The following is a 576,716-nucleotide window of genomic DNA, read 5'->3' on the forward strand; positions in this document are numbered from 1 at the left end:
ATCCTGTCCTCTCTCAACTGGTCTCTGTTGGGATTATTCCTGCATGGGGTATATGCTGTCCTCTGCTGGGATTGTTCCTGCATGGGCTATATGCTGTCGTCTCGCCTGGTCTCTGTTGGGATTGTTCCTGCATGGGCTATATGCTGTCCTCTCTCCTGGTCTCTGTTGGGATTGTTCCTCCATGGGGTATATCCTGTCCTCTCTCCTGGTCTCTGTTGGGATTGTTCCTGCATGGGGTATATCCTGTCCTCTCTCAACTGGTCTCTGTTGGGATTGTTCCTGCATGGGTTATATGCTGTCCTCTCTGCTGGTCTCTGTTGGGATTGTACCTGCATGGGTTATATGCTGTCCTCTGTTGGGATTGTTCCTGCTGGTGACCTCAGGCAGTGTGGGCAGAACTGTCTGTGATGTCAGCACTAATGGACGGCCCTTGTGACGCCATCGGGCGGCGCGGCCTCACTCTCCCGGTCTCCGGCTCTCAGGCTGTGTGAGTGTCTGTGGGCCCGCGGCTCTCCGGCTCTGTCTGTGGCTCGCTCTCCGGCTCTGTGTGTCGGTCTCCGGCGGCGGCTGCTGCTGCTGCTGCCCAGAACCATGAGTTACCGGAGGGACTGGCGGGGAGGCGGCGGCGGTGGTGGTTTCGGCGGCGGCTCCTCCTCCTCCTCGGCCGCGGGGGGCTGGGAGGACTCGCCAGGCGGCAGAGGCCGGGGCCGAGGCCGCCATCCCGGCAACCTGAAGGGCAAAGACATCGGGCTGTGGTACGCCAAGCGGCAGGGCCAGAAGAGCAAGGATCAGGAGAGGAGCGAGGTGAGAGTGAGGGGAATCACTCAACACACACACAGGGAAACACTGCAGCACCCGGGCAATTCATAGATCAGTAACACTGGGGAATTAATCAACAATAAATATATCAATACTGTAAATACTGAGGGAGTTAATAAACAATAAAGCAATAATATAATACTGAGGGAATGAATAAACAATTACTTATATCAATAATGTAAATACTGATGGCATTAATAAACAATAAAGCAATAATATAATACTGAGGGAATTAATAAACAATTACTATATCAATACTGTAAATACTGAGGGAATTAATAAAAGCAATAATATAAATACTGGGAATTAAACAATTACTATATCAATAATGTAATTACTGAGGGAATTAATAAACAATTACTATATCAATAATTAAGTACTGATGGCGTTAATAAACAAAGCAATAATATAAATACTGAGGGAATTAATAAACAATTACTATATCAATAATTAAATACTGATGGCATTAATAAAAGCAATAATATAAATACTGAGGGAATTAATAAACAATTACTATATCAATAATGTAATTACTGAGGGAATTATTAAACAATCAGTAATATAAAATAACAACAGAAAATGCTGGAAACACTCAGCAGGCCAGGCAGCATCCGTGGAGAGAGAAACAGAGTTAACGTTTCAGGTCGAAGACCTTTCGTCTGACGAAGGATCCTAGACCTGAAACGTTAACTCTGTTTCTCTCTCCATGGATGCTGTCTGGCCTGCTGAGTGTGTCCAGCATTTTCTGTTATTTCAGTTTTCCAGCATCCGCAGTATTTTGCTGTTGTTTCAATAATATAAATACTGACGGAATTAAACAATATATCAATATAAATACCGATTGAATAAGTAAACAATAAATATATCAATAATATAAATACTGACGGAATTAAACAATATATCAATATAAATACCGATTGAATAAGTAAACAATAAATATATCAATAATATAAATACTGAGGGAATTAAACAAATCAATATAAATACCGATTGAATAAGTAAACAATAAATATATCAATAATATAAATACTAAGGGAATTAATAAACAATTACTATATCAATAATATAAATACTGACAGAATTAGTATATAAACAATAAATCAATATAAATATTGAAGGAATTAATATATAAACTAAATATAGCAATAATATAAACTAAATATAGCAATAATATAAATATTGAGGGAATTAAAATATTAACAATAATACGTCAATAATATAAATACTGAATGTATCAGCGTTAATATATATCTGATCATCATTCAATGCACCAATAGTAAAATACTGAATGATTCAGGGAATTGATATATAAACAATAAATCAATCAATAATACAAATACTGGATGATCTAGGAATTAATATAGACATCAAACAATAAATAAATCATAGATAAAATACTGAATGACACACGGAATGAATACAGTCAAACAATAAGTGCATCAGTAATACAGATGCTGACTGCATTGGGAATTAATATATACACCAAATAATAAATACATTGATAAAAAATACTGAAAGCATCAGAGAATTAATATTTAACAATAAATACACCAATCAAGTGGGCTGCTTTGTCCTGGATGGTGTCGAGCTTCTTGAGTGTTGTTGGAGCTGCACTCATCCAGGCAAGTGGAGAGTATTCCATCACACTCCTGACTTGTGTCTTGTAGATGGTGGAAAGGCTTTGGGGAGTCAGGAGGTGAGCCACTCGCGGCAGAATACCTAGCCTCTGGCCTGCTCTTGTAGCTACGGCATTGATGTGGCCAGTCCAGTTGAGTGTTGACCCCCAGGATGTTGATGGTGGGGGAATTCAATGACAGTAGTAGGGAAAATGCTCGAATCTATTATTAGGGACGTGGTAACAGGGCACTTAGAAAATCATAAAGATTGGGCAGAGTCAACACAGATTTATGAAAGGGAAATCATGTTTGACAAATCTAGCATTGTAGATGAGGGGGAACCAGTGGATGTACAGGAAACTCTCGTTTAAACGGCACCTAAATATCCGGAATTCTCTATTAACCAGCAAAATTCATACTCCGACAACACCTCAATAACCGGAAATGTTGCCGAGTCCGAGTCTCCCGCGGTGGCCGAGTTAGTCAGTGGGGGTAGTTCTCCAAACTGCCACTACTCGGCTTCTTGGCACTGTCGGAAGTCCGAACACCTCAATAACAGGAGTCTGACTCTTTGTTAAAAATAGCCTCGGTAGATAACCCTCTCCGTCATCCGGAATTTTTAATCAACCGGCACCATCCCGGTCCCATTGGTGCCGGATACCAGAGAGTTTCCTGTAGTGTATTTGGATTTTCAGAAAACATTCGATAAGGTATCACACAAGAGGTTATTACACAAAATTAGGGCTCATGGGATTGGGGGTAATATACTAGCATAGATTGAGGATTGGTTAGCGGACAGAAAACAGAGTAGGAATAAACTGGTCATTTTCGGGTTGGCAGGCTGTAACGACAGGAAACTCTTTATTATCCGGGACCGGCGTGGTGCCGGTTTATCAAAAAGTCCGGATTACAGAGAGGTATCGTTTAAAAGGTACGAGAGCTCCGTACACAGCAACAAATCCAGGCTTCCCTGTTGCTTAGCAACAGGTGCAGGAACTCGGCCGCAGACCAAGCGTCCCTGTTGCTTAGCAACAAGTGCAGGAACCCCAGTTACACAGCCACAGATCCAGGAACTGCCACTAATATGAAGTAAAACTTACCTGAACCTACTCCTGAATTTTGCCGGTTAACAGAGATTTCCGGTTATTTAGGTGCCGGTAATTCGAGAGTTTCCTGTAGTTGGGTACTGCTTGGGCCTCCGCTATTTACAATCTGTGATGAGGGGACCGAGTGTAATGTATCCAAGTTTGTGCACGATATAAAGCTAGTTGGGAAAGTAAGTTGTGAGGAGGACGCAAAGAGGCTGCAGTGGGATATAGACAGGTTCAGTGAGTGGGCAAAAACACGGCAGGTGGAATATAATGTGGAGAAATGTGAAGTTAATCCATTTTGGTAGGAAAAATAGAAAAGCAGAGTATTTTTTAAATGGTGAGAGATTGGGAAGTGTTGGTGTTCAGAGGGACCTGGGTGTCCTTGTACACGAATCACTGAAAGTTAACATGCAGGTACAGCAAGAAATTAGGAAAGCAAATGGTATGTTGGCCTTTATTACAAAAGGATTGGAGTATAAGAGTAAAGACGTCTTACTGCAATTATATAGGGCCTTGGTGAGACCACACCAAGAGTACGGTGTAGTTTTGGTCTCCTTACCTAAGGAAGGATATACTTGCCTTCGAGGGAGTGCAACAAAGGTTCACCAGACTAATTCCTGGGAGGAGGGGGGATTGTCCTATGAGGAGAGATTGCATAGATTAGGCCTATACAGGTAGACTATCCTTTATCCGAAAACCTCGGGACCAGCCGTGTTTCGGTTTTTGGAAAATTTCGGATTTCAGAAGGTATTTTATAAGACTGGGAAATTTGTCGGGGGTGGGGGTCGGGCGGGGGTCGGCGTCGGCGGGGGTCGGTGTCGGCGGGGGTCGGCGTCGTGCGCACGACTTACGCTGAACGAAAAAACTTTCGGTTTTTAGAGGTTTTCGGTTTTCGGAAGTTCGGATAAAGGATAGTCTACCTGTATTCCCTAGAGTTTAAAAGAATGAGAGGTGATCTCATTGAAACATATAAAATTCTTAAGGGGCTTGACAGGGTAGATGCAGGGAGGATGTTTCCCCTGGCTGGAGAGTCTAGAACCAGGGGTCGCAGTCTCAGAATAAGGAGTCGGCCATTTTAGGACTGAGATGAGGAGAAATTTCTTCACTCAGAGGGTGGTGAATCTTTGGAATTCTCTACCCCAGAGGGCTGTGGAGGCTCCGTCGTTGAGTATATTCAAGACAGAGATCGATAGATTTTTGAATATTAAGGGAATCAAGGGATATGAGGATAGTGCAGGAAAGTGAAGATGAGGTAGAAAATCAGCCATGATCTCATTGAATGAAGGAGCAGGCTCGAGGGACCAAATGGCCGACTCCTGCTCCTATTTTTTATGTCTTGCGTAATGCCATTGAATGTCATGGAGAGGTGGTTAGACACTCACATTGGGAGATGGTCATTGCTTGGCACTTGTGTGACGCGAATGTTACTTGCCACTTATCCGCCCTAATACTCCCAGCATCATCTTACAACCAGACCAGATCAGTTTTGTTGAAGATTAGGGCAAAAACGCTAATAAAAACAGAAAATGTTGGAAACGCTCAGCAGGTCAGACATCATCAGTGGACAGGGAAAGGTCCTGAATTCGTGGTCGGAGGCTTCCCGCTCGGAAATGCCTCCAATCCGCAAATAAAATGCCCACGTACCAGGGGCCTTGGGATCCACGGAGATTTGCGGTCCTGGGACTCCCGGGTACCCGCGGGCAGAGGCCTACATATCCCAGGCGGGTCGTGAGCACCCCTGGGAACACATGGGCCAGACCAACGAATGAAAAGGGAATCCCCATTCATGCTTAATGGGAATTCCATACGTACCGAACCCCACAAGTATGAATGGGAATACCCCCCAAAAATACACCTAGACATCAAATTTAAAAAAAAATCACCTGTAAAATTGCATTTCATTAAATATTTAAAACAAAAATGTAATTTTTTGAAAAATAAATTTACATATTTTAAAGGGGCTAAAAATACACTTACCAAGTTTTTAAATGTATAAATTATTGATTACATTTTTTTTCTGTTTTACAAAACTAAGAATTTCACGGGCATTCGCTGGGCAGAAGCCCAACTCTCCGCCGGCGGATTCCCGGGGATGCGTGCGATCTGTCAAGAAAACGCTTGACAGATCGCAAGTTCCGGGTTTTAGTGCAGGCGCAGCGCATGCCTAAACCCGGAACTTGCGGTGCCCCTACAGGCGCGCAAATTTCGGCCCAATCGGAGTTAACGTTTCAGGTCGATGACCTACCTTCAGAGGAAAAAAGATTACGGCCAAGAGTTTCCGCTTTGGGTGCAGTCGGCGATCCAGGCGTAAATTGCGCTCAAATTTGCGCTCGTTTTGGGAAGTTTTTTTCCCCTCAAGTTTCCGATCAAACTCATTTGCATGTCGCCAAATGTAATATCTGCCACGGACCAGCGCAATTGGGCAGCGTTTTAGAATGTATTTTTTTTTAAAGTGCATCAAAAAAGATTCCTTGATATATTTAAGAGTGGTAACCTGGTGATGCTTTATTAATGCAGCTGACAAGTAGGTTTAGTTACATTTGTGTACAGTAGTCAGTTTTTTCGTAAATTTTAAAACATATTTAAATGCTTTTAGAAGGTGCCTGTTAGTGTCCTTGCGCCAAAGAAAAAGCTTAATTTTAAGAGCCTCTTCGAAGGCCCGCAAACTGGTGCAATTATCGGAAACTCGCTGTGATTAATTCGATCTGGGGGCGTGGCCAGTTTTGTGGGCGGGCCGGCTTCCAGCACGATGTTTTTGAAACCAGCGCAAAAGGTCGCGAAAGCTTGATTTGTGCTGGATGTAACTTGTGTGTAATATTCCTCAATCTTTAGTGCTGGTTTGGCCGGTTTTGGGCGAATTGCGCTGGTAAACCTACTCAACCGAGTGGAAACTCCTGCTCTGAATGTTTGCTTTTGTGGGAGGATTTGGATCGCAAAACGCCTAGTGCGGCTTCAACAACAGCAACTTGTATTTATATAGCACCTTTAACGTAGTAAAACGTCCCAAGGCGCTTCATCGGAGTGTTACAAGACAAAAAATTTGACACCGAGCCACCTATGAAGATATTAGGGCAGGTGACCAAAAGCTTGGTCACAGAGGTAGGTTTTAAGGAGCGTCTTAAAGGAGGAAAGAGAGGTAGAGAGGCGGAGAGGTTTAGGCAGGGAATTCCAGAGCTTAGGGCCCAGGCAACAGAAGGCACGGCCACCAATGGTTGAGCGATTATAATCAGGGAGGCTCAACATGGGTGTTGTCAGTTGGGGACTGTTAACAAGTGACGAGCTGCCCCCTCCAGCGTATCTGGTATCATTTTCTAAGTTTGAATGGACGTCCAGGATTCCCACTTCCTACCTTGACAAGCTTTCTACTAGTATTGCAGATTTGCTTAATTTTGTTATCAAGCATTGCCTCCTCGCTGGGGTGCGATCCCACAGGTGCCAGTCGCCCTCAGTTACCTTGACCAAGTGGCAGTTCGTCATTGTGAGTCTTGACAGAGAGTTTCTGCAGGCTATTTGACTGCAGGGGCATCACAGTCAGGCCCGATCCTGTCGTTACACGATGTCCACACAGACACATTTCCAGCATGGTGTTGGTATATGGAACTTCTGAAAGGTGTTGATGTTTAGCTCATTCACTGTAGGGCAAAAAAAGTGATTGGCATCATTGAGGAGCGAGAGAGAGAGAATTACAGGAAACTCTCGATTTACCAACACCTAAATAACCGGAAATCTCTGTTAACCGGCCAAATTCAGGAGTAGGTTCAGGTAAGCTTTACTTCATATTAGTGGCCGTTCCTGGATCTGTGGCCGTGTAACCGGGGTTCCTGCACCTGTTGCTATGCAACAGGGATGCCTGGATCTGTGGCCGTGTACAGGGCTCTCGTACCTTTTACTATACCTCTCTGTAATCCGGACTTTTTGATAAACCGGCACCACGCCGGTCCTGTCGGTGCCGGATAAGAAAGAGTTTCCTGTACAGATCACCCTAGCAACAGCCAGTGTTCAAGATTGAAGTAAGGCCATGGGATGTTTATAGTAGTGCCATACTATAAACATCCCACTACATACCACTGCAAGGGGATGTTGATATACATCGCAAAAGGATATGGAGATATGAATGTGTAGAGAAATGTAAACTTGTGTGTGTAAAAATCGGCGAAAGGACGGTTCATTGACCGGAGATTTCCAAATAAGGCAAGGCCACTTCCAGTTTGATAAAGAAATCCGTGTATAAAAAAAGAAGCTTTTGTGTTAAGTCTTTGAAGAAAGAAACCTACAATAATTGAGCGCCTGCCTATGTTCAAAACTGCTGACAGAACTCCACTTGTAAATTGTGTTATACTCTGAAGAAATTATACTCTGCTTTTAGATTGTGTATGTTAAAGTAGAAAAATTAGTGATTATAACCATAAGACTGAATTCTTTCCTCTTCTTCTTAGGCAGTCCCTCGGAACCGAGGATGACTTGCTTCCACATTAAAAATGAGCTCGCAGGTGACTGATGAGTCCAATGCGGGACCTACAGTCTCTGTCACAGGTGGGGCAGACAGTGGTTGAAGGGGCGGGTGAGTGGGGTGCTTGGGTTGACTTGCGCTGCCTCAAAGCACTGGAGAGGTACCACCAACGCTGCCTCCGCAAGATCCTGCAAATCCATTGGCAGGATAGGCGCACCAACATCAGTGTTCTTGCTCAGGCCAACATCCCCAGCATCGAAGCTGTGACCACGCTCAATCAGCTCCGATGGACGGGTCACATTGTCCGCATGCCCGATACGAGACTCCCAAAACAAGCGCTCTACTCGGAGCTCCGGCACGGCAAGAGAGCCCCAGGTGGGCAGAGGAAACACTTCAAGGACACCCTCAAAGCCTCCTTGAAAAAGTGTAACATCCCCACCGACACCTGGGAATCCCTGACCCAAGACTGCACAAAGTGGAGGAGAAGCATCCGGGAAGGCGCCGAACACCTCGAGTCTCTTCGCCGGGAGCAAGCGGAAGGAGCGCACGCCTTCTTTACTACTCAACTGAACAACAGAAGATTGCTTAAAAACAGCACACGGGCGCTGGATAGTCATCGGAAGCAGGAACCCTGGTCGACTTTGTTCTCCCTAATTCAAGGGAGAATCCAACGGAGGCCAAATCATTGCCACCCAGGCTGAGATCAGCTAACTCGGGATAGACTGGGATTAGACCTGTGACCTTTGTGGTTTGTATGGCTCAGGCACTCACCGGACAAACGCGCTGAGTGATCAAGGGGAACCAGCTCAAAAGCGAAATGCTGCGGATGAAATATAAACAGAAACTGCTGGAAACGCTCGGCAGGTCGGGCAGCAGCTGTGGAGAGAGAAACAGAGTTAACGGGGGTGATTTTCATTCAGAAGTCGGGAAGGAGGCGGGAGGACTACAACTTTCGGGGTTGTAGTCCCGCCTCCATCGAGATGCGATCAATCCACGCGATTTTAACGTGCTCAGCAGGCCAATTAAGGGCCACCCGGCAACAGGTGACGTCACAGATTGATATTTCATCTGTCAAGACATTTTGACAGATGAAATATCAGTGTTTCACAGCTGATTGAAGCTGTCAAACACTGACAGTCTTACTTCTAACCTGAGTCCTTCTACACAGACTCAGTTAGAAAGCTCACCGGCACAGAAAGCTGAAGGCTGTCACTTTTGACAGATCGCGGCCATTCTGCTTTCTGTGCCGGCTGAATGATGGACTCCCGAAACCTAGAGGAAGGAAGGCTGTAAAGGTAAGTACAGGTAATTTAAACTTCTTTACACACTTTAGACACACTAAACACACTTGCCTTTGCACTCATGCACCCATCACTCACCTGAACACCGACATCTCGACCCCTCCAAGTCCTTCAACCCGACGGCCCGACTCCTCTAACTTGCCGTGGTTTGGAGCCGTCGGGAATCCCACACTTCAAGCTTTAAAATAGGGATTAGGCTAAAAGCTGCCTGTTAACTACCTGTTAACAGGCAGTTAATTGGCACTAAACCCTTCCCGCCTCGGGGAGGCGGGTCCCAGTGCGGGGCGGGTACCCGCCTCCTTTGAAACTGGCATGGGGGCGGGATGGTGTCGGGATCCCCGAATTCGGGACTTTAACCCCCTGCACGCCTCCAATCCCGACTCCACGGGTCAATGAAAATCGACCCCAACGTTTCAGCTCGACGACCTTTGGGGACCAGCAGTATATCTTTAAAGTGAAAATGAAGGGCGTTGTAGTCGCTGGTCTTGTTTACCTGTTGGTTCTGCCTCCTAGCAGATTGGCAGCGGCTCCGATGGTATAGTGAAGCTGTTACTGCCTTATATACTGAGCAATTCAAAAGAAATGGTAGTTAGATAGTTTCACTTGCGATGCACTGGCTGGTTTCTTTAAAAAAAAAAAATTTTGAATGCACTTCTAAATTATCAGTGAAATTCGTTGCATGTTTAGCGAAGTTCTATTGTTGAACATGCTGCCAGTCGATCATAGAAATGCGAAAATGTGGTGTATAGTGGGGGAGTTAGTATAGAATTTTAAGTGCCCAGGACCAATAGATTTTAAAATCAGATCCAACAGGTTCATCTGTAGACGCTCCACGCGCAACGGGGAATTATTCATGCTCCCGCTGACGGCAGTTTGTTTTCTGTCTGTAGCCGAAATTGAAAGTTGCAGTTGGTGACTTTCAAGAAACTATACGTGCGCAATCTTGAGCCTTCAGCAGCTGTTTCTGTGTTGCTATTGGGATTTGGAAGCATTTTTCTAATTGTAAAGAGGTATTGGATGCACTTTCAAATTCCTCCTGACCTCTTTAAACCCCCCCCCCCCTTTCCCATTATGGTTTGAAATTCCCCTTTAATGAATAATGGGAAATTGACTGTTTTCCTCTATATTAAATGACTCACTAATAAAACTGCATGATTCAGCTATTAGACCATTAACTGTGCATCATTAAAAAAAAAATGTCCTTCCATTTTTCATTAACGGGGAAAATGCATGTCTTAACCTGCAATCTGAAAAGGGCTGCTTCCTTACCGCACCAGTGTGACAATTTCATTTATCTTCAAGAGAGAAAAGAAAGAAAATACTTGCATTGATAAAGCACCTTTCACGAGCCTAGGACATCTCAAACACTTCACGGCCAAGAAAGTATTTTTGAATCGTAATCACTGTTGTAATGTAAGGAAGCACGGCAGCCAATTTGTGTCTAGCAAGGTCCCACAAACAGCGATGAGATAAATGACCAGGGAATTTGTTTTTTTTTAGGGATGGTTGTTGAAGGATAACGTTGGTCAGGACAGCGGAAGAACTTGCCCACCCGGCTCCGAGTAGTTCCAGTGGGACTTTTTAATATCAACCTGAGCGGGCGATTGAGGCCTCGGTTTAATGTATCATCTGAAAGACCTATGAGCTTGTCTTGAGTGGAAACCGCGATCTTACTGCAAAATGACGGATAGTTTTGTGCTTGCTTTGCACCGTTACAGTTTTCAGAGAAGGTTTTCATCCCCTTTGTTTAACTGGATTTCACCCACTGTACTCAGTACCAGTGTTCCATGTAATTTTTTTGGGGGGTATGCGGCCTATTCAAACTTCCACGTTTGCCGGTTTTCCCATTGAGAAACCGGAAGCGGCCTGCACAGGAGCTGCAGACAGCTCCGTGGCCGTGCAGCTAAACAGGAACATTGCCCAGCACAGATTGCATTTGAATTATAGTAATACTTTATTCAGTTCTGCCTAATTAAGAATCATTACATTATGGGGTATGGGGAGAGAGCGGGAATATGGTATTGAGATAGAGGATCAGCCATGATCATATTGAATGGCGGAGCAGGCTCGAAGGGCCGAATCTCCTGTTTCTATGTTTAGGAACAAGAGTAAGCCAGTCAGCCCTTCGAGCCTGCTCCGCCACTCAATTATATCATGGCTGATCTAGACCTCAACTCCATTTACCCGCCTTTACTCCATATCCCTTGATTCCATTACCTAACAAAATCTATCTATTTCAGTCTTGAAAGCTACTGTTGTCCCCCCAGCATCTACAGCCTTTTGGAGGGGAGAGTTCCAGATTTCCACTACCCTTTGTGTGAAAAAGTGCTTCCTGATTTCACCCCTGAATGGCCCAGCTCTAATTTTAAGATTATATCCCTTTGTTCCTGATTCCTTCACCATCTCCGTATCTACCCTATCGAATCCTTTACTGACAATTAGTGCACTTAGTAAGTTGAACATTCTCTAAAACAAAAGCGAAATACTGCGGATGCTGGAAATCTGAAATGAAAACAGAAAATGCTGGATACACTCAGCTGGTCCGGCAGCATCTGTGGAGAGAGAAACAGAGTTAACGTTTCATGTCGATGGCCTTTCATCAGAACTGGAAGATGTTCGTGTTTAACGATTTTTAATTAATTAGTGAATTAATTATTCTTTTAATGGATATTTAAGATGAGATGCCATAGCTGAAACGAGTTAACACATTAAAAATACTGTTCTGCTGTTTTTGCCTTTTCATAGAGGGCAGTTGTGCAGATGGATGAAGCACGAGAGGAGCATATCACTCGGCTACTGAATTCTGTCCAGACACACAGTGACTACAAGGACCGGAGTGACTACAACCGCAGTGACTACAACCGCAGTGACTACAACCGGAGTGACTACAAGGACCAACGTGCCTCAGTGTCCGCCGACTCTAGCATGAACTGGAGGTAACTCGGTCAGCTTTTCTTCCTGATGGTGTTGCTCTAAAGTACGGGCTTTTCAAACTCGCATCCTCTATTGTGCCGGACACATTAGTACAGTGCTTTTTCGAAAGAAAAGTGTAATTCTATTGAGCAATGTACTACAGCTCTTTCCAGGGACCACGTGCCCAGTCTAGTACCTGGCTAGAGCGACAGCCACACTGGCAACTTGTATGCCCCCCTCCCCCAACCATTCGAACTCGCACGCGTGCCTAACTCCGTTCGCTGGCTTCTGAAGGTCTGTTCAGTTTTAATGTCGGAGAGTACTGCCTTTTCAAGAGAGAGTTATTCAGAGAGAGCTTTGGGAAAATTATGACTAACGCATCTGCAATTTCCTCACCTATTTCTCCATCAGTTCCTGCAGATTTGTCTCATCTTCAGACCCATTATTTTCTCCATTACCATTTTAACTGATAGTAAATCCACTAAGTTCCTCCTCCCCTTGACTTATTTTTAGGTTCCCTTGTACCACTCGTATTGTGCCCTCTTCCTCCACTGTGAAAAGAGATACAAAGCACTCATTGAACAAGTCTGCCATTTTCTTATTATCCATTAACATAGTGAAAGAGAAAATATTAAGGGGTTTAACATCTTTGAAAGTGGATAAATCCCCAGGCCCGGATGAGATAAATCCCAGACTGTTAAGAGAAGTAAGAGAGGAAATAGCAGAGGCTCTGACCATCATTTTCCAATCATCTCTAGCAAGAGGTGTGGTGCCCGAGGACTGCTAACGTGGTACCGTTGTTTACAAAGGGAGAAAGGGATAGACTGAGTAATTACAGGCCAGTCAGCCTAACCTCAGTGGTGGGAAAATTATCGGAAAAAATTCTGAGGGACAGGATAAAACTTCATTTAGAAAGACATGGATTAATCAAGGACAGTCAGTATGGATTTGTCAACATAGAAACATAGAAGATAGGAGCAGGAGTAGGCCATTCGAGCCTGCTCCGCCATTCAATGCGATCATGGCTGATCATCCAATTTCAGTACCCTGTCCCTGCTTTCTCCCCAGATCCCTTTAGCCTCAAGAAATATATCCAACTCTTTCTTGAATATATTTAATGAACTGGCCTCCACCGCCCTCTGTGGCAGAGAATTCCACAGGTGCACCACTCTCTGGGTGAAGAAATTCCTCCTCATTTCAGTCCTAAATGGCTTACCCCTTATCCTTAGACTATGACCCCTGGTTCTGGACTCCCCGGCCATCAGAAACATCCTTCCTGCATCTAGTCTGTCCAGGCCTGACAGAATTTTATAGGTTTCGATGAGATCCCCTCTCAATCTTCTAAACTCCAGTGAGTATGAGCCCAATCGACACAATCTCTCCTCGTACGTCATTCCTGCCATCCCAGGTATCAGCCTGGTGAATCTTCGCTGCACTCCCTCCATGGCAAGAACGTCCTTCCTCAGGTAAGGCGACCAAAACTGCACACAATACTCAAGGTGCGGTCTCACCAAGATATCCTTGCTCCTGTACTCGAACCCTCTCGCTACGAAGGCCAACATACCATTTGCCTTCTTAATTGCCTGCTGCACCTGCATGCTTACCTTCAGCGACTGGTGCACCTTTAGGTCGCGCAGCTCTCTGGATCCCGCGCAGCCGGCTCGCCCGCTTTTCAATGGGAAAAACCACGCATGCGCGGTATTTTGTATGGGCCGCGCAGCCCCACACCCAAACAAAATTAATGGGGACATTGCTCATCTATGAGCGCCTGTTCCCTTATCGGTTCTAAAACCTATTCTAGCAAACCACCCGAATTCATTCCAGAAATTCATTGCCTTTACGACATGAGCTGGTCTGCTACTTCCAGTCTATTTGAAAATTAAAATCTCCCATTATAATTGCATTGTCTTTGCTACATGTTTCTGTGATCTCTGTATTTACACATCCCCCCCCCCCCCCCACACTACATCACCACTATCATGAGGCCTGTAGACAACTCCCACCAGAGTCTTGCATCCTTTGCTGTTCCTTAACTCTACTCATAATGTTTCCACTGTCTGATAACCTTAACTGAAATCCCTCATAGAAACATAGAAGATAGGAGCAGGCCATTCGGCCCCTCGAGCCTGCTCCACCATTTAATGAAATCATGGCTGATCATCCAAATTCAGTACCCTGTCCCTGCCTTCTTCCCATACCCCTTGATCCCTTTAGCCTCAAGAAATATATCCAACTCCTTCTTGAATATATTTAATGAATTGGCCACAACTGCCCTGTGTGGCTGGGAATTCCACAGGTTCACCACTCTCTGGGTGAAGAAATTCCTCATCTCAGTCATAAATGTCTTACCCCTTATCCTTAGACTGTGACCCCTGGTTCTGGACTCCCCCGCCATCGGGAACATCCTTCCTGCATCTAGTCTGTCTAGTCCTGTTAGAATTTTATAAGTTTCAATGAGATCCCCTCTCATTCTTCTAAACTCTAGCGAATATAAGCCTAATTGACCCAATCTCTCCTCATATGTCATTCCTGCCATCCCAGGTATCAGCCTGGTGAATCTTCGCTGCACTCTCTCCATGGCAAGAACATCCTTCCTCAGGCAAGGCGACCAAAACTGCACACAATACTCAAGGTGTGGTCTCACCAAGGCCCTGTACAACTGCAGCAAGACATCCTTGCCCCTGTACTCGAACCCTCTCGCTATGAAGGCCAACATACCATTTGCCTTCTTAACTGCCTGCTGCACCTGCATGCTTACCTTCAGCGACTGATGCACAAGGACACCCAGGTCTTGTTGCACTTCCCCTTTTCCCAATCTATTGCCGTTCAGATAATAATCTGTCTTCCTGTTTTTGTCACCCATTTCTTTGTTCTCCATTATAAATTCCCCTAATTATGACTGCAAGGGACCTATGCTTGACTTCACCAATCTTTTTCTCTTCACATATCTATAGACGCTTTTACATTCAGTTTTTATGTTCCCTGCAAGCTGACTCTCATAATCTATTTTCCCCCTCTTAATTAATCCCTTTGTCCTCCTTTGCTGAATCCTAAACTGCTCCCAATCCTCAGGTTTGCTGCTTTTTCTGGCCAAATTATATGTCCTTTCCTTGCATCTTATGCTATCCCTAATTTCCCTTGTTAGCCACAATTGAGTCACCTTTTTTGTTTTACATTTATGCCAAACAGGGATGAACAAATTCTGTAGTTCATCCATGCGATCTTTGAATGTTTGCCATTGTCTATCCACCATTCATCCTTTAAGTAACGTTCCCCAATCCATCCTAGCCAACTCGTGCCTCATACCATCGTAGTTTCCTTTATTTAAATTCAGGTCCCTAGCCTCTGAGTCAACTACTTCACTCTCCATTTTAAAGAAGAATTCTCTCATATTATGATCGCTCCTCTCCAAGGGCCTCGCACAACAAGATTGCTAATTAATCCTTTCTCATTACATAATACCCAGTCTAAGATGGCCTGATCTCTAGTTGGCTCCTCGACATATTGGTCCAGGAAACGATCCCTCCTCTACAGTATTGTTACTAATTTGGTTAGCCCAATCTATATGTAGATTAAAGTCACCCATGATAACTGCTGTGCCCTTATTGCACGCGTCTCTAATTTCCCGTTTAATGCCATCCCCAACCTCAGCATTACTGTTTGGGGGTCTGTATACAACTCCCACTAACGTTTTCTGCCTCTTGGTATTTCTCAGCTTTCCCCTACAGATGCCACATCATCAGAGCTAATATCCTTCCTTACTATTGTGTTAATCTCCTCTTTAACCAGCAATGCTACCCCACCTCCTTTTCCTTTTTTCCTGTCCTTCCTGAATATTGAATACCCCTGGATGTTGAATTCCTAGCCTTGGTCACCCTGGAGCCATGTCTCCGTAATCCCAATTATATCATATCCGTTTACATCTATTTGCGCAGCTAATTCATCCACCTTATTACGAATGCTCCTCGCATTAAGACACACAACCTTCAGACTTGATTTTTTAACACTCTTAGTCCTTTTAGAATTATTATGCACTATGGCCCTGTTTGATTTACACCCTTGGTTTCTCTGCCTTCCACTTTTGCTTTTCTCCTTCCTGTCTTTTGTTTCTATCCTTGCTTCCCTTTCCTCTGTCTCCCTGCACAGGTTCCCAACCCCCTGCCATTTTAGTTTAAACCCTACCCAACAGCACTAGCAAACACTCCCCCGAGGACATCGGTTCCGGTCCTGCCCAGGTGCAAACCGTCCAATTTGTACCCACCTCCCCCAGAACCAGTTCCAATGTCCCAGGAATTTGAATCCCTCCCCCTTGCACCATTCCTCTAGCCACGTATTCATCTGAAATATCCTTCTATTTCTACTCTGACTAGCACGTGGCACTGGTAGCAATCCTGAGATTACTACCTTTTGAGGTCCTATTTTTTAATTGATCTAACTCCCTATATTCAGCTTTTAGGACCTCATCCTGTTTTTTTACCTATATCGTTGGCACCTATATGCATCACAACAATTGGCTGTTCACCCTCCCCCTCCAGAATGCCCTGCAGCCGCCCCAAGACATCCTTGATCCTTGCACCAGGGAGGCAACATACCATCCTGGAGTCTTGTTTACGGCCGCAGAAATGCCTATCTATTACCCTTACAATAGAATCCCCTATCACTATAGCTCTCCCGCTCTTTTTCCTCCCGTCCTGTGCAGCAGATCCTCCCATGGTGCCAGGAAGTTGGCTGCTGCTGCCTTCCCCCGATAAGCCATCTCCCTCAACAATATCCAAAGTGGTATATCTGTTTGAAAGGGGGATGGCCACAGGGGACCCCTGCATTACCTGCCTGCGCCTACTACTCTGCCTGGTGCTCACCCATTCCCTTCCTGCCTGTGCAGCTTTTACCTGCGGTGTGACCAACTCCCTAAACGTGCTATCCACGATGTCCTCAGCATCGCGAATGCTCCAGTATGTATCCATTCACAGCTCAAGCGCCGCAATGCGGTCTGTCAGTCGCTGCAGCTGGATACACTTCCCGCACACATGGTCGTCAGGGACACAAGAAATGTCCCTGATTTCCCACATAGTGCAGGAGGAGCATGCCACGGGACCGAGCTGTGCTGCCATGACTTACCCTTTAATTAATTCAAATTAAATTAAATTAAATCAAATCAATACCACTAATTACACTACAATTAAATGATATACTCAAGGGCCCTTGTTTACTACCACTCCCTGCTACACCACAGAGACCCTAGAAACTATAAACCACAAAAATTAAGTTTGGAAGAAAGAGAGAAATGCTCACCAACCAATCACTTACCTGCTTTCTGGTGACGTCGCACTTCGATTACTTTTTCTCGCTGCTGCCGCCAGTGAGTCTGGGCCGCTCTCTCTCCCCGCTCTTTAACTCCTCGGTCTCCACGCTCAGTCTCCACCCAGGGCCGCTCTTGCTGCTGCCGCCTCTTCCACTGCTGTAATTGTCTTTTATCAATACTGTTACTCCCCCTTTCTCGATTTCCCTGTTCTTTCTAAAAATCCTATGGCCTGGAGTATTTAGCTCCCAATCATGCCCAGCTTGTAGCTGAGCCGCTAATGGCCACTACTTCATACCCTTTAAGCTAAATCTGTGCTTCTAGCTCACTTTTATTTCTTATGCCGTGTGCATTAGTGTACAGAACTGTTACTTGGGTAACTGTCCCCTAACCTGTCCATATGTCCCGCTGGTCTTGTTCCCACACTTTGTAATTTACTGTGTGGGTGTTCCCCTCCCACCCCCTTTAACCAGTCTTTCCCCCATTGCCATTTTTACCATTTTCACAAGGGCACGGGTGCCTCTCCGGCTTTGGTGAAGACATGTTTTGCAGTTTGGTGAGTAATGGCTTCCTTCCCTTATCCAGGCCTGACCTGGTACAGTTAGGTAAGTATGAACATGTGTTCCATTTATCCTGGCAATGACGCTGTGTGGGGTGATGCGAGAGCCCAATGCAGCCCTGGCTGAAATCAACTAACTCAGAACAAACCCCCGGGGTTTGCTCACGGGCCCTTCCTGGGCAGCATGGCTCACGTTCTAATGCATGCACTGCATTTACCCAGTGAGTCAATGGGGAAATTTGTCTCCTACTTGTGAGGGAATCGATGTTGAGGTGAGAGTTTTGATTTGGGGTAGTTGAACAAGAGTGGGAATTGTCGATTTAGCTTCGCTGGCAAAACTCTATAACAAGTTTTGGGGGAAAATGGCAAATATTGGAATTACATATCGGGCTCATTAACATAAAATTAAGTGTTTATCTCATTGCTGTTTGTGGGACCTTGCTGTGCGCAAATTGGCTGCCATGTTTCCCTACATTACAACAGTGACTACACTTCAAAAAGTACTTCATTGGCTGTAAAATGCTTTGGGACATCCTGCGGTCATGGAAGACGCTATAGAAATGCAAGTTCTTTCTTTCTGTGCCAGCACTAAAGCAGATTAGCTGGTTTTATATATATCTCATTGCTGTCTGTAGCAAATTTCTGTTTTTATTTCTGATTGGTTACGTTATCCCTTTCTGAACATGATTGTTTTTTCCCCACCGCAGAAGTGCCTCCGCTTCAACCAACAAGGAAGTTAAATCAGAGACCAGTTCGGACTTAGAGTACCTCTTTGAAAGCATTACTCAGGATGTGTTTTTGGATGAGGAGCTGAGGGAAGACCTTGTGAAGAAGAAAACTAATTTGAGATATCTGGAGCTGAAGGTATTGGCGTCGAGATTTCTGTCAGTCTAAATTACAGCATGTTGCAAAGAATAATTGGCAGGAGTAGGCCACATGGCCCTTCGAGCCTGCTCCGCCATTCAATAAGATCATGGCTGATCTTTGACCTCAACTCCACTTTCCCGTCCAATCCCCATATCTCTTGATTCCCCTAGAGTCCAAAAGTCTATCGATCTCAGCCCTGAATATACTCAGCAACTGAGCCTCCACAGCACTCTGGGGTAGAGAATTCCAAAGATTCACAACCCTCTGAGTGAAGAAATTCCTCCTCATCTCAGTCCTAAATGGCCGACCCCTTATCCTGAGACTGTGCGCCCTAGTTCTAGACTCTCCAGCCAGGGGAACCAACCTCCCGGCATCTACCCTGTCAATCCCCTCAGAATCTGGTATGTTTCATTGAGATCACCTCTCGTTCTTCTAAACTCCAGAATGTATAGGCTCATTCTACTCAATCTCTCCTCATAGGACAACCCTCTCATCCCAGGGATCAGTCTAGTGAACCTTCGTTGCACTCCCTCTAAGGTTTAGTAGCCTCATTCAGAGAGGCCGCAAGAATAGTTGTTATAGGAAATTGAGAAATAAAAATCGCACTGACGCAGCAAGATGGCACTTTTAAGAGGAATATTCACAGAATCACAGAAACCCCACAGTGCAGATAGAGGCCATTTCGGCCCATCGAGCCTGCACCGACACATATCCCACCCGATCCCCGTAACCCCTACACCAACACATATCCCACCCTATCCTTGTAACCCCACGTATTTAATCCCCCTAACACTAAGGGTCAATTTATCATAGCCAATCAACCTAACCCGCACATCTTTGGACTGTGGGAGGAAACCGGAGCACCCGGAGAAAACCCACGCAAACACGGGGAGAATGTCTGTGTGGAGTTTGCACAGTCACCCGAGGCCGGATTCGAACCCGAGTCTCTGGCGCTGTGAGGCAACAGTGCTAACCACTATGCCACCAATATTGTTGGGATAGAGTTAGAATCATAGAGTAAAAGGAGGCCATTCGGCCCATTGTGCCTGTGTAGGCTCTTTGAAAAAGCTATCCCATTAGTCCCATTCCCTCTACTCTCTCCCTATAGCCTGCCAATGACAAAATCACTAATAGTGCCTGAAAAACACTCATAAAATGACCACTTCCAGCCTAAGAGATAGAATTATAGAATCATGCAGCACAGAAAAGAAAGACTTGCATTTCTATAGCACCCTTCACATCTTATAGTAGGACGCCCCAAAGTGCTTTACAGCCAATTAAGTACTTTTTGACGTGTAATCACTGTTGTAATGTAGGAAACGTGGCAGCCAATTTGTGCACAGCAAGCTCCCACAAGCAGCAGCGTGATAATGACCAGATCATCTTGTTTTTTGTGATGTCGATTAAGGGATAAATAGTGGCCCCAGGACACCAGGGATACAACTGCCCTGCTCTTCTTCGAAATAGTGCCATGGGATCGTTTATGTGACCTCGGTTTAACGCCTCATCCAAAGGACGGTGCCTCTTGACAGTGCAGCACTCCCTCGGCACTGCACTGGGAGTGTCGGCCTAGATTTCTGTGCTCAAGTCTCTGGAGTGGGACTTGAACCCACAACCTTCTGACCTCAGGCAAGAGTGCTACCCACTGAGCCGTGGCTGACACAGCGATTTGGCCCATTGTGCCTGCGCCAGAACTAATTTTCATAGAATCGTACAGCACCGAATGAGGCCGTTCATCCCATCGTGCTAGTGGCGGCATTAACATTTTAAATAGTCCACTAATACTTTAAATAGAAAACCAGACGGTCAGAATGGCGGACAATCTTCAGTAATATATTTCTACTTTTTTTTCTCTTTGGAAGCGTTCATTTTTAATATATGTGTGAAGCTTTCCAGTTGAGATGCCAATTAGATTAGGATTTATTTTTATTAAAAAAATGTTAAAACTGCAGGCGCTGCCACTCTGAACCCTCCCACACAGAAAATGATGGGAAGAGAGTGCAGGTTTGTCGGCTTTTGTAAAGAGAAAAAAAAACAAGTTAACATTAACGTCAGTGTCGAAGAGTCTAAATTTGAACCGTTCACATATGATTTCCCTTTGCAACAGCAACAACATACAGCGCCGTTAACACAGCAGAAACATCCCAAGGCGCTTCACAGGAGCGATGATCAAACCAAATGTGACACCGAGCCGCGTGAGATTCGGGACAGGTTGGTCGCAGAGTTAGGTTTTAAGGAGACGAGAGAGGTAGAGAGGCGGAGAGGTTTAGGGAGGGAATTCCAGAGCTTGGGACCTACGTAGCTGGAGGTACGGTGCCAGTGGTGGGTGAACGAAATCGGAGATGCGCGGTAGCTAATGAATCACCTTTGTATTTCCAACATATTTCATTTCTGGGTTTTCCTTTTTGTCTTCTGCAATGCTATCCACAGTCTAAATCCAATTGTCCGAAGTAAACCGTCGCTGTGACACTAATAACGAACTGCGTACAATTTAGTTCACAGTCTGTACTTAAACCCATGGAGCTCTTTTATCAGAATCTAATAATTTCTTTAATTTAGTCGCTGTCTTTAAGCGACAGCAATAAAATTGTAAGTTTTCTTAATCCTTTTTATTCCTTTTCTATTTTCACAGAAATTCCGGGAAAAACTCCCCTCCTACGGCATGAAGAATGTAAGTGATTTTTTTTTTTAATTCTGTATATAGAGCAGACAATTTTCTTCTGTTGCTGGGGTGATTTATGTACTTCAGGAAATGTATGCTGTGCATCAAAGATGTCCAAACCTATGGCGAGAGGGCCACATGAGTGACCTTCCCCCTCCCCTGGGATCCCTATCAATCTGGTTATAATGCCCAGGTAACTCGGCTCCGTTAGTGCTTATATTTTAATATGCTGCCTTTTTTTTTCTGTTTTGAGTTTTGTAGTGTTAGCGAATTTCCTCCTCAGCTACTGATGCAACAAAGGGTTGTCAGTCTGGCGACACAAACTCCGCTCATGATTCACGCTGGAGAGGTTTCTATAATAAGCTTTATTACATTGTCTGATAATGGCCTTCCATATTCTATTAAATGACGAGATGACATGCAAATACAGGAAACTTTTTTTATCCGGGACCGGCGTGGTGCCGGTCGATCAAAAAGTCCGGATTACAGAGAGGTATACTTACCAAGGTACGAGAGCCCCGTACACGGCCACAGGTGCAGGAGCCCCGGTTACACGGCACTTGTGCAGGAGTCCCGGTTACACGGCCACAGATCCAGGAGTCCCTGTTGCACGGCCACAGGTGCCGGAACCCCGGCTACACGGCCACAGATCCAGGAACCCCGGTTACACGGCCACTAATATATAGTAAAACTTACCTGAACCTACTCCTGGATTTTGCCGGTTAAGAGAGATTTCCGGATATTTAGGTGCCAGTAAAAAGAGAGTTTCCTGTAATACAACCTAGTTCCCAGGCTCCGACTACCTCGAGAGCGCACTCCGACCCAAGAGAACAACACATCCTGTTCCCAAGACCTGGAACGACCAGCTCCAGCCCTCCAGGCCCTCTGCATGACTCCTGACCCTCCCGAGAACGCTCTGCCTTAAAGGGGAAACAGTTTCTATTCTTACAATACAACCTTGGCCTGTGCCTGCATAATACTTAGGTTGCACGTTTAGCTGAGGCCACATTTTTAGGAGTTTACCCCGCTTATAATCTTTTCGGCCTTTGCCTCTGTTCTGCAAGCTTTGTTTATAATACAGTAAGTGCCTAGGCCAATCTTTATCTTTTACTGTGATATGTGGTGTCTTGACAACTGGTCTCTTATCAGGGTATGAGTCTTTTTCTCGACCTGGGTGTTTATCAATCTGTGTCCTTGCGTTTTCAAACTGTGTTGTTCTTACATAGAGTCAAGATTAAAATTTCTCTCTCCTACACTATTGCTATAAGACTAAAAACCTAAGCGAAAGGATGCTGGGATAGCTTGACTATTTAAATCATCTTCAAGCATTTTAACATTCCTCCCTTTTGACACAAATGAAAAATCATTGAGTCAGTTAACTTTCATTTTGACTTTACCTTGGATCATCTTGGAGTTTACAGTCGATTAATTTTACATAAGCGCACAACTAGTCTGAATTTCATTTGGTAAATACTATTAGCATGATGATAGACAGAGAAAAATCATAATACATTGTGCAGAAAGCTACAGTGTACCATATTATCAAGAAATCATGGACTTAAAAGATTCCCCAGCTCTCCCTTTACTCGTAATTCTTGCTAAGTATTATTTCTCCCTAGCCATCCATTGTCCCAAGCAAAATTCTGTGTCCCTCTTCAATCAAACTTCAATCCCTCTGACAGGTGCCAGTGTGTTGAACTCTATCCTGATTGTTTCATTAATTAGTTCGTTTCTCTATGGAGCCTGTGGCAGTACCTTGATGATTTAAAAAGTTGTCTCACTCTCCTGAGCCACATTAACCATTTCATACTATGCTGTTGTCAAGTAACTGAACATGTCTGGCACCTTGCTTCAGTGCATCTTCACCATGCATTTCTGCATGCTAGTTGCCTTACATTTGCACGCGCACACACACACACACACACACACACACACACACACACACACACACACACACATATCATGCCAAACGTGACATCCGATACAAGCCATTCTTGGGCTTTCAGGTGATTTTATCAACAGATCGTGGGATTGGGAGGGGGTGGGTGGTTGGGTGTGGGTATCTGGAGATCTTTGCTCCTCTTTTTCCCCCCCCCCCCCCCCCCTCCATGATCCCTATATCTCTGGTAGTGGTTAGGCTATCAAATGGATTTTTCTTACTGTTCAGTATGGACACAAACATCTCCAAGAGAAAGCTATCAAATTAAGTATTCTCACCTACACTTTCTTGACTTTCGCTAGAATTTTGGAAAAATTCCATTTGGTGGTGTAATTTTCTTGTTTCTATCTTACCTCCTCAATCACTTCCTCTCATTCAATTTTACACATCCCATTAATTACCATTCTTGAACCCTGGAGGAACTTTACTGTCCAATACAAAGAACCACCTAGACTGCTTTCTACCATTTTCTTTTAATGAAAATTTGATTATCCCCTTAAAGTTCAGGTAAATTTTCCCTTCTCAAGTGCTTGAAACAGCAACTCGCATCAATTTATCTCTTATCAATTCCAATTTCAGAAACAAATGTTGCCCAGGTTTGGTGGTTTTACATTTGAGACAAAAGTGCTTGCAATGGTGACTCCCACATCTCCCCACTCAAGCACTCTGTCTCGGAAGACAAGAAATGCCCCTGAATGGATTAAGACCCAGCCTATGAAAGGCCAGGCCTTTAGTCTAAATCGTCACCACATTGTGACACTTGATGTCTGCAGATAAGATCTTAAATTCTTAAAACCACTGAATCTCTTGCTGCACCAACACATGGCGTAACTCTGCGAAGCCATTTTTTTTGTCAAAGAACTACTTTCGGTAATCCTGCTCCATCAACTTTCATGCGGTCCCGAAGACGCTGGTCCCCTGTTCAGAAGAAAAGAACAGAGAATCCATTGTGGCTCTGCTTGAGAGCACTAGAGGTTGATAGGAACATAAGGAATAGGAGCAGGAGTAGCCCCTCAAGCCTGCTCATTTTTTATGTCTAGAGTTTACAGTCGATTAATATTTCATTGACATAAGCACACAGAACTTGGCTAAGTTTCTTGAGGTGCAGAACTTAAGAGAGCACCCCAACTCCTCTTCGGAATAGTGACATGGGATCTTTTACGTCCACCTGAGAGCAGACGGGGCCTCAGTTTAACGTCTCATCCAAAAGACGGCACCTCCAATAGTGCAGCACTCCCTCAGTACTGCACTGAGTGCCATTCTGAATCATGGGTTCAAGACTCTGGAGAGGGACTTGAACCCACAACTTTGAGCTGAGAATGCTACCACTGAGCCAATGCTGACATCTTAAAGGCATTTTACCTGTGATATGTTCCACACTTTTAGGCCTACTGGAGATGGTATTTGTTGTTAGTTAACTGATAAATTGTTACTTAACCAATAAATCCAATAGAGAATTCAGGAGAAACTTCTTTACCCAGAGAGTAATTAAAATGTGAAACTTGCTACCACAGGGAGTAGTTGAAACATAGAAGATAGGAGCAGGAGTAGGCCATTCGGCCCCTCGAGCCTGTTCTGCCATTTAATGAGATCATGGCTGATCATCCAAATTCAGTACCCTATCCCTGCTTTCGCCCCATATCCCTTGATCCCTTTAGCCTTAAGAAATATATCCAACTCCTTCTTGAATATATTTAATGAATTGGCCTCAACTGCCTTCTGTGGTAGATAATTCCACAGGTTCACCACTCTCTGGGTGAAGAAATTCCTCCTCATCTCTGTCCTAAATGGCTTACCCCTTATCCTTAGACTGTGACCCAAGGTTCTGGACTCCCCCGCCATCAGGAACATCCTTCCTGCATCTAGTCTGTCTAGTCCTGTTAGAATTTTATAAGTTTCAATGAGATCCCCTCTCATTCTTCTAAACTCCAGCGAATATAAGCCCAATCGACCCAATCTCTCCTCATACGTCATTCCAGCCATCCCAGGTATCAGTCTGGTGAATCTTCGCTGCACTCCCTCCATGGCAAGAATAGTATTGTTGAGGCGAATAACATCTGTGCGTTTAAGGTGAAACTAGATAAATGCATAAGGCAGAAAGAAATCGAAGGATATGCAGATAGGGTGAGATGAAAAGGGGTTGGAGGAGATTAGTGTGGCGCAAAACGCTGGCATAGACCAGTTGGACCAAATGGTCTGTTTCTGTGCTGTAATTTCTATGCAATTCTACGTAATGGTGAAAGAGGCATTGAATTGAAAATATTAAATTCCCATGTTCAGAAAATGCAACGTTACCCTGGTCCTAGTGTGCTGATTCCATGTTTGTAACTTCTGATCTATGCAGACTGGAAAAGCAATTTTACTGTAATTTAAAAGTACGGAATCACTTTTTTTAATGCCACAAGTGTAAAGTGCCAAATCATTGATTTGCCAAAGATAGAAAATAAAATACTGTCTTGTAGGAATCAACGGATTCCTATCTAAATCACTGAGGTCGAGTCAGTTCAGTAAATTAACCGAATTTAATTAAACTGGTGAACAAAACAAAAACATGCAGGAGCAACAGCAAACAGGTCTATACAGTAGCTTGTTCCACGAGGTCTGAACCCAGAACCCTCCCACCTCTGACGTCATCACGTTTCCTGCCACTCGGGGCACCACGTGACCAACGTGATGACATCATCGCGTTGTTTCAGGCTTTTTACAGAAAGCTTGTTTACACTCAGCAAACGGACATAGGTGCTGTAACATTGCTTTAAAGACAGTTATTCATTTGTACAGGAGTTCATTGGTGGTTTTACCACAGTCTTGTGTTTAATGGTATGATTTGTCAAGATTAAGTGTCATCTTGGCTAATATTACAGGAAACTCTTTTTTTATCCGGCACCGGCGTGGTGCCGGTTTATCAAAAAGTCCGGATTACAGAGAGTTATAGTTAAAAGGTACGAGAGCTCCGTACACAGCAACAAATCCAGGCTTCCCTGTTGCTTAGCAACAGCTGCAAGAATCCCGGCCACAGACCAAGCGTCCCTGTTGCTTAGCAACAAGTGCAGGAACCCCTGATTACACAGCCAAGAATCAAGAACCGGCCACTAATATGAAGAAAATCTTAACTGAACCCACTCCTGAATTTTGCCGGTTAACTGAGATTTCCGGTTGTTTGGGTGCCGGTAAATCGAGAGTTTCCTGTAATGCTTTTGCCTTTGAGTCAGAAGGTTGTGGATTCAAGTCCCACACCAGGACTTGAAGCCCTAGTCTAGGCTGATACTTCAGTGCAGTACTGAGGGAGAGCTGCATTATCAAAGGTGCTGTCTTTTGGATTGGCGTTAATCCGAGATCCTGTCTGCCTGCTTTTTGAAGAAGGAGCAGGGGATTTCTTCCAGTGCCCTGGTCAGAATTCCTTCTTAACCAATACCACCAAAAACAAACAGATTAGCCTATCATTCATTATATTATACCAGCGTACTGTGGCTGCAGTGTGGACCATCTACAAGATGCACTGCAGCAACTCACCAAGGCTTCTTCGGCAGCACCTCCCAAACCTGCGACCTCTTCCACCTAGAAGGACAAGGGCAGCAGGCGCATCGGAACACCACCACCTCCAAGTTCCCCTCCAAGTCACACACCATCCTGACTTAGAAGTATATCGCCGATCCTTCATCGTCGCTGGGTCAAAATCCTGGAACTCCCTCCCTACCAGCACTGGGAGTACCTTCACCACATGGACTGCAGCGGTTCAAGACGGCGGCTCACCACCACCTTCTCAAGGGCAATTAGGGATGGGCAATAAATACTGGCCTTGCCAGCGACGCCCACATCCCATAAACAAGTTAAATAAAAAGGATTGAGGGCCGCACAGACCCACCACAGGTGGTTCTCTGCCAGGGCAATAAATGCTGGCCTTGCCAGCGAAGCCCACATCCCATAAACGAACAAAAAAAAAAATTGCTGTTTGTGGGTCCTTGCTAATTTCAAAGTGGCTACCACATTTGCCTACGAAACAACATTTAAAAAAGTAATTAATCAGCTGCAAATTGCTTTGGGGTGTCCTGAGATGTGACAGGAGCTATATAAATGCCAGGTTTTTTTGGGGGGGTTCTTTAAATGTGCAATACAGATTGTTCTAAATTCTGACAAAATAATAAGTAGATTGACTTTAACCACCCATCCCACAGGTATTATCTTGAGCACTATTCACCAGCGAATTGGGCAGGTAGGCAAGAAGGTTGTGGGTTCATCTCCATACCAGGACTTGAGTGCACAGTGCAGCTGCATTTATGAAAACTTCAGACGTGATTATTTATACTGAACTTCAGACGAGAGTTCAAACCGAGCCCTGTCTGCTCGTTCAAGCAGATGTTAAAGACCCTGTGGCTTTACTGGTAGAGCAGGGAGTTCTCTCAATCTCTGGCCAACATTGCTCCCTCATCAAATACTACCAGAAGCATATTAACTGACTTAAGTATTGTTTGTTGGTGGGGTGGGGGCTCTATGCTGAACTTTGAGTACTTTGGAAAACAGGTGCTATTGCAACAATAGCATTACCCTCTTACGGTGTTGGATAAAGGCATGATCAGTTCGAATTGGGCACAGCGCCGTAACAGTTATCCGTAAAGTTACATCATCCATATTGATGTGCATGCTTTCTGTATAAGTCACTACTGATGTATTTTTGGAGTTTTTGGCTGCATAAGGAGGCAAGCTGTGAGGGAGACTGCAGGAGGATGTTGCAGTGTGGGTGGATAGGTGGCAGACGTAGTTCATCGCCAAGAAATATGTACAGCGGAGGAACAGAGATAGCTAGTGGTACAAATACATAGCTCTTTAAAGGTGGGAGTGAACAGTGGAAAAGGTCATTAGAAATGTAAATGATATTTGGGAGTTTTTTTTACATATTGGCATCGATTACAAAAGTAAGAAAGTGATGTTGAATTCTTTGTTTTCTTAAGCCCCAGTTGGAGTGTTGCTGTTCCAGACACCTCATTCTAGGAAGGATGTTAGAACCATAGCGAGGGCACTGGGAAGACTCACTGGAATGAGTCAAGGAATGACAGATTCTAGTTAGGAAGAAAGGTGTGAAAATTGGGGCTTTTTCATAAAAACAGAGAAAGTTAAGGGGATGTACTGGAGGTTCTTGAAATTATGAAAGATTTCGAGAAGGTAAATAGTGAAAAATGGTTTCCACTAACTGAATTGTTAACAGCAACTTGCATTTATACCGTGCCTTTAAGGTAGAAATGTGTGAGGGAAGTGGACGCCAAACCAAAGAGAGATGAGTAACCAAAAGCTTGGTCAAAGAGGTGGGTCTTAAAGGAGGAGAGCGAGGAGGAGGGGTGAGGAGAGAGAATTCCAGAGAATGGGATCTAGGCAGTTGAAGGCACGGCCGTCGATGGTGAGGTGAAGGGAGGGGAGATGCACAACGTAAGAAAAAGGAGCAGGAGTAGGCTATACGGCCCCGCGAGCCTGCTCCGCCATTCAGTAAGATCATGGCTGAGCTACCTCAGCTCCACTTTCCCGCCCTATCCCCATGTCCCAGAGGTGGAGAAAAGGAGAGTTTGGGGCGGGATTGTAAAGCTAGAGGTTGCAGAGGTAGCGAGAGGCAAGGGGGGCATAGACTCTGAATTATCGCTAGAAGTACAAAAGAAGTACAAAAGTCAGAACAGTTTTGTTACACGGAAGGTTTAAGAACATGGGACGCACCATTTGAAGGGAATTTAAAGGCAGCTTAAATGTGTAGTCCAATCAGAATCTGAAGCAATGTGAAGTGGAGTGGGACTCCCCAAAGGAGGGAGTTTCAATCTGGATTCAGCTCGGACCCTGACTCCAATTCACATTACACAAGTTGAGCATCAGTGCTGGGGGAAGTTGCTTTGCACTGACAATAAATTTGTGTAAATGCATCCCCTTAAGAAGATGGAAGAGGATGTTTGACAGCGACTGTTGTCGTGAGTGAGGCCAGTCGCTCAGAAACCTGCAAACATTGTAGTTCTGAAGAGAGGAGACTGCAGTTATTTGGCTGATATCTGCTGATCACAACACATGAAGATTTGTCCTTGTCCCTTTGATCACAGCGATATGATCACGTTAATTAAAGTGTCATTCGGAGGGTCGTTTGAAAGTGGTTGCAGTGTCAGCAGCCTCCTTCATTACTGGATGAATGGATAATGATATCTTCATCCCAATTTCATTAACTAGAGATAGAATAACCACCGTCGGTTGTGAAATGAACCTTGTGCGGTCAACCCGGTAACCCCAGGGCCTAGCTTCAAACTTGGACAGAAGGACACGTTATCCTTGCCCAAGGTGACTTGAGGGAAGAGCTGCAGTATTGCACAGAAATTGCAGCACAGAAACCGGTCATTCGGCCCAACTTATGCCATTTTCTGCCTTTTGGGGCTCTTTAAAACAATATCTGAGGAAGGATGTTCTTGCCATGGAGGGAGTGCAGCGAAGATTCACCAGACTGATACCTGGGATGGCAGGAATGACGTATGAGGAGAGATTGGGTCGATTGGGCTTATACTTGCTGGAGTTTAGAAGAATGAGAGGGGATCTCATTGAAACTTATAAAATTATAACAGGACTAGACAGACTAGATGCAGGAAGGATGTTCCCGATTTCGGGGGAGTCTAGAACCAGGGGTCACAGTCTAAGGATAAGGGGTAAGCCATTTAGGACAGAGATGAGGAATTTCTTCACCCAGAGAGTGGTGAACCTGTGGAATTTTCTACCACAGAAGGCAGTTGAGGCCAATTCATTAAATATATTCAAGAAGGAGTTGGATATATTTCTTAAGGCTAAAGGAATCAAGGGATATGGGGAGAAGGCAGGGATAGGGTACTGAATTTGGATGATCAGCCATGATCTCATTAAATGGCGGAGCAGGCTCGAGGGGCTGAATGGCCTACTCCTGCTCCTATCTTCTATGTTTCTAAATGTTTTTTTCCATTTAAAGCATCACTTCAACTAAATTTAGCATGAATAATTAAAGAGTTTGGGATACATTCAGTTTAATGCACAGTAAACAGGAGAGGAGTCTTAGATTGAGAATTATGGTTGGTTTGGATGATCAGAACTGTATTGTTTGGGAGCGAGCAGTGGGTCTACATGCACTTTGCACCTCTGGCATCTGATTTAGAATCATCGCCAAACTAATAGGAACAGGAGTAGGCCATTCAGCCCCTCAAGCCTGTTCCTCCATTTAATGAGATCATGGCTGATCTGTATCCTAACTCCATCCACCTGCCTTGGCTAGCAAAACTATTGCTCTCGGATTTAAAATTAATAATTGAGCTAGCGTCTAGTCTACTGGTTTTTGTGGAAGAGAGTTCCACACTTCTACCACGCTTTACGTGAAGAAGTGTGTCCTAACTTCTCCCCTGAATGGCCCAGCTCTGATTTTAGGATTTTAAAGTTGTTCTAGACTTTCCCCCCCCCCGCCCCCCCAACAATTCCTTTTTTTAAATCCTAAAAACCTCAATCAAATCACCCCTTAACCTTCTATATTCTGGTGAATCTGCGATGCATTCCTTCCAAGGCCAATATATCCTTTCTAAGGTCCAGTGCCCTGAACTGTACACAATACTCTAGATGTGGTCTAACCAGGGCTTTGTATAGCTGTAGCAAAACTTCCAAGCCTTTATATTCTAGCCCTCTAGTGATAAAGACTACCATTCCATTAGCCTTTTTGATTTTTTTGTGTACCTGGCTACAGGAAACTTTTTTTAATCCGGCACTGACGGGACCGACGTGGTGCCGGTTCATCAACAATTCCGGATAACCGAAAGCTATAGTAAAAGATACGGAGCTGAGAGCTCCGTATAAAGCAACAAACCCTGTTGCTTAGCAACAGGTTCAGAACAATGGCCACAAGCTCCAAGCGTCTCTGTAGCTTAGCAACAGCTGCAGCCACACCCTTGCACAGCAACAGATCGAGGAAGGCAAGTAATAAAAGTTACCTGAACCTACTCCTGAACTTTGCCGGTTAACCGAGATTTCCGGTTATTTAGGTGCCGGTAAATCGAAAGTTTCCTGTACTATATTTTAGTGATCTGTGTACATGGTCCCCTAATCCTCTTTGGACCTCCACTGTTCCTAGCTTTTAACCATTGATTGAAGTAGCAGTTGTCTCTCTGGGTGTGCAGGAGTGAAAGGAATTTGGTCAGTCATATGCCACTGAACTTTTAATTGTGCTGGACCGCTGGGAGTGGCATTTCAAAACTGAGCTGATCTCCGCTCATTATAATAAGAGCCACTTGCTGGCAGAGGGAGGCTGGACCTTGAGCAGGTTGCCGCCGGTCTGCAGATCTAGAAATTCTCCACGCGGGGAGGTGAAAGTTGAAGAAATATATGTTTTTGTCCAGCATTATTTCTTTCTGAGGGAGGGGTGTTGTATTTTACATGAAAAGTACTTCTTTCCTCCTCCGTAGCATTGTTTCCCTTCAAGGTATTGCGGGCCACCATAGTGAATAATCAAGAATTTTGATCTTTCGCATATGGTATAGCAATACTATAAATCATAGAATAGTACAGCACAGAAGGAGGCCATTCGACCCATCGAGTCTGCGCCAGCTCTTTCAAAGAGCAATCCAGTTAGTCCCACTCCCCCGCTCTTTCCTCATGCCCTTGCAGATTTTCTCTCCTTCAAGTATTTCTCCGATTCCCTTTTGAAGGTTACTATTGAATCTGTATCCACCACCCTATCAGGCAGTGCATTCCAAATCCTAACCACTCATTGCGTAAAAAAGTTTTTCCTCATGTCGCCTCTGGTTCTCTTGCCAATCACCTTAAATCTGTGCCCCTCGTTCGCAGCCCTTCAGCCATTGGAAACCGTTTCTCTTTACAGGAAACTTTGTGATATCCGGCATAGACGGGACCGGCATGTTGCCGATCTATCAAAACTGCCGGACATACAAAGTTAATGTTGAAGCGTATGGAGGTTTTCATCTCCGTATCTGACAACAAACACTGTTGCTTAGCAACAGCTTCTAAAGAGTCGGCTGCAGTGCCTGACTGGGGGGGGTAAAAAAGAACGAGAACTAAAACAACTTATAGAAAACGGCTCCTGATTTTTGCCGTTAGATTGAGTATTCCGGACATACAACCTCCGGATAAACCAAAGTTTCCTGTATTTACTCTATCTAAACCCTTCATGATTTTAAATATTTCTATCTAATCTCCTCTTAACCTTCTCTGCTCTAAGGAGAACAACCCCAGCTTCTCCAGTCTTTCCACGTAACTGTAATCCCCCCATTCCCAGAACCATTCCAGTGAATCTCTTCTGTATCTTCTCCAAAATCTTCACGTCCTTCCTAATGTTTGGTGCCCAGAATTGGACACAATTAAGAAAGAAAGACTCGCATTTATACAGCGCATTTCAAGACTCCCTAAAGCGCATTACAGTCGATGAAGTGCTTCTAAAATGTAGTCACTGTTGTAATGCAAGAAACCCCCACAGCGAGGTCCCACAAATAGCAATGAGATAATGGCCAGATCATCTGCTTTTAGAGGTGTTGGAAGAGGGATAAATATTGGCTAGGACACCAGGGAGAATTCCCCTGCTCCTCTTCGCATAGTGCCATGGGATCTTTTACGTCCACTCAGGAGGGCCGACGGGGCCTTGGTTTAACGTCTCAGCTGAAAGACAGCCCCTCTGACAGTGCAGCACTCCCTCAGTACTGCATTGGAGTGTCGGCCTAGATTATGTGCTCAAGTCTCGAGTGGGATTTGAGCCCACAAATTTGTGACTCAGACGAGAGTGGAGGAAATCTACCAGTCCCCCTCCTCCTGTCCTCACCCAGATTTTGTGCCCAAGTCCCCTTGGAGTGGAACTTGAACCTTCGACCCTCTGACTCTGAGATGAGTGTGCTACCACTGAGCCACTGCTGACACTATAGACATGGGAATGAAAACAAGAGCAATACAGGAAACTTTCGATTTACCGGCACCTAAATAACCGGAAATCTTGGTTAACCGGCAAAATTCAGGAGTAGATTCATACTTCATATTGTACTTGCCTTCCTCCATCTGTTGCTGTGCAAGGGTGTGGCTGCAGCTGTTGCTAAGCTACAGAGACGCTTGTAACTTGTGGCCATTGTTCTGAACCTGTTGCTAAGCAACAGGGTTTGTTGCTTTATACGGAGCTCTCAGCTCTCGTATCTTTTACTATAGCGCTCGGTGATCCGGAATTTTTGATGAACCGGCACCACGTCGGTCCCGTCGGTGCCGGATTAAAAAAAAGTTTCCTGTACAAATAACATTGGCAGGCTGCAGACGGAGGCAAGAAGTTTCACCCTAGGCAAATCCTGCTGGATCACCAGGAACGATGAGCGTGGAGCGCGGGCGCTGGAGTATCTTGGATGTAGGCCTTGACTGACCTTGTGTTCTTTTTATACAAAATCTGAATTGCAGGAGGTTGTGGACTTGATCAGCGGGAATCAGGTGCTTGTCATAAGCGGAGAAACGGGTTGCGGGAAAACCACGCAGGTGACCCAGTTCATTCTGGACAACTACATCGAGAGAGGAAAGGGCTCTCTGTGCAGGGTCGTGTGTACCCAGCCCCGTCGGATCAGCGCCATCTCTGTAAGTCTCGGCGTTTTTTTTTAAAGAACCCACTTTGCCTGGGGGTGTCCACACTGCAGCCTGCGGTCCAAGTGCTGCCCTTGTTTTCTCGGCTACTTGCTCTGCACCGCTCCAGCAACTGACCTTTCTAGTTTGTCTGCCGCTGGGCAAAGCAAACACCGGCACAGTGAACAAGTTCAGTACCCAAAACACGCATACGAACGGAAGTAGAAACAGCGGCTATCAGTTTAGAAATTAACTTTTAAAATGCCAGTGTGTAATTCATTTTTTTTAAAAGATGCATAAGACATGCAAAGTGATGCAGATTATTGAGGAACTATTCCAGTATAATGAGAATAAGTAGCATAAAATGCATTCTGTAAAAATGATTTTCTAATAATTGAAAGTTGCCTCTTCTAAACTAAAGTTATTCTTCAATTTGATGTTTTTGTGTATATTGTAATGATTTCTATGGGCCTCGTGATATACATCTCAGTGGGAAAGACCGAAGTGTGGACACCCCTGCCTGAATTATGGGCTTGGTCGATGTTTAAAAGTGGAGCACGCCATATCATTTCCTCAATTGTTGTTTCTGGGTTGACAAAATGTTAAATTTAAAATCTCTTTATTACTTGTACCGTTCTGTAACCACATCACCTGCTTCACAAGTGAGGCCTGGTCTCCTTGTTGATTGACACCATGACAGTAACACTGATCCTCCCTAGGGAGTCACACGCAGGTCGGGCCCTGAATCTGGATTTGTAAGAACCAATTTTAAGTGGCGGCAGGAAGGCAATGTTACTGTTGTAGTGCCAATTCACTCTGCAAAGCTCTTTTCCCAGTGGATAATATGTGAATGATTGACTTAGAGGGTTAAATTACGAGGACAGGTGGCATAAACTTGACTTGTATTCCCTTGACTTTTGAGAGGTGATCTGATCGAGGTGTTTAAAATGTTAAAAGGCTTTGATAGGGTACATACGGAGAAACCATTCCTCTGGTGGGGAAATCAGGAACAAAGGGGACATAATCTTAAAATTAGAGCCAGGCCATTTAGGAGTGAAATCAGGAGGCACTTCTTCACACAATGGGTAGTAGAAATCTATAATTCTTTCCCCCAAAAGGCGGTGGATGCTGGGGGTTAATTGGAGCTTTCAAAACTGAGATCGATGGATTTTTGTTGGTTAAGCGTATCAAGAGATAGGGAGGTAAGGCAGGTAAATGGAGTTGAGGTACAGAGCAGCCATGATCTGATGGCAGGCCTGAAGGGCTGAATGGCCTACTCCTGTTCCTATGTCCTAATATAGTTGACTTTTTTGCATCTTCAGATAGCTGAGAGAGTAGCGGCAGAAAGAGCTGAAGCCTGCGGTGATGGAAACAGTACTGGCTACCAGATCAGGCTGCAGAGGTTAGTACCAGCTGCTTCTCGCCTCTAGCAGGAGGGGGAATAAGTCATGAGCAGTGCTTATGTAATGCCCCAGTCATGCCAGAGATGAACTCGGTAACCAAATATTATTCTTTAAAGCACCCACGTGCCACCCAAATACAGGAAACTCTTTATTACCCGGCACCGGCGTTGTGCCGGTTTATCAAAAAGTCCGGATTACAGAGAGGTATAGTTAAAAGGTACGAGAGCTCCGTACACAGCAACAAATCCAGGCTTCCCTGTTGCTTAGCAACAGGTGCAGGAACTCCGGCCACAGACCAAGCGTCCCTGTTGCTTAGCAACAAGTGCAGGAACTCCAGTTACACAGCCACAGATCCAGGAACTGCCACTAATATGAAGTAAAACTTACCTGAACCTACTCCTGAATTTTGCCGGTTAACAGAGATTTCCGGTTATTTAGGTGCCGGTAAATCGAGAGTTTCCTGTATGTGTGAACATCCAATCATTTCAATTTACCTGTTGGTCGAATTCACGTAGTTCCATTGTTGTTTTGGCATCAGAACAGTATCTTAAAAGACCAAACTGAACATGTAACGGCACCAGCGCTGTAAGTGGGCTGGGTTTGGCTCTTCCAGCCATTGCCACCTCGCTTGCTTCGCTGATTACAGCTCTGTACGGTAATTAAATGGCCATGGAAGGGAGGAAGAAGGGCTTGGACTGTTTCTGCACTGCAGAAGTGTGCCTCCTGTTGGAAGATCACAGACTGGCATTCCACACAGAGAGAACTTGCATTGATACAGTGCCTTGCACGACCTCAGGACGTCCCAAAGCACTTTACAGCCAATTAAGTACTTTTGTTTAAGTGTCGTCGCTGTTGCTTTGTGGGAAACGCGGCAGCCACTTGGCGCACAGCAAGCTCCCACAAATAGCAATGTGATGATGACCAAATAATCTGTTTTATTGATGTTGGCTGAGGGACAAATATTGGCCAACAGTATTGGATAACAGGGCTCAGAAAGATGATCCTGTATTTGAAATGATTACAGCTCAACCCTATATCCAGTATCATTTCAAATATAGAAACTATTATTGGATTCTGAATGGTGCCCTTGCGTTTGGTGAGAAAGAAGCAGCTTCCTACTTTACACTCTACTGTTTCCTGTGCAGTGATAACACCTTTCATTGATTAATAATGCTATATTTGGTCTTCTGTTATCTTCCACTGAACTGTTGGTGACACCTTCGCAATTCAGTTGTATTAACTGTAGCTAAAAATACTTGTTCTGCGCTCAAAATAGCTGACTGTATTGTGCATCTCTTTAGTGGATTTAATCAGGATTATACCAGTTCCTTTATTGAGATTAATTAATCTGTAGTGTCTTCAACTAACTGGTAAAAGTGTGCCAGATTTGACCTCATTCAGTTTCTTCCCTTAATACTGAATTGGTTTATTGTTTTTTTGTTTTCTAGCTGTGTTGTGGGCATTTATGTGTAACCCCTTCACGGTTCTCTAGATATATGTGAGATGTGGTCTCTGTTGTAGACAGTATTCTATAGTCCAGTAAGGAGATCACTACTACAATGGCTTAATTCTAATTATCTTACTTTATAGTTTTAACGTCAGACAGTATAAGAAGATTACGGGTCAATGACCTAAATTAGACATTTGCATACATTAGAATGAATCTAGACATAATAAACATACATTCTCCATTTATATGGATTCAAAGGAGAATCTGTCCCTGTGTCCAAATTCGAGTGCACTCTTTCGTTGGCGCGCTTAAGTTGGAGCTCATGGCATGTATAATGTCTGCAAGACTTACGACTCCGAACCCCTTCGTTGAATTCTCTTCACGATCACTGAATCCCACTTTGAGTTCTGGATGCAGAGCTACTAATACGAAGGGCGGCGGCCGAGTTTGGAAGCCCGGGACGGGATGCGGCAGCCATTTGCCTCCTGAGCCCTCTTTTCAGAGCTCCTGTCCTCTTCTCTTCCAGTCGCTCCTCTCTTCCCGCTCGAAAAACCCGACTCCACCCCTTCCTCCTGGGGTTTCTGCCTGGAGACTGCGCAGCCTCACTGTCTGCAACAGTTGATACTGGTGCAGAATTATGGAAAGTCTGCTCTTAGTCACATTGTGTCCTTAAAAGTTCTTGCCGTACCTTCACATGGGCAACTTTAACCCAGGGATTTATAACAATGATAATACAGTGTCTAAGTTAAAGATTGATAACCATACTTAGCGTACATAACATTTCCAGTGGGTATTACATATGTCTAAATGTGCAGCCAGAAATCTAAACTGTCACATGTCCAGTAGAGTTAATCTGATGTGATAGAAAGAAAGACTTGCATGTATGTAGTGCTTTGCACAACCTCAGGTTGTCACAAAGCGTTTTACAGACAATGAAGTACCTTTTAAAATGTAGTCACTGTTGTAATTTTATTTGATAATTTGAGGATTTGAGTACAGGAGTAAAGATGTCTTACTCCAATTATATAGGGCCCTGGTGAGACCACACCTGGAGTATTGTGTACAGTTTTGGTCTCCTTACCTAAGGAAGGATATACTTGCCATAGAGGGAGCGCAACAAAGGTTCACCAGACTGATTCCTGGGATGGCGGGACTGTCATATGAGAAGAGATTGAGTAAACTAGGCCTGTATTCTCTTGAATTCAGAAGAATGAGAGGGGATCACATTGAAGCATACAAAATTATTACAGGGCTTGATAGGATGGATGCTGAGAGAATGTTTCCCTTGGCTGGGGAGTCTAGAACCAGGGGCCACAGCCTCAGGATAAAGGGTAGGCCATTCAGGACTGAGATGAGAAGAAATTTCTTCACACAGAGGGTGGTGAATCTTTGGAATTCTCTACCCCCAGAGGGCTGTGGAGGCTCAGTCATTGGGTATATTCAAAACAGAAGTCGATAGATTTCTGACTAGTAAGGGCTTCAAGGGATATGGCGATAGGGCCGGTGAATGGAGTTGAGGCAGAAGATCAGCCATGATCTTATTGAATGGCGGAGCAGGCTCAAAAGGCCGAATGGCCGACTCCTGCTCCTATTTCTTATGTTCTTATAACGCTCCTGTGAAGTGCCTTGGGATGTTTTGCTATGTTAAAGGTGCTATATAAATACAATCTTCCTGGCTGCAATGCTCCATCTCACCCTCAGTAAGCTCTCCGCTGGAGTGGAGCTAATCTACAGAACAAATGGGAAACTGTTCAACCTCTGTCGCCTCCAGCCCAGATCCAAGGGCGTCCCATCCTCTGTCATCGTATTACATTATACAGACGACGCTTTCGTCTGCGCACACTCGGGTCGAAATCCAAACCATCGTCAACACCTTCACCGAAGCGTACGAGAGCATGGGCCTTACACTAAACATCCGTAAGACAGAGGTCCTCTACCAACCTGCCCCCGCCACACAGTACTGCTCCCCGATTATCAAAATCCATGACGAGGCCTTGGACAACGTGGACGACTTTCCATACCTCGGGAGCCTACTGTCAACAAGGACAGACGTCGATGACGAAGTCCAACACCGCCTTCAGTGTGCCAGTGCAGCCTTCAGTCGCCTGAAGAAGAGAGTGTTTGAAGACCAGGACCTCAAACCCAGCACCAAGCTCATGGTCTACAGAGCAGCAGTGATACCCACCCTGCTGTATGCTTCAGCGACATGGAACATGTACAGCAGGCATCTCAAAGCACTGGAGAGGTACCACCAATGCTGCTCCGCAAGATACTGCAAATCCATTGGCAGGATAGGCACACCAACATCTGTGTTCTCGCTCAGGCCAGCATCGAAGCTTTGACCGCGCTCGATCAGCTCTGAAGGACGGGTCACATTGTCCGCATGCCCAATACGAGACTCCCAAAACAAGCGCTCTACTTGGAGCTCCGGCACGGCAAGAGAGCCCCAGGTGGGCAGAGGAAACGCTTCAAGGACACCCTCAAAGCCTCCTTGAAAAAGTGCAACATCCCCACCGACACCTGGGAATCCCTGGCCCAAGACCGCACAAAGTGGAAGAGATGCATCTGGGAAGGCGCCGAACACCTCGAGTCTCTTCGCCGGGAGCAAGCGGAAGCAGCGCACGTCAACCCAAGCACCCCACCCACCCACCCCTTCAACCACCATCTGCCCCACCTGTGACAGAGACTGTAGGTCCCGCATTGGACCACCTGAGAACTCATTTTTGGTTCCGAGGGACTGCCTAAGAAGAAGAATAAATACAAGTTGTTGTAAGAAACGTGCCAGCCAATTAGTGTAACCAACCTGTCCACAGCGTAGTCCCACAAACAGCAATGTGATAACGACTAGATAATCTGTTTTTAGTGATGTTGGTTGAGGTATAAATATTAGCCAGGACACCGGGGAGAACTACCCTCCTCTTCTTAGAAATAGCACCACGGAATCTTTTACATGCACTTCAGAGTGCAGACAGGGCCTCAGTTTAATGTCTCATCTGAAAGACGGCACCTCCGGCAGTGCAGCACTCGCTCGGTATTGCACTGGAGTGTCGGCCTAGATTTTGTGCTCAAGTCGCTGGAGTGGGGCTTGAACCCACAACCTTCTGACTCAGAGGCGAGGGTGCTGCCCACTGAGTCATGGCTGTGGTTTAAATCACAGGAATAATTGATTGCACAAATCACTTGTGCTCCCAAAAAAGACATATGCAGAGCCCCATTCCCAGTCAATGAATATTTAATGTTTGAGAACTCAGACAGGGGTGCCTGATTTCTGAAACCCTGCTTTATATGAGGAGAGATTGGGTCGACTAGGCCTGTGTTCACTAGAGTTTAGAGGAATGAGAGGGGATCGCATTGAAACATTAAAATTCTGACAGGGCTAGACAGACTGGATGCAAGGAGGATGTTTCCCCTGGCTGGGGGGTCTAGAAGGAGGAGTCGCAGTCTCAGGATATGGGATAGGACATTTAGGACTGAGATGAGGAGAAATTTCTTCACTCAGAGGGTGGTGAACCTGTGGAATTCTCTACCACAGAAGGCTGTGGAGGTCAAGTCACTGAATATATTTACGAAGGAGATATAGATTTCTAGACGCAAAAGGCATCAAGGGGTATGGGGAGAGCGCGGGAATATGGTATTGAGATAGAGGATCAGCCATGATCACATTGAATGGTGGAGCAGGCTCGAAGGGCCTACTCCTGCTCCTATTTTTCTATGTTTCTACCTCTCCACCACTTCTCAACCCTCACCCGCCTCACTGCTTCTCCAGCCCTACAATCCTCTGAGAACTCTGCGTTCCTCCAACTCTGGCCTCTTGCCCCTCCCCCACTCCCTTTACCCCACCATTGGCAGCCATGCCTTCAGCTGTCTAAGTCCTAAACTCTGGAATTTCATCCCTAAACCCCTCCACCTCTCTCTCTCCTCCCTTAAGACGCTCCTTAAAACCTACCTCTGTGACCAAGCCTGTCCTAATGTCCCCTTCTTTGTCCTGTGAAGCGCCTTGGGACATTTTATTACGTTAAAGGCGCTATATAAATGCAAGTTGTTGTTGTTCCTGGCATACCCCAATTTATGAAGTGTTTTGGGCCTTTTTTAAAAAAAACATTGAAGGCGCTATATAAATGCTGGTAGTTGTTGGAATGCCCAGTTCTGAACAACTCGACTTAGAATGGGCTGACTGAAGGACAATATTTTGCTCTCCACGGATGCTGCCTGACCTGCTGAGTGTTTCCAGCATTGTTATTTGTGACAATCTTTTGCTTATTTTTTAACACTTCTGTCTTGCTTCACAGTCGCTTGCCACGAAAACAAGGTTCCATCTTGTACTGCACTACAGGAATCATTCTCCAGTGGCTTCAGTCAGATGCGTAAGTATGCATCTAATTAGTATAAATTATAATATATTTGTGCAAATGTAATTTTATATAAAAGACAACATTCTTAATTGCGTCCTCAACCATTCCAAGCATCACCTGCTCTCTCAAATTCCATTTTATTTGCCAAAATAATACTGGTGACGCAGTTTTATTAACAATTGAAATATCTCTCTCTTTCTACAGTCTTTTGTCCAGTGTCAGTCACCTTGTTTTGGATGAGGTTCATGAGAGGAGTTTGCAGTCGGACGTCCTGATGACAATTGTGAAGGACATTCTGCCCTTCAGGCCGGATCTAAAAGTGATATTGATGAGCGCAACTCTGAATGCCGACAAGTTTTCCGAATATTTTGGTGAGTGGAATAGATCAATTCCAATGGAAACCTCAGTGAATTCAGACTTTCTGTTTCTTAAAATTAAATCATGGAATCATACAGCACAGAAGGAGGCCATTCGGCCCAATGTGCCTGTGCCGGCTCTTTGAAAGAGCGATCCAATTAGTCCCACTCCCCCCCGCTCTCTCCCTATAACCCTGCAAATTTCTCCTTTTCAAGTCTGTTTCTCCCCTTGATTTTTTGCCATGTGTTTTACTTTTGTGCTAACGTTTACTTCATAACTACGGTGTCTGATTTTAGGGTGTAACTAATGAACCTTAATAAACCTCCACCAAACATTTTGCAGTGTGTCTTTACTTTGGTTACATAGATAAAACCCCACAGAAGCAATGTTCCCTTCAATTTTTTGGGGGGGGTTGCGAGTCCCTTTTAACGGGCTGCGCAGCCCATTCAAATGCCCGGTTATTCTGTTCAAAAGCCGGTGAGCCGGCTGCGCCAGGGCTCCAGACCGCTGTGCAGCTTAAAGGGAACATTGCACAGGAGTAAAATGTGGTTGACTCTTAAATGCCCTGTGAAGTGGCTAGCAAGACAATCAATCATATCTTCCCCCATCCGTTCAAGAAGAAGGCCCACCACTACTTTCTCGGGGCAACTAGGGATGGGCAATCAATGCCAGCCTTGCCAGTGGTGTCCATATCCTGAGAATGAATGAAAAGTAAAAGCAACAAAGGTATAGAAGTACAGGAAACTTTTTTTTATCCGGGACCGGCGTGGTGCCGGTTGATCAAAAAGTCCGGATTACAGAGAGGTATACTTACTAAGGTACGAGAGCCCCGTACACGGCCACAGGTGCAGGAGTCCCTGTTGCACGGCACTTGTGCAGGAGCCCTGGTTACACGGCCACAGATCCAGGAGTCCCTGTTGCATGGCCACCGGTGCAGGAACCCCGGTTACATGGCCACAGATCCAGGAACCCCGGTTACACGGCCACTAATATGTAGTAAAACTTACCTGAACCGACTCCTGGATTTTGCCGGTTAAGAAAGATTTCCAGATATTTAGGTGCCGGTTAACAGAGTTTCCTGTATGTAGATATTCTCATCACTGGCTGTATTTTCACAAGGTCTGCACCAAGTGCTCGTCAATGGTCCATCACTCCGTGAGTTTAAATTTGACATCAGATGAACAAGAGATTCATCCTCTCAGTTCCTTTCCTGGAATTGGGATGATGACATCCTAGTAGTAGTAAACTGTTTGTTTATTATGCTCATGACACTGGCTCCCTGGACTCTGTAAGGCTGGCGATAGGGAGGATCCTAATTGGACTATTTTTGGTGGAATTGTGATCTCAGTCATGGAGACTTCCCGGCTGCCGTCCTTGCGGAGCGCGAGACCTATACGCCGGGAGCCAGCACCACAAGCGTGGGTTTCACTGCAGGCAAAAGCAGTCGGGAGACCAATCTTTTAACAGTTGTCTACGGTTGTGCCGCTGGAATAAGAGAGGTGGAAGTAATCGTGTAAACCTCGGCAAACCGCTCACAGAATCCGACCTAAACAAGCGGCGCTATCACAGCAGCTTTAAATCCCTCACCCAGCAAATAACTGTGAAAACAGTACTGGCGTCTCTCTGCTCTTTGAACAAGTCAGTCAGAAGCCTAATAAACATGCATTGATACTTACTAATGTGTGCAGTTTTGGTCACCTTATCTGAGGAAGGATGTTCTTGCCATGGAGGGAGTGCAGCGAAGATTCACCAGATTGAATCCTGGGATGGCAGGAATGACGTATGAGGAGAGATTGGGTCGATTGGGCTTATACTCGTTGGAGTTTAGAAGAATGAGAGGGGATCTCATTGAAACTTATAAAATTCTAGCAGGACTAGACAGACTAGATGCAGGAAGGATGTTCCTGATGGCAGGGGAGTCCAGAACCAGGGGTCACAGTCTAAGGATAAGGGGTAAGCCATTTAGGACAGAGATGAGGAGGAATTTCTTCACCCAGAGAGTGGTGAACCTGTGGAATTCTCTACCACAGAAGGCAGTTGAGGCCAACTTATTAAATAATATTCAAGAAGGAGTTGGATATATTTCTTAAGGCTAAAGGGATATGGGGAGAAGGCGGGGACAGGGTACTGAATTTGGATGATCAGCCATGATCTCATTAAATGGCAGAGTGGGCTCGAGGGGCCGAATGGCCTACTCCTGCTCCTATCTTCTATGTTTCTATTAACACCCATCAGTATGTTAACACCACTGAACGGGCGCAATCGGCGGAAACTCGCCATTCCAACCCAGGGACGTGGCAGGGACCGCTTCGGGCAAATGGAATTTTGAACCAGTCTAAGAGCTCGCGGATACTCCTGCGTAGAGTGGTTATCGGCACAGCTCGTTTGCATTTAAAATTCCGTGGTCTTTAATGCTACTTCACTCGATTTGGCCCAGATTACGCTGATAATCTGTGCGGAAACAATGGGCCAGAAACTGTGGTGCTATATTCCCAGTATTATAATCTGAATAACATTGGCTCCAAAGAAGTTCTGCGACAAATATATGTGGTAAATATATATTTGTGTTCAGTGTTCATCGGTGTTACTCTTTGCTCTGTTTTCTTGCAGGCAGCTGCCCCATGTTGCATATCCCAGGATTTACTTACCCAGTGAGAGAATACATTTTGGAGGACGTAGTTGAGTTGCTTCAGTAAGTCGGTTTCTTAATGATCTGCATAGGTTTTCTCTCGCAGTTGTTACTTTAAGATGTGCACAGAGTTCTGTTCCCTTTGCTAAGTGTAGACCGAATGATGTAGAGACAGTTTCCTTGAGACAGACTACCTTTGCCGTCGGATTTTTCCATTCAAAACAATGGAATGCATTGCAATGAACAGATGTGTTAAAATCGCAGCACTTGATGAAAACCAGAGAGGGGGGGGGGAAGTGGTTAAAATATACACTATAATAATAGTTGACAGTATCTCCCTATCACGTTCGTTTAAGTTTATTTGCATTTCAAATCAGGTATCATCCACAAAACCAAGAGGTTCGGAGACCATCCTCCAAGAGAAGGTTCATGCAAGGTTGCATGTTTCGACCAGAGAAAGAACGAGTGGAGGAGGAATACCAACAGCAGTGGCCAGAATATATGAGAGAGTTGCAAGGAAGGTATGCGGCAACAATGGAGGCGTTGCTCAAATTGTTTATAGTTCACGTCGAGGTTCCGCCGTTGGTCCCATTTAAGAACCAAATCGTCTGTCATTTTCATTCCAGTTTAAAGTGCTCGAACCAGAATAAGATGATTAAATGAGTTGTCCTTGGAAGGTTTTCTTGGAGATTCCGTTGACGGGGGAAAAGCTGGTTTAAACTAACTTTTGCTTCGTACGGGCAGTGGGAGCTGACCTCCTCACTCTGAGAGTTGGGTGGCTGATCTGGGGGGGTAGAAATTTCTGGCAAGGAATGAGGGTCCATTTGCCTGCCAGCTTCCAAAATGATACCCAAGTTGTTTGCAGAAGAGTCCTATTTTAAAATGTTATTACGTACCTATTGGATGCCACTTTGCCAGCACCAGGGATCCCTTAACGGATGTTGGATGGGTTGTGGTGCTTTCGGCCGTCTCTGCCATGCTTTCTAGGATTGTCCCATAATTTTAGGACTTTTGAGCACTGGACTTCGACCTCAGTGCCTTCCCTTTCTCACCCGCAAAGTAATGTGGCATCCCTGGACAATCCTGCATCTCACAACCTAGGACTGCACTGATTCTTCTCTGGGACCCTCTACTAGAAGATAACAGAAGAGGCCCTGGATGACTTGTCCTTTATTTTTAATGTACTCCATATTTAGGGGGTGTGGTGCTTCTCTGATGGCCTGGCTCAGATCAGGAACTGGCTGTGTGCCACCATTCTCGGGAGATCCACACTGGCGCACCAATCTGCTGCACTACAGAGCTGCCTATCATCTTGCATATTTATAAAATATTCTTTGTAAGCAACGTCCAAAATGTGCTTTCCTCTGCCAGAGAGGAATAAACTTTACGTGAGCCCTGTTGGGTGCTGAGCCTGTGTAGCTAGGTTTGAGCATCGGGAATGGCATTCAGGAGTGGAAGGGTGCCTGGCACTAGTGGTACTCGAAACCCTTTGTGTAGCTCTCTGAAGTTTGTGGCTGGGAGAGCCGAGTAGCAAGTCTCTGAGACAGCATTTGGAGTGGAGCCAGCAGGAATAACAGGAAAAGTCTTCAAGAAGCATAGGAAATTATGTTTAAAAAAATACCTCACTCCATCCTTTCCCTTACGTTGATTAACATATATCTGACGCTGTCTTGTGGTGTAGACATCTGTTTATGGTGTTCAACACTGTTCATGCGATATGACCTTAAAGAATTCAACAGTTCAATCTCACAATTAATTGTTGACTTCGACATCAGTTCGAGTACTTACTTCAATTCTGTGCCCCCTGGTTATTGAAATAATTGGTAGAAGGATTAGAGGGGAGTTGAGGAGAACCTTTTCCACCCAGAGGGTGGTGGGGGTCTGGAACTCACTGCCTGAAAGAGTAGTTGAGGCAGAAACTCTCATCGCATTTAAAAAGTACTTGGATATGCACTTGAAGTGCTGTAATCTACAGGGCTATGGACCAAGAGCTGGAAAGTAGGATTCGGCTGGATAGCTTTTTCGGCCAGCACAGAAATGATGGGCCGAATGGCCGCCTCCTGTGCCGTAAATTTCTATGATTCTACTTTGTGCCGTTTTGGGTGACCCCATTATAGAAAGGACATTAAAACCATAGAGAGCGAAGAGTGTAGCTGCACCAGGAAGATGTTAGTGCTTTGATATGCTGGAACTATTTCCACTGGAGGAGAGAAGGCTAAGAGGAGATTTAATAGAGGTTTTCAGAATTATGAGTTTTGATGGTGTGTAGGATAAGACTGTGGAGTCAGTAGTGAGGCGGAGTCGTACATTTAAAATTATCATTGAGCAGAGAGGTTCGGAGAAATTTCTTTATGTAGCGGGTTGTTGGAGCAAGGAATGCTTTGCCGCAGGGAGTGGCTGAGACAAAGACGATTGCATCTTTAAAAGGAAAATTGGATAAATATTTGAAACAGCAGTCATTACAGGCCTGTGGGGCAGGCGGATTAGTTTAAGATTGTTGGAGCAAAGGGCCAGCACACACACGCGATGAGCTGAATGGCCGCCTCCTGTGCTGTAAACGTGGATGGTTCTGGGTGTTTTTCATAGTTCTAATGGGCACACTAAGAAAATTCACCCACCCATTCACCATTATGACTTACTGAAATTCTGGCGGCAACAATGAAGATTGAGTTTGCTTTGATTTCTTTGCATTTCTTCCTTTTAATGCTGCACAATTGATTCCCCAAGCCCGTCAGGAATACATTTGGTGCTTCAGTTTATGATTTCACGTGTTATTCAGCGCGTGATGTGAGAATATTGAAGTTATAGGCCAGTTATCTACAAAAAAAATAAACCTGTGCCACAAAATTAAAATGAATTTCAGAAGCATAAATTTGATACTTAATAAGCATGATCTAACAGCCGCGAGCACTGATGGCCTTGTTTGACTTCCTTTTAATGTTCCTGTTCCCTCATAGGTATTCTGACAGTACAATCGAAGCCTTGGAAATTCTGCACGATGATGATAAAATAGACCTTAATCTGATCGTAGCTCTCATAAGGCATATTGTTCTCCGTGGGGAGGTAAGTTTTTTTTATTAACAAATTTATTAAATTAATTTTGAACCATAATCTGTTCAGTTTTCAGTTTGAAGGCACACAGTGGGACATAGTGTAGTTTCAGGACAGTTACTTCACTTATAACTATGACGATTTCTCTTTCTCCAGACTCTGCCCAACATTTGGATATTACTTGATCCACCATCAGCAGCTGTAGGTTCGAGTTTTCAGATCACTAGCTTTAGTTTTAGCATGCAGATGAAATACTGACTGGATCGTCTTTTTATAACGGCGTGTCGATCAGCTATTGTTTGACATAATCCTGGGATTTTTATTCATTAGTGTTTCACCTCTCCCAGGAGATTGGCATTGAAATTCTAGGAGGGCCACATGCTGTGGAAGTCTATCGCTTTCACCTTTATTTTCTCAGAATCCCTACCTATTATGCTCGTGTATTTGCAGTCCCGTGTAGCTCTCGATAATTATTTATCTCATTCAGTAATGCGGCCTTGGGTAAATGCATTGCAAAACAAGCACATTGCTAAATGGTTCATGAAATGTATATCATTAATTACTGAGCTAAAGATTTTCCCAGTCAATTCAAAAACATCTTCCAACCAAACTGTGTCCGACTCATGGGTCCCTGTCAAAAATTAACCTTAGCAAAGGTATGTAAGACAAGATGTGGTGTACTGACCCCCCACCCTTCCCACACACCCTTACACCTTCAGCTTCACTGAATATTATTTAAGCTCACTTACTGTCCAAAAATAAAAGTACACTTTGGTCTTAATTTGAGACCTTCAACTCAAATTACGAACAGTTCACATCCATTCCTCTATCACTTTGGCATCCTGGTGCAATTAAAAGATTGTCTTCCTGTGGTACATTCTCCTCCTTTGATTAAAGTCTTTCATACTTCATGTGGGGCAAAGGCGGGTATATGGAGTTGGGTCGCAGATCAGCCATGATCTCATTGAATGGCGGAACAGGCTCGAGGGGCTCAATGGCCTACTCCTACTGTTATCATTGCTGCCTTCCTTCTCTCACTGTCTGTCTGATTCAAATGAATGGTTTTTATACATTTTTAAAAAATCTGTGTAAAAGGGATAAAGGATTGATCTGTGATCACAGTACTGATACAGAGCAGAACCAGAAACTCCACTGCTTTTACAGAGTAGGCATATTGAGGGTAGAGGGTACATTTGCTGCGCTTGGATATATTCTACCATTGCTATCTGACTTGGACTGCTGTTCACTGAACTTGGCTACAAGAGCAGGCCAGAGGCTGGGTATTCTGCGGCAAGTGACTCACCTCCTGACTCCCCAAACCCCTTCCACCATCTACAAGGCATATGTCAGGAGTGTAATGGAATACTTTCCACTTGCCTGGATGAGTGCAGCTCCAACAACACTGAAGAAGCTCGACACCATCCAGGACAAAGCAGCCCCCTTGATTGGCACCCCATCCACCACCTTAAACATTCACTCCCTCTACCATCTACAAGATGCACTGCAGCAACTCGCCAAGGCTTCTTCGATGGCACCTCCCAAACCCGCGACCTCTACCAGCTAGAAGGACAAGGACAGCAGGCTCATGGGAACATCACCACCTCCAAGTTCCCCTCCAAGTCACACAACTTCCTGACTTGGAAGTATATCGCCGTTCCTTCGTAGTCGCTGGGTCAAATTCCTAGAACTCCCTCCCTAACAGCGCTGTGGGAGTACCTTCACCACACGGACTGCAGCGGTTCAAGAAGGTGACTCACCACTACCTTCTCGAGGGCAATTAGGGATGGGCAATAAATGCTGGCGTTGCCAGTGACGCCCACATCCCAGGAACTAATTTAAAAAAATTATAGGACTGAGAATTTGAATTCAGTTTTTTTTTAAATCTGGAAATCAAAAGGCTGGTATCAGTAAGAGTGACTATGAAGCTGTTGGATTGTAGTAAAAACCCAACTGGTTCACTAATGTCCTTTAGAAAACCTGCTGTCCTCTCCCGGTCTGGACCTCTATGTGACTCCAGTCCCACACCAATGTGGTTTACTCTTAACTGCCCTCTAAAGTGGCCGAGCAACTGCTCAATTGTACAAGGGCAACAAATGTCAGCCCTGCCAGCGACGCCCACATCCCAAGAATGAATTTTTAAAAGGCTATGTGGATAGCTATTTCGGAGACACAATGGGCCAAGTAGATCTTATGCAGTGCATTGAAATTTTACGATCTTACTATATTCTGACATATTAGTAGGTGTTGATGGAAACATGTTTTGCTCATGGAGTTAATTAAGTTTTAACACCAAAGGTCGACTTCACGAACGTTCGGTTTTTTTTGTGCTGCCATCAGTGACCTTTCCTGTTTGGCCCAGGGTTGCGAGAGACTTGTCAACAATTGACCAGTAACGTGCAGAGTTCAACAATGTAATCACACCTTCCTGAAATTGACCTTTGCTGCAGATATTTAAATAAGTTTAATGGGAAAGGGGTCTTAGAATGGGTAGCACTCCTTAGCTCCAACCTATGTATTTCTGCACAATATTTGATATTACTATGCAGCATTGCCGCTTTAAGACCCAGCAATATCATTTGATCGAGAGATTAAACTGTTAAATTATCCTATTAAAAAGGTTGAACTTTTGAACTCTGCAGCCATGACCATATATGGACCTCCATGTGCACGTTCGAAAGAGCCCAAAATCATTGAAGTGAAATGGCTCAAAATGCTGGTGGTGTTTCAGAAGCAATTGGAGACAGAACCAGCTGAGGGGACTTTGCTCTGTTGCCCCATTAATGTTCTTGTTTGGAGAGGAGTAGGAGGGAAGTCAAGATACAAGCTAAATAATTTTGGTCCCCTCCACTGCAAATGTTGTCCCCTTTTCTCCAAAAAGTGGTGGAACTGAGAATGGGAAGCCTGGTGACTAGATATCACCCAGATGGTACTGGCAGAGGGAGGGAGTTTGGCTTCTTATTGGGATCCATCTTGCATGTTTTTAAAATTTCACATTTATTTTATTCATTCACGGGACGTGGGCGTCGCTGGCGTGACCAGCATTTACTGCTAATTGCCCACTGCAGCCTATCGTAGCAGGTTTTTTTGATGTGGCTTGCTAGTGGCCATTTCAGAGGGCAGTTAAGAGTCAGCCACAGTGCTGTGGATCACATATAGGCCAGACCGGGTAAAGACGGCAGATTTCCTTCCCGAAAGGACATGAGTGAACCAGTTGGGTTTTTACAACAATCTGGTGGTTTCATGGTCACCAATTTTTATTCCAGATTTATTTATTTAACTGAATTTAAATTCCCCAGCTGCCGTGGTGGGATTTGAACTTGCATCTCCTGATTACTAGTCCAGTATCATAACCACTATGCTACCGTACCCATAATGCTATCCAGTAATGCTTACAGCTATCCATTCCCTGTGACTGAATAACCACACAAACTTGCATTATGGCAATTTCAGAATGTGTAAAAGTAACTAACAAAGTTTGAAAATAAATCAGAGCTAAGTGATCTGTCATTTCTGGTGGAATGGGTAAATGTGTTTTCCTTTATTGTATTCAGTAAAAATCATGGGCAAAAGAACCAGAGGTGACATAAGGAAACGCTTTTTTACACGGCAAGTTGTTGTGATCTGGAATGCGCTGCCTGAAACGGTGGTGGAAGCAGATTCAGTAGCAACTTTCAAAAATGAATTGGATAAATACTTGAAGGGAAAAAGATTTTACAGGGCTATGGGCAAAGAGCGGAGGAATGGGATTAATTGGATCGCTCTACCAAAGAGCCGGCACAGGCGCGATGGGCCGAATGGCCTCTTTCTGTGCTGTATCGTTCTATAAAGGCTACAAATTTTGTCTTGTAAATTCTGAACATTTATTGTTTGGGGTTCCAAAGAGCAGTAATTCAATGGCTTGTTGATGTGATTAGATACCAGTGAGGTGTTCTAGCTGCAGATCTATTTTCTCTCTAATGTCACACCTTTTCTAGTGATCTAACATAATACAGGAAACACTTTTTTATCCGGCACCGATGGGACCGGCGTGGTGCCAGTTGATCAAAAAGTCCGGATTACAGAGAGGTATACTTACCAAGGTACGAGAGCCCCGTACACTGCACTTGTGCAGGAACCCCGGTTACACGGCCACAGATCCAGGAGTCCCTGTTGCACGGCCACAGGTGCAGGAACCCCGGTTACACGGCCACAGGTGCAGGAACCCCGGTTACACGGCCACAGGTGCAAGAACCCCGGTTACACGGCCACAGGTGCAGGAACCCCGGTTACACGGCCACAGGTGCAGGAACCCCGGTTACACGGCCACAGGTGCAGGAACCCCGGTTACACGGCCACAGGTGCAGGAACCCCGGTTACACGGCCACAGGTGCAGGAGTCCTGGTTACACGGCCACAGGTGCAGGAACCCCGGTTACACGGCCACAGGTGCAGGAACCCCGGTTACACGGCCACAGGTGCAGGAGTCCTGGTTACACGGCCACAGGTGCAGGAACCCCGGTTACACGGCCACAGGTGCAGGAACCCCGGTTACACGGCCACAGGTGCAGGAACCCCGGTTACACGGCCACAGGTGCAGGAGTCCTGGTTACACGGCCACAGGTGCAGGAACCCCGGTTACACGGCCACAGATCCAGGAACCCCGGTTACACGGCCACAGGTGCAGGAACCCCGGTTACACGGCCACAGGTGCAGGAACCCCGGTTACACGGCCACAGGTGCAGGAACCCCGGTTACACGGCCACTACTATATAGTAAAACTTACCTGAACCGACTCCTGAATTTTGCCAGTTAAGAGAGATTTCCGAATATTTAGGTACTGTACCGGTTAAAAGTGCCGTGTTTCCAAGCCTAATGCACACTATAAAATATGTTGGTCTAGCAAAAAACCTTTTTAGCATCTGTTTTCATTTGTGACTATCGTAATGATACCGACTACAGGTTGTTCACTTTGGTAGGAAGAATAAATAAACAGAATATTTTTTAAATGGTGAGAAACTATTAAATGTTAGTGCTTAGAGGGATTTGGGTGTCCTTGTACGCGAAACACAGAAAGTTAACATGCAGGTACAGCAAGCAATTAGGAAGGCAAAATGGTATGTTGGCCTTTATCGCAAGGGGTTGGCGTACAAGAGTAAGGAAGTCTTGCTACAATTCTACAGGGCTTTGGTGAGACCACACCTGGAGTATTGTGTACAGTTTTGGTCTCCATACCTAAGGATGGTATACTTGACTTAGAGGGAGTGCAACGAAGGTTCACTAGACTGATCCCTGGGATGAAAGTGGATAAATCCCCAGGCTGGGATGAAAGTGGATAAATCCCCAGGCCCGGACGAGATGTATCCCAGGCTGCTGTGTGAGGCAAAGGAGGAGATTGCAGGGGCTCTGACACAAATTTTCAGAACCTCTCTGGCCACAGGGGATGTACCAGAGGACTGGAGAACAGCTAACGTAGTACCATTATTCAAGAAGGGTAGCAGGGATAAACCAGGGAATTACAGGCCAGTGAGCCTAACATCCGGGGTAGGGAAATTATTGGAAAAGATTCTGAGGGACAAAATTAGTCTCCACTTGGAGAGGCAAGGATTAATCGGGGATAGTCAGCATGGCTTTGTCAAGGGTAAATCATGTCTGACCAATCTGATTGAATTTTTCGAGGGGGTGACTAGGTGTGTGGATGAAGGAAATGCTGTGGATGTGGTATACATGGACTTCAGTAAGGCTTTTGACAAAGTCCCACATAGGAGACTGGTCAAGAAGGTAAAAGCCCATGGGATCCAGGGTGCCTTGGCACGTTGGATCCTAAACTGGCTGAGTGGCAGGAGGCAGAGGGTGATGGTCGAAGGTTGCTTTTGTGAGTGGAGGTCTGTGTCCAGTGGGGTACCTCAGGGATCGGTGCTGGGTCCCTTGCTGTTTGTGATCTACATAAATGATTTGGAGGAGAATGTAAAAGGTATGATCAGTAAGTTTGCAGATGACACGAAAATTGGTGGGGTGGTAAATTGCGAGGAGGAAAGCTTCGGGCTACAGGACGATATAAACGGGTTGGTCAGATGGGCGGAAAAGTGGCAAATGGAATTTAACCCTGAAAAGTGCGAGGTGATGCATTTTGGACGGACAAATAAGGCAAGGGAATACACAATGAGTGGTAGGACCCTAAGAAGTATAGAGGGTCAGAGGGACCTTGGTGTACATGTACATAGATCCCTGAAGGCAGCGGAACAGGTAGATAAGGTGGTTAAAAAGGCATATGGGATACTTGCCTTCATTAGCCGAGGCATAGAATATAAGAGCAGGGAGGTTATGATGGAGCTGTACAAAACGCTGGTAAGGCCACAGCTGGAGTACTGTGTGCAGTTCTGGTCGCCTCACTATAGGAAGGATGTGATTGCTTTGGAGGGGGTGCAGAGGAGATTCACCAGGATGTTACCTGGGATGGAGTGCCTCCGCTATGAAGAAAGACTAAACAGGCTGGGGTTGTTTTCCTTGGAGCAAAGAAGGCTGAGGGGGGACCTGATTGAGGTGTACAAAATGATGAGGGGCATAGATAGGGTAGATAAAGAGGAACTTTTCCCCTTAGTAGGGGGTCAATAACAAGGGGGCATAGATTCAAGGTAAGGGGCAGGAGGTTTAGAGGGGATTTGAGGAGGAACTTTTTCACCCAGAGGGTGGTTGGAGTCTGGAACTCGCTGCCTGAAAGGGTGGTAGAGGAAGGAACCCTCACAACATTCAAGAAGCATTTGGATGAGCACTTGAAATGCCATTGCATACAAGGCTATGGACCAAATGCTGGAAAATGGGATTAGATTGGACAGGGCTTGATGGACGGCGCAGACACGATGGGCCGAAGGGCCTCTTTCTGTGCTGTATAACTCTATGACTCTATTAGGAGAGTGTGAGTAAAATGGGCCGGCCTATACTATGAGGTGGTCTCATTGAAACATATAAGATTCTGAGAGGGCTTGACAGGGTAGCTGCTGAGAGGCTGTTTCCCCTGGCTGGAGAGTCTAGAACTAGGGGGCATAGTCTCAGGATAAGGGGTCAGCCATTCAGCACTGAGATGAGGAGGAATTTCTTCACTCAGAGGGTTGTGAATCTTTGGAATTCTCTACCCCAGAGGGCTGTGGATGCTGAGCCATTGAGCATATTCAAGGCCGAGATCGATAGATTTTTGGACTCTGAGGGAATCAAAGGTTATGGGGATCAGGCGGGAAAGTGCAGTTGAGGTCAACGATCAGCCATGATCTTACTGAATGACAAAGCAGGTTCGAAGGGTTGGATGGCCGACTCCTGCTCCTATTTCTTATTTCCTTATGATCATCTGAATTACCACTTACTTTGCAGGATGGCGCCATATTAGTCTTCCTTCCTGGCTGGGACAATATCAGCACCTTGAATGACCTTCTAACTGCACAAACCATGTTCAAATCAGGTAACAGTATTTCAGTACCATTTTCTGATATGCGGTGGTGTTTATTTTTAGGGTGTGGTTATACCCTAAATTCTTTCTGCCAATGAAATGCCAATTTGGATGCACATCAACAGGAAAAGAGCATTTAAGTCAAGCGCCAGGTCCCCACCTGACTGATGCGCTATCAATTACTCATAAAAGACTGAGAGTTAGAAGAGTAACTAAAGGCTTTTATTAACAACAGAATGGAGGTCTGCCTCGCGTGGTCGACCGGTCCATGATACTAAGGGCTGGGGAGCAGTCACCTTTATACTAGGACCTGTGGGAGGAGTCAGCCGAGGCATGTCCAGGCATGTACACAGTGGAATACAAACAGGAATACAAACAGTGGTTTACCACATTCACCCCTTGTTTAAAATTGAGTCCGGCGGGGTGAAGTGTATTAAAAGTTAGTGTATTGGAGTCTCTCCGGAGGTCTTGTCTGCCGCTGTGATCTGCGTGGCGACGGCAGGGGTAGTGAAGTTTCCGGCGTCGAGTCCAGCGTAGGCTGTGGCACAGGCGTGTCGTCCTCGTAGATGTCGAGCGGGTCGCGGGGCCCAGGCCTGCCGTCTGCTGGGGCTGGATATCAGATCGTGGGGGGGGGTGGTAGTGGGTAGTGGGTTACTGCGGCCCCCGAGGGTGCAAGGTCTCTTATGGAGACTGTGTCCTCCCGCCCGTCCGGGTATGCGATGTAAGCATACTGGGGGTTGGCGTGGAGGAGGTCGACCCTCTCGACCAGGGGGTCCGTTTTATGGGTCCTCACGTGTCTTCTCAGTAGGACCGGCCCTGGGGACGTCAGCCATGGCGGTAGCGATGTCCCCGATGTGGACTTCCTTGGGAAGACAAACATTTTCTCATGAGGGGTGGCGTTAGTGGCAGTGCAGAGCAGTGACCGAATAGAGTGGAGCGCATCGGGGAGCACATCCTGCCAGCGGGAGGTTGGAAGGCCCCTAGACTTTAAGGCTAGCAGGACGGCCTTCCAAACTGTCGTATTTTCTCTTTCCACCTGTCCGTTCCCCCGGGGGTTGTAACTGGTGGTCCTGCTTGTGGCAATACCCCTAGTTAGCAGGTACTGACGGAGTTCGTCGCTCATAAACGATGAGCCCCGGTCGCTATGGATATAGCTGGGGAAGCCGAACAGGGTGAAGAGGTTGTTCAGACATTTAATGACCGTGGCACTGGTCATGTCCGGGCAGGGGAAGGCGAACGGGAAACGGGAGTACTCATCAATAATATTGAGGAAGTACACATTGCGGTCGGAGGAGGGGAGAGGCCCTTTAAAATCGACGCTCAGGCGCTCGAAGGGGCGAGTGGCTTTTATCAGGTGGGCCCTGTCTGGTCTATAAAAGTGCGGTTTGCACTCAGCGCAGACTTGGCAGTTCCTGGTCATGGTCCTGACCTCCTCAATAGAGTAAGGCAGGTTGCGGGCCTTGATGAAGTGGAAGAACCTGGTGACCCCCGGGTGGCAGAGGTCATTGTGGAGGGCCCGCAGTCTATCGATCTGCGCGCTGGCGCAGGTGCCACGCGATAGCGCATCCGGGGGTTCATTTAGCTTCCCGGGCCGGTACAAGATCTCGTAGTTGTAGGTGGAAAGTTCGATTCTCCACCTCAAGATCTTGTCATTTTTGATTTTGCCCCTCTGCTTGTTGTTAAACATAAAAGCAACTGAACGCTGGTCAGTGAGCAGGGTAAATCGTTTTCCGGCCAGGTAGTGCCTCCAATGACGCACAGCCTCCACAATCGCCTGGGCCTCCTTCTCAACAGCGGAGTGTCTGGTCTCCGGGCCTTGGAGGGTTCGTGAAAAGAAGGCCACGGGTCTCCCCGCCTGATTGAGGGTAGCGGCCAGGGCAAAGTCAGACGCGTCGCTTTCCACCTGGAAGGGGATGGATTCGTCCACTGCGTGCATGGTGGCTTTGGCAATGTCCTCCTTGATACGGTGGAAGGCTAAGCGGGCCTCTGCCGTCAAGGGAAAAGAGGTGGACTTGATCAGCGGACGGGCCTTGTCCGCATAGTAGGGGACCCACTGGGCGTAATAGGAGAAAATCCCTAGGCACCTCTTCAGGGCCTTGAGGCAGTGGGGCAGTGGAAGTTCCATAAGGGGACGCATCCGGTCGGGGTCGGGGCCGATGACTCCGTGTTCCACAACACAGCCAAGGATGGCGAGGCGGTTTGTGCGGAATATGCACTTCTCCTTGTTATATGTCAGGTTTAGGAGTTGGGCGGTGCGGAGGAATTTTTCGAGGTTTGCGTCATGGTCCTGCAAGTCACGGCCGCAGATGGTCACATTGTCCAGATATGGGAAAGTGGCCTGCAACGCATTTTGATCTACCATCCGGTCCATCTCCCTTTGGAAGACGGAGACCCCGTTGGTGACGCCAAAGGGAACCCTAAGGAAGTGATAGAGGCGGCCGTTTGCCTCAAAGGCAGTGTACTGGCGGTCCTCAGGGCGGATGGGGAGCTGGTGGTACGCTGATTTCAGGTCAATGGTCGAGAAGACGCGGTACTGCGCGATCTGGTTGACCATATCAGCTATACGGGGGAGTGGGTAGGCGTCCAGCAGGGTGTAGCGATTTATTGTCTGGCTGTAGTCGATGACCAGGCGCTGCTTCTCGCCGGTCTTAACGACCACAACCTGGGCTCGCCAGGGGCTGGTGCTGCCCTCAATAATCCCTTCTTTCAGGAGCCGCTCCACTTCGGTTTTAATGAAAACCCTGTCCCCGGCACTGTATCGCCTGCTCTTTGTGGCGATGGGCTTACAGTCGGGGGTGAGGTTAGCAAACAGTTGGGGGGGGGTGACTGAGTGTGGAGAGGTTGCACCTGGTGCGCGGCGGGCAGTTTGGAAGCTGCTGGCTGCGGACTGTGAGTGGGGGTAGGGGTCCACCGTACGCCATCGTAACACTTTTAAGGTGGCACTGAAAATCTAACCCCAGCAGGACGGCAGCGCAGAGGTCAGGCAGGACCAGAAGTTTAAAATGATCGTACACGGTCCCGTCTACTACGAGTGTCACCACGCAGTAGCCGCCGATGTCCGCCGACTGGGACTCGGAGGCCATAGAAATCCGCTGTTGCGCAGGCAGGACTGGGAGAGAGCAACGCCGCACCGTGTCGGGGTGGATGAAGCTCTCCGTGCTCCCAGAGTCAAAAAGGCAGATTGTATCGTGACCATTTACCTTAATGTCCATTGTGGAACTGGCCAGTTGGTGCGGTCTCGCTTGGTCCAGTGTAACGGATGCCAGCGTAGGGGTCGGTGTGTCGCTGCGGGTATCAGATGAGGCGGTGTCGGGGGCCTGCTGCGTCCCGGCTGTCGTCCAAGATGGCGGCGTCCATGATCCCCATGTGGCTGGAGGCGTCCAAAATGGCTGCTGTACCGGTGATTCGCACATGGCCGGGGAGGTCCAAGATGGCGGCCCGCATGGCCCACACGCGGCGCTGCTGGGGTTCGGGGTGGCTTTGGCCCTGCAGACGCTAGCGTAGTGTCCCTTCTTCCCGCAGCCCGAGCAGATCGCGTTTTTCGCCGGGCAGCGCGCTCTGGGGTGTTTTGCCTGGCCACAGAAGTAGCATTTCTGGCCTTGGGGCACTGCTGTCTGGCCTTGGGACACTGCTGCGGTAGTTGGGCCGTTGTTGGGGTGTGGCTGGGGTGGCACGGCGCTATGAGGCGGTCCTACCGTGTCCCAGGCTGTCATTCCCCGCGGCGTCCACGGTGCAGAGGAGTAGGCATCCATGCCCTGGTAGGCTGCATCCAACGATAGTGCGAGTTCAGAGGCCTTGTTGAGGTCGAGGTTACTCTGCTCCAACAGTCGCTGTCGGGTGTAATTGGATCTGTGGCCCGCTACAAAAGCGTCCCGGATAAGTTCCTCTGTGTACACGGCGGCCTTTACATCCTTACAACCACAGGCCCGGCCAAGCACAGACAGTGCCTGAAGGTATTGTCATAGACAAGGTATTCCACGGTCGATTCCCCAGGTTGTTGTTTACGACTCCCCAGGAGGTGCCTGGCGTACACTTCGTTCACTGGGCGCGTGTACTGGTCCTTGAGGAGCTTGATAGCGTCCGCGTACGAGGTCGCGTCTTGGATGACCGAGTACACTCGGTGGTTCACTTTGGAGGTCAGGACATCCAGTTTGTCCTCGTCCGATTTGATTGCTTCGGAGGCGGTCAGGAATTTTTCGAAACACTTAAGCCAGTGAGTAAACTTGGTGGATGAGTCCGCCTCCCGATGATCTAAGTCCAGGCATGCTGGTGTGAGGATCTTCTCCATTATAAAAATGTTGTTAATAAAATTGATGCGCTATCAATTACTCATAAAAGACTGAGAGTTAGAAGAGTAACTAAAGGCTTTTATTAACAACAGAATGGAGGTCTGCCTCGCGTGGTCGACCGGTCCATGATACTAAGGGCTGGGGAGCAGTCACCTTTATACTAGGACCTGTGGGAGGAGTCAGCCGAGGCATGTCCAGGCATGTACACAGTGGAATACAAACAGGACAAACAGGAATACAAACAGTGGTTTACCACACTGACACCCTAAAGACGAACAGTGCAAGACCCCCTTCTGAGGGGATGATTCGCACCAACTGCAGTATCACTCCTGCTCAGTGTGAGGCTCTATTTCAAAACTGCCCTGTGGGAGGAGGGAGGAGTTCATTGGCTCTCTCAACCCTTTACTACTTTGAATTGTTTTCAATGTTGTCAGCACTAAATGCTCCCACTGCTCCCTCCTGTTATTTGTGTGTGTCGCAGCACCTATCGCAGAAGCTCCCTTTTCTCTTCCTCCCGGGTGCCACACAGACTCGGGTCATTGTGGACTATGAGAAGGGTCTGACATTGCAGACAGTTGACACTGGAGTTGGGTGCTTGGCTGTAGTATAACTTTGGCCTTGGGTTGCTCAGCGCTGCCATGGATTCCAGTGGCAGTGAACACAGCAGAATGTGACTCAAGTGCGGGTGATATCAATGTTCACGACTCGCCATGTGCCGTCACTTCTTTGGGAATTTTCAGAGAGGATCCAGTCCTGGAGCAGCCTGCACTCTGTTATGAAACACTGATCGTTACCTGATACATTCACGTAACAGAAAATGTGATATCTGACTGACTACATTTCACAAAACTTAATTGGCTGGAAAGCGCTTTGGGACGACCTGAGCCGGTGCTATATAAAGGCAAGTCTTTTTTTCTTCCTCTTTCTCTTTTTCTCTCTCTCTCCCTCTCTCTATCCCATTCCATCTCTCTTTCTTTGTCTCTTTCTCTAGCTGTATTGTGCTCTCTCTCGCCACCGCCTACTCGCCCATCCCCCCTCGCCCCCTGCCAACACTCCCTCCCCCTTGCGCTCGCTCCCCCTCGCGCGCCCCCCCTCCCCGTCGGCTTCGCGCCCCCCGTCGACCGCTCTCTCGCCTCTCTCTCCCCCTGGCTCTCGTCCCTCTGGCTCTCTTGCTCTCGTCCCTCTGGCTCTCTTGCTCTCGTCCCTCTGGCTCTCTCGCTCTCGCCCCCCTGGCTCTCTCGCTCTCGCCCCCCTGGCTCTCTCGCTCTCGCCCCCCTGGCTCTCTCGCTCTCGCCCCCCTGGCTCTCTCGCTCTCGCCCCCCTGGCTCTCTCGCTCTCGCCCCCCTGGCTCTCTCGCTCTCGCCCCCCTGGCTCTCTCCCTCTCGCCCCCCTGACTCTCTCGCTCTTGCCCCCCCTGGCTCTCTCGCTCTCGCCCCCCCTGGCTCTCTCGCTCTCGCCCCCCCTGGCTCTCTCGCTCTCGCCCCCCCTGGCTCTCTCGCTCTCGCCCCCCTGGCTCTCTCGCTCTCGCCCCCCTGGCTCTCTCGCTCTCGCCCCCCTGGCTCTCTCGCTCTCGCCCCCCTGGCTCTCTCGCTCTCGCCCCCCTGGCTCTCTCGCTCTCGCCCCCCTGGCTCTCTCGCTCTCGCCCCCCTGGCTCTCTCGCTCTCGCCCCCCTGGCTCTCTCGCTCTCGCCCCCCTGGCTCTCTCGCTCTCGCCCCCCTGGCTCTCTCGCTCTCGCCTCCCTGGCTCTCTCGCTCTCGCCCCCCTGGCTCTCTCGCTCTCGCCCCCCTGGCTCTCTCGCTCTCGCCCCCCTGGCTCTCTCGCTCTCGCCCCCCTGGCTCTCTCGCTCTCGCCCCCCTGGCTCTCTCGCTCTCGCCCCCCCTGGCTCTCTCGCTCTCGCCCCCCTGGCTCTCCCGCTCTCGCCCCCCTGGCTCTCCCGCTCTCGCCCCCCTGGCTCTCCCGCTCTCGCCCCCCTGGCTCTCCCGCGCTCGCCCCCCTGGCTCTCCCGCGCTCGCCCCCCTGGCTCTCCCGCGCTCGCCCCCCTGGCTCTCCCGCGCTCGCCCCCCTGGCTCTCCCGCGCTCGCCCCCCTGGCTCTCCCGCGCTCGCCCCCCTGGCTCTCCCGCGCTCGCCCCCCTGGCTCTCCCGCGCTCGCCCCCCTGGCTCTCCCGCGCTCGCCCCCCTGGCTCTCCCGCGCTCGCCCCCCTGGCTCTCCCGCGCTCGCCCCCCTGGCTCTCCGGCGCTCGCCCCGCTGCCTCTCCGGCGCTCGCCCCGCTGCCTCTCCGGCGCTCGCCCCGCTGCCTCTCCGGCGCTCGCCCCGCTGCCTCTCCGGCGCTCGCCCCGCTGCCTCTCCGGCGCTCGCCCCGCTGCCTCTCCGGCGCTCGCCCCGCTGCCTCTCTCCTTACTTCCTTCCCTCCTTACTACTTTCTTTCCCTCCCGCCTGCCCTCCCGCCCGCTCCCTCCCGCCCGCCCGCCCTCCCTCCCTTCCCTCCCTCCCTTCCCTCCCTCTCTCCCTTCCCTCCCTTCCCTCCCTCCCTCCCTTCCTTCCCTCCCTCCCTCCCTTCCCTCCCTCCCTTCCTTCCCTCCCTTCCTTCCCTCCCTTCCTTCCCTCCCTTCCTTCCCTCCCTTCCTTCCCTCCCTTCCTTCCCTCCCTCCCTTCCCTTCCCTCCTTCCCTTCCCTCCTTCCCTTCCTTCCCTCCCTTCCTTCCCTTCCTTCCCTCCATTCTCTCCCTCCTTATTTTCTTTCATTTCATTCATTCCTCAAACCTCACCTTGATGAAAACACAACTCATGGCAAAAGGGCTTTTGGGGAAGCAGGAAAGAAAAAGTGAATGTTGATGCTTCATCAGAAAACCATGCTTCACTACGCCTGTGATTGGCGGTATAAATCTCACCAGCACTGTTGACTAAAACAGACCATCTAGTGCCTTTACAGAATGAAGCCTGTCTTCAGAGGGTTGGATGAAATGTAATCACACAGAATGCATCCAGTTTCCATGAATTCTGTCAGTTTTGTAACATCTTTCTCTTCCATTATTTCTAGAGAGGTAATCCATCTGCAGTGTCCATTGTATTCATTTAAAAACTGACCTAACACTGGAACTTCAAGATCTGAGGCTGAGTTAATAATCTCAGTTAGTGAAATGCATTTCCTCATGGACGCAGAACAGTTTCATTGTGTAAAACAAATTTAACAACATGGTATTAAGGGATATGGAGCCAAGGCGTGTGGATGGAGTTTGGATACAGGTCAGCCATGTCGTTGAATGGCAGAATAGGCTGGAGGGGCTGAATGGCCCACTTCTGTTCCTGTGCACCAATAATCCTAGAATGGTGATACGCTTCTAGAAAATCCATGTTGATGCTTCTAAGAAATGGAGTGAAACTCCCATTTCACATTGGTCCGTTATATAAATGTTGGTCCTCAAATTTAGGGATCTTGGTGCCACAGCGTTATAGCTTTAATGTGTATGTTTTGGACCAGATGCCTCGGTCTCTTGTTGGGGGAATTGCATTTTAATTCAGTAATATTTTATTCCCCCCCAGATCGGTTTATTATCATTCCTCTTCACTCTCTTATGCCTTCGGTGAATCAAACAGAGGTATGGTGGACGACAGTAACTGTTACTAACCTATATAATATCTGCATTTCTTCACCGCTTAAGCAATTATTTCAAGATTTTTAAAAAGCCCCATTTATTTTAGGAATGTATTGCTTTTTTTTGCCCATCTGTGACTAGTTTCCCCAAGCAAAGCCACCATTTTGTTGCTGTTTTCAGTTCAAGGTAGGCTGGAGCCCTCAATTCCTCAGCCTTAACCAAACATTGCCATCCCACATCTCGAACCGTAGAATCCGACAACACGGAAGGGACCATTCAGCCCATTGTACCAATGCCGGCTCTCTGAAAGAGCTATTCAATTAGTCTCACCCCCTCCTGCAATTTTCACCCCTTTATGTATTTCTCCGATTCCCTTTTGAAAGTTACTCTTGAATCTGCTTCCACCGCCCTTTCAGGCAGCGCATTCCAGATCACAACAACTCTGTTAAAATAAAAAAAATGTTTTAAATAATAATAATAATTCTCCTCGTCTTCCCTCTGATTCTTTTGCCAATTAGCATTAAATCTGTGTCCTCTGGTTACCAACCCTCCTACCAGTGGAAACAGTTTCTCCTTATTTACTCTATCAAAACCATTAGCAGGGGAGTGGGACTAATTGGATAGCTCGTTCAAAGAGCCGGCACTGCTATGTTAGGCCGAATGGCGGCCTCCTGTGCTGCAAGATTCTGGTAAATTTCTCTTTTTTTTGCAAAGTATATGCAGTGGTGCACCTCAAAGCTCGTGTGCAGTAAGATTTTGTGGGATTCCCTCTGCAGTTACTCCTGTTTCAAAGAAAATCCTCCTCCGCATTCTGCCCGTTAACGATTGTTGCCGTGGTGCAGTTAGTTGCTGTGTAGAGACCTATGTCCTATACAGTGGAGCGTGTCCTGTAAGACGACCTTTCACGCTGGGATAAGTGATCTCTCAAAGCAGGGTTGTTGCTCGTTGGAGGGACTTTGCTTAAAGTGGCCCGGGCTCGTGAATGCAGATCTTTAGGTGTTAATGGCCGATTGAATGATGACATTGTTTCCATATTATGTTAGATGCCAGTAGTCGCTTCACTGTACAAACTGTACAGTCCATTCCTAAACAATATTGGGACAAGGCCTCTTCTACTGCTTATTGATTTTACTTTTTTTTATTGAAAGCCTAAAAGTCTAGAAGTGATGGCGAAGATTGGCTCAGGACTCCCGTTAATATTGGATGATGAATTATCGATCTTCGCACCTTCCTGTTAACATGCAGGGAAATGATCACAAGAAATGCTTTGTCTCTCGCACCTAATGTGCAAATCAACAAGAAACCAAAGGGTTCCCTTCTGCAGAGCAGTGACACAAAAAAAAATTCTCCAAGATAACTTCAACGGCCCACATAAACAATGAGGAAAGGCTTGCGGAATGAACAGAATTATTTATTTAAAGCTTCAGGTTGACTAAATCTCCCTGAAAAATGTATCCATGCTCCTTTAATAATTGGTGCAGAGTTTGCACTGGTCTGTAAATAACAAAGTAGGGGCCCCGAGTTCTTTGTTAGAAACCTCTGCTGCATAACCTGCAAAAATACTGCTCTGAATAAGAGGGAAAATTGTACGCAGCCTTAAAGTGAATAAAAGGCAGATTTGTCAGTCACCAAACAAAGATATTTGGGCAGCTGTACTCAACTTTGTTACATCTCTCAAATGTGCTGCAGACAAAGGCAATGACTGTCATTTTCCGGCTGATAATGTACATCTCTTTAGGCTCAAGCATTAGCAGTAGAAATGATTGAACCATCCGAAGCAGTGAATCCTATTTCTGATCACTCCACTTTGCGTTTAAATTATACGCTGTCAACGGATAATGGCTTGACTGTTAGAAATGCAGGAGACTCGGTATAATTTAGAACGGTTATATTCGCAGGTTTTCAAGAGGCCGCCTCCGGGAGTTCGCAAGATTATAATTGCTACCAACATTGCAGAGACAAGGTAATGGAACTTGCATTGTTGCACTCGCAGTGGGAGGCTTGTTCTACAAATGACTGTTTTGAAATTCTGTTTGAAGTCTGAAGCGATGAGACGTTCTGTTCCCCGGCAAGTTCCCTAAAATCCCCTTCTCCACGTGCGCTCCAAAGTCTTTGGTTTTGCCTCCTGACCTTTCATGAGGTTTACAGTATGTGGAATTTCCTGGAGTTCGCTCGTTCGTCTTTCTCAGTAAAAGAAAGACTTGCATTTCTATAGCGCCTTTCGCGACCACCAGACGCCCCAAAGCGCTTCACAGCCAATGAAGTACCTTTTTTTTTTGAAATGGAGTCACCGTTGTAATGTAGGAAACACGGCAGCCAATTTGCACACAGCAAGCTCCCACAAACAGCAATGTGATAATGGCTTGATCATCTGTTTGAGTGATGTTGATTGAGGGATAAATATTGGCTTGAACACCAGGGAGAATCCCCCTGCTCTTCTTCGGAATAGTGCCATGAGATCTTTTACATCCACCTGAGAGGGCAGACGTGGCCTCGGTTTAACATCTCATCCGAAAGTCAGCACTCCCTCAGCACTGCACTGGAGTGTCCGCTGAGATTTTTGTGCTCAAGTCTCTGGAGTTGGACTTGAACCCACAACCTTCTGACTCAGAGGCCAGGGTGCTACCAACTGAGCCATGGCTGACACTGCCCTAATGCCACAACTTTTAAGCGATGACGTGTTCAACTGAATCCGTCGGCGATCCTAAATGTTCTAAAGGACGATCTCTGTACAATAGACATCAGGTAAAAAGACAGGCTTGCATTTATATAGCGCTTTTCACGACCTCAGGATGTCCCAAATAGCTTTCCAGCCAATGAAGTACTTGTATCCTTGTTGCTAGGTGTGAGTTTTTATGGGTAGTTATAATCCCACTTCAAAATTGCATATAGCACAGAATAAGGCCATTTAGTCCATTGCCTCTGTGCTGGTGCTAGATCTTCAACCGATGTTAACTGCTGTAATCTTCTTACCCTTTTCCCATATTTCATTATATATTTTTCCTTTTTAAATTCTTAACCGGTTCACTTTTAAACGATATTATACTCTCTGCTTCTGACCAGAAACTTAACTGGACCAGCCACAGAAAATACTCCTAGAGGCTGGGTATTCTGCGACTAGTGACTCACCTCTTGACTCCCCAAAGCCTTTCCACCATCTATAAGACACAAGTCAGGAGTGTGATGGAATACTCTCCACTGGCCTGGCTGAGTGCAGCTCCAGCAACACTCAAGAAGCTCGACACCATCCAGGGCAAAACAGCCCACTTGATTGGCACCCCATCCACCACCTTAAACATTCACTCCCTCCACCACCGTGGCTGCAGTGTACCATCCACAAGATGCACTGCAGCAACTCACCAAGGCTTCTTCGGCAGTACCTCCCAAACCTACGACCTCTTCCACTTAGAAGGACAAGGGCAGCAGGTGCATGGGAACAGCAAGTTCCCCTCCGAGCCACACACAATTCTGACTTGGAAATATATCGCCATTCCTTGATCGTCGCTGGGTCAAAATCCTGGAACTCCCTCCCTAACAGCACTGTGGGAATCCCTTCACCACACAGACTGCAGTGGTTCACCACCATCTTCTCTAGAGCTATTAGGGATGGGCAATAAACGCTGGCTTTGCCAGCAACGCCTACATCCCATGAATGAATTTTTTTAAAAGCCCCTTGTTCTGATAACATTCCATGTCCTGTGTTGACGCAAAGCAGATTCAGTTTCAGCAAAGTTACCCAAGAACATTCTAAACATTAATTTTTTTTTATGCTGGACGGACCCCGCCACCTCCACCAGAAATCTCTGGCCACGATTGCAGCTCTCGAGGCGCTTCGGGCTTTGTTGGTGGGAGCAGGAAGGTGCATGCGGTGTGTGAGCATCACCTGAAGTCTGCCGCCTGTGCCTCTTACAGTAGACCTATACCTGTAATATAGCGCTGCAGCACCAAGTGCCTTAGTGGGCTTGATTGCCTCTGGTAGCACACCAGTTAAAACGTTCACATAAAATGGCTTTGCGTGTCCTTTCGAAGCAGTCATTAACCCATTTAAAAGCGTTTACACCGGAAACATCTTTTCTCCGCTACTGACTCATCCTTGCAATTCCGTCATTTTTATTTGAGATTTCTATCCTTTGTACTTTTTTTTCTTTTTACCTCTGTACAGTAGCGGCCAGCCGGTTCCCCACAAGGTGAAGTAAGTTGGCCCAGGGTTGATTTGCGCTTCCTCCTTAGTAGTTGGTTCAGAGCAGCATGAGTATTTCATGTGTGGCCTGGAGACACCAGACCGAGAGGGGGGAGAAAGCCACACAAGACCAGAAGGCGTCGGTGTGGATGCCTCCTCACGAAAGCTAGAATTCCCACTCCTGATTTTGGTATCCAGTGACCACTACTGGAAGGGCAGGTATCGACATTAAAAAGAAGTTTAGCTGTGATGACTGCCATAGTTGAATAGCCTCCTGGTGCACACGGAGTACAGTCCCAAGTGAAGAATAGCTATAGTCCGGTTAAGGCACCGGAGGGCTAGCAGTGCCTGTGGAACCGTGCCAAATGGGAGGTGCTTTTAGAGAGGAGAAAAATGGCAGAGTGGAAGAGAAGATGGATAACTAAATCCTCCAGAATCCTAGGAATATAATGAATCAATCTCGAATAGTATCAGTCGTAATGCTTAATGTCCCAGAGTTTGCGCTGGTTTATTTTTGGGAGTCGGGGGTGAAATTTCAAGCTTTCTTTAGAGTTCGGGGGCTGGATTTTCCGATCCGGTTGGAATCTTGTCGGGTCGATGGCAATTCACAGAATCACAGAAACCCCACAGTGCAGATAGAGGCCATTTCGGCCCATCGAGCCTGCACCGACACATATCCCACCCGATCCCCGTAACCCCAACACATATCCCACCCTATCCCTGTAACCCCACCTATTTAATCCCCCTAACACTAAGGGTCAATTTATCATAGCCAATCAACCTAACCCGCACATCTTTGGACTGTGGGAGGAAACCGGAGCACCCGGAGAAAACCCACGCAAACACGGGGAGAATGTGCAAACTCCACACAGACAGTCGTCCGAGGCCGGATTCGAACCCGGGTCTCTGGCGCTGTGAGGCAACAGTGCTAACCACCATGCCACCGTGCTTACCCTGTCTTTCTCTGCCCTGATCCTGGCGGAACTTCCATCCCACTGGATCACCCGCTTCGGATGTGGGGGGAAGGCAGCCAAACAAAATTTAAATGTCTTTATTGATATGCCCGATTGACGCGCTGCAATATTATGCTGTCTGTTAAATTTTCAATCCTCCTATGCTCTCTTAGTGATGCTGAATACGGGGACGCAGTGGCGTTCCTAAAGCATTGAAGAAAGAGCTTGCATTTATACAGCACCTTTCACGTCCTCAGGACATCCCAAAGTGCTTTATAGCCAAGATGAAGTACTTTTGAAGTGTAGTCAATCTTGAGATGTAGGAAATGCGACAGACAATTTGCGCACAGCAAGGACCCACAAACAGCAACGGGATTATTGACTAGATACAGGAAACTCTCGATTTACCGGCACCTAAATAACCGGAAATCTGTTAACCGGCAAAATTCAGGAGTAGGTTCAGGTAAGTTTTACTTCATATTACAGGAAACTTTGGTTTATCTGGAGGTTATATGTTCGGAATACTCGATCTAACGTCAAAAATCAGGAGCCGTTTTCTATAAGCTTTTTTTTCCCCAGTCAGGCACTGCAAGGTCTATAGCTATAGCAACAGCTTCAGCTAGAGACGCTTGCAGCTGCAGCCGACTGTTTAGAAGCTGTTGCTAAGCAACGGTGTTTGTTGTCAGATACGGAGATGAAAACCTCCATATGCTTCAACATTAACTTTGTATGTCCGGCAGTTTTGATAGATCGGCAACAGCTCGGTCCCGTCAGTGCCGGATATCACAAAGTTTCCTGTATTGGCCGTTCCTGGATCTGTGGCTGTGTAACCGGGGTTCCTGCACCTGTTGCTAAGCAACAGGGACGCCTGGATGCAACAGGGACGCCTGGATCTTGTGGCCGGGGTTCCAGCACCTGTTGCTAAGCAACAGGGAAACCTGGATTTGTTGCTGTGTACGGGGCTCTCATAATTTTACTATACCTCTCTGTAATCCGGACTTTTTGATCAACCGGCACCACGCCGGTCCCATCGGTTCCGGATAAAAAAGAGTTTCCTGTAATCTGTTTTAGTGATGTTGATCGAAGGATAAATATTGGCCAGATCAGTGGTAAAACTCCCCAGCTCCTCTTTGAATAGTGCCGTGGGATCTTTTACATCCACCTGAGCAGATAGACAGGGCCACGGTGTAACGTCTCATCCGAAGGACGGCACCTCCGACAGTGCAGCACTCCCTCAGTACTGCACTGGCGTGTCCGCTGAGATTTTTGTGCTCAAGTCTCTGGAGTTGGACTTGAACCCACAACCTTATGACTCAGAGGCCAGAGTGCTGCCCACTGAGCCATGGCTGACGGTGCCCTAATGCCACAACCTTTAAGCGATGACGTGTTCGACTGAATCCGTCGGCGATCCTAAATGTTCTAAAGGACGATCTCTGTACAGTAGACATCAGGTAAAAAGAAAGGCTTGCATTTATATAGCGCTTTTCACGACCTCAGGATGTCCCAAATAGCTTTCTCATCCGAAGGACGGCACCTCCGACAGTGCAGCACTCCCTCAGTACTGCACTGGCGTGTCATCCTAGATTATGTGCTCAACCTTTTGACTCGGAGGTGAGAGTGCTACCGCTGAGCCTCGCTGACACATTAACAATGGAAAATATGTCAGATGGCATTATTTCCATCATTAACATTTCATTTGAAAACTCCTGACCAAATACGTGGTGGGAAATGCTCGAATTAGCAGACGAGGCCAGTGAGGCAGACTGGCTCCCCACTGCATTTCCCACACCTGCCTTCTCCGAGCTCACTCCAAAAACCCGCTCAAAATCTGGCACTTTAGCTCTAGTTACTCCCCTGCCTTTGGGATAGTAAATAGAAGTCCAGAATGGAGGACAAAAACAAAATACTGCGGATGCTGGAAATCTGAAATAGAAACAGGAAATGCTGGACATACTCAGCAGGTCAGGCAGCATCTGTGGAGAGAGAAACAGAGTTAACGTTTCAGATCGATGACCTTTCACCAGAGGTCGTTGACCTGAAACGTTAACTCTGTTTCTCACGCCGCAGATGCTGCCCGACCTGCCGCACACTTCCAGCATTTTCTGTTTTTATTTCATAATGGAGGCAGTTGTACAGCCTGTTGGAGGAAATGGGTTCAGTGGCCAAATTGCCTCTTCCTGTGCCATACTTTGTCAGCTGCAGATGGGATTTCACTTCTTGCAACGTACACCTCGACACATTCTGAACTAAGTGTTGTCCTGCCAAAGCCTGGCTGAGTCCTGCGATTCTTGCGTCTATCCCTCAGTCTATCTCCCTCCTTGAAAAGGTTCACACCCTGGAGATTGTATGTATCTGTACCTGTGTCCAAAAACATTGGACTGTAACTTGGAGTGGATTTTTTTGTGTGTCGAGCATTTAGCCTTAATCCTGCACCATTAGTCTGGACTAGACAAACTATTGTATCAAAACCCATTATACCCCAAGAAAATGTTTTTCTTTCAAATCCACATCCATTATCTCTCTTACTATCTGCTTGAGATGTCATTATTTTCCTGTATGTAGGCAGTTCTTTTCTGAAGCTTTGCGATACTTTTACTACAAAGCATAAATCTCCAGTCTTGACATAATGGATTTGGTTACAAAAAATAATTTTTTGTGCTATATTGTGGCAGGATGCATGCTAATTGCTGTGTATAAGGACACCATTATAGGACCTCTGTGCCCTTTTTTCCTGCGCTATTGTAGGCTATAGTTCTGTACTGTCAGAATCATCATGGATCAGAAATACAACACATTCTGGACTTCAGGATAGCGAGCGAGACTAGCTGATCAGTACAGTGTCCAACATGAGTTTGCGCATGAAATGTTCCATTAATGTGTTCTCTTCATAGAATCTTACAGCGCAGAAGGAGGCCATTCAGTCCATCGTGCCTGTGCCGGCTCTTTGAAAGAGCTATTCAATTCGTCCCACTCCCCCTGCTCTTTCCCCAGAGCCCTGCAAATTTTTCCTTTTCAAGTATTTATCCAATTTCCTTTTGAAAGTTACTATTGAATCTGCTTCCACCGCCCTATCAGGCAGTGAATTCCAGATCATCATAACTCACGGTGTAAAAAAAAAAAAAAATCTCCTTTGATTTAAAAAAAAATCAGATGCAATGAAACATTTCATCCTTGGATAACAGTCACCCTGGCACCATCTCTACCCTTGCATTGAATGTTATTGGGTGACATTTCAAAAAGTGAGCTAACTGCATCTTGCGATCTGTGTACAGCTAGCGTCAGATATCCAGCTGTCCAGCTCTCCCTTTGCAAAGTGTACTCTTGAAGTTGAAGCATAAAAATCTTACACCCCTTGATATTTAACCTTTTTTGTTACGAGCCTGATCAACACTGGTCTTTCAACTGCCACTGAAAAAGAGTAAATAGTTATGAAGGGTATTTTTTTTTTTTTAGTCCATCTCCTTTCTGTTTCTGTCTGCTGTGGTTGCCTGCACTTGAAAGTAAATCAACATGTGAAGCACTGAGAGATCTGAGACATGAAAAGGTGCTACATAAAAGCAAGTCTTCAACAGACCTCCTGTGTATTCGCAGCATTTTCTGCTTTTATTTAAGTACTGATAATATATAAATGATCTATATTACATATTAAAATTGTGATGATTTGAAGTACAGGAAACGCTTTTTTATCCGGCACCGACGGGACCGGCGTGGTGCCGGCTTATCAAAAAGTCCGGATTACAGAGAGTTATAGTTAAAAGGTACGAGAGCTCCGTACACAGCAACAAATCCAAGCTTCCCTGTTGCTTAGCAACAGCTGCAAGAACCCCGGCCACAGACCAAGCGTCCCTGTTGCTTAGCAACAAGTGCAGAAACCCCCGATTACACAGCCAAGAATCAAGAAACGGCCACTAATATGAAGAAAAACTTAACTGAACCTACTCCTGAATTTTGCCGGTTCGTCGAGATTTCCGGCTGTTTGGGCGCCGGTAAATCGAGAGTTTCCTGTGCATGGATGTGGCTTTTTTCACACTGTATAAACTTCCATCTTCTTCTAGTGATAATTCTGAGTCTATGACACTTCCTTACAGATTCTGCAAGCAACCTTTCAGTATTTATCCTCTCAAACCCTTTTTAGACCACACCCCCCTTGACATTCTTGGCTCCAGTGCAAATAGCTCCGGAGATTCAAGCCTTTCTTCATAATTAGAAATTTTGCTCCTGATAGCTTTCTAGTGATGTTTCACTGTAACCTTGCCATGGCTCTAATACCTTTCCTACTATATTGCTCCGATTCTGCCCTAAGCACGTTCTGTACAAATTCAAAATAATTTCCTTGCTTTTTGCGTTCGTTGCCTTTATTCATAAGACCCAGAATTCAAATTGTGGTTTTTTTGGGGGTGGCGGTAACAAGGTTGTACATTTTTAACCCAAGATTTTACCAAAATATTTTCACACTGTAAAAAGGTTAGTTTTAAAATAGTGGAAACTTTTATCTTTCAGTATCACCATAGATGATGTGGTTCATGTGATAGATGGAGGAAAGATAAAGGAGACTCACTTCGACACCCAAAACAATATCAGCACAATGGCAGCAGAGTGGGTCAGCAAAGCTAATGCCAAACAACGGAAAGGTCGAGCCGGCAGGTAAAGTAAGCTTCTGTCTGTCAACTTGTGTTGAGATTAAATGCCATAGCAACAAGCTATCTACAGCGGCAGTCTGTGGGTATTCGCCGAATTAAATGTCACTGGTCGCGCACTGGACTGAAAATGAATGTCACAAGTAGTTTTTTTAAAATTTAGATAAGATTGTTCTAGTCAGTCAAGGTTACGCTGCTTGTCTGTTAAGCTTTCATAGGAGGGCAGTTAGTGACCCCAATGTCTTATGGAATTAAACTGTTTGAAACCATTCAGCCTATCCTGCTTGTGTTGGTGCTAACCCTTCAACTGGAACTGATTACTTTAATCCTACTTTCCTGCCCTTTCTCTATATCCTTTTATACTCTTCCTTTTCAAATATTTATCCAGTTCCCTTTTAAATGAAGCCACAGACTTGCCTTCATAGACAATGGTGGTGAAGCTTTCTCTCTTACATAGAAACATAGAAGATAGGAGCAGGAGTAGGCCATTCGGCCCCTCTAGCCTGCTCCGCCATTCAATGCGATCATGGCTGATCATCCAAGTTCAATACCCGGTCCCTGCTTTCTCCCCATACCCCTTGATCGCTTTAGCCTTAAGAAATATATCCAACTCCTTCTTGAATATATTTAATGAATTGGCCTCTACTACCTTCTGTGGTAGATAATTCCACAGGTTCACCACTCCCTGGGTGAAGAAATTCCTCCTCATTTCTGTCCTAAAAGGCCTACCCCTTATCCTTGGACTGTGACCCCTGGTTCTGGATTCCCCAACCATCGGGAACATCCTCCCTGCATCTAGTCTGTCCAGTCCTGCCAGAATTTTATAAGTTTCAATGAGATCCCCTCTCATTCTTCTAAACTCCAGCGAGTACAAGCCCAATCGACCCAATCTCTCCTCATACGTCATTCCTGCCATCCCAGGTATCAGCCTGGTGAATCTTTGCTGAACTCCTTCCATGGCAAGAATATCCTTCCTCAGATAAGGCGACCAAAACTGCACACAATTCTCAAGATGTGGTCTCACCAAGGCCCTGTACAACTGCAGCAAGACATCCTTGTTCTTGTACTCAAACCCTCTCGCTATGAAGGCCAACATACCATTTGCCTTCTTAACCGCCTGCTGCACCTGCATGCTTACCTTCAGCGACTGGTGCACAAGGACACCCAGGTCTCGTTGCACTTCCCCTTCTCCCAATCTATTGCCATTCAGATAATAATCTGCCTTCCTGTTTTTGACACCAAAGTGGATAACCTCACATTTATCTACGTTATATTGCATCTGCCATGCTTCTGCCCAATCACCCAACCTGTCCAAATCATCCTGTAGTTTCTCGGCATCCTCCTCACAGCACACACCCACCCAGCTTTGTGTCGTCTGCAAATTTGGAGATATTACATCTAGTTCCCTTGTCTAGATTATTAATATATATATTGTGAATAGCTGGGGTCCAAGGACCGATCACTGCGGTACCCCACTAGTCACTGCCTGCCACTCGGAAAAAGACCCGTTTATTCCAACTCTTTGCTTTCTATCTGCCAACCAATTCTCTATCCAAGTCAATACCTTGCCCCCAATCCCATGTGCCTCCAATCCCATGTGCTTCAATAACCTTATTGGGTGGGGGGAAATCTTCTAACTTCCGTCATCTTCTAGTGATAATTCTGAATCCATGCTGCCGCCTTACAGATTCTGCAAGCAACCTTTCACTATTTACCCTCTCAAACCCTTTTTAGATCACCCCCTCCTTTTAACATTCTTTGCTCCAGTGAAAATAGCTCCAAATTCTCAAGCTCTCTTCATAGGTATAACCTCACATTTCTAGCTATCAGGAAAGGATGAACAGGCTGAGTCTCTTTTCTCTTGAAAAGAGAAGGCTGAGGGGTGACCTAATAGAGGCCTTTAAAATTCACAGAATCACAGAAACACCACAGTGCAGATAGAGACCATTTCGGCCCATCGAGCCTGCACCGACACATATCCCACCCGATCCCCGTAACCCCTCATATTTTAATCCCCCTAACACTAATGGTCAATTTATCATGGCCAATCAACCTAACCCGCACATCTTTGGACTGTGGGAGGAAACCGGAGCACCCGGAGAAAACCCACGCAAACACGGGGAGAATGTGCAAACTCCACACAGACAGTCGCCCGAGGCCGGATTCGAACCCGGGTCCCTGGCGCTGTGAGGCAACAGTGCTAACCACTATGCCACCATGCTTATGAAAGGTTTTGATAGAGTAGACGCAGAGAGAATGTTTCCACTTGTAGGGAAGAGCAAAACTAGAGGCCGTCAATATAAGATAGTCACCAAGAAATCAATTAGGGAATTCAGAAGTTTCTTACTTAATTGCCGACTCTAGAACTACAGGATTGGGACCACTATGGCTTGTACTTTTGGTTAATGTTAGAGCATTATATTGAGGGAATAGTTTGCTACGTTAGTTCTGCGCTGCACAATTGCACACGCACCAGGGGTGCGAGCCAACGTTCCCTTTAAGCTGTGTGGCCGTGCAGCGCTCCAGGGGTCCCGCGCAGCTGGTGAAATGGAGATGCACTATAAACAATCCTGCCGTAAACTAGCTCAGTACACATGTTAACGTGAAATTAATCTAACTACTGTTCATTTTATTTCCGCATTGTGTTGTATCTATGATAAAACTGGCTGCAGAGTATGATTGTAATAGATGTAAATTCATTTAAGAAAGCTCGCAGCTGAAAGAAAAGCAATCAAAAAGGTTGTCTATTTTCAGGTAGTACAGCAGTGTAGTAGAGCAGTTATATGATCCAAGTTCATTGGATGGGCCCAGATGATAATGTAATTAGAAGGTTTATAAGATAACAAACCGGTATATTGTCCATGCAAGAAAACTCGAGCTTACTGTTTGAATTGATTACAAGATACTGGCCAATAACATGTAGCTGTGTTCAATATTATGTTACAGTGCATTAGCATTTAATGTATCAGGTATGCATTGATGGGAAGATATCTGTGAGATTCACAATGCTGAATGAGTTATTTCTGCTGCACAGAACAGATGCTTCAATTTTTAATTTGAAGCCCTTTTAAAAATGGTGAATCACTGTTGTTTGGCTCTCTCAAAGAAAGAAAGGCTTGCATTTCTATAGCACCTTCCACGACCACCGGACATCCCTAAGCGCTTTACAGCTAATGAAGTACTTTTTGAAGTGTAGTCACTGTTGTAATGTAGGAAACGCAGCAGCCAATTTGCGCACAGCAAGCTCCCACAAACAGTAATGTGATAATGACCAGATAATCTGTTTTTGTGATGTTGATTGAAGGATAAATATTGGCCAGGACACCGAGGAGAACTCCCCTGCTCTTCTTCGAAATAATGCCATGGATTCTTTTATGTCCACCTGAGAGAGCAGACGGGGCCCCGGTTTAACGTCTCCTCCGAAGACTCATCAAGTCTCTGGAGTGGGACTTGAACCCGCAACCTTCTGGCTCGGCGGCGAGGGTGCTACCTACTGAGCCACGGCTGACACAAATGTTATTTTTCTTCTTTCTCCTCTTGCTGCACATGTAAGCTACTTTCTACCATGTTCGATTCTGTAGTGCTGTATGTAGGAAACAGACTCAGCAGTCGAGTGAATAAAAGCTTTATTCCCCAAAACAATTTAAAATGAGCTGCCTAAAGAGTCTCAACCACATGGGCAGTCGAAATGTCGAGCGACAGTGCATTCACACTAGAACCGGTGCAGAGCAGTTTCCCTTCACACTGACGAAGCAGTCACAGTGTAAATGCAGCCTGAATCCAGAGTTGGAGTTCAATCCTGAATCCTGAATCCAAACCTGACACTGGAGCAAAGTCAGTTCAGGCCTTAAGACCCGGTGTTACACTGCACAAGGTTCGTGTCTGTGCGTACCAAACCCACTTCGCACCAACTTGCAGTGTGAATGCACTATTACAGGAAACTTTGGTTTATCCGGAGGTTAACTGTCCGGAATGCTCGACCCACCGGCAAAAATCAGGAGCCGTTTCGTTAGGGTTTTTTTCTTCTCGTTGCTTTTTTTTCACCAGCCAGGCTTCTGCAAGGTCTCGCTGAAGCTGTTGCTAAGCTACAGAGACGCTTGCAAGGTACGGCCGACTGTTTAGAAGCTGTTGCTAAGCAACAGGGTTTGTTGCCAGATACGGAGCTGAAAAGCTCCGTATGTTTCAACATTAGCGCTGGTTTGTCCGGCAGTTTTGATGGGACAGCAACAGCTCGGTCCCGTCGGTGCCGGATAGCACAAAGTTTCCTGTACATGCACTACACACCCTAACGACCCATAAAAACCTGCTGGTGACTCCAGATCTTTGTAATCCTGCTTGTGAGTAGTGCGAGTGAGGACTCTGGTATCGTGCAAAGAATTTTACTTACTTTCTTACTCTTCTTCGAGTTGCACCTCCCTCTCTTTAGGAGATATCGCAGAGGTCAGGAGCCAAAAGAGCACGTGTCCAGCACACTCAGTGAATTTAGTCTTCAAGTTATCCAAAAATTCACTTCAACCTCTCTGACCCCCCCCCGCTCCCCCACACACACTCAGGGTCTCTAAAAGTAGGGGTGGGTGCAAAGCTTCGGAAATGCCAGCCCACACCTAAGACAAGGTGAAGCCATAGTTTCCCCATACCCGCGTTACCCCAACTTGGTGTATTCAGCGGGCAAATATGCAAAGTATGATTCTTCAGCAGATGACGAGACAAAAAGACTGCAAAGGCCTTTTGGCCCATCTTAACCCACACATCTAAAAAAAAACTTACAGATCCCATCACAGCATTTACTGTCTCACGAGTCACTTTTATTACCAGTGCTCGTTTACATAGAATTTACAGCACAGAACCAGGCCATTCGGCCCAGCTAGTCCATGCCGGTGTTTATGTTCCACACGAGCCTCTTCCAGCCCTACTTCATCTCTGCCATTCAACATATCCTTCTATTCCTTTCTCCCTCGTGTACTTATCTGGCTTCCCTTTAAATGCATCGATGCTATTCGCCTCAGCCATTCCGTGTGGCAGCCAGTTCCACATTCTAAGCACTCTCTGGGTAAAGAAGTCTTAGTTTGACTTCCCTGGAAGATCAGCATCCATGAGCCAGCTCCTGCTGTTACCGCTGCTGAATCTAGCTCCCTTGTCCTTGCAGCAGACTCCTAGGCCCAGGAAAAACTGGGAGCTACTATTTGGAGCTGGATTTAGCATTGTAAATGCAGGAACTGGGTGCACGGAAGCAATTCCAATTGAAACAGCGGTAGCGTAACTTAGAAAAATGTTTTTTTTTTAAACATTGGAACATAGGAATTGCTGGATTAAAAAAAAGACGATGGTAGTTTGCCTTCTACCATCCTAAGCTCGGACAAAGTCAACATGGATTTACAAAAGGTAAATCATGCTTGACTAATCTACTGGAATTTTTTGAGGATGTAACTGGTAAAATAGATAAGGGAGAACCAGTGGATGTGGTGTATTTGGACGTTCAGAAGGCTTTCGATAAGGTCCCACATAAGAGATTAGCGTGCAAAATTAAGGCACATGGGATTGGGGGCAAGGTATTGACTTGGATAGAGAACTGGTTGGCGGACAGAAAGCAGAGTTGGAATAAACGAGTCCTTTTCCGAGTGGCAGGCAGTGACTAGTGGGGTACCGCAAGGATCGGTCCTAGGACCCCAGCTGTTCACAATATATATTAATGATCTGGACGAGAGAATTGGATGTAATATCTCCAAATTTGCAGACGACACAAAGCTGGGTGGGAGGGTATGCTGTGAGGAGGATGTCGTGAAACTCCAGTACGATTTGGCCAGATTGGGTGATTGGGCAGAAACATGGCAAATGCACTATAATGTGGATAAATGTGAGGTTATCCACTTTGGTGGCAAAAACAGGGAGGCAGATTATTATTTGAATGGCAATAGATTGGGAGCAGGGGAAGTGCAAAGAGACCTGGGTGTTCTTGTGCACCAGTCGCTGAAGGTAAGCATGCAGGTGCAGCAGGCAGTTAAGAAGGCAAATGGTATGTTGGCCTTCATAGCAAGAGGGTTCGAGTACAGGAACAAGGATGTCTTGCTACAGTTGTACAGGGCCTTGGTGAGACCACACCTTGAGTATTGTGTGCAGTTTTGGTCGCCTTATCTGAGGAAGGATGTTCTTGCCATGGAATGAGTGCAGCGAAGATTCACCAGGCTGATACCTGGGATGGCAGGAATGACGTATGAGGAGAGAATGTGTCGATTGGGCTTATACTCACTGGAGTTTAGAAGATTGAGAGGGGATCTCATCGAAACCTATAAAATTCTGTCAGGCCTGGACAGATTAGATGCAGGAAGGATGTTTCTGATGGCCGGGGAGTCCAGAACCAGGGGTCATAGTCTAAGGATAAGGGGTAAGCCATTTAGGACTGAATTGAGGAGGAATTTCTTCACCCAGAGAGTGGTAAACCTGTGGAATTCTCTGCCACAGAGGGCGGTGGAGGCCAGTTCATTAAATATATTCAAGAAAGAGTTGGATATATTTCTTAAGGCTAAAGGGATCAAGGGATATGGGGAGAAGGCAGGGACAGGGTACTGAATTTGGATGATCAGCCATGATCTCATTGAATGGCGGAGCAGGCTCGAAGGGCCGACTGGTCTACTCCTGCTCCTATTGTCTATGTTTCTATGGTACTTGCATAATCCAGCGATAATGGAGCTGTTGACTAATCACAGCAATCAATCTCTATCAATGAGTCTACAACAGACCCAGACATGAGGCGTGGAAAACCCCCCAATAGTGGAGAGCTTGGAGAACCACAGGTCCAAACTCACCTTGTTCCTCTCGAGCACACTACACTTATCCCATGTCATGTCTCAAATTACTCATGGACTGGATCCCAAAATGGTATTTTCTGAAAGAAATCTAATTTGCATTTGAATGAATCCATACTACAGGAAACTTTCGATTAACCGGCACCTAAATAACCGGAAATGTCGGTTAACCGGCAAAATTCAGGAGTAGGTTCAGGTAACTTTTATTACTTGCCTTCCTCCATGTGTTGCTGTGCAAGGATGTGGCTGCAGCTGTTGCTAAGCTACAGAGACGCTTGCAACTTGTGGCCATTGTTTTGAACCTGTTGCTAAGCAACAGGGTTTGTTGCTTTATACGGAGCTCTCAGCTCCGTATCTTTTACTATAGCGTTCAGTTATCCGGAATTTTTGATGAACCGGCACCGCGTCGGTCCCGTCCGTGCCGGATAAAAAAAAGTTTCCTGTACTGTATTCTGCACATTACTTGATTTAAAAAAAAATGTCTTTGTTAAAAATAGCCTCGGTAGATAACCCTCTCAGTCATCCGGAATTTTTAATCAACCGGCAACACGCCGGTCCCATCGGTGCCGGATACCAAAGAGTTTCCTGTAGCTGCTTCCACTGTCTCCCCGGGGAGTCTGTTCCATAGATTGACCACTCGCCCACTGAAATATTGTTTCCGCAGATTGGTTTTGAATTTACCCCCCTTCAAGTGCAGGTCGTGTCCTCTGGTTGTACTGCTCTGGACAAGGTGAAACAGCTCGTCATGGTCTGCATCATCTAGTCCCTTTTTAGAATTCTAAATGGCCTCCTTCTGTGCTGTAAACTTCTGTGATTCTAAAAACAGCATCCTAAAAGTGGCTTTACATAATTTCAAGCTTTCTGCCTCTACTACCCTACCTGAGAACCTATTCCAAGTCACGCTTCTTGAAGGACTTGCTGACATTAGTTTTGACTTATACTACAGGTAGACTACCTTTTATCCGAACTTCCGAAAACCGAAACCCTCTAAAAACCGAAGGTTTTTTCGTTCAGCGTAAGTCGTGCGCACGACATGACCAGAGTGGCGCACGACCCCCCGCCGCCGACCCCGACTCCCGCCGACCCCCCCCCGACCCCGACTCCCGCCGACCTCCCCCCCCCCCCCCAACGACCCCCACCCCCGCCGACCCACCCCCGACAAATTTCCCAGTCTTATAAAATACCTTCCGAAATCCGAAATTTTCCGAAAACCGAAACACGGCTGGTCCCGAGGTTTTCGGATAAAGGATAGTCTACCTGTAGTTTGAATCTAGTTTTTGCAATATTTAGCTTATACTTTTAACACTGTCTGTCTGGGTCCGGCGTGTCCAAGCATTTTGTCTTTGCTGGGTCATTTAGGTGTGTACTATGGGTCCCCACGGGTTGCATATAAAATTTAATCCTTCCTGTTAATTTGCATAGACCTCAAATTGTTGCTACTAACAGACTTTTGGTGTTCTTCCTATTTAAGGCATATTCACCAATGAGGCAGTGGCACCAAGTATAGCCTTTCCAAACCTTGAGGCTCAGAAATATCAGTGTAAATAGAACTGCACTGTCTGGGCTTTGTGGGATCGTCGGGGCTTGCATGTGACAGTAATGTAAATTTGACACCCCATATCTAGGCAGTCGCCTGGCTCAGAGTACAGGCAAGACTCCTGTCATAATCACTGTTAGTCTGATCTCTGAAGAGGATCCCAAGGTGATTCTGTTCTTTTCCTACTGTTTTTGGGGGTGGAATCCCTAATGCCAGATGCACCTTTAACCACGTTTGTCTTAGTGCTGCATCTCTCGGTTCTAGTGTTCCAGATACCCTCTCTTTAGTGGAGAGAATCATAGAATGATACAGCACAGAAGGAGGCCATTTGGCCCATCGTGCCTGTGCAGCTCTTTGAAAGAGCTGTCCAATTAGTCCCATTTCCCCTGCCCTTTCCCCATAGTTTTTTTCCCCTTGAAGTATTTATCCAGTTCCCTTCCGAAAGTTACTATTGAATCTGCTTCCGCCATCCTTTCAGGCAGCGCAGTCCAGATCATCATAACTTGCTGAGTTAAAAAAAAAAAAAAGATTCTTCTCATCTTGTTTTCTGTCCCTGCAACCTCCGTCTGTTCTTGGAACTTATAAAAGTCAGGCTCCCAGGGCGAGGTGTTCAACCCTTTGACATCATCAGGTGCTGGAGTACTTGCACACGATCAATGCAAGAATGCCTGTCGATGAAGACTGCCAATTGGGTCAACAACTGAGGATGTGAATCTGTGTCTCAACGTTTTTGTTGCACTGTGTTGAGTCCCAGCACACTGTACTTGATTGCCTTGAGTGCAGTCTATTGCCTGAAGTTGCAGCACAGCACATAGAATGGATTTTATTTTCCTGTCTAGACGGGCCAATGACCATCACATTGCAGCTCTAATTTGTGAACCATCTTGTACAGATGGAGAAACTGCAGCTAGTGGTGCACGTCTGTTTATCTTGTCAATCCCAGCTAAAATTGTTGTGTCCACTTCTAGGGTGCAGCCAGGTGCCTGTTACCACTTGTACAATGGATTACGAGAGAGCCTTCTAGATGACTATCAGCTACCAGAAATCATGAGGACGCCACTTGAAGAGCTTTGCTTACAGATAAAGGTTAAAAATAATTGCATTTCAACAATTTAAATCTTCAAAGTTGCCCGTTGTTAATATTCAGCAAAATGGGCCAGTTTCCATGTAAATACTGCGACAGAGTTATCTATTTATATCCCTCATTAAGAATGTGCAATGCCAGAAAAGACCACTGTGGTCACAATTTGGGATGTAGAAGGACCGCAAATCCATTCAATCTCATTATCCACGATCCTGTCCTCCCATTACAGCTTGTAACATCGACCTGCGGAGGCAGACAGACCTCAGTTTAACATCTCACTCCCTGACCATGAGTCTTGAACCCACAGAATTCTGACCCAGAGGGTACATGTGATCTCCTGGACTGGTCTCGATCGCTTGAGAGGAATTTTCCAGAGTACTTTTTCCCTTATTGGCCCTGGTGTTTTTTTCTCTCTCTTTTTTGCCTATCCCAGGAGATTACATGGCTGTAGGGGGGTGTGGGAGGGGTAAGGAAGTGTCTAGTCATGATGCTCTGGCCATCATGAGGTGGGACCGGCTTGATGGACCAGCTGGCCTTTTCCGGTCCGCCAATTCTCGAGTGTTCAGAGCCTAGTGGTTATGGTACTGGATTAGCAACCCAGTAATTGTGAAATCAGATCCCACCATGGCAAAGGATCTGGTAATGTATGGACCAGGGAAGCACTCGCACACACAGAACAGACCAGAGAACATCCTCCGACTCACCGCTATAATATATTAAAAATGTTACGTCGAGCGCACACAGAAGTCACATTTTGTTTTAATGCTCGGTGCTTTGGTGATACCGCTCGAAGCTAGCTAGCAATTTTCAATCTGCAAAGTACCCTGATCAGACACCAATTAAACCTGGACCTTTGGGTTTGTGTTTATTTAACAGCAGCTAGGCTTAAAGAGACACAGTTCCATCTTGGCAGCAGATTTATACATAAACATGGTGTAACGCTGCTGTCCTTTTGAAGCCGGTATCATCTGACTTGGATGCTGAATATGGCAGAAGCTCTGCTGGAATACCTGGGTTTATAGTCCGCTCGTTCGTTCATTCATTCCCAAGTGGGAAATTTAATTGAATTTGACACTTGGTTGCCAACTGACGATTAGATCATCTTTTCATGATTGTGTCTCTTAATATAAGATGTCTGCCATTTCGATTTGGACTGGTTAAATAACTCCTGTAGTTTTAATGATCTAAAGATATAAAAATAGAATACATTGAGGACACAAGTTGTAAATTACAAGAATTTTTTGATAGAAGGTTGGTTAAAAAAAAACTACCGGTTGACTGAGGAAGCTTTGCCTACATCTCTAAGTGTGGCAATATATTTTAGTAAACGGCTGTTCTTTTTATATTTTCTGTAGATTTTAAATCTTGGCCAAATTGCCCATTTCCTGGAGAAGGCGATGCAGCCTCCGTCAAAGGAAGCAGTCAACTTGGCTGTGACTCACCTTAAAGAGCTGGTAAGTGGTTGCTGACCTAAAGCGACAGGATGAGTCTGCTGACAGAGGCAAGCTCATCTCCTTCTGCTGGCTGACTGTGAAGCTGCCGGTTAAAAGTGATTTTTCCTTTGACGTCTCAGTGACCACGTCGGTGCAGCCCCGAGTCCAGTCACGGAATCATAGAATAGTACCGCACAGAAGGAGGCCACTCAGCCCATCGAGTCTGCGCCGGCTCTTTCGAAGAACAATCCAGTTAGTCCTGCTCTTTCCCCAGATCCCTGCAATTTTTTTTCTCCTTTCAAGTATTTCTCCAATTCCCTTTTGAAGGCTACTATTGAATCTGTTTCCACCGCCCTATCAGGCAGCGCGTTCCAAATCCTAACTGCTCGTTGCGTAAAAAGCTTTTCCTCATGTCGCCTCTGGTTCTTTTGCAAATCACCTTCAATCTGTGCCCTCTGGTTATCGACCCTTCAGCCATTGGCAACAGTTTCTCTTTATTGACTTGGTTGTGGCCTGACCTGACACTGGGACGAAGTGGAGTGAGCGTCCCTACAGGAAAGAGTCTCATCCCACTTCTCTTCACAGCTCTTGGGCAAAAGGCAGGAAGCAACTGCTGCACTTGGTTGCAGTGCTGAGTGGCCAGCAAGGCCAGATGTAGTTTTTAAATTTATTTTACTTTAGAGGGGATGAGCGAAATGCATTAGATTGCCCTGCGATTGATTGTCTTTGTTACCCTTTTAAAAATGTTATACCCTCTTCCGTTGTCTTAACATTCCAGTCACCCAGCATTGCACACCGTGGCTGCAGTGTGTACTACCTACAGGGTGCGCTGCAGCAACTCGCCAAGGCTTCTTCCACAGCACCTCCCAAACCGGTGACCTCCACCATCTAGAAGGACAAGGGCAGTGTGGTAAACCACTGTTTGTATTCCTGTTTGTCCTGTTTGTATTCCACTGTGTACATGCCTGGACATGCCTCGGCTGACTCCTCCCACAGGTCCTAGTATAAAGGTGACTGCTCCCCAGCCCTTGGTATCCTGGACCGGTCGACCACTCGAGGCAGACCTCCATTCTGTTGTTAATAAAAGCCTTTAGTTACTCTTCTAACTCTCAGTCTTTTATGAGTAATTGATAGCGCATCAATTTTATTAACAACATTTTTATAATGGAGAAGATCCTCACACCAGCATGCCTGGACTTAGATCATCGGGAGGCGGACTCATCCACCAAGTTTACTCACTGGCTTAAGTGTTTCGAAAAATTCCTGACCGCCTCCGAAGCAATCAAATCGGACGAGGACAAACTGGATGTCCTGACCTCCAAAGTGAACCACCGAGTGTACTCGGTCATCCAAGACGCGACCTCGTACGCGGATGCTATCAAGCTCCTCAAGGACCAGTACACGCGCCCAGTGAACGAAGTGTACGCCAGGCACCTCCTGGGGAGTCGTAAACAACAACCTGGGGAATCGACCGTGGAATACCTTCAGGCACTGTGTGTGCTTGGCCGGGCCTGTGGTTGTAAGGATGTAAAGGCCGCCGTGTACACAGAGGAACTTATCCGGGACGCTTTTGTAGCGGGCCACAGATCCAATTACACACGACAGCGACTGTTGGAGCAGAGTAACCTCGACCTCAACAAGGCCTCTGAACTCGCACTATCGTTGGATGCAGCCTACCAGGGCATGGATGCCTACTCCTCTGCACCGTGGACGCCGCGGGGAATGACAGCCTGGGACACGGTAGGACCGCCTCATAGCGCCGTGCCACCCCAGCCACACCCCAACAACGGCCCAACTACCGCAGCAGTGTCCCAAGGCCAGACAGCAGTGCCCCAAGGCCAGAAATGCTACTTCTGTGGCCAGGCAAAACACCCCAGAGCGCGCTGCCCGGCGAAAAACGCGATCTGCTCGGGCTGCGGGAAGAAGGGACACTACGCTAGCGTCTGCAGGGCCAAAGCCACCCCGAACCCCAGCAGCGCCGCGTGTGGGCCATGCGGGCCGCCATTTTGGACCTCCCCGGCCGTGTGCGAATCACCGGTACAGCAGCCATTTTGGACGCCTCCAGCCACATGGGGATCATGGACGCCGCCATCTTGGACGACAGCCGGGACGCAGCAGGCCCCCGACACCGCCTCATCTGATACCCGCAGCGACACACCGACCCCTACGCTGGCATCCGTTACACTGGACCAAGCGAGACCGCACCAACTGGCCAGTTCCACAATGGACATTAAGGTAAATGGTCACGATACAATCTGCCTTTTTGACTCTGGGAGCACGGAGAGCTTCATCCACCCCGACACGGTGCGGCGTTGCTCTCTCCCAGTCCTGCCTGCGCAACAGCGGATTTCTATGGCCTCCGAGTCCCAGTCGGCGGACATCGGCGGCTACTGCGTGGTGACACTCGTAGTAGACGGGACCGTGTACGATCATTTTAAACTTCTGGTCCTGCCTGACCTCTGCGCTGCCGTCCTGCTGGGGTTAGATTTTCAGTGCCACCTTAAAAGTGTTACGATGGCGTACGGTGGACCCCTACCCCCACTCACAGTCCGCAGCCAGCAGCTTCCAAATTGCCCGCCGCGCACCAGGTGCAACCTCTCCACACTCAGAGACACCCCCCCACCACTGTTTGCTAACCTCACCCCCGACTGTAAGCCCATCGCCACAAAGAGCAGGCGATACAGTGCCGGGGACAGGGTTTTCATTAAAACCGAAGTGGAGCGGCTCCTGAAAGAAGGGATTATTGAGGGCAGCACCAGCCCCTGGCGAGCCCAGGTTGTGGTCGTTAAGACCAGCGAGAAGCAGCGCCTGGTCATCGACTACAGCCAGACAATAAATCGCTACACCCTGCTGGACGCCTACCCACTCCCCCGTATAGCTGATATGGTCAACCAGATCGCGCAGTACCGCGTCTTCTCGACCATTGACCTGAAATCAGCGTACCACCAGCTCCCCATCCGCCCTGAGGACCGCCAGTACACTGCCTTTGAGGCAAACGGCCGCCTCTTATCACTTCCTTAGGGTTCCCTTTGGCGTCACCAACGGGGTCTCCATCTTCCAAAGGGAGATGGACCGGATGGTAGATCAAAATGCGTTGCAGGCCACTTTCCCATATCTGGACAATGTGACCATCTGCGGCCGTGACTTGCAGGACCATGACGCAAACCTCGAAAAATTCCTCCGCACCGCCCAACTCCTAAACCTGACATATAACAAGGAGAAGTGCATATTCCGCACAAACCACCTCGCCATCCTTGGCTGTGTTGAACACGGAGTCATCGGCCCCGACCGGATGCGTCCCCTTATGGAACTTCCACTGCCCCACTGCCTCAAGGCCCTGAAGAGGTGCCTAGGGTTTTTCTCCTATTACGCCCAGTGGGTCCCCTACTATGCGGACAAGGCCCGTCCGCTGATCAAGTCCACCTCTTTTCCCTTGACGGCAGAGGCCCGCTTAGCCTTCCACCGTATCAAGGAGGACATTGCCAAAGCCACCATGCACGCAGTGGACGAATCCATCCCCTTCCAGGTGGAAAGCGACGCGTCCGACTTTGCCCTGGCCGCTACCCTCAATCAGGCGGGGAGACCCGTGGCCTTCTTTTCACGAACCCTCCAAGGCCCGGAGACCAGACACTCCGCTGTTGAGAAGGAGGCCCAGGCGATTGTGGAGGCTGTGCGTCATTGGAGGCACTACCTGGCCGGAAAACGATTTACCCTGCTCACTGACCAGCGTTCAGTTGCTTTTATGTTTAACAACAAGCAGAGGGGCAAAATCAAAAATGACAAGATCTTGAGGTGGAGAATCGAACTTTCCACCTACAACTACGAGATCTTGTACCGGCCCGGGAAGCTAAATGAACCCCCGGATGCGCTATCGCGTGGCACCTGCGCCAGCGCGCAGATCGATAGACTACGGGTCCTCCACAATGACCTCTGCCACCCGGGGGTCACCAGGTTCTTCCACCTCATCAAGGCCCGCAACCTGCCTTACTCTATTGAGGAGGTCAGGACCATGACCAGGAACTGCCAAGTCTGCGCTGAGTGCAAACCACACTTTTATAGACCAGACAGGGCCCACCTGATAAAAGCCACTCGCCCCTTCGAGCGCCTGAGCGTCGATTTTAAAGGGCCTCTCCCCTCCTCCGACCGCAATGTGTACTTCCTCAATATTATTGATGAGTACTCCCGTTTCCCGTTCGCCTTCCCCTGCCTGGACATGACCAGTGCCACGATCATTAAATGTCTGAACAACCTCTTCACCCTGTTCGGCTTCCCCAGCTATATCCATAGCGACCGGGGCTCATCGTTTATGAGCAACGAACTCCGTCAGTACCTGCTAACTAGGGGTATTGCCACAAGCAGGACCACCAGTTACAACCCCCGGGGGAACGGACAGGTGGAAAGAGAAAATGCGACAGTTTGGAAGGCCGTCCTGCTAGCCTTAAAGTCTAGGGGCCTTCCAACCTCCCGCTGGCAGGATGTGCTCCCCGATGCGCTCCACTCTATTCGGTCACTGCTCTGCACTGCCACTAACGCCACCCCTCATGAGAAAATGTTTGTCTTCCCAAGGAAGTCCACATCAGGGACATCGCTACTGCTATGGCTGACGTCCCCAGGGCCGGTCCTACTGAGAAGACACGTGAGGACCCATAAAACGGACCCCCTGGTCGAGAGGGTCGACCTCCTCCACGCCAACCCCCAGTATGCTTACATCGCATACCCGGACGGGCGGGAGGACACAGTCTCCATAAGAGACCTTGCACCCTCGGGGACCACAGTAACCCACTACCCACTACCACCCCCCCCCACGATCCGATATCCAGCCCCAGCAGACGGCAGGCCTGGGCCCCGCGACCCGCTCGACATCTACGAGGACGACACGCCTGTGCCACAGCCTACGCTGGACTCGACGCCGGAAGCTTCACTACCCCTGCTGTCGCCACGCCGATCACAGCGGCAGACAAGACCTCCGGAGAGACTCCAATACACTAACTTTTAATACACTTCACCCCGCCGGACTCAATTTTAAACAAGGGGTGAATGTGGTAAACCACTGTTTGTATTCCTGTTTGTCCTGTTTGTATTCCACTGTGTACATGCCTGGACATGCCTCGGCTGACTCCTCCCACAGGTCCCAGTATAAAGGTGACTGCTCCCCAGCCCTTGGTATCCTGGACCGGTCGACCACTCGAGGCAGACCTCCATTCTGTTGTTAATAAAAGCCTTTAGTTACTCTTCTAACTCTCAGTCTTTTATGAGTAATTGATAGCGCATCAGGCAGCAGGTGCATGGGAACACCACCACCTCCCAAGTTCCTCTCCAAGTCACACATCATCCTGACTTGGACTATTTGTCGCTGGGTCAAAATCCGGAAACTTGCTACCTAACGACATCATGGGAGACCTTCACTGTCCGGACTGCAGGGGTTCAAGAAGAAGGCCCACCACCACCTTTTCAAGGGCAAGTAGCAATGGGCAATAAATGCCAGCCTTACTACCAATGCCCATATGCCAAGACTGAGTTTTTAAAAATTGACCAAAAAAAATGTCAAAATACATTTCCATGATTATCATTTAATTACAACATGGGTGCATGTATTCAGCATCCTTGTCACTTCTACCAGGAAGTACTGGAAATGGAGACGGAGGTCGGAGAGCCAGCGGAATTTTGTAATTATTAATTCTCGGGATGTGGGTGTTGTTGGCAAGGCCGGCATTTATTGCCCATCCCGAGTTGCCCTTGAGAAGATGTTTCCCTTCCGTATTTCCTTTTCACTTACACACCTCAAAACTGACAAAACGAGCAGAAAAGACCTGAAAAATCTGTGCCCGTGTGCAGGTGGTTATGACCATAGCCGTACGGCTATTTTGTTCCGTTAATTTTGCTTTCATAATAGAGTTGCCTGGGGCTTGTAGAACTTTCTAAAGTTTGTTTAAATTTCTTTTTTCCTTTCCCACAGAACGCCTTGGATAGGAATGAAGAGCTTACTCCGCTCGGGGTCCATTTAGCCCGTCTGCCAGTTGAGCCCCACATCGGGAAAATGATTCTGTTTGGAGCGTTATTGTGCTGTTTGGATCCTGTCCTCACCATCGCAACCAGCCTCAGTTTCAAGGATCCGTTCGTGATCCCATTGGTAAAGTGCCAGGATTATTCTCAGAATGATAGCTGAGCTAATGGGGTTAAACAAGAGGATTTGAGTATAAGAGTAAAGCTGTCTTGCTGCAATTATACAGGGCCCTGGTGAGACCACTCCTGGAGTATTGTGTACAGTTTTGGTCTCCTTACCTAAGGAAGGATATACTTGCCTTAGAGGGAGTGCAACAAAGGTTCTCCAGACTAATTCCTGGGATGGGGGGATTGTCCTATGAGGAGAGATTGAGTAGACTAGGCCTATATTCCCTAGAGTTTAGAAGAATGAGAGGTGATCTCATTGAAACATACAAAATTCTTACAGGGCTTGACAGGGTAGATGCAGGGAGGATGTTTCCCCCTGGCTGGGGAGTCTAGAACCAGGGGTCACAGGCTGAGAATAAGGGGTCGGCCATTTCGGACTGAGATGAGGAGAAATTTCTTCACTCAGAGGGTGGTGAATCTTAGGAATTCTCTACCCCAGGGGGCTGTGGAGGCTCAGTCGTTGGGTATATTCAAGACAGAGATCGATAGATTTTTGAATATTAAGTGATATGGGGAAAGTGGAGATGAGGCAGAAGATCAGCCATGATCTTATTGAATGGCGGAGCAGGCTCGAAGGGCCAAATGGCTGACTCCTGCTCCTATTTCTTATGTTCTTATTATGAGGACAGGTTGCATAGACTAGGCTTGTATTCAGTGTACAGAAGATTAAGGGGTGATCTAATTGAGGTGTTTAAAATGATTAAAGATTTTGATGGAGTAGACAGAGAAAAACTATTTCCTCCGGTGGGGGAAGTCCAGAACAAGGCGGCATAACCTTAAAATTAGAGCCAGGCCGTTCAGGGATGATGTCAGGAAGCACTTCTTCACACAAAGGGCAGTGGAAATCTGGAACTCTCCCCCCAAAAAAGCTGTTGAGTCTGGGGATCAATTGAAAATTTCAAAACTGAGATTGATAGATTTTTATTAAGCAAGGGTATTAAGGGTTACAGAATGAAGGCGGGAAGATAGATTCAAGATACCGATCAGCCATGATCTAATTGAATGGCAGAACAGGCTCGAGGGGCTGAATGGCCTACTCCTGTTCCTATTAGATGTGCTCTGAGCCTTTAAAGAGCAGTTTGTAGGAGACTTGGGGAAGACATGTTATTCGTGTATTTTTTTGACAGGTGTTGATGCCTGTATATCTCCACCTTATTTACTCAATGGGATCCTGATCTCCTGTGAGGCTTATTCCTCGCCAGGCACTGCAATACTCCAGCTGTATTGAGGGGAAATTGAACAGAAAGATATACTTACGCAACACCTTATCACATTGTCAAAATGCCTCACAGTGCTTCACACAATGCAGTCACTATTGATGTAATTGAGCAGTGGAGGGAAATGTTAAAACATACTCCTGCTCCTATCTTCTATGTTTCTTTATTCAAGAAGGAGTTGGATATATTTCTTAAGGCTAAAGGGATCAAGGGATATGGGGAGAAAGCAGGGACCGGGTACTGAATTTGGATGATCAGCCATGATCGCATTGAATGGCGGACCAGGCTAGAGGGGCCGAATGGCCTACTCCTGCTCCTATCTTCTATGTTTCTATTAAGGCCGAGAAATTTGTCTCGGGAAGTGGCGAGAAAGTGGGCGGTATCGGATTGGCCGCCCGTTGTATGCAGTGCCTGGTATTCCGTTCCATTGACTGCATTAGAACTGAATACCAGACGCTGCGTACCGCGGGCGGCCCATCCGATACCGCCCGCCTTGCGCCATTGCCCGAGATGAGTTTCTAGCCCTTACTGTTTTCGAGGGAGTCTTGGTCTTAGATTTTATTGAAGGCCAAGGGTCTTTCCCTTGGGGCGAGAGGTTTGCAAGAAGGTTTGAAGTTTCTTCCGCGGCGAATAAATGCCGCACATTTAACCCTCCTGCTTTTGTGCCGTTGACAGGGTAAAGAGAAACTGGCAGACGCAAAGCGCCGAGAATTGTCCAAGCAGACCCGCAGCGACCATCTGACCGTGGTCAATGCCTTTAAGGTAGGTACTATTCAGCTATACAAAGGAGAAAATGCAAATGTTGGGAATCTGAAATAGAAACAGAAAATGCTGAGAAGCCACAGCAGCTGTAGAGAGAGATGATCGGTAAACGTTTGAAGTTTCGACTCTTTGTCAGAAGCCTGTGGAGCTACTGTTCTTTTCTCTTTTTAAAAGAAAAATTTTAAATCGTAAAAACTCAATGGATTATTGTCTGCAGAGGTTCTTTTTGTTTTGTGTTTTTCTTTTAAAGAGCAAGAAAGCAAGCAAGACTCGCATTTATATAGCGCCATTCATGACCCCAGGACGTCTCAAAGTGCTTTACAGACAATGAACTACTTTTGAAGTGTAGTCACTGTTGTAATGTAGGAAACGCTGCAGCCAATTTGCGCACAGCAAGCTCCCACAAACAGCAATGTGATAATGACCAGATAATCTATTTTTAGTGATGTTGGTTGAGAGATAAACATTGGCCAGGACACCGGGGAGAACTCCCCTGCTCTTCTTCGAAATAGTGCCGTGGGATCTTTTACATTCACCTGAGAGAGCAGACGGGGCCTCGGTTTAACGGCTCATCCGAAAGGCGGCACCTCCGGCAGTGCAGCACTCCCTCAGTACTGCACTGGATTTTTGTGCTTGTGTCTCTGGAGTGGGACTTGAATACACGACTTTCTGACTCCGAGGCACGAGTGCGACCCACTGAGCCAAGGCTGACATGGCTACCTTCAATGAAGGTCGGGACATAATGGGAACAGTAACGCAGAGTAGCATGTCCTCAAAGTTGGGGGAAATGCAAAGTGGGAGTGCAGTAAAACTCTTACTCTATCCACTTATAAACATATAAATAGCTTTGTTGTGGGGGAAGAGGGTCGCATTTGGTCCTTTACCTCCTGTGCCGAGTTTTGAATCCAGATTAGTGCATTCTCCTCTGAATCTGCCAAACAAAGCGTGGGGAACCCCGACTTGAGTCTTTTTTTCTTTCCCCTCAGCTCAAAATCAGCCAAACTCCCCACTCCTGATTACCAAGGCCTGCTGTTTTGCTGAATAAGTTTAGTTCTATTTTATATTCCATGGGATTCCCCGCTTCCCCTCCCCAGGTGTTGTGGGGGTTGCGTTCCACGATTCCATCCCATTTCTCCCTGAAATTGGAAACTGGTGGCTTTTCCTGAGCACTGTTCACTGACCTCTTGGAAGGTTTGCTCGTGTGGGTGTCAAGTGAAGACAGGGTCGGGCTTGTCTGTGATGCCACCCGTGGTCGAATAGCCTGCCGATGTTCACTCGCATTTGGCCAAGGTACTGGCGGGTGGCTGATGTGTGAATCCACGTCTCAGTTATGAAATAGCGCCTTCGTGAGGAGAGAAAATTGGGCAATAAAAATCAGCAGCGTGAGTTAGCAGAGTTATAACAGACGTACAACCAATTGTGTATCACTTTTCCTACAGTTCTAAGAGTTCATTATGCAAAGATTGCGCTGGGGGTAGTGAAGATGTCAGTGGCTTGCTTCATGGAGAGTTTTGCTAGTTTCCATTTTGGTTTTCACAGGTTTTAATGTAAATAGTTCTGACAAGGATAATATAATGTGCCAAATATTTTTTAGATTGGTATCACAATACAAGTTTCAAAATGGCTCTGAGCCACTATGTTAAATGGTGCCACTAATTGTTGCACACAATCAATTTCATACTGTGAGTGTCACCTTCATGTCTAAGCTTAGATGGCCACGAGCGTTATCCTGCATCTTTGTTGCCTATCATGTGCTGTTGCTATTGCCAGTCTCATTGCTGCTCTTGTTCCTCTCCTTGTGTTGTCCAGCCATCTTTTCCTTGCTTGTTCCTCTCCGCCTCTGCCTTCTCTCATCATGCTTGTCTTGCCTTAGATGCTCTTCTCCCCCTCTGACCCTACATCCAACATATTGGACCTTCCTTTTCTTTTAACTTGGTGAGAAACATTCTTTGAAGTATTCACCCTTTAGAGGATTCTGACAAAGATTATTATCTCGGTTCCGATTCTCCACAGCCAACACCCGGTGTAACAACCTTTCAGTGCGTATTGTCCGTTTGATGAGTGCTTCTATTTTCAGGGCTGGGAAGAGGCAAAAAGAAGAGGTTTCAGGTCAGAGAGAGACTACTGCTGGGAGTACTTCCTTTCGCCAAACAACCTGCAGGTAATAGAACTCTAACAATCTGGGATTGTTCTCCTTGGAGCAGAGAAGGTTAAGGGGCGATTTAATAGAGGCGTTCAAAATTATGAAGGGATTAGATAGAGTAGTTCGGGCAATAACTGTTTCCACTGGCAGGAGTATCTGTAACCAGAGGACACAGCTTTAAGATAATTGGCAAAAGAACCAGAGGGGGCGATGAGAATTTTTTTTTTATGCAGCGAGTTGTGATCTGGAATGCGCTGCCTGAAAGGGCGGTGGGAGCAGATTCAATAGTAACTTTCAATAGGGAATTGGAGAAATACTTGAAAGGAGGAAAAATTTGCAGGGCTACGGGGAAAGAGCAGGAGAATGGGACTAATTGGACAGCTCTTTCAGAGCCAGCACAGGCCCGATGGGCCGAACGGCCTCCTTCTGTGCTGTATGATTCTATTCTGTTGTACAGGATAGAAAAGGGACACGAGTGTGCAGCCCAAATGTCAGTCATGGAATAACAAAAAAAAAGACTTGCATTTGTGCTTATTTTTATCTTGCTAGTTCTATAAACTGCATCTTGACAAGTCCACTGGAATTGCCCTGTGAAGTTGCGAGACCGCCCTGAGGGTCAGCACTAGAAGCAAGTGTCCAGCACAATGACAACATGGAGTATTGAATTGGCTACAGAGAGCTGCTCTTTAGTTGTGGCTGTAACCAGACTCGAGCTTTACTCCAGTGCCAGTCAGAGCTGAGAAGCAGAGTCTGAAGCTTCTGGCCCCTGCTGATTGTGGTTTCTCCTCTCTCCCCTCGCACCCCCCCCCCCCCCCCATCTCAATTAGTTTCCGAAGAAGTGACTCTGTATTCCAACCAGGGGTTTAGAGTGTGTCTCGGTACACGTTCTTAAAGGTAAAGACAATGCAGGAGTTAGTCACATCCGTCACTTCAGCTCTCAACATCCATATCCGAGACTGGCCAAATGTATCATTGCTGTAAATCTGGAGTTGCCATGTCCCAGCAGCGGGTTTATGTGCTGATATTGGACAGTCCTTTTCTCTTGAATAAGAAATGGTTGGGAATTATTAAATCAGTATTTCCTTAATGGAACTTCTACACTTATTTTTTTTTAAAAAGGAGAATTGAATTGTAGATGCAACAGCAGCTTGTATTTCTGTCATGCCTTTAAACTTCCAAAGTGCTTCAGTGAAGAACGCTGACGACGAGCCAGGAAAGGGGAGAAGGTTAGGAGGGAGGGACCAAAATCTTGGTCAAAGAGTTGGGATTTGAAAAGAGGGAGACAGAGAGATTCAGGGAGGAAGTTCCTCTCTGACTCAAAGTTACACGCATGGCAGCGTCTCCAGGCAGTCGTCGGAAGCAAAGTTCCCCCGTAAGCTGCGCTTTGTTCTGAGCGGCCTGTTTCTTTGACTGCGCGGTCCCTTTAAATGTCTGCGCCTGCGCGGTGCTTAATGGAAAAGCCGGTGAGCGGCCTGCGCGGGACCTTTCCCATTACCGTGCGGCTTAGAGGGAAAAATTGGTCAGCAGATGTGTTCAGTGAGAGATTATCGACGAGGTTCCAGGAACAGCTCATAATAATTACGGTCCAGCAGAAACTGGTGGGACATGACTCGTCTAATTGATGTGTAAACCCCCATTTGATAGAGATATACGGGGGCCATTTTAACCTAAACCGACAGTCGGGGAAACTGACGGGAGCGGGCGCAGCGCTGGTTTGTCACCCCACTTGATATTACTCTCCATTGAAGTCATATTGGACAGGGTGTAAAACCCGATCCCGTGGGTTTCCCAACTGGCGAGCTACGTTAAAATTGCCCCCCATTACCATCCCGTTCCAGAAAGAGCCTGCAACCAAGCCTGCAAACCTGTCACTTTGCAAGGCATGTGCTCTGAGCTCCAGCCCATCTCCCCCATCCTGTTCAGGACCAGGATCGACATGGGACGCACTACATAATGAATTTACATTGATCCTTAGCACATTCTCAGGCCATCTTAAGCGCCTCGCGTCCGAGGATTTACTTTCACTTACGAAGGGCAGTCGCCGTTCTTGCTTGGGTAAGCACAGCAGTCAATCTGTACGTGGCAAGGCCCCACAAACAGCAGTGAGATAAATAGTCTATTGTCAAGTCCTCTAATAACCTGGGGTTGTTCTCCTTAGAGCAGAGAAAGGTTAAGGGGAGATTTATTGGAGGCGTTCAAAATTATGAGGGGTTTGGATAGAGTAGATAGGGAGAAACTGTTTCCACTGGCAGGAGGTAACCCACAGATTTAAGATAATTGACAAAAAAAAGCCAGAGGGGGGATGAGGAGAATTTTTTTTTAATGATCTGGAAGGGTGGTGGAAGCCAATTCAATAGTAACTTTCAGAAGGGAATTGGATAAATACCTGAAAAGTAAATATTTGCAGGGCTATGGGGAAAGAGCAGGGTGTGTGGGACTAGTTGGATAGCTCCAAGAAAATAAAGGACTTGCATTTATATAGCGCCTTTCACGACCACCGGACATCTCAAAGTACTTTACAGCCAATGAAGTACTTTTTGAAGTGTAGTCACTGTTGTAATGTTGGAAACGTGGCAGCCAATTTGTGCACAGCAAGCTCCCACAAACAGCAATGTGATAATGACCAGATAATCTGTTTTTTAGTGATGCTGATTGAGGGATAAATATTGGCCAGGACACCGGGGATGACTCCCCTGCTCTTCTTTGAAACAGTGCCATGGGATCTTTTCCGTCCACCTGAGAGAGCAGACGGGGCCTCGGTTTAACGTCTCATCCGAAAGACGGCACCTCTGACAGTGCAGCACTCCCTCTGTACTGCACTGGAGTGTCAGTGTAATACAGAGGGACTGCTGCACTGACAGTAAAGAGCCGGCACAGGCACAATGGGCCAAATGGCTTCTTTCTGTGCTGTAAGATTCTAAAAGGAGCATGGAAAACAGATGTCGGGTCAGGACGGAACCGGTTAGGGGGCGACCAAAGGTGGGTTTAAAAAGGTACTTATAGGAGCTGAGGGAGCTGGAAAGCTGGAGAGGTTTAGGAAGCGAGTTCCAAAGAACAAGGTCTTGAACACCCAGCTCAATTTCTGTAGAACAAAGCCTTGCATGAGACTGAGATCGACAGATGTTTCTGTTAGGTAAGAGTATCGGGCTCTGGAGCAAAGGCGGGAAAATGAAGTTGAGGTAGAGATTAGCCACGATCTGATTGAATGGCCTCCTCCTGTTCCTAATGTTCCTATGCGACATCATCTTGTTGCACAGCCTGCTGATGCCTTGTTATTTGTATTGCAATTGTCGTCACTTCTGTGCCCGGGGTATTCAATTCAATTCAATTTTATTTGTCATATATGCAGCAGACTTGTACTGCACAATGAAATGTTGATTTTTAAGAGTCCTCCCAACATTGGAATAAATATGGCATAGCAATGATAAAAATACTAATAGAAATACAGTAATAATAAATAAGACAACAGTAATAAATAATAATAAATTATTCGTTCATGAGTCTTATGGCCTGGGGGTAGAAGCTGTTTCGAAACCTGCTGGTACGAGACCGTATACTTCGGTATCTTTTACCAGACTGGAGCAGGGCGAAGAGGTTGTGGCTGGGGTGGCTCGCGTCTTTGATGATTCTCAGGGCCTTCCCCCGGCACCTCTCGGGGTAGATATCCTGCACAGCAGGTAGCTTAATTCCTATAGTATGTTGTGCAGCTTTCACCACCATCTGTAGAGCCTTGCGGTCTGTGGCGGTGCAGTTGCCATACCAGGTAGTGATGCAGCCGGACAAGATACTCTCGATGGTGCACCGGTAGAAGTTGGTGAGAATCTGGGGGGCCATTCCAAATTTCTTCAGTCTCCTGAGGAAGAACAGGTGTTGGCATGCCTTCTTTCTTACGGCGTCGATGTGATGGGATCATGTTATGTCCTCCGTAATGAATACACCCAGGAATTTGAAGCTGCTGACCCTCTCCACCGGGTACAGTATATTGCTATACCGTACACGAAAGATGGAGATTGAGGGCTCTCGATCATGCTTAAGTTTCCATTATGTGGGTGGGGTCCCCTCTATTATGGCGATTAAAGAAGGTTGCATACATGTCGGAATAGTGTTCTGAAATAACCCGTTGCTTATTGCGTCACTACAGATGCTTCATAACATGAAAGGACAGTTTGCTGAGCATCTGCTGGTGGCTGGCTTTGTCAGCAGCAAGAATTCCCGAGATCCCAAGGCAAATATAAATTCAGGTAATTAACGGAAGGAAAATTCATTAAAATCTCAGCAGGGATGAAAATGTGTTTTTTTGTTTCCCACCATCCTGTCAGCTTTTTGACAGAATATCTGTTCTGTTCCGACAGACAATGAGAAGCTAATTAAAGCCGTAGTCTGTGCGGGCTTGTATCCGAAAGTGGCGAAAGTGCGACCAAGTTTCAGCAAGAAGAGAAAAATGTGAGAAAATTACTTTTTCATGTATAGCGCAACCTCACTATGTGAACCTGGGTCATAAATAGAAGATGGTCACTAATAAATCCAATAGGGAATTCAGGAGAAACTGCTATAACCCAGAGAGCGGTTAGCATGTGGAACTCACTACCACAGGGAGTGGTTGAGGCAATTAGCATAGATAGAAACATAGAAGATAGGAGCAGGAGTAGGCCATTCGGCCCCTCGAGCCTGCTCCGCCATTCAATGCGATCATGGCTGATCATCCAAGTTCAGTACCCGGTCCCTGCTTTCTCCCCATATCCCTTGATCCCTTTAGCCTTAAGAAATATATCCAACTCCTTCTTGAATATATTTAATGAATTGGCCTCAACTGCCTTCTGTGGTAGAGAATTCCACAGGTTCACCACTCTCTGGGTGAAGAAATTCCTCCTCATCTCTGTCCTAAATGGCTTACCCCTTATCCTTAGACTGTGACCCCTGGTTCTGGACTCCCCCGCCATCGGGAACATCCTTCCTGCATCTAGTCTGTCTAGTCCTGTTAGAATTTTATAAGTTTTAATGAGATCCCCTCTCATTCTTCTAAACTCCAGAGAGTATAAGCCCAATCGACCCAATCTCTCCTCATACGTCATTCCTGCCATCCTAAGTATCAGTCTGGTGAATCTTCGCTGCACTCCCTCCATGGCAAGAACATCCTTCCTCAGATAAGGCGACCAAAACTGCACACAATACTCAAGGTGTGGTCTCACCAAGGCCCTGTACAACTGCAGCAAGACTTCCTTGCTCCTGTACTCAAACCCTCTCGCTATGAAGGCCAACATACCATTTGCCTTCTTAACCACCTGCTGCACCTGCATGCTTGCCTTCAGCGACTGGTGCACAAGGACACCCAGGTCTCATTGCACTTCCCCTTCTCCCAATCTATTGCCATTCAGATAATAATCTGCCTTCCTGTTTTTGCCACCAAAGTGGATAACCTCGCACTTATCCACATTATACTGCATCTGCCAAATCACCCAACCTGTCCAAATCATACTGGAGTTTCTCTGCATCCTCCTCACAGCACACATGCCCACCCAGCTTTGTGTCGTCTGCAAACTTGTCTAGATCATTAATATATATTGTGAATAGCTGGGATCCTAGCATTTAAGGGGAAGCTAGATAAGCACATGAGGGAGAAAGGAATAGAAGGATATGCTGATAGGGTGAGATGAAGTAGAATGGGAGGAAGCGTGTGTGGAGCATAAATGCAGGAATAGGCCAGTTGGGCCGAATGGCCTGTTTCTGTGCTGTAAATGCAGGAAACTTTGTGCTATCAGGCACCGACGGAACCACGCTGTTGCCGTCCCATCAAAACTGCCGGACAAACCAGTGCTAATGTTGAAACATACGGAGCTTTTCAGCTCCGTGTGAATCAACAAACCCTGTTGCTTAGCAACAGCTTCTAAACAGTCGGCCGTACCTTGCAAGCATCTCTGTAGCTTAGCAACAGCTTCAGCGAGACCTTGCAGAGCCTGACTGGGGGGAAAAAAAGCAACAAAAAGAAAAAAAAACCAACGAAACGGCTCCTGAATTTTGCCGGTGGATCGAGCATTCCGGACAGTTAACCTCCGGATAAACCAAAGTTTCCTGTGCTATGTAATATTAAGACTGTCATTGGGTAACCTTCTCTCCAAACCCTGCTGAGACATCACTAGGCAAAAGGCTTGAGACTTCAATCACGGGATGTGATGATGAAGCAGGCCCTTTGGTTCATTTGAATTCAGTCTTCCAGATTGCCCACCTTGCTGTCTTTCCCATTGCTGCTTTAAAGTTCACCTGAACAAACGGGCAGGACCTCGGTTTAACATCTCTTCTGAAATACAGCATCTCCAACTGTGTAACACTCCCCTCCGCACTGGGCTGAATCGTCAGTCTAGGCTCTGGGCTGAATCGTCAGTCTAGGCTCTGGGCTGAAGTCCTGATATGGGCCCGATTGTGCGACCTCTGACCCAGAGGGGAGAGTGCTGCCCGTTGAGTTGACACTTAACAGCCAGGTGACACTCGCTGGGCCCCATTTGTTTGGCCCAACAAGCTTATTGTATTATTGAGCGATAAATACAGAAATCCTCCTTCCCCCAGCGGATTGCTGCTTTTCCGCTATACTGCCCACCTCAGACATGAAGCATGTTAGATTACTGTACAAATACGTGCAATTATGCTGTTAGTGTAGCCTCCGATAGATGCCGCACTATATTCATGTGAAAGCCAGTGTATGATTTTTCTCTTGCTTTTGGTAATTAGAAATTTAAAAACTTGTCCAGATGTGGGCATTTAATTGTCAGATGTTCCTGTAATCTATTTGTTTATAATGTTTTGGTTTCTTGAAATAAAATGCGGAAGGAGACAAAGTAAACACAATGCGAGCTACTCGGCTTTTGAGTATTGGTCTCCAACCAGGGCTTTAGCTGCTTGAGGTGCCAGGGCTGCCTGTTGATCGGTTCCCTCTGTCGTGCGAGTTCCTTCAGTTCTCGGTGCAAAAGCAAATGAGGGGAAGTGGACCTTGTCCCACTTGCTTTGCTTTGAATTGCATCTCCTGTGGGATGATCACTGAAGAAGATGGAAGGTGAGGCAGGCTGTGATCCGAACAATCCCATCTTCCCGTTGAAGGAGAGTGCTTCCCTTTTTGCCAAATTTCCTATCGTCCCCCCCCCTTCGTCGCCTCCCATGAAGGCTGCTCTGGGTTACAGGCACTGATCACCCTCTGAGTAACTCGCACAAGTGGCCAATCGCACAGTGATTGTCGGCAGCCTGTTTGACTATGATGAGAAAGAAGGTGTTAAAAACCCTGTCCCGTCTCCCTGATGTCCACTTTCATAGACTCTCACACACACTCATGGATTCACACACATGCACACTCAGATGCAATCACTCACACACACACACACTCATGCACTCTCACATACGCTCACACTCGCATATGCACACACTAGCACACACTCTTGCTCGTCCACCACTTTGGGAGGAAGAATCCTGGGAGAATGACACGTTTCATGAGCGTTCGCGATTCTTCCGCCGAAGTTGTAGCTGACGATCGGGTGACACCTCCTCTTCTTACCGCCGCCCCCCCCCCCCCCCCCCCCACCTCAACGACTGGAGTCTCTCAATCCTCTGCTGTGCATTTTCAGGGCTAAAGTCTTCACCAAGTCAGACGGAAGGGTCAACATTCACCCAAAATCTGTGAATGCTGAAGAGGGAGAATTTCAGCACAACTGGCTGATCTACCACTTGAAGATGCGGACGACCAGTGTGAGTGTTCCTTTAAAAGTCTCCTCTCTCTCTCTCTGCTCCCCTAAATCACTTCAGAACTGTCACGGTACAGTTGTTCTCTACGTATAAGGGATGATTCCGCGATCTGTCACTCTCGCTGGGGTGAGCCTGAGTCTGATTTTTCCATCCAAGCGTTTTAGCGGACGGGCAGCACGCTGACAATTTTCCACGGTGGACTCCCTCCAGGCGCTGGATTGCAAAATCACCGCTATGGTTTAAGGTTTCAGTGAAATATCCATCGTCCCAAGGCCCCCTCATAGGATTTAAAATCCAGTTTCATGTAAACTGCATTGGGAGGGTATCAAGACTGCAACAATTGCGTCCTCTGATTTACTTTGGGAAGCACCATTGATGAAAGGGTCCCTTAGAGCGTTGCTTGGTGGATTGTTCATCTCCATCTCTCACAGCTCTCGACTCTCCTCAGGGTGGAGAAGATTCCCTATATTCTGGGGACCTGACATCAGCTGTAACGGTCGAGAGCCGGGTACTTCTCGGCCTTCCAGTGGGTCAGCTCGGTGGTAAAATCTGAGTCAGAAGGTTGTGGGTTTGAGTCCCACTCCAAAGACTTGAGCACAAAATCTAGGCTGACACTCCAGTGCATTACTGAGGGAGTGTTTGCACTTTCTGAGGTGCCGTCTATCAGGCCCCGTCTGCCCCCTCAGGTGGACATAAAAAGATCCCATGGCACTATTTTGAAGAAGAGCAGTGGAGTTCTCCCCGGCGTCCTGGGCTAACATTTATCCCTCAACCAACATTACTAAAATCAGATTTTCTGGTCGTTATCACATTACTGTTTGTGGGAGCTTGCTGTGCGCAAATTGGCTGCCGCGTTTCCTACATTGCAACGTTGACTACACTTCAAAAGTAGTTCTTTGGCTGTAAAGCGCTTTGGGACATCCTGAGGTCGTGAAAGCTGCTACATAAATGTAAGTCTCTTTCCCGTTTTGGGCGGGGGAGGGGGGGCGGCTTCCAGGTCTTCGGAGGATGGCTTCTGTGTCCTCCAAGTGCAGTGTCAAGCCTGGCCATGTTTACTTTGGGAAGGTTGAGAGAAAGCTGTGTGCACAGGGTCCATTTGGGACACTCGTCACTCTTCCCTTCTCCCCATTACAAATTTCTAAACAATACCGTGAGTATTTGAAATGAGCATGATCAGGAAACATTTATTACAGGTAGACTATCCTTTATCCGAAAACCTCGGGACCAGCCGTGTTTCGGTTTTCGGAGAATTTTGGATTTCGGAAGGTGGGTCAGCAGGGGCACGACCCCCCGCCGAACCCGACCCCCGCCGACCCCCCCTGCGGACCCCCGCCGGCCCCGACCCCCCCCCCCCCCCCCGCCGGCGCCGACCCCCCCGCGGACCTCCGCCGGCGCTGACCCCCCCCCCCCCCCCCGCCGACCCCGACCCCCGCCGACTTACGGTCGGGGTCGGCGGGGGGTCGTGCGCACGACTTACGCTGGCCGAAAAAACCTTCGGTTTTTAGAGGGTTTCGGTTTTCGGAAGTCCGGATAAAGGGTAGTCTACCTGTACTAACTTGTGTTTGACGCACACCTCCCTCCTAAAGGTTTTCCTGAAAGCTGGAGTTTCTCAACAGCGTGAGAGAAATGCCGGAAGTGTTAACGGCGGGTCAGCTTCGAGAGTTAAAATGTTTACGGGTATAAAATCGGTCTTAGTCTGTCGGGCCAACTGGGTGATAGTGAATCGGCCGTCTGTTTACACTCCGCCCATTTTTCTTTTCTTGATTGACTTCAGTAGAAAAGAAAATTGGGCCGCGTGCAAAACGGGCTGCCGACTTGCCATCGCCCATTTTGCGCATTTAGAATCAGAATGCATCTGACCATCTGGTTCCCAATCGCAGCGCCCTCCCCGGAGCATTTAAATCGCAGCCGATCGTTAGCGGGCTTTCTCTCTAGCGTTGCTGGCTCGTACTTACCCAGGACCTTGCGTGTCTTGACTGTTTTACAGATCTACCTGTACGATTGCACGGAGGTCTCCCCTTACTCCTTGCTGTTCTTTGGAGGAGATATCTCGATACAGAAGGAGCAGGACCAGGAGACCATCTCTGTGGATGAATGGATTGTGTTTCAGTCGCCATCCAGAATAGCCCATTTAGTAAAGGTAAAAAAAAAACAAATTGAGAATTGTATCGTGACAATGCGTTGAAATTCGAACCGATCTTTCTCGTTCAGAGACTGGCCGGCCGGCTGTGTGTTTCCAATACGTTGCTTTATTTGAGAAATTCATAAGCAGGTTGTAGATATTGAAGCTTGGTAATTGTGCTACTAAACCTCATCAATCCACATTTATAATCTACTGATAAAGTTCCAGAGACGTTATTCTGAACCTGCCTGTATAACTCATACTTCTTCCATAAAAGTCCCTCTTCATTAGCTAATTATGAAGGGTTTTGATAAGAGCAATGAGCGAGACACTGTTTCCACTGGCAGGAGGGTCAGTCACCAGAGGACACAGATTTAAGATAATTGGCAAAAGGACCATGGGAGATGAGAATTTTTTTTTTTGTGCAGCGAGTTGCGATGCGCTGCCTGGAAGTAACTTTCAAACAGTTTCTCCGTCTCCGCCGCGTCTGTTCTGATGATGCCACCTTCCATTCGCTGCTCACGATGCAGTCTCCTCTACATTGGGGAGACCAAACGCAGATTAGGTTGACCGCTTTGCGGAACACCTCCATTCAGTCCGTAAGGGTGACCCCGAGCTTCCGGTCGCCTGTCACTTTAATTCTCCGCTTCACACCCACTCTGATCTCTCTGTCCTCGGCCTCTTATATTGTTCCAATGAAGCTCAATGTAAGCTCGAAGAACAGCACCTCATCTTTCGATTAGGCACTTTACAGCCTTCTGGACTCAGTATCGAGTTCAACAACTTCAGACTATAAACCCTACCCCCAGTTTTCAGGCTATATGATTTTGCCATCCCCATTTGGAACCTTTTTACCTGTCCTGCCTCCTACCTTAGCACAGAATGTTCCTTCAGTTCCTTCCTCCCCTCCCCCCCCCCCCCCCCCAACCGCCCCTGTCTCTGCACCTGCTTATTATCTGTTACATCTCCAGCCTTTTCCAGATCTGATGAAGGGTCCCAGACCTGAAACTTTAACTCTGTCTCTCTCTCCACGGATGCTGCCTGGCCTGCTGAGTGTTTCCAGCATTTTCTGTTGTTATCTGCAATTTTAACCTGCTCTCCTGACCAGGCAACAGGGGGGGGGGACACGAGCCTGCAGCCAACAGAGTCCTTCTTTACACATGGGTGTTGCGGCCCGATGACATCATGAGACCGATGGTCCCCCTAATTTTTGGGGGCTGCGCGGCCCATTCACAGTTTCACGCAGGTGCGAAACTTAACATTGAAAAAGCCGGTCCCGCACAGCTTAGAGGGAACGTTGCATGAGACCCGATTCTAATTTTAGCTCGAGCCTGAGCGGGGATTCCACCTGGAGTTAAAATCAGGGCCCTCGTCTCCTGAAGGTGCTGAACCTGACTCTTGTTTGGGATGCGGATCTCCGGGCGTTCCGCACCTTGCCCCAGTTGACCATTCTTCACAAACTGAGCATCAGAGGGCTATTTGGCTGTAAGGGGCGTCATCTCCCAAGTCAACTTCTGTCCTCACTTGTATTTCACACACCCGTGCTTCCCTTGCATGGGTCACTGAATAGTGATCAGGAGTTGGGAATCCTTAGTGGGTATGTTTCCTTTTCCCCCGCACTGTTCCTTAGCTTGGAACGATTATAACACTTGCTACGCTGGCTTGAGACCTGCTGACTTCACCAGCCTGGGACTGGCTTGGTCTGCCTGGCACAGTAACAGAGGCAGCCCACCAGGTGCGACTCATAGAATCATAGAATGGTTACAGCAGGGAAGAAGGCCATTCGGCCCGTCGAGCCCGTGCCGACTCTCAGCTAGTCCCACTCCCCTGCCTTTTCCCTGTAGCCCTGCAATTTTTTTTCCTTCAGATACTTATCCAACTCCCTTTTGAAAGATAAAATTGAGTCTGCCCCCACCACCCTCTCAGGCAGTGCATTCCTGATCTTAACCACTCGCTGCGTAAAAAGGTTTTTTCCTACGTCGCCTTTGGTTCTTTTGCCAATCTCCTTAAATCTGTGTCCTCTGGTTCTCGACCCTTCTGCTAATGGGAACAGTTTCTCTCTATCTACTCGGTCCAGATCCCTCTTGACTCGGCACCTATCTCATCAAGAAGCACATGAGCAGAATCACAGGAGCTTACTTTTCCAACACTGTGTTAGGAATATCTGGAAAGTCTTCAGTTCCTTTCCTCCAATTAGCGATTCCATCTCCTGGAAGAAAGTTAGTCCAACTTGACTTACTCTGGCCAAATTAAGTATTGATCAGATCTCTGTGCTGGGTTGTTGCAGGCTCACACTGTTTAACCTGCACTGTGTATTCATGCTGAGGCCTTTCTCTCACTACAGGATCTGAAGAAGGAACTAGATACCCTTCTGCAAGAGAAGATTAAGAAGCCCCGACCTGTGGATTGGAATAATCGATCGAAAGACTGTGCTGTCCTGTCAGCGATCATAGACTTGATAACCACGCAAGACAATGCCAGCGCAAAGAACTACACACCTCGATTCCAGAGCTACTGAAGCTGCGATGCCTGTGAACGGATTCTCGAGGGGTTCGGAGCTGAGCCTTAAACACCATATTTGTAGCTCGCAAGTGCAGAGTTGTTTTGTGTTCTTAACTTTTTTTTGGCTAACTTGGAACAGATGTTTTGGAGAATATGCCCAAAGGTCTCGTTGGTAAGACTGCATTGGCCTGTACGCATAGAATAAAATGCCTGGCGTGTTGAGAAGTGTAATTACATTCTGGTATAGAGTGTAGACCTGACTTAAAGGGGAGGGGCAGTGGCAGGTCACTGACGTGTGACACGTCGCTGATAGTGCGGCATCACTAGATAGCTTCATTCTTCATTTGTTGTCCTCCTGCGCAGTAAGCAAGCCATCCTTTACAATTCTAGGTTGAAACTGAAAGCATTCCCCCACCCCCCACCCGCCCCAAGGAAAGTTCAGAGGTCAGTTCTTTTGCTGAGACTGAAACTAAGGATAAGCAGTTTGAGTAAAAACAGGAAATACACAGCGTCTGAACCAAGAAAAGGCAGGGTGCAGGACCCTCGTCAGAACCCTGCGTTCCGACCAGAAATTATACCCAAAACATTCACCCTTCTTTTCCCTTTACAGATGTTGGCGCACCTGCTGTCTATTTCCAACATCTGCAGTTCCTTTTCATTTTCTCCTCTCTTTACAATCTGTTAATTTTGTGACGGGATATACTTTTCTCTGAAATTGAAATGTTTGTACATAACTCTAAAGCGATGAGAGAGGGCGCTTCGTGTCGGCTGTTAACTTAATGCTGGACCTACCTGATCCGAGGTGAGACAGCCGGGCACCGCTTTGTTTTTCTCTAGCGTCCAATTTGACTTTTTTTAAACATTAAAAAAAAAACGACAAACAGAAAGCACTGAGACTTAGCTGGAAAAAAATTAACTAATAGACACTGGTAATCCATTGCGGCCAAAAATCCTCGGGGTGGGGGGAAATCAGAGGGGCGACTGTCCCTTTGAAGCACTGTTGGACTATTGTCCTTAATCACCCCAAGTGTCCTCTCTTATGGGGCCCCCTCTTCTGTGGTCTCTACCTTTGTTGTCACTAACAGAAACCATGGGGGTAATTTTAACCAAATTCGCCGGGCGGGAATCCCACGGGATTGGCTGGAACGCCGGTTTTACACCCCGCCCAATATTGCTGTCCATTGACTTCAATGTAAAGTCGGGCGGGGTGTAAAACCAGCGCTGCACCCGATCCCGTGGGATTCCCGCCTGGCGATTTAGGTTAAAATTGGCCCTGTGGTTCAATTGCCTGAGATCGATGGGGTCCATTTCAGGCTGTGGGCCTAAAGATAGGATCAAGAGTAGACCAATCAGCCCCTCGAGCCTGTTCCGCCATTCAGTGAGATCATAGCTGATCCGTGACCTAACTCCATATTTTGCCTTTGCCCCATATTCCTTAATACCATTTTGTTAACAAAAAGCTGTCCATCTCAGATTTAAAATTAACAAATGATCTCGCATCAGCTGCCGTTTGTGGAAGAGAGTTCCACACTTCTACCATCCTTTGCGTATAGAAGTGTTTCATAACTTCACTCCTGAAAGGCCTGGCTCTAATTGTCAGGCTGTGTCCCCTCGTCCTAGACTCCCCAACCAGCGGAAATAGTTTCTCTCTATCTACCCTATCTGTTCCCCTTAATATCTTGAAAACTTCGATCAAATCACCTCTTAACCTTCTAAATTCCAGGGAATACAACCCTAGTTTGTGTAATCTCTCCTGGTTAACCTTTTTCTTCTGATTGGGTTTGGCCCTCATTTCCAAGTGCTGGCGTTAATTTAAGTTAAGTTTCGACTTTGAGACGTCCGGCCTGTAGATGGGCCTTGCCTTGCCATTGGCCGCGGGCGCACTGAACAATTCGGATCGCCTTGGCCTTAGAGCTACCATTTCAGTGCGCCAACGTCGCCGAGGAACGTCGGCGAAGTTGCCGCTCCAGGTGCTTCCATCCAATAGTGTCGTAGCGTGTGGGGGTTGACCACATGATCCAACGGTTAGATTGGTCACGGCTCCTGCTGTTGGTGCTGCTTCAAATCCACCAATGCTTATCCTGGACTGGGGGTAAACGCCATGCGAGACCCTTACTCGGAAGCGATGCTCCAGCTCCACCGCAAGACTGGAGCACATAATCTAGGCTAGGCCCTGCAGATATTGAGGGGGGCTGGTGGGGGGTGGGGGCCTGTGTTGTCGGCGATGAGATGTTAATCTGCCTGTGGTTCAGTTGGACATTAAAGTTCCCACTATTCAAAGAATAGTGCCCTGTGCCCTGGCCAACATCCTTCCCTGAACCGACGTCGCCAGAAAGTGATTTAACTGGTCGTTCATCTTAATGCCGTTTGTGGGATCTTGCTGTCCACAAAATGATTGCTGAATATACCCACATAACAGCAACTTTCCAATTTAGTAATTCAATCATTTTGGAATGTTTCTGAGAGAAATGATGAGGCGTTGCATAAAAGCAAGTCTTCGTTTCGGGTTGATACTTAAGGACTCCCCGTGTCAATGCATTGAGTGTGTTTGCCTGGCCGCTCTGTGGGAATTTACATTGACCTTGCACGGCAGCTAATTGGGGATTGGTCCCAGTCCCCTTCGCCATCATTTTTAATGTATCGCAGCTTCTACTCAGCTATCTGACAGGCAGTGTATACAGTCATAGGGTAAACGGTGTCGACACAAAACTCTGATAACCTACAACGAACGGGTCACTAATGTAAGGTAGAACCAACTGGCTTTGGCCACATTTCCCAATTCTTCATGAAATGCCTGCCAATCATAGTTACCGCAAATGCACAGGTAACGCCAATTGACATACGACCGTGTACTCCAAAGAAGGATTCAAGTAGATGATACTCCAAGCTTTGGAAACTTCTCCCCTCTTCGGTCTTTCAGTGTACTTAATGACACAGTAGGAAACTCGCCTTTCAGACTGACAACCCAAGAGGTTTGCATTGGAATTCTGATTTCTGGGCATTTGGTGCACATCAGTAACTGGTTAGCTGCAGGAACTCCTGTGACCTCTGCACTAGTTCAGCTGGCACATCAACGAGCTGTACCCAACGGTAAACCAATGGTATCACGGTGGCAAAATAAATGAACTGCTCGAAACTCCTTTGTAGGCAAATCTTGGATATTGGACAGAAAACAAAAGGACGGCGAGGGTAAACCCTTCTTACCACCGTAGACTTGGGGTCCAGCAGGGAAAACAGAGAGCAACATTAAGCAATGTCGAGGATGACTTTAAGTGGAAGATTGAGGGTCATTACATCTAAAGGCAAATCTGCTTGTATGCCTGTCGTCGCGAGATGTTGAGACCAATCAAATTGCACTCCTCTGCAGTGTTGTGTCTGGGTGCTGTCAGAATGCCCAGTGCCCTGTGTCATGCTGTAGTCGTAATCATTCCTGGTAAGTGAATAAAATACAAAACGCTTTTTGTTTTAGTTTGAGATGTTTCTGGTTCGAATGTTCCTGTGTTTTCTAGACAGTATTTATTTCTGTGACCGTTTTTAAGATGCAAGAGCTGTTGTTCTTACGTAGTCCAAGCATTTGTATTTTTTTTCCCATTAAAGTCTTTACCGTACCTAAACTCTCTCTTGTTCCTTGCCTACCAACGATTCACCATGACCTGCCTGTTGTGTCTGAAATAATTAAGGAAGAATATGATGGAAAGTCGCAGATGTCCCAAGGCCAGTGGAGCGACGGCTGTGAATTTGTTTACTTGCGTTCACTATACAGGAAACTCGATTTACCGGCACCTAAATAACCGGAAATCTCGGTTAACCAGCAAATTTCAGGAGTAGGTTCAAGTAAGTTTTACTTCATATTACTTGCCTTCCTCGATCTATTGCTGTGCAATCGGGTGTGGCTGCAGCTGTTGCTAAGCTACAGAGACGCTTGGAACTTGTGGCCATTGTTCTGCACCTGTTGCTAAGCAACAGGGTTTGTTGCTAAGCAACAGGGTTTGTTGCTTTATACGGAGCTCTCAGCTCTCCGTATCTTTTACTATAGCTCTCGGTTATCTGGAATTTTTGATGAACCGGCACCACGTCGGTCCCGTTGGTGCCGGATAAAACAGAGTTTCCTGTAATAAGAAACGCCAAAATATATATTTTTTCCTTAATTGCTAAATCTGATCCCCTGCATGAGGGTAAATATTTTGACTCTGGACGTGGATTGTGTTTACGGAGAGATAGTGTGATTGCAGGAAGCAAAATATTGAAAATCCGAAAATAGCAAGCAGCTGTGGAAATACTCAGCGGGTTAGGCAGCGTCTCTGGAGCAACAAGTCAAGTTGGCTGACGCTTCAGATCCGAGACCCTTCCTCAGGACCTGCAGAACTTCCCAGACCTGAGACATCGACTGACTTTCTCCACAGGTGCGGCCTGACCTTTTTTTCATTCTTGGGATGTGGACATCACTGGCATTTGTTGCCCTCAGAAGGTGGTGTGCCTTCATCTTGAACAGAAACGGTACGATGCAACGGAGTGGTTTCAGAGGTCAGTTAAGAGTCAACCACCTTGGTGTGGAGCTGGAGTCATACATAGAACAGTCTGGGTAATGACGACAGGCTTCCTTCCCTAAAAGGACATTAGTGAACCAGTTGGGCTTTTACAGCTTCATGGTCACTTTTACTGATACCAGTTTATTTATTTCCAGATTTTCTCAACTGAATTTAAATTCTCAAACTGCCATGGTAAGATTTGAACTTATAGGGGTTGATTTTCCTGGAGCCGTGAGCCGGGCTTTTAGGCGTGCGTGGGGGGCTAAAATCCCGAATTCGGAGGTCCCGACACCATCCCGCCCAAAACCCGCCTCCATGCCAGTTTCAAAGGAGGCGGGTACCCGCCCCGCACTAGGACCCGCCGACCCGAGGCGGGAAGGTATTAGTGCCAATTAACTGCCTGTTAATAGGTAGTTAACAGGCAGTTTTTAGCCTAATCCCTATTTTGAAGGTTGTTATGTGGGATTCCCGACGACTCCAGACCACACCAAGTTAGAGGAGTCGGGCCGTCGGGTTGAAGGACTTGGAGGGGTCGAGATGTCGGTGTTCAGGTGAGTGATGGGTGCATGAGTGCAAAGGTAAGTGTGGTGTGTCTAAAGTGTGTAAAGAAGTTTAAATTACCTGTACTTACCTTTACAGCCTTCCTCTAGGTTTCGGGAGTCCATCACTCAGCCGGCACAGAAAGCAGAATGGCCGCAATCTGTCAAAAGTGACAGCCTGCAGCTTTCAGTGCCGGCAAGATTTCTAACTGAGTCTGCGTAGAAGGACTCAGGTTAGAAGTAAGACTGTCAGTGTTTGACAGCTTCAAACAGCTGTGAAACACTGATATTTCATCTGTCAACACGTCTTGACAGATGAAATTTCAGTCTGTGACGTCACCTGTTGCCGGGTGGCCCTTAATTGGCCTGCTGAGCCCGCTGGGTGGGCTCAACAAGGTCAATCAAGTGAAAATCGCGCGGATTGGCCGCATCTCGATGGAGGCGGGACTACAACCCGAAAGTTGTAGTCCCGCCTCCTTCCCAACTTCTGAATGAAAATCCAGCCCATATTCTCTGCAGTATTGGATCGCACGGCCACTATTTTGAAGAAGAGCAGGGGAGTTCTCCCCAGTGTTCTGGCAGATATTTATCCCTCAACCAACATCGCAAAAATCGCACGTTACCTGGTCATTATCACGTTGCTTTTTGTGGGACTTTGCTGTGTGCAAATTGGCTCCTGCTTTTCCTACATTACAACAGTGACTACACTTTAAAAGCTACTTAATTGGCTGTAAAGAGCTTTGGGACATCCGGTCATGAAAGGTGGTATATAAGTACAAGTTTTACTTTTCCTTCCCTGTTTAATGGTTCACCACTAGCCCGCTCAATGAAACTGGCCACCTCCACAAGAGTGGATTCACAGGAGATGCCCTGTGCTGTGCTGAAATGAATAGGTCATCTGAACAATAATGCGTGTGGATGTTTGTAGGAAGCCTGAAACGAGATAATGAATTTTATTGTCCAAATCTGTATAAACGCACCTTCAGACTCATTGACATATAAACCCCAACCCCCCCCCCCCCACAAAACTCTGGGGCATTTGGAGCTGTCCTGGGAGCAATAGATTTTTGTTGTCCCTGGTGGGCCTGGTCAACATTTATCCCACAACCAAAGCAGATTATTTGGTCATTTATTTAATTGCTATCTGTGGGAGCTTGTGTGCAAATTGGCTGCCACGTTTCCTACATTACAACAGTGACTACATTTCAAGAGTACTTTATTGGCTGTAAAACACTTTTGTGATGTCCTGAGGTCGTGAAAGGTGCTATATAAATGCAAATCTTTTCTTTCATTACTATTGCGCCTGAAGTTTCAGACAGCTTTTTGAACATCTGCCTTATTTTTGAAGCTTTGAAAAGCTGAGAGTTGTGAATTTACCATTGCATCAACTTTGCATAACCTCCTTTTCAATGTCTTTATCCATGCAACCTAAACTTGCTTCACCTTCATAAGCTGCTACCTGCCCCGAGGACTAGCCATAAGAGTTACCGAGCTCTCCAAGCTTAAATGGCTGTCCAACTATATCTCACTAATCATGAGGGCAGGTGTTTCTTGAACCAAATGTGCAGTTTCTGAACGATAGCAAAATACTGCAGATGCTGGAAATCCAAAATAACAACAGAAAATGCTGGAAAAACTCAGCAGGCCAGGCAACATCCGTGGAGAGAAATTAGAATCGACGTTTCGGGTCGAAACCCTTTTTCAAAACTGGAAAGGAAATAAAATAGATCGCAAGGCAGGGCTGCGATAGAACAAAAGAAGTAAAGACATTAAGAGGTATTAAGATAGAGGAGTCCACTCCTCTATCACCCCCAACAGCCCTTCGCCTGGCACCTTCCCGTGCAAGCGCAGGAGATGTAACACTTGCCCCTATACCTCCCCCCTTCCCACTGTTCAGGACCCCAAACACCCCTTCCAGGTGAAACAGCGATTTACTTGTACTTCTTGCAATCTAGTATACTGTATTCGCTGCTCACGATGCGGTCTCCTCTACATTGGGGAGACCAAACGCAGATTGGGTGACCGCTTTGCGGAACACCTCCGTTCAGTCCGTAAGGGTGACCCCGAGCTTCCGGTCGCCTGTCATTTTAATTCACCGCTCCATTCCCACTCGGACCTCACCGTCCTTGGCCTCTTGTATTGTTCCACGGAAGCTCAACGTAAACTCGAGGAACAGCACCTCCTCTTCCGACTAGGCACTTTGCAGCCTTCCGGACTCAATATCGAGTTCAACAATTTCAGATCATAACCTCGGCCCCTATTACATTTTTACTTTTATATTTTTTTCCCACCCTTTGTTTTGGGTTTTCCCCCCCCCCCCCCCCTTTCCTTTTTTTTTCTCTCCCACATGGCAGCTGTCTCTCTGCCAGAACATTTCACACCTAATCTAAGCCGTCTTTTGTCTCCACTGTCCTATCACCATCTCATCTGGTTTTGAATACCTCTTAATGTCTCTTCACTTCTTTTGTTCTCTCCCAGCCCTACCTTCGATCTATTTCATTTCCTTTCCAGTTTTGAAAAAGGGTTTCGACCCGAAACGTCGACTCTAATTTCTCTCCACGGATGTTGCCTGGCCTGCTGAGTTTTTCCAGCATTTTCTGTTGTTAGTGCAGTTTCTGAATTTTGCTCCGCTCAGAAGATTGCAATTCATCCTTTTATCTTTACAGATTTCAGAAGTTCTGTTGAAATGACTTCAAAGTTATAGATAAGAGCCAAAATCTGACAAAGGATGATACAATTATTCAGGTGCCATGAAGCAAATATTCAAGGGTTGTTTTCAAACAGACTAGCATAATGGTTAGTAGAATGTTGCTAAAGTTTTAGCAGGAAGAGTTTGTGTTAAAGGTTCCTTCACCTTGTTTGGCAGATCTCAAATATCCCATTCATACCGGATTCAATGAGTCACTCATCAAAAAACCGAAAGCAATCTATGTCTCTGTCTTAAAACAAAAACAAGCAAGTATGTTGTGACAACCTTTGACAAAGTTCAAGATATAGAACAGATAAGATCGAGGTACAACTTCAAGCTAGTTGAATACCTTTTGAAATTTAGATTCTTGGGCCAATATCATGACGGAGGACAGGATGTGCCCTCAACTTAAGGATCAAAGCAGCACGATGTCATAAGAGACTTTGCTGCAAAGTCCATGATCTCGCCCCCTCCGTATCTCTAACCTCCTGCAGCCCTACAACATTCTCTTCCTACAGGGATGCAGCCACTTACCTAAGAGAACTTCGCTGCAAGAGTCCAGGCTTAACCAGCATAAGGCACTGCTAAACTCCCCGCTGACTGTCTATCCAGGGTCTCCCAACCCATCAATCATCAGCAGCGCTCCGGTCCACTGCCGTCCTAACCAGCTCACATATCAGATTGCTGAGTCTGTCACAGGGTTGACCTGGTTCCAATCAGGCGTGTCATGTTGGAGCCAATAAACCCCGCCCCAGACCTTAGATCAGGAAACAGGGCACCTTTCAAAGTAAAGAAAAGTTAACAAATTAAACTGAAACTTTTTAAAAGAAATTGTATTCTTAATGGATTGCTTATAAAGCAATAGGGAAAATAATGGAGAAGAAATGAAGTACTTTCAGGTAATTGCCAAAAGAACCGGTGGGGAGAGGAGAATTTTTTTATACTCAGAGAGTTGTTGTGATCTGGAATGCGCGCTGCCTGACAGGATGGTGGAAGCAGATTCAGCAGGACTTTCAAATACTTGAAGGGGAGAATATTGCAGGGCTGTGTGGAAAGAGTAGGGGAGTGGGACGAATTGGGTAGCTCTTTCAAAAAGCTGTATCATTCTGCAAGAAATAAAGTATTAAAACTTGTCACTGGGTGGCAGTAACACTGCAGCTGTGAAGTCATTCTCCCAGACCTAACAAGTGACCAATTTTGCAAGTGATCCAGAACGTTCATGTGAAAACAAAGGTGGCAGGGAAATATTTTGTGTTGGTGGAACAAAAACAGCCTGGTCGAAATATAACTGAAAGAAATGTGACTAAGAGTGGTGAAATGTGGGCCCATAAAAGCCAGATGCAGGCAAGACTATAATAAGGGATAATGAGGAGATGTTAAATGTAAACTTCTTCAGAGTGGGAGAGGACAAAATACCAGTGGTACAAGGAAACCTAAAGATAAGTCATGGGGGGAACATATTGGATTTAATATAAGTTATAAAAAATGGTAATGGAGAAAATAATGGGACTTAGAAGAGGCAATTCTCCAGAACTTGATGGTTTCCACCACAGGGTATTAAAAGAAATTGGAGAGGAAATTGCAGATATGTTGGTCACAATTTTCCAAAGCTCTCTAGATTTGGAAATTTGTGCCTTTGGATTGGAAAATTGCAAATGTTACTCCATTATTTAAAAATGGAGAAACTCGTTGGGCCGAATGGCCTCCTGTGCTGTACTATTCTATGATACCAGGTAACTAAAAACCTGTCAGTTTAACATCAATTGTGAGGAGGAGTCCTCCTATCATCAGAGAAAGGAATATATACAGAGAAACTATCTCCTCTGGTGAGGGGGGATTCAGAAAAAGAGAGCATCATCTTAAAACTAGAGCCAGGCTGTTCAGGGGGTGATGTCAAAAAGCACTTTTCACACAAAGGGTAGTGGAAATCTGGAATTCTCTCCCCCAAAATGCTGTAGCGGCTGGGGGATAACTGAAGCTTTCAAGACTGAGATTGGTAGATTTATGTTGGGTGAGGGTATCGAGGGATATAGAGCAAAGGCGGGTCACTGGAGTAGAGGTGCAAATCAGCCAGCGTGGATTGAGGCAGGAAGATCCCAGGATAGATCTTTGATTTGTGATGAGTTCAGGGATCTCAACCTGGCAAATAATCAGCCAGTGTTTATGTTCTGTGCAGTGACTCTTGATGGTAAGTGTTTGTGTGTCCTTACATTGTTGTGCCAGTTTGACCGATTGTTACCACAGCAATGGAAAATTAGCAGAAAGATCAGTTTGGGCTCAGCAGTGAATCATAGAATCACACAGCACAGAAAGAGGCCATTCGGCCCATCATGCATGTGCCGGCTTAGTCCCACACTCCTGCTCTTTCCCCATAGCTCTGTCAATTTTTCTTTTTCAATTATTTATCAAATTCTCTTTTGAAAGTTACTATTGAATCTGCTTCCACCACCATTTCAGACAGTGCATTCCAGATCACAACAACTTGCTGTGTAAAAAAAAAAAAAAAAAAATCTCCGCTCTCCCTCTGGTTCTTTTGCCAATGATCTTATATCTGTGTCCTCTAAATCTTGCTGCTTCTCCTCCCAGTGGAAATTGTAAAGTCTGTGGGTTGTATAGCGAAGTAATACACAGACTACCAGAGTAACTTTAACAGGACTTTACTATTCGAAGGTCAGGGCGAATCTGCCCAATAAATCCTGACACCGCACTTATATACCGGTGTGGCCACCGTTGGTATTACAGTATACAGCAGCCAAGGCAAAGTAGTGCCACACATAAAATAGTTCTCTTAAAGGTGGACGGTTACATACAGTAGTTCTCTTAAAGGTAGAATAGTTACATACACTACAATCCTCCCTTTTTAGCTTACAACATACTTATTCCCCATTAACATAACATCATAACATATATACAACTTTATGCAAAACAGTTCACAGATTCAGTCTCTCTGGAGGTTTCCTGACTCTATCCGGATAACGCCTCAGTGGTGTAGTAGTTTTCGGCGGGGTAGTAGGTTCTTCTGGTAAGGTCGAGTCGGCTTGAAGGACAGTGTCAGGTTCATCTGATTCCAGTATCACCAGATCGGAGGTAGGTGTTCTGGGTATCTCTGCTTCAACATTAGCAGTGTAAGGTTGTGGAGTAGGTTGGCTCTTTGTGGATGACCCTATGATCTGGTCAACATGGCGCCTTATTATGCTGTCACCAATGTCCACGGTATACAGCAGCGGCCCAGCCTTTTTACAATAGTTCCAGGCTGCCATTTCTCGGTACGGTAGTCCCGGGCCAAAACTTGTTGACCTATCTGAAAAGATCTAGTTGGCCTTTCATTCATGCCCTGGAATTGCCGGTTCTCTACGTCCCTTCTGACGTTTGGCTTAATCAAATCCAGCCGGCATCTCAGTCTTCTATTGAAAAACATCATGGCGGGAGTTTGATTTGTGACCGTATGTGTTGCATTCCTGTACGCCAACAAGAAGTTATCTACTTTATGTTGTAAGTTGATGTTTTCATTACCCATGGCCTTTATGGCCTTCTTGAAGGTCTGGACAAACCTTTCAGCTAATCCATTGGTGGCGGGATGGTATGGGGCTGACGTGTAGTGCTTGACCCCATTGCTTTTTAAGAATTTCCTGAATTCTTCGGACACAAATTGCGGTCCATTATCAGAACAGACCTGTTCCGGCAGCCCATTCCTGGCAAACATGGTCCTTAATACTGTGATGGTTTTTTCCGTGGTGGTGGAGGACATCTTTATTACCTCCGGCCACTTGGAATGTGCATCCACCGCTATTAGAAACATTGAGTCCATAAATGGACCAGCAAAGTCGATGTGTACCCTTTGCCAAGGAGATGAGGGCCACTCCCATGGATGCAGAGGAGCTTGTGGTGGCGCGTTTTGGACCTTCTGGCATCCTAGACAGCTCTTGGTTATTTCTTCGATGTCTCCATCAATACCTGGCCACCACACAAACGCTTTTGCTAGGTTCTTCATTTTCACTCCACCCAGATGCCCCTCGTGAAGCTCCTTTAGCACCTTATGCTGAAGTTTGGGTGGAATCACCACTCTCGATCCACACATCAAGGTTCCTCGGCACACTGACAGCTGTTCTTTTCTTTGCGAAAATGCTGGCAGCGTTGGTTCGCCATGTGCTGGCCATCCCTCCACTGTTAAATCGTAGACTCGTGAGAGAGTCGGGTCATTCCTTGTTTCATTCTCGATCATCGAATTTGTCACTGGTAGACATTCTACTATGGACGAGTGGAACATCTCTACCGGGTCCACTGCAGCCGCCTCTTCAACTACCGGCAACGGTAGGCGCGATAACCCATCAGCATTTCCATGCTGTTTGGAGCTTTTGTATTCGATGTCATATTGGTGTGCCCCAAGTAACACGGACCACCTCTGTAACCTTTGCGCTGTCATAGTGGAAACGGCCTTGTTAGGGTTGAATATGGACACCAACGGCTGGTGGTCTGTCAGTAATGTGAACTTCTTGCCCTGCAGGTAATGATTGAATTTCTTTACTCCCCACACAAGGCTGAGGGCCTCCCTATCTATCTGGGCGTAATTTCGCTCAGCGGAGGTCAATGATCGGGACGCAAATGCGACTGGTCTTTCCGAGCCATTTGGGAACCTGTGTGAAAGTACTGCTCCAATTCCATAAGGGGAAGCATCACAAGCTAGCCGAAGAGGTAACGTTGGGTTGAAATGAGCCAACACTTCCTCAGAGGTAATCAACGCCTTGCTTCTGCGAAAGGCCTTTTTACGGTCCTCGCTCCACTTCCATGGCACTTCTTTCTGCAACAGAGTATTCAGCGGATGCAACACCGTGGATAAATTTGGCAGAAACTTGTGATAATAATTAATCAACCCCAGAAACGATCTCAACTGTGATACGTTTTCCGGAGCGGGGGCCTTCACGACAGCTTCTATTTTGTCAGGCGACTTGTGTAGCCCCTCTTGGTCAATGACATGACCGCAGTACGAGATCCGTTTCTGGAAGAACTCACATTTCTGGCGATTAATTCGAAGGCCATATTCCTTCAACCTGGTGAGCACCCGTTTCAAATTTGTGAGGTGTTCCTCTTCGTCTTCTCCCGTAATCAGGATATCGTCCAAGTAACACTGCGTGCTTGGAATACCTTGTAAGACCTGCTCCATTGCCCTCTGCCAAATTGCTGGAGCCGAAGCTACTCCAAAAACCAGTCTATTATAACGATACAAGCCTCTGTGCGTGTTGATTGTGAGATACTGGCGCGACTCTTCCTCGACTTCCATTTGTAAGTATGCTTGTGCCAGGTCTATCTTGGTGAAGTGTTGCCCGCCAGACAATGAAGCAAAGATATCCTCAATCCGCGGAAGCGGGTATTGTACCGTGTGAAGCACCGGATTAACTGTGATCTTGAAGTCTCCGCAGATGCGGACCTTTCCCAGTCCCCCTGGCTTGTTACTTGATGAAGACTTCATGACGGGAACAATGGGCGTGGCCCACTCACTCCAGTCCACCTTAGACAGTACCCCTGAACGTTCAAGCTCTTCCAGTTCTGCCTCCACAGCGGGTCGTATCGCGTAAGGTACCGATCTGGCTTTGAAAAATTTTGGGCTTGCATGTTCTGCAATCTTGATTTTTGCTTTAATTCCTCTCAGTGTTCCCAGTCCTTGCTGGAATACCTCTTTAGCTTCGTCCAATATTCTGGACAACCGTTCAGGTTTGACCTTTCCTTTCCGGAATCTACCGTCATTGTGTTTAGCGAATGCCAGTCTATCTTTATTTTCCTGATCCATTCCCGTCCCAGAAGTGGTGGACCTCCCTCGGGCAGCACATACATGTCCATCCTTTGGTGATCTTTGTCCTTGTATCTCACCTTGACTTCTATCTTTCCGATGGGGTATACTTTGTGCCCCGTGTATGTCTGCAATACCATCTCCGTATCCCGTAGGGGAATATGTTTGAATAACTTTTTGTAATCATGCTTATTCATGACCGTCAGCGCCGATCCGGTGTCCACTTCCATCTTCACTTGGACTTTTGCAATCTGTAGTGTGATCCAGATAGTTTGTCAGTCAGCTTCTTTACTCACATTGTGAATCCTCAGACTACCCAGTTCCTTGCTGTTGGAGTCTGCGTCTGAATTCTGTTTATCTGGACTCTTCCCAGTCACCTCATGTACCTTTCTGTACTTCTTCTGCGGTGACTTATTATTGCTGGTCTTCTTTCCTGCCCGGCATACCTTAGCTATGTGGCCAAGCTTGCCACATTTCCTACATTCCTGGTTTTTAACCCAGCATTGGTTCTGGTCGTGTGTTGTCTTCCCACAACGATAACATTTCGTTGTACTCGAAGTCATTTGATCCACTCTGAGTACCGCTGTCTTCCGCTGCATTTCCGCCGTGCCTCTCGCTGCGGCTTCGTGCGATGCTGCAATAAGGACAGCCTTATCAAGTGTAAGATCGTTCTCTTCGAGCAGTCGTTTTTGTGTTCCTTCCTTCGACATCCCGCACACGAACTTGTCTCTCAGTGCCTCTGGCAGATTTACCCCAAACTGGCAGTATCTTGCTAGCCTCCACAGTTCAACCAGGTACTCCGCGTTGCTTTCCTCTTTTCATTGCGTTCTCACGTAAAATTTAGATCGTTCCGCTAACATCAGCGGTGCGGGGTTAAAATGATCCTTCAGGACAGCAACAATATTAGCGAAAGACTGATCTGCCGGTTTAGCTGGTGATAGAAGATGCTTCAATAACCCGTATGTTCTCGCACCCATTAAGTTTAGTAAGGTTAGAGCTTTTTCATAATTTGCTAACTTATTGGCCGTACAATATATCTCGATGCGTTCTACATACGTGGGCCAATCTTCCACCTCGGCATCAAACCCGTTGATGTTACTACGCTTAGGCATCTTCACCTCTTCCTGAGAAACAACAACAATACTCTTTAACTTTTTCTTTTTTTTTCCCAAGATGGCGGTTTCCCGCGCTTATCTTCTTTCCCCGCCCACTTTCAAAATGGCGGTTCCCGCTTCTGTCTTCTTCACCGCCTACTGGCGGCTTCCCGCGTTTCTTCCCCTGGCGGGAGGGGTAAGCTTTCCCTTGGGCGACGGCCGCTGGCTTTCGCGGTTCGCAGCCTGTGCGTCGGCTTCAGCGCGTTCCCTTCTCTCGGCAGGGCAACCGGCGCTGGGTACAACCCGTTGGCGGTGAACAGTTTCAGCTGCAGGGCTGGTTCTCGCTCGGCCTTCCTTGCTCGGGCTCTGTCTCTCCCGCTCGCTCGGGCTCCCAATCGCGCCTCCCAGCCCTCTCGCAGTCCGGTGCTTCCCTCCCCGGCTGCGGCTGAGTTCTCCGCGGTTTATTTATTTTATCTCTTCCCGCGCCCTACGATCCCGGTCGCTGCTTTTCGTGGCCCCGGTCGCTGCCGGCCTATTTTGCCGGTCGCGGTCTAGCTGTCTCACGACGCCGTTGCGTCTCCCAGCCCGCTTGTACCGCGGCTTCCGTGCTCCACGCTGCCCCCGTCTCAGCGCCTCTGGGCCCGACTTCTGTCCGGCTCCTTTCCCCCCCCCGACCGTGGTCGAGTTCACCGCCCTTCTCCTTCGTTGATTTTATTTATTTTCCCTTTACTCACAGTCACCACGGCCGACTTGCTTCTCGTGCTGCTCGGCTCAAGCACCACCGTGGCAGAAGGGACAATCCGTGCCTGTTGCTGATGGAAGGCTTCGTGTCTGAAGTCTTCCTTCTTTCTTGCTGTGCAGACTCGAGTTTCCTCTCAGCAGAACGACGAGGGCGGTTGCCTCTTCTCGACGCTTCGTTAACTGCTTCGGACGTATTGCTGCATGCAGGGTAAGATCGAACTCGTCGCCACTGTAAAGTCTGTGGGTTGTATAGCGAAGTAATACACAGACTGTGGTAAACCACTGTTGTTAGTATTGTTGTTCACCACTGTTGTTAGTACTGTTGTTCACTCTTGCATATTGTTGTACTTGTCTGTGCATGCCTCAGCTGACTCCGCCCCTGGCTCCACCCTCATGGCTGGGTATAAAGGTCGCTGCTCAGAAGCCTCCGGCCCTTTTGGATACCAGGCAACCACAAGAGGCATGCTCTGTTCTTTGGTAATAAAAGCCTGTTTATTACTTTCTCAATCTCCAGTCTTTTGTAGCAATTGATAGTGCATCAATTTTATTACCAAAGTTAAATGTTGGCTGCGGATGCTGATCAACCGATGGCGCAAAACGCTGAGCAGCAGGCGCTGCTGCGAGCCCTCAGACCAACATGCCTGGACCTAGACCCCCAAGAAGCGGGTTCGTCGACTAAATTCGCACAATGGCTGCGTTGCTTTGAGGCGTATCTGGAAGCCTCGACCGTGACTCTTGATGAAAATAAACTGAAAATCCTGGCCTCGAAGGTGAGCCACCAAGTCTATACTTTAATCCAAGATGCGACGACCTACGCGGTGGCTATCGACCTACTGAAAGGGCAGTATGCACGCCCGGTTAACACGGTCTATGCCAGGCACCTTTTAAGATCTCGCAGACAGCAGCCCGGGGAATCGGTGGAAGCCTTCCTACGGGCACTGCGGGTACTCGGACGCGGCTGCGACTGCAAGGAAGTATCGGCCGCGGCACATGCGGAGGGACTGATACGAGACGCTTTCGTTGCGGGTCTACGGTCCGACTACTCCCGGCAGAGGCTGCTGGAGAAGGGTGAAATAGACCTGACAAAGGCAGTGTCCCTCGCGCTCTCGCTCGACGCGGCCCACAGAAATATGGACGCTTTCTCCCCTCATCGCCCCGCGCCGTGGACGCCGCAATCTTGGGCCATGGGACCGCCACCTCCGACTGCTGCAGTGATGTCCAAGGCACAAAAATGCTATTTTTGTGGCCAAGCTAAACACCCTAGAGCACGCTGCCCCGCGAAGAATGCTACCTGCTCCGGCTGCGGGAAGAAAGGTCACTACGTTAGCGCCTGCAAAGGGAAGACCGCTAACGCCAGCAGCGCTGCGTGCGAACCGTGGGCGCAGCCATCTTGTCCGCCATCTTGGGCTCCCCCAGCCGCGTGGGGATCGGGACCGTGGGCGCCGCCATTTTGTCCGCCATCTTGGACGCCTCCAACTTCAACCACGGCGGACCCGGACTCAACCACCGCCTCATCTGACGACCACATCGACTCACTCGACCATACGCTGGCCTCCGTGACGCTGGACCAATCTCTCCCTCATCAACTGTCCAGGTCCATGATGGATATTACGGTAAACGGCCGCGCCACTACCTGCCTTTTTGACAGCGGGAGCACGGAGAGCTTTATCCACCCCGACACGGTGCGCAGTTACTCTCTCCCGGTCCTGCCGACGCGCCATCGGATCTCTTTGGCTTCCAAAGCCCAGTCAGCGGACGTCGGTGGCTACTGTGTAGTGACCCTTTCAGTAAGGGGCACAGAATACAAAAATTTTAAACTTCTGGTCCTGCCCCATCTCTGCGCTGCCGTTCTACTGGGGTTGGATTTTCAGTGCCACCTTAAGAGTGTCACATTAGCGTATGACGGACCCCTCCCCCCACTCACAGTCTGCAGCCAGCAGCTTTTAAATCGCCCGCCGTGCACCATTTGCAGCCTCTCCACCCTTAAAGTCCCCCCCCCCTCCTTGTTCGCTAACCTCACCCACGACTGTAAGCCCATCGCTACCAAAAGCAGGCGTTACAGTGTTGGGGATAGGAGCTTCATTAAATCCGAGGTAGCGAGACTCCTGAAGGAAGGGATTATTGAAAGTAGCACCAGCCCATGGCGAGCACAAGTGGTGGTAGTGAAGACTGGCGAAAAACAGCGCCTAGTTATTGACTACAGCCAGACGATCAATCGCTACACCCAACTAGATGCATACCCACTCCCCCGCATATCTGACATGGTCAATCAGATAGCACAATACCGGGTGTTCTCGACGATTGATCTGAAGTCGGCATACCACCAGCTCCCCATCAGGGCTGAGGACCGCCAGTACACAGATTTTGAAGCTGACGGTCGGCTCTATCACTTTCTCAGAGTTCCCTTCGGCGTCACCAACGGAGTTTCTGTCTTCCAACGGGAGATGGACCGGATGGTTGACCAGAACGCGCTCCAGGCCACTTTCCCATATCTAGACAACGTCACCATCTGCGGCCACGACCAGCAGGACCACGACGTTAATCTAGAGAAATTCCTCCGGACGGCCCAGCGGCTGAATCTCACATACAACAAAGACAAATGTATGTTTCGTACTACGCGCCTTGCTATTCTTGGCTGCGTAGTGGAGAACGGAGTCATCGGCCCAGACCCCGATAGAATGCGCTCCCTTATGGAGCTCCCCCTCCCCCACTGCCAGAAAGCACTGAAGAGATGCCTGGGGTTTTTCTCTTACTATGCTCAGTGGGTGCCCAACTATGCGGATAAAGCCCGACCCCTCATCAAGTCCGCCTCCTTCCCCCTGACAGCAGAGGCCTGTGCAGCCTTCACTCTCATAAAAGGAGACATTGCGAAGGCCACAATGCACGCTGTGGATGAGTCCCTTCCTTTTCAAGTGGAGAGCGACGCATCCGACTTTGCCCTAGCTGCAACCCTTAACCAGGCGGGGAGACCCGTGGCCTTTTTCTCAAGGACCCTCCAGGGCCCCGAGATTCGACACTCCTCTGTCGAAAAGGAGGCCCAGGCCATTGTGGAAGCCGTGCGACATTGGCGGCATTACCTGGCCGGAAAACGATTTACCCTGCTCACTGACCAGCGTTCAGTGGCTTTTATGTTTCATAATAAGCAGCGGGGCAAAATCAAGAATGACAAGATCTTAAGGTGGAGAATCGAACTCTCCACCTACAATTACGATATCTTGTACCGGCCCGGGAAACTCAATGAGCCCCCAGATGCCCTATCACGTGGTATGTGCGCCAACGCGCAGGTTGATAGGCTACAGACCCTCCACAATGACCTCTGCCACCCGGGGGTCACCAGCTTCTTCCATTTTATCAAATCCCGTAACCTGCCCTACTCCATCGAGGAGGTCAGGACCATGACCAGGAACTGCCAGATCTGTGCCGAGTGCAAGCCGCATTTTTATAGGCCAGACAGAGCGAGCCTGATCAAAGCCACGCGCCCCTTCGAGCGGCTGAGCATCGATTTTAAAGGGCCCCTCCCCTCCTCTGACCGCAATGTGTACTTCCTCAATATAATTGATGAGTACTCCCGTTTCCCGTTTGCCATCCCTTGCTCGGACATGACCAGTACCACGGTCATTAAATGTCTGAATGACCTCTTCGCCTTGTTCGGTTTCCCTAGCTATATCCATAGCGACAGGGGCTCATCTTTTATGAGCGACGAACTTCGGCAGTACCTGCTCGCGAGAGGCATTGCTACAAGCAGGACCACCAGCTACAACCCCCGGGGTAACGGCCAGGTGGAAAGGGAGAATGCGACAGTCTGGAAGGCAGTCCTTTTAAACTTAAAATCTAAGGGCCTTCCGACCTCCCGCTGGCAGGAGGTCCTCCCTGCGGCGCTCCATTCCATTCGGTCGCTGCTCTGTACACCCACCAATGCCACTCCTCACGAGAGAATGTTCTCCTTCCCCAGGAAGTCCACGTCGGGGATTTCGCTACCAACATGGCTGACTTCTCCAGGTCCCGTCCTACTGCGGAAGCACGTGAGAACCCATAAGGCGGACCCCCTGGTCGAGAGGGTGAGCCTCCTCCACGCCAACCCGCAGTATGCTTACGTGGTGTACCCGGACGGGCGGGAGGACACAGTCTCCATTCGAGACCTCGCACCTGCAGGTGCTCCTGAAACACCCTCTTCGCCACCCACCGCTACTCCTGCCTACCCCCAGGACACAGTCCCCGCACGAGACCTCGCACCTTCGGGTGCCTCTGAGAGACCACCATCGCTACCTCCCATTACCCATGCTCTGACCCCTGTAGACGGCATGCAGCAGCCCCAGGGTCCGCCACCTGCTACACCTCCTCTGAACGAGACACCGGGTTCACCGTTGGATGCTGCACCATCACCGCCGCTGCTGCGACGCTCAGGACGGCTTACAAGGCCTCCTGATAGACTTCAGTACACGAATTTTTAGTGCACTTCACCCCGCCGGACTCAATTCTAAACAAGGGGTGAATGTGGTAAACCACTGTTGTTAGTATTGTTGTTCACCACTGTTGTTAGTACTGTTGTTCACTCTTGCATATTGTTGTACTTGTCTGTGCATGCCTCAGCTGACTCCGCCCCTGGCTCCACCCTCATGGCTGGGTATAAAGGTCGCTGCTCAGAAGCCTCCGGCCCTTTTGGATACCAGGCAACCACAAGAGGCATGCTCTGTTCTTTGGTAATAAAAGCCTGTTTATTACTTTCTCAATCTCCAGTCTTTTGTAGCAATTGATAGTGCATCACAGACTACCAGAGTAACTTTAACAGGACTTTACTATTCGAAGGTCAGGACGAATCTGCCCAATAAATCCTGACACCGCACTTATATACCGGTGTGGCCACCGTTGGTATTACAGTATACAGCAGCCAAGGCAAAGTAGTGCCACACATAAAATAGTTCTCTTAAAGGTGGACGGTTACATACAGTAGTTCTCTTAAAGGTAGAATAGTTACATACACTACAGAAACCGATTCTTCTTATTTACTCTATCAAAACCCCTCATAATTTTGAGCACCTCTGTTAAATCTCCCCTTAACCTCTATGCTCTAAGGAGAACAACACCAGCTTTTCTGGTCTCTCCACTTGACGAATGACCACTTGGACAAGACGTTGGAGGAGGCTGTGGAATCACAACCCCAGCAGCAGTCAACAGCTTCAGGAGAAGAGGAAGATTAAAAAAAATACATACCTCACCAAAAGCAGTACAGGAAACTTTGTGTTATCTGGAGGCTAAATGCCCGGCAAGCTCGAGCCACCGGCAAAAATCAGGAGCCGTTTTGTTAGTTTTTTTTTCTTCTCGTGGCTTGTTTTTTCCCAACAGTCAGGCTCTGCAAAGTCTCTATAGCTTAGCAACAGCTTCAGAGAGACGCTTCCAAGGTACGGGCCGACTGTTTAGAAGCTGTTGCTAAGCAACAGTGTTTGTTGTCAGATACGGAGATGAAAAGCTCCGTATGCTTCAACATTAACGCTGGTGTGTCCGGCAGCTTTGAGGGAACGGCAACAGCTCGGTCCCGTCGGTGCCGGATAGCACAAAGTTTCCTGTAATATAAATAGATCCCCAAATGGGAGTTGATGGATTTGGATCTGGGCAAAGGTGATTGATTCTTTCAATTAAAAATGGCAAAAACCCATGCTTTTTTTTTTCCATAATGAAATAAATTTTAAGAATGTGCTTATTTAAAACATGCGATTTCCGGGAATGCAAGTTTGCAATGACAGAGAAATACCAGCATTTTCGCGCCTGTCGTTGAGAAAGGAGTTTCACCTCCCATTGTTGCGTGGTTGGATTGCGTTAGTGTTTCAGATCTTCGTTATCTAATTGTGGTGTCAGCCGTGGCTCAGTGGGTAGCACTCTTGCCTCTCCGTCAGAAGGTTATGGGTTCAAGCCCCACTTCAGAGACTTGAGCACAAAATTATTAATGGCTTGGATGAAGGGACCGAGTGTACTGTAGCCAAATTTGCTGATGATACAAAGATAGGTGGGTTAGCAAGTTGTGAGGAGGATGCAAAGGGATATAGATAGGTTAAGTGAGTGGGCAAAAATTTGGCAGATGGTGTATAATGTGGGAAAATGTGAGGTTATCCACTTTGGAAGGAAGAATGAAAAAGCAAATTATTATTTAAATGGGGTGAGACTACAAAATGCTGCGGCACAAAGTGATCTGGGGGTCCTAGTACATGAAACACAAAAAGTTAGCATGCAGGTACAGCAAGTAATTAGGAAGGCTAATGGAATGTTGGCCTTTATTGCAAGGGGTATGGAGTGTAAAAGTGGGAAGTTTTGATGCAACTTTACAGGGTGCTGGTGAGACCACACCTGGAGTACTGCGTACAGTTTTGGTCTCCTTATTTAGGGAAGGATATACTTGCATTGGAGGCAATGCAGAGAAGGTTCACTAGGTTGATTCCTGGGATGAAGGGGTTGATGTATGATGAAAGGTTGAGCAGGTTGGACCTATACTCATTGGAGTTTAGAAGAATGAGAGGTGATCTTATTGAAACATAAGGGGGGAATTGACAGGGTGGATGCAGAGAGGATGTTTCCCCTAGTGGGGGTATCTAGAACTAGGGGGCGTAGTTTCAGAATAAGGGGTCGCCCATTTAAGACGGAGATGACGAGGAATTTCTTCTCTGAGGGTTGTGAATCTTTGGAATTCTCTACCCCGGAGAGCTGTGGAGGCGGAGTCATTGAATATATTCAAGGCGGAGATTGACAGACATTTGAACTACAAGGGAGTCGAGGGGTATGGGGAGAGAGCGGGAAAGTGGAGTTGAGGCCAAGATTGGATCAGCCATGATCTTATTGAATGGCGGAGCAGGCTCGAGGGGCCGATTGGCCTTCTGCTCCTGTTTCTTATGTTCTTAAACCTAGGCTGGCACTCCAGTGCAGTACTGAGCAAGTGCTGCACTGTTGGAGGTGCCGTCTTTTAAGCTGATGTCTTGTCCGGCCTCTCAGGTGGATTTAAAAGATTTCAGTGCACTTTTTGAAGAAGAGCAGGGGAGTTCTCCCAATGTCCTGGCCAACATCTATCTCTCAATCAACACTTAAAAATCTGGTTACTGCATTGCTGTTTGTGGGAGCTTGCTGTGCGCAAATTGGCTACCGTGTTTCCTACATTACAAGTGACTACATTTCAAAAGTTCTTCATTGGCTGTAGAGCGATTTGGGACGTCCTGAGGTCGTGAAAGGCGCGATATAAATGCAAGTTTGTTTTTTCTTTTACCCAACAAATTAAAACACTCTTTCCAGTGTTACTGTCAGTTTAAACTCTGGATTTTCTTGTCCTTACTCACTGTTGTGCAGTCAATGCTGGAAATTTTGGAGAGCGGTAATGCAGGAGATGAAGGATTCTTAATTACAGGGTCCAAAATATATTCAGCGATTTGAAAACCAACTTTGCTCAAATTGTTTTATTAATTATTGACCGTACGGTGCCAGAAAGCCAGCCAGTTGTGTTTGAATTGAGGCCTGAGCTGTTGAGAATTTTAATCATTCAACCTTCTATGTAGGAGATCTCAGAGGATGATAAAATAATAAAGAACATTAATGAAATATTTGAATTTCTGTGGGAAAATCTGAATATTATAATTTGTGTCAATTGAATGAACATTTCATTCGCAAGTGAACTACTTGGTCCCTTTCCGTTCTGATGAATATTTTTTGTAATGAATATTTAACAGAAAATTCAATTTAAGCAGCAGTATCAAGTGCATTGATCATGAATATTTCCCATTCCCTTATAACCATGGTGCTGAAACAGTCTATCATATCAACGGCTGTAGAATTGATAATAATCGTAGTCTTTTCTTCTCTGCAACCGACTGGTTGCCAGTCTTGTAGAACTGTCATGAATCTTATCTTTGAAGTGTTGTTGCTGGTTCAATTCCATGCCTTACCATAAAAGAAGCTGCCCTGGTCAGAGAAAAAGGGCTGGAAATTCATCTGTTGAGCGCCACTCCGTAGTGGCATGAAATGGTGATAAATCGGTGGCCGCCGCTCTTTGCGCCTGCTGGTGGCGGGACCTGCGGTGGTCGCCAAAATCCTCTCCCCCTTTGCGCGGCTGGTAACCGGGGGGGAAAATGACGGCGTGGTGACGTCAATCGGCATGCAACGGCGACATAACGTCACCAACGCGAACTTTGACCCTAGTGCTGGGTCCTAAGTACGCCAGGTTAACCTGGCATGCAAGCAGCTCTTAAAGGGACAAACATATCATTCAGGTAAGTTTGAATTTAAGGGTTTGGACTGTTTTTCTTTATTTTATTGAAGTGGTGGCTTGCTGCAACAGATGTGAAAAGTATTTTAAGTGTAGGGAGTGCTGCTGGATGCTTGCAAGGGCTCGGATGGTAAATGAAGGCCTTTGAGAAGACAGAACATGCTGCGAATACTCAGCAGGTCAAGGAACATCCGTGGAGCGAAAAACAGAGTTCACGTCTCAGGTCGACATGCTGCCTGACCAACTGAGTACTTCCAGCATTTTATGCTGTCATTTCACATTTACAGCATTCACTTGCAGAGAGAAGTGGAAGAAGCCGAAGAGGAGGAAGCCGAAGAGGAGGAATCAGATGGAAGGAATGCATTCCAGACAGCCCCTTTGTGGCCAGGTTATCCAGGATGGAATCATCCGCCTGAGGTCCCACTGGTTGGGCAGGCTGCCTCTTCTTGTTGACCCACTGGCTGAGCAGGCTGCATTTCTTGGGTGTGTGAAATGAGGAAGGCACAAGGGTGGAGTTGTGCTGATGGGAGGGTGGGAGAGCAAGAGGTGCAGACCAGAAGCAGGATAACATACGAGGTCGTGGTCATGACCCATGGTCTGAGGTCATGAAACTTCTTTGGGCACTGGAGCCAGGTGGTGGGGGCAACACTGCTGGCAGTGATGGCCTCGGTGATGTGGTCCCACATTGTTCTTTCTGGAGGGCCTCCTGGTCCCTGTGGGTAGAGGGCCGCTCTTGCAGTGTTGACCCCCCTGCACAAAGCTAGAGTGCTGTGTGTGGGACCCTTGGTGCCCCTTCCCTGGTTAGCTGAGCCATTTGTGTTAGTGCTGAGGCAGTTTTCCCATTTGTTTAGGATAGGAAGGAAATTCAGCTTTAACAGCTGAATATTTACATTTGGAACTTTTAAATGTTGAATATTTTTTAAAAGGCAGAAAGGGCTGCAAAATGTATTGATTCACCGCATTTTATTTTGTATTGCTGCAGTGTGCGTGGCCCCTTTAATTCTCAGAGCTCTTCATTGCCTACAATTCCCTGCTAGCTCCACAGCTTCGCTCACAGAGGCTGTGGGAAGCTGCAACGCCAGACCTGGACAGGAACTTCATCCCGGATCCCTCCAACAATGCCACCAGGATGGCGTTGCACGGCAGGTGAGCGCTGCGCCACCTATCTCCATGCCCCCCAGACCAATTTCACTCGCTTAGCATTGCGGCCATTTCTAGCGGCCGTTATCTGAAGTTGCCGGTAACACTGGCAACTTTGCTGGTGAACGCAAATTTTGCCCCCCCCCCAAAATCTTTTAGATATTTCTCCCCACAGGTATATAATGTCCCACACCTGATAAATGAGAAGCACTAACATGGGAATAACAACAGAAAATGCTGGAAAAACATCCGTGGAGAGAAAATAGAGTCAACGTTTCGGGTAAATGCTTTGTCAAGACTGAAGAAGCACAGGAAATGAAATAGATTAAAAGGCCAGTATGGGGGCTGGGAGAGAACAAAAGAGAAGTGAAGAGACATTAAGAGGTATTCAAAATGAGACGAGATGGTGATAGGACTAGTGGAGACAAAAGACGGCTCTAGATTAGGTGTGAATTGCGCTGGCGGAATGGGAGACAGCTGCCATGTGGGAGAGAAAAACAAGGGGGGGGGCAAAACAAAGGTGTGGATAAAAAATATAAGTAAAAATGTAATAGGGGCCGAGGTTATGATCTGAAATTGTTGAACTCGATATTGAGTCCGGAAGGCTGTAAAGTGCTTAATCGGTAGATGAGGTGCTGTTCCTCGAGTTTACGGTGAGCTTCCGTGGAACAACGCAAGAGGCCGAGGACGGTGAGGTCCGAGTGGGAATGAGGCGTTGCCTGGCCTGCTGAGTTTTTCCAGCATTTTCTGTTATTTTGGATTTCCAGCATCTGCAGTATTTTGCTATAGCACTAACATGGGATTGCTTTCCTTTTTACTCAAGTATATTATAACCCAAACCCAGATATAAACAAATACGACCTTTAAGCAGGGAATGCAACTCATCCGCGGAGGGTGAGCAGTCCTCGTAGAGGAAGGAGAAACGTTCTTCACCAGTGTTCCCTGGTAATCCTGGCATCCCTTCTTTGGGATCCCTGATCCTGGGCCCGCCCCACTCCCCAGGCAACCCACAATCATATGGCTGCATGCAGTGACACCACTTCCCAGCCAGAATGGAAATTATTGGGTAATTCCCCCCGTCAATCTTCGCCTGTAAGTTTGCGCACATCATTTGTACAATGTAACTATCCTCCACTCGCTGCTTTTTGCTGGAGAAATTACCCCGCTTTTATCAGGAGATGTTGCTGCAGTTTCGGTCATGAGATCAGTTTGCAGTAGTTCAGAGCGACTCTTTTAAAATAGACTCTGTGGACTGTTTGCTGTGGTGTGCTGTTGAAATAGACTCTTTTTACTGAGTAAATAAAGGAAACTCTTTGGAATCCGGCACCGACGGGACTGGCATGTTGCCGGTTGATTAAAAATTCTGGATGACGGAGAGGGTTATCTACCGAGGCTATTTTTAACAAACAAAAATTAAAAAATCAAGAAATGTGCAGTATACAGTAATTCTGTAAACTCACCTACAGAATGTTGTTAAATAGATGGTGGAAGATGCTTGATTAAGTACAGTACTGACAGTTGAGGGTAATCCAATAACTCTTTAATACCTTCCGACAACACCAAGAAGCCAAGTAGTAGCAGTTTGGAGAACTACCCCCACTGACTAACTCAGCCACCACGGGAGACTGGGACTCGGCAACATTTCCAGTTATTGAGGTGTTGTTTTCGGAGTATGAACTTTGCCGGTTAATAGAGAATTCCGGATATTTAGGTGCCGTTTAAACGAGAATTTCCTGTAGACTGCTGTGAGTCCCCTGCTGCAAGTCCCGCCCCGCCTCCAGTGCAACTCATTGGCTGATACAGTGTAGACACTCTATTCACTAGCTTTTATCGAAAGCCAAAATCAAGCGCTCCACTTCCTTGTTGGAGCGCAATCGGCAGCAGGCGGGGCGGAGACTTCAGCAGCGCTGCACACTGGGCCGTGCAGCGCCGCCGTGTTCAAAGGCTCCTCCCCTCCCTTAAAGGGAAAGGCCCTCACTGCAGGCTCTGCAATAGAAAAAGTACCTACCTGGGTCACCGAGGCGGCCGCGATCCCGCGCGATCAGCCCGGCACTCAAGCCGGAACAAGAAAGCTAAGTTTTTTTTACTTACCTCGGCCACCTCGCCTTTAATCACCGCCCTGAAGCGGCCGGCCGCCCGACGCACGCCTCCTGCAGCTGTCGGTGTTTTTGACCGGCGCCGCTGCGGGGGGGGGGGGGGGGCGGAAGTCAATTTCGGGTCCGGGGCGATGCGCACGCTGATGATGTCACCATCTCCGGGCGAAGGAGAGCGGGACGCAACGTTGTAGCTTCGCCGCAAAACTCCCGGTGAATATGGCGGGAGTCGATGTCAGCGCCGCGCCCGGTCGCAAAGCCATTTGCGCCCCATTAGTGCCCCCCCCCCGGCACCCAATTTCGCCCCCAGAGAGTAACAAGTCCCCCGACAGCCTCAGATACGAATATACAAAAATGACAGACAAGAAAACAACAGCCGGACCATCAAGCCTGCCTCACGCTCATGATAGCCAGAGCATCATGACTAGACACTTCCTACCTCCCACCCCCGAGCCATGTTATCTTCTGGGAGAGACAATAAATCAGAGAAGAAAAAAAACAGGGCCATTAAGGGAAAATTCCTCACCGACCCCCTCGGGTGATGGAAATCAGTCCGGGAGATCACATGAACCAAGTGTTGTCTTATAAAGACACTGAATTTCTCTATGATGCAATCTCTGCCTCAGTCAGGAACCGGTCCAGCTCCCTCTTGAAGGCAGAGAGTCAGCACCCAGCACACCAGCCAGCAATGTATTCCAGAGGCTCACTGCTCCCCGGGAAAAGAAGACCCGCCCAACATCCAGTCTATCCCCGCTCCTGCATAGTTTAAACTCATGACCCCTGGTCCTCCCCAATCTGCCAAACTGGAATAATCTATCAATAGATGAAGAGGAGCTGAGATACAAATTTTGCCCGAACTTTGCTCTACCATAACTTGACCTTGGGCAAAACAAATGGAACAGCAATCTGTTCAGATTTTTCACTGTAGTGCAAATATATTGCTACGTGCAGCACAGTTGGAGCTCAGCCTGATGTTCTCTGTTTACTGCAGGAGGTTTTCAAAGGCTGGTGCCATCGTTCAAAGCAGGCCCTGGGTGCCTTGAAGTATAGACTTTGGCACACAATCTCATCATGTTATTTTGATCACTGTAGGAGGAAGCAGACATTTTGGCTCAAAGGGAAATGGAATCAATAGTTCTGGTGTCCCAGAGTGCACTGCAGACAACAGCCAAGTTCTGCACCTGCAATTAAAGGAAATTGTTCCTGTCTTCGTAATGATATACGCCAGGCTTATAGAATTATACAGCATAGGAGGAGGCCATTCGGCCCATCGTACCTGTGCCGGCTCTTTGAAAGAGCTATCAAACCTATCCCATTCCCCTTGCTCCTTCCCCATAGCCCTTGCAAAATTTTTCCTTTTCAAGTACGAACACACGAACAATGATGGGCAGGAAAAGACTCTCCGGTCCATCCAGCCTGTCCCCACATAACAACAATGTCTCGTGTATCACAAAATATACATTCCCCACCCAACCCGTGAGCCATGTCATCTCCTGGGAGAGGTGAAAAAAAGATATCCAATTCCGAACATATGAAAAATCTCTATATTTAATGTGACTTGTTTTCAATGTTCCCTTTAAAAAAATTTTTGGGTGCGTGGCCCGTTTAACGGGCTGCGCGGCCCATTCAGATTTCCGCGCCTATGCAGTTTTTTTCCTGTTGTAAAGCCGGGCAAGCGGCCTGCGCGGGAGCTCCAGACAGCCGCGCGGCTTAAAGGGAACAATGCTTTATTTGTAATCCCGTTTGTGTTAACGCTCTTGCACGTTTCTGTCAAGCACTTACGTGATTTACCTGCACCTTTTGTAACTTCTCTCACACTTCCCCTTCCTCCCACAGCCTTGAAACCCCAAACCTGCCTTGTCCAATCGCCACTTCTTGATTTGTGTGTCGTTTCGACTCAGTTAGTGGGACTTTCGCACGTGAGGCAGGAAAGGCTGTGGCTGTGGGATGTTGCCCCCCCTAATTGTTCCACCATTGGCGGCTCTGCCTTCAGCTGCCTGGGGCCTTAAGCTCTGGAATTCCTTCTCTCGTGCAGGGAACAGAGGGGTGAACCTTTCAGGCGGTGTGGACCCTTCACTGGAACTGGATCAATGACCGACGAACAGCATTTGAAAAAGAACAAAACAAGGGAGTGGAAGCACACACACTCACAGGAGCACACCCAATGCGTTGTAAAGTGCTTCACAGGAGCTGGTTAAAGAACAGTAGTGATATTAGCAGGGGACAAAAGGAGGCACAATGACAGAACTAAAAGACGGGGTGTCTCCCTTCTCGTGTTTGATCAGCTTTACCATCTCCTTTTGCCTTGAATATCTCTTAATGTCTCTTAACCTCTCCCGCCTTCTATCCTATCACTGACCTTCCCTTTTGTTCTTTCATCCCCTCCCCCCTTTCCCAGCCCCTACACTTGCTTAAAAATCTGTTCCATTTCCTGCTTTTTTTTCCAGTTCTGACGAAAGGTCTTCGACCGGAAACGTTAACTCTGTTTCTCTCTCCACAGATGCTGCCTGACCTGCTGAGTTTCTCCAGCATTTTCTGTTTTTATTTCAGATTTCCAGCATCTGCAGTATTTTCTTTTTGTACAACGCACAGTTGGGGGATACGCAGCTGGCAGAGGAGCAGAGCGTGTGTGTATGTGCTTGTGGTGAGTTTGTAATTTTTTTTTCCCCTCGTTAATCTGAAACGTTAATTTCCCTGTACTCTCTCACAGAGTATTTTCACCCAGAGGGTGGTGGGGGTCTGGAACTCACTGCCTGAAAGGGTGGTAGAGGCAGAAACCCTCATCGCATTTAAAAAGCACTTGGATATTCTCTTGAAGTGCCGTAACCTGCAGGGCTACGAGCTGGAAAGTGGGATGAGGCTGGGACAGCTCTTTTTCGACCGGCACAGACACGATGGGCCGAATGGCCTCCTTCTGTGCTGTAAATTTTGACAATTCTAAACTCTCCGCCTCTTTCCTCCTTTAAGACGCTCCTTAAAACCTACCTCTTTGACCAAGCTTTTGCTCACCTGTCCTAATATCTCCTTATCTTGCTTGGTGTCAAATTTTTGTTTGATAATCGCTCCTGCGAAGCACCTCAGGATGTTTTAATGTGCTAAAGGTGCTATCTAAATGCAGGTGGTGGTTGTTGCGATTTAATCCAGGCTGACACTCCAGTTTAGAACCAGGGGAGGGCGCCATTGCTGGCCAGAAGCTAGTGAGAAGCACGAATGTGGGGGGGGAAAAAGAAATTGCAGCAAAAAAGTTTTTCCTAAATGCAGAGATGATGAATGAGGCTGTTCAGGGTCCGAAAACCTCACTACTCTCCATCTCAGCTAATCCCGACAGCAGTTGTGCCGTAGAATTCTCAGTTTTTCCGCTCGCTGACCTACATTGGCTCCCGGTCCGACATTGCCACGATTTAAAAATTCTCATCCTTGTGTTCCAATCCCTCCCTGGCCTCGCCCCTCCCTATCTCTGTCACCTCCTCCAGTCCTACAACCCTCCGAGATCTCCGCGCTCCTCCAATTCTGGCCTCTTGTGCGTCCCTGATTTCCTTTGACCCACCACTGGTGGCCGCGCCTTCATGCCCTCTGGGCCCTAAGCTCTGGAATTCCCTCCCTAAACCTCTCCGCCTCGCTCTCCTCCTCCTTCAGGACGCTGATTAAAACCGACCTCATTGAGCAAGCTTTTGGTGTTCTGTCCTGATATCTCCTTACAGCGCTCGGTGTGAAATTTTGTCTGAGAGCGCTCCTGTGAAGCGCCTCGGGATGTCTTAGTAGGTTATAGGCACTGCATAAATGCAAGTTGTTATTGTTGTCTAAATCAGCAAGTGTACATTTTCTGTGAAAAATCAGGAACTTGGTCATCATAATATGTGCTAATGAGGTCAGTGCTGTAACTCTATTTTACCTGCCCTCGGCTACTTACCCAACACTATCAAACTCTTTATATATTACTTGGAAATGACAGCACTGAAACAGGCCCTTCGGTCTATCCAGTTCGTGCTGCTCTTTATCCTCCACAAGAGCAGTAATCCTAATCCCGTCTGCCTGTCCTATTTGCATATCCCTTCATTCCCCTTTCCTTCATACACTTATCCAACCTACGTAAACTTGAGGTTATCCAAAGCTCGGCTGCCCGTGCCCTAACTCTCACCAAGTCCCCGTTCACCCATCACCCCTGTGCTCGCTGACCTACATTGGCTCCCGGCTAAGCAACACCTCAATTTCAAAATTCTCATCCTTGTTTTCAAATCCCTATCTCTATAATCTCCTCCAGCCCCACCCTGAGATATCTGCGCTCCTCTAATTCTGCCCTCTTGAGAATCCCTGATTATAATCGCTCCACCATTGGTGGCCGTGCCTTCTGTTGCCTAGGCCCTAAGCTCTGGAATTCCCTGCCTGAACCTCTCCGCCTTGCTACCTCTCTCTCCTCCTTTAAGACACTCCTTAAAACCTACCTCTTTGACCAAGCTTTTGGTCACCTGCCCTAATTTATCCTTAGGTGGCTCGGTGTCGAATTTGTTGTCTTATAACATTCCTGTGAAGCGCCTTGGGACGTTTTACTATGTTAAAGGCGCTGTGTAAATAAAAGTTGTTGTTGTTCTCAAATATTGACGAGGTCGCTGCTCCAATCACTAAACTCCAGTCGTTCATTCCACTGCCTCACCATTCCATGTTGTAGAGTTGCCAACCCCTCCAGGATTGCCCTGGAGTCTCCAGGATAATCTCCTGGACACTGCTGATAGCAAAGCCCGGAAGGAAAATCACAGCGGGCATTAAAATAAATTGTGCTTTTTTTCCCCCATTTTCTTTGTACCCTTTAGTTTATTAGTTACTAAAATATTGGTGATGGGGAAAAAGCCTGTTTGACCAGTTGGGGCGGGCAGTCATGTAATGAAGCTTCCAGGAATACATCCAACCAGAGTTGGCAACCCTGCCTGTGTGTAATAAAACATGTTTCTCCAGCTCTCTGTTCTAAATCGTTAGCACTTAATCTCAAAACACGACTCCTCACTCTAAACCCCAGTCTGTTGCTATCTACTCCGACCCATCCTTTCACAATTTTAAACATCTCCTCTGTTCTGTTGAAAACAGCCACAATCTTTCCCCAATTCTCTCCTTGTATTTCCTCATACCGGGCAGCATCCCAGCGACGCTGCACTGTACCCTCCCTACTGCCTCAACGTCCTCCTTAGAATGGGGACCCTTGTAAGAGCAACTTTGACCCACTTCGCAGGTGAATCTTCGAGAGAACTGCACCTCATCAACTCTGGGCCTTTGAATGGAGCGCGGGGAGATGGGACATATACAGATCAGGCGTCTGATTCATGCTGTGTCTCAGCGCACTCGCCTCTGTGTCAGAAGGTCGTGGGTTCAAAGTCCCACTCCAGAGACGTCAGCACCATAAAGCTAGGCTGACACTCCAGTGCAGTGCTGAGGGAGTGGCTGCACTGTCGGAGGTGCCGTCTTTCGGATGAGACGTTAAACCGAGGCCCTGTCTACTCTCTCAAGTGGACGTAAAAGATCCCACGGCACTGTTTCGAAGAAGAGCAGGGGAGTTATCCCCGGTTTCCCGGGCCAATATTTATCCTTCAACGGAAGTCACTAAAACAGATGATCTGGTCATTATCACATTGCTGTTTGTGGGAGCTTGCTGTGCGCAAATTGGCTGCCGCGTTTCCCACATTACAACAGTGACTACACTTCCAAAAGTACTTCATTGGCTGTAAAGCGCTTTGAGACATCCGGTGGTCGTGAAAGGCGCTATATAAATGCAAGTCTTTTTCTTAGTGAAGGACTGATTGTGAATCTTGATTAGCTTTAGAAACATAGAAACATAGAAGATAGGAGCAGGAGTAGGCCATTCAGCCCCTCGAGCCTGCTCCGCCATTCAATGCGATCATGGCTGATCATCCAAATTCAGTACCTGCTTTCTCCCCATATCCCTTTAGCCTTAAGAAATATATCCAACTCCTTCTTGAATATATTTAATGAATTGGCCTCTACTGCCTTCTGTGGTAGAGAATTCCACAGGTTCACCACTCTCTGGGTGAAGAAATTCCTCCTAATTTCTGTCCTAAATGGCTTACCCCTTATCCTTAGACTGTGACCCCTGGTTCTGGACTCCCCGACCATCGGGATTTATTCATAAAAATTTAATCATTCACGGATGTGGGCCGGTGTTCACGAGAGCACCGGTCCATTGCTTCTCAACAACCTGGCTCCACAGCCAGCAGAAACACTCAGTGCTACCTCACTCCCGACAACAGGCGAATGCTCCACATTTCTGCCCATACACCGAACATCTCAATTCTCGCCGGATCCTCTCCGTGCTGCGTCCCGGTCTCGAAAGGTAGGTTAAGTCGCCTCTTATATTACAAGTTCCTCTCTGCCTGGGTTTCGTAGGATGCATTGTGGTCCTCCCGACCTCGCTGTTGGCCCGTGCCGCACCTTCCCTGGGCCCCGACTCCGCTGCTGGTCCACGCTGCGCCACTCCTGGGCCTCGACCACGCTGCTGGGCTCGTCCTCGCTCCTGGGTCCCGGCCTCAGACATGAATGATGTTGTCTCTCACAGGATCAAATTAGCACTGATATTCTCGCGATCCCTGGCCCCGAGCTCCACTTGCGATCCACTAGTCACTAGATCTGGGAATTTTACAAGGAGGGCAAATGTGCTGTTTTTCTTCTGCTACCTATACTCCTTCGACAGGCTGGTGTTTAGGGAGTGTGGCTCTACGAGGCAGCTGTCCAGGCACGGCCGCCAGTTCTTGTGAAGTAAATTCAGGGAGTTAGATACTCTCGCGCTGTGAGGCAGAAGCTTGTGGGTTCAAATTTCACTCCAAGAAACTTGAGCACAAAATCCAGGCTTACACTCCCCAGTCCAGTACTGAGGGAGTGCTGCACTGTCAGAGGTGCTGTTTTTCGGATGAGACGTTAAACCGAGGACCCGTCTGCTCTCTCAGGTGAACGTAAATGATCCCATGGCACTGTTTCTTAGAAGAGCAGGGGGAGTTCTCCCCAGTGTCCTGGGCCAATATTTATCCTTCAACCGAAGTCACTAAAACAGATTATCCGGTCATTATCACATTGCTGTTCGTGGGAGCTTGCTGTGTGCAAACTGGCTGTCCCGTTTTGTACATTACAACAGTGACTACACTTCAGACAGTTCTTAATTGGCTGTAAAGCGCTTTGGGACGTGCTGAGGCTGAGAAAGCGCTGTATAAAGGCAAGATCTTTTTGAATGGGTTTTTACACAGCAGAGCCCAGAGTCTGAAATCTATAAAACAGGTCGATCGGAGCTTGAAGCTCTCTCTCTCTCGCCAGCAACAATCGAGTGTCAAAGCTCCTTAAAAGGAGGCAGCAAACTTGGGACTGCAGAGAAAATATCAGCAATCTTCCTCGCCCGTCACCCTCAGTAGGACATTTCTATAATAAACTGCATCTTTATTCAGTGCAATACAATCACATTAACAGTACCACAGAGCAATTCATAGTGGGGTCATCCCCATAGTAGACTTCATTTTTTTGTTGGGTATTTAGTAAAGGGGCAGCAGCAATATCTTTGCTTTAAAGACGTCCATTATTTACATGGAGAAATTCCGATACCTGCCCAATCGACAATTGCTGCTTTCAATACACAAAATATTAACTTCTGGATTTGCTGCTCCACCCAATGTCCTTGGGGCACATTTCCTTATTCGTCCTCATTAACAGAAACATCCCCCCCTCCAAGTCATCACTGGGCAGTGTCAGAGATGATTCGCTGGGGTCTCAAGTGCAATATCGGGCAGGCCATTCATCCTGGGATTTTCTCGACCACATTTTATTTACACGACCCCTGACCACCCTCCACCCACCCCCCCCCCCCCCGCCCTTTCCCAATGGTCCTTTCAAGTGGCGCGGCCCACATCACGGGGCATTCCCTCGGACGACTTTGTCCCAAGACTTGACTCGGACCAGGAACGATTTGTGAGCGCCCCTCTGTGGGGGCCAGGAGCGCGCAGCTCCTCGTTGATTGGTGGACGGGAGAACGCCGAGCCTCTCGTAACCCGCGCCCGCTCTCCTCTCTCTCAGACGTTAGTTTCCAGTCCCAGCAGGCGGCCCATACGTTGCATGTTCTTGCTGATCGTGGCTTGGCAGGTAATGATCTTGGCGCACTCCATCGGAAACCAGCCTATCTCGCCATCCCGCAAACGCTCGCCTTCATACCAGCCTGCAAGAGGTCAAGACGTACTTTAGTGCCCTTTTTTACAATTATTGTGTGTGTGTGTGTGTTAGGTACTGACCTGAATCAGTCATTCATGAAAGAAAGACTTATGAAATAATACTGAGTGGCCTGCGGGTGGCGCTGTCCAGGGAGAGTATAAATACTCGGGCACGGGCCCAGCTTGCGCAGGACATTCTTAACAGGAACTAGTGAAGGACACAACTAGACCTCCATGTTGTAAAACAGTTGATTAAAGCTTTGTTTAACGCTTAGACCAAGTGCCTAGTAGTTTTCTTATGTCAGGTACTTTAAATTTTTCTTTGAATATTGACTTCAGAAGGGCATCAAGGATTACAAGGACAGTGACAAATAAAGATACTTGTAGAACATGAGCATCTGGGACCATGGGACTGTAAGGAGAAATGCTCCAAGAATTGCCTTTAATGCCTCCTCAAAATGGAGTCAGTCGTCAGACTGAATGGTGGGAAAGGAAAGGGCTAACGCTAATTAAACCATGAAGAATTATATACAATCAAGACATTCCTTACTATGGATAGGAAACAAGCCATCAAGACCACAGGCCTGGAGAAGGCTTGTTAGGAGTGACATAAAGAAGTCTGGAACTTATCTGGACTTGTATGTGAAACCGTTGTTTGTCAAGACCTACGAAACTAGGAATTAAACAGGTTAACTGGTGCATCTAGATGCCAGCACGAAACTGGTTTGGGAGTCATTGGGGTACCAACAGTGTGAGGTGACTGAAAGCAGAAGGGCTGGACACTTCTAACAAGTGTCATTCAGGTTGGTCAATAAAAATGTGCGTGTCTCTTTGGAAGTTAAGGATATATAAGGTGGTATTGCTGACACTAAACTTCCTTAGTTCTTAGTTTAGTTCTGCTTTTCCTGGTAGAAGCGGTAGGAGTTGGAGGAGGTGGATTAGGTGTCAGAGGGGAGGAGGTGGATTAGGTGTCGGAGATGGAGGAGTTGGAGGAGGTGGATTAGGTGTCAGAGGGGAGGAGATGGAGGAGGTGGATTAGGTGTCGGAGGTGGAGGAGATGGAGGAGGTGGATTAGGTGTCGGGGAGGAGATGGAGGAGGTGGATTAGGTGTCAAGGGGAGGAGATGGAGGAGGTGGATTAGGTGTCGGGGAGGAGATGGAGGAGGTGGATTAGGTGTCAGGGGGAGGAGATGGAGGAGGTGGATTAGGTGTCGGAGGTGGAGGCGATGGAGGAGGTGGATTAGGTGTCAGGGGGAGGAGATGGAGGAGGTGGATTAGGTGTCGGAGGTGGAGGCGATGGAGGAGGTGGATTAGGTGTCGGGGAGGAGATGGAGGAGGTGGATTAGGTGTCAGGGGGAGGAGATGGAGGAGGTGGATTAGGTGTCGGAGGTGGAGGAGATGGAGGAGGTGGATTAGGTGTCAGGGGGAGGCGATGGAGGAGGTGGATTAGGTGTCAGGGGGAGGAGATGGAGGAGGTGGATTAGGTGTCGGAGGTGGAGGAGATGGAGGAGGTGGATTAGGTGTCAGGGGGAGGCGATGGAGGAGGTGGATTAGGTGTCGGAGGTGGAGGCGATGGAGGAGGTGGATTAGGTGTCAGGGGGAGGAGATGGAGGAGGTGGATTAGGTGTCGGGGAGGAGATGGAGGAGGTGGATTAGGTGTCGGAGGTGGAGGAGGTGAAGGAGGTGGATTAGGTGTCAGAGGGGGAGGAGATGGAGGAGGTGGATTAAGTGTCGGAGGTGGAGGAGATGGAGGAGGTGTAGAAGGTGAAGGAGGTGGATTAGGTGCAGGAGGTAGATTAGGTGTCAGAGGGGGAGGAGATGGAGGAGGTGGATTAAGTGTCGGAGGTGGAGGAGATGGAGGAGGTGTAGAAGGTGAAGGAGGTGGATTAGGTGCAGGAGGTAGATTAGGTGTCAGAGGGGGAGGAGATGGAGGAGGTGGATTAGGTGGAGGAGATGCAGGAGGTGTAGAAGATGAAGGAGGTGTAGAAGGGGTAGGAGGTGGAGGAGATGGAGTAGGTGTCGGAGGTGGATTAGGCGTCGGAGGTAGAGGAGGTGGAGGAGATGGAGGAGGTGTGGAGATGGAGGAGGTGTCGGAGGTGGATTAGGCGTCGGAGGTGCAGGAGATGGAGGAGGTGCAGGAGATGGAGGAGGTGCAGGAGATGGAGGAGTTCTTTGTCTAGTAAATATAGAAAGATGTCTCTGCAAAATCAGAAAGTGCCCCTCCGACACAGCGAGAGAAAGGTTACAGAAGTTAGGATCGTATGGCTATACCAGCCAGACATAGGCAGATACACATCTGTTATTAATTGTAAAAGTTTCTCGAAGAACAAGGGCGGTTAGATTTAAGCCAGCAAGTCAAGATACAGCTACCAGTGGATGGTGAATTTGCCCAGGAGCAGCTGCTCCAGAAGGAACGGATAACACCTCTACAAATAGAGGTTCATCACTGGGATAAGTCTCAGGGAGCAAAGACTATCCTCCCAGAGAGAGGCGAGGCAACCAATGTATCCACGCTAGCGCTTGAGGTCGTCGAATCATAGATTCCTCCTGCACAGGAGGAGGCCATTCAGCCTATTGTGCCTGTGCCGGCTCTTTGAAAGCGCTCTCCAATTGGTCCCACTCTCTTGCTCTTTCCCCAGAGCCCTGCACTATTTTCCTTTTCAAGTACCCATCCAATTTCCCTTTGAAAGTTACTATGGGAGCTGATTCCACTGCCCTTTCAGGCTTATAAATTCTGGAAACATTGCTAACTACAAGCATATTGACTTCAACCTATTCACTAGACAGGCTATCCAATGCTGTTTACTTGTCAGCTATCATGGGAGTCTAATTTTCAATTAATCTCAAAAATTTACATCAGTCTCAGACACCGGTCCCCACTGTCGGTTTATAATCAGGAAGCTGTTACTGTGAATGACTGGGATATAACTCTGTAACCTCTGTTATTTATTTCATCTGTCCAGTAATTATTTTGACATTCAATGTTTAAATTCCAGTGCTGCTAACCGTACTTTGATGGTTACTAAATAATTGCTAGCTCATAGCTGTGTTGTCGGACTTTCTCCTTTGATAACTGGCAAGAAAGGGCTCATTTGTTTAGCTGGTAGTTTGTGTGGATCCAGATGGGAGGTTGAGTGGTGCAAATGCTCCTCTAATCTGAACTGGTTGCTGTAATAAAACACATCCGCCCAATTTAGGCATCATTAGCACCCAGACATCGACCGGATGGTGCACTCTAGAAGGTTCGTGGACGAGGGGTTAAGGTGAAAGGTTCAGGGTTCCTTTGGCGCCCTTGATCAACATTCTTATCAGGGTATTAATCCCACCGGTTGTCATGTTGAGGGAAGCTGGGGCCAGGAAAAGGGAAACGGTAGCTTCGTGGTTCTTTCACTGGACTAGCAATCGATGTAGGCCTGGACTTAATGATTTGTTTGTTCATGAGTTCAAATCCCACCATGGCAACTAGGGAATTTATAATTCAATAAATAAATCTGGAATAAAAAGCTAGTGTCACTAATGGTAACTACCAGATTGTCATAAAAACCCATCTGATTCACTAATGCCCTTTAGGGAAGGAAATCTGCCGTCCTTACCCAGTCTGGCCTATATGTGACTCCAGACGCTCAGCATAGAGAAAGGATCGATGGGGAGAGAGAGAGAGGATCGAAGGGGAGAGAGAGAGGATCGAAAGGGAGAGAGAGAGAGGATCGAAGGGGGAGAGAGGATCAAAGGGGAGTGAGGATCGAAGGAGAGAGGATCGAAGGGGTAGAGAGAGAGGATCGAAGGGGTAGAGAGAGAGGATCGAAGGGGTAGAGAGAGAGGATCGAAGGGGTAGAGAGAGAGGATCGAAGGGGTGGAGAGAGAGGATCGAAGGGGTGGAGAGAGAGGATCGAAGGGGTGGAGAGAGAGGATCGAAGGGGGGGAGAGAGAGGATCGAAGCGGGGAGAGAGAGGATCGAAGGGGTAGAGAGAGAGGATCGAAGGGGTAGAGAGAGAGGATCGAAGGGGTAGAGAGAGAGGATCGAAGGGGTAGAGAGAGAGGATCGAAGGGGTAGAGAGAGAGGATCGAAGGGGTAGAGAGAGGATCGAAGGGGTGGAGAGAGAGGATCGAAGGGGTGGAGAGAGAGGATCGAAGGGGTGGAGAGAGAGGATCGAAGGGGTGGAGAGAGAGGATCGAAGGGGTGGAGAGAGAGGATCGAAGGGGTGGAGAGAGAGGATCGAAGGGGTGGAGAGAGAGGATCGAAGGGGTGGAGAGAGAGGATCGAAGGGGTGGAGAGAGAGGATCGAAGGGGTGGAGAGAGAGGATCGAAGGGGGGGAGAGAGAGGATCGAAGGGGGGGAGAGAGAGGATCGAAGCAGGGAGAGAGAGAGGATCGAAGCGGGGAGAGAGAGGATCGAAGAGGGAGAGAGAGGGAATCGAAGGGCAATGTGGTTGACTCTTAACAGCCCTCTCAAATGGCCGAGCAAGCCACTCAGATTAGGGACAGGCAATAAATGCTGGCCTTGTGAATGAATAAAAAGAATGTACACCTTGTATAGAAGTAGGATGTGAGGCCATACAGATATTCTAGATTTTTGCTTGATGATTAAAAAAAAGACATGTTGCCAACCTGTCAGGAGATGTTGGGTAGAGTCTAAGGTGAAGTGGATTGTCTACAGATTCGTGTGGAAGAAATGGGGTTTGATGGGCTGAATGGGTTTCTCTTGTTCCTTGTGTAATGCTCACACCCACCCCTGAACCACATGCCACGCGCCAGCTGAGAACATGGGCGGGTGGCCTCCTGCTCGCCCTCCATTATTGCTGCTCCAGGAACAGCACGGGAGAGCCCTGGGCTAGAACAAGCGTACGTAGGAAACCGCGCATCGCCTGTTGACCTCAGCATGACTGAGATGCAGGGAGAGCCGGAAGAGTGAGCGGGACAACATATTCAGAGCTAATGGCCTGCAAGAAAAGCAAGTTCAATAGGAACTGGAGGAGGCCATTCAGCCCCTCGAGCCCGCTCCTCCAATCAAATAGACCATGGCTGATCTGTATCTCAACTCACTTTACCCGCCTTTGCTTCATATCCCTCGATACCCTTACCCAACAAAAATCTATTGATCTCAGTCGTGAAAGCTCCAATTGTCCCCCAGCGTCCACAGGCTTTTTGAGGGGAGAAAATTCCAGATAAAATAGAGTAAGAGCATATGAAGGAGGGAGGGAGAGGGATTGGGGACCAGAGGTAGAGGAGGAATTGACTTTTTTTCCCATTTGTTCTCAGGTTGAGGCTGAAACTGGCACGGTCGCATTCACTGGCCATCTCTAGTTGTCCTGAGAAGTTGGGGGCTGGACCTTCATCTTGAGCTGATCCAGTTCTTGTGATGGTACTCTACAATTATTTTTATACATTTCTGCCCTGCCAGGAAGCAATCTTTGATGCAAAGGGTAGCGGAAATCTGGAAACTCTCTTCCCCCAAAAAGCTCTTGAGGCTGGGGGTGGGGGTCAGTTGAAAATGTCAAAACTGAGATTGATAGATTGTTGTTGGGTGAGGGTATTAAGGGTTGCGGAATCAAAGGCGGGTAGATGGAGTCAAGATACAGATCGGCCATGATCTAACTGAATGGTGGAGCAGGCCCGAGGGGCTGAATGGCCTCATCTTGTTCCTATGACAGGAATCACAGGCCAGGGAGGGGCGGCAGGTTCCCTTCCCTTCCCTCAGGGACAATGATGAACTGTGTTAAGGGTTTTTTTTTTAAGGCAATCTACCACCTTTTATAAATTACAACTATTGAACTCAACTTTAAAGCTGTGGTGGGATTTGATGTTCTTAGTCTTGTACCATAACCACCATGCTGGCACAGCCAAGCTTTTACTTGCATCGTAGCCAGGGGAACATTTACACCAGAACTGAGAGCTTTTAACTATCAGGAAAGACTGAACAGTCCAGGGCTCTTTTCTCCATAAAAGAGGAGGCTGAAGTGACCTGATGGAGGTCTTTAAATTATGAAGGGGTTTGATAGGGTAGATGTAGAGAAGATGGGGGAAAAATTCAGTATCGCCCCGTTTGGGGCGCCATTATCAGACGTGCGCAAAGTTTAGCGCCTGGCACTAATTATCGCCTCCAACGGTAAACTTGGCTTTTATCGCCCCTGGAGGTGATTGGAGCGCTAAATCAGGCGCTTCACACCTGTCTTAAGGCGCAAAGGCCGAGGAGCGAGGCACTGCCTCAGAGCGCTGGCGAAGCAAGGAAGGGCAAATCAAAATGAACCTGCAAAGTGCTGCTCAGTACCCAAAACTCCTTCACACAGCGTTGACTCTCTCCAGAAGTCTCTCTCTCTCTCTCAGAATGCGTGGTGCAAAAATGTCACCAACAAAAAAAGGCAGGAAGCGGTCGCCTTTAAATAGCGCTCCCCCAGTCCCTTCCTGACTGCAAAACGCTCCCCTCAACCTGTCGTTGCTAGCGGCAGGCGGTAAGGCCGGGGGCGCCACTCAATATCCGGTCCGGGGCGCTAACGGGGCGTTGCGCACTCGACTGACGTCACGATCTGTCGGCGCAGGAGATCGTGGCGGTAGTGTTTAGCGCCGCCGCAAAATGTCTAGTTAATTTCGCGAGCGCCGCAAACATTGCTGCGCCCGGGCGCTAGTTGCTTTGCGCCCCATTAGCGCCCTCTTAAGGCGCTAACGGGAGGCGCAAACAACTGAATTTTTCCCCCGATGTTTCCACTTGTGGGGGAGAGACCAAAACAAGGTGCCATAAACATAAGACAGTCACTAATAAATCCAATAGGGAATTCAGGGGAAACGTCTTTACCCAGAGAGCGGTGAGAAGGTGGAACTCGCTACCACAGGGAGTGGTTGAGGCGAATAGCAGAGATGCATTTAAGGGGAAGCGAGATAAATACATGTGGGAGAAAGGAATAGAAGGATATGGTGATAGGATGAGATGAAGTGAGGTGGAAGAGGGTGAAGGGTTCTGACGAAGGGTCATCGACCTGAAACGTTAACTCTGTTTCTCTCTCCACAGGTGCTGCCTGACCTGCTGAGTATTTCCAGCATTTTCTTTTTTTCTTTCTGGCATGGACCAGTTGGGCCGAATGGCCTGTTTCTGTTGTAAATGTAATTCTGTCGGTACACAACACCGGCAATTTTCTCAGCACTATTCCTGTTCTGGTGATGCGAGATTCGTGGTAGTCGGGCAGAAGATCCCGCTACGGTGCCAGAGAGCGAGGAGCCCCATCAACAACCCCCTCCTCCGGATAGACATTGGCCCACATAGTTCAACCACCCCTTTCTGTCGCATCCGAAAGCGCACAGGGTATAACACTCACCGTCCTCCGCGGTCTGGTACAGCAGGACCACATCAGCTACCTGGAGGGACAGCTCGTCAGGCTGTTTGGCCGGGTACGTTCTGGTGATCTCCACTTGGGTCAGGGCTGCCAGGAAGAGAAAGAACATAGAATCATAGAAACATAGAAGATAGGAGCAGGAGTAGGCCATTCGGCCCCTCGAGCCTGCTCCGCCATTCAATGAGATCATGGCTGATCATCCAAACTCAGTACCCTGTCCCTGCCTTCTCCCCATACCCCTTGATCCCTTTATCCTTAAGAAATATATCTAACTCCTTCTTGAATATATGTAATGAATTGGCCTCAACTGCCTTCTGTGGTAGAGAATTCCAAAGGTTCACCACTCTCTGGGTGAAGAAATTCCTCCTCATCTCAGTTAAATGGCTTACCCCTTATCCTTAGACTGTGACCCCTGGTTCTGAACTCCCCGACCATCGGGAACATCCTTCCTGCATCTAGTCTGTCCAGTCCTGTTAGAATTTTATAAGTTTCAATGAGATCCCCTCTCATTCTTCTAAACTCCAGCGAGTATAAGCCCAATCGACCCAATATGGTCAGGTGCCATTTGGCCAGCAAACTGTTTAACCCTTCAAATACTCAATATTTGTGTGGCAGCTTTAAAGAAACAGCATCTGGTCAGACCGGTCAGAATCCAAGAGAGAAGTTACGTTAAACCTGTGTCGACCCTTGGTGAGACCACACTTGCAATACTGTGCACAGTGGTGGCCTCCTTTTACAAAAAGGATATAGAAGCACTGGGGAAAGTGCAATAAAGATTTTACAAGGATGATACCTGGACTGAGAGAGGACAACTATCAGGAAAGACTGAACAGGCTGGGGCTCCTTTCCTCTAGAAAAGAGAAGGCTGAGGGGTGACCTGATGGAGGTCTTTAAAATTATGAAGGGGTTCGATAAGGTAGACGTAGAGAGGATGTTTCCACTTGTGGGCGAGTCCAAATCTAGGGGCCATAAATATAAGATAATCACTAATAAATCCAATAAGGAATTCAGGAGCAACTTCTTTACCCAGAGAGTGGTGAGAATGTGGAACTTGCTACCACAGGGAGTGGTTGAGGTGAATAGTATCGATACATTTAAGGGGAAGCTAGATAAACACCTGAGGGAGAAAGAACTATAAGGATATGTCGATGGGGTGAGATGAAGAAAGGTGGGAGGAGGCTCGTGTGGAGCATAAACACCGACATGGACCTGTTGGGCTGAATGGCCTGTTTCTGTGCCATAAAATTCTATGTAATATGTAAAAAAAAAATCACTAATGACATCATAATGTCAGCTGTGGCTCAGTGGGCAGCACTCTCGCCTCTGAGTCAGAAGGTCGCAGGTTCAAATCCCACTCCAGAGACTTGAGCACATAAAGCTAGGCTGACACTCCCAGTGCAGTGCTGAGGTAGTGCTGCACTGTCGGAGGTGCTGTCTTTCAGATGAGACGTTAAATCGAGGCCTCGTCTGCTCTCTCAGGTGGACGTAAAAGATCCCATGGCCACTATTTCGAAGAAGAGCAGGGGAGTTATCCATGGTCTCCTGGCCAATATTTATTCCTCAATCAACATAACAAAAACAGATTATCTGGTCATTATCACATTGCTGTTTGTGGGAGCTTGCTGTGCGCAAATTGGCTGCCGCGTCTCCCACATTACAACTAGTGACTACACGCCAAAAGTACTTCATTGGCTGTAAAGCGCTTCGAGACGTCCGGTGGTCGTGAAAGGCGCTATATAAATGCAAGTCTTTCTTTTATGACCCGGTTTGAGAGATCTCCAGAATGATGTTGTCTTTCAGGTTTGCTCTCCAGAATGAAGTTCTGTCAGGTATCCGCTGCGAGGGAACCGAATGCACCCGGTTCTGCCGAGGAGTCCCACTAGAAGTTCGACCCTTCTCTATCAATGGCTGACGAGGTGTTTCCAGCGTGTGGCTGGCAGGAATGCAGAAGCCGCAGTTCTCCCCGGCATCCAGTGGGTGGCAGCGCGTGAGCAGCAATCGCTGGCTTCTTCTCCGCAATCGTTCTCCGACTTCTTCCACTACCCACCCCCACCTCCTCCCCCAGCCGGTCCACCCCACCCCCCCCCCCCCTCGGCTGCGCACTTACTTGTCCTGTCTGGGTGTTGTCTCTCAGCGCTGTTCTGCCCCAGGGCTGTGAACCAACGAGCACGGTCGCTCCTGCAAAGAACCAAGAAAAACAAATGAAATTCCATTCCCTCCCAAATGACCTTTCAGTAGCCACGGTTCCCAACCTTTTCCTGGGCCCTTAACCAATTTGCTCGATTCTCATGGTTGAATGAAACTCATTTGGCTTGCAAGCATGTTACAGAGTACTGTGTTATACACCAGCGCATCGTTAAACTTCCTCACAGAAAGCTGCCGATCCTGTTAAGCGCATAACATTTATGCCATGTGTAATACTCGGTGTAGGATCTTCTCTTCACCTCAGTTCCTCATAACTAATTTCTTTCCGTCATCCTTCCTATTTCCCTCCTCCCTGCTCTCCCGAAAGCATCGGCCCCGTGCTGGGATACGGTTCTCCTGATAACCCCCATCACCCTGAGGGACCCGTGCCAGGCTATTCGACTATGGGGGGCATCGCAGCTAAGATGATAATGAGCTGCTATGATCTGCCTGAAAGGGTGGTGGCAGCAGATTCAATAATAACTTTCAAAAGGTAATTGGATAAATGCTTGAAAAGGAAAAAAAATTGCAGGGCTGTGGGGAAAGAGTTGGGGCAGTGGGACGAATTGGAGAGGAGCCGGCACAGGCACGGTGGGTTGAATGGCCTCTTTTGTTGCTGTAGGATGCTATGATTCTACGAATGAAATGGTTGCTGGAGGGAGTTCCAATTATTATGGCAATATTTTGATTTTTCAAGAGCAGGGGATGTTCTCCCCAGTGTCCTGGGCCAATATTTATCTCTCAATAAACATCACTAAAACAGATTATCCGGTCATTATTGTTAGATCCGTGATTCTGAGGGTATGCTGTTATTCAATAACCACACGGATGCTGTAACTTAACAATAAACAGGTATTTACTAGAGGAGGGTAGTCTCAAGACTGGGGGTACAGAGGCATGCGCAAAGCTTATATACAGGTGTGGTCACTGCCGGTACTACAGTATACAGGAGCTGTAAAAGTAGTTATGTCTTAAAGGCACATACACTACAATTCCTCCCCTTTTAGATTAGTAGTACCCCTAATATTCAAATAACAATTAACACTTTAACATGTACATTAAACAACAATAGTCCATTTATAGATTCAGTCTTTGGGGCGGCTTCCTGACCCTTTCGGGATAGCGCCTTTCCTGAGGTTCTTGTTCTTGGTGCAGAGGCGATTCTGACCCCTTTTCATCGGGTAGTTCATCGGGTTCCACTGCTACTGGTTCTGAGGTAGATGCTACCGGTATGTCGGGTTCATCCCCAGGTACTCGAGACATGGGGTTGACTCGTTCCTGTGACGCTAAGATCTGATCAACGTGGCGTCTCACAATGTTCTCCCCGACATCCACTGTGTACATTAATGGCTCCTGCCTTGTGCATATCGTTCCGGGTTGCCATTTCTCTGTTTGATAGTCACGGGCCAAGACTGGTTGTCCTACATTGAAGCTCCTTGTCGGCTTCTCATTGATGTGCTGGAATTGTTTGTCCTCAACATTTCTTCGCACATTTGGTCTGGGCAAGTCCAGACGAGATCTCAACCTTCGGTTAAAGAACATCATGGCCGGGGTCTGGTTGGTAACTGCATGTGTCGCGTTTCGGTAGGCTAATAAGAAATTGTCCATCTTATGCTGTAGTGGAATTTCCTCGTCGCACATGGCCTTTATCGCCTTCTTAAAGGTTTGTACGAACCTCTCAGCCAATCCATTGGTGGCTGTATAATACGGGGCGGATGTGTAATGCTTTACCCCATTCCTTCTCATTATTTTTGAAATTCTTCGGACACAAACTGTGGTCCATTATCAGAGCTAATCTGCTCTGGCAAACCGTTTCTGGCAAATATGGTCCGTAGGACTGCAATCGTTTTCTCTGTAGTGGTTGAAGACATTTTTATCACCTCAGGCCACTTTGAATGAGCATCCACTGCTATTAAGAACATTGAGTCCATGAATGGCCCAGCGAAATCAATATGCACCCGTTGCCATGGAGAGGAGGACCACTCCCATGGGTGTAGAGGGGCATGTGGTGGTGCATTTTGGACCTTCTGGCATCCTGAGCAGCTCTTAGTTAGGTCTTCAATTTCTTGATCGATTCCCGGCCACCACACATAAGCCCTAGCAAGGCTTTTCATTTTCACTCCCCCCAGATGACCTTCATGTAGCTCATTTAGCACTCTCCCTTAACTTGGGTGGAATCACCACTCTGGATCCACACATCACTGTCCCCTGGCATACTGACAGCTGTTCTCTTCTAGATGAGAATGCTGGCAACAGTGAGTCGCCATGTGTTGGCCATCCCCTCACCGTCAAACCATATACCCGAGACAGCGTCGGATCATTGCGGGTCTCCTTCTCTATATCCGCATTCGTTACTGGCAATCGTTCAATTATTGACGAATAAAATATCTCGATAGGGTCCACTGCTGGTGCTTCCTCCACAGTAGGCAGTGGCAGGCGCGATAGCCCATCAGCGTTCCCATGCTGTTTCGTGCCTTTATATTCTATTTCATATTGATTCGCCCCTAGAAACAGGGACCATCTTTGTAACCGTTGTGCAGTCATCACTGGAACGCCCTTCTTAGGATTAAAGATGGAGACAAGTGGTTGGTGGTCAGTCAGCAAGGTGAACTTCTGCCCATGCAGATAGTGGTTGAATTTTTTTACTCCCCATATTAGGCTGAGGGCCTCCCTGTCAACCTGGGCGTAGTTGCGCTCGGCTGAGGTTAGTGACCGAGATGCAAAGGCTACTGGCCTCTCCAACCCGTCTGGGAATTTGTGCGACAGCACCGCTCCAATACCATAGGGTGATGCATCACATGCCAAACAAATTGGTAGTGCTGGGTTGAAATGGGCCAACACCTCTTTTGATGTGATCAATTCTTTACACTTCTGGAAAGCTCGTCTACGTTCGTCATCCCACTTCCATGGTACCCCTGTTTGCAGTAGGGTGTTCAGTGGGTGTAATACAGTAAACAAATTTGGTAAGAACTTGTAGTAGTTTACCAGCCTGAGGAACGACCTCAGTTGTGACACATTTTCCGGTGCTGGAGCCTTGACTACTGCCTCAATCTTGTCAGGGGACTTATGTAACCCCTCTTCATCGATGACGTGGCCACAATACGAGATCTGTTTCTGGAAAAACTCGCACTTGTGGCGATTAGCTCGTAGCCCATACTCCTTTAATCTGGTGAGCACCTTCTCCAAGTTGGCGAGGTGATCACCGTCATTTTCGCCCGTGACCAAGATGTCGCCCAAATAACACTGGGTCCCTGGAATCCCTTGCAGGACCTGATCCATCGCCCTTTGCCAAATAGCCGGAGCCGAGGCTACTCCAAACACCAGCCGGTTGTATTGATAGAGACCTTTATGAGTGTTGATCGTAAGGTATTGTTTCGAAGCTTCTTCTACCTCCATTTGCAAGTACGCCTGGGCTAGATCAATTTTGGTGAAGAGTTTACCTCCAGATAGCGAGGCGAAAATATCCTCAATTCGTGGAAGCGGATATTGTACCGTGTGAAGGACTGGGTGCACTGTCACCTTAAAATCCCCACGGATGCGGACCTTCTTTGGTTCCCCAGGCGTATTACTCAATGACCTCTTCATTACAGGAACGATGGGTGTAGCCCACTCGCTCCAGTCCACTTTGGACAGTACTCCTGAACGTTCCAACCCTTCCAGCTCTGCTTCAACAGCTGGTCTGATCGCATAAGGCACTGGTCTGGCCTTAAGAAACTTTGGGCTTGCATTTTCCTCTATCTCTCCGGTTTGTTTTTTCTTTTTTTTCTCAACGCCGCTCGGTTTTCAACCCCCGGCTGCGCCCTGTGCGCTTCACCCTCTGTCTTACCCCGTCGACGCTGCTTGGCTTTCTCTCCGCCGTCGGTCGGCTCCAGCCGCCGCTGCCTGGGAAGGGTCTGCGCTGGACCTGTCGTCAGTCTCTTGCTGATCGTCGTGGCTGGGGAACCAAGCCCGGCTCTCCACAGCCTCCCCTGCGATGTTCACTCTCTGCCTGACGACTGGGCGGTTGCTCGTGGCCGACGCCCGTGTTCCTGGCCTCGACTTGGTTTTTTTTTAGTTGCAGGTAGATTCGAATCGACGCTCGTCGCCACTGTTAGATCTGTGATTCTGAGGGTATGCTGTTATTCAATAACCACACGGATGCTGTAACTTAACAATAAACAGGTATTTACTAGAGGAGGGTAGTCTCAAGACTGGGGGTACAGAGGCATGCGCAAAGCTTATATACAGGTGTGGTCACTGCCGGTACTACAGTATACAGGAGCTGTAAAAGTAGTTCTGTCTTAAAGGCACATACACTACAATTATCACGTTGCTGTGTGCGTGAGCTTGCTGTGCGCATATTGGCTGCCACGTTTCCTACATTACAACAGTGACTACACTTCAAACGTACTTCTTTGGCTGTAAAGCGCTTTGGGACATCCTGAGGTTGTGAAAGGCGCTATATAAATGCAAGTCAGTCTTTCTTTTGTGGCCTTACTAAGGCGTTATACAGATTCAGCATTACATCTCGACTTGAGGCCACACGAAGAACAATGGGCTAGAAATCCGCCTGCACAGCGCTCGTTTGTCTGTACAGGAAACTCTCGTTTAAACGGCACCTAAATATCCGGAACTCTCTATTAACCGGCAAAATTCTCACTCCGAAAACAACACAATAACCGGAAATGTTGCCGAGTCCGAGTCTCCCACGGTGGCCGAGTTAGTCAGTGGGGGTAGTTCTCCAAACTGCCACTACGCGGCTTCTTGGCGCTGTCGGAAGTCCGAACACCTCAATAACAGGAGTCTGACTCTCCCGCGCTGTATACAGTCGTTTACTGTATAAGTTTTGTTTTACTGTTAAGTAATTAAAGAGTTATGGATTACCCTCAACTGGCAGTACTGTACTTAATCAAGCATCTTCCACCATCCATTTAACACAACATTCTGTAAGTGAGTACCCAACTACTGTATACTGCACATTTCTTGATTTTTTAAATTTTTGTTTGTTAAAAATAGCCTCGGTAGATAACCCTCTCCGTCATCCGGAATTTTTAATCAACCGGCACCATCCCAGTCCCATCGGTGCCGGATACCAAAGAGTTTCCTGTACTTCTTGCCCGCGCAATGGCCAAAAACGTCACGGACAGTCAGTGCACGGATGAAACGCTGGACCCCCCACAGTTTATACAAAAGCAAAATGCTGGAAATTCTGAAATAAAAACAGAAAATGCTGGAAACACTCAGCAGTTCAGGCAGCATCTGTGGAGAGAGAGAAACAGAATCAACGTTTCAGGTCGATGACCCTTCGTCGGAACTGTTCTGACACAAGTGCATCGACCTGAAACATTGGGCTGGATTTTCCGACCCCCACGAGGTGTGTACGCACCCCTAGGGGCCTCACAAGTGCCGGTTTCAGGCGTGCGAAGCGCATGCGCTGAAACCCGGTGACGTAATAAAACTCACTACGCACTTGGTTCGAGTATAAAGCAAGGCTTTAATCAACTTGTTTCAGAACATGGAGGTCTAGTTGTACTTCACTAGTTCCTGTCTTACAAAATGTCCCTTGAAAGCTGGGCCCACGCCCGAGTATTTATACTCCTTGGACGGCGCCACCAGCTGGCCGTCCAGTGTTATTTCATGAGTCGTTTCTTCATAATGATGAGATTTATAACACCCGGCACTTCCGATTGGTGAATAATTCTCCTGACAGATCCTCCGCCTGCCCGGGAGAAGGGCCTCTGTGGGTAGGGAGTTCCACCTTCTGCACAACCTCCACCTGCTGAAAACCTTTCAAAATCTTACGCCTGGTAAAAGCGTAAGGCCTGCTTTTACCAGCATAAGAGTCTAAAATTTTTTTTTAAATTTCACTCATTTATCATTTTAAAATACTTTTAAAAAAGGTAAGTTTATTTTTAGCCCCGCAAAAAACTTCAATTATTTTTTTCAAAAAATTAAATTTTTGTTTAAAATATTTAATTTAATGTCATTTTAACTAACGTTAAATATGGGATTTTTGTTTTAAAATGTATTTAATGTTTTAATGTGTTTTTTAAGTGATCCCCATTCATACTTTTGACAAATCTGTGCGGAAAGATCTGTCAAAAGTGTGAAGGGGGATTCCTTTCTTCCATTGGTTCCTCATGGCCCACGTGATCCCAGGGGCGCTTGCGAGCTGCCTGCACCTCGGCGATACCTGGGCCTCTGCGCATTTCGTACAGCAGAGGCCCAGGATCGCAAGTCTCGGGACCCATGGAGCCGGCAGGTAAGGGTGTAGATTTTTTCCGATTGGAGGCATCTGCCCGCAGGAAGTCTCCGATTGGACATTCAGGGCCGTAAACTGTTTCTCTCTCCACTGATGCTGCCAGACCTGCTGAGTATTTCCAGCATTTTCTGTTTTTAACCCTACAGTTTATAGTCTGTTGATGGGAAGACAGGTTACACATTAGATGGACAAATGGGGGAACAACTGCATGGTTAGCTCACTCCCCAAGACCTGGGCTGCAATATACAATCACTAATGTTTAAACTCAAGCATACACACATATAGACACACACACACAAAGTTACACATACACATACACACAAAGACTCACACACACACATACAGACATAGATATATACACACACACACACACACATACAGCCACACACACATACAAACACACATGCAGACACACACGCACACAGACTCTCACACACACACACATGGACTCAGACACACACATACTGACACACATACATACAGACAGATATAGATGCACACGCACACACAGACTCACACACACATAGACACACACACAGACAACATAGATACACACACACGCAGACACACACACACACATATACAGACACACACACACAGACAACATAGATACACACACACAGACTCAGACACACACATACAGACAACATAGATACACACACACACACTTTCTGCCAGTATCTGAGTGATTGTGCTGTGCTGTGCTGGGCAACAGGAAAGCGAATTCAGCGTTAACGTGTGATTTGATCACACATATGCTCAAAGTGCATTGATGGTTCAGTGCCGACTAACATAAAAGCCGATTGTGAAGCCGAGGGATTGTACTGTGAGATCGCTGAATGAATTATTTGAGCTCTCCTGTCATTTCTGGGCCTGGAGCCATTTTTCATTCACTTATTTTCACAGGAGACTCTCCTTGCTGTGGGACTCAGTGCGCATTCTGTCACGTTATCTATCAAAAAGAAAGGGCTTGGCACATGGAGCTCATGGGAAGCTGCAGGCTGCTTTGGCACCTTGTCTCCTCACCCCCAGTCCCTTTACTAATTACTAACAGCACTGTCAGGCTGATGCTTTATATAGCTGCTTCCTTTTGTGTTCGTACAAAGTTCTGTATTAAATTGTTCAACCCCTCCAATTTCTTTCTCCTCCTCTCATGTAAAGAAGGAACTTGCATTTCTATAGCGCCTTTTACCACCTCAGGGCGTCCCAAAGCGCTTCACAGCCAATGAGGTACTTTTGAAGTGCAGTCGCTGTTGTAATGTAGGAAACGTGGCAGCCAATTTGCGCACAGCAAGCTCCCACAAACAGCAATGTGATAATGACCAGATATTCTGGTTTAGTGATGTTGGTTGAGATAAATATTCTCCCCAGGACTCCGGGGAGAACTCCCCCCCTCCCCCCGCTCTTCTCCGAATGGTGTCATGGGATCTTTTACGTCCATCTGAGAGCGCAGACGGGGCCTGGGTTTAACATCTCTTCCGAAAAGGTGGCGCCTCTGACAGTGCAGCTCTCCCTCCGCACTGCACTGGAATCGTCAGCTTAGACTTTGTGCTCAAGTCTCGGGAGTGGGACTTGAACCCACAACCTTCTGACTCAGCAGCGAGAATGCTACTAACTGAGCCAAGGCAGTTACTTAAACTATAACTTAAAATTAATAGTTTGTTGTCCTTATTAATTTGGTTATACTATGGCTGGTACAGAAACCAGGACTGTACCCAATGCCAGCAGAACAGAAGGTATACTTTAGGGTTGGGATGCTGGCCCTACATTTTGGGCTACACCCTTGAGTTGGACCTCATGAGTTGGACCTCATGCACTGATGACATCATCCTAGTTATCTTGCGGCATCTTACAGAGGACAGAATCCGGAAACTCAATCGGCTTCAAGCTCAACTGAAACCTCCAACGTTCCTCTGGTTCTGTCCGATCTGGAGTTACGGTGTCCTTCATTGGGAAGCCGAGGCGACAGGTTAAGGCCCACAGAGCAAGACATCACCAAGAGTTGGTTAGAAAGATGAGGCCAAACTTGGGGTTTAAAAGCTTCTAGGTTTTCAGGGACGATTGAGGCTGCTAGATTTTGAGGGAAAGAATGAGTTTGAGTATGCGGAGAGACTAGGTAAACCGGGGATGTTGTCCACAGAGCAGAGAAGGTTCGGGGGAGATTTAATAGGGGCGTTCAAAATCATGAAGAGTTTTGATCGAGTAAACAAGGAGAAACTGTTTCCATTGGCAGAAGGGTCGGTAACCAGAAGACATGGATTGAAGATAATTGGTAAAAGAGCCAGAGGAGAGATGAGGAGAATTTTATTTACGCAGCGAGTTGTGATCTGGAATGCACTGGGGTGGTGGAAGCAGATTCAATATTACTTTCAAAAGGGAATTGGATATATACTTGAAGGGGAGAAAACTGCAGGGCTATGGGGCAAGAGCGGTGGCGTGGGACTAATTGGATCGCTCTTTCAAAGAGCCGGCACAGGCACGATGGGCCGAATGGCCTCCTTCTGTGCTGTAAGAGCTTATGAGTAGGAAGAAATGAATTTGTCTTTTGATATCCTGTTTATAAAGTTTCCAGACAACCCACTCATGAATGTCTGCGCCAAGGCTGGCAACACTGAATCCCTGGAATGGATGCTGAGCACAAGTCGCTGAGAGCCATCCAGAATCCGCTGTGTCGGGGCGAGCTGAGAGTTTGCGTGACCTCATTAAAAAACAGCAATCATTCCTTCTTAGGCCACATCTGTGTTCGCGCGATGTGGAAACAGTTTTACTGCCCTTTGGGACTATTCTACTTCAGCCATCTGAAACCCAGCATGAACACGAGAGTTTAATAAACTGCAAATCCATAACAAACGCATAAAGGGAGGGTAGAATCTTCAACAGAGAGGGCTGAGGGGTGACCTGATAGAGGTCTTTAGGATTATGAAAGGGGTTTGATAGGGGAGACGTAGAGAAGATGTTTCCACTTGTGGTCATAAATATAAGATAAGACACTAATAAATCCAATAAGGAATTCAGGAGAAACTTCATTACCAAGAAAGTGGTTAGGATCTGGAACTTGCTACCACATGGAGTGCTTGGGGTGAATAGCTTAGATGCATTTAAGGGAAAGTTAGATAAGTACATGAGGGAGAAAGGAATAGAAGGGTGTGAGATGAGGAGGCTCGTGTGGAGTATGGACCAGTTGGGCCGAATGGCCTGTTTCTGTGCTGTGAATACTATGGAATTCTATGAATTGCTTTGGCTGCTAGTGGTCTAACAGGACTAAACAGACTAGATGCAGGAAGGATGTTCCCGATGGTTGGAGAGTCCAGAACCAGGGGTCACAGTCTAAGGATAAGGGGTAAGCCATTTACGACAGAGATGAGGAGGAATTTCTTCACCCAGAGAGTGGTGAACCTGTGGAATTCTCTACCACAGAAGGCAGTAGAGGCCAATTCATTAAATATATTCAAGAAGGAGTTGGATATATTTCTTAAGGCTAAAGGGATCAAGGGATTTGGAGAGAAGGCAGGAACAGGGTACTGAATTTGGATGATCAGCCATGATCTCATTGAATGGCGGAGCAGGCTCGAGGGGCCGAATGGCCTACTCCTGCTCCTATCTGTAACAATCAAAAACATGTCATTCTATAGTGGACACTAGGTGGAGCCATAGAGCTGTGTAGAGCTGTATGTATTAAGACTACACTACCCAGCTGTATATATATTAAGACTACATTACCCATGAGGCTAGGCTACCCACAAGGCAACAGTCAAGATGGAAGCCTCTACAGATACTGTACCAGTCCACATGTGCTCAATAAAAGTGTCTAGCAAAAGCTAGCTGTGTTCATAATAAGAATGTCTATATATTAATGAACATAACATGGTACCAGGGTGGTGAAGATCTGCTGAAAATTGTGAAAAGCGACATGGAGAATTTGAAGCCACCAGAGCGTTTGAATCTCACAGAAAAAATCGACTACAACTGGCAGACTTTTAAACAGCAATTCGAACTCTACATTGCAGCCATCGGATTCGGTACGAAGCCAGACGCAAGGAAGACAGCGTTGCTGCTCACGGTTGCAGGCCCACAGGCGATAGAGGTATTTAATACATTTGTATTTAACCCAGCGGAGAACAGAGAAAAATTAGAAGATGTGCTAAAAAAATTTGATGCACATTGCTCTCCCAAAAAGAATGAGACGTATGAAAGATACATCTTCCGTTCTCGGACACAGCAACAAAATGAGACTTTTGTTAGCTTTATAACTGATCTGAAACTAAAAGCACAGACATGTAATTTCTCTGAGCTGAAATCATCCATGATTCGTGACCAGATTGTGTTTGGTATTCATGATAAAAAAAGTCAGGGAACGTCTGTTGAGAGAAACCGAACTAAATTTGGAAAATGCAGTGAAAATATGCCAAGCCAGCGAGCTAGCTTGAAAGCACGCGAAGACTTTCAGTGAAATCAATAATGATGCGATTGTAATGAGTGAAAATGCTGCTGTCGGTGCTGTGTCCTATAAGGGGAAGAAACATGGGCAGAACAGAAATGAAAAGCAATCAGAGGATGACATTTTTAATTGTAAACGCTGTGGTTACAAACACCAGTTAAGACAATGCCCAGCGTTTGGAAAAATGTGCACAAAGTGTAATGGAAAGAATCACTTTGCCAAACAATGCTTTTCAAAAGTACAAACTAAGAAAGGGCAACGAGTTAATGTAATTGAGGACACTGATTTAAGTGAGACATATTTTGTAGGAATGGTGTCATGTGACAATATCAAAAAGGATACAGAAAATGTGCAGCCCTCAGAAATGGACAATGCTGAACATAAAGTTAATGCAGTAAAAGAGGACAAATGGATGATCCCACTGCAGGTAAATGGAGCATTAGTTACCTTGAAACTAGACACTGGGGCAAAAGCAAACTTAATCAGTATGAGTGACATTAACAATATGAAAGAAAAGCCCAAAATACAGAAAAAGTCAGTACTACTGAAGGACTATAATGGACAGAAAATAGATAGCTTAGGTGTATGCAGACTTAAAGTGACAGTCAAAGACAAAGTGCATCATCTCATGTTTTCTGTTGTGGCTGAAAGGCTTGATTCGATACTAGGTGACAAAGCTTGTGAAGACTTAGAACTGGTCAAGAGAGTCTACCGTATAAACTGTGCCATAAGCAGACCAGATGACTCAGGTGATGAAGCAGAGAGCCCATCAAGGATGAAAAGGCCAAAGGGTATCCATGTCTTCAAAAAGCCTAGTTTCTCCAAGAAGAAAGAAAAAGACTTTAAGGTCAAAGAGAAGCCAAAGGAAGAAAAGCACAAAGAGGAAAAACACAAGGAGAAAAAGTCCAAAGATATAACTGCAGCAGATGTTGTTAAGCAGTGGAAAGAGAAAAATAAAAAGAAGAAGCCTGCACCAGAGCAGGAAGCAGTTCCGGTGGATACTCCTTCTTCCCTCAGGCTAATCTTTGGTGTTCCATTAGCCGAGGCTGCTGAGAGGACTATGCTGTATGATGGGATCCAGCTGCCAGCAGTTTTTCGAGAGTGCATTGACTACATTGAGAGTTATGGCATGAAGAGTGAAGGAAACACTGAAACCCTCTCCAAGCAAAGATCGCAAGGAGACCTCGATCTATACAAGAGCAGATTGATGACAATGCCGCAACTGCATCTTGTCATTCACCGCCAGAACAATCTCATGAAGACACATCAGACTTACCCGTGTTGAGAAGATCCACACGTGAAGTAAAAAAGCCTGATAGACTTAATCTTTGAGTACAATGTAAAGCTTTGAAAATGTGTTGACTGTTCTAAAATGTTTATGTTTATAGAGCACTAACGAAAGTGTTACTGATATTATCTTTATTGTTTTCTTGAAAGTTGATTGATATTGATTTTGTTAAACCTCAAAGAAAGGGGGATGTAACGATCAAAAACATGTCATTCTATAGTGGACACTAGGTGGAGCCGTAGAGCTGTGTAGAGCTGTATGTATTAAGACTACACTACCCAGCTGTATATATATTAAGACTACATTACCCATGAGGCTAGGCTACCCACAAGGCAACAGTCAAGATGGAAGCCTCTACAGATACTGTACCAGTCCACATGTGCTCAATAAAAGTGTCTAGCAAAAGCTAGCTGTGTTCATAATAAGAATGTCTATATATTAATGAACATAACACTATCCTCTATGTTTCTATGGATAGAATTCCCTCTTTGGCGCTCGAGCATCAGAGCCTGGTGGGAGTTGTCGCAAAAGTGACGGGAGATGGCGAGTAGTTTGGCTTCCGCCCCACCAAGCTCTTACACCCCGGCACTGAAGAGTAAAATCTACCGGACATCATCAAAGCTTAAAAAAGAATGTGTTCCAGATTTGACTACACATAGCGAGCAGAACAATCTCTTCGCCAGGTTAACTGCCAACAACAATTCCTTCCTTGGCCTGCCAAAGCACTATTATTGATTGCCAAGGTCCTGGGTTCCAGACCGTGCTAAGTTGCCTTGTGGGGGGCGGGGGGTCATTTTAACCTAAAGCCAAGCAGGAATCCCACAGGATCGGGCAGAACCCCAGTTTTACTCCTCCGTACTTCACTGGGAGCGTCAGCCTGGATTTTTGTGTTCGAATCTCTGGGAGGGGGTTTGAAACCCACAATCCTTCTGACTCAGAGAGCGAGAGTGCTACCCACTGAGCCACGGCCGCTGACGCATCGGTCCGACTGGCACGTTTGTGTGGACAGGGTGACACAGAGTCACTGGTTCCTCTGCCGACGAGACAGACAACAAGCCGTGGTGAGGAGTCCGCTACCGGGGCTCGGGACATACAGGGGGAGACCTCAGCTTGCGCTATGCCCGTTCTTCCAGGTGTAAAACGGGTGCAACATGTTCCAATTTCTGGGCCACGCGGTCCTTGGCCCGATCTGTGCCGCCGGCACGGCTGCCACCATATTGGTCCTGCGCTGGTTTTTAGGCGTTCCTGGTGGCCGCCTGATAGCAGCGTCGACCCAATTTAAATATGCAAGGAAGGGCCCTCTGCAATATTCGTCGGAAACTAGTCGGAGAATGTGCGGCTACGGCGTTCTCTGTTAAGAAACTTAGTTCTACAGAAGTCTAACCTGAAAAAGATCGCTGGAGGCCAAGGTTAACAGGCAAGTAAATTTATTTTAACTTAGATTTACCTGGGCCCGGAGATGGAGAGCACAAGTGCTGTCCCCCGGTTCCGCAGCACTACTGCAGGATACTGCCGGTCTACTATCACCGCACCTCTCCCCTCCCCACCCAACCCCTCCAAGGATAGTCACAATTGGCGAGGCACGAGGCCCCAAATTGGTGAGAGCCGAGCTGCCTCTGGGGACGTGGCGGGCCCCGGCAGCTCGCCACACACTCCGATTATTGAGAGGGGCCCTGAGGACCAATTTGCGGGGGGCGGGGGGGGGGCAGTCCTTGGGCCTACCTCTTCGGGTGCTGATGAATTTCGACCCTACCGGGGTTACTGTTGTTAGTACCGCGAGCACCACAACTTGACAATAAGTGAGTCAAGTGCTGTCAAACTAACGTTTTCTCAATGAGAAATCTTTGAATGGTTTCCATTTACTAAGTACTGTGTACAGTTTTGGTCTCCTTACCTAAGGAAGGATATACTTGCCATAGAGGGAGTGCAACGAAGGTTCACCAGGCTGGTTCCTGGGATGGGGGGGGATTGTCCTATGAGGAGAGATTGAGTAGACTAAGCCTATATTCTCTAGAGTTTAGAAGAATGAGAGGTGATCTCATTGAAACATACAAAATTCTTACAGGGCGTGACAGGGTAGATGCAGGGAGGATGTTTCCCCTGGCTGGGGAGTCTAGAACCAGGGGTCACAGTCTCAGAATAAGGGGTTGGCCATTTAGGACTGAGATGAGGAGAAGTTTCTTCACTCAGAGGGTGGTGAATCTTTGGAATTCTCTACCCCAGAGGGCTGTGGCGGCTCAGTCGTTGAGTATATTCAAGACAGAGATCGATAGATTTTTGAATATTAAGGGAATCAAGGGATATGGGGATAGTGAGGGAAAGTGGTGATGAGGTAGAAGATCAGCCATGATCTTATTGAATGGCAGAGCAGGCTCGAGGGGCCGAATGGCCGACTCCTGCTCCTAATTCTTATGTTCTTATGTAAATAGGGCATTGCTCTAATATCTGACAATGAGCACCAGTTAGTTTCTATCAAAGGCCAGTTTCAAATGGGTTGCAATTATGCTGCGCGATATCAGTAATAAAGATTCAGAAAATTGCTCTGTGCACTATTTAACAAAGCTATTTTAAAATGGGGAAATTCCGTGCAAACATGCCAATACATTAATTACTAATATCACAAGGCCCAATTTCAGCCCCAGGGGCACAGTCTGAGTTCAGCCCTTCATTGCTTCTTAAATGCAACGTTTTAACTGGTGATTAAACATGAAAGGTTTTCTCTTGTCTGTCAATGGGTGTCCCTGTCCTCTAGTGGAAGAAAAATTAAAGCAGAATGTCTTAGTTTCCATGGCACCACAGCAAGCAGTCGGATACTGCGGCCTGGTGTCAAAGGCCTCTCTCCAAGCCAGCAAATAGCTGCCCTCAGGAAATGGGGAGCATCCACAACAAAATGTTCATTTCCTGTGCAGATGAAATGATAAGGATCCGAGAGTCGTGGGAGCTGAATACTGGAGCAGTGTTCTGTGTCTGTCGGGTGTCTGTACTTTCTCGCTAAAGCAACAGCACGACATGTCCTAGACAACGACCCGCTGCTCACCCAGCTCTTCCCCCAACTTGCCCGAAGATCACTCAAATTTGTCATATCCACGGGTACTGGGTGTAAGGACAGCGGGTGCGGAACCTGGCCTGAGGAATCCTCCCACCGTGAGGTGTCACTCAAACAGAGATCCAGCCAATGCTGAAGGCATGAGGTGTAGTCTAAAAATTCCTGGGAACTCGAGGGCTCGTCTGGATCACTAGAATCTTTCAGTTGTCACAAATCCCTTCATTTATTCTATTTGATGCAAAATAAACCAGTGCATTGTTTTTTTTTAATTCATTCTCGGGATGCGGGCATCGCTGGCAAGGCCGGCATTTATTGCCCATTCCTAATTGCCCTGAAAAGGTGGCGGTGGGCCTGCTTGAACCGTTGAATTACATATAATTACACAGCAGAGCAACAGGCCATTCGACCCATCAGGTCTGTGCCGGTGTTAATGCTCCACACGAGCCTCCTCCCACCCTACTTCATCTCACCCTATCAGCAGACGGTGTGGTGAAGGTGTTTCTCACAGTGCTGTTAGGGAGGGAGTTCCAGGATTTTGACCCGGCGATGATGAAGGAACGGCCAAGTCGGAATGGTGTGTGTGACTTGGAGGGGAACTTGGTGTTCCCATGCACCTGCTGCCCCTTGATCCTTCTAGGTGGCGGAGGTCGCGGGTTTGGGAGAAATTAAATTAATAAGAGAATTGCATGTGAATTAGAAAATGTGGGTGATTCTTCAGAAATTAGCATGTCACCCTGAGAATGAGGTAGGAAAAGCAGCTGAACTGCTACAGTACTTGGGCTTCCTATCTCTGTCACCTCCTCCAACCCTATAAATCCTCCGAGATCTCGGCGCACCTCCAATTCTGGCCTCTTGCGCATCACTGATTTTAATCGCTCCACCATTGGTGGCCATGCCTTCAGCCGCCTGGGCCCTAAGCTCTGGAATTCCCTCCCTAAACCTCTCTGCCTCTCACCCTCCCTCTCCTCCTTTAAGACGTTCCCTAAAACCTACCTCTTTGACCAAGCTTTTGGTCACCTGTCCTAATATCTCCTTATGTGGCTCGGTGTCAAATTTTGTTTGATAATCGTTCCTGTGAAGCGCTGTGGTGATTATTCTCTATGTTTAGTAAGAAGTATTGTGATTGGTTGTTTGTTTCCTGCCTTGGGATATATGCTGTAATCTCATTGGTAGTTGATGTCATGTGATTTGTGGTGGCCATCTTAAATTCAGTTCTTTCCAGCCTTTAGTTGGGACTGGGTGTTGAAGATGTGCTACAGGATTTTTAAGTTAATAAAGCCTAGATTAGAAAGGCAAATCTATTCTTTATTTCAATTTATTAACTTTATGTCAGAATGGAGCGATATCTTCAACCGGAACGATTCAATGCTGACCCTAATTCTGCAGGAGTGGATGATAAATGGAAACATTGGTATTGTACATTTAAAAACTTTTTGGGCGTGTTGGATCAAGAGTCTCTAAATAAGCTGAATATGCTGATCAACTACATTGCTCCGGATGTGTATATAAGTATATTTTGGACTGTAAAACTTATGAAGTGGCTATTTCTATATTGGAAAAGATTTTTGTTAAACCAAAGAATGAGGTATTTGCACGTCACCTTCTGTCTGCCCGTAGGCAGCAGGTGGGAGAATCTTTGGATACTTATTTACAAGCACTTCGGTGCCTTAGTGTTAACTGTAATTATAAGGCTGTGACGGCTGAAGAATATAAGGAAGAATCGGTACGGGATGCTTTTATTAATGGATTACTGTCCAGATCAATTCGTCAGCGGTTGTTAGAAAATAAGACTTTGGATCTTAAGATTGCTTTTGAGCAAGCTTCTACATTGGATGTGGCTCAGAGAAGTTCGGATTCTTATGCTCTTTTTAATCGGCCTGTGACTGTGGTTTCGGCAGTTCCGGATGAAAAGGAATTATGTGGACTTAATAGGAGTGGTTTACTAGATTCTGAAACAGTTTCTACTTCAGCGGCTGTTGCCTCTAGGATTCAGAAGTGTTATTTTTGTGGGAACGTCCGGCACCCTCGTCTGAAGTATCCTGCTCGGGAGGCTGTGTGTAGTAAATGCGGCAAGAGAGGTCATTACGCACGTGTGTGTAAATCATCAGGTTCAATTACCTCCTCTGTGACTATTCAGCCTTTAGATAGGGCGTTTATTGCATCAATTTCTGCTGCATTTGCTCATGGCCTAAACAAAGCTATAGTTACGGCCCAAGTTAATGGGTTGGAAGTGAAGGCCCTTATACGGGCAGTACCGAGAGTTTTATAAGGCTTCAGTTTGCAAAGGAGAAGCATTTGAAAATTTCGCCTGTTTCCTATCAGGTGTGTATGGCTCAGACGACTCTCACTTCACAAGTAGCTGGTTGTTGCCTTGTGAAATTGATTCTTCTAGGTAATACGTATACTGATATACGCCTATCTGTTTTGCCTAATCTCTGTGCGGATATTTTGATTGGTCATGATGTGCTTCAGTTACACGAGTCTCTCAGTTTTTCATTTGGAGGGACTAAGCCACCTTTATCTATTTGTGGATTAACCTCTTTATCCATTTCTCCATTATCACTTTTTTCCAATTTGATGCCGGATTGTAAGCCAATTGCTACCAAGTCAAGAAGGTATAGCAGTCAGGATAGAGAATGTATTAATTCTGAAGTTCAACGTCTCTTATTGGAAGGAATCATTGAACCTAGTTGTTCGCCTTGGTGGGCACAGGTAGTTGTCATGACTAACGAGAGACATAAGAAACGAATGGTGATAGACTATTCCCAAACTATTAATAGGTATACTCAATTAGATGCGTACCCTTTGCCTAAGATTGATGAGCTTATCAATAAAGTATCTCAGTATAAGGTTTTTAGCACTATTGACCTAAAGAGTGCTTATCATCAGATTCCTATTATTCAGAAGGATCAACCATATATGGCCTTTGAGGCTGGTGGAAAGCTGTATCAGTTTTGCCGAATACCATTTGGTGTTACTAATGGTGTTGCTTGTTTTCAACAGGCAATGGATGCTTTTATAAGTGATAACTCTCTCTCTGACACCTTTTCATACTTAGATGACATCACGGTGTGTGGCAAATCAAGGGTGGAGCATGATTCTAATTTAGAAAGATTCCTTCAAGCTGCGGAAAAAGTTGGTTTAACTTTCAATAAAGAGAAGTGTACCTTTTCGACCACTGAGGTAAATCTACTGGGGTACATTATTTCGGGAAATAAGATTAAACCAGACCCAGAACGTCTGCGACCATTGATTGATTTACCTTGTCCTACTAATTCTAAGGCTTTGCAACGAGTTGTTGGACTGTTTTCTTACTATTCTAATTGGATTGCAAATTTTTCACAGAAGATCCGGCCTCTTATTCGGGTTACGACATATCCTCTATCATGGGAGGCCAGGACGTGTTTTGATAATTTTAAAAAGGATATCCTTGGAGCAGTTGTGCATTCTATTGATGAGCAGGTTCCTTTTGTGATTGAGACGGACACTTCTGATTTTGCAATTGGGGCTACTCTGAACCAAAATGGAAGACCTGTGGCCTTTTTCTCACGTACCTTGCACAATAGCGAAAAAAGGCATTCTTCAATAGAGAAAGAGGCGTATGCAATAGTAGAAGCACTGCGTAAATGGAGACATTATTTATCGGGGCGACATTTTATGTTGGTAACTGATCAAAAGTCTGTGTCCTTTATGTTTGATGTCAAACATTTTGGAAAGATTAAGAATGATAAAATAATGAGGTGGAGGATTGAGTTGGCATGTTACCATTTTGATATAGTTTATCGTCCGGGGAAGGATAACGTTGCTGCTGATGCGCTGTCGAGGGCTTATTGTTCTGTGATTCACGGAGATACGCTTATTAATCTTCACAATGCCTTATGCCATCCTGGGGTTACGAGGATGATACACTTCGTATGCAGTAAGAATTTGCCCTTTTCAGTTGAAGACGTCAAGCGGATGACTTCATCATGTTCTATCTGTGCTCGGTGTAAACCAAATTTCTTTAAGCCTCAACGAGCTCATCTTATAAAGGCTACTTCTCCTTTTGAACGTTTGAGCGTCGATTTCAAGGGGCCTCTTCCTTCAACTACTCAAAACCGATATATATTTACTGTTGTGGATGAGTTTTCAAGGTTCCCTTTTGCTTTTCCTTGCGCAGATGTATCAGCTGCTACAGTTATCAAATGTCTGACTCAACTTTTTGTCATCTTTGGGATGCCTGCGTATATCCATTCGGATCAGGGAAGTTCTTTTATGTCTTCCCAGTTGAAGGAATACCTTCAGAGTCGGGGAATTTCTACTAGCAGAACTACCCCGTATAATCCCCAGGGTAATGGACAGTGCTAACGATACAATGGGGTGATCTGGAAGGCAGTTATGTTGGCTTTGACATCCCGGAACCTTAAGAATACACAGTGGGAAATGGTACTGCCTGATGCCCTGCATTCCATTAGATCATTGCTTTCAACGGCTACTAATGTGACCCCCCCATGAAAGGCTCTTTAACTATCCGTGGAGATCTACTACGGGATATTCGGTACCTTCATGGCTTACTATGCAGGGACCTGTGCTGCTTCGACGCCATGTTAGATTGTCAAAATATGATCCTTTAGTGGAGGAGGTGGAGCTGTTGGAGGCAAATTCCCAATATGCTCATATTCGATTCCAAGATGGGAAAGAAAGTACCGTTTCAATTAAAGACTTGGCTCCTTGTGGTGGCCAGCCCTCTTCTGAGGATATTAACAATAGTCATGATTCAGATAATGTGGATGCTGTTACAGATACTACGAATATTTCCAATCCGACTGCAGATAATTATACTTCTATTAGTCAGCCCTCGATGGATGTTCATGACCGTCCCAGTTTACCTCCTGATGGGATTTCTAATCCGGAAACCGTTGAAAATCGGGATATGGATAGCCTTCCTGCAGAAGATACTTCTGTGTCTCCTGGTGTGGGAGGGCAAGGAATTTCACCAAGGTTAAGAAGGTCGACACGAACAAGATATCCGGTCGACCGATTGAAAATGGACTTTTAAATTGATAGTAATGTTTTAAAATTGTTGAAATATTATATTATATTGTTTTAGCTGAGAGATACTTAATACTTATGTGCAATGTTACTATTTGTTGTTGCTCACTTAGTATTGTGTCATGTTGAATAGTTTTATTTTGTCTGTGCATAGTTTTAATTGTAAATAATTAATCATAAATTGTAAAGGTTATTTAGGTTGGAGTATATTTTAAAAGGAGGGGTGAATGTGGTGATTATTCTCTATGTTTAGTAAGAAGTATTGTGATTGGTTGTTTGTTTCCTGCCTTGGGATATATGCTGTAATCTCATTGGTAGTTGATGTCATGTGATTTGTGGTGGCCATCTTAAATTCAGTTCTTTCCAGCCTTTAGTTGGGACTGGGTGTTGAAGATGTGCTACAGGATTTTTAAGTTAATAAAGCCTAGATTAGAAAGGCAAATCTATTCTTTATTTCAAGTGCCTTGGGACGTTTTACTACATTAAAGGTGCTATATAAATACAAGTTGTTGTTATTGTTCAATGATCACACGTTGAATTCGTTTCTCTTCTGAACCAGGGATCCCATGTCTCTGAAGTGTACAGGTTACCCAGTGTATGTAGGTCCGGCTTTGCTTCGAATATGCTCCACTCCAGGTTTTTGGGTGGCCAAAGCTTTTGGTCCATTAAGCAAATAAGGTAGAGACATTCTGAGTGCAGCTCACACACCCGCTGAACCCAGTAACAGCTAGTCGATTACCCTGTGCCCGGCAACTGTTACTGTTTCTTCTGTAAGAGTAACTAGGTGACTGATGATGGATTTCAGACCTGCAGGCCCCCTCAGTTTTACAACAGCTTATTATGCAGCCCCCAAACTATGGAACGGAGTCAGGCTAGTGGATTTGTTGCTCCTAATGCAACATTTTTGATGGGTTTCAATTTATTCTGGAGAGGAACCATAGGGGTAGATTTTCCTGGAGCCGTCAGGCGGGGTTTCAGGCGTGTGGGGGGCGGGGGGGGAAATCCCGAATTTGGGGGTCCCGACACCATCCCGCCCAAAACCCGCCTCCACGTAAGTTTCACAGGAGGCGGGTACCCGCCCCGCACTGGGACCCGCCGACCCGAGGCGGGAAGGGATTAGTGCCAATTAACTGCCTGTTAACAGGTAGTTAACAGGCAGTTTTTAGTCTAATCCCTATTTTGAGGGGTGTCGTGTGGGATTCCCGACGGCTCCAAACCACGTCAGGTTAGAGCAGGCGGGCCGTCAGGTTGAATGACGAGGGGTCGCGATGTCGGTGTTCAGGTAAGTGATGGGTGCATGAGTGCAAAGGTAAGTGTGTTTGGTGCGTGTAAAGAAGTTTAAATTACCTGTACTTACCTTAACAGCCTTTCTTCCTCTAGGTTTCGGGAGTCCATCACTCAGCCGGCACTGAAAGCTGAATGGCTGCGATCTGTCAAAAGTGACAGCCTTCAGCTTTCAGTGCCAGTGAGAGTTCTAACTGAGTCTGTGTAGAAGGACTCAGGTTAGAAGTCAGACTGTCAGTGTTTGACAGCTTCAAACAGCTGTGATACACTGATATTTCATCTGTCAACACGTCTTGACAGATGAAATTCCAGTCTGTGACGTCACCTGTTGCCGGGTGGCCCTTAATTGGCCTGCTGGGCGGGTTCAACAAGGTCAATCAAGGGAAAATCGCGCAGATTGGCCAGACGTCGATGGAGGCGGGACTAAAACCCGAAAGTTGTAGTCCCGCCTCCTTCCTGACAGCTTCAGGAAAATCTACCCCATAGACTCGGTAAAATGTGCTTGGGCTCAGCACCGGAACACTCACAGAATCTCCCCTCAGCAGCAGACAACCCTCGGTTTAACCCTCCCACAAATGTTGTTATAGAACTGTCATTTTTTTTAAAATGTCACAATATCGTGAATAAATTTACCCATTCACTTGCCTTTCGTGCCCTTTCATTAAGGTTTTAACTTCAAAGCCTCAGCCTCTCTCAAACGCCTGGGCTTCGATGGCCCAGATTTGGCTGTCAAACTAAGAGTGAAGCTAACGGCGGGCGCCGTGATTTAAGCATAAATGGTACAGCAACTTCAGGTGAAGGGGCAGGTGCGGGCTTAAAACGGCAATGTCCCAAAGTTGCTGTCCGAGTTGTGCCGCTCCTCCGTTAGCTTGGCGAGAACGGGATCTCGCTGTCTGCCTCACCGTTGAAATGCATTGAATGGCGTGAAGCTGCTGTATTTGCCTGGTAGAAACAAACTAAACTCGCCACAGAATGCTAAGTCTTGTCATTTCAAGTGTAAGTAAACATAGAAGATAGGAGCAGGAGTAGGCCATTCGGCCCCTCGAGCCCGCTCCGACATTCAATGAGATCATGGCTGATCATCCAAATTCAGTACCCTGTCCCTGCTTTCTCCCCATATCCCTTGATCCCTTTAGCTTCAAGAAATATATCCAACTCCTTCTTGAATATATTTAATGAATTGGCCTCAACTGCCCTGTGTGGCAGAGAATTCCACAGGTTCACCACTCTCTGGGTGAAGAAATTCCTCCTCATCTCAGTCCTAAATGGCTTACCCCTTATCCTTAGACTGTGACTCCTGGTTCTGGACTCCCCTGCCATCGGGAACATCCGTCCTGCATCTAGTCTGCCTAGTCCTGTTGGAATTTTATAAGTTTCAATGAGATCCCCTCTCATTCTTCTAAACTCCAGCGAATATAAGCCTAATCGACGCAATCTCTCCTCATACGTCATTCCTGCCATCCCAGGTATCAGTCTGGTATCTTTTTAATGACGTGACAGTTGCTAATCACTGCCAGTCAACCTCTCTGGCACTGAAAACTAACTATTACAAGTGTGGATTCTCATTCCTTCAGGAATTCATTGTTGTTGGAGATTTTAAAAATGTAAAATTAAAAAAAAATTTTTTTTAACTTTTCCTTTCTGCCTCGTTTTTTCTCCCTCTCTTAATCCATCTTTCTTTCCCTCTCTTTACTTCTCTTTCTGTACCTGATTTGACATTGATTTACACTTCTCAGTCCTTGCGCTGTTAATTTCCCAATCCTTCAATCTGATCGGTTAAGGAGACACGCAGCTGCCTGTCCTGTTCACTCCGGTCCCAGATGCTCGGTTTTCCCTCGCTGCGATGTTATCAGCTCGCACGTTCAGCAACTTGCCACGCAAAAAAATTAAACACCTAAAGTTAAATGGCAGATGCCGTTAGATGTCCTGCTACAGCAAAATCTGGCCCAATCTTCTTCTTCTTAGGCAGTCCCTCGGAACCGAGGATGACTTGCTTCCACACTAAAAATGAGTTCTCAGGTGACTGATGAGTCCAATGCGGGACCTACAGTCTCTGTCACAGGTGGGGCAGACGATGGTTGAAGGGGCGGGTGGGTGGGGTGCTTGGGTTGACGTGCGCTCCTTGCACTGCCTGCGCTTGGCTTCCGCTTGCTCCTGGCGAAGAGACTCGAGGTGTTAGGCGCCTTCCCGGACGCTTCTCCTCCATTTTGTGCGGTCTTGGGCCAGGGATTCCCAGGTGTCAGTGGGGAAGTTACACTTTTTCAAGGAGGCTTTGAGGGTGTCCTTGAAGCATTTCCTCTGCCCACCTGGGGCTCTCTTGCCATGCCGGAGCTCTGAGTAGAGCGCTTGTTTTGGGAGCCTCGTATCGGGCATGCGGACAATGTGACCCGTCCATCGGAGCTGATTCAGTGTGGTCAAAGCTTCGATGCTGGGGATGTTGGCCTGAGCAAGAACACTGACGTTGATGCACCTATCCTGCCAATGGATTTGCAGGATCTTGCGGAGACAGCGTTGGTGGTACCTCTCCAGTGCTTTGAGGTGCCTGCTTTACATGGTCCATGTCTCTGAAGCATACAGCAGGGCAGGTATCACTGCTGCTCTGTAGACCATGAGCTTAGTGCCGGGTTTGAGGTCCTGGTCTTCAAACACTCTCTTCCTCAGGCGACCGAAGGTTGCACTGGCACACTGAAGGCAGTGTTGGACTTCGTTGTTGACATCTGCCCTTGTTGACAGTATATATCTGGGGAGACTACCCTAGAATTCTGCCCTTTACGGCCTTGAAAGGTCTCAGCGGAACTCTCGCCAGCTGAGAGTTGCCGAGGCTTCGGAGAAGATCTTGGGCAATTAACCCTGTTGGAGCCAAAGATTTCTTAGGCCTCTTCTCCCCTTGGCTGGGAAGGGCATTAGTGGTCCTACTAACTAATTGGTTGGGTGTCGTTGGGATATAGGGCAAAGACGGGTATATGGAGTTAAGTCGCAGATCAGCCATGATCTTATTGAATGGCGGAACAGGCTTGAGGGGCTAAATGGCCGACTCCTGTTCCTATGCTCCTTTGTCCCACCTCCTTGTGTGATGCACCTGTCCCAACCATGTTGTCGAACCAGCCCCGCAATTTGTGGCCAAGATTGGCGGCCGTCGCTAAGGGTGGCCCAGCGCTCCGCGCCGCCACACTTGCCCAGGTTGAGTGGACCGCTCGGAACTTCTGCTCCGTGTCTTTTTAACCGCAGTGCTGTCCTGTGCTACAACATGCGTAGCGATATCGCCTTTAAACGTAGTAAACCGTCCCCAGGGCGCTTCACAGGAGCGTAATCAAACAAAATGTGGCACCAAGTCACATAAGGAGATATTCGGACAGGCGACCAAAAGGTTGGTTAAAGAGGTTGGTTTTGAGGAGCGTCTTAAAGGGATAGAGGTAGAGAGGCAGAGAGGGTTAGGGAGGGAATTCCAGAGCTTAGGCCCACCACCACCTTCTACATAGAAACATAGAAGATAGGAGCAGGAGTAGGCCATTCGGCCCCTCGAGCCTGCTCCGCCATTCAATGCGATCATGGCTGATCATCCAAACTCAGTACCTTGTCCCTGCTTTCTCCCCATATCCCTTGATCCCTTTAGCCTTAAGAAATATATCTAACTCCTTCTTGAATATATTTAATGAATTGGCCTCTACTGCCTTCTGTGGTAGAGAATTCCACAGGTTCACCACTCTCTGGGTGAAGAAATTCTTCCTCATTTCTGTCCTAAATAGCTTACCCCTTATGCTTAGTTCTCAAGGGCAACTAGGGACGGGCAATAAATGCCGGCCATGCCAGCGACGCCACATCAACAACAGCAGCAACTTGCATTTATATAGCACCCTTAATGTAGTAAAATAAGCCACATAAGGAAATATCAGGACAAGTGACCAAAAACATGGTCAAAAGGTAACTTTTTAAGGAGCATCTTAAAGGAGGAGAGAGGTGACGAGGCGGAGGGGGTTAGGGAGGGAATTCCAAAAACAAAATCCAGGAGAAATGTACTCACGGTGACTCTGCTCCAAACACCATCACCACCTTCTCTCCGGCATGGTTACTGAGCATGGTGAGCCTGAAGAGGTGGTTGATGGAGCTCTGCCGGGAGTATAACATGCCAGAAGCGGTCTTCATGGGTGAAAGGTTCAGTTCCTCGGCCTCACAGGGCTCCACCTGTAGCTGAGCCCTCATGGCGTAGTCTGTCACACTGTAACTGTCCTCACTGCAACACCATAATAAAATAACATTATTAGAGTCACAAAGCAGCGACAAAAAATAAAATAGAATTTATTAACACCCCCCCCCCCCCACCCACACCATTTCCTGAAGGTCCTGAGTCCCACTGAGGTAGAAATTCACAGCGGTCTGTTGCTCTCTCGTACAATGTCCTACTTAGTTTCCAGTTTGCCTCATTTGGTAAGACTCCCACCTCCGAGTCAGAAGGTCATTTCAGGACTTTCGAGTGGGGCTCAAAGCGTTAAATGATAAGAACATAAGCATTAGGAGCAGGAGTCGGCCATACGGCCCCTCGAGTCTGCTCCCCCATTCAATAAGATCATGGCTGATCTTTGACCTCAACTCTGCTTTGCCATCCGATCCCCGAATCCTTTGATTCCCCTAGAGTCAAAAAATTTAGCGATCTCAGCCCTGAATATACTCAACTTATGAGGACAGGTTGCATTGACTAGGCTTGTATTCCCTTGAGTATAGAAGATTAAGAGGTGATCTAACTGAGGCATTTAAGATGATTAAAGGATTCAATAGGGTAGATAGGGAGAGAAACTATTTCCTCTGGTGGGGGGTGTCCAGAACAAGGGGACATAACCTTAAAATTAGAGCCAGGCCGTTCAGGGGTGATGTCAGGAAGCACTTCTTCACACAAAGGGGAGTGGAAACCTGGAACTCTCTCCCCCCCGAAAAAAGGCTGTTGAGGTTGGGGGGGGTCAATTGAAAATTTCAAAACTGAGATTGATAGATTTTTTGGTAGGCAATGTTACAGAACCAAGGTGGGTAGATGTAGTTAAGATGCAGATCTAATTGGCTCCCGGTCTGGCACAATGCCTCGATTTTAAAATTGTCATCCTTATTTTCAAATCCCTCCATGGCCTCGCCCCCTCCCTGTCTCTATCACCACCTCCAGCCCTACAACCCTCTGAGATCTCGGCGCTCCTCCAAATCTGTCCTCTTGCGCATCCCTGATTTTAATCGCCACACCATCGGCGGCCGTGCCTTCAGCTGCCTGGGCCCTAAGCTCTGGAATTCCCTCTTAATACGATCTTTCTTTCCCTCTCTTTATTTTTCTCTCTCTGTACCTGATTTGACTCTAATCCTCCCTCCTTCTTAGTCCTTCCTCTGTTTATTTCTCAATCCTTTAAAGTCATTGGTTAAGGAGATGCAATAACAACAACAACTTGTATTTATATAGTGCCTTTAACGTCGTAAAACGTCCCAACGCGCTTCACAGGCGTATTGTAAGGCAAAAAATTGACACTGTTGGTCCTTTCATTCACCCAGGTCCCAGATGCCCTCACCGTGCCGTTATCAGCCCGCACTTCCAGCAAGTTACAGGGCAGAAAAAAAAAGAGCATGAAAAAGCCTAACTAACTGGGCACGCAGTGAGATGCCCCGCTCCAGCAAATTCTGGCCCATTATAAACTGAAACACATCATAAACCAATTACAAACACAGAGCTGAAAGACCAATTACATTTATAGCTGTACTCCCTCCGCCCTCTAAATGCTTAAGAACTTTCCAAATCTCTAAAAACACAGCTCACTGAGTTGGCAATCAGCCTTTGCGGCAGCAGAAGCCTAACCACACGCCAAGGCCGAATGAGCAATTGAACATAAGAACATAAGAATTAGGAGCAGGAGTCGGCCATGCGGCCCCTCGAACCTGCTCCGCCATTCAATAAGATCATGGCTGATCTTCGACCTCAGCTCCACTTTCCCGCCCGATCTCCATATCCCTGGTTGCCCCATCGATCCAAAAATCTATCGATCTCAGCCTTGAATATACTCAACGACTCAGCATCCACAGCCCTCTGGGGTTAGAGAATTCCAAAGATTCACAACCCTCTGAGTGAAGAAATTCCTCCTCATCTCAGTCTTAAATGGCGGAGAGGTTGGGGTGGGAGGGAAAAGTGTTTAGCCATGATGGCCCAGACATCATGGTGTGGGACAGGCTTGATTGACCAGCTGGCCCTTTCCTGCCCGCCAATTTTTGCATGTTCGCAAAATGACAACCAAAGTCAGCTAACAGTGGATAATCTGGTTTTTGGTTTGTTTAAAATGTCCTGGGTAATATCATAAATCATGCCATTAACAACTACCTCCACACATCATGGCGATACCTCTCTCCCCTCCTTAGGCGCACAGTAGCCTAGTGGTTATGGTATTGGAATGCGTGGCCAACCCTGCTGGGACATGGACCCGGAGGTTTCATGACGCAACCTCCCGCCACCCTGCCCCCACGCTCCTGCCATTGGTCGCTTGCCACACCCATCCCCGTGGCAATATTTTTACAACTAATAAAAAGAAGTGTTGGAAGGAAATGAACCAAACACACAACTTCTTTTTAACGCCGCTATGGTTTGCACCTGGGTTGCTTGTAACAGTGTTTGGGAGATTAATCAATAATTCCTAGAGACTCCAGGACAATCCTGGGGAGTTGGTAACCCTACACTGGACGAGCAATCCAGTTGTGAGTTCCAAACCCGCCGTGCCAAGTTGGGAAACCGAATACAGGGAATCTGGTAAGCTGTGGGCTGGCACATGATAAAATGAGCGTGGAAAGCTGCCAGACTGTTGTAAAAACCCAACTGGTTCATTAGCGTCCTTCGGGGAAGGCAATCTGCCACCCCTACCTGGTTTGGGCCTACATGTGACTCCAGTCCCACTCTACATGGTTGACTCTTAGAGCCCTCGGGGCGATTAGGGATGGGCAATATATGCAGCCTTGCCAGGGTCGCCCACATAAGAAAATAAGAACATAAGAATTAGGAGCAGGAGTCGGCCATATGGCCCTTCGAGCCTGCTCCGCCATTCAATAAGATCATGGCTGATCATCGGCTTCAACTCCACTTCCCCGCCCGATCTCCATATCCCTCGATTCCCCTAGAGTCCAAAAATATCTATCTCAGCCCTGAATATACTCAAAGGCTCAGCATCCACAGCCCTCTGGGGCAGAGAATTCAAAAGATTCACAACCCTCTGAGTGAAGAAATTCCTCTTCATCTCGGTCTTTAATGGCCGGCCCCTTATCCTGAGACTATGCCCCCTAGTTCTAAACACTCCAGCCAGGGGAAACAACCTCTCAGCATCTACCCTGTCAATCCCCTTCAGAATCTTGCATGTTTCAATGAGATCACCTCTCATTCTTCTAAACTCCAGAGAGTATAGGCCCATTCTACTCAATCTCTCCTCATAGGACAACCCTCTCATCCCAGGAGTCAATCGAGTGAGCCTTCGTTGCACCGCCTCCAAGGCAAGTATATCCTTCCTTAGATAAGGAGACCAAAACTGTGCACAGTACTCCAGGTGTGGTCTCACCACAGCCCTGTACAATTGTAGCAAGACTTCCTTACTCTTCCTTTTTACACACTTGTAGAGGCTCTTACAATCTGTTTTTATATTTCTTGCTAGTTGTGCCTGTGCCTGAAATGTTAGCTGGTCTTTTTGCTTGATTATACTCCTGTGAAGCACCTCAAGACGTTTTACGTTGTCAGACGTGGCTCAGTGGGTAGCAACCTCGCCTCTGAGTCAGATAGGTCGTGGGTTTCAAGTCCCACTCCAGCAACATGAGCACAAAATCTAAGCTGACACTTCAGTGGAGTGCTGCACTGTCAGAGGTGCCGTCTTTCGGATGAGACGTTAAACCAAGGCCTCACCTGCTCTCTGAGACGTGCAAAAATAGGGCAGTAATAGTAGGGGATTTTAACTTCCCTAATATTAACTGGGATAACTTTAGTGTGAAAGGTATAGAGGGAGCACAATTCTTAAAATGCATTGAGGACAACTTTTTTAGCCAGTACATAGCAAGCCCAACAAGAGAGGGGGTGATTCTGGACCTAGTTTTAGGGAATGAAGCTGGGCAGGTGGCAAGTCGGAGAGCATTTTGGTGGTAGTGATCATAAACATAGACATAGAAACATAAACATAGAGATAGGAACAGGAGTAGGCCATTCGGCCCTTCGAGCCTGCTCCGCCATTCAATGAGATCATGGCTGATCTTCGTCTGAGATCATAGCTGATCTTACCAGTTCAGTACCCCGTCCCCGCCATAATTCAGTTAGATTTAGGGTAGTTATGGAAAGGGTCAAGGATAGACCAGGAATAAAAGTTCTCAATTGGGGAAAAGCTAATTTTACTAAGCTGAGATGTGATTTAGTCAAAGTGGACTGGAGCAAGAAACATGAAGGTAAATCAGTGTCAGAGCAGTGGGAGGCATTCAAGGAGGAGATAGTGAGGGTTCAGAGCAAGTATATTCCCTTAAAGAAAAAGGATGGGACTAACAAATCTAGAGCTCCCTGGATGTCAAGGAGCATACAGGGTACGATAAAGAAAAAAAGGGAAGCTTATGACAGATACCGAGGGCTCAATACTGCAGAAACCGTAGAGGAGTATAGAAAGTGCAAGGGTGAAGTTAGGAAAGCAAAGAGAGGGCATGAAAAAATATTGGCAAGTAAAATCAAGGAAAACCCAAAGGTGTTTTATAAATACATTAAGAGCAAGAGGATAACTAAAGTAAGAGCAGGGCTTATTAGGGATCATAAAGATAACCTGTGTGTGGAGGCGGAAGACATGGGTAAGGCTCTTAATGAATACTTTGCGTCTGTTTTCACAAAAGAGAGGGACGATGCAGAAATTGCAATCAGGGAGGAGGAGTGTGAAATATTAGATGAAATAAACATAGTGAAAGAGGAAGTATTAAGGGGTTTAGCATCTTTGAAAGTGGATAAATCCCCAGGCCCGGATGAAATGTATCCCAGACTGTTAAGAGAAGTAAGAGAGGAAATAGCAGAGGCTCTGATCATTATTTTCCAATCCTCTCTGGCTACAGGTGTGGTGCCAGAGGACTGGAGGACTGCGAACGTGGTACCGTTGTTTAGAAAGGGAGAAAGGGATAGACCGAGTAATTACAGGCCAGTCAGACTAACCTCGGTGGTGGGAAAATTATTGGAAAAAATTCTGAGGGACAGGATAAATCTTCATTTAGAAAGACACGGATTAATCAGGGACAGTCAGCATGGATTTGTTAAGGGAAGGTCGTGTCTGACTAACTTGATTAAATTTTTTGAGGCGGTAACAAGGAGGGTTGATGAGGGTAGTGCGTTTGATGTAGTCTACATGGATTTTAGCAAGGCTTTTGATAAGGTCCTGCATGGCAGACTAGTCACAAAAGTAAAAGCCCATGGGATCCAAGGCAAAGTGGCAAGTTGGATCCGAAATTGGCTCAGAGGCAGGAAACAAAGGGTAATGGTGAAGGGTGTTTTTGTGACCGGAAGGCTGTTTCCAGTGGGGTTCCGCAGGGCTCAGTACTGGATCTTTGCTTTTTGTGGTATATATCAATGATTTAGACTTGAATGTAGGAAGCATAATTAAGAAAATTGGCTGTGTGGTTGATAATGAAGAAGAAAGTTGCAGACTGCAGGAAAATATCAATGGACTGGTCAGGTGGGCAGAACAGTGGCAAATGGAATTCAATCAGGAGAAGTGTGAGGTAATGCATTTGGGGAGGGCTAACAAGGCAAGGGAATACACAATAAATGGTAGGACACTGAGAAGTGCAGAGGATCAGAGGGACCTTGGAGTGCATGTCCACAGATCCCTGAAGGTAGCCGGACGGGTTGATGAGCTGGTTAAGAAGGCATACGGAATAATTGCCTTTATTAGCCAAGGCATAGAATATAAGAGCAGGGAGATTATGCTTGAACTGTATAAAACACTGGTTAGGCCACAGCTAGAATACTGTATGCAGTTCTGGTCACCACATTACAAGGATGTGATTGCACGAGAGAGGGTGCAGAGGAGATTTACGAGGATGTTGCCTGGGCTGGGGAATTTTAGCTATGAGGAAAGATTGGATAGGCTGGGGTTGTTTTCTTTGGAACACAGGAGGCTGAGGGGAGACCTAATTGAGGTGTATAAAATTATGAGGGGCCTCGATAGAGTGGGTAGGAAGGACCGATTTCCCTTAGCAGAAGGGTCAATAACCAGGGGACATAGATTTAAAGTAATTGATTGGAAGTTTAGAGGGAAGTTGAGGAGAACTTTTTTCACCCAGAGGGTGGAGGGGGTCTGGAACTCCCTGCCTGAAAGGGTGGTAGAGGCAGAGACCCTCATCACATTTAAAAAGTACTTGGATATGCACTTGAAGTGCCGTAACCTACAGGGCTACGGACCAAGAGCTGGAAAGTGGGATTAGGGTAGATAGCTCTTTGTCAGCCGGCACGGACAAGATGGGCCGAATGGCTGTAAATTTCTAAGATTCTCAGGTGGATGTAAAAGATCTCATGTTGCTATTTTAAAGAGGCGCAGGGGAGTTCTACCCAGTGTTCTGGACCAATATTTATCCCTCAACCAACATCACTAAAAACAGATTATTCGGTCATTTCTCTCATTGCTGTTTGTGGGACCTTGCTGTGCGCATATTGGCTGCCACGTTTCCTACATTGTATCAGTGTAAGGCTTTCTTTCTTTAGAAACCACACCTAGATGACTCAGGTGTCAGCTAGACAGAGCCCAGGTGGCAGCCAATCTCAGCCGGGCAAGAGTCTCAACACCCCTCCCTTAACCAACACCACCCAAAAACAGATTAACCGGTCACTTGCTATTTGTGGACCTTGCTGTGCAACAATGATTGTGTTTTCCTACATAAAGGCAGTGACCACACTTCAGAAGTAATTCAATGGTGTGTCAAGAGCGTTGGAATGACCTGAGGATATGAAAGGCGCTATAGAAATGCCACAACTTCCTTTCCTAATCTCTAACGGAGAGAGCTAGTGGAATCGGAAGACCAGGCAGGCGGCAACTGTGCGACTTGTCAATCAATTAGATTTAGAAAAGAAAGGAAGACTTGCATTTATATAGCGTCTTTCACGACCACCCGACGTCTCAAAGCGCTTTACAGCCAATGAAGTACTTGTTGGAGTGTCGTAACTGTTGTAATGTGGGAAACGCTGCAGCCAATTTGCGCACAGCAAGCTCCCACAAACAGCAATGTGATAATGACCAGATAATCTGTTTTTGTTATGTTAGTTGAGGGATAAATATTTGCCCAGGACACCGGGGCGAACTCCCCCCTGCTCTTCTTCGAAATAGTGGCTGCGGGATCTTTTACGTCCACCTGAGAGAGCAGACTTGGCCTCGGTTTAACGTCTCATCCGAAAGACGGCACCTCCGACAGTGAAGCACTCCCTCAGCACTGCCCTGGAGTGTCAGCCTAGCTTTTATGTGCTCAAAATCTCTGGAGTGGGACTTGAACCTACAACCAACGACTGGTAATGGGTTGGGAGGACAATCCTGACAGAAAGGCCGGACTGAGCGAGATTAGCAGCACAAACTCCAATCAATATCGAGTCCCTCCTTTCCACAAAAAAAAGAGAAACAAGAAACACTGGAGTTGTATTACAACCAACGTGCGGGCTCAATTTTTTTTTGGCCCGCGCGGCCTATTTAACGGGGCCATTCAAAATTTTCGCGCACGCGCGCTCTTTCTATTCGAAAACCAGCTCACCGGCTGCGTGTCCGTGCAGCTAAAAGGGAACGCTGATTACAACTACACACAATGGCCGAGAAATTCGGGTCCCCACGGGTGAGTACGCGCTGGGTACTCACGCGTAGGCCCAACGAAAGTGCCGGTTTCGTGCATGCACTGCGCATGCGCTGGAAACCGGAACTTCCTTTCCCTTAAAGGAAGGGGTTCACAGGTCGAACGCGTGCGCCGGAGAGGCAGCGCGTATGCCTGGAACTTCCGGTTTTTTTGCAGGTTTCTCCGGGAGGGTAAGTCTCCGGGAGTTACACTTTTTAAAAGCAGTCGCAAGGCCTGCTTTTAACAAGGTAAGTGGTGAATTAAGTAAAATTAAAACATTTTTTCCACAGGTTTATTATTTTTAAATACTTTAAAGAAAGGTAAGTTTATTTTTAGCCCCGTTAGAAAATGTAATTCATTTTTTTCAAAAATTTAAATTATTGTTTAAAATAGTTATTTTATGTAATTTAGTTATTTTAAAAATGTGATGATTTTTTAAAAAATTTATTCGAAGTTTTAGTGATATAGTATTTATAGGTTTGACAGCTGATTGTCAAATTTATGAATGGGCATTTCCCTGCTACCATTGGCTCTCCATGACCCACGTGATCCCAGGGGACGCATCGAACTAACTGCGCCCCTGGGATACACAAGCACTGCGCGCCGGCAGTCGGAGCAGGCCCAGGATCGGAATCCCACGCGGGCCCACAGCACAATGGCCGGCACGCTAGGTAAGTGCAGGTCGGAGGCTTGCACCCGCGGGAAGCCCCCGACCCGAATTTCTGGCCCGTTATGTATATTGGCTGCAGCGTTTCCTGCATTACAACAGTGACTACACTTCAAAACACACTTCATTGGCTGTAAAGCACTTGGGGACCTCCTGAGGTCGTGAAAGGCGCTATATGAATGCAAGTTGCTGTTGCTCTCTTCACAGATGCTGATGGAGCTGCTGGTTTTGTGTGCTGGATTTCCCTTCGCTGGCGGAAACTAAACCGCACCCAACTTATTTTGCTTCGGCCTGTTAGAAAGAAGGTTTTTTTTTTCCCAGTCCTACAAATTCTGGTCTGGGTTTGGACCCAGGTTCCGGGAGGAGAAACGATTGTTCCACCCAGGCCATTCCCCCACCCCACCCACTGATGTACACCGTTCCCCAAACAACACACCACTGTTAAGAAAAAATGTAACTTCCATTCAGCTGTTCCCACATGTAAATGCTATGCTTCAGCAACTCGTTTGTATGCGAGCTGCCAGAGTTAAAGGAGCTGCCTATTCCTCAGTAAAAGACAAACATTGCCAGAGAGATAACGAGACCTCCTTAACATCATTAATTCTCTTTCTGCCATTGACCTCCGGCAACTGCTGGAACTTCCCGGAGATAAAGACAACCCCGATAGTTCATTGCCCACAGACTCCCCCCGCCCCACCTCACCCCATCCCCCAACCCCCTCGGCCACTGCAAGCTGCTTTCAATCAATGTGCGGCTGTTTATGCTCCTAAACCCTTAAGTCATTCTTAATTGGTCGAAGAGACTGGGGGCGCCCAATTTACAGGCGTCCAAGCACTTGGCAAGAGACTGGGCTTAAAGGCACAGGCCTCTCAAACTGAAACTACGTAGAATTACATAGAATTTACAGCACTCAATCAGGCCATTCGGCCGAACTGATCCATGCCAGTGTTTATGCTCCACACGAGCCTCCTCCCACCCTTACTTCATCTCACCATATCAGCGTAACCTTCTCATTTGCCATTTCACTGGGATTTACTCAGCACATTCAACAATCGCAGAATACATAACGCCCCTTTTAAAGGTACAGAGGGGGAGAAATTCAGTATCACCTCGTTTGGGGCGCGATTATCGGCCGGGCGCCAAGTTTAGCACCTGGCGCTAATTATCGCCTCCAACTGCAAACTTGGCTTCTGTCGCCCCTGGAGGTGATTGGAGCGCTACACCTCTCTTAAGGCGCTAACGCGGAGGAGCGAGGCGCTACCTCAGGGCACTGGCGAAGCTTATGTGATGTCAGTCAGCAATGGAACACAGACACACTGGCGCCGGCCAGTTCTTAAAGGGGAGGGTTGACCTTGCTCTCCATCCACACCCTGCTCATTGCAGCCTTGAATCTTGGCCTGGAGAGACCTGTCCATCAAATCTGTTGGAAAGAACAATGGAGAGGCCCAGGGAAAGAGCTCAGAGTGCAGCCCCCATAGTCTCTTCTAAATCGATGCAAGGTATATCAAATCAGAAAGAACCCTCAAAGTGCTGCTCAGTACCCAAAACTCCTTCACACAGCGTTGAATCTCTCCAGAAGTCTCTCTTTCTCTCTCTCTCAGAATGCGTGGTGCAAAAATTTCACCGACAAAAAAAGGCAGGAAGTGGTTGCCTTTAAATAGCACTCCCCCAGTTCCTACCCGACTGCAAAATGCTCCCCTCAGCTTGTCGTTGCTAGCGGCAGGCGGTAAGGCAGGGGGCGCCACTCAATATCCGGTCCGGGGCGCTACCGGGGCATTGCGCACTCGACTGACGTCACGATCTGCGGGCGCAGGAGATCGTGGCAGCAGTGTTTAGCATCGCCGCAAAAATGTCTAGTTAATTTCGTGAGTGGCGCAAACATCGCCGCGCCCGGGCGCTAGTTGCTTTGTGCCCCATTAGCGCCCTCTTAAGGCGCTAACGGGAGGTGCAAACCAACTGAATTTTTCCCCTAGAGTCTCTCAAGAGTGCTTTGCAGCTGTATCCTTGATTTCAGAAACCTTTTGCACTGTTAAATTTATTGTTTTTTTTAAAAAAGAATCATATCTATAATATATTAAAAATAAGATGTGGCTGTGGCACATCTCATTATAAATTTTTATGTCTGTATTTACGATGGAAATTGCCCTGATAAACTTGTCCGAGTGTATTTTTGGGGGACATAAGGAAACTTTGAATTTGACGCTCAAAATAGGGAATTCTGGGTATTTGCAGGGGATGCACCAAGAGAATTCTTTCAACATCTTGCACCCTCCATGAACTTGAGCTCATCCAAATCTCTGCTGCCCCGTGTCCTAACTCGCACCAAGTCCTGTTCATCCATCACCCCCTGTGCTCGCTGACCTACATTGGCTCCCGGTCCAGCAACGCCTCGATTTTAAAATTCTCCCCCTTGTTTTCAAATCCCTTCATGGCCTCGCCCCCTCCCTATCTCTGTAACTTCCTCCAGCCCCACAACCCTCCGCGATCTCTGCGCTCCTCCAATTCTGGCCTCTTGTGAATTTTAATCGCTCCAACATTGGTGGCTGTGTTTGCAGCTGCCTAGGCCCTAAGCTCTGGGATTCCCTCCCTAAACCTCTCTGCCTCTATAAATTTCTCTCCTCCTTTAAGACGCTACTTAAAACCTACCGCTTTGACCAAGCTTTTGGTCACCTGTCCTAATAGCTCCTTACGTGGCTCAGTGTCAAATTTTGATTGATAACGCTCCTGTGAAGCACCTTGGGATGTTTTACTATGTTAAAGGCGCTATATAAATGCAAGTTGTTGTTCAAGTTGGCCTCAGGGATTTCCTGTTAGGCCTGGAGTTAGAGGCTGGCAGAGTGGGCGGGGGCGGGAAGGTCAAAAGTGCAGAGGGGCTCCTGGAGTGCGCAAGAAATCTCAGGTACGGATTTGCAGGGTGACGTAAGAAAATTACTAGGCACTTGGTCTAAGCGTTAAACAAAGCTTTAATCAACTGTTTTACAACATGGAGGTCTAGATGTGTCCTTCACTAGTTCCTGTTAAGAATGTCCTGCGGAAGCTGGGCCCTTGTCCGAGTATTTATACTCTCCCTGGACGGCGCCACCCGCAGGCCGCTCAGTATTATTTCATAAGTCTTTCTTTCATGAATGACTGATTCATGTCACAGGGTAAGATCATTTTAGTTTTCAATGAACAGCTGCCTCTTCACCCCGAAACCAAAGCCGGCCACCCAACCCTAAACTGGCCAAAGACCAGGGAGATTGTCCCCCACGTGTCAATGAACTGTCACCCAAAAACACAGCCAAGGTCAAGGGGTCAACGTAGAGGCTGGGAGATGTGTCACCCTACTGGGAAATATGCCCAAATTAAGGGGGAGGGGATAGAAAACCTAGGACCATTTCTCAACCAGTTCCAAACACAATTTGTTTGCTTTCAGCACATATTTGTGAATGAGACTTCAGTTAGGTAGAGAGATTAGAGAAGCTGGGATTGTTCTCCACCTAACTGAGAAGGTTAAGTGGAGATTTAGTAGAGGCGTTCAAAATTATGTTTTTTTTTTGATAGAGTAAATAAGGAGACACTTTTTCCCACTGCCAGGAGGGTCGGTAACCAGAGGACACAGATTTAAGATAATTGGCAAAAGAACCATTGGGGAGATGAGGAGAATTTTTTTTACGCAGCGAGATTTACAGGACTATTGGGGAAAAAGCAGGAGAGGTGGGATTAATTGGATAGCTGTACCAAAAAGCCGGCACAGGCACAATGGGCTCAATGGCTTCCATCTGTGCTGTATCATTCTATGATTCTATGAAGTCCTGGCATCTGAATGAAGATTAAATTCACTAAATGTTATGCAGAGATTTCACAGGAAAGAAAGGGGACAATTGGACCGACAAGCTAGATAGACTGATGGCTTCCTCCTGCCTGGAATGCATCACAATTGCAAAAGCATAGTAGGATCATTTATTGACGGTCCCTTACTTCAGTAAGTGGAAGCGTTCCCTCAGTTCAAGTGTATAATTTACTGACATTTCTCTTAAACAATAAATTAATTAGCCAACTGATTTTTGATTCAGACTGCAGTGGGCAGCAATCTTTGAGATGGAGGCTCTGATTTTCTGTTGTAACTTTGGCAGGATGCCTAGCGAAAGGTCTGAAGAAGACCATTGTTGCCATTTCTCCAGGACTTTCACTGATGTCCCCCCCATGGCTTGTTGGCAGTTGGGGAAAAGTCTGGCCTCTTCAGCATCCCCTATTTTCATCGTTCTACCTTTGGCGGCCGTGTTTTCAGCTGCCTAGGCTCGACATTCTGGAATTCCCTCCCTAAACCTTGCCGCCTCTCTACCTCCCTCTCCTCCTTTAAGACGCTCCTTTAAACCCACCTCTTTGACCAAGCTTTTGCTCATCTGCCCTAATATCTCCTTATGTGGCCCGGTGTCAAATTTTGTCTGATATCCCTCCTGTGAAGAACCTTGGGACGTTTTACTATGTTAAAGGCGCTATATAAATGCAAGTTATTGTTGTTGTCAATGGAAGTAACAATCGGGAGAGTTGTAAAACGGGTTGCTGCCTCACACAAAGTAAAAATCTACCCCATGTCGGTCTCCAAGTGATTGTCCACATTTGCTGAGGTCCTCACTTAGAAAGGTTTAAAAACCAACGCTTTGAATTATATTGATTGATTTATAATACAATACCACCGTACAAAAACAGAGAGCGATTCCCCACTCCCACAACACTGGACACATTCCACCCAGACACAGATCAAACCAAATGTCTCAGCAGAAAGAAAGACTTGCATTTATATAGCGCCTTTCACAACCTCAGGACGTCCCAATGCTCTTTACAGCCAATTAAGTATTTTTGAAGTGTAGTCACTGGTGTAATGTAGGAAACGTGGCAGCCAATTTGCACACAGCAAGCTCCCACAAACAGCAATGTGATAATGACCAGATAATCTGTTATTGTTATGTTGGTTGAGGGATAAATATTGGCCTGGACACCGGGGATAACTCCCCTGCTCTTCTTCGAAATAGTGCCATGGGATCTTTTTACGTTCACCTGAGAGGGCAAACGGAGCCTCGGTTTAATGTCTCATCCGAAAGACGGTACCTCTGATAGTGCAGCACTCCCTCAGCGCTGCACTGGGAGTGTCAGCCTGGATTATGGAAACTAGTCTCTGGAGTGGGACTTGATTCCACAACCTTCTGACTCAGAGGCAAGAGTGCTATAGTTGAAGTAGCTGAACAATACTGTTCCAATGCACATTACCACCTTCGCAGTGAAACCCCTTCAATTCCCATCTGTCGTAACTATATATAAAAATATGCGTGAAGGTGTGACCTACAGAGCAGATTTTATAGTACTTACATTGTTCCAGATACCAAAGCAAACGTTTCCAACATTTTAAGTGGCTTATAAAGTGTAGCTGGAAATCATTAAGTGCCGCAGTGTTATTTTAATATAGCATCCAAAAGAATCTACAAGATCTTTCATCACTCTGGCTCTGGGGCTGTTTAGTGTACAGTGCGGTTTGCGAGTTAAAATAACATAAACTTGCCTCTTCACTCGTTCTTCAATGAAACTCCTGACGTCTTTTTCCATTCAGTTAAATGCTTCCTCGCTGCCTTGTTACCCCCATTGCTTACTCGTTATCCGTGATCTTAAGCTAACCCGCCTGGTGGGATTGGGACAGTTTTGGGTTGGGCACCCGTCTCACACCATGTCCCGATTTTGCGCTCCATTGACTCCATTCACCTGTACCAGCTGGGCGAGTCAGGCTGCAATCAGGGCTAACCTCTTCCACCAATTCGCACTGCTCTACCTACAGTGTCAGCTGGCAGCAACGTTCCCGCTAAGCTGCGCGGCCACGCAGCGGTCTGGAGTTCCCGCGCAGGCCGCTCACCGGCTTTTAAACGGAAGAAACCGCGCCTGCCACTTAAAGGGACCACGCACGGAAAAAAAAATGAGGGGGAACATTGGGTGGCAGTCTGACATTTAGGGGTCTGCCGTGGCTCAGTGGTAAACACTTAGTTCCCTACACGGAGCTCAGTTTCACCCAGGTGGCTAAATTTAAACACTAGGAGAATGTGGACAAACATTCGCTCGATCGTAACATGGAAAAGATTCCATGCAAAGTTTTGCAGAAACTGCTAGGGTACTTTCAAAAACTGTCTTTGCACGAGATTGGAGTTATACTGCAGTTACGGCCGTAATCCAAGGTGACCTCTGAGGGAGTGCTGCTTTGTTCAAGGTGCCATGGTTCAGCGGAGACATTAAATCAAGACCCTGCCAGCCTTGTTCTCTCAGGTAGACCTAAAGGATTGCCCTGGCATCATTTGAAGGGCAGGAAACATAGAAACATAGAAGATAGGAGCAGGAGTAGGCCATTCGGCCCTTCGAGCCTGCTCCGCCATTCAACGAGATCATGGCTGATCATCCAAACCCTAACACCCGGTCCCTACACCAACAGCCATCCCACCCAAGCCCTATCCCCGTAACCCCGCGTATTTAATCCCCCCCTAACACTAAGGGCCAATTTTTTTTATCATGGCCAATCAACCTAACCCGCACATCTTTGGACTGTGGGAGGAAACCGGAGCACCCGGAGGAAACCCACGCAAACACGGGGAGAATGTGCAAACTCCACACAGACAGTCACCCGAGGCCGGATTTGAACCCGGGTCCCTGGCGCTGTGAGGCAGTTCTGATATCTTGGCTAGCATTGCAACCTCAACCAACACCGTCAAAAAAAAAAAGCCATCTGTTTTTCCCAGCAAAGACATATTATATAATCAGGAACTCTTCCTGTTTAAAATCGTTCTCAAGTTTAATGATTTCATGGAGGCTTATGGCGCGGTGCCATGCTTTAAAGAGGAGATATGGAGTCCAACTAGACTTGCCCATAATTCTTTGCGGGAAGTCTGCTACCCTGGCAAGCCAGGTGGCCTTGTTAAGCACCTCAGACCATCGCAATAAGAAACAGATGAGAAACATTCAAAGTAATTAAATGGAAAGAAGTGAGAGTAATGCAATGAAAGGAATTACTTCACCATTGGGGCTTAGTTCCCGTTTCGGAAGACGAGCAGGAACGATGAATGATTATGTAGCTGCAAAAGTTTAATTCCAAACTTTCTGAACTTAATTCCGAGACTGAGGTCACAAATATAAAAGATTGCCGGCTTGCTACATCTGGAGTATTTCCCAATGGTAAATGTTCAGGGCCCCCCATCGCAGAAAGCACTAACTGCATCTTGTATTTAGTATGGGGCCCATGCACAGTGCACAGGAGTCCAAACAGGTTGTTTTGCACAGTGGAATGATGGCAATTTGGACCTGCTATTTGCCACATGGTGACATCAGGTATACCACTGTGGTGAGACCAGAAACCCACCCACAGGGACAGAAGAAGCTGCTTCGCGTTCTACATCCCTTCTCCGTTCTATTGATTATCAGTGTACTCCTGGTTCCCGATGTCTGCACAAGTGGACTGCAGCAGTACCTGAAGCTATGCCTGCCCATTCCGTCACACGACTGAGTCACGTTCTTTTCCTTCCTCTTGATTTATTACCATCAACTTTTCCAGACAGTAACAACCCCAACAACTGCGCAATAATGGGCCTACGGTATATCATCTTTCTCATCATATATCAGCCGTGCTGCCTGCCTCTGTTCCTGTGCTAGTTGAGGGACCCTCTCATTAATTATTCTGCAAAGGAACAATCAGAGAAGAAATCCCTTTGGGCCTATCCTTATACGACTCCAAGTGGTTATAGCATGGCATGTGAGAGGCCTTGTCGCAGGTTACCTGTAGTGTATGTACTTTGCAAAAGGAACTATATTCTGCAGCCCCTGTATACTGCAGTACCAGTAGTGACCACCCCTGTATATAAGCCTGTGTAGTAACTTTTGCATAGTAGTTCCAGGTTGTCTCCACTCAGTAAAGACCTGTTATAACCAGCTCCTGCAGTCCGTGTCTCAATTACACACGGACATAATACTGGCGACGAGCAGATCCGAACTTACCTACAGTCTGCACCACCTCATGGGGATCCATCCCTGAAGCGAAGTTATCAGAGGTCGAGGCCAGAAGGAAGAAAGAAAAAAAAAAAAATCAAACGAACAGAAGAAACGGGCGTCGACCGTGGGCATCCGCCTCTGATTCATCGGAGTTGAAGATTTGCAGGAGAGGCTGTCGAGAGCGGGGCTTGGTTATCCTGTCGATGGTGTTTCAGCTACTCGGGCTAGTGGCAGGTAGTACACTGATCCTTCCTGGGCTGCGGCGGTCTAGAGCTCGATCGGGTGGCTTTTCAACGGGGCCGAGCAGCGTTGTCGGGAAGAGGAGAGAGAGAGAGGGTGGAGCACACAGGGCGTGGCCGGTGCTACGAAGCCGGGCAGCGTACAGACCCGAGAAGAGGGAGGCAAGTGTCCCGCAGGGTTGCTCCAACGACGGGGAAATAAAAAAAATATTAGAAGCGCAGAAAGCCGCGAGGAGCTGCAGTTTGCTACGGGAACCGCGGAGAGCGGCGTTAGCAGCAGCGCGGGGGGAAGTGCGCGAAGACCATAGGGCGTCGCCATCAAGGCATAAAACGCCAGCAACAGCGCTAGCAGCAGCAGAGAAGGCAAAGCGCGGGAGGTGCCATTTTGTTAAATCGGGGAAGAAGGCAAAGCGCGGGAGGCGCCATCTTAGATTTCCAAGATGCCGAAGACTTGCAATATCACTGCCTTCGATAATGCAATAGAAGACTGGACCACGTATGTGGAAAGAGTCGAGGTATATTGCGAGGCAAACGAAATAGCCGATGAGAAAAAGGCATCGGTACTACTAAACTTAATGGGCGCAAGAACGTACGGCCTATTGCGGAACATGATTACTCCAGCCAAACCGAAGGCGAAGAGTTTTAACGAAATTGTTGATATCCTACAGGAACACCTAAATCCTACATCGCTGCTGATAGCAGAAAGATTTAAATTCCACAGGAGAAATCAGCATAAAGATGAGAGCAATGCTGATTACCTTACAGAACTACGCAAGCTATCAAAGCACTGCCAGTTCGGAGCAGGACTGGCAGATACCCTACGGGACAAATTTGTCTGTGGACACCTGAGTGAAGGAACCCAGAAGAGGTTACTCTTAGAGAAAGAGCAGACGCTAGATAAGGCTTTCAGTGTGGCAGTATCGTACGAAGCAGCAGCAAGGGGAGCTGCGGAAATACAGCAAAAGCCACAGGAATACGACACCCACGAAATGACACGGGGATTTGAAAAATGTTATCGCTGTGGCAGAACAACCCATGACCAGAAGGACTGCTGGTCCAAGGACAAAATATGCAGGCAATGCGGAAAGATGGGACACATTGCACGAGTTTGCAGGTCTGGGAAGAAGACTAACGACAACAAAAAGGCTACTAAGGAACAGTACAGGAAAGTACAAAAGATAACGGATGGTAGTTCCGAAGACCAGATGAGCGATAGTGAATCCGGGAACAAGTGACTAAGCTGTCTCAAACTTCACAACGTAATCGCAAAAGAGGATCACCGAACCATTTGGGTCACCCTCACGATAGCAGGGTCCCAAGTCAAAATGGAATTGGATACAGGATCAGCTCTGACCGTCATGAATCGACGAGACTACCAGCGGCTATTCTCACACATACCCTTGAAAGAGACATCCATTGTCTTGAAGACGTATACGGGGCAAAAAGTATACCCCAGAGGAAAAATAAGGGTGCCCGTCGAATACAACGGCAAGGAAATACAGAAATTGTATCTGTACATACTGCAAGATGGTGGACCACCGTTATTGGGACGTGAATGGATCAGAAAGATAAGTTTAGACTGGCACTCCATTCAGGCACTGACGGTGGCTGGTAAAAAGGATGACGACGTCACTCCTGGACGATTGTCAACAATCTTAGCTAACGCCAAAGAGGTATTTCAACAAGAACTGGGAACTCTTAAAGGCGTAACCGCCTCGATAAAAATAGAAGAGAATGCAATTCCTAAGTTTTTCAAAGCAAGACCGGTACCATATGCAATTCGCCCAGCCGTCGAGGCAGAGCTGGAGAATCTGGAGAATGCAGGCGTGTTATCTAAGGTAGACTGGAGCGAGTGGGCGACGCCCATCGTTCCTGTCATGAAGAAAACATTAAACAATAAGTCTGAGGAGCCAAGGAAGGTTCGCATCTGTGGGGACTTCAAGGTGACGGTGAACCCTGTCCTTCACACAGTACAATATCCTCTTCCGAGGATAGAAGATATTTTCGCCTCACTATCTGGAGGGAAGCGTTTTACAAAAATTGACCTAGCACAAGCATATTTGCAGATGGAGGTTGAAGAATCCTCTAGGAAGTATCTCACGATAAACACTCACAAAGGTCTTTACCAGTATAATCGACTGGTATTCGGAGTAGCATCAGCTCCGGCGATATGGCAAAGAGTGATGGAACAAGTCCTGCAAGGGATTCCGGGGACTCAGTGTTACTTGGACGACATCCTAGTGACAGGTGAAGATGACAGTGAACACCTTGCCAACCTAGAGCAGGTGCTCACTAGACTAAGAGAACATGGGCTATGAGCCAATCGCCCCAAGTGCGAGTTTTTTAAGAAACAGATATCGTATTGTGGCCACGTGATTGATGAAGAGAGGTTACATAAGTCCCCTGACAAAATTGAAGCGGTAGTTAAGGCTCCAGCGCCTGAAAATGTGTCGCAACTGAGGTCATTCCTCGGATTGGTGAATTACTACCATAAGTTTTTGCCGAACTTGTCCACAATTCTGCACCCACTGAACGTCCGACTACAAACTGGAGTAACATGGAAATGGAGCGATGGATGTAAGCGGGCCTTTCAGAAGAGTAAGGACCTAATCACTTCAAGAGAAGTATTGGCTCACTACAACCCATCACTACCGATAAGACTGGCGTGTGATGCGTCTCCCTACAGCATTGGAGCGGTACTGTCACATAAATTCCTTGATGGTTCAGAGAGGCCGATAGCTTTTGCGTCACGCTCGTTAACTTCAGCCGAGCGTAACTACGCCCAGATTGACAGAAAGGCCCTCAGCCTGGTGTGGGGGGTGAAGAAGTTCAATCACTACCTGCACGGTCAGAAATTTACTCTACTAACTGATCATCAACCTCGTCTCCATTTTCAACCCTCAGAAGGGCGTACCGATAATGACAGCACAACGGCTACATAGGTGGTCCCTTTTCCTAGGGGCACACCAATATGACCGAGTACAAAGGAACTAAACAGCATGGGAATGCTGATGGATTGTCGCGCCTACCGTTGCCGACGGTGGAAGAAGCACCTGCAGTGGATCCAGTGGAGATGTTCCACTCGACCATAGTCGAATGTCTCCCTGTGACGAATGCAAACATAGAAAAGGAAACACGAAATGACCCGACACTCTCCTGGGTCTATGATTTAACGGTGAAGGGATGGCCAGCACATGGCGAACCACTGCTGCCAGCATTCTCGCCGAGAAGAGAACAGCTGTCAGTGTGCAGAGGAACCTTGATGTGTGGATCCAGAGTAGTAATTCCACCCAAATTGAAGGATAGAGTGCTCAATGAGCTTCATGAGGGTCATCTGGGAGGGGTAAAAATGAAGAACTTAGCCAGAGCGTTTGTGTGGTGGCCGGGAATCGATAGAGAAATCGAAGAGATGACCAAGAGCTGTACAGGATGCCAAAAGGTCCAAAACGCCCCACCACAAGCCCCTCTACATCCATGGGAGTGGCCCTCATCTCCATGGCAAAGGGTGCACATTGATTTTGCTGGTCCATTTATGGACTCGATGTTTTTAATTGCGGTGGATGCACAAAGTGGCCAGAGGTAATAAAAATGTCCTCAACCACCACAGAAAAACTATCACAGTCTTACGAACCATATTCGCCAGAAATGGGCTGCCTGAACAGATTTGCTCCGACAATGGACCACAGTTTGTGTCTGAAGAGTTCCGGAGGTTCTTAAAGAACAATGGTGTTAAGCATTACACATCCGCCCCATATCATCCAGCCACCAATGGATTGGCTGAGAGGTTCGTTCAAACATTCAAGAAGGCTACCAAGGCATTGTGTAATGAAGACATACCCCTACAACACAAGGTGGACAACTTCTTGTTTGCCTACCGGAATGCGACACATGCGGTTACCAACCAAACTCCAGCCATGATGTTCTTCAATCGAAGACTACGATGCTGCTTGGATTTGGTTAAGCCAAACATCAGAAGAGATGTGGAGAACAGGCAGTTTCAGAATATGAATGAAAGGACGACCAGGAGTTTTAAGATAGGTCAACCAGTTTTGGCCCGGGACTACCGCACAGAGAAATGGTAGCCAGGAACGATCTGTACACGGCAAGGACCTCTAATGTATACCGTGGACGTAAGATGCCATGCTGACCAGATTCTAGAGTCACTGGAAAACGTCAATTCCACACCACGATCCGATACACCTGGTGATGAAACCGAAGTACCAATTGCATCTACCTCAGAATCGGTGACATTGGAAGCAGACGAACCAAACAACGACGTTGATCCCGAATCAACTTTGCCAGAAGAACCTGATACCCCAAAGAGGCGTTATCCAGACAGAATCAGGAAGCCTCCTCAAAGACTGAACTTATAATTGCTTAACTTCAACTAATGTATCTAGCAACTGTAATTGTAAATATGTTATTTAATTATTAATCGAATGTTATGTACTGTTTAGCTAAAAGGGGAGGAATTGTAGTGTATGTACTTTGCAGAAGGTACTATATTCTGCAGCCCCTGTATACTGCAGTACCAGTAGTGACCACCCCTGTATATAAGCCTGTGTAGTAACTTTTGCATAGTAGTTCCAGGTTGTCTCCACTCAGTAAAGACCTGTTATAACCAGCTCCTGCAGTCCGTGTCTCAATTACACACGGACATAATATTACCTGTGACCTTTGACCTACAAATGTTATACTATTAGCCCTGGCTCAGTTGGTAGCACTCTCCCCTCTGAGTCAGCGGGTTGTGGGTTTAAGTCCCACTCCCGAGACTTGAGCACATTATCTAGGCAAACACTTCAGAGCAGGACTGAAGGAGCGCTGCACTGTCGGCGGTGCCGTCTTTCCAATGAGACATTAAACCCTGTCTGCTCTCTCAGGTTGTCATAAAACATCACATTCATCTCATTGCTGTTTGTGGGAGCTTGCTGTGGGGAAATTGGCTGTCGTGTTTCCTACATTATAACAGTGACTACACTTCAAAAGTACTTTATTGGCTGTAAAGCGCTTTGGGACATCCTGAGTATCCACACTGTTCGCAATCTTGGTGTCATATTTGACCCTGAAATGAGCTTCCGACCACATATCCGCAGCATAACAAAGGCCGCCTATTTCCACCTGCGTAACATCGCCCGTCTCCGCCCCTGCCTCAGCTCATCTGCTGATGAAACCCTCATCCATGCCTTTGTTACCTCTAGACTTGACTATTCCAACGCACTCCTGGCTGGCCTCCCACATTCCACCCTACGTAAATTGAGGTCATCCAAAACTCGGCTGCCTGTGTCCTAACTTGCACCAAGTCCCGTTCGCCCATCACCCCTGTGCTTGCTGACCTACACTGGCTCCCGGTTAAGCAGCGCCTCGATTTCAAAATTCTGATCCTTGTTTTCAAATCCCTCCATGGCCTCATCCCTTCCTCGCTCCGTAATCTCCTTCAGCCCCACAACGCCCCCGAGATATCTGCGCTCCTCTAATTCTGTCCTCTTGAGCATCCCTGATTATAAATCGCTCAACCATTGGTGGCTGTGCCTTCTGTTGTCTAGGCCCTAAGCTCTGGAATTCCCTGCCTAAACCTGTCCGCCTCGCTACCTCACTTTCCTCCTTTGCGACGCTCCTTAAAACCTACCTCTTTGACCAAGCTTTTGGTCACCTGCCCTAATTTATCCTTATGTGGCTCGGTGTCAAATTTTTTGTCTTAAAATACTCCTGTGCAGCGACTTGGGACGTTTTACTACATTAAAGGCGCTATATAAATACAAGTTGTTGTTGTGAAAGGCACTATATAAATGAAAGTTCTTTCTTTCCTTTGACTTACAAATCATACATGGCTCCAGACAATATACAGAAGGCAATGAGGGGTGGGAGGAAGGGGAATACAAATAATTCTACCTTACTGGAGCTTAATTAATAGGTTAGGAATCTTACTGATTAGTTTACAGCTGCACTTTAGAAAGAATTTTTTTATTTTAGGTACAAAATGGATGGACCATCAGTTCGTGGTGACAGCATCCATTCTAGTTTTATTCCCTCCCCTTTCTCAGCAAGCTTTCTAGAGAGAAACTATTTAATCTGGTGGGTGAATCAAGAACAAGGAAACATAGGCCTAGAAATGTGGTGGTGCCCCGTCCAGTCTCGCCAGGGTGCCGGCAAGACCGCCCCGGAAGGAGTCGCGAGCGCCTGCCGGAAATTCAGTTTGAGCGCCCCAAACGGAAGCGCGGCGCTACTCGAGGCACCCCGCATCCGTCTTGGGGCGCTGCAAATGAAGTTCGCAGCGCAATGTGCCGCAGCGGTACTGCAGGCCTTCCTCCCAATCTTAAAGGGGAGGGGCCTGCTGTAGCACGATCTAAGATCGCGAGTCCCGGCAAAAGAGCCCGGCACTGAGAAGTGCCGGACTCTTGGGAGACAGCCGGCACAACGCGGGGGGGGGGGGGGGGCTCTGGAGGCCGGGGACGGCTGCGCGAAGAGGTGCTGGCAGGCGGCCAGTAAAAAAAATGGCCGCCCCGCACCTCAGCGCCTCTACCGCCGCAGGTAGGCCCCCCTGAACCGGTCGCAATTTCGTTACAGCAGGGGGCGCTACCAAATTTGGCGATCGGGGCGGTAGCGGGGCGCTGCGCACACCGATGACGTAATCGGTGGTGGCGCAGCGCTAACGGCTAGCGCCGCCATTAGCGCCCCGCTAAATTTCGTGGGAGGCGTGGCCAGTGGCGCTAAACCCACTAAGTGCCCTCTTTGGGCGCTAACGGGTGGCGCAGCCCACCGAATTTCTAGGCCTTAATCTTAAAATTAGAACCAGGCCATTTAGGAGGGAAGCACTTTTTCCACTCAAAGGGTGGTAGAAATCTGGAATTCTCTGCCTCATAAAAGGCGGTGGATGCGGGGGGACAATTGGAGCTTTCAAGATCGATAGATTTTTGTTGGGTAAGAGAATCAAGGGATTTGGAGCTAAGGCAGGTAAATGGAGTTGAGGTAGCGATCAGCCATGATCGAGCTGAATGGCGGAGCAGGCTCGAGGGGATGAATGGCCTCCTGTTCCTAATGTCCTGGAACTGTCCACCTCACACCATTGCGGGAGCACAATCACCACAAGGTTCTGCAGTGGGACCAAGGACAAGGCCCACCACCACCTTCTCAGGGCGCCTAGGGATGGGCAATCAATGCAGCCTCGCCACTGCTGCCCACAACAACAGCAACAACAAAAACTGAGCAAATCAGGGGGAGTGAGTCAACAGCCATTACAAAAACCCGATTCCTATAAACCAAAAGCAAAAAACACTGCGGACGCTGGAAATCTGAAATAGAAACCGAAAATGCTGGAAACGTTCAGCAGATCGGGCAGCATCTGTGGCGAGAGAAACAGAGTCATCCGGCTGGATTTTGTCAATGGGGATGTGATGGAGACGGGACTCCCACTTTTTGGGTTGTAGTCCCGCCTCCATCGATTTGTGGCCAACCCACGAGATTTTCCCTTGATTGACCTTGTTGAGCCCACCCAGCGGGCTCAGCAGGCCAATTAAGGGACACCTGGTTACAGGTGACATCAGGGATTGACATTTCATCTGTCAAGAGCTTTTGACAGATGAAATATCAGCGTTTGACAGCTCTGTGAAGCTGTCAAACACTGACAATCTGACTTCTAACTTGAGTCCTTCTCCACAGACTCAGTTAGAGAGCTCTCCAGAACAGGAAGCAGAATGTTGCAACTTTTGACAGCTCGTGGCAATTCTGCTTTCTGTGCCGGTGAGATGAGGGACTCCCGAGACCTGAAGGAAGGAAGCCTGCATTATTAAGCAAAGGTAAGTAAAACTTATTTAAACACTTTACACACACCAAACACACTTACCTCTGCACTCATGCACCCATCACTCACCTGAACACCGGACATCTCGAACCCTCCAAGCCCTTCAGCCCGACGGTCCGCCTCGCTAACTTGGCGTGGTTTGGAGCCGTCGGGCAGCCCACACTTCAGGGTTAAAAAATAGGGATTAGGCTAAAAACTGCCTGTTAACTACCTGTTAACAGGCAGTTAATTGGCACTAATCCCCTTCCCGCCTCGGGGAGGCGGGGTCCCAGTGCGGGTCGGGTATCTGCCTCCTGGGAAACGGGCATGGAGGCGGGTTGGGGGCGGGAAGGGTTCGTGCCCCCCCGATTCTGCAATTTCCCCCCCCCACTCCCGCCTCCAAGGGGCTTGGAAATTCGAGCCCATCGTTTCCGGTCGACGACCTTTCGTCAGAACCCATTTCTTACAAACCCACATGTGCTATGAAGTTTGTTACAGTTTGGCCAGCACCAGCATGCAGCAACAAGTGACAATCAGGGCACATACACCAGTCAGCTTTCGGAGTGGCTGCCAAACATCTGGTTCTGATCTACGTTGGATGTTTACAGCATCCACTTGAAAGCGGTCCAGCAAATTACGGTCAGGAACAGCCTTCCCCTTGATTTGTTTGGGATTTAAAACGAACGTGACAAAGGCCCTTTTAACCTCCCACTTCCCAGCAGCAGTTTTCCTTCTCTTTGCAAGGCCAAGAGTTCCAGAAACTACATTGGCAAGTAAACAATTCCTGAAAACTTCCTCAAATTAAGGACCACTATGTACTGAACACAGTGCGCGTGGTTCTTATTATCCCACAAGCAGCAATTGGGAAATATTTCTGGGAAGTCAGCGTTCCAACAATGCTGCAGTGTGGAGATAAACAAGCATCAAGTGAATGCCCCGTTTAACCCTTTGCCCCATGGCGTCATGCAGCAGCGTGACCTGTTTCAAGTGATATCTGGATGGCCTGAATGTTTGCAAGGACTGGTTTTGGGATCTCCTCGATGGCTCAGGAAGTGAGCAGCTGAGCCACACACGTTCGGAACAACCCTCCGAGATCTCTGCGCGCCTCCAATTCTGGCCTCTTGCGCGTCCCCGATTTTCATTGCTCCGCCACTGGCGGCCGTGCCTTCAGCTGCCGGAATTCCCTCCCTAAACCTCTCCACCTCTCTCTCCTCCTTTAAGACGCTCCTTAAACCTACCTGACATGAATCTGGTCATTCATGTGAAAATGACTTATGTAATAATACTGGGCGGTCTGCTGGTGGCGCTGTCCAGGGAGAGTATAAATACTCGGGCATGGGCCCAGCTTGCGCCAGGACATTCTTTAACAGGAACTAGTGAAGGACACAACTAGATCTCCATGTTGTAAAACAGTTGATTAAAGCTTTGTTTAACGCTTAGACCCAAGTGCCTAGTAGTTTTCTTATGTCAGTACCTCTTTGACCATCATCTGTCCTAATATCTCCTTATGTGGCTTGGTGTCATAGTTTGTCTGATAACATGCCTGTGAAGCACCTTGGGACATTTTACTATGTTAAAGGCGCAATATAAATGTAAGTTGTTGTTCTAGTGTGTCTCACGTTCGATCCCTGATCTGTGCTGAGCTTTGCTGATCTTAACCAAGGTGGTGGTAGAAACCCCAGTGCTCTTTAAATAAGGAAGGGGAATATTGGCACAGTTTTATGCCCTTGACTTTTTTAAAATTATTATTTGTTCTTGGAATGTGGGCAACGTGGACCTGGTTCTCTTGAGAAGGTGGTGATGGTGGACCTTCTTCTTCAACTACTGCAGTCCTTGTGGTGATGGTGTTAGGAAGGGAATTCCAGGATGTTGATCTAGCATTAGTGAAGGACTGGGGGTTATGTGCCCAGGTGTGTGGCCTGGAGGGCAACTTGGAGGTGATGATGTTCCCATGATACTGTTATCCAGTGACTTCTGCCAGAAGTGTACACAACAGGTGAGGCTTGAAAAACCACCGTGGTTGAATAGCCTGCTGACATCCACTGTAAAGGGTGATTGCCCCCCTATAGAACCATATCCAAGTGAAGACTACACTCAGGAACGGGGGAAGAGGGAACAGAGGGGGAGAAAGAGGGAGGGGAGAGAGGAGTGAGATTGGGGGAGAGAGCGGAGGTGAAGGAGGAGAGCGAGCAGGGGTGAGGAGAGGGAGGAGAGGGGGAGGGGGAGAGGGGGAGGGGGAGAGGGGAGGGGGAGGGGAGAAGGAGGGAGAGAGAGGGGAGGGGGAGGAGAGAGAGGGGAGGGGGAGGGAGAGTGAGGGGAGAGAGAGGGCAGGGGGAGGGGGAGGAGAGAGAGGGGAGGGGGAGAGGAAAGAGGGGGAGGGGAGGGGGAGAGGAGGGGGGGAGGGGAGGGGGAGAGGGAGAGGAGGGGAGGGGGAGAGGGAGAGGAGGGGGGAGGGGAGAGGGAGCGAGGGAGGGGAGGGGGAGAGAGGGAGGGGAGGGGGAGAGAGGGAGGGAGGGGGAGAGAGGGAGGGGAGGGAGAGAGAGGGCAGGGGGAGGGGAGGGAGAGAGAGGGCAGGGGGAGGGGGAGGGGAAAGAGGGGGGAGGGGAAAGAGGGGGAGGGGGAGAGGAGGGGAAAGAGGGGGAGAGGAGGGGAAAGAGGGAGAGGGGGAGGGGGAGAGGAGGGGAAAGAGGGGGAGGGGAGAGGAGGGGGAGGGGAGAGGGAGGGGAGGGGGGAGATAGGGAGGGGAGGGGAGAGAGGGAGGGAGGGGAGGAGAGGAGGGAGGGGAGGGGAGGAGAGGGAGGGAGAGGGAGGGGAGAGAGGGAGGGGAGGGGAGAGAGGGAGGGAGGAGAGGGGAGAGAGGGTAGGGGGAGGGGAGAGAGGGGAGGGGAGGGGGAGAGAGGGGGAGTGGAGGGGAGAGAGGGAGGGAGGGGAGGGAGGGAGGCGAGGGGAGAGAGGGAGGGGAGGGGAGAGAGGGAGGGAGGGGAGGGGAGGGGGGGAGGGGAGACGGGAGGGGGATGAGAGGGAGGGAGGGGAGAGGGAGGGAGGGGAGGGGGGAGAGAGAGGGAGGGGGAGAGAGGGAGGGAGGGAGGGGGAGAGGGAGGAGGTAGGGGAGGGGGAGAGAGGGAGGGGAGGGGGAGAGAGGGAGGGTAGGGGAGGGAGAGAGGGGGGGGAGGGGAGAGAGGGGGGAGGGGGAGAGAGGGGGGGAGGGGGGAGAGAGGGAGGGAGGGAGGGGAGAGAGGAGGGGGGAGGGGAGAGAGGGGGTAGGTGAGAGAGGGAGGGGAGGGGAGAGCGGGGAGAGGGAGGGAGGGGAGGGGGAGAGAGGGAGGAGGGAGGGGAGGGAGGGGAGGGGAGAGAGGGGGGAGGGGAGACGGGAGGGGGGAGAGGGAGGGAGGGGAGGGGGAGAGAGAGAGGGGAGGGGGAGAGAGTGAGGGTAGGGGAGGGGAGAGAGGGAGGGAGGGAGGGGGGAGGGGAGAGAGGGAGGGGAGGGGAGAGCGGGGAGAAGGAGGGAGGGGAGGGGGAGAGCGGGGAGAGAGGGAGGAAGGGGAGGGGGAGAGAGGGAGAGGAGAGAGAGGAGGGAGAGGGGGGAGGGGGAGAGGGGGGAGGGGGAGAGGGAGGAGGGAGGGGGAGAGGGAGGGGAGAGGGGGAGGGGAGGGGGAGAGGGAGGGGAGAGTAGTGAGAATGGGGGGTGAGAGTGGGGGTGAGTGAGGAGAGAGAGCAGGGGTGAGGGGAGGGGAGAGAGAGAGAGGGAGGGGAGAGAGAGAGGGAGGGGGAGAGAGAGAGAGAGAGGGGGAGAGAGAGAGCAGAGGGACAACCATTAAATCTAAGAAAAGAGTATATACATATTATATGAGTGTATATTTATACACAGAGGGATATATCTGTTTATACACTGTATGGATAGATCTGCGTTTATGTGTTCAACCATAAATGTTTTTCGTGTGCTTTGGCAACATAAGATGTACCTTGTCATGCCAATAAAGCAATTTGAATTGAATTGAAATTGAGAGAGAGGGGGAGAGAGAGAGGGGGAGAGAGAGAGAGAGGGGGAGAAGAGGTGTGCCAACTCACCTTTTCTTCTTTGTGACAATAAGGACATCATTGAAGAGGAAGAAATACACTTGCTGCCTGGACGTGCGTTTGGAAAAAATCCCTGTGTCCTCGACGAAGCCCATCAGTTCACCTCGCTTGGAGAGCCACCGCGAGGAGGAGACCAAGGGAAATGGCTGCGGAGAGAAAATACCAGACTGTCAGAACAGAGCGAGAGCGAGAGAGACAGAGCACAAAGGACAAGTAGTGGGTGTCGTCTGACGATCGCCACCTCAACTAAAAATAGAATGTACGTATAAAATTAACTCGGTCAGAGTGTCCACAATGGGCTTTAGCAGGAGCACCTTCTGATTTAGTCCAAGTGTCTCTTGTCAATTTAATGATGAACTCCTTGTACTGTGACTGCCACGCGACTCCGGTGAAAAAGGAATTCATGATTTGTTCAGACCATCAACTCTTGTTTTGTTTAGTTTCAGGACAATCGCTTCTGGGAACACTCAGAAATACGGTTTCTCAGATAAGCAACTAACACCTCATGCAGCTTCCCACCTAACATAGGATACTGCTGCAACCAATCAAGCACCTCCCCCCACGCATCAATCCAATTAAACTCAGCAGGGAGATGCATAGCTTCGCATCAATAATGGACAAGAGTCAACACAATGGAGAAGAGAATCTTTCAATCTGTCCACTGAGATGTAAAAACACCCTGCATGTAAATGTCACATAATTAATTGGTAAAATAGCTGTTTAAAAAAAAAATCATTCTTATGATAAATGGCGTCGCTGGTACGGCCAGCATTTATTGCCCAACCCTAGTTGTCCTTGAGAAGGTGGCGGTGAGCCGCCTTCTTGAACCGCTGCAGTCAGTGTGGTGAAGGTGCTCCCACAGTGTTGTTAGGGAGGGAGTTCCAGGATTTTGACCCAGCGACGATGAAGAATCAGCGATATAAGTTCAAGTCAGGATGGTGTGTGACTTGGAGGGGAACTTGCAGGTGATGGTGTCATAGTTGACCCTGAAATGAAAATCTGGCCATATATCTGCAGCATTACAAGGACCGCCTATTTCCACTCCCGTAACATTGCCCGTCTCCGCCCCTGCCTCAGCTCATCTGCTGCTGAAATCCTCATTGATGCCTTTGTTCTATTTGACTATTCCAACGTACTCCTGTCCGGCCTCCCACATTCCACCATACGTAAACCTGAGGTCATCCAAAACTCAGCTGCCCGTGTCCTAACTCGCACCAAGTCCTGTTCACCCTGTGCTCTCTGACCTACATTGGCTCCCAGTTAAGCAACACCTCGATTTCAAAATTCTCATCCTTGTTTTCAAATCCCTCCATGACCTCGCCCCTCCCTATCTCTGTAATCTCCTCCAGCCCCACAACAAGGCCGCTCCCCCCTCGAGATGTCTGCGCTCCTCTAATTCTGGATTCTTGACCATCCCTGATTATAATCGCTCAACCATTGGTGGCCGTGCCTTCTGTTGCCTCGGCCCTAAGCTCTGGAATGCCCTGCCTAAACCTCTCCGCCTCTCTTTCCTCCTTTAAGACGCTCCTTAAAACTTACCTCTTTGACCAAGCATTTGGTCATCTGCCCTAATTTATCCTTATGTGGCTCAGTGTCAAATTTTTTGTCTTATATTACTCCTGTGAAGCGCCTTAGGACGTTTTACTACATTAAAGGCGCTATATAAATACAAGTTGTTGGTGGTGTTGTTGTTCCCGCGCGCCTGCTGCATTTGTCCTTCTAGGTGGTAAAGGTCGCGGTTTTGGGAGTTGCTGCCGAAGAAGCTTCATCTTTTCAATTGAGAAAAGCTATTATTCTTTATGTTTACAACAAAGCGTTGCTGTTTACATTAATGAGACCAGCAATTTAAATTACAGAGCGTGCCTGGACCTTAAGGTGAGGAAACAACCCATTCAGACTTTGTCACAGCTTGGGGGTAATTGTAGCGTTCAGCGGTGGTGAATGGCCACCTATTATAAACCCCGCCCGACTATCCTTTCCATCGACTTCAAAGAAGTTGCATTTGCAATTAACAGAGGACCTCTGACAGCTAAACAGGTAAGGCTGAGAAAAGTTAAATCTGGAACACTGCTTTAACTCAAAACCATGAGACAGGGTCACAGACACAGACTGACTACGGGCGCCTTTATGACCGACGTGAGGAAGCTCTAATTCGCATAAAGCATGAGCGACATGTGGAATTTTCTTGGGTAGGGTGATGGAGGCAGGAACCTTGGATAGGGGACAGTAGGGTCATTCTGGATGGGTGAGCTAGATGGGCCAAATGGACTTTCTCATCCTAAACCCGTGACCTAGAAGGTCAAGGGCAGCAGGCGCACGGGATCACCATCGCCTCCAAGTTCCCCCTCCAAGTCACGCACCATCCCGACTTGGACATACATCGCCGTTCCTTCATCGTAGCTGGGTCAAAATCCTGGAACTCCCTACCTAACACTGGTACCTTCCACCTTCTCAAGGGCAACTAGGGATGGGCAATAAATGCTGGCCTTGCCAACGCCGCCCATATCCCCAGAATGAATTAACAAAACACATATCTTGTGACTCTGTGACTTAAACGGGTTGCATCATCCCATCTCCCTCCCAATACCTCATCAACAGCTCATGTCGTACAATAAGCTTGAAACTGCCACACTAAATAGCAGGGGCAACGCATCAGCCGCTTGCATTTATATAGTACCTTTAGCATAGTAAAACATCTCAAGGCGCGTCACAGGAGCGCTAGCAAGCAAAATTTGACAACAAGCCACAGAAGGAGATATTAGGACAGGAGAACAAGGCAGGTTTTAAGGAGGGTCTTGAAGGAGGGGAGGTAGAGAGGCAGAGAGGCTTAGGGAGGAAATTCCAGAGCTTAGGGCCCAGGCGGCTGAAGGCACGGCCGCCAACGGTGGAGCGATGAAAATCAGGGATGGGCAAGAGGCCAGAATTGGAGGAGCGCAGAGATCTCAGAGGCTGGTGGGGCTGGAGCAGATTACAGAGATCGGCAGGGGCGAGGCCATGGAGGGAGTTGAAAAGAAGGATGAGAATTTTTAAACTGAGGCTTTGCTGAACTGGGAGCCAATGTCGGTCACCGAGCACGGGGGTGATGAATGAATGGGACCTGGTGCGAGTTAGGACACGGGCAGTAGAGATTCGGATGAGTATGGACGGTGCAAGATGGGAGGCCGGCCAAGAGAGTATACACAATCCTACAACAATACTAAACACTTGGGGAAGAGCACCCAAGTGAAGGTCTTTGCAAAACAAATCCCTTTTTCTCCCGTAGATTTCCTTTGCCAGCAATGACATCTTCTTTGAATAAAATGCACTGCTTGTGCCAAACATTAAAGTGCTGCTTCCTAGGATTTGCAGATTGAATAATGACAATAGTGGGAGGCTGAATTCTTTCCCCCTTACAAAAAAATTACACAAGCCAGGATAACACAGCTTAGAGCATTGGCCTCTATAGCAGGTCCCTATCTAAGAGGGCTCTGGATAATTGGCCGAGATTAGCTTGTTGACACCGATTGCCTTGGCTGTTCAATGGCTGCATTAATGGAAAAAAACACAGAACCTCATGCAGAGACAGATAGTGTGCAAGTCAATAATTCTGCATGGTGCGGTTAGTGTGACAAAGGCATGTGGATGGAGGTTAGAGTAGATCGTGCAAGAAGGATGCTCGGAGGACAGAGTGAAGTGATAAGACGTGGTCTGCACGTTACAGAAAGTAAGCTAAAAGGAATTTGGATTTATATAGTACCTGTCACGAACTCAGGAGATCTCAAAGTGCTTCACATGCCAGTGAAGTGTAGTCACTGTTGTAATATAGGAAACAGTGGCAGGAAATTTGTGCACAGCAAGGTCCCACAAACAACAGGGTAAATGACCAGATAATCTGGATTGGTAGCCCATGCCCTGCCCTTCAAATAGTGGCATGGGATTTTTTATTTTTTATGTCCACCCGAGAGGGCAGTTGGGGCCTCGGTTTAACGTCTCACCACACCTCAAAGTCGGCACCTCCAACAGTGCAACCTAAATGATATGAAGTCTCTGGCGTGGGGGTGGAATCCATGTCCTCATCACTCAGGTTCGCGACTGCTGCCACTTAGCCACGGCTAACACTATCAGCGCCCTCTGAAGAGTACTGTGTGTCGGATATGGGAACTGTATGATGGAGAAGGAAATGGGCTTTTGTGGTCCTGTACGGTCCCAATATCCTGAGGACGATGGGACACATTCAAGAGGGGTGGGGGGTGCTGGTTTGTTGCTCTGTCTGGTGGTGTGACATAGTCTTCTGGAGCTTGCTTGATTGCCCGAGGCAGGAATTTTTGAGAGCTTTTCCGGAAACCGGTCACAAATTGGTTTTCCCAGGAGTTAGCATTATTGCAGCAATCTCCCCAGCAAAAGTTGAAAAATCTTTTTTTTTTAAATTCAATGTGGTGCAACAGCCTTTCTGAATTTAAAACATTAAATGCCCCCCACCCCCCTCTGCTGCCATAGCAACGCTGTACGCCAAGAATGAACAACCATCCCTTGCGTCACATGTCACTATGGCACAGATGACAGGCGTTATGTCAGATAATGTATTTCCCAATATCTGCGTATCATTGAAATATGACTGACCATATATCTTCTTCTTAGGCAGTCCCTCGGGAACCGAGGATGACTTGCTTCCACATTAAAAATGAGTTCGCAGGTGACTGATGAGTCCAATGTGGGACCTACAGTCTCTGTCACAGGTGGGGCAGACGGTGGTTGAAGGGGCGGGCGGGTGGGGTGCTTGGGTTGACGTGCGCTCCTTGCGCTGCCTGCGCTTGGCTTCCGCTTGCTCCCGGCGAAGAGACTCGAGGTGTTCGGCGCCTTCCCGGATGCTTCTCCTCCACTTTATGCGGTCTTGGGCCAGGGATTCCCAGGTGTCGGTGGGGATGTTACACTTTTTCAAAGAGGCTTTGAGGGTGTCCTTGAAACGTTTCCTCTGCCCACCTGGGGCTCTCTTGCCGTGCCGGAGCTCCGAGTAGAGCGCTTGTTTTGGGAGTCTCGTATCGGGCATGCGGACAATGTGACCCATCCATTGGAGCTGATCGAGCGTGACCATATATAAAGAAAGACTTGCATTTATATAGCGCCTTTCACGACCTCAGGTCGTCCCAAAGCGCCTTACAGCCAATTAAGTACTTTTTTGAAGTGTAGTCACTGTTATAATGTAGGAAATGCAGCAGGCAATTTGTGCACAGCAAGCTCCCACAAACAGCAATGTGATAATGACCAGATAATCTGTTTGAGTGATGTTGGTTGAGGGATAAATATTGGCCCAGGACACTGGGGAAAATGCTCCTGCTCTTCTTCGAAATAGTGCCATGGGATCTTTACATCCACCTGAGAGAGCAGACGGGGCCTCGGTTTAACGTCTCTTCCAAAAGACCGCACCTCCGACAGCACAGCACTCCCTCAGCACTGCACTGGAGTGTCAGCCTGGATTTTGCTCTCAAATCTCTGGAGAAGGGCTTGAACCCACGACCTTCTGACTCAGAGGCGAGACTGCTACCCACTGAGAACTTGGATACAGGGAAATAACACTTACAATGAAAGGCTGCCTGCGTCCAATTCACCTGCCATATAACTCGATGGAATGACAGGCCCGTTACGGTGAAATTATTCAGCACTGGAGAAATCTGCAATGGAGACATGCTCTTGTGCCTCTACCGAGAGACCAGTCTCCTCTCTAACTCATCTACGTAACTGCATTATTTTCTTTAAGAGAAGTATTAAAACTGCCGGAAAGAGTCAGTTCCAGCAAAATATATCCTTCTGCAAAATGCAACGTCAATTTTAAGTCAGGCTCAAAACACGAAGAAGCAAAGGATTGAGAACAGTGCGCCCTTTGAACGAGAGAGTTTTCAATCACTCTTTGAGTTAATGTCAAGAATGCAGCCATTTCAATTTGAGCTGTTTATACCAGCAGTGAATTTGAACTTGCTGTCCTTTTCCTTTCTGCCAGACTGTCAGTAAGCAACACTCTTGATACAGTGAAAGCCTCAGACCCAGTGACATTGTGTCCTGGCAAATGAAATATAGAAGGGCTCCATTGTAAGACTGAGAAGAGCGATGCCAATTTGTACTCTGACATTTTGGCCGAGTAGATCTCATAAGTCAATGGCTACTGACAGGAACTTGTGAACATTCTCCTTCCAATCCTGGCCCAATGGGCAGCTGGCTCAGGAAGCCTCGGCCTGCGGTTCCAAGGTTGGAGCATCTCCGCACCACGTGAGAACAACTCGGCTCATTTAGCTTCTGCACGGTGAACCGGTCAGCTGAGGTGACGATGCGAGCAAATAGAGGAGCAATGTGGACAATGGCAGGGAGCATCAGACAAGAAGCCAATGGCGCACAGCAAGCTCCCACAAGCACCCATGTGGTAATGACCAGATAATCTGTTTTAGGTGTCGGTTGAGGGATAACTGTTGGCCAGAACACTGGGGAGAGCTCCCTTGCTCGTCTTCGAAACATTGCAGAGGGACCTTTTGCACCCATCTGAAAGGGCCGACAGGGCCTCGGTTTAATGGAATAAAAGCTGAAGGAACTATATTATGATCACAAGGGATGAAAGGTCAATTGGCAAGGAACAATGGCTAGAAAAGAAGATAGAATAAATGGAGGACCGCACACAATTGCTGAAGAGAGTACAGAACAAGGAGAACAAAAGGAGGTGAAGAAATAACAAGGAAAGCAAGAGAGCGGAATGGGTTTTTGAAATTAAGAAACCTAGGCAAAGGGCTACGGCCTATACGGCAGGAGGACCCACCGTGTCACAGGAGGACCCACCCTGTCACAGGAGGACCCACCGTGTCCACAGAAGGACCCACCGTGTCACAGGAGGACCCACCGTGTCACAGGAGGACCCACCCCGTCACAGGAGGACCCACCCCGTCACAGGAGGACCCACCCTGTCACAGGAGGACCCACCGTGTCACAGGAGGACCCACCGTGTCACAGGAGGACCCACCCCGTCACAGGAGGACCCACCCCGTCACAGGAGGACCCACCCCGTCACAGGAGGACCCACCGTGTCACAGGAGAACCCACCCCGTCACAGGAGGACCCACCCCGTCACAGGAGGACCCACCCCGTCACAGGAGGACCCACCGTGTCACAGGAGGACCCACCCCGTCACAGGAGGACCCACCCCGTCACAGGAGGACCCACCCCGTCACAGGAGGACCCACCCCTTCACAGGAGGACCCACCCCATCACAGGAGGACCCACCCCGTCACAGGAGGACCCACCCCGTCACAGGAGGACCCACCGTGTCACAGGAGAACCCACCCCGTCACAGGAGGACCCACCCCGTCACAGGAGGACCCACCCCATCACAGGAGGACCCACCCCATCACAGGAGGACCCACCCGTCACAGGAGGACCCACCGTGTCACAGGAGGACCCACCCGTCACAGGAGGACCCACCGTGTCACAGGAGGACCCACCGTGTCACAGGAGGACCTACCCCGTCACAGGAGGACCCACCCCATCACAGGAGGACCCACCCCGTCACAGGAGGACCCACCCCATCACAGGAGGACCCACCCGTCACAGGAGGACCCACCGTGTCACAGGAGGACCCACCATGTCACAGGAGGACCCACCGTGTCACAGGAGGACCCACCCCGTCACAGGAGGACCCACCCCGTCACAAGAGGACCCACCCCGTCACAAGAGGACCCACCCCGTCACAGGAGGACCACCCCATCACAGGAGGACCCACCGTGCCGCAGGAGGACCCACCATGCTGAAGGAGGACCCACCGTGTCACCGGAGCACCCTTGTGGGACCATCATGCCACGGGAGTAGAAGTTGAGATAAACAAAAACCCAAAACTTAGGTTTCAAAACCCTGTAGATTGAGATGAAGAAAATAAAACCAGAACAATGATGGAGAAACAAATGTAGAAAATGGTGAATGAAAGAAGGCAACACAAAAAAGCAGACGGAAGGATTAATACTCTTGTTAAGATAACTGATAAAAGGAATTTCGCACCAACACATTAACACCACACAGTGTGATCTCCATCCCAATAGGAAACACTCTCTGGATTTAGCTGTTGGCTTTGTCGCATGGTTTACATTTTTTAATAGAACAATCTGTGGTGGGTTATCCTGGACGTTCAAGCAACTGGATGCGTGGCTTCCAGTCAGGTTAGAGGAACGATGTTCCAGGCCCGTGTTGCCAGTGGGACACGTGGACCTTTGGCCATGTGTATTGGGAAATTGCAGGTGCGGCGGCCACAAATTGCCTCCGTTATGGATAGAAGCTAATGTCTAGTGCGCCCATGGATTCATGATACATGCAGCCGGCAATGGCCCCTCATCAGTTCAAAATTGGAAAATTATCTCTTGGAAGCCTGGGGGCCAGGGTTGCCTCACACTCAAGACATACCGAGCCTCATTGTGGATGAATTTCCTCAGTTCCCAACGGGACCACAAGATGGAGCACCATCTGAAAGGGGGCGTGTTGTGTATGTAATATGTGTGCTACTTTGAACCTATGGACAGGACTGCACTACTTGTAGGGCGTAGTGATACGCAGTACCACTCCTGGCCATAGGGGTATAAATAGTACTGTGGGTACTGATCTCCCCTCAGTTCCCGCCTGTGGGCATGAAGTAAAGACCTACGTATAGTCCCTACCTCCAACCAGTAAAGACCTGTTTTATTGTTACTGATTAAGTCTGAGTATTAATTACTTGAACAACTCACAGATTTAACACTGGCGACGAGTCTGATTCGGACCCTGCGGCAGTCACTCCACGGCAGCTTCGTCCACAGCCAGGACGTTGCAGAGAGGTTTCCACCCTCTCCACCCCACTGGAAGACATCCTGACCTCGGAGCCTCCATCGGCGACCGTCAGCTTCTTCTCCAGCTTGGTGGTGGGTAAGCCGTTGTCTGAGCCGGGCAGCGACGCGACAGGCAGTCGACCGCGTTGGCCGCATGAACGGGGCTGGGGGAGCTGGAGGAATAGGGCGCGAGAGCCGCTTCGAGCGGGAGGCGTTTCAACAGAGCGATCGCATCTCCTGATAAGAGCCGAGAGCCGCTTCGCGATCCAGCGATCGCATCCACTGATAAGGGCCGCACTCGGGCGATCGCGGCGAAGATAAGGGCCGCACTCGGGGGCTGAAGGGAGACGGCGTCGGGGGACGGGTGAAGACCGCCAAGCGCGGGAAAACCGCCATTTTGTGGGCGGAGGACGACGGCAAGAGCGGGAAGCCGCCATCTTTGGTAACAAGTAAAGAAAATAAAATCTGAGAAATTGCAAATCTACAATGCCTAAACACGGGAATATTAGCACCTTTGATAGTGACCTCGAAGATTGGGCCATATATGTTGAAAGAGTAAAAAATTATTGTAAGGCCAATAAAATTCGTGACCAAGATAAAGCTCTAACATTATTAAATTTAATGGGTGCGAAGACATACGGGCAATTGAAACACCTGTTATCACCAGATGAACCGGCGGATAAGACGTTCGATGAGATTGTTACTGTCCTGAAAGATCATCTAAACCCCACGCCGCTGATGCTAGCGGAACGATTTAAATTTTACGACAGAAGGCAGTTACAGCATGAAAGCAATGCTGAATATTTGCTGGAATTGCGTAAATTAGCGAAATATTGCCAGTTTGGAACGGGACTGACAGAGGCACTTCGAGACAAATTTGTGTGTGGTTTATTTAAACAGGATACACAAAAGCGACTGCTCGAGGAGAATGAGCTGACGCTTGAGAAGGCGGTCACTATGGCAGCAGCACACGAAGCCGCAGCGAGAGGCACGGCAGTAATGCAGCTACGGTCACCGGAGCTCAGTGCACACAAATTGGGTGTGAGTTCTGGCAAATGTTATCGTTGTGGAAAGACAACGCATGATCAGAACCAGTGTTGGTTTAAAAACCAAGAATGTAGAACTTGTGGTAGGCTTGGACATATAGCTAGAGTATGCAGGTCAGGGAAGAAGACCAGCAACAAGAAGTCACCGCAAGGAAAATACGCAAAGGTACACAAGGTGACCGAACAGGAGTCCGATTCAGACGCTAGCAGTAATGAACTGGCTAGCTTAAGAGTACTCAACGCTGGTAAGGGTGCAGACCTCCAGACAATTTGGGTCACTCTTCAGATAGAAGGAGTCCAAGTAAAACTGGAATTGGACACTGGATCGGCATTGACGGTCATAAATAAGAAAGATTACGGAAAGTTATTCCAACATATTCCCCTACAGGATACGGGGATTATATTGGAAACATACACGGGGCAAAGAGTGTACCCCATCGGGAAAATAGAGGTTGCAGTGGTCCACAAGGGCGAAGACAGTCAAATAATGGACTTATATGTGATATCTGAAGGAGGTCCTCCACTACTAGGACGGGAGTGGATTAGGAAAATGAATATGGACTGGCATTTCCTACAAACAATAACGAGTGAGAACTCGGTGAAGATAGTCGGCCCAGACTCTGGAACGGATGATGGTAAGCCCAACTCAGGTGCAAAAGACAAAGTTTCAGCACAGAATTCCACTGAGCAACAACAACATAGTTTAACTGTGGATTCTGAGTCTGGCAAGTCTACTGATGTGCCCATTTCTGAGGGACACCGGGCTCGAACTCAACTCCATTTCAAACTACAACAGCAATTAGAACAAATGCTTCGCTGTTTTGAGCAAGAGTTGAATGCAACGAAAGAGTTCTTTGATATAGAGTTGGAGAATCTGGAAAGACAACAGAAGCAGCTGATGGAGAAAATGGAGCAGGAGCACACAAAGCGTCTGATGTCAGAGGAGTTAACGGTCAGCCAACTCCTGCATATGCTGAAGGACAGGACTCTGAAATGGGAAAAACTTGAACACGAACTTCAATATTCAAACGAAAGGGGTTCGGAGCTCTCAAAGGTTATTGGAAGAGCTGAGGTGGCAACACAGACTGAGATGACTGCAACAGAGCAGCCCTTGGATGCCAAAAGTACGCTGACTCACGTCAACGTAGAACAACAGACCGCTGAAACAGCTGCTCCGGTAGAGGGATTGAATAGTCCGATCAATCAATCTCCAAAAGAAGTTGAAGTAGTAAAATCTCAAATGAGGTCATTAGTAAACGACTTGCTGAAAGCCCAGAAAAAGCTGGATGAAGAGGTACGCATGAAGAAGTCTCTTCAGGAAAGATGTCTGGACTTGGAACAAAAACTGGCTAACGCCCAGCTGGGTATGGAGGAAATAGAAGACCCTCTCGCTGGCCTAGATCAGGACGACACCGAATATTACTATGTCCTGTCCTGCCCAACTTGTAACTTCGACTCCCACCATACAGAAATCATGGAGGAGCACCGAAAGTCTACGGAACATCGGGAGAAGGTGGCTCTACTACGGAAAAAGGAGGAAGAGAAGGAGGAACTGCGCATGCAGCTGGCAGCTGACAGTGGAGCCCAGAGAGTCTCCAAGAAGCAGAAAAGGAAAAGTCGAAACAGAAGATGACCCATCTGAACCATTATTACCTCTACCAGATCACACACGTGGTCCCTCCGAACGGAGCCAATTCAGTTCGGAAGTTCAAACTGTTAAATCCATGGAAGGACTATTGAATGAGTCACTCCAGCAACGTGAACCGACTACACCACAGAGATTGAATCTGTGAACTGTTTTCCGCAGAGACTGAATCTGTGATCTGTTTTGACATGAAGTTATCTATGTATCTATGTTATTCTGTTATGTAAACCTGAAGTTATATATGTATATATGTTATTACGTTATGTTAAATGGGGAGATGACTGTAAAGCTAGGAAGGGAGGAATGTTGTGTATGTAATATGTGTGCTACTTTGAACCTATGGACAGGACTGCACTACTTGTAGGGCGTAGTGATACGCAGTACCACTCCTGGCAATAGGGGTATAAATAGTACTGTGGGTACTGATCTCCCCTCAGTTCCCGCCTGTGGGCATGAAGTAAAGACCTACGTATAGTCCCTACCTCCAACCAGTAAAGACCTGTTTTATTGTTACTGATTAAGTCTGAGTATTAATTACTTGAACAACTCACAGATTTAACAGGGCGAACTACATTCCAGGCCAGAAGTGGACCTGAAATTAGTGCTCGGTTCAGTGGACTCAGCTTGGGGAGCACTGCGAAGGTACTGCACTCTCAGATGTGCCTTTTTTCAAATGAGGCGTTAAACCGAGGTCCACATCTGCGCTCTCAGGTGGACGTAAAAGATCCCACGGCAATATTTCAAAGGCAAGCAGGGGAGTTTTCCCTGGTGTCCTGGCCAATATTTATCCCTTAACCAACATCACTAACAAAAACTGACCAGTGCAGGTGAGTAGAATAATAGAATGATTACAGCACAGAAGGAGGCCATTCAGCCCGTCGAGCCCGTGCCAGCTCTCTAAAGAGCACTTCAGCTAGTCCCACTCTCCTGCCCTTTCCCCGTATCCCTGCAATTTTTTTTCCTTCAGGTACTTATCCAATTCCCTTTGGAAAGCCACGATTGAATCTGCCTCCACCACCCTTTCAGGCAGTGCATTCCAGATCCTAACCACTCGCTGCATAAAATGTTTTTCCTCATGTCGCCTTTGGTTCTTCTGCCAATCATCTTAAATCTGTGTCCTCTGGTTCTCGGCCCTTCTGCCAATGGGAACAGTTTCTCTCTATCTACGCTGTCCAAACCCCTCATGATTTTGAGCACCTCTATCAAATTTCCTCTCAACCTTCTCTGCTGTAAGGGGAACAACTCCAGCTTCTCCAGTCTATCAACATAACTGAAGTCTCTCATCCCTGGAACCATTCTTGTAAATCTTTTCTGCACCCTCTCTAAGGCCTTCACATCCTTCCTAAAGTGTGGTGCCCAGAATTGGACACAGTGCTCCAGTTGAGGCTGAACCAGTGTTTTATAAATATTCATCATAATTTCCACTCTTTTGTACTCTATGCCTCCATTTATGAAGCCCGGGATCCCGTATGCTTTTTCAACCACTTTCTCAACCTGCCCTGCCACCATCAACGATTTGTGCACATATATCCCCAGGTCTCTCTGTTCATGCACCCTCTTTAGGATTGTACCCTTTAGTTTATATTGCCTCCCTTCGTTATTCCTACCAAAATGTATCACTTCGCAATTTTCTGCGTTAAATTTCATCTGCCACATGTCCGCCCATTTCACCAGCCTGTCTATGTCCTCTTGAATTCTATCACTATCCTCCTCACTGTTCACTATACTTCCAAGTTTTGAGTCATCTGCAAATTTTGAAATTGTGCCCTGTACACCCAAGTCTAAGTCATTAATATGTATCAAGAAAAGCAGTGATCCTAGTACCGACCCCTGGGGAACACCACTGTGTACCTTCCCCCAGTCCGAAAAACAACCGATCACCACTATTCTCTGTTTCTTGTCACTTAGCCAATTTCGTATCCATGCTGCCACTTTCCCTTTTATTCCATGGACTTCAACTTTGCTGGCAAGCCTATTAAGTGGCTGGGCAACTCAAGTGAAGGGTTTAGTTAACAATGTATGAAGGAGGCCATTCGGTCCATCTTTGAAAGAGCTATCCAATTAGTCCCACTCCTCCTGCTCTTTCCCCATAGTCCTGCATATTTTTCCTCTTCAAGTATTTATCCAATTCCCTTTTGAAAGTTATTACTGAATCTGTTTCCACCACCCTTTCAGGCAGTGCATTCCAGATCACAACAACTCGCAGTATTAAAAAAAATCTTATCTCTCCTCTGGCTCGTTTGCCAATTACCTTAATTCTACGACGTCTGGTTATAGACCCTTCTGCCAGTGGAAATAGTTTCTCATTTACTCTCCTCTTAGCCTTCTCTGCTCTAAGGAGAACAACCCCAGTTTCTCCAGTCTCTCCACATAACTGAAGTCCCTCATCCCTGGTACCATTCTAGTAAATCCCCTCTGCACCCTCTCCAAGGCCTTGACATCCTTCCTAAAGTGTGGTGCCGAGAACTGAACACAATACTCTAACTGGAGCCTAACCAGCGATTAATAAAGGTTTATTCAAACTTCCTAGCATTTGTACTCTATTGCCTCTATTTATAAAACCAAGGATCGCATCTGCCTTTATAACAACTTGTCCTTCCACCTTCAAAGATTTGTACGTACACACCCAGCTATATATATATATTAGTGGTGAATGGATAACTAAAGAAAGGGTAGAGCCTATTAGAGATCATGAGGGTAATCTGTGTGTGGAGGCGGGAGACGTCGGTAGGGTTCTTAATGAATACGTTAGGCTTGATTTTCATTAAGCTGTCGGGAAGGAGGCGGGACTACAACTTTCGGGCTCAGCAGGCCAATTAAGGGCCACCCGGCAACAGGTGACGTCACAGACTGAAATTTCATCTGTCAAGAGTTTTTGACAGATGAAATATCAGTGTTTCACAGCTGTTTGAAGCTGTCAAACACTGACAGTCTTACTTCTAACCTGAGTCCTTCTACGCAGACTCAGTTAGAACTCACACCGGCACTCAAAGCTGAAGGCTGTCACTTTTGACAGATCGCGGCCATTTGGCTTTCAGTGCCGGCTGAGTGATGGACTCCCGACGCCTAGAGGAAGAAAGGCTGTAAGGCAAGTACAGGTAATTTAAACTTCTTTACACACCAAGCACACTTACCTTTGCACTCATGCATCCATCACTCACCTGAACACCGACATCTCGACCCCCTCCAAGTCCTTCAACCCGACGGCCTGCCTGCTCTAACCTGGCGTGGTTTGGAGCCGTCGGGAATCCCACACGACACCCCTCAAAATAGGGATTAGGCTAAAAACTGTTAACAGGCAGTTAATTGGCACTAATCCCTTCTCACCTCGGATCGGCGGGTCCCAGTGCGGGGCGGGTACCCACCTCCTCTGAAACTTACGTGGAGGCGGGTTTTGGGCGGGATGGTGTCGGGACCCCCGAATTCGGGATTTTTGCCCCCCCGCACGCCTAAAAGCCTGCCTCACGGCACACTGAAAATCTAGCCCTTTGTGTCTGTTTTCACAAAGGAGAGGGGCGAAGCAGACATTGCTATCGGGGGGGGGGGGGGGCGGGGAGTGTGAAATATTGGATGAAATAAACATAGTGAGAGAGGAAGTATTAAGGGATTTAGCAGCTTTAAAATTGGATAAAACCCCAGGCCCGGATGAAATGTATCCCAGGCTGTTAAGCAAAGCAAAAGAGGAAATAGCAGAGGCCCTGACCATCATTTTTTAATCCTCTCTGGCTTCAGGTGTGGTGCCAGAGGACTGGAGGACTGCTAATGTGGTACCCTTGTTTAAAAAGGGAGAAAAGGATAGACCGAGTAATTACAGGCCAGCCAGCCTAACCTCGGTGGTGGGAAAATTATTGGAAAGAATTCTGAAGGACAGAATAAATCTTCATTTAGAAAGACATGGATTAATCAAGGATAGTCAGCACGGATTTGTTAAGGGAAGGTCGTGTCTGACAAACTTGATTGAATTTTTTGAGGAGGTAACAAGGAGGGTAGATGAGGGTAGTGCGACTGATGTAGTGTATATGGACTTTAGCAAGACTTTTGATAAGGTTCCACATGGCAGACTGGTCACGAAGTTAAAAGCCCATGCGATCCAATGCAACGTGTGAAGTTGGATTCAAAACTGGCTCGGAGACAGGAAGCAGAGGGTGATGGCTGATGGGTGTTTTTGTGATTGGAAGGTTGTTTCCAGTGGGGTTCCGCAGAGCTCAGTACTAGGTCCCTTGCTTTTTGTGGTATATATCAATGATCTAGACTTGAATATAGGGGGTATGATTAAGAAGTTTGCAGATGATACTAAAATCGTCTGTGTGGTTGATACTGAAGAAGGAAGCTGTAGATTATCAATAAATTGATCAGGTGGGCAGAACAGTGGCAAATGGAATTCAATCGGGAGAAGTGTGAGGTAATGCATTTGGGGAGGGCTAACAAGGAAAGGGAATACACTATAAATGGTAGGCCACTGAGTAGTGTAGAGGAACAAAGGGACCTTGGAGTGCATGCCCACAGATCCCTGAAGGTAGCAGGCCAGTTAGATAAGGTGGTTAAGAAGGCATACGGAATACCTGCCTTTATTAGCCGTGGCATAGAATACAAGAGCAGGGGGGTTATGCTTCAACTGTATAAAACACTAGTTAGGCCTCAGCTAGAGTACTGCGTGCAGTTCTGGACACCACATTGTAAGCATCAACACAGACCCCAAGAATTTTTATTTTGTATCGGAAATTATGAATGACTGTTACTGCTGATTTGACCAACAGCCTGTTTGGAGAAGATGGGAGGGGCCCAGGGGTTCGTGATGGACAGGAGATTCCAGCCAGGCCTACAAACTAATTATGGGAGAATGTCTGGGCAGAGAGTTCTCTGGGAAGACAATGGGTCTGGGTAGGTGACTCATACTGTACCTAGATGAGATAGCCCTGAAAGGCGGCAACCGGACACAAGAGGGCCATTGTAAATGAATGGGAAGTCACTTAACCCAGGATCAGGTGAGAAGTGCGGCCCATCATCTGCCATTAACACCAGCACCTAGATGGGATAGCCCCAAAAGGCGGGAAACCAGACAAAGAAGACAAAGAAGGGTGATTAAAAAGACATCACTGCAACTACACAGGGAGTGAACTTTTAGGGTATAGAGAAGGCAGCTTTGGCCATTTCTCCCTCTCTCACTTGCTCGAAACGACCACGAGCGACAAGAGCCTCGCCTTGCTCTTCGACTGTAGGAACGAACCTCGAAACTGGGACTTGGATACTGCATCGGCGATACGGAACCAGGAGACACGCTCTACACAGGGGAGCAGCGAGCAAGAAAACGGACAATCGGGGTGAGCATTGTCCAAGCCCACGCATCCTTAAGACCACCGGTACTGTGTGAGGGGGTGTTGTGTGTCCCAACCAATCCAGAGGGGTTTAGTGGAGAGGTTCTGTGTGTATTTTATACTCTGTATGCAACACAGTGTGATTTTAGGCGCCTCAATACGAGACAGGGGGCCTGTTTGACAGGCCAAGTTGTATTGTTGTGCTGTTTGTTTTATTCCACCAGGCATTTTACGTATTGGAGGCGGGTGTGTGTGTTAACCTTATTAAACACTGTACGGTTGAGTCTGAAAAGCTTGTCTGTGTTTCCAATCCTGTTCACTGTAATTCCTGTCGTCTAGAACTAAGTAGGAGGGGTGATTCGAACGACCAAGGCAAACCACCTACAACATTACAGGAAAGATGTGATTGCACTAGAGTGGGTACAGAGGAGATTTACAAGGATGTTGCCGGGAGTGGAGAATCTTAGCTATGAGGAAAGACTGGATAGGCTGGGGCTGTTTTCCTTGGAACAGAGGAGGCTGAGGGGCGACCTTATTGAGGTGTATAAAATTATGAGGGACCTAGATAGAGTGGATAGGAAGGATCTATTTCCCTTAGCATAGGGGTCAAAAACCAGGGGGCACAGATTTAAAGTAATTGGTGGAAGGTTTAGAGGGGATTTGAGAGGAAATGTCTTCACCCAGAGGGTTGTGGGGGTTTGGAACTCACTGCAAGGGTGGTAGAGGAAGGAACCCAAAACACATTTAAAAAGTACTTGGATGTGCACTTGGGATGCTCTAACCTGTAGGGCTATGGACCAAGAGCTGGGAAGTGTGATTAGGCTGGCTAGCTCTTTGTTGGCCGGCGCGGACACGATAGGCCAAAATGGCCTCCTTCCGTGCTGTAACTTTCTATGATGCTTTAAAACCCTTCTAATTTTTGCAGAATCAGGAGAATTATCAAATATATTTAAAAAGAAAAATTTAATTTCTTTTACGAACACAAAGACACAGGGACATCAGACGAGTAAACTAGCAAGAAATATAAAAAAAGACAGTAAGAGCTTCTACAGGAAGAGAGGAGCTAAAGTAAACATTGGTCCCTTAGAGAATGAGACTGTGGAATTAATAATGGGAAACAGGGAAATGGCAGAGACTTTGAGCATCCTAGGGTCTTAAAAGAAGTGGCTGCAGAGATAGTGGGCTGGATTTTAATACTGGAGGCGTGTAGGAGGCGGGACTACAACTTTTGGGGTTGTAGTCCCGCCTCCATTGAGTTGTGGCCAACCCACGCGATTTTCACTTGATTGATCTTGTTGAGCCCACCCAGCGGGCTCAGCAGGCCAATTAAGGGCCACCCGGCAACAGGTGACGTCACAGATTGACATTTCATCTGTCAAGAGCTTTTGACAGATGAAATATCAGCGTTTGACAGCTCTTTGAAGCTGTCAAACACTGACAATCTTACTCCAAGTTAATTCCTTCCTCTCAGGCTGATTTAGAGATCTCTCCAGAACAGAAAGCTGAATGCTGCAACTTTTGACAGATCGCGGCCATTCTGCTTTCTGCGCTGGTGAGATGAGGGACTCCCGAGACCTGAAGGAAGGAAGGCTGTAAAGGTAAGTAAAACTTCTTTAAACACTTTACACACACCGAACACACTTACCTTTGCACTCATGCGCCCATCACTCACCTGAACACCGGACATCTCAAACCCTCCAAGCCCTTCAGTCCGACGGTCCGCCTCGCTAACTTGGCGTGGTTTGGAGCCGTCGAGAAGCCCACACTTCAGCAATAAAAATAGGGATTAGTTTAAAAACTACCTGTTAACTACCTGTTAACAGGCAGTTAATTGGCACTAATCCCCTTCCCGCCTCGGGGAGGTGGGTCCCAGTGCGGGGCGGGTATCCGCTTCCTTTGAAACTGGCATGGAGGCGGGTTGGGGGCGAGATGGGTTCGTTCCCCCCGATTTCGAGATTTTAACCTCCCCACACGCCTCCAATCCCGCCTCCACGTCCCAATGAAAACCCTGCCCAGTGGCTGCATTGGTTGTAATCTGTCAAAATTCCCTGGATTCTAGAATGGCCCCAGCAGATTGGAAATGTAATGCCCCTATTCAAGAAAGGAGGGAGACAGAAAGCAGGAAACTATAGGCCAGTTAGCCTAACATCTGTCATTGGGAATATGCTGGAGTCCATTATTAAGGAAGTAGTAGCAGGACATTTAGAAAATCATAATACCTGTACAATCAAGCAGAGTTAGCATGGTTTTATGAAAGGGAAATCGTGTTTGACAAATTTACTAGAGTTTTTTGAGGATGTATCGAGCAAAGTGGATGAAGAGGAACCAGTAGGTGTAGTGTATTTGGATTTCCAGAAGGCATTCGATAAGATGCCACATAAAAGGTTACTGCACAAGATAAGAGCTCATGGTGTTGGGGGTAATATATTAGCAGAGATAGAGAATTGGCTAACTAACAGAAAACAGAGAGTCAGGATAAATGGGTCATTTTCAGGTTGGCAATCTGTAACTAGTGGGGTGCTGCAAGGATAAGTGCTAGGGCCTCAACTATTTTCAATCTATATTAATGACTTGGATGAAGGAAGCGAATGTATTGTAGCCAAATTTGCTGACAATACAAAGATGGGTGGGAAAGCAAGTTGTGAGGATAACACAAAGAATCTGCAAAGGGATATAGACAGGTTAAGTGAGTGGGCAAAAATTTGGCCAATGGAGTATAATGTGGGAAAATGTGAGGTTATCCACTTTGGTAGGAAGAATAAAAAAGCAAAATATTATTTAACTGGAGAGAGACTACAGAATGCTGCGGTACAGAGGGATCTGGGTGTCCTCGTACATGAAACACAAAAAGTTAGCATGCAGGTACAGTAAGTAATTAGGAAAGCAAATGGAATATTGGCCTTTATTGCAAGGGGGATGGAGTATAAAAGTAGGGAAGTCTTGCTACAACTGTACAGGGCGCTGGTGAGACCACACCTGGAGTACTGCGTACAGTTTTGGTCTCCTTATTTAAGGAGGGATATACTTGCATTGGAGGCAGTGCAGAGAAGGTTCACTAGGTTGATTCCTGAGTTGAAGAGGTTGTCGTATGATGAAAGGTTGAGCCTAAACTCATTGGAGTTTAGAAGAATGAGAGGTGATCTTATTGAAACATATAAGATTCTGAGGGGGCTTGACAGGGTAGATGCAGCGAGGATGTTTCCCCTCGTGGGGGAATCTAGAACTAGGGGGCATAGTTTCAGAATAAGGGGTCGCCCATTTAAAACAGAGATGAGGAGGAATTTCTTCTCTCAGAGGGTCGTGAATCTTTGGAATTCTCTACCCCAGAGAGCTGTGGAGGCGGAGTCATTGAATATATTTAAGGCGGAGATTGACAGATTTTTGAAAAACAGGGGAGTCGAGGGGTATGGGGAGAGAGCGGGAAAGTGGAGTTGAGGCCAAGATTGGATCAGTCATGACCTTATTGAATGGCGGAGCAGGCTCGAGGGGCCGGATGACCGACTCCTGCTCCTACGTCTTATATTCTTATGTTCTTATGAAGTAATGTGTGCACTCCGACACAGTACAACAGGCACCACTCAGCCGTGCAAGCTGAAATATGCTATTAATCTGACTTTGATCTATCTGTCTGCAAATCCCTCCCACTCACTTCCCACTGTGGGAAGTTCCTTGGTTACTGACTAAATGGCTCACTGGTGCCAAGAGTCTGTCCTTCCTCAGCCAACGAGATTCACTGAGTGCCAGCACTTAACCTGTTCAGCTACAGCTGCTTCTGATATGATATTTCTTTCTATCTCCCTCTCTTTCCCTCTCCCTGTTTCTTTCCCTCTCCCTCTTTCTTTCCCTTTTCCTCTCCATCTCTCTTTCCCTCTCCCTCTTTCTTTCCCACTTCCTTTCCCGCTCCCTCTTTCTTTCCCTTTCCCTCTCCTTTCTTTCCCTCTCCCTCTTTCTTTCCCTCTCCCTCTACCTCTTTCTCTTCCTCTCTCTCTATAAAGTAAGTGGGACTTATGGCCAACAATGATATGTTAAGAATCAGCCCTAGAATCCTTCTGGCGAGTGCCGCAATCAATGTTGGAAATCATATGATGCAAATATTACAACAAAGCTATTAATCCCAATATGTTTGCAAACCAAATCATAAATCGTGTTTCCTCAATAAGCTGGGCTTGCCAATGTTGGCATCGGTTCTACCCATCTGCTGTTCCATGCGGTTGTAACGCACTCATAACATTTTCAAGCTGCCACTAAGTGGCATGTTGTAAATTGAGAAACCCGATCAAAGAGTCAAGACCCGAAGGGAGGGACAGCACCGAGGTTGAAGAAAGTCAGAGATGGGAGGAGGGATCTACAAGAAATGAAACCAGCCCAAATATAAACAAAACAGGAAAGGAGAGCATAGGAAAGAGTAAAGTAAGGGAGGATTTGATGGCCGGGGAATAAAACAGGAGAGTAAAAAGATGGTTAAAAATAAAGTGAAAGGAACTGCTATTAAAAATGAGTTAAACTGTCTGTACAGCAAGGCACACAGTGTCCATAATAAAACAGGGGAGCTGGAGGCAATCATGCGTTGCGAGGATGCAGACATAGCAGGGATTACTGAGACATGGTTACAGAAAAGTCAGGACTGGGAAATAAACATTGCAGGGTATAATGGGGCAGAAATTCGGATCGGGGGCTTGCCGCGCGTGCAAGCCCCCGATCTGCACTTACCCGACGCGCCGGCCATTGAGCTTCGGGGACGCCTGGAATTCCAGTTTTAAAATAATGACTCCCGGGCAGCGTCTGACGTCATGCCGCCCAGGAGTGCAGCCAGCGCGAAGCCTAGAGCGCGCTGTGCAACTGAGACACGCCCCTTGAGGTCTCAGTTTAATAGGACACGCCCCCAATGTTTCTCACAAGCTGCAAAGCATTTTTACATGCAGAGCAGCATTTCAAATAGGTTTTTGGTATTGTTATGAAGCTTTTGGTAACTTTTATAAACTTTTAAAAACGTTTACATTATTTTGAAGAATCTGAAGTAGTTTTAAACAGAATTAAAGCAATTTAAAGACTTTTAAAAGCCCTGAAAGAATTTTTTTCATTCCATTTATTTATTTAGCAACGTCATCGTCATACGTGTCTTCACACTGTTCCCTTTGGGGAACTGTATGAAGTGGTGGAAGGATTTATGGCCGTGATTAACGCTCCTTCCGTGACCGTAACCATCTTTGTACCAGCCATTAGGGTGGTTAGTCCTATGGCGGGAGGGTTTTACGGGCTCCCACAAGCTATACGAGGAGGGGGGGCCACCCACATCCACGGACGCAAATATCCCACTGGATGTAAACCCAGAATTTAGAGCCGGAGCTCCGACTCCACTTGCCGGGACTGTCTGGAGCGGGGTTCGAAACCCTACCCCGTCTGGCCCAGTGGCGGGGATCCTACCGCTACGCCAAAGGCCCACTCTGATTAGCAATGTGAAATGGCTGGAATGAGCACAATTCACGGCATTAAAAGAACTCACAATTGAACTGATGATGACCTCAGCAATCTCCTCAACGAGGTGGAGGCGCAGCGCCTGCTTATCATTGGTAATGAGAAGTCCAAGGCGCCGCAAAAAGGACAGATGATAGCTTGGTCTTTCAAGTGGCAGCATAGGGCTCCAGTCACGGGGAGGGAAAAGGCGCAGGAAACGTATGGGTGTCACCTTTTGCGCGGAGTGGGCCTTCTGCATAGCGGTAAGCATCCCCGCCGCTGGGCCAGAAGGAGTAGGGTTTCGAACCCCACTCCAGACAGTCCCGGCAAGTGGAGTCGGAGCTCCAACTATAAATTCTGGGTGGACATCCAGCGGGATACTTGCGTCCGCGGGTGTGGGTGGCCCCCCCCCCTCAGATGGGTTGTGGGAGCCCGTAAAACCCTCACGCCATAGGACTAACCACCCTAATGGCTGGTATGAAGATGGTTATGGTCACGGAAGGAGCGTTAACGTGGCCAGAAATCCTTCCACCACTTCATACAGTTCCCGAAAGGGAACAGTGTGAGGATATGTACAACGATGACCTCTTGCGCAATGCACCTCCTTGGACCCTCAGTCGCAGATGCGAGGGGGCAAATCGTGCAATTGTTAAATTTTTCATTTTATTGACATGTAAAATGTTGGCCCAGTAATTCCGTTCCAAACGCGTGAGTACGGTCGGGGTACTCACGCGTCTGGCCGGAGGAAATGCCGGTTTTCAGCATGCACAGCGCATGTGGGGAAAACCGGCATTTCCTGTCCTCTGAATGAAGGGGTTCAGAGGCAGAATGCGTGCGACTGCACAGGCAGCGCGTGCGCAGTAAAATTCGCCGGTTTCATTCATGCTTTCAGTGCGGTTAAGTCCTTACAACTTACACATGAAAAAAGCATGAGTACAGTTGCTCCAGAGGCTGCGGAGGAAGATATATTTTATCGTGGAGCTTCTGAAAGGCAATATTTTTGTTTGGGAAAGGGAGGAAAGTTATTTTAAGAAATGCTGAGGTAAGTTTTAAAGTTTATTTTTGCTTTTTAAAACGGGTTTTCAGTACTGTAGGTAGAAGGAGCAATTGTGGCTGTGTGAATTGAATTTGCTGTGTTTATTAAATGTGAAAATGACTCCAACATTTTTAAGAAAGAAACTCTTCATCAGTAATATTCTTTTAAGTAATTATGTATGTATGTCTGTATATATTCCTTTGCGTATATGCATGTATGTATATATTCCTTTACTTATGTGTATGAATGTATGTATTTAATTATGACTTTCAGAGAAAGTAACTTATTGGAAAATCATAATTAAATAAATACATTCATACACATAAGTAAAGGAATATATACATACATACATATACGTAAAGGAATATATACGGACATACATACATAATTACTTAAAATATATTACTGATGAAAAGTTTCTTTCTTAAAAATGTTGGAAATGTTACATATTCATTTTAGAACAGTCATTTTCATAGCAAATTCAATTCACACAGCCACAATTGCTCCTTCGACCTACAGTACTGAAAATCCGTTTAAAAAAAAAAAATTAAACTTTAAAACTTCCTTCAGCATTTCTTAAAATAACTTTCCTCCCTTTCCCAAACAAAAATATTGCCTTTCAGAAACTCCACAATAAAATATATCTTCCTCCGCAGCCTCTGGAGCAACTTTACACATGCTTTTTTCATGTGTAAGTTGTAAGGACTTAACCTCACTGAATCCATGAATGAAATCGACGAAGTTCACTGCGCATGCGCTGCCTGTGCAATCGCACGCGCTGTGCCTCTGAACCCCTTCATTCAGAGGACAGGAAATGCCGGTTTTCTCCGCATGCGCTGTGCATGCTGAAAACCGGCATTTCCTCCGGCCAGACGCGTGAGTACCCCGACCATACTCACGTGTTTGGAATGGAAATACTGGGCCAATATATTTAGAAAAGATAGAGAGGGGAAAAGGGGAGGTGGAGTAGCTGTACTTATTAGGGATAACATAATGGCAGTAGAAAAAAGTAACGCAGGTATTGCAAAACAGAAATAGAATCCATGTGGATAGAGATAAAAGATAATAACGGATCAATCACACTAATAACGGTAGTCTACAGATCACCTAATAGTGGAAGGGAGGTGGAGGAAGAAATATGCAAACAAATTAGGGAAACATAGAAGATAGGAGCAGGAGTAGGCCATTCGGCCCCTCGAGCCTGTTCCGCAATTTAATGAGATCATGGCTGATCATCCAAACTCAGTACCCTGTCCCTGCTTTCTCCCCATATCCCTTGATCCCTTTAGCCTTAAGAAATATATCTAACTCCTTCTTGAATATATTTAATGAATTGGCCTCAACTGCCTTCTGTGGTAGAGAATTCCACAGGTTCACCACTCTCTGGGTGAAGAAATTCCTCATCTCAGTCCTAAATGGCTTACCCCTTATCTTAGACTGTGACCCCTGGTTCTGGACTCCCCCGCCATCGGAAACATCCTTCCTGCATCTAGTCTGTCTAGTCCGGTTAGAATTTTATAAGTGTAAGAAGTCACACAACACCAGGTTATAGTCCAACAGCTTTATTTGAAATCACAAGCTTTCGGAGCGCTGCTCGTTCGTCAAGTTTCAATGAGATCCCCTCTCATTCTTCTCAACTCTAATGAATATAAGCCTAATCGACCAAATCTCTCTTCATACGTCATTCCTGCCATCCCAGGTATCAGTCTGGTGAATCTTCGCTGCACTCCCTCCATGGCAACAACATCCTTCCTTAGATAAGGCAACCAAAACTGCACACAATACTCAAGGTGTGGTCTCACCAAGACCCTGTACAACTGCAGCAAGACATCCTTGCTCCTGTGCTCGAATCCTCTCGCTATGAAGGCCAAAATACCATTTACCTTCTTAACCGCCTGCTGCACCTGCATGCTTACCTTCAGTGACTGGTGCACAAGGACACCCAGGTCTCGTTGCACTTCCCCTTCTCCCAATTTATTGCCGTTCAGATAATAATCTGCCTTCCTGTTTTTGCCACCAAAGTGGATAACCTCGCATTTATCCATATTATACTGCATCTACCATGCATCTGCCCAATCACCCAACCTGTCCAAATCATACTGGAGTTTCTCGGCATCCTCCTCACAGCACACACGCCCACCCAGCTTTGTGTCGTCTGCAAACTTGGAGATATTATATCTAGTTCCCTCGTCTAGATCATTAATATATATTGTGAATAGCTGGGGTCCTAGCACCGATCCATGCGATACCCCACTAGTCACTGCCTGCCACTCAGAAAAAAAACCGTTTATTCCAACTCTTTGCTTCCTGTCTGCCCACCAGTTCTCTATCCAAGTCAGTACCTTAACCCCAATCCCATGTGCTTTAACTTTACACGCTAATCTCTTATGCGGGACCTTATCGAAAGCCTTCTGAAATTCCAAATACACCACATCCACTGGTTCTCCCTTATCTATTCTACCAGTTACATCCTCAAAAAATTCCAGTAGATTAGTCAATAGTCAAGCACGATTTAACTTTTGTAAATCCATGCTGACTTTGTCCGATCCTGTCACTGTTTTCCAAGTGCTCTGTTATTACATCTTTTATAATGGACTCTAGCATTTTCCCCACTACCGATGTCAGGCTTACCGGTCTATAATTCCCCGTTTTCTCTCTACCACCTTTTTTTGAATAGTGGGGTTACATTAGCTACCCTCCAATCCATGGGAACTGTTTCAGAGTCTATAGAATTTTGGAAGATGACCAGCAATGCATCTATTATTTCTAGGGCCACTTGCTTAAGTACCCTAGGATGCAGATTATCAGGCCCTGGGGATTTATCGGCCTTCAATCCCGTCAATTTCCCTAACACCATTTCCCTACAAATGCTGATTTCATTCAGTTCCTCCCTCTCATTAGACCCTATGTTCCCCGACATCTCTGGGAGGTTATTTGTGTCCTCCTTTGTGAAGACAGAACCAAAGTATGTATTTAATTGGTCTGCCATTTCTTTGTTCCCCATTATAAACTCCCCTGATTCTGACTGCAAGGGACCTACGCTTGACTTCACCAATCTTTTTCTCTTCACATATCTATAGAAGCTTTTACAGTCAGTAAAAAAGCAAAAAGACTTGCATTTATATAGCGCCTTTCATAACCACTGGATGTCTCAAAGCGTTTTACTGCCAATGAAGTACTTTTTTGAAGTGTAGTCACTGCTGTAATATAGGAAACGCGGCAGCCAATTCGCACACAGCAAGCTCCCACAAACAGCAATATGATAATGACCAGATAATCTGGTTTTTAGTGCTGCTGATTGAGGGACAAATATTGACCAGGACACCAGGGAGAACTCCCCTGCTCTTCTTCGGAATAGTGCCAGGGGATCTTTTACATCCACCTGAGAGAGCAGACGGGAGCCTCGGTTTAACGTCTCATCTGAAAGACGGCACCTCCAACAGTGCAGCACTCCCTGAGCACTGCACTGGGAGTATCAGCCTAGATTTTTGCGCTCAAGTCCCTGGAGCGGGGCTTCGAACCCACAACCTTCTAAATCAGAGGCGAGAGTGCTACCCACTGAGCCACAGCTGACATAAAAGATCCCATGGCACTATTGAAAGAAGAGCAAGGAAATCCGCTAGCCAATAGTCCTTCCTCAAACGCCACCAGCAGAAACATTTTGCGACCCCTACGGGTGTTTACGAGGTGTCTACGCGCCCTTAGGGGCCTCGCAAATGCCGGTTTCAGGCATGCGCTAAAACCCGGCACTTGCAATCTGTGAAGAATTCTCTCGACAGATCATCCCCCTGCCCGGGAGAAGGGCCTCCGTGGGTAGGGCGTTCCGCTTTCTGCACAACCTCCGCCCGCTGAAAACCTTTAAAAATCTTACGCCTGGTAAAAGCGTAAGGCCTGCTTTTTCCAGCATAAGAGTTAAAAAAAAAAATGTTTTCACTCATTTATAATTTATAAATACTTTTAAAAATAGGTAAGTTTATTTTTAGCCCTGTAAAAAAACTTTAATTATTTTTTTCACAAAATTCAAATTTTTGTTTAAAATATTTAATGTAATTTTAAATAGGTGGTATTTTAAATAAAAAATTTAGTTAATGTTTTAGTGTGTTTTTAAATGTGATCCCCATTCATACTTTTGACAGATCTGTGCGGAGAGACCGGTCAAAAGTGTGAAGGGGAATTCCCTCCTTCAATTGGTTCCCCATGGCCCACATGATCCCGGGGACGCTTGCGAACCGCCTGCGCCCCTGGGCTATCTGGGCCTCTACGCATTTCGTAGAGCAGAGGCCCAGGATCGCAAGCCTCGGGACCTACGGAGCCAGCAGGTAAGGGCGTAGATTGTTTCCGATCAGAGGCATCTGCCCGCAGGAAGCCTCTGATCGGAAATTCAGGGCCATTATTTTTTTCCAAAAAATTAAGTTTTTGTTTAAAATATTTAATTAAATGGCATTTAATTAATTTTAAATATGTAATGGTGTTTTAAAATGTTTCATGTGCTGGTGTATTGTTTATGTGGTCCCCATTCATACTTATGGGAGTTCCGTACATACAGAACTCCAATAAGTATGAATGGGGATTCCCTTCTTTGATTGGTTCACCTGGCCCACGTGATCCCAGGGGCGCCTACGTCCCTGGGATATGGAGGCCTCTGCCCACGCGGACCCGGAGAGGCCCAGGATCGCGAGCCTCCATATCTCCCGGGCCACCAGGTACATTCATAGAATTTTTGCAGGTCGGGGGCGGGGAAGCCTCTGATCGCAAATGTTGGCCCATTGTCTGGTCATTTATCTCATGTGCTGTTTGTGAAACCTGGGGCTGGATTTTCATTGAGGAGGCATGTAGGAGGTGGGACTACAACTTTCGGGGTTGTAGTCCCGTCTCCATCGAGTTGTGGCCAACCCACGCGATTTTCACTTGATTGACCTTGTTGAGCCCACCCAGCGGGCTCAGCAGGCCAATTAAAGGCCACCCGGCAACAGGTGATGTCACAGATTGACATTTCATCTGTCAAGAGCTTTTGACAGATGACATATCAGTGTTTGAAGCTGTCAAACACTGACAATCTGTACTCCAAGTTAATTCCTTCCTCTCAGGCTGATTTAGAGATCTCTCCGGAACAGAAAGCTGAATGCTGCAACTTTTGACAGCTCGCGGCCATTCTGCTTTCTGTGCCGGTGAGATGAGGGACTCCCGAGACCTGAAGGAAGGAAGGCTGTAAAGTAAAACTTCTTTAAACACTTTACTCACACCAAACATACTTACCTCTGAACTCATGCACCCATCACTCACCTGAACACCGGACATCTCGACCCCTCCAAGCCTTTCATCCCAACGGCCCGCCTCGCTAACTTGGCGTGGTTTGGAGCCATCGGGAATCTCACACTTCACCAATAAAAATAGGGATTAGGCTAAAAACTGCCTCTTAACCACCTGTTAACAGGCAGTTAATTGGCACTAATCCCCTTCCCGCCTCGGGGGGGCAGGTCCCAGCACAGGTCGTGTATCTGCCTCCTTTGAAAGTGGCATGGAGGCGGGTTGGGTTCGTGCCCCCCGATTTCGAGATTTCAACCCCCCACACGCCTCCAATCCCGCCTCCACGGCCCAATGAAAATCCTGCCCTTGGGTGCACAAATTGGCTGCAGTGGGCAGCTATGAAATGACAGTGGCTGCACTTCAAAAGTAACTCATTGCCTGAAGTGTTTTGCAATGTCCCGCAGACACGAAGGGGGTGAATTGGTCACTGGTGGTAGTGGCAAACGGGCGGTGGCAAATGGGCGGTGCTTCTGCACTACCGACCGAACCCAATTTCACCCCTGATAATACAACCTTTATATTGCACCCTGATGGACAAAAAGTGCCACGGCACTTCAGAGCCGAAATCTACAAGATGCACTGCAGCAACTCGCCAAGACTTCTTCAGCAGCCCCTCCCAAACCCGCGATCTCTTCCACCTAGAAGGACAAGGGCAGCAGGCGCATGGGAACACCACCACCTCCAAGTTCCCCTCCAAGTCACACACCATCCTGACTTGGAAATATATCGGCCGTTCCATCATTGTCGCTGGGTCAAAATCCTGGAACTCCCTCCCTAACAGCGCTGTGGGAGTACATTCACCACACGGACTGCAGCGGTTCAAGAAGGCGGCTCACCACCACCTTCTCAAGGGCAATTAGGGATGGGCAATAAATGCTGGCCTTACCAGCGACGCCCACATCCCATAAACAAATTATAATTTAAAAAACAAAATCAAATATAATGAAGGCCCCGCAAAAGAAGGCGATCTTTGTCTTTTGGATGAGACGTTAAACCGAGGCCCTGTCTGCTCTCTCAGGTGGATATAAAAGATCCCGCAGCACTATTTCGAAGAAGAGCAGGGGAGTTATCCCCGGTGTCCTGGGCCAATATTTATCCCTCAACCAACATCACTAAAAAAAGATTATCTGGTCATAATCACATTGCTGTTAGTGGGAGCTTGCTGTGCGCAAGCTGGCTGCCACATTTCCTACATTACAGCAGTGACTCCACTTCAAAAGTACATCATTGGCTGTAATGTGCTTTGAGACGTCCTGAGGTCATGAAAGGCGCTATATAAATGCAAGTCTTTCGGAGGGTGCTTGGTCAAAGAGGTGGGCTTTAAGGAGGGTCTTAAAGGACATGAGGGAGGTGGAGAGGTCCAGGGAGGGAGTTTGAGAATGTGGGACCTAGGTGGCTGAAGGCATGGGGGCCAATCTGTGTTGGTGTTTATCTTCCACACAAATAGTCTTAATCCATTTGGCCACGCTGTTCCCCCATCTATTTATCCCCCTTTCTCATAGCCAGCTATCTGACATATTCTGAAACGTTGATATGGTCTCTGCTTCAATGCCCAACTCTGATAGTGGCTTCCACAGTCCCACCACCCTCTGTGCAAAAAGGTTATTTCTGCTCTCCATCTTAAATCTCTTATATTTCAGGGGGGCGGGCGGGGGGGGTTGGGAACTGGGTCGCACCCCATTTAGGGCGCTAACTTCGCCGGGGCGCTAGAAGTAGTTAGAAAAAGTTAGCGCCCCCGTGCCCGAAATTGAATGGTAGCGCCCCAAGCAGGAGGCGGGGCGCTACTGGAAGCGCTCCCCCCTCCCTCTTGGGGCGCTCCCATTGAATATCGCGGCGCTACATGCTGCAGCCCCACTCGCGTCAGCATGTAGCGCCGCGGTACTGCTGGCCTCCCTCCCCTGATTAAAGGGGAGGGGCCTAGTGCAGCGCGCACCAGGGCCCTGCTGGACCACTGGGGAGCGGGGTGCTGGGAAAAGAGCCCTGCCCTCAAGAGGAGGGCCGGGCTGAGTGATCACGGCTGGCACCCCGCAGGAGGAGGCGAGAGGGGGCAGGTGCTGGCAGGCAGCCCAAACAAAAATGGCCGCCCGGCATCTGCCCTTTAATTTCCGCCGCCCCGGTCACAAAAACGCCCCCCCTGACCCTTTCGGACATTGCGTCTGGCAGTAGGTCAGGGGGCGCGACCCAAGTTTGCAGCCGGGGCGCAGTTCTGCGGGGCGCTACCGCTAACCACCTGCTGAATTTCACGGGAGGCATTAGCAGCGTTGGGCTCGGGCGCTAGGTGCTTTGCGCCTCGTTAGTGCCCCCTCGGGGCGCTAACAGGAGGCGCAAAGCAACCGAATTTTTCCTCCTTAATCTTATATTGACGTCTTTCGGATGAGACGTTAAACCGAGGCCCCGTCTGCTCTCTCAAGTGGACATAAAAGATCCCACGGCACTATTTCTAAGAAGAGTGGCGGAGTTATCCCTGGTGTCCTGGACCAATATTTATCCCTCAAACAACATAACAAAAAAAAACAGATGATCTGGTCATTACCACATTGCTGTTTGTGGGAGCTTGCTGTGCGCAAATTGGCTGCAGCGTTTCCTACATTACAACAGTGACCACACTTCAAAAAGTACTTCATTGGCTGTAAAGCGCTTTGGGACGTCCGGTGGTTGTGAAAGGCGCTATATAAATGCAAGTCTTTCTTCCTTTTCTGTCCCTATGGCTTAGAGTCGTTGAATAATGGAATCAGCGACCACCTGCTCAATGGTAATTCATTCCAATCAGTTGGTTCATCCAAATAGGGAATTAGAAACTTGTGAATCAGAGAGCCATGGGTTGAAGGTGGGACAAAGAGGAAATATGGTCCAGAGCTGATTTAATTCAGGGGACTGGATGGAATGAATGGGCCTTTTGCATTCCTCACCTTCTTCTCAACTGCACCCAAAGACAGTGTAAAACACGTACAGTACCTTTATTTTGAACTCCAGCTGACTGTTGATGGTGTACATCATCTCCGTTCGTTCCATTCGCCTTGCCCCTTCGTTGCACTGACGCACCAGCTAACACAAAGCACAGGGTACAGGATTACTTCCTTCCACTGGCAGGACTCAACTTTAAGCATGGTAAGGTGACTGACATGAATCAGTCATTCATGAAAGAAAGACTTATGAAATAATACTGAGCGGCCTACGGGTGGCGCTGTCCAGGGAGAGTATAAATACTCGGGCACGGGCCCAGCTTGCGCAGGACATTCTTAACAGGAACTAGTGAAGGACACAACTAGACCTCCATGTTGTAAAACAGTTGATTAAAGCTTTGGTTAACGCTTAGACCAAGTGCCTAGTAGTTTCTTACGTCAGTGACCCTGTTCTTTTTATACATGACTAGCTGAAGTGCCCGGCGGTGCCGAGGCTTTTTCGAGGGAATGTTGTTGTTGGTAGAGAGAGAGAGAGCGACTGGGGGGAAGAGCGAGCGACTGGGGGGAAGAGAGAGAGCGACTGGGGGGAAGAGAGAGAGCGACTGGGGGGAAGAGAGGGAGGGGAGGGGTGGGGGGAAGAGAGGGAGGGGAGGGGAGGGAGGGGAGGGGAGGGGAAGGGAGGGCGGGGGAGGGGGGAGGGGGAGGGCGGGGAAGGGGGGGAGGGCGGGGGGAGGGGAGGGGGGAAGGAAGGGAGGGAGGGGGGAAGGGAGGGAGGGGGGGAAGGGAGGGCAGGGGAGGGGAAGGGAGGGAGGGGGGGAAGGGAGGGCAGGGGAGGGGAAGGGAGGGCGGGGGGGAAGGGAGGGCGGGAGGGAGGGAGGGCGGGGGAGGGGAGGGAGGGCGGCGGGCGCCCCCCCCGAGAGTCGCGCCCCCCCCCCCGGAGGTGAAGACCGCCGATTGCGCGCGCAGCAGGAGCTGAGACGCGGCGTCTCTCTCGGCCGACGGGCCCAGTTGCCAGGGCAACCGTGACGCTGACCAAGCCAGAGAGAGAGACGCCGCGTCTCAGCTGCTCCTGCTGCGCGCGCATCACCCCCCCCCCGAGGGTCGCGGCCTCCCCCCCCCGAGGGTCGCGGCCGCCCCCCCTCCCCCCGAGGTGAAGACCGCCGATTGCGCCCGTTGCCAGGGTAACGCTGGACGCTCAGCAAGCCCCGGCAGAGAGAGACGTCTCAGCTCCTGCTGCGCGCGCACCCTAGCGGCGCTGGGCTGAGGCTCGGCCCTCCAGCCTTCGAGTGGGGCCGGGAGGTGCCTAGCTCGGGCGTGGGTGCGGAGGAGACGCCGAGGCTTCTAGGCCTACCTGGAAAAACGGGGAAAGGTAGGAAAACTAATGAGATTAGATAAGTTAATTACTTTCTAAATCATTTTTTTTAAAAACAATATGTGTTTTAAAAGCAACGTTTTTTTTTAAGACGCAGAAAGCGGGAAAAAGAAAGGAAAAGTTTGGAATCAAGATGGCGGCGACTCACCTCGGTTCAGAACGATAAAGCCCGGCCACACGCGCACCGATTGGCCCGGCGGCACACGCCAGCAACCCGGCGTACGATTGGTCGAGCTCGAGGTCACTCTGTCGCTAATGAGCGGATAATGAGATGCTAATGAGCGGAATGTTGAAGGTTTTTGGGATACCGCGGGCGCAAATTTAGCCCGGCCGAAACGTAAATACGCTTAAAACCGTCTCGGAAGCGTAAGCTTTCTTTGGAGGTAACGCGCGCATAGGTACGCCCTGTAACTTTCGAGTGCATACCCGCAACGCACACGCGATGACAGACAGACAGATAGACAGATAGACAGACAGACAGATAGAAAGACAGAATGACAGAAGTACCGATTTATATATATAGATGTCAGTCCATTCATATTGTTGATATGTTTGACTGCTACCTACAGTGCTGAGGTACCAGCCGTGGCTCAGTGGGTAGCCCACTTGCCTCGGAGTCAGAATGTCGTGGATTCAAGTTCAACTCCAGAGACTTCAGCACATAATCCGGGCCGAAACTCCCAGTGCGGTGCTGAGGGAGCGCTGCAACTGTCGGAGGTGCAGTCTTTCGGATGAGATGTTAAACCGAGGCCCCATCTGCCCTCTCTCAGATGGACATAAAAGATCCTATGACGATTTGTAGAAGAGCAGGGGAGTTCTCCCCGGTGTCCTGGTCAATATTGATTCCTCAACCAACCTCTCTACTTGTCGTCTATCTCATGGCTGTTTGTGCACCAGTTAGCTGCCATGCTTGCCGACAAAATAACAGTGACTACGATTCAAAAGTGCTTCATTGGCTATTTAGCATTTTGGGTTATCCCGAATACATAAAAGGCACTGTATAATTGCACATTCTTTCTAAGTAAATGGCCTCTTCTAAGAATGCTTTTCTGAGAGACAAATTGGCATTCTGAATTTGCAGTTTGGGAGCCCAGTCACCCTCTGTGGAACTCCACTCCAACAAGAGTGAGAATCTTCAGAACAAGAGGGGAGAAAGTGGCTTTTATTCAAAAGATACCAGACACAAATTCAAAAATTTTTAGAGACAGGCGCGGCCGGTGAGGTGGTGGCGTCAGCTCCCAGTAACACATTCCCCAACTTACAAACTTGCGAAGATGTTCTCTGATAGGACACTGAGAGTCCATGCTGCATATTTCAAAATCCCACTGCTGAATGTGTGAAAAAAATCAGAGAATCATACAGCCCAGAATGACGCCACTCAACATCGTGCTGTGCCAGCTCTCCAATTAGGCCCACTCCCCTTGCTCTTTCCCCATAGCCCTGAAAATTTTTCCTTTTCCAAGTATCCATCCCAATCCCTTTTGAAAGTTACTATTGAATCTGCTTCCACCACCCTTTCAGGCAGCGCGTTCCAGATCATAACAACTCGCTACATAATAAAAAAAGGGTCTCCTCATCTCCCCTCTGGTCCGCTTGCTGTTGTGCAAGGGGGTGAAAGGTTACCGGGGGTAGGCGGGAATGTGGAGTAATCAGATCGGCCATGATCTTATTGAATGGCGGAGCAGGCTCGAGGGGCCTACTCCTGCTCCTAATTCGTATGTTCGTAATTGCCAATTTTGCAAATCCCACAGTAATCTCACACCCTGGCGGTTGTATATGACCGTGACACCAGAGTCGCAGGCCAGGAATCTAACATTACCTCTGACCCTGCCCTAGCCTCCTAGGGTTGCCAACTCTGGTTGGACATATTCCTGGAGGTATCATCACATGACCGCCTGCCTCCAACAGCCTTTCCCTCCATCTCCAATATTTATTTTATAGCTAACAAGCAAAAGTGTTCAAAGAAAATGAAAAAGGGAAAAAAATACACAAACGATGTTTTTTCTCCCGGGTTTTGCTGGCAGCAGTGTCCAGGAAATGAATCTCCGATTCCTGGAGACTCCAGGGCAATCCTGGAGGGTTGGCGACCCTACAGCTTCCTTGTGTGTGAGACACAAGACCTCGGAGGAAGAGGGTGGTGTAATTCCGAGTGCGTTCTCTGCCGGGGTGGAGCCTTGCTGGCGGTGAACTGGTGGAAGTCTATCTCCGTCTCCGGGCAGCGCTCGCGGGTAAGCGAAGCTCTGTGCCCGCACCACAGCTTCTCAAGACCAGCCCTCTTATCTGTGCTTTAAACTGATGTCCATCTGATGCAGAGAGAGAGACACCAGGGGGCTGGCATACAGTATGCAGACGACGTTTGCGTCTGCGCTCACTCGGAGGTCGAATTCCAAACCATCGTCAACACCTTCACCGAAGCGTACGAGAGCATGGGCCTTACACTAAACATCCGTAAGACAAAGGTCCTCTACCAACCTGCCCCTGCCACACAGTACTGCCCCCCGATTACCAAAATCCACGACAAGGCCTTGGACAATGTGGACCACTTTCTATACCTCGGGAGCCTACTGTCAACAAGGGCAGACATCGACGACGAAGTCCAACACCGCCTTCAGTGTGCCAGTGCAGCCTTCGGTCGCCTCAGGAAGAGAGTGTTTGAAGACCAGGACCTCAAACCCGGCACTAAGCTCATGGTCTACAGAGCGGCAGTGATACCCGCCCTGCTGTATGCCTCAGAGACATGGACCATGTAAAGCAGGCACCTCAAAGCACTGGAGAGGTACCACCAACGCTGCCTCCGCAAGATCCTGCAAATCCATTGGCAGGATAGGCGCACCAACGTCAGTGTTCTTGCTCAGGCCAACATCCCCAGCATCGAAGCTTTGACCACGCTCGATCAGCTCCGATGGACGGGTCACATTGTCCGCATGCCCAATACGAGACTCCCAAAACAAGCGCTCTACTCGGAGCTCCGGCACGGCAAGAGAGCCCCAGGTTGGCAGAGGAAACGCTTCAAGGACACCCTCAAAGCCTCCTTGAAAAAGTGTAACATCCCCACCGACACCTGTGAATCCCTGGCCCAAGACCGCACAAAGTGGAGGAGAAGCATCCGGGAAGGCGCCGAACACCTCAAGTCTCTTCGCCGGGAGCAAGCGGAAGCCAAGCGCAAACAGTGGAAGGAGCGCACGTCAACTGAAGCACCCCACCCACCCGTCCCTTCAACCACCGTCTGCCCCACCTGTGACAGAGACTGTAGGTCCCGCATTGGACTAATCAGTCTCCTGCGAACTAATTTTTAATGTGGAAGCAAGTCGTCCTCGGTTCCGAGGGATTGCCTAAGAAGGAGAAGAAGGATTTTGTGAATGGAGGCGGGTTGGAGGCGGGACTTCTGCTTGTCGTGTCAATGTCCCGCCTCCATCCTCGCCTGGCCAACCAGAGGGATTTTCCCGATTGAGCTTGTTAAGCCCGCCCTGTGGGCTCAGCAGGCCAATTAGGGAGCAAGTCACAGACAGAGCACATCAACGTCAGACGTGCTATCTGTCAAGACTTCTTGTAAGAAGAAATGACAGCGTTTGACAGCTCTGTGAAGCTGTCAAACACTGACATTTTCTTTAGTTTGATGAGTCTTTGAGGTGAGGACTCATCAAACATTGCAAATTTGGAAATTTCAGATGTCTGATGGATCGGAGGGTCCATCAGCCATTACCTGAAATTGACAAGCAGGATGTGGGCTCTCCCGATCCTCCGCGGCTAAAGGCTATGGAAGGAAAACAAGGTAAGTGAACACTTTTTTAAACTTATCACTCACCTTGCATACTTACCACTCCACACTTGCATCCATCACTCACCTCTACACCTTACTTCCAGGTGCCTTCGACCCCCGCAGACCTCCTCCACGTCTCCTCCAACCCGGTGGGGTTCTCCGAGGTCGGGAAGCCTTCAGCTGTGAAGGTAAAATGGCACTAATCCCTTTTTTCTGCCTGTTAACTACCTGTTAACAGGCAGTTAAAAGGATTAAATGCCTTTCCCACCTCCAGGAGACGGGACCCGAAGCTGCACATCTTTCCCGCCTCTTGGCAAAAGGGGATGGGGGCGGGTTTGCCATCCGCCCCCACTTTCTCCGCGTTTACCGGCTGTCTCGCCTCCATGCCCGCCTCCTCGGGGTTTGGAAAATCCAGCCCCAGCTATGCGTAGATACCGCAACTAGTGACAGAACAGAACTTCGCCCCAAGTTTTCCTTTAGAAGTAAAATCCTATTCCCCCCCACCCCCCCGCACCCCCCAAACTTTTCTCTCTACCTTTCTTGAAGGTGCTGGCTCACAGTTCCTCAGAGGTTAACGCCTCTGCAAGCATCATGCCCATTTGGCCTATCTTTATGTTCCGGGCCCCTCCTCACTACCAGGCCACTGGGGTTCAGATGGAGGCGACTCCCAACTTATCAAACAGCAGCCAAAAACGGAAGCGCACTACCAAATCGTCACAAAAGAACGTTGACCTTTTAAAACTGGTGGTCAACTCCCTCTTACTCTTTAAATAGACTATGTTATTGCGCTTGTGCAGGATGATGGACATACCAGTTTCACCTCCCTTGCCACTCCCTCAACACAGTCCCACTCAAAGTTGCTGCACCAGTCCTGCCACATCGTGACTTAATTTATAGCAGTGTGTGTAAGACGAGACCACAATTCCTTTCTAAAGAAAGAATTTATGGGTATTTATCTCTAAGTAGTGACATCACCTTTCTGTTATGAGAGCCACGAGCTTCACATTCTATTTTCAATAATGAACGCTCCTGACAACAGCCCTGACACATTCCACCACACCTCCCAACGTGGGTGGCTAAATTACATTTCAAGCAGTTGAATTTCTGGGCGTAACGCATCATTCGTGAAATCTAACCAGGCCCTTCAATTGAAGCTCATCACATGACCGGTGTGCCTGCAGCTAGCAAAACATCCGAAGGACATTCCTGCAGAATCATTCTTTAATATTTGCTCAGGGCCCGACTGGCTCTGTTTCCTGTAGGGATGCTTCATGTAGCACTGGCATCTGCTGGGCTATGTCATCGTCCGAGCGAGGGACCGCAAGAACGTGCGCATCTCCCCCGTGCCACGACAGGAGCCGACGACTGCTGGACAGACCACCGCCTAATCCGTTCTGTCATCTCCATCAATGTAGCCCCGAAAAAGCGGCGGCAACAGAAGCAATGCCGCAGGCAAATTAACGCTGGAGCACTCAAAGACCCCACTAAGAAAGCCCTATTCAGCCTGCACCTCACAGCCAACCTGATGACTCCCAGTGATGCAGAGACACAGAGGGCTCGATTTTCATTGGGCCGTTGAGGTGGGATTGGAGGCATGTGGGGGGTTAAAATCTCGAAATCGGGGAGCACGAACCCATCCCGCCTCCATGCCAGTTTCAAAGGAGGCGGATACCCGACCTGTGCTGGGACCCGCCTCCCCGAGGCGGGAAGGGGATTAGTGCCAATTAACTGCCTGTTAACAGGTGGTTAACAGGCAGTTTGTAGCCGAATCCCTATTTTTATTGATGAAGTGTGAGATTCCCGATGGCTCCAAACCACGCCAAGTTAGCGAGGCGGGCCGTCGGGCTGAAGGGCTTGGAGGGTTCGAGATGTCCGGTGTTCAGGTGAGTGATGGGTGCATCAGTGCAGAGGTAAGTGTGTTTGGTCTGTGTAAATGTAAAGAAGTTTTAATTACTTTTACTTACCTTTACAGCCTTCCTTCCTTCAGGCCTCGGGAGTCCCTCATCTCACCGGCACAGAAAGCAGAATGGCCGCGAGCTGTCAAAATCTGCAGCATTCAGCTTTCTGTTCCGGAGAGATCTCTAAATCATCCTGAGAGGAAGGAATTAATTAGAGTACAGATTGTCAGTGTTTGACAGCTTCAAACAGCTGTCAAACGCTGATATTTCATCTGTCAAAATCTCTTGACAGATGAAATGTCAATCTGTGATGTCACCTGTTGCCGGGTGGCCCTTAATTGGCCTGTTGAGCCCGCTGGGCGGGCTCAACAAGGTCAATCAAGTGAAAATCGCGTGGGTTGGCCACAACTCGATGGAGGCGGGACTACAACCCCGAAAGTTGTAGTCCCACCTCCTACACGCCTCCTCAATGAAAATCCAGCCCAGAGTGTCCACAGCGCCTGGTCTGAACTCAAGGCCTCCATAACCAGCACCTGTGAAGAGGCGCTCGGTCACTCGACCAGGAAATACCAAGACTGGTTCGACGAGAACGACCAGGAGATCGAGGAGCTAATAAGCCGCAAGCGCAAGGCATTCCTGATCTGGAAACAGCAACAGAACTCGAAAGCAAGAAAGCAGCTCTACAGACGCCTGAAGGCTGAGGATCAACAAAAAACCTGCGACCTAAAGACCAGATGGTGGGTGGAGAAAGCGCAGGAGATCCAGCAGCTAGCCGACAACCACGACGTGCGTGGATTCTTTAGCGCAGTCAAGTCCTCCTACAGCCCAAGCACCCAAGGTCCTACCCCACTGCGGGCCAAGAACGGCGAGGTACTCATCAAGGACAGGGAGGTAGTCAGTGCCCATTGGAAGAAGCACTTCAACGATCTCCTTAACTGAGACTCTGTCTTTGACGCGAGTGTCCTCAACTCCATCCCGCAGCATGCTACCCGCCACCACCTCAGCACAACCCCAGCCCGGCAAGAGGCTGAAAAGGCCATCCGACAAGAAGGCCTCAGGAGCAAATGGAATCCCCGCCGAGGCACTAAAGCATGGCAGAGAAGCACTACTGGTGCGAATTCATGAACTCATTTCTCTTATCTGGAAGGAGGAGAGCATGCCAGGGGGTCTCAGAGACGCCGTAATTGTGACCATCTTCAAGAAAGGTGACAAGTCCGATTGCGGTAATTACAGAGGCGTTTCCCAGCTGTCTGCCACAGGGAAAGTCATCACAAGAATCCTCCTCGATCGCCTTCTCCCAGTGGCCGAGGGGCTCCTCCCAGAGTCGCAATGCGGATTCCGCCCACTAAGGGGCACAATGGACAGGATCTTCACCGCGCGCCAATTACAAGAGAAATGCAGGAAACAGCACCAACCGCTGAACACGGCCTTCTTTGATTTCACAAAGGCCTTCGACCCTGTCAACCGTGAGGGATTATGGAGTGTCCTCCTCAAATTTGGCTGCCCTCAAAAGTTTGTCACCATCCTCTGCCTGCTTCACGACAACATGCAAGCCGTGATCCTGACCAACGGTTCCACCACAGACCCAATTCACGTACGAACCGGGGTCAAACAAGGCTGTGTCATCGCACCAATGCTCTTCTCTATCTTCCTTGCTGCAATGCTCATCTCACTCTCAGTAAGCTCCCCACTGGAGTGTGTGGTAAACCACTGTTATACCTGTCTGTATGTGTATGTGTATTCCACTAGGTACAGGTCTGGACATGCCTCGGCTGACTCCTCCCACTATTCCAGGTATATAAGTGACTACCTCCCAGTCCCTTAGTATTCTGGACGGGTCGACCACTCGAGACTAGACCTTCATTCTTTAGTTAATAAAAGCCTGGTTGTTACTCGCTTAACCTCAGTCTTTTGAGTAATTGATGGCGCATCAATTTTATTAACTAAATTTTTTATAATGGAGAAGATCCTCACACCAGCATGCCTGGACCTGGACAGTCGGGAAGCGGACGCTTCCACCAAGTTTGCCCACTGGCTCATGTGCTTCGAGGCATTCTTGACTGCCTCCACTGCGGTCGTAACGGATGCGAACAAACTGTCTGTCCTGATCTCCAAGGTGAACCACCGAGTGTACTCAGTCATCCGGGACGCGACCTCGTACACAGCCGCCCTCCAGCTCCTCAAGACCCAGTACACGCGCCCTGTGAACGAAGTTTACGCCAGGCACCTCCTGGGGAGTCACAAGCAACAACCTGGGGAATCGACTGAGGAATACCTCCAAGCACTGTCCGTGCTTGGCTGGGCCTGTGGGTGTAAGGCGGTAACGCCCACTAAGTACACGGAGGAACTGATCCGGGATGCCTTCGTAGCGGGCCACAGGTCCAACTACACCCGACAGCGACTGCTGGAGCAGAGTGACCTCACCCTCGACAAAGCCTCCGAAATCGCACTAACGCTGGACGCAGCCTACCGGGGCATGGATGCCTACTCCTCTGCACCGTGGACGCCGCGGGGAACGACAACCTGGGACACGGTAGGACAGCCCCATAGCACCGTGCCACCCCAGCCACAGCCCAACAACGGCCCAACCACCGCAGCAGTGTCCCAAAGCCAGACAGCAGTATCCCAAGGCCAGAAATGCTACTTCTGTGGCCAGGCCAAACACCCCAGAGCGCGCTGCCCGGCGAAGAATGCGACCTGCTCGGGCTGCGGGAAAAAGGGACACTACGCTAGCGTCTGCAAGGCCAAAGCCACCCCGAACGCCAGCAGCGCCGCGTGTGGGCCGTGCGAGCCGCCATCTTGGGCCCCCAACAGCGCCGCGTGTGGGCCGCGCGGGCCGCCATCTTGGGCCTCCCCAGCCATGTGCGAACCACCGCAGCAGCAGCCATCTTGGACGACTCCAGCCACATGGGAATCATGGACGCCGCCATCTTGGACACCAGCCGGGACGCAGCAGGCCGCCAACCCCCCCCCATCTGATACCCGCAGCGACACACCGACACCTACGCTGGCCTCTGTTACGCTGGACCAAACGAGACAGCACCAACTAGCTCGGTCCAAAATGGACGTTAAGGTAAACGGCCATGCAATAAACTGCCTTTTTGACTCCGGGAGCACAGAGAGCTTCATCCACCCCGACACGGTGCGGCGTTGCTCTCTCCCAGTCCTGCCTGCGCACCAGCGGATTTCTATGGCCGCCGAGTCCCAGTCAGCGGACATTGGCGGCTACTGCGTGGTGACACTAGTAGTAGACGGGACTGTGTTCAATAATTTTAAACTCCTGGTCCTGCCCCAACTTTGCGCTGCCGTTCTACTGGGGTTGGATTTCCAGTGCCACCTCAAAAGCGTTACGATGGCATACGGTGGCCCCCTCCCCCCACTCACAGTCCGCAGCCAGCAGCCTCCAAATTGCCCGCCGCGCACCAGATGCAACCTCTCCACACTCAGAGTCCCACCCCCCCCCCCACTGTTTGCTAACCTCACCCCCGACTGTAAGCCCATCGCCACAAAGAGCAGGCGATACAGTGCCGGGGACAGGGTTTTCATCAAAACCGAAGTGGAGCGGCTCCTGAAGGAGGGGATTATTGAGGGCAGCTCCAGCCCCTGGCAAGCCCAGGTTGTGGTCATTAAGACCGGCGAGAAACAACGCCTGGTCATCGACTACAGCCAAACAATAAACCGCTACACCCTGCTGGACGCCTACCCACTCCCCCGCATAGCTGACATGGTCAACCAGATCGCGCAGTACCGCGTCTTTTCGACCATTGACCTGAAATCAGCGTACCACCAGCTCCCCATCCGCCCCGAAGACCGCCAGTATACTGCTTTTGAGGCAAACGGCCGCCTCTATCACTTCCTTAGGGTTCCCTTTGGCGTTACCAACGGGGTCTCCGTCTTCCAAAGGGAGATGGACCGGATGGTCGATCAAAACGCGCTGCAGGCCACTTTCCCTTACCTAGACAATGTGACCATCTGCGGCCATGACTTGCAGGACCATGACGCAAACCTCGAGAAATTCCTCCGCACCGCCCAACTCCTGAACCTGACATATAACAAGGAGAAGTGCATATTCCGCACAGACCGCCTCGCCATCCTTGGCTGTGTTGTGGAACACGGGGTCATCGGTCCCGACCCGGACCGGATGCGTCCCCTTATGGAACTCCCACTGCCCCACTGCCTAAAAGCCCTGAAGAGGTGCCTAGGGTTTTTTTCCTACTACGCTCAGTGGGTCCCCTACTATGCAGATAAAGCCCGTCCGCTGATCAAATCCACCTCTTTTCCCCTGATGGCAGAGGCCCGCTTGGCCTTCCACCGTATCAAGGAGGACATTGCCAAAGCCACCATGCACGCAGTGGACGAATCCATCCCCTTCCAGGTGGAAAGCAATGAGTCCGACTTCGCTCTGGCCGCCACCCTTAATCAGGCGGGGAGACCTGTGGCATTCTTCTCACGAACCCTCCAGGGCCCGGAGACCAGACACTCCGCGGTCGAGAAGGAGGCCCAGGCTATTGTGGAGGCTGTGCGTCATTGGAGGCACTACCTGGCCGGAAAACGATTTACCCTGCTCACTGACCAGCGTTCAGTTGCTTTTATGTTCAACAACAAGCAGAGGGGCAAAATCAAAAATGACAAGATCTTGAGGTGGAGAATCGAACTTTCCACCTACAATTACGAGATCTTGTACCGGCCTGGGAAGCTAAATGAACCCCCAGATGCCCTATCGCGTGGCACCTGCGCCAGCGCGCAGATCGATAGGCTGAGGGCCCTCCACAATGACCTCTGCCACCCGGGGGTCACCAGGTTCTTCCACTTAATCAAGGCCCGCAACCTGCCTTACTCCATTGAGGAGGTCAGGACCATGACCAAGAACTGCCAAGTCTGTGCTGAGTGCAAACCGCACTTTTATAGACCAGACAGAGCCCACCTGATAAAAGCCACTCGCCCTTTCGAACGCCTGAGCGTCGATTTTAAAGGGCCTCTCCCCTCCTCCGACCGCAATGTGTACTTCCTCAACATCATTGACGAGTACTCCCGTTTCCCGTTCGCTATCCCCTGCCCGGACATGACCAGTGCCACGGTCATTAAATGTCTGAACAGCCTCTTCACCCTGTTCGGTTTCCCCAGCTATATCCATAGCGACCGGGGCTCATCGTTTATGAGTGACGAACTCCGCCAGTACCTGCTCGCTACGGGTATAGCCACAAGCAGGACCACCAGTTACAACCCCCGGGGGAACGGACAGGTGGAAAGAGAGAATGCAACAGTTTGGAAGGCCGCCCTACTAGCCTTAAAGTCTAGGGGCCTTCCGACCTCCCGCTGGCAGGAGGTGCTCCCCGATACGCTCCACTCGATTCGGTCACTGCTCTGCACTGCCACCAATGCCACCCCTCACGAGAAAATGTTTGTCTTCCCAAGGAAGTCCACATCGGGGACAGCGTTACCGCCATGGCTGACGTCCCCAGGGCCGGTACTACTGAGAAGACACGTGAGGACCCATAAAACGGACCCCCTGGTCGAGAGGGTCGACCTCCTCCACGCCAACCCCCAGTACGCTTACATTGCGTACCCGGACGGGCGGGAGGACACAGTCTCCATACGAGACCTCGCACCCTCGGGGACTGCTGTAACCCACTACCCATTACCACCCCCCCCCCCCCACGACACCCTCGGGGACCGCTGTAACCCACTACCCATTACCACCCCTCCCCACGACCCGATATCCAACCCCAGCAGCCGGCTCGCCTTGGACCGTCACCCATGAGGACTACACTCCAGTGCCCCAGCCTACACGGGACGCGACGCCGGAAGCTCCACCACCCCTGCCGTCGCCACGTCGATCACAGCGGCAGACAAGACCTCCGGAGAGACTCCAATACATGAACTTTTAAATACACTTCACCCCGCCGGACTCATTTTTAAACAAGGGGTGAATGTGGTAAACCACTGTTATACCTGTCTGTATGTGTATGTGTATTCCACTAGGTACAGGTCTGGACATGCCTCGGCTGACTCCTCCCACTATTCCAGGTATATAAGTGACTACCTCCCAGTCCCTTAGTATTCTGGACGGGTCGACCACTCGAGACTAGACCTTCATTCATTAGTTAATAAAAGCCTGGTTGTTACTCGCTTAACCTCAGTCTTTTGAGTAATTGATGGCGCATCAGAGTGGAACTAATTTACAGAACAAACGGGAAACTGTTCAACCTCCGTCGCCTCCAGCCCAGATCAAAGGTCATCCCATCCTCTGTTGTTGAATTACAGTATGCAGACGGCGCTTGCGTTTGCGCACACACGGGAGGTCGAACTCCAAATCATCGTCAACACCTTCACCAAAGCATACGAGAGCATGGGCCTTACACTAAACATCCGTAAAACAAAGGTCCTCTACCAACCTGCCCCCGCCACACAGTACTGCTTCCCGATCATCAAAATCCACGACAAGGCCTTGGACAACGTGTAACAATTTCCATACCTCGGGAGCCTACTGTCAACAAGGGCAGACATCGATGATGAAGTCCAACACCGCCTTCAGTGTGCCGGTGCAGCCTTCGGTCGCCTGAGGAAGAAAGTGTTTGAAGACCAGGACCTCAAACCCGGCACCAAGCTCATGGTCTACAGAGCAGTAGTGATACCCGCCCTCCTGTATGCCTCAGAGACATGAACCATTTACAACAGGCATCTCAAAGCACTGGAGAGGTACCACCAACGCTGCCTCGGCAAGATCCTGCAAATCCATTGGCAGGATAGGCACACCAATGTCAGTGTTCTCGCTCAGGCCAACATCCCCAGCATCGAAGCTTTGACCACATTCGATCAGCTCCGATGGGCGGGTCACATGGTCCGCATGCCCGATACGAGACTCCCAAAACAAGCGCTCTACTCGGAGCTCCAACCCGGCAAGAGAGCCCCAGGTGGGCAGAGGAAACGCTTCAAGGACACCCTCAAAGCCTCCTTGAAAAAGTGCAACATCCCCACCGACAGCTGGGAATCCCTGGCCCAAGACCGCACAAAGTGGAGGAGAAGCATCCGGGAAGGCGCCGAACACCTCGAGTCTCTTCACCGGGAGCAAGCGGAGGAGCGCACGTCAACCCAAGCACCTCACCCACCCACCCTTTCAACCACTGTCTGCCCCACCTGTGACAGAGACTGTAGGTCCCGCATCAGTCACCTGAGAACTCATTTTTAGTGTGGAAGCAAGTCATCCTCGGTTCCGTGGGACTGCCTAAGAAGGAGAGCTGCTTCATTTAGGACGACTCCTGCCCAAGAAGATAAACTGCCCATTTCCTTTGTGTGGCGCTATGGAGTCCAATTTGACATTGGCTATATTTGCCCATAATTCTTCAGAGTGTCTATTGAGACCATTGTGTCAGCCAATGAGTTGGAGGTGGGTGGAACCTATGGCAGGACTGACAACAAACAGAGTCTATTTAACCAGAGTCTCTATGAACTGCAGCAAACAGAACTCATGACCGAAACTACAGCAAAGTCTCCCAATAAAAGCAGGATGATTTCTCCATTAAAATGTAGCAAGTGGAGGATAGTCACATAATACAAGTTCTGTACCTAAAATCAAACCCAGTCACTTACAGCAGTGCGGACTCTGCACGTGATTGACGGGGCAATTACCCAATCATCCCCATTTCGGCCGGGACGTGTGGTGTCACTATATGCAGCCAATAGAGAATGGGCCTACCAAATAGGCAAGAAGGCAGGTCTTCCTATTGTTATGTTAAATGGGAATCGATGCCCTTCCTGTGTCGTGGGTTTAAGTCCCACTGCAGGGACTAGAGCACATAATCCAGGCTGACACTGCCAGTGCAGTACTGAGGGAGTGCTGCACTGTCAGAGGTGCCGTCTTTTGGATAAGACATTAAACCGAGGCCCGTCTGCCCTCTCAGGTGGACGTAAAAGATCCCATGGCACTATTTCAATAACAAAAGCAGCAGCTTGTATTTATATAGCGCCTTTAACATAGTAAAACGTCCCAAAGCACTTCGCAGGAGCGTTATAAAACAAAATTTGACACCGAACCACATAAGGAGAAATTAGGGTGGATGACCAAAAGCTTGGCAAAAGAGGTAGGTTTTAAAGAGCGTCTTAAAAGAGGAAAGAGAGGTGGAGAGGTTTAGGAAGGGAATTTCAGAACTTAGAGCCTTGGCAGCTGAAGGCTTGGCCGCCAATGGTGGAGCGATTAAAATCAGGCATGCTCAAGAGGCCAGAATTAGAGGAGCGCAGATATCTTGGCAGGTTGTGGGGCTGGAGGAGATTCCAGAGATAGGGAGCGGCGAGGCCATGAAGGGATTTGAAAACAAGGTTGAGAATTTGAAGAACAGCAGGTGAGTGTTCCCTGGTGTCCTGGGCCAATATTTATCCCTCAAACAACATTACTAAAAAAAACAGATCATCTGGTCATTATACAGTCATAGAGTTATACAGCACAGAAAGAGGCCCTTCGGCCCATCGCGTCCACGCCGGCCATCAAGCCCTGTCTAATCTAATCCCATTTTCCAGCATTTTGTCCGTAGCCTTGTATGCTATGGCATTTCATCCAAATGCTTCTTGAATGTTGTGAGGGTTCCTGCCTCTACCACCCTTTCAGGCAGTGAGTTCCAGATTTCAACCACCCACTGGGTGAAAAAGTTCTTCCTCAAATCCCCTCTAAACCTCCTGCCCCTTACCTTGAATCTATGCTCCCTTGTTATTGACCCCTCTACTGAGGGGAAAAGTTCCCTTCTATCTACCCTATCTATGCCCCTCATAATTTTGTACACCTCAATCAGGTCCTCCCTCAGCCTTCTCTGCTCCAAGGAAAACAACCCCAGCCTGTCCAGTCTTTCTTCATAGCTGAAGCGCTCCAACCCAGGTAACATCCTGGTAAATCTCTTCTGCACCCTCTCCAAAGCAATCACATCCTTCCTATAGTGTGGTGACCAGAACTGCACACAGTACTCCAGCTGTGGCCTTACCAGCGTTTTGAACAGCTCCATCATAACCTCCCTGCTCTTATATTCTATGCCTCGGCTAATGAAGGCAAGTATCCCATATGCCTTTTTAACCACCTTATCCACCTGTTCTGCTGCCTTCAGGGATCTATGTACATGCACACCAAGGTCCCTCTGATCCTCTGTCTTTCCTAGGGTCTTACCATTCATTGTGTATTCCCTTGCCTTGTTAGTCCGTCCAAAATGCATCACCTCACACTTTTCAGGGTTAAATTCCATTTGCCACTGCTCCGCCCATCTGACCAACCCATCTATATCGTCCTGTAGCCTGAGGCTTCCCTCCTCGCTATTTACCACTCCACCAATTTTCGTGTCATCTGCGAACTTACCTTTTACATTCACATCCAAATCATTAATGTAGACCACAAACAGCAAGGGACCCAGCACTGATCCCTGCGGTACCCCACTGGACACAGGCTTCCAGTCACAAAAACAACCTTCCACCATCACCCTCTGCCTTCTGCCACTAAGCCAGTTTTGGATCCAATGTGCCAAGGCACCCTGGATCCCATGGGCTCTTACCTTCCTGACCAGTCTCCTATGCGGGACTTTATCAAAAGCCTTACTGAAATCCATGTAAACCACATCCACTGCACTACCCTCATCCACACACCTAGTCACCCCCTCAAAAAATTCAATCAAATTGGTCAGACATGATCTTCCCTTGACAAAGCCATGCTGGCTATCCCTAATTAATCCTTGCCTCTCCAAGTGGAGACTAATTCTGTCCCTCAGAATTTTTTCCAATAATTTCCCTACCACTGATGTTAGGCTCACTGGCCTGTAATTCCCTGGTTTATCCCTGCTATCCTTCTTGAATAATGGTACTACGTTAGCTGTTCTCCAGTCCTCTGGCACATCCCCTGTGGCCAGAGAGGTTCTGAAAATTTGTGTCAGAGCTCCTGCAATCTCCTCCTTTGCCTCACATAGTAGCCTGGGACACAGCTCGTCCGGTCCTGGGGATTTATCCACTTTTAAGTCTGCTAAAACCGCTAGTACTTCCTCCCTCTCGATGCTAATATGTTCAAGTATATCACAGTCCCCCTGCCAGAGTTCTATGTCCACATCGTCCTTCTCCATAGTGAACACAGATGCAAAAAATTCATTTAAAACCCCACCTACATCATCTGGCTCTACACACAGCTTGCCACACTGGACCCGAATGGGCCCTACTCTTTCCCTAGTTATCCTCTTACCCTTAATATACTTATAAAACACCTTAGGATTTTCCTTTATTTTGTTCGCCAGTGTTATTTCATGGCCCCTCCTCGCTCTCCTAATTTCTTTTTTAAGTATCCCCCTGCACTTTTTATACTCCTTTAGGGCTTCCTCTGTCTTTAGTCCTTTGTATCTGCCAAAAGCCCCCCTTTTTTTCCTAATCCATTCTCGTATATCCCTTGACATCCAAGGTTCCCTGGGCTTGTTGGTCCCACCTTTGACCTTTACGGGAACATGTTGCCATTGTACTCTCTCAATTTCCTTTCTGAAAGACTCCCATTGCTCTGATGTGGATTTTCCTTCAAGTAGCTGATCCCAGTCCACATTGGCCAGATCCTGCCTTATCATATTAAAATCGGCCTTCCCCCAATTTAGAACCTTTATTTGCTGTTTGTAGAATAGACGGAGTAGGCAACTATTTTTTTTGAAGACTAATCTCAATGCTCTCGGTTATGAACACAGCACGTATAAAACACAGATGACCTTCCTGGTAATAAAAGGGCTGTTCCTATCTTAAGGCAACTGTTTTACAGGCTTACCATGAAACGATAAAGTTCCTCACCTTGCTAACTGCTTGCAATGCTTTCTTGGCACATTCATACTCGGGGGATTCCTTAGGTGTTTTCTGGCAAATGGTCTGTAAAGGAAAGTTCAGGGTATGACTCACGAGGCAAACTGTTGTCATTCTGAATGATCGCTGCGTTTCAAAAGCCGTATCTTAGGCCGGAAAATCAAAGACTAACAGATCATGAGATAATTATACATTAAGAGCGACATTCGGCCCATCAGAAAAAGCTACTGCCCCCGGCACCCTCTCCCACTTCAAGGTCCATTTGATTTTGAAATGGTTCCTGGCTTTTTGCCTCCACTGCTGCGTCTGGGAGTCCATTCAGGTGTTGACCACTATTTGTATGAAAAAGAACTTTCTGATATCAGTTCTAAACTTACATATAACTAGTTTCAACCTGTCCTACTCTCACAGATTTACCTCTTCCATGCTTATTACTCTCTTATACATCAGTGTAAATCTGATGTAAAGCCTTACTCAGACTTCAGTTGACTGTATCAAATTTTACCAAAGAAAGGTTTTTTTTAAAAAAAAGAACGAATTCTCAGGATGTGGGCCTCGCTGGCAAGGCCGGCATTTATTGCCCATCCCGAGTTGCCCTTGAGAAGGTGGTGGTGAGCCGCCTTCTCGAACCGCTGCAGTCCGTGTGGTGAAGGTGCTCTCACAGTGCTGTTAGGGAGGGAGTTCCAGGATTTTGACCCAGTGACGATGAAGGAAGAAGGTACAAATGTTTGTCCTTTGTGCTGGTTTGTTGTGGACTCTCATTACTTACAGTGGTAGCATCATCCTATTTTGCCTGGAGCTTCTTTAAAGTGGAGCAATCCACAATCATTATAGACTTGCATTCCTGAGAGCTGGGCATTGGGGTGGGAGGATTGTTAGGAATGATGGGAAGGCGGAGTTGGATGAGCAGATGAGCATTGATTCAGGAAAGAAAGAACAACAACTAGCATTTACATAGCGCCTTTAACGTAATAAATGTCTCAAGGCCCTTTACAGGAGCGTTAACAAACAAAATTTGACACCGAGCCACATAAGGAGATATTAGAGCAGATGGCCAAAAGCTTAGTCAAAGAGGTAGGTTTTAAGGAGCGTCTTAAAGGAGGAAAGAGCGGTAGAGAGACGGAGAGGCTTGGGCAGGGAATTCCAGAGCTTAGCAGCTGAAGGCACGGCCGCCAATGATTGTGCAATTAAAATCAGGGATGCGAAAGAGGCCAGATTTGGAGGGGTGCAAAGATCTCAGAGGGTTGTGGGGCTGGAGGAGGTTACATAGATAAGGAGGGGGCGAGGCCACGGAGGGATTTGAAAACAAGCATGAGAATTTTAAAATTGAGGCATTGCTGGACTGGGAGCCAATGTAGGTCAGCGAGCACGGGGGTGATGGGTGAATGGGACTTGGACACGGACAGCAGAGTTTTGGATGACCTTAAGTTTATGGAGGTTGGAATTTGGGAGTCCGATCAGGAGTGAAAGAAATCCAGGAGCCCCTCTCCCATCGAGTGTAGGTAGGGTGTGCGGGGAGAAAGGGAGGAGGAGGAGGCACCACATGTCAGGGGAGTAAAACATTACACTGAAAGAGGCCAAATTAGTGGATGTCCTGGCCAAACCATAAATCCAATCCTGCAGAATTTATCCACTTCCACAAAACGTTCAGTCAGGTAACCGCTATGGAGGAACTGTTTGGAAAAAGATCATAGGAACAGGAGGAGACCATTCAGCCCCTCGAGCCTGTTCCGCCATTCAATGAGATCATGGCTGATCTGTAGCTTAACTCCACCTACCCACTTTGATTCCATAACCTTTAACATCCTTACCTAACAAAAAACGATCAATCTCAGTTTTGACATTTTCAATTGACCCCCAGCCTCAACAGCTTTTTGGGGGAGAGAGTTCCAGATTTCCACCACCCTTTGTGTCAAGAAGTGCTTCCCGACATCACCCCTGAACGGCCTGGCTCTAATTTTAAGGTTATGCTGGAGGTTATCTCGTTCTTCAGATAGGAGCAGGCTTCAAACAAATATCATGAGGGGGATGGGTGGAGTGAAGAAGACACAGGCTCATGAATATGCTTCCCCCCCCCCACCCCCCCCCCCACAGACTTTCCATTTAATTAAGGCAGAGAATATTTCAGATGGCTCTTACATCCATCAGCAGAGGCAGCCGGGTGACTCGCTGCATTGGGAGAATGAGGAACGATATCATGGGCAGGTTCCGGCATTCGGGATGGGCTTCAATCTTTGTCAGGATTTCTTTAAAGCTTGGATTTGTATTTCTGGAGAAGGGGGAAAAAAACCCAGTTACAATTGTGAAGAGAATGGAGGGCTCAGCATGGCAATGGCATGAAAACACATCTCAAATTAAAAACGGAACAATCATATTTCAATGTAAAAATGTGAGAAGTCACACACCAGGTTATAGTCCAACAGCTTTATTTGAAATCACAAGCTTTCGGAGCGCTGCTCCTTCATCAGGTGAAGTCCTGGTGTGTGACTTCTCACATTTGTCCACCCCAGTCCAACACCGGCATCTCCACATCAATGTTCACCACTCCATTCCCACTCGGACCTCACCGTCCTTGGCCTCTTGTACTGTTCCACGGAAGCTCAGTGTAAGCTCGAGGAACAGCACCTCATCTTCCGATTAGGCACTCTGCAGCCTTCCGGACTCAATATCGAGTTCAACAATTTCAGATCATAAGCTCGGCCCCCATTTCATTTTCTCTTGTAATTGTTCCACTCCTTTCCCCCCGCCCCCCCCCCTTTCTTTTTGTTTCTCTCTCACACTTGGCAGCTATCTTTTGCCCTGCCAGTACACTTTACACCTAATCGCAGCCTATTACCATCTCGTCTAGCTACTAATCTCTTTTACTTCTTTTGTTTCTTTTATTCTTTTGTCCGATCGCAGCCCTGCCTTCGATCTTGTTTCTTTTCTTTCCAGTTTTGAAGAAGGGTTCGACCCGAAACGTCAACTCAAATTTCTCTCCACGGATGTTGCCTGACCTGCTGAGTTTTTCCAGCATTTTCTGTTGTTATTTCGGATTTCCAACATCTGCAGTATTTTGCTATCATACCAATGTAAAAATGGTATTCATTGCGTTGAAATACTCAATTCTTGGAGGGCTTTCTGCTGCTATGTAGCCTGTGTAAATCTAAGTCTATTTGAGTCACACACCAATCTGTTGATCAATCTGTAGCCATATTTACGACTGTCTGTCAAAGTTGAGTTGTAACCAGGACTGTTAACATGAAGGAAATGTTAGGAATGAGACTTGTCACATCGAGTGGGTCAGCTCACAAACCCGCTTAAACACATGGAGGTAGCTTTTCCTGGTCTGGCTCCTGGATATGTTGGATCGCTTGGCCACAGGTGAAAGCAGGAAAATTGGTATGGGGTGGACTGCACACCCGTAAAAGGAGCCCGCCTCATTTTCTACCCATTGACATGAATAGGCGGAAGATCAGGCGGGCTCCCTTACAACAGTTTGCCCCTCCGCAACCGATTTTCCTATTCGCTGTGCCCAGATGATCCAATATGCCCCTGTGCCAGACCAGAAAACTCAGCAGCCTTTGTCATTTTCCCAAGTGACATGTGTCAAATAAGAAATAGGAGCAGGCCCTTCGAGCCTGCTCCGCCATTCAATAAGATCATGGCTGATTTTCTACCTCATCTCCACTTTCCTGCACTATCCCCATATCCCTTGATTCCCTTAATATTCAAAAATCTATTGATCTCTGAGTTGAATATACTCAATGACTGAGCCTCCACAGCCCTCTGGGGCAGAGAATTACAAAGATTCATCACCCTCTGAGTGAAGAAATTTCTCCTCATCTCAGTCGTAAATGGCCGACCCCTTATTCTGAGACTGCGACCCCTGGTTCTAGACTCCCCAGCCAGGGGAAACATCCTCCCTGCATCCACCCTGTCAAGCCCTGTAAGAATTTTGTATGTTCTCATTCTTCTAAACGCTAGAGAATATAGGCCTAGTTTACTCAATCTCTCCTCATAGGACAATCCCCCATCCCAGGAACCAGTCTGGTGAACCTTCATTGCACTCTCTCCCCGGGCTCTCGCTGTACCCAGATGATCCAATATGCCCCTGTGCCAGACCAGAAAACTGGGTCACGCTTGCAAAGTGAACTGAGTGTCCGTTACTCCTCCTGAGTGAAACTTGACCACTCTGGTCATTCCTCTTTCAGTCGGCTAATAATTCTTCCCAGGTGGTACGGTAGCATAGTGGTAATGTCATTGGGCTAACAATCCAGAGGCCTGGACTAATAATCCAACGAGACGTGAGTTCAAATCCCACCACGGCATTTGGGGAATTTAAATTCATTTAATTATATTAAATCTGGAATAAAATGCTAGTATCAGTAACAGTGAATCATTTACCAAAACTACTGGAATGTCATAATAAACCCATCTGGTTCACCAATGTCCTTTAGGAGGAGGAAATCTGCCGTCCTTACCCGGTCTGGCCAATATGTGACTCCAGCTAATGTGGTTGACTCTTAACTGCCCTCTGACATGGCCTAGCAAGCCACTCGGTTGTATGAAAAACGGCAGCGATTCAGGAAGGCAGCTCACCACCACCTTCTTAAGGGCAATCAGGGATGGGCAATAAATTCTGGCCTTGCCATCGCTGCCCACATCCCATGAATGGAAAAAAAAGCAACCCCCATCCCATCAACCTCCCCCCCCCCATAGATTCCAGTCAGCTTCACTACATCTTGAACTCAACAGATATAAACTCCCTCAACTCAATCCAAATAGACGCTACTTCACCCAACAGCCACACGCTCACTCCATTCTACCCAAGGGATGTGAGCTCCCTTACTTCAGTCCCAATAGACTCGAAATCCATCCATTCTACCCAACATATCTGAGCTTTCTCCATTCTATCCCAGCACACAAGCTCCCTCCATTCTATCCCAACAGACTCAGGCTCACTCCACCTTCCTCCACTCTATCCCAATAGACTCAGGCGTCCTCCACTCTATCCCAAATAACGACAGTTCTTCAATGACCCAGCGACGATGAAGAAACGGCGATTTATGTCTGTTGGGCGAGTGTGTGACTTTGAGGGGAACTTGGAGGTGATGGTGCTCCCATGCACCAGTGTGACACTTCCACTTTCCATGCCAACTCTCCTTATGGGCTCAGCTATATAATGACGATTAGTTTCTTTAGTAAATACTACGGTGCATTAACCAAAGAGGTACTGGCCTCACAACACAGACAGGACTCTCGACATACTCACAGGAGTTTCTGAAGCGTACGCTGCTGGTAGACCTCATTCGAGCAGTATGTCACGTAGGGGTCAAAGGTGGATGTGGCGTGCTTCTCCACAATGTCGCTGATATCGGGTATCACAACGTTCTGTTGGTGCCTGGCTTCAAGTTCCTTGAAGAACCTGTCGAAGCAACGCAACGAAAGACCTCAAATCCAGGTATTGAGTGGCTTTCTTATCTCTATTGTAAACTCATTAAACCGACATGCCTGCATCAGTGTAAGCCCCATTCCTGCCCCCCATTTAACCACCACTTCCGCCCCCATTTAATAGACACTCTCGCACCACCACCCCCCCCACCCCACACCGCCCTCCCCTCCCCCACCCGCCCCCACCAACCCACCCCACCATTTCCAGTCTCAATTGGGACAACTCAATCTTCAGTCGCTGATGATATTTCTGGCCTCTGGTATTAAATGGGAAAACATGGACTGAGGTCCCAGAGAGCGGCAGGGAATGTGTCCAGAACTGTGGCCCTGACTGCTCAGATCATCCTGAGTAAAACGAAAGACAATTTGATATAGTGAGCCAAGATGGGACTGAAGATCGGAAGAACACAGCAATTGGACTGCCTCTCGCAGCACTGCACCGAATTCTAATTTAGGTGTCAGCCATTGGTCAGTGGTGGCACTTATTCTGCCTGAGACAGCGACGGCGGGAATGTTCCTTGACAACAACATTACATTTGACCCCGATGCCCCCCATGGTTGAATTGCCTCTGATGATGGCTGTCTGGTCTTGTGTCTAACGATTGGCTACTTATATCCCCTCTAATTTAAATCTGTGGCCCTTCTTTATTGTATAACGAGTGCAATTATGTGCCAGAAATGAATGTTAATATTTCAGTAAACTTCAAACTCTGTTTTAAAGAACAAAAATGAACCTGAACGGCTGGCTTCTTTTCTTTCTCTGTTTCTTTTATGCTGTGACATCCTGATAGATCATTCAGTAATGTGCCAATAACAGTAGCTATCAAGGTGATCAACATGGAGACAAGACGGATTAAAATTTAAGGTCATTGGCAAAAGAACCAGAGGGAAGATGAGGAGAATGTTTTTTTAATGCAGCGAGTTGTTGTGATCTGGAATGCGCTGCCTGAAAGGGCGGTGGAAGCAGATTCAATAGTAACTTTCAAAAGGGAATTGGATAAATACTTGAAGGGGAAAAATTGCAGGGCTCTGGGGGAAGAGCGGGGGAGTGGGACTAATTGGATCGCTCTTTCAAAGAGCCGGCACGGGCTCGATGGGCCGAATGGCCTCCTTCTGTGCTGTATGATTCTAATTAAAGCTGAGCTTCAAACTGAAAAGTCAATTTTCCTGAACTGTTTCAAAGCGTTTGTTAAACTCCGCTAAAGGACTGCCTGTGGTTGAGGCCGATTTTCTTCCATCTACAGCTCAATCTGCACGTGCTCCATCAATAACCTCCTGCTCAATCTGCACGTGCTCCATCAATAACCTCCTGTTCAATCTGCACGTGCTCCATCAATAACCTCCTGTTCAACAGCAAATGGTTACAAGGAATTAAACTCAGTGCCCCGAAATTCCGGGCATCCCGCTCCACCATTGGAACAGAAGTCCAAATCACAGGGAGAGAGAGTCATTAACATACGAGATGGCGGGGGGTGGGGGGCAGCCTGTGTCTGTAAAGGCTCCTTCAGAGGCACCTGCCCCGACAGCTGGGAGGTAAATCATGTTACTCCCAGGCCAGACCCAGGGCCTAGGAAGGGCGGAAGACAAACTGAAGCAAACATTTTTCAAAGCACTCGTGTGGAACTATATGGGCTACGGCGGCCTAGAGTGTCCTGGAGTCTCCAGAAATTAAAGACTGATCTCCCGGGCACTGCTTTCAGCAACTCTGGAGAAAAAAATTACAGGAAACTCTTTATTATCCGGCAACAACGGGACCGGCGTGGTGCCGGTTTATCAAAAAGTCCGGATTACAGAGAGGTATAGTTTAAAAGGTACGAGAGCCCCGTACACAGCAACAAATCCAGGCTTCCCTGTTGCTTAGCAACATGTGCAGGAACTCCGGCCACAGACCAAGCGTCCCTGTTGCTTAGCAACAAGTGCATGAACCCCAGTTACACAGCCACAGATCCAGGAACTGCCACTAACATGAAGTAAAACTTACCTGAACCTACTCCTGAATTTTGCCGGTTAACAGAGAGTTTCCTTTTTGGGCCGTTTAAAAAAAATATATATATATTTCCCCCCCATTTACTTTGAACACTTTTGCTTCTCAGTTATACAAATATTGAAGGTGGGGGTGGAGGAAGGCTGTTCGACCGAAAGTCAAGAATCGTCCATTTGGGTAACAGAGAATCGGCTTGCCTTCCAATTGGTGCGGGGAAGCGCGAAGATGGGCGTGTCGGGCGACCAATGGCAATTGGCGGCGAGAGGGTCATGTGATGATGCCTCCAGGAATAAGTCCAACCAGAGTTGGCAACCCGCATATGGGTGTATCTGGAGATCGATTACCTCTCCCTAGTGCAGTCCCGTGGGCCTTTATTAGGCCTCAAGCGGAACTCACGGCAACCCTCAGCTCGCGACAGTTCTTTGGGCCTATCGGAGGGGCCTCAGGAATTCTGCAGGCATGCACCAAGTCATGAGAAGCAGGGGGTGAAGCAAAAGACTCAGTCATTCTCCCCCGCCCACCCAATGGAATTTCCAACATTGCTTACATTACATTGAATTACAGAGAATATACAGCACATAAATAGGCCATTCGGCCCAACCAGTCCATGCCGGCATTTATGCTCTACTCGAGTCTCCTCCCGTCTTTCCTCATCTAAATCTATCAGCATAACCCTCTATTCCCTTCTCCCTCATATGTTTATCTAGCCTCCCCTTAAATGCATCTATACTATTCGATTCAACCACTCCCTGTGGTAGTGAGTTCCATATTCTCACCACTCTCTGAGTAAAGAAGTTTCTCCTGAATTCCCTATTGGATTTCTTGGTGACTATCTTATATTGATGGCCTCTAGTTATGCTCTTCCCCACAAGTGGAAACATTCTCTCTGTATCCACTCTATGAAAAATTTCATAATATTAAAGACCTCTATTAGGTCACCCCTCAACCTTCTTTTTTCAAGAGAAAAGAGACCCAGCCTGTTCATCCTTTCCTGATATGTATACCCTCGCATTTCTGGTATCATCGTTGTAAATCTTCTCTGCACCCTCTCCAGAGCCTCTATAACCTCTTTATAATATGGCGACCAGACCTGTGTGCAGTACTCCAAGTGTGGTCTAACCAAGGTTCGACACAGGTTTAGCATAACTTCCCTACTTTTCAATTCCATCCCTCTGGAGATAAACCCTCGTGCTTGGTTTGCACTTTTTTACATGGTGTGGGAAACAGGCAGATTCAGGTACTGCCCCAAATTCCAGTAGTCAATCGGGCCTTCTGCCCAGGCGGTCCATTTAATTTTCAGAGCCAGCACCTTTACCTCGTCCTCCTTCCCCTGAAGACCCAGACTTAGACTGGGAAGAAGTTCCGCAGGCACCGACAGCCCTTTGGTACCTCAGCAAAAAGAGCCTGTCCCTCACGGTGAGCCAGGGCAGGGATGAGGCACTTCAGTTATGTGGAGAGAGTAGAGGAGCTGGGATCGTTCTCCTTAGAACAGAGAAGGCTAAGGGGAGATTTAATAGAGGTGTTCATCATTTTGAGGGGTTTTGATAAGAGTAAACAGGGAGAAACTGTTTCCACTGGCAGAAGGGTCGGTGACCAGAGGGCACAGATTTTGGTAAGAACATAAGCAATAAGAACATAAGAAATAAGAGCAGGAGTCAGCCATATGGCTGATCATCGACCTCAACTCCACGTTCTCCATATCCCTGGATTCCCCTAGAGTCCAAAATTGAGATTAAGAAAAGAACCAGAGGGGGCGATGAGGAGAATTTTTTTTTTACGCAGCGAGTTGTGATCTGGAATGCGCTGCCTGAAAGGGCGGTGGAAGCAGATTCAATGGTAACTTTCAAAAGGGAAAGTTCGGATGAAAGTTCATCGACCTGAAACGTTAACTCTGTTTCTCTCTCCACAGATGCTGCCGGACCTGCTGAGTGTTTTCCAACATTTTCTGCTTTTATTTCAAAAGGGAATTGGATATTTACTTGAAAAGAAAAATGCAGGGCTATTGGGAACGAGCAGATGGAGTGGGACTAATCGGATCGCTCTTTCAAAGAGCCGGCACAGGCACGAGGGGCCGAATGGTCTCCTTCCGTGCTGTAGTATTCTATGATAGTGAATGTCAGGAACACATTTTACCAGGGAGAGCATCACAGCTGAGACTGATCCTATCGTAACCCGACATGCACATACAAGCATTATTCAGCAGGAGTCACTGAATAAGGACCAGGAATAGGAACCCTGTCTGATTTTCCCCACATATCCTTTCCTGGTCCAGGGTCACTAAGATCAAATGGACCACCCCAACTGCTGGCCTGGCTGAGGTCATCCAACGCAACACAGACTGGGAATTCAATCTGAGTCCTTCTGGCCCAGAAAACTTTATACTACACTGGGGACTGCCTGAACCCAGTAGACAACCAGAGGCATCTTCAACGACTTCATTTCGTCAATCACAGCTTGGATACGCTACAACAACAACTTGCATTTATATAGCATCTTTAACGTAGTAAAATGTCCCCATGGTGCTTTGCACAACCATAATCAGACAGAATTTGACACCAAGCTACATAAGGAGACATTAGGACAGGTGACCAAAAGCTTGGTCAAAGAGGTAGGTGTTAAGAAACATCTTAAAGGAGGAGAGCATGCAGGCACAGCAGGCGGTTAAGAAGGAAAATGGTATGTTGGCCTTCACAGCGAGAGGGTTCGAGTACAGGAGCAAGGATGTCTTGCTGCAGTTGTACAGGGCCTTGGTGAGACCACGCCTTGAGTATTGTGTGCAGTTTTGGTTGCCTTATCTGAGGAAGGATGTTCTTGTCATGGAGGGAGTGCAGCGAAGATTCACCAGACTGATACCTGGGATGGCAGGAATGACGTATGAAGAGAGATTGGATCAATTAGGCTTATATTCGCTAGAGTTTAGAAGAATGAGCGGGGATCTCATAGAAACTTATAAAATTCTAACAGGACTAGACAGACTAGATGCAGGAAGGCTGTTCTCGATGGCGGGGGAGTCCCGAACCAGGGGTCACAGTCTAAGGATAAGGGGTAAGCCATTTAGGATTGAGATGAGGAGGAATTTCTTCACCCAGAGAGTGGTGAACCTGTGCAATTCTCTACCACAGAAGGCAGTTGAGGCCAATTCATTAAATATATTCAAGAAGGAGTTAGATATATTTCTTAAGTCTAAGGGGATCAAGGGATATGGGGAGAAAGCAGGGACAGGGTACTGAATTTGGATGATCAGCCATGATCTCATTGAATGGCGGAGCAGGCTCGAGGGGCCGAATGGCCAACTCCTGCTCCTATCTTCTATGTTTCTATGAGAGAGAGGAGAGAAATAATGAGGTGGAGAGATTTAGGGAGGGAATTCCAGAGCTTAGGGCCTCGGCAGCTGAAGGCACGGCCGCCAATGGTGGAGCGATTAAAATCGAGGATGCGCAAGAGGCGAGATCTGGAGGCGTGCAGAGATCTCGGAGGGTTGTCGGGCTGGTGGAGATTACAGAGATAGGGAGGGGCGAGGCTATGAATGGATTTGAAAACAAGGATGATAACTTTAAAATCCAGACGTTGCTTAACCAGGTCAGCGAGCACAGGGGTGATGGGTGAACAGGACTTGGTGCGAGTGAGGACACGGGTGGCAGAGTTTTGGATGACCTCTTGTTTACGGAGGGTGGGACGTGGGAGGCCAGGAGTGCGTTGGAATAGTCAAGTCTAGAGGTAACAAAGGCATGGATGAAGATTTCAGCAGCAGAGTTTTACACAGGAAATTCCAGGGTATTGGGAACATAGGAACAGGAGTAGGCCATCCTACCCCTCAAGCCTGTTCTGCCATTCAATTAGATCATGGTGGATCTGTACCATAACTCCATTTACCCATCTTTGATCCATATTCCTTGATACCCGTAACTGTCGATCTCAGTCAATTGATTCAGCATCCACATCCTTTTTGGGGAGAGAATTCCACAATTCCACTAAGCCTTTCTGGAAAAATTGCTTTCTGCTTTGACCCCTGAATGGCCCAGTTCTAATTTTAAGATTGTGGTCCCTTGTTCTGGATTCCCCGAACATCTACTCTATCTAATCCTTTTATCATTTTAAACACCACAATTAGACCATCCCTCAACCGTCTAAATTCAAATGAATACAAGCCAAGTTTATGCAACCTGTCCTCATAATTTAACCCTTTTAGCCTTGGTATCATTCTGGGGAATCTACACTGCAACCCCTCCAAGACACAATATATCCTTCCTGAGGTGTGGTACCCAGAGCTGAACTCAGCCACTCCAGGTGGGGTCTGACCAAGGCTCTGTACAACTGACGCATCACTTCCTCCCTCTTATATTCCAGCCCCTCTTGAGATAAAGGCCAACATTCCATAAGCCGTTTTGGTTACTTTTTGTGCCGTTGCACTAGCTTTTAGTGATGTGTGTCCTGGACACCTAAATACCTTGGCTCCTCCACAGAATCTAGTCTCTCACATAGAAACATAGAAGATAGGAGCAGGAGTAGGCCATTCGGCCCTTCGAGCCTGCTCCGCCATTCAATGAGATCATGGCTGATCATCCAAATTCAGTACCCTGTCCCTGCCTTCTCCCCATATCCCTTGATCCCTTTAGCCTTAAGAAATATATCCAACTCTTTCTTGAATATATTTAATGAACTGGCCTCCACCGCCCTCTGTGGCAGAGAATTCCACAGGTTCACCACTCTCTGGGTGAAGAAATTCCTCCTCATCTCAGTCCTAAATGGCTTACCCCTTATCCTTAGACTGTGACCCCTGGTTCTGGACTCCCGGCCATCAGGAACACCCTTCCTGCATCTAGTCTGTCCAGGCCTGACAGAATTTTACAGGTTTCGATGAGATCCCCTCTCATTCTTCTAAACTCCAGTGAGTATAAGCCCAATCGACACAATCTCTCCTCATACGTCATTCCTGCCATCCCAGGTATCAGCCTGGTGAATCTTCGCTGCACTCCCTCCATGGCAAGAACGTCCTTCTCAGGTAAGGCGACCAAAACTGCACACAATACTCAAGGTGCGGTCTCACCAAGAAAATATTCCGATTTGTCTTTCTTGAATCCGAAGTGGATGTCCTCACACTTTCCCAACTTGAATTCTATCCAGCACAGTTTTACCCACTCACTAAATCAGTCTATGTCCCTTTGTAACTTCCTGCTCCCGTCTACACAACTTATGGTGTCAAGTGAAAACTTGGATATACAACTCTCTATCCCTTCATCCAAGTCACTGATATACATGGTGAAAAGCTGAGGCCACAGTACAGATCCCTGGGGCACACCACTTGTCACATTCAATCAGAATATGATCCCTTTATCCTTATTCTCTGGGGGGGAATTTTCCCAGCCAGCCCTGGGGAGGCGGGACTACCGGGAAAATGGCAGAAACTGGGAGTGGGTACCGAGCCAGCTCCCAACCCGCCTCCGTGCTATCTTCCTGGGAGGCAGGGTCCCCGAGTCGCGCAGGGACTCGTCTCCTCGAGGCGGGAAGGGGATTAGAGACAATTAGCTGCCTGTTAACAGGTAGTTTTGAGGCTTTTCCCCATTTTACGCCTGCAATTGCGGGCTTCCCGATGGCTGCGAACCTCGCCAGGCAGGGTCAGCGCGGCGAGCAGTGGGTCTGCGGGGGTGAGAGGGGTCAAAATGTCAGCTGTAGAGGTGAGTGATGGGTGTAAGTGTGGAGAGGTAAGTATGAGAGGTGAGTGTAAAGTGTTGGAAAAAGTTTCCTTACCTTTGCTTCTTCCTGCAGGCTTCAACCCTTGGGGATCCGGAGGTGCCTCATCTCAACGGCAGAGATGACAGAATGGCTGCTGCAATCTCAGATGTAGCAACCATCTGCTTTCTGCTGAGGAGAGAGGTCTTGGTCAGCCTATGTGCAAGGGCTCACCTTAGAACAGAGATTGTCAGTGTTTGACAGCTTCTCAAAGCCATCAAATGCTGACAATTCATCAGGGCGGGCTTAACATGGCCAATCAAGGGAAAATAGCGTGGGTTGTTCAGACGTCACTGGGGGTGGGATTGAAACCCGGAAACCAGAAGTCCCGCTTCCAGCATGTCTCCATTGAAAAAATCCAGCCCTCTGTCTCCGACCTCCCTCCCAACCAATTACCACCCAATGTACAGGAGGTCGGCATTAGAAGGGTGCAGGGTCCGTGTGTGGCAGGGAGCAAAAGACTCCTTTAGCCCCTCAGCTTGAGTTCCACTCTCAGGAATGCTGCACCATGAAGTTTGATGGGATTGGCAAAAGAACCAGAGGGGAGATGAGGAGAATTTTTTTATTTTTATACAGCGGGCTGTTGTGATCTGGAATGCGCTGCCTGAAAGGGCGGTGGAAGCAGATTCAATAGTAACTTTCAAAAGGGAATTGGATAAATTCTTAAAGGGGACAAAATGTACAGGGCTATGGGGAAAGTGGGACTAATTGGAGAGCTCTTTCAAAGAGCCAGCACAGGCACGATAGGCCGAATGGCCTCCTTCTGTGCTGTATGATGCGGGGCTGTGCTTCCAAAGTCCCTGTGCAGCAAGGACCTGATTTCAACAGTGTATCTCTGGATTGTTGCTAAGGAGAAGTGGGCCACTTCCCTCAGAAAGAGAAACAAGAGTAGGTGAATAGTTCTATTTTAATAAGGTCATTTCATCCACTGTATAGACATGGAGTAAAACCTGCCTTCCAATAGCATTCCCTCACCTTCTTTGTTTGGAGCTCAAGAAAAGGAGAAGGAAAAAGCACGCAATACAAGCTGAATGCCATACAACAACAACTTGCATTTATATAGCACCTTTAATACAGTAAAATGTCCCCAAGTGCTTCAAAGGAGTTTACTCAGACAAGAAAATTGATACCCATTCCAGAGCTTAGGGGCAGCTGAAGGCAAAGCCGCCAGTGGTGGGGGCGATGGAAATCGGTGATGCGCAAGAGACCAGAATTGGAGGAACGCAGAGGTCTCGAAGGGTTATAGGGCTGGGGGCGGTTACAGAGATGGGAGGGGCGAGGCAAGAGAGGGATCTGAACGCGAGGAGGAAATTTTTTTTTAATCGAGGCGTTGCCGGACTTGGAGCCAACATAGGTCAGCGGGCACGGCGGGGGGGGGGGGGGGGGGGTGATGGGCGAATGGGACTTAGCGCGAGTTAGGACACAGGTGGCAGAGCTTTGGATGAGCTCAAGTTTACGGGAGGTGGAAGATATAAATCGGGAAGGCAACAAAAAGACACCCACATGGAGCACGAGCCAGCCAAGGTCACAGGTACAGGGAAGGCGGGCTGCAAACAGCACTCTAGGGTCGCCATCCCTCCAGATTGCCCTGGAGTCTCCAGGAATGGAAGATTAATCTCCTGGACATTGTCGAGAGCAACACAGTAGAAAAATCACAGGGCCGTTAAAAAAAATTGAGTTTTTTTCTTTGATCAATTCATTAGTTACAGAAATATTGGAGTTAGGAGAAACAACAACAACTTGTATTTATATAGCGCCTTTACATCGAAACATAGAAGATAGGAGCAGGAGTAGGCCATTCGGCCCCTCGAGCCTGCTCCGCCATTCAATGAGATCATGGCTGATCATCCAAACTCAGAACCCTGTCCCTGCCTTCTCCCCGTATTCCTTGATCCCCTTAGCCTTAAGAAATATATCCAACTCCTTCTTGAATATATTTAATGAATTGGCCTCAACTGCCTTCTGTGGTAGAGAATTCCACAGGTTCACCACTCTCTGGGTGAGGAAATTCCTCCTCATCTCTGTCCTAAATGGCTTACCCCTTATCCTGATGCCAGATCATCAACACAGATACCATCATCACATGTGAGGACACCACCCACCAGGTACATGGTACATACTCATGTGACTCGGCCAACATTGTCTACCTCATACGTTGCAGGAAAGGATGCCCCGGAGCATGGTACATCGGCGAGACCATGCAGACACTGCGACAACGGATGAACGGACACCGCACAACAATCACCAGGCAGGAGTGTTCCCTCCCAGTCGGGGAACACTTCAGCAGTCAAGGACATTCAGCCTCCGATCTTCGGGTAAGCATTCTCCAAGGTGGCCTTCGAGACACACGACAACGCAAAATCGTCGAGCAGAAACTGATAGCCAAGTTCCGCACCCATGAGGACGGCCTCAACCGAGATCTTGGGTTCATGTCACGCTACATGTAACCCCACCTGATGCAGGGTCATCCAGACTCGAGTCGACATTGGCTTGTTCTCTCTACACAGATGCGGCCGGACCTGCTGTGATTTCCAGCCAAAAAAAATGTTTTTTGTCTGTTTTTTTGTTTTTCATACAGACCCCAGCATCTGCAATATTTGACCCCTTGTGACCCCACCTCATTGTTCTTTGATGTAATGTTTCCCTGACTGACCTGTTTGGACACCATTCACACCTTTGACTGCTGTGATTATCTCTCTGCCGAGGTGTGATAAATGGCAGTTGGAAAGGTTACCTGTAAACATCTGACATGATTCTCTGACTATATAAGCTGTGTCTTTATGCATTTCTCCACTTCACCTGAAGAAGGAGCAGCGCTCCGAAAGCTTGTGATTTCAAATAAAGCTGTTGGACTATAACCTGGTGTTGTGTGACTTCTTACCCTTATCCTTAGACTGTGACCCCTGGTTCGGGACTCCCCCGCCATCGGGAACATCCTTCCTGCATCTAATCTGTCTAGTCCTGTTAGAATTTTATAAGTTTCAGTGAGATCCCCTCTCATTCTTCTAAACTCCAGCGAGTATAAGCCCAATCGACACAATCTCTCCTCATACGTCATTCCTGCCATCCCAGGTATCAGTCTGGTGAATCTTCGCTGCACTCCCTCCATGGCAAGAACATCCTTCCTCAGATAAGGTAGTAAAACTTCCCATGGTGCTTCACAGGCACTTTATTTCAGACAAAATTTTAACACCGAGCCACATAAGGAGAAATTAGGACATATGACCAAAGGCTTGGTCAAAGAGGTAGGTTTTAAGGAGTGGCTTAAATGAGGAAAGAGGTTGAGAGACGGAGAGGTTTAGGGAGGGAATTCCAGAGCTTCGGGCCCAGGCAGCTGACGGCACGGCCGCCAATGGTGGAGCGATTAAAACCAGGGATGCTCACGATGCCAGAATTAGAGGAGCGCAGAGATCTCGGGGGGTTTATGGGGCTGGAGGATATTACAGAGATAGGGAGGGGCGAGGCCATGGAGGGATTTGAAAACAAGGATGAGAATTTTAAAACCGAGGCGTTGCTTAAGGTCAGCGAGCACAGGGGGTGATGGGTGAGTGGGACTTGGTGCAAGTTAGGACACGGGCAGCCGAGTTTAGGGTGACCTCAAGTTTACGTAGGGTAGAAAATGGGAGGCCAGCCAGGAGTGTGTTGGAATAGTCAAGTCTAGAGGTAAAGGCAAAGGAAAAGGCTAGATTACTGGGCGGGACAGTTGGAGAGGTCATGTGATGAAATCTCCAGAATTATGTCTAACCTGAGTGGGGAACACTACTCAGGGCCTATTTCAATAACACCGCTGCAGCAACTCAAAGAGGCGAGGTCGCGACCCTGCAGGCTCCACCAGCATCACGCTGCAGTGCGATCTGGGATCAAGGGCTTTGACAGGAAGTCAGACCGAGTTACAAAGATCATTACGGCCGGATCACATTACAGCCACTGCGAGGCTTCTGGTCAACCGGGGCTAGGAATTAAAGTATCGTCCCTATTTCAGGGAGCAGGTGCAGATCAGTGAACAATGGTTGTGACGTTATTCATCACGGTCTGTCTGAATTTTCCAAAAAGCCGTAGAGAAACGCTGGTGCTGTTCAATGTATAGTCGTGTCAGCCGTGGCTCAGTGGGTAGCACTCTCTCTCGCCTCTGAGTCAGAAGGTTGTGAGGTTCAGCATGGTGGCATAGTGGTTAGCACTGTTGCCTCACAGCGCCAGGGACCCGGGTTCAAATCCGGCCTCGGGCGACTGTCTGTGTGGAGTTTGCACATTCTCCCCGTGTTTGCGTGGGTTTTCTTCGGGTGCTCCGGTTTCCTCCCACAGTCCAAAGATGTGCGGGTTAGGTTGATTGGCCATGATAAAAATTGACCTTTAGTGTTAGGGGGGATTAAATACGTGGGGTTACAGGGTTATGGGGATAGGGCTTGGGTGGGATGGTTGTCGGTGTAGGGACCGGGTGCTAGGGTTTGGATGATCAGCCATGATCTCGTTGAATGGCGGAGCAGGCTCGAAGGGCCGAATGGCCTACTCCTGCTCCTAGTTTCTATGTTCCACTCCAGAGAATTAAGCACAAAGATCTAGGCTGACACTCCCAGTGCAGTGCTGAGGGAGTGCTGCACTGTCGGAGGTGGCGTCTTTCGGATGAGACATTAAACAGAGGCCCCGTCTGCTCTCTCAGGTGGGTGTAAACAATCCCATGACACTATTTCGAAGATGTGCAGGGGAGTTATCTCTGGTGTCCTGGGCCAATATTTATCCCTCAATCAACTTCACAAAAACAGATTAACTGGTCATTATCACATAGCTGTTTGTGGGACCTTGCTGTGTGCAAATTGGCTGCTGTGTTTTCTCCCTTACAACAGTGACTGTACTTCATTGGCTGTAAAACATTTGGGATGGCCTGAGTCATAAAAGGCGCTATATAAATGAAAGTCATTCTTACTGGACTATTAATTCATAGAATGTGAGTTCAAACACTTTGAGAATTTGAATTCATTTTCAATTGAGATTTTTTTTCAGGTCCCACGTCTTAGATCACTCTCAACCCCTTATGGTTTGAAGAGTATCTTCATTATTCTTGAACATCTAGGCAGCAACGTGCCCAAGATAACGAACTACAAACCTCATGTTAAAAAATCTGGAAATAAAACGCTGGTAGCTGTAAATGTGACCATGAAGCTGTCGCATTGTTATAAACACCCAGCTGGGTCACTAATGTCCTTCAGGGAAGGAAACCTTCTGTCCTTACACAGTCTGGCCAAGGTGTCAGCCGTGGTTCAGTGGGTAGCACTCTCACCTCGGAGTATGAAGGCGGTGAGTTCACGTCCCACTCCTTGAGACTTGAGCACGAAATTTCGGCTCACAGTCCAGTTCAGTACTGAGGGAGCGCTGCACTGTCAGAGGTGCCGTCTTTTGGATGAGACATTAAACTTCTCAGGTGGACGCAAAAGATCCAGCGGCACTATTTCGAAAAAAAAGCAGGGACGTTCTCCCCGGCGTCCTGGCCAATATTTATCCCTAAACCAGCATCACTTAAAAAAAACCAGATTAACTGGTAATTATGTCATTGATGTTTGTGGGAACTTGCTATGCGCAATTTGGCTGCTGCATGTCCTACATTACAACAGTGACTTCAAAAGTAGTTCATTGGCTGCAAAGCACTTTGAGGTGTCCTGAAAGACATTTGTCCCTTTCCTTCCTTATAGGTGTCCAAACCAACGTGGTTGACTATTAACTCTTCTCTGAAGTGGCCGAGCGAGCCGCTCAGTTGTCAGGGCAACTGGCGATGGGCAATAAATGCCGGCCTTGCCTGCGAGGCCCACAATCACTGAGAATTGATTGAAGTAAAAGTCACACCTTGAAGCTTCCTGCTTGCAGACCGCTTTCTGCAGCCTCAGTTCTTTGAGTTGACGTCAGACCACCCTATGAAGGGAAGGTCAAAAGATGCTAGGGAATCGAACGACCAGCAGGACACTCTGCAGTCATTATTGAATAATAAATTAAAGGTGCCCCATATTAAAGGTTATTCATTTGAAATCTTCAGATGATGGTCGGGGGGGGGGGTGGTGGTGGGCTAAAAAAAAAATATCGCCTTCCTTGGACATAGGGGCCCACACTGAAAAAGCAAATACTACAAAATACAATCAACACACAGCATTGGATTGTGCCTGCCATGGCTCAGTTGGTAGCACTCTCGCCTTCTGGGTCATGAAGGTTGTGGGTTCACAGACCCACTCCAATGACTTGAGCACAAAATCTAGGCAGCCAATCCCAGTGCAGTACTGAGAGAGCGCGGCACTGTCGGAGGTGCTGTGTTTTGGCTGTGACATTAAACCGAGATTCCCATCTGCCCTCTCAGGCGGATGCAAAAGGTCCCATGGCAGGATTTGAAAAAAAAGGAAGGGGAGTTCTCCCAGTGTCCTGGTCAACAGATTATCTTGTCATTATCTCATTGCTGTGTGTTGGATCTCCCTGTGCGCATTTCCTACATTACAAAAGTATTTAATTAGTTGTAAAGCACTTTGGGACATCCTGAGGCCGCGCAAGGTGCTATATAATTACAAGTCTTTCTTTTCTTTTTTTCCTTGTGTGAAGCCATTTGGCCAATTGCTCCAATGCTGGTGCCAGCTCTTCAACTGATGCTTCCTCTAATCCCTGCCCCTTGTCATAGGAAGATAGGAACAGGAGGAACCCCTTGAGCCTGTTCCGCCATTCAGTAAGATCGTGGCTGAGCTGAATCTTAACACCATTTCCTTGCCTTGCTTCCATATCCCTCAATACCCTTAGCTGCCTAAAAATAATCGATCTCAGTGTTTAATTTTTCAATTGACCTCCCCAGCCTCAACAGCTTTTTGGGAGAGAGGATTCTAGATTTCCACTCCCCTTTGTGTGAAGAAGTGCTTCCTGACATCACCCCTGAACAGCCTAGCTCTAATTTTAAGGTTATGCCCCCTTGTTCTGGACTCCCCCCACCAGAGGAAATAGTTTCTCGCTATCCACCCCATCAAACCCTTTAATCATTTTAAACACCTCAATTAGATCACCCCTCACCTCTCCTTTCCTCATATCCTTCTCTCTCAAATTCCGAATGAGTTTGTATTCTCTGACTCAATTGGCACTTGTTAGCTATAGCGTCAGCTGTGGCTCAGTGGGTAGCACACTCGCCTCTGGAGTTAGAAGGTTGTGGGTTCAAGTCCCACTCCAGCGACTTGAACACATTAAATCAAAAGCTGACACTCCCAGTGTAGTGCTGAGGGAGTGCTGCACTGTCGGAGGTGCCGTCTTTCAGATGAGACTTTAAACCGAGGTCCCGTCTGCTCTCTCAGATGGATGCAAAAGATCCCATCTTCACTATAAGAAGAGCAGGGGAGTTATCCCCGGTGTCATGGCCAATATTTATCCCTCAACCACCATAACAAAAACAGATTATCTGGTCATTATCACATTGCTGTTTGTGGGACTTTGCTGTGTGCCAATTGGCTGCCGTGTTTCCTACATTACAACAGTGACTACACTTCAAAAGTACTTCATTGGCTGTAAAGTACTTTGAGACATCTGGTAGTTGTGAAGGGCGCTATATAAATGCAAGTCTTTCTTTGTCATAAGGCAGTGTGGTCTAATAACTGCCTGAGTTAAAAAAACAATCTTGTGAGTTTATATAGTTACCAATTCGCCATTCACTCATTATTCTTCTAAAACATGTTGGGCTGTATATTCTGATCCCTACGGCTGTGTACACACCCGTAGGGACAAGGGAAATGCCGGGTTCAGGCATGCGCTGTAAACCAGCATTTCCGATCTGTCAAGAATGCTCTTGACAGATCGGACGCCTGCCCTGGAGAAGGGCCTCTGCGGGCGGAGCGTTCCGCTTTCTGGAGAATCTCCGCCCGCTGAAAACCCTTAGAAATCTTATGCCCGGTAAAAGCTAAAAAAATGTTTTCCCTCATTTATTGTTTAAAAATACTTAAAATAAGTTATGTTTATTTTTAGCCTCGTAAATAACATTAATTAATTTTTTCAAAAAATTAAATTTTTGTTTAAAATATTTAGGCCTAGAAATTCAGTGGGCTGCACCACCCCTTAGTGCCTTAAGAGGGCGCTAAGTGGGTCAGAAGCCATTGGCCACGCCTCCCGCTAAATTCAGCGGGACGCTAATGGCGGCGCTAGCCGTTAGCGCTGTGCCGCTACCGATGATGTCATCGGTGTGCGCAGCGCCCCGCTAATGCCCTGATCGCGATATTTAGATGCACTCCCTGCATTAATGCCGGGTGCTATTTGCGACCGGTTCAGGGGGGCCTACCTGCAGCGGTAGAGGCGCTAATTAAAGGAGGTGCGGGGCGGCCATTTTTTTTGCTGGCCGCCTGCCAGCACCTCTCCGCGCTGCCGTCCCCGGCCTCCTGAGCAACCCCCCCCGCCCCCGTGGAGTGCCGACTGCGTTCCAAGAGCCCGGCACTTCTCCTCGGTGCCGGGCACTTTTGCCGGCACTCGCGATCCTCGATTGCGCTGCACAAGGCCCCTCCCCTTTAAGAAGGGGCGGAAGGCCTGCAGTACCGCAGCGCGCCGTGCCGCAGCGTGTGGCGCTGCGGCACGTTGCGCAGCGATATTCAGCTGCAGCGCTCCAAGAGGGATACGGGGCGCCGCCAGTAGCGCCGCGCTTCCCTCTGGGGCACGCAAACTGAATTTCCGGCGGGCGGCCGCGACTGCTTCCGGGGTGCTACTTTTAGGGCCCTGGCGAGGCTGGCAGCCCAAATGGGGCTATAGTGAATTTCTAGGCCTTAATTTATTGTAATTTCAACTCATTTTAAAAATGTGATTAAAAAAAAATTATTTAATGTTTTACTATGTTTTTGGGATGATCTCCATTCATATATTTGACAGGTCTATCCGTCAAGTGTATGAAGGGAGATTCCCTTCTCCTATTGGCTCCCCATGGCCCACGCGATCCCAGGGACGCTTGCGAACCGCATGCACCTCTGGGATATGTGGGCCCTGTGCATTCCGAGTTGGAGAGGCCCAGGAACGGAAGTGTCTGGACTTCGGGAGCCCTCAGGTAAGTCCGTCGATTTTTTTCCAGATCGGAGACCTCTGCACGCAGGAAGCCTCCGATCGGAAAATACGGGTCCTTATAATTTGCAAAATGTGGATTAGATTCCTTTGTATGAGGAGTGCCAGCGAAACAGAAGGTGTTGTTGGCGACGCCAAAATACAGGAAAGTTTCTGATCCTCAAATAAATCCCCCCTTCTATCAACCATAGTAAACTCCTCCCCACATTCACAGCAACAGGAAGATTTCAAACCAGTTAAAATCCAATAAAACAGGGCTCGTAATAAGGAGCTTTGTAACAGCACAGTCTTCAACACAAGGATGCCACTTCCTGATGGGAGGAAGGTCTCCCTGAATAATTAAAGTCCTGGTATTCGCAAACAGCAGGTATGGAGTTTTCGGGTTGGAAGTACTGAGATGCGTGAGACTTGAATTAGACCCATTGATGGGAGTCGCAGACATCAGACCGAAAGGTCCGAATCCTGTGGTAGATGCGAGAGAGCCTTTGAAGAAATTTGGAATGGCCCCCAGATTCTCACCAACTTCTACCGGTGCACCATCGAGAGTATCCTGTCCGGCTGCATCACCACCTGGTATGGCAACTGCACCGCCACAGACCGCAAGGCTCTACAGATGCTGGTGAAAGCTGCACAACATACTATAGGAATTAAACTACCTGCTGTGCAGGATATCTACCCCGAGAGGTGCCGGGGGAAGGCCCTGAGAATCATTAAAGACGCGAGCCACCCCAGCTACAACCTCTTTGCCCTGTTCCCGTCCGGTAAGAAATATCGAAGCATACGGTCTCGTACCAGCAGGTTTCGAAACAGCTTCTACCCTACCCCCAGGCCATAAGACTCATGAATGTATAATTTATTATTATTTATTACTGCTGTTTTATTTATTATTACTGTATTTCTATTAGTATTTTTATCATTGTTATGCCATATTTATTCCAATGTTGGGAGGACTCGTAAAAATCAACATTTCATTGTGCAGTACACACGTCTGCTGCATATATGACAAATTTAATTGAATTGAATTCACAGAAATCACAGAAACCCCACAGTGCAGATAGAGGCCATTTCGGCCCATCGAGCCGGCACCGACACATATCCCACCCGATCCCCGTAACCCCTACACCAACACATATCCCACCCTATCCCCGTAACCCCACGTATTTAATCCCCCTAACACTAAGGGTCAATTTATCATAGCCAATCATCCTAACCCGCACATCTTCGGACTGTGGGAGGAAACCGGAGCACCCACGCAAACACGGGGAGAATGTGCAAACTCCACACAGACAGTCACCCGAGGCCGGATTCGAACCCGGGTCCCTGGCGCTGTGAGGCAACAGTGCTAACCACTATGCCACCGTGCTGAATTGAATTGAGTAGCAAAAGATAAAGAAAATTCAAAAACTTCTGCTCCAGGGATGAGGGCCCTCAGTTATGTGGAGAGACTCGAGAAACTAGGATTATTCTCCTTGGAGCAGAGAAGATTAGCGGCGATTTAATAGAGGTGTTCAAAAATTTGAAGGGTTTTGATAGAGTAAATAAGGTGAAACTGTTTCCACTGGTGGGAGGGACAGTAACCAGAGGACACAGATTTAAGATAATTGGCAAAAGAACCAGAGGGGAGATGAGGGGAATTTTTTTTATGCAGCGACTTATGATCTGGAATGCTTTGCCTCGATTTTAAAATTCTCATCCTTGTTTTCAAATTCCTCCATGGCCTCGCCCCTCCCTATCTCTGTAATCTTCTCCAGCACTACAACCCTCCGCGATAGCTGTGCTCCTCCAATTCTGGCCTCTTGAGCATCCCCGATTTTAATCGCTCCACCACTGGTGGCCGTGCCTTCAGCTGCCTGGGCCCCAAGCTCTGGAATTCCCTCCCTAAAACCTCTCCACCTCTCTATCTCTCTTTCCTCCTTTAAGATGCTCCTTAAAAGCTATCTCTTTGACCAAGTTTGTGGTCACCCGAACAAGTATCTCCTTATGTGGCTCGGTGTCAAATTTTGTTTGTTACTCGCTCCTGTGACGCGCCTTGGGAAGTTTTACTATGTTAAAGGCGCTATATAAATGCAAGTTGTTAGTGGAAACCGGTTAAATAGTAACTTTTGAAAGGGAATTGGATAAATAGTTGAAAAGAAAAAATTTGTGGGGCTGTGGGGAAAGAGCAGAGGAGTGGGACTAATTGGATAAGTCTTTCAAAGAGCCCGCACAGGCATGATGGGCCGAATGGCCTCCTTGTTCTTGTCCAGCACAGTGATAGCACTCCCTGCCTTATGCGCATATATTCCTCTTGAAAGGGCAGACGGATACGCAACAAAGATGATTACGAGATCAGCAGCACAGTGGTTATGTTGCTAGACTAGTAATTCAGGAAGGTTCTGGACTAATGATGTGGGAGTCCATGAGTTCAAATCCCAACATAGCAGCTGGGGAAATTTAAATTCAGTTAATTAAATAAATCCGGAATAAATAAGAAGCTAGCATCAGTGTTAATAATAGTTTCCAAGGGAAGGGCATTGAAGTCAATGATATAAGTGGGTATTCAGAGCAATTAGATGTGTTTCCAGGGGGAAAAAAAAGAAAGGATCTTTTATAGCACAGGCCAACCCACTGAGCTCCGCAAACCAGACAACAACGTACTTCTAAAACAAAATGTACACGCAGGAGTGACGTAATGGCTGTGCCAGAAGAGAATCTGCCATTTTGTCTTTGAGAAACCAAGGCTCATTTTGTAGGACACCAAACAAGGGTTTTAAAAGAGAATATAAACATAAGACAAGGTAATTCAGGAAGTAATGATTAGACAATTCAATCTGGGGTATAGAATCATAGGGCTAGAAATTCGCCTCAGGCAGTGGCACAAGACGGGCGGTATTGGATCGACCGCCCGCGGTACGCAGCGTCTGGTATTCAGTTCTAATGCAGTCAATGGAACGGAATACCAGGCGCTGCGTACAACGGGACAGCCGATCCGATATGGCCCGCCTTGCGCCACCGCCCGAGGTGAGTCTCTAGGCCCATAGAATCCTGCAGCACAGAAGGAGGCCAATCAGCCCATCGTGCTTGTGCCGGCCCTTTGAACGAGCTGTCCCGATCAGTCCCACTCATCCCGTTCTTTCCCCGTAGCCCTGCAAGTTATTCCTTTCTGTAGGAGTCGCTGGCAAAGGCCGGCATTTATTGCCCATCCCTCATGAAGGTGACGGTGGTCCTTCTTCTTTTTGAACCGCTGCAATCTGTGCCGTGGAAGGAGCAGTGGTTGCTGTGGAGACGCAGGAGATCAGGCACTTCCCCGCAGAGAACAGGAGAAAACATAAATAAATCGGGGGTGTAGAATGGGGGGGCAGATTTGTCATAAGGTGCCTCCCAGAAACATAAGAACCTAAGAAATAGGAGCAAGAGTCGGCCATTTGGCCCCTCGAGCCTGCTCCGCCATTCAATAAGATCATGGCTGATCTTCTACCTCATCTCCACTTTCCTGCACTATCTCCATATCCCTCGATTCCCTTAATATCCAAAAATCTATCGATCTCTCTCTTGAATATACTCAACGACTGAGCCTCCACGGGTAGAGAATTCCAAAGATTCACCACCCTCTGAGTGAAGACATTTCTCCTCATCTCAGACCTAAATGGCCGACCCCTTATTCTGAGACCCCTTGGATCTAGACTCCTGAGCCAGGGGAAACATCCTCCCTGCATCTACCCTGTCATGCCCTGTAAGGAACTTCCTTCAACCAAGTGAGAACCAAAGTGAAATGCGAATGTCCTGTGCAGGACAATGCCAAGGTTGGGTTGTACAAAACCATTTGTCTGAAGAAGCAGAGACTGATGGAGCTCTGGAGGGGGAACAGATGTAGGGTAGCGTAGTTACAGCACAGAAGGAGCGAGAGAGGTTTAAGCACAGTGGGAGGTGCGGGGATATGATGCTTTCAAATAGTATACAGCTGTCCCCACTTATCAAGGTAAACTGCACCCTCATCGGAACACAGTCCAAACATTTTATATACGTACTCAACATATACACTGAGCGCTCTGTTACAGTGGCAGTTGTAGGCTATAGCATGTAATTTAATATGAATTAATTTCAAGTCAAAGTCCAGTGGATTTATGAAAGAATCTTGGAGAAAGGGAGGGGCACCTCACAGAGATAGAGTTACCATGGCGAGACAAGGGGGGGGGGTGGGGAATGTGTGCAAGAGATATAGATAAGATAGGAATGTTTCAGTAAGGGAGGAGCTTAAAGCTGAAACCGTTCTCGGAACCAATTATTATGCTTAGTATTTAAACTGTCATTGGGATTGGGCGCCAGTGCTACATAGAATCATAGAATGGTTAGAGCACAGAGGAAGCTATTCGGCCCGTCGAGCCCGTGCCGGCTCTCTGCAAGAGCACTCCAGCTAGTCCCACTCCCCCGCCCTTTCCCCGTAGCCCTGCAGTTTTTTTTCTTTCAGGTACTTAGCCAACTCCCTTTTGAAAGCCACGATTGAATCGGCCTCCACCACCCTCTCAGTCTGTTGGTTTCATTTTGAGAGTTTGCCAGCGGGCAGGTATGGGACAAAATGGCGGCTGCAGTCTTTTCTTCCTGCAGCCGAACAGATCCTCACCCTCGTTATCCTGGCTGTTTCTGTGGGTCCCAGCCGAAGAAACGCTGCATACAAATAGTTTTAAAAAGTAGAGTTGGAAAAAAAAAATTACTCATTTTTGTTTTCTTTCGGAAGTGAAGTTGACAGAGTTGACAGAACTGGCCTTTTAATCTGTTTCATTTCCTGTGCTTTTTCAGTCCTGACGAAGGGTTTTGACCTGAAACGTTGACTCTATTTCTCTTTCCACGGATGTTGCCTGGCCTGCTGAGTTTTTCCAGCATTTTCTGTTGCTATTTTTGACAGAGCTGTTTTCTGACTGAGATCCAAATTGGTCTGAGTCTTGGAGGAGCATTTGCCAAGCCCGGAGTCTCCAGCAATGAAAGATTAATCTTCAGGACACTGTTGCGAGCAAAACCCGAGAGAAAAATCACAGGGGCAATAAAAAAACCCATTGTTTTCTTCATTTTCTTTGAACGTCTTTGCTACTAAAGTACAGGAGGTGGGAGCAACTCATCAAGGCTTCTTCGGCAGCACCTCCCAAACCCGCGGCCTCTACCACCTAGAAGGACAAGGGCAGCAGGCGTATGGGAACACCACCATCTCCAATTCCCCTCCAAGTCACACACCATTCTGACTTGGAAATATATCGCCGTTCCTTCATCGTCGCTGGGTCAAAATCCTGGAACTCCCTCCCTAACGGCGTTGTTGTTGAATGCCGGACTCAGACGGAGAGGCGTGTGAACCAAACATTTGTTCAGAATGCTAAATTATGTGTTACATAGAAGTTACAGCACAAAAACAGGCCATTCGGCCCAACGGTCCGTGCCGGTGCTTATGCGCCGCACAAGCCTCCTCCCACCCCTCTACATCTCACCCTATCAGCATATCCTTCTATTCCTTTCTCCCCCATGTGTTTACCTAGCTTCCCCTTAAATGCAACCATGATGCATATAGCTCCCAAATGACATGTCTCAGCTCCACCTTTTCTTTCCCCCCGCCCAAATTTTCTCCCCTTCCTTTCTCCTGAAGGTGACAATCTGACTGCAATACAGTTCCAAAGCTGCAGCTGCCTTCCAGTACCTCACCCAAGTCACTGCTCATGTGTCAGCCAAGAGAGCGCTTCAGGAGGCTACCCCACGGCAAGGTTCATCACAGCCAAGTTACAAGGATATGGGTGGGTTACAATACAAGTTGCAGTAGGCTGTATAAAGAGAATGGTAGGCAATGCTCTGCGCGGTCCCAAGCCAAGTAGATCAGGAAGCCACAGGCACCTCCACCACCTAGAAGGACAAGGGCAGCAGGCGCATGGGAACACCACCACCTCCAACACCTCCAAGTCACACACCATCCTGATTTGGAAGTATATCGTTGTTCCTTCATCATCGCTGGGTCAAAATCCTGGAACTCCCTCCCTAACAGCGCTGTAGGAGTACCTTCACCGCACGGATTGCAGAGGTTCAAGGCAGCGACTCACCATCACCTTCTCAAGGGCAATTAGGGATGGGCAATAAATGCCAGCCTTGCCAGCAACGCCCACACCCCAGGAACAAATAATAAAAAAAAGATTAGGGCCTAGAAATTCGGTATGGCCCCGCCAGGTCTTTTGCGCCCGAAATTTAGCGCTCGCCAGGATTCCCGTAGCGCCCGCCTAAAATTCAGTTGCGACGGGCCAAGACGGCGGCGGGCGGTATTGCAGGGTTTGGCCGCCTCGCTAGGGGCGTTAAATGTCACTTTCAGGCGTTCAGCTCCCGCTGCGGCACCCGATGCGGTGCGGCAGGCTGGGGTACTGCAGGCCTCCTCCTTCTCTTAAGGAGGAGCTGCCTGCAGCCGTCAGATCACCGGTGGATTCCCCCGGCAAATGAGCCCGGCACCACGGAGAAGTGCCGGGCTCGCGGGACACAGACATCAGTGCAGCGGGGGGGTGGTGCAGGAGTCCGGGGAGGGAGGTGCGGGCAGGCGGCCGCCGGGAAAGCGGCCAGCCGCCGCTCCACCTTTATGCGCCGGCCTTTCGGAGCTGCAAGACCCCGTTTCACAAACGCTGTTTGCGGCTGCCACGGGCGAGGCGGCCGCAACTGAATTTGGCCATCGGGCCGGAATAGCATTGCAACCGGGGCGCTGCGCACACCGATGACGTCATCGGTGCCGGCGCAGCGCTCCCGGCTAACGCCGATGTTAGGGTCCATCTGAATTTCGGGCGGTAAAAAACTTTAGGCGCAAACCACTTTATAGCCAATAAGTGGGCGCAAACGCAACTGAATTTCTAGGCCTAGATCTCCATTCTGTGCTCGGTGAGTTGAGCTCAGCCAGGGCAGTGGTGGCAGAGCTCCATTTGACCTCAGTGCCCTGAACTAAGGAGGGGAAGAGTAACAGCCTGGATTCCCTGATCATGACCCAGTGATTCTTGCTGCAAAGTGAATGATGGGTGAGAACGTGATTGGGTTTGACTGTGATCCCCTCAATGGCCAACGTTCATTGTCTAGGGTCACACGGGCATGGACTGTGGCCACTGTAGTCTACGGCTAATTGGATGAGATACTGGAGAGTGATATGCAACTGCACCCCAGCAAGAATCAGTTGCTTTGAAACGTGAGGCAGGGAGAAAATGGGAAGAGAGAGAAGAAAAAAAAGGTTCACTGTGTTCTGACCAATACATTTACCAACTTACACAAAGAGGAGGTGCCTGGTAATTCAGCACCGAAAGAGTTAAATCTGAACGAGTTCAGCTTTAGATGCTTTCTCGGAGCTGCAAGGCAGTGAACCGACAACAGCTGCCAAAAATATCTCAGGAACTGAGTGGAGGCTCCAGATGACCTCAAAGGCGAAGGAACGCAAGCCGCCTGTATCTGCTCAGGGATAATTGGATCGTACACTTATTTCCCAAGGAGCAAGAGTCGTCCAGCTTCACTTAAGTCAATGGGACACTGTTCAACAGATATATAGGGCACACCGTGGCAAAGTTTCAACCCACAACTTGCCACACGCAGGTTGGCACCTTGCATGGGGTGACCTGATAGCAGTCTTTATGACTATGATTATGAAAGTGTTTGATAGGGTTGATGTAGAGAAGATGTTTCCACTTATAGGGGCCATAAATATAAGAAAATCACTAATAAAATCCAATAGGGAATCGGGAGAAACTTCTTTACACAGAGAGTGGTTAGAACATGGAACTCACTGTCACAGGGAGCAGTCGAGGTGAATAACATAGATGCTTTCATGGGGATAAGCACGAGGGAGAAAGGAACAGAAGGTTATGTTAAATAACAACAGAAAATGCTGGAAAAACACAGCAGGCCAGGCCAGGCAACATCCGTGGAGAGAAACAGCACCTCGAGGAACAGCACCTCATCTTCCGATTAGGCACTTCCAGACTCAAATATCGAGTTCAACAATTTCAGATCATAACCTCGGCCCCCATTACATTTTTGCTTATATTTTATCCACATCTTTGTTTTGGCCCTTTCCCCCTGCCCTTTTTTTTTCTCTCCCACATGGCAGCTGTCTCCCATTCTGCCAGCGCATTTCACACCTAATCTAGAGCTGTCTTTTGTCTCCACTAGTCCTATCACCATCTCGTCTCATTTTGAGTACCTCTTAATGTCTCTTCACTTCTTTTGTTCTCTCCCAGCCTGGCCTTTCGATCTATTCATTTCCCTTCCAGTCTTGACGAAGGGTCTTCGACCTGAAACGTTGACTCTGTTTCTCTCTCCACGGATGTTGCCCTGGCCTGCTGAGTTTTTCCAGCATTTTCTGTTGTTATTTCAGATTTCCAGCATCTGCAGTATTTTGCTATCGTAAGAAGGTCACGGAAGGAGCCCCGAGGAGGGGCGGTTGGTGAGAAGGTCACGGAAGGAGCCCCGGGAGGGGCGGCTGGTGAGCAGGCCCGGGCGGTGGGCTGAAGATTGTCGGACAGGAGGAATGGTGGAAATGGAATGGCGGCGCGCACCGACGCAGCGGCTTTGCTTCTCCCAGGACGGTGCTATTTATGTTTAATGTTAATGTTATTTGTACTGGACTCATGGGAGCTTGCAAGATCACATTTCATTGTTCATGTACTTGTGCATTGTACAATGACAATAAAGTTGAATTATTATTATTATTATTAAGGTTATGTTGATGAGGTTAGATGAAGTAGGGTGGGAGGAGGCTCGTGTGGACCATAAACACCGGCGTAGACCAGTTGGGCCGAATGGCCTGTTTCTGTGCTCCATATTCTATGTCATTCTTTATAAAGGCGTCAGCCAAACGTTTTGTGGAGAAGTGTGTCACCTGAATGTCTCACCTGAGGTTGGGAGATTCCCCAGGTGGGAACCCACATCACACCACTGCAAATAGCATTGGCTCGTCGAGGCTCCTGAGCCTCATCAACACAATCCACTCTCAACTGTCCCTGGGTTGTCTACATGAGGTAGAGTTAACCCCTTACTGTAGCAGGGTGTGAGCTGTGGCTCAGTGCCTCTGAGTCAGAAGGTTGTGGGTTCAAGTCCCACTCCAGAGACTTGAGCACAAAAATCTAGACTGACCCTTTAGTGCAGTACTGAAGGAGTGCTGCACTGTCGGAGGAGCTGGCTTTCGGATGAGACGTTAAACCTGCTCTTAGGTGGACATAAAAGATCCCATGGCACTATTTCGAAGAAGAGCAGGGGAGTTGTCCCTGGTGTCCTGGGGCCAATATTTATCCCTCAACCAACATCACTAAAACAGATTATCTGGTCATTATCACGTTGCTGTTTGTGGGAGCTTGCTGTGTGCAAATTGGCTGCTGCGTTTCCTACATTACAACAGTGACTCCACTTCAAAGGTACTTCATTGGCTGTAAAGCGCTTTGAGATGTCCGGTGGTCGTGAAAGGCGCTATAGAAATGCAAGTCTTTTTTTTTTACAATGCACCAAGCCAAAGGCAACCACTGAAATTCCCAACTCAAGGAAACACTTGAAGGTGCCGACTCCGGCTAGGAATATGGTTCCGAGGGTTTTTGTCAGCCTTTGTTGAAGTGGCTAGGAGAGATTTTTTTGCTTATTTATAAACATATGAGGAGATTTTCCAGCTGCTGTTGCATCTGGGGCACTCGGATTGCCTGGGCACTCACCTGTTACCCCTGTGCTCGCTAACCTACATTGGCTTATCACTAGGGGAGCTCGGGGCCAGAGGTCGCGAGGGGAGCTCGGGGCCAGAGGTCGCGAGGGGAGCTCGGGGCCAGAGGTCGCGAGGGGAGCTCGGGGCCAGAGGTCGCGAGGGGAGCTCGGGGCCAGAGGTCGCGAGGGGAGCTCGGGGCCAGAGGTCGCGAGGGGAGCTCGGGGCCAGAGGTCGCGAGGGGAGCTCGGGGCCAGAGGTCGCGAGGGGAGCTCGGGGCCAGAGGTCGCGAGGGGAGCTCGGGGCCAGAGGTCGCGAGGGGAGCTCGGGGCCGGGGATCGCGAGGGGAGCTCGGGGACGGGGATCGCGAGGGGAACTCGGGGCCAGGGATCGCGAGGGGAACTCGGGGCCAGAGGTCGCGAGGGGAGCTCGGGGCCAGAGGTCGCGAGGGGAGCTCGGGGCCAGAGGTCGCGAGGGGAGCTCGGGGCCGGGGGTCGCGAGGGGAGCTCGGGGCCGGGGGTCGCGAGGGGAGCTCGGGGCCAGAGGTCGCGAGGGGAGCTCGGGGCCGGGGATCGCGAGGGGAGCTCGGGGACGGGGATCGCGAGGGGAACTCGGGGCCAGGGATCGCGAGGGGAACTCGGGGCCAGGGATCGCGAGGGGAACTCGGGGCCAGGGATCGCGAGGGGAGCTCGGGGCCAGAGGTCGCGAGGGGAGCTCGGGGCCAGAGGTCGCGAGGGGAGCTCGGGGCCAGAGGTCGCGAGGGGAGCTCGGGGACAGAGGTCGCGAGGGGAGCTCGGGGACAGAGGTCGCGAGGGGAGCTCGGGGACAGAGGTCGTGAGGGGAGCTCGGGGACAGAGGTCGCGAGGGGAGCTCGGGGCCGGGGATCGCGAGGGGAACTCGGGGCCAGGGATCGCGAGGGGAGCTCGGGGCCAGAGGTCGCGAGGGGAGCTCGGGGCCAGAGATCGCGAGGGGAGCTCGGGGCCAGAGGTCGCGAGGGGAGCTCGGGGCCGGGGGTCGCGAGGGGAGCTCGGGGCCGGGGGTCGCGAGGGGAGCTCGGGGCCGGGGGTCGCGAGGGGAGCTCGGGGCCGGGGGTCGCGAGGGGAGCTCGGGGCCGGGGGTCGCGAGGGGAGCTCGGGGCCGGGGGTCGCGAGGGGAGCTCGGGGCCGGGGATTGCGAGGGGAACTCGGGGCCGGGGATCGCGAGGGGAGCTCGGGGCCGGGGGTCGCGAGGGGAGCTCGGGGCCGGGGGTCGCGAGGGGAGCTCTGGGCCGGGGATCACGAGGGGAACTCGGGGCCAGGGATCGCGAGGGGAACTCGGGGCCAGGGATCGCGAGGGGAGCTCGGGGCCAGAGGTCGCGAGGGGAGCTCGGGGCCAGAGATCGCGAGGGGAGCTCGGGGCCAGAGGTCGCGAGGGGAGCTCGGGGCCAGAGGTCGCGAGGGGAGCTCGGGGCCAGAGGTCGTGAGGGGAGCTCGGGGACAGAGGTCGCGAGGGGAGCTCAGGGACAGAGGTCGCGAGGGGAGCTCGGGGGCAGAGGTCGTGAGGGGAGCTTGGGGACAGAGGTCGCGAGGGGAGCTCGGGGCCGGGGATCGCGAGGGGAGCTCGGGGCCAGAGGTCGCGAGGGTAGCTCGGGGCCAGAGGTCGCGAGGGTAGCTCGGGGCCGGGGATCGCGAGGGGAGCTCGGGGCCAGAGGTCGCGAGGGTAGCTCGGGGCCAGAGGTCGCGAGGGTAGCTCGGGGCCGGAGATGGCGAGGGGAGCTCGGGGCCAGAGGTCGCGAGGGGAGCTCGGGGGCAGAGGTCGTGAGGGGAGCTCGGGGCCGGGGATCGCGAGGGGCCAGAGATCATGAGGTTCACAGGTACAAACACAAAAAACTGATGGGTTCCACTAACCTCCCCTCGGTTAACCTTCGCCAGAATATTAGTGTTATTTTGATCTTTTGAAAGACAACATCATTCATGTCCAAGGCCGAGACCCAGGAGCGAGGACAGGACCCAGGAGCGAGTACGAGCCCAGCATCGTGGTCGAGGCCCAGGAGCGGTGCAACGTGGACCAGTAGTGGGTCGGGGCCCAGGGAAAGTGTAGCATGGGCCAACAGCGAAGTCAGGAGGACCTCACTGCACCCTATGAAACCCAGGCAGAGAGGTCCTGCGAGAAGGAGGGAGGAGGACAGTGGGAGTATATGTGTGTGTGTGTGTGTGTGCTAGGCCGATGTAGCAGAGCCTGGTCTCCAATCGTCTTGGATCCCCTTGCCATTGGACCAAGACCTTGCTCTGTCAAGCCCGTGTGGTAGCTGGTGTGCAACGGCCACCCCATGTTAAAAGAATTCACGCACAGGCATCTTCCGGAAAATATTGCGGAAAGTAAAAGCTCATGGTGTAGGGGGTAACATAGTGGCATGGATAGAAGATTGGCTAGCTAACAGGAAACAGAGAGTAGGCATAAATGGGTCATTTTCTGATTGGCAAGATGTAATGAGTGGTGTGCCACAGGGATCAGTGCTGGGGCCTCAACTTTTTACAATTTATATAAATGACTTGGATGAAGGGACCGAAGGTATGGTTGTAAATTTGCTGATGACACAAAGATAGGTAGGAAAGTAAATTGTGAAGAGGACATAAAGAGGCTACAAAGGGATATAGATAGGTTAAGTGAGTGGGCAAAGATCTGGCAAATGGTGTATAATGTGGGAAAATGTGAAGTTGTCCATTTTGGCAGGAAGAATAAAAAAAGCATATTATCTAAATGGTGAGAGATTGCAGAGCTCTGAGATGCAGAGGGATCTGGGTGTCCTAGTGCATGAATCACAGAAGGTTACTGTGCAGGTACAGCAAGTAATTAGGAAAGCTAATAGAATGTTATCATTTATTGCGAGGGAAATTGAATACAAAAGTAGGGAGGTTATGCTTCAGTTATACAGGGCATTGGTGAGACCACATCTGGAGTACTGTGTACAGTATTGGTCTCCTTATTTAAGTAATGCGTTGGAAACAGTTCAGAGAAGGATTACTAGACTAATACCTGGAATGGGCGGGTTGTCTTATGAGGAAAGGTTGGACAGGCTAGGCTTGTATCCGCTGGAGTTTAGAAGAGTAAGAGGTGACTTGATTGTAACATAAGATCCTGAGGGGTCTGGACAGGGTGGATGTGGAGAGGATGTTTCCTCTTGTGGGAGAATCTAGAGCTAGGGGTCACTGTTTAAAAATAAGGGGTCGCCCATTTAAGACAGAGATGAGGAGAAATATTTTCTCACAGAGGGTGGTGAGTCTTTGGAACTCTCTTCCTCAGAGGGCGGTGGAAGCAGAGTCTTTGAATATTTTTAAGGCAGAGGTAGATAGATTCTTGGTAAGCAAGGGGGTGAAAAGTTATTGGGGGTAGGCGGGAGTGTGGAGTAATCAGATCAGCCATGATCTTATTGAATGGCGGAGCAAGCTCGAAGGGCCGAGTGGCCTACTCCTGCTCCTAATTCGTATGTTCATATGTTCCACCCATTAAAATGAAGTTCGGGACCTGGAACATCAGGACCCTCATGGACAATCCCAACAGCGACAGGCCAGAACGCCGTACTGCTATCATTGCCTGGGAGCTCAGACATTTCGACATAGAGATCGCTGCCCTAAGCGAGACCCGGCGGGCAGGGGAAGGCCAGCTCAAGGAACAAGGCGGTGGTTACACCCAAGACATTGGCTCCCAGTCCAGCAGCATTTTGATTTTAAAATTCTCATCCTTGTGCTGAAATCCCTCCATGGCCTCGCCCCTCCCGATCACTGTAATCTCCTCAACCCCTATGATCCTCTGAGATCTCTGCGCTCCTCCAATTCTGGCCTTTTGCACATCCCCGATTTCCTTCGCTCCACCACTGGCGGCTGTGCCTTCAGCTGCCCCGGCCCTAAGCTCTAGAATTCCATCCCTAAATCTCTCCGCCTCTCTAGTTTGCTCACCTGTCATAATGGCCCAGAAATTCGGGTCTCCACGGGTGAGTACGCACGGGGTACTCACCTGTAGGCCCAATGGAAGTGCCGGTTTTCTGCATGCACTGCGCACGCGCGGGAAACCGGCACTTCCGCTCCTCTGAACGAAGGGGTTCAGAGGTCGAACGCGCGCGCAGGAGAGGCTGCACGTGCGCATCAAACTTACCTTTTTTTTGCAGGTTTTCCCGGGATCGTAAACCTGCAGGATTTAGAAATGTAAAAAGCATGCGTAAGGCCTGCTTTTTACAAGGTAAGTGGTCAATTAATTAAAATTAAAACATTTTTTCAACAGGTTTATTATTTTTAAATACTTTAAAGCAAGGTAAGTTTATTTTTGCCCCGTTAGAATAAAAAATTATTTTTTCCAAAAATTTAAATTGTTTAAAATAGTTATTTAATGTAATTTATAATTTATTTAAAAAGTGATTTAAAAAAAAAATTATTTGAAGGTTTACTGCTATTTTGGGGCCGTAGTATTTATAAGTTTTGACAGGTCTTCCTGTCAATCTTATGAATGGGCTTTTCCCTCCTCCGATTGGCTGCCCATGGCCCACGTGATCCCAGGGGATGCATCGCACTAACTACGCCCCTGGGATACGCAAGCACTGCGCGCCGGAAGCTGGGCCAGGCCCTGGATCGGAATTCCACGCGGGCCCACAGCTCAACTGCCGGCGCGCTAGGCAAGTGCAGGTCAGGGGCTTACACCCGCGGGAAGCCCCCGACCCGAATTTCTGGGCCATTATCTTCTAATATATGACTTGGTGTCAAATTTTGTCTGATAATAATCCTGCGAAGCGCTGTAGGATTTTTTACTACCTTAAAGGTACAATATAAATGAAAGTTGTTGTTGGGTACAGTGAATGCAGGAAAGCGGAGGGTGGCGAGGAGCGCGTGTCCGCAGAGAAAGCCCACTCAATTTTCCATCCAGTTATATTTCTGGATGGAACATTGGGTGTGCTCAATTACAGGAGTTCGCCCAGCTTTAACAAAAGACAGAACTTTTTGCATTTCTATCGCACCTTTCATGACCTCAGGATGTCCCAAAGCGCTTTACAGCCAATGAAGTACGTCTGAGGCACAGGAGCCAATTAATAGGTTCAACAACCCCCAATTCTCACACGCAGTAAAGTATTCCACATTCTGACAACCTGTGTAAAAAATTCTATTCTCCTTCTATTCACCAATCACAGAAAATAATTTTTCAGTATTTCATCGGCTGTGAAGGGCTTTGGGACGTGCTGAGGTCTTGAAAAGTGCTACATAAATGCAAGTCTTTCTTTCTTGCTTAAAACCTTTCATATTTTTATATACTTCTGTTAGATCTTCCCTTGAACCTTCCGAGCTCAATGTGAGCTCAGCTCTAGTTTTTCCAAGTTTCTCATTATAACTATCTATCCAACATTACAACACAACAACAACTTGTATTTATATAGCGCATTTATCGTAGTAAACCGTCCCAAGATGCTTCACAGGAGTATTATAAGCAAAAAATTTGACACCGAGCCACATAAGGGTAAATCAGGGCAGGTGACCAAAAGCTTGGTCAAAGAGGTAGGTTTTAAGGAGCATCTTAAAGGAGGAGAGAGAGGTAGAGAGGTGGAGAGGTTTAGGCAGGGAATTCCAGAGCTTAGGGCCCAGGCAGCTGAAGGCGCGGCCATCAATGGTTGAGCGATTATAATCAGGGATGCTCAAGAGGGCAGAATTAGAGGAGCGCAGATATCTCTCCGGGAGGTTGTGGGGCTGAAGGAGATTACAGAGATAGGGAGGGGCGAGGCCCTGGAGGGATTTGAAAACAAGGATGAGAATTTTGAAATCGAGGTGCTGCTTAACCGGGAGCCAATGTAGGTCAGCGAGCACAGGGGTGATGGGTGAACGGGACTTGGTGCGAGTTAGGACACGGGCAGCCGAGTTTTGGATGACCTCAAGTTTACGTAGGGTGGAATATGGGAGGACAGCCAGGAGTGTGTTGGAATAGTCAAGTCTAGAGGTAACAAAGACATGGGTGAGGGTTTCAGCAGCGGATGAGCTGAGGCAGGGGCGGAGACGGGTGAGGTTACGGAGGTGGAAGTAGGCGGTCTTTGTTATGCTGCGGAAATGTGGTCAGAAGCTCATTTCAGGGGCAAATATGACACCAAGGTTGCGAACAGTGTGGTTCAGCCTCAGACAGATGTTAAGGAGAGGGATGGAGTCAGTGGCGAGGAAACGGAGTTTGTGGCGGGGACCGAAAACAATGGCTTCGGTCTTCCCAATATTTAATTGGAGAAAATTTCTGCTTATCCAGAACTGGATGTCGGAGAATTTAGAGACCGTGGAGGGGTTGAGAGAAGTGGTAGTGGCACTTCAAAAAGCACTTAATTGGCTGTAAAGCGCTTTGGGGTGTTCTGAGGTTGTGGAAGGTGCTAAAGGAATGCAAGTCTTTCTTTTATATGCTGTCATCGCTGGTATCATCCCAGTGAACCTCTGTTGTGCCTTTTCTACCGATTCATTTTAAATTCCTTTCAAGGATAGGGTGTTCAAAATTGCACAGAGTCCCATAAAGATACAGATTCCCATCATCAACCCCTTTTGTTTGTATTTTATATATTAAAAAAATATATCAAACACTGATTCGCAGATGGCTCCCCCCTTTCATACAATTCCTTTCTGTTGTACTCTGTGATTAGTAACTTATATGCAGGCGATCACAACCCTTCCCCCAAACCAAACAGGCCTTCAATAGGTTTCTGGAGGCCCTTCTCTCTGTGATGCTAATAAGGGAGCATTGCTGTGAAATTGAAACTCTCAGCTGTCCCATGCCATACACAGAAATCTTCACACCTCCATTAGAATGAGTGTTGGGGGGCGGGGGGTGGGTGATATACAAAACCAACAGCTTTGCAAACAAACAATTACTTTAATCATCTTTTGCATTCAATGTAATCCATCCCCTCTGTTCAATCTTTGGGTAAATGAGACTTTAAGATTAGTGTGCATCACTGATTTCTAGACTTAAATCAAGTAATAAGTACAGTGTAACCAAGGCGGGTAATTGAGTTACGATGCAGATCAGCCATGATCTAATTGGATGGCGGAACAGGCTCGAGGGGACGAATTGCCTACTCCTTGGAAACCATGGTGTCAGCTGTGGCTCAGTGGATAGCACCCTTGCCTCTGAGTCATGAAGATTATGGGTTCAAGTCCCACTCCATGGAGCTGAGCACAAAGATCTAGGCTAACACTCCAGTGCAGTGCTGAGGGAGTGCTGCACTGTTGGAGGTGCCATTAAATTGAGGCCCTGTCTGCTCTCTCAGGTGAACGTAAAAGATCCTATGGCACTATTTCAAAGAAGAGCAGGGGAGTTATCCTTGGTGTCCTGGCCAATATTTATCCCTCAATCAACATCACTAAAACAGATTATCTGGTCATTATCACACTGCTGTTTGTGGAACCTTGTTGAACACAAATTGGCTGCCGCGTTTTCAACATCACAAACAGTGACTACATTTCATTGGCTGTAAAGCGCTTTGGGACGTCCGGTGGTCGTGAAAGGCGCTATATAAATGCAAGTCCTTTCTTTTTTTCTGTTTCTGTGACTGTCAGACACTGAAAAAGGCCCCTCCGTGACAGGAGATATTCTGTGCAAGAAAGAGTTAATTGTTTGTTGAAGGTACTTTATCTTTCGAAGCTAAGTTGGCCCTTTGCCAGGATCACAACTTAAGTGTTCAATTCGAACAGCTTTTCAGCAACTAACAGGTGGCTCACATGGTCCGGATTCCAGTTTAAACCCAACCTGTATTTTGCACTGAAAATGCCACTTGCAGCGTCGTAAACCAAAGTGACTGAAAGAGCTCACTGTGTGAAAGGAACTACTTGGATTACACATTAACGACAGGCTCAAGACACGCACGCCGTGGAGAGAGATATATATCTCTCTCCACGCCGACAGCTTTAAATCGCAAATGATTGCCCCTCCCTGCAGAAGATTCCTCCCTTCTACAGTGTCAGCTGTGGTTCAGTGGGCAGCACTCTCGCCTGAGTCAGAGGGTCGTGCGTTCATAGTCCCACTTCAGAGACTTGAGCACAAAAATCAAGACCGACAGTCCAATACAATACTGAGTGAGTGCTGCACTGAAGGAGGTGCCGCTGTTTCAGGTGCGGCGTTAAACCGAGTCCTTGTCTGCTCTCTCAGGTGGACGTTAAGGTTCCCATGGCACTATTACAAAGAGCAGGGGAGGTATCCCCGGTGTCCTGGCCAATATTTATCTTTCAACCAACGGCACTAAAAAAATAGATTATCTGGTCATTATTGCATTGCTGTTTGCGGGACCTTGCTGTGCACAAAATGGCTGCCGCGTATCCTACACTACAACGCTGACTACACTTGAAACGTACTTCATTTGCTGTAAAACACTTTGGGGTGTCCTGCGGTCATGAAAGGCGCTATAGAAATGCAAGTTCTTTCTGCAATAGGGCTGATTCCGCAGTAAGACCCTCCCGGACAAGCAACGCCGCCGCCCAGCATGTGCTGGCTGGGATATTGCCTGATCTTCCATTGTGTGCCCGCGATTTCCTGGCCAGCATTCTATGCGCCAGAGCACTTGACTGCCGAATCAACGCAACGGAATCACGTTGAGGTATGGTGACCAAAACAGACACCCAGTACCCCCTTCCAATTGGTCACTCAGTTGGTGGCACGCTCAGGTGGACGTGAAAGGCGCTCTATAAATGCAAGTCTTTCTGTTCTCTCTTTTCTTCCTGTGAAGCCTAGACAATGCAAATTTACATTTATGTATCGCCTTTAACATAATCAATATTACCCAGAGGAGAATCTACCACCGAGAAATAGTGTAAGAGTTAGAAGTGATGACCGAAAGCAGTAAAAGGCAGGCTTACAGGTGGCTTGCTATCTGGCTCCCCATCACTGTATCTCTTTCAGGCCTACAACCTTCTGAGAACTGTAACTCTGGCCTCTTGTGCATCCCCCTCTCCCTTCACTCCAGCATTGGCGGCCGTGCCTTCAGCCACCTAGGCCCCAAGCTCTGGAATTCCCTCCCTAAACCTCTCCGCCTCTCTCTCCTCCTTCAAGCCCCTCTCTAAAACCTAGCTCCTTGACCAAGCACCCATCCTAATAGCTCCTTCTTGGGCTCAGTGTCAATTTTTGTCTGATAGCTCTCCTGCAAAGCACCTTGGAACATTTTACTCTGTTGAAGGTGCTATATAAATGCAATTTATTGTTCAATCATCTCCATTCAGGAGATGGTGGGGGTGGGTGTGGAAGGGTAAGACGGAAACAGTTTCAGGATCGCAAAGTGCATTGACGCAAATCCTCACTCAAATATTCAACTGCATTTCTTGGCTGTCAAACTGGTGCGATCTGGGGTCCGGTCAAACCTTTAAACTGAATAAAGCTATGCATCTGAAGGGCAGCCGAATTTGAGGAGGTCACTCCATAATCCCTCACGGTTGACAGTGTCGTAGGCGCACCAACGTCAGTGTTCTTGCTCAGGCCAACATCCCCAGCATCGAAGCTTTGACCACGCTCAATCAGCTCCGATGGACGGGTCACATTGTCTGCATGCCCGATACGAGACTCCCAAAACAAGCGCTCTACTCGGAGCTCCGGCACGGCAAGAGAGCCCTCAGGTGGGCAGAGGAAACGCTTCAAGGACAAAAGTGTAACATCCCCACCGACACCTGGGAATCCCTGGCCCAAGACCGCACAAAGTTTGCGTGGGTTTTCTCCGGGTGCTCTGGTTTCCTCCCACAATCCAAAGATGTGCGAGTTAGGTTGATTGGCTATGATAAATTGACCCTTAGTGTTAGGGGGATTAAATACGTGGGGTTACAGGGATAGGGTGGGATATGTGTTGGTGCAGGGGTTACCGGGATCGGTTGGGATATGTGTCGGTGCAGGCTCGATGGGCCGAAATGGCCTCTATCTGCACTGTGAGGTTTCTGTGATTTCTGTGAAAGTGGAGGAGAAGCATCCGGGAAGGCGCCGAACACCTCGAGTCTCTTCGCCGGGAGCAAGCGGAAGCCAAGCGCAGGCAGCGCAAGGAGCGCACGTCAACCCAAGCACCCCACCCACCCGCCCCCTTCAACCACCGTCTGCCCCACCTGTGACAGAGACTGTAGGTCCCGCATTGGACTCATCAGTCACCTGCGAGCTCATTTTTAGTGTGGAAGCAAGTCATCCTCGGTTCCGAGGGACTGCCTAAGAAGAAGAGAAGAAGCATCTGAAATCTTGGCCACCTCTCGCATCCCTAACGAGTGAATCGGGTCGAGTGTGGGGCAGGTTGAGCTGAAGTCCTGAAACCATATCTCCGGCTTTTTGTTTTTAAAACTTGCCTTTTCAAAATGCACGTGGCCGATTCCATTTTTTTTTTTTTTTTAATATGAATCTAAATTGACAGAGACAGGAGTCTAATTTTGTGATTCAAACCTCTCTTCCCCCACTGGCTTTACAACAATAACTTGCATTTATATGGCGCCTTTAACGCAGTAAAATCGTTCCAAGGTTCTTCACAGGTGCCTTATCAAACAAAAATTTGACACCGAGCCACAGATTTAAAGTAATTGGGGGAAGGTTTAGAGGGGATTTGAGGGGAAATTTCTTCACCCAGAGGGTTGTGGGGGCCTGGAACTCACTGCCTGAAAGGGTGGTCGAGGCAGGAACCCTCACCACATTTAAAAAGTACTTGGATGTGCACTTGGGATGCTGTAACCTGCAGGGCTACGGACCAGGAACTGGGAAGTGGGATTAGGCTGGATAGCTCTTTGTTGGCCGGCGCGGACACGATGGGCCGAAGTGGCCTCCCTCCGTGCTGTAACTTTCTATGATTCTATAAGGAGATATTAGGACTGGTGACCAAAAGCTTGGTCAAACAGGTAGGTTTTAAGGAGCGACTTATAGGAGGAGAGGCGGAGAGGTTTAGGGAGTGAATTCCAGAGCTTAGGGCCCAGGCAGCCGAAGGCACGGCCGCCAATGGTGGAGAGATGGAAGTCGGGTGTGTACAAAGGCCAGAACTGGAGGGGCGCAGAGATCTCGGAGGATTGTAGGGCCGGAGGAGGTCACAATTAATCGGGAGGGGACAGACCATGGAGGGATTCGAACACAAGAATGAGAATATTAAAAATCGAGACATTTTGTTGGACCGGGAGCCAGTGTAGTTCAGGGAGTGTAGGGTGAATGGGACTTGGTGCGAGTTAGGATACAGGCATAGAAACATAGAAGATAGGAGCAGGAGTAGGCCATTCGGCCCCTCGAGCCTGCTCCGCCATTCAATGCGATCATGGCTGATCATCCAAATTCAGAGGGGCAGCATGGTGGCATAGTGGTTAGCACTGTTGCCTCACAGCGCCAGGGACCCGGGTTCGAATCCGGCCTCAGGTGACTGTCTGTGTGGAGTTTACACATTCTCCCCGTGTTTGCGTGGGTTTCCTCCGGGTGCTTCGGTTTCCTCCCACAGTCCAAAGATGCGCGGGTTAGGATGATTGGCTATGATAAATTGACCCTTAGTGTTAGGGGGATTAAATACGTGGGGTTACAAGGATAGGGTGGGATATGTGTTGGTGTAGGGGTTACGGGGATCGGGTGGGATATGTGTCGGTGCAGGCTCGATAGGCCGAAATGGCCTCTATCTGCACTGTGGGGTTTCTGTGATCTGAGTACCCAGTCCCTGCTTTCTCCCCATATCCCTTGATCCCTTTAGCCTTAAGAAATATATTTAACTTCTTCTTGAATATATTTAATGAATTGGCCTCAACTGTCTTCTGTGGTAGAGAATTCCACAGGTTCACCACTCTCTGGGTGAAGAAATTCCTCCTCATCTTTGTCCTAAATAGCTTACCCCTTATCCTTAGGCTGTGACCCCTGGTTCTGGACTCCCCCGCCATCGGGAACATCCTTCCTGCATCTAGTCTGTCTAGTCCTGTTAGAATTTTATAAGTTTCAATGAGATCCCCTCTCATTCTTCTAAACTCTAGCGAATATAAGCCTAATCGACCCAATCTCTCTTCATATGTCATTCCTGCCATCCCAGGTATCAGTCTGGTGAATCTTCGCTACACTCCCTCCATGGCAAGAACATCCTTCCTCAGATAAGGCAACCAAAACTGCACACAATACTCAAGGTGTGGTCTCACCAAGGCCCTGTACAACTGCAGCAAGACATCCTTGCTCCTGTACTCGAATCCTCTTGTTTTGAAGGCCAGCATACCATTTGCCTTCTTAACCGCATGCTGCACCTGCATGCTTACCTTCAGCGACTGGTGCACAAGGACACCCAGGTCTCGTTGTACTTCCCGTTTTCCCAATCTATTGCCGGTCAGATAATAATCTGTCTTCCTGTTTTTGCCACCAAAGTGGATAACCTCTCATTTATCCACATTATACTGCATCTGCCATGCATCTGCCCAATCGCCCAACCTGTCCAAATCATACTGGAGTTTCAGGACATCCTCCTCACAGCACACATGCCCACCCAGCTTTGTGTCATCTGCAAACCTGGAGATATTACATCTAGTTCCCTCGTCTAGATCATTTATATATATTGTGAATGGCTGGGGTCCTAGCACCGATCCCTGCGGTACCCCACTAGTCACTGCCTTGCACTCGGAAAAAGGCCCATTTATTCCAACTCTTTGCTTCCTGTCTGCCAACCAGTTCTCTATCCAAGTCAGTACCTTACCCCCAATCCCATGTGCTTTAACTTTGCACGCTAGTCTCTTATGCGGGACCTTATCGAAAGCCTTCTGAAAGTCCAAATACACCACATCCACTGGTTCTCCCTTATCTATTCTACCAGTTATATCCTCAAAAAATTCCAGTAGATTAGTCAAGCATGGTTTACCTTTTGTAAATCCATGTTGACTTTGTCTGATCCTGTCACTGTTTTCCACGTGCTCTGCTATTACATCTTTTATAATGGACTCTAGCATTTCCCCCACTACCGATGTCAGGCTTACCGGTCTATAATTCCCCGTTTTCTCTCTACCACCTTTTTTAAATAGTGGGGTCACTTTAGCTACCCTCCAATCCATGGGTACTGTTCCAGAGTCTATAGAATTTTGGAAGATGACCAGCAATGCATCTGCTATTTCTGGGGCCACTTCCTTAAGTACCCTAGGATCTAGATTATCAGGCCCTGGGGATTTATTGGCCTTCAATCCTGTCAATTTCCCTAACACCATTTCCCTACAAATACTGATTTCATTCAGTTCCTCCCTCTCATTATGTTCCCCGACATCTCTGGGAGGTTATTTGTGGTTTTGGATAATTGGGCTCAGGTGTGATGAGTACCCCCTCCCCCAAGGGAATCAGTTGTCTATTTATCTCCTGAAGATTGTGGGCCATCCCCCACCAGAGACAGACAACAGCCTCTTTGTCCCTGCGACCTTTCACATTATTGATTCCTTCCATGACAACATGGAAACGTTACAATGAAACAGACATTGGCACAACGTCAAGATGCCACGGCACTGAAGGAGGCCAGTTCACTTTATCCGGTCAGTCGAGTTCAGGTTCAGTGCACTTGGTTCAGATCGGGTAGCGATGAAGTCACTGCTGCTCATTCAGGCCTGCAGTTCACCTTCCACTACTACAGCCTCAAAGTACAAGGAGTGCCAGTAGAACGAAGTAGGAGGCATTCGTTGCCGTGAGAGACGTCGGATCTGTTCCCAGTCCTGGCCTCACCTAGACGGTCTGTTTCCACGGTCGCAGTCAATGCCCGGCTGCTGGGATTTAAGCCCCGAGGTTACTATGGGAACGGTGAGGGCGTGGGGGTAGGCGTTAACATGGCACCTGAGCGAAATCAGCAGAGTTCCCGCGATTTTAACCCCCGGGCTTTTGGGGGCGTTTAAGACATGGGGGACCTCGTCAATAACAACAACTTGCATTTATATAGCGCCTTGAATGTAGTAAAACGTCCCAAGGTGCTTCGCAGGAGCCATTATCAAACAAAAATTTGACACCGAGTGACATAATGGGATATCAGGACAGGTGACCAAATGCTTGGTCAAAGGGTTAGGTTTTAAGAAGCTCTTTAAAAGGAAGAGGGCGGGGCGGAGAGGTTTAGGGAGGGAATTCCAGAGCTTAGGGCCCTGGCAGATGAAGGAACGGCCGCCAATGGTAATGTGATTAAAATCGTGGATGGGCAAGAGGCCAGAATTGGAGGAGTGCAGAGATCTCGGAGGGTTGTAGGGGGTTATAGAGATAGGGGGGGGTGCGAGGCCATGGAGGTATTTGAAGAAAAGGCTGAGAATTTTAAATTGGTGTTGTTCAACCGGGAGCCAATGTAGGTCAGCAAGCACAGGGGTGATGGGTGAACGGGAATTGGTGAGCTAGGACACGGGACAGCACAGTTTTTGGATGAGCACAAGTTTACGGAGGGTGCAGGGTGGGAGGACGGATAGCAGACCTTTGGAACAGTCGTGCCGAGAGGTAACCAAGACATGGCTGAGGGTTTCTGCAGCAGATGATGAGCTCAGGCAGTTGCCTACTGAAATGCCAGGGCCCGATGGCGTAATGCAGACAACCCCTGCCACCCCCCCACAACCCGACGTAATTGTAACACTGAAACGTGCGAATCGCGCACACAGCCTCCGAGCCGCCAGCAGAAAGCTGACAGCATCGAGCCACACGAACCCCAGCTCCGATGGATGGGTCACATTGTCCGCATGCCCGATACGAGGCTCCCAAAACAAGCGCTCTACTCGGAGCTCCGGCGCGGCAAGAGAACCCTCAGGTGGGCAGAGGAAACGCTTCAAGGACACCCTCAAAGCCTCCTTGAAAAAGTGTAACATCCCCACCGACACCTGGGAATCCCTGGCCCAAGACCGCACAAAGTGGAGGAGAAGCATCCGGGAAGGTGCCGAACACCTCGAGTCTCTTCGCCGGGAGCAAGCGGAAGCCAAGCGCAGGCAGCGCAAGGAGCGCACGTCAACCCAAGCACCCCACCCACCTGCCCCTTCAACCACCGTCTGCCCCACCTGTGACAGAGACTGTAGGTCCCGCATTGGACTCATCAGTCACCTGCAAACTCATTTTTAATGTGGAAGCAAGTCATCCTCGGTTCCCGAGGGACTGCCTAAGAAGAAGATCATCACCGTGGAAAAGGTGAAAAATCAGCAGCAAAATACCTCGTCAACTATTACTCTCATCGCTCTTCGTTCAAGGCAGAGATCGGAGGGAACTCGGCACAGCTATTTTCTGTCGTCCTGTTGCACCCCGACATTCTGTTATGTTAACCGCGTCTCACGACATAACCCAGATTTTCAGCGAAACGTGACCCAAAAAAGCAGCTGAAATGGAGCCCAGAGCAGCAGTTAAACCGAGCGGCCCCCGGCCTTGACGTCTGTCAACGTTTGAGAAGTGAGATAAAGACCCACGCAAAAAAAAACCCCAGCTCACTCATTTCACCACTTTGCTCTGACACAGCGCCACGGTGAATGAACCTTGTCCAAAATAGTATCTAGGAGTTCATTATCGAAAGCTGTATCTTAAGGTTTGTTTTCTTCTTTCCCCAGCCAGGTCGAGATAGCAGGAAAGCACTTGTATTTCTATAGCGCCTTTCACGACCTCAGAACGCCCCCAAAGCACTTTTACAGCCAATGAAGTACTCTTGAAGTGCTGTCACTGTTGTAAGGTAGGGAAACGTGGCAGCTAAATTGCGCACCGCAAGCTCCCACAACTAGCAATGTGATTCTCTAAGAGAGTGAATGACCAGATTTAAAAAGTGATGTTAGATGATGGAGAAATTTTAGCCCGGACACCGGGGAGAACTCCCCTGCTCTTCTTCGAATAGGATCTTTTAAGTCCACTTGAGAGGCCTTGGTTTAACATCTCACCTGAAAGACGGCACCTCTGATAATGCAGCACTTCCTCAGTACAACACTGAAGTGTCGGCCTAGATTTTGTGCTCAAGTCTCTGTTGGGAGGGAGACTTGAACTCACGACCTTCTGACTCAGAGGTGAGAGGCTGAAACGACTGAAAACAACGGCAGCAGAGCCACCCAAAACATATTTGAAAGTTCTCTATCTGAATGCACGTAGCATTCGTAACAAAATAGACGAGTTAATGCCACAAATCACTACATATGGGTATGATCTTGTGGCCATTACAGAAACATGGCTGCAGGGTGACAATGCTTGGGAATTAAACATACCAGGTTATTTAACGATCAGGAAGGACAGGCAGGAAGGAAGGGGAGGTGGGGTGGCTATGTTAATAAAGGAAGGAATCACTGTAATACAGAGAAATGATATTGGGTCAAAAGACCAGGATAACGAAACAGTTTGGGTGGAGGTAAGGAATAATAAGGGGAAAAAAACACTAGTGGGCATAGTCTATAGGCCACCGAACAGTGGCAACTCTGTTGGACGGCGTATCAATCAGGAAATAGTTGAGGCTTGTAATAAGGGAACATCTATAATTATGGGGGATTTTAACTATCATATTAATTGGACAAATCAAATTGGGCAGGGCTGCCTTGAGGATGAGTTCATTGAATGTATTAGGGATGGGTTTCTTGAGCAGTATGTAACTGAACCAACCAGGGGGCAAGCAACCTTAGATCTGGTCCTGAGTAACGAGACAGGATTAATTAAAAATGTCCTAGTAAGGGACCCCCTTGGAATGAGTGACCATAACATGGTTGAATTCCATATTCAATTAGAGGGTGAGAAGGTTGGATCTCAAACAAGCGTGCTAAGCTTGAATAAAGGAGACTATGAAGGTATGAGAGCGGAATTGAGTAGAGTGGATTGGGAAAATAGATTAAAGGGTAAGACGATACATGATCAGTGTGTACATTTAAGGAGTTATTTTACAACTTCCAAAAAATATATATTCCACTGAGAAGAAAAGGGTGTAAAAGAAAAGACAGCCATCCGTGGCTAAGTAAAGAAATTAAGGATAGTATTCGACTAAAAACAAGGGCATATAAGGTAGCCAAATCTAGTGGGAGGATAGAGGATTGGGAAAACTTTAAAAGACAGCAAAAAATAACAAAAAGATTGATTAAGAAAGGGAAGATAGATTATGAAAGTAAATTAGCAAAAAATATAAAAACAGATAGTAAGAGTTTTTATAGTTATATAAAAAGAAAAAGGGTGGCTAAAGTAAATGTTGTTCCCTTAGAGGATGAGACCGGGAAATTAATGGTGGGAAATATGGAGATGGCAAAAACACTGAATGAATATTTTATATCAGTCTTTACAGTAGAAGACACTAAGAATATCCCAACACTGAACAAACAGGGGGCTAAAGGGGGGGAGGAGCTAAACACAATCAAAATCACTAAGGAAGTGGTACTCGGTAAAATAATGGGACTCAAGGCGGATAAATCACCTGGACCTGATGACTTACATCCTAGGGTCTTGAGGGAAGTGGCGGTAGGGATTGTGGATGCATTGGTAATAATTTTCCAAAACTCCCTGGACTCGGCAAAGGTCCCGGCAGACTGGAAAACTGCTAATGTAACACCCTTATTTAAAAAGGGCAGTAGACAAAAGGCTGGAAACTATAGACCGGTTAGCCTAACATCTGTGGTAGGTAAAATTTTGGAGTCCATTATTAAGGAGACAGTAACAGGACATTTGGATAATCATAATTTAATAGGACAAAGTCAGCATGGTTTTATGAAGGGGAAGTCATGTTTGCCAAATTTGCTGGAGTTCTTTGAGGAAGTAACGTATAGGGTGGATAAAGGGGAACCAGTGGATGTAGTGTATTTAGACTTCCAAAAGGCATTTGACAAGGTGCCACACAAAAGATTATTGCTTAAGATAAAAAATCACGGGATTGGGGGTAATATTCTGGCATGGATAGAGGATTGGCTATCTAACAGAAGGCAGAGAGTTGGGATAAATGGTTCATTCTCAGACTGGCAATCAGTAACTAGTGGTGTTCCGCAGGGGTCAGTGCTGGGTCCCCAACTCTTTACAATCTATATTAACGATTTGGAGGAGGGGACCGAGTGTAACATATCAAAGTTTGCAGATGATACTAAGATGGGAGGGAAAGTAGTGAGTGAGGAGGACATAAAAAACCTGCAAGGGGACATAGACAGGCTAAGTAAGTGGGCAGAGATTTGGCAGATGGAATACAATACTGGAAAGTGTGAGGTTATGCACTTTGGCAGGAAAAATCATAGAGCAAGTTAATATCTTAATGGCAAGAAACTGGAAAGTACTGTAGTACAAAGGGATCTGGGGGTCCTGGTGCACGAAACTCAAAAGGTTAGTATGCAGGTGCAGCAAGTGATTAAGAAGGCCAATGGAATGTTGGCTTTCATTGCTAGGGGGATAGAATATAAAAATAGGGAGGTATTGCTTCAGTTGTACAAGGTATTGGTGAGACCGCACCTGGAATACTGCGTACAGTTTTGGTGTCCATACTTAAGAAAAGACATACTTGCTCTCGAGTCAGTACAAAGAAGGTTCACTCGGTTAATCCCGGGGATAAGGGGATGGACATATGAGGAGAGGTTGAGTAGATTGGGACTCTACTCATTGGAGTTCAGAAGAATGAGAGGCGATCTTATTGAAACATATAAGATTGTGAAGGGGTTGGATCAGGTGGATGCGGGGAGGATGTTCCCGATGATGGGTGAAACTAGAACTAGGGGGCATAGTCTTAGAATAAGGGGCTGCTCTTTCAAAACTGAGATGAGGAGGAACTACTTCACTCAGAGGGTGGTAGGTCCATGGAATATGCTGCCCCAAAAAGCTGTAGAAGCTACATCATTACATAGAAACATAGAAACTAGGAGCAGGAGTAGGCCATTCGGCCCTTCGAGCCTGCTCCGCCATTCAACGAGATCATGGCTGATCATCCAAACCCTAGCACCCGGTCCCTACACTGACAGCCATCCCACCCAAGCCCTATCCCCGTAACCCCACATATTTAATCCCCCCTAACACTAAGGGCCAATTTTTTATCATGGCCAATCAACCTGACCTGCACATCTTTGGACTTTATAAGATCATAAATTTAAAACAGAAATAGACAGTTTCCTAGAAGTAAAGGGAATTAAGGGTTACGGGGAGCGGGCAGGAATTTGGACATGAGTCTAGGTTCGGATCGGTCATGGCCCTGTGGGTAGCGGAGCGGGCCCAGGGGCCGTGTAGCCTGATCCTGCTCCTATTTCGTGTGTCTAATTCTGTTAGATTCAGGAGATGGTTCTGTGATAGTGGATTGGCGGTTAGGATCAGATCAGCCATGATCTTATTGAATGGCGGAGCAGGCTCGAGGGGCCGATTGGCCTACTCCTGCTCCTATTTCTTATGTTCTTATGTCCAAAATACCACCCAAGGAAGCCACAAGGCACAACACCCTTTAACGGTCTGTGCCGCTGTCTGCCGGAGCTTGCAATCCCTCAAGTTATTGGTTCCCTCCAATGCTGCACGCATCAGAGAAATCTGAATTAGTCTTCCTGCTTTCTTTTGGTTTGGATTGATCGAGCATTTAGCCAGACCTGGAGCACTGCCAACCCACCAAGCGCAGTTATGCCAAGAAACAGTAGATTAGACATTATCCCAGAGACTATAGCCTGCAACATGCGCATGGAGCAACCCTCAGGGCTTAAAGCTATGAGGCATTCCTGCAACATACAAACAACATTTGTACGGTGCCGTGCATTGGACAGCCGGGATTACAACCCAAGAGCCGCCCGATAACACGGCGCACGGAGATGCCCTACAGGAGCTTGGCTGTCCTCTGGGTCACACCGTGAGTGCTGCCAGTGCGAAAGAGCAGAGTTCGCACCATTCAGTTGTCTTGGCAACCAAGTGTTTCTATGGGGCGATGGAACCAGCTGTCTCTCCCCCCTCCCCTCCACTTGCCCTCCCACCCCTCGCCCTCCTTCCCCCTATGTGGCTCGAGAAGCTCAGCCTGCAATCTTCAGACTTTCCAACATCCTAGGCAATGCTTAACCCATCGAATGCTGCACGCGCTGTGGATTTCTGGGGTCGGCCCGATTTAAGGGCAACAGGCCGAGCTGCAGGGCACGGTTTAACGCCCCGCGATCGGGAAGTCAGACGCTGGGGTTTAAAGTCCTCCCGCAGCTTAAGGAAGCGGTTTGTTCAAAGTTGCAGCACAGCAAGGCTCTGCAGCCAAAAAATGTCTACGAGGAGCGGGGCAGGCGGTGGAGCAGGTCAGGGGCGACAAGTCAGGGGTGGCAGGTAAGGGAGCAAGCCAGAGGGTGGGCCAGAGGGTGGGCCAGGGGGCAGGGCCAGAGGGGCGGGCCAGAGGGGCGGGGCCAGAGGGGCGGGGCAGAGGAGGCAGGTAGGAGGGGCCAGACCAGAGGGGGCAGGCCAGAGGGGGCAGGCCACAAAACAGGTCAGAGAACAGGTCAGAGGGGGCCCCGGTACATCCAGCCTTACCAATGTTTCACAGTGCACACTGGCACTCACTCTCTCCTTCCCAAGCACCAAGTCAGAGATATCTCACCCTGAGGATTTATATTCATGAGATAAATCTATTCACAATGTGAGAGTAACATGGTCAAACCTGCCTTGGTTTGACGGAATCCATGAGATTTGTAGGGAAGAGTTTTCCATTCCATGACCGGCCAATTTCTGCTGGGAGTCAGGCATGGCCAATGGAGCCATTCTATCAGCAACAGATGTGACAGCAGATACAGATAGGCCTGCCCATACAGATTCATAGGGGGCGAAATTCAGCCCCTTTGCCCCTGCCGTTAGCGCCTCCGGGGGAGCGCTAACGGGGTGCAAAGCGGTTATCACTTGGTGGGGTGGGGGTGCGAAAAAGCACCTCCCGCGAAATTCGGTGGGGTGTTGCTGAGGCGCTACCCGATAGCGGCACACCCCTGCCGGTAGTGCCCCGGGTCGCCGTGCCTCCGGCGATGACGTAATCACCGTGCGCGGTGACCCCTTAACTCCGCACCACGTCCCCATACCGCCCCGCAGCGGAAATTTGGTTACGCCCCGTGAGGCTGCCGCGGGCGGTGTCAGCGCCAGCCTGCATGGAACGCTGCCAATCAGGCCCCGATATCGCCTCGGCTACCACCCCACCAGGAAGTGGCAGTAAGGTGAATTTCGTGGCTGGGGCGGGACTGCCTCCCCGGGCGCATGATGTCCCGCCTCGCCAGCGTTACCGCCCCAAAACGGGGTGCTACAGAATTTTGCGCCAATAGAACTAACAGCTCAGAAGGCAGCCGTTCAATTGTGGCTCAGTGGGTAGCACTCTCACCTCTGAGTCAGAAGATTGTGGGTTCAAGTCCCACTCCAGAGACTTGAGCACAAAAATCTAGGCTGACACTCCAGTGCAGTGCTGAGGGAGTGCTGCACTGTCGGAGGTGCCGTCTTTCGGATGAGACGTTAAACCGAGGCCAAATCTGCTCTCTCAGCTGGAGGTAAAAGATCCCATGGCACTATTTCGAAGAAGAGCAGGGGAGTTAGTCCCAGTGTCCTGGACAATATTTATCCCTCAATCAACATAACAAAAACTGATTATCTGGTCATTATCACATTTTTCTTTGTAGCAGCTTGCTGTGCGCAAATTGGCTGCCGCATTTCCTACATCACAATAATGACTACACTTCAGCAAGTATTTAATTGGCTGTAAAGCGCTTTGGGACGTCCAGTGTTTGTGAAAGGTGCTATATAAATGCAAGTCTTTCTTCCTTATCATGCCTGTGTCTGCTCTCTGAAAAGAACTATCCATTGGAACACCATAAGTTTTCAGGGGAGTCCAGAACAAGGGCGTATAACCTTAAAATTAGAGCTAGGCTGTTCAAGGGTGATGTCAGGAAGCACTTCTTCACAGAAAGGGTTGTGGAAACTTGGAACTCTCTGCCCCAAAAAGCTGTTGAGGCTGGGGGTCAATTGAAAATTTCAAAGCGGAGGTTGAAAAACTTTTGTTACGCAAGGTTATTAAGGGATATGGCACCAAGGTGGGTAAGATGGAGTTAATATACAGATCAGCCATGATCGAATTGAATGGCAGAACAGGCTCGAGGGACTCAATGGCCTCCTCCTGTTCCTGTGTACCATAATTAGAACTATGAAAAATCTGGTAGGTCAATCGCTGTTACACATTGGGCACCAACCAACAACAACTTGTATTTATGTAGCACCTTTAACGTATAACATCCCAAGGCGCTGCACAGGAGCGTTATCAGACAGAATTTGACACCGCGACACATAAGGAGATATTAGGGCAGAAAGCTTGGTCAACGAGGTAGGTTTTAACGAGCGTCTTAAAGGAGGAAAGGGAAGTAGAGAGGGGGAGAGGTTCAGGGAGGGAATTACAGAGCTTAGGGCCTTGGCAGCTAAAAGGCATGGTCGCCAATGATGGAGCGATTCAAATAGGGGATGCGCAAGAGGCCAAAATTAGAGGAGCGCCGTTATCTCGGGGGGTTGTAGGGGCTGGAGGAGGTTACAGAGATAGGGAGGGGCGAGGCCATGGAAGGATTCGAAAACAAGGATAAGGATTTTAAAATTAAGGCGCTGCTTAATTGCGAGCCAATTTGGGTCAGCGAGCACAGGGGTGACGGGTGAACGGGACTTGGTGCGATTTAGGACATGGACAGCAGAGTTCTGGGTGGCCTCAATTCTACTTGAGTAGAAGATGGGAGGCCGGCCAGGAGTGCGTTGGAATAGTCCAGTTTAGAGGTAACAAAGACATGGATGAGGGTTCCAGCAGCAGATGAGCTGAGGCAGGGGGCAGAGTCGGCCGATGTTACGGAGGCGGAAATAGGCGGTCTTAGTGATGGCGTGGATATGTGACAAGTGCACTTCAGTCCAAGTCACTGAGAGATGGTAGGCTTTATCCATAGTACAGAGAAGCAGTGGAAACCCTCTACTTTCAACTTACACACTATACAGCTGAACCATCTCTGCGAAAGCATTTGGATGGGCCTATTCAAGTTATAGCTCATTGGAATTACTTCCCATTAGCGGCTTAGCAACGCTGGTTGTCAGGAAGGCGGAATTCCCCAGCGGTTTGGAAAATCTAGGCCGTAAGATGTCTGCGCTCTCTCGATACCAATTCAACGCTGCGTTAGTTCCAATTGATCAGTAATTCCACCATCGCTGCAATCAGTCTGCACAATACACTTAAAAAACCCAATGTCACAATTGCCCCAACAGAAATATAGTTGAAATCAAAGGATAGATTTTCCATTTGCATGCCCATATTTCAGTGGGCGTATAGGGTCATGCCAGGAAATCCCAGCAGTGGCAGCTAGCAAGAGTTATTCCGTTTGACATGAATCTTGTCATTTATGTGGAAATGACTTATGAAATAATACTGGGCGGCCTGCTGGTGGCGCTGTCCAGGGAGAGTGCAAATACTCGGGCATGGGCCCAGCTTGCTCAGGACATTCTTTAACAGGAACTAGTGAAGGACACAACTAGATCTCCATGTTGAAAAACAGTTGATTAAAGCCTTGTTTAATACTCAGACCAAGTGCCTAGTAGTTTTCTTACATCACCGTTCACCTACTGTGAGGAGAGGGGTGGGGAGGGGGCAAGAGCTGGGCTATCAGGAAACTGTCCTGATTTACGCTCCCAGAGGGCGAGACTCCGCATCAGGAGCGTGCAGTCGGAGAATTTACCCTCTGATATTTAAGCAGTAAAATGGCAATCTTAATGCCGGCTCTGTCTGATGTAAACCCAGTGCTTCCTAAGAGTGTCTGATGCCCTTCCCCGAGCCAGGACAATGTAGAGTGCTCTGAAGTTACTGGGCAAGGCAGTGAATGTGTTATTCAGATCTTTTGACTGCAGACAAGACAGACATTCTGCTCCAGTATCAATGCCTGACTGGAATGCGTTTGCCTGAATCCTGCGCAAGACAGTGGACGCTTTGTAGGGATCTGCATAAATGACCTAAGCTGTTTTGAGACGCAGTTTCTGACCTTCCTGCGATATTCCCCCTCCCCACTAAACAAATGAACTCACAGTGAAATCCTTACACTGACAGTAGGAGCAACCCATCACCCCGTGTTCAAAAGCCGCCACGCTACGGTAAATCTCGCACGAGATCAACAAATCACCGCCGAGCGCAATAAGCAGATTAACGAAAGAGTAAAGAAAGAACTTGCATTGATATAGCACCTTGCACGACCTCAGTTCATCCCTGAAGCGCTTCACAGCCAATGAAGTACTTCTGAAGTGTAGTCGCCGCTGTAATGAAGGAAACGCGGCAGCCAATTTACGCACAGCAAGCTCCCACAATCAGCAATGTGATAATGACCAGATAATCTGTTTTGGTGATGTTGGTTGTGGGATAAATATTGGCCCAGGACACCGGGGAGAACTCCCCCTGCTATTCTTCAAAATAATGCCGTGGGATCTTTTACGCCCACCTGAGGGGGCAGACGGGGCCTCAACTTAACGTCTCATCCGAGAAGAAACCACTTGGCCCCCTGGCCGGCCTCCAAGTGGCACTCAGTCCCTGCTCTGAGACTTTTGAAGGCAAAAACTGCATTACTTGTGCAGCAAAACGCGCACGTGTGAGGAAGTGTGGAAAACCCATAGGATTTGCAGTGGAACATTGCGCTGTGCCAAATCACTTGGCTAAACATGTTGGTATTGCCAACGTTGGGTGCACTGTGTCAGCCGTGACTCAGTGGTGGCACTCTTGCTTCCGAGTCAGAAGGTTGTGGGTTCCAGAGGCTTGAGCGGACGCTCCCAGTGCAAAACTGAGGGACTGCTACACTGTCAAAGGTGCCATCTTTTGGATGAGATGTTAAACCGAGGCCCCGTCTGCCCTCTCAGGTGGATGTAAAAGATCACACGGCACTATTTCGAAGAGGAGCAAGGGGAATTCTCCTGACCGATATTGATTAGTGGTCATTATCTCATTGCTGAAGTCATGAGTGTTCTTTCTTTCACTTTTAGATGCAGTGATTGTCGCCATTTGAGAACCGTTGATTTATTTGAGAACTGTTGATGATTTACTCTCCTGATTGTTCTGGTTTGCACGGGCTGTTATGGAAAATCTTCAACTGAAGTAAGCAGCTAATGTACCTTTGATAAGTGACTGCCTGCATGGAGCTGCTTTCTTCACGTGCAAAAACATCTTCTGCATAGGAGAAAGGGGAAAGATTGGACACAACCAAAAACGATGTCAAACTCATCGGACTTCTGCCAGTTCCGACATGCTTGAGCAGCGCTAGAAAGGAGCACTCTGGAGGAGATAAGGAGGAAGCCAAAAATGCTGGAAACCTGAATGGAGAGGCAATGTTGTAAATGTTACAGCAGCAGGAGTAGATGCTGTATTCGTTATGTTACTGGACCAGTAACCCAGAGAATGCAAGTTTATAATCCCACCATGGCAGAGTGAAAATTTAAATCTGGAAATTATAAAACTGGCATCAAAGTGATCATGAAGCTATCGGATTGTTGGAAAAACTCAATGGGTTCACCATTATGCGTCTTCCAGTCCCACATCAACGTGGTTGACTCTTAACTGCCTTCGGTCATCAGGGCAACTAGGGATGGGCAATAAATGCCAGCCATGCCAGTGATGCCCACATCCTGAGAATGAATTATAAAAAAGCCAGAATCTGAGAGAGAAAGATTAAGGCGGACGTCTTCGTCAGGAACACCTTAATAAAAGCAATAGCGTCCATTTTTAATGCAATAATGCTATCAAACAGGAGGTGGAGAAATCACATTGAGAGCAGGAGGAAACAAAGAAAGCCTTGCAATTTATATAGTGCCATTCACGATGCCCCAAAAGTGCTTCACCAATGAAGTACTTTTACATCCACCCGAGTGGGCAGACGGGGCCTCGGTTTAACGTCTCATCCAAAAGGTGGCACCTTTGACAGTGCAGCGCTCCCTCAGTTTTGCACTGGGAGCGTCAGCTCAAGTCTCTGGAACCCACAGCCTTCTGACTCGGAAGCAAGAGTGCCACCACTGAGCCACGGCTGACGCAATGCACCCAACGTTGGCAATACCAACATGTTTAGCCAAGTGATTTGGCACAGCGCAATGTTCCACTGCAAATCCTGCAGCCGTTCAGGAAAAAAGCTCACCACCACCTACTCAAGGGCCACTAGGGATGGGCCATAAATGCAGGCTATGCCAGCGATGTCCATGTCCCGAGAATGAATTAAAAAATATATATACAGCATCTTTGTGGTCCACTTGAGCAGTCAGAAAGTTCGAATACTATACACTGTTCTATTGTGTACACCTCTCGAGTCATATTCTCGGTTAAATATCTATCCATTTCCCTCTTGAATGAAGATCAGTCAATGCTGTCTCCCTGGACAGTCTGTCCCACAGTCGTGAGGGTTGCTGTGCTGTATCAGCAATGAGATTTTCAGATGCTTTGCTTGAGGTGAATGCCCTGTGGTTTTTTTTTATATAAAGCATTTTCTTGCCTTCTCCACTTCATAACAATAAAATTCTAAGTATATAAACGGTAAACTCTCCTGTGCCTCCAGCGTTAAACTGCCCGCTCACGAATTGAGGAGGTCATCAGTAAAATTAGGTGCATCCGATTGTCTGAAAGATAATTCGAACGGACGTTTTTTCAGCCAGTTGAGAGCCAGGTCACTGAAATTTCGACCTGGTCATACTATTAGTATCCCGGATTTCTCCAAAACCCAAGTCTGCCCAAGACTTGAACATTATTACCATAACTGAGAAGCTCTTCCGACAGCTCTCTATCACTTCTGGATGGGATACAAGAGGAGCGCATTGTCTGACAGGCAATACCCTGCCTCTGCAGCCTCACAACCTTTTCTCCGTCACAACCGCCTCTCTTTCTCTGGCGCTCTCTCTATTAATCCAAAAAGCTATGGTCAGTGCATCTCTGAACTTTCCTCTCTTGCTCCTCCGAAGCTACAAATACATACTCTTCCTCTTCCCTATGTCATGATTGTGTTCAAATTAAGATGCAGTTCATGCTATCCTACGCAACTTTGCAGGATCTATGTAACTCCTTCCTTCCTTCAGTCTTCCCTTCCTTCTACAATGTTGAAAACCTGGCTTGCTTCACTGAACCACTAGCTGCCAATTTGCCTCAGCTTCTCTTCAAACTTGGTGATGTTCTGCACTCGTCGGCCTTGGCCCTTCACATTAGGTTCTCAGAAGGCAAGGTCACAGTTACAATTATCAAACACTTGACATCACGCTCAACGAGAATTAATGAGAAAACACGTCAGCCAACTGTGGCAGCTCAAGGGTTAATCAGAACCCCACTCCAATACTAAAATGGAGCATTATTCAGGCAATATCCAATCTTAAATTGGCTGTTCGATACCAAAATCCCCCCCTGGTTATGCCAAACTGAGCTGGGTGGTGTTGACAGAGGCCAATTAGGAGAGATTTCTGTACCCAGAGGGTGATTAGAAAGTGGAACTGGCGACCACAGGAAGTGGTTGAGGCAAACAGCTTGGATTCTTTCAAAAGGAAACTACAACAGCAGCAACAACACGCATTTACATAGCACCTTTAACATAGTAAAACGTCCCAAGGCACTTCACAGGAACCTTATCAAACAAAATTTGACACCGAGCCACAAAAGGAGATATTCGGACATGTCACCAAAAGCTTGGTCCAAGAAGTAGGTTTTAAGGAGTGTCTTAAAGGAGGAAAGAGTTAGAGAGGCGGAGAGGTTTAGGAATGGAATTCCAGAGCTTAGGGCCCAGGCAGCTGAAAACACGGCCGCCAATGGTGGAGCGATTAAAATAGGGGATGTGCAAGAGGCCAGAATTGGAGGAGCGCAGAGATCTCGGAGGGTTGTGGGGGCTGGAGGAGGTTACAGAGATAGGGAGGGATTTGAAAACAAGGATGAGAATTTTAAAAACGAGACATTGCCGGACCGGGAGCCAATGTAGGTCAGCGAGCACAGGGGGTGATGGGTGAACGGGACACGGTGTGAGTTCGGACACGGGGCAGTGAGCACAGGGGGTGATGGGTGAACGGGACATGGTGTGAGTTAGGACATGGGGCAGTGAGCACAGGGGGTGATGGGTGAACGGGACACGGTGTGAGTTCGGACACGGGGCAGTGAGCACAGGGGGTGATGGGTGAACGGGACACGGTGTGAGTTAGGACACGGGGCAGTGAGCACAGGGGGTGATGGGTGAACGGGACTTGGTGTGAGTTAGGACACGGGGCAGTGAGCACAGGGGGTGATGGGTGAACGGGACTTGGTGTGAGTTAGGACACGGGGCAGTGAGCACAGGGGGTGATGGGTGAACGGGACTTGGTGTGAGTTCGGACAAGGGAGCAGAGTTTTGGATGAGTTGAAGTTTATGGAGGGTAGAAGGTGAGAGGCCGGCCCGGAGAGCGTTGGATTGGTCAAGTCTAGAGGTAACAATGACATGAATGAGGGTTTCAGCTGCACACGGCTACATGAGAGAAAAAGGTATAAAAGATATGCTGAAAGGCTGAGATGAGGTGGATAGAACGGGATGAGACTCGTGTCGAGTATAAACACCAACACAGAACAGTTGGGCCGAATGGCCTGTTCCTGTGCTGTATATTCTACTTCATTCTATGTAGTTGCCTGAAACCCTTTGCCAAACCCCCAGCACCACCACCATCTCATGCCAACATAGTGCAGGGATCAGGATTATGATTGAGGCCAAGCTGCACAGGAAGAGCCCAAGTTCCACAAACAAGTCGAGTTCACAAGGCCTCGAAAACATAAACAATAAAGAAAGGAAATTCCAGAGGGTGGGGGAGTAAAGTTAAAACAAAAACTGCGAATCTGGTCAGGCACAATCCCATCATCCATGGTTCCCCACCCACAATACCTTGCGGTTCACACCACTGCTGCAGACAAGAGGGAAGAGAGTTCAACTAATAGTGCAGGCACTCCCTCAGATAAAGAATCCACTTTTGTTGTATAAACAACACACTCACTCGCTGGACAATTGTACAAAGAGCGAGTGAGAGCAAAAGGAAAGTGATCGCAGAGCCCGGCCAACAAACACTTCATCAATAGAGGCATAATTCCTCAAACTGACATGTTCCGATGTCTGAGACAAGGGACGGCTTCTCAAGCAGGAAGTGTGGGAGAGGCAATGAGCGGCCTCGGCTACAGTCACACTCGAGAGCTGGTCCTGCAAGCTTCTGCTGAACATCAACACCATTACAGACGGGATGACTCCAAAATCCAGCAGAAGAACATAAAGAAAGTAAGACTTGCATTCATATAGCGCCTTTCACGGCCACCGGACGTCTCAAAGCGCTTTACAATCAATGAAGTACTTTTGAAGTGTAGTCACTGTTGCAATGTGGGAAACACGGCAGCCAATTTGCGCACAGCAAGCTCCCACAAACAGCAATGTGATAATGACCAGATAATCTGTTTTTGTTATGTTGGTTGAGGGATAAATATTGGTCTTCTTCTTCAAAATAGTGCCATGGGATCTGTTATGTCCGCCTGAGAGAGCTGTCGGGGCCTCGGTTTAACGTCTCATCTGAAAGACAGCACCTCCGATAGCGCCGCACTCCCTCAGCACTGCACTGGAGTGTCAGCCTAGCTTTAATGTTCTCAAGCCCCTGGAGTGGGACTTGAACCCACAACCTTCTGACTCAGAGGCAAGTGTGCAACCAACTGAGCCACAGCTGACATAAGAAATAGGTGCAGGTGTAGGCAAAGCACCAGATGTTTTTTGATATGTATATTAAAGTGATCTGAAGGAAAACCAGCAACTTCCAGGTAACACAAAGCTCTTCATCACTTCCTTCACTATCTAATACTTAAAAGCGTGGTCTCCCATGATAATCAATAGACCATGCTGGTGAAACAAGGAACCCTCCTGAACTCAAGATATCAACTACAGACCGAGCTTCCACTATTCAGTGAACAGACATTTCCTTCTGTAGCATAAGTTCAAGGACATTTTTTCACCTGTTGAATACACACATTTGGTTAGGTGGCAGAATTGTAATACTCTGACAAACGTCAGCACCTCTGACAGCGCAGCGCTCCCTCAGTACTCCACTGGGAGTGCCAGCCTAGATTTTATGCTCAAGTCTCTGACGTGGGGACTTGAACCCACAACATTCTGACTCAGATGTGAGAGTGCTACCCACTGAGCCATGGCTGACACTTACTATTGCCAACCCTTATAAAGTGTACATACAATGCCAAGTAATCTGAAGGGCATGACTCTCTTCCAGGAGCCACAGCATTCAGCATCGCTGCAACACTGATTCAGCCACCAACCACCAAGACATCAGAGTAGCCAAAATTACTTGGGACATATTCAGCATTTCTTTCAATATTTGGCTCCTTCGACAGCACCTGCCAAACCCGCGACCTCTACCACTTAGAAGGACACGGGCAGCAGGCGCATGGGAACACCACCACCTCCAAGTTCCCCTCCTGACTTGGAAATATTTCGCCGTTCCTTCATCGTTACTGGGTCAAAATCCTGGAACTCCCTACCTAACAGCATGCCAACCCTCTCACCCATTCTGATACCATCCATCAACTCTAACACTCTTACCAATCATTAATAAATATTATTTCTTTTTTGTTGTTGCTCTCTCCCTAACTCGAAGCCACTCAGACCAAATGTGGCACCCCAGCTTTCACACTGGCTAGACACCACACTCACCAGGGCTGGTATCTGGGACCGCCCTTACGTGTCTGGTTCAGAAATGACGACTTGAATTGTGAGCCGTGTTTTGTTCTCCCTGCCCGGTATGTTTCTCTTCAAACAACAGATACACAAATCCCTCAAAGTTTCAGATACACAAATCACTAAAAGTAGCGACGCAGGTTAATAAACAGGCCATACAAAAAGCAAACAAAGCACTGGGGTTCATTTCTAAAGAGATAGAATTGAAAAGTCAGTTACATGGGGAGTATAAAACTAGGGGCAGCACGGTGGCATAGTGGTTAGCACTGTTGCCTCACAGCGCCAGGGACCCAGGTTCAAATCCGGCCTCGGGTGACTGTCTGTGTGGAGTTTGCACATTCTCCCCGTGTTTGCGTGGGTTTCCTCCGGGTGCTCCGGTTTCCTCCCACAGTCCAAAGATGTGCGGGTTAGGTTGATTAGCCATGATAAAAATTGACCCTTAGTGTTAGGGGGGATTAAATATGTGGGGTTACGGGGATAGGGCTTGGGTGGGATGGCTGTCGGTGTAGGGACCGGGTGCTAGGGTTTGGATGATCAGCCATGATCTCGTTGAATGGCGGAGCAGGCTCGAAGGGTCGAATGGCCTACTCCTGCTTCTATGTTCTAAGATAGTCACTAATAAATCCAATCGGGAATTCAGGAGAAACTTCTTTACCAAGAGAGTGATTAAAATGTGGAACTCGCTACCACATGGCGTGGTTGAAGCGAATACACAGGATTACGTAGGGTATACGGCACAGAAACAGGCCATTCGGCCCAACCAGTCCCTGCTGGCGTTTATGCTCCACTCGAGCCTCCTCCCGTCTTTCTTCATCTAACTATCAGCATAACCCCCTATTCCCTTCTCCCTCATATGCTAGTCTAGCCTCCCCTTAAATGCATCTATACTATTCGCTTCAACCACTCCCTGTGGTAGCGAGTTCCACATTCTCACCACTCTCTGGGTAAAGAAGTTTCTTCTGAATTCCCTATTTGATTTCTTGGTGACTATCTTATACTGATGGCCTCTAGATTTGCTCTTCCCCACAAGTGGAAACATTCTCTCTCTGTCTCTACTCTATCAAAACCTTTCATAAATTTTAAAGACCTCTATCAGCCTTCTCTTTTCAAGAGAAGCGAGACCCAAGCCTGTTCATCCTTTCCTGTTAGGTATCAATGGTAACAGTATTAATGAAGGATAGATTAGATGCATTTAAGGGGAAGCTAGATAAGTACATGAGGGAGGAAGGAATAGAAGGATATGCTGATGGGGTGAGTTGAAGAGGAGTGGGAGGAGGCTCGTGTGGACCATAAACACCAACATAGACCAGTTGGGCCGAATGGCCGGTTTCTGTGCTGTAAAATCTACCTAATTCTTCAATGTAATTATGAAGAACAGTGGATCTCAAGACAGAGCCCTGGAGGAGGGGGAGGGGGTGGACAAGGCAGGAATTCACAGCTGGTCACAGCTGTTCAGTAAGTACTGTTGCTATTGACAACGACCCTCTGATTCCTGTCACCTGTCTAATTAATAATGCAATTTATAATTTTGTTTGAATCCCATGGACTTACACTTCACTCAACAATTTTGCAGTGAGGGACCTTTCCAAGCCGAGATAAATAACAACCTCCCAGCTTACTCCCATCCACTGACGGGGACATTCTCATGTAAACCATTTAACTTTATTAGGCACAACCTGCCTCTCATAAACGCATAGAATCATAGAATAGTACAGCACAGGAGGAGGCCATTCGGCCCATCCAGTCTGCGCTGGCTCTTTCAAAGAGCAATCCAGTTAATCCCACTCCCCCGCTCTTTCCCCAGATCCCTGCAATTGTTTCTCCTTCAAGTATTTCTCCAATTACCTTTTGAAAGTTACTATTGAATCTGTATCCACCACCCTATCAGGCAGCGCATTCCAAATCCTAACCACTCATTGCATGAAAAAGTTTTTCCTCATATCGCCTCTGGTTCTTTTGTCAATCACCTTAAATCTCATTATCGACCCGGGTCTTCAGCCATTGGAAACAGTTTCTCCAAATTTACTCTATCTAAACCGTTCATGATTTTAAGCAATTCTATCAAATCTCCTCTTAGCTTTCTTTGCTCCAAGGAGAACAACCCCAGCTTCTCTAGTCTATCCACGTTGGTTTGAATTCATTGATTTTCATCTCACTTGAGAGTTTTCATTCTTTGTTGATTCAAGCAACTTCAAACAGGCTAATACCATCCAGAATGTTCTAACAATTTATGAAAAAAAAATAACCTCTTGCTGAATTTCTCTCTTCTCCTCCTGAAGACCCTCACCCACGCTGGGCTACAGGTACCTCGCCCAGCGGACATTCCTCATGCACAGGCCTCCTCTTTGAGTGTCAGCCGTGGCTCTGTGGGTAGCACTCTCGCCTCTGAGGCAGGTGGTTGTGGGTTCGAGTCCCGCTCCAGGGACTTGAGCACAAAATCTAGGCCGACACTCCACTGCAGTACTGAGGGAGTGCTGCAACGTTGGAGGTGCATTTAGGGTTAGGGTCTTTCAGATGATACGTTAAATTCTCTCAGGCAGACGTAAAAAGATCCCATGAAAATGGAATAAAGACTCGGAGGAATCAGGTAAGCACAAATTTCCAGAGTTTAGCACGGACCCCATCGCTTATAGCGGGTGCCTTTGTGTGGACATGATCTGCCCGCTATACAAGGGGGCTGGTATAGCAGAGTAGCATTAATGAAATTAAAAATCACGCCGTTCAAAAGTAACATCCTTTAAAAGCTCCTATTGTAACTTATTCTCTCAGGATTCAAAATTGTGTTATTCAAGACCAGGAAAAGCTACCAGGTTCGATCGCTGGTCTGATCTCGTCTAGTGCCGCGTTATTGGCCTCCTCCTCCCAGTTTCAGTTTTGATTTCTGTTGAAATCAAGATCACAGGATGGGTTCAGTTAAAGAATGCCCTTCAGTCCAGTTGAATAGCAACTCTGTCATCTCTCCATTACAGGATCTGGCTGTTTCCTAAATGAGTCCAGTGTCCTGGGCCTCAATCACTCTTCCTGGCACACTGTGTTCCAGCTGTCGGTAACCCTCTGTGTAAAGAAACACTCCTGAGAGCTGCTCTAAATTTGTACCTTGATTTTGCACTTTTTTTTTAAAACTGGCCCCTTGGCATGTCCAGTCATATTATTCGGGGTTTTAATTTCGCTCTCCCATTAAAGTTTTTTTTTCTATAAAGGTTCTCTCTGAGACTTCTCTTTTTGAGGCCACAGAGTCCTACTGGCTCAGAAATTGATATTTTGCCTGTGTTTTTAGCCATGGGTTTAAAAGTGATAGCAACGCAGTCTTTCAAAATGGAAGCTCTCCTTCTTGAGGCTTCAAAATGTCAGCTGGCATCACCTTGACTGTGGAAACGGTGCTGCTTGCTTTTGATCAGCAATCAATTCAGTTAAAGCTGCTGGAAATACAGGAAACTCTTCGGTATCCGGCACCGACGGGACCGGGATGGTGCCGGTCGATTAAAAATTCCGGATGACGGAGAGGGTTATCTAGCGAGGCTATTTTTAACAAACAAAATTTTTTTTAAAAATCAAGAAATGTGCAGTATACAGTAATTGGGTACTCACCTACAGAATGCTGTGTTAAATGGATGGTGGACGATGCTTGATTAAGTACAGTACTGCCAGTTGAGGGTAATCCATAACTACAGTAAACGACTGTATAGAGCGCGGGAGAGTCAGACTCCTGTTATTGAGGCGTTCGGACTTCCGACAGCGCCAAGAAGCCGAGTGGTGGCAGTTTGGAGAACTACCCCCACTGACTAACTCGGCCACCGCGGGGGACTCGGACTCGGACTTGGCAACATTGCCGGTTATTGAGGTGTTGTTTTTGGAGTATGAATTTTGCCGGTTAATAGAGAATCCTGGATATTTAGGTGCCGTTTAAACGAGAGTTTCCTGTAACGCAGTTATGACGTCGCTGCACGCAGTGACCAAAGCAATGTTTCTCTCCGACCCCCCCACCAGGACGTTTAAACATCAGCGGAGTGAAATAAAATCGGCGCTGTATTCCGCAGAGTCTGAGAGTATCCAGTTGATAGCCCCAGCTTGCCCTTCTAAAGTGTGCTGTCCTTTTAAACGGTCTCACCCAAACTCCCCTTCACTGGAACATTAACTTGCCATGAAAGGCTGATGTCGAGAATCAAAACGTTGCCCTGCAGTGACTCCACTGGTCTGGTCCTTGGGTCAGACTGTCCCAATTACAGAACAAACTGTTACATCAAACACAAAGCCACAAGCTACAAGGAGAAGGCTACATCATTTTTAATGATTATATAAAAATCTTTAATGATTCTGCTGCTGAAAAACACAATTTTTAACCAATTAAAACCATACCAAATGAAAACACAAAGAAATGGGAATTTCTAAATATAATTACAGGATTTGATGGAGAGAAATGATTTCCTCTGACGGCAGAGTCCAGAACAAGGGGGGCATAACCTTAAAATTAGAGCCAGGCCATTCAGGGGTCATGTCGGGAAGCACTTCTTCACACAAAGGGGGAAAAATTCAGTATCGCCCCGTTTGGGGAGCCATTATCGGCCGTGCGCAAAGTTTAGCGCCTGGCGCCAATTATCGCCTCCGACGGCAAACTTGGCTTTTATCGTCCCTGGAGGTGATTGGAGCGCTAAATCAGGCGCTTCACACCTGTCTTAAGGCGCAAAGGCCGAGGAGCGAGGCGCTACCTCAGAGCGCTGGCGAAGCAAGGAAGGGCAAATCAAAATGAACCTGCAAAGTGCTGCTCAGAACCCAAAACTCCTTCACACCGCGTTGAATCTCTCCAGAAGTCTCTCTCTCTCTCTCTCAGAATGCGTGGTGCAAAAATGTCACCGACAAAAGGCAGGAAGCGGTCGCCTTTAAATAGCGCTCCCCTAGTCTCTTCCTGACTGCAAAACGCTCCCCTCAACCTGTCCTTGCTAGTGGCAGGCGGTAAGGCAGGGGGCGCCACTCACTATCTGGTCCGGGGCGCTAACGGGGCGTTGCGCACTCGACTGACGTCACGATCTGCCGGCACAGGAGATCGTGGTGGTAGTGTTTAGCGCCGCCGCAAAATGTCTAGTTAATTTCGCGAGCGGCGCAAACATCGCCGCGCCCGGGCGCTAGTTGCTTTGCACCCCAATTAGCGCCCTCTTAAAGTGCTAACGGGAGGTGCAAACAACTGAATTTTCCCCCCATAGGGTAGGGGAAATCTGGAACTCTCTCCCCCAAAAAAGCTGTTGAGGCTGGGAGTTTCAAAACAGAGATCGATAGGATTTTGTTAGGTAAGGAAACCAAGGCGGGTAGATAGAGTTAAGATTCAGATCAGCCATGATGTAAATGAATGGCGGAACAGGCTCGAGGGGCTGAATGGCCTCCTTTTGTTTCTATGGGAAAAATTTCAATGGAAATAAAAACCGGGAGAGATGTAAAACACTATGTAGAGCACATAAATCTAGGCTGACGCTCCAGTGCAGTGCTGAGGGAGTGCTGCATTGTCGGAGGTGCCGTCTTTCGGATGAGACATTAAACCGAGGCCCCGTCTGCTCTCTCAGGTGGACGTAAAAGATCCCATGGCACTATTTCGAAGAAGAGCAGGGGAGTTATCCCCGGTGTCCTGACCAATATTTATCCCTCAATCAACATAACAAAAACAGATTCTCTGGTCATTATCACATTGCTGTTTGTGGAAGCTTGCTGTGCGCAAACTGGCTGCCGCGTCTCCCACATTACAACAGTGACCACACTCCAAAAAGTACTTCATTGGCTGTAAAGCGCTTTGAGACGTCCGGTGGTCATGAAAGGCGCTATATAAATGCAAGTCTTTCTTTCTTTAAAACGGGTTGCCAACTCCCCATCACTCGTTTTACACTATCGGTGAAAGCCAAGAACTACCCCGAAGTTTCCCCCCAGGAAAGCATAGTCATGAAATTAGCCCTATAATGCATCCTCTATGTATAACGAAATCAATAGGGGGTAGAGGGAGGAAAGGAATGTCAAAGTTAATTGGAAGCTGAATTACAAAAGCAATCTCGACGGAAAGATTTCTCTCTTTAACCTATTGAAGGCGGAAGCGTTTTCCCACAGTAATCATTAAGGATATTTTTATGACCTCATTGTCATTCATCACCCACAATCGCAGGCGCAAGTACAAGAGAAACACTGTAAGACCAGCACCAGAATGTTAATGAACGCTATTCACACCAATGTTGCAGCCAACAGGATTATTGATGAGTTCAATGAGCAGATAATCAACAGATAAATCCTTGTTGTATTCCAGAGCTGAGCCTTTTGGACATTAGACTTGCTACAAAGGCCAATCGCTTAAAGTAACTCTCTCATACTTAAAGACGCACTTTCAAACTTGCTGCCACAGTTACTAAGAATCAGTTACTAAGAATTACGATTAACTTTGAAGTTGTTTTCGTTTTATTTTCTCTCGTCAGTTGTAACTCTTTCTATTCTCCCCCACACAATGTGTGATAATAACAAAATCACTGGCAATCTGCAGGGATTTTAAACCTGACAGTGCAATGGAGCTGAAGGAGCCAAGGTAAGAAATTACAAAGACGCCCTACCCTCCCTGCTATAAGCACCACAGTTCATCCCCTTAGCGAGAAGGCAAAACTGACACGAGAAGCTAGTCACAGGAAGAGGACGCCCATCCCGCCCAAGGCACCGCCAAACCTTCTGCACCCTAAGACCAGGTAGAGATTGACCACAGAATGCCCCACTTAACTCGCCCCACTGCCGTCACGAGCACCCACAAATGGACCCCCTTGACCCTGAGGTGAGTAACACAGCTGGGAACTTCACAACTATGCCAACATAGTTGTCGTGATGTCAATGTATGGAAGCCAATGTATTGGTCCTCAACACGCGCGCAAATCAGGCGATAGATTACACCCTGCCTGATTTTCTAAGGTGGGCCACCTTCAGGCCCAGGGACGACGATGTAATGAAATGGGGCCTGAAGCATTCTACTACTGTTAGCTAGCTCCCTCACACTATCAGGTGCCTTTTTATGTAGGCCTCCAGGAAAGGGGACAAATTAGCTGGGTATTTTTTCAATCTCAGACCAAGACTGAGTGTCGCTCACTCGGAGAAGCATTACGTTCCATAGAATACCAAAATAAATACTGTAGCTATGATTAAATGGTATGGTACAGAAACGTTAATTGGCACGAGGGAAAATATTAAGCGCTTCCTACCCCAGGTCCAGTCAAAATTGTAATTTTCCATCTCCGGAACATTGCCCACGTGTGCCATCATTACCGCACTTCATCTGCTGCTGAAACCCTCCTCCATAACTTCATTACCTCAAGAATTGACATCTGGAATGCTTTCCTTCCAATTTCCCCTTCCCAGCCTTTCACAAACTCCAGTGAATCCCCAAGTTCTTTCTCACACAAAGTCCTGCACCACCCTTCACCTCTGTCCCTGCCAGCATAGCATCTTTGAGTTCCTTCTTTTTTCATATCCTTCCGTAGCCTCATCGCTCCATACTCAGCCAACATATCCAGTTGTGTCAGAAGGCCTTTGATAAAGTCCCACATAAGAGGTTAGTGTGCAAAATTAAAGCACATGGGATTGGGAGTAATATACAGGCATGGATTAAAAATTGGTTAACAGACAGGAAACAGAGAGTAGGAATAAATGGGTCTTTTTTGGGTCAGCAGGCAGTGACTAGTGGGGTACCGCAGGGATCAGTGCTTGGGCCCCAGCTATTCACAATATATATCAACGATTTGGATAGGGGAACCAAATGTAATATTTCCAAGTTTGCTGACGACATGAAACTAGGTGGGATTGTGAGTTGTGAGGAAGATGCAAAGAGGCTTCAAGGCGATTTAGACAAGTTGAGTTAGTGGGCAAATACATGGCAGATGCAGTATAATGTGGATAAATATTAAGTTATCCACTTCGGTAGAAAAACAGAAAGGCAGAGTATTATTTAAATGGTGATAGATTGGGAAATGTTGATGTACAAAGGGACCTGGGTGACCTTGTACACCAGTCACTGAAAGCAAACATGCAGGTGCAGCAAGCAGTTAGGAAGGCAAAAGGATTTGAGTACAGGAGCAAGGATGTCTTATTACAGTTATACAGGGCCTTGGTGAGACCACACCTGGAGTACTGTGTGCAGTTTTGGTCTCCTTACCTAAGAAAGGACATACTTGCAATAGAGAGTGTGCAGCGAAGGTTCACCAGACTGATTCCTGGGATGGCAGGACTGTCGTATGAGGAGAGATTGGGTCGACTAGGCCTGTATTCACTAGAGTTTAGAAGAATGAAAGGGGATCTCATTGAAACGTATAACATTCTGTCAGGGCTAGACAGACTGGATGCAGGGAGGGTGTTTCCCCTGGCTGGGGGGTCTAGAACGAGTGGTCACAGTCTCAGGATACGGGGCAAGATATTTAGGACTGAAATGAGGAGAGATTTCTTCACTCAGAGGGTGGTGAACCTGTGGAATTCTCTACCACAGAAGGCTGTGGAGGCCAAGTCACTGAATATATTTAAGAAGGAGATAGATAGATTTCTAGACACAAAAGGTGTCAAGGGGTATGGGGAGAGAGCGGGAATATGGTATTGACATAGAGGATCAGCCATGATCATATTGAATGGCGGAGCAGGCTGGAAGGGTCGAATGGCCTACTCCTGCTCCTATGTTTCTATGTCCTGCAAACTGCACCCTTTTCTCCTCCAACTACACACCACATCTCCTGCTTGTTACATCTGCTCTTTCATTAGTGGCCAATCTCCCTGGCACCATACCCCTAGTCTTTGGTGCTCTCTTCCAAAAACGCTATGCCTTGATACCTCTCATCTCTTCTTGCAAATATCTATTGGAAGCCTTTCTCTTCAACAATGCCTTTGATGCCTCATTCAATCTGTCCTCGTAGGACAATCCCCCCCATCGCAGTTCACCAGACAGGTTCCTGGGATGGGGGGCATTGTCCTATGAGGAGAGATTGAGTAGACTAGGCCTATATTCTCTAGAATTTAGAAAAACGAGAGATGATCTCACTGAAACTTACAAAATTCTTACAGGGCTTGACAGGGTAGGTGCAGGGAGGATGTTTCCCCTGGCTGGGGAGTCTAGAACCAGGGGTCACAGTCTCAGAATAAGGGGTCGGCCATTTAGGACTGAGATGAGGAGAAGTTTCTTCACTGAGAGGGTGGTGAACCTGTGGAATTCTCTACCCCAGAGGCTCAGACGTTGAGTATATTCAGGACAGAGATCGATAGATTTTTGAATATTAAGGGTATCAAGGGATATGGGGATAGTGCAGGAAAGTGGAGATGAGGTAGAAGATCAGCCATGATCTCACTGAATAGCGGAGCAGGCTCGAGGGGCCAAATGGCCGACTCCTGCTGCTATTTCTTATGTTCTTATGTTCTTATGATGCCCACCTCTTATGTTTCCCTCCCTCTCAGTATTCTCCACCCCCTCAGTAAAGCACTTGGAGAAGTTCTCGAATGCGGGAGGCGAGATATGAATGCAAGTTGCTGGTGTAGCCCTAGATTCTAAAAATAATGCCGGTTTCAGAAATAATCCACCGTGTAAAACACGAGCGAGGTCTGGTTAAGAGCTCCGACTGCACATCTTCAACTACATACCTCAGCTGCAAACTCAAAAAAGCACATGAGCCAACATTCCCAAACGCCAGTGCCAAGACTGTAAACAGTATTTCTTTACTGGGCAAGCGCAATGGTTGCTTCATGTGACAGTATTAAGGAGTGTTAACAGTATTAAGGTACATGGCGAAACAGGAAGGTTCTGCCATTTTTGTTAGCCATGGCAGCTCTATCTTTCTTAACCACAATTTCTTTTTCCATATCCCATAATGGCCTACTCCCAATTCCAATCTTCCTATAGATGTTTCTGCAATCATCAAAAGGGACAAGATGCTTTTATAATTCATCTACTGCCCCCCCTCACCCATGACATGGGCAGATGATGGTCGAAAAATTCCTGGGCCTCAAAAAAAGATGCACAACTGAAAGTCATTTCCATAAAAGGGGCAAGGCAAAGAGAACAGGGGGACTACTGAAAAACACAAGCAGCTCAGCCACGGAAAGCGCAATAAGTGCAACTCACTTGTTGCTGGACCTGTGGACGTCAACGAGGTTGGAAAAGAGATGGTGCCTCTCGGTTTTGGTCATGGTTAGGTTCAGTGCTTCGGAGTTCTTAAACATGCGGATCAGAATTTCGAGGCTCAGCATGTAGGAGTGCTCCGACGAAATCACTTCAAAAATAGCCTGTCGAAAGAGAGGGTTCACAGTTCAGAGGAGCCATGAAGAGTTAGACCCTGTGACCCTACGCTCGATTTCTCCAATACCTTCCTTGCCAGCGTCCCATCCTCTACCCTCCACAGGAACAAGAGGAGGCCATTCAGCCCCTCGAGCCTGTTCCGCCACTCAATTAGATTACGGCTGATCTGTATCTTAACTCCGTATCTGTATCTAACCGCCTTGGTTCCGTAACCCCTAATACCCTTGCACAACAAAAATCTATCAATCTCAGTTTTGAAATTTTCAATTGACCCCCCTCTCCCCCCCACCACCCCCCCCCGCCCACTCCCCGCCACCGCCTCAACATCTTCTTGGGAGCGAGAGTTCCAGATTTCCACTAGCCTTTGTATGAAGAAACATAGAAACGTAGAAGATAGGAGCAGGAGTAGGCCATTCGGCCCCTCGAGCCTGCTCCGCCATTCAATGCGATCATGGCTGATCATCCAAACTCAGTACCCTGTCCCTGCTTTCTCCCCATATCCCTTGATCCCTTTAGCCTTAAGAAATATATCTAACGCCTTCGTGAATATATTTAATGAATTGGCCTCAACTGCCTTCTGTGGTAGAGAATTCCACAGGTTCACCAATCTCTGGGTGAAGAAATTCCTCCTCATCTCAGTCCTAAATGGCTTCCTGACATCACCCCTGAATGGCCTGGTTCTAATTTTAAGGTTATGCCCCCTCGTTTTGGACTCCACCGCCAGAGGAAATACTTTCTCTCGATTTACCCTATCAACTCCTTTGATCATCTTACACACTGGGACATCTGGCACTGAAGACCCTGGTTTTAACTAACCCGGCCGGCGGGAAGGGGGCGGTCGTTGGTCAGATGCCCATTTTACACCCAGCCCAATTTAACTCTCCATTGATCTGAACCCGCCCCGATCCCACTGGGTGGATTAGGTTAAAATTGGAGCGCAAGACTAAGGATGGGTCACAGCCTGACAATGGCCTGTGCTAGATACGGTAGCATAGTGGTTATGTTACTGGCCTAGCAATCCAGAGGCCTGGACTGATGATGTGGAGACATGAGTTCATGAGATATGAGTTCATGAGACATGAGTTCATGAGACAGGAGTTCAAAACCCACCACGGCAGCTGGGGAATTTAAATTCAATTAATTAAATAAATCTGGAATAAAAAGCTAGTATCAGTAATGGTGACCATGAAACTACCGGATTGTTGTAAAGCACTGAGCAGGGACATCCTGGTCTGTGCGTCTTAGAATAAAACAATGTAGTGTGCTTACTGATTGAGGTATGGGGATGTCGAACTTTGCACCCAATCTAAGTTATGGACTCATGATTTGATAAGAGTGACTTTCCTAAGGCTACCTTTAGACGGCAAAATATTTGGGGGGAAAAATTGAGTCACGCCCACTTTGGGGCGCTTGCTTTGCTGGGGCGCTACTTTTAACGCTCGGAAAAAATTAGCACCCTCGCGGCCGAAATTCACCAGTAACGCCCCAAGAGGGAGGCGGGGTGCTATTGGAAACATCCCGCCTCCCTCTTGAGGCGCTACGAGTGAATATCGCGGCGCTATGTGCCGCGGTACTGCAGGCCATCCTCCCCTTCTTAAAGGGGAGGGACCTTGCGCAGCGCGATCTGGGGCCCAGCTGGACCATCAGGGATTAGATTGCCGGCAAAAGAGCCCAGCATTCAAGAGAGGTGCCGGGCTCACGGAGTGTAGCCGGTACTCCGCGGGGGTGGGGGGAGGGGGGGGGCATTTCAGGAGGCCGAGGGCGGGAGCGGAGGCAGGTGCTGGCAGGTGGCCAGCAACAAAAATGGCCGCCCGGCACCTCGCTTTTAATTAGCGCTGCCCCGGCCGCAGGTAGGCCCCCCTGGCCCTGTTGGACATAGCGTCCGGCGGTAAGTCAGGGGGCGCTACCAAAGATTGCAGCTGGGGCGCTGCTAACGGTCACCGCCGCCGCTAACCTCCCGTTGAATTTCGCTGGAGGCGTTGGCGGCGCTGCGCCTGGGCGATAGCTGCTTTGCCACCCCGTTAGCCCCCTCTTAGGGCGCTAACAGGAGGCGCAAAGCAACCGAATTTTTAGGCCTTTCTCTCCTTTGGTTGATGGGGGAGGGGTGGTTGTGGAAGTGAGAGTGTCTCCAGCTGAAAATACTTTCCCCAGAGTAACATTTCCCTTTATAACTAAAGTCTAAATAAGGTGAATTCATTCTTGGCCCAGAACCATAAACCATAATATCCAAAGAACACTGTAGCCAACTGGGAGACAGTTCTGGTTTATGTTCCTGGCTGCTCCAGTTTAATAAGTAGTTTGTAATGCAGAGTGATGACAAAATGTTGCTGTGAATCCACATAAAAGGAAAGGAAATAATTTTGTCAGATTGTTTTCACGAAGCGTTATAGGAACTTAGGCTTAGATGAAAAACGACCAAGGTTCAACTGGTTCACCTTCTGCCATCCTGGTAATTCCATGATCCAACAATAATGGAGCTGTGACTATTCACAGCAATCAATGTCTATCAATGAGTCTACAACAGACCCAGACATGAGGCGAGGAAAACCGCCAATGGTTGAGAGCTTTGGGAACCATAGGTCCAAACTCACCTTGTTCCTCTCGATCACGCTACACTTACTCCATGTCATGTCTCAAATTGCTCATACACTAAATCCCAAAGTTTTATTTCCTGAAAGAAATCTATCTACAGGAAACTCTTTTAACCAGCAAAATTCAGGAGTAGGTTCATGTAAGTTTGACTATATATTAGTGGCCGTGTAACCGGGGTTCCTGGATCTGTGGCCGTGTAACCGGGGTTCTTGCACCTGTGGCCGTGCAACAGGGACTCCTGGATCTGTGGCCGTGTAACCGGGACTCCTGGATCTGTGGCCGTGTAACCGGGACTCCTGCACCTGTGGCCGTGTATGGGGCTCTCGTACCTTAGTAAGTATACCTCTCTGTAATCCGGACTTTTTGATCAACCGGCACCACGCCGGTCCCATCGGTGCCGGATAAAAAAGAGTTTCCTGTAATCTGTATTTGAATGAATCAGTACTAACTCCTTCCACCGTCTCCCCAGGAAGTCTGTTCCATAGATTGACTGCTCGCTCACTGAAATATTATTTCTGACGATTAATTGTGAATTTACCCCCCAAGTGCAGGCCGTGTCCTCTGGTTCTACTGTTCTCGACAAGGTGAAACAGCTTGTCGTGGTCGACATTATCCAGTCCCTGGGATGGCAGGAATGACGTATGAGGAGAGATTGGGTCGATTGGGCTTATATTCGCTGGAGTTTAGAAGAATGAGAGGGGATCTCATTAAAACTTATAAAATTCCAACAGGACTAGACAGACTAGATGCAGGAAGGATGTTCCCAATGGCGGGGGAGTCCAGAACCAGGGGTCACAGTCTAAGGATAAGGGGTAAGCCATTTAGGACTGAGATGAGGAGGAATTTCTTCACCCAGGGAGTGGTGAACCTGTGGAATTCTCTACCACAGAAAGCAGTAGAGGCCAATTCATTAAATATACTCAAGAAGGAGTTAGATATATTTCTTAAGGCTAAAGGGATCAAGGGATATGGGAAGAAGGCAGGGACATGGTACTGAATTTGGATGATCAGCCATGATCTCATTGAATGGCGGAGCAGGTTCGAGGGGCCGAATGGCCTACTCCTGCTCCTATCTTCTATGCTTCTATCCTAAAAACACCAAACATATCACCTCTCAACCTTCTCTTTTCCAGTTATCTCACGGTCTGAACGGTGCGTCAGGATCTAACCGCACTTCCATTTAACGGCCACTCATGAGCAAAGAATGAAATCTACCTCCTGCCTTTTTTTCTCCTCTTGGGTGACACTCTGCAATATTCCACTCTTCTTCACCTGAAAAGCAGAAGCACATGAATTATTTCTAGATGCTGCGTCGGCCAGGCAAGGAAAGGAGAAAACTTAACAATAAACCTGTTTCCCGAATTATCTTTCTTCAAAATCAGTAAAATCTATACGAGTTGGCAAGATGCACAGACCTGTGATCAGATCACAAGGCGTGAAGCACGTTACACCTCTGGGTAAATTTTTGGCCCGGCTGGGCTCCTGGCAAGGAGCCACTCATCAGGAGTGTGGGTCATAAGAACATAAGAAGTAGGAGCAGGAGTAGGCCATACGGCCCCTCGGGCCTGCTCCGCCATTCAATAGGATCATGGCTGATCCGAACCTAGACTCACGTCCACTTCCCTGCCCGCTCCCCGTAACCCCTAATTCCCTGATCAGCTAGGAAACTGTCTATCTCTGTTTTAAATTTATTTAATGTCGCAGCTTCCACAGCTCTCTGAGGTAGCAAATTCCATAGATTTACTACCCTCTGAGTGAAGAAGTTTCTCCTCATCTCAGTTTTGAAAGGGCAGCCCCTTATTCTAAGATTATGCCCCCTAGTTCTAGTCTCACCCATCAGTGGAAACATCCTCCCCGCATCCACCCGATCAAGCCCCCTCACAATCTTATATGTTTCGATAAGATCGCCTCTCATTCTTCTGAATTCCAATGAGTAGAGGCCCAACCTACTCAACCTTTCCTTATAAGTCAACCCCCTCATCTCCAGAATCAACCGAGTGAATCTTCTCTGAACTGCCTCGAGAGCAAGTATATCTTTTCTTAAATATGGAAACCAAAACTGTACGCAGTATTCCAGGTGTGGCCTCACCAGTACCCTGTATAACTGAAGCAAGACTTCCCTGCTTTTATACTCCATCCCCCTTGCAATAAAAGCCAAGATTCCATTGGCCTTCCTGATCACCTGCTGTACCTGCATACTAACCTTCTGTGTTTCATGCACCAGGACCCTCAGGTCCCTTTGTACTGTAGCAGTTTCTCTCCATTTAGATAATAACTTGCTCTTTGGTCGGAGAATTGCACGCCTAACTTGGGGCGCTTCCCGCCTTTAACCGATCCATTTCAACTCTTGGAAAATCTGGACTCGAGCATTTTTTCACAAATGAATTCCATGGCCGATTCTCCAGTCGGTGATCCTCTCGAGCAAGGCTCGCTGGCACAGGTGCGATGGACCAAACAGCCTCCTGCTGCAAGGTTCCAGGACTAGGCACCCTGATTTGAAACCCGAGGGGAAGGATGGACTTCATCAAAGTATTAGGTGATAAGCCAGCATCAGCCAAGAAATCGCGGCTAACTGAGGCCACACTTGGGTTTAGAAAGCCTGTCGTTTTAAGAAGGGAAAAGTGAGGGATGTAAGGACTCACAGCTTTGCCCGAGGTTCATGGTGATCTGCAGACCATGGAAGAATGCTGAAGGACTCTTCAAGATGTCTTGCTGCAATTATATAGGGCACTGGTGGGACCACATCTGGGGTATTGTGTACAGTTTTGGTCTCCTTACCTGAGGAAGGATATACTTGTCATAGAGGGAGTGCAACGAAGGTTCACCAGACTGATTCCTGGGATGGGGGGATTGTCCTATGAGGAGAGATTGAGTAGACTAGGCCAATATTCTCCAGAGTTTAGAAGAATGAGAGGTGATCTCATTGAAATGTACAAAATTCTTACAGGGCTTGACAGGGTAGATGCTGGGAGGATGTTTCCCCTGGCTGGGGAGTCTAGAACCAGAGGTCACAGTCTCAGAATAAGGGGTCGGCCATTTGGACTGAGATTAGGAGAAATTTCTTCACTCAGAGGGCTGTGGAGGCAAGACAGAGATCGATAGATTTTTGAATATTAAGGGAATCAAGGGATACGGGGATGGTGCAGGAATGTGGAGATGAGGTAGACGATCAGCCATGAACTCATTGAATGGCGGAGCAGGCTCGAGGGGCCAAATGGCCGACTCCTGCTCCTATTAGAAACATAGAAACATAGAAGATAGGAGCAGGAGTAGGCCATTCGGCCCCTCGAGCCTGCTCCGCCATTCATTGAGACCATGGCTGATCATCCAAATTCAGTACCCTGTTCCTGCCTTCTCCCCATATCCCTTGATCCCTTTAGCCTTAAAAAATATATCCAACTCCTTCTTGAATATATTTAATGAATTGGCCTCAACTGCCTTCTCTGGTAGAGAATTCCACAGGTTCACCACTCTTTGGGTGAAGAAATTCCTCCTCATCTTTGTCCTAAATGGCTTACCCCTTACCCTTAGACTGTGACCCCTGCTTCTGGACTCCCCGGCCATCGGGAACATCCTTCCTGCATCAAGTCTGTCTAGTCCTGTTAGAATTTTATAAGTTTCAATGAGATCCCCTCTCATTCTTCTAAACTCCAGCGAGTATAAGCCCAATCGACCCAATCTCTCCTCATACGTCATTCCTGCCATCACAGGTATCAGTCTTGTGTTTCTTCGCTGCACTCCCTCCATGGCAAGAACATCCTTCCTCAGATAAGGCGACCAAAACTGCACACAATACTCAAGGTGTGGTCTCACCAAGGCCCTGTACAACTGCAGCAAGACATCCTTGTTCCTGTACTCGAACCCTCTCGCTATGAAGGCCTTAACCGCCTGCTGCAACTGGTGCACAAGGACACCCAGGTCTCTTTGCACTTCCCCTTCTCCCAATCTATTGCCGTTCAGATAATAATCTGCCTTCCTGTTCTTGCCACCAAAGTGGATAACCTCGCATTTATCCACATTATACTGCATCTGCCATATCACCCAACCTGTCCAAATCATACTGGAGTTTCTTGGCATCCTCCTCACAGCACACACGCCCACCCAGCTTTGTGTTGTCTGCAAACTTGGAAATATTACATCTAGTTCCCTCGTCTAGATCATTAATATATATATTGTGAATAGCTGGGGTCCTAGGACCGATCCCTGCGGTACCCCACTAGTCACTGCCCGCCACTTGGAAAAAGACCCATTTATTCCAACTCTTTGCTTCCTGTCTGCCAACCAGTTCTCTAGCCAAGTCAGTACCTTACACCCAATCCCATGTGCCTTAATTTTGCACGCTAATCTCTTATGCGGGACCTTATCGAAAGCCTTCTGAAAGTCCAAATACACCACATCCACTGTTCTCCCTTATCTATTTTACCAGTTACATCCTCAAAAAATTCCAGTAGATTAGTCAAGCACGATTAACCTTTTGTAAATCCATGTTGACTTTGTCCGATCCTGTCACTGTTTTCCAAGTGCTCTGCTATTACATCTTTTATAATGGACTCTAGCATTTTCCCCACTACGGATGTCAGGCTTACCGGTCTATAATTCCCCGTTTTCTCTCTACCACCTTTTTTAAATAGTGGGGTTACATTAGCTACCCTCCAATCCATGGGAACTGTTCCAGAGTCTATAGAATTTTGGAAGATGACCAGCAATGCATCTACTATTTCTAGCGCCACTTCCTTAAGTACCCTAGGATGTAGATTATCAGGCCCTGGGGATTTATCGGCCTTCAATCCCGTCAATTTCTCTAACACCATTTCCCTACAAATACTGATTTCATTCAATTCCTCCCTCTCATTAGACCCTGTGTTTCCCGACATCTCTGGGAGGTTATTTGTGTCCTCCTTTGTGAAGACAGAACCAAAGTCTGTATTTAATTAATCTGCCATTTCTTTGTTCCCCATTATAAATTCCCCTGATTCTGACTGCAAGACAGCAGTCTTATGTTCTAATGTTGAAGCTTAGAATTGAGCAGGATGCACTATAGCATTTCAGACAAGAATGTATTACCGATGGGGAAAGCCAATGAGTTAATACCTTCGGGCAATGCACACACAGGGGCTACAAGTGTCAAAGGAAGGTCTGGGGCTGCCACCTGGCCACGGTGCCAGCAGCTCATCCACTCCGGGTTTTTGAAATTGCCACTAGGCTTTCCATTGGAGACGTTTAGTCACTGACCCGGCAAGGATTTTGAAATTGCTGCCAGACCGCAGTCTTTATTGGCAATACAGTGGACAGTGGCAATTTATAATTAATATTGTAGCTATTTTTGTCTTATAATACTCCTGTGTAGCGCCTTGGAACGTTTTACTATGTTAAAGGTGCTATACAAGTTGTTGTTGTGTTGACTGGTGGCGCAGCATTCAGCCGGAAATACTGGGGGCAATTTCAAAAACCTGGAGTGGCCTTGAGAAGGGAGCTATCTGGCAGATGCCAGTCCAAGGGAGGTCCAAGTTAAACATCAATTATCTATGATGATTAAAAAGCTATCTTATGTCAATTATACGGAGTTCAAACAAATTTTCAGATAAGCCTTGTAGCTAAATTAATGCACTAATTTTTGATCCACAAGATGTTTAAACTTAACTTTACCTAAACATTACCTGCATATTCAATAACAAATACCTCAAATTCTGCTTTATTATTAAGAAACTCTTCCATTTATATATCACATCTCTCAGAAATGGGCACTCTTATATAAAGAAAGAAGATAGACTTGCATTTCTATCGCGCCTTTCACGTCCTCAGGACGTCCCAAAGCGCTTTGCAGTCAATGAAGTGCTTTTGAACTGTAGTCACTGTTGTAATGTAGGAAATGCGGCAGCCAATTTGCGCACAGCAAGCTCCCACCAACAGCAACGTGATAATGACCAGATAATCCGTTTTTAGTGATGTTGACTCAGCGATAAATATTGGCCCCAGGACACCGGGGAGAACTGCCCTGCTCTTCTTCAAAATAGTGGCCACGGGATCCTTTTATGTCCACCTGAGAGGGCAGACAGGGCCTCGGTTTAACATCTCATCCGAAAGACGGCACCTCCGACAGTGCAGTGCTCCCTCAGCACTGCATTGGAGTGTCAGCTTGGATTTTTGTACTTGGTGAACAAGATGACTACTAAAGTGACAAACCCAGCAGCCATTTCGCGCACAGCAAGGTCCCACGTCTAGCAATGATCGGTTCAGCTGTTTTTGATGGCTTTGGGTGATCTGAATGGTGTCGTTGCGACATTTTACTTTAACGTTCGTCACGGCCATGCCTCGGAGCTTTTGTTTTAGGGGTGATGCTGCTTCAAATCCTTCAGGGCCATCTCGTAGCTCGCTCCCAACAGATTCACTCCTCTGTGTCGATGGCCACACCTGTTCCATTCTTAAGATTCATTTCCTCGGGTTAAAGTTCAAGGAGCAAAAGTCTCCCATTGGCTCATTTGTCAGGTCCAACACCTGAGCCAGACAGAAATATTTTTTTAGGTTCCATCCCTGGTCTGTGGTGAGGTGAGAGGTGTTGCACTACAATTGGCCACAATGCACTTAGAATAGGGAAGAGGAAAAGTAATGTCAGCCTGGGTCCCTGCTCCTGATCGCTACAACAACAACAACTTGTATTTATATAGCACCTTTAACGTTGTAAAACATCCCAAGGCGCTTCACAGGAGTATTAGAAGACAAAATATTGACACCGAGCCGCATAAGAAATTAGGGCAGATGACCAAAAGCTTGATTTTAAGGAGCGTCTTAAAGGAGGAAAGCGAGGTAGAGAGGCGGAGAAGTTTAGGGAGGGAATTACAGAGCTTAGGACCCAGGCAGCTGAAGGCACGGCCGCCAATGGCGGAGCGATTATAATCAGGGATGCTCAAGAGGGCAGAATTTGAGTAGCGCCGATATCTCGGGGGGTTGTGAGGCTGAAGGAGATTACAGAGACAGGGAGGGGGCCGAGGCCATGGAGGGATTCGAAAACAAGGATGAGAATTTTGAAATCGTGGCATTGCTTAACCGGGAGCCAATGTGGGCGGTGGAGGCCAGTTCATTAAATATATTCAAGAAAGAGTTGGATATATTTCTTGAGGCTAAAGGGATCAAGGGATATGGGGAGAAGGCAGGGATAGGGTACTGAATTTGGATGATCAGCCATGATCTCATTGAATGGCGGAGCAGGCTCGAAGGGCCGAATGGCCTACTCTAGCTCCTATCTTCTATGTTTCTATGTAGGTCAGCGAGCACTGGGGTGATGGGCGGACAGGACTTGGTGTGAGTTAGGACACGGGCAGCCGAGTTTTAGATCACCTCAAGTTTACGTAGGATAGAACGTGGGAGGCCAGCCAGGAGTGCGTTGGAATAGTCAAGTCTAGAGGTAACAAAGGCATGAATGAGGGTTTCAGCAGCAGATGAGCTGAGGCAAGGGCGGAGACGGGCGATGTTACGCAGGTGCAAATAGGCGTTCTCAGTTATGCCACGGATATGTGGTCGGAAGCTCATTTCAGGGTCAAATGTGACACCAAGGTTGCGAACAGTCTGGTTCAGCCTCAGACAGATGCCAGGGAGAGGGATGGAGTCGGTTGCTAGGGAACAGAGTTTGTGGAGGAGCCCAAAGACAATGGCTTCGGTCTTCCCAATAATTAATTGGAGAAAATTTCTGCTCAACCAGTATTGTATGTCGGACAAGCAGTCTGACAATTTAGAGACCGTGGAGGGGTCGAGAGAAGTGGTGCTGTGTTAGAGCTGGCAATCCCATAGCATGCTCAGGAAACTGCCTGTGTTAAATGTTACAGTGACGTTAAAATCAGGCTGGGCTGAGACAATCAAATAAAGAAAGAACGTGCATTTACACAGCGCCTTTCATGTCCACAGGACGTCCCAAAGCGCATCACAGCTAATGAAGTACTTTTGGGATGGAGCAAGGCGGAGGGGGTCTGGGGATAGAATTCCAGAGCGTAGGAGCTGGATAGGTGGTGGGGTGGGGGGGGGCGGGGATGATGGGGGGGGGGGATGGTGTTTTGGGGGTTAAGGGGGCGGAGTATCTGCTACTGATGGTAGAGTGGAGGACTGAGAAGGGGTCGCATGGTAGCCTGGAATCAGGATGGGAACTGGGTTACACGGCTGGCGGAGGCTGCATAACTAGGCCAGAGGGAGGCCATGGGAGAATTTGTAAAGAAGGATTTATAAAATGTTCTTCTGCCAGTGCCTGCACGCACGGGCCATTTGGCCGGCTCCTGAGGAGGTTCACCAAGGCTTTAGTATTACGTCCACCCCGGAGAATCTGAGGCAGTCCCATCAGTCTGATTAAGAAGTATGCCTGGAATGCTCGTAATCTGTAACTCACTGCAGCTGTAAACAGCAAAGCAATGATCAGCATGCACTCCACCAAGTGTTACTGCCTGGCCGTCACCAGCAGCGATGGTGATGAATGCAGGTTTCTTTTCGGAGACTGGAGGGTTGATCAATGCCAGCTCAGTGTCCCCACCACTGTTTAAAAATCCTGCTCATTCTTTCTCCCCTCACGTGGAGAAGACACTCCTGTCTGCTTTCAAGGTCTTGTTACACTATTGCAGCAATTTCAGGAGAGGTAAGCCAGCCGCTGCGATCACTGGGAAGGGGGATAATCATAGAATCATACAGCACAGGAGGCCATTCGGCCCATCGTGCCCATGCCCGCTCTCTGAAAGAACTATCAAATTAGTCCCACTCCCTGGCTCTTTCCCCATAGCCCTGCACATTTTTACCCTTCAAGTATTTATCCAATTCCCTTTTGAAAGTTACTATTGAATCTGCTTCCACCGCCCTTTCAGGCAGCGCATTCCAGATCACAACAACTCGCTGCATAAAAAATAATTCTCCTCATCTCACCTCTGACTCTTTTGCCAATTACTTTAAATCTGTGTCCTCTTGTTACCGACCCTCCTGCCACTGGAAACAGCTTCTCCTTATTTACTCTAAGAAAATCCTACATGATTTGAAATGCTTCTATTAAATCCTTAACCTTCTCTGCTCCGAGGAGACAGATCCCAGCTTCTCCAGTCTCTCCACGTAACTGAAGTCCCTCATCCCTAGTACTTACACTAATAAATCTCCCCTGCACCTTATCCAAGGCCTTGACATCCTTCCCAAAGCGTCAGTCGTGGCTCAGTGGGCAGCACTCTTGCCTTTGAGTCAGGAGGTCATGGGTTCAAGTCCCACTCCAGAGACTTGAGCACAATACCAGGCTGAGACTCCAATGCAGTGCTGAGGGAGCGCTGCGCTGTCGGAGGTGCCGTCTTTCAGACGAGATGCTAAACCGAACCCCAGTCTGCTCTCAGGTGGATGTAAAAGATCCCATGGCACTATTTCGAAGAAGAGCAGGGGAGATTTCCCCAGTGTCCTGGGCAATATTTATCCCTCAACCAACATCACTAAAATACAGATTATCCAGTCATTTTCACATTGCTGTTTGTGGGACCTTGCTGTGCACAAATTGGCTGCCACGTTCCCTACATTACAACGTTGACTACACTTCAAAAAGTACTTAATTGGCTTTAAAGAGCTTTGGGACATCCTGAAAGTCTTTCTATATTTAGTTTGGTGCTTACCCAGTGTGTTATAAAAGTTCAGCATAACTACCTTGCTTTTTTACTCTATGCCTCTACTTATAAAGACAAGGATCCCATATGCTTTTTTAACAGCCTTATAAACTTGCCCTGCCACCTTCAAAGATTTCTTTATGCAAACCCAAAGGTCTCTCTGCTCCTACAACCCCTCTAACATTGCACCATTTTGTTTATAAGGGGACCTGCTCCCAATTTTTTTTTTTTTAAATGAAGCGTTATTTAGGGTTCAGTTGGTAATCAAGAACTTGCAATAATCTATCACAGTTTCAGGGCATCCCAAATGCAACAAACATAGGAACAGGAGATGGCCGTTCACCCCCTTGAGCCTGCTCCACCATTCAATAAGATCTTGGCTGGATTTGCTCCATATCCCTTGATACCATTATCTAATTAATTATTTTTGAAGTGCAGCCACTGTTATTAAGTGGACAGACTCATTGGCTAATTCGTCCACAGCAAGATCCAACTTTCCATCTAACCGAGTTAATTCCGCATTCCAGGACTTGAGCAGATAATGTACCCGAACACTCCTGTGTAATACCGAGGAAGTCTTGCTTTGTTGGAGGTGGCGACAATTTTTTCAGATTGGCTCTAATGAGCCAGAAATGGAGCTGTAATCTATAAATAGCATGCAGATTGCCTGGGGCATGAGGCCAGGCTGTGGGTATGGAAGTAAAAGGCACTTATCAGCAGAACCCAACCATGTAACAGAGCATTTGTGCAGAACTCACCAGTGTAAGAGGAATCTGCACAGAATCCAACAGTGCAAGAGGACATCTATACAGAATCCAACAGTGCAAGAGGACATTTATACAGAACCCAACAGTGCAAGACGACATTTATACAGAATCCAACAGTGCAAGAGGACATTTATACAGAACCCAACAGTGCAAGAGGACGTCTATACAGAACCCAACAGTGCAAGAGGACATCTATACAGAACCCAACAGTGCAAGAGGACATCTATACTGAACCCAACTGTGCAAGAGGACATCTATGCAGAACCCTACAGTGTAAGAGAAATCTACACTGAATCCAACAGTGTAAGAGGACGTCTATACAGAACCCAACAATGCAAGAGGAATCTACACTGAATCCAACAGTGTAAGAGGACACCTATACAGAACCCAACTGTGCAAGAGGACGTCTATACAGAACCCAACAGTGCAAGAGGAATCTACACTGAATCCAACAGTGTAAGAGGACACCTATACAGAACCCAACTGTGCAAGAGGACGTCTATACAGAACCCAACAGTGCAAGAGGAATCTACACTGAATCCAACAGTGCAAGAGGAATCTACACTGAATGCAACAGTACAAGAGGAATCTACACTGAATCCAACAGTGCAAGAGGAATCTACACTGAATCCAACAGTGCAAGAGGAATCTACACTGAATCCAACAGTGCAAGAGGAAATCTATACAGAACCCAACAGTGCAAGAGGACATCAATACAGAACTGAACAGTGCAACCTCTGTGTTGATAACAATAGTAACATCACTGAGCCCAAACTAAGATGCCACTCTTTGCTGGAAAATTCAAGGTTGTTCCCTCTCCCACTAGACTGAGATACCACTGCAACACAAGGTATTCAAACAGAATGACACAGGGACATCGAGCTGCCGGATACCAGGAAAACACATAACCAAAGCAAAACATAAAACTCACCTGGGTACTGTAGAATGATTCCCTTCCAGTTACCCATGCCAAGCCAACTTTGGGGGGGGGGGGGGAGAATGGAAATGTTTGTTGTAGCTTTCTAAATGGCATCACCCAGGTATAGACAGAACATAAATATCCCCACGAATAAAGCACAGCAGGATTTGCATTTTTATAATAAGGTCTCTTCAGCTGTGAATGGACCCCATCAGAAAGAGAACGGGAGCAAAATTGGTCTTGGGCGATTGCGCTATGTGGGCGATAGTGAATAGGCCGTCCGTTTTACACCCCAACTCCATTTTCTTTTCCATTGAAGTCCTAAAGCACTTTGCAAACAATTCACTTCAAATTTGGTTTGCATCCCCCCCCCAGTAAATGCGGGATAGTTTTAGCACAGAGACCCTCGGTAGCAGTGTGCCTTCAATCAGAGCACTGCTCCCATTTAAACTGTATCTGAAAGCAAGACATCTTCCGGGGCAGAAGATGAAACCCCTCGGGAGTGTCTCCCTTTAACAGCCCCATACAGCACATCCGCTCCAGTTACTAACAAAGATTAATGCAGCCACTGAGGCCTCCTCTGCTCTGTTTAAAACAGAAACACAATCGAGGAATCGCCGCCTATTCATTTACATTTTCGCCAATACCAACAGCAGCACGGACAGCAGAAGAAGCAGAGAATCTGTTAAACCGTTACCTTCTTTGCTGCCCTCATCTTGAACAGCGGTAGAACTGTCAGCGGGTCTATCTATCAAGGCAACTAGGCAGTGCTCAGAAAACGCATGAGGACGGACGGGCCAGCTGTCTAGTCTCTCTTTCACGTGTTCTCTCTCTCTCTCTCTCTCTCTCGCTCTCTAAATTCCAGTTCACAAAAACACGCAGAGCCCCAAACACACCGACTCAATCCGCACCACTGGTTAGTTTTCTTTCTATCTCTCTTTCAGAGACAGTGTAACAATGTAAAAACTAACCATTCAACCTTCGAGTTATCTCCCGAATCCTGGGTCAGCTGAATATCACTGCAATTTAAAAAAAAATAAACCCTAATCTCACTTTCCTGCTTGTTTTCCGACCCCCCCCCCCCCCCCAGTGCCTGCCAATAAATTCTCCAGCCTGTTCCGAGAGGAGAAAGAGCACACTATCCGAGAGGTTGTCTGTCGCCTTACCCCATTAGCATTTTATTGCTGTTTTGTAAGCTGCATAGATCTATTTCTTCATCTAAACACTATCTGGCATTTACACAGGCTCCTGCTTAACACGTTTTGTGAAGGTCTTGATGTCTCACAAGCCCCTCGTTTCAGTCAGCTCTTGCTTGACTTCTTTGTTTCAATTTTTGCCATGGAGCGATCTTTGATTCCTCACAGCTCATCTCCTCCTATGTTGCCGTGGCTACATTAATGCCCGCTAACATATGGCTGTCTGGTTCACAGCCAAGTCTGCAACAACGGCAACGACTTGCGTTCATATATCGCCTTTAACATAGTAAAACCTCCCAAGGTTTAGGCATGCACAAGATTTAAGGGGGCAGTCCCAACATTCTTTTCCCCCTTCCTCAACCTTTAGGGATATCCGATCCTCTTCCATCATTTTCCTATGCAGAGAATTGCAATTACCTGTCCTGCTGCCCTGACGGTGTTGATTCTAGCCAGGATCAGGCCCACGCAGGTGGACCTTCTTCCCAGCACCTCAATGAAAGCAAGTGTCCTCAGACTAGCCCTCAATGAATCCTGTAGATAGTACACATTGCTGTGTTCAGCCATGTCTCAGTGGGTAGCACTCTCAGGAGATCGTGGGTTCATAGTTCCACTCCAGTGATTTGAGCACGTAATCCAGGCTGACACTCCCAGTGCAGTACTGAGGGAGTGCTGCACTGTCGGAGGTGCCGTCTTTCGGATGAGATGCTAAACCGAGGCCCCGACTGCTCTCTCAGGTGGACATAAAAGATCCCATGGCACTATTTCGAAGAGGAGCAGGGGAGTTCTCCTCGGTGTCTTGGCCAATATTTATCCCTCCATCAACACCTATAAAAAACAGATTAACTGGTCACTATCTCATTGCTGTTTGTGGGAGCTTGCTGTGCGCAGAATGGCTGTCGCGTTTCCTACATTACAACAGTGACTCCACTCCAAAAAAAGTACTTCATCGGCTGTAAGGCGCTTTGGGATGTCCTGAGGTCGTGATAGGTGCTGGAGAAATGCAAGTCTTTCTTTCTTTAATTATAACGAAAGTGACTACACTTCAAAAGTGATTCATAGTCACTATATAAATGCTGTGGGACGGTGCAAATTCTCTTTGCTTTTCTAGTCCAGAGGCACGGAAGCCAATTGCAGTGGCCTACCACCATTGGGGCTAAAAATCAGTCAACACAGCACGAACCAGGACTCAGTCCTCTGATTCACTCGTGCCAGTGACCTCCAGCAACAATTTGTATTTATATAGCGCCTTTAAAGTAGTAAAACGTCCCAAAGCATTTCACAGGAGCGATTATCAAACATAATTTGACACCGAGCCACATAAAGAGATATTGGGGCAGATGACCAAAAGCTTGATCAGAGGTAGGTTTTTAAGGAGAAGAGAGAGGCGGAGAGGTTTAGGGTGGGAATTCCAACGTACTTTGCCCAAGTGCATTTACACACTGAGCCATTGGGGTTAGATGGTGCCCATGGTTTCATAGATGTCTTTCACTAGTGCTATGAATGCTGGGATAGCTCCACCACCATAGCAAAACACGGCGACATGAATACACGCCAGTCTTCCTTTTCTTCTTTCAATATAAAACCACCAAGCCGGGGTTACCCGTATAGCGGAGCTGTGAGACTGCAATCTTCGTGCAGGAATGAGCGATATTGCTGAATTCAGGGGAGTTGTTTGGTTTTGCGGCATTGATGCATTTTGGAATCACACCTTGCCCAGCTTCAGGATGCAGGGCAATTTAGAAAGAATGCTGGCGATTCAGCACTCCTGTAGACAGTGTGTTTGGAACGATTCCAGGAACCTACAGTACTGGGGACGTGAACAGAGCAAAGTCAATGAAATCCAGAGAGAATACAGAAGACAGGAAGTGGATAGTGAAAAGGTTAAGATTTACATCAAAGGGAATGAGCCGGTGATTCGCACATTACCACAATGGGAAGCTATCTATAATTTAGTCAAGAATGGAAATAGATGAAGAACAAGGCAACATCAGATCTTCAAAGGCTGTCACTCTCCTCAAACTTTGCTGCTCACGTTCATTAAATAACATCCAATTCCTACATCTAACAACAAGCTTGGTTTCCTCAAATGAATGAACTTGCATTTATAGAATGCCTTTCACATCCTCAGGATGCCCTCAAAGCGTCTGATCCCTACCATGCTCGTGCAACACAAATTCCCTTTATGCCCATTTACACGTGCCACTCGGACCCCATTCCATTACTTATTTCTCGCTTCTGTTTCTTCGCCCTCTCTCCACCCTTTTGCCCTCTCTTCCCCTTTCCAGTCGCATGGCCATGCCACCAATATAAAACACTGCCTCCAGTGACTGAGGTTGCCAGCTTTCTGGTAGATGGCGCACAAAGGCCTGTGCTCACTCTCTATGCAGGCAATGTGGTTTCCCGATCACTGGCAGGGCCAGATCTTTCCCAGTCAGTAAATAAAAGTCACGGAGATCATGACTTTGAAGCAGCAACAACAACAACTTGCATTTATACAGCGCCTTTAACATAATAAAACAACCCAAGGCACTTCACAGGAGCGATTATCAGACAAAATTTGACACCGAGCTAGAAAAGGAGATATTAGGACAGGTGACCAAAAGCTTGGTCAATCGGTAGGTTTTAAGGAGCGTCTTAAAGGAGGAGAGAGAAGCAGCGAGGCGGAGCGGTTTCGGAAGGGAATTCCAGAGCTCAGGGCCCAGGCAGCTGAAGGCACGGCCGCCAATGGTGGAGCATTTAAAATCGGGGATGCGCAAGAGGCCAGAATTGGAGGAGCGCAGAGATCTCGGAGGATTGCAGAGCTGGAAGCGGTTACAGAGATAGGGAGCGGCGAGGCCATGGAGGGATTAGAAAACAAGGAGGAGAATTTTAAAAAAGAGGCGTTGCCGGACAGCATTGTGTACTATCTACAGGATGTATTGAGGCTGAGGATTTGAAAACAAGGATAATTTTTTTGTAAACCGAGGCGTTGCCAGACCGGAAGCCAATGTAGATCAGCGAGCACAGAGTGGCAAGGGGGAGTGGGACTTGGTGCAAGTCAGGATACGGGCAGCAGAGTTTTGGATGAGCTCTAGTTTACAGAGGGTGGGAGTCTAGCCAGGAGAACATTGGAATAGTCAAGTCTCGAGGTAACAAAGGCATGGATGAGTGTGCATAATCGTGCCAATCCTCAATTCCCTTGACACAGCACAGGAGCGCGTGCGATACTTAAACATCACGGGGGAACCCGGTTTCAATTAGAAAGATTTTCTCTTCCCTTACCACAGAAAGCTGGCTCCAGGAGGACCGGATTGGCTTGAACTGCACGATAATCCTCTCATCCGACTTCTGCCCCTCCGCCGGCACGTTCGGATCCGAATCCTCATCCGAATCCCCATTATTCAGGGTCAGAGCCTTTTCCTTATAGTTCTGATAAAGAACTGCATTTTCTGCAATAAAATAAACGACCTTTTGAAAATAGAAAGACTTGCATTTCTACAGCGCCTTTCACGACCTCAGGATGCCCCCAAAGCGCTTTACAGCCAATGAAGTACTTTTTGAAGTGCAGTCACTGTTGTAATGTAGGAAACGCGGCAGTCAATCTGCGCACAGCAAGCGACAAACGACCAGATAATCTGTTTTTAGTGATGATGATTGAGGGATAAATATTGGCCAGGACATTGTGGAGAACTCCCCTGGCTCTTCTTCGAAATAGTGGTATTGGATCATTTACGTCCACCCGAGAGGGGTCTCGGTTTAACGTCTCATCCCAAAGACGGGCACCTCCAACAGTGCAGCACTGGGGTGGGGGGGGGGGGGGGGGGGTGTCAACCTAGATCATGTGCTCAAGTCTCTGGAGGGAGACTTGAACCCACGACCTACTGACTCAGAGATGAGACTGCGACCCACTGATCCGCGGCTGACAGTCTCCAATCACTCAACATTAGTGCCATTCTTCCTCCTCCTCCTTGTGGGGACCCGCCAACATCCAGTGTTTGACTAGAGCGAAGAAGCAGCTGCTTTCTCCCACCAAGTTAAGGCATAGCTTCGGGAGTTACTGTTGCTGTTCCCTGGATTGATGGCCAGAAACGTTTGGCTGGCATTTCCTCTGTCTGCTATCTCATTTAAAGGAAAAGGTTCAACACCGTGGAAAGGCATGAGGCATTCTCCACGATCAGGTTGGACGCATTCCTGGAGATTTCATCACATGACCTCCTGCCTCCAACTACCACCCCCACCCACCCCCCAAAACACTCCCGCCATTGGTCGCCCAACACGTCCATCGTCACGGCGCCCCTGCCTTCCCACGGCCAATCAGAAAGAGAAAAGATTCTTCATTACCCAACTGGATGACTCTTGACTGCCAGTTTAACAGCCTTTTTCCCCCCTGCCTCCAATATTTTAATGACTAATAAACAGAAGCGTTGAAAGAAAATTTTAAAAACATAGGGGGAAAAATTCAGTTGGTAGCGCCACCCGTTAGTCGCCTTAAGAGGGCGCTAAGTGGGGCGCAAACCAACTAGCGCCCGGGCGCGGCACTGCCCACACCTCCCGCAAAATTCAGCAGGAGGTTAGTGGTGGCGCTAACCGGTAGCGCCCTGCGGCGCTGCGCCGCTGGCGATGATGTCATTGGTGTGCGCAGCGCCCCGCTCACGCCCCGGCCACGATCTTCAGGAGCGCCCCCTGATTTACCACCGGACGCTATGTCCGACAGGGTCAGGGGGGCGTACCTGCGGCCGGGGAGGCGCAATTTAAAGGCGAGGTGCGGGGCGGCCATTTTTGTTGCTGCCCGCCTGCCAGCACCTGCCTGCGCTCCTGTCCCCGGCCTCCTGACTCACCCCCCCCAACCGCAGAGTGCCGGCTGTGCTCCAAGAGCCCGGCACTTCTCTTGGGTGCTGGGCTCTTTTGCCTGCACTCCCGATCCCCGGGGGCCGAGCTGGGCCCGGGTCGCGCTGCACAAGGCCCCTCCCCTTTAAGAAAGGGAGGAAGGCTTGCAATACTGCAGCGCGACGTGCCGCAGCGGCACGTGGCACCACGATATTCACTCGCAGTGCCCCAAGAGGAAGGCGGGGCGCTTCCAGTAGCGCCCCGTTTCCCTCTCGGGACGCAACCACTCAATTTCCGGTGCAGGGGCGCTAATTTGTCCGGGGCGCTAAGTTAGCGCCTCAATTGGGACGCTACTCAATTTTTAGCCCATACAATTTCTTTTAATGCCCCTGTGCTTTTTCTCCCAGGTTTTGCCCTGGAGATTAATCTTCAATTCCTGGAGACGCCAGGCCGTTCCTGGAGCGTTGGCAATGGCAACCCAACTCCGCCAATATTGGCAACCATGATTTTCTAGGTGAACAGGCCGTCAGCAGAAACAGTGGATGCTTCGTGGACTCGCCCCGGAAAAAGGACTGGAGGCCACAGGGATAGACGACACGATCAAATATTCCATAGGACATGACGGTCTCTGTAGCATTGGGTTGGTGACGGTATGGGGCAATGGGGACTGAGGCCTACAATTGAATAGCAAGCACGCCAGGATGGCTGGACGTTCCGGAATTTTATTTGACGACCTTTCCAGGCGTACTAGTGGAGGGATTTTCCTCAGGAATAGTAAATGGACGTGGTAGGGTTCATAATAGGATGGGACATGGGAACAGGAGTCGGCCATCCAAGTAGATCGTACCTCATACATACGGTGTAGTAGGAGTGGGCTTGATGGGCCAGATGACCTCTGTTAATTCCATGCTTTCTTATATTTTGCATGGTGACATGTTCGGGTTTAAAGTAATTGCTCGGAGGTTTAGAGGGGAAGTGAGGAGAATTTCTTTCACCCAGAGGGTGGTGGGGGTCTGGAACTCACTGCCTGAAAGGGTGGTAGAGGCAGAGACCCTCATCACATTTAAAAAGTACTTGGATATGCACTTGAAGTGCCGTAACCTACAGGGCTACGGACCAAGAGCTGGAAAGTGGGATTAGGCTGGATAGCACTTTGTCGGCAGGCACGGACAAGATGGGCCGAATGGCCTCCTTCTGAGCTGTAAATTGCTATGATTTTATGACCAGGAGGTTGGTACGCGGAGGATCACTTATTCAGGCTCTCAGCCGCCAACGGATTGGGGAGCGATTACAAGGGATTGCAAAGCACCCACACCAACCCTGTCAATTCCTGCTTGAATGAACTTTTTCTATATTAACAATAAAAACCTCATGGCTTGGTGGATATTTGAGCCACACAGATTGTGGAAGATACTGAGGTTGGCCCCCAGTCTATGCGGAGTTCGTTGATCTCCGCCAAGGCATTAGTTGGGACTCTACAGTTGACTCAATGGCCCTGGGCGAAGGACGGGAAAATTAGCCAGGGCGCCTACTAATGATCACTGTCCATTCTGGAGGTATGGAGGTACGAGGACAGGATCTGGCAGAGTTTTGATGCCCTTTTGTTGTTGAAATGTCTGCCAATGGTTACACACTGCCAAGGTGTCCTTATAAAGTAATACCACTCGGATGAGATTCCAGAAACTGTGGCCTTGAGGGGAGCAAACTGGAAAAACAAACTCAATGGCCTCTTTTTCATGATTGCTTCACCCATGCCTTGGAGAGGGTGCAGAGGAGATACTAGAATCATACCAGAGGATGAGGGACTTCGGTTATGTGGAGAGACTGGAGAAGCTGGGATTGTTCTCCTTAGAGCAGAGAAGGTTAAGGGTGGATTTAACAGAGTTGCTCAAAATCATAATACAAAAGCAAAATACCTGAAACGTTAACTCTGTTTCTCTCTCCACAAATGCTGCCTGACCTGCTGAGTATTTCCAGCATTTTCTGTTTTTGTTCAAAATCACGAAGGGTTTTGACAGAGGAGAAAGTGTTTCCACTGGCAGGAGGCTCAGTAACCAGAGGAAACAAGTTTAAGATAATTGGCAAAAGAACCAGACGAGAGATGAGGGGAATTTTTTTTTACGCAATGAGTTGTTATGGCCTGGAATGCACTGCCTGAAGCAGAGGCAATCATAGCTTTCAAAAGAGAATTGGATAAATACTTGAAAAGGAAAATTTGCAGGGCTACGGGGCAAGAGTGGAAGTGAGTGGGGCTAATGGCACAGCTCTTTAAGAGAGTCGGCACAGGCACGTCGGGCGGAATGGCCTCCTCCTGTACTGTAAGGTATGTCAGGCAACAACAGTAAACAGTGTGAATCATCATCGAATGACAAAGGGCTGTGTCCTCTGTAAGAGGAAACTAATTCACTTTAAAACCTGTACTGATGAAACGATAAGAAATGAATTGGTGCTCGTCACCAATATTGGAGGGGTGCCCAGTGTACGACACACCAATCAATGAGGTTCTTTTTAAAACACAAGGCAACTCTGGAGAGGACATTGAATATCCAACTCCTGGACTTGACCCAGGTGGCAGGTTACTTGAGAGTAATTTATTTACCAAGTTTTGCCTTTCCCGGGTCTCCTTCATGGAGAGCTGGACTTCTCCTTTGATAGGGCCACTCCATCCGAAATAAGCGTCCGCCAAATCTTCCTTTTTACTTGGGGAAGAAACATAGAAACATAGAAGATAGGAGCAGGATTAGGCCATTCGGCCCCTCGAGCCCGCTCCGCCATTCAATGAGATCATGGCTGATCATCCAAATTCAGTACCCTGTCCCTGCTTTCTCCCCATATCCCTTGATCCCTTTAGCCTTAAGAAATATATCTAACTCCTTCTTGAATATATTTAATGAATTGGCCTCAACTGTCTTCTGTGGCAGAGAATTCCACAGGTTCACCACTCTCTGGGTGAAGAAATTTCTCCTCATCTCAGCCCTAAATGGCTTACCCCTTATCCTTAGACTGTGACCCCTGGTTCTGGACTCCCCCGCCATCGGGAACATCCTTCCTGCATCTAGTCTGTCCAGGCCTGACAGAATTTTATAGGTTTCGATAAGATCCCCTCTCAATCTTCTACACTCCAGCGAGTACAAGCCCAATCGACCCAATCTCTCCTCATACGTCATTCCTGCCATCCCAGGTATCAGCCTGGTGAATCTTCGCTGCACTCCTTCCATGGCAAGAACGTCCTTCCTCAGATAAGGCGACCAAAGCTGCACACAATACTCAAGGTGTGGTCTCACCAAGGCCCTGTACAACTGCAGCAAGACATCCTTGTTCCTGTACTCGAACCCTCTTGCTGCGAAGGCCAACATACCATTTGCAGGAAGATGAGGCACAACGGTCACGTCAATGCCATCACAATTGCGTCACCTTCAAGTGACACGTCGATACATTTTGAAACTCTTCCCATTTAGTTTCATTTAGTCCGGGTAAACTTGCCTTTGTGTAACTATTCCAAAGCAACTGTTAATTCCATTGAAACGGCCTTTGTACAAACACATGAAACAAAGAAACGCAAGAACAAAGGAACAGGAAGAGGTCACTCAGCCCATCGAACCTGTTCCGCCATTCAATGAGATCACGGCTGATCTGTACCTCAACTCCATCTACCCGCCTTTGCTCCATATCCCTTAATACCCACACCCAACAAAAATCTCAGTCTTGAAATTTTCAATTGACCCCAAGCCTAGCAGCTTTTTGGGGGAGAGAGTTCCAGATTTCCACAACCCTTTGTGTGAAGAACTGCTTCCTGACATCACCCCTGAACGGCCTAGCTCTAATTTTAAAGACTTTTCCCTCTTTGTTCTGGACTCCCCCCACCAGAGGGAAAAAAATTCTCCACAATAGCAAAATACTGCGGATGCTGGAAATCTGAAATAACAACAGAAAATGCTGGAAATACTCAGCAGGCCAGGCAGCATCCGTGGAGAGAGAAATGGAGTTAACGTCTGATGAAGGGTCCCAGACCTGAAACGTTAACTCTGTTTCTCTCTGCACGGAAAAAAATTCTCTCTATCTGCCCTATCGACACTTTTAATCATCTCAATTAGATTAGCAACATGATACCAGAGGAAGCAAAGGCCTGGCAAGCAGATCTCCCTTGGGGTGGCTCGCAGCGAGTGGGCGGATAGAGCGCGCAGGGCGGGGTGGGGTTTATCAAGCGGACCACGTGGTCTTCTGGTGGAGCTCATCTCCTGCCCACCCACTTTTAGGACTCGTCTAATTTTTATCCCATTGAAATGAATGCAAATGAAAATCAGAGGCGTTCTGTAACAGGCAGGTGATTCCCTATCCGGCAGGTTATGCCCCAGGTGGGGGAAGCCCCGTGCAAATTGGTGGCAAGCACACTGAAGATTTGGAAAGAGTTTTGTGCGACGTCTCCAGGGACGCTACATAAGATTTTGCATTTGCATCGCACGTCATCCAACCCTCAAGTCATTCCCTGCTGGTTTTTCTAGTTTCTCCTGCTTCAGTTCCAATGATTTCCTGCTGAGGTGTAGTCACTGTCGTTGTGTAGGCAAATATACGAATGGCCCGCGATCACAGAATCATACAGTACAGAAGGAGGCCATTCGGCCCATTGTGCCTGTGCCGGCTCTTTGAAAGAGTTGTCCAATTAGTCCCACTCCCCCATCCCCTGCTTTTCCCCCATAGCCCTGCAAATGCCTCCTTTTCACGTATATACCCAATTCCCTTTTGAAAGTTTTTGGGCCAGTAATTCCGTTCCCAACGCGCGAGTACGGACGGTGTACTCACGCGTGTGGCCGGAGTACTCACGCGTGTTGCCGGAGGAATTGCCGGATTCCAGCATGCACAGCGCATGCGCGGGAAACCGGCATTTCCTCTCCATCGAACTAAGGGGTTAAGAGGTCCAACGCGTGCGCGCAGGACTCTGCGCGCACACGTTGAACTTCCTTCGTTTTGACAGGTTTGCGCGTGTGCAAGGGCCTGGACTTTTTGGAAATGAAAAAAGGAGGCGTAAGTAGTGGATTCTTGAAGGTAAGTGGTCTATTATTTAAAATTATTACATTTTTTCCACAGCTTCATTGTTTTTAAGGACTGTACAGTAAGGTAAGTTTATTTTTAGACCCGAATTCGTAAAAAAAAAAATTTTTCAAAAATTTTATTAATTGTTTTAAATAGTTTTTTAAAGTTATTTATAGTTTATTTAATTATTGGGATGTTTTTTAAAATTTTAATTAAAGTTAAACTAGTCTTTTGGGCGCCCGTACTTTTCATGAGTTTGACAGTCTTTACTATCCCCTCCCCTGATTGGCTGCAGAGTGCTCACCTGATCCCAGCCGACACATCGCACTAACTACGCCGCTGGATCAGGTAAGCACATCGCGCCGACATCTGAACCGGGCCTGTGACAGGAAATGCAAGCAGGCCCGGGCTTCAGATGTCAGCGCGCCGGGTGAGTGCACATCGAGGGCTTGCACACGCGGCAAGCACCCGATCCTAATTTCAGGGCCATTATTGAATCTGCTTCCACGGCCCTTTCAGGCAGCGCATTCCAGATCACAACAACTCGCTTTGTAAGTTTTTTTTCATTAATTAGTTATTCGTTTTTTTTTCATAGCGTTAGTTGGAGGAGAAATGTTGGCCAGGACCTGGGGAGAACCCTCTACTTCTATTTATTTTTAAAATTCCATTCTCGGGATGTGGGTGTCACTGGAAAGGCCGGCGTTTCTTGCCGAGCCCTAGGTGCCCTGAGAAGGTGGTGGTGGGCCCTTTTTTTTTTGACCCCACTGCAGCACCTGAACAAGCAGATGGGGCCTGCATTTAACGCTTAATCCAAAAGGGTGGCATCGCCAACAGTGCAGCAGCCCCTCAGTACTGCACTGAAGTGAGATTATGTGCTCAAGTCTCGAGTGCAAATTGGACCCACACCCTTCTGTCAGGTAGACCGTAAGGACATCCTGAGGTCAATTAGACACGAGGGACATCCTGAGGTCAATTAGACACGAGGGACATCCTGAGGTCAATTAGACACGAGGGACATCCTGAGGTCAATTAGACACGAGGGACATCCTGAGGTCAATTAGACCATGGCTAATTCGTAGGTACATCCTGAGGCAAAATCAGCACAGCCTTACAATGCCTGGAACGATGTTGATAAACTTAAGTGCCTAAGATTAGCGCATGAAGATGTGAAACCGTGTTTAGGCCAAAAATCCACTTGAGGAGCTTCTTCCAACAGAGATGGCTTGGGAAGAACATCCAAAGGAGAAGAGGGAAAATCACCTAGATTGACGCCCTTTCCTCAAGTGGATTTTTAGCCTAAGCACCGTTTGACATCTTATGGATTTAAGTTTATCAACATCCTTCCATGAAGCCCCTCCAGTAGATCTCTGTGATAGTCAGGCTCCCAGTGTGAGCAGTCACTTCACACACGCGTTAGCCTGTTTTCAGTCACGAGCCAGTTCTCTTGGATTTCCATCATGAGGAACCGCACCTCGTTAATTGAGAAATCGCAATACAAAGGGTGAACCCCACAGTTACCTTCCCCATCGAACGGGCCCTGGCTTGGCAGCTGTTTCTTCTCGTGTTCCTTTCCGCAGGAGGAGAAAAAAATAAAAGAAAGTTAGTGTTTGCGATCACCTTTCAACCAGTAACAATTCACTACACTTCATCGGAAACATTCGATGAGGCAGAGAGAGGGAGAGACGGGGAGAAAGGGAAAGTGACAGAGAAGGAGGAAGAGGAAAACGAACAGATGGAAAATAAGAAAGAACTTGCATTTATAAAGCGCCTTTCACAACCTCAGGATGTCCCAACGTGCTTCACAGCCAATGAAATACTTTTTGAAGTGCAGTCATTGTTGTAATGTAGGAAACGCGGCAGCCAATTTGCGCACAGCAAGGTCCCACAGACAGCAATGAGGTAATGACCAGATAATCTGTTTTTAGTGATGTTGGTCGAGGGCCAAATGTTGGCCCAGGACACTGGGGGAGAACTCCCCTTCGCTCCTTCGAAATAGTGCCGCGGGACCATTTACGTCCACCTGCATCGGCACCTCCGACAGTGCAGCACACCCTCAGCACTGCACTGGGAGTCTCAGCCTAGATTACGTGCTCAAGTCCCTGGTGTGGGACTTAAACCCACGATCATCTGACTCAGAGGTGAGAGAGTGCTACCAATGAGCCATGGCTGACACGTTGAGAAGGAGAATAAAGGAGAGAGTGGGAAGGAAGAGCTTCAGAAGGTTAATGAGAGGGAGGAGGTACGGTGGTAAAAAAATATATACCTAGTTATACTGGCAGGTGTCCCGTGTCATTGCCAAAGAGGAGTGGAGACAGTGGTGGCACTCTCGACATCAGCAGCACAGATTGGCTGCAGTGAGGGAAACCCAAGAGCGGAAAAGTCAACGGCTGAATGGGCTGAGAGTACAGTTACAAACACTGGTTGGACGCATTCCTGGAGGTTGCATCACATGACCTCCTGCCTCCAACCGCCCCACCCCCCATACTCCCGCCATTGGTCGACTGACTTGCCCATCCTCACGGGGCCCCACCTTCCCCACGGCCAATCAGAAAGTGAATAGTCTCTTCATGACCTGATTGGATGATTCTTGACCGTCAGTCAAACAGCTATTTCCACCCCCCACCCCTCAAGACCAATACTTTATAACTAGTAAACAAAGGTGTTCAAAGAATTTTTTTTTAAAAACACCATTTTTTTAAACACCCCCTTATGATTTTTCTCCTGGGTTTTTCTGGGCAATTCTGGAGGGTTGACAACACTAGAATAGAAATTCCGAAATGCAGGGAGGGGGCAAACAATGGAGAGAGAAGAGCAACCCAGAGGGGCACAGAGTTAGTGTGATAGCGAAGGGTGAGGAGAAGGTTACGCGGTTTCGACACAAGACAAGGAAGACAAACCTGCCTTATTGACGAATGCAAGATGTAATGGATACACATTGGGGAAATTTTCCTCTTGTGTATCTGTAGCAAAATGGAGCTTTATCAACTATTGGCAAGCTTTGCATTTGTTTCTTGAATTCTTCATTTAATATATCTTTATTATTATGTTACATTTGTAAGGGGATATAATATGGTGCTTATAATTGCGAGAATCACATGATTTTTGAGCCAATCAGAAAAGCATGACAGATTTTTTGAATGCCACTTGCATAATAAAATGTGATATCCACTACATGCAAGATTTTGAATTAGATCGTTGCAAAAACAGTGGAAAGGCATATAGGGCCAAAGATAAAAGAGAGAGAAGAGTGACAGATACATAGAAAGAAAGAAAGGCGGACAGACAGAGCGATAGATAAACAGATGAGTAGACAGATCCAAAGACAGAGAGAAAGGTAAATCGATAGACAGATAGATAGATGGATGATACACAGATAGATAGAAAGGCAGACATCACACACCCCTCGGATGGTGCATAGCAGAGTAACTTCTGTCCTCTTTACATTACAGAACTCGAAACAGTTCCATTGTTTAATTGATTCCATTGGTGCCACACTTGCCCTGTTTATACGGCAAACACGATTTTAAATTAATTGCAAATGTTCAACTGCGCAGTTAGCACAGGGGAGCAGTGGGGAGCTCCGTTTAAGCAGGCAGTGCTGAAATCACCCTGCTGGCCCTCATGAGGAGGCTGTGGGCTCTGCCCGCCTGTAACCAGAGCCACGGTGGACAATCCGATGCCAACAGGAGCCACTGAGCTGTGCCGTGAGTTGCCGTTTGCCATCAGAGGGACGCGACGACACCCTCTGCTCCCAAAGAGGCTTTAGTGGGCCCATCACCACTGGTGCTGGGCTGGCCACGTAGGGAAGTCCAACTGACAGCACACATGAAATCATGGGGGAAACAAAAGGGTTCGATAATCTGAACCTTTAGATTAGATACAGCACAGAAAGAGGCCATTTGGCCCATCGTGCCTGTGCCAGCTCTTTGAACGAGCGTTCCAATTAGTCCCACTCTCCCTGCGCTTTCCCAATAGCCCTGCAAATGTTTTTCCCCTTCAAGTATTTTTTTATTTGTTCCTGGGATGCAGGCGTCGCTGGCAAGGCCAGCATTTATTGCCCATCCCTAGTTGCCCTTGAGAAGGTGGTGGTGAGCCGCCTTCTTGAACCGCTGCAGTCCGTGTGGTGAAGGTGCTCCCACAGTGCTGTTAGGGAGGGAGTTCCGGGTTTTGACCCAGCGATGATGAAGGAACGGCCGATATATTTCCAAGTCAGGATGGTTTGTGACTTGGAGGGGAACTTGGAGGCGGTGGTGTTCCCAGGTGCCTGCTGCCCTTGTCCTTCTAGGTGGAAGAGGTCGCGGGTTTGGGAGGTGCGGTTGAAGTATTTATCCAATTCCCTTTCTGGAAGTTATTATTGATCCTGCTTCCACCACCCTTTCAGGCAGCGCATTCCGGATCATACTCCTCATTTCAGGGCATTAGGTACTTTCTGACATTATACGCTCAACCTGTTCTATTGATGTTATTCAGTGCTGGGTCAGTTTGTGTGCTGCGCCCGATACCCAAGGTATGCCGTGTCACATATGATAAATGGAGTAATGGGAAAATGGAATTGAGGTGCAAATCAGCCATGATCTAATTGAATGGCAGAGCAGGCTCGAGGGGCCGAATGGCCTCCTCCTGTTCCTAATGTTCCAGTGATAAATATTCATGTCATGCCACAGCTTTGCTGAGAGATATTAACTGTGATAGAGGATGCCTCTGTGCACTAGAAACATAGAAGATAGGAGCAGGAGTAGGCCATTCGGCCCCTCGAGCCTGTTCCGCCATTTAATGAGATCATGGCTGATCATCCAAATTCAGTACCCTGTCCCTGCTTTCTCCTCATATCCCTTTAGCCTTAAGAAATATATCCAACTCCTTCTTGAATATATTTAATGAATTGGCCTCTACTGCCTTTTGTGGTAGAGAATTCCACAGGTTCACCACTCTCTGGGTGAAGAAATTCCTCCTCATCTCTGTCCTAAATGGCTTACCCCTTATCCTTAGACTGTGACCCCTGGTTTTGGACTCCCCGGCCATCGGGAACATCTATCCTGCATCTAGTCTGTCTAGTCCTGTTAGAATTTTATAAGTTTCAATGAGATCCCCTCTCATTCTTCTAAACTCCAGCGAGTGAGTATAAGCCCAATCGACCCAATCTCTCCTCATACGTCATTCCTGCCATCCCAGGTATCAGTCTGGGGATAGGCTGCTGATTTTAGCAAATGTAAAGGAAGTAAAATGTCACGGTAGAGAGACTAGAGAAACGGAGATTGTTCTCTTTAGAGCAGAGAAGCTTAAAGGGAGAGTTAATAGAGGTGTTGAAAATTGATAGAGTAAATAAGGAGAAACTGTTTCCACTGGCAGGAGGGTCGGTAACCAGAGGACGTGGATTTAAAATAATTGCCAAAAGAACCACAGAGGGAGATGAGAAGGCATTATTTTATGCAGCGAGTTATGATGATCTGGAATGCACTGCCTGAAAAGGCAGTGGAAGCAGATTCAATGGTAACTTTCAAAAGGAAATTGGATATATGCTGGAAAAGGAAAAAGGGCTATGGGGAAAGTGCGGGGGAAGTGGGATAATTGGACAGCTCTTTCAAAAAGCCGGCACAGGCATGATGGGCCGTATGGCCTCCTTCTGTGCTGTATCATTCTAAGGATCAATGTTGTGAGGCAAGGCGCCCAAGTGCAGAGCTTGATTCAACTGGAGTGTGAAGCAGAGAATCGGGCGCGAAGGTCTCCAAACCTGAATTGCGGTGCTCCCGATTCTCCGGCAATTCAAAAAAATCAGGAGGATTGCGAGTTGGGAATGCCTACTCCGTTCCCCGATTCTGCATTCCATTCGAGAAAGGAGTGGAGCCTCATAAAATTTTCTTTCTGAAGCTAATTAAAAAAAAAAAGCCATGGCATTCCCCTGGTGACTCTGGTGTAGCACCGAGCCATACTGAGCAGGACACTCCCAGCACCAGTCCCATTGGTCACGGTTAGGGTGAACACGGATCGAGCGATTGTGGAGTAAGCCATCACTCAATGGCCCAGTAATTCCTGTCACAGCGCATGAGTACGGACGGGGTACTCACGCGTGTGCCAGGAGGAATTGCCGGTTTTCAGCATGCACAGCGCATGCGCTGAAAACCGGGATTTCCTGTCCTCTGACCCAAGAGGTTAAGAGGCTGAACGCATGCGTGGTATTGGGCAGCGCGTGCGACTTGGATTTCCTGTATTTTTACAGATTTGCGCATGTGTAAAGGGCTCCGGTTTTTAAGCATTGAAAAACCACACGTAAGTACTTAGTTTTACAGGTAAGTGGTCTTTTAGTACAATTTAGAATTTTTTTTTCCACAGGTTTATTATTTTAAAAGAATCTACAGTAAGGTAAGTTTAGTTTTAGACCCTATTTTTTAAAAATTTATTTTTTTCAAAAATTTGATTAATTGTTTAAAATAATTTTTTTAAGTTATTCATAGTTAATTTAATTATTGTGATGCTTTTTAAAATTTTATTTAAAGTTTAAGTAGTGTTTTGGGGTGCAGTACTTTTCATGAGTTTGACAGTCTTTACTATCAAACTTATGAATGAAGTTTCCCCTCCCCTGATTGGCTGAACAGTGCTCACCTGATCCCAGCCGGCACATCGCACTAACTACGCCGCTGGGTCAGGTTAGCACAGCGCGCCGACATCAGAACCGGGCCACTGACAGGAAATCCACTGCGGGCCAGGTTTCAGATGTCGGCGCGCCGGGTAAGTGCACATCGGGGGCTTGCACGCGCGGCAAGCCCCCGACACCAAGTTCTGGGCCATTGGTTCTGACTTTTGCCTCGGAGTCACACGGTCGTGGGTTCAAATCCCACTCCAGGGACTTGAGCGCATAAACCTGGTTGACGATTCAGTGCAGCACTGTGGGAGCGCTGCTCTGTCAGAGGTGCTGTCTTTCAGATGAGAGATTAAACCGAGGCCCCATCTGCTCCCTCGGGTACATGCAAAAAATTCCATGGCATTATTTGGAAGAGGAGCAGGGGAGTTCTCCCCGATGTTCTGGGCCAATGGGCCAGAACTTCGGGTCCCCACGGGTGAGTACGCGCTGGGTACTCGCGCGTAGGCCCAACGAAAGTGCCGGTTTCGTGCATGCACTGCGCATGCGCGGGAAACCGGAACTTCCGTTCCCTTAAAGGAAGGGGTTCACAGGTCGAACGAGAGGCAGCGCGTACGCCTGGAACTTCCGTGTTTTTTCCAGGTTTTTCCGGGAGGGTAAGTCTCCAGGAGCTACGCTTATAAAAAGCAGTCGCAAGGCCTGCTTTTAACAAGGTAAGTGGTGAATTAATTAAAATTAAAACATTTTTTCCACAGGTTTATTATTTTTAAATACTTTAAAGAAGTTTATTTTTAGCCCCGTTAGAAACTGTAATTAATTTTTTCAAAAATTTAAATTATTGTTTAAAATAGTTATTTTAAAAATGTGATTTAAAAAAAAAATTATTTGAAGTTTTAGTGATGTTTTGGGGCTGAATTGTATTCATAGATTTGACAGCTCTTCCTGTCAAATCTATGAATACAGATTCCCTGCTACCATTGGCTCCCCATGGCCCGCGTAATCCCAGGGGACGCTTCGAACTAACTGCGCCCCTGGGATACGCAAGCACTGCGCGCCGGCAGCTGGAGGAGGCCCAGGATCGGAATCCCACGCGGGACCACAGCACAATGGCCGGCACGCTAGGTAAGTGCAGGTCGGAGGCTTGCACCCGCGGGAAGCCCCCGACCCGAATTTCTGGATTTATTCCTCAGCCAACAGCACTAAAAAACAGATTATCTGGACATTATCTCATTGCTGTTTGTGGGATCTTGCTGTGTGCAAAATTGGCTGCCGCGTTCCCTACATTACATGACCACACTTCAAAAAGTACTTCACTGGCTGTGAAGCGCTTTGGGACATCTTGAGGTGATGAAAGGCGCTATAGAAATGCAAGTTCTTCCTTCCTCCTAATGCTAACCCTAACACAGTGCTCAGCTATTTGAGCAGAAGTAGGGGGCTTCGAATGATCACAGCGAGCCCTCGCTAGGAGAAGAATAAAAAATGGACAGGGTTCCCACGCCGAATCGTGATGCAGTGTCTCTTGCTGAAATGTGGTGTTGGCTGAGAACAGGATCACTTGTGATAGTTCCCATGGCCCAGCAGCCTACCGACGCCCAGTTGAGTAAAGTCACAGAGGGCTGCTGGCTCCTGTACAACAAATAGCTCAGCACGAGGAGTGTGTGAGAGGAGGCGAGAAAGTTGGAAAAGAAATCAAAGAAATTGCGTATTTAAAAAGTCTACTTGGGACTCTCCGATATTACCACTGGCACTTCGCCAAGAAGTTTGCATTATTTTAGCAAGTCTCATGTTGGGCAGGATGCTGAAGGAAGACAATTTACTGGGGGCGGGGTACAATTCCCGGGAGCCTCTCCGAGATGATGATAATCGCAGCGTTCCCCGACCTCTGACCTCTTGAGTATCTCCCATCGCAACCAAAAAAGATAAAACTCTCTTCCCTTCCGGTGCAAAAGGTCAATTCGAGCGGGGAGTTTGTTTTTTTAAATACATTCCTGGGATGTGGGCGTCGCTGGCGAGGCCAGCATTTATTGCCCGTCCCCAATTGCCCTCGAGAAGGTGGTGCTGAGCCGCCTTCTTGAACAGCTGCAGTCCGTGCGGTGAAGGTGCTCCCACAGTGACTTTGTCGTAGTGGTTTGATACATGGCTGGGCCATTTCAGAGGGCAGTTAAGAGTCAACCACATTGCTGTGGGTCTGGAGTCACATATAGGCCAGGGCAGGTGAGGACAGCAGGTTTCCTTCCCTAAAGGACACTGGTGAACCAGATGGGTTTTTACGACAATGCGATAGTTCCATGGTCATCATTACTGATACTAGCTTTTATTTTTTAATTCCAGATTCATTTAATTAACAGAATTTAAATTCCCCAGCTGCCGTGGTGGGATTTGAACTTACCTCTCCGGATCATTAGTCCAGGCCTCTGGATTACAGGTCCAGTGACATACGCGGCCAGAGCACAGGTTTCCCACACTGGCTCAGCCCCAACTGAGCACAGGAGTCTGCATTTGGCAGTGAGCTGCCGTCTCAGAGAGGACGCTGGGAGCTGGCATTGTCTCGGCAGAATGCCTGCTTCGAGCGTGCTGCCCTGTGAAGGTTTTAAACACTCTGCTGGGCAAAGTGCCAAGGGGTGGGGTGGGGGGAGGTGCAAGGAGGGGGGCGGGTGAGAAGCGCTGCCAGCAACCTGGGCTCCTTAAACTTGTAAAAGCCACAGGCCATCCATTTAACCCATATTCAGCAGCACTCGTTAAAAGTAATAAGATTCTTTAAAGAAGTCATGAAAGAAATCTGGCTTTGTTTAGACGCGTACATGTTTTTCATGGCGGCTGACGAAGTGAGTGCACATACACTTATTCATTCCTCACACACAATGTCGGGTTCCTCAGTGAGGTGCAGTGCAGTTTATTTTTGTGAGCTAAGGGCATGAAGGGATATTGAGCCAATGCGGGAAAATGCAGCTACGCTGCAGATCAGCCCTGAGCCAAAAAAGAGCCCGCATTTATATAGCGCCTTTCACGACCTCAGCAAGTCCCAAAGAGCTTTCAGCCAATGAAATACCTTTGAAGTGCAGTCGCTGATGGAATGTAGGAAACGCGGCAGCCAATTTGCGCCCAGCAAGATCCCACTAACAGCAATAAGATTAAGAAAAACAGAAAGAAAGACTTGCATTTATATAGCCCCTTCCACAACCTCAGCACATCCCAAAGCGCTTTTACAGCCAAAGAAGCATTTTTGACATGTAGTTTATGTTGTAAAGTAGGATACACGGCAGCCAATTTGCGCACAGCAAGATCCCACTAACAGCAAGTTTTAAGTGTTGGTTGAGGGATAAATGTCGGCCAGGACACCGTCTAATTGAATGGCGGAGCAGGCCCCAAGGGGTTGAATGGCGGAGCAGGCCCCAAGGGGTTGAATGGCCTCCTCCTGTTCCTAATGTCACTACTACGTTACTTACTATGCTTAGAATCGCAGAATTGATACAGCACAGAAGGAAGCTATTGGGCCCATCATGCCTGTGCCTCTCTGTCCTTGACGGTGCACCTTCCTACAACCTGAGAAGAGCACCCACCACTGTGATGTCTAACATTTACCAAACCAGATGCCCTCTGTTGCATTGCCAGACAAAATTCCCAGTTCCATCCTAAATTGGGGGCAATTTCATTCCTTACACTTGTGCCCACATGTCCCAGCACCCACTCTTCCAAATCTGGCTTGTTGGGACATTCCCCCCTTCTCTATCCTCCTACCACCACCTCACCTACTCCATCATTGGTGGCAGAGCCCTCCATCACCATGGCCCTTCACGCTGAAGTTCTCTTCCTAAACCCTTCGTCCTGCCATCTCCCTCCCCAACTTCAAAAGTCTCCTCAGAACTTACTGCTTTGACCATAGAGTCACCTCCCCTAAACTCTTCTACTTACTACTCGGATCCCACCTCTCCCACTCTAAAGCGCCTTGGGATGTGCAGACCCCATATCCACTCCATCACCTACTTCCACCTCTGTAACATCACCCAACACCGCCCCTGCCTCAGCTCATCTGCTGCTGAAACCCTTATCGTGCCTTTGTTACCTCTAGCCTTGACTGTTCCAACGCTCTCCAGGCCGGCCTCGCATCTACCACCTTCCATAAAATTGAGCTCATCCCAAACTCTGCTGCCTGTATCCTAACTCGCACCAAGTCCCGTTCACCCATCACCCCCTGTGCTCGCTGACCTGCACTGGCTCCCGGTCACGCGATGCCTCAGTTCTAAAATTCTCATCCTTGTGTTCAAATCCCTCCATGGCCTCGCCCCTCCCTATCTCTGACACCTCCTCCAGCCCTACAACCATCCGAGATCTCTGCGCTCCTCCAATTCTGGTCTCTTGCGCATCCCCGATTTTCATCGCTCCACCATTGGCAGCCGTGCCTTCAGCTGCCTGGGCCCTAAACTCTGGAATTCCCTCCCTCAACCTCTCCACCTCTCCATCACACTCTCTTCCTTTAAGGCGCTCCTTAAAACCTACCTCTTTGACCAAGCTTTTGGTCACCTGCCCTGATATCTCATGTGGCTCGGTGTCAAATTTTGTTTGCTAACGGTCCTGTCGGAAACATGTCAGCCAATTTGCGCACAGCAAGCTCCCACAAACAGCAATGGGATAATGACCGGATTATCTGTTTTAGGTGTTGCTTGAGGGATAAGTGTTGGCCACAACTCCCCCTGCTTTTCTTCAAATAGTGCCATGGGATCTTTTACATCCACCCGAGAGGGCAGACGAGGCCTTGGGTTTAACGTCTCATCCGAAAGACGGCACCTCTGACAGTGTTGCACTCCCTCAGTACTGGAGGTAGCCTAGAATTTTGTGCTCAAGTCCCTGGAAGCCCCAAAATGGGCCAGAAATTCGAGTCCCCACGGGTGAGTACGCGCTGGGTACTCACGCGTAGGCCCAACGAAAGTGTCGGTTTCGTGCATGCACTGCACATGCGCGGGAAAACGGAACTTCCGTTCCCTTGAAAGAAGGGGTTCAGAGGTCGAACGCGTACACTGGAGAGGCAGCGCGTGCGCCTGGAACTTCCGTTTTTTTAGCCGGTTTCTCCGGGAGGGTAAGTCTCCAGGAGCTACGCTTATAAAAAGCAGTCGAAAGGCCTGCTTTTAACAAGGTAAGTGGTGAATTAAGTAAAATTAAAACATTTTTTCCACAGGTTTATTATTTTTAAATACTTTAAGAAAGGTAAGTTTATTTTTAGCCCGGTTAGAAACTAATTAATTTTTTCAAAAATTTAAATTGTTTAAAATAGTTATTTTATGTAATTGATAGTTATTTTAAAAATGTGATTTAAAAAAAAATTATTTGAAGTTTTAGTTATGTTTTGGGGCTGAATTGTATTCATAGATTTGGCAGCTCTTCCTGTCAAATCTATGAATACAGATTCCCTGCTACCATTGGCTCTCCATGGCCCATGTGATCCCAGGGGACGCTTCGAACTAACTGCGCCCCTGGGATACGCGAGCACTGCGCGCCGGCAGTTGGAGCAGGCCCAGGATCGGAATCCCACGCGGGCCCGCAGCTCAACGGCCGGCACGCTAGGTAAGTGCAGGTCGGAGGCTTGCGCCCGCGGGAAGCCTCCGACCCGAATTTCTGGGCCAATAACACCAATGCTGGTCACAGCCTCTGTTTTTGCAGCAGGTATGAATCAGGTGGCACCAGTGCACAGCACCATGTCAAGAAATGGTTCCTCCTGCAGTTATCATCTGCTCCAGCAATGTCCCGCCTCCACCTGACCTCAGCCAGAAGGTCAAGATGCTCTCATTGCTGAGAAAGAGACAGACAATGACAGAGAGAAAAAGAGAAACAGAGACAGAGACAAAAGAGAGAGACAGGGAAACAGAGGGAGAGAGAGAGAGCGAGACAGTGAGAAAGAAGAGATAAACAGAGATAGAGAGAAACGGAGTCAGAGGGAGAGACTGAGAAAGAGAGACAAATGAAAGAGAAAGAATCATGGAATCATAGAACGGTTACAGCACAGAAAGAGGCCATTCGGCCCGTCGAGCCCGTGCCGGCCCTCTACAAGAGCACTTCAGCTAGTCCCACTCCCCCGCCCTTTCCCCGTAGAAACAGAGGAAAGGATGGGGAAAGAAAGAGAGAAAGAGAGAGAAAAGGTTGGTAGGAACTAGGGTTGCAAAGGGGTGGGAAGTTTCCGGTAAATTTCTGGAAATTTTCCACGGGAAGTTTGGCTTGGGAATTTTGGGAATTTTGGGAATTTTGCCCAAAAAAGCACATGCTAGCATAATATTATTTTTTTTGTATTTCTTTCTTTTTTTACCACAGGTCCTCTCTTAAAATTACTAACAGAGATGGAATCTTAATTATTAAGGAATTTCTTAATCAATATATGTTTATCTTCTTACTTGGCTTGTTTTAATAATTACAAGTTTTGTGTGTGACTGTGAACAAATGTGTCCTGATTGGTTGGATGAGTGGATGAGCGATTAGCTCCCTCTATTTGTAATATTTGCATATCGAATTGTGATTGGCCTGCAGGCATCTGTAAGACTGCTATAGTTTTTTTAAGATCCAGGTTAGGGGTCCTGAGGGAAGTCATTTTGTTTTCTGCTGATGTTGTGATGATGCAGTAAGTAAATCAGACTTTATACCAAATAAACCAGTTACTTGTTGAACTCTGTTGTCCTTCAATTTAAAATATACAAAATAATACACTATTGGTGATGTAGCGTCGTGTGTGTACAGGTCATGCTTCCATCACATGGAGCATCAGCAAAAATGTACTCACCCTGTTGCAATCGTGCTGATCGACCGCAGTTCGACACAGAGATGAATGCCCTTTATTTCTCTGCATAGAACAATGCCACGTTTACCGTCAGATGTGTGGAAGCATTTTACCCCAGGCATCAAAGATGGAAAGACAGTGTACATGTGCAAACACTGTAGAAAGCCATATGTAAAGAATGCCACAAAGATGCAGCAGCATTTATCCAAATGCAACAACTTCACTCATATTACGTTTATTGGGTGCGCAGCTCATGGGTTTAACCTGCTCCTCAAGGACATCATGGGTTTGAGAACCATGGAAGCACTGTACAAGAGAGCCAAGCAAGTTGTTAAGTATGTCAGGGGAAAACAGGTAGTTGCAGCAACCTACAACTCCAAGCAAATGACAAAGAACAAGAACACCACACTGAAGCTGCCCAACAACACTAGATGGGGTGGTGTTGTCATAATGTACAACAGCCTTCTGGAGGGTAAGGAGTCGCTGCAAGAAATGGCAATATCCCAGTCTGGGGATATGGAAACCACCATCAAGAAAATACTGCTGGATGATGTGTTTTGGGAGAGAGTGGTTAGCAGCCTTAAACTACTCTCACCAGTAGCATCTGCAATTGCTCAGATTGAAGGAGATGACGCTGTCTTGTCAGATGTTCTCAGGCTTTTTACTGATTTAAAAGAACAAATCAGCATTGCCCTACCCACATCCCTGCTGCTCAAAGCAGAGGAGAAGGCAATTGTTCAATTCATACAGACGCGTCAAGAATTTTGTGTCAAGCCAATTCATGCTGCAGCATACATGCTGGACCCAAAGCATGTTGGGAGACCAATACTTTCTGGAGAACAGATCAACAGCGCTTACAGTGTGATTTCTACCCTCTCACGCCACCTCAATCTGGATGTGGGCAAAGTTCTGGGAAGTCTGGCAAAGTTCTCTACCAAGCAAGGTCTTTGGAATGGGGATGGGATATGGGAATCATGCAAGCATATCAGTGCACATACCTGGTGGAAGGGACTTTGTGCATCTGAGGCCCTGTCACCTATTGCATCGGTGATACTCCAAATCCCACCTTCATCAGCGGCCTCTGAACGAAACTGGTCACTTTTTGGGAATACGCATACAAAGGTGCGCAACAGGCTGACTAACAAGAAAGTGGAGAAACTGGTGGCTATCCGGGCGAACCTACAACTTATTGAGCCAGATACAGAAGTGTCCACCACACAGCTAGACAGTGACACAGAGGAGGAAATGGACACATCAGAGCCAGAGTCAGAGAATCAGGAGGAGCAATGAGGAGTAGAAGACTCAGAGACTCATGCGTAGAAGACTCAAAGGGACAAAATAAGGACAAATTACAGGCTAAATAAGCTGACGCTCTTTTTATTTTATTTTAGATGGGTCTTTTTTGTGGGGGTTCAATAAAGTTCAAAATTATAACCTAAATAAAGTTTTGAAAGCCTGTTTTTATTTGTATGGAACAGTATGTCTATTTTGACGACAAAGATAATATAAGGGTCAGAGACAAAAACCATCAGTGTGCAAAAAAACTCTAAATTCCCATAAATTCCCATAAATTCCCCAAATTCCCATAAATTCCCAAAAATTCCCATGGAAAGTTTCCTCTTTTAAAAATTCCCAGAATTTTGCAACCCTAGTAGGAACAAAACAAGAGACAAAGAAAGATGTTGTTCTGTGTAGTAGAAATAAGACACGGGATGAAAAACAGTTGCATTTTCCAAGTTTCAGCTCCAGCACAGACAGCACCTGCAGCCAACCTCATTTGCCAACTCAGGAGCAGGCTGTGCCCCCAGCTGTTCCAGCAACTCAGCATGTCTGGAACACTCGGCCAGAGATCAGCACATACCACGTAACTACTCAGTATCACGTCGAAGTAAACCCGCACAGCAGCCCCTAAATAAACACCTTGCTTCCGGTACAATGCTTCCCCCTCTAGACCAGCAGGCAGTGATCCATAAAGAAAGGTAAGTTTATTTTTAGCCCAGTTAGAAACTGTAATTAATTTTTTCAAAAATTTAAATTATTGCTTAAAATTGTTATTTTATGTAATTTATAGTTATTTTGAAAATGTGATTTTTAAAAAAAAAATTATGTGAAGTTTTAGTTAGGTTTGGGGCTGAATTGCATTCATAGATTTGACAGGTCTTCAGAGACTCCAGAGACTTGAGCACAAAAATCTAGACTGACACTCCCAGTGGCAGTGCTGAGGGAGTGCTGCACTGTTGGAGGTGCCGTCTTTCAGATGAGACGTTAAACCGAGGCCCCGTCTGCCCTCTCAGGTGGACGTAAAAAATCCCAGGGCACTATTTCGAACAAGAGCAGGAGGGTTATCCCTGGTGTCCCGGGCCAATATTTATCCCTCAATCAACATCATTAAAAAACAGATAATCTGGTCATTATCACATTGCTGTCTGTGGGAGCTTGCTGTGCACAAATTGGCTGACGCGTTTCCTACACTGCAGTTGCCACCAGCAAGACGAGTCCCCCACTTTCAACAATGACTTGCATTTATATAACGTCTTTAATGTAGTAAGATTTTTTTAACAAATCGTAAAAATACAAGGTAGAAGAAGGCGGCTTCCATTCAGAGCCCATGAACAGGTTTGTTTTTAATAGGGAACAAACTGTTTCGGTTAAAGGGAGATTACATTTCCACCCCAATGCACCACAGTGATTTACGCTGACTTTGCACCCCCTAGGCACTTCACAGGAGGATTACCAGACAAAAGAAGGAGACAGTACGACAGGTGACCAAAAGACTGGCCAAAGAGACGTGTTTTAGGGAGCGTCTTAAGGATAGAGCGGTAAAGAGGCGGAGAGGTTTAGGGAGGGATTAGAGAAAGCTTAGGGCCCAGGCAGCTGAAAGTACGGCCGCCAATGGTGGAGTGAAGGAAATTGGGGACGTGCGTTTGGAGCCTCTGGTTCTTTTGTCAATCGCCTTAAATCTGTGCCCTCTGGTTACCGACCCTTCTGCCACTGGAAACAGTTTCTCCTTATTTACTCTGTGAAAACCCTTCATGATTTTGAACACCTCTATCAAATCGCCCCTTAACCTTCTCTGCTGTAAAGAGAACGACCCCGGTTTCTCTACTGCCTCCCCGTAACTGAAGTCTTTCATCCCTGGTACCATGCTTGTAAATCTCTTCTGTACCCTCTCCAAACCGTTGACATCCTTCCTAAAGTGTCGTGCCCAGAATTGGACAATACTCCAACTGGGGCCTCACCTCATATAACCAGGCTTGTTACAGATTCACAGGATTTTAGTACATGATATTTGTGAGTGATTAACAGGGTCACATGACTAGCAGGTGCAAAGTCAGTGTAAATCACTGTGGTGCACTGGGGTGGAAATATAACCAAAACAGTTTGTTCCCGATTCAAATCAAAATGTTAAAACAAACCTACTTCTTGCACCTTGTACCTTTTGAGATTTTCTTTTTTTAATTATTCACGTAGCTCTCTCCCCGGGCCAAGTACCATCCCCTGGCAGAGATGGACGAGTCAACGACTCACTCTCGGCTCTCCGCCAATTGGGATTGACAACGGCCAGCTAAAAATCAGACTGGGTTACTGCCCCTTCGGACTGCTGCCACTTTTCCAACCCACAGAATCTCGTGGCACAGAAGGAGGCCAATCGGCCCATGCCAGCTCTTTGAAAGAGCCATCCAATTAGTCCTACTAATCTCCTGCTCTTCCCCCATAGCCCTGCAAATCTTTCTTTTTCCAAGTACTTATCCAATTCCCCTTTGAACCCCAATGGTACAGTGGAGAGGTGTGTGTCCTGGCTTGTATTGGGTTAATTCATCTATAGAGAAATAATCTGATGTTTAATGATGTTGATTGGTTAATATTGGTCAGTAGACAAAGAGAACTCCCTGCTCTTCGAAATAGTGCCATGGGGTCGTTACGTCCACCTGAGAGAGCAGACGGGGCCTCGGTTTAACTTCTCATCCAAAGGACGGCACCTCCGACAGTGCAGCACTCCCTCAGCACTGCACTGGAGTGTCAGCCTGGATTATGTGCTCAAGTCCCTGGAGTGGGACTTGAACCCACAACCTTCTGACCCAATAGTGCTACCCACTGAGCCACAGCTGACACAATGCTTATCAGTGGTTAGGTAAAACCAAATAGATAAGAATCTATTAGAGCAGGAGATCATACAATGAGTCCTGATTTCAACGTAGTCTACTCTTAGTTCCAAGTTACTTAATTCAAATCATCTGACAATTCAATTTTTCCCTCCAAAAAACAAACTGAATTATCAGGAGTATTACATCGACATCGGCCTAGATTTTCAGTGAGCCGTGAGGCGGGCATTTAGGCGTGCGGGGGGCAAAAATCCCGAATTCGGGGGTCCCGACACCATCCTGCCCAAAACCCACCTTCACGTAAGTTTCAAAGGAGGCGGGTACCCGCCCCGCACTGGGACCCGCCGACCCGAGGCGGGAAGGGATTAGTGCCAATTAACTGCCTGTTAACAGGTAGTTAACAGGCAGTTTTTAGCCTAATCCCTATTTTGAGGGGTGTCGTGTGGGATTCCCGACGGCTCCAAACCACGCCAGGTTAGAGCAGGCGGGCTGTCAGGTTGAAGGACTTGGAGGGGTCGCGATGTCGGTGTTCAGGTGAGTGATGGGTGCATGAGTGCAAAGGTAAGTGTGTTTGGTGTGTCTAAAGCGTGTAAAGAAGTTTAAATTACCTGTACTTACCTTAACAGCCTTTCTTCCTCTAGGCGTCGGGAGTCCATCACTCAGCCGGCACTGAAAGCTGAATGGCTGCGATCTGTCAAAAGTGACAGCCTTCAGCTTTCAGTGCCGGTGAGAGTTCTAACTGAGTCTGTGTAGAAGGACTCAGGTTAGAAGTCAGACTGTCAGTGTTTGACAGCTTCAAACAGCTGTGAAACACTGATATTTCATCTGTCAGGACCTCTTGACAGATGAAATTTCAGTCTGTGACGTCACCTGTTGCCGGGTGGCCCTTAGTTGGCCTGCTGAGCCCGCTGGGCGGGCTCAACAAAGTCAATCAAGGGAAAATCGTGTGGATTGGCCGGACGTCAATGGAGGCGGGACTAAAACCCAAAAGTTCCGATCCCGCCTCCTTCCCGACTGCTGAATGAAAATCCAGCCCGCGAGTCTACAGCACAGAAACAGGCCTTTCGGCCCAACTATTCTATGCTGGTGTGTATGCTCCACACGAGCCTCCTCCCACCCTACCAACATATCCCTCTATTCCTTTCTCCCTCATGTATTTATCTAGCTTCCCCTAAAAGGCACCTCTGCTATTCACCTCAACCACTCCCTTGTGGTAGTGGACTGAAGTGAGGATGAAGGAAGGAACAGGAGGGTGTGCGATGGTACATTATTCATTCTATCACCTACATCCTTAAACAATATCAGTCTAGTAGCTAACACCAAAAATATGTGTCAGCTTTAAACAGGAAATATAAACTCTGCCTGTAAAGAATACCAAGTGGGCTGAAGCGACACATGACACTAATTGAATCTGGAGTTGCTGTTGTAAATTGCCCCAGCTTTGATCTTGCTGCTCATCAGGACTCAAGCACATCCTTGACTCAATTACAGTCTTCAATCTCACTGTCAGCCATCTATTATCCAATGTGCATCAGACCAAATATGGCCCCAGACGGTTATAAATTTAGGATTGCCCACCCTTCAGGATTGCCCTGGAGTCTCCAGGAATTCACGATTAATCCCCAGACTGGGCTTATATTCTCCAGAGTTTAGAAGAATGAGAGATGATCTCATTGAGACATACAAAATTCTTACAGGCCTTGACAGGGTCAATGCAGGGAGGATGTTTTCCCTGGCTGAGGAGACTAGAACCAGGGGTCACAGTCTCAGAATAAGGGGTCAGCCATTTTGGACTGAGATGAGGAGAAATTTCTTCACTCAGAGGGTGGTGAATCTTTGGAATTCTCTACCCCAGAGGGCTGTGGAGGCTGAGTCGTTGAGTATATTCAAGACAGAGATCGATGGATATTTAAATATTAAGGGATATGGGGATGGTGCAGGAAAGTGGAGTTGAGGTCGATGATCAGCCATGATCTTATTGAATGGCGGAGCAGGCTCGAGGGGCCAAATGTCCAACTCCTGCTCCGATTTCTTATGTTCTTATATTATCCAGAACACTGCTGCGAGCAACCCAGGAGACAAAAAAATCACTGGTGCATTAAATAAAAGTGTTTTTAAAAAAAAAATTCTTTGAACACTTGTATATACAGTATTAGTTGCAGGAAATGGGGGCGAACAATGCTGTTTGACTGACAGTCCAGAATCATCCTATTGGGTAACAAAGAGTCTATTTGCTGTGCGATTGGCCGTGGGAAGGTAAAGTGGCGTGAGGGTGGATGTGTTGAGCAACCAATGGCAGGAGTGTGGAGGCGGGGCGGTTGGAGGAGGGACCTCAGTGATGAAACCTCCAGGACCACACCTTAGGAAGGACATATTGGCCTTGGAGGGAGTGCAGAGTGATACCTGGACTCCAGGTGTTAAATTATGAGGAGAGGTTACACAAACTCTACAGCCCTCTGGACTCAACATAGAGTTCAACATAGAAACATAGAAGATAGGAGCAGGCCACTCGGCCCCTCGAGCCTGCTCCGCCATTCAATGAGATCATGGCTGATGATCCAAGTTCAGTACCCTGTCCCCTGCCTTCTCCCCATATCCCTTGATCCCTTTAGCCTTAAGAAATATATCCAACTCCTTCTTGAATATATTTAATGAACTGGCCTCCACCGCCCTCTGTGGCAGAGAATTCCACAGGTTCACCACTCTCTGGGTGAAGAAATTCCTCCTCATCTCAGTCCTAAATGGCTTACCCCTTATCCTTAGACTGTGACCCCTGGTTCTGGACTCCCCGGCCATCGGAAACATCCTTCCTGCATCTAGTCTGTCCAGGCCTGACAGAATTTTATAGGTTTCGATGAGATCCCCTCTCAATCTTCTAAACTCCAGCGAGTATAAGCCCAATCGACACAATCTCTCCTCATACGTCATTCCTGCCATCCCAGGTATCAGCCTGGTGAATCTTTGCTGCACTCCCTCCATGGCAAGAACGTCCTTCCTCAGATAAAGCGACCAAAACTGCACACAATACTCAAGATGTGGTCTCACCAAGGCCCTGTACAACTGCAGCAAGACATCCTTGTTCTTGTACTCGAACCCTCTTGCTACGAAGGCCAACATACCATTTGCCTTCTTAACCGCCTGCTGCACCTGCATGCTTACCTTCAGCGACTGGTGCACAAGAACACCCAGGTCTCTTTGCACTTCCCCTTCTCCCAATCTATTGCCATTCAAATAATAATCTGCCTTCCTGTTTTTGCCACCAAAGTGGATAACAATTTCAGATCATAACCTGGCCCCTATCACATATTATATATAATATATATATATATATTTAAAAAAATTTTAATCCACACTTTCGTCTGGCCTTCTTTCTTCCCTCCCACATGGAGGGAAGCTGTCCATCATTCTGCCAGCGCCATTCACACTTCATCCAGAGCCATCCTTTGTTCCTTTAACCTGTCCCATCACCACCTCCTCTGGCCTTCAATATCTCTTTACCTCTCCTGCATTCTATCCTATCACTGACCTTCCCTTTTGTTCCTTCATCCCCTCCCCCTTTTCCCAGCCCCCAACTTGCTTTAAAATCTGTTCCCTTTCCTGCTTTTTTCTAGTTCTGACAAAGGGTCATCGACCTGAAACGTTAACTCTGTTTCTCTCCCCACGGATGCTGCCTGACCTGCTGAGTGTTTCCAGCATTTTCTGTTGTTATTACACAAACTAGGGTTGTATTCCCTGAAATTTAGAAGTTTAAGGAGTGATTTGATCGAAGTTTTCAAGATATTAAGGGGAACAGATAGAGTAGATAGAGAGAAACTATTTCCGCTGGTTGGGGATTCTAGGACTAGGGGCACAGTCTAAAAATTAGAGCCAGACCTTTCAGGAGTGAAATTAGGAAACACTTCTACACACAAGGGGGAAAAAATTCAGTTGCTTTGCGCCTCCGGTTATAACAGGGCGCAGAGCACCTCGTGCCCGGGTACGGTGGCGCTAACGCCTCCCGCGAAATTCAGCGAGAGGTTAGCAGCGGCGGTAGCCGGTAGCGCCCCGCGGCACTGCGCCTTCAGCAACGATGTCATCGCCGTGCACAGCGCCCCGGCTCGCGAACCCTGACCTATCGCCGGATGATATGACTGACAGGGTCGGGGTGGGGGGGGGGGGTGGTTTTGCGACCGGGGCGGATCAAATTAAAGGGCAGGTGCCGGGCAGCCATTTGTTTTGGGCTGCCTGCCAACACCTGCCCCCTCTGGCCTCCTCCTGCGGAGTGCCAGCCGCGATCGGGCAGCCCAGCACTCCGAGTGCCGGGCTCTTTTCCCGGCACCCCGCTCCCCGGTGGTCCAGCAGGGCCCTGGTGCGCACTGCACTGGACCCCTCCCCTTTAATGAGGGGAGGGAGGCCAGCAGTACCGCGGCGCTACGTGCTGACATGCGTGGCGCTGTTGTACGTAACGCTGCGATATTCAATGGGAGCGCCCCAAGAGGGAGGGGGAGCGCTTCCTTTAGCGCCCCGTCTCCTGCTTGGGGCGCTACCATTCAATTTCGGGTGCGGGGGTTGCTAACTTTTTCGGGGCACTAAAATTAATGAAGTTAATGCTCCAAAGGGGGCGCAAGCCAATTTTCCCCCCAAAGGGAGGTGGAAGTTTGGAATTCTCTTCGGCAAATAGCAATTGATGCTAGATCAATTGTCAATTTTAAATCTGAGCTTGATAGATTTTTGATAACGAAAGGTATCAAGGGATAGGGATATGGGGCAAATGCGGGTATATGGAGTTAAGTCACAGATGAACCATGATCTCACCGAATGGCAGAACAAGCTCGAGGAGCTAAGTGGCCTCCTCCTATTCCCAAGTTCCTAATATGTTCAACCAGAGTTGGCATCTTTATATAAAATGACTAAGCGTGAAGCCATTTTAGCCACACCTGGGACTAGTGGAATTTAATTGGGACAAATTTACTTATTCCAGTAAAGAAATATTTCCATTTACAGTATATAGCACTCTTCATGACCTTAGAGCATCCTAAAGCATTTCACAGCCAATGAGGTACTTTTATAAAGTGTAGTCACTGTTGTAATGTAGGAAATGCAGCAGCCAACTTGCGCACAGCAAGCTCCCACAAACAACAAGGAGATAATGACCAGTTAATCTGATTGAGCGGTACCCAAAGGGAGTGCAACCAGGATATAGAAAGAAAAAAAAGACTTGCATTTATATACCACCTTACACAACCTCAAGACACCCCAAAGCGTGTTACAGCAAAATAAAATACTTTTGAGGTAATGTCACTGTCGTAACATAGGATATGTGGCAGCCAATTTGCACACAGCAAGGACCTATAAACAGTGATGAGATAAATGACCAGATACGGAATGGTAGCGCCCCAAGCAGGAGACGGGGCGCTAAAGGAAGCGCTCCCCCTCCCTCTTGGGGCGCTCCCATTGAATACGGAGTCAAATACGGAGGAAATAACAAGTCAGCTGGGAAGGCAGAGCAAATATGTGAAGGCAAAAGGGAATATGGCAAGGCTGGAAGGCATTTATTTTAATGCAAGGAGTCTTGCAAATAAGGTGGATGAACTGAAGTTGTTGTTGAACACATGGGAGTACGATATTGTTGCTATCACGGAGACATGGTTGAGGGAGGGTCAGGACTGGCAGCTCAATATTCCGGGGTATAGAATCTTCAGGCGAGACAGAGGGGGGTGTAAAAGAGGAGGGGGTGTTGCAATATTAATTAAGGAGTCAATTACTGCTGTAAGGAGGAATGATATATTAGCGTGTTCCTCAAATGAGGCCATATGGGTAGAACTTAAAAACAAAAAGGGGGCAAGCACTTTGCTGGGAGTGTACTATAGGCCCCCAAACAGTCAGGGGGAGATAGAGGAACAGATATGTAGGCAAATCTCAGAGAAGTGCGAAAATAATAGGGTAATAATAGTGGGGGATTTCAACTTCCCCAATATTAATTGGGATAGTCAGAGTGTGAAAGGCTTAGAGGGTGCAGAATTCTTAAAGTGCATCCAGGAGAGCTTTTTGAGCCAACATGTAGAAAGTCCTACAAGAGAGGGGGCGGTACTGGACCTAATTCTAGGGAATGTAGCCGGGCAAGTGGTGGAAGTGTCAGTAGGAGAGCATTTTGGCGACAGTGACCATAATTCGGTGAGATTTAAGGTGGTCATGGAAAAAGACAAAGACGGCCCGGAAATAAGGGTTCTAAATTGGGGGAAGGCCGATTTTAATATGATAAGGCAGGATCTGGCCAAAGTGGACTGGGAGCAGCTGCTTATAGGAAAATCCACATCAAAACAGTGGGAGACTTTCAGAAGGGAAATAGAGAGAGTACAACGCCAACATGTTCCTGTAAAGGTCAAGGGTGGGACCAACAAGCAAAGGGAACCTTGGATGACAAGGGATATACAAAAATGCATCAGGAAAAAAAGGGGGGCTTTTGGCAGTTACAAAAGACTAAAGACGGAGGAAGCCCTAGAGGAGTATAAAAAGTGCAGGGGCATACTTAAAAAAGAAATTAGGAGGGCGAGGAGGGGCCATGAAATAACACTGGCGAGCAAAATAAAGGAAAATCCTAAGATGTTTTATAAGTATATTAAGGGCAAGAGGATAACCAGGGAAAGGGTAGAGCCCATTAGGGACCAAAGTGGCAATCTGTGTGTAGAGCCAGATGATGTAGGCGGGGTTTTAAATGAATTTTTTGCATCTGTGTTCACTATGGAGAAAGACGATGTAGACATAGAAATCGGGCAACAGGACTGTGACATACTTGAACATATTAGCATCGAGAGGGAGGAGGTACTAGCGGTTTTAGCAGGCCAAAAAGTGGATAAATCCCCAGGCCCGGACGAGATGTATCCCAGGCTGTTGTGGGAGGCAAAGGAGGAGATTGCAGGGGCTCTGACACAAATTTTCAGAACCTCTCTGGCCACAGGGGATGTACCAGAGGACTGGAGAACAGCTAACGTAGTACCATTATTCAAGAAGGGTAGCAGGGATAAACCAGGGAATTACAGGCCAGTGAGCCTAACATCTGTGGTAGGGAAATTATTGGAAAAAATTCTGAGGGACAGAATTAGTCTCCACTTGGAGAGGCAAGGATTAATCGGAGATAGTCAGCATGGCTTTGTCAAGGGTAAATCATGTCTGACCAATCTGATTGAATTTTTCGAGGGGGTGACTAGGTGTGTGGATGAGGGAAATGCCGTGGATGTGGTTTACATGGACTTCAGTAAAGCTTTTGACAAAGTCCCGCATAGGAGACTGGTCAAGAAGGTAAGAGCCCATGGGATCCATGGTGCCTTGGCGCGTTGGATCCTAAACTGGCTGAGTGGCAGGAGGCAGAGGGTGATGGTCGAAGGTTGCTTTTGTGACTGGAAGCCTGTGTCCAGTGGGGTACCTCAGGGATCGGTGCTGGGTCCCTTGCTGTTTGTGATCTACATAAATGATTTGGATGAGAATGTAAAAGGTATGATCAGTAAGTTCGCAGATGACACGAAAATTGGTGGGGTGGTAAATTGCGAGGAAGAAAGCCTCAGGCTACAGGACGATATAAACGGGTTGGTCAGATGGACGGAAAAGTGGCAAATGGAATTTAACCCTGAAAAGTGCGAGGTGATGCATTTTGGACGGACAAATAAGGCAAGGGAATACACAATGAGTGGTAGGACCCTAGGAAGTACAGAGGGTCAGAGGGACCTTGGTGTACATGTACATAGATCCCTGAAGGCAGCGGAACAGGTAGGTAAGGTGGTTAAAAAGGCATATGGGATACTTGCCTTCATTAGCCGAGGCATAGAATATAAGAGCAGGGAGGTTATGATGGAGCTGTACAAAACGCTGGTGAGGCCACAGCTGGAGTACTGTGTGCAGTTCTGGTCGCCTCACTATAGGAAGGATGTGATTGCTTTGGAGAGGGTGCAGAGAAGATTCACCAGGATGTTACCTGGGATGGAGCGCCTCAGCTATGAAGAAAGACTAAACAGGCTGGGGTTGTTTTCCTTGGAGCAAAGAAGGCTGAGGGGGGACCTGATTGAGGTGTACAAAATGATGAGGGGTATAGAGAGGGTAGATAAAGAGGAACTTTTCCCCTTAGTAGGGGGGTCAATAACAAGGGGGCATAGATTCAGGGTAAGGGGCAGGAGATTTAGAGGGGATTTGAGGAGGAACTTTTTCACCCAGAGGGTGGTTGGAATCTGGAACTCACTGCCTGAAAGGGTGGTAGAGGAAGGAACCCTCACAACATTCAAGAAGCATTTGGATGAGCACTTGAAATGCCATTGCATACAAGGCTATGGACCAAATGCTGGAAAATGGGATTAGACTGGACAGGAATTGATGGACGGCGCAGGCACGATGGGCCGAAGGGCCTCTTTCTGTGCTGTATAACTCTATGACTCTATAATATGTTTTCAATGATGTTGGTTGAAGGATAAATATTGGCCAGGACACCGAGAGAACTCCCCGTGCTCTGCTTCAAAATAATGCCATGGGATCTTTTACATCCACCTGAGAAGGCAGAAAGGGCCTCAGTTCAACATCTCATCTGAAAGATGGCACCTCCGACAGTGCAGCACTCCCTCAGTACTGCACTGGAGTGTCAGCTTAGATGTAGGGCTACAGCACAGTAGCGGTGATTTTTCAACAACGTGCTTCCTCCGAGAAAGGCTCCCCACTGGGACCGAAGGATTTTTGAATTTACCCTGCCATGCCTTCAGTTGCCCAGGCCCCAAGCGCACGAATTCCCTCCCTAAACCTCTCCGCCTCGCTACCTCTCTTTCCTCCTTTAAGACGGTCCTTAAAACCTGACTCTTTAACCAAGCCTTTGGTCACCTGCCCTAATTTATCCTTAAGTGGCTCGGTGTCGAATTATTTCTCTTATAATACTCCTGTGAAGCACCTTGGGACACTGTACTATGTTAAAGGTGCTATATAAATACAATTTGTTGTTGTTGTTGTTGAAATCTTCACAAGCGTGTTTACGATAGTGGTACACACAGGTGACCAGGGCAATTCCGACCCCCATCTGTTTCTAATCCATTTGTTAGATTGTTGTTGGCATGAAGTTATGACTGCGTCTATCTGCATGGGACACAACATCATCAGAGTGGTCACCGGGTTTAGCGACACCCATGTGCCATTGGGAAAACTGTACTTGACTTAGTACGCAGATGTTGCGCCTTCCAGTCATTTCATTAGCAAGCCACTAACTACAGAGTAAAACGGGCATTCTCTTGTTTTTCATTAAGAAGTTAGGGTATGAGTCACTGCTTTAAAGCGTTGTAATAGTAGTGAGCATTATTCAGTCCAAGCCCTCAATTATTAGTACTGTTACCATGGGCAACAGTCCACATAGGGACAGCTCTGTGGAACAGGAGGATGACATAGCAACATGACCATGCCCTCCACCCTGGCAGGCCAGTTTGGGTTTGTGCCAGTGGCTGTTGGCAGAACCAGCACGGACACAAAGATGACAACTCAGTCAATCCCTAATTAAAAGGGCACTACAACCTCAAAGGACAGCTTTCAGACAGGCTGGATTTAGAATCATAGAATGAGACAGCACAGAGGGAGGCCATTCGGCCCATCGTGCGTGCCAATTAGTCCCACTTTTTAAAAAATTCATTTATAGGATGTGGGCGTCACTGGCAAGGCCGGCATTTATTACCCATCCCTAATTGCCCTTGAGAAGGTGGTGGTGAGCCGCCTTCTTGAACCGCTGCAGTCCGTGTGGTGAAGGTACTCCCACAGTGCTGTTAGGGAGGGCGTTCCAGGATTTTGACCCAGCGACGATGAAGGATCGGTGATATACGTCTAAGTCAGGATAGTGTGCGACTTGGAGGGGAACTTGGAGGTGGTGGTGTTCCCATGCGCCTGCTGCCCTTGTCCTTCTAGGTGGAAGAGGTCGCGGGTTTGGGAAGAAGCATTTCCCTGATCTTTCCCCATAGCCCTTCAATTTTTTTTCTTTTCAAGTATTTATCAGATTCCCTTTTGAAAGTTAATATTGAATCTGCTTCCACCACTCTTTCAGGTAGCGCATTCCAGATCACAACAACTCGCTGCGTAAAAAAAAAAAAAATTCTCCTCATCTTCTTTTGCCAACTACCTTAAAACTTCTTCGATATCTCATTCCAAAGGCTCCAGTTGGTTCATTGTAGCACATGACCAAATTCATTCCCCCCCTGAAATGTCAGACCGCAGTCTACCAACAGATGGCCATAACATTGAGGGAAGTGGTGGAAAAGTAAAACTAGGAGTTCTTAGAATCATAGAATAGTACAGCACAGAAGGAGGCCATTCGGCCCATCGAGTCTGCGCCAGCTCTTTCGAAGAGCACTCCATTTCGTCCTGTTCCCCCTGCTCTTTCCCCACATCTCCGCAATTTTTTCTCCCTCAAGTATTTATCCAATTCCCTTTTGAAGGCTACCATTGAATCTGTATCCACCACCCTATCAGGCAGAGCATTCCATATCCTAACCACGCGTTCCCATTTGGGACTTCCCAGAATACATACGGAATCAACACAAAGGTGCAGAAGGAGAAATCATTGATGGAGATGTGTTGGGACAGGTAAATCAACCTCAGAGTTGGAAGATTGTGGGTTCAAGCCACACTCCAGAACCTATGCACATAATCACAGAAATCACAGAAACCCCACAGTGCAGATAGAGGCCATTTCGGCCCATCGAGCCTGCACCGACACATATCCCACCCGATCCCCGTAACCCCTACACCAACACATACCCCACCCTATCCCCGTAACCTCACGTATTTAATCCCCCTAACACTAAGGGTCAATTTATCATAGCCAATCAACCTAACCCACACATCTTTGGACTGTGGGAGGAAACCGGAGCACCCGGAGGAAACCCACGCAAACACGGGGAGAATGTGCAAACTCCACACAGACAGTCACCCGAGGCCGGATTCGAACCCGGGTCCCTGGCGCTGTGAGGTAACAGTGCTAACCATTATGCCACTAGGCTGACACATCAGTGCAGTGGGAGCACTGCATTATCAGGAACCAAAAGCCTTATCTGTCTATTCAGGTGGCTATTAAAAGTGCCCACAGCACTTGTTCAAAACAGAGTAGAGTTCCCCCAGTGTTCTTTCTCAAGCAACAGCACTAAATCCGATTAATTGGTCATTCGCTTGACTCTGGGTCAATCACATCAATGTGGGATCTTGCTGTGTGAGAATTAGCTGCTGTATTTGCGCATGTAACAACAGTTCAGAAACGCTTTGGGACAGTCTCAAAGATATGAAGGTAACGCTCAGGGAGTGGGGGTGGAACACCATGCAGCGGGCAGCCCCAGGGAGGAGGGGCGGCGGAAGAGGATGGCATGGGCGACCATATTAAACACCGTAAGAAATGTAAATAAAACAAGGCACAAGTCAAAACCGGTCACAAAACCAACGTCAATTCAAATTAATCACGCACGATTACCACCAAAGCCACAAATAAATACAAAAATGTACCGGGGATTATGACTTAACCCGAGTATGTGAAGGGATTAGACACTGAAGTAGAATAATAACTGAAGGTCACCTTTTTCGACTGGATGCCCTTGGCGTGAAGCCTGACCTACCGAGGGCACACAACGAGCTGCACACACGCGGTCTTCGCAATAAGTGCTCCCAGCGGGTGAGGCTCCTCTCCTGGCACAATCGGATAATGTACCACGACGAAAAACTCACGGACAAGTAAAGCCCATCGAAGCCCATCGCACTAGTGGTCCAACTCGTCCAGCCCAACGCTTCAATGCACTTGGAACGTAGGTGCATAGTCACAGGCGGAGGCCATTCAGCCCTTCGAGCCTGTTCCAGCATTCAATTAGATCATGGCTGATCTGTACCTTAACCCCATCAACCCTGGATTCCATAGCCCTTTACTACCCTTACAGGAAACTCTTTTTTATCCGGCACCGACGGGACCGGCGTGGAGCCGGTTTATCAAAAAGTCCGGCTTACAGAGAGGTATAGTAAAATGTACGAGAGCCCCGTACACAGCAACAGATCCAGGCTTCCCTGCTGCTTAGCAACAGGTGCAGGAACCCCGGCCACAAGATCCAGGCGTCCCTGTTGCTTAGCAACAGGTGCAGGAACCCCGGTTACACAGCCACAGATCCAGGAACGGCCACTAATATGAAGTAAAAATTACCTGAACCTACTCCTGAATTTTGCCAGTTAACAGAGGTTTCCGGTTATTTATGTGCCGGTAAATCGAGAGTTTCCTGTACTTAACAAAAATATATCGATCTCAGTTTTGACATTGTTAATTGACCGCACCTCCCCCCGCCAGCTTCAACAGCTTTTTTGGGGGGAAAGTGATTTCCAGATTTCCACTGCCATTTGTGTGAACTACCCCTTATTTGGTAGATTATTCCAAAAAGCTGATGGGTCAAAGACCCAACACCAAAAACAACACTTACTTTTCCTCTGCCCAAGCTGGAGAACTTCTCCCTGTCCTCCAGGACAGTCTTGAGGTTGGGTTGGGACCTGCGGTTGTTATTTTTCACGTTTGATGCGTGGTCGAAATTAATTCCGCTGACCACCGCTCTTCTGTACGAGGTGGACCTCAGTCCCCGGCGGAGCTGTCCTGGGCTGTCCAGTTCGGGGTCAGTGTCTCCGTCCATCTCCGGTTTCGGGATCAGCGGGGCGCTGGGGGTCTCCACCATACTCTGCACCCGCCGGCTTCTCGCGCTAAACTCCAGATTCTGGTGGTTGTGGTGATGGTTCTTGATTTTAATTCCCGACGCCAAGTCCTTGGGAATGATCTGCTGCGTCCCGTTCTTCAACGAAACGGCACTGTTGGTGCTCAGGACAAAGTGCTGCTTGTCGGGCGTCGGAAGCGACTGGGTGGAGGGCTGCCTCTGGAGCAAGAGCCGGCCACCCAGAGAAGGGGCAACATTCCCGTTACGGGAAGGGACGGCAGACACCTTGCCATCCACTGGGAAATCTGTCACCAGGACACTATCGATTTGGTAGGAGGCTGGCCTCGCCTTGGAGCGACGGTTCAAAGACCCTGTGATGGGCGATTTGGGAGTCGGCCTTCTCTTGCGCCACAGTGGGGTGATGGCAAGATTGGAGAGATCAACATCACTTTCCTGATCCATTCCGGCCGTCGAGGTTACACATCAGCTTGACGCAGTCGATCGCCCACTTCACAAAACTCCATCGCCGTAACTCCTTTAGGACTGTCGTGTGGGACTGGAGTCACGTGTAGACCAGAACGGGGTGTCCTGCCCGACAACGGAAGAAGTTGTGCTTAAAACTCCTCATCAAGCTCGAAACCCCAGGAATACTACAGCAACAAGGAGGAGAAAATACAAGTGAATTAAACTGCACCAAACACAACCTTTCCATCCAATTACAAACGCAGAAAGGCCTTGGTAGTTGAAGGGTGTTAAAGGTAATGAGCATCCCATTTATTTATCCATCCTTCCTGCTTCATAATTAACGAAAAAAGGAATTAAAAAAAAAAAATGCAAATCTGAATCAAAATCATTTGTATAGCGCCTTTCACGACCACCGGACGTCTCAAAGCGTTTTACAGCCAATGAAGTACTTTTTGAAGTGTAGTCACTGTTGTAATGTGGGAAAATGCAGCAGCCAATTTTCACACAGCAAGATCCCACAAACAGCAACGTGATAATGACCAGACAATCTGTTTTAGTAATGTCGATTGAGGGAGAAATATTGGCCCAGGACACTGGGGAGAACTCCCCTGCTCTTCTTCAAAATAGTGGCCATGGGATCTTTTACATCCACCTGAGAGCAGACGGGGCCTCGGTTTAACGTCTCATCCAAAAGACAGCTCCTCCAACAGTGCAGCACTCCCTCAGCACTGCCCTGGGAGTGTCAGCCTAGCTTTTTGTGCTCACATCCCTGGAATGGGACTTAGAACCCACAACCTCCTTGAACTAACAAGAGGCGAGTGTGCTACCCACTGAGTCACAGCTGACACTAAATACATTGTAGGGCAGTCTGTGGTAATGGACCCGTGATGCAAAGGTCATGGGCTAGATTTTCAGTGTGCCGTGAGGCGGGCTTTTAGGCATGCGGGGGGCAAAAATCCCGAATTCGGGGGTCCCGACACCATCCCGCCCAAAACCCGCCTCCATGTAAGCTTCAAGGGAGGCGGGTACCCTGCACTGGGACCCGCCGACCCGAGGCGGGAAGGGATTAGTGCCAATTAACTGCCTGTTAACAGGCAGTTTTTAGCTTAATCCCAATTTTATGAGGTGTCGTGTGGGATTCCCGACGGCTCCAAACCACGCCAGGTTAGAGCAGGCGGGCCGTCGGGTTGAAGGACTTGGAGGGGTCAAGATGTCGGTGTAAAGGTGAGTGATGGGTGCATGAGTGCAAAGGTAAGTGTGTTTGGTGTGTAAAGAAATATAAATTACCTGTACTTACCTTAACAGCCTTTCTTCCTCTAGGTTTCGGGAGTCCATCACTCAGCCGGCACTGAAAGCAGAATGGCTGCGATCTGTCAAAAGTGACAGCCTTCAGCTTTCAGTGCCGGTGAGAGTTCTAACTGAGTCTGCGTAGAAGGACTCAGGTTAGAAGTCAGACTGTCAGTGTTTGACAGCTTCAAACAGCTGTGAAACACTGATATTTCATCTGTCAAAAACTCTTGACAGATGAAATTTCAGTCTGTGACGTCACCTGTTGCCGGGTGGCCCTTAATTGGCCTGCTGAGCCCGCTGGGCGGGCTCAACAAGGTCAATCAAGGGAAAATCGCGTCGATTGGCCGGACATCGATGGAGGCGGGACTAAAACCCGAAAGTTGTAGTCCCGCCTCCTTCCTGACTGCTGAATGAAAATCCAGCCCCATGCGTTCAAATCCCACCGTGGCAAATTGTGGAACTGAATTTAATAAATAGAACTAGAAGCATTTCTTTATCAGGCAGTTAATAGGGAGTCACCATTAAACCAGATAAAATGAGACCTTTTCAGTCTCATCCTTCCTGAATATCAAGGCTACCCCATCACAGTATTCACCTGATCAGGAGCCTGGTTTAAAGCCTTATCTGAAGGATGGCACCTCCAGCAATCTCTCAACACGGCACTTGAAGCCCCAGCCTCCACTATGTACTCAAGCCCTGGCGCAGGGCTCAAACCCTCGCCCAAGCTTCTCACCAAGAGGCGAGAATGCTACGCTGCTGAACCAAGCTGACACATCTACCAACTGAGCTTCAGAGAAAGCTCAGGGCAAATAGCTCAGATCTCACTATCCCCTAGCGTCATGGTTTGCACATCGCCCTTTTTTAAAAATCCATTCTGGGGGCTGTGGGCGTCGCTGGCAAGACTGGCATTTATTGCCCATCCAGAGTTGCCCCGAGAAGGTGACGGTGAACCTTCTTAAGAACATAAGAAATAGGAGCAGGAGTAGGCCATTCGGCCCCTCGAACCTGCTCCGCCATTCAATAAGATCATGGCTGATCATCGACCTCAACTCCACTTTCCTGCACTTTCCCCAGATTCCTTGATTCCATTAATATTCAATAATTTATCGATCTCTGACTTGAATATACTCAACGACTGAGCCTCCACAGCCCTCTGGGGTAGAGAATTCCAAAGATTCACCACCCTCTGAGTGAAGAAATTTCTCCTCATCTCAGTCCAAATGGCCGACCCCTTATTCTGAGACTGTGAACCCTGGTTCGAGACTCCCCAGCCAGGGGAAACATCCTCCCTGCATCTACCCTGTCAAGTCCTGTAAGAATTTTGTATGTTTCAATGAGATCACCTCTCATTCTTCTAAACTCTAGAGAATATTGACCTAGTCTACTCAATCTGTCCTCATAGAACAATCCCTCCATCCCAGGAATCAGTCTGGTGAACCTTTGTTGCACTCCCTCTATGGCAAGTATATCCTTCCTTAGGTAAGGAGACCAAAACTACACAATAATCCAGGTGTGGTCTCACCAGGGCCCGATATAATTGCAGTAAGACATCTTTACTCAAATACTCAAATCCTCTTGTAATAAAGGCCAACATACCATTTGCTTTCCTAATTGCTTGCTGTACCTGCATGTTAACTTTCAGTGATTCATGTACAAGGACACCCAGGTCCCTCTGAACACCAACATTTCCCAATCTCTCACCATTTAAAAAATACTCTGCTTTTCTATTTTTCCTACCAAAGTGGATAACTTCGCATTTCTCCACATTATATTCCATTTGCCATGTTCTCGTCCACTCACTTAGCCTGTCTATATCCCCTTGAAGCCTCCTTGCATCCTCCTCACAACTTACATTCCCACCCAGCTTTGTATCATCAGCAAACTTGGATATATTACATTTAGTCCCCTCATCCAAATCATTGTATATAGATTGTGAATAGCTGAGGCCCAAGCACTGATCCTTGCGGTACCCCACTAGGCACAGCTTGCCATCCTGAAAAAGACCCGTTTATCCCTACTCTTTGTTTTTTGTCTGTTAACCAATTCTCAATCCATGCTAGTATATTACCCCCAATTCCATGTGCCCTAATTTTGTTCACCAACCTCTTGTGTGGGACCTTATTGAAGGCCTTCTGAAAATCCAGATACACATCTACCGGTTCCCCTTTGTTTACTCCACTAGTTACATCCTCAAAGAACTCCAATAGGTTTGTCAAACAGGATTTCCCTTTCATAAATCCATGTTGACTCTGCCCAATCTTACTATTAGTTTCTAAGTGCCCAGTTATTGCATCCTTTATAATAGATTTCAGCATTTTCCCAACTACTGATGTGAGGCTAACAGGTCTGTAGTTCCCCATTTTCTCTCTCCCTCCTTTCTTAAATAGCGGAGTTACATTTGCTATCCTCCAATCTGCAGGAACCATTCCAGAATCTATAGAATTTTGGAAGATGATAACCAATGCGTCCACTATTCCAATGGCCATCTCTTTCAAAATCCTAGGATATAGGTCATCCGGTCCTTGGGATTTGTCGAATTTTAGTCCCATTAATTTTGCTAGTACTGTTTTTTTACTAATAATAATTTCTTTAAGTTCCTCATTCTCGTCACACCCTTGGTTTTCTCGTATTTCTGGGAGGTTTTTTGTGTCTTCCTCCGTGAAGACAGAAACAAAGTATTTATTTAATTTCTCTGCCATTTCCTCATTCCCCATTATAAATTCTTCCATCTCTGACTGTAAAGGACCTACATTTACCTTCATCAGTCTTTTCCTTTTCACATACCTATAGAAGGTTTTACAATTCGTTTTTATATTTTTCGCTAGCTTGTGTTCATATTCCATTCCCCCTTTGCTGATTTCTAAAAAGATCCCAATCCTCAGGCTGACCGCTTTTTCTGGCAACTTTACAAGCTTCCTCCTTTGACTTAAAACTAGTTTTAATTTCTTTTGTTAGCCATGGTTGGATCACTTTTCCTTTTGGGTGTTGACTCTGCCCAATCCTATTATTATTGTCTAAGTGCCCCGTTCCCATGTCCTCAATAATAGATTCTAGCATTTTCCATACTACTGATGTCAGGCTAACTGGTCTGTAGTTCCTGTTTTCTCTCTCCCTCCTTTCTTAAATAGTGGGGTTACATTTGCTACCTTCCAATCCACAGGAACTGTTCTAGAATCAATGGAATTTTGGAAGATGACTCCCAATGCATCCACTATCTCTATAGCCACCTCTTTCAAAACGCTAGGATGTGGGCCATCGGGTCCAGAGGATTTATCGGCTTTCAGTCCCATTAATTTCTCCAGTACTTTTTTTTAACGAATACTAATTTCTTTCAGTTCCTCATTCTCGCTAGACCCTTGGTTCACCACTATCTCCATGAAGACAGACACAAAGGGGGTGATTTTATCAATGACAACGTGATGGAGACGGGACTGCTGCTTGGCAGGTTTTAGTCCTGCCTCCATCGACATCCGGCCAACCCGCGCTATTTTCCCTTGATTGACCTTGTCGGTGACAGAGAACGTCAGCGTATGACATTTCATCTGTCAAAAATTTTTGACAGATGAATTGTCATCGTTAGACAGCTTTGAGAAGCTGTCAAACACTGACAATCTCTGTTCTTTAGTGAGTCCTTGTACTCAAGACTCACCAAACCTCTTTCCTGAGCAGACATCAGATGGCTGTTGCATCGGAGAATGCAGCCTTTCTGTCATCTCTGTCGTGGAGATGAGGCAACTCCGCAGCCTAAAGGGATGAAGCCTGGAGGAAGAAGCAAAGGTAAGTAATCTTATTAAAGCACTTTAGACTCACCTCACACACTTACCTCGCCACACTTGCACTCATCACTCACCTACACACCGGATATTTCGGCCCCTTCGACCTCCGCAGACCCACGGCCCGCCTCGCTGACCCTGGTGAGGTTCAGAGCCATCGGGAAGCCCACACTTTAGGGCTCAAAATTGGGATTAGCCAAAAAACTGCCTGTTAACAGGCTGTTAATTGGCACTAATCCCCTTCCCGCCTCGAGGAGATGGGACCCAGTGCGGGTCGGGTATCCGCCTCCTGGGAAGATGGCACAGAGGCAGGCTGGGGGCGGGATGGGTACCCGCTCCCAGATTCTGCCATTTTCCCGGCAGTCCCGCCTCCATATCTGCCACCCCAGGGCTGGGAAAATCGCCACCAAAGTATTTGTTTACTTTCTCAGCCATTTAATTATTCCCCATTATAATTTCTCCTGTCTCAGCCTGTAAGGGACCCAAATTTACTTTCGCTAATCTTTCCCTTTTTACATACCTATACAAGCTTTTACAGTCTGTTTTTATTTCTCTCACTAGTTTACTCTCATATTCTATTTTCCCTTTCTTTATCAATTTCTTGATCCTCCTTTGCTGAATTCTAAAATCCTCCCAATCCTCAGGCTTACTGCACTTTTTGGCAACATTATAAGCCTCTTCCTTTGATCTAATACTACCTTTAACTTCTCTTGTTAGCCATGGTTGGACCACTTTTCCTGTGAGGCTTTTGTGCCTTAAAGGAATGTATATTTGTTGTAAATTACATATTAATTCTTTAAATGCGAGCCATTGCTTGTCTACCATCATACCTTTTAATGTAGTTTCCCAATCTACTGTAGCCAACTCGCCCCTCATACCTACGTAGTTTGTTTTATTTAGATTTAAGACCCTAGTTTTGGATTTAACTAAATCACTTTCAAACTCAATATTAAATTCTATCATATAATGGTCACTCTTCACTTAGGGCCCCTTTACTACAAGGTTATTAATTAGCCCTTTCTCGTTGCACAATACTAGATCTAAAGTAGCCTGTTCCCGAGTTGGTTCCTCAACATACTGATCTAGAAAACTATCTTGTGTACATTCGTCCTTCACACTATTACTGCAAATTTGGTTTGCCCAGTCTCTATGTAGATTAAAGTCCCCCATGATTACTGTATTACCCTTGTTACATGTGCCTCTAATTTCCTGATTTATACTCTGCCCTACATTACAACTACTGTCTGGGGGCCTATAAACAACTCCCACCAATGTTTTCTGCCCCATGCTGTTTCTTAGCTCCACCCAAACTGATTCTACTTCTTGATTTTCGGAGCTCAGATCCTTTCTCTCTACTGTCTTTATCTCATCCTTTATTATCAGGGCTACCCCTCCTCATTTTCCATTTTGCCTATCTCTTCTAAAAGTTAAGTTTCCTGGAATATTTAGTTCCCAACCGTGGTCACTTTGCAATCACGTCTCTGTAATGGCTATTGGATCAAACCTATTAATTTCTATCTGCGCTATTAATTCATCTATTTTGTTGTGAATGCTTCGCACATTCAGATATAGTGCCTTTAGCTTTGATTTATTTCTATTTTTCCCTGATGTCACCTTCGTCACTGATGCCTTATTACCTTTGTTACTCTCTCTGTCCCTTCCTGACCTGCTCTGCTTAATTTTACCCCAAACTCTACTCTGCTCTAGAGCCTTGACATTTCTCTCGCTGCTTTTAAATTGACTCTTTCCTGAATCCTCCCACCCCCACCCCCTTCATTAGTTTAAAGCCCTGTCTATTGCTGCAGTTATTTGACTCAACAGGACACTGGTTCCAGCCCATTTTAAGTGGAGCCTGTCCCAACGGAAAAACTCCCTCTTCCCTGGTACTTTCCCCGGTGTTCTTGCTCAGGCCAACATCCCCAGCATCGAAGCTTTGACCACGCTCGATCAGCTCCGATGGACGGGTCACGTTGTCCGCCTGCCCGATATGAGACTCCCAAAACAAGCGCTCTACTCGGAGCTCCGGCTCGGCAAGAGAGCCCCAGGTGGGCAGAGGAAACGCTTCAAGGTCACCCTCAAAGCCTCCTTGAAAAAGGGTAACATCCCCACCGACACCTGGGAATCCCTGGCCCAAGACCGCACAAAGTGGAGGAGAAGCATCCGGGAAGGCGCCGAACACCTCGAGTCTCTTCGCCGGGAGCAAGCGCAGGCAGTGCAAGGAGCGCACGTCAACCCAAGCACCCCACCCACCCGCCCCTTCAACCACCGTCTGCCCCAACTGTGACAGAGACTGTAGGTCCCGCATTGGACTCATCAGTCACCCGAGAACTCATTTTTAATGTGGAAGCAAGTCATCCTCGGTTCCGAGGGGCTGCCTAAGAATAGGAAGAACTGGTGCCAGTGTCCCATGAAGCAAAACCCCTGCCTCCCACACCACTCTTTGAGCCACGCATTTAACCTTCAAACCTGCTTACACCTATGCCAATTGGTGCATGGCTCAGGTAACAATCCAGAGGTGTTTACCTTTGAGGTTTTGCTTTTTAATTTGGAACCCAACTCCTCAAACTCTGTCAGCAGAACCTCATTCCTAGTTCTACCTATGTCGTTGGTTCCTACGTAGACCACGGCAACTGGGTTTTCCCCTTCCCACTCCATGTTCTTCTCCAGCCGCGAGGAGATGTCTTTAACCCTGGCAACAGAGCCTTCGAAATTCCTGGTCATGGCTGCAGAGGACAGTATCTTCTTGAACCGACGCAGTATTCTTTGTAGCGGTTTGAGTCAACCCCATTTGATGCCTAATGGCTTTTAATTTTCACTTCTGAACACAACTTCTTGATCAGTCATGATCTCATTAAATGGCGGAGCAGGCTCGAGGGGCCGAACGGCCTACTCCTGCTCCTATCTTCTATGTTTCTATGTTTCTATGCAACCTGCATGCCGACAAGTGCCCTGTTTAATAATCAATAGAACTTATTTTCATAATTACCTGTAATAAAAAAGGAATATTGGTACGAGCAGTGCCTTCTAAGCAAGACTGGAGATTAAGGCCACTTCACCATCAAACAATTCTATCTAAGTCGCACTAAAGAGAGCATTCTGTTTCTAGCTGTTTACTGTACCCTAGAAAAACCTTGAACTCCAGATTAACTTAACGTGGATAATAATATACATACAGTTTCTGCACTCCATGCGCTATTACCGGTTACATCTGTCAGAAACTGCCCAGCTGCCAAAAGATAGGCACGAAAGGGTTAAGTTTGTTCCAGCTTAATTAGAATCATCCCTTAAATGTTGCAGATAAGACTTTTTTTTTTAAGCCCAGAGTCGGTCAAACAAACAGAACCGAGCGAGATATCGCCTGGCAGTCTCTGGAGCGAAAACCTGGACAAATATTGTGCAATTGGAATTTTGTTTTTTGAATACTGACTCGGCAGAAAACCGGATTGCAGTGTCAAATCAAGAGAATAGATAGTTGTACACGTGCAAACATATTTTTTTTTATATATATATATAAAAAGGAACAATAGATATTACAAGCGAAACTTACTCTTTATAAAGGAGACTTTGTAAACTGCTATAGGCAGTCCTTTGCATTTGAGAGATTTCACAATGAAGAAAGCGACCAGTTTTTCCCCCGAGAGGATCTGTGCTGGATTTGAAACAGGTTTAGAAATAAGAGAATCCAAGAATCCCCTACTTTCCCCCAGAAACATTAAGAATGAAACTCACCCTCTCTACTTTCCCGCTGTTGCAGTCGGGGTCATTGTCCCACAGTCCTTGCGCCAGGTTCCCATTGTATAAACTCCTGGGATCACACGGTGCTTTTTTTTAAAACTGTTGTTAAAAACTTTTCTCCTTCTGTCCCGAGCACAGACCTGCCCCCCCTCTCTCTCTCTCTCTCAATCTTCAGCACTAATTCCAACCCTCTTCTTCTCCGTTGAGTGGCTCCCTGCGCTTGGCGGGTTTAAGCTGAGAGAGAATGTGAGTGACTGGAGGGAGGGAGGGGGGTAAAGTGAACTGATGATTCAACATGCAATATGGTCCAAGTTCAAAGTGACGCAATGCAAATCTCCCCCCACCCCCAGATCCCACCTTCATCTCCCAGCCCAATGCCAAAAAAACTGGGGCTCGTCTCCCAACGTCCTCACTCTCACATCTTTTCCAATTTCCTCCGTTTCTTTAGAAAAGTTTTGAACTTTGCAAGTAGTTTTTTTTGCATTGACAAGTCCAAAAAGTTTCGCTGCAATGGTGCGCCTCCTTGTGGACTCTTTCCGAATAGGTTCACTTGCTGGGTTTTCCAAAACACACAAATTCATCTCGCTTATTGCGGTCAAACAATGGTTTTATTTGGAAGACCCGTCATTTCCGTCAACTATCTCCTAGCCCTGTAATTAGATGCATTCCCCAGCCTCCACTGCCATCAGGTTTCCAACCATTTTCTCAGTTACTTTGCATTATCATAGAATCATAAAGACTTGCATTTCTGTAGCGCCTTTCACGACCACCGGACGTCTCAAAGCGCTTTACAGCCAATGAAGTACTTTTTGAAGTGTAGTCACTGTTGTAATGTGGGAAACGCGGCAGCCAATTTGCGCACAGCAAGCTCCCACAAACAACAACGTGATAATGACCAGAGAATCTGTTTTTGTTACGTTGGTTGAGGGATAAATATTGGTTAGGACACTGGGGATAACGCCCCTGCTCTTCTTCAAAATAGTGCCATGGAATCTTTTCCATCTACCTGAGAGGGCAGACGGGGCCTCGGTTTAACGTCTCATCCGAAAGACGGCCCCTCCGACAGTGCAGCGCTCCCTCAGCACTGCACTGGAGTGTTAGCCTAGCTTTATGTGCTCAAGTCCCTGGAGTGGGACTTGAACCCACAACCTTCTGACTCAGAGGCGAGAGCGCTACCCACTGAGCCACAGCTGACAGGCTGTATCATAAGAACATAAGAACATAAGAAATAGGAGCAGGAGTAGGCCAATCGGCCCCTCGAGCCTGCTCCATCCACCATTCAATAAGATCATGGCTGATCTGATCCTAACCTCAAATCTTCTATCACTCCCCATCCCACCCGAACCCATGTGATTTCCCGGGAGAGGCGAAAAACCAGATAAAAAACCCAATGGCCAATTTGGGAGAAAAAAATCTGGGAAATTCCTCTCCGACCCATCTAGGCGATCGAAACTCGTCCAGGAGATCACTCTGTCCCTATACTTTCTACAGTACTTACCTTCTGTAAAGGCAATCTCCACCCCAGCCAGGAACAGGAATAAAACCATCTCCTGAAATCTAACACAGAATTAGAACACAAGAAGTAGGAGCAGAACTAGGCTACACAGCCCCTGGGCCCACTCCACTACCCACAGGGCCATGACCATTCCGAACCTAGACTCATGTCCAATTTCCTGCCCGCTCCCCGTAACCCTTAATTCCCTTTACTTCTAGGAAACTATCTATTTCAGTTTTAAATTTATTTAATGATGTAGCTTCCACAGCTTTCTGGGGCAGCAAATTCCACAAACCTACCACCCTCTGAGTGAAGAAGTTTCTCCTCATCTCAGTTTTGAAAGAGCAGCCCCTTATTCTAAGATTATGCCCCCTAGTTCTAGTTTCACCCATCATTGGAAACATCCTCACCGCATCCACCTGATCAAGCCCCTTCACAATCTTATATGTTTCAATAAGATCACCTCTCATTCTTCTGAACTCCAATGAGTAGAGTCCCAATCTACTCAACCTCTCCTCATATGACCACTCCCTCATCCCCGGGATTAACCGAGTGAACCTTCTTTGTACTGACTCAAGAGCAAGTATGTCTTTTCTTAAGTATGGACACCAAAACTGTATGCAGTATTCCAGGTGCGGTCTCACCAATACCTTCTTATGTTCTTATGTTCTAAAGCAGGGACAGGGTACTGAATTTGGATGATCAGCCATGATCTCATTAAATGGCGGAACAGGCTCGAGGGGCCGAATGGCCTACTCCTGCTCCTATCTTCTATGTTTCTATGTTCTTCTACCAATTGCCTTAAAGTTGGTTCTTACAGTTACATTTATTTTCTGTCACATTATAGTTAATGCTGTGATTGTTGCAGCAAAATCAGGCTGAAATTCACAGGTCGGATGCACGGGAATCTGTATAAGAAGTAAATCAAAAGCTTTTCCTCTTTAACACTGCTTTTTTATGTAGCTCTTAAAAAGGTAGGGTAGCAGGGCATCATGTGTCAGCCTTGGCTAAGCCCTCTGAGGCAGAACGGTCGAGGGTTCAAGTTCCACTCCAGAACCTTGAGCACAAAATCTAGGCTGACATTCCCAGTATAATACTGAGAGAGCACAGGACTGTTGGAGGTGCTGTCTTTCAGATGAGATGTTAAACTGAGGCCCTGTCTGCCCTCTCTCAGTTGGATGTAAAATGGTGCTATTTTGAAGAAAAAATATCCCTCAACCAACTGCACAAAAAAGTGGATAGACCTCCCCTTTTTTTCCGAGTGGCAGGCAGTGACTAGTGGGGTACCGCAGGGATCGGTCCTTGGACTCCAGCTATTCACAATATATATTAATGATCTGGACGAGGGAACTAGATGTAATATCTCCAAGTTTGCAGATGACACAAAGCTGGGTAGGAGTGTGTGCTGTGAGGAGGATGCCGAAAAACTCCAGCATGATTTGGACAGGTTGGGTGATTGGGCAGAAGCATGGCAGATACAATATAACGTGGATAAATGCGAGGTTATCCACTTTGGTGTCAAAAACAAGAAGGCAGATTATTATCTGAATGGCAATAGATTGGGAGAAGGGGAAGTGCAATGAGACCTGGGCGTCCTTGTGCACCAGTCGCTGAAGGTAAGCATGCAGGTGCAGCAGGCGGTTAAGAAGGCAAATGGTATGTTGGCCTTCGTAGCAAGAGGGTTTGAGTATAGGAACAAGGATGTCTTGCTGCAGTTGTACAGGGCCTTGGTGAGACCACATCTTGAGTATTGTGTGCAGTTTTGGTCACCTTATCTGAGGAAGGATGTTCTTGCCATGGAAGGAGTGCAGCGAAGATTCACCAGGCTGATACCTGGGATGGCAGGAATGACGTATGAGGAGAGATTGGGTCGATTGGGCTTGTACTCGCTGGAGTTTAGAAGAATGAGAGGGGATCTCATTGAAACTTATAAAATTCTAACAGGTCTGGACAGACTAGATGCAGGAAGGATGTTCCCGATGGTTGGGGAGTCCAGAACCAGGGGTCACAGTCTAAGGATAAGGGGTAAGCCATTTAGGACAGAGATGAGGAGGAATTTCTTCACCCAGAGAGTGGTAAACCTGTGGAATTCTCTGCCACAGAGGGCGGTAGAGGCCAATTCATTAAATACGTTCAAGAAGGAGTTGGATATATTTCTTAAGGCTAAAGGGATCAAGGGATATGGGGAGAAAGCAGGGACAGGGCACTGAATTTGGATGATCAGCCATGATCTTATTGAATGGCGGAGCAGGCTCGAGGGGCCGAATGGCCGACTCCTGCTCCTATTTCTTATGTTCTTATTGCCAGATGGCGTGAACGGCAGCTAGTTTCAGGAATCTAATAGTCAGACCACGCGAGGACCTGATGGTCAAATGATTCAGTGGTCAAACTGTGTCCAACGGCTACAAAGAATAATTCAAGTTATACCAGTTTGTTCACCTTGGGCTAGAGATTTTCAAGTTGCCGAACGGGTGTGACTGCGGATCGCTAACCCGTTACAGAAACTCGCCCGATTTCCATCTCCATTCATTTCAGTGGTTTTAAAAATCGGGCGGTTCCTATCTCAAGCAGCCAATGCACGATGATGGTTTCACTCCCGGGCAGCAAGTTGTAAATCTGCCCCCTTCACTCCAGCTTTTGGGGTACATAAAAGTCCAGGGGAGGTCTATCCACTTTAAAAACAATATTGAGGCAGTTCTTGTGTCTGCACGAAACATCCATCAAACCAGCATTCATTCTCGGGATGTGGGCATCGCTGGCAAGGCCGGCATTTAATGCCCATCCCTCGTTGCCCTTGTATCAGCTGTGGCTCAGTGGGTGGCACTCTCTCACCTCTGAGAAGGTTGTGGGTTCAAGTCCCACTCCAGAGACTTGAGCACAAACATCTAGGCTGACACTCCCAGTGCAGTACTGAGGGAGTGCTGCACTGTCGGAGGTGCCATCTTTCAGATGAAACGTTAAACCGAGGCCCTGTCTGCTCTCTCAGGTGGACGTAAAAGATCCCATGGCACTATTTCGAAGAAGAGCAGGGGAGTTCTCCCCAGTCTCCTGACCAATATTTATCCCTCATAACAAAAACAGATGATCTGGTCATTATCACATTGCTGTTTGTGGGAGCTTGCTGTGTGCAAATTGGCTGTAGCGTTTCCTACATTACAACAGTGACTATACTACAAAAGTACTTCATTGGCTGTAAATTGAGACGTCCGGTGGTCGTGAAAGGCGCTTTAGAAATGCAAGTCTCTTTTTTTACAATGCACCAAGCCAAAGGCAACCACTGAAATTCCCAACTCAAGGAAACACTTGAAGGTGCCGACTCCGGCTAGGAATATGGTTCCGAGGGTTTTTGCCCGTCTTTGTTGAAGCAACTAGGAGAGATTTTTTTGCTTATTTATAAACACATGAGAAGGTGGCGGTGGGCACCCTCCCTTTAGTGGGTTTGTTTAAACCAGTATCTCAGATTTTGACCACAACCAATAATAGCTGAAATCATTTCAAAAAAGGAAACTTTGTATGAGGAATTAATCCTTATTTCCAATGCATATGTGACTCTTTGGTCCTTCACCTTAAATCCCATGTAATGATAGTTCATTCTTGGCATGCCATTCCTTTTTTGCTCCTCTAGGACTGTGTAACACGGCGCTATATTTAGAAGCTAGTATTAAAGGATTAAGGGTTAAGGGTCAGGACCCCAGATGACTATAGCAATGTACTGTTCACGTCTTTATCCGTCCATTGAGTTACACATGCCTTATATCAAATGTACTTGTTTTATGTTGGGTAATCTGCTCTGCAACACCTGGGTTGGGGATACTTTTCACACCTCCACACTTGGAACAGCAGGACTTGGGATCGCTGATGTTCACGTATAGAACCATACAGCATAGAAGGAGGCCATTCAGCCCAATCGTGCCTGTGCCGGCTCTTTGAAAGAGCTATCTGATCAGTCCCGCTCCCCCTGCCCTTTCCCCATAGCCCTGCAAATGTTTCCTTTTCAAGTATATATGTTATAAATCTCATCATCAAGAAACTACTTATGAAATAACGCTGGACGCCCAGCTGGTGGCGCCGTCCAAGGAGTATAAATACTCGGGCGTGGGCCCCAACTTTCCAGGGACATTTTGTAAGACAAGGAACTAGTGAAGTACAACTAGACCTCCATGTTCTGAAACAAGTTGATTAAAGCCTTGCTTTATGCTCAAACCAAGTGCGTAGTGAGTTTTATTACGTCAAAGTATATATCCAATTCCCTTTTGAGAGTCACTATTGCATCTGGTCCCACCACCCTTTCAGGCCGTACATTCCAAGATCATAACAACTCGCTGTGTAAAAAAAAAAATCTCCTCATCTTCCCCCCGCTGTCTCTTTTGCCAATTTTCTTGAATCTGTGTCCTTTGGTTACCGCCCTTCCCGCCAGTGGAAACAGTTTCTCCTTCTTTCCCCTGGAGCCTGGACTGTGTGGAGAGCTGCGAATTGCTCTCCACAGCTACCAGGCTCTGACCAGGAGCAGAGTTCGACTTCTGACTCACAAGCAACACTTCGATTTGTTGTCGGCCGTGGCTCAGTGGGTAGCACTCGCGCCTCTGAGTCATGAAAGTTAGTAGCTTCAAAATCCCACTCCGTAAGAATCAAGCACAAAAATCTACACTAAAACTCCAGTGCAGTACTGAAGGAGTGTACAGAGGTGCCGGCTTTTTAGATGCTTGTTAGCCGTGGCTCATTGGGTAGCACACTCGCCTCTGAGCCAGAAGGTTTGTGGGTTCACAGTCCCACTCCAGGGACTTGAGCACAAAAAGCTAAGCTGACACTCCAGTGCAGTACTGAGGGAGCGCTGCACTGTCGGAGGTGCTGTCTTTTGGATGAGATGTTAAACCGAGGCCCCGTCTGCTCTCTCATGTGGATGTAAAAGATCCCACTATTTCGAAGAGCAGGGGAGTTCTCCCCGGTGTCCTGGCCAATATTTATCCCTCAACCAACATCACTAAAAACAGATTACCTGGTCATTTTCACATTGCTGGTTGTGGGAGCTTGCTGTGCGCAAATTGACTGCCGCATTTCCTACATTACAAACAGTGACTCCACTTCAAAAGTACCTGTAAAGCGCTTTGGGGCGTCCTGAGTTTGCGAAAGGCACTACAGAAATACAAGTTCTTTCCTTTTTAATTGAACCAATTCTGTACAATATGAACTGGCTGTTTTGTCAGGCAATGCTGAGTGCTGATGTGGAGATAAGACAAGGCAGATAGCTGAGCCAGTCTAAGGGAGGGAGTTCACCAAATTACTAAATGTTTATCCCTTCCTGCATACTTTCCAGCTATTTGGAGATGGGGAGACTATCTATTCCCACGTCGTAACTATCACTCTGTGACCCACCGCATATTATTCAGTCAAGCTGGCACCAGATACAGAGATACTCAACACCAACAAAGACAGATGCACTCCACATTCCAAATCCTCTCACCATCCCGTCTCCACTATGACCTCTGAACTTTCTCCTGTTAGGCTATTAATCTTAAAAATGCTATTGTCCCTTTAGACAGCTTTAGTTTCAATAGGTCCATGGGTTGGGCATTAAAGAAAGAACCTGCATTTATATAGCGCCTTTCTTGACCTCAGGATGTCCCAAAACTCTTTACAGCCAATGAAGTACTTTTTGAAATGTAGTCACTGTGGTAAAGTAGGAAACGCGGCAGCAAATCTACACGCGAGAAGCTCCCACAAACAGCAATGAGATAATGACCATATATTCTGTTTTTTAGTAGTGTTGTTAGCAGGATAAATATTGGCCGGGACACCGGGGATAACTCCCCTGCTCTTCTTCAAAATAGTGCCATGGGATCTTTTAGATCCACCTGTAAGGGCAGATGGGCCCTCAGTTTAACAACTCATTCAAAAGATGACACCTCCGACAGTGCAGCATTCCCTCGGTACTGCACTGGGAGTGTCAGCCTAGATTATGTGCTCAAGTCTGTGTAGTGGGACTTGAAGCCACGACCTGCTGACACAGAGGCGAGAGTGCTGTCGACTGAGCCACGGCCGACACCTAAAGGCTGATTCTCCAAATTCGCAATGCCAGTGGGAGAGCTGACCAGCGGGACGCGCATGTCGGGAATTCCGTTTCGTGAGGAGTGCGCTCTTGGAAAACGAGGGGGTAATTTTAACCAGATTCGCCAGGCGGGAAGCCCACGGGATCAGGTGGAACTCTGGCTTTATGTCCCGCCCAATATTATACGTAAATGCAAAGTAAAATCAGACGGGGTGTAAAACCAACGCTGCATTCAATCCCGTCAGCATCCAGATTGGCGGGTTGGGTTAAAATTGTTCCCGAAGATGCTAAATGGATAGAGGAACAAAGGGATCTCGGGGCACAGATTCACAAAGCTTTAAAAACAGCAACGCAAGTTAACAATGCCATAAAAACTGGAATGAACTGTAGTCCATTTCCAGTGGAATAGAAATTTAACAGCAGAGAAGTCATGTTAAACTTCTCCAGAAGCTTGGTTAGACACAGTTAGAGTACCGCACGCAGTTTTGGTCTCCATATTACAAGAAGAATATAGAGGCATTAGAGGAGGTGAATAAAATATTTACAAGGATGGTCCCAGAACTGAGAGTTTATACCTATCAGGGAAGATTGAACAGGCTGGGGCTCTATTGTCTAGAAAAGTGAAGGCTGAGGGGTGACCTGATAGAGGTCTTTAAAATTATGAAGGGCTTCGATAGGGCAGACACAGAGAAGATGTTTCCACATATGAGGGGATAAATTGGCTGGCTCCCCCTTCGGGGCACTAACTTCGCCAGGGTGCTACTTTTAGCGCCCCGAAAAAGTTAGTGCCCCCACATCCGAAATTGAATGGTAGCGCCCCAAACAGGAGGCACAGCGCCGCAGGGCACTACTGGCTACTGCCGCCGCTAACCTCCCGCTGAATTTTGGGGGAGGCGATAGCGGCTCCATGCGCTGGTTGTTTTGCGCCCCATTAGCACCCCCTTGGAGTCATGAATATTAGATAGTCACCAATAAATCCAATGAGGAATTCAATCGCAACCTGGTGAGAATGTGGAACTTGCTACCGCATGGTTGAAGTGAATAGTATAGTTACATTTAAGGGGAAGCTAGATAAGTACATGCGGGAGAAAGGAATGGAAGGATATGCTGATAGGGGGAGATGAAGAGGGGTGGGAGGAGGCTCGCGTGGAGTATGGGTCAGTTGGGCCGAATGGCCTGTTTCTGTGCTGTAATTTCTATGTAATTCACTGCAGGACAGAAGCTGCCAGCACCATCACACGCGGCGGGCCATCTGTGTCCTGTCACCACAAAACCCCACTCCCGCGCTGGCCAGACTCCCTGGAATATTTTAAACGTCCCTGAGGTTGGAGGATTGTCCGGGATCAGGCGGCCGCAATAGGCGGCGGACGGAAGTCGGAGGTGGGGCCCAATTCCGTCAAAGCGTTAAAAACTCCCCCGCCAAGTCACCAGTCCAATCCGATTGAAGAGAAGAGCATTTCAATCCAACTGAACCACCCAACAGTTACAGAGCCATCTGCAGGCAAGAAAAATACAAGGAAATATGATCACAGCTCCTGATCGAGTGATGTGAAGCCAAACAGTACTGTGGTTTCCTGTTAACACCAGCTTAATTGTCCTAGAAAGACTTGTTGGCACATCAAACATAAATGATGAGGTGTCAAGGCAAGTGTTTCACCAGGCGTGACACTCAGGCACTTCTATTTTTACCATGTATAACAAACAACAACTTGCATTTATATAGACCCTTTAACATAGTATAACGTCCCAAGGCCCTTCATAGGAGTGTTATCAGACAAAATTTGACACCGAGCCACATAAGGAGGTATTGGGCAGATGACCAAAAGCTTGGTCAAAGAGGTAGGATTTAAGGTGCGTCTTAAAGGAGCTTAGGGCAGAGGCAGTTGAAGGCACGGCTGCCAATGGTGGAGCAAAGGATCCAACCAGACTGATGGGACATAGGTGGCTGAACAGGTCCAATGTGAAATGAGCATTCAGTTACCAACTGGCCTGGGCTCACACCACAACACAGTCCTGGATGGTGTTGAGCTCCTTGAGTGTTGTTGGAGCTGCACTCATCCAGGCAAGTGGAGAATATTTCATCAAACTCCTTACTTGTGCCTTGTAGATGGTGGAAAGGCTTTGGAGAGTCAGGAGGTGAGACACTCGCCACAGAATACCCAGCCTGCTCTTGTTGCCACAGTATTTATGTGGCTGGTCCAGTTAAGTTTCTGGTCAATGGTGACCCCCAGGATGTTGATGGTGGGGGATTCGGCAATGGTAATGCCGTTGAATGTCAAGGGGCAGTGGTTAGACTCTCACTTATTGGAGATAGTCATTGCCTGGCACTTCAGTGGCGCGAATGTTACCTGCCACTTATCAGCCCAAGCCTGAACATCGTCCAGGTCTTGTTGCATGTGGGCATGGACTGCTTCACTATCTGAGGAGTTGTGAATGGCGCTGAACACTGTGCAGTCATCAGCGAACATCCCCACTTCTGACCTTATGTTGGAGGGAAGATCATTGATGAAGCTGGTTGGGCCCAGGAGCTCTGAGGCACTCCTGATTGACCTTCAACCACATTCCTTTGTGCTAGGTATGACTACAGCCAGTGGAGCATTTTCCCCCTGATTCCCATTGACTTCAGTTTTACTAGGATTCCTTGATGCCACACTCGGTCAAATGCTGCCTTGATGTCAAGGGCAGTCACTCTCACCTCACCATCACCCTCACCCCTGGAATTCAGCTCTTTTGTCCATGGCTGTTGATGACACCTTCCATCACTTTGCTGATGATTGAGAATAGACTGATGGGACAGTAATTAGCTGGTTTGGATTTGTCCTGCCTTTTGTGGACAGGACATACTAGGGCAGTTTTCCACATTGTCAGATAGATGCAAGTGTTGTAACTGTACTGAAACAACTTGGCTAGAGGCACGACTAGTTCTGGAGCACAAGTCTTCAGCACAATAGCCAGGATGTTGTCGGGGCCCACAGCCTTTGCTGTATTCAGTGCGCTGAGCCATTTCTTGATATCATGTGAATGGGTTTTTATGACAATCTGAGAGTTTCATGTTTATCATTACTGATGCTACTGTTTTATTCCAGATTTATTTAATTAACTGAATTTAAAGTCCCCCAGCTGTCGTGGTGGAATTTGAACTCACGTCTCTGGATCATTAGTCCAGGCCTCTGGATTACTAGCCAGAGACACTACCACTATGCTACCGTTCCCTAATATAGGGAAGTGCACACAGCCAGCTCCCACAAACAACAATGAGATAATGCTCAGATAATCTCTCTTTAGTGATGTTGGTTGAGGGATAAACATTAGCCAGGACACTGGAGAGAATTCCCCTGATCTTCTTCGAAACAGTGCCAAGGTGTCCTTTAGTTCCACCTGAGGGAGCAGACGGGGCCTCGGTTTAAGGTCCCATCCGAAAGACGGCATCTCCGACAGTGCAGAGCTCCCTCAGTACTGCACAAAGTGTCAGCCTGGATTTTTGTGCTCAAGTTCCTGGGGTGGGACTGTGAACCCATAACCTTCTGACTCAGAGGCGAGGGTGCTGCCCACTGAGCCAAGGGTATTAATTCAACTGATGAAACTTCGAACAAACATTCTATTGGTGTGAACTAGTGTTACTCAAACAAAACTAATGACAAAGTAATCCGATGCGCACCTGGGAACTGAGAATCCAACTGATCCAACTCAATTTGACTGAGTGATTTTTCACGAACAAACAAATCCATAGAATTTTAATACAGAAGTCATTGCTTTCCCCCAAAGAGCTGTAACTTGCAGTAATGAATATACAAAGCAAATTTGTTTTTATATTTCTGGAGTATTGAATACCTCTGAGTGATTTGCAAGTGAGAGCGATATTAGTTATGCTGATCCGAATAAATGCAACCTGCATCTGTCAGCAGTGATGTCAATAAACATAAGAACATAAGAATTAGGAGTAGATGTAGGCCATTCGGCCCCTCGAGCCTGCTCCGCCATTTAATGAGATCACGGCTGATCTGATATTGGCCTCAACTCCACCTTCCTGCCCGCTCCCCATAACCCTTGACTCCCCTGTAGTTCAAAAATCTGTCTCTCTCCACCTTGAATATATTCAGTGACTCCGCCTCCACAGCTCTCTGGGGCAGAGAATTCCAAAGATTCACGACCCTCTGAGAGAAGAAATTCCTCCTCATCTCCGTCTTAAATGGGCGACCCCTTATTCTGAAACTATGCCCCCTAGTTCCAGATTCCCCCACGAGGGGAAACATCCTCTCAGCATCTACCCTGTCAAGCCCCCTCAGAATCTTAGATGTTTTAATAAGATCACCTCTCATTCTTCTAAACTCCAATGAGTATAGGCCCAACCTGCTCAACCTTTCCTCATAAGACAACCCCTTCAACTCAGGAATCGACCTGGTGAACCTTCTCTGAACTGCCTCCAATGCAAGTATATCCTTCCTTAAATAAGGAGACCAAAACTGTACGCAGTATCCAGGTGTGCTCTCACCAGCGCCCTGTAAAGTTGTAGCAAGACTTCCCTACTTTTATACTCCATCCCCCTTACAATAAAGGCCAATATTCCATTTGCCTTCCTAATTACTTGCTGTACATGCATGCTAACTTTTTGTGTTTCATGTACGAGGACCCCCAGATCCCTCTGTACCGCAGCATTCTGTAGTCTCTCTCCATTTTAAATAATATTTTGCTTTTTTATTCTTCCTACCAAATAACCTCACATTTTCCCACATTATACTCCATCTGCCAACTTTTTGCCCACTCACTTCACCTGTCTATATCCCTCTGCAGACTCTTTTTGCTCGATTTTCAATGGTCTGTGGAGGCAGGATTGGAGGTGCGTGGGGGGTTAAAATCACAAAAACTGACATGCGGGACCCCCCCCGGCCTGGATCCCGACTCCGAGCAATTTTAACTCAGTCGTGTCTGATGGTCCCGACTCCGTCCCGCATCCAGCAGGCGGGACTGGTCGGTAAGGCTCTTAACAAGCACTAAATGGCCTCTATAATCCTATTTTAAAAGGCCCTTGTGATTTTAACCCTTTTCCCATGTGAAACACGCCTGATGGGAAACACGAATGTGAAACCTGGCGGGAGCACTATTGGATTGCTGACTATCAACTGCAGGTCAACCATTAAAGAGGAGATTTGATCAGCCATCATTTGCAGGTGGCAGGACTTAGTGGTCTCAGGTCTGGAGCAACTTTTAGAAGACTTAACCACACCTGTGGAAGGTTGGAGCCTGACACCCATCTCCACTGTGACCTCCTGGGAAACCCCTCGCGCCACCTTCCCTCAGCGCTTCCTCAACAGAGGCATATACCAGAAGCATGGGAGCCATTTGGGCATTAGAAGAGCTCGAGCACCAGCCGCGGCACCAGCAGAACCAGGAACAACAGCAGCACCAGCAACAGCAGCAGCAGCAGGAGCGCCAGGCTGCTGCTCACCCACCTGAAGCTGAACAGGCCAGAAGGGGCCAGCGCCTGGAAGCCCATCGGCGCAGGAGATACCCCCCAAACAGGGTCTGCAGACACAGGGTCAGCTACCTCATCATGTCTGAGCAGCAGTGCCAAAGGCGGCTCCGACTTTCGCGAGAGGTAGTGACTGACATCTGCGCAATGCTACAGCAAGACCTGCAGGCCAGAGGACCAGGTGGACAAGCCTTACCAGTGGCCGTCAAAGTCACCACCGCACTCAACTTTTTTGCCTCAGACTCATTCCAGGGATCAGCAGCAGACATCAGCGGCATCTCCCAGGCGGCCGCACACACTTGCATCACGCAGGTAACCGATGCCCTCTTTGCCCTCGCGCACAATCACATCCATTTCACCAAGGATCGAGCAAGTGCCACGGCACGAGCGGTTGGATTAGATCATCAGGCAGGCTTTCCAAGGGTGCAGGGTGTCGTTGACTGCACACATGTGGCCCTTAAGGCACCCCACCGCAATCCAGGTATTTTTGTCAACCACAAGGGCTTCCACTCCCTTAACATTCAGCTGGTGTGTGACCACAAGAAGGAAATTTTACATGTTTGTGCCAAGTACCCTGGCAGTTGCCATGACTCCTTCATACTGCGCCAGTCTAGTGTGCCTCCGCTATTCAGTCCACTAGACTAACTTAATGGATGGCTACTTGGAGACAAGGGCTATCCCCTGAGGACTTGGCTAATGATGCCATTGAGGAGCCCATCAAATGAAGCTGAGGAGAGCTACAACTCCAGCCACATATCCACCAGAGCCATAATCGAGCAAATCATCAGTTTGCTGAAGATGCGCTTCAGATGCCTGGAGAGATCAGGTGGAGCCCTGCAGTACTCAGCAGCCAGGGTCTCCAGAATCGTCGTGGTTTGCTGTGCACTTCACAACATGGCACAGCGTCGTGGCTTGCAGATTCCTGAGGACCAAGTGGCTCCTCACATATCCTCCTCAGATGAGGAGGAGGAGGAGGAGGAGGAGGAGTGCGAAAATGAACATCCTGCAGAGGCCCATCAACCAGCGGCAGCATTACGCGAGAACATTGCTGCCCGGGATGCAAGGAATGCACTCATCCTGGCCAGTTTTGCTTAGCCTAGTCAATAAAACACTTTTGCCTCGCTGCTTCTTACCAGAGCATTGACAATGGCCAAGAACCAGAGTATTCCTAGCACTCGGACCACCATACTGACAGTTGCAAGTATTCCTAAGGCCTCAATGTGGAAGTCCCAATAGTGAAATGACAGACGCCACAACTGCAACATTTGCCATCAGAATTTTTATGTACAATTACGAAGTGATAGCATTTTTACAGTAAATACAAAATTGCACCCAAGTGACTACCCTTATGACTATTTGTGCAGAATTTTCCTCTTACGCGTGATCCTACATGGTGCCTCCACTGTGGCTTCAGCAGATGTGGAGGCCCCTTGCTCACTTTCCTGCTGCTCCTGTCTCGACACCTTTGGCGGGCGTCCTCTGGGTTTGCGGGCCGGTGAGAGCTCGTCAACAGTCTGCTGCTCGTGCGGCTGTGCAGGGGTTGAGACACCTATCTCACTTGGGTGTGGACTCCAGTGGGGCTCTGACCGAGGGCTCTGCAGTGGCATGGAAGTGTGAGCGCTAAGAGGAGCCCCCACTTCCTTGATGTCTGCCACCAACCTCCCTCTCATGGGCCCGTTCCCCCTCAGCACCTGCATGTGACTGGAGAACACCTTGCTGCACATCAGGGGGGCCATGGGGACCCGTATCTGCAATGGCAGTCCTAATCAGAAGGACTTCTATGAAGGTCTGGTTTCTCAGTTCAATAGATGGCCATCGCTCCTCAAGAGATGTCATTCTATTCTGAACAATGACCATGTTTTCCATACCCTGGTGACTAAGCTCCATAGCCATCCTCTCCTCTACGGTAGCCAGCCTTACCACAGAGGTAGCCATCCTTTCCACGGAGGTAGCCATCCTTTCTGTGGTGATGTGTTCATGCGCCAATGACTCCACAAAGGCTCTGGTCATGTTCGCTATGGACTCCTCCATTTGCTCCACACTCGCAGCGACCCTAGAGACAAAACCTGCCAGAGACTTCTGCATCTGTGCCTGGAGTTCCATCACCGCTGATCTCATGGATGGACCCAGAGGCAGAGGGTCGACATGCTGCTGAGCTGAACTGGCAGAGTCCTGCACCCTCCGACTAGGACTCTCCACTTCTGTCCCTGTCTCCACAATCTGCTGATGCTCACTTGTGAGCTGTGATACACCAGGTGACAACACTACTCTATGTCCCGAAGGTCCCACCGAGGTGTGAGTGTCTGAGTTGGTGCTGTGTGCGCAGAATTCTTGTGACACTGCGCCTTCAGAGGTTGCAGCTTCCTCTGAGGAGTCTGGCTGCTCAGCCTCTTCTTCCTGGCTAGGTGGGACAGATGCTTGTGATGGTCCTGAGGGGGAGTAAAGGAAAGAGTCAGAGATGTGATGCCAAGGTTACATGCAAATTGCTTTATGCAGATGCTCATAAGTCCATCTGTTAGAGCTTCACAATCATTATCAGCAACTCATGCAATGTCAAAGAGAGAGATGGGAAACTTTTCTGTCACCAGCTTGCTGTGTTGCACCCGTCTGTCCGTCCCCCACTTGCGCATCCTCCCCGATTCCCACTATTTCCAGTACCGCCTCCTCCCAGGGGGTCAGGTGGGCTATTGAGGCTGTCCCTCCTCCTGTCCTGGCTCGCTCTCTTTTGTTGTGAGCTCTCTTTTCCTGCAATGAGGGAGACAAGTGGAGGTTGAGTGAGAACGAAGGAGTGAGTGTAGAGATTGCATAGCATAGATACTTAGAAGGATGTGATGAAATATTCCATTCATCACTCATCAGTATTTCTCTGCCTGTGACTGTGGTTGGTTTCAGTTTCATTTCCATTGTATTGTACTGTGTGTAGGGCTCCGCCCATACCTGGCTCCTATGTAAGCTGGCCCAGCCTGCAGCACATCCAGTACGGCAGACCTCTGGATGGAAGATACATTCTCCTCTGTGTGTTACCTTCTAAGTCAATAAAAGCCTTGTTTTGTTTCGCTAACGGACAATTGTACCGTGCAGTAAACCTGGCTCCTATGTAAGCTGGCCCAGCCTGCAGCACATCCAGTACAGCAGACCTCTGGATGGAAGATACATTCTCCTCTGTGTGTTACCTTCTAAGTCAATAAAAGCCTTGTTTTGTTTCGCTAACATCGAGTCTTGGATTTATTGAGGCACATCAAAGGAGACAAAGATGGAGTGAGGTTGCAAGACCAAGGGCCCTCCCTGTGTGTTGTCAGTTGTGTTCAAAGCATCACAGTGATAGGGTGTGTGAGGGCTGCATGGTCGAATAGTTATGTGAATGTGACCATAGAGAGAAAGGGAATGGGTAAGAGTGCATGGATGTCAGTGTCAAGTGGGATGTGGAGGAAGAGATTGCTAAAGCTGAGTGCTGGTGAGGAAAGGCAATGGGGATCAGATTGAAGGTGATTGGAAATTCATACTCACTTTTCCAGTGCGCTGAAGGTCATGAAACCTTTTCCGGCACTAAATCCACATTCTTCGTGTGACTCCCAAGGAGTTGACCTCCTCAGCCACCTGCAACCACACTGCCTTAGTCTGCTTGGGAGGCCTCTTCCTCCCTGAGGAAGGGAAGAGCACCTCCCTGTTGGCCCTAGCCCCCAACCACCAATGCCTGCAGGGCCAGCTCGTCGAAGCGAGGAGCTGATCTGGGCCTCCCGCTTGTCATCCTCGTTGAAGGTCCCTCTCAGACCAAACGGAGAAAGCTTGGCAGCCTGCAGAAGAAGCAAGGCTTGCTGTAGACCTTAAATGCAGCAGCAATGATGACGTCATCGGAGGCGACTTTCAGTCAGGAAAAACCCATTTGCCACGGGTTCCCACACTTTGGAAATCAATTGGACAATTAAGTTAAAATTGCATCAATGTCCCACATCCATTTAGATTCAGGTGGATAACACGAAATGCGGATAACACGACACCATCCCGCACCCGAGTTAAAATCCAGCCCTTTGTGTACTCCTCACAACTTGCTTTCCCACCTATCTTTGTATTGTCAGCAAATTTGGCAACAGTACACTCGGTCCCTTCATCCAAGTCATTAATATAGATTGCAAATAGCTGAGGCCCTGGAACTGATCCCTGTGGCACCCCACTAGTTACAGTTTGCCAACCTGAAAATGACCCATTTATTCTGCGTCTCCATGCTTTCTGTTAGTTATCCAATCCTTTATCCAATCTAATATATTACCCCCAACACAACGTGAGCTCTTATCTTGTGCAGTAACCTTTTATGTGGCACCTTATCAAATGCCTTCTGGAAATCCAAATATACTACATCTACTGGTTCTCCTTTATCCACCCTGCTTGTTACATCCTCAAAGAACTCTAGTAAATTTGTCAAACATGATTTCCCTTTCATAAAACCATGTTGACTCTGCTTGATTGTATTATGATTTTCTAAATGTCCTGCTATTACTTCCTTAATAATGGACTACAGCATTTTCCCAATGACAGATGTTAGGCTAACTGGCCTATAATTTCCTGCTTTCTGTCCCTCTCTTTTCTTGAATAGGGGAGTTACATTTGCAGTTTTCCAATCCGCTGGGACCTCTCCAGAATCCAGGGAATTTTGGTAGATTAGAACCAATGCATCCACTATCTCTGCAGCCACCTCTTTTAAAACCCTAGGATGCAGGCCATCAGGTCCAGGGGATTTATCAGCCTTTAGTCCCATTAGTTTGTCTAGTACTTTTTCTCTAGTGACAGTGATTGTTTTAAGTTCCTCCCTCCCTATAGCCCCTTGATTATCAATTATTATTGGGATGCTTTTAATATCTTATACCGTGAAGACCAATACAATATATTTGTTCAAAGTCTCTGCCATTTCCCTGTTTCCCATTATTAATTCCCCAGTCTCATCCTCTAAGGGACCAATGTTTACTTTAGCTACTCTCTTCCTTTTTATATACCTGTGGAAGCTCTTACTGTCTGTTTTTATATTTTTGCTAGTTTACTCTCATAATCTATCTTCTCCCTCTTTATTATTTTTTTAGTCATCCTTCAACTAAAGGGTGGTGGGAGCAGATTCGATAGTAACTTTCAGCAGGGAATTGGGTAAATACTTGAGAAGGAAAGATTTGCAGGGCTGTGGGGAGGCGGGAGCTGGGGAAGTGGGACTGATCGGATAGCTCTGTCAGAGAGCCGGCGCAGACTCAGTGGGCCGAATGGCCTCCTCCTCTGCTGTATGATTTTATGATCCCATGAAAGGCTGGAGTTTGGGATTGTGAAATCGATAGCTCTCGAGAGGGTCATTTTCTGCCGCTGTGCCGCTGACAGAGAGCCTCACCCAGCAGGAGCACATGGGAAATTCGGGGACATGTGGTGCCATGATTTTCTGACCCCTTAAATTGATGAGAATGTGACGCCTTCAAAAATTGGCACAGCACCACTTCTGGAAGTGTTAACTCACACTAGAGAGAAAAGATAGAATAAACAGCTCAATAAATCAAACCAAGCTGTTGTTTTACAACCACATAACATTTTGATGAGATCGACGAACTTAAAGGGACAATGAGTGTGTGCCAGCATGTAAAAGGAATCTAATGCAAGATTCAAGTAAACACATATGTTACGGCCCAGATATTCGGGTCTCCACGGGTGAGTACACACTGGGTACTCACGCGTAAGCCCAATGAAAGTGCCAGTTTCGTGCATGCACTGCGCATGCGTGGGAAACCGGCACTTCCGTTCTCCTGAAAGAAGGGGTTCAGAAGTCGAACGCATGCGCCGGAGTGGCAGTGCGTGCGCATCGAACTTACGTTTTTTTTGCAGGTTTTTCCGGGACGGTATGTCTCCAGCAATTACACTTTTAAAAAGCAGGCGCAAGGCCTGCTTTTAACAAGGTAAGTGGTGAATTAATTAAAATTAAAACATTTTTTCCACAGGTTTATTATTTTAAAATACTTTAAAGAAAGGTAAGTTTATTTTTAGCCCCGTTAGAAAATGTAATTAATTTTTCAAAAATTTAAATTATTGTTTAAAATAGTTATTTCATGTAATTTATAGTTTATTTTAAAAATGTGATGTTTTTAAAAAAATTATTTGAGGTTTTAGTGATGTTTTGGGGCTTATAGTATTTATGGTTTTGACAGCTCTTCCTGTCAATTTTATGAATGGGCATTCCCTGCTACCATTGGCTCTCCATGGCCCATGTGATCCCAGGGGACGCATCGAACTAACTGCGCCCCTGGGATACGCAAGCACTGCGCGCCGGCAGTTGGAGGCCCAGGATCGGAATTCCACGCAGGCCCACAGCTCAACGGCCGGCGCACAAGGTAAGTGCAGGTCGGGGGCTTGCACCCGCGGGAAGCCTCTGACCCAAATTTCTGGGCCGTTGTATCTAATATTACCACAGGTTTAGCTGATGTAGGAGCCCGAGATGATGCAATTATTTAAGAACATAAGAAAAGCTCAGGTGAAAAAAAGGCCGTTCAGCCCGTCAAAAATCACCCGTCTAGGTAGATGGAGTTAAGACACGAGTTAGTCATGCTCTAATTGAATGGTGGAACAGGCTTGAGAGGCTGAATGGTCTCCTCCTGTTCCTATGTTCCTAGTCCCCCTAACTCTCCGATTGTAGCGCTGTGTCAGGTTGGTTCAGTTGGTAGCACCATCACTTCTGATTCGGTGGGTTATTGGGGGCCACACAAATGGCCGGCTGTTCTTCACCTGATTTTTCTCCATTCTACAGTCAGCGGATGGGAGGAGGAAAATAGGTGATGAGCCCTGACACTGGCGACCCCCCTTCACCCATAAAAGATCCCACGGCACTATTTCGAAGAAGAGCAGAGGTGTTCTATCGCACAAAGTCAACCTGACCCCCGCTGAGTGTCAATGTGGCTTGATTTGGCCACTCAACTTGTCTTGGCTCAAGCAGCACATTACAGAGCAAGAATTATGCTGCTCACTGCTGAGATATTCATGAATGGATATTCTTTACTTCTCTCATATTTTGGTGCCAGTAACAGACTTTTATAATTTAACAGCTGGGAACTTGCATAGGCTAATTGAGTAACTTTGATGGATGCTTGTTGAGATTGCAAAATTCACTGCCAAGTACTTTAAGCGATGGACCCTGTTCATTTTGACAGAATGTCACAATTTTTAAAGCTATTTATTGTTGATTATGCCATAATTTCCACACATTGAACCTTGGCATTGTCCTGTTTTATTAATCCTATACAAGCTTGACAAATGCTTTTGTTTGTTTGTAAAGGCACCCCTGGTGTGTAATTAGGCAGGCAGAGAGGAAGGGCCCAGGTCCCAGGCCTTGGCCGGTGCTGAGTTAACTGATCGCTGTTGCAGTGTCGGTGAGATGCTAAAATTGGCCTCAGCATCTTCCATGCTTGGGCAGGGAAAAAAATCCACCAGGGTTCTTGATCCTGAAAGAGCCATCCAATTAGTTCAACTCCCCTGCCCTTTCCCACATAGCCCTGCAATTTTTTCCATTTTAAGTATTTATCCAATTCCCTTTTGAAAGTTATTATTGAATCTGCTTCCACCGCCCTTTCAGGCAGCGCATTCCAGATCATACCTGGGATGGCAGGAATGACGTATGAGGAAAGATTGGGTCGATTGGGCTTATATTCGCTAGAGTTTAGAAGAATGAGAGGGGATCTCATTGAAACTTATAAAATTCTAACAGGACTAGACAGACTAGATGCAGGAAGGATGTGGAGATGCCGGTGTTGGACTGGATTGGACAAATGTGAGAAGTCACACAACACCAGGTTATAGTCAAACAGCTTTATTTGAAATCACAAGCTTTCGGAGCGCTGCTCCTTCGTCACACTTCACCTGACGAAGGAACAGCGCTCCGAAAGCTTGTGATTTCAAATAAAGCTGTTGGACTATAACCTGGTGTTGTGTGACTTCTCACATAGATGCAGGAAGGATGTTCCCGATGGCGGGGGAGTCCAGAACCAGGGGTCACAGTCTAAGGATAAGGGGTAAGCCATTTAGGACAGAGATGAGGAGGAATTTCTTCACCCAGAGAGTGGTGAACCTGTGGAATTCTCTGCCACCCAGGGCAGTTGAGGCCAATTCATTAAATATATTCAAGAAGGAGTTGGATATATTTCTTAAGGCTAAAGGGATCAAGGGATATGGGGAGAAAACAGGGACAGGGTACTGAGTTTGGATGATCAGCCATGATCTCATTAAATGGCGACGGGGGCTTGAGGGGCTGAATGGCCTACTCCTGCTCCTATTTTCTATGTTTCTATGTTTCTATAACAACTCATTGCATAAATACATTTCTCCTCATCTCCTCCCTGGCTTTTTTTACCAATTATTTTAAATTTGTGCCCTTTGATTACCGACCCTCTTGCCAGTGGAAACAGTTTCTCCCTATCCACTCTATCAAAAACACCTCATGATTTTGAACGATAGCAAAATACTGCAGATGCTGGAAATCCGAAATAACAACAGAAAATGCTGGAAAAACTCAGCAGGCCAGGCAACATCCATGGAGAGAAAATAGAGTCAACGTTTCGGGTCGAAACCCTTTGTCAAGACTGACTCCAGCTGAGGGCCTACCCAGCAATTTATAAAGATTTAGCGCAACTTCCTGGATTTTGTACTCTACGCCTTTTTTTAATATAGCCAAGGATTTTGTTACATTCTTTCCCAGTTTTTTCCCTTTCCTCTCCTGAGATCATTGAGACCCGCTGCGGTACAGTTCCACAGATGCCAGCTAGACGTCGGTACTTTGCCGAAGTGGGGATGCTGGGGTTGGATGAGGGTTTCAGCAGCGGATGAGCTGAGGCAAGGGCGGAGACGGGCGATGTTACGGAGGTGGAAATAGGCCGTCTTTGTTATGCCGCGGATATGTGGCCGGAAGCTCATTTCAGGGTCAAATATGACACCAAGGTTGCGAACAGTGTGGTTCAGCCTCAGACAGACGTTAGCGAGAGGGGTGGAGTCGGTGGCGAGGGAACGGAGTTTGTGGCAGGGACCGAAAACAATGGCTTCGGTCGTCCCAATATTTAATTGGAGTCAGAGAACTTGGATAGGGGTGAGCTGGGGCTGGTCAGGGAAATCAGGAGGCCGAAGGACACACAAGAAAGAAAGAAAGGAAGACTTGCATTTATATAGCGCCTTTCATGACCACCGGACATCTCAAAGTGCTTTACAGCCAATGAATTACTTTTTGCAGTGGAGTCACTGTTGTAATGTAGGAAATGCGACAGCCAAAATTGCGCACGGCAAGCTCCCACAAACAGCAATGTGATAATGACCAGATAACCAGTTTTTAGTGTATAGCGGACACAGAGACAGAGACACCAACCGCTTTATTATATACTAGCTGGAGTGCCCGGCGGTGCCGAGGCTTTTTCGAGGGCATGTTGTTGTTGGAAGAGAGAGAGCGACTGGGGGGGAAGAGAGAGAGCGACTGGGGGGGGAAGGGAGAGAGCGATTGGGGGGGAAGAGATATATAGATATTACTTATCCAGCCTCATATTGTCTGCAACTCCACCATAATCCCTTTCCCTGTTTAGATGCAGAATATACTGACACAAAATGCCTTGAGACTTGAGATTCACCATGAAGGCGATGGGTGGAATAATGTCTGCTCCCCACAGGATGGCACTGTGGCATGACACAGTGGAACTTGTATCCGTCTGATGTTAGCAACGGATTCAATGAAAATAAGTCACCTTTAATGAGTCTTTTAAATGCCAGATCATTTAGAAATAAGAAGCAGACAAACCTGCTCGAACTCAGTGATGAAAGCATAAGCTCGGCTCATGCTGAAAATGGCCAACGAAATAAAACCTTTGTGTAGTCTCCTGTGTGTGCTGTGCAAACTTTAAAACAAGTATAGAGTTTCCTTTAAAAGGCCAATTGAAGTACGGGTATTGTGTTAATACAACAAAGGGGCAATAAGTTATAGAGTGCAACTAAAGTTCCGTTAAACGGAGCTATCTAAAGGCAATTAGAAATTAAGTAGGCTACAATACCTCGAACTTTTATGTAGGTTCAGAGCTAACCCAATGCTCTCCTGGCCGACCTCCACACTTTGCATCCTCCGTAAACTTGAGCTCATCCTAACTCACACCAAGTCCCGTTCACCCATCACCCTTTGTGCTCGCAGATCTACATTGGCTCCCACTCTGGCAATGCCGTGATTTTATCATTCTCACCCTCGTGTTGAAATCCCTCCATAGCCTCACCCCCCTCCCTATCTCTGTAACTTCCTCCAATCTTACAACCCTCCGAGATCTCTGCGCTTCTCCAATTCTGGCCTGTTGTGCATCCCTGATTTTAATCGCTCCACCATTGGCGGCCATGCCTTCAGCTTCCTGGGCCCTAGGCTCTGGAATTCCCTCCCTAAACCTCTCCGTCTCTCCACCTCTCTCTCCTCCTTTAAGTCACTGCTTATAACCTACCTCTTTGACCAAGCTTATGGTCACCTGTCCTACTATCTCCTTACGTGGCTCGGTGTCAAATTTTGTCTGATAACGCGCCTGTGAAGCACCTTGGGACGTTTTACTACGTTAAATGCAAGTTGTTGTTGTTTTGTTCAGCAGGTGGACGATGTGAAGTCCTACTTTAGGTTGTTAAGCATATTGTGAAGTTCTCTCAATATGGGTCCAGAATGGTTCCTTATCCCAGGGAGCTCCCTATCTCAGCCACGCTGCCGTAGGGAGGTGTCCAGTGAAATCACTGGGACACAGGGGACATCGGAGGGAGTCGGGCCAGTGCTGCTGCAACTCGCCTGCCACTGGAAGTCCCTCCAAGTCCCCCTTAAGATCGGTTATACTCGATAATACAGCTGACAATCAATCAAAACAGTGGGCAACAACCGCTGGTGCCATATCCTCAAACACTTAACTTATCTCATTGAAACATATAAAATTCTGTCAGGGCTAGACAGACTAGATGCAGGGAGGATGATTCCCCTGGCTGCGGGGTCTAGAACGAGGTTGTCATAGTCTCAGGATACGGGGTAGGACATTTAGAACTGAGACGAGGAGAAATTTCTTCACTCAGAGAGTGGTGAACCTGTGGAATTCTCTACCACAGAAGGCTGTGGAGGCCAAGTCACTGAATATATTTAAGAAGGAGATAGATAGGTTTCTAGACACAAAAGGTGTCAAGGGGTATGGGGAGAGAGCGGGAATATGGTATTGAGATAGAGGATCAGCCATGATCATATTGAATGGCGGAGCAGGCTCGAAGGGCCGAATGGCCTACTCCTGCTCCTGTGTTTCTATGTTTCTAACTTTCCAGTCAGGTTTTCAAGAGGTACTCATAATGCCTGGCAGTTTCACAGCTGCTATGTTTAAAATGTGGCTCCGAGCAAAGTACCCATTAAGGTGTCAGCTGTAGCTCAGTGGGTAGCACTTGTACCTGAGTCAGCAGGTTGTGGGTTCAAGTCCCACTCCAGCAAATTGAGCACATAAATCTAGGCTGACACTCCAGTGTGGTACTGAGGGAGGGCTGCACTGTCGGAAAGGTGTCGTATATCAGGTGAGACATTAAACCGAGGCCCCGTCTGTCCTCTCAAGCGGACATAAAAGCTCCCATGGCCCTATTTCGAAGAAAAGCAGGCGCTGTGTCAATGTAAGTTTCTCTCCAGCTTTCTAAATGAGTTAAAAACAGAAAATGCTGGAGATACTCAGCAGGTCAGGCAGCATCTGTGAAGAGAGAAACAGAGTTAACTTACCTTCAGACCGTGGGATATTCCTGTCGCCCGAAATGCTGCTGAACTGATGATTTTTGGTAGCAGTATACTTACATCAAACATTGTAAGATTTCATATATAGGAGAGATATAAAAGCAGAAATTGCTGGAGGTACTCAGCAGGTCAGGCAGCATCTGTGAAGAGAAAAACAGAGTTAACAGCTCAGGTCGATGACCTTTCGTCAGAACTTCATCATTTCTGACGAAAGGTCATCGACCTGAAACGTTAACTCTGTTTCTCTCTTCACAGATGCTGCCTGACCTGCTGAGTTTCTCCAGAATTTTCTGTTTTTATTTCAGATTTCCAGCATCTGCAGTATTTTCTTTTTCTAAGTGAGTTTCTGGGAAGGCGCTGGCCTAGAAATTGGGTTCTGGTCTTGCCAGGGCTGTAGCGCCAGAAAGTTTGCGCCAGCGGTAATGCGGCAGCGCGCGACGAAAATTCGGGTGCGCCGGGCCCAGACGGCGGCGGGCGCTAAAACCCTCCTTTAGCGCCTCAAAACGGGCGTGAACTTGGGTTTCCCGGCGCTAATCCCCCGCTGCGGCACCCGATGCGGTGCGGCAGGCGGGGGAACTGCAGGCCTCCTCCTCCTGTTAAGGAGGAGCTGCCTGCAGCCGACAACTGTCCGGCGGATTGACCCGACATCTGAGCCCGGCACCTCGGGGAAGTGCCGGGCTCGCATGAGACACTGATCAGGGCCGCGGGCGGGGAATGCAGGAGTCCGGGAAGGGAGGTGCGGGCAGGCGGCCGCCGGGAACGCGGCCGGCCGCCGCTCCACCTTTATGCGCCGGCGCACACTGGGGGAAGACTCTGTTGCCAGAGTCTTAGTTGCGCCTGCCACGGGCGAGGCGGGCGCAACTGAATTTCGGCTTGGGGCCGGGTTACCACGGCAACCGGGACGCTGCGCACACCGATGACGTCATCGGTGCCGGCGCAGCGCTACCGGTGCAACGCCGATTTAGGGCCCCAGGGAATTTCTCAACTGGCCATAACTCCGGCGCTAGGCCCTCTAGCGCCTCAAATGCGGCGCTAAGCCTACCGAATTTCTAGGCCGCTAATTATTAAGTGGCTGTTTGGCTTGATAGGCTTTTGAACAATAAGAATACCCTGGACAGCAATCTCTTTAATCCACTATCATTGTCCTCACTCGCTGTGCACACACTATGGTTCTCAAGGTGGCAATGAGGGGCTTGTAGAAAATAGAAGCCAATAAATTATTCAAAGTGAATCATGATTATAGAATGAGAAAAGGATCTTTAAAAATGAAGAAGGCACAAACTAAACAGAAGGCTAAGAGGGGCCTCAGACACTGAGATGTTCATTAAAAAAGTTGCTGCTGAGTATAGTGATCGATGAGCTTATCCCATAATCAGCTCCCTACCTCTGTGACCTCCTGCAGCCCTACAACCCTCTGCGAGCTCTATGTTCCTCCAAATCTGGCCTCTTGTGCATCCCCGATTTTCATCGCTCCACCAGTGGCGGCCGTGCCTTCAGCTGTCTAGGCCCCCAAGCTCTGGAATACCCTCCCTAAACCTCTCCTCCTATCTACCTCACTTGCTCTCTCGTAGTGTCAGCCGTGGTTCAGTGGGTAGCACTTGCGCTTCTGCAGTCAGAAGGTTGTGGGTTCAAGTCCCGCTCCAAGAGACTTGAGTGCAAAAATCCAGGCTGGCATTCCAGTGCAGTGCTGAGGGAGTGCTGCCCTGTCGGAGGTGCTGACTTTCGGATGAGATGTTGAACCGAGGCCCTGTCTACCCTCTCAGGTTGATGTTAAAGATCCCATGACACTATTTCGAAAAAGAGCAGAGGACCCTGGGGCCAATATTTATCCCTCAACAAACATCACTGAAAGCAGATTATCTGGTCATTGTCACATTGCTGTATGTGGGAACTTGCTGTGTGCATATCAGCTGCCGCAACTCCTACATTACAACAGTGACTACACTTCAAAAGTATTTAATTGACTATAACGGGCTTTGGGACGTTGAGATTGTGAAAAGCGCGATATACAGTAAATATAAGTCCTTTCTTTTCTTATTGCTTATTCAGTCAGCGTGCCCTCAAGTTCTCTGCCTGTAACTCCTTCAAGAAAGTCTGAAACGCTGCCCATATGAGGAGGTGCCCTGGAGTGGCAGCTGTGGCCAAAATGCTGTCGTATCCTGTAGCCTCTGCTCTTCACCAGCCTTCAAACAGCGGGTTGAAGTGTGGCACCGTCCCTTCCCTCGGCCAGAGAGCCAGGTTCCAAATTAATTGCAACTGTCAGTGGGTTATGCCAGCCATCTTTTTTCTACCCAATCAGCTTTCCCAAAGGTTGAAATGCACATTTATAATGTTTGAATCATTTATAAGGCCGACCAAAAAAAATGTTGTTCTGATATCTGCGCTGCTCTAATTTTGCCCTCTTCAGCCTCCCTGATTATAATCGCTCCACCATTGGTGGCCGTGCCTTCTGTTGCCGAGGCCCTAAGCTCTGGAATTCCCTCCCTAAACCTCTCCGCCTCGCTACCTCTCTCTCCTCCTTTAAGACGCCCCTTAAAACCTACCTCTTTGGCCAAACTTTTGGTCACCTGTCCTAATATCTCCTTATGTGGCTCGGTGTCAAATGTTTTGTCTTATGACACCCCTGTGAAGTGCCTTGGGATGTTTTACTACGTTAAAGGTGCTATATAAATACAAGTTGTTGTTGTTGTTGTTCGCCTTTAAGTGGCTGCATCCCTTTAATTTTACCCAGTGCCCCTGCGTATACATAATTTAAGGCCAGTACATAGCTGGGAATTCACTCACATTATGTAAATAAATCTCATGGCACAAAATCAGGCATTAATGATTGAATGAGTGCTAACAATGTAGCACCTGATTAATGTTCAATCAGGAAGGTTCATTCTGAACAGTCATCTGCATTTGTTAATCCACGTACACACTTAGCTCTTTACTTCGCTTAGAGTCATACAGTCATAATGGCACAGAAGGAGGCCATTCGGCCCATCGAGTCCGTGCCGGCTCTCTCTAGAGCAATCCAGTCAGTCCCATTCCCCCGCTCTATCCCCGTAGCCCTGCAAGTTTATTTCCCTCAAGTGCCTATCCAGTCTCCCCTTGAAAACACTGAGGCCTAGAAATTCAGTGGGCCTTGCGCCCACTTAGCGCCTAAAGAGGTCTTTTGCGCCGGCGGGGTGGTAGCGCGGAAATTGAGTGCAGCGGTATTGGCGGCGGTAGCCGTTAGCGCTGCGCCGGGACCGATGACGTCATCGGTGTGCGCAGTGGCCCGTAACGCCCCGAAACCGCGCCGATCCCCATATTTATTTGCGCCCGCCTCCTCCGAAGCGGGCGCAAACAGCGAACAGAAAACGGGGCCGTCCTGCTGCCATAGTGGGGCGCTTTAAAGCTGAAGGTGCGGCCGGCCGCTTTTTCGGCGGCCGCCTGCCCGCACCTCCTTCCCCGGCCTCCTCCACCCCCCCCGCGGCATTGCCGGCTGGTTTCCGTGGAGCCCGGCACTTCTCCGTTGTGCCGGGCTCTTTTGCCGGCACTCGCGATCGGGGCTCCGGCCGTTGCAGGCACCTCCCCCTTAATAGAAGGAGGAGGCCTGCAGTACCGCAGCCTGCCGCACCGCATCGGGTGGCGCTGCGGCAACTAGCGCGCCGATATTCAGTTGCAGCGCCCCAAACGGAGGCGGGCACACCCTGGCATAGCGCCCGCTTCCGAATTGGGGCGCAGAAGACGAATATACAGCGTGCGCTAATGCCTCCCCGCCCAGCGCTAACTTTTGGGCGCGAGCGAGCTGCCCGCGCCCAAGTGAATTTCTAGGCCTGAGTGTCTCCGCTTCCACCACTTCCGTCGGCAGCGAGTTCCAGGTCATCACCACTCGCTGCGTAAAAAAGTTTTTCCTCACGTCCCCCCTTTATCTCTTGCCCAAAACCTTAAACCTGTGTCCCCTAGTCCTTGTACCATCAACTAGTAGGAACAGCCTTTCTCCGTCTAGCCTATCCAAACCCGTCATAATCTTGTACACCTCTATCAAATCCCCCCTCAACCTCCTTTGCTCTAATGAAAACAAATCCAGCTTCTCCAACCTGTCCTTGTAGCTAAGATCCTCCATCCCCGGAACCATTCTGATAAATCTCCTCTGCACCCTCTCAAGGGCCTTCACATCCTTCCTAAAGTGTGGTGACCAGAACTGGACGCAATACTCCAGTTGTTGCCGAACCAGCCCTTTATAAAGGTTCAGCATGACTTCTCCATTTTTGTACTCAATACCTCTTGTTTGCCTATCTTGCGCAAATCAGATTAAATGAAGAGCCTGTGACCAATGGTCCCTTTCATTTTTTGAGGGGCCCACGGCCCGTTTAAGGATCTGCGCGGCCCATTCCAAATACCGCACATGCTCGGTTTTTCCCGTTTATCAGCTGGTGAGCCAGCTGCGCGGGAGCTGCAGAGCGCTGCGGGGCCGCGTGGCATAAAGGGAACCTTACCTGTGACAACCTCAAGCTCTAAATCAGCCCTCGATTCCTCTGTAAACTTGGTTACACCTCATACCTTCAGCACTGGGCTGAATCTGCCCCTTTACATTTTTATAATTCACTCTGAGGATGTGGGCGTCGCTGGCCAGGCCAGCATATTTATTGCCCATCCCTAGTTGCCCCGTGAGAAGGCGGTGGTGGGCCTTCTTCTTGAACCGCTGCAGTCCGTGTGGTGAAGTTGCTCCCATGGTGTTGTGAGGTGGCGAGCTCCAGCATTTTGACACAGCGACGAGGAAGGAACGTTGGGATGGTGTCTGACTCGGAAGTGGCGGCAGTGGTGTTCCCGTGAGCCTGCTGCCCTTGGCCTTCTAGGTGGTGGAGGTCGTGGGTTTGGGAGGGGCTGCCGAAAAACCTTGCTGCAGTTTTAAAAAATATTCCCAGCTGAAAGGTCTGCATTGCAGTTCTGAGTGATCTGGAGAACGATAAATAGGGCCAGAACGATACCAAGGGGTTAAATTGGCAGCGGCAGTGGCGAGAGGATAAATAGTGGCCCGAGAGCGGACTTCAACTAAAGCAGCGGCAATGGCGAAGAGGTAAGGAGCGGCCCGAGAGCGGAGCCTGAATTAAGCAGTAGGAGCCGGGAGAGGATAAGGAGCGGCCCGAGAGCGGACCTGAATTAAAGCAGCGGCAGTGACGAGAGGATAAGGAGCGGCCCGAGAGCGGGCCTGATTTAAAGCAGCGGCAGTGACGAGAGGATAAGGAGCGGCCCGAGAGCGGACCTGAATTAAAGCAGCGGCAGTGACGAGAGGATAAGGAGCGGCCCGAGAGCGGGCCTGATTTAAAGCAGCGGCAGCGACATTGGTGAGAGGATAAAGAGCGGCCCGAGAGTGGACCTGAATTAAAGCAGCGGCAGCCGCGAGAGGAGAAAAAGTGACCCAAGGGGATTTGAGGGGAAATTTCTTCACCCAGAGGGTGGTGGGGGTCTGGAACTCACTGCCTGAAAGGGTGGTAGAGGCAGGAACCCGAACCACATTTAAAAAGTGCTTGGCTGTACACTTGGGATGCTGTAACCTGCAGGGCTACGGACCAAGAGCTGGGAAGTGGGTTGGCTACAAGAGATATAATCAAAAACAGAGAAATGCAAATGATGCAAGACAAAGGGGACGCTCAAGATGTGTAACCGCCCGAGAAACCAGACGGCCCAACAATCTCTTCTTAGGCAGTCCACAGACATTAAGTAGATCAGGAAACAGACACAAAGTCAACGATTCTTGGGACAAGGACAAAGAACCAGTAAACAAATGCTAATAAGAATGAAATGATGTTATAACGCAGAACATTCTAGAAGGTAGGTGGGAACAATGTATAGCACATCAAACGGTATGTATAAATATCTACTAACTGCTGTAACAATTTGAAGAAGCTTGACTAAGGCGGGAGCAGGCTGTCTTCCCACCGGTGCAGAGAAAGGCTGTTTGGGCTCTCGATCTCAGACTTGTGTTGAGTGATTTGAAATTCCTCCACAACACACATGCTCGCAGAGAACAGTAAATTACGTCATATTTCTTATTGTCCTTTCTTCCGATGTCTTTACAAATGACTGTAAAAACATTGAACACAACTGGAGAAAAATTAGTTTTTCACCTTTAAACATAGAAGATAGGAGCAGGAGTGGGCCATTCGGCCCCTCGAGCCTGCTCCGCCATTTAAGGAGATCATGGCTGATCATCCAAATTCAGTACCCTGTCCCTGCTTTCTCCCCATATCCCTTGATCCCTTTAGCCTTAAGAAATATATCTAACTCCTTCTTGAATATATTTAATGAATTGGCCTCAACTGCCTTCTGTGGTAGAGAATTCCACAGGCTCACCGCTCTCTGGAAGCCAAGCGGAAGCCAAGCACAGGCAGCGCAAGGAGTACACGTCAACCCAAGCACCCCACCCACCCGCCCCTTCAACCACCGTCTGCCCCACCTGTGACAGAGACTGTAGGTCCTGCATTGGACTAATCAGTCACCTGCAAACTCATTTTTAATGTGGAAGCAAGTCATCCTCGGTTCCGAGGGACTGCTTAAGAAGAAGAAGACTCTCTGGGTGAAGAAATTCCTCCTCATCTCTGTCCTAAATGGCCTACCCCTTATCCTTAGACTGTGACTCCTGGTCCTGGACTCCCCCGCCATCGGGAACATCCTTCCTGCATCTAGTCTGTCTAGTCCTGTTAGAATTTTATAAGTTTCCATGAGATCCCCTCTCATTCTTCTAAACTCCAGCAAATATAAGCCCAATCGACCCAATCTCTCCGCATACATCATTCCTGTCATCTCAGGTATCAGTCTGGTGAATCTTCGCTGCACTCCCTCCATGGCAAGAACATCCTTCCTCAGATAAGGTGACCAAAACTGCACACAATACTCAAGGTGTGGTCTCACCAAGGCCCTGTACAACTGCAGCACGACATCCTTGTTCCTGTTCTCGAATCCTCTCGCTATTAAGGTCAACACACCATTTGCCTTCTTAACTGCCTGCTGCACCTGCATGCTTACCTTCAGCGACTGAACAAATCAAATCAAACTGCTTTGGAAAATTTCACCATAGCAACCACAACTCCAAGGTTAAATCTTAGACTGGAACTTAATCTTTTATTAAACAAACCTTTTGTTTTTCTCAGCTTTTCCACGCTAGCTTAACTTAAATTGTAGTTCAAAGTTTTATTAAAGAGCTAGGCCTAGAAATTGAGTGCCCTTAGCGCCGATTTTGCGGCGCTAGAGGGCCTAGCGCTGCATTTGGCGCCGGCGCCGAAATTGCCTGGGGCCCTTACGCCGCGGTAGACCGGTAGCGCTGCGCCGGCACCGATGACGTCATCGGTGTGCGCAGCGTCCCGGTTGCCATGCCGACGGGCCCCAGCGCCGAAATTCAGTTGCGGCCGCCTCGCCCGTGACAGCCGCAACTAAGACTCTGGCAACAGAGTCTTACGAGTCTTTGCGCCGGCGCATTAAAGGCCCCGCGGCGGCCGGCCGCTTTCCCGCCGGCCGCCTGGCCGCAGCTCCCTCCCCGGACTTCCCCCGCCCCCCCCCCCCCCGGAACAGAAGCAAGCCCGGCACTTGTCCGAGGTGCCGGGCTCATTTTTTAAAAGATTTTCGCGGGCCGCGATCGGGTGCAGGCAGCTCCTCCTTAAGGGAAGGAGGAGGCCTGCACTTCCCGAGCCTGCCGCACCGCATCGGGTGCCGCAGCGCCGGAATTGCGGCGCGAAACGGCAGTTAGCGCCGATTTACCGCCGCAAAGACCCTTCAGTAGCGCCGGCAGCCGTTTGGGCGCGGCCCTGCTGAATTTTTGGCGCGCGCAGGGGGACTTAGCGCCGGCACTAACTTCCGGCGCTAAAGCCCTGGCTAAGCCAAAACTCAATTTCTAGGCCCTACAGTTTAAAGCATAATCAGATATTACTACATGCGATTGAAATAGATACAGTAGACATACAACCCGTGACAGATGAGGGCGATCTACGGCCCTGGAATGGAACGAAACACGGACGGACGGAGAGGCAGTACGGTGGTCCCGGATTGGGTGGATTCCTGCAGTCTGCTGCAGCGGTCATTTCCTTTGGGTCATCTCTCGAGCTGTTGGAGGCCGTCAGTCACCTCAGAGGCTAAACTTGACCAAGGTGTTAGGCCATAGCCACCTCGGGGAAGCCTTCACCCCAACTGCCTAACTATTTCTTTCTTGGTCCTTTATTGTTACATACGTTATTTCGGTGGGCTGGTGGATACCTGGTGTCAATCATTTTTACCCATCCCATGACCAACTACAATGAAGAGACGACCTATGATACCACGGTAGTAGGCCAGATCACCAACAACGATGAGTCAGTCTACAGGGAGGAGGTCCAGCATCTCGTGAAGTGGTGCGCTGATAACAACCTGGCCCTTAACATCAAGAAAACCAAAGAAATCATTGTGGACTTCAGGAAGTCTAAAGGCGGAAGTCACACCCCCATCCACATCAATGGGGCTGTGGTGGAAAGGGTGGACAGCTTTAAGTTCCTCGGAGTCCACATCACGGAAGACCTCTCCTGGTCCCTCAATACCTCCTCTCTGGTGAAGAAGGCCCAGCAGCGCCTATATTTCCTAAGGAGGCTGAAGGGATGTAACCTGTCACCCCTGATCCTCTCTAACTTTTACCGCTGCACAATAGAGAGCATCCTGACAAACTGTATCACAGTATGGTATGGCAGCTGTAGCTACTATGACCGGAAAGCCCTGCAGCGGGTAGTCAAAACTGCCCAACGCATTACCGGCACCCGGCTACCGACCATAGAGCACATATACCAGAAACGCTGTTTACGGAGGTCACGGTCCATCATCAAAGACCCTACCCACCCCAGCCACAGTCTGTTCGCCCTCCTGCCATCTGGGAGATGCTACAGATGCATTCGCACCCGTACGACCAGATTTAGGAACAGCTTCTTTCCCAGGGCTGTCATCCTACTGAACTCCACAAATAAACTCTAAAGCCTGCACATCTGCCAATGCACTTTATTATGGTTATGTTTATGTTAATGTATTACAAGCCAAATGTATGTTGAATGTTTAAATGTCTTAATCTAAATGTACACTCTCGGGAGCCACAAGCCTACATTTCGTTGTACTGCACTTGTGCACTAACAATGACAATAAAAGTTGATTTGATTTGATTTTATGACAGCCTCCTCACAGCCTCAAGAGGTCATTTTCCTTCTTATCTCTGTTCTAAAGGTCTTGTTGCCCACTCGTTTGTTTATCCTACAGCTCCTTGCTGCATCCCTCATCAGGACCAGCTATGCCCACTCGAACGCCTGTTTTTGTGTTCTGACCTCGTAATTCAGCTCTCTGTACAGCCATGTTTATGACATGACTGGAATCTTTCTGTGAAATCAACTTAGGCAAACTGCTGATCTAGGGAGCCCGTAACAATCCTTTCAATCCACAGTTTCTTACATCAGACAAGTTATCTGACAATTTAGATCTTCTTCTTAGGCAGTCCCTCGGAGCCGAGGATGACTTGCTTCCACATTAAAAATGAGTTCTCAGGTGACTGATGAGTCCAATGCAGGACCTACAGTCTCTGTCACAGGTGGGGCAGACGGTGGTTGAAGGGGCAGGTGGGTGGGGTGCTTGGGTTGATGTACGCTCCTTGCACTGCCTGCGCTTGGCTTCCGCTTGCTCCTGGCGAAGAGACTCGAGGTGTTCGGCGCCTTCCCGGATGCTTCTCCTCCACTTTGTGCGGTCTTGGGTCAGGGATTCCCAGGTGTCGATGGGGATGTTACACTTTTTCAAGGAGGCTTTGAGGGTGTCCTTGAAGCGTTTCCTCTGCCCACCTGGGGCTCTCTTGCCGTGCCGGAGCTCCGAGTAGAGCGCTTGTTTTGGGAGTCTCGTATCGGGCATGCGGACAATGTGAGCCGTCCATCGGAGCTGATCGAGCGTGGTCAAAGCTTCGATGCTGGGGATGTTGGTCTGGGCAAGGACACTGACGTTGCTGCGCCTATCCTGCCACTCGATTTGCAATTTAGATACAGTGAAGGGGACAAGAGAGGTGATGGTGAGGTAGAGCTGGGTGTCATCAGCGTACAAGTGGAAACTGAAGCTGTGTTTTCAGATGATGTCGCAAAGGGGCAGCATGTAGATGGGAAATAGGAGGGGGCCAAGGATAGATCCTTGGGGGACCCCAGGGGTAACGGTGTGGGAGCGGGAAGAGAAGCCATTGCAGGTGATTCTCTGACTACAATTAGATAACTAAGAATGGAACAAGTTACGGATGAGCCCTGGTCTCATTGAATGACAGAGCAGGCTCGAGGGGCTGAATGGCCTACTCCTGTTCCTATGTTCCTAATTTTCTGAATGTGTGCTGCTGGCAGGAAGCCTCGCCCATCGGCCGTTCATATCCGGAACCCGTGGGCACAATGCCAGCAATTTTCGGCCAACAATGCGCCCACTATTCCATCCACGGTCCGGCTGTCTGTGAGGTTCCCAGTCAGCAATGCTTACATTACTTGGGAAATTGGCCCTCAAGTTTTAAAATTTCCAAACTCCTGCATAAGTGTCGGCGTGGCTCAGCAGTGCCACCTATGCTGCGGGGTCAGAAGGTCGTGCATTCAAGCCCTACTCAAAAATCATACAGCACAGATGGAGGCCATTCGGCCCATCGTGCCTGTGCCGGCTCTTTGAAAAAGTCCTCCAATTAGTCCCACTCTCCTGCTCTTTCCCCCATAGCCCTGCAATTTTTTTCTTTTCAAGTATTTATCCAAATATCTTTTGGAAAGTTATTGTTGAATTTGCTTCCCTTTCAGGCAGTGCATTCCAGATTATAACAACTCGCTGCGTAAAAAAAAATCTCTCATCTCTCCTCTGTTTTTTTTGCCAATGACCTTGAATCTATGTCCTCTGGTTACCGACCCTCCTACCAATGTAAACAGTTTCTCCCTATTTACTCTATCAAAACCCCTCCATAATTTTGAACACCTCTATTAAATCTCCCCTTAACCTTCTCTGCTCTAAGGAAAACAATACCAGCTTCTCTAGTCTCTCCACAGGCTTGATCATCTGATCTAGGCTGACACTTTAGTGTTAGATTGTCTGAAGTGCCACCATTTGGATGAGATGTTAATCCGAGGCACTGACTGCCTGTTCAAGTTGATGTAAGAGATCCCATTGCAATTTTTTTCAAAGACGAGCAGGAGGGAGGGTTCTCCCAGTGTCGTGGCCGACATTCATCTTTCAACCAGTGCCAACCTAAAATAGATGAACTGGTCATTCATCTCATTGCTGTTTGTGGGACCTTGCTGTGCAGAAATAAATTATTTGATGCGTATCCCAACTAAGCAGTGACAGTAGAGCCAGATCTTTCAGGAGTGAAATTAGGAAACACTTCTACACTGAAAGTGTGGTAGAATTTGGAACTCTTTTCCGCAAACGGCAATTGATACTAGATCAATTGCTAATTTTAAATCGGAGATTCATAGCTTTTTGTTGACCAAAGATATTAAGGGATATGGGCCAAAGGCAAGTATATAAAGTTAGGTCGCAGATCAACCATGATCTCATTGAATGGTGGAACAGGCTCGAGGGGCTCAATGGCCTCCTCATGTTCCTATGTAAACAGTGACAGTACTACATAATAAACAATTCATTGGGAGGTTCTGAGGTTGTGAAATGCGCTCTATGAATGCAAATCTCTCTCCAACTTTCTAAATGAGTTTCTGGGAAGGCGCTAATTATTAAGTGGCTGTTTGGCTTGATAGGCTTTTGAACAATAAGAATGCCCTGGACAGCAATCTCTTTAATCCACTATCGTTGTCCTCGCTCGCTGTGCACACACTATGGTTCTCAAGGTGGCAATGAGGGGCTTGTAGAAAATAGAAGTCAATAAATTATTCAAAGTGAATCATGATTATAGGATGAGAAAAGGAACTTTAAAAATGAAGAAGGCACAAACTAAACAGAAGGCTAAGAGGGGCCTCAGACGCTGAGATGTTCAATAAAAAAGTTGCCGCTGAGTATAGTGATCGATGAGCTTATCCCATAATCAGCTCCCTACCTCTGTGACCTCCTGCAGCCCTACAACCCTCTGAGAGCTCTATGGTAATGATATTCAATGGCATTACCATCGCTGAATCCCCCACTATCAACATCCTGGGGGTTACCATTGATCAGAAACTGAACTGGACCAGCCATATAAATACTGTGGCTACAAGAGCAGGCCAGAGGCTGGGAATTCTGTGGCGAGTGTCTCACCTCCTGACTCCCCAAAGCCTTTCCACCATCTACAAGGCACAAGTCAGGAGTGTGATGGAATACTCTCCACTTGCCTGGATGAGTGCAGCTCCAACAACACTCAAGGAGCTCGACACCATTCAGGATAAAGCAGCCCGCTTGATTGGCACTCCATCCACCACCTTCAACATTCACTCCCTCCACCACCGGCGCACTGTGGCTGCAGTGTGTACCATCTACAAGATGCACTGCAGCAACTCGCCAAAGCTCCTTCAACAGCACCTTCCAAACCCGCGACCTCTACCACTTAGAAGGACAAGGGCAGCAGACGCATGGGAACATCACCACCTACAAGTTCCCCTCCAAGCCACACACCATCCTGACTTGGACCTGTATCGCTGTTCCTTCACTGTCGCTGGGCCAAAATCCTGGAACTCCCTTCCTAACAGCATTGCGGGTGTACCTACACCATATGGACTGCAGCGGTTCAAGAAGGCGGCTCACCACCATCTTCTCAAGGGCAATTAGGGATGGGCACTAAATGCAGGCCTAGCCAGCGACGCCCACATCCCATCAATGAATAAAAAATTTTTTAAAAATTGAGTCGCGCCCCCTTTGGGACACTAACTTTGCCGGGGCGCTACTTTCAGCGTCCCGGAAAAATTAGCGCCCCCACGGCCGAAATTGAGTGGTAGCGCCCCAAGAGGGAAGCAGGGTGCCACTGGAAGCGCCCCGCCTCCCTCTTGGGGCGCTGCGAGGGAATATCGTGGCGCTATGTGTCGCAACACCATACACTGCGGCACGTCATGCCGCGGTATTGCAGGCCTTCCTACCCTTCTTAAAGGGGAGGGGCCTTGTGCAGTGCGACCTGGGGCCCAGCTGGGCTCCTGGAGATCGGAGTGCCGACAAAAGAGCCCGGCACTCAAGAGAAGTGCTGGGCTCATGGAGCGCAGCCGGCACTCCGCCGGGGCGGGGGGGTGGGGTGGGGGGTGGTGGGGGCGGGTTAGAAAGCCGGGGATGGGAGCGGGGGCAGGTGCTAACGGGAGGCGCAAATCAACCGAATTTTCCCCCCTATGTTCCTCCAATTCTGGCCTTTTGTGCATCCCCGATTTTCATCGTTCCACCTTCATCCGTCTAAAGCCCCAAGATCTGGAATTCCATCCCTACACCTCTCCTCCTATCTACCTCACTCACACTCTCTTAGTCTTAGCCTACCTCTTTGTCCAAGATTTTGGTCACCTGTTCCAAAATTTCCTTAAGGGATTCGGGCCTAGAAATTCAGTTAAGGCCCGCCAGCAGGCTAACGCCCAAAAGTTAGCGCTGCGCGCGGAGCCCGTTGCGACCGCCAGAAATTCACTTTTAGCGCCCCAATTCGGAACCGGGCGCTGTTCCAGGGTGTGCCTGCCTCCGCTTGGGGCGCTGAAAGTGAATTTCAGCGCTCCAGCTGCCGCTGCGCCACCCGATGCGGTGCGGCAGGCTGGGGTACTGCAGGCCTCCTCCTTCTCTTAAGGAGGAGCTGCCTGCAGCCGTGAGATCGCTGTTGGATTCTGCCAGCATATGAGCCCAGCACCACGGAGAAGTGCCGGACTCACGGGAATCAGCCACCAATGCCGCGGGGGGGTGGTGGAGGAGGCCGGGGAGGGAGGTGCGGGCAGGCGGCTGCCGAAAAGGCGGCCGGCCGCACCTCCACCTTAAAGCGCCCCAGTAGCGCAGCAGTACGGCCCCGTTTCACGAACGTTGTTTGCGGCCGCTGCAGAAGAGGCGGCCGCAACTAAATATGGGGTTTGGGCCGGAAGCGGGGCGGTACCGGGGCACTGCGCACACCGATGATGTCATCGGTGTCGGCGCAGCGCTACCGGCTACCGCCGCCATTACCGCAGCGCTGAATATCAGCGCAACCTCTTATACTGGCGCAGAAACCCTCTTTAGGCGCCAACTGGGCGCAAAGCTTGCAGCGCCCAACTGAATTTCTAGGCCTCGGTGTCAAATTTTGTCTGGTAATGCTCCTTTGAAGCACCTTGGGATGTTTTACTACATGAAAGTCACTATATAAATGCAAGTTGTTGTTGCTGTTTTTGTGGTCATCAGTAAGTCATCAATATGAGTTTGTGCTGATATCCCTTGGTACTCATGGAACAGGAAGATGAGCATTGACTTGAATCAGTCATTCATGAAAGAAAGACTTAGGAAATAATACTGAGCGGCCTGCGGGTGGCGCTGTCCTGGGAGAGTATAGATACTCGGGCACGGGCCCAGCTTGCGCAGGACATTCTTAACAGGAACTAGTGAAGGACACAACTAGACCTCCATGTTGTAAAACAGTTGATTAAAGCTTTGTTTAACGCTTAGACCAAGTGCCTAGTAGTTTTCTTACATCAAGCATTGTGTTATAGATTGGTCTGGAGTGATAGCGCAACATGAACGATAGTGAATTGGCAGCCCGTTTTGCAGTCCATTTTGCATTTACTTCAATGCTACCGTCCAGGACCAATAGATACCTAACTGTCTCTTAATTTCTGGTCGCTGTAATACACACCACGTTTACGATCACCTACATCAACAACAGTGCCATTCTAAAAGTAAATCATTGCGAAGCGCTTTGGGACTTCCTGTGGCTGTATTAAGACAGGTTCATTCTTTCCTTCTTCTGGCCAACATTCATCCCTCAACCAACTTCACCATAAAACAGATTATCTGGCCATTATCTCATTACTGTTTGTGGGAGCTTGCTGTGCGGAAATTGGCTGCCACGTTTCCTACATTACAACAGTGACTACACTTCAAAAGTACTTCATTGGCTGTAAAGCACTTCAGGACAACAACAACATCAACAACAACAACTTGTATTTACATAGTGCCTTTAATGCAGTAAAACGTCCCAAGGTGCCGCACAGGAGTATTTTAAGGCAAAAAAATTTGACACCGAGCCACATAAGGATAAATTAGGGCAGGTGACCAAAAGCTTGGTCAAAGAGGTAGGTTTTAAGGAGCGTCTTAAAGGAGGAAAGAGAGGTAGAGAGGCGGAGAGGTTTCGGGAGGAAATACCAGAGCTTAGGGCCTAGGCAACAGAAGGCACGGCCACCAAAGGTTGAGCGATTATAATCAGGGATGCTCAAGAGGGCAGAATTAGAGGAGTGCAGATATCTGGGGGGGTTGTGGGGCTGAAGGAGATTACGGAGATAGGGAAGGGTCGAGGCCATGGAGGGATTTGAAAACGAGGATGAGAATTTTGAAATTGAGGCGCTGCTTAACCGGGAGCCAATGTAGGTCAGTGAGCACAGGGGTGATGGGCGAACGGGACTTGGTACGAGTTAGGATGCGTCCTGAGGCTGTGAAAGTCGCTATATAAATGCAAGTTATTTCTCTCTTTATAACGGTGAAGGTGTCCGATGTGGCTCTAAGTGCTTTACTATTGTTGTTTTCAGGCCGTTAGCCAGCCCCTTGTGATCGTACTGTTAAATGTTTTCCGTAACCCATTGGTGGACTCGTAGATCCAGTTGGACTCCTGCTGGAGTAGAGTTCCATGGGTGCAAGCAGCTCCCCCTTGTACCTCATGAGGTCTTTATGGTTCGTGTGGGAGTTTGCGCATTGAACTTCAACAAGCGGATCCTGACTCGGCCATCAGCTTTCCAGCAGGAATCCTTGGGGACCAATCAGCATGACGAAGCCAGGCTGATTTTTTTCCCCCCTGCCCAAGCATGGAAGGTGCTGAGGCCAAATTCGGCATCTCATCCAAACTCTGCAACAGCGATCAATTAACTCAGCACTGTCCAAGGCCTGGGACCTGGGCCCTTCCTCTCTGCCTGCCTAATTACACACCAGGGGTGCATTTACAAACAAACAAAAGCATTTGTCAAGCTTGAATAGGACAAATAAAACAGGGCAATGCCAAGGTTCAATGTGTGGAAATTGTGACATAATCAACAATAAATATCTTTAAAAATTATGACATTCTTTCAAAATGAACAGGGCCCATCGCTTAAAGTACTGTGTAGGGATTTTTGCAATCTCAACAAGCATCCATCAAAGTTACTCAATTAGTCTATGCAAGTTCCCAACTGTTAAATGATAAAAGTCTGTTACTGGCACCAAAATATGAGAGAAGTAAAGAATATCCATTCATGAACATGTCAGCAGTGAGCAGCATGATTCTTGCTCTGTAATGTGCTGCTTGAGCCAAGACAAGTTGAGTGGCCAAATCAAGCCACATTGACACTCAGCGGGGGTCGGGTTGACTTTGTGCGATAGAACACCCCTGCTCTTCGAAATAATGCCGTGGGATCTTTTACACCCATCTGTGAGAGGGCAGGCGGGGCCTCGGTTTAACCTTTCATCTGAAAGACAGCACCTCCAACAGTGCAGCACTCCTTCCGCACTGCACTGGGAGTGTCGATGTGATTTTGTGCTCAGGTCTCTGGAGTGGGATTTGAACCCATGCCATTCTGACTCAGAGGCACTGAGCCACAGCTGACACGGCTAGCGCTATGCACTGAAGTTCAGGTGTGGGGCTTGATCGCAGAATCTTGTGACGGGCGAGACCAGAACACAATAGGACTGGCGTAGATCTGGTATTTACTTGTTTTGTTGAAGAGTTTCAGGTTTCTGGTTAAAAGTAGTATACTTGAAGTTTTAAGTGATTTCTGATATGGTTATGGGACTTTGGGGAGTAATTCGGTTGGTAGCGCCAGCGATTAGCGCCTAAAGAGGCCGAGAAGTGGGGCGTTAGCCAATTTTCAGCCGGGCGCAGTGAACCCAGCGCCTCTTGCCATATTGAGTGGCTTTTAGCGCCGGCGCTAAATCTTAGCGGCCGCTCGCGGGCGCAGGCAGATCATGACGTCATTTCAGTGTGCAACGCCTTTTTGGCGCCCCGGACCGGAAATTCAGTGTTCCGCCCCTTCGTTCCGCCTGGCGCTATTAAGGACAGCTTACTGGAACGTTCCCCAGTCACTTTTGGGCTTAGGGGGGCGCTCTTTAAAGGGGACTGCACTGGTATAATAGCGGCAGCCATTTTGGGAGCACAACTTCTTTGGGATTTTCGCAGAGTTGCACTCTGAGAGCCATATCACTAGTGACCCAGCGCTGCCAGAGGACCTTCAGCCTTCAGACCATCACCCTGCTGCTGGTGAGCCTTTACACCCTGTATAATTTCTTGTTACCTATTATTATGGGGGCTGCTTTGGAGGGGAACGTCCTGCTGCTCGACCATCTGGAAAGGGCACAGAGACGGAGGGAGAGAGGGCCAGGAATGGCCAGACGGAGGAGGGCCAACAGGCGTCGCCACACCAGACCTTACACTGCCAGGGTATTCAGGCAGCAGTTCTTTTACCTCAACATGTCGGAGGAGCAGTGTCTTAGGAGGCTGCGATTCAGAAAGGAGGTGGTGACTGAGCTGTGCTACTTGCTTCAGGCAGATCTTCAGCCGCAGATAAGGTGCAGGACCTCTCTGTCGGTGGCTGTCAAGATTACAGTAGCACTGAATTTCTATGCGACCGGCTCCTTCCAGGCAGCAACTGGGGACATTGCCAACATCTCCCAGTTTGTGGTGCATAGCTGCATCCAGCAAGTAACAGATGCCCTGTTTAAAAGGCGGCGGCAGTTGTTAAGGAGAATTTCAGTACTAAGGACTTTGCAAAGACTGTCGGGATACTTGACATTAAAACTGGATAACAAGGGGCCTTGGGCTCGCACGTACGCAGGGTAAGGTAATTGCCAGCTGCAGCTTGTTTTTGGATTGTGGTTACCTTGCAAGGACGGACAGTCTGGAAACAATGGTTTTACTTCTGCTTCTCCTGTCTGCAGTTAAAGGTCCCGAAAAAGGTTTTAGAGTTAGGGTCCATCGCTTGCTTAAAATAGGTAACCATTATAGATGTCACGGGGTATCGCGGTGATTAGTAATATGAGGTAATTTGTTTTGACCCCTGTATATAGGCAGGGGCTTTGTGTGTGTAAAATGAGGAACTTGGCGATCACACGCTGGTGTGTAGCGGTTTCTCCCAGAGCTCTGCAATAAAGCATTCTTTTACTTTGCCATTCAACTCATAGTCGGAGTTTTATTAACTCAGAAAGCTTCTGTTGGGTATCGCCCAAATTAGCTACAACAAATTGGCGCTGCGAGCAGGGTCACCAAGTGACTGGCCGCCCTGATCAAGCGGACACACGCTCGAGTGATTCAAAAAGAACAAGAGAGAGGTGAGATGGCATATGTAAAATTGTGCTAGGATACTAACAACCGTGAGACTGCATTAATCTATGTAATTCCAGGGAACCTAGGTACAGCCTAGGAGGAGAACTGGAGGAGAGGTAAAGGAGCCGGATCAACCTTTACTTACACGTGACGGACCCCGAGAGAAAGGTATTGTATTCTCAGAATCGGGGGGGGTGGCCGAAGATAGTGACCAAGGGACATAATGTCGAGTAAGGATCTGAAGCGGGGGCCCCCGGGCTCCCTTATTGATACTTATATGACAGATAGGTGTTCCCTAATTGAGAAAATGCAGAAAGACGGGTGGGATGTATCACAAGGTTTGGACCAACAGCGGTCATGGTGGGACACACAGAAAAAGGAGAGGACTAAGAAAGCAGGGGTACTGTTGGTTCATCAATTGGCAGGATTAATAGAACAGGCAGAAAAGGCGGCATGTCCCGTAGACAGATGGCGATTGGTGCCTGAAACCCCAGGTGTTGACCAGGCCAATACAGACTACCGCAACGGGAGATGGGTGAATCAATGTCCACTAAAAATGAATAAAGAGGAAATGAATGGACCCTTCCAATTATATAAGACAGCAGTACAAGGGGTGTTAGGAGAGGCCCCCACGAATTGGAATAAAATAACGTCATGTAAGCAAAAGAAGGGTTATATGGGCAACCAGGCAGCTGACAGGGCAGCTCAGGCAGCCCTGGTCTTGGAACGGAAAGAAGCAAACCTGGAACGGAAGGAGGGAAAGCAGATAGCGAAACAATCCGCGGAGTTAGCCTTAGAATGGGAACCCGAGGAACCTGTAGCCAGTGTAGATAGCCCAGGAAATGAAATTAGTATTGCCGAGCTACACGAGGATATATTACCTAGCGAAAGGCAAAGGTGGAAAGCACAAGGAGCCAGACCAAAAGCAGACGGAGTATGGCGAATAAATAACAAGGTAATGGCCCCCGAGTGTATACAGAATACCCTACTCGAAATACACCATGGATTAAGTCACTCTGGAAAGGAGGCGATGCAACAGACTTTAGGTAAGGAGTGGTGGTGGAAGGGTATGGGACGGGATATTGCTAAGTATTGTCAACGATGCATCGTGTGCGCTCAGCATAACCCAGGAAGACCAGTTAAAATTAGACTAGGACACCAACCCAGGCCCCGAGGGCCATGGGAGCACTTGCAAATTGATTTTATGGGGCCCCTACCCATGTCAAAGGGTAAGACGTATTGCCTGGTGATCATTGATCAATTCACAAGATGGGTGGAGGCATTCCCCACCAGAAATTGTACTGCCACTACAGTCGCTCGAATCTTGGCGGAAGAGGTAATCCCACGTTGGGGAATGCCGCTTCAGATAGATTCCGATCAAGGGACCCACTTCACAGGAGGTGTGGTCAAACATATGTGCCAGTTAATGGGAATTAAGCAAAAGTTTCATATACCCTACCATCCCCAGAGCTCGGGAATGGTAGAAAGAATGAACCGAACATTAAAAAATGCGTTGGCTAAGGCCATGCAGGAATCGGGAAAAACGTGGGTGGAAGTGTTACCTATCATTCTGATGAAATTACGAGCCACCTGTAATCGCACTACAGGCCTTGCCCCGTATGAACTTATGACAGGACGAGCAATGCAATTGCCAGAAGGCATAATTACGGGAGGGGTGGATGTAGGCCCCTTAAAGGACAAGCTACGGCGATATGTCCAAGAAATGAGTAAACAATTAAAAGAAATGCGGAAGCAAGTAAGGTACCGCCAGAAGGAGCAGGACGAGAAGGAACTCCCCTTCCCGTTACCAGAAGTCCCTACGGCGGGAACTAGGGTAATGCTAAAGGTATTACCAACTAAATCAGGCTTTGCCCCCAAATGGAACGGGCCTTACGAAGTTATTATTAGCGGAGATACTTGCGCCTGTCTAGACATACGGGGAAAGGGAGTGTGGAAACATTGGACACAGCTAAAAATATATGAGCCCAAGTCACCCCTGGAGCCCCCTGAGAAGGAGAGTGTAACCACGAAAGAAAAGACTGACTAAATGAATGTAACCAGCATAAAATTAAAATTAAAGTTGTTAAGTTATTGTGTTAAGGACTCAATCTGTAGGGGCGTACAACGCAGATTGAGAATTGATACTGTTTAGTTAAAGCATAAGGATTACGCCTCGGGGTTACAGAACTCGTGCTCGGCCTTGGAAAGGTGACTGCAGTTTTGCGAGGTCTGGTATGGTGTTTGGATCGTTCTGGCCTGCTGACATCCAACACCCATCGTACTCTCAGCCTGTGCTGGCCCTGATTGTGTTAAATATCTAATTTTAAGTTTTAAGCTTTAATCTACCTCAAAAGGGGTGTGCATAGAAGTTACTAATGATACACCCTTGTATTATTTTCCAGGTCAACATCAGCTGATAAATGTATGATTCGCTGATCTGTTTGCCTGTATGAGCGTTTGTTTTGTGGCTTATTGCATCATTTGTGCTTGTGTGCTTTTACTTAAACGTGTTAATACAAGAGTGTTATCGGGAAGGCCAAAGAAAAAATAAACCAGCTTCAGACAGGCAGTACTTAATTAGAAATAAAGATGAAGACCGTAATATGTTTAGTTGCGATAATATGCATTGTTACGGTAACCCGGGAGAGACAGTTATGTAAGTGAGATTTACACGTAAATACTTTTGTTTATATGTCCTATGAATATGCCAAGAACAATAACTTAACACGTTGCTGGGTATGTAGTCATATTCCCATTCATAGCAAGGGAGGGATACCCCTGAGACCCATATCGTTTAATGACACAGAATTTATGAATTGGTACTTGAACCAAAATGGGACACAAAATGAAATTGACACACGGTCGGGAGGAACAGGGACGTACTCGACAAATGAAAAGGACAGGCAAAATTACGCGAAGGTCACAAAATGCTCCCTAGATATGTTTCAAGGGTGGTATCAACCCAATTATACTGAACTTGGCCTGCCCCCGTGGTTAGCCCTTACTAATACCTCAGGAAAGGGACATCCGAATGGAACGTTTTGTATACAAAGGAACCTGACAGGGGGTCAAATCGATGGGAAAGAGCCTGTGTCCATATAACATCAACGTGACACTGAAGTCTGAGGGTCAAGGTGGTTCAAATCCCCAGATTAACTTGACTGCGTGTAAAGAGGGAAAACAATATTTGGAGCACATAAGAGAAAAAATTCGTTTTCCCATTGTACCACGGACCTATAATGGTACTTACTTTATTTGTGGAAACAAAGCCTATCCATGGTTACCCCGGAAGTGGACGGGTTCGTGTTACTTAGGTTATGTAGTACCCTACATCCACCACTTGAATGAGATTGGGGAACACTACGAATTTAAGAAATACCGGACTAAAAGAGAGCTAGGAGCTTATCAAAGATTTTTTGGTGTAATAAACCCTCCCTATGGAATAATGAACTTAATGGATGAAACACGGAAGTTGGCAAGGCTAATAGAGGTAGTTGCCAATGTTACTGGGGAAGCTTTAACAGAAATGAGTGCCGAAATGGTAGCCATTAGAACAGTAACCCTCCAGAATCGATTGGCCTTAGATTACCTCCTTGCAGCACAAGGAGGAACCTGTGCCTTGATAGGAAGTGAGTGCTGTACTTATATCCCTGATAGTTCGGAAAATATCACAAACCTAGTAAACCACATGAAGGATGAAGTGAAGAAACTCCATACCAATCCGGGAGAAGGATGGTTGGAGTGGCTAGGACTAACGGGATGGGGCCCCTGGATAATGCATACATTGGTTATTGTTGTCGCGATATGTGTTGCAATATGCTGTCTGCTAACTATAGTGAGAGCTTGTTGCAAAATGGCAATGACACCGGTAATGCCAGTCAGTGTGATTCAGGTGGATGAACTATCGCTTATGGAAAAGGACTGTGATGAAATATTTCCATTCATCACTGCCTGTGACTGAGATCGGTTTCAGTGTCATTTCCCTTCCCCCAGACCTCATTGTATTGTGTACTGGAATGTGCTGTATTGTACACTGGAATGTGCTGGAATGTGCTGTGTGTAGGGCTCCGCCCATACCTGGCCCCGTTTGTAAGCTAACCCAGTCTGGCTTCAGTCTCCAGAAGGAAGACATCTCTCTCTCTTACGTGTTACGTTCTAAGTTAATAAAAGCCTTGTTTTGTTCTGCTAACTTCGAGTCTCGGAATTATTGAGGCACATCAATTTTATTAACTTATTTTTCAACACTATGGATCAACTCCTGAAACCCGAACGTTTGGATTTGGATCAACATGCTCCGGACGCATCAGCACGCTTCGGACACTGGTTTGAGTGTATGGAATTCTTCCTGGACAATTCCGCAGCCGTCAAAGACGCTACGGATGCTGCGAGGATGAGACTCGGAATTCTGCGGAATTGGGTAAGCCACCGGGTTTACCCCCTCATCCAAGACGCCGAGACATACCTGGCCGCCTGCGACATCTTAAAGGCGCATTACCAGCAGCCTATGAATGAGGTGTATGCTAGGCACCTGCTCGCCACCCGCGCACAGCGACCTGGGGAATCGGTGGAGGAGTTCCTACGCACCCTGAAAATGCTTGGCAAAGACTGCAAGTGCCGAGATGTAAAAGCCGCAGTGTACACTGACGAGCTTGTTCGCGATGCCTTCATCACAGGCCTCAGCTCCACTTACATCCGGCAAAGACTGCTGGAAAAAACGGAGTTGGACCTGAAACAGGCTGCGGACACCGCGCGATCCCTGGATGTGGCCCAGAGAAACTCGGACGCCTACTCTTCAGCCCGCGCCGTCCACGCCGCCACGTGTGCACCGAGGGCGCCGCCATCTTGGAAGGCATCTTCCCCGCCCGACAGCCCGACACCGGCTGGGCCCCGCTCTCCCCCCAGAAGCCCTACGACAGCCGCGACGCGTCAGGGACCCAACTGCTACTTCTGCGGGCAGCCAAAGCACACCAGAAACCTGTGCCCGGCGAAAGGCACCACCTGCTTTAAGTGCGGTAAGAAGGGGCACTTCGGGAAGGTGTACAGAGGGAACCCCGCCGGAAAACCAACAGCCGGAAAACCCGCCACCGCCGCGTGTGCGCCGTGGGAGCGGCCATCTTGGACGCCATCTTGCCCGACCTCGTGGGGTCCGCCATCTTGTGAGCAGACAGCGTGGACGCCATCTTGTATCAATCAGGGCCCTACAGTGGCATCGGTCACAGTGGACCAGACCAGGCCGCACCCGCTATCCAGATTAATGGTGGACATCGAGGTAAACGGGTGCCGGGTTAAATGCTTAATTGACAGTGGAAGCGCGGAGAGCTTTATCCACCCAGAACTGGCACAACAACTCTCCCTAAAGGTGGTCCCTACTCAGGATACCATCTCTATGGCTGACAAAACCCAGACATCGACCATTCTGGGTTACTGCACGGTACAATTGTGCGTTAACGGAACTGTATATGATAATTTTAAAGTATTAATCATGAAGAACCTATGTGCGAGCGTGATCTTGGGCCTGGATTTCCAGTGCAACCACCAAAGCATCACGCTCAAGTACGGTGGGTCCCAGCCGCCCCTCACAGTGTGCGGTCTGGCTACCCTGAAGGTAAAGCCGCCTTCGCTATTCGCGAACCTTACCCCTAACTGCTGGCCAATAGCGACCAAAAGCAGGAGGTACAGCTGGGAGGACAGGCGGTTTATCGCGACCGAGGTAGACAGGCTCCTGAAAGAGGGCATTATTGAATGCAGCAATAGCCCGTGGCGCGCCCAAGTGGTGGTGGTAAGGGGTAGCGAGAAGAAACGGATGGTGATCGACTATAGCCAAACGATCAACAGGTACACCCAACTAGACGCCTACCCGCTACCCCGCATATCAGAAATGGTGAACCAAATCGCCCAATACCGGGTGTTCTCCACCATCGACCTCAAGTCAGCGTACCACCAGCTCCCTATCAGACCAGAGGACCGCCCGTACACCGCCTTCGAGGCGAACGGACGCCTCTACCAATTCCTCAGAGTCCCCTTTGGGGTGACGAATGGGGTCTCGGTCTTCCAGAGGGAGATGGACCGCATGGTCGATGACCACCACTTGCAGGCAACCTTCCCCTACCTCGACAACGTCACCATCTGCGGTCACAACCAGCAGGATCACGACTCGAACCTCGAGAGGTTCCTGAAAACCGCACAAAAACTCAACCTCACCTACAACGAGGACAAGTGCGTTTACAACACCACGCGCCTCTGCATACTAGGCAGCGTGGTGGAGAATGGGGAAATCGGACCAGACCCCGACCGATTGCGCCCCCTACGGGAGCTGCCCCTGCCCAACACTCCCAAAGCCCTGAAAAGGTGCCTGGGGTTATTTTCTTATTATTCCCAATGGGTCCCCAACTACTCCGACAAAGCCCGCCCCCTCTTGAAAGCATCCTCTTTCCCGCTCTCTGCTGAGGCCCACGCCGCCTTCAAAAGCATTAAGCAGGATATTGAGCGGGCCACGCTACAGGCAGTGGACGAGAACACTCCATTTCAAGTGGAAAGTGATGCATCTGACTTCGCCTTGGCGGCCACCCTCAACCAGGCGGGGCGGCCCGTAGCTTTCTTCTCGAGGACCCTCCAAGGGCCCGAGATCAGGCACTCCTCCGTGGAAAAGGAGGCCCAAGCCATCGTGGAGGCAGTGCGCCACTGGCGCCACTACCTAGCCGGCAAACGCTTCACCCTACTTACCGACCAGCGGTCGGTAGCGTTTATGTTCAATAATAAACAGAGGGGGAAGATTAAAAATGATAAGATTCTTAGGTGGCGGATCGAGCTCTCCACCTTCGAGTACGACATCATTTACCGGCCAGGGGCCCTTAACGAATCCCCTGACGCCCTCTCACGAGGGATGTGTGCCAGCGCCACCGGGGATCGGCTACAGACCCTCCACAACGACCTCTGCCACCCAGGGGTCACGCGGCTGTTCCACTTCATAAAGTCCCGTAACTTACCCTACTCGATTGAGGAAGTTCGGTCCCTGACCAGGAACTGCCGCACTTGCGCTGAGTGCAAGCCTCGGTTCTACCGCCCAGATAGAGCCCACTTAATCAAAGCTACATGGCCCTTTGAGCGGCTCAGCTTAGATTTCAAGGGCCCCCTCCCGTCCGCCGACCGCAATGTTTACTTCCTGAACATTGTGGACGAATACTCCCGGTTCCCATTCGCCTTCCCCTGCCCAGACATGACCAGCGCCACGGTCATTAAAAGCCTCAACAGCCTGTTCTGCCTGTTCGGTATGCCGAGCTACATCCATACGGATAGGGGGGCGTCCTTCATGAGTGAAGAGCTACGCCAGTACATGCTGTCCAGGGGGATCGCCACAAGCCGTACCACCAGCTACAACCCCCGGGGTAACGGCCAAGTGGAGCGAGAGAACGGGACAGTATGGAAAGCAGTCACTCTAGCTCTAAGGACCAAGGGCCTCCCTATCTCCCGTTGGCAGGAAGTCCTCTCGGATGTGCTCCATTCGATACGGTCGCTATTGTGTACGGCCACTAATACCACGCCTCATGAACGAATGTTTGTCTTTCCCCGGAAATCCACCTCAGGCGTATCCATGCCATCATGGCTCTCCACCCCAGGTCCGGTACTCGTGCGAAGGCATGTGAGGGGCCACAAGACGGACCCTCTCGTGGAGCCAGTACACCTACTCCACGCCAACCCCCAATACGCATATGTCCGGCACGCCGACGGAAGGGAGGACACCGTGTCCATAAAAGACGTCGCCCCAGCCGGCATCGACAACAACCACGGCAATAGCGGCAACGACGATCACAGCAACTCTTACCCACCCACTACTCTTTCATCACCCCCGGAAGAACACCGACCAACGGCACCCCCACCAACTACCCCTTCAACAACCCTGGCAGCACCCCCGGCAGAGACCCAGGAGGCTACCGGGGACACCCAGCCGACACCCGCGGCACCGCAACAGCCACGTCGGTCGCAGAGGACTATCAAACCCCCGAACAGACTAAATCTATAGAAGGGGTGAATGTGATGAAATATTTCCATTCATCACTGCCTGTGACTGAGATCGGTTTCAGTGTCATTTCCCTTCCCCCAGACCTCATTGTATTGTGTACTGGAATGTGCTGTATTGTATACTGGAATGTGCTGGAATGTGCTGTGTGTAGGGCTCCGCCCATACCTGGCCCCGTTTGTAAGCTAACCCAGTCTGGCTTCAGTCTCCAGAAGGAAGACATCTCTCTCTCTTACGTGTTACGTTCTAAGTTAATAAAAGCCTTGTTTTGTTCTGCTAACTTCGAGTCTCGGAATTATTGAGGCACATCAAGGACAAGGAGGACCAACCTGAACCAACTGCCTTCCCCCGGATGAGTCAGTGGTTGTAGGAACAACACTGTGAAGAAAGAAGATTGATGGTCAGCTGGACCAAGAAGATCGTGATCCAGGACCAAAAGGAGGGATTGTTAAGGAGAATTTCAGTACTAAGGACTTTGCAAAGACTGTCGGGATACTTGACATTAAAACTGGATAACAAGGGGCCTTGGGCTCGCACGTACGCAGGGTGAGGTAATTGCCAGCTGCAGCTTGTTTTTGGATTGTGGTTACCTTGCAAGGATGGACAGTCTGGAAACAATGGTTTTACTTCTGCTTCTCCTGTCTGCGGTTAAAGGTCCCGAAAAAGGTTTTAGACCTAGGGTCCATCACTTGCTTAAAATAGGTAACCATTATAGATGTCACGGGGTATCGCGGTGATTAGTAATATGAGGTAATTTGTTTTGACCCCTGTATATAGGCAGGGGCTTTGTGTGTGTAAAATGAGGAACTTGGCGATCACATGCTGGTGTGTAGCGGTTTCTCCCAGAGCTCTGCAATAAAGCATTCTTTTACTTTGCCATTCAACTCATAGTCGGAGTTTTATTAACTCAGAAAGCTTCTGTTGGGTATCGCCCAAATTAGCTACAACAGCAGTACATCTCCTTCACTGTGACACCGGAGAAGCAGCGGGAGCGCGCAGAGGGCTTCACGGCAATAGCGGACTTCCCCATGGTGCAGGGCGCCATTGACTGCACGCACGTGGCTTTGCGGGCGCCTGTTTGAATCCTGAGGACTTCCGCAACCGCAACGGGTTCCACTCCTTGAATATGTAGCTGGTCTGTGACCACCGGCAGCTGATCCTCGCAGTCAATGCGTAGTTCCCTGGCAGCAGCCACGACACATTCATCCTGCGCCAGACTTCAGTAGCAGACCTTTTCAAGGCCCCGGCTCACCCAGAAGGCTGGCTTCTCGGTGACAAGGGCTATCCTCTGTGCCCATGGCTGATGACCCCGCTCCGTTCGCCCAGCACCCCTGCAGAAGAGCACTAAAGCGTCAGCCATCAGGCGACGAGGAACATTGTGGAGCACACAATCGGCGTGCTGAAGCAGCGGTTCCGCTGTTTGGACCATTCGGGAGGCGCCTTGCAGTACTCACCAGAGCGAGTCTCCCACTTCGTCGTTGTCTGCTGCATGCTCCATAACCTCTCCACCCTGCGCACCCAGCCAATGCCAGCAGACATTGAAGGACCAGCAGAGGAGCAGGAGGAGGAGGAGGAGGAGGAGGAGGACCAAGACGGGAGGGTCCCAGAAACTGGAAGGGCCATCCGTCAGAGGCTGATAAGGAGTCGGTTCTAGGCCCCTCTGACAGAATGCTTGGTGCCAATCGAAGACCAGAAATGGAACCATTCGGATAACCCAAAGCCTATGAAGGCCAGTCTGAATGTAAAGAGCAGACATGGCCAATGTCAATAAAATAATTTGTTTATTTTGAAAAATGTGCTTCCTTCCAACATGACAAAGCAATGGCACCAGAAAGCTTAACTAACAAACTAACACATAAATGCCTCGTACACCCGGGAGACTATCCAAAACATTACTAACATTCAGACCAGCATCCATGGCCTTGATTTCTAGACATCTCAGCAGCACCTTCTACTCTCTCCCCTTTGATGGTGCTCTACTTCTCTTGCGAGAACGGCCCCTTCCCTCCCTGCAGCTCCTCCGTAATGGGACCCCAGTGGCTGCATGAAGGCTGGGGGACACCTGCTGACTGTCCGAAAGCACAGATGCCCCTGAGGGACGGCCTGGATGGACTCTGGGCTTGGAGGGCCCGGATGCTGACTGCTCCAACTGGGCATGGGTGGAAGCAGTCTGTCCTGCAGGAGATGGCAGCTGCAGTGGAGACGTGCCAGCGGTGGCATCAGGAATGCTGACATCCTGAGAGCGGACACCTGCTCCGTGGTCGGCCGACACACTGGCACTCTGACAGGGCAGCACCGCAGCATGCGAACCAATCGGCTGGTCCACAGATTGCTGGCCTGCTGTGGTGCTGCAAGGGCCCCGGGTAATCCTGCCTGATCCATCGAGGGTGGCAGCAGTCAGCACTTGCGTGGCAGGTGCCAGTGCTTCTGTAACACCCTGGACAGTCCTTTCCAGTGCTTCAGTCAAGCCCTGGACAGTCACAGAATCACAGAAACCCCACAGTGCAGATAGAGGCCATTTCGGCCCATCGAGCCTGCACCGACACATATCCCACCCGATCCCCGTAACCCCTACACCAACACATATCCCACCCTATCCCCGTAATCCCACGTATTTAATCCCCCTAACACTAAGGGTCAATTTATCATAGCCAATCAACCTAACCTGCACATCTTTGGACTGTGGGAGGAAACCGGAGCACCCGGAGTAAACCCACGCAAACACGGGGAGAATGTGCAAACTCCACACAGACAGTCACCCGAGGCCGGATTCGAACCCGGGTCTCTGGCGCTGTGAGGCAACAGTGCTAACCACTATGCCACCGTCCTTTCCAGTGATGCACCGAAGCCCTGGACAGTCCTTTCCAGTGATGTAACGAAGCCCTGGGCATTCCTTTCCTGTGCTGCCCCAAAGCCCTGGGCACTCCTTTCCTGTGCTGCCCTGAAGTCTCGTACACTCCTTGCCAGCGTCTCGATTGATTCAGGCATCCTTGCCACTGCAGCCATCAGCTCAGTGTGCCTGAGCCGAGCCTGGGCGCTCATTTCTGCGAGGGAGCGCACCTCTTCTGCGCTCTGTGCAACGGTCATCGTGGCCTGACTCGCCCTCCGGGGAGACGGCTCCTGAGCTTCCCTACCCCCCTTGCGTTGCTGGAGCCCGCTGGTTCCTGCAACTGGTTCCTCCTCAGAGCCATCCCCCCTGCTCCCCTCCAGGGAAGCACTATCCCCAGTCTGCAGATGGGCTGGCTCGCCTGAGGGTGGTACGGATGGTCCGGCTTCCTCCTGCTCGTTGCCTCCGGAGTCAGTGTCCCTGACAGCTTGATGGCCCGGCTCCCGAGCTGGTGATGCAGCATCTGAAAGCAGGGAGGTTGAAGAGTGGCTTTAGCGAAAGGACAGGGTGGCAGCAAGGGATGCATGTGTGCTGCAATGCTCTGACTTGGGTCCAGAGTGAAAAAGCATGCTGGTGGGGGGAACAAGTGGAAGGAGACAGTTCAAAAAGATGATGACCTTACCATCGCTGTGCACAATGGGGTCGGCAGCTCCAGTGGTGACAGGACCACTCATCCGGCCTCCAACAATCTGGTGGACTCTTTCCTCCAGGTCCGTCAGTGTCTGCAGCTGAGGAGGGCCTCCTCCGGTACGAATCTGTTCCCTCCGGTTCCTGGCCAGCTTGGCCTGCAGGAGAAAGGACGGGAAGTGATGAAACATGCTGCCCTGAGTTGTCATCTCATGCCCCCCCCATGGTGGAACAGCCCTTACAGTATGCCCTGAGTGGTCATCTCACACCCCCCATGGTGGAACAGCCCTTACAGTATGCCCTGAGTGGTCATCTCATGCCCCCCATGGTGGAACAGCCCTTACAGTATGCCCTGAGTTGTCATCTCATGCCCCCCCATGGTGGATCAGCCCTTACGTTATGCCCTGAGTTGTCATCTCATGCCCCCCCATGGTGGATCAGCCCTTACAGTATGCCCTGAGTTGAATGTGCATGTGTGTTCCCAGAAAGGGACATGGGTGCTGGCTGACAGATGGCCATTGGGGCTTCGCGCACCCTCTGGCCATAAAGTCAGGTGCAGATGGAGGGATTCAGAAGATTGCCAAAAAGCCACTCACCCTAACGACCCGAGTGAGATCGTTGAACTTCTTCCTGCATTGCACAGGAGTCCTGGGCGCCACGCTGCTGGATTTGACTATTTGCGAAACTTCCCTCCAAGCTCTGCGGTACTCGTTCTGATGAGGCCTCCTGCCATTGTCAGGGTACAGCACTGCTCGCCGGCGCACCACTGCGCCAACCAAAGCATCCAATGCCCCATCGGTAAAGCGCTCTGCTCTCTGCCTCACCCTCTCCATCTGGTCAAAGTCTGTAACGCCACAGAATGAACAGCGCCGATTTTGAGGCCTACAGGGCGATGAGTGTGGCTGCTGATCCTAAATGAACCGCCCCTTTAAGAGCTGGCCGGCGCCAGCATGTCTCGTGGTCATCGATTATTGACAGCATCTGCGCTGCGCCCGTCTGCCCAGATATTGAGTAGCGCCGCCAGGTTATCGCCTTAGGTGTCCCGTGCAGCGCCTGATTTTACGCCGCAATCACCTTTAGGGGCGATGGAACCCAATATCGCTCGAGGTGGCGATGAGTTGCGCCTGGCGATAGATTTTGCGCACCGCCAATTCCAGCGCCCCAAGCGGGGCTATACCCAATTTCACCCACTTTGTATATTGTGGTTTATATTGTAATATTGTGGCGTTATTTCGTATCAATTGCTCCAAGCTGACAACCCACTGAAGGGTATTAATTCAACTGATGAAAACTTCGAACAAACGTTCTATTGGTGTGAACTAGTGTTACTCAAACAAAACTAATGACAAAGCAATCCGATGCACACCTGGGAACTGAGAATCCTACCAATTCAACCCAATTTGACTGAGTGATTTTTCTTGAACAAACAAATCCATAGAATTTTAATACAGAAGGCATTGCTTTCCCCCAAAGTGCTGTAACTTGCAGTAATGAATATACAAAGCAAATTTGTTTTTATATTTCTGGAGTATTGAATACCTCTGAGTGATTTGCAAGTGAGAGCGATATGAATTATGCTGATTGGAATAAATGCAACCTGCATCTATCAGCAGTGATGTCAATAAAGGGCGGTGGAAGCAGATTCAGTGGTAACTTTCAACGGGGAGTTGGATCTCTACTTGAACAGGATAAGTTTGCAGGGCTGTGGGGAAAGTGGGGGAATGGGACTAATTGGATAGCTCTTTCAGAGAGCCGGCACAGGCACGATGGGCCGAATGGCCTCCTCCTGTGGTGTATGATGCTACGATTCTAAATTTGTAAATGCCCTTGCAGTGGGCAGCAGGTCTGTGTAAATCACCTCCAGACTCTTAACTTTGAGGATGTGTTTCTGGCCTAGGCAGAACTAAGAACATTTCAGTGCAACCATCCCTTCTCAATCACGAACACAGCCCACCGTTACTCTATAGATTATTCAACATGGGATCGCACACCCTAGGCAATTCATGTCTGTGGCCAGACATACACAATGTGCCACGGCGTAATCTGTCAAGACTTCCATTCTGCCAGCGCATTTCATTTTCAGTCTTGACAAAGGGTTTGACCCGAAACGTTGACTCTATAGCTCTCTCCACGGATGTTGCCTGGCCTGCTGAGTTTTTCCAGCATTTTCTGTTGTTACTTCTGTATTCTACATTGTTTCTGTAACCCTTGACCTCCTAGTATATTATTCCTGTTGTTTTACATATTAATAAAAGCTGTTTTCTGCGATGATAGACTTTTACAGCAGAGAAGGAGGCCATTTGGCCCATCGTGTCTCTGCAGCTCTTTAACAACGCTGTCCGCTTAGTCCCATTGCCCTGCCCTCACCACATACGCATTGAAGCATTTTTTGTTTCAGATTATATATCCACTTCCCTTTTAAAACCTATTATGGATTCTGCCTCCAGCACTGTTTCTGGCGGGGCATTCCGTATCCTCTGTTTAATAAGATATCCTCTCACCTTTCCCTTCTTTCTTTTGGTGATGGGAGCTGACTCACACTGCCCTGTATCTCATCATCATCATCATCGGCGACCACTCGAATTCGAGTATGGTATGTCCTTCATCAGTCATCTACTTGTGGGTCTTCAGGTGGCTGTGGAAGCCAATCCGAGATCCACAGACTCTACTATAGTGTGGGCATGTAAGACTATGGGTAGTGACTGGAGTATGGGTCTTCTTAAGTTGTTGTCTCTCCTTACGGCGCTGGCGTTTATCCTCAGCAGCACGCTGGAGATTCTTTTCATGTAGTGCGGCACCGTTGTGGATGCATTTTCTCCAGTTGTCTCTGTCCAGTGCAATTTCCTCCCAGTTATTAATATCGATATGGAACTTTTTAAGGATTACTTTGATGTTATCTTTGTAACGCTTCTTTTGACCACCAGGAGATCACTGCCCTTCCTTCAACTGGGAGTACAGAACCTGTTTTAGGAGATGTTAGTCTGACATGCGAATGACATGTCCAATCCATCGGAGTTGATGCTGCATGATGAGCATAGTAATGCTGTAGATATTGGCCTCTTCAAGTATACTCCAGTTGGTACGCTTGTCCTCCCAGCTGACCCTCAAGATTTTGCGTAGAGAGCGTTGGTGGTATTGCTCTAAGGCTTTGAGGTGTCTACTGTACGTAGTCCAGGTTTCAGCTCCATATAAAAGGGTGGGAAGGATGATGGCTTTGTATACAAGAGTTTTAGTTTGGACTTAGAGGTCATGATTTTCAAAGACTCTCCTCCTCAGTTTAGAAAAGGCTGCACTTGCACAACTCAGGCGGTGATGGATTTCAGAATCAATGTCAGCTTTGGAGGATAAATGGCTACCAAGATATGGAAAGGTATTGACATTTTCAAGGGTGTTATTATCAATCTTTATAGAGGGAGGAGTTGCAAGCTGATTAGGTGATGGCTGGTGGAGCACCTGGGTTTTCTTTATATTCATGGTGAGGCCCAGAAGTTTGTAGGCTCTGGAAAAAGCATTCAAGGGCCTAGAAATTCAGTTGTTTGCGCCAGCCGCTAGCGCCTTAGGAGGAGGAGATGTTGGGCGCTAGGCGGCTAGCGGCCGGGCGCAGCGCGATCTGCGCCTCTCCCCAACTTCACTAAAGATTTAGCGGCGGCGCAAAGCCTTTGCGCGCGCTCAGCTGCGCGCGCAGATCCTGACGTCATTTCATCGTGCAACGCCCTTTGCTCGCCCCAAACCGGAAATTCAGTGGCGCTGCCCTATTGTGCGCCTGGCGCCCCTAGCGACTGGTAGAGGGGAACAGTTCTCAGTCGATGCGGGGCGCGGGGGGCGCAAATTAAAGGGCACTCCTCCTGCAGTAGAAAAGGCAGCCATTTTACAGCACTCCTTCTTTTTGAGAGATGGATCTCTGGAGAGAGACAAAGGTAGAGAGCTTTCTGCTTTGGCTCAACACTCACACAGGTACTTGTGGCTTCAGGCCACAGCTTTCCACTTGTCTTTACCTTCAGTGTCATGTCATTGATTGCAAACATATAATGGGGGCTGCAATGGGTGCAAACGTTGGCCTTCTCCATTGCATTCAAAGGGCTCACAGGCGCTGTGAGAGAGTGGCAGTCATGGCCAGACGGAGAGGGGGCAACAGGCGTCGGCAAAGGAGGCCTTACCCACCCAGGGTATACTGCCAGCAGTTCTCATATCTGAACATGTCTGACGAGCAGTGTGTTCGGAGGCTGCGATTCTGAAGGGCGGTGGTCACTGAGATCTGCCACCTGCTTGGCGGTGATCTGCAGCCACATCTGAGGAGCAGGACGTCTCTGTCGGTGGCAGTGAAGGTGACGGTGGCTCTCAACTTCTATGCCACCGGCACCTTCCAATCCGCTACTGGGGACATTTCCAACATCTCCCAGCTCGCCGTGCATTGCTGCATCCGCCAGGTGACCAATGCCCTTTTCAGAAGGAGACGTCAGTTCATCTCCTTCTCCATGGCCCTTGTCAGGCAGCAACAGCGTGCAATGGGCTTTGCAGCATTAGCGGGCTTCCCCATGGTGCAGGGCGCCATTGACTGCACGCATGTGGCTTTGCGGGCACCTCTGGAGAATGCCGAGGATTACCGCAACCGGAAGGGCTACCATTCGCTCAACGTTCAGCTGGTGTGTGACCACAGGCAGCTCATCCTAGCTGTCAATGCCCGCTTTCCAGGCAGCAGCCACGATGCCTTCATCCTGTGCCAGATTTCTGTGGCAGACATGTTCCAGGCCCAGCCTCACCCACGAGGATGGCTTCTCGGGGACAAAGGCTATCCTTTGTGCACCTGGCTGATGACCCTGCTCCGTGCGCCCAGCACCCCTGCTGAAGAGGGATACAATGACAGCCATCAAGCAACCAGGAACATCATTGAGCAAACAATCGGCGTCCTGAAGCAACGGTTCCGCTGTCTGGATCGTTCCGGAGGAGCCCTACAATATTCGCCGGAGCGAGTCTCCCATTTCGTGGTCGTGTGCTGCATGCTGCACAACCTGGCTATCCGCAGGACTCAGCCACTGCCACCAGAGATTGGAGGACCACCTGAGGAGGAGGAGGAGGAGGAGGAGGACCAGCACAGGAGGGAGGCAGAAAGTGCAAGGGCCGCCCGTCGGCGGCTTATTGAACGCCGGTTCTAGGCCCCCTCTCAGGGAATGGCTTGTGCCAATGTCACCAGATGAATGTAGCCGCTCCACAAGCCCTCAGCCGAGCAGGGCAACCAGGACTTGCAAAATAAAGCATGGGCAGTGCGATTTAAGAACATTTATTACTTGGAAACCTCTGCCCTTCCCACATTACAAACTAATGGAGAGAAGCCCCCTCCAAAAACACAAAACGAACAGTCTCGGCCTTTCAAAAAAAAGAAATACACCAGCCCCCTTTAAGAGCTCACCGGCGCCAGAGTATCTGCCATCAATCAGCAACTCGCCGCACCTGCGCTGCGCCCGCCCTTGGGGGTATCGCCCCGGACCGCCGGCTTAGCGCCTAATGATAGTCGTGCATCGCCTGTTTTAGCGCAGCAGCAACCTCTTGGGGCGATGCCACTGAATATCGGCGAAGGTGGCGCGAACTTGCGGCGGGCGCAAACTTTAGCGGCCGCCCGACTGTAGCACCCCGAACGTGGCTATACTGAATTTCTAGGCCAAGGTGTTTTGTAGACCATGCTTGGAAAGAGCTGTGATGGTGTTACCATCTGCATACTGTAACTCCATAATGGTAGTGACGGAGACTTTGCTCTTGGCCTTAAGCCTGTTGAGATTGAAAAGTCGGCCATCAGTACGGTAAAGGATTTGAATTCTGGTGGGTAGATCATTGCCGATGAGATGGAGGATAACTGAGATGAACACTGCAAAAAGGGTTGGAGCAATGATGCAGCCCTGTTTTACTCCTGTCTCAACTGTAAAGGGCTCTGAAATAGAACCGCTGCTGCTGAGAGCTGCTGTGAACATGTTGTCATGTAGCAGCCTCAGAACTAAGATGAATTTATCAGGGCAACCAAGCTTAGACAAGATATGCCATAAAGTCTGGTGGTGGACGGTGTCAAAAGCTTTAGTTAAGCCTATGAAAGCTATGAACAGTGGTTGTCCTGTATCTACTTATATGATAACACGCCGCGGGGATGTAACAATAGTATCCCCTTGGGAGCTGGACCATATACTCGTGTATTTCTCTCTGAAGGTGGACTGAATAAACACTTGGTGAAACAAGAATTGATATGAAACAAGAATTTACTCGTTGGAGTTTAGAAGAATGAGAGGGGATCTCATTGAAACTTATAAAATTCTAACAGGACTAGACAGACTAGATGCAGGAAGGATGTTCCCGATGGCCGGGGAGTCCAGAACCAAGGGTCACAGTCTAAGGATAAGGGGTAAGCCATTTAGGACAGAAATGAGGAGGAATTTCTTCACCCAGAGAGTGGTGAACCTGTGGAATTCTCTACCACAGAAGACAGTTGAGGCCAATTCATTAAATATATTCAAGAAGGAATTAGATATATTTCTTAAGGCTACAGGGATCAAGGGATATGGGGAGAAGGCAGGGACAGGGTAATGAGTTTGGATGATCAGCCATGATCTCATTGAATGGTGGAGTAGGCTCGAGGGGCCGAATGGCCTACTCCTGCTCCTATCTTCTATGTTTCTATGAATAATTACAACAACAACTTGCATTTATATAGCACCTTTAACAGAGGCGCTTAACAGGAGTGTTATCAAACACAATTTGACACCGAGCCACATAAGGAGATATTAGGGCAGATGACCAACAGCTTGGGTCAAAGAGGTAGGTTTTGAGGAGAGTCTTAAAGGAGCAGAGAGAGATAGAGAGGTGGAGAGGTATAGGGAGGGAATTCCTAAGCTTAGGTCCTAAAGCAGTCAAAGGCACGGCCGCCAAGGGTGGAGCGATGAAAATCGGGGATGCGCAAGAGGCCAGAGTTGGAGAAGCACCGAGATCTCGACTGTGGCTCGGGAACGGAGTCCGTGTTGGGATTCTTTAGACTGGTGTTTATGAATCACTTCCTATGACCCCACTCATCTCTCCACGTGAGCAGCAGACCAGTGCCTTTGGGTAAGGAAAACCTGGCATGGGAGGGTCAGGTTTCTTCCTTGTCAAAAGCGTGAGCTGTCCAGAGATGACTACACAACTCTCATCACTAGGTGGCAGGGTTGCCATTACCACTGGTGGCCTCGTTCACCTGTTATCTGCATTTGGAGCTTATGGGCAGTGAGTACACTCACATCATTTCTATGGAAATGAAAATAGCCAGAACAATACGGAGGAAGTTATTATTATTTAAATGCCAGATTTCAGGTTCCCTTCCAATCTCAGCAAAACAGATTCAATGGCGCTGTTGAAAGACCGACCTTTTCCATTTTAATACTGCTCCATAAATTAAAGGATTATTTATAGTTTTGTTATCCATTTTGCTCCTTTCCTCCCATTCTCCCTCTTGCCTTCGCCCTGGCGTTTTCTCCTTCAGTCGGAAGGGCGGGCTGGCCGGCCCAGAGAACGGTTCTCCGTGATTTCCGGTGCCAGCGCTGTTTTGGGCGTTACAGCTGACAGAAACTGCACTTGCTGTTTTTCTTCCTCCGAAAAAAAGCCTGTCTGGGAAGCGCCAAAATATAAAAATAAATTCGTGCAATGAGCGTGCCAGCCTGTCAAAGCTGGCAGGGTGATGCTTAACCCCCGCCCTTCCTCCACTTCGCCAGCAGAGCTCCCATGGTGACAACTGCAGCGAGAAAAACGCACAAAGAAGGTCTTAAAAAAAAGAATTGTTTTATTTATCAGACAGAAAGAACATTTCTACGGCGCCGTTCATGACCGCAGGACATCCCAAAGCGCTTCACAGCCAATGAAGTACTTTTTGAAGTGCGGTCATTGTTGCAATGTAGCCAGTTTGCGCACAGCAAGGTCCCACAAACAGCAATGCGATAATGACCAGATAATCTGTTTTTTAGTGATGTTGGTTGAAGGATAAATATTGGCCCAGGACACCGGGGAGAACTCCCCTGCTCTTCTTCGAATAGTGCCAGGGGATCTTTTACGTCCACCTGAGAGAGCATGTCCAGATTTTAAAAAAATTGATTTTAAATTCTCAAATGGCAATGGTTGGAATCAAACTGGTATTCATCTATATTATTCATCCAAGTCTCTGGATTACTAGCCCAGTAACATAACCACTACATTACAAACCTGCTGGTTCCCTAGTCATAGATTGATATGGGGGAAAAATTTGGGGCGTTAGCTGTCATAAATCTTGTCATGACTCATGCAGTAACACTGGGCGGCCAGCTGGTGGCGCCGTCCAAGGAGTATAAATACTTGGGCGTGGACCCAGCTTGCTCAGGATGTTTCTGTAACCAGGAACTAGTGATGTAACTAGAATCTCATGGTTGTGAAACAGTTGATTAAAGCCTTGTTTTATACTCAAACCAAGCACTCCGTAGTCTTTTTACATCACTAACTTTGCCAGGGAGCTATTTTTAGTGCCCCGAAAAAGTTAGTGCCCCCGTGCTGTATATTGAGTGGTAGCGCCACAAGCAGGAGCCACTACTGGGAGCGCTCCCCCTCCCTCCTGGGGAACTACCATTCAATATCACGGTGCTACGTGCAACAGCGCCACGCGCGTCGGCACGTAGCGCTGCGGTGTTATAGGCCTCCCTCCCCTGAATAATGGGGAGGGGTCTTAGCGCAGCCCGCACCGGGGCCCTGCTGGACCACCAGGGAGCGGGGTGCCGGGAAAGCAGCCCCGTACTCAAGAGGAGTGCCGGGCTGACCGATCGCGGCCGGCACCCCACAGGAGGAGGCCGGAGGGGGCAGGTGCTGGCAGGCGATCCAACAAAAAATGGCCGCCCAGCAACTGCCCTTTAATTTGTGCCACCCCGGCCGCAAAGACGCCCCCCTGACCCTGTCAGACATATCATCCGGTGGTAGGTCAGGGGGTGCAACTGAAGTTTGCGGCCGGGGTGCGAGCGGGGAGCTGCGCACGGCGATGACATCATCACCAGAGGGTGCTAACGGCTACCGCCGCCGCTAACCTCCCGCTGAATTTCACGGGAGGTATTAGTGGCGCCGCACCCGGGCGCTAGGGGCTTTGCGCCCCCCAGAGGGGCACTAACGGGAGACGCAGAGCAACCCAATTTTTCCCCCATAGATTGATACAGCACAGACGGAGGCCATTCAGCCCATCGTGGCTATGCTGGCTCTTTGAAAGAGCGATCCATTTAGTCACACTTCCCCGCTCTTTCCTCATAGCCTTTGCAATATTTCCCTTCAAATATTTATCTAATTCCCTTTTGAAAGTTATTATTGAATCTGCTTCCACTGCCCTTTCGGGCAGCGCATTCCAGATCACAACAACTTGCTGCGTAAAGAAAACTCTCCTCATCTCCCCCTCTGGTTCTTTTGCCAATTACCCTAAAACTCTATCCTCTGGTTACCGACCATTGTGCCGCTGGAAACCCCAGCTTCTCCAGCCTCTCCACAAAACTGAAGTGCCTCATCCCTGTTACCCTTCTGGTAAATCTCCTCTGCACCGTCTCTGGGGCCTTGACATCCTTCCTAAAGTGCGGTGCCCAGAATAGGACACAATACTCCAGCTGGGACCTAACCAGTGTTTTATAAAAATTTAGCATAACTTCCTTGCCTTTGTACTGTGTTCCTCTACTTATAAAACAAGGATCTCATATGCTTTTTGAACAGGCTTCTCAACTTGTCCTGCCACCTTCAAAGACTCGTGTACATACACCCCCAAGTCTCTCTGATCCTGCACCATTATCCCAGTTAGTTTATATTGCCTCTCCTCATACATTCTACCTGGTCCTCTTTGAACCAAGCTTGGTCCTGACTTCTCATTTGTCAAAATTAGAGGAGCTGAAAAATCTCAGAGGGTTGTGGGGCTGGAGGAGGTTACCGAGATAGGGAGGGGAGAGACCATGGAGGGATTTGAAAACAATGATGAGAATTTTAAAACTGGGGCATTGCCAATGTAGGTCATCGAGGACAGGGGTGATGCCCCAGGTGGGCAGAGGAAACGCTTCAAGGACACCCTCAAAGCCTCCTTGAAAAAGTGTAACATCCCCACCGACACCTGGGAATCCCTGGCCCAAGACCTCACAAAGTGGAGGAGAAGCACCTGGGAAGGCGCCGAACACCTCGAGTCTCTTTGCCAGGAGCAAGCGGAAGTCAAGCGCAGGCAGCGCAAAGAGCGCACGTCAACCCAAGCACCCCACACCCACCCGCCCCTTCAACCACCGTCTGCCCCACCTGTGACAGAGACTGTAGGTCCCGCATTGGACTCATCAGTCACCTGAGAACTCATTTTTAATGTGGAAGCAAGTCATCCTCGGTTCCGAGGGACTGCCTAAGAAGTAAGAAGAAGGTGGGTGAACGGGACTTGGTGTGAGTTAGGATACAGGCAGCAGAGTTTTGGATGGGCTCAAGTTTATGGAGGGTGGAATGTGGGAAGCCGGCCAGGAGAGCGTTGGAATAGTTAAGCCTAGAGGTAACAAAAGCATGAATGAGGGTTTCAGCAGCAGATGAGCTGAGGCAGGGGCGGAGACGGGCGATGTTACTGAGGTGGAAGTAGGTGGTGGAAGTGCACCTCGGCACCTGCTAATGGTTCTCTTGTAGGATCCTCAGCTTTTCCCAACTCAGAAACCCAAACAGCGGGAGAAGTAGGGATGGCACGGGACCTGGCCTGAGCTCCCTGGGCAGATTTTCCTGTTATTGAGCTTGGGCGTATTTCGATCGCTTGGTGGCAGTACACAGAGGAAAATCGGGAGGCTGGGATTACCCGGCAGTGATGGAACCCGCCCAATTGTCCATCTGTTTAAACTAGTAAATGTAAAGTCAGGCGGGCTCAGGTATGGGTGTACAGTGATCCCCACCTGATATTCCTGTGTGTGCTATTTTAACACAAGTATTATCTTAGAATGATAGAATAGTACAGCAGAGAAGGAGGCCATTCGGTCCATCGAGTCTGTGCTGGCTCTTTCGAAGAGTAATCCAGTTAGTCCCACTCCCCCGCTCTTTCCCTATATCCCTGCAACTTTAACTCCTTCAAGTATTTATCCAATTCCCTTTTGAAGGCTACTGTTAAATCTGTATCCACCGCCCTATCAGGCAGCGCATTCCAAATCGTAACCGCTCGTTGAGTAAATACCTTGTTCCTCATGTCGCCTCTGGTTCTTTTGCCAATCACCTTAGTCCTCTGGTTATCGACCCTTCAGCCATTGGAAACAGTTTCTCTTTATTTACTCTATCTAAATCCTTCATGATTTTAAACACCTCTATTAAATCTCCTCTTAGCCTTCCTTGTGCCAAGGAGAACAACCCCAGCTTCTCCAGTCTATCCACATAACTGTAATCCCTCATCCCTGGAACCATTCCAGTATATCTCTTCTATACCCTCTCCAAAAACTTCTCATCCTTCCTAAAGTGCGGTGCCCAGAATTGGACACAATACTCCCAAACCAACGGGCAGGATTTTCACTGGGCCGTGGAGGCGGGATTGGAGGCGTGTGGGGGGTTAAAATCCTGAAATCGGGGGGTCACGAACCCATCCCGCCCCCAACCTGCCTCCATGCCAGTTTCAAAGGAGGCGGGTACCCGCCCCGCACTGGGACCCGCCTCCCCGAGGCGGGAAGGGGATTAGTGCCAATTAACTGCCTGTTAACAGGTAGTTAACCGGCAATTTTTAGCCTAATCCCTATTTTTAATGTTGAAGTGTGGGATTCCCGACGGCGCCAAACCACGCCAAGTTAGAGGAGGCGAGCCATCGGGCTGAAGGACTTGGAGGGGTCGAGATGTCCGGTGTTCAGGTGAGTGATGGGTACATGAGTGCGAAGGTAAGTGTGTTTGGTGTGTGTAAAGTGTTTAAAGAAGTTTTACTTACCTTTTCAGCCTTCCTTCCTTCAGGTCTCGGGAGTCCCTCATCTCACCAGCACAGAAAGCAGAATGGCCGCGATCTGTCAAAAATTGCAGCATTCAGCTTTCTGTTCAGGGGAGATCTCTAAATCAGCCCGAGAGGAAGGAATTAACCTGGAGCACAGATTATCAGTGTTTGACAGCTTCAAACAGCTGTGAAACACTGATATTTCATCTGTCAAAAGGTCTTGACAGATGAAATATCAATCTGTGACGTCACCTGTTGCCGGGTGGCCCTTAATTGGCCTGCTGAGCCCGCTGGGCGGGCTCAACAAGGTCAATCAAGTGAAAATCGCGTGGGTTGGCCACAACTCGATGGAGGCGGGACTACAACCCCGAAAGTTGTAGTTCCGCCTCCTACCCGACTCCTCAATGAAAATCCAGCCCAATGTGTTTTAAAATTATTTTTGGAGATGACTACGATACGGATGCATGAAGTGCTCAGCGGAGAACAGCAAAAATCGACCCCTACATGTGACATCGCTGGCACGTTGGGGAAGATATCCTTGGAAGACGTTGCTGGAGAAATGGTGAGTGCGTCCTTTTAGGTCGCCATGATGTTGCTACAGAAAGTGGTCAAAGGAACTGTCTACTGCTCGTGGCAATCGGAGAGTGGATAAAGAATCAAAACAGTCACGACATGAAACCACCGGATTGTTTATTCCTCGTTTACAGCCACAGAAAATGAGTCATTTCACCAGGAAACAATTAAGTGCATAACTCCAGCAGAATATTTGATGGAGGTGAGTGGGTTTTGACATCGAAATTGGATTTTGATTTGACTCATTGATTTTCCTTTTGGAATGAATTGCTTTCTGTGTTTATCAAATTGAACCGTATTAGTTTGAAAGAAAAAATTACTGCACTTTTAATTATATTTGAATTCATTCTCAGGATGTGGGCATCGCTGGCAAGGCCAGCATTTATTGTCCATCCCCCTGGTTTGCTTGCTTGACCATTTCAGAGGGCGGTTAAGAGTCAACCACATTGGTGCGGGACTGGAGTTACATATAGGCCCAGACCGGGTAAGGACGGCAGGTTTCCGTCCCGAAAATATATTAGAAACAGAAGATAGGAGCAGGAGTAGGCCATTCGGCCCCTCGAGCCTGCTCCGCCATTCAATGCGATCATAGCTGATCATCCAAATTCAGTACCCTGACCCTGCTTTCTCCCCATATCCCTTGATCCCTTTAGCCTTAAGAAATATATCCAACTCTTTCTTGAATATATTTAATGAATTGGCCTCTACTGCCTTCTGTGGTAGAGAATTCCACAGGTTCACCACTCTCTGGGTGAAGAAATTCCTCCTCATTTCTGTCCTAAAAGGCCTACCCCTTATCCTTAGACTGTGACCCCTGGTTCTGGATTCCCCGACCATCGGGAACATCCTCCCTGCATCTAGTCTGTCCAGTCCTGCCAGAATTTTTTAAGTTTCAATGAGATGCCCTCTCATTCTTCTAAACTCAAGCGAGTACAAGCCCAATCGACCCAATCTCTCCTCATACGTCATTCCTGCCATCCCAGGTATCAGCCTGGTGAATCTTCTCTGAACTCCTTCCATGGCAAGAATATCCTTCTTCAGATAAGGCGACCAAAACTGCACACAATACTCAAGATGTTGTCTCACCAAGGCCCTGTACAACTGCAGCAAGACATCCTTGTTCCTGTACTCAAACCCTCTCGCTATGAAGGCCAACATACCATTTGCCTTCTTAACCGCCTGCTGCACCTGCATGCTTACCTTCAGCGACTGGTGCACAAGGACACCCAGGTCTCGTTGCGCTTCCCCTTCTCCCAATCTATTGCCATTCAGATAATAATCTGCCTTCCTGTTTTTGACACCAAAGTGGATAACCTCACATTTATCCACGTTATATTGCATCTGCCATGCTCCTGCCCAATCACCCAACCTGTCCAAATCATCCTGTAGTTTCCCGGCATCCTCCTCACAGCACACACGCCCACCCAGCTTTGTGTCGTCTGCAAATTTGGAGATATTACATCTAGTTCCCTTGTCTAGATCATTAATATATATTGTGAACAGCTGGGGTCCAAGGACCGATCCCTGCGGTACCCCACTAGTCACTGCCTGCCACTCTGAGAAAGACCCGTTTATTCCAACTCTTTGCTTTCTATCTGCCAACCAGTTCTTTATCCAAGTCAATACCTTGCCCCCCAATCCCATGTGCCTTAACTTTATATGCTAAACTCTTATGTGGGACCTTATTGAAAGCCTTCTGAAAGTCCAAATACACCACATCCACTGGTTCTTCCTTATCTATTTTACTAGTTACATCCTCAAAAAATTCCAGTAGATTAGTCAAGCATGATTTACCTTTTGTAAATCCATCTTGACTTTGTCCGATCCTGTCACTGTTTTCCAAGTGCTCTGCTATTACATCTTTTATAATGGACTCTAGCATTTTCCCCACTACCGATGTCAGGCTTATCGGTCTGTAATTCCCCGCTTTCTCTCTACCTCCTTTTTTGAATAGTGGGGTAACATTAGCTACCCTCCAATCCATGGGTACTGTTCCAGATTCCATCGAATGTTGGAAGATGATCAGCAATGCATCTACTATTTCTAGGGCCACTTCCTTAAGTACCCTTGGATGTAGATTATCAGGCCCTGGGGATTTATCGGCCTTAAATTCCATCAATTTCTCTAACACCATTTCCCTACAAATATTGATTTCTTTCAGTTCCTCCCTTTCATCAGGCCCTATGTTCCCCGACATCTCTGGGAGGTTATTTGTGTCCTCCTTTGTGAAGGCAGAACCAAAATATGTATTTAGTTGGTCAGCCATTTCTTTGTTCCCCATTATAAATTCCCCTGATTCTGACTGCAAGGGACCTACGCTTGACTTCACCAATCTTTTTCTCTTCACATATCTATAAAAGCTTTTACAGTCAGTTTTTATGTTCCCTGAAAGCTTACTCCTCATATTCTATTTTCCCTTTCTTAATTAATCCCTTTGTCCTCCTTTGTTGAATCCTAAACTGCTCCCAATCCTCTTGATTACTGCTTTTTCTAGCCAATTTATATGTCCTCTCCTTGGATCTTATGCTATCCCTAATTTCCCTTGTTAGCCACGGTTGAGTCACCTTTTTTGTTTTATTTTTATGCCAAACTGGGATGAACAAATTCTGTAGTTCATCCATGCAGTCTTTGAATGTTTGCCATTGCCTATCCACCGTTAACCCTTTGAGTGACATTTCCCAGTCAATCCTGTTTCAATTAGTGAACCAGTTGGGTTTTTAGATCAATCCGACAGCTTCATGGTCACTTTTACTGATACCAGCTTTTTAGTGCGACATTGTTGGAGGTGCTATCCTTTGGATGAGACTTTAAGTTGTGGCCTTTTCTTTTTAAAGACCCCATGACCTTGTTTAAAGAAAGAAAGATAGAATTACATTTCTATAGCACCTTTCACAACCTCAGGACACCCCAAAGCGCTTTACAGCCAATGAAGTACTTTTTGAACTGTAGTCATTGTTGTAATGTGGGAACATGGCAGCCAATTTGTGCACAGCAAGCTCCCACAAACAGCAATATGATAATGACCAATTATTTTGTTTTTAGTGATGTTGGTTGAGGGATATAAATGTTGGCCTGGACACCAGGGAGAACTCCCCTGCTCTTCTTTGAAATAGTGCCGTGGGATCTTTTACGTCCACCTGAGAGAATAGACGTGGCCTCGGTTTAATGCTTCATCCAAAAGACGGCACCTCCGACAGTGCAGCACTCAGCTGACACCGTGGGGTGTGTTCTCCCTGGTGTTCTGGCCAAAATTCCTCCCTCAACCACTGCCGACAAAAAAGTTAAGAGTCATTCATTCCATTGTTGTTTGTGGGACCTAACGGCGTGTGAAATTCCTGCCATGTTTAGCGACATAACAACATTGGCCTTTATTACAAGAGGATTTGAGTATAAGAGTAAAGACGTCTTACTGCAATTATATAGGGCCCTGGTGATACCACACCTGGAGTACTGTGTACAGTTTTGGTCTCCTTACCTAAGGAAGGATATACTTGCTGTGGTGTATGTAACCTGTTCCACCTTAAGACAACTTAAGCCTGTTCCACCTTAAGAGATGTACTACTTTCTCTGGCTGCTGTATACGTAATACCGGTGGTGACCACCGGTATATAAGCACTGTATAGTAATATTGTATTTTAGTATAGTCCTGACCTCCAACCAGTAAAGACCTGTTGAACTTTAATCTTGTAGTCTGTGTTAGTAATTACAACTAGAACACACAGACTTAACAGTGGCGACGAGTCCGATTCTTACCCTGCGGCAGTTTATATCCACGGGGGCTTCGTCCACAGAACGGACGTCGAAGAGAGGCTTCCACCCTCATCACCCTGCTGGAAGACACGTCGCGCGGCAGACATCGAGAAACCAGAGTGCAGAAGACATCCTGAACTCGAAGCCTCCATCAGCGGCTGTCAACTATCTTCTTTCTACCTCGGTGGTGGGTAAGCCGGGCAGCGACGCGACCAGAAAGTCGGCCGCGTTGGCTGTACAGACGGGGAGGGAAGACGGAGGAATAAGGGCGGTGAGATCGATCGCGACCGGAGATAAGGGCCGGGCCACATTTGGGCCGAAAGGCGCAGCGCGGGGACATCGATCGCGGCTGGTGATAAGGGCCGGGCCACATTCGGGCTAAAAAGGCGCAGCGTCTGGGGCAACTGAAGGCGCGAGAGCCGCGGTGAAGCGGAGACAGCGTCGGGGGACGGGTGAAGACCGCCAAGCGCGGGAAAACTGCCATTTTGTAGGCGGAGGATGAAGACAAGAGCGGGAAGCTGCCATCTTGGGTAAAAATAAAAATAAATTAAATTGCAACGATGCCTAAACATGGGAACATTAATACCTTTGATAGCGACATCGAAGATTGGGCCATGTATGTAGAACGCATACCAAATTATTGTAAAGCAAATAAAATCCCAGATGAAGAGAAAGCACTAACATTATTAAACTTAATGGGTGCGAAGACATACGGGCAATTGAAACACCTTTTATCACCAGATGAACCGGCGGATAAGACGTTCGAGGAGATTGTTACTGTCCTGAAAAATCATCTAAACCCCACGCCGCTGATGCTAGCGGAACGATTTAAATTTTACAGCAGAAGGCAGCTGAAGGATGAAAGCAATGCTGAATATTTAATGGAATTGCGTAAGCTAGCAAAGTACTGTCAGTTTGGAACGAGACTGACAGAGGCGCTACGAGATAAATTTGTGTGTGGTTTATTAAAAGAAGATACACAAAAGCGACTGCTCGAGGAGAATGAGCTGACGCTTGAGAAAGCGGTCACTATGGCAGCAGCACACGAAGCCGCAGCGAGAGGCACGGCAGTAATGCAGCTACGGTCACCGGAACTCAGTACAAATAAGTTGGGTTTGAGTACTGTAAAATGTTATCGTTGTGGAAAGACAACGCACGATCAGAACCAGTGTTGGTTTAAAAACCAAGAATGCAGAACGTGTGGCAGGCTTGGCCACATAGCTAAAGTATGCCGGTCAGGAAAGAAGACCAGCAACAAAAAGTCACCGCAAGGAAAATACATAAAGGTACACAAGGTGACAAAGACCAGTTCGACCAAACAGAAGTCAGATTCAGACGCTAGCAGTAATGAACTGGGTAGCTTAAGAGTACACAACGTTGGTAAGGATGCAGATCTCCAGACAATTTGGGTCACTCTTCAGATAGCAGGAGTCCAAGTAAAGATGGAATTGGACACTGGATCGGCATTGACGGTCATGAATAAGAAAGATTACAAAAGGTTATTCCAACATATTCCCCTACGGGATACGGAGATTATATTGAAAACATACACGGGGCAAAGAGTGTACCCCATCGGAAAGATAGAGGTAAAAGTGGTCCACAAGGGCGAAGAAAGCCAAGTAATGGACTTATATGTGCTACCTGAAGGAGGTCCACCACTACTGGGACGGGAGTGGATTAGGAAAATGAATATGGACTGGCACTCCTTAAAAGCACTAACGGTAGATTCCGGGGAAACAGATGTCAAACCTAAACGATTGTCCAAAATATTGGATGATGCTAAAGAGGTGTTCCAGCAGGGACTGGGAACACTGAGAGGAATTACGGCAAACATCAAGATTGATGAACATGCACACCCAAAATTTTTTAAAGCCAGACTGGTACCCTATGCAATACGACCTACTGTAGAAGCGGAACTGGAAGCGCTAGAATGTTCAGGTGTACTGTCTAAGGTAGATTGGAGTGAGTGGGCTACGCCCATTGTTCCCATTATGAAACGTCCTTCGAGCAACAAGCCAGGAGAACCAGGGAAGGTTCGCATCTGTGGAGATTTCAAAATCACCGTTAATCCGGTGCTTCACACGGTGCAGTATCCGCTTCCGCGGATTGAGGATATTTTTGCTTCGTTGTCTGGCGGGAAACACTTCACCAAGATAGACCTGGCGCAGGCGTACTTGCAGATGGAGGTTGAAGAAGAGTCACGCCAATACCTCACGATCAACACGCTTCGAGGTTTGTACCGGTACAATAGACTGGTTTTTGGAGTGGCATCGGCTCCAGCAATTTGGCAGAGGGCCATGGAGCAGGTATTACAGGGAATTCCAGGCACACAATGTTACCTGGACGATATTCTGATTACAGGTGATGGTGATGAAGAACACCTCGCAAACTTGGAACTGGTGCTCAACAGACTGAAAGAGTATGGACTTAGAGTTAATCGGCAGAAATGTGAGTTCTTCCAGAAGCAGATCTCGTACTGTGGTCATGTCATTGACCGGGAGGGGCTTCATAAGTCTCCTGACAAGATAGAGGCAGTTGTAAAGGCTCCCGCTCCGGATAATGTCTCTCAGTTGAGGTCGTTTCTAGGATTGATTAACTATTACCATAAATTTCTATCAAATCTATCCATGGTACTGCACCCGCTAAACGCTCTTTTACAGAAGGGGGTACCATGGGAATGGAGCGAAAACTGTAAGAAGGCATTTCGCAAAAGCAAAGAATTGATCACCTCAGAGGAAGTGTTGGCTCACTTCAACCCGACACTGCCTATTCGGTTGGCTTGTGATGCTTCTCCATATGGTATTGGGGCAGTACTCTCACACAAGTTGCCAAATGGCACGGAAAGGCCAGTCGCGTTTGCATCCAGATCATTGACCTCTGCTGAGCGCAACTATGCGCAGATCGATAGGGAGGCTCTCAGCCTTGTATGGGGAGTGAAGAAGTTTAATCATTACCTGCAGGGCCAAAAATTCACACTTCTGACAGACCATCAGCCGTTGGTATCCATTTTTAACCCTAAGAAGGGTGTTTCAGTGATGACAGCACAGCGTCTCCAGAGATGGTCCCTTTTCCTAGGGGCACATCAATATCAAATAGAATTCAAAGGTACGAAGCAGCATGGCAATGCTGATGGGCTGTCGTGCCTGCCACTACCTGAAGAAGAAGAAACGACGAAAGTTGATCCTGTTGAGTTATTTCATTCGACCATCATCGAGTGTTTACCAGTCACCAATGCAAGTATTGAAAGAGAAACCAGGAACGACCCGACACTGTCCAGAGTCTACGAGGTGACAGTGAAAGGATAGCCAACACGTGGTGATCCTCTGTTACCGGCATTCTCGGCAAGGCGAGACCAGCTGTCCGTTTGCCATGGTACTTTGATGTACGGGACAAGAGTGATTATTCCTCCCAAGTTAAGGGAAAGAGTTCTAAAAGAACTGCATGAAGGTCATCTGGGGGGAGTTAAGATGAAAAGTCTTGCTAGGGCTTATGTATGGTGGCCGGGTATTGACCAACAGATAGAGGAGTTGACGAAAAGCTGCGCTGGGTGCCAAAAAGTGCAAAATGCACCTCCGATCGCACCACTACACCCATGGGAATGGCCTTCAGCCCCATGGCAACGTGTACATATTGACTTTGCTGGTCCATTCATGGACTCCATGTTCCTAATTGCGGTGGACGCACATTCCAAATGGCCAGAAGTGATCAAGATGAATACCACTACTTCAGAAAAGACAATTGCGGTGTTAAGAACAATATTCGCAAGGAACGGATTGCCAGAACAGATCTGTTCGGACAACGGACCACAGTTCGTGTCGGAAGAATTCCAAAAATTCTTAAAGAAGAATGGGGTGAAACATTATACCTCTGCCCCATATCATCCGGCGACAAACGGGTTGGCTGAGAGATTTGTTCAAACATTCAAAAAGGCAATCAAGGCCATGAACGATGATCAGATTCCGCTACAGCACAAAGTGGACAATTTCCTAATGGCATATCGAAACGTCGCTCATGCAGTGACTAACCAAAGTCCTGCCATGATGTTTTATAACAGGAGGTTGCGGTCCAGGTTGGACTTGTTAAAACCAAATGTGTGGAGGGAAGTGGAAAACAAACAGTTCCGGCATATTAATAACAAGACCACTCGAAGTTTCGACGTAGGACAACCAGTGTTGGCAAGGGGCCATGGAAACGAAAAATGGCAGTCCGGAACAATTCGGGCCAGACAAGGACCTCTGATGTACACAGTAGATATTGGTAACAATGTGATAAGGCGTCATGCGGGTCAACTGGTAGAATCGAGAGCAAGGGTCGAACCCATGGTTGCGACAGAGACAACTGTGGAAGACGTTAATGAACCTGAAGCATCTACCTCGGCAGGGAATGTACCGGATGATGATAACACCCAATGCATGGGAGACCAACTAGAGGAGTCACCTCAGCAACAGGAATCAGAGACCACTGAAAGGCGTTATCCAAACCGAATCAGAAGGCCTCCTGAGAGACTGAACCTTTGAACTGTTTATACCTGAAGTTATATATGTTATTATGTTATGTTAAATGGGGATATGACTGTTAAGCTAGGAAGGGAGGATTGTGGTGTATGTAACCTGTTCCACCTTAAGAGAACTTAAGCCTGTTCCACCTTAAGAGATGTACTACTTTCTCTGGCTGCTGTATACGTAATACCGGTGGTGACCACCGGTATATAAGCACTGTGTAGTAATATTGTATTTTAGTATAGTCCTGACCTCCAACCAGTAAAGACCCGTTGAACTTTAATCTTGTAGTCTGTGTTAGTAATTACAACTAGAACACACAGACTTAACACTTGCCATAGAGGAAAGCAGCGAAGGTTCACCAGACTGGTTCCTGGGATGGGGGGATTGTCCTATGAGGAAAGATTGAGTAGTCTAGGTCTATATTCTCTAGAGTTTAGAAGGATGAGAGGTGATCTCATTGAAACATACAAAATTCTTACAGGACTTGACAGGGTAGATGCAGGGAGGATGTTTCCCCTGGCTCTGGAGTCTAGAACCAGGGGTCACAGTCTCAGAATAAGGGGTCGGCCATTTAGGACTGAGATGAGGAGAAATGTCTTCACTCAGTGTGTGGTGAATCTTTGGAATTCTCTACCCCAGAGGGCTGTGGAGGCTCAGTCGTTGAGTACATTCAAGACAGAGATTGATAGACTTTTGAATATTAAGGGAATCAAGGGATATGAGGATAGTGCAGGAAAGTGGAGTTGAGGTAGAGGATCAGCTATGATCTTATTGAATGGTGGAGCAGGCTCGAGGGGCCGAATGGCCTGCTCCTGCTCCTATTTCTTATGTTCTTATTGACTGTACTTCATAAAGTAATTCATGGGGTATGAAGTGCTTGGGAATAACCAGAGAGTGTTATAAGGTGTTATATAAATCCCCAGTTCTTTCTCTTTACTGCTTCAGCGACAATCTACACTATATTTCTATTGACCTCTGGAGACCCACATTTTTAAGGGTCTTGCGAGCTGTCGTTCGGGCCCAAGTTAAAAGAAGTGTGAAACCAGATCCTCCCTGTCCCCTTTCAACCATGGAAATCACGGGTCTCCAGTCTCCAGTCTTCATTAGACACGGCAGCCGGAAGATAGATAAATGAGGCAGGGATTTCACAAGTCGACATTTGTGTACAGCCCCACGCGGTCTGCTGTATTGAAAGTGTCACTTGTACAGTGCTCGGTGCCAAATGGATGGAAAATCATGGGGAGTGGGCTCACAAAGTTTTAATATGAGGTCCAGGTGGGTGAGGTTCTGCACTGGGAGCGGGCATTTGGAAATTCAGCCCAACTAATAATGGGAATAAAAATCAGCCCATACACTACTATGAGTTATCATCTCTGACTTTATAACACAGCAATAACAAATTGTATTTATATAGTGCCTTTAACATAGTAAAGCACGCTACAGGACGGTTATTAAACAAAATTTGACACTGAGCTCCATAAGGAAATATTAGGACAGGTGACCAAAAGCTTGGTGAAAGAGATAGGTTTTAAAACATGTCTTAAAGGAGGAGAGAGAGGTGGAGAGGCGGAGTGGTTTGGGGAGGGAATTCCAGCGCTCAGGGCCTCTGCAGCTGAAGGCACGGCCGCCAATGGCTGAGCGATAAAAATTGGGGATGTGCAAGAGGCCAGAATAGGAGGAGCGCAAAGGTCTCGGAGGATTGTAGGGCTGGAGGGGGTTACAAAGATAGGGAAGGGGGAGGGGCGAGGCCATGGAGGGATTTGAAAATAAGGATGAGAATTTTAAAATCGAGGCATTGCTGGACTGGGAGCCAATCCAGCTCAGGAAGCACAGTGGATGAAGGGTGAACGGGGCTCGCTGCGAGTTAGGACACGGGCAGCAGAGCTTTGGATGAGTTCAACTTTACGGAGGGCGAAAGGTGTGGGGCCGGCCAGGAGAACCTTGGAATATTAATTGGAATATTAATGTAACACTATAGTGCCAGCGTTTGCTAGCTGTTTGTTAGGGTCAGGTATTTGCATGTTTGCTGGTTTTTACTTTAAGCTATAAAAGGATATGGAGCCAAGGTGGGTAGTTGGAGTTAAGATACAGATCAGTCATGATCTCATTGAATGTGGGAGCAGGCTTCCTCCTGTTCCCATGTTCCTAGGCTGGTTTCGTGACTGGCACTGAAGCTATGAACCGAACCTTGCGAGAAGTAGCTGCCTTTATTTAAATTGATGAATTTTTAGACTTAGATTTCTTTACGTCCAGTGACACATGAGACAACCCATCTCATTCCAGGTGGCCCTGTTCCTTACCAGGACTGCAGTTCCTTCCGGGGAGTATCCACCAGCCTTGCATCTCCCTCAATCATCCCTCTCCAAATCAGATGGTGGCCTCCCCTCTGTTAACGACCCTTCCATTTCCAGTCCACTACCTATCTTGGAATGCTCAAGAGTGACCCCTTCATGGTATGTCCCAGGTACCTAAGGCTCCAGTTATACTGTAGCTACCAATCTGCAGTGCACAATCAGCAGATTCTTGTACTACTGCAGGCCGACCTCAGCCTAACCTGCCACTGGCATGCAGCGGCAACAGTGCTTTACTCTTGACTGGTTCAATATGCTGCCCTGACAGCCATTTTATTTAATGTTGGTAAAGTGTGGTAGAGAGAATCCATTTTACACAAACACAAAAGAGTAAGTTTATGAGCCTATGGTGCCTTTTGGTGGAAAGACACAGCAGCATCTATCTTAGAGTTGCCAACTCTGGTTGGATGTATTCCTGGAGGTCACATCACATGGCTGCCTGCCTCCAAAGGTGGACATTTCCACTTCATCATGTGCAAGCTAAAACTAACAGTCAGATTTATTTACAATACACAGAAGCAGTGAGACATACTAAAAGTATAATACATAAACATAATAACAATAGAATCAATCTACATGGGGTTAAAATGCCACTTTTATAACATAATTCTTACATAGCTTAAAAAATAAAATTGTGTTAGGGCTAAGCGTCTTTTATAGATTTTCACACTGCAATGTTGAACGTGGAGTTTGGATCTCCAGTCAGAACTAAAGACCTGAAAGGGTGGTGGAAGCAGATTTAAAAGTAACTTTGAAAAGGGAAATGGATGTATACTTGAAAAGGAGAAATTTGCAGGGCTATGGGGAAAGAGCAGGGGGAAGTGGGACTAATTGGATCGCTCTTTCAAAGAGCCGGCACAGGCACGATGGGCCGAATGGCCTCCTCCTGTGCTGTATGATCCTATGATTCTATGACTAGCTGATGCTTTGGCGACATATACTTTAATTAGCACCTACAGCAAAGCTCCTGCATTCTGCCTGACGTCTAGAATAAACAACCTGATTACTTGTCTCTTCAGTTGGCAATTGGTTCAGGAAGGGTGGCTTCCATCTTAATTCTAGCCATAATAACAACAGAAAATGCTGGAAAAATTCAGCAGGCCAGGCAACATCCGTGGAGAGAAAATAGAGTCAACGTTTCGGGTCAAACCCTTTGTCAAGATTGAAGGCCAGGCTGGGAGAGAACAAAAGAGAAATTAAGAGGTATTCAAAACGAGACGAGATGGTGATAGGACTAGTGGAGACAAAAGACGGCTCTAGATTAGGTGTGAAATGCGCTGGCAGAATGGGAGACAGCTGCCATGTGGGAGAGAAAAAAAAGGGGCCAAAACAAAGGTGTGGATAAAAAATAAGTAAAAATGTAATGGGGGCCGAGGTTATGATCTGAAATTGTTGAACTTGATATTGAGTCCGGAAGGCTGTAAAGTGCCTAATCGGAAGATGAGGTGCTGTTCCTCATTCTAGCCACGTCTGAACCATCTGAGACAAAATACAGAATTTTCCCCGTTTCATCACAGAGCATTCCACACAACCTACAAGAAAAAATTGGGATCAAAGCAGACCCGTATGTTGGGTAGCAAAATACTGCAGATGTTGGAAATCCGAAATAACAACAGAAAATGCTGGAAAAACTCAGCAAGTCAGGCAACATCCGTGGAGAGAAATTTGAGTTGACGTTTCGGGTTTTGAAGAAGGGTCAAACCCGAAACGTCAACTCAAATTTCTCTCCACGGATGTTGCCTGACTTGCTGAGTTTTTCCAGCATTTTCTGTTGTTATCCCGTATGTTGGGAACTGGCGCCACACAATATACACACAACTGAGGGCTATCACACATTTAACAAGCAATTATTTTTTTTCAACTTGTAAAGTTCCTTGTGATGCATCCGACAACCAAACGGCCTTGTTCAGATTATGTTCCTGACCCTGTTTCTCGGTACAATAGAGACTACGGCACATGACAATTGCCGCTCTCCTAAGATACCTGCTCGATCGTGCGTGCACCTTCCTAATTGCGATACCAGGGAGTGGAAAAGCTGTAATCTTCCGACAAAGCACAGAAGAGGCCGTGTGTACGCGGCTGTATCAGCCGATGTAACCCACTGGCTATGGACAAGCCCTGTAAGTGCAGTCGGTATGGTAACATGAGACGTGACAGATTGATTCCAGGCAGTGACGCTCTATCACTTTCTGACCTCAGGGCAACGTTTCAAGGAGCCCATAGTTGCTGAGCCAGACTGAGGTGACAGCTGCTGTGCCTTCATAGCACGCACTGCACTACCTTTTCCAATAGCGCTGGTATTATGCACATTTTCTCAAATTGAATCAATATTTTTTGTGTGTGTGTGTATTCTAACTCGCACCAAGTCCGATTCGCCCATCACCCCTTGTGCATGCTGAACTACATTAGCTCCCAATCTGACAACGCCTCGATTTTAAAATGATCATTCTTGTTTTCAAATCCCTCCATGGCCTCACCCCTCCCTATCTCTGTCACCTCCTCCAGCCCTACAACCCTCCGGGATCTCTGCGCTCCTCCAATTCAGGTCTCTTGCGCATCCTCGATTTTCATCGCTCCACCATTGGCGGCCGTGCCTTCAGCTGGCTGGGCCCTAAGCTCTGGAATTCCCTCCCTAAACCTCTCCGCCTCTCTACCTCGCTCTCCTCCTTTAAGACGCTCCTTAAAACCTACCTCTTTGACCAAGCTTTTGGTCACCTGTCCTAATATTTCCTTATGTGGCTCGATGTCAAATTTTGTTTAAAACACTCCTGTGAAACTCCTTGGGATGTTTTACTTCGTTAAAGGCGCTATATAAATGCAAGTTGTGGTTGTTGTGTATGTGCTCATCAAGGTTGGGGGATGGTAGTCATGGGTGAATGCAACTCAATTTCAGACACACAGCATTCAATTTTTTTCTGCTGGTTTTCCCATGATTCCGAGTGGATAACAAAGGAAAATGGGGCAGGGAGGCCTTCTCCCAAACTCTTGCATTTTCCTCCAATGCCACTCCCTGCTCCGCCTCCTGGGAACGCACCTGTATGGCGGAGTCATTCGGAGATCATTCTATGAATAGTGAAGCTAGCCGGTCACTTTCTTTGTCCACCTCTGCTATTTCTTCAACGTGTGCCTCAGTTGGTAGCACTCGCTCTCGCCTCTGAGTCAGGAGGTTGTGGGTTCAAGTCCCACTCCAGAGACCTGAGCACAAAAATCCAGGCTGACGCAACCCCACCACTGAGGGGGAGTGCTGCACTGTCGGAGGTGCCTCCTTTTGACACCCCGTCTGCCCTCTCAGGTGGACGTAAAAGATCCTGTGGACCTATTTTGAAGAAGAGCAGGGGAGTTCTCCCTGGTGTCCTGGTCAATATTTATCCCTCAACACCTAAAAAAAACAGATTATCTGGTCATGATCACATTGCTGTTTGTGGGAGCTTGCTGTGCGCAAATTGGCTGCCGCGTTTCCCACATTACAACAGTGACTACACTTCAAAAGCATTTCATTGGCTGTAATGCGCTTTGTGACGTCCTGAGGTCGTGAAAGACACTATATGAATGCAAGTCTTTCTTTCTTTCTTGTCCCTCCGCATTATAATTCTTTGCAGCAGGGCCCTTGATGAGTTTTGTATCAGTTTTGTGCGACATTAAGTGGTTGGAATGAGGAAAGCATTTCTCTCCCCTACAGTGGTGGGCTCCCAAAGTAGAGTGGAGATAGCACTGGGAGCCCACCTTGAATATGTAAATGATCTCAGCAGAGGAAATTGGGACAAGGCCTCAGCGAGGTCAGTCTGATGTGTGCAAGTGCTGCCCCAACCCACTTCTGGTGGAAAACAGACTGATCAAGGAAATTTCGCCCCCACTGTTAGCATGAAGCACTTCCAAGCCAGATACAGGACATCTAGAATTGGAGTAAAGTTCCCTCTATTCTGCTTCAGTAATAAGCTTCAGTTGAAAGTGTGTCATTTTTCCACATTGGCCATCCTGTTTGAGTGACATGACCAATCGTTGCTGAATTAGGAGCAGTGCTGTCAAAGTTGAAGCCGTCGGGCTGGATTTTCCTGGGTCCCACCGGCACAGTGCGGGGGGGACCCGGGAGACGGCGGAAAAGCTGAAAGGTCGGGTTTCCTGGCACGCTGTGGAGTTTTAACTTCACGGCGTGCTTGCGCCGTCAGCGGCGGGCTCCCCGTCTGGAAGTCAGCCTGATTGACAGGCTGGCTTCCAGTTGTGAGGGGAACTTGGAGAAGGAAGCCGCAGCAACAGGTAAGTGCTAGGCCCAGGATGGTGGGGAGGGGGGCCCATGCCCGGAGGTAGGGTGTTCCAGGCCTGGGGGTGGTCCGATCCTTATCCCCGGGGCTGAATTGCGATCTCGAGGAGGGCAGGGTGCTCCAGGCCCGGGAGGATCCAATCCCGAGGTCCCGGTGGAGGCGGGTGGGGGGGGGGATCCGAACCCCAACCCCAGGGAGGGCCAGGCTGATGGGAGCTTGGGGGGGGCCAGGAAGAAGGACTGAGGCCATCCTCATTGCAGCCACCAGGAATCCCAAGCCCCGGGATCCCCGGCCGCCTGCAGTAAAACCCGCAAAGTAGGTTAAAGTAGAGGCTTCAGGCCTCATTATAATATGTAAATTGCCAACCCGCCTCTTGGCAGCGGGTTGGCAGCCCACACAGCCCCGCCCCATCCTGTCCCCCCTGCCCCATCCTGTCCCCTTCCCGTCCCGCCTGAGTGAAAGGTGAAAGTAGGCAGGTTGGAGGCGGGTTGGGGTCAGGGGTCACAGTTTTTTCAACTTTCACTTCTCCCCCACACCTCCAATCCACCCGCTCTTACCTGTGAAAATTCCGGCCTCTGTCAGTTGAGTTCCAGGTGATGCTATCAAATTCCATCACCACATTAAGATTATGACGGGTTTGGATAGGCTAGACGGGGAAAAGCTGCTCCCACTAATTAATGGTACAAGGACTAGGAGACACAGATTTAAGGTTTTTGGGCAAGAGATACAGGGGGGACGTGAGGAAAAACTGATTTACGCAGCGAGTGGTGAGGACCTGGAATTCGCTGCCAACAGAAGTGGTGGAAGTGGAGACACTCAGTGTTTTCAGGGGGAGACTGGATAGGCACTTGAGGGAAATAAACTTGCAGGGCTACGGGGATAGAGCGGGGGAATGGGACTGACTGGACTGCTCTACAGAGAGCCGGCACGGACTCGATGGGCCAAATGGTCTCCCTCTGTGCCGTTATGACTCTATGGGCTAAAAATTGAGTAGTGCCCCATTTGGGGCGTTAACTTCGCCGGGGCGCTAAAAGTAGTGTAAAATTAGTGCCCTTGCGACGGAACTTGAGTGGTTGTGCCCCAAGAGGGAAGCAGGGCGCTACTGGAAGCGCCCCGCCTCCCTCTTGGGGCACTGCGAGTCAATATCGCGGCACTACGTGCTGCAGTGCCATGTATTGCAGGCCTTCCTCCCCTTCTTAAAGGGGAGGGGCTTTGCGCAGCATGACCCAGGGATCTGGAGTGCCGGCAAAAGAGCCCAGCACACAAGAGAAGTGCCGGGCTCTTGGAGCGCAGCTGCCACTCCGCCGGGGGGGGGGGCGGGGGGGTGCCTTCAGGATGTCGGGGACAGGAGCGCAGGCAGGTGCTGGCAGGCAGCCAGCAACAAAAATGGCCGCCCCACATCTCGCCTTTAAGTAGCACCTCCCGGGCCTCAGGTAGGCCCCCCTGACCCCATCGGACATAGCGTCCGGCGGTAAATCAGGGGGCGCTCCCGAAGATCATGGCTGGGGCACGAGCGGGGTGCTGTGCATGGCGATGACATCATTGCTGGTGGCGCAGCACCACGGGGCGCTACCGGTTAGCGCAGCCGCTAGCCTCCCGCTGAATTTCGCGGGAGGAATGTGTGGCACCACGCTCAGGCACTAGTTGCTTTGTGCAACGCAACCCAATTTTTCCACCTATGACTCTATGACATTGGCAGGGGGTATTGTTGTGGTTCCACTAGAACAGGAGTGATTGGATGTGTACTGTATCACTAGACTACAGATAAACACTCTCTGACCATCGTAAATTGGACACATACTTCACTACTAAGCTACCAAGGACCTCATACACACTCATCACGAGACCAAGGGAATAAAAAACATACACTGAGGCGTTTTGTGCTTCTGTGTGGTCACAGTACCATTTTATTTGAAAAAAGACAGCTACACCTGAATAAAAAGAAAAGAACTTGCCTTTATATAGCGCCTCTCACAACCACTGGACGTCCCAAAGTGCTTTACAGCCAATGAAGTACTATTTTGAAGTGCAGGCCATCACCGCCTTCTCATCTATATCTTATGTTGCCAAAGCATCGAAAAACATTTATGGTTGAACACATAAATGCAGATCTATCCATACAGTGTATAAACAGATATATCCCTGAGTGTATAAATATACATTCATATAATTTGTATATACTCTTTTCTTAGATTTAATGGTTGTCCCTCTGTTTATGGCAAGCTGTAATCTATATATATAAATCGGTACTTCTGTCTGTCTGTCTGTCTGTCATCGCGTGTGCGTCTGTCGGGTATGCGCTCGAAAGTTACAGGGCGTACCTACGCGCGCGTTACCTCCAAAGAAAGCTTACGCTTCCGAGACGGTTTTAAGCGTATTTACGTTTCGGCCGGGCTAAAATCGCGCCCGCGGTATCCGAAAAACCTTAACATTCCGCTCATTAGCATCTCATTATCCGCTCATTAGCGACAGAGTGACCTCGAGCTCGACCAATCGTACGCCGGGTTGCTGGCGTGTGCTGCCGGGCCAATCGGTGCATGTGTGGCTGGGCCTTATCGTTCTGAACCGAGGCGAGTCGCCGCCATCTTGATTCCAAACTTTTCCTTTCTTTTTCCTGCTTTCTGCGTCTTTAAAAAAAACGTTGCTTTTAAAACACATATTGTTTTAAAAAAAAAAGATTTAGCAATGAATTAACTTATCGAATCTCATTAATTTTCCTACCTTTCCCCGTTTTTCCAGGTAGGCCTCGAAGCCTCGGCTTCTCCTTCGCACCCACGCCCGAGCTAGGCACCTCCCGGCCCCACTCGAAGGCTGGAGGGCCGAGCCTCAGCCCAGCGCTGCTAGGGTGCGCGCGCAGCAGGAGCTGAGACGCGGCGTCTCTCTCTGGCTCGGCCGGGGGGCGGGGCTTGCTGAGTGTCAAGCGTCACCCTGGCAACCGGCCCCCCGGCCGTCTCGCACAGCCGCAATCGGCGGTCTTCACCTCGGGGGGGGGCGACCCTCGGGGGGGGGGGGCGCGACCCACGGGGGGGCCGCGACCCTCGGGGGGGGGGCCGCCAAGCGTCACCCTGGCAACCGGCCGCCCGGCCGTCTCGCACAGCCACAATCGCCGGTCTTCACCTCGGGGGGGGCGCGACCCTCGGGGGGGGCCGCGACCCTCGCGGGGGCCCCCCGCCCTCCCTCCCCTCCCTCCCCCCCCCACGCCCCCCTCCCTCCCCCCCTCCCCTCCCTCCCCCCTCCCCTCCCCTTCCCCCCTCCCCCTCCCCCCTCCCCTTCCCCCCCTCCCCCCCTTCCCTTCCCCCTTCCCTTCCCCCCCGCCCTCCCTTCCCCCCTCCCCTTCCCCCCCTCCCCCCTCCCCTTCCCCCCCTCCCCCCCCTTCCTCCCTTCCCCCCTCTCCCCCTTCCCTTCACCCCCCCTCCCCCCTTCCCTTCCCCCCCGCCCTCCCTTCCCCCTCACCCTCCCTTCCCCCCCCACCCCCCCGCCCTCCCTCCCCCCCTCACTCCCTCCCCTCCCTCCCTCCCTCCCCCCCCCCAGTCGCTCTCTCTCTCTCTCTTCCAACAACAACATGCCCTCGAAAAAGCCTCGGCACCGCCGGGCACTTCTGCTAGTATATAATAAAAAGGATAGTGGGGTCTGTCTGTCTGTCTGTCCGGGCATCACTCAAAAGTTATAGAGCGTACCTACACATATGTTATATCAAAAGAAAGGTTATGATTAGGAAGGTGTCCTAGGCATATTTACTTTTTGGTCAGACAAAAATTGTTCGGACAGTAGACAAAAATCGTTCAAAATTCCGCTCATTAGCAGTTGGCCAATCATACGGGGAAATCCGCTCATTAGCATTGAGTGACGTGAAGGTTGACCAATCCTACGGGGGCAGCGCGCTGCGTCACGGGGGGCATTTCATGGCGTGTGTGGGCGGGGCGTAATCCTTCAAACTGCAAAGCAAGCGGTGGCCATTGTGTTTGTGATGGAGCAACTCTGCCTCTGTCCGACCATGGGCCCCAGTCCCACCCTCACCCTTCTCTCCGCTTTCTCCCCTCTCTCCTGTCATGCCGGCCTCTCCGCTCGCGGGTTGTTTGCATCCACGGTGGATGAGCTGCTTGCTGGCCTCAGGCCTTGAAGCCTCGGCCTCTCCTCGCCAGCCACGCCCGAGCTAGGCACCGCCCGTCCCGCTGGGCCCGATTCCAAACCAGCAGCCTGCCACCGCCGCCATCTTGGTAAAGGCTGGCCTCCTCCTTCTCTCCGCTTTCTCCCCTCTCTCCTGTCGCCCGGGCCTCTCCGCTCTGCAGGATGTCACTGCCGAGCTCTTCGGGTCGGAGGGAGCAGGAGCTCAGCTCGGGTGACTCGGGCCGGGCCTCAGGCGCTACACCGCCCACGGGGTCTCCGCCGCTTTCTCCCCTCTCTCCTGTCACCCCGGCCTCACGGAAGTAGGAGCAGCGATGATGGGCCAGCGGGGAAGGAGCTGCTGCTCGGGGCCGTGGTCGCTGCCCTTCACCCGGAGGCTCGCCTACTTTGACAGCCATTTCGAGCGGCTGTGCCGGCGCCGGCTGCCCGCCTCCGAGCCCGAGTGGCGCCGGGTGCTGGAGCCTCTGCTCCGCTGTGGGGCTGCACCAACCGGCGCCCGGGCTCGCTCTCGCTCGGGCCGCCGCACCATGGCGCTGGCCGCCGCCGCCCTGCTCTTGCTCGGCTGCTGCTTCCTCCTCTGCAGCCGCCCCGGCGCTCGCTTCCTGAGCTTCTGTGGCCGGGCTCTGCTCATCCAGGTCGGTGTCCGCCTCGACCTCTGCGAGAGGTTGCACTGCCAATGCTTTCAAAATATCTCTCTTTACTGTAGTGGAGGTCAGAGGGATTCTAAGAAATGCCGTTAACCCAGCTTGCATTTATCTAGCACCTTCAACTTCTAACTTCCCCCTCACCCCCTTCCCCCCCACCCCCTTCCGCCACCCCTTCCCCCCACCCCTTACCACCCCCCTTTTCTCCCCCCTTTCCTCTCCCCACCCCCCTTTCCTCCCCCTACCCCCCTTACCTCCCACCCAGCCCTTTCCCCCCTTTCCCCTTTCCCCACCCCTTCCCCCCTTCCCCCCTTTCCCCCCCACCCCTATCCCCCCCCACCCCTTTCCCCCCCACCCCTTTCCCCTTACCCCCACCCCTTTCCCCCACCCCTCTCTCTCTCTCTCCTACCCTCTCTCTCTCCTTCCCTCTCTCTCTCTGTCTCTCTCTCCTTCCCTCTGTCTCTCTCTCCTTCTCTCTCTGTCTCTCTCTCTCTCCTTCCCTCTCTCTCTCTCTCTCCTTCCCTCTCTCTCTCTCTCCTCCCCCCTCTCTCTCTCTCTCTCCTTCCCTCTCTCTCTCTCTCCTTCCCTCTCTCTCTCTCTCTCTCCTTCCCTCTCTCTCTCTCTCTCTCCTTCCCTCTCTCTCTCCTCCCCTCTCTCTCTCTCGTTCCCTCTCTCTCTCTCTCCTTCCCTCTCTCTCTCTCTCCTTCCCTCTCTCTCTCTCCTTCACTCTCTCTCTCTCTCTCTCCTTCCCCCTCTCTCTCCTTCCCCCTCTCTCACTCTCCTTCCCTCTCTCTCTCTGTCTCTCTCTCCTTCCCTCTCTGTCTCTCTCTCCTTCCCTCTCTCTCTCCTTCCCTCTCTCTCTCCTCCCTCTCTCTCTCTCTCCTTCCCTCTCTCTCTCTCCATCCCCCTCTCTCTCTCTCCTTCCCCCTCTCTCTTTCTCTCCTTCCCCCCTCTCTCTCTCTCTCCGTCCCCCTCTCTCTCTCTCTCTCCTTCCCCCTCCCTCTCTCTCCTTCCCCCTTTCTCTCTCTCTCCTTCCCCCTCTCTCGTTCCCTCTCTCTCTTTCCCTCTCTCTCTCTCTCTCTCCTTCCCACACAGACAGACAGACAGACAAACTCATTTATATATATATAAAAATTATTTGTACTTTTTTCATAACAACATGCCCTCAAATAACCCTCGGCACCGCCGGGCACTCCAGCTAGTGTGTTTGTAATAAGCAAAAAAATCTCTCCTAGCCGCTTCAACAAAGGCGGACAAAAACTTTCGGAACCATATTCCTAGCCGGAGTCGGCACCTTCAAGTGTTTCCTTGAGTTGGAGATTTCAGTGGTTGCCTTCGGCTTGGTACATTGTAAAAAAAAGACCTGCATTTCTATAGCGCCTTTCACGACCACCGGACGTCTCAATTTACAGCCAATGAAGTACTTTTGTAGTGTAGGCACTGTTGTAATGTGGGAAACGCAACAGCCAATTTGCACACAGCAAGCTCCCACAAACAGCAATGTGATAATGATCAGATAATCAGTTTTAGTGATGTTGATTGAAGGGTAAATATTGGCCAGGAGACTTGGCGAACTGCCCTGCTCTTCTTCGAAAATAATTGGGCCAAATAATGATATTCATAAATCAGTCCGACACACTCCCATTTGGGCCGCTGTGGGATCTTTGGGACACATTTGCTCGTTGTCTCTGTGTGCCATAATGAGAGTGGAAGGCAGGGAATGGAAGTGGGTGGTTTAGGAATTGCGTCAATAATAGGGTCCTTAATCCGTACTCCAACCCTCCAGGTTCTCTTCCTGAACTCTGTGGAGCACTGAATAAGGGGAGGGGGAGGGGAGGCTGAAGAGCTGTGATTGGCACGGGAATCAATTAACTGAGTGCACGGGAGGTTTACAATCAGCCAGGCAAGCTTCGTTCCACTTAGACTTTCCCCAGACCCAAAATGGCTTTACTAGACTGGATCCATTGATTTAGTATTAGTGCGATGCTCCAATGCCTCAAGAATGGATTTAAAGATCGACAGCATGGTTATACTAGGTCAGCTTTGAAGTGGAACTGTGTGTGATTTGACTTATGAGTCGCAGGAGGAAAAATTCAGTTGTTTGCGCCTCCTGTTAGCACCTTAAGAGGGCACTAATGGGGCACAAAGCAACTAGCGCCCGGGCGCGGCGATGTTTGCGCCGCTCACAAAATTAACTAGACATTTTGCGGCGGCGATAAACACTACCGCCATGACCTCCTGCGCCGGCAGATCGTGACGTCAGTCGAGTGTGCAACGTCCCAGTAGCACCCCAGACCGGATAATGAGTGGCGCCCCTTTCCTTACCGCCTGCCGCTAGCAACGACAGGTTGAGGGGAGCGTTTTGCAGTCAGGAAGGGACTGGGGGAGCGCTATTTAAAGGCGACCGCTTCCTGCCTTTTTTTTGTTGGTGACATTTTTGCACCACGCATTCTGAGAGAGCGAGAGAGAGACTTCTGGAAAGATTCAACGCTGTGTGAAGGAGTTTTGGGTACTGAGCAGCACTTTGCAGGTTTATTTTGATTTGCCCTTCCTTGCTTCGCCAGCGCTCTGAGGTAGCGTCTCTCTCCTCAGCCTTTGCGCCTTAAGACAGGTGCAGCACGGTGGCATAGTGGTTAGCACTGTTGCCTCACAGCGCCAGGGACCCGGGTTCAAATCCGGCCTCGGGTGACTGCCTGTGTGGAGTTTGCACATTCTCCCCGTGTTTGCGTGGGTTTTCTCCGGGTGCTCCGGTTTCCTCCCACAGTCCAAAGATGTGCGGGTTAGGTTGATTGGCTATGATAAATTGACCCTTAGTGTTAGGGGGATTAAATACGTGGGGTTACAGGGATAGGGTGGGATATGTGTTGGTGTAGGGGTTACGGGGATCGGGTGGGATATGTGTCGGTGCAGGCTCGATGGGCCGAAATGGCCTCTATCTGCACTGTGGGGTTTCTGTGATTCTGTGGAGTGCCTGATTTATCGCTCCAATCACCTCCAGGGGTGACAAAAGCCAAGTTTACCGTTGGAGGCGATAATTAGTGCCAGGCGCTAAACTTTGCGCACGGCCGATAATGGCGCCCCAAGCGGGGCGATACTGAATTTTTCCCCCGCAGTATGTTCAAGCTTATACCTGGCCTCAGTGTGAAAGCCAGTGTAAATTCGATCCCCGTAGGCATTCGATTCAGGGTGACATAGATTTACCTTCATGCCAGTATAACTTGGCAGTGGGCTCAATGTCAAATTATCTCATTGTACTTGCCAAATGCCCTCATTACGTCTGACTCATCCCAACCCTGAACCACACACCTCTTCCTCATCTATCTCATTCTGTCACCAACAGGGATTTCAAGTAAAAAAATAATGTCAATCCTGTTTGTTCAAAGGGGCTGACTTACACCCTCAGTGTCAGCTGAGACACAGTCGCCTCTGAGTCAGAAGGTTGTGGGTTCAGGTCCCACTCCAGAGACTTGATCCTATAATCTAGGCTGACACTCCCAGCGCAGTATTGAGTGAGTGCTGCACTGTCGGAGGTGCCGTCTTTTGGAGGAGATGTTAAACCGAGGCCCCGTCTGCCCTCTCAGGTGGAGGTAAAAGATCCAATGGCACTATCTCGAAGAAGAGCAGGGGGAGTTCTCCCCTGGTGTCCTGGTCAATACCTATCCCTCAACCAACATCACTAAAACAGATGATCTGGTTATTATCTCATTGCTGTTTGTGGGAGCTTGCTGTGCACAAATTTACTGCCGTGTTTCCTACATTACAACAGTGACTACACTTCAAAAAAATGTCATTGGCTGTAAAGCGTTTTGGGACATTCTGAGGTTGTGAAAGGCGCTATAGAAATGCAGGTCTTTCTTTCGTAGGAAGAAATAAAATGGATCCCATCTGTAAATCCCACTCAATTTGCTTTTAACAGATGTAATGAACTAAACCCCCAGGCTTTACTGCGATGGGTCTCTTGGCCTAACAGCGGCATCGGGTTACCTTGGTGGAGCGATGACATTCCTGAGTCTCCATTCCTTTTTTTAAACACAGTACAAGTGTAAACAATACACAGCGCGGGGCAACAATAAGAGGCTGGAACTGGGCAAACCCAAGGCCTGCTGTGTAATGTGAGCCTGGCTTGACAATCTGTCAAATCAATTAAGCAGACCAGACAGTCATTAAAAATCTAGAACGCACGCGGGGCCTCCGACCTGATATTAATATTACATGGGGCTTTGTCGTCCTAACCCCCAGAGCTCGTCTGCATGCCGAACAAAATGAGAGTTGAAAGGCAGGGCAATTTGTCTCATTCATCAGCTATTGTCATCCCTTTCCCTTTGTGGGGCCAAGTAAGTCCCTCGACGCAAACGATTGCCGCGTTTGTCTTTGCGGCAAGTTTCTACTATTTCCTCTTTAAGTCAACCCTACCCCCACCTTGCCCCACCATCCGTCTCCTCCTCCCTGTTCATCGCCGATCTCCGAGTAATCGCAGAAAACCTTTCTCCAGCGAAGCAGGGCTGGGAATCATAGGACGAGTCCCTTTTTTTTTTGATGCTGGCATGGCTTTGGATGTGAACTGACTGCACAATCGGGAGGCGGACTGCATTCTGCGCGGGAGGAAAACCTGGTAGAGATAAGACTCTCGCGTGACGTGAAGTGAAAGGAAAAAAAATGTTCTGCGTGTAGCAGAACTTCACGGATAAAATTCATGCAATCTTACCATTGAAAATAAAAATGATTAGTGGCGAGATGAGAGAAACTGGGATTGTTCTCTGTAAGAATACACCGTTCACGGTAAATGCGACTGAATCTAAAGTGACCAAATGTACCGACAAGCTTTGAGGGCAAGAGGCTCCTTGGCTAAAACATTTGTAAAATAAATGATGCGCTTGCAAGCTGTTTTTTTTCCTCCAAGATCTTGAAAATTCTGTGAGTACCAGGAGTCAAACCTCAGACGCAAAAACAAGGACTTTTTCCAACCCCTGATCGTCTGGCCTTGTTTGACCAAGCGTCAAAACAGATCGGAAAGAAAGTGAGAGAGAGAGAGAGAAAACAACGCTGTTCACACAGTTCGGGACATGACTGTTGTGTGCGAGGTGCCAAGTTTTGGGGTATAAAAGAAGCTGTAAATTGACCACTCGCGGCTGCAGTCGCGAGCAACTTGGTCAGATGCCAGTTAAAGTCATGCGTCTAGTCACTGCCGTGCCGAACTCTCACTTACATGTTTGTGGTTGCTTATGATCACTTGAGCTTAAAGTAAATTATTTAGATTCATGCCTGCTTGCTTGTAATAAGTAAATGAACTGAGTACGGGTTGTATTTGGTACTTACTTGTAACCTCTTGCTGATTTAAATAAAGAATAGTTTACCCCGAAGTCTTTGTCTCGAGTTAGCTGTTCCACAGGTCGGAACTCTATAAACTGTCAGACAATCTGAATGTCCTCCATCTCCTTAGAGCAGGGAAGGTTAAGGGGAGATTTAATAGAGGTGTTCAAAATTACAAGGAGTTTTGATAGCGTAAGTGACGTAAGAAAACTACTAGGCACTTGGTCTGAGTATTAAACAAGGCTTTAATCAACTGTTTTTCAACATGGAGATCTAGTTGTGTCCTTCACTAGTTCCTGTTAAAGAATGTCCTGAGCAAGCTGGGCCCATGCCTGAGTATTTATACTCTCCCTGGACAGCGCCACCAGCAGGCCGTCCAGTATTATTTCATAAGTCATTTCCACATGAAGGACAAGCTTCATGTCAGTAAGTAAAGAGAAACTGTTTCCAGTGGCAGGAGGGTCGGTAACCAGAGGACGCAGATTTAAGGTGATTGGCAAAAGAACCAGAGGGGAGATGAGGAGAATTTATTTCATACAGCGAGTTGTTATGATCTAGAATGCGCTGCCTGAAAGGGCGGTGGAAGCAGATTCAATAGTAACTTTCAAAAGGGAATTAGGCAAATACTTTAAAAGAAAAAAATATGCAGGACTATGGGGAAAGAGTAGGGAAAGAGTAGGGAAGTGGGTCTAATTTGATAGCACTTTCAAAGAGCCAGCACAGGAACGATGGGCCGAATGGCCTCCTCCTGTGCTGTAAGAGTCTATGAGTATGTGATCAAACCCTGGAGTGGGATTTAAAACCATAATTATCAGGCTCGGAAGGATTAATTACAAGGTTGCAAGCTCATTGAGAGGTTAAGATGGTTTACATATAGAATAGCGAATAATTGGCAATGATTACAAGGCAAGAATTTTTTTGAGAGGTTCAGATGATTAATACATAAAATATATTAGACATCTTCGGGTGATTACAAGGTAGAATTCTTTTGGTCATGTTACAGACTATGTGGGAGTTCAGCTTCGCAGTGTGTATCTGTCATCTGAACACTGAATTGCAGTGGTCCTGAAACTCCCTGCTCTCCCGCCGTTTAACGTCAGTTCTTCGATGGGTTCCGACTGTCTCCAACCTAAAGTCTCAGCAGGAAATCAGGACGATCTCTTTGGGACTTCAGGGCCAGAAAAATAATCAGCCCAGGGCTCCCGCTCCTTATCGTTATCTACGATAAGGATGACTGTCGGTGAAGACAGGGATTGAGCTTGGCTGTGATGCTGTCATGGTGGAATAGCCCTACGACACATTATTTAGGCTCATGCATGAAGAACAGCCACTTGAGTAAGGTACTGGACGGCTGCTGGCCCCAGCATAAGTCCCCAGTTTAGCTGGTGTCAGTGGGTAGCACCCTCACTTCCCACTCAGAAGGTTGTGGGTTCAAGTCCCACTCCAGAGACTTGAGCACATAATCTAAGCTGACACTCCCAGTGCAGTACCGAGCAAGCGCTGTACTGTCAGAGGTGCCGTCTTTCAGATGAACCGTTGAACCGAGGCCCCATCTTCCCTCTCAGGTGGATGTAAAAAAGATCCCACGGCCACTATTTGAAGAAGAGCAGGGGGGAGTTCTCTCCGGTGTCCTGGGGGCCAATATTTATCCCTCAACCAACATCACTAAAAACAGTTGATCTGGTCATTATCACATTGGTGTTTGTGGGAGCTTACTGTGTGCAAATTGGCTGCTGTGGTCCAAAATTACAACAGTGACTACACTTCATTGGCTGTAAAGCGCTTTGGGTCGTCCTGAGGTCGTGAAAGGCGCTATATGAATGCAAGTCGTTTTCTTTCTTACGAGAGAGAAGGAGAGAAAACCCACGGGAAATTTATTCATTAAGTTTGCATCATTGAATCTCATTGAATAGACATTATTTCTGCATTGAAATTCTATGTGGCAATTTTATTTTGATGAGATACTGCTGTGAGGTGGCCCTTGTGGCATGCGTGGGCACCTATTGGTCCGAACTTTATTAATATATTTATCAGGGGGCTCATCTCGTTCCAGGCAAATATAAAAATCATTACATGAAGTGCAATCGCCCTCAATATAATATCTGATACAAAACCCTCAAATCATTATAGCTGGCTTGTTAAGGTCACGGCCATAATTTCCGCAAGGTTTGTACTAATCTCTTGCTGAAACCACAGCAGGACATTGGGATAAACCCCGGTTAAAATTCAGGGCCCACATATCGCTTACGACTTCAAAACCTCATCTGTGATTCCATCGTAGTCACTCTACATGAAATCCCATAGTCCCGTACATCATAACATTTTCATATGCAGCGGATAAACAGGATACAGTACTGCAGTGGTTACATTACAAACAGCAACAAAAACTTGGAGCATTTATATAGCGCCTTTAACATAGTAAAATGTTCCAATGCACATCACAGGAGCGTTATCAAACAAAATTTGACAGCGAACCACATAAGGAGATATTAGTGTTGTGTATGTACCTTTAAGAGAAGAACTGATTTTATACTGCAGTACCGGCAGTGACCACACCTGTATAAAAAGCCCTAGCAGGCTTCTGTACTTCAGTCTGACGTTTACTCTCTGTTCAGTAAAATACCTGTTTTATTGTTCTCCCGCAGTCCGTGTATTATTAAGGCGCAGACTCTACAGTGGCGACGAGCAGGTTCGAAACTCACCTGCAGTACTGCATCACCTCACGGGGATCTTTCCCTGAGAAGAAGTTTCTTGGAGGTCGAAGTCAGAGCAACGGGCGTTGACCGCGGGCAACCGCCCAAGGATCCATCGGAGTTCGGAGGATTGCGGGAGAGGCTGTGGAGAGCTGGGCTTGGCTCCCCAGTCAAGGTATTCCAGCAAATTGTGCTGGTAGCAGGTAGTGCGCTGACCCTTCCGGACTGCGGCGGGCTCGAGCTCGATCGAGCGGCTCTGCAAAGGGGCTGCGCAGCGTCGCCGGGAAAAAAAGAGAGAGAGAGGGTGGAGAGCACATGCGCGGTCGGTGCTCAAGAACCGGGCAGCGGAGAGAAAATAAACGAGGGGAAGGAAAAGTGAGACGCGCCAAAGCCGCGGGTTGCCGCCATTACCCTGTAGAACGCTAGGAGCAGCGTGGTAGCAAGGGGAAGAAGGAAAAGCGCGGGAGGCGCCATTTTATTCCATTGGGGAAGAAGAAAAAGCACGGGAGGTGCCATTTTAAATCACCCAAGATGCCGAAGAGTGGCAGTATCACTGCTTTCGACAACGAGGTAGAAGACTGGACCACGTATGTGGAAAGAATTGAAGTGTAATGCAATGCCAATGAGGTGGCCAATGGAAAGAAGGCGTCGGTATTATTAAATTTAATGGGCGCAAGAACGTACGGCCTATTGCGGAATTTAATTACCCCAGCTAAACCAATGGAGAAAAGTTTTGAAGAGATTGTTAATATCTTACAGGAACACCTAAACCCTACACCGCTGCTGATAGCAGAAAGATTCAAGTTCCATAAAAGAAACCAGCACAGAGATGAGAACAATGTTGACTATCTTACGGAACTACGCAAGTTATCGAAGCACTGCCAGTTCGGAGCAGGACTGGCAGACACCTTACGGGATAAGTTTGTCTGCGGGCTCCAGAGTGAAGGAACCCAGAAACGACTACTTTCGGAAAAGGACCTGACGCTAGAACAGGCTTTCAGCGTGGCAGTATCCTACGAAGCAGCAGCACAGGGAGCTGCAGAAATACAACAGAAACCACAAGAATACAGCGCTAACGAAATGGCGTATGGAGCAGAAAAGTGCTATCGCTGCGGCAGAACAACCCATGATCAGAAGGACTGCTGGTTTAAGGACAAAGTATGCAGGCAATGTGGGAAAATGGGACATATAGCAAGAGTCTGCAGGTCGGGAAAGAAAACCAACACTACAAGAACTACTAAGGAAAAGTACAAGAAAGTAAAAAAAATGACAGACAGTAGTTCGGAAGATCAGGAGAGTGATAATGACTCCGGGAGCAGGAGACTAAGTTGTCTAAAGTTACACAACGTGATCGCAAAAGAGGATCACCGAACCATTTGGGTCACCCTCATGATAGCAGGGTCCCAAGTAAAGATGGAATTGGATACAGGATCAGCCCTAACTGTCATGAATCGACAAGACTATGAGTGGCTATTCTCACACATACCATTAAAGGACACGTCCATTGTATTGAAGACATACACGGGGCAAAAAGTCTACCCCAGAGGAGAAATAAGGGTGCCAGTTAAATACAACGGCAAGGAAACACAGAAACTGTATCTATATATACTACAAGATGGAGGACCACCATTATTGGGACGTGAATGGATCCGAAAAATACAATTGGATTGGCATTCCATTCAGGCGCTAACTGTGACTGACAAACAGGATGATGACGTCACACCTGGACGACTGTCACAAATTCTAACTGACGCGAAAGAGGTGTTCTAACAAGGAATTGGGACTCTAAAAGGAGTAACGGCAACGATAAAAATCGAAGATAACGCAAACCCAAAAATTTTTAAGGCCAGACCGGTGCCGTACGTGATCCGCCCAGCCGTTGAAGCAGAACTGGAGAGTCTGGAGCGTTCAGGTGTGCTGTCCAAGGTGGACTGGAGCGAGTGGGCCACACCCATCGTTCCTGTAATGAAGAAATGATTGAGCAGCACGCCTGGGGAGCCAAAGAAGGTTCGCTTCTGTGGGGACTTCAAGGTAACTGTGAACCCAGTCCTGCACACAGTACAATATCCACTTCCACGGATAGAAGATATTTTCGCCTCACTATCTGGAGGGAAACGCTTTACGAAGATTGATCTGGCCCAAGCGTATCTACAAATGGAGGTGGAAGAAGCATCTAGGAAATACCTCACGATAAACACTCACAAAGGCCTTTACCAGTACAATCGACTGGTATTCAGGATAGCATCAGCCCTGGCTATTTGGCAGAGGGCGATGGAACAAGTCCTGCAAGGGATCCCGGGGACCCAGTGTTATTTGGACGACATCCTGGTTACGGGCGAAAATGACAGTGAACACCTTGCCAACCTGGAGCAGGTGCTCACTAGATTGCAGGAATATGGGCTACGAGCCAACCGCCCCAAATGCGAGTTCTTCAGGAAACAAATCTCATATTGTGGCCACATGATTGATGAGGAAGGGTTGCACAAGTCGCCAGACAAGATTGAGGCTGTAGTCAAGGCTCCAGCACCGGAAAATGTGTCGCAACTGAGGTGGTTTCTCGGGCTGGTGAACTACTACCATAAGTTCTTGCCGAATTTATCTACAATTCTGCACCCACTGCACGCCCTGCTGCAAACTGGAGTAACATGGAAATGGAGTGATGAGTGTAAGCGTGCCTTTCAGAAATGTAAATGCCTAATCACTTCAAAAGAAGTATTGGCCCACTACAACCCAACACTACCGATTCGGTTGGCATGTGATGCGTCTCCCTACGGCATTGGAGCGGTGCTGTCACACAAATTCCTTGACGGTTCAGAGAGGCCGATAGCCTTTGCGTCGCGCTCGTTAACCTCAGCTGAGTGTAACTACGCCCAGATTGACAGGGAGGCCCTCAGCCTGGTGTGGGGGGTGAAGAAGTTCAATCACTATCTGCACGGGCAGAAATTCACCCTACTGACTGATCATCAGCCCCTGGTCTCCATTTTTAACCCAAAGAAGGGCATTCCGGTGATGACGGCGCAACGGCTGCAAAGATGGTCACTTTTTCTAGGGGCACATCAGTACGACATAGAGTACAAGGGTACGAAGCAGCATGGAACCGTTGATGGGCTGTCGCGTCTACCGTTGCCTACGGTAGAGGAAGCACCTGCAGTGGACTCTGTTGAGATATTCCATGCGACCATAGTCGAATGTCTGCCTGTTACAAACTCAAGTATAGAGAAGGAAACCCGAAATGACCCGACACTCTCTCGGGTCTATGATTGGATGGTGAAGGATGGCCAGCACATGGCGACTCACTGTTGCCAGCATTCTCGCCAAGGAGAGAACAGCCGTCAGTGTGCCGGGGGACCCTGATGTGTGGATCCCGAGTGGTAATTCCACCCAAGTTGAGAGACAGAGTGCTCAATGAACTTCATGAGGGTCATCTGGGAGGGGTAAAAATGAAAAGCCTTGCCAGGGCTTATGTGTGGTGGCCGGGAATCGATAAAGAAATCGAGGACCTGACCAAGAGCTGCTCAGGATGCCAGAAAGTCCAAAATGCACCACCACAGGCCCCTCTACACCCATGGGAGTGGCCCTCATCTCCATGGCAACGGGTACACATTGATTTTGCTGGTCCATTTATGAACTCAATGTTTCTAATCGCCGTGGATGCCCATTCGAAATGGCCAGAGGTCATCAAAATGTCCTCCACCACCACAGAGAAAACTATTGCAATCCTACGGACCATCTTCGCCAGGAATGGCTTGCCAGAACAGATTTGCTCCGACAATGGGCCACAGTTTGTGTCCGAGGATTTCCGGAGGTTTCTGAGGAATAATGGGGTGAAACATTACACATCTGCCCCATATCATCCAGCCACAAATGGATTGGCTGAGAGGTTTGTTCAGACCTTTTTAAAAGGCAATAAAGGCGATGTATAACGACGACATACCACTACAACACAAGGTAGATAATTTCTTGTTTGCTTACCGGAATGCGACACATGCAGTCACCAACCAAGCTCCAGCCATAATGTTCTTCAACCGAAGGCTAAGATGTCGCCTGGATTTGCTCAAACCAAACATAAGACGAGATGTTGAGGATAAGCAATTCCAGCACATCAACGAGAAGCCAAGCAGGAGCTTCAAGATAGGACAAATAGTCTTGGCCCGCGACTACCGAACAGAAAAATGGCAGCCAGGAACGATATGCACACAGCAGGGACCACTAATGTACACAGTGGACGTTGGAGAGAGCATCGTGAGACGCCATGCTGACCAGATTCTATCTAGAGTCACAGGAACAAGCCAAACCTATACCACGAGCATGTGCACCTTGTAATGAACCCGAAGTACAGATTGCGTCTACCTCAGAAGCAGTGGTATTGGAAGCTGACGAACCAACCAATGACAATGAGCCAGAATCGACTCCACCACAAGAACAGGATACTCAAGAAAGGCGCTATCCAGTCAGGATCAGGAAGCCTCCTCAAAGACTGAACTTATAAATAATTATTTCAGTTGATGTATATAGTACCGAGAAAATTGTAATTGTAATTAGTTATTATTTAGTTGTTAAATGAATGTTATGTACTGTTTATCTAAAAGGGGAGGAATTGTTGTGTATGTACCTTTAAGAGAAGAACTGATTTTATACTGCAGTTCCAGCAGTGACCACACCTGTATAAAAAGCCCTAGCAGGCTTCTGTACTTCAGTCTGCCGTTTACTCTCTGTTCTGTAAAATACCTGTTTTATTGTTCTTCCGCAGTCCGTGTATTATTAAGGCGCGGACTCTACGATTAGGACAGGTGACCAAAAGCTTGGTCAAAGAGGTACATTTTAAGGAGTATCTTAAAGGAGGAAAGAGAGGTAGAGAGTCGGAGAGGTTTAGGGAGGGAATTCCAGAGTTTAGGGCCCAGGCAGCTGAAAGCACGACCATCAATGGTGGTGCGATTAAAATAGGGGATGCGCAAGAGGCCAGAATTGGAGGAGCGCAGAGATTTCGGAGGGTTGTAGTGGCTGGAGGAGATTACAGAGATAGGGAGGGACGAGGCCATGAAGGGATTTGAAAACAAGGAGGAGAATTTTAAAATCGAGGCATTGCTGGAACGGGAGCCAATGTAGGTCAGCGAGCACAGTGGGGTGATGGGTGAACGGGACTTGGTGCGAGTTAGGTTATGGGCAGCAGAGTTTTGGATGAATTCAATTTTATGGAGGGCGGAAGATGGGAGGCCGGCCAGGAGAGTGTTGGAATAGTCAAATCTAGAGGTAAAAAAGGCATGGACGAGGGTTTCAGCAGCAGATGAGCTGAGGCAGGGGCTGTGAGAATACTGGAAAACTCTTCACTTCACATTTACTTACTAACTAACCCCCTGAAATATAATCAAATCGTACTATCATTAGTTGTAGATTAAAGATTTAATTATGTAATTGTTGCACTTATAATCATACTTGTAAACCTGTTGTGAAATGCCCTGGGTGGCCCTGGTTTGGGAGGTAAAATGGAGGAACACTAAAGGCTCATGGGTCCGTCTTGACCAAAATTTAAAAAGGCCATTTCAGCATTTCTCATAAAAGAATAGCTGCCTGTAAAACCACAAGGCCAGCTTGGCAAGATTCCAGAGACCCTGATAAGGCACAAAGGCTAAGTCATAGCGAAGCCATAACGAAATCATAACTGTTCACTTCCCAGGCGAGATAAATGATGGACAAGGACATCATGTCTCGTTTGAATTAGACTCTGTTAGGGAGTGAAACACAGATGGTGTCAGGAGAAGGAGGGGGTCATGAGGGCGATGGCCTGACAGGGGCAGGCGGGATCAGTGAGTACGTGGCATCCCAGTAATTGGGTAGTGAAATTCAGGTGTAAGTCCACGATTGGGTAAACTGGCCCCCATAGACTTTGCTGTGAAGAAGCGGTATAGAAATGGGGTCTCTTAGACACAAGGGTTGTAGAGGGCCTTCGGCTGAAAAGCTTGGGACAGACGGACCAGGAGGGACAGACTGGCGGAGGGACCACATGCGTGACACCGACCGTACACAGAGTCTAAAAGACTAATGGGCCAGTGGGAGTTTGCTCGTGGAGATCGCAGCCTTTCCACCCAGGGCATAACGCGTAATATAACACTTGATTGCGCCTTGTTGGATGCTGCTCAGATGCTATAATGTATCAAGTCTTGCTTACACTGAATAAAGTATAATTACTGTCACCAATAAGGATCAAGTCGAATCTTTCAGAACTTAAGAGTGAAAGGGTTTATCGGCACAGACCCAGAAACTCAACAGAATGGAGCCGGGCGATGCTACGGTAATGGAAGTAGACGGTCTTGGTGATGGAGTGGATATGTGGTCAGAAGCTCATTCTGTGCTCAAATACAACACGAAGGTTGCAGACGGTCTGGTTTAGCCTCTGATGGTTGCCAGGTAGGGTGATGGAGTCGCCGGCTAAGGAACGGAGTTTGTGGCGGGGACCGAAGACAATGGCTTCGGTCTTTCCAATATTCCGTCAGAGGAAATTTCTGCTCATCCAGTACTGGATGTCAGACAAGCAGCCTGACAATTTAGAGACCGTGGAGAGAGGTGGAGGTGAAGTAGAGCTGGGTTTCGTTAGCGTACCAGTGGAACCTGACACTGTGTTTTCGGATGAGGTCGCTGAGCGTCAGCATGTAGCTGCGAAATAGGAAGGGGCCAAGGACTCCAGAGATAATGGTGCGGGAGCGGGAAGAGAAGGCATTGCAGGTGATTCACTGGCTACGACTGGATAGACAAGAATGGAACCAGGTGAGGGCAGTCCCACCCAGCTGTACGACGGAGGAGAGGTGCTGGAGCCCTAGGATGGTGTGGTCAACCGTGTCAAAGGCTGCAGACAGGCTAACTTGACTAATAACCTAAGAAAGATAGAAAGACTAGCCTTTCATGGCCTCAGAATGTTCCAAAGTGATTTAGAAACATAGAAACATAGAAAAATAGGAGCAGGAGTAAGCCATTCGGCCCTTCGAGCCAGCTCCGCCATTCAATATGATCATGGCTGATCCTCTATCTCAATACCATATTCCCGCTCTCTCCCCATACCCCTTGATGCCTTTTGTGTCTAGAAATCTATCTATCTTCTTCTTAAATATATTTACAGCTAATGAAGTACTTTTTGAAGTGTCGTCACTGTTGTAATGTAGCAAACGCGACAGCCAAATCGCGCACAGCAAGATCCCCCAAAACAGCAATGTGATAATGACCAGATAAAAAGAAAGACTTGCATTTATATAGTGCTTTCCATGACCACTGGATGTCTCAAAGCACTTTACAGCCAATGAAGTACTTTTGGAGTGTAGTCACTGCTGTAATGTGGAAAACACAGCAGCCAATTTGTACACAGCAAGCTCCCACAAACAGCAATGTGACAATTGTAATGATCAATAACATGTCATTCTAGAGTGGTACACTAGATGGAGCCGTAGAGCTGTATAGAGCTGTATATTTAGTTGTATGTGTTTAAGACTACACTACCCATGATGCACTAGGCTACCCAGAAGGCAGTAGTCAAGATGGCTGCCTGCACACAGAAGTACACATGCTGAATGTCTACAGATGCTGTACCTAGAGAACATGTACTCAATAAAGTGACTAGCAAAAGCTAGCTGTTCATAATAAGAATGTCTTGTTATTAATGAACATAACATGGTACCAGGATTGGTGAAGATCTGCTCAAAATTGTGAAACGCGACATGGAGAATTTGAAGCCACCGGAGTTTTTGAATCTCACGGGAAATGTCGACTACAATTGGTGGACTTTCAAACAACAATTCGAACTCTACATTGCTGCCATCGGGTTCGGTACGAAGCCAGACGCAAGGAAAATAGCGTTGCTGCTCACGGTTGCAGGCCCACAGGCGATAGAGGTATTTAATACATTTGTATTTAATCCAGAGGAGAACAGAAACAAATTAGACGATGTGCTAAAGAAATTTGATACACATTGTTCTCCCAAAAAGAATGAAACCTATGAGAGGTATGTGCTCTGTTCAAGGACACAGCAGCAAAATGAGACTTTTGATAGCTTTGTGACTGATCTGAAACTGAAAGCACAGACATGTAATTTCTCTGAGCTGAAAGCATCCATGATTCGTGACCAGATTGTGTTTGGTATTCATGATAAAAAGGTCAGGGAATGTCTGTTGAGAAACCGAACTGACATTGGAAAATGCTGTGAAAATATGCCAAGCCAGTGAGCTAGCTCGACAGCACGCGAAGACTTTCAGTGAAATCAATAATGATGCGATTGTAGTAAGTGCTGCTGTTGGTGCTGTGTCCTACAAGGGGAAGAAACATGGGCAGAACAGAAATGAAAAGCAATCGGAGGAAGGAAATTTTAATTGTAAATGCTGTGGTTACAAACACCAGTTAAGGCAATGCCCAGCGTTTGGAAAAATGTGCACAAAATGTCATGGAAAGAATCACTTTGCCAAACAATGCTTTTCAAAAGTAACAACAAAGAAAGGGCAACAAGTCAATATGATTGAGAACACTGATTTAAGTGAGACATTTTTTGTACGAATGGTGTCATGTGACAATGTCAAAAATGATACAGAAAATGTGCAGCCCTCAGATATGGACAATGCTGAACATAACGTCAATGCAGTAAAAGAGGACAAATGGATGATCCCACTGCAGGGGTAGGTCATGCCAGGAGAGCCCAGCCCCGTGATATGCTCCTCTTGCTCTATGTGGGAATTCAGGGACGCTGCCAGTGTCCCTGACCAACACGTGTGCCAGAAATGCATCCAGCTGCAGCTACTAATGGGCCGTCTTGCGGCGCTGGAGCTGCAGGTGGATGGGCTGTGGAGCATTCACGATGCTGAGAGGGTCGTGAATTACTCGTACAGTGAGTTGGTCGCACCGCAGGGTAGGGCTGCACAGGCAGAAGGGAAATGGGTGACCACCAGGTGGAACAATAGAAGCAGGCAGGTAGTGCAGGAGACCCCTGTGGCCATCCCCCTTTCAACCAGGTATACCGCTTTGGATACTGTTGAGGGGGATGACTTACCAGAGGAAGGCAGCAGCAGCCAACTTCCTGGCACTGGGGGTGCTCCTGCTGCCCAGGAAGGGAGGCAAAAGAGTGGGAGAGCAATAGTGGTAGGGGATTCTATAGTAAGGGGAACAGATAGGCGTTTCTGTGGCCGTAGACGTGAATCCAGGATGGTTTGTTGCCTCCCTGATGCCAGGGTCAAGGATGTCACTGAGCGGCTGCAGGGCATTCTGGAGGGGGAGGGCGAACAGCCAGAGGTCGTGGTCCACATTGGTACCAACGACATAGGTAAAAAGAGGGATGAGGTCCTGCAGCAAGAATTTAGGGAGCTAGGTAGAAGATTAAAGAGCAGGACCTCAAAGGTTGTAATCTCTGGATTACTCCCGGTGCCACGTGCCAGTGAGTATAGGAATAGGAAGATAGAACAGATGAATGCGTGGCTAAAGAGTTGGTGCAGGAGGGAGGGCTTTAGTTTCCTGGATCACTGGGTCTGCTTTTGGGAAAGGTGGGACTTGTACAAGTCGGACGGTTTACACCTGAACCAGAGGGGGACCAATATCCTTGCGGGGAGGTTTGCTAGCACTGTTGGGGGGGGTTTAAACTAACTTGGCAGGGGGATGGGATACAGAGTGGAGCTATAGTAGGGGGTGGTTTACAGCCAAATACGGAGGAAAAAACAAGTCAGCTGGGAAGGCAGTGCAAATATGTGAAGGCAAAAGGGAATATGGCAAGGCTGGAAGGCATTTATTTTAATGCAAGGAGTCTTGCAAATAAGGTGGATGAACTGAAGTTGTTATTGAACACATGGGAGTACGATATTGTTGCTATCACGGAGACATGGTTGAGGGAGGGTCAGGGCTGGCAGCTCAATATTCTGGGGTATAGAATCTTCAGGCGAGACAGAGGGGGGTGTAAAAGGGGAGGGGGTGTTGCAATATTAATTAAGGAGTCAATTACTGCTGTAAGGAGGGATGATATATTAGCGGGTTCCTCTAATGAGGCCATATGGGTAGAACTTAAAAACAAAAAGGGGGCAAGCACTTTGCTGGGAGTGTACTATAGGCCCCCAAACAGTCAGGGGGAGATAGAGGAACAGATATGTAGGCAAATCTCAGAGAAGTGCGAAAATAATAGGGTAATAATAGTGGGGGACTTCAACTTCCCCAATATTAATTGGGATAGTCAGAGTGTGAAAGGCTTAGAGGGTGCAGAATTCTTAAAGTGCATCCAGGAGAGCTTTTTGAGCCAACATGTAGAAAGTCCTACAAGAGAGGGGGCGGTACTGGACCTAATTCTAGGGAATGTAGCCGGGCAAGTGGTGGAAGTGTCAGTAGGAGAGCATTTTGGCAACAGTGACCATAATTCGGTGAGATTTAAGGTGGTCATGGAAAAAGACAAAGACGGCCCGGAAATAAGGGTTCCAAATTGGGGGAAGGCCGATTTTAATATGATAAGGCAGGATCTGGCCAAAGTGGACTGGGAGCAGCTACTTATAGGAAAATCCACATCAAAGCAGTGGGAGACATTCAGAAGGGAAATAGAGAGAGTACAACGCCAACATGTTCCCGTAAAGGTCAAGGGTGGGACCAACAAGCAAAGGGAACCTTGGATGACAAGGGATATACAAAAATGCATTAGGAAAAAAAGGGGGGCTTTTGGCAGTTACAAAAGACTAAAGACGGAGGAAGCCATAGAGGAGTATAAAAAGTGCAGGGGCATACTTAAAAAAGAAATTGGGAGAGCGAGGAGGGGCCATGAAATAACACTGGCGAGCAAAATAAAGGAAAATCCTAAGATGTTTTATAAGTATATTAAGGGCAAGAGGATAACCAGGGAAAGGGTAGGGCCCATTAGGGACCAAAGTGGCAATCTGTGTGTAGGGCCAGATGATGTAGGCGGGGTTATAAATGAATTTTTTGCATCTGTGTTCACTATGGAGGAAGACGATGTAGACATAGAAATCGGGCAAAGGGACTGTGATATACTTGAACATATTAGCATTGAGAGGGAGGAGGTACTAGCGGTTTTAGCAGGCTAAAAAGTGGATAAATCCCCAGGCCCGGACGAGATTTATCCCAGGCTGCTGTGTGAGGCAAAGGAGGAGATTGCAGGGGCTCTGACATAAATTTTCAGAACCTCTCTGGCCACAGGGGATGTACCAGAGGACTGGAGAACAGCTAACGTAGTACCATTATTCAAGAAGGGTAGCAGGGATAAACCAGGGAATTACAGGCCAGTGAGCCTAACATCTGTGGTAGGGAAATTATTGGAAAAAATTCTGAGGGACAAAATTAGTCTCCACTTGGAGAGGCAAGGATTAATCGGGGATAGTCAGCATGGCTTTGTCAAGGGTAAATCATGTCTGACCAATCTGATTGAATTTTTCGAGGGGGTGACTAGGTGTGTGGATGAGGGAAATGCTGTGGATACATGGACTTCAGTAAGGCTTTTGACAAAGTCCCGCATAGGAGACTGGTCAAGAAGGTAAGAGCCCATGGGATCCAGGGTGCCTTGGCACATTGGATCCTAAACTGGCTGAGTGGCAGGAGGCAGAGGGTGATGGTCGAAGGTTGCTTTTGTGACTGGAAACCTGTGTCCAGTGGGGTACCTCAGGGATCGGTGCTGGGTCCCTTGCTGTTTGTGATCTACATAAATGATTTGGATGAGAATGTAAAAGGTATGATCAGTAAGTTCGCAGCTGACACGAAAATTGGTGGGGTGGTAAATTGCGAGGAGGAAAGCCTCAGGCTACAGGACGATATAAACGGGTTGGTCAGATGGGCGGAAAAGTGGCAAATGGAATTTAACCCTGAAAAGTGCGAGGTGATGCATTTTGGACGGACAAATAAGGCAAGGGAATACACAATGAGTGGTAGGGCCCTAGGAAGCACAGAGGGTCAGGGGGACCTTGGTGTACATGTACATAGATCCCTGAAGGCAGCGGATCAGGTAGATAAGGTGGTTAAAAAGGCATATGGGATACTTGCCTTCATTAGCCGAGGCATAGAATATAAGAGCAGGGAGGTTATGATGGAGCTGTACAAAACGCTGGTAAGGCCACAGCTGGAGTACTGTGTGCAGTTCTGGTTGCCTCACTATAGGAAGGATGTGATTGCTTTGGAGAGGGTGCAGAGAAGATTCACCAGGATGTTACCTGGGATGGAGCGCCTCAGCTATGAAGAAAGACTAAACAGGCTGGGGTTGTTTTCCTTGGAGCAAAGAAGGCTGAGGGGGGACCTGATTGAGGTGTACAAAATGATGAGGGGCATAGATAGGGTAGATAAAGAGGAACTTTTCCCCTTAGTAGGGGGGTCAATAACAAGGGGGCATAGATTCAAGGTAAGGGGCAGGAGGTTTAGAGGGGATTTGAGCAGGAACCTTTTCACCCAGAGGGTGGTTGGAGTCTGGAGCTCACTGCCTGAAAGGGTGGTAGAGGCACGAACCCTCACAACATTCAAGAAGCATTTGGATGAGCACTTGAAATGCCATTGCATACAAGGCTATGGACCAAATGCTGGAAAATGGGATTAGATTGGACAGGGCTTGATGGACGGCGCAGACACGATGGGCCGAAGGGCCTCTTTCTGTGCTGTATAACTCTATGACTCTATGACTCTATGACTCAGGTAAATGGAGCATTAGTTACATTGAAACTAGACACTGGGGCAAAAGCAAACTTAATCAGTATGAGTGACATTAAAAATATGAAAGAAAAGTCCAAAATACAGAAAAAGTCAGTACTACTGAAGGACTATAATGGACAGAAAATAGATAGCTTAGGTGTATGCAGACTTAAAGTGACAGTCAAAGAAAAAGTGCATCATCTCATGTTTTCTGTTGTGGCTGAAGGACTTGATTCACTACTGGGTGACAAAGCTTGTGAGGACTTAGAACTGGTCAAGAGAGTATACCGTATAAACTGTGCCATAAACAGACCAGATGACTCAGTGGATTCTGTAGTAAATAATTTCCAGGATGTGTTCAAAGGATTTGGAGTTCTACCATTCACTTACAAGATCCAGCTAAAGGAGGATGCTCAGCCAGTGATACATGCTCCACAAAGAGTTCCAGCGCCCCTGCGTGACCGGCTCAAGAATGAACTGGACAGAATGACCACACTAGGAGTCATGAGGAAAGTCAAAGAGCCAACAGACTGGGTTAACTCCATGGTATGTGTAAAGAAAAAGAACAATGATCTAAGAATATGCATGGATCCAAAGGACTTAAATGCAAACATAAAATGTGAACACTACCAGATTCCCAAGCGAGAAGAAATCACCAGTGAAATGTCAGGTGCCAGATACTTTACAAAGCTCGATGCCTCACAAGGATTTTGGCAACTAAAACTGGATGAAGAGAGCACCAAATACTGTACCTTCAACACACCATTTGGCGGGTATTGTTTCCTCAGAATGCCTTTCGGGATAATATCTGCATCTGAAATCTTTCATAGAGCGATGGAACACATAATTGAAGGTCTAGAAGGAGTTCGGGTCTATGTTGAGGACATCATCATCTGGGGCTCCACACTGAAAGAACACAATGAGAGACTGACTAAAGTGCTACAGAGCATACGCCGGAATGGACTGAAGCTCAACAAAGCCAAGTGTCAGTTTGGCGTCCAGGAAGTCACTTTCCTAGGAGATATTCTATCTGGTAAAGGAATAGAGCCAGATATGGAAAAAGTAAACGCCATACTCAAAATGCCCCGACCCACTGACAAAAAAGGAGTACTACGCATCATGGGGATGATAAACTTCATTGGGAAGTTCATTCCTAACTTGTCAGCCAAGGCAACCTGTCTGCGACACCTGCTACATAAAACAAATGAGTTCGCATGGACAGAAAGACATGAAGAAGAGTGGATGAACCTCAAAACAGTGCTGACAACCACACCTGAACTCACTTTCTTTGACCCAACAAAGAGAATCAAAGTGTCAACGGATGCATCAAAGGATGGCCTAGGCGCGGTCTTGCTACAAGCAGAGGGTGAAGATTGGAAGCCTGTTGCCTATGCCTCCAGGTCTATGACTGTTGCTGAGTGTCGATACGCCCAGATTGAAAAGGAATGTCTAGGCTTGGTCGTTGGATTAGAAAAGTTCCATGGCTACATATATGGACTTCCCACCTTCACAGTTGAGACAGACCACAGCCCACTGGTTGCCATCATAAAAAAAAATCTGAATGAGATGTCTCCAAGGATTCAACAACTCATGATGAAGCTGCAAAGATATGAATTTGAACTGATCTACACACCAGGCAAATACATAGTGTTAGCAGATGCACTATCCCGAGCACCCACAATGAGTCAAGTGAGCTCTACTGAAGAAGACGTGGATGTTCATGTGAGTATGGTCACTGCTGCGCTGCCCGTGTCAGACACAAAATCAAAGCAAATAGCAGAAGAAACAGTAAAAGATACAGTGTTACAAACAGTAATAGAGAACATTCATCATGGTTGGCCAAAAGGTTCCTGTCCAAAATATTTTCACATAAGGTCAGAGTTGAGTGTCGCAAGTGGACTATTACTAAAACAGAACAGAATAGTCATTCCACAGGCTCTATGTCAAGACATGCTCAAAAGGATTCATGAGGGACACCTCGGAATTGAAAAATGCAAAAGGAGAGCAAGAGACACTGTTTATTGGCCTGGCATAAATAAGGACATTGAGAACATGATAGGCACATGTGAGACATATCAGAAACACCAAAACAAACAAACAAAGGACCCAATGATAGTAGCTGACATACCAACAGCACCATGGCAAAAGGTTGGTATGGACCTCTTTCATTTGAATGGTAAAGAATATCTAATAGTGATTGACTACTATTCTAACTATCCTGAGATGGCGCTGCTCTCAAGCACATCAGCAAGCAGTGTCATAATGCATGTGAAATCCATCTTCACCAGACATGGAATTCCCAGGATTGCCGTTAGCGACAATGGTCCGTGCTTCAACTGTAAGGAGTGGCAACAGTTTGCAGCACAGCATGACTTTCAGCACATCACATCCAGTCCTTTGTATGCTCAGTCAAATGGTAAGGCAGAGAAAGGTGTTCAAGTTCTCAAGCAGCTACTGAAGAAAGCGACAGAAAGCAAGTCTGATCCTTATCTCGCCCTGCTGAGCTACCGAGCCTCACCTTTAGACTGTGGTTCTTCACCTGCTGAACTACTAATGGGTCGCAAGTTGCGCACCATGCTGCCCTGCTGTGCAAATGAAAAGCAAAGTAAGGAACTGAGACAGAGACTTCAACTGTTAAAGCTGAAACAGAAATCATACTATGACAAGTCATCCAAAACTCTAAAACCATTGACAAGGGATGATGTTGTCAGGATTGAGGATCCAGATGCATGGAACAGGAAAGCTACAGTTCTTGAGGAAGTACGAGCAAGGTCATACACTGTTAGAACATAAGAACATAAGAAATAGGAGTAGGAGTAGGCCAATCGGCCCCTCGAGCCTGCTCCACCATTCAATAAGTTCATGGCTGACCTGATCCTAACCTCAAATCTTCTATCACTCTCCATCCACCCGAACCCATGTGACCTCCCGGGAGAGGCGAAAAACCAGATAAAAAACCCAATGGCCAATTTGGGAGATAAAAATCTGGGAAATTCCTCTCCGACCCATCTAGGCGATCGAAACTCGTCCAGGAGATCACTCTGTCCCTATATTTTCTACAGTACTTACCTTCTGTAAAGGCGATCTCCACCCCAGCCAGGAACAGGAATAAAACCATCTCCTGAAATCTAACACAGAATTAGAACACAGTAGGAGCAGAACCAGGCTACACGGCCCCTGGGCCCACTCCACTACCCACAGGGCCATGACCATTCCGAACCTAGACTCATGTCCAATTTCCTGCCCGCTCCCCGTAACCCTTAATCACAGACCTTCCCTTTTGTTCTTTCCTCCCCTCCCCGCTTTCCCAGCCTCTGGACTTGCTTCAAACCTATTGTATATCTCTAACTTTTTCCAGCCCTCCCACCAGATTTAAGGTAATTGGCAAAAGAACCAGAGGCGAGATGAGGAGAATTAATTTTACACAGCGAGTTGTTATGATCTGGAATGCGTTGCTTGAAAGTGTGGTGGAAGCAGATTCATTAATAACTTTCGCAAGGGAACTGGATAAATACTTGGAAAGGAAAGATTGGGAAAGAGCTGGGGAGTGGGGCTAAATTGGATAGCTCTTTCAAAAGAACCGGCACAGGCTTGATGGGCCCAATGGCCTCCTTCTAAGAACATAAGAACATAAGAACATAAGAAATAGGAGCAGGAGTAGGCCAATCGGCCCCTCGAGCCTGCTCCACCATTCAATAAGATCATGGCTGATCTGATCCTAACCGCCAATCTACTATCACAGAACCATCTCCTGAATCTAACAGAATTAGACACACGAAATAGGAGCAGGATCAGGCTACACGGCCCCTGGGCCCGCTCCGCTACCCACAGGGCCATGTCCGATCCGAACCTAGACTCATGTCCAAATTCCTGCCCGCTCCCCGTAACCCTTAATTCCCTTTACTTCTAGGAAACTGTCTATTTCTGTTTTAAATTTATGTAATGATGTAGCTTCTACAGCTTTTTGGGGCAGCAAATTCCACAAACCTACCACCCTCTGAGTGAAGAAGTTTCTCCTCATCTCAGTTTTGAAAGAGCAGCCCCTTATTCTAAGATTATGCCCCCTAGTTCTAGTTTCACCCATCATTGGGAACATCCTCACCGCATCCACCCGATCAAGCCCCTTCACAATCTTATATGTTTCAATAAGATCGCCTCTCATTCTTCTGAACTCCAATGAGTAGAGTCCCAATCTACTCAACCACTCCTCATATGACCACCCCCTCATCCCCGGGATTAACCGAGTGAACCCTCTTTGTACTGACTCGAGAGCAAGTATGTCTTTTCTTAAGTATGGACACCAAAACTGTATGCAGTATTCCAGGTGCGGTCTCACCAATACCTTGTACAACTGCAGCAATACCTCCCTGTTTTTATATTCCATCCCCCTAGCAATAAAAGCCAACATTCCATTGGCCTTCTTGATCACTTGCTGCACCTGCATACTAACTTTTTGAGTTTCGTGCACCAGGACCCCCAGATCCCTTTGTACTACAGTACTTTCCAGTTTCTTGCCATTAAGATAATAACTTGCTCTATGATTTTTCCTGCCAAAGTGCATAACCTCACACTTTCCAGTATTGTATTCCATCTGCCAAATCTCTGCCTACTTACTTAGCCTGTCTATGTCCCTTTGCAGGTTTTTTATGTCCTCCTCACTCACTACTTTCCATCCCATCTTTGTATCATCTGCAAACTTTGATATGTTACACTCGGTCCCCTCCTCCAAATTGTTAATATAGATTGTAAAGAGTTGGGGACCCAGCACTGACCCCTGCGGAACACCACTAGTTACTGGTTGCCAGTCTGAGAACGAACCATTTATCCCAACTCTCTGCTTTCTGTTAGAGAGCCAATCCTCCACCCACGCCAGAATATTACCCCCAATCCCGTGATTTTTTATCTTGAGCAATAATCTTTTGTGTGGCACCTTGTCAAATGCCTTTTGGAAGTCTAAATACACTACATCCACTGGTTCCCCTTTATCCACCCTGTATGTTACTTCCTCAAAGAACTCAAGTAAATTTGTCAAACATGACTTCCCCTTCATGAAACCATGCTGAGTTTGTCCTATTAAATTATGTTTATCCAACTGTCCCATTACTGTCTCCTTAATAATGGACTCTAACATTTTACCAACCACAGATGTTAGGCTAACAGGTCTATAGTTTCCAGCCTTCTGCCTACTACCCTTTTTAAATAAGGGTGTTACATTAGCAGTTTTCCAATCTGCCGGGACCTTTGCTGAGTCCAGGGAGTTTTGGAAAATTATTACCAATGCATCCACAATCCCTACTGCCACTTCCCTCAAGACCCTAGGATGCTAGTCATCAGGTCCAGGGGATTTATCCGCCTTGAGTCCCATTATTTTACCAAGTACCACTTCCTTAGTGATTTTAATTGTATTTAGCTCCTCCCCCCCCAGAGCCCCCTGTTTGTCCAGTGAACTGAGGAAGGACAGATTCTCAGGAGGAACCGCCGTTCCCTCCTGAAAACAGAAGAAACCATCCAAGAGCAGATTGATGACAATGCCGCAACTGAATCTTGTCATTCACCACCAGAACAATCTCATGAAAACACATCAGACTTACCCGTGCTGAGAAGATCCACACGTGAAGTAAAAAAGCCTGATAGACTTAATCTTTGAGTATAAAGTAAAGCTTTGAAAATGTGTTGACTGTTGTGAAAATGTTTATGTTTATAGAGCACTAACAAAAGTGTTACTGATATCTTCTTTATCGTGTTTCTTGTAAGTTGATTGATATTGATTTTGTTTAACCTCAAAGAAAGGGGGATGTAATGATCAATAACATGTCATTCTAGAGTGGTACACTAGATGGAGCCGTAGAGCTGTATAGAGCTGTATATTTAGTTGTATGTGTTTAAGACTACACTACCCACGATGCACTAGGCTACCCAGAAGGCAGTAGTCAAGATGGCTGCCTGCACACTGAAGTACACATGCTGAATGTCTGCAGGTGCTGTACCTAGAGAACATGTACTCAATAAAGTGACTAGCAAAAGCTAGCTGTTCATAATAAGAATGTCTAGTTATTAATGAACATAACAACAATGACCAGATAATCTGTTTTAGTGATATCAATTGAGGGATAAATATTGGCCAGGACACCGGGAATAACTCCCCTGTTCTTGTTCGGAATAATGCCATGGGATCTTTTATGTCCACCTGAGAGAGCAAATGGGGCCTCGGTTTAACATCTCATCCGAAAGACGGCACCTCCGACAGTGCATCACTCCCTCAGCACTGCACTGGGAGTGCCAGCCTAGATTTTTGAGCTCAAGTCCCTGCAGTGGGACTATGAACCCACGACCTTCTGACTCAGAGGCGAGGGTGCTACCCAGTGAGCCACTGCTGACACTGTGACGATCTTTTTTTAGTGATGTTGGTTGAGGATAAATATTGGCCAGCTCGAGAGGGCAGAAAGGCCTCGGTTTAACGTCTTACCCGAGATTCGGTACCTCCACCGGTCCAGCACTTTCTCAGTACTGCAATTGAGTATCAGACGAGATTCTGTGCTCAAGTCTCTGGAGTGGGACTTGAACCCACAACCTTTTGGCCTTTAGCTACCCTCTGAGCCACGGCTGATTCAAGAGACTTGCACCAATAATTCAGCAGAACGTGAGTTCATGGCAGTTTGCGAATCTGAATTCAGAAAGCGACCACAAAGCTGTCGGATTGTTGTAAACATCCAACTGGTTCACTAATGTCCCTTAGGTGAAGGAAACCTGCCGTCCTTACCCGGTCTGGGCCTATATGTGATGCCAGTCCCTCACCGATGTGGTTGGCTCTTAACTATCATTTGAAGTGGCCTTGCAAGCCTCTCAGTTGAGGACATTGGCCCAGAAATTCGTGTCGGGAGCTTCCCGCGGGTGCAAGCCCCCGACCTGCACTTACCTAGCGTGCCGGCCATTGTGCTGTGGGCCCGCGTGGAATTCCGATCCTGGGCCTGCTCCAACTGCTGGTGCGCAGTGCTTGCGTATCCCAGGGGCGCAGTTAGTTCGATGCATCCCCTGAGATCACGTGGGCCATGGAGAGCTGCCAAGATTGACAGGAAGAGCTGTCAAAACCATAAATACTACGGGCCCCAAAACATCACTAAATCTTCAAATAAATTTAAAAAAAAAAATCACATTTTTTAAATAAACTATAAATTACATGAAATAACTATTTTAAACAATATTTTAAATTTTTGAAAAAAATAATTTTATTTTCTAACGGGGCTAAAAATAAACTTACCTTGTTTTAAAGTATTTAAAAATAATAAACCTGTGGAAAAAATGTTTTAATTTTAATTAATTCACCACTTACCTTGTGAAAAGCAGGCCTTGCGACTGCTTTTTACATGTCTAACTTCTGGAGACTTACCCTCCCGGGAAAACCTGCAAAAAAAAACGTAAGTTCGATGCGCACGCGCTGCCTCTCCCTCACACGCGTTCGAACTCTGAACCCCTTTGTTCAGGGGAACGGAAGTGCCGGTTTCCCGCGCATGCGCAGTGCATGCAGGAAACTGGCACTTCCATTGGGCCTACGGGTGAGTAACCCGTGCGTACTCACCCGTGGAGACCCGAATTTCTGGGCCAATAATAGACGGGCAACAAATGCCGGCCTTGCCAGCGACGACCACATCCCGAGAATTAATTAAAAAAATAGATCTAACTTCAAGTGTATCTTGATTTAAAAATAAGAATAACGCTCATAAAAAGGCAGCAATGTCATTATTGAGCTTAATTTAAATGATGTTATTTTTGGTTTAATTGGATACCTTTTACTTGGGCAGTAATATTACGGCTGCAATTAATTTAGTGTGAAAATGCAGATTAGCAGTAATAACATACAAATTATGCTTCATCAACAACAACTTGTATTGATATAGCACCGTTAATGTAGTAAAACATCCTAAGGTGCTTCACAGGAGCGATTATCAAACAAAATTTGACACCGAGCCACTCAAGGAGATATTAGGGCAGATGACCAAAAGCTTGGTCAAAGAAGCAGGTTTTAAGGAGCGTCTTAAAGGAGGAGAGCGAGGCGGAAACGTTTCGGGAGGGAATTCCAGAGCTTAGGGCCTAGACAACTGAAGGCACAGCCGCCAATGGTGGAGCGATGAAATTTGGGGATGCGCAAGAGGCCAGAATTGGAGGAATTTCAATGTACAGAAATCTCCGAATAGCTAAAAAAAAAACGACACACAAGTTACACTTTGGCTCAGTTGATTCATGTGTCTAAGACAGGAAGGTTGTGGGTTGAAGCCCCAAACCAGGACTTGAGCAGATCATGTAGGCTGACTCCTCCAGTGGAGTACCGAGGGGCTGCTGCATTGTTGGAAGTGCCGTGCTTTAGATGAGACATTAAACTGAGGCCCCGTCTTAAAAAGGTCCATGGCACGATTCTAAGAATAGCAGTGATCTCCCCTGGTACTCTGGCCAACATTTCTCCCCCGCCAGCCCCAGCTTCCTCCCTGATTGGTTAAGTAAGCGGATCTCAAGGGCAGAGGTTAAGGGAGCCGAATCAGAAGGTCGTGGGTTGAAGTCCAACTCCACAGACTTGAGCACATAATCCAGGCTGCGCTGCACTGTCAGAGATGTTGACCTTTGGATGAGCCGTTAAAACTAGGCCCTGCCTGCTCTCTCAGGTGGATATAAAAGATCTCATGGCACTCTCGAAGAGGAGCACAGGAGTTCCCCCCGGTGTCCTGGCCAATAATTGATCTCTCAACTAACACCTAAAATGCGGAGATCTATATATTACATCTACCTTGAGAGGGCAGATGGGGCCTCGGTTTAAAGTCTCATTTGAAAGACAGCACCTCTGACAGTGCAGCACTCCCTCAGCACTGCACTGAGAGTGTCAGCCTAGATTTTGTGCTCAAGTCTCTGGAGTGGGACTTGAACCCACAACCTTCTGATTCAAGAAAGAAAGACTCGCATTTATATAGCGTCTTTCATAACCTCAGGACATGCCAAAGTGCTTTAGAGCCAATGACGTACTTTTGAAGTGTAGTCACTGTTGTAAGACAAAGGTCCTCTACCAACCTGCCCCCGCCACACAGTACTGCCCTCCGATTATCAAAATCCACGACGAGGCCTTGGACAACGGGGACCATTTTCCATACCTCGGGAGCCTACTGTCAACAAGGGCAGACGTCGATGACGAAGTCCAAGACCACCTTCAGTGTGCCAGTACAGTCTTCGGTCGCCTGAGGAAAAGAGTGTTTGAAGACCAGGACCTCAAACCTGGCACCAAGCTCATGGTCTGCAGAGCAGCAGTGATACCTGCCCTGCTGTATGCTTCAGAGACATGGACCATGTACAGCAGGCACCTCAAAGCACTGGAGACATACCACCAACGCTGCCTCCGCAAGACCCTGTGATGAAATATATTCCATTCATCACTGCCTGTTTTCTGTGTCTTGTAACTGCCTGCTTTCTGTGTCTTTTCCCTTCCCCCAGTCCTCATGTATTATGTATTGGAATGTGCTGGAACTGGTTGTGTGCAGGGCTCCGCCCATACCTGGCTCCTTTGTAATCTAACTTCAGTCGGGTTCAGCCTCCTGAAGGTAGACATCTCTCTATTTTACGTGTTATGTTCTGAGTTAATAAAAGCCTTACTTTTGTTCTGCTAACTTCGAGTCTCGGAATAATTGAGGCACATCAATTTTATTAACTCAATTTTCAACACTATGGATCAACTCCTGAAACCCGAACGTTTGGATTTGGATCAACATGCTCCGGACGCATCAGCACGCTTCGGACACTGGTTTGACTGTATGGAATTCTTCCTGGACAATTCCGCAGCCGTCAAAGACGCTACGGACACTGCGAAGATGAGACTCGGAATGCTACGGAATTGGGTAAGCCACCGGGTTTACCCCCTCATCCAAGACGCCGATACATACCTGGCCGCCTGCAACACCTTAAAGGCGCATTACCAGCAGCCTACGAATGAGGTGTATGCTAGGCATCTACTCGCTACTCGCGCACAGCGACCTGGGGAATCGGTGGAGGAGTTCCTAAGCATCCTGAAAAAGCTTGGCAAGGACTGTAAGTGCCGAGATGTAAAAGCCGCAGTGTACACCGACGAGCTTGTTCGCGATGCCTTTATCACAGGCCTCAGCTCCACTCACATCCGGCAAAGACTGCTGGAAAAAACGGAGTTGGACCTGAAACAGGCTGCGGACACCGCGCGGTCCCTGGAGATGGCCCAGAGAAACTCGGACGCCTACTCTTCAGCCCGCGCCGCCCACGCCGCCACGTGTGCGCCGAGGGCGCCGCCATCTTGGAAGGCATCTTCCCCGCCCGGCAGCCCGACACCGGCGGGGCCCAGCTCTCCCCCCAGAAGCCCTACGACAGCCGCGACGCGTCAAGGACCCAACTGCTACTTCTGCGGGCAGCCAAAGCACACCAGAAACCTGTGCCCGGCGAAAGGCACCACCTGCTTTAAGTGCGGTAAGAAGGGGCACTTCGGGAAGGTGTGCAGAGGGAACCCCGCCGGAAAACCAACCGCCGGAAAACCCGCCACCGCCGCGTGTGCGCCGTGGGAGCGGCCATCTTGGACGCCATCTTGCCCGACCTCGTGGGGTCCGCCATCTTATGAGCAGACAGCGTGGACGCCATCTTGTCTCGATCAGGGCCCTACAGTGGCATCGGTCACAGTGGACCAGACCAGGCCGCATCCGCTATCCAAATCAATGGTGGACATCGAGGTAAATGGGTGCCGGGTTAAATGCTTAATTGACAGTGGAAGCACGGAGAGTTTTATCCACCCTGAACTGGCACAACAACTCTCCCTAAAGGTGGTCCCTGCTCAGGGTACCATCTCTATGGCCGATAAAACCCAGACATCGACCATTCTGGGTTACTGCACGGTACAATTGTGCATTAACGGAACTGTGTATGATAATTTTAAAGTATTAATCATGAAGAATCTATGTGCGAGCGTGATCTTGGGTTTGGATTTCCAGTGCAACCACCAAAGCATCACGCTCAAGTACGGTGGGTCCCAGCCGCCCCTCACAGTGTGCGGTCTGGCTACCCTGAAGGTAAAGCCGCCTTCGCTATTCGCGAACCTTACCCCTAACTGCTGGCCAATAGCGACCAAAAGCAGGAGGTACAGCTGGGAGGACAGGCGGTTTATCGCGACCGAGGTAGACAGGCTCCTGAAAGAGCGCATTATTGAACACAGCAACAGCCCGTGGCGCGCCCAAGTGGTAGTGGTAAGGGGTAGCGAGAAGAAACGGATGGTGATCGACTATAGTCAAACGATCAACAGGTACACCCTACTAGACGCCTACCCGCTACCCCGCATATCAGAAATGGTGAACCAAATCGCCCAATACCGGGTGTTCTCCACCATCGACCTCAAGTCAGCGTACCACCAGCTCCCTATCAGACCAGAGGACCGCCCGTACACCGCCTTCGAGGCGAACGGACGCCTCTACCAATTCCTCAGAGTCCCCTTTGGGGTGACGAACGGGGTCTCGGTCTTTCAGAGGGAGATGGATCGCATGGTCGATGACCACCACTTGCAGGCAACCTTCCCCTACCTCGACAACGTCACCATCTGCGGTCACAACCAGCAGGATCACGACTCGAACCTCGAGAGGTTCCTGAAAACCGCACAAAAACTCAACCTCACCTATAACGAGGACAAGTGCGTTTTCAACACCACGCGCCTCTGCATACTGGGCAGCGTGGTGGAGAATGGGGAAATCGGACCAGACCCCGACCGATTGCGCCCCCTACGGGAGCTGCCCCTGCCCAACACTCCCAAAGCCCTGAAAAGGTGCCTGGGGTTATTTTCTTACTATTCCCAATGGGTCCCCAACTACTCCGACAAAGCCCGCCCCCTCTTGAAAGCATCCTCTTTTCCGCTCTCTGCTGAGGCCCACGCCGCCTTCAAAAGCATTAAGCAGGATATTGAGCGGGCCATGCTACAGGCAGTGGACGAGAACACTCCATTTCAAGTGGAAAGTGATGCGTCCGACTTCGCCTTGGCGGCCACCCTCAACCAGGCGGGGCGGCCCGTAGCTTTCTTCTCGAGGACCCTCCAAGGCCCCGAGATCAGACACTCCTCCGTGGAAAAGGAGGCCCAAGCCATCGTGGAGGCAGTGCGCCACTGGCGCCACTACCTAGCCGGCAAACGCTTCACCCTACTTACCGACCAGCGATCGGTAGCGTTTATGTTCAACAATAAACAGAGGGGGAAGATTAAAAATGATAAGATTCTTAGGTGGCGGATCGAGCTCTCCACTTTCGAGTACGACATCATTTACCGGCCAGGGGCCCTTAACGAATCCCCTGACGCCCTCTCACGAGGGATGTGTGCCAGCGCCACCGAGGATCGGCTACAGACCCTCCACAACGACCTCTGCCACCCAGGGGTCACGCGGCTGTTCCACTTCATAAAGTCCCGTAACTTACCCTACTCGATTGAGGAAGTTCGGTCTCTGACCAGGAACTGCCGCACTTGCGCTGAGTGCAAGCCTCGGTTCTACCGCCCAGATAGAGCCCACTTAATCAAAGCTACACGGCCCTTCGAGCGGCTCAGCTTAGATTTCAAGGGCCCCCTCCCGTCCGTCGACCGCAATGTTTACTTCCTGAACATTGTGGACGAATACTCCCGTTTCCCATTCACCTTCCCCTGCCCAGACATGACCAGCGCCACGGTCATTAAATGCCTCAACAGCCTGTTCTGCCTGTTCGGTATGCCGAGCTATATCCACACGGATAGGGGGGCGTCCTTCATGAGTGAAGAGCTACGCCAGTACATGCTGTCCAAGGGGATCGCCACGAGCCGTACCACCAGCTACAACCCCCGGGGTAACGGCCAGGTGGAGCGAGAGAACGGGACAGTGTGGAAAGCAGTCACTCTAGCTCTAAGGACCAAGGGCCTCCCTATCTCCCGCTGGCAGGAAGTCCTCTCAGATGTGCTCCATTCGATACGGTCGCTATTGTGTACGGCCACTAATGCCACGCCTCATGAACGAATGTTTGTCTTTCCTCGGAAATCCACCTCAGGCGTATCCATGCCGTCATGGCTCTCCACCCCAGGTCCGGTACTCGTGCGAAGGCATGTGAGGGGCCACAAGACGGACCCTCTCGTGGAGCCAATACACCTACTCCACGCCAACCCCCAATACGCATATGTCCGGCACGCCGACGGAAGGGAGGACACCGTGTCCATAAAAGACGTCGCCCCAGCCGGCATCGACAACAACCACGGCAATAGCAGCGACGACAATCACAGCAACCCTTACCCACCCACTATTCTTTCATCACCCCCGGAAGAACATCGACCAACGGCACCCCCACCAACTACCCCTTCAACAACCCCGGCGGCACCCCCGGCAGAGACCCAGGAGGCTACCGGGGACACCCAGCCGACACCCGCGGCACCACAACAGCCACGTCGGTCGCAGAGGACTATCAAACCCCCGAACAGACTAAATCTATAGAAGGGGTGAATGTGATGAAATATATTCCATTCATCACTGCCTGTTTTCTGTGTCTTGTAACTGCCTGCTTTCTGTGTCTTTTCCCTTCCCCCAGTCCTCATGTATTATGTATTGGAATGTGCTGGAACTGGTTGTGTGCAGGGCTCCGCCCATACCTGGCTCCTTTGTAATCTAACTTCAGTTGGGTTCAGCCTCCTGAAGGTAGACATCTCTCTATTTTACGTGTTATGTTCTGAGTTAATAAAAGCCTTACTTTTGTTCTGCTAACTTCGAGTCTCGGAATAATTGAGGCACATCAGACCCTACAAATCCATTGGCAGGATAGGCGCACCAACGTCAGTGTTCTCGCTCAGGCCAACATCCCCAGCATCGAAGCTTTGACCACGCTCAATCAGCTCCGATGGACGGGCTACATCGTCCGCATGCCCGATACAAGACTCCCAAAAACAAGCGCTCTACTCGGAGCTCCATAACAGCAGGAGAGCACCAGGTGGGCAGAGGAAATGCTTCAAGGACACCCTCAAAGCCTCCTTGAAAAAGTGCAACATCCCCTCCAACACCTGGGAAACCCTGGCCCAAGACCGTTCAAAGTGGAGGAGAAGCATCCGGGAATGCGCCGAACACCTCGAGTCTCTTCACCATGAGCAAGCGGAAGCCAAGCGCAAACAGCGGAAGGAGCGCACGTCAACCCAAGCACACCACCCACCCGCCCCTTCAACCACCGTCTGCCCCACCTGTGACAGAGACTGTAGGTCCCGCATTGGACACATCAGTCACCTGCGAACTCATTTTTAGCGTGGAAGCAAGTCATCCTCGGTTCCGAGGCACTGCCTAAGAAGAAGAAGCTACCTACTGAGTTGCGGCTGCCACTGAAGTGACCTGCTACCTGCTAGGTTGGGAGGAAGAGTGTATTAACTGCCCCGCAATCGATGGCACTCGCTGGATTGCCTGTTTAATGTTTAACCATCCTGGGCTAGAGATTCTGCTTTGGGCGCAGTCGGGAAATTGCGCCGAATTGCGTTTGTTACTTTACAAGTTTCCAGTAAAATTAATTGCATAATCAATGAACCGGCACAATCAGACAGCATAATACAATGTAATCATTTCTTTTTTGTCCATTTAAAAGTATTCCTCGATGTATTTAGAAGCGGTAACCTGGTGCAGTTTTATGAATGCAGCGGCAAATGGGTTTATCACCAAAAATCACTGAAAATTATTTTAAAAACTACACTGAACCATTTCATAGTTTCATTGGTGTACACTGGTCAGTTTCTTAGTAAATTAAATATTTTTTGATACAAAAATACTTTTAAAATGTACCCACTAGTGCCTGTGTGCTTAAGAAAATGAGCGCAATTCAAAAAGTCTCCCCGAACCAGTGCGATCGACGGGAGCTCGCAATTTCGACCTTGGGGTGTATGGCCAGTTTTGTGGGCGGGGCCTGAACCAGGCAGAATGAATCATAAACCATCGTGAAAGATCGCGGGAAAGCACGAATGTAAGTGGTTTGGGGCGTAACTCACGTTTAAAATTCCGCTATCATTTGCACTGGTTCGACCAATTCCACGCGGATTGCGCTGATTACTACCAGCGTAACCAAGCGGTAACTCAACACCCCCCCCCCTTATGCTTGTGTGCCGTGGTCACCTGTGTTCCAAAGTGACTTTATTCCGACAAGGCTCTCTGCTTTAATGACCCTGCCCCTTTAATTGGCCTGCTTCGAACAGGCTCCAAAAATATCCCTACTCCACAAACTATTTTTCAAGCTCCATGACCACAGATGTTCACAGCAGATATCGAGTACACTGCTCACTTGCACCAACCTCCGTATCAAGCCATTTACGAGCCCCGTAACATTGAATCTAAATTGAGCATCGCCTTTCACCATTAAAATAAACACTGACCCATTGCAAACAATGGCCGTCTCGGTGAAAGATTAACAGGCGTTACTGAACAGCGTTAAATAGTAAAATTCAGGAAGAAAAACGTATTGTGGTTGCTAATGGTTTTGAAGCCTGCACTGCCAACAATCAGGCTGTGTGATAAACTCTGCAATAAAACTAACACCATTAACACCGTTTTAAAACATTCCTGTAAGAAATTCCTGGGATAGATGCAGGGCGATTGAGATGTCAGCCGTGGCTCAGTGGGTAGCACTCTCACTTCTGAGTTAGAAGGTTTTGAGTTCATAGTCCCACTACCAGAGACTTGAGCACATAAAATCGAGGCTGACACTCCAGTGCAGTACTGAGGGAGTGCTGCACTGTCGGAGGTGCCGTCTTTCAGATGAGATGTTAAACTGAGCAGATGAGCCCCGTCTGCTCTCTCAGGTGAATGTAAAAGATCCCACGGCACTATTTAAAAGAGCAGGGGAGTTCTCCTCGGTGTCCTGGGCCAATATTTATCCCTCAATCAACATCACTAAAACATGATCTGGTCATTATCACAGTGCTGTTTGTGGGAGCTGCCGCGTTTCCCACATTACAACAGTGACTACAGTTCAAAAAGTACTTCATTGGCTGTAAAGCACTTTGGGATGTCCGGTGGTCGTGAAAGGCGCTATATAAATGCAAGTCTTTATTTCTGTCTATATGTTTCTCCTCCACATATTTTTTCCTGTCCATCCTATTATGAGGGTGTTAAGCTGTTGAGGGGATGTGATCTCATAATTGTTGATACTGGTCTTCCCCTCGGCCTCTCCTTCCCCCTCCCCCTCCGTCACTCCCTCCCCCTCCCCCTCCATCACTCCCTCCCCCTCCGCCTCACCCTCTCCCTCCCCCTCCCCTCCCCCTCCAGCTCACTCTCCTCTCGGCCTCTCCCTCCCCCTCCCTCTCCTCCTGCGCCTCGCCATCCCCTTCACCACTTTCCACTCTCGCTCCCTCTTCCCGTCACCTACTAAATTTGGAGAAACGGTTTCCACTGGCGGGAGGGTCGGTAACCCAAGGACACAGATTGAAGATAATCGGCAAAAGAACCAGAAAGAGGGGAGATGAGGAGAATGATTTTACGCAGCGAGTTGTTGTGATCTGGAATGCGCTGCCTGAAAGGGCGGTGGAAGCAGATTCAATAGTAACTTTCAAAATGGAATTGGACAAATACTTGAAAAGGAAACATTTGCAGGGCTATTGGGAGAGAGAATGGGAGAGTGGGTCTAAAAGTGTGGTTCTTTCAAAGAGCTGGCACAGGCACGACGGGCCAAAAGATCTCCTTCTGTGCTGTATGATTCTATGATTCTCTTCTGTGATTCACTGTGCCCAGGCAATTCAGTAACATCAGGTGTAGAATCATAAATTGTACAGCACTGCCTGTGCTGGCTCTGAAAGAGCTCTCCAATTAGTCCCACTCCACCTGCTCTTTCCCCATAGCCCTGCGAACTTTTCCTTTTCAATATTTATCCAATTCCCTTTCGAAAGCTTACTATTGAATCTGCTTCCACCGCCCTTTCAGGCAGCACGTTGCAGATCATGCAGGGACAGGAAAACCAACCCCACTATAGGGATGGAATGGGGGGAATGGTTTCAGCCACTCAAAACATGTGTCGCAAATTCAACCATGCTGAAAGAGATGAAATAGTTGCATTTATACGACCACTTATCATTGTCAGCATAGCCCAGCACTCCACTAGCTACATACAGACATTGACACAGTTCCAGCCACTGAAGATTGAAGTAAAAGTGGTTCAACGTCCTTTGTTTACTCGCTTGCAGGCACGAAGCTAGACAGAAATAGCCGCACTGAAGTACTGAAGCAAATGGGCCACCTGAGATTTTTTTTGCTTGTTTAGAAACAGGTACTCAGCATTATGGGATGTTAAACTGAGGCCCCCGTCTGTTCTCTCAAGGTGGACGTAAAATCATAATCATAATAATAATCATAATCAACTTTTATTGTCATTGTTAGTGCACAAGTGCAGTACAACGAAATGTAGGCTTGCGGCTCCCGAGAATGTACATTTAGATTAAGACATTTAACATTCGACATTCATTTGGCTTGTAATACATAAACATAAACATAATAAAGTGCATTGGCAGATGTGCAGGCTTTAGAGTTTATTTGTGGAGTTCAGTAGGATGACAGCCCTGGGAAAGAAGCTGTTCCTAAATCTGGTCGTTCAGGTGCGAATGCATCTGTAGCGTCTCCCAGATGGCAGGGGGGCGAACAAACTGTGGCTGGGGTGGGTAGGGTCTTTGATGATGGTCAGTGACCTCCGTAAACAGCGTTTCTGATAGATGTTCTCTATGGTCGGTAGCCGGGTGCCGGTAATGCGTTGAGCAGTTTTGACTACCTGCTGCAGGGCTTTCCGATCATAGGAGCTACAGCTGCCATACCACACTGTGATACAGTTCGTCAGGATGCTCTCTATTGTGCAGCGGTAAAAGTTAGAGAGGATCAGGGGTGACAGGTTACATCCCTTCAGCCTCCTTAGGAAATATAGGCGCTGCTGGGCCTTCTTTACCAAAGAGGAGGTATTGAGGGACCAGGAGAGGTCTTCCATGATGTGGACTCCCACGGCACCATTTTGAAGAAGAGCAGGGGAGTTATCCCCCCCCGGTGTCCTGGGTCAATATTTACCCCGCAACCCAACATCACTAAAAAACAGATTGTCTGGTCATTATCACATTGCTGTTTGTGGGAGCTTGCTGTGCGCAAACTGGCTGCCGCGTTTCCTACATTACAACAGTGACTACACTTCAATAAAGTACTTCATTGGCTGTAATTTGGGATGTGAAAGGCGCTATATAAATGTAAGTCTTTCTTTCTTCTTTCACACAGTGCCACAGCTGGAGGACTCTGTGCCATACTGTTACACACTTGATGCGTGGGCTGGGAATGCTGCGCTGCCTCCAGTTCTATAAGCGCTCCTGTTAAATGTTCTATTTACTATGTGTGGCTCTCTCGTGACCTCACTGATGATCAGACAATCATGGGATCATGTAATGGTACAGCACAGAAGGAGGCCATTCTTTGAAAGAGCTGTCCAATCAGTGCTACTCCCCCTGCTCTTTCCCCATAGCCTACAAAATGTTCCCCTTCAAGTATTTATCCAATCCCCTTTGGAAAGCTATTGGGCTGGATTTTAATACTGGAGGCGTGATGGAGGCGGGGCTACAACTTTCGGGGTTGTAGTCCCGCCTCCGTCAAGTTGTGGACAACCCACGCGATTTTGACTTGATTGACCTTGTTAAGCCCGCCCAGCGGGCTCAGCAGGCCAATCAAGGACCACCCAGCAACAGATTGACGTCACAGATTGACATTTCATCTGTCAAGAGCTTTTGACAGATGAAATATCAGCGTTTGACAGCTCTTTGAAGCTGTCAAACACTGACAATCTGTACACTAAGTTAATTCCTTCCTCTCAGGCTGATTTAGAGATCTCTCCAGAACAGAAAGCTGAATGTTGCAACTTTTGACAGCTCGCGGCCATTCTGCTTTCTGTGCCGGTGAGATGAGGGACTCCCGAGACCTGAAGGAAGAAAGGTAAGTAAAGGTAAATAAAACGTCTTTAAACACTTTACACACACCAAACACACTTACCTCTGCACTCATGCACCCATCACTCACCTGAACAGCAGACATCTCGACCCCTCCAAGTCCTTCAGCCCGACGGTCCACCTCGCTAACTTGGCGTGGTTTGGAGCCGTCGGGAATCCCACACTTCAGCAATAAAAATAGGGATTAGGCTAAAACCTGCCTGTTAACTACCTGTTAACAGGCAGTTAATTGGCACTAATCCCCTTCCCGGCTCGGGTAGGCGGGTCCCAGTGCGGGTCGGGTATCCGCCTCCTTTGAAACTGGCATGGAGGCGGGTTGGGGGCGGGATGGGTTCGTGCCCCCCAATTTCGAGATTTTAACCCCCCACACGCCTCCAATCCCGCCTCCACGGCCCGATGAAAACCCTGCCCACTTACTCTATCAAATCCCTTCAAGATTTTGAACACCTCTATCAAATCTCTCCTCTACTCTAAGGAGAACAATCCAAGCTTCTCCAGTCTCTCCACATAACAGAAGCTCCTCATACCTGGTACCATTCTAGAAAATCTCCTCTGCATACTTTCCAAAGCCTTGACATCCCTCTTAAAGTGTGGGGCCCAGAATTGGACACAATACTCCTGCTGAGGCCTAATCAGTGATTTATGAAGATTTAGCATAAATTTGCACTGTTTTATAAGGACACAGGTAATAGGGCTGATTACTCGATTGTGTTGCTCTTGGCAATGAGTTACTCCTCACGGGCATTTTCAAAACTGAGATTGATAGGTTTTTGTTAGGCACGGGTATTAAAGGTTATAGAACTAAGGTGTGGAAATGGAGTGAAGATACAGATCAGCCATGATCTAATTGAATGGCGGAACAAGCTGGAGAGGCTGAATGGGCTACTCCTGTTCATATGTTCCTATGGAATCACTGATCAGGAAATCATAGGCTATGGGCCCAGCCCTTTGCCTTGGATGGAAGCCGGGTTAGGTTAGAAGAAGAACAGTAGCAGATGATTGGCTTTCTTCCTTTTTAATATATACAGTTTCTATGATGCAACTTGCTCAGTGATAGGCCCCCTAATCTCTTCAATTGTCGTCTGTTCCTGGTTTATGGGCATGATATGTGAGCCAATCATGTGTGACACTTTCAATTGTGACATTCTCAGGTGTAACAGACATCAGAAGCAAGACTGCTATGACTGTAGATAATGGATATGCTTCACATTCTCATCCATATCCTGTGCGTATTTTACACCAGCATCAGCAGTTGTGGGATCGTATACCCCTCAAGGGCTTAACAGCCTCACGTTAGAAGTGGACGGGAAAGAAATCGATGAGGAGAAGCACATCACCATCTAACCAAGGAGTTTCCTACAGGAATGTTTTAAAAATAGACCTTCCTGGTGCTAATGAACACCAAGCTGTATTGAAGGCGTTGTGACGCAGCCTGATTGCTGGTGATGCAGACGTCAAAACCTTTAGGGGAGGGGAGAGGAGAGGACAGAGCAAGTGGGGCTGAAATTGGTCTTTGGCGAAAGCGCGAAACGGGCCCCAGCGATTCGCCAGCCCGTCTTACACCGCGCCCGCTTTCCTCTTCCATTGATGCCAATGGCGGTTCGCCGCGGCCCGTTTTTTGCACTTGCGCTGAAGACCAATTCCGCCCCCAATACCTTGTCACCCGAGTGACTGTGGAGGACAAGGGTATTAGAGGGTTGTTCAGCAGTGTGGCACAGTGGGTGAACTGCCGTCACAAGAGGCAAGGCGTGAGCTCAGCAGCGCCTGTAGCAGGTTGTCCGGGGGAGGGGGCGACGGGAGAAAGCGATGGAGATTTAGAAGGCGCGAGCTCAGCAGCGCCTGTAGCAAGCTGTCCGGCGGGGGAGCGGTAGGGAGAAAACGGTGGAGATTTAGAAGGCGCGGCGAGGCAGCTTGTTGTTCTGCCACACGCAGCACCTTGCTACAGAGCAACAGTAGCCAAGGGGCAAAGGCAGGTCACCTGTTCACTATCACAGCCGAGGACAAAGTTTGTTAAAAGAGAAAAATGGCAATAAAAATGGAGTCAATGTCCTTTAGTATATCGATAGCAAAATACTGCGGATGCTGGAAATCTGAAATAACAACAGAAAACGCTGGAAAATCTCAGCAGGCCAGGGCAGCATCCGTGGAGAGAGAAAAACGTTTCAGGTCGATGACCTTTCATCAGAACTGGAAAAAAGCAGGAAATGGAAAGTAGGTTTAGGGGCTGGGAAAAGGATGAAAGGACAAAAGGGAAGGTCAGTGATAGGATAGAAAGCGGGAGAGATTAAGAGACATTGAGAGACTGACATGAATCTTACCATTCATGTGAAAATTACTTATGAAATAATACTGGGCGGCCTGCTGGTGGCGCTGTCCAGGGAGAGTATAAATACTCGGGCATGGGCCCAGCTTGTGCAGGACATTCTTTAACAGGAACTAGTGAAGGACACAACTAGATCTCCATGTTGTAAAACAGTTGATTAAAGCCTTGTTTAATACTTAGACCAAGTGCCTAGTAGTTTTCTTACGTCAGAGACATTAAAAGATATTCAAGGTGAGAGGAGGTGGTAATGGGACAGGTTAAGGAACAAAGGATGGCTCTAGATGGGGTGTGAATTGCACTGGCAGAATGAAGGACAGCTGCCAGGTGGGAGGGAAGAAACAAAGGGGCCAAACAAAAAGTGTGGATAAAAAAAAAACAGAAGAAAATATATATCTGTGATAGGGGCCGAGGTTATGATCTGAAATTGTTGAACTCGATGTTGAGTCCAGAAGGCTGTAGAGTGCCTAATCAAAAGATGAGGTGCTGTTCCTCGAGCTTACGCTGGGCTTCCATGGAACAATGCAAGAGACCGAGTACGGTGAGGTCTGAGTGGGGATGGAGCAGAGAATTAAAGTGACAGGCCACCAGGAGCTCGGGGTACGCCTTACAGACTGAACGGAGGTGTTCCGCAAAGCGGAAAGTACATCCTTTGACTGAAAGGGGAACACAATCACAAATACACGTCAGTACTTTTTCTCCCAAGCTCCTTCACTCTTTTGAGCTTGTATAATCCCATGAACCCAGGAGGGTTGCAGATTCCCAGGTATTTTTGGTAGCTGTCCTGATAGCTCAGGGATAAGGCTCTCCCTGTGAGCCACTCAGAGTGAGAAGGACACAGTCTGTGTTTGCCGATCTCACCCAGAGGAGTGGTGATGGGGGTTGCTGTGTGGGATTGAGTGTATGTAAATGCTGGGTGCGGACAGGATTGGACTTCACTGTGATGCTGCCCAAAGTCAAACAGCCTGCCAATACTCACCAACAAATGCTTACGTGTGAAGAGGTTTTGGGCACCAAACCCAAGGAAACATATATTGGCCTCGGAAAGGGTACAGCAGAGATTCCCCAGATGATACCGGGCTCAAAGGGTTAAACTATGAGGACAAGTTGCTTAAACTTGGCTTGTAGACCCCTGAGTTTAGAAGGTTGAGGGGTGAGCTAATTGAGGTGTTTAAAGTGATAAAGCAATTCAACTGAGTAGATGCAGAGAAACTATTTCCTCAGGTGGGACAACCCAGAACAAGGGGGCACGATCTTAAAATTATAGCTTGGTAAGTCAGGAAGCACTTTTTGACACAAAGGGGGAAAAATTCAGTTGTTTGCGCCTCCCGTTAGCGCCTTAAGAGGGCGCTAATGGGGCGCAAAGCAACTGGCGCCCAGGCGCGGTGATGTTTGCGCCGCTCGCGAAATTAACTAGACATTTTGCAGCGGTGCTAAACACTACCGCCACGATCTCCTGCGCCGGCAGATTGTGACGTCAGTCGAGTGCGCAAAGCCCTGTTAGCGCCCCGGACCGGATATTGAGTGGCGCCCCCTGCCTTACCGCCTGCCGCTAGCAACGACAGGTTGAGGGGAGCGTTTTGCAGTCAGGAAGGGACTGGGGGAGCGCTATTTAAAGGCGACCGCTTCCTCCCTTTTTTTGTCGATGACATTTTTGCACCACGCATTCTGAGTGAGAGAGAGAGACTTCTGGAGAGATTCAACGCTGTGTGAAGGAGTTTTGAGTACTGAGCAGCACTTTGCAGGTTTATTTTGATTTGCCCTTCCTTGCTTCGCCAGCGCTCTGAGGTAGTGCCTCGCTCCTCGGCCTTTGCGCCTTAAGACAGGTGTGAAGCGCCTGATTTAGTGCTCCAATCACCTCCAGGGATGAAAAAAGCCAAATTTGCTGTCGGAGGCAATAATTAGCGCCAGGCGCTAAACTTTGCGCACGGCCGATAATGGTGCCCCAAATGGGGCGATACTGAATTTTTCCCCCAAAGGGTTGTGGAAATCTGGAACTCGCTGCTCCAAAAGACTGTGGAGGCTGGCGGTTAATTGAAAATTTTCAAGACTGAGATCGATAGAACTGTGTCGATAACAGAGAGCAAGAAAGGAGTTGATTTGCAACAGCAAGTCTTGAAGTGCCGGTGCCCATGCTTACTGCGCCACCCCTGTTTGAGCTGGTTTATCCACAATGACAGATGTTACAGGTGGACCCAGTGCAAGGGTTAACGCGCAGCACTCAGCCGGCAGGCTGTGTCATTCACTTCCTGCTGCTCACACTAATGATAACAAGCAACGGGGGCGACTACAAGAGCAAAAGCAGCTGATATGTTCGCCATATGGCAAAACTAAAAAAAGACTGAATAGATGTGCCGGTGCCAGCGTTATTGAAAAGGATAATTTTCCAATTCACTGGGTTGGGTAGTGCTGCATTAGGCTGGTAATGATAAGTTCCGTAGGAAGCTTCCTATTGCAAATGAAGACACATTTTAATTATAATAGAGATGCGGCAAAGCAAATTTTGTGAATGTTACTATCAAAAATAAACTGGTAATATTGGAAGTCATGTGTCAGGAAAGCAAAATATTTCTTGAAGTCCTACATTACATAGAATTACTTAGGATATACAGCACAGGCCATTCGGCCCAACCAGTCCATGCCGGTGTTTATGTTCCACTCGAGCCTCCTCCAATCTTTCCTCATCTAACCCTATCAGCGTAACCCTCTATTCCCTTCTCCCTCCTATGCTTATCTAACCACCCCTTAAATCCATCTATACTATTCACTTCAACCACTCCCTGTGGGAGCGAGTTCCACATTCTCACCACTCTTTGGGTAAAGAGGTTTCTTCTGAATTCCCTATTGGATTTCTTGGTGACTATCTTATATCGATGGCCTCTAGTTTTGCTCTTCTCCACGAGTGGAAACATTCTCTCTGTATTTACTCTATCAAAACCTTTCATGATTTTAAAGACCTCTATTAGGTCACCCCTCAGCCTTCTCTTTTCAAGCGAAAAGAGACCCAGCCTGTTCATCCTTCCCTGATAGGTATAGCCTCGCATTTCTGGTATCATCCTTGTAAATCCTCTCTGCACCCTCTCCAGTGCCTCTATATCCTTTTTATAATACGGCGACCAGAATTGCACACAGTACTCCAAGTGTGGTCTAACCAAGGTTCGATACAGGTTTAGCATAACTTCCCTACTTTTCAATTCTATCCCTCTAGAAATAAACCCTAGTGCTTGGTTTGCTTTTTTTATGGTCTTGTTAACCTGTGTCGCTACTTTTAGTGATTTGTGTATTTGTACTCCGAGATCCCTTTGCTCTTCTCTTTTTTTATTCATTCATGGGATGTGGGCGTCGCTGGGCAAGGCCAGCATTTATTGCCCATCCCTAGTTGCCCTTGAGAAGGTGGTGGTGAGCTACCTCCTTGAACTGCTGCAGTCCGTGTGGTGAAGGTACTCCCACAGTGTTGTTAGGGAAGGAGTTCCAGGCTTTTGACCCAGCGACGATGAAGGCACGGCCGATATACTTCTAAGTCAGGATGGTGTGTGACTTGGAGGGGAACTTGGAGGTGGTGGTGTTCCCATGCGCCTGCTGCCCTTGTCCTTCTAGGTGGTAGATGTCGTGGGTTTGGGAGGTGCTGCCGAAGAAGACTTGGCGAGTTGCTGCCGTGCATCTTGTAGATGGTACACACTGCAGCCACAGTGCGCCGGTGGTGGAGGGAGTGAATGTTTAAGGTGGTGGATGGGGTGCCAATCAAGTGGGCTGCTTTGTACTGGATGGTGTCGAGCTTCTTGAGTGTTGTTGGAGCTGCACTCATCCAGGCAAGTGGAGATTACTCCATCACACTCCTGACATGTGCCTTGTAGATGGCGGAAAGGCTTTGGGGAGTCAGGAGGTAAGACACTCGCCGCAGAATACCCAGCCTCTGACCTGCTCTTGGTGCCACAGTATTTATGTGGCTGGTCCAGTTAAGTTTCTGGTCAATGGTGACCCCCAGAAAGTTGATGGTGGGGGATTCGGCGATGGTAATGCTGTTGAATGTCAAGGGGCGGTGGTTAGACGCTCGTTTGTTGGTGATAGTCATTGCCTGGCACTTCTGTGGCGCGAATGTTACCTGCCACTTATCAGCCCAAGCTTGAATGTCGTCCAGGTCTTGTTGCATGTGAGCATAGATTGCTTCATTATTTGAGGAGTTGCGAATGGCACTGAACACTGTGCAGTCATCAGTGAAAATCCCCATTTCTGACCTCATGTTGGAGGGAAGGTCATTGATGATGCAGCTGAAGATGGTTGGTGTTGTGCATGTACCTTTAAGAGAAGAACTGATTCTATACTGCAGTACCGGCAGTGACCACCCCTGTATATAAAGCCATAGCAGGCTTCTGTACTTCAGTCTTAAGTAAATACCTGTTTGATTGTTCTCCTGCAGTCCGTGTATTATTAAGGCGCGGACACTACAGTGGCGACGAGCAGGTTCGAACTCACCTGCAGTACTGCTTCACCTCACGGGGATCTTTCCCTGAGAAGAAGCTTCTTGGAGGTCGAAGTCAGAGCAACGGGCGTCGACAATGGGCAACCGCCCAAGGATCCATCGGAGTTCGGAGAGTCTGCAGGTCGGGAAAGAAAACCAACACTACAAGAACTACTAAGGAAAAGTACAAGAAAGTAAAGAAATTGACAGACAGTAGTTCGGAAGATCAGGAGAGTGATAAGGACTCTGGGAGCAGGAGACTAAGTTGTCTAAAGTTACACAACGTGACCGCAAAGGAGGATCACCAAACCATTTGGGTCACCCTCATGATAGCAGGGTCCCCAGTAAAGATGGAATTGGACACAGGATCAGCCCTAACTGTCATGAATCGACGAGACTATGAGCGGCTATTCTTACACATACCCTTGAAGGACACGTCCATTGTATTGAAGACATACACGGGGCAAAAAGTCTACCCCAGAGGAAAAATAAGGGTGCCAGTTGAATACAACGGCAAGGAAACACAGAAACTGTATCTATATATACTACAGGATGGAGGACCACCATTATTGGGACGTGACTGGATCCGAAAAATACAATTGGATTGGCATTCCATTCAGGCGCTAACTGTGACTGACAAAAAGGATGATGACGTCACACCTGGACGACTGTCAAAAATTCTAACTGACGCGAAAGAGGTGTTCCAACAAGGACTTGGGACTCTAAAAGGAGTAACGGCAAAGATAAAAATCAAAGATAACGCAAACCCAAAATTTTTTAAGGCCAGACCGGTACCTTACGCGATCCGCCCAGCCATTGAAGCAGAGCTGGAGAGTCTGGAGCGTTCAGGTGTGCTGTCCAAGGTGGACTGGAGCGAGTGGGCCACACCCATCGTTCCTGTAATGAAGAAATCATTGAGCAGCACGCCTGTGGAGCCGAAGAAGGTTCACATCTGTGGGGACTTCAAGGTAACTGTGAACCCAGTCCTGCACACAGTACAATATCCACTTCCACGGATAGAAGATATTTTCGCCTCACTATCTGGAGGGAAACGCTTTACAAAGATTGATCTGGCCCAAGCGTATCTACAAATGGAGGTGGAAGAAGCATCTAGGAAATACCTCACGATAAACACTCACAAAGGCCTTTACCAGTACAATCGACTGGTGTTCGGGGTAGCATCAGCCCCTGCTATTTGGCAGAGGGCAATGGAACAAGTCCTGCAAGGGATCCCGGGGACCCAGTGTTATTTGGATGACATCCTGGTTACGGGCGAAAATGACAGTGAATACCTTGCCAACCTGGAGCAGGTGTTCACTAGATTACAGGAATATGGGCTACGAGCCAACCGCCCCAAATGCGAGTTCTTCAGGAGACAAATCTTGTATTGTGGCCACATGATTGATGAGGAAGGGTTGCATAAGTCGCCGGGCAAGATTGAAGCTGTAGTCAAGGCTCCAGCACCGGAAAATGTGTCGCAACTGAGGTCGTTCCTCGGGTTGGTGAACTACTACCATAAGTTCTTGCCGAATTTATCTACAATTCTGCACCCACTGAACGCCCTGCTGCAAACTGGAGTAGCATGGAAATGGAGTGATGAGTGTAAGCGTGCCTTTCAGAAATGTAAATGCCTAATCACTTCAAAAGAAGTATTGGCCCACTACAATCCAGCACTACCGATTCGGTTAGCATGTGATGCGTCTCCCTACGGCATCGGAGCGGTGCTGTCACACAAATTCCTTGACGGTTCAGAGAGGCCAATAGCCTTTGCGTCGCGCTCGTTAACCTCAGCCGAGCGTAACTACGCCCAGATTGACAGGGAGGCCCTCAGCCTGGTGTGGGGGGTGAAGAAGTTCAATCACTATCTGCACGGGCAGAAATTCACCCTACTGACTGATCATCAGCCCCTGGTCTCCATTTTTAACCCAAAGAAGGGCGTTCCGGTGATGACGGCGCAACGGCTGCAAAGATGGTCACTTTTTCTAGGGGCACATCAGTACGACATAGAGTACAAGGGTACGAAACAACATGGAAACGCTGATGGGCTGTCGTGCCTACCATTGCCTACGGTAGAGGAAACACCTGCAGTGGACCCTGTTGAGATATTCCATGCGACCATAGTCGAATGTCTACCTGTTACAAACTCAAGTATAGAGAAGGAAACCCAAAATGACCCGACACTCTCTCGGGTCTATGATTTGACGGTGAAGGGATGGCCAGCACATGGCGACTCACTGTTGCCAGCATTCTCGCCAAGGAGAGAACAGCTGTCAGTGTGCCGGGGGTCCTTGATGTGTGGATCCCGAGTGGTAATTCCACCCAAGTTGAGAGATAGAGTGCTCAATGAGCTTCATGAGGGTCATCTGGGAGGGGTAAAAATGAAGAGCCTAGCCAGGGCATTTGTGTGGTGGCCGGGAATCGATAAAGAAATCGAGGATATGACCAAGAGATGCACAGGATGCCAGGAGGTCCAAAACGCTCCACTACAGGCCCCGCTACATCCATGGGAGTGGCCCTCATCTCCATGGCAACGGGTACACATTGATTTTGCTGGTCCATTTATGGACTCAATGTTCCTAATCGTTGTGGACGCCCATTCGAAATGGCCATAGGTCATCAAAATGTCCTCCACCACCACGGAGAAAACTATTGCAGTCCTATGGACCATCTTCGCCAGGAATGGCTTGCCAGAACAGATTTGCTCCGACAATGGGCCACAGTTTGTGTCCGAGGATTTCCGGAGGTTTCTGAGGAATAATGGGGTGAAACATTACACATCTGCCCCATATCATCCAGCCACAAATGGATTGGCTGAGAAGTTTGTTCAGACCTTTAAAGAGGCAATAAAGGCAATGAATAATGACGACATACCACTACAACACAAGGCGGATAATTTCTTGTTTGCTTACCGGAATGTGACACATGCAGTCACCAACCAAGCTCCAGCCATAATGTTCTTCAACCGAAGGCTAAGATGTCGCCTGGATTTGCTCAAACCAAACATAAGATGAGATGTTGAGGATAAGCAATTCCAGCACATAAATGAGAAGCCAACCAGAAACTTCAAGATAGGGCAACCAGTCTTGGCCCGCGACTACTGAACAGAAAAATGGCAGCCAGGAACGATATGCACACAGCAGGGACCACTAATGTACACAGTGGACGTTGGAGAGATCATCGTGAGACGCCATGCTGACCAGATTCTAGAGTCACAGGAACAAGCCAAACCCATACCACGAGCAGGTGCACCTGATAATCAACCTGAAGTACAGATTGCGTCTACCTCAGAAGCAGTGGTATTGGAAGCTGACGAACCAACCAATGACAATAAGCCAGAATCAACTCTGCCACAAGAACAGGATACTCGGGAAAGGCGCTATCCAGTCAGGATCAGGAAGCCTCCTCAAAGACTGAACTTATAAATGATTATTTCAGTTGATGTATATAGTACAGAGAAAATTGTAATTGTACCGGCAGTGACCACCCCTGTATATAAAGCCATAGCAGGCTCCTGTACTTCAGTATTAAGTTACCCTCTGTTCAGTAAATACCTGTTTTATTGTTCTCCTGCAGTCCGTGTATTATTAAGGCACGGACACTACAGTTGGGCCTAGGACACTGCCCTGAGGAACTCCTGCAGCGATGTCTTGGGGCTGAGATAATTGACCACCAACCACCACAACCATCTTCCTTTGTGCTTGGTATGACTCCAGCCAGTGGAGAGTTTTCCCCCCGATTCCCATTGACTTCAGTTTTACTTGGGCTCCTTGATGCCACACACTGTCAAATGCTGCCTTGATGTCAAGGGCAGTCACTCTCACCTCACCTCTGGAATTCAGCTCCTTTGTCTATGTTTAGACCAAGGCTGTAATGAGGTCTGGAGCCAAGTGGTCCTGGCAGAACCCAAACATAGGCATCTGTGAGCAGCTTATTGGTGAGTAAGTGCACTGTCGACGACACCTTCCAGCACTTTGCTGATGATTGAGAGTAGACTGACAGTGCGGTAATTGGCCGGATTGGATTTGTCCTGCTTTTTGTGGACAGGACATAGCTGGGCAGTTTTCCACATTGTCGGATAGATGCCAGCATTGTAGCTGTAATGGAACAGCTTGGCTAGAGATGCGGCTAGTTCTGGAGCACAAGTCTTCAGCACGACAGCTGGGATGTTGTCGGGGCCCACAGCCTTTGCTGTATTCAGTGCACTCAACCTTTTCTTGATGTCACGTGGAGTGAATCGAATTGGCTCAGGAGGAGGCCGATATAGATTATCCACTCGGCACTTCTTGCTGAAAATGGTTGCAAACGTTTCAGCCTTGCCTTTTGCACTCACGTGCTGGGCTGCACCATCATTGAGGATGGGGATATTCATGGAGACTCCTCCTCCCGTTAGTTGTTTGATGGTCCACCATTCACGATTGATGTGGCAGGACTGCAGCGCTTTGATCTGATCTGTTGATTGTGGGATCGCATAGCCCTGTCTTCTACCCCATTTAGATTCTTATTTTCCAAGTAATATGTGACCACCCTATTTTTCTTACCAAAATGTAATACCTCACATTTATCTGTGTTGAATTTCATTTGCCAATTATATGCGCAATCTGCAAGTTTATTAATGTCCTCCTCAGTATTGGCTTTCCTCCCCAATTTGGTTTCATCTGTAAATTTAGAAATTGTGACATTGGAAAGCCTATCAAAGGCATTATAACCAATCAACTTATACTGGCTCCTGCAACACATGAAAGATAATGAACAAAAAATGACTTGCATTTCTATAGCGTCTTTCACGGCCTCAGGATGTCCCAAAGCGCTTTACAGCCAATTAAGTACTTTGTGAAGTGTAGTCACTGTTGTAATGTAGGAAATGCAGCAGCCAATTTGCGCACAGCAAGCTCTCTCAAACAGCATTGTGATAATGACCAGATAATTTGTTTTTTAGTGACACAAAAGCAAAATACTGCAGATGCTGGAAATCTGAGATAAAAACAGAAAATGCTGGAAATGGTCAGCAGGCCAGAGCAGCATCTGTGGAGAGAGAAACAGAGTGAACGTTTTAGGTTGATGACCTTTCGTCAGAACTGGAAAAAGTTAGAGATGTAACAGATTTTAAGCAAGTGCAGGGGCGGGGAAAGGGGGGAGGGGAGGAAAGAACTAAAGGGAAGGTCTGTGATAGGGTGGAAGGTGGGCGTGATTAAACGACAAAAGGTAAGATTGTACAAAGCAAAAGAAGATGGTAATGGGACAAGTAAAGAAACAAAAGATGGGTCTAGAGGAGGTATAAATGGGAATGGCAGAATCATCAACAGCTGTCATGTGAAAAAATTGGGGCAGGGAGTAGATGAGGTGAACAGCATAGATACATTTAAGGGGAAGCTAGATAAGCACACCAGGGATATGCAGATAGGGCGAGATGAAGTAGAGGTGGGAGGAGGCACGAGCAGAGCATAAAGATCAGCATGGACCAGTTGGGCCAAATGCCCTATTTCTGTGCTTTAAATTCCATAAAATGTAAGTGTTTTTAAGTATATGTACATCCCATTTACTCATAACCGATTGAAGCAATAGCGACTAATAAGCAAATTAAAGGTATTAGAGAAGATGGGCTGGATTTTCATTCAGGGGCAGGATGGTGTTGTGTTACCCGCATTTCGTGTTATCCACCCGAATCTAAATGGATGTGGGAGATTGATGCAATTTTAACTTAATTGTCCAATTGAGTTCCAATGTGTGGGAACCCATGGCCAATGAGTTTTTCCAGTCTGAAAGTCGCCTCCGATGATGTCATCATTGCTGCTGCATTTAAGGTCTACAGCAAGCTTTGCTTCTTCTGCAGACTGCCAACCTTTTGGCCTTTGGTGTGAGAGGGACCTGGAGGCACCATGAGCAGCGGGAGAGCAAAGTCTGCTCCCAGATTCGATGATGCGGCCCTGCAGGCATTAGTTGATGGAGCTAGAGCACATAAGGAGATGCTCTTCCCTTCTACAGGGAGGAAGAAGCCTCCCCAGCAGACCAAGGCCGTGTGGATACAGGTGGCAGAGGAGGTCAACTCCTTAGCAGTGACCCGCAGAACCTGGCTGTGTAGGAAGAGATTTCATGACCTTCTGCGCACTGGAAAAGTGAGTATGATTTTCCCATCACCTTCAATCTGATCCCCATTGCCTTTCTTCACCAGCACTCAGCTTTAGCAATCTCTTCCTCCACATCCCACTTGACACTGACATCCATGCACCCTTACCCATTCCCTTTCTCTCTATGGTCACATTCACCTAACTATTTGACTATGCAGCCCTCACACTCCCTATCACTGTGATGCTATGCAAACAACTGACAACACACAGGGAGGGCCCTTGGTCTTGCCACCTCACTCCATCTTTGTCTCCTTCTAAGTATCTATCCTATGGAATCTCTACACTCACTCCTTCATTCTCACTCAAGCTCCACTTGTCTCCCTCATTGCAGGAAAAGAGAGCTCACAATAAAAGAGAAAGAGCGAGGACAGGAGGAGGGACACCCTCACTAGCCCACCTCACCCCCTGGGAGGAGGCGGCCCTGGAAATCGTTGGAGTTGAGGAAGATGCGCAAGTGGGGACGGACAGACGGGTGCAACACAGCAAGCTGGTGACAGAATAGTTTACCATCTCTCTCAATGACACTGCATGAGTCGCTGATAATCATTCTGAAGCTCTAACAGATGGATTTACGAGCATCTGCAATATGCAATGTGCATGTAACCTTGGCATCACATCTCTGACTCTTTCCTTTACTCCCCCACAGGACCATCGCAAGCATCCGTCCCCACTAGCCAGGAAGAACAGGCTGAGCAGCCAGACTCCTCAGAGGAAGCTGCAACATCTGAGGGCGCAGCGTCAGCAGAATTCAGCGCACCCAGCACCAGCACAGACACTCACACCTCGGTGGGAGCCTCGGGACATAGAGTAGTGTTGTCACCTGGTGTATCACAGCTCACAAGTGAGCATCAGCAGATTGTGGAGACAGAGACAGCAGTGGTGAGTCCTAGTCGGAGGGCGCAGGACTCTGCCAGCTCAGCTCAGCTGCATGTCGACCCTCTGCCTCTGGGTCCATCCATAAGATCAGCGGTGCTGGAACTCTAGGAACAGATGCAGGTGTCTCTGGCAGGTTTTGTCTCCAGGGTCGCTGCAAGTGTGGAGCGAATGGAGGAGTCCATAGCGAACATGAGCATAGCCTTTGTGGAGTCATTGGCGCATGAACTCATCACCACGGAAAGGATGTCAACCTCCGTGCAAATGATGGCAACCTCCGTCGAAAGGATGGCTACAGTAGACGAGGGGATGGCTGCGGCCATGGAGGAGATAAGTCGCCAGAGTGCAGAAAACATGGTGAGTGTTCAGAAAAGAATGACATCTCTGGAGGAGCTATGGTCATTTATTGAACAGAGAAACCAGACCTTCATGGAAGTCCTTCTGAGTAGGACTGCCAGTGCAGATACGGGTCCCCATGGCACCCCTGATGTGCAGCAAGGTGCTCTCAAGCCACTTGCAGGTGCTGAGGGGGACCTGACCCGTGAGAGGGAAGTTGGTGGCAGACATCAAGGAAGTGGGGGCTCCTCTGCAAGCGCTCACACTTCCATGCCACTGCAGAGCCATCGGTCAGAACCCCACCAGAGTCCACACCCAACTGAGATCGCCATCTCAACCCCTGCACAGCCGCAGGAGCAGCAGACTTTTTGACGAGCACTCACAGGCTCGCAACCCCAGAGGACGTCCGCCAAAGGTGTCGAGACAGGAGCAGCAGGAAAGTGAGCAAGGGGCCTCCACATCTGCTGAAGCCACAGGGGAAGCACCACGTAGGAGCACGCGTAAGAGAAAGATACTGCACAAATAGTCACAAGGGTAGTCACTTGGGTGAAATTTGATGTATTGTTAGAAAAAGCCATCAGATTAATAATGTTAATAAAAAATCTGATGGCTACTGTTGTAGTTGTGGCGTGTGTCATTTTGCGAATGGGACTTTCGCATTGAGGGCTTAGGATTACTTGCAATTGTCAGTATGCTGGTCAAATAGCTAGGAATCCATAGGGTCTTGGCCATTGTTGATGCTCAGGTAAGAAGCTGCGAGGCAAAAGTGCTTGATCGGCTAGGCTAAGCAAATCTGGCCAAGATGAGTGCGTTCCTTGCATCCCGGGCAGCAATGTTCTCGCGTAATGCTGCTGCTGGTTAATGGGCCTCTGCAGGATGTTCATTTTCACTTTCCTCCTCCTCCTCCTCCTCCTCCACCTCCACCTCCTCCTCCTCCTCATCTGAGGAGGATATGTGAGGAACCACTTGGTCCTCAGGAATCTGCAAGCCACGACGCTGTGCCATGTTGTGAAGTGCACAGCAAACGACAACGATTCTGGAGACCCTGGCTGCTGAGTACTGCAGGGCTCCACCGGATCTATCCAGGCATCTGAAGCGCATCTTCAGCAAATGGATGGTTTGCTCGATTATGGCTCTGGTGGACATGTGGCTGGAGTTGTAACTCTCCTCAGCTTCATTGGCTGGGCTCCTCAATGGCGTCATTAGCCACGTCCTCCGGGGATAGCCGTTGTCCCCAAGTAGCCATCCGTTAAGTTGGTCTGGCAGACTGAAAAGCGCAGGCACACTAGACTGGCACAGTATGAAGGAGTCATGGCAACTGTCAGGGTACTTGGCACAAACATGCAAAATTTCCTACTTGTGGTCACACACCAACTGAACGTTAAGGGAGTGGAAGCCCTTGCGGTTGACAAAAATACCTGGATTGCGATGGGATGCCTTAAGGGCCACATGTGTGCAGTCAATGACGCCCTGCACCCTTGGAAAGCCTGCCAAATTAGCTAATCCAACTGCTCACGCTGTGGCACTAGCTTGATCCTTGGTGAAATGTGTGAGGGTGCCGGTTAGTTCCCTCAGTAACCCCTAGATGGCACCTTCACTTGTTTTTTTTCCCTTTGCTAATTGTTACTAGTTTCTCCTGTGTTTATTACTTAACTGCCTTTTATCAGGTTTATTGGTTTCACCTGTTTTTGCTTGTATTTAAGTTCTGTGGTTTCTTCACTCTGTGCTCAGTCTTGACAAGCTGTTTGCCTAGTGGTAGCTTGTCTTGAGCTCCTATGTTTGTAATTGTTTACCTGTGTGATTCTAGTAAAGTACTTTTATTTAAGACTGCATACCTGCTTCTCGCCTCGTCTGTCTGCACTTGGGTCCAGAACCAGCCTCGCCCTGACAGCAAGACTGAGCCAGTATGGACCCAGCAGTGATGTAGGAATTTCGTTCTACTCTCTCCCATCAAGGTACTTTCCTCGGCCGCCATGAGCAACTTCTCCAAAGCATTTCGGACAAGGTAAATACGTGGACTCAGACCATTCAACACCCAGCCGCTGTGGCTTCTGCTCAGGATGTTCCTCCTCAGTCAGTTCCTTTGGTTACTACCCCACCGGTCGCCGACCTCCAGACTCACCGAGAGCCTCGCCTACCCGTGCCAGAGTGCTATGACGGTCGACCGGGAAAGTGTCGCGGCTTCTTGACCCAGTGCTTCCTAGTTTTTGAACTCCAACCCTCCATGTTTCTATCACCCCGCTCTAAGGTAGCGTTCATCATATCACTACTCTCGGGAAAAGCTCTCGCCTGGGCTACCGCTATCTGGGAGCAGCAATCTTTCGTCTGCTCGGACATTCTCCTTTTCGCCGAAGAGATGAGCAAAGTTTTTGACCATCCTGTGAGTGGACGGGAGGCAGCTAAGAGACTTTTGAATCTCCACCAGGGCAACTGCAGTGTAGCCGACTTCGCCAATGAGTTCCACACACTCGCTGCGGAAAGCCGCTGGAACACCGAGTCCCTTCTCTCCACATTTCTTCATGGCCTTTCCGAATCTATCAAAGATGAACTGGCATCCAGAGAGGTTCCGGAGGACCTTGACATGCTCATCTCCCTTGCCATCAGAGTGGATAACCGCCTCCGGGAGCATGGTAGAGAGAGGAGATTCACTACTTCCACAGAGGTGAGATCTTCTGGTGTTTCGAATCTGACCAAGAGTTTCCAAGTACCCCCGAGTCCACCTGTTAGCACCGAAGAGGAACCTATGCAACTCGGCAGAACTCGGCTCTCCCAGTTTGAGAGACAGAGGAGCTTGAGAGAGGGGCGTTGTCTTTACTGTGGCCTGTCTGGCCATCTCAGAGCCACATGCCCTGAGCTTCAGGAAAAAGCCAGGAGGATTGGGAAAATACTGACAGATCAAATCCCTTCTCCTATCCCTTCTGTCTTCCAAACCCTGCTTCCCACTCATCTCTCTTGGGAGGGACAACAGTACAACCTCCAGGCGTTTGTTGACTCCGGGGCCGCTGGCTGTTTTATCGATGCCACCCTTGTGCGCAGCCTGAAAATTCCTTTCTCCCGCCTTGACAAGCCTTTACAAGTCATCGCCCTTGACGGCAGGCCCCTTGGTTCTGGGCATATTCATCATATCACCGGAGTATTACACGTCCAAGTAGGGGAGAGACATCAAGAGTTGCTGTAGTTTCACCTTATCGATTCACCTGAGCTCCCTCTTGTTCTTGGACATCTGTGGCTCTCTCTTCACAACCCTCACATTGACTGGACTACCGGGACTGTGCTGGAGTGGGGTCCTTCATGTCTAGCCAACTGTCTTAAGGTCTTCCCTAGTCTGCCCCGTCCTTCCTCTCCCGAGCCAGCTGATCAGCTGGACCTTGCTCATGTGCCCCCTGAATATTCGGACCTCCATGCTGTGTTTAGTAAGAGGCGGTCCACTACACTTCCCCCACACCGGTCCTACAACTGTGCCATTGATCTCCTGCCTGGCACTAGCCCCCCTCGGGGTCGGCTCTACTCTCTCTCTGGCCCTGAGAACGTTTCCATGGAAGAATACATCAAGGAAGCCCTCGCTACAGGTTTCATTCGCCCTATCACCTCCCCAGCGGGTGCTGGCTTCTTTTTTGTAAAGAAGAAGGATGGTGGTCTCAGGCCTTGCATAGACTATCGGGGGCTTAACAAAATTACCATTAAGAACCGCTATCCTCTCCCTTTGATGTCTTCAGCGTTTGAGCAGCTGCAGGGAGCTACCATCTTCTCCAAACTTGACCTCCGCAACGCGTACAACCTGGTCTGCATTAGGGAGGGGGATGAATGGAAGACTGCCTTTATCACCCCTAGTGGTCACTGGGAATACCTCGTCATGCCCTTTGGTCTCACTAATGCTCCTGCTGTCTTCCAAGCTCTGGTCAATGACGTGCTCCGGGACCTGCTGAACCAGTTTGTGTTTGTTTATTTGGATGACATTCTCATATTCTCAAAGTCCCCCCAGCAGCATGTCCAACACGTCAGACGGCTCTTGGAGAACCGTCTCTTTGTCAAATCCGAGAAATGTGAATTCCACGTCTCTAAGGTCACCTTCCTGGGCTACGTCATCTCCTGTGGAAGCGTCCAGATGGATCCTAGCAAGGTTCAAGCCGTCTTGAACTGGCTGCGTCCCACGTCGGTTAAGCAGGTTCAGCGGTTCCTGGGATTCGCCAACTTTTACAGACGCTTCATCCGCAACTTCAGCTCCCTTGCCGCCTCCCTTTCTGCATTGACCAAGGGCTCGTCTTTACGGTTCAGTTGGCCTTCTGAAGCGGAGCGGGCCTTCCAGGAGCTCAAACAACGCTTCACCTCTGCTCACATTCTGGTACACCCTGACCCCACCCTGCCCTTTATCGTAGAGGTGGATGCCTCGGATATTGGAGTCGGGGCTGTCCTGTCCCAGCGCTCCCCTAAGGACCAAAAGCTACATCCCTGTGCCTTCTTTTCCCGTCGCCTGAAGCCAGCAGAGAGTAACTACGATGTCGGCAACAGGGAGCTCTTGGCAGTTAAGTTGGCCTTGGAGGAGTGGAGACACTGGTTGGAGGGAGCAGAGCATCCTTTTGTCGCCTGGACCGACCATAAAAAACAAGTGAAGGTGCCATCTAGGGGTTACTGAGGGAACTAACCGGCACCCTCACAGAAATGGATGTGATTGCGTGCGATGGCAAAGAGGGCATCAGTTACCTGCGTGATGCAAGTGTGTGCGGACACTTGGGAGATGCCGCTGATGTCTGCTGCTGATCCCTGGAATGAACCTGAGGCAAACAAGTTGAGTGTGGTGGTGACAATTGTAGTGTATGTACCTTTAAGACAGAACTACTTTTACAGCTCCTGTATACTGTAGTACCAGCAGTGACCACACCTGTATATAAGCCTTGAGCATGCCTCTGTACCCCCAGTCTTGAGACTACCCTACTCCAGTAAATACCTGTTGATTGTTAAGTTACAGCATCCGTGTGGTTATTGAAAAACATCATACTCTCAGAATCACGGATCTAACAGTGGCGACGAGGTCGATTTGAATCTAGCTGCAACTCTGCATTTCCCTTCGAGGATTCACTCCGGGAGGGCGGTGGAAGAAAGTCGAGGCCAGAAACACGGGCGTCGACCACGAGCAACCGCCCAGTCGTCCGGCAGAGAGTGAACATCGCAGGGGAGGCTGTGGAGAGCCGGGCTTGGTTACCCAGCCACGACGATCAGCAACAGACTGACGACAGGTACAGCGCAGACCCTTCCCGGACAGCGGCGGCTGGAGCCGACCGATGGCGGAGAAAAAGCCGAGCAGCGTCGACGGGGTAAGATAGAGGGTGAAGCGCACAGGGCGCAGCCGGGGGTTGAAAACCGAGCGGCATCGAGGAAAAACAAAATGGAGAGAGAGAGGGTAAAGCAACAGCCGGGTTCAGGACCGAGCGGCGGAAACGGGAAAGGCGCACAGAAGAAAGAAACAAAAAAAAACGCGCAGAGCACAGCCAGGGCTCAAGGGCTGAACAGTGTCCACGGGGAGAAGAAGGGAGAACGCGGGAGACGCCATTGAGCCACGGAGAAGAAGGAAGAGCACGGGAGACGCCATTTTTAGAAGCCGCAGCGGAGAAGAAGGGCGAGCGCGGTAAGAAAGGAAAGTGCGGGAGACACCATTTTTGACAGTTAAATCACACCCAGGGATGCCAAAGAGTGGCAGCATCTCTACATTCGACAATGAAGTTGAAGATTGGGCGACATATGTGAAACGTATTGAGGTGTACTGCAGGGCGAATGAAGTGCCAGATGCTAGGAAAGCACTGGTTTTGTTAAATTCCATGGGTGCAAAAACTTATGGGTTACTGCGAAATCTAATAACCCCAGAGAAGCCTGTGAACAAGAATTTCAAAAGCATAGTAGAAGTCCTACAGGACCACTTAAACCCCACACTGCTGCTGATAGCAGAACGATTTAAGTTGCATAAAAGGAACCAACATAAAGACGAAAGCAATGCTGAGTACTTAACGGAACTGCGCAAGCTATCGAAACACTGCCAGTTTGGAGTGGGACTAGCAGATACGTTAAGGGACCAGTTTGTGTGTGGGCTGCAAAGTGAAGGAGCCCAGAAACGGCTTCTATCAGAAAAGGATCTTACGCTGGACCAGGCTTTCAGTATGGCAGTATTACATGAAGCAGCCGCAAGGGGCGCTGCAGAGATACAACGGAGACCGCAAGAATATGGCACCAATGAAATGTCCTATGGAACAGGGAAGTGTTATCGCTGTGGCAGAACAACACACGACCAGAAGGATTGTTGGTTCAAGGACCAAGTGTGCAGACAGTGTGGAAAAGCAGGACACATAGCAAGAGTCTGCAGGTCTGGGAAGAAAACCAACAGCAAGAAATCTCCACAGGAGAAATACAAAAAGGTACACAAGGTGATGGACAGTAGTTCAGACGAACAGAAAAGTGACATAGACTCCGGAAGCAGGGAGCTGGGTTGTCTGAAACTACATAAGGTAACCAAAATGGAGGATCACCAGACTATCTGGGTTACACTCAAGATAGACGGAGTCCAAGTGAAAATGGAATTGGACACAGGATCAGCCCTAACAGTCATAAACCAAAGGTAGGACCCTAGGAAGTACAGAGGGTCAGAGGGACCTTGGTGTACATGTACATAGATCCCTGAAGGCAGTGGAACAGGTGGATAAGGTGGTTAAAAAGGCTTATGGGATACTTGCCTTCATTAGCAGAGGCATAGAATATAAGAGCAGGGAGGTTATGATGGAGCTGTACAAAATGCTGGTGAGGCCACAGCTGGAGTACTGTGTGCAGTTCTGGTCGCCTCACTATAGGAAGGATGTGATTGCTTTGGAGAGGGTGCAGAGAAGATTCACCAGGATGTTACCTGGGATGGAGCGCCTCAGCTATGAAGAAAGACTCAACAGGCTGGGGTTGTTTTCCTTGGAGCAAAGGAGGCTGAGGGGGGACCTGATTGAGGTGTACAAAATGATGAGGGGCATAGATAGGGTGGATAAAGAGGAACTTTTCCCCTTAGTAGGGGGGTCAATAACAAGGGGGCACAGATTCAGGGTAAGGGGCAGGAGATTTAGGGGGGATTTGAGGAGGAACTTTTTCACCCAGAGGGTGGTTGGAAGCTGGAACTCACTGCCTGAAAGGGTGGTAGAGGCAGGAACCCTCACAACATTCAAGAAGCATTTGGATGAGCACTTGAAATTCCATTGCATACAAGGCTATGGACCAAATGCTGGAAAATGGGATTAGACTGGACAGGGAGGGATGGGCGGCGCAGACACGATGGGCCGAAGGGCCTCTTTCTGTGCTATAAAACTCTATGACTCTATGACTCTATGACTCTATGACTACGAGCGGCTATTTTCACATATACCCTTGAAAGGTACAGAGATTGTCTTGAAGATGTATACGGGGCAAAAAAGTCTACCCCAAAGGAAAAATAAGGGTGAAAGTGATATACAAAGGCCAGGAAATACCTAAAATGGACATATATGTATTGCCAGATGGAGGACCACCACTGCAAGGAGGTGAATGGATCCAGAAGATACAATTAGATTGGCATTCCATACAGGCTGAAGGTTGAGGCCAAAAAGGATGACGACGTCACACCTGGACGACTGTCAAAAATGCTAACTGACGCAAAAGAAGTGTTCCAGGAGGGACTCGGAACACTAAAAGGCATAACAGCAATGATTGAAATAGAGGAAAATGCAAGCCCAAAGTTTCTTAAGGCCAGACCAGTGCCTTATGCGATCAGACCAGCCGTCGAAGCAGAGCTGGAAGGGTTGGAACGTTCAGGAGTAGTGTCCAAAGTGGACTGGAGTGAGTGGGCTACACCCATCGTTCCTGTAATGAAGAGGTCGTTGAGTAATACGCCTGGGGAACCAAAGAAGGTCCGCATCTGTGGGGATTTTAAGGTGACAGTGAACCCAGTCCTTCACACGGTACAATATCTGCTTCCACGAATTGAGGATATTTTCGCCTCGCGATCTGGAGGTAAACGCTTCACCAAAATTGATCTAGCCCAGGCGTACTTGCAAATGGAGGTAGAAGAAGCCTCGAAACAATACCTTATGATCAACACTCATAAAGGTCTCTATCAATACAATCGGCTGGTGTTCGGGGTAGCATCGGCTCCGGCTATTTGGCAAAGGGCGATGGATCAAGTCCTGCAAGGGATTCCCGGGACCCAGTGTTATTTGGATAACATCCTGGTCACGGGCGAAAATGACAGTGATCACCTCGCCAACTTGGAGAAGGTGCTCACCAGATTAAAGGAATATGGGCTATGAGCTAATCGCCACAAGTGCGAGTTTTTCCAGAAGCAGATCTCGTATTGTGGCCACGTCATCAATGAAGAGGGGTTACATAAGTCCCCTGAAAAGATTGAGGCAGTAGTCAAGGCTCCAGCACCGGAAAATGTGTCACAACTGAGGTCGTTCCTCGGGCTGGTAAACTACTACCATAAGCTCTTACCAAATTTGTCCACGGTATTACACCCACTGAACACCGTATTGCATACAGGGGTACCATGGATGTGGAATGATGAACGTAGACGAGCTTTCCAGAAGTGTAAAGAATTGATCACATCAAAAGAGGTGTTGGCCCATTTCAACCCAGCACTACCAATTCGTTTGGCATGTGATGCATCACCCTATGGTATTGGAGCGGTGCTGTAGCACAAATTCCCAGACGGGTTGGAGAGGCCAGTAGCCTTTGCGTCTCGGTCACTAACCTCAGCCGAGCGCAACTACGCCCAGATTGACAGGGAGGCCCTCAGCCTAGTATGGGGAGTAAAAAAATTCAACCACTATCTGCATGGGCAGAAGTTCACCTTGCTGACTGACCACCAACCACTTGTCTCCATCTTTAATCCTAAGACGGGCGTTCCAGTGATGACTGCACAACGGTTACAAAGATGGTCCCTGTTTCTAGTGGCGAATCAATATGAAATAGAATATAAAGGCACGAAACAGCATGGAAACGCTGATGGGCTATCGCGCCTGCCACTGCCTACTGTGGAGGAAGCACCAGCAGTGGACCCTATCGAGATATTTTATTCGTCAATAATTGAACGATTGCAAGTAACGAACGCGGATATAGAGAAGGAGACCCGCAATGATCCGACGCTGTCTCGGGTATATGATTTGACGGTGAGGGGATGGCCCACACATGGCAACTCACTGTTGCCAGCATTCTCATCCAGAAGAGAACAGCTGTCAGTATGCCAGGGGACAGTGATGTGTGGCTCCAGAGTGGTGATTCCACCCAAGTTAAGGGAGAGAGTGCTAAATGAGCTTCATGAAGGTCATCTGGGGGGAGTGAAAATGAAAAGCCTTGCTAGGGCTTACGTGTGGTGGCCAGGAATCGATCAACAAATCGAAGACCTAACCAAGAGCTGCTCAGGATGCCAGAAGGTCCAAAATGCACCACCACATGCCCCTCTACACCCATGGGAGTGGTCCTCCTCTCCATGGCAACGGGTGCATATTGATTTCGCTGGTCCATTCATGGACTCAATGTTCTTAATAGCAGTGGATGCTCATTCGAAATGGCCTGAGGTGATAAAAATGTCCTCAACCACTAGAGAAAACGATTGCAGTCCTACGGACCATATTTGCCAGGAACGGCTTGCCAGAGCAGATTTGCTCTGATAATGGACCACAGTTTGTGTCCGAAGAGTTTCGAAAATTTATGAGAAGGAATGGGGTAAGGCATTACACATCTGCCCCATATCATCCAGCCACAAATGGATTGGCTGAGAGGTTCGTACAAACCTTTAAGAAGGCGATAAAGGCCATGTGTGACGATGAAATTCCACTACAGCATAATGTGGACAATTTCTTATTAGCCTACTGAAACGCAACACATGCAGTTACCAACCAGACCCCGGCCATGATGTTCTTTAACTGAAGGTTGAGATCTCGTCTGGACTTGCTCAGACCAAATGTGCGAAGAAATGTTGAGGATAAACAATTCCAGCACATCAATGAGAAGCTGACAAGGAGCTTCAACGTAGGACAACCAGTCTTGGCCCGTGACTACTGAACAGAGAAATGGCAACCCGGAACGATATGCACAAGGCAGGGGCCATTAATGTACACAGTGGATGTCGGGGAGAACATTGTGAGATGCCACGTCGATCAGATCTTAGCGTCACAGGAACGAGTCAACCCCATGTCTCGCGTACCTGGGGATGAACCCGACATACTGGTAGCATCTACCTCCGAACCAGTAGCGGTGGAAACCGATGAACTAACCGACGAAAAGGGGCCAGAATCGCTTCCGCACCAAGAACAAGAACCTCAGGAAAAGCGCTATCCCAAAAGGATCAGGAAGCCGCCCCAAAGACTGAATCTATAAATGGACTATTGTTGTTTAATGTACATGTTAAAGTGTTAATTGTTATTTGAATATTATGGGTACTGCTAATCTAAAAGTGGAGGAATTGTAGTGTATGTACCTTTAAGAGAGAACTACTTTTACAGCTCCTGTATACTGTAGTACCGGCAGTGACCACACCTGTATATCAGCCTTGAGCATGCCTCTGTACCCCCAGTCTTGAGACTACCCTACTCCAGTAAATACCTGTTGATTGTTAAGTTACAGCATCCGTGTGGTTATTGAAAAACATCATACTCTCAGAATCACGGATCTAACAACTATGACGGCCACTGGTAAGGCTTGTCCACCTGGTCCTCTGGGCTACAAGTATTGTTGAAGCATTGCGCAGATGTCACTCACTACCTCTCGCGAAAGTCGGAGCCGCCTCTCACTCATGTTGAGGTAGCTGACCCTGTGTCTGTAAACCCTGTTTGGGGGGTATCTCCTGCGCCGATGGCCTTCCAAGCGCTGGCCCCTTCTGGCCTGTGCAGCTTCAGGTGGGTGAGCAGCAGCCTGGCGCTCCTGTTGCTGCTGCTGCTGTTGGTGCTGCTGTTGTTCCTGGTTCTGCTGGTGCCGCGGCTGGTGCTCGAGCTCATCTAATGCCCAGAAGGGAAGAAATAAATGGCTCCCATGCTTCTGGTATATGCCTCAGTTGAGGAAGCGCTCAGTCAAGGTGGCGAGAGGGGATTCCCAGGAGGTCACACTGGAGATGGGTGTCAGGCTCCAAACTTCCACAGCTGTGGTTAAGCCTTCTAAAAGTTCCCCCAGACCTGAGACAACAAATTCCTGCTAATGATGGCTGATCAAATCTCCGCTTTAATGGTTGACCTGCAGCTGATAGTCAGCAATCCAATTGTGCTCCCGCCAGGTTTCACCGTCGTATTTCAGACCAGGCGTGTTTCATGTGGGAAAAGGGTTATAATCACAAAGGCCTTTCAAAATGGGATTAAAGAGGCAATTTAGTGCTAGTTAAGGGCCTTAACGGCCTATCCCGCCTCTTGGAGGCGGGACGGAGATGGGACCATTAGACACGAATTAATTAAAATTGCTCGGAGGCAGGATGGAGGCGGGGTTTGGCCCGGCTGCCATTTTTCGCGATTTTAACCCCCCACACGCCTCCAATCCCGTCTCCACGGCTCAATGAAAATCCTGCCCGATATGTTTGTTGAGCGCTGTGGGAAAACAGAGAAGGGGTAATTTAAATTCTGAAAACCGATCTGAATGGGCTCCGGACATATGGCTTGGCAATATTAAAATTGAGAATCCCAGGTGCTGAAAGTAGATACTCAGAAGATCTTGGTTGCTTAATCTTTGCTACAGTAATACATTTTAAACAACTGCGAGGTTAAATCTGATCTTGGAGCAATGAGTCTCACCCCTGCCTGATCACCAGTCCCATTAGGTTTAAGCCTAAGTGGCAGCAGCGAGGAAACTGGCTTAAATGCAGTGAAGTCACGACAGAGCTACGATCATAGAATCGCACAACACAGGAGGAGGCCATATGACCCATTGTGCCTGTTCCGGCTCTTTGAAAGAGCTCTCCAATTAGTCCCACTCCCCATGCTCTTTCCCCACAGCCCTGCAATTTTCTTCTTTTCAAGTATTTATCCAATTCCCTTTTGAAAGCTCCTATTGAATCTGCTTCCACCGCCCTTTCAGTCAGTGCATCGCAGATCATAACAACTCGCTGCGTAAGAAAAATTCTCCTCATCTTCCCTCTTGGTTCTTTTGCCAATTACCTTAAATCCGTGTCCTCTGGTTACCGACCCTCCTGCCAGTGGAAACAGTTTCTCCTTATTTACTCTATCAAAACCCCTCATAATTTTGAACACCTCTATTAAATCACCCTTTAACCTTCTCTGCTCTAAGGAGAGCAAACCCAGCTTCTCTAGTCTCTGCACATAACCGAGTATCTCCTCTGCACCCTCTCCAAGGCATAGGTGAGGCAGCCATGAAAATGAGGCCATTAAGTTTGTTTTACCAATTTTCTCCCCTCAAGGCTAGAGTTGTTCAAAATCATGAGGGGTTTTGATCGGGTAAATAAGGAGAAACTGTTTCCAGTGGCAGAAGGGTCGGTCACCAGAGGACACAGATTTAAGGTGATTGGTAAAAGAGCCAGAAACGACATGGGGAAACATTTTTTTACGCACTGAGTTGTTGTGATCTGAAATGCGCTGCCTGAAAGAGCGGTGGAAGCAGATACAATAATAACGTTCAAAAGGGAATTGGATAAATTGAAGGGAAAACATTTACAGGGCTCTGGGGAAAGAGCAGGGTGAGTGGAACTAGTTGTTTAGCTCTACCAAAGAGCTGACTCAGGCACGATGGGCCGAATGACCTCTTTCTGTGCTGTATCATTCTATGATTCTATGGTTTGGATGCCGAGCGCCTGAAGATACGGCACCTGCTGTGGTCATTCGCGGACCAATTTGGCAAAGAGGGCCAGGAACAGGCGCTGGTTCCCCGATTTGCGTCACAATGGTCCCAGTGCCAGTTACAGGCGTGCACCCTGGACGCCTACTGACATGAATCAGTCATTCATGAAAGAAAGACTTATGAAATAATACTGAGTGGCCTACGGGTAGTGATGTCCAGGGAGAGTATAAATACTCGGGCACGGGCCCAGCTTGCACAGGACATTCTTAACAGGAACTAATGAAGAACACAACTAGACCTCCATGTTGTAAAACAGTTGATTAAAGCTCTGTTTAACGCTTAGACCAAGTGCCTAGTAGTTTTCTTACATCACCTACTGAGCAGCCCCAAAGGATATGATGGTCGATGCACTTCTGCCGTAGAATAAGCACGTGCACGCCGCCCGCCATATTGGAACCTAAGGCGCCCGTCTTCCGCATGTAAAACAGGTGCAGTGGCGTCAAATTTCTAGGCCACTGAATTTTGATGGAGCCATTTCACAGGTAGCCCCTGCCCTCTAGTACCTCACGCAAACGTTCATTGTTCACGTCAATCTGGGCAGTGAATGTTGGCCTAGATTCAACCATCAAGCATTAAGCCAATCTTGACCTCACTCTGTGTTCACACACTTGCTCTTCCAACAAGGGTGGGAACCTTGACTGACATTCCTCCCCCCACCCCACCCCCCTTCCCTAACCCAAACATTGCCCTGGTTGCGATCAGCTAATCCAACATGGATCCGAGGTTTGAATCTGGAACGTTCCTGGCCTGTAGCCACCAACCAACGTCACTACAAGAAATGACCTGGTCATTATCGCATTGCTCTTTGTGGGAGCTTACTGTGCACAAATTGGCTGCCGCGTTTCCCTACATTACAACAGTGACTACACTTCAAAAAGTACTTTATTGGCTGTAAAGCGCTTTGGGATGTCCTGAGGTTGTGAAAGGCGCTATAGAAATGCAAGTCTTTCTTTTTACAGCTTGGTACCACAGCACACGGTGCAATCACCCATTACACCATCAGGCAAGTGAGTATTTTTACTTTTTTAAAAAGTCACCAACTGCTTCTCAGTGAATTTAAACTGACTGTTTTTTCACTGTGATGAGTTACAAATTCATCTTAGCCTCAACAGGATTACTGCTTTGTAATTCACTGCAATCTATCCAATATGTTGTATTAGAGCACTCATAAAGTTCGAGGTATTCAGAAAGAATGTGATTACATTTACTGGTAGAACAGATATTCTTGCGGCCCGAGGTGTCTGGAGCAGACTGCAGTCAGTACTGCTACCGGGGCATGCCAAGCATGAAGTGAAAGTAGCAGATGTCATTGTGTCTTTTAAAACTACAAGGTGCAATCAGTGTTAATAGAATGACATTTCGAGTCCTGCACCCTTGACTTTCAACAGGCACATACCACATTTATGTGCATTTTGTACATCTCCTGATGTATCTTTGTCCCTACGCTCACTGAATGGAGATCCCAGGTCAAGTGGTTCTGCTTCACAGCACTTTTAATGGAGAACTTAAAGCAAAGGAAGATCATCATTAGATCTAGGGTCTTTAAATAAAATAGGAGTCAATTGAGGTGTTTGTATTACTAAAAGGATTCGGTAGAATAGATGCAGAGAAGCTATTTCCTCTTGTTGTGGAATCCAGAATTAGTAGGCACAATCTTGAATTTATTTGACCTACTCTGGCTCCCTAAAAGAGCTACGCACCTCGCCCTATTTCGCTGGCCTTTCCCTGTGTATAACACATTAAAAATCTTACATCTCAATCCACTTCCAGTCAACTTTTTCCATTATAAGTTCCTATGTCCAATGCTGAAATGGCAACTACCCTAGTAAATTTGCAATTACTCCCCCCCTCCCATATAGGAATATAATCTCATCCTTTAACTATTCTGTATACATCTATCAAATCACCCCCAAAGTGGGAGTGGGCCTTTGGCGTAGCAGTAGCATCCCCGCCGCTAGGCCAGAAGGTATAGGGTTTCAACCCCCACTCCAGACAGTCCCGGCAAGTGGAGTCAGAGTTCCGACTCTAAATTCTGGGTTGACATCCAGTGGGATACTTGCACCTGTGGGTGTGGGTGGTCCCCCCCCTCGTATGGGTTGTGGGAGCCCGTAAAACCCTCCCGCCATAGGACTGACCACCCTAATGGCTGGTACGAAAATGGTTACGGTCATGGAAGGAGCATTAATCGTGGCCAGAAATCCTTCCACTACTTCATACAGTTCCCCAAAGGGAACAGCATGAAGACACGTATGACAACGACAACCCCCAAAGTCTACACATGTCTAAAGTGAATAGACCCTGTTTTTATCAGCCTATCTGAGGTTGCTTAAGCACGGACTGCAGCGGTTCAAGAAGGCGGCTCACCACCACCTCCTCAAGGACAATTAGCGATGGGCAATAAATGCTGGCCTTGCCAGTGACGCCCTCATCCCGTGAAAGAATTTTTTTAAAAACGCTGGGAATCATTCATTATGTCCACTGGACAGTTCTCATCAGACTAGCTTAGTCATTCCCTCAAAGAGGTTTAGCAAACTAGGAAGGCATGATCTATTGCTTCGAAATCTGACTATTCCTCAGGGGCTGTGCGGTATTTAGGCAATCAGTAGAATTGTGGCTAATGTTCTCTAGCACTGTCGCACGATAGATATCATGTAGACTGATTAATGATTCCCAGCTTCATGCCTTACCTCTCTGAATATAACAGTGACTATCCCCCGTGCCTCAGCTCCAGTGTTTTTATGCTTCTGTAAATATGAACTGGAGGCTTGCACAAAGGGAAGTGCTGATGATGGAGCCTGACCTACTAGGCACTTGGTCTAAGCATTAAATAAAGCTTTAATCAACTGTTTTACAATATGGAGTTCTAGTTGTGTCCTTCACTAGTTCCTGCGCAAGCTGGGCCCGTGGCCGAGTATTTATACTCTCCCTGGACAGCGCCACCCGCAGGCCGCTCAGTATTATTTCATAAGTCTTTCTTTCATGAATGACTGATTCATGTCAGAGCCTATTGGGCCCATCTAGCTAATTCTTTCCATTAACAGCAGTGGTTCCCCCATCACAGCATCCAAGTGCCTCTTGAATAATTCCAGAGCTTTTACCTCCACTATGCTAAACCAAAGACCATTCCAGGCGTTAATCACTCTGATTCCTAACTCCAGCCCTAAACTTTCCTTTTTACCTATGTTGTATCTATGTCTGCTTGTCGGGCAATAAAAGAAGCCAATGGGCTGTTGGCCTTCATCTCAAGGGGGTTGCCATATAAAGGGGAGAATCTGATGCTTCAGTTGTACAGAGCCTTGGCCAGGCCCCACCTGGAGTGACTGCGTTCAGTTCTGGGCACCGCACCTTAGGAAGGATATACTGGCCTTGGGAGAGGTTGCAGCGCAGATTCACCAGAATGATACCGGGTTAAATTATGAGGACAGGTTGCATAAACGTGGCTTGTATTCCCTTGAGTTTAGGAGATTGAGGGGTGACCTGATAGAGATGTTTAAAATGGTAAAAGGATTTGATAGGTTAAATACGTTGAAACTAGTTCCTCTGGTAGGGGAATCAAGAACAAGGGGACATAATCTTAAAATTAGAGCCAGGCCATTCCGGAGCAAAATCAGGAAGCACTTCGTCACACAAAGGGTAGTGGAAATCTGGAACTCTCTCTCCCAAAAAACTATGGATGTTGGGGGGATAATGGGAGCCTCCAAGAGTGAGATTGCTAGATCTTCGTTGGGTAAGGGTATCAAGGGATATGGAGCAAAGGCGCAAAATGGGGTTGAGGTGCAGATCAGCCATGATCTAATTGAATGGTGGAGCAGGCCTGAGGGGCTGACTGGCCTCCTCCTGTTCCTATGCCCTTATGAAATAGTGTTCCAGATTAACTTTCACAGAATCACAGAATCACAGAAACCCCACAGTGCAGATAGAGGCCATTTCGGCCTATCGAGCCTGCACCGACACATATCCCACCCGATCCCCGTAACCCCTGCACCAACACATATCCCACCCTATCCCCGTAACCCCACGTATTTAATCCCCCTAACACTAAGGGTCAATTTATCATAGCCAATCAACTTAACCTGCACATCTTTGGACTGTGGGAGGAAACCGGAGCACCCGGAGGAAACCCACGCAAACACGGGGAGAATGTGCAAACTCCACACAGACAGTCACCCGAGGCCGGATTCGAACCCGGGTCCCTGGCGCTGTAAGGCAACAGTGCTAACCACTATGCCATTAAGCGGGAGAAATTCACTATCGCCCCGTTTGGGGCGCGATTATCGGCCGGGCGCAAAGTTTAGCGCCTGACGCTAATTATCGCCTCCGACAGCAAACTTGGCTTTTATCACCCCCTGGAGGTGATTGGAGCGCTAAATCAGGTGCGACACACCTGTCTTAAGGCGCAAAGGCCGAGGGGCGAGGCGCTACCTCAGAGCGCTGGCGAAGCTCATGTGATGTCAGTCAGCAATGGAACACAGACACACTGGCGCCGGCCAGTTCTTAAAGGGGAGGGTCGACCTTGCTCTCCATCCACATCCTGCTCATTGCAGCCTTGAACCTCGGCCTGGAGAGACCTATACATCAAATCTGCTGGAAAGAACAATGGAGAGGCCCAGGGAAAGAGCTCAGAGAGCAGCCCCCACAGTCTCTTCTAAATCGATACAAGGAAGGGCAAATCAAAATGAACCTGCAAAGTGCTGCTCAGTACCCAAAACTCCTCAACACAGCTTTGAATATCTCCTGCAGTCTCTCTCTATCACTCAGAATGCGTGGTGAAAAAATTTCGCCAAAAAAAAAGGCAGGAAGTGGTTGCCTTTAAATAGCGCTCCCCCAGACCATTCCCGACTGCAAAACGCTCTCCTCAACCTGTCGTTGCTAGCGGCAGGTGGTAAGACAGGGGGCGCCACCCAATACCGGGGCGCTACCGGGGCGTTGCACGCTCAACTGACGTCACGATCTGCGGGCGCAGGAGATCGTGGCGGTAGTGTTTAGCGCTGCCGCAAAATGTCTAGTCAATTTCGTGAGCGGCGCAAACATCGCTGCGCCTGGGCGCTAGTTGCTTTTTGCCCCATTAGCGCCCTCTTAAGGCGCTAATGGGAGGCGCAAACCAACCACATTTTTCCCCCTAAGTCTTTTACACGCTGCTAAAAGGTTCCTTCTCTATTGTCTCCTTTTAGGGTTGAGGAGCCTGACTTTTTCAAGCCTTTCCTCATAATTCAGAATGTTTCATCTCTTGTTTCCTTGAAGATTCTCGTATGCATCTCAGCTGGCTTTTAGACAGTCTGTATTAAATTAGTGACAAATGTAGTAATTGATTCACTTGAAATTTTCTCAGTCTGCTGTTAACAAAGAGACTAACTGTTATTAATATCATACAGCACAATGTTAGCCCATTAACTCCTGGGAGTCTGATGATCAAAGAAGCATTTTCACACAAAGAATTATCAAAATGTGAAATGTTTTGTCAAAAATAGTGATGGTAAACTGACTGCAGCAGTTAACAAGGTACTTACTTAAAGAAGACAAATATATTCATGAAGAACAATATGAAGAGACTATATTAACACATCTGGCATTTTACGACAGTCTGTAAATCTGCCGAGCTTAAAAAAGTAAAGAAAGAACTTGCATTTATATAGCGCCTTTCATGACCTCAGGACATCCCAAAGTGCTTTACATTCAACTGAGTACTTTTTGAAGTGTAGACACTGTTGGAACGTGAAACGTGGCAGACAATTTGTGCACAGCAAACAGCAATGTGATAATGACCAGATAGTCTGCTATACTGGTTGAGGGATAAATATTGGCCAGGACACCGGGGAGAACTCTCCTGCTCTTCTCTGAAATAGTGCCATGTGATCTTTTATGTACTCTAGCCCCGATTTTGCGACACGCACTCACCATGAGACGGGTCCCACGCTGCGAGTGGAGCTCTGCCAATTGACCCCTTTTCTCCTTTTTTCATTCTCCCCGGTGTCCTGGGCCAACATTTATCCCTCAATCACCACCTAAAAACAGATTATCTGGTCATTATCACGTTGCTGTTTGTGGGAGCTTGCTGTGCGCAAATTGGCTGCTGCGTTTCCTACATTACAACAGTGACTACACTTGAGTGCTGCTGGAGTTTTGCTAAGTGGGAGAGTTCGGATAAGTGGGAGGTGAGGGTGTGTTTTTTGCTCTGTTTTGTTCCCCACTCCCAGGCTTAGACAGCACTGCGGAGGCGGAGTAGTGAGACGAGTCAACCAAACAGGCCCCACAGACAGTATTCAAGGAGGAGGTTGGTGATCAGCTGGTTGGTTGGTTTTCTTCCTTCTCTTCTCTTTTATACCTTTAAGTTGGTAAGTCCTATTGACTAGTGGTGTGACATTATCATCTATATCTGGGCAGGGTCTTCATAACTAATAATAAGAAATTTAATTAATTATATAGAATGGAGCAGGTGATGTGTTACTGTTGCGAGATGTGGGAGCCGGTGGTCCCCATTGAGGCTCACGGTGATTACATCTGCGACAAGTGTTTGCTGCTAGAGGAACTCAAGTTCCATGTTATGGAGCTTGAGACCAAGCTTCAGACACTGCGACACATCAGGGAGGGGGAGAAGTTCCTGGACTCTATGTTTCAGGAGATGGTCACACCTATGAAGTTAATTACTGCAGATGTAGTCCATGGTCAGGGACAGGACAGTGTGACTACGAGTGAGGAAGGTACAGGGATCCAGGATGTAGTGTTGAAGGAGACGCAGCCCTTGTTCTTGTCCAGCAGGATCGAGGTTCTTACTCCCTGTGAGGGCGGGAGCGGGGACTGCAGGGAGGATGAGCAACCTGGCCACAGCACCGTGGTACAGGGGGCCATTCAAGTGGAGGGAGTAAAAAGAAATGTTGTAGTGGTAGGGGATAGTATCATTAGGGGGATAGATAGGTTTCTCTGCAGTCAAGAGCGGGAGTCCCGAAGGCTGTGTTGCCTGCCCGGTGCCAGGGTTAAGGACATCTCTTCTGGGCTGGAAAGAAACTTGGAGTGGGAGGGGGAGGATCCAGTTGTCGTGGTCCATGTTGGTACAAACGACGTAGATAGGACAAGGAAGACGGTTCTGTTAAAGGAGTATGAGCAGCTAGGGGTCAAATTAAAAAACAGAACCTCAAGGGTAATAATCTCTGGGTTATTACCTGAGCCATGAGCGAATTTGGCTAGGATAAATAAAATTAAAGAGTTAAATGCGTGGCTCAAAGACTGGTGTGGGAGAAATGGGTTTTGCTTCTTGGGACACTGGCACCAGTACTGGGACAGGAGGGAGCTATTCTGTTGGGACGTACTCCACTTGGCCAGTGCTGGGACTAGAGTCCTGGCGAATCATATAACTAGGGCTGCAGAGAGGGCTTTAAACTAATTAGTGGGGGGGAGGTTTCTAGAGAGCAAATAATAGAAATGACAACAGAGAAGGTCATAGACTTAGGTAGCAGTGGGGGAATTAAAAAACAGAATGTGTCAGGAAGGGACAGAAGGTATGGAATAAAAAGTAAAGTACTAAAAAGGGAAAAAACAGGAACTAAGTGTTACAAAACATATTTGAAAGTTCTTTATCTGAATGCACGTAGCATTCGTAACAAAATGAATGAATTAACGGCACAAATAACGACATATGGGTATGATCTTGTGGCCATTACAGAAACATGGCTGCAGGGTGACCATGACTGGGAATTAAACATATCAGGTTATTTAACAATCAGGAAGGACAGGCAGGAAGGGAGAGGAGGTGGGGTGGCTATGTTAATAAAGGAAGGAATCACTATAATACAGAGAAATGATATTGGGTCAAAGGAGCAGGATAGTGAAACAGTTTGGGTGGAGATAAGGAATAATAAGGGGAAAAAAACACTAGTGGGTGTAGTCTATAGGCCTCCGAACGGTTGCAACTCTGTTGGACGGAGTATTAATCAGGAAATAGTTGTGGCTTGTAATAAGGGAACAGCTATAATTATGGGGGATTTTAATTATCATATTAACTGGACAAATCAAATTGGGCAGAGCAGCCTTGAGGATGAGTTCATTGAGTGTATTAGGGATGGGTTTCTTGAGCAGTATGTAACTGAACCGACCAGGGGGCAAGCAACCTTAGATTTGGTCCTGTGTAATGAGACAGGATTAATTAAAAATGTCCTAGTAAAGGATCCCCGTGGAATGAGTGACCATAACATAGTTGAGTTCCATATTCAATTAGAGGGTGAGAAGGTTGGATCTCAAACAAGCGTGCTGAGCTTGAATAAAGGAGACTATGAAGGTATAAGAGCGGAATTAATTAGAGTGGACTGGGAAAATAGATTAAAGGGTAAGACGGTACATGATCAGTGGTGTACATTTAAGGAGTTATTTTACAACTTCCAAAAAATATATATCTTCCACTGAGGAAAAAAGGGTGTAAAAGAAAAGATAGCCATCCGTGGCTAAGTAAAGTAATTAAGGATAGTATCCGACTAAAAACAAGGGCATATAAGGTAGCCAAATCTAGTGGGAGGATGGAAGATTGGGAAGTCTTTAAAAGACAGCAAAAAATAACTAAAAGATTGATTAAGAAAGGGAAGATAGATTATGAAAGTAAATTAGCAAAAAATATAAAAACAGACAGTAAAAGTTTCTATAGTTATATAAAAAGAAAAAGGGTGGCTAAAGTAAATGTTGGTCCCTTAGAGGATGGGACCGGGAAATTAATGGTGGGAAACATGGCGATGGCAAAAACACTGAACAATTATTTTGTATCAGTCTTTACAGTAGAGGACACTAAGAATATCCCAACACTGGACAAACAGGGGGCTATAGGGGGGGAGGAGCTAAATACGATTAAAATCACGAAGGAAGTGGTACTTGGTAAAATAATGGGACTCAAGGTGGCTAAATCCCCTGGACATGATGGCTTGCATCCTAGGGTCTTGAGGGAAGTAGCGGTAGGGATTGTGGATGCATTGGTAATAATTTTCCAAAACTCACTGGACTCAGCAAAGGTCCCGGCAGATTGGAAAACTGCTAATGTAACACCCTTATTTAAAAAGGGTAGTAGGCAGAAGGCTGGAAACTATAGGCCTGTTAGCCTAACATCTGTGGTTGGTAAAATGTTGGAGTCCATTATTAAGGAGACAGTAATGGGACATTTGGATAAACATAATTTAATAGGACAAACTCAGCATGGATTCATGAAGGGGAAGTCATGTTTGACAAATTTGCTTGAGTTTTTTGAGGAAGTAACATACAGGGTGGATAAAGGGGAACCAGTGGACGTAGTGTATTTAGACTTCCAAAAGGCATTTGACAAGGTGCCACACAAAAGATTATTGCTCAAGATAAAAAATCACGGGATTGGGGGTAATATTCTGGCGTGGGTGGAGGATTGGCTCTCTAACAGAAAGCAGAGAGTTGGGATAAATGGTTCATTCTCAGATTGGCAACCAGTAACTAGTGGTGTTCCGCAGGGGTCAGTGCTGGGTCCCCAACTCTTTACAATCTATATTAACGATTTGGAGGAGGGGACCGAGTGTAACATATCAAAGTTTGCAGATGATACAAAGATGGGACGGAAAGTAGTGAGTGAGGAGGACATAAAAAACCTGCAAAGGGACATAGACAGGCTAAGTAAGTGGGCAGAGATTTGGCAGATGGAATACAATACTGGAAAGTGTGAGGTTATGCACTTTGGCAGGAAAAATCATAGAGCAAGTTATTATCTTAATGGCAAGAAACTGGAAAGTACTGTAGTACAAAGGGATCTGGGGGTCCTGGTGCACGAAACTCAAAAAGTTAGTATGCAGGTGCAGCAAGTGATCAATAAGGCCAATGGAATGTTGGCTTTTATTGCTAGGGGGATGGAATATAAAAACAGGGGGGTATTGCTGCAGTTGTACAAGGTATTGGTGAGACCGCACCTGGAATACTGCATACAGTTTTGGTGTCCATACTTAAGAAAAGACATACTTGCTCTCGAGTCAGTACAAAGAAGGTTCACTCGGTTAATCCTGGGGATGAGGGGGTGGTCATATGAGGAGAGGTTGAGTAGATTGGGACTCTACTCATTGGAGTTCAGAAGAATGAGAGGCGATCTTATTGAAACATATAAGATTGTGAAGGGGCTTGATCGGGTGGATGCGGTGAGGATGTTCCCAATGATGGGTGAAACTAGAACTAGGGGGCATAATCTTAAAATAAGGGGCCGCTCTTTCAAAACTGAGATGAGGAGAAACTTCTTCAATCAGAGGGTGGTAGGTTTGTGGAATTTGCTGCCCCAGAAAGTTGTGGAAGCTACATTATTAAATAAATTTAAAACAGAAATAGATAGTTTCCTAGAAGTAAAGGGAATTAATGGTTACGGGGAGCGGGCAGGAAATTGGGCATGAGTCTAGGTTCGGAATGGTCATGGCCCTGTGGGTAGTGGAGTGGGCCCAGGGGCCGTGTAGCCTGGTTCTGCTCCTACTGTGTTCTAATTCTGTGTTAGATTTCAGGAGATGGTTTTATTCCTGTTCCTGGCTGGGGTGGAGATCGCCTTTACAGAAGGTAAGTACTGTAGAAAATATAAGGACAGAGTGATCTCCTGGAAGAATTTCGATCGCCTAGATGGGTCGGAGAGGAATTTCCCAGATTTTTTTCTCCCAAATTGGCCATTGGGTCTTTTTCTGGTTTTTCGCCTCTCCCGGGAGATTACATGGGTTCGGGTGGATGCAGAGTGATAGAAGATTTGAGGTTAGGATCAGATCAGCCATGATCTTATTGAATGGTGGAGCAGGCTCGAGGAGCCGATTGGCCTACTCCTGCTCCTATTTCTTATGTTCTTATGTTCTTATGTTCCAAAAGTACTTAATTGCCTGTAAAGCACTTTGGGACGTCCTGAAGTTGTGAAATGCGCTGTATAAATGCAAGCCTTTCTTTCATTTACCGTACCCCTATCGCTAACAAGCTCCTCACTAGTGAGGCTTCATTGGGAAGTACAGTGTGATAATAATAATAACTTCCGGGAAGTTATGTCATCACTTCCTGTGAACTGTGAACTATGAACTATGAACTGTGTACATACCTCACTTCCTGTCATATGTCACTTCCTGTTGGACTGGTATAAATACTGGTCTGTTCAGTATTGTAAGAGGCTTCTACCAGAGGCATGGTAAAGACCTCTCTTGTATATAGTGTGTTTATAAGTTACTTAAAGCTTACTTTAAAGTTCCTTGATGGTAAGACTCCTTTTTCTTACATCATACAGCCTTATTGAGAATAAGTGTGAGGGTAGGAAGTGGGGCACGAGGGAGGGATAATACTTTGAAAAGGTCTACTGTTGTGACAAAGTAACATCTGGGGAGATCTGTATGTAGAATGGTATTGGGCTTTCTAACCAATATGCATTCTGCTTGACTGCCACTAACAACCATCGATTTATAATTTACTGTTCACGTAAAAAGACAGGTCCCAGCAATCCCAGAGGAACGCTGCAGTGGAAAGGACTGAGGTCTCGCTGCTCGGAGAGCGCCCTTCAGCATTTAACACATTTCTTTTCCCCTTGCTTGAGAACAGCAGAAAATGTCGACTAGTGGAAAATGCTGTAACGGAGAAGGTTTAGCTACACCGTGCACATGAGTGTAAATTTGATGAAGTCGCACTCCCGGCCCAGAGCTTCACATAGACTTACAGCACAGAAACCGGCCATTCGGCCCAACAGGTCTGTGCCGGTGTTTATGCTCCACTCGAGCCTCCTCCCACCCTACTTCATCTCACCCTATCAACCTATCGTTCTATTCCTTTTTACCTTATGTGTTTAACTAGATTTCCCCTTAAAGGCATCTGTGCTATTCACCTCAACCACTCCCTGTGGTAGCGAGTGCCACATTCTCCCCGCTCTCTGGGTAGAGAAGTTTCTCCTGAATTCCCTATTGAAGTTATTAGTGACTATTTTATATTTATGGCTTCTGGTTTTGGACTCCCCCACAAGAGGAAACATCTTCTCTACGTCTACCCTAACAAATCCTTCCATAATCCTAAAGATCTCTATCAGGTCACCTCTCCGCCTTCTCTTTTCTAGACTTTCCCTCTTGAGACCACGTAATTCGGGAGTAGAGAGCAATTGGCACCATAGGATTTTCTGATGGATGGGAAAGAGAGAAAAGTAACACATCATCCAATCATGGGGATGGAGTTAATCGGTTCAATGACATGCCTTTTTAAAATTCATTCATGGGATGTGGGCGTCGCTGGCAAGGCCTCCGCATTTATCGCCCATCCCGAGTTGCCCCATTAGAAGGTGGTGGTGAGCCGCCTTCTTGAACCGCTGCAGTCCGTGCGGTGAAGGTGCTCCCACAGTGCTGTGAGGGAGGGAGTTCCAGGATTTTGACCCAGCGACGATGAAATCCCAAATCCCTTTACAGCCAATGAGCCACTTTTCTGAAGTGTAGTCACTGTTGTAATGTAGGAAACGCGGCAGCCAATCTGCGCACAGAAAGCTCCCACAAGCAGCAATGCGATAATGACCGGATAATGGAGCAGAATCTGCTGGAGTGGGGCATCTTGTGGCGTGTCCAGTTTATTAGATTTATTTTTCCTCACCCTTCAGCTTGGACATTTTTTGTGCCGAAAATCACTGTCAGATGTTTTAGCAGCGCGAATGCAGCAATTTCTTGAAACCCACGGGAAGGTTGAGGGCAAGCCATCGTTTCCGCGAGGCTAACTTCTCCAGCAACTTGTGGCGATTCGCAACTCATGGGGGTATCTCTTCCTCGCCGCAAACTGCTGGGTTATTTACACAATAAAAACGGCGAGTGTCATTGATCTGGTCATTATTTTTCTGGCAAATGCTGATCCAATCTGTTTTAATGAAATATTAACAGAAAATGCTGGAGATACACAGCGGGTCAAGCAGCATCTGTGGAGAGAGAAACAGAGTTAACGTTTCAGGTCGATGACCTTTCATCAGAGCTGCTTCAGTAAGGTTGGTTGACGGATACATTTTGGCCAGGACACTGAAAGAATAAATACTTTTTTATCTTTTAGTTTTCAGTTCTACTTCCGAGATGTTAACCTGTCTTATCTCTTTACAGATGCTGACTTACCTAATGTCTATTTCCAGCATTTTCTGTTATTAGCTCAGATTTCCAGCAATTGCAGTTCATTTTCATTGATAGCCCAGAAATTCGGGTCTCCACGGATGAGTACGCACGGGGTACTCACCCGTAGGCCCAACGGAAGTGCCGGTTTCGTGCATACACTGTGCATGCGCGGGAAACCAGCACTTCCGTTCCCCTGAAAGAAGGGGTTCAGAGGTGGAACGCGTGCGCTGGAGAGGCAGCACGTGCGCATCGAACTTACATTTTTCTCCGAGAGGGTAAGTCTCCAGGAGTTACACATATAAAAAGCAGGCGCAAGGCTTGCTTTTAACAAGGTAAGTGGTGAATTAATTAAAATTAAAACATTTTTTCCACAGGTTTATTATTTTTAAATACTTTAAAGAAAGGTAAGTTTATTTTTAGCCCCGTTAGAAACTGTAATTAATTTTTTCAAAAATTTAAATTATTGTTTAAAACAGTTATTTTATATAATTTATAGTTATTTTAAAAATGAGACTTAAAAAAAAATTATTTGAAGTTTTAGTGATGTTTTGGGGCTTGTAGTATTTATGGTTTTTTACAGCTCTTCCTGTCAATTTTATGAATGAAGCGTTCCCTGCTACCATTGGCTCTCCATGACCCACGTGATCCCAGGGGATGCATCGAACTAACTGCGCCCCTGGGATACGCAAGCACTGCGCGCCGGCAGTTGGAGCAGGCCCAGTATCGGAATCCCATGCGGGCCCATAGCTCAATGGCTGGCGTGCTAGGTAAGTGCAGGTCGGAGGCTTGCACCCGTGGGAAGCCCCCGACCTGAATTTCTGGGCCATTGTGTTTTTTCTGTCCAAGTTAAGAATTTCTGTATATTTTAATATTGATTTAGTATAGGAATCTGGTATTTACTTTGAATGTTGGGTATTGCTACCCACTTCCTCAAAGTGCAGCGAATGCACATTTTGACTTTTCCAGTTCTGACGAAAGGTCATCGACCTGAAACGTTAACTCTGTTTCTCTCTCGTCACAGATGCGGCCTGACCTGCTGGGTATCTCCAGCATTTTCTGTTTTTATTTCAGATTTCCAGCATCTGCAGTATTTTCCTTTTGCACATTTTGGTCTGATGTGCAAAAGGTCACTGTCCCTGTAAATCCACAGGCCTGTGATCCCGGCACTTACGCTGGCATGCCAGGATCACAGGGCCACAGGGAATCTCCGCCAATGATTCAGGAACAGGGTCATTAGCCTCAATGTTATTTTGACAGCAAAATCTGGGCTAATATTATTGCTAAGACAAAACTTTCCCCAAACATCAGGGAAAAGTCACGAAAGCAGCTTTTGAGCAAGTACACACATGGTGACCTACATTGGCTCCCAGTCCGACATCGCCTCCATTTTACAATTCTCATCCTTGTTTTCAAGTCCCTCCATGGCCTCACCCCTCCCTATTTCTGTAACCTCCTCCAGACCTACAACCCTCCGAGATCTCTGCATTCCTCCAAGTCTGGCCTCTTGTGCATCCCTGATTTTTAATTGCTCCACCATTGACGGCCGTGCCTTCAGCTGCCTGGGCCCCAAGCTCTGGAATTCCCTCCCTAAACCTCTCCGCCTCTCTACCTCTCTCTCATCCTTTAAGACACTCCTGAAAACCTACCTCTTTGACCAAGTTTTTGGTCACCTGCCCTTTTATCTCCTTATGTGGCTCGGTGTCAAATTTTGTTTGATAACACTGCTGTGAAGCACCTTGGGACCTTTTACCACCTTAAAGGTGCTATCTAAATGCAGGTTGTTGTTATTATTGTATAGTCTGGGGGGAAGAGTGCGGGGCCAGGGGAGTGGCACGATATCCCGATTGGATGACTGCAAAGTGTTCAGCGACATTCACAACTCCTCAGATAATGAAGCAGTCCATGCCCGCATGCAGTAAGACCTGGACAACGTTCAGGCTTGGGCTGATAGGTGGCAGGTGACATTCGTGCCACAGAAGTGCCAGGCAATGACTATCTCCAACAAGCGAAAGTCTAACCACCTCCCCTTGACATTCAGCGGTATTACCATCGCCGAATCCCCCACTGTTGAATCCATGATTCTTAAAGTATGATGTTTTCCAATAACTACACAGAGGCTGTAGCTTAACAATCAACAGGTGTTTACTGGAGTAGGGTAGTCTCAAGACTGACACTACAGAGGCATGCTCAAGGCTTATATACAGGTGTGGTCACTGCCGGTACTACAGTATACAGGAGCTGTAAAAGTAGTTCTCTCTTAAAGGTACATACACTACAATTCCTCCCCTTTTAGATTAGCAGTACCCATAATATTCAAATAACAATTAACACTTTAACATGCACATTAAACAGAAATAGTCCATTTATAGATTCAGTCTTTGGGGCGGCTTCCTGATCCTTTCTGGATAGCGCCTTTCCTGAGGTTCTTGTTCTTGGTGCGGAGGCGATTCTGGCCCCCTTTCGTCGGTTAGTTCATCAGTTTCCACTGCTACTGTTTCTGAGGTAGATGCTACCGGTATGTTGGGTTCATCCCCAGGTACGCGAGACATGGGGTTGACTCGTTCCTGTGACGCTAAGATCTGGTCGACGTGGCGTCTCACAATGTTCTCCCCGACATCCATTGTGTACATTAATGGCCCCTGCCGTGTGCATATCGTTCCGGGTTGCCATTTCTCTGTTCGGTAGTCACGGGCCAAGACTGGTTGTCCTACATTGAAGCACCTTGTTGGCTTCTCATTGATGTGCTGGAATTGTTTATCCTCAACATTTCTTCGCACATTTGGTCTGAGCAAATCCAGACAAGATCTCAACCTTCGGTTAAAGAACATCATGGCCGGGGTCTGGTTGGTAACTGCATGTGTCGCATTTCTGTAGGCTAACAGGAAATTGTCCACCTTATGCTGTAGTCGAATTTCATCATCGCACATGGCCTTTATCGCCTTTTTAAAGGTTTGTACGAACCTCTCAGCCAATCCATTTGTGGCTGGATGATACGGGGTGGATGTGTAATGCCTTACCCCATTCCTTCTCATAAATTTCCGAAACTCTTCGGACACAAACTGTGGTCCATTATCAGAGCAAATTTGCTCTGGCAAGCCGTTCCTGGCAAATATGGTCTGTAGGACTGCAATTGTTTTCTCTGTAGTGTTTGAGGACATTTTTATCACCTCAGGCCATTTTGAGTGTGCATCCACTGCTATTAAGAACATTGAGTCCATGAATGGACCAGCAAAATCAATATGCACCCGTTGCCATGGAGAGGAGGGCCACTCCCATGGGTGTAGAGGGGCATGTGGTGGTGCATTTTGGACCTTCTGGCATCCTGAGCAGCTCTTTTTTAGGTCCTCGATTTGTTGATCAATCCCCGGCCACCACACATAAGCCCTAGCAAGGCTTTTCATTTTCACCCCTCCCAGATGACATTCGTGAAGCTCATTGAGCACTCTCTCCCTTAACTTGGGTGGAATTACCACTCGGGATCCACACATCACTGTCCCCTGGCATACTGACAGCTGTTCTCTTCTGGATGAGAATGCTGGCAACAGTGAGTCGCCATGTGTTGGCCATCCCCTCACCGTCAAATCATATACCCGAGACAGTGTCGGATCATTGCGGGTCTCCTTCTCTATATCCGTGTTAGTTACTGGCAATCGTTCAATTATTGACGAATAAAATATCTCGATAGGGTCCACTGCTGGTGCTTCCTCCACAGTAGGCAGTGGCAAGCGTGATAGCCCATCAGCGTTTCCATGCTGTTTCGTGCCTTTATATTCTATGTCATATTGGATCACCCCTAGAAAAAGGGACCATCTTTGTAACCGTTGTGCAGTCATCACCGGAACGCCCTTCTTTGGATTAAAGATGGAGACAAGTGGTTGGTGGTCAGTCAGCAAGGTGAACTTCTGCCCATGCAGATAGTGGTTGAATTTTTTTACTCCCCATACTAGGCTGAGGGCCTCCCTGTCGATCTGGGTGTAGTTTCGCTCGGCTGAGGTTAGTGACCGAGACGCAAAGGCTACTGGCCTCTCCAACCCGTCTGGGAATTTGTGCGACAGCACCGCTCCAATACCATAGGGTGATGCATCACATGCCAACCGAATTGGTAGTGCTGGGTTGAAATGGGCCAACACCTCTTTTGATGTGATCAATTCTTTGCACTTCTGGAAAGCTCATTTACATTTGTCATTCCACTTCCATGGTACCCCCGTTTGCAGTAGGGTGTTCAGTGGGTGTAATACTGTAGACAAATTTGGTAAGAACTTATGGTAGTAGTTCACCAGCCCGAGGAATGACCTCAGTTGTGAAACATTTTCTGGTGCTGGAGCCTTGACTACTGCCTCAATCTTTTCAGGGGACTTATGTAACCCCTCTTCACCAATAACGTGGCCACAATACGAGATCTGCTTCTGGAAAAACTCGCACTTGTGGCGATTAGCTCGTAGCCCATATTCCTTTAATCTAGTGAGCACCTTCTCCAGGTTGGCGAGGTGATCACTGTCATTTTCGCCCGTGACCAGGATGTCGTCCAAATAACACTGGGTCCCTGGAATCCCTTGCAGGACTAGATCCATTGCCCTTTGCAAAATAGCCGGAGCCGATGCTACCCCGAACACCAGCCGATTGTATTGGTAGAGACCTTTATGAGTATTGATCTTGAGGTATTTTTTCGAGGCTTCTTCTACCTCCATTTGCAAGTACGCCTGGGCCAGATCAATTTTGGTGAAGCGTTTACCTCCAGATAGCGAGGCAAAGATATCCTCAATCCGTGGAAGCGGATATTGTACCGTGTGAAGGACTGGGTTCACTGTCACCTTAAAATCCCCACAGATGCGGACCTTCTTTGGTTCCCCAGGCGTATTACTCAACGACCTCTTCATTACAGGAATGATGGGTGTAGCCCACTCGCTCCAGTCTACTTTGGACAGTACTCCTGAACGTTCCAACCCTTCCAGCTCTGCTTCGACGGCTGGTTGGATCGCATAAGGCACCGGTCTGGCCTTAAAATACTTTGGGCTTGCATTTTCCTCTATTTTAATCGTTGCTGTTATGCCTTTTAGTGTTCCGAGTCCCTCCTGGAACACTTCTTCTGCGTCAGTTAGCATTTTTGACAGTCGTCCAGGTGTGACGTCGTCATCCTTTTTGGCCTCAACCTTCAGTGCCTGTATGGAATGCCAATCTAATTGTATCTTCCGGATCCATTCACGTCCTAGTAGTGGTGGTCCTCCATCTGGCAATACATATAGGTCCATTTTAGGTATTTCCTGGCCTTTGTATATCTCTTTCACCCTTATTTTTCCTTTGGGGTAGACTTTTTGCCCCGTGTACGTCTTCAAGACAATCTCTGTAGCTTTCAAGGGTATATGTGAAAATAGCCGCTTGTAGTCCCTTTGGTTTATGACTGTTAGGGCTGATCCTGTGTCCAATTCCATTTTCACTTGGACTCCGTCTATCTTGAGTGTGACCCAGATAGTCTGGTGATCCTCCATTTTGGTTACCTTATGTAGTTTCAGACAACCCAGCTCCTTGCTTCCGGAGTCTGTATCACTTTTCTGTTCGTCTGAACTACTGTCCATCACCTTATGTACCTTTTTGTACTTCTCCTGTGGAGATTTCTTGCTGCTGGTTTTCTTCCCTGACCTGCAGACTCTTGCTATGTGTCCTGCTTTTCCACACTGTCTGCACACTTGGTCCTTGAACCAACAATCCTTCTGGTCGTGTGTTGTTCTGCCGCAGTGATAACACTTCCCTGCTCCACATGACATTTCATTGTTGCCATATTCTTGCGGTCTCCGTTGTATCTCTGCCACACCCCGTGCGGCTGCTTCGTGTGATACTGCCATGCTGAAAGCATTGTCCAGCGTAAGATCCTTTTCTGATAGAAGCCGTTTCTGGGTTCCTTCACTTTGAAGCCCACACACAAACTTGTCCCTTAACGTATCTGCTAGTCCCACTCCAAACTGGCAGTGTTTCGATAGCTTGCGCAGTTCCGTTAATTACTCAGCATTACTTTCGTCTTTATGCTGGTTCCTTTTGTGGAACTTAAATCTTTCTGCTATCAGCAGCGGTGTGGGGTTTAAGTGGTCCTGTAGGATTTCTACTATGCTTTCGAAATTCTTATCCACGGGCTTCTCTGGGGTTATTAGGTTTTGCAGTAAGGCATAAGCTTTTGCACCCATGGAATTTAACAAAACCAGTGCTTTCCTAGCATCTGGCACTTCATTCGCCCTGCAGTACACCTCAATGCGTTCCACATATGTCGCCCAATCTTCGACTTCATTGTCAAAAGCAGTGATACTGCCACTCTTCGGCATCCCTGGGTGTGATTTAACTGTCTAAAATGGCGTCTCCTGCGCTCTCCCTTCTTCTCCGCTGGCAGAAAATGGCACCTCCCGCGCTTTCCTTTCTTCCCGTGCTCGCCCTTCTTCTCCGCTGCGGCTTCTAAAAATGGCATCTCCCGCGCTCTCCCTTCTTCTCCGCGGCTCAATGGCGTCTTCCGCGCTCTCCCTTCTTCTCCCCGCGGACACGGTTCAGCCCTTGAGCCCTGGCTGTGCTCTGCGCGTTCTCCTTTGCGCCTTTCCCGTTGCCATCGCTCGGCCCTGAACCCGACTGCTGCTTTACCCTCTCTCTCTCTGTTTGTTTTTCCTCGACGCTGCTCGGCTTTCAACCCCCGGCCATGCCCTGTGCACTTTACCCTCTCTCTTACCCCGTCGACGCTGCTTGGCTTTTTCTATGCTGTCGGTCGGCTCCAGCCGCTGCTGTCCGGGAAGGGTCTGCGCTGTACCTGTTGCCAGTCTGTTGCTGGATCGTCGTGGCTGGGGAACCAAGCCCGGCTCTCAACAGCCTCCCCTGCGATGTTCACTTTCTGTCGGATGACTGGGCGGTTGCTCGTGGTCGACGCCCGTGCTTCTGGCCTCGACTTTCTTCCACCGCCCTCCCGGAGCGAATCCTTGAAGGGAAATGCAGAGTTGCAGGCAGATTCGAATCGACCTCGTCGCCACTGTTGAATACGTGATTCTTAAAGTATGATGTTTTCCAATAACTACACGGAGGCTGTAACTTAACAATCAACAGTTGTTTACTGGAGTAAGGTAGTCTCAAGACTGACAGTACAGAGGCATGCTCAAGGCTTATATACAGGTGTGGTCACTGCCGGTACTACAGTATACAGGAGCTGTAAAAGTAGTTCTCTCTTAAAGGTACATACCCTACACCCACCATCAACATCCTGGGGGTCACCATTGACCATAAACTTAACTGGACCAGCTACATAAATACTGTGGCAGCAAGAGCAAGTCAGAGGCTATGTATTCTGCAGCAAGTGTCTCACCTCCTGACTCCCCAAAGCCTTTCCACCATCTACAAGGCACAAGTAAATAGTGTGATGGAGTACTCTTCACTTGCCTGGATTTGTGCAGCTCCAACAACACTCAAGAAGCTCGACACCATCCAGGGCAAAGCAGCCTGCTTGATTGGCACCCCATTCACCACCTTAAACATTCACTCCCTCCACCACCGGCGTACCGTGGCTGCAGTGTGTACCATCTACAAGATGCACTTTAGCAACTCGCCAAGGCTTCTTCAGCAGCACCTCCCAAACCCGCGACCTCTTCCACCTAGAAGGACAAGGGCAGTAGGTGCATGGGGCCACCACTACCTCCAAGTTCCCCTCAAAGTCACACACCATCCTGACGTAGGTGCATATCGCCGATCCTTCTTCGTCGCTGGGTCAAAACCCTGGAACTCCCTAACAGCACTGTGGGAGTACCTTCATCACCTGGGCCGCAGCAGTTCAAGAAGCCTGCTCATCGCCACCTTCTCAAGGGCAATTAGGGATGGGCAATAAATGCTGGCCTTGCCAGCAATGCCCTCATCCCATAAAACGAATTAAATAAAAAGAGATGCTGCGATTGTTAGTGCAGAAGAAGTATCTTTCCTGTTTATGATATTCTAAGAACAGTAAGATCAGTAATTACTGTAAATCTACTATTTGTATTTAATGTTGTCCATTTATCTGTTTAATTTTGAATATATCTGACAAGTACAGCATGTACCTCAAAGCACTGGCGAGGTATCACCAACGCTGCCTCTGCAAGATCCTGCAATTCCATTGGCAGGATAGGTGCACCAACGTCAGTGTTCTTGCTCAGGCCAACATCCCCAGCATCAAAGCTCTGACCACGCTCGATCAGCTCCGATGGACGGGTCACATTGTCCGCATGCCCGATACGAGACTCCCAAAACAAGTGCTCTACTCGGAGCTCCGACATGGCAAGAGAGCCCCAGGTGGGCAGAGGAAATGCTTCAAGGACACCCTTAAAGCCTCCTTGAAAAAGTGCAACATCCCCACCGACACCTGGGAATCCCTGGCCCAAGACCGCACAAAGTGGAGGAGAGGCATTCGGGAAGGCACCAAACACCTCGAGTCTCTTCGCCGGGAGCAAGCGGAAGCCAAGCGCAAACAGCGGAAGGAGCGCACGTCAACCCAAGCACCCCACCCACCCTCCCCTTCAACCACTGTCTGCCCCACCTGTGACAGAGACGCATTGGACTCATCAGTCACCTGAGAACTCATTTTTAGTGTGGAATCAAGTCATCCTCAGTTCCGAGGGGCTGCCTAAGAAGAAGAAGAAGATATCTGACAAGTAGTTTATTGCCCATTGTTCATTAAGCTACCTTCCAAAGAAAAGAACATATGAGTGCATGTGGTGTTTCTAGTAAGCCGACATAGAGTCTCAAGGGTTCTCTGTTCACCCCCTGGGGTTGCTCCATTTACCTAAATATAGGACAAATAAAGGCGTACTCCAGGACATCGGGACTGTGGGCTCACTTATCAGAACGTCCTGTGACGGCGAACACAGATGTTATTGTGCACTATTGTTGACCTGTGGGCTAATGACTGTGTTCAAATAGGAATTTGATACAAATTGGTTAACAAGGGGACTAACCGAGGAAATGAAACCCTGAAGTAGCTGACTTAGAATTTGTGAGTCACTTGATTCTGGGAATACCCTGGTACCATGCCGTTAATGCACTCCAGTCAATCTGTGGGTATGAGAAACACTCCTGGTGGAGAATGAGTCAACCTGAAGCTACTTTGGTCTCATTAGATAAATACTTGAAGGAGAAAAAAATTGCAGGGATTATGGGGGAAGAGCGCGCGGTGGGGGGTGGGGCGGGGGAGTGGAACTAACTGGATTGCTCTTCGAAAGAGCCGGCGCAGACTCGATGGGCCGAGTGGCCTCCTTCTGTACGATAGCAAAATACTGCAGATGCTGGCAATCCGAAATAACAACAGAAAATGCTGGAAAAACTCAGCAGGGCAGGCAACATCCGTGGAGAGAAATTAGAGTCAACGTTTCAGGTCAAAACCCTTTATCAAGACTAAAGAGGCACAGGGAATGAAATAGATTAAGAGGCCAGGCTGGGAGAGAACAAAAGTGAAGAGACATTAAGAGGTATTCAAAACGAGACGAGATGGTGATAGGACTAGTGGAGACAAAAGACGGCTCTAGATTAGGTGTGAAATGCGCTGGCAGAATGGGAGACAGCTGACATGTGGGAGAGAGAAAAAAAGGGAAGGGGGGTGGGGGAAACCAAAACAAAGGTGTGGATAAAAAATATAAGTAAAAATGTAATAGGGGCCGAGGTTATGATCTGAAATTGTTGAACTCGATGTTGAGTCCGGAAGGCTGTAAAGTGCCTAATCGGAAGATGAGGTGCTGTTCCTCGAGTTTACATTGAGCTTCCGTGGAACAATGTAAGAGGCCAAGGACGGTGAGGTCCGAGTGGGAATGGGGTGGTGAATTAAAATGACAGGTGACCGGAAGCTCGGGGTCACCCTTACGACTGAACGGAGGTGTTCCGCAAAGCGGTCACCCAATCTGCGTTTGGTCTCCCCAATGTAGAGGAGGCCACACCGTGAGCAGCGAATACACTATACTAGATTGCAAGAAGTACAGGTACATCGCTGTTTCACCTGGAAGGGGTGTTTGGGGCCCTGGACAGTGGGAAGGGGGGATGTATAAGGGCAGGTGTTACATCTCCTGCGCTTGCACGGGAAGGTGCCAGGCAAAGGGGAAGGGGTGCTGGGGGTGATAGAGGAGTTTACCCACCCCCCCTCACTTTCCCTTTTTTTTTCTCTCTCCCACATGGCAGCTGTCTCCCATTCTGCCAACGCATTTCACACCTAATCTAGAGCCGTCTTTTGTCTCCACTAGTCCTATCACCATCTCGTCTCGTTTTGAATACCTCTTAATGTCTCTTCTCTTTTGTTCTCTCCCAGCCTGGCCTCTTAATCTATTTCATTCCCTGTGCCTCTTTAGTTTTGATAAAGGGTTTTGACCCGAAACGTTGACTCTAATTTCTCTCCACGGATGTTGCCTGGCCTGCTGAGTTTTTCCAGCATTTTCTGTTATTATTTTGGCCTCCTTCTGTGCTGTACTCTTCTATGATTCTATACACAGAGCGGGGCTGTAGAAAGCCAACTAGAATTCCAGTGCTTTGGACCCATTTTTCGGGTTGGACTGAGTAGTGCCCCAGGGCTTTTATCTGGATTAACGGAGGAATAAACCCCTTCAAGCTCAGTGCTTCCAAATACCTTTTAACTGCATTTCAAGGCTGATAATTCAATTCATCCCTGTGCTGAGCACAGTTTGTTAAAACCAGTGTATGATTGGCTCTATTACTGCGTTAGCTAATAATACACAGATATTACAGCCAGCTTGTGTAGGCCATAAATCACAAAATCCATTACTGTCAAACTACGAAGGTACAGCTGAATTATTATCTTTCTCCTGGACTCCAGTGACTTAAATATTGAACTTGTACAAATTTTTTTTTTAGTTGCCCACACAGCAGGCAGCCAATTCTGGTCTGGCTCTCTCTCCCCAACATTAGGCCCTAAAGAAAAGCAACAGCCTTTCTTCCACCACTCGGAAAAACGGACGCACGCCACACGCACTGTGAAACGCGCCACAATATCTTTGCGACATAAAAGTAAGGTAGTCACCAATAAATCCAATGAGGAATTCAGGAGAAACCTCTTTACTCAGAGAGTGGTGAGATTATGAAAGGATTCGTTTGGGTAGATGTGGGGAAGATGTTTCCACTTGTTGGAGGACGGTGGCATAGTGGTTAGCACTGTTGCCTCACAGCGCCAGGGACCCGGGTTCGAATCCGGCCTCGGGCGACTGTCTGTGTGGAGTTTGCACATTCTCCCGTGTTTGCGTGGGTTTCCTCCGGGTGCTCCGGTTTCCTCCCACAGTCCAAAGATGTGCGGGTTAGGTTGATTGGCTATGATAAATTTGCCCTTAGTGTTAGGGGGATTAAATACGTGGGGTTACGGGGATCGGGTGGGATATGTGTCGGTGCAGGCTCGATGGGCCGAAATGGCCTCTATCTGCACTGTGGGGTTTCTGTGACTCTGTGATTCTGTGACTCCAAAACTTGGGGCCATAAATATAAGATAGTCACTAATAAATCCAACCGGGAATTCAGGAGAATGTTTTTTACCCAGAGAGTGGTTAGAATGTGGAACTCACTACCACAAGGGGTAGTTGAGGTGAACAGCATAGATACCTTTAAGGGGAAACTGGATAACCACATGGGGGAGAAAGGAATCGAAGATTATGTTGATGGGGTGAGATGAAGTGGGGTGGGAGGAGGCTCGTGTGGAGCATAAACACTGGCATGCACCAGTTGGGCCGAATGGACTGTTTCTGTGCTAGAAATTCATTATTGCCCAGGAATGGGCAGTAAAATTAGAAAAGTTGGAGAATTAGCGCCAGGCGCTAATGCTTTAGACATCGTGCAAAATTCATGCTCACTGTTCAAAGACATGATTGGAGCACGAATTCAAGTCTTTAAGCTCATTGGCGTTACACTCAAAGGGTGGACCAATATCAGGTGCAGTCTAATCGCAAGTCATAATTGTCACAGGCTTTTTCTACTTCTTAAAGGGGAGGTTCATTGATGCTGCAGAACCTCATTCTCAGCATTGCTGCTTCTGCAGCTGTCTCAGCAAGCAACAGCAAGTCAAGGAGAAGGAGCCGGAGGACTGAAGCAGCTGTACTCATGGCAGATCCCCGCCCCAGGGAGAGAGCCCGCAGATTCAGCGATCAAACATTGGAGGCGTGGTGTTCACTGTGGAGCGACGGAGGGCGGCGCTGTACCCGGCAAGTGGTAGGAGGCCCTCGCCGCAAGTCTTCTGCATCATGTGGAGGGAGATAGTGCAGCACGTCTCGGGCAGCACTGTGCTCCCCAAGACCCACACACAGTGCAGGAAGAAATTTAACGACCTCACTCGGGTGGTCAGGGTGAGTGAGCTACATACTACCATCTGAACCACAATCTTCGCACATTGCTCAAAGCACCACATCCCCAGCACTCAGCCACCAACAATCTCTACCTATCAACACTCACACCCACATCCCACACCTTGCACGCAATGACAGCTATTCAACTATGGCAGGCAAATCACCCAAACACATTGCTCCACACTCACTTACACACTTTCCTTTCTCTTGCAGGCCAAGGTGGCTCACAACAGGAGGGAGCAGGAGCGCACAGGCGGGGGACAAGCCGACACCCAACCACTGTCTGCGCTAGAGTATCGAGTGCAGCAGATGATTGGGCACCAGGTGGTGGGCGCCGTGGCTACTGGCGATGTTGACCCCCTTGGGGACAACAATGGTATGTTACATAGAAACATAGAAACATAGAAGATAGGAGCAGGAGTAGGCCATTCGGTCCCTCGAGCCTACTCCACCATTCAATGCGATCATGGCTGATCATCCAAATTCAGTACCCGGTCCCTGCTTTCTCTCCATACCCCTTGATCCCTTTAGCCTTAAGAAATATATCCAACTCCTTCTTGAATATATTTAATGAATTGGCCTCTACTGCCTTCTGTGGTAGAGAATTCCACAGGTTCACCACTCTCTGGGTGAAGAAATTCCTCCTCATTTCTGTCCTAAATGGCCTACCCCTTATCCTTAGACTGTGACCCCTGGTTCTGGACTCCTCGACCATCAGGAACATCGTTCCTGCATCTAGTCTGTCCAGTCTTGTCAGAATTTTATAAGTTTCAATGACATCCCCTCTCATTTTTCTAAACTCCAGCGAGTACAAGCCCAATCGACCCAAGCTCCCCTGCCATCCCAGGATTCAGCCTGGTGAATCTTCGCTGAACTCCTTCCATGGCAAGAACATCCTTCCTCAGATAAGGTGACCAAAACTGCACACAATACTCAAGATGTGGTCGCACCAAGGCCCTGTACAACTGCAGCAAGACATCCTTGTTCCTGTACTCAAACCCTCTCGCTACGAAGGCCAACATACCATTTGCCTTCTTAACCGCCTGCTGCACCTGCATGCTTACCTTCAGCGACTGGTGCACAAGGACACCCAGGTCTCGTTGCACTTCCCCTTCACCCAATCTATTGCCATTCAGATAATAATCTGCCTTCCTGTTTTTGCCACCAAAGTGGATAACCTCCCATTTATCCACGTTATATTGCATCTGCCATGCTTCTGCCCAATCACCCAACCTGTCCAAATCATCCTGTAGTTTCTCGGCATCCTCCTCACAGCACACACGCCCACCCAGCTTTGTGTCGTCTGCAAATTTGGAGATATTACATCTAGTTCCCTTGTCTAGATCATTAATATATATTATGAATAGCTGGAGTCCAAGGACCGATCCCTGCGGTACCCCACTAGTCACTGCCTGCCACTTGGAAAAAGACCCGTCTATTCCAACTCTTTGCTTTCTGTCTGCCAACCAGTTCTCTATCCAAGTCAATACCTTGCCCCCAATCCCATGTGCCTTAACTTTACACGCTAGTCTCTTATGGGGGACCTTATTGAAAGCCTTCTGAAAGTCCAAATACACCACATCCACTGGTTCTCCCTTATCTATTTTACTCGTTACATCCTCAAAAAATTCCAGTAGATTAGTCAAGCACGATTTACCTTTTGTAAATCGATGTTGACTTTGTCTGATCCTGTCACTGTTTTCCAAGTGCTCTGCTATTACATCTTTTATAATGGACACTAGCATTTTCCCCACTACCGGTGTCAGGTTTTCCGGTCTGTAATTCCCTGTTTTCTCTCTACCACCTTTTTTGAATAGTGGGGTAACATTAGCTACCCTCCAATCCATGGGTACTTTTCCAAATTCCATCGAATGTTGGAAGATGATCAACAATGCATCTACTATTTCTATGGCCACTTCCTTAATTACCCTAGGATGTAGATTATCAGGCCCTGGGGATTTATCGGGCTTCAATCCCATCAATTTCCTTAACACCATTTCCCTACAAATACTGATTTCTTTCAGTTCCTCCCTTTCATCAGACCCTATGTTCCCCGACATCACTGGGAGGTTATTTGTGTCCTCCTTTGTGAAGACAGAACCAAAGTATGTATTTAATTGGTCTGCCATTTCTTTGTTCCCCATTATAAATTCCCCCAATTCTGACTGCAAGGGACCTACGCTTGACTTCACCAATCTTTTTCTCTTCGCATATCTATAAAAGCTTTTACAGTCATCGAGATCCTCATCTGAGTCCTCTGCAGCAGAACACGCGCACCAACTCGTCCTCTAGGGAGCTGGCCCCCGAGCTATCCTTTCTCCCTGGCCTTGCTGCAGCCCACTCGTCCCTGGTGCAGATCATCCCTATTCCTTCTATAGGGTCTGATGAAAGGGAGGAACTGTTCATCCCTACTCCTTCTTCTCACATCCCACTTCCCCCTCACCTCACAAGCTTTTCACACTTTCCAGCTAATCATGCTGTATGCATGCATTTCTCCCTTCCTGCCCCCCTCCCCTCACCCTAACCCGACTCTTGTGCCTTTATGCTTTCAGATAATGAGCAAGCACTTGAGCAGCCTGTCCCTGAGAGCGCCGTAGAGAGCAAGACAGGAGAAGAGGAGGAGGAAGAACACACCACGTCACTGCATGTCTCACCCGCAGGCACCAGCTCAGATACTGGCACTATACGTTCTTTAGAAGCTAGTATAGTAGTGGGATCTGCACCGGGGACGAGTGGGCTGCAGCAAGGCCAGGGAGAAAGGGTAGCTCGGGGGTCAGCTCCCTAGAGGACGAGTTTGTGTGTGTGTTCTGCTGCACAGGACTCAGATGAGGATCTCGATGGGGAGGCGTTTAGAAGAAGGGTGATGGGCATGCACACAGAGATGAAAGGTGCAATGGCATTAGCGATGCCTCCCTTCCGGAGGAGCTTAACAACTTCTATGCTCGCTTTGACAGGGACAACAGGGAGCCGGCTACCAAAGCCTTGCCACCCCCGGAAGACCAGGTGCTCACTCTCTCGACCTCCGACGTAAGGGGTGTTCTACGCGGAGTTAACACACGTAAGGCTGCTGGACCTGATAGCATCCCTGGACGGGTAATCAAGGAATGTGCTGATCAGCTGGCTGATGTCTTCACCGCCATCTTCAATCTGTCATTGGCCCAGGCAGTAGTCCCTACATGCTTCAAGACCGCTACCATTATTCCTGTGCCAAAGCAAACGGCTGTGACGTGTCTGAACGACTATCGACCTGTCGCACTCACGCCCATCATAATGAAGTGTTTCGAGAGACTGGTCCTGGCTCACATCAAAGCCAGTGTTCCCGCCTCTCTTGACCAACACCAGTTTGCCTATTGTGCAAACAGATCAACGGAGGATGCAATCACAACTGCTCTACACTCTGCACTGAATCACTTAGATGGTAAAGAGACCGACATCAGAATGCTGTTCATAGATTACAGCTCAGCATTCAACACTATCGTCCCCAACAAGCTGGCCACCAAACTCCACACTCTTGGCCTGAACACTTCCCTCTGCAACTGGACCCTGGACTTCCTAACAAACAGACCCCAGTCTGTCAAATTAGGTAACCACACCTACCCCCCCCTGACCCTGAACACGGGGGCCCCGCAAGGATGTGTGCTGAGCCCCCTCCTCTACTCCCTCTTCACCCACGACTGTGTGGCTGTTCATGGTTCCAACACCATCATCAAGTTTGCGGATGATACCACGGTGGTAGGCCAGATCACCAACAACGATGAGTCAGCCTACAGGGAGGAGGTCCAGCATCTCGTGAAGTGGTGCGCCGATAACAACCTGGCCCTTAACATCAAGAAAACCAAAGAAATCATTGTGGACTTCAGGAAGTCTAAAGGCGGAAGTCACATCCCCATCCACATCCATGGGGCTGTGGTGGAAAGGGTGGACAGCTTTAAGTTCCTCGGAGTCCACATCATGGAAGACCTCTCCTGGTCCCTCAATACCTCCTCTCTGGTGAAGAAGGCCCAGCAGCGCCTATATTTCCTAAGGAGGCTGAAGGGATGTAACCTGTCACCCCTGATCCTCTCTAACTTTTACCGCTGCACAATAGAGAGCATCCTGACGAACTGTATCACAGTATGGTATGGCAGCTGTAGCTACTATGACTGGAAAGCCCTGCAGCGGGTAGTCAAAACTGCCCAACGCATTACCGGCACCCGGCTACCGACCATAGAGCACATATACCAGAAACGCTGTTTACGGAGGTCATGGACCATCATCAAAGACCCTACCCACCCCAGCCACAGTCTGTTCGCCCCCCTGCCATCTGGGAGACGCTACAGATGCATTCGCACCCGAACGACCAGATTTAGGAACAGCTTCTTTCCCAGGGCTGTCATCCTACTGAACTCCACAAATAAACTCTAAAGCCTGCACATCTGCCAATGCACTTTATTATGGTTATGTTTATGTTAATGTATTACAAGCCAAATGAATGTTGAATGTTTAAATGTCTTAATCTAAATGTACACTCTCAGGAGCCGCAAGCCTACATTTCGTTGTACTGCACTTGTGCACTAACAATGACAATAAAGTTGATTATGATTATTATTATGAAGGGTGCCTGAGAGCCTCTTGGCAATGATAAGGAGCATGGAGGAGTCCACCTCCAACATTGCACAAGGCTCTGCGCACAGCATGGAGCCCATCATTTCCAGTCTGCAAAGGGTAGTAGACTCCCAGAGAGACTCTGGCGACCTAGACCTGATGCCATGTGTGATGGGCAACCTGGCAGCTTCTATTTCAGCACAGGAGGAATCGATGCAATGTCTTAGTGCTGTAATGCATTCTTTGCTTGGCGGCATCCAATCTCAGACTGCTCTCATGCAGTCTCAGCTTGATGCCACACTAGCTCTGACTACTGCCATCGTGGCTGGGTCTACCACCGTCAACCAGGGCTTCCAAGGCGTCGCAGCAGGCCAGCAATCTGTGCTCCAACAGATTGCTGGGGATGCTGAGGTGCTGCCCCGGGAGAGTGGCAGTGGGTCAGTGGAGCAGAAACATGCTGTCCTCTCTCAGGGTGACAGCATTCCTACTCCCACCACTGCCACTCCACCATTGCCCTTGTCGCTGCCTGTCACCCAGCCAGCACAGGCTGCTGCCGCCCATGCTGAGGTGCTCCTATGAAGTGTTGACCCAGTTGCTGCGGCAGGGCTGGTGGCAGGCTGCTGTGTGTCCATGTGGGAGGCTTCAGATGGCCTTGCAGGATGTCCTCGACCAGCTCTGTGCCTGGAACGAGGGGCACTAATGGACTACACAAGGGTGAATAGTTAATATTTTTGTTGTAAATATATGTTTTCTGTTTTTTGATACATTTATTAATTCAATTTTGATTATTTTGTGGTGTGTCTTTTTTCAGCTTTGCACCGTGACATGGCGTGTGACAGGGATGGAATGATGGGGATGTGGTGAGCAACGGGGATCTGGGGTTTAATTTATTTGAACCGCAGTCTGATGAGGTCACGGACCACCCTCCTGGAAGGCTGGTTGAGTGGCCGCCTCCTCCCTCGCTCCTGTTCCTCCTCCTCCTCCTCATCTTCCTCTTACGCCTCGTCCTCCTCCTCCTCTCCCTCTTCCTCCTCCTGAGGTGGTCCCGCAATCCCTGGTGGCAAGGGCTGGGCCCTCATGATGGCCAACTTGTGGAGCATGCCGCAGATACCACAAAATGGGACACCCGCTCAGCCGAGTACTGGAGGGCTCCTCCCGAGCAGTGAAGGCAGCGGAACTGTTGCCTGAGCACCCTGATGGTCTGCTCGATGATGTTCCTGGTGGCAGGCAGCATGGCTCTCATTATATGAGTGCTGGGCAGGAGTGTTGGGATTGCGGAGGGGAGTCATGAGTCAGGTGGAGAGCGGATACCCTTGTCTCCGATGAGCCAGCCGCGAGCTTGATGTGGTGGCTGGAAGAGTCTGGTGCAGGATGAAGGCATCGTGGCTGCTGCCGTGATAGTGGGCATTGACATTGAGGATTAGCTGTCTGTGGTCGCACACCAACTGCACATTAAGTGAATGGTAGCCTTTGTGGTTACGGAAGATCTCAGGATTGTTATGTGGTGCCCACAAAGCCACGTGGGTGCAGTCAATGGCGCCCTGCACCATGGGGAAGCCCGCTATCCTGGCAAAGCCACATGCGCTCTCGTGCTGCTTCTCGCTGGTGATGGGGAAGCAAATGTAATCCCCTCTCTTACTGCAGAGAGCCTCTGTGACCTCCCGGATGCAGCAATGGATTGCGAACTGCAAGATGTTAGCTATGTCTCCTGTTGCAGACTGGAAAGATCCGCTGGCGAAGAAACTGAGGGCGATGGTGGCCTTGACTACCACTGGGAGAGCCGTGGTCATCCTGATCTGAGGCTCGAGGTCTGGTTGCAGGAGGTGGCAGAGTTCCGTGACCACCTCCTTGGTCAAGCGGAGCCTTCTAATACTCTGCTGCTTGCTTAAGTGGAGGTAGGAGAAGTGCTTTTGGAATATCCTCGGAGGGTAAGGCCTCCTGTTGAGAGTCCTCCTCCTCCCTCTGGCCACATGTTCTAGTTTTTCTCGCTGCCTCCGCCATAGATCCTGGAGGACGAGGTTGACTGCCAGTACAGCCCCCATTAATGTAACCAAGCGTAGCACTTTGATTTTTTTAAGAATAAATGTAGCTACCTTTTAATTGCCACAATACTCTTGATAATAAATAACCTAGAAATTATTAAATGAGACTGTTGCACTATGTGAAACTGACAAGAAAGCACTGAAACTCCACTAACCTACAGCTGCGACTCATTACTGATGATCCTTTTAAAAAATGTCCCTGGCGCCGGCTTATTGCTGCTTCACACCAGCTCTCCCTTTCGCTGTTTTCTCCAGGCGCTAAGGTAGGTGGCAACAATCAATTTCGCAGATCGGGCAGCCAGTGAGCGTTGCACACTCACTGATGTCATGATCCACCTGGCATTGAGGCTCCAGGCAAGAACTGTGAGTGGTGGCGCTGTGGGTGGTGGGGGGGGGGGGTGGGGGGCGGGTGGCAGGATTCGGCATGTGGCGTTGGATTTGCCTCGTCCCGGCGATAATGCTCTAGCACCCCATTAGCGCCATCTGCTGGCGCTAAAGGGAGGCGCTAAGGTACCGAATTTTTCCCTCATGTAATATTTCTGCTTTCTGAGCAAAGGAGAGCTAATCCATTTCTGCTCCTTGATGCGGGACATTTGACTCACTTCAAGAGATGACAGCAAAGTCCCCAAACATTGTACAACCCCAATCCCAATTGAGCCTAATAATTTCCTGTTCCTGACGTGCAACAGTGTACTTACTGGGCACAGGAAAGACCTGTGGCTCCTGCTGTTCCTGGGTCTAAAAGAGCCCAGCTGGTTTTTCATTCATTTGATCTTTGGC

The 576,716-nt window shown here is 48.0% G+C and overlaps 2 protein-coding genes across 6 annotated transcripts; one reads left to right on the forward strand and one right to left on the reverse strand.

Annotated features, from left to right (window-relative positions):
* Positions 1-415: 415 nt before the first annotated feature.
* dhx36 (DEAH (Asp-Glu-Ala-His) box polypeptide 36) lies at positions 416-109,506 on the forward strand. Of its 3 annotated transcripts, XM_085989752.1 has the most exons (25): positions 418-804; positions 12,023-12,213; positions 18,756-18,912; positions 21,548-21,586; positions 33,927-34,097; positions 35,405-35,484; positions 41,225-41,299; positions 41,492-41,658; positions 44,255-44,336; positions 44,651-44,794; positions 47,231-47,336; positions 54,665-54,752; positions 62,571-62,626; positions 64,522-64,586; positions 72,257-72,400; positions 81,702-81,819; positions 83,173-83,271; positions 89,207-89,380; positions 91,314-91,400; positions 93,478-93,561; positions 97,685-97,784; positions 97,896-97,986; positions 101,151-101,271; positions 103,256-103,408; positions 105,735-109,506. In XM_085989752.1, the coding sequence occupies exons 1-25, from the start codon at positions 592-594 to the stop codon at positions 105,906-105,908; spliced, it is 2,979 nt and encodes a 992-aa protein (XP_085845878.1). In that variant the 5' UTR covers positions 418-591; the 3' UTR covers positions 105,909-109,506. The 3 variants fall into 3 exon arrangements, with proteins under 3 accessions (XP_085845880.1, XP_085845878.1, XP_085845879.1); XM_085989754.1 differs by lacking the exon at positions 101,151-101,271 and having other exon boundaries at positions 416-804; positions 105,735-105,861; XM_085989753.1 differs by lacking the exon at positions 83,173-83,271.
* Positions 109,507-134,271: 24,765 nt separating this feature from the next.
* Positions 134,272-390,997, reverse strand: LOC147115490 (rho guanine nucleotide exchange factor 26-like). Of its 3 annotated transcripts, none has more exons than XM_085989755.1 (15): positions 390,592-390,991; positions 381,113-381,984; positions 352,757-352,805; positions 344,663-344,829; positions 330,130-330,186; positions 326,149-326,309; positions 258,933-259,085; positions 255,818-255,947; positions 253,670-253,744; positions 235,907-235,996; positions 204,336-204,490; positions 175,788-175,997; positions 150,362-150,432; positions 148,237-148,341; positions 134,272-140,938 (listed from the first exon to the last, which is right to left on the reverse strand). In XM_085989755.1, the coding sequence occupies exons 2-15, from the start codon at positions 381,794-381,796 to the stop codon at positions 140,796-140,798; spliced, it is 2,250 nt and encodes a 749-aa protein (XP_085845881.1). In that variant the 5' UTR covers positions 381,797-381,984; positions 390,592-390,991; the 3' UTR covers positions 134,272-140,795. The 3 variants fall into 3 exon arrangements, with proteins under 3 accessions (XP_085845881.1, XP_085845882.1, XP_085845884.1); XM_085989756.1 differs by lacking the exon at positions 390,592-390,991 and adding an exon at positions 390,410-390,524; XM_085989758.1 differs by lacking the exon at positions 235,907-235,996 and having other exon boundaries at positions 390,592-390,997.
* Between the last annotated feature and the right edge of the window lie 185,719 nt (positions 390,998-576,716).

This window comes from Somniosus microcephalus, chromosome 6, assembly GCF_052327205.1.
Source record: "Somniosus microcephalus isolate GS21.2 chromosome 6, FLI_Smic_1.0, whole genome shotgun sequence".
In the NCBI taxonomy this organism is placed as follows: Eukaryota; Metazoa; Chordata; class Chondrichthyes; order Squaliformes; family Somniosidae; genus Somniosus; species Somniosus microcephalus.

Coding starts and splice junctions, on each gene's coding strand:
- LOC147115490 (XM_085989755.1), bottom strand. CDS start 381,796: ATGGATCAGGAAAGTGATGTTGATCTCTCCAATCTTGCCATCACCCCA. Junction 330,187..344,662: donor CCTGGAGCCAGCTTTCTGTG/GTAAGGGAAGAG, acceptor TCTGCTTTTCAG/GTGAAGAAGAGTGGAATATT. Junction 175,998..204,335: donor ATTGTCACAAAGAAGAAAAG/GTGAGTTGGCAC, acceptor ATGGTGTTGCAG/TGAGGACAGTTACAGTGTGA.
- dhx36 (XM_085989752.1), top strand. CDS start 592: ATGAGTTACCGGAGGGACTGGCGGGGAGGCGGCGGCGGTGGTGGTTTC. Junction 18,913..21,547: donor TGAGATATCTGGAGCTGAAG/GTATTGGCGTCG, acceptor CTATTTTCACAG/AAATTCCGGGAAAAACTCCC. Junction 91,401..93,477: donor CCGTGGTCAATGCCTTTAAG/GTAGGTACTATT, acceptor TTCTATTTTCAG/GGCTGGGAAGAGGCAAAAAG.